The sequence below is a fragment of the Pan troglodytes genome, chromosome 17 (genome assembly GCF_028858775.2).
Source record: "Pan troglodytes isolate AG18354 chromosome 17, NHGRI_mPanTro3-v2.0_pri, whole genome shotgun sequence".
Lineage (NCBI taxonomy): Eukaryota > Metazoa > Chordata > Mammalia > Primates > Hominidae > Pan > Pan troglodytes.
Genome location: NC_072415.2, coordinates 77,472,134 through 78,048,849, shown reverse-complemented (window position 1 = coordinate 78,048,849; position 576,716 = coordinate 77,472,134). Strand labels below are relative to the sequence as shown.

Here is a 576,716-nt window from a genome sequence, read left to right as displayed (position 1 = left end):
TTTCTTAAACAGCATGATTTTTATAATCCAATTATGATTTTGCTTTAGGATTATAATTTGGGGACTAAAATGCATAAGATGTTGCCATAGCCAGAATCATAGAGAAGCAGGTGGGCTCTGTGAGTTATCAAAACTAGAATCCAAGCACTCAGGAAAATTACACAAGTATGAATAGAAATAGAGATAGCAATAGAAATATATACATGCATAGATATGTATATCAACATAGAGACAGATGTATACGTTCATGTGTGTAGTGCTTACCCTGTTTTCTTTAATAAAATTATGATGTTATAGTTTTATAATGTAAAGATTCTTGTTTCTGAAGAATTTCTTTGGGATATAGTAAAATTATGCAATCTGGACAGATATGACAAAGTTCAGGCAGATAGGCAAATTATTTTATACAATCTTAATTGTCTTCATGGCTAATCCATAATTACAAGCTCAAAAAATAAAATCTACATATGAGAAGGTCCTCAAATTCAGCCACCACACTTAAACACATTCTTCAATTAATTTTATGCTTTCTTTCCTGTTACAAAGGAGCTGAATCTCTCCTCTGTGGGATCCTAAACCTTCACATGATTCTGGTTTCCATCCTTTTTACCTTTTAGATACCCAGGCACCATACATTATGCTTCTTTTTTTTCTTGGATTTGGTGTTTTTCTTTTTGTTCCAAACATTTCTCACCAGAAATTTAATTTACTCATATTTCCGTCATATGGCTTCCATCACAGTGTTCACTTGCATGGATGCTACCCATAGCTACTACTTTCTCTTTCCACAGACAAAACACTCCTGAGTTTACCGTATGGATGGTTTCCTACCTTTTCCTACACTATGCATTCCTCAGGGCAAAATAAGAGTTCTGTCTCCTCTCACTCCACTGAAACTCTTATTCAAAGGTACCAATGACTCAGACTTGTAATCCCAGCATTATGGAAAACTGAGGCAGGAGGGTTACTTGAGCCCAGCAGTTCGAGACCAGCCTGGGCAACACAGTAAAACTCTATCTCTAATGGGAAAAAAAAGAAGATACCAACAAAATATATTACCACTACCTCCTATTTGGATTCTGACATCCACTCATCTAGTATTTATCCTATCCACCATTTTCTGTTGACTCTTCCTCCTATTTCCATTCATTTAATATCTGTGTGACTTGGAGTTCTGTTAGGGCCTAGGCAATTCTCTTTTCTGTCTTTATCAGGAAGAAAGATGGGCCAAGAAGAGTAACACCATGACCCCATTCAAAGCCCACTCCCAGCAGGAATGATCCCCTTCCTATTTGGCCCTTTTACTTTTATTTATTTTATTTTTGTTTGTTTATTTTTTAAGACAAGGTGTTGCCTGCAGCCAAGGCTGGAGTGCAAAGGCACAGTCAGAGCTTACTGCAGCCTTGATCAATCTCCTGGGCTCAGGTGATCCTCCCGCCTTGGCCTCCCAAAGTGCTGGGATTATAGGTGTGAGCTGTTTCTTCTGGCTCTACCTGGCTCTTGAATGACCTCTGGCTAATAAAAACACAGGTAGTATTACATAATTATTAATAAGTACTCCATGACAATATTGCCATTAGAATACTCAAAGATATCTTACTCACTACCAAATTCCTAGCTAATTTTTGTTTGCCTTATGAGAAAAAAAATTAAATTTTTATTCTTTACAAATATTATGTTTAAAAAGAGCTTTTTCTTTTACCTAAAATAAGCAACCACTAGTTGTATAGTTTATAGCATTCAATTATTTTTACCTCTCATTTATAAAAGTGTCTCAATTTTCAGAAAATATAGTGTATATACTCAGACAAACATTCTGAGTTAGACTTCCAGAGCCTTTTGTATTTATTCCCTGGGTAAGCAAATTTATAAAGAAGGAACAATTGATCTTTAAACTCTTCTTATTTTCATTCTCTCAGGACCATTATCTTCTCCAGTTCATGATCCATTGCCACTTTGCTCCTTTTAATGACTCCAAACACACTTTTCTCCTACTACTAAACAACGTACCTTTTCAGAAGATTTTCCCCTCATGGCCTAGAAGGTAATTGCTTTCTTAATCTCTGTCAAGCTCATGAAGATAAAATGTTACTGCTTGAATAATTCATCTACTTAATATTATTTACAATTTTAAAAAGTATTGCATAAAATATCTTTTTACCCAAAGGAAAGAATCCCTCACAGTAAAAATTGTAGTGCCTACACTGACAGCTTGGTTTTCAAGTTTGCAAAACAGGCACTTCAAACCTTATCTTCAGGTCTAGTTCATAAAATAGTAGCCCTTCATATATTTATCAGAAATTTTCTTTTTCATGTTTTGAAATGTTCCTTCTTCTACTTTTCATTGTTAAATTCCATCCTATTTCCTTGGGATTCCTCTACTGCATTTTTATTCTATTTGAAAGGTATGAATCCGTTTGTTTATTCTCTAGGCTGAAAATCTCATTCTCTTACCTTCACTACATTTGTTATATTTCCAATCCAATATTTACTTTTAATGCTTATTTTCAATACTTATTACCTATATTGGGATGCTATTTATTATCAAAACATGTTCCTCTGACTTCAGTGCACAAATTCACACCCTAAAATGTATTCAAATTGCACATTTTTACTGTAAGGAATCATAATCATAGGCTTGGATATGCACTTTAGTAATAAAAAGATGATATTGCATATAAGGAATTTAGCATGTTAAATTGCTGTTTACATATTGACTACTAATAAATGCATATCTCCAGTGCAGACCTCTTGCCTCAACTCAATATCCGTATATCCACCTGCCTATTAATTATCTCTTTAGATATTTAATTGGCACCTCAAACTTACCCTGTCCAAAGCAGTCTTTTCTCACATACTCTTTCTTGCTTCACACACATGGAATCCTCTGCCCACGGATTTCCCCCATCAGTAAACGAAAATTCCATTCTTACCATTGTTCAGGCCCAAAACATGCCCATCTCATCTAGCTCCTTACTTTTCTAGTTCTCTGACATCTCACAGTGTGCAAAATATCATGTCATTTTATCTTCAAAATATAGCCACATTCTATTTCTTACTACACCTTTTCCTATTGCTCCATGCAAATCAATGCCATCTCTTATCCAGATTATTTCATGGTTTCCTAATCTTGTATCTACTCTTACTAAATTTCCATCTCCTGTCAGACAGCAGTCTTTCCACAACACGCCTCTACTCCAAACTTGCCAATGACTTCTCTTAAAAATAGCTAACTTGAACAGGCACAGTGGCTCACGCCTGTAATCCCAGCACTTTGAGAGGCCAAGGCGGGCGGATCACGAGGTCAGGAGATCGAGACCATGCTGGTTAACACGGTGAAACCCCGTCTCTACTAAAAATACAAAAAATTACCTGGGCGTGGTGGCGGGCACCTGTAGTCCCAGCTACTCGGGAGGCTGAGGCAGGAGAATGGTGTGAACCTGGGAGGCAGAGGTTGCAGTGAGTGGAGATCACGCCACTGCACTCCAGCCTGGGCAACAGAGCGAGACTCCATCTCAAAAAAAAAAAAAAAAGAAAAGAAAAGAAAAAAAAAAACAAAAAAAGCCAGCTCTTAATGTCCTTGCCCATTAATTCTATAATCAGTGTCATTTGGGAGTCTTTTATCTATTAATTGATTTGTCTCCTTATATGTGGCATTTTCCTACATTTTTTAATCCTTGATAATTTTTAAAAACATTGACTTTTACTTTGTTGGGTGTTAGATTTTTTTTTCTTTTTCAATTCCTCTGATTAGTTGGGGCTTTGTTCTAGGATATGATTGATTATCTGAAAATAGTTTGATCATTTTGAGATGTGTTTTAGGCTTTGTTAAGTGGATTCAGTACAAGATTTTGTAGAGGGATAATTTTCCCAAAGGACTTCTCTTTTTCTCCTTGAAATACTTAGTTCCTTATGTTTGGGGTCTTTTTGCTCTGGTTTTATGTACACAAAATACTCTCAGCACCTTGTAAGCTTTTGAAGCTGTTTCCCAGTGGTTCTTTTCCTGGCCTTGGTCATTCCTGGCTCACATGCTTAAATACTCAGCCACAGACTCTGCAGGTGCCCTGGGCTCCTGTTACTTGAAGCTCTCAACTTTAGAGTTTTCTATACAGTGAGTTCCAGACTCTGGTCTCCCCGAACTGTGCTCTGTATCAACTTAGAAAGGTTCTGAGCTGGGTTTGTGTAAGTTACCCCATCTCCATGTCTTGAAAACTCTTTCTGGAAAGTACGGAGAGACAACTGGGGACTCACTTCATTTCGTGACTTTCTCCAAGAAATCGCTGAGCTGTGCTGCTTGTTGTCTAATCTCTAAATTGTTAGTATTTTTTTTTCCAGTTTCTAAAAATTGTTTAAGGCAGAGAGTAAGTCGGTTTCTTGTTAATTTATTTAGTTTGAAAGTGAAAGCCTAGAGATGCTTCTTGTGGGGCAAATGCTTTGCAAATTTTTTGTTTGTTTTTTTCCTGATAGATTTTATGTCCATAAATTCAGTGTATAAACAAGATGTTCTGAAATTTACCTTGCTGCCCAAAATCAATAATATTGTATAATTTTAGAACACTTTAGCATAACAAACTTTAGCTTTATTTTGCTTACTTCTATAAGGTCATATTTATATACACATACATGTATCAATATGCATATTATATCATATGTACATATAAAGTACATATACTTTTATATTTTACTATATAGATGTTTAATGAATATGTTTCTTTTCTGTATTAATATTTTATTTGCTAATTTATAATTTTTTCATATATAGAATTTTTCTTCTGTCCTTGTGGTTGCCTTTAGAGAAAGGGCCTGAACCGAATGGATTTGCGCTGTGACTCTTTGACTAGATATTGCACTGTCTACTCCTGTCATTCACTTTAATCTTTCACAGATGTTGCCGCTTCCTTGGTTCAAGCCAGATTTTATTGGGTCACATAGTTTAATTATGTGAAAAATACATTTAATGCCCACCACAAACTAATCACTGCAGAACATAACAACAGCAACACACACACAGGCACTCACACACAGAAAACTACAAAGTCTGAAAGGGAACTGATTACCTCTTGTCCTGAGACATTCTGGTAGTGGCCTAGTCAGGCTTGTTCTCTAAGGAAACATGGTTTAATACAATCTTCAAAATATAACATATGGCTTCAGCACTTTAGATTTTGCAGTTCCTTCTCATTTAATGGTAGGAGAGAAATAGCAAAAGAAATTTAACCTAATTTTTTTTTCTGCTCTTCTATGAAAGATATAGTTGCCTTTTAGTTGTTCATGTGGTGGAGGGATGAAGCGAAAATAGACTGAAACTCTTGCCATGTCAGTACTGAAGGCAAGAGAGGAATGATGTATTTTCCCCCTTTCTTTCATGATAGAGACCTTTATGTTTGTTTGTTTGCTTGTTTTATTATCCAAAGATAAAATGAATTGTTTAATCTGGGAGACAAATTCTATTTCATGTCTTTCACTTTTGGGGAGTCCTGTTTTCCTCCCCAAAATATTGTCTGTTAATTTAAAAAAACTTTATTTCTGCCTTTGTTTTATATAAACAAATGTTTTAGTTTCATTGTTATTATTTAAGAAAATATGTTAGGTTATCAAAATTATGTACTACATTCAACACAATTTTTCTTCTGAAAGTTTTTCATTTATCATTTGCTTTATCTATACATTTTCTTCTTTTACTTCTTTGCACTTTCGTTGTTCTTTGTTTTTCAATGATCACCTATAATTGAATGAGATGAATTATTTCTAAAATAGATATTTGCCAGTGATTTACCTGGGAAAGACCAAAACTCCCAAGCACGAGGGATTTCTTGTAACACATGGTTGTGTTTTGAGTTTCTTTAGCAGTCTCCATCAAGCCAGCTGAGATTGGCACTGTAGAACTGGACTGGAGGTGGTGTCATGCCTTCCAGTTCCAAGTGGCGATCTTTGTCATTCCTCATGCAGCCCAACTTATTTTGTTTTTCCTTGAAACCAATAGGGGCACAGGTTTGCTCCAGCTGGATACCTCAACACTCTCTTGGCTTTGTGGCAAACAAAACACTAGCATTTTCCACCATAAAACATTCTCTTACTAGAAATGAGTGTGTATTCTGTCCTTTGAGCTCTGCAGCCATAAATGTTACTTCCTTACATCCTCCCGTACAATTATTTTATCTTAGTTGTTTTTTGGTGGCTTCCTATTTTCTTTTATTCCATGTTCCTAGTAGCTATTTATTAGATTTTAAATGTGGTTAGAATGTGCACATTTTTTTCTATTAAAACTTTGCAGAGATTTAACAAAAAAAAGTAACCAATTTATTCATCTACGATTCTTCCTCACTATTTAAAAAAATAAAAACAAGTATTTTTCCTTTGTTTCATGTCCTGCTAACCATAAGGCTGCTCTCATTGGCCTTCCATAGTGGAGACATTGCTCCTTTCCCTCCAACCTGCAGAGTCAGGCACCAAAGGGATCTGCTGGCAATTCCTGCTCTCTTCAGAAGTCATAAAACCATATTTTCAAGGGTTAATTAACACCCATGTCATTCTTCATTGTCACTTCTCGTGACCTCTACAGGTTTCCAAACAGGCTTTCTCAAACTCTCAAGTAAAGAGCTCTGTTTAGTTCTTCTTCTCTTCTACAATATTGCACTGGAAACTAGAGAACTCAAAATAGACCTACTTATTGTCATCCATGGTCCTTCTTCATAGTATTTCATTGTCTGTCTTTCCTTTAAGCTTCATTAATTTAGAAGCACTTTTAGCCCCATTTGTAAATGAAATATGTGTATGTTTTGCCTTTGCACACTTTGGATTTTAACAACTCCCTATCTCTTATCTGGAAGTGCAACACCATCACCCCAAAACCAGCGACTTAAAACAAAACCAATTTTTGTTGTCTTTAGGTGAGGAGATGATTCTGCTGACCTGGGCCTGGCTTAGCTGATATCAAACTGGCTTTTCAAGCACCCACAGTCACGCTGACTGGCTGAGCTATCCAGGATGATCTTAGCTGGGAAGGCTCATCTCTGTTGCACAGCATCTCCTCTCCTCCAAAGGCTGGCTTGTGTTTATTCACGTAGCTCTTGGACAGGTTTCCAAGAGCGGGAGTGCGAGCATGTAAGGCCTCTTTAGTCTTGGACTTGGAACTAGCACAAAGCCGCTTTGCTTTCTTATGTTGCTCAAAGCAAGCTTAAGGCCATTCTAGATGAATAGATAGAAGAAATAGATTCTACCTCTTGACTGAGGGACATGCAAGGCAACAGTTGGAAAATACCAGGAAGAAAGAAAAATTATTATTTTATGATCTACTCAAAATTACTAATATTGAAGAATAAAATGGACTTTTCCCAGTAACATTTCTTTAAGTATTAAGCTTAATACATCTGAAATGGACAGCAAAATGTAATATTTATTATTTACAAAATACATAAATTAGTTCACTCTACACCAAGTGTTTTATTGAGTCTCTTATTATTATCTATTTTTTTCAATAAAACCCTAGATGGTAAATTTTGCCACCCCTACTTCATAATGCAAGAAACTAAAGCTTAGAGAACATAAATATTTTGTCCAAGTTCTCATAGCCGCTAAATGGGAGAATGCAGATTTAAATCTAGAGCTCTGTAGTGTTATACATGACATTTTGAATCTCTATACTGAATTGGCTCTTAAAGAACTCCTGACTTATCTATTTATAAGTTAAATGTGAATTTGAAGTTCTTGTATTAAATTTAAATTCTGTCACCATCTTTGAAAGTAGCATACTTCAATGAATACTCACAAGACAATTTTGTTGAAAGTATTAGACATAAAAGTACTCAACCACAGAGACACTTTTACTTTGAGATAGTTGACAACATTTGGTAGCACTTAGAATGTATTAAAAAGAAAAAAAATAATGATATAGTCTGTTTCAATAGGTCCTGATTCAGTGGATTTATTTTAGTTTACTAATGCAGCTCTTTCTCTAATAAATTCAGACACTTTTAGAGACAAGATGCAAAAAACGGTGATCAGCTCTGTGGTAGTTGGTTTAATGTGACAGGTTGCCTAGGCTATGGTGCCCAGTTGTTGGTGGAGCACCAGTATAGATGTTGCTGTGAAGCTGCTTCTGAGGAGTGTTTAATATTTAAATCAGCAGACTTTGATTGAGCTAAGCAGATTATCCTCCGTAATTTGGATGGGCCTTATCCATACAGCTGAAAGCCTTAACCCAGCAAAGACTGAGATTTCCTGAACAGAAGGAATTCTCAGGACTGAATCATAGAAACCCTGCTTGAAGTGCCAGCTTGCAACCCAAGATTGCATCTTATACTCTTACCTGAGTTTCCTGCCTACCAGGCTGTCCTACAGTGTTCAGACCTGCCAGCACCTACACTAGCATGAGCTTAAGTAGATTTAAAAAAAAAAATCTTTCTCTCTTTCTATCTCTCCACTTATGCATGCATAATGACGTTTCAGTCAATGAGGAACTGTGTGTATTGTAATACTCTATTTTTACTGTATCTTTTCTACATTATGATATGTTTAGATACATGAATACTTTAATACTCACCACTATATTTTCATTGCTTACAGTATTCAGTGCAGTAACATGCTGTACAGGTTTGTAAGCTAGGAGCAGTAGGCGAGACTACGTAGCAGAAGTGTGTAGTAGGATGTACTATCTAGTTTTGTGTACATACACTCTACGATTTTGAGACAACCACAAAATCACCTAATGATTCATTTCTCAGAAAGAGTTCCTGCTGTTAAGTGGCACATGACTGCGGATACATATGCACATAATTGTTTCTGTAGAGAAACATGACTAACACAGTAATACAATTTCATAAAGACACAGTGCAAAGTTTTGGATTAATAATTCTAATATATTAAAATATTTTCAAAATAAAAATGTCTCTGGCCATAATATTAGTTGTTTAAATGTTTGCATTGTTTTCTTTTTCTTCCATCTCTCCATCCCTTTATAGCTTATTTGTCCTTTTCACTTTATTTGTATCTTAGCTTCCTTGGTTATCGGTACCTCCACCGGAAGTGAACAGAATGTGCGACAGGAGTGGACAAATCCGTGTTCTTAAGGTTGTTACTAATAACACCTATTTTATGTGTAGAAATCCAGGATTCAGATTGAAAGACTGGTGAACTTAGAATTATTTCTGGTTCCCCTGTTTCCCCTCATTATTTCTGTGCTTTTTTCTGTCTACATGAGGTAAGGAGCTTCTTGCAGTTTAAAAATGACTTCTTATTTTCCTATCCTGGCTGTAGATCTATAATTAATCATAATATTTCATGAGTTTTTGAAGACTTGGGAGAACAGGAAGTTTGAATGGAGAAGGTACATATTCAATTACGAGGTGAAAAGCTAGCTTTTGTTCTTTATTTTTGTCCAAGCAGAAATAAACTGGTTAAGCAAAGACTTCTGGCATTCGTCTTCTAAAATGCTGTTCTTTGGGGGCAGAAATACGTATGTTATTGTTTAAAACACTTAGAGGAATAACAGACTTATGATAACTATTTAAGGGCTGAAGATTTAAGGCACCATTTCAGTAGGGGTTTGTCAGATCTGTCACCAAGACTTGACTTTTTCTTTCTCTTCCCTTTTAATAGAGCTAGTAAATCGAAACCTTTTGTAGGTCCATACCTTTTGCCATGTCTCCGATATTTCTTTTTTATATTGAACATGAAAGTAATGAATACAAAATTCTCTGTCCTTGAGGTTATTTAGAGTTGAACTTTTGACTTTTTCCCATCATGAATCTCTGAATCTTTTTAGACAAAAAAGGCTTCAGCCCTTGAAGCAATGAAGCCTCAGAAGTGAACCCCCCTCAGAAAATGGTGGCCCCTCAGCCCTCGGCTGCTGTCAGCTTCTTCAAGATCCCATATAATTATTCAGGGCCATTGACTCACCTTCTCCAAGTGCTGATGCTGGCTCTTCTCTCATATTTCTGATATGATATTTCTGATGAAGCCGCAAAGCTGAATGAGAGTTCACAGAATGTGGACACCTATCAGAGAGTTCCTTAGGAATCCAGCTTCCCTAATTATGTCAGCTCACTATAACTTACAGAGTACATTGCAATAAGGGGATATAGAATTGATATGTATTTCATATTTCTTCACATTGCTGGCTGAAACCAGCCATAAATGTCACATTATTTTTTAGGGGGCACTGCAATAAAATAAAAAATAATGATAAAACTTCTCACATATGCCATTTGTTCTTTGTTGCTAATACATTTTCTACTTAGTCATCATATGTCACCATCAATTACAAAATTACTGTTTAATGAATACAAGGACAGTTATGGCACACACTACTTATATATAAGCACTATTTGACCAGAAAAGTCATTTTATTGCTGGATATGCCAGTTGCTTATCAATCCTCAATGTCACTGAATATCAGTGTGTTTTTATGCTTATATCCTGTGTGTATATATATGATATAAACATAAAAATATATATTTATAAATTTAATTATATATAATTTATATTATATAATTATATATAATATATATGAATATTTATATATTATATGATAATACTTAATTTATATAGTTATGTACTATATAATAATATATATGATATAATATTACCTTCCAGTAAATTCCTAAAAATTGCTCCCAGATCTCTCAAGACTAATATGCTCTAAATGCAACTAATAATATCTAATGATATTTTCCCCAATCTCTTCATTTTTCTCGTTTTTCTTTTGTTTTTTCAAATAATGATACTCTGTCCTACTTATTAATCAAGACACTAACAGAAGAGTCAACATCAATTCCTCCATCTCCCTAAGTCCTTCTCCCTATTCAATATCTAATGATCATTTTATTGCATTGTTTAAATATTTGCACAATGTTTCCTTTTCTCCTTGTCTCCATCCATATGTAGCTTGTTTTTCTTTTTCACTTTATTTCTATCTTACCTTTCTTACTCACCAGTACTTCCACTGGAAGTGAACTGAATGTTTGATGAAACTGGACAAATCTATGTTCTTAAGATTGTTACTGATAACATATATGTGTGTATGTGTGTGTGTGTCTCCATATATATACCTATAAATGTGTATATATACAGATAAATGGTAATTGCAATAAAAATTTTATAAATACATATATTTAAGTATATCTTGTTGAATATTTTATATATATAAAATAAGTTATATATAATAAATATATGTATATAATACATAATATAAATACATACATATATAATATTCTACAAGATATACCTAAATCTGGAATATATCTCTCACATAATAAAGAATTATAGAGGTAGGAAGTTCATCGCTGGTGTGTAAGTGCCACAAAGTTGATAGGGACCCCATTTCTAATGCTTCCACTGAGCCCAACACTTTGATTCTTCTGGTCTAAGATGGTTGCTTAAACTCTTTGCACAGTTATTCCATCTAGCAAACATAATATGGTTTGGCTGTGTCTCACCCAAATCTCATCTTGAATTCCCACGTGTTGTGGGAGGGACCCGGTGGGAGGTAATTGAATCATGGGGCCAGATCTTTCCCGTGCTGTTCTGGTGATAGTGAGTAAGACTCACAAGATCTGACTGTTGTCATAAGAGGGAGTTTTTCCTGCCCAAGCTCTGTTTTTGCTTGCTGCCATCCATGTAAGACATATCTCACTCCTCCTTGCCTTCTACCATGATTGTGAGACTTCCCCAGCCACGTGGAACTGTAAGTCCAGTTAAACTTCTTTCGTTTGTAAATTGCCCAGTTTGGGGTATGTCTTTATCAGCAGTTTGGAAACAAACTTACACATAACATTAAGGTATTTGGGTCAAAGAAGAAACTTTCTCTACCTTAAAAGAGATTGAAATACTTGCAAATATATTCACAAAAATATTACAACTCACTGTCAGGAACTTAATCATGTAGATTGTATTAGTCTGTTCTCACACTGCTAATAAAGACATACCTGAGACTGAGTAACTTATAAAGAAAAGAGGTTTGATTGACTCACAGTTCTGCATGGCTTGGGAGGCCTCAGGAAAATTAAAATCAAGGTGGAAGAAGATGCAAACATGTCCTTCTTCACATAGTGGCAGGTAGGAGAAATGCAGAACAAAAGGAGAAAAGTCCCTTATAAAACCATCAGATCTTGTTAGAACTCACTCACTATCACGAGAACAACATGGAGGTAGCTGCCCCCATGATTCAATTATTTCCTACCAAGTCCCTCCCATGACACTTGGGGATTATGGGAACTACAATTCAAGATAAGATTTGGGTGCAGACATAGCCAAACCTCATCAGGATAAACCTAGTGCCATGGCATAATATCATCTCTTTCAGCTAGCTAGCAATTAGTTCAGTGTTAACGCTATCTTTTTAATAAAAGAAAAAAAAAAAGCAACAAATCTTCTCCACTAATCTTTTCAATGTTTTACCTTACTTTTTTAAAAAATAAATTAAACTAGCTTTCATAGCTTAAAAATATTTCCAAGATAAGGACTTTGTCTATCTTTCCAGTATCATTTTTTTTTGCCATGCATCTCTCTCTTTTTGTGACAGATATGGAGATCTTTGCAGATACTTTTCCCAATGCCAAAAATTATTCCACCCCCAACTTTTCTTTCAACAGAACATGCCCGAGTTTAAATCTATTTAAATGTAGAAATACAGATAAATGATAATTGCAATAAAAATTCATTTAAGTTGGCAGACGGAGGAAGGCAGGAAGGGTAGCTTAGCAAGAGTGATATTTAACATGTTTAACACTAACGGCAAAAGTGCCAGTCTTTGGGAGAGGAAGCACCAGTCAACCTCAACAGATACTGCCTGAAACAACCAGAATGTCATTTTATCACTGTGTGTACCAGGTGTTTATCAATCCTGAATATCAGTGTATGTTTATGTATACATCCTATCAGGAAGTCAAAGGCGTTACCTAAAATCCAAAAAGGAATTTTGTTCTGTTTGTTTTTAAAGTATTCTTTCATATGCTAAGTGATTATTTAGGGCAAATGATAAGAAAACTGAGGAATTAGTGTTTTGCATATTTAAAAAAAAGACTGAAACCCTGAAGGTGAAGTCTCAGTCTATTAGTAATATCAAATGTAAGCTTTGTGTTAACCAGAGCTTCATATTCTTTTAAGAGAAACAGAAACCAGCATATTTAAGTGAAGTTTTCTGGGTTTTAAAACAATCATTTTACAACAAAGAAAACAAGTGTATGGGCTGCTAGATTGCAAGCTAATTTGAGGAATCTTTTAAGAACTTTTTTAAAAAAAGAATATTTATCAAAAACCATGTAATTATAATCATTCTTGGCTTTCTGTTTTTAATATTACCTTGCATATCTTTAAAATTAAAATACTATTGCAATTATATTTGACATTATTCAAATCCTGTACAGCTATCTATGTATCTGTGGATCAATCTGCATATCTTTCCATTTATTGTTATGTCTTCTATCTGTATATTTTAGTTGATAAATGTCTGGTGTACTGTTCATCAAATGCGCATTTTGTGTCTGGATAGAGGAATGCTGAGTGACTTTTTAAAAACGTCTTCTGTTTGCTCTTTTATCTAGGGTACATAGTATTTTAAAATAAACATGGATCACATTAACTTAAACACCAATATCATTATTTGTTTTTAAAAAGTCAAATAAGAGTATGCTTTCCTTGAGAATTAGAATTGGTAATACATTTGCTCATGATGCCACATTTTACAAATCAGTTAGCTAGTTAAATCAGCAGACCCAAAAATGGTAATTAAAATTATTATAATAAGTTAGTTAAATTTAGTAAGTTTTTTTTTCAATATCATATTTTGGAACTGAATTTATTCCGTTCTGCTTTAGGAATGGTTATATTGAAGAGCTAGTAAATATGCTTTTGTTTCTAAAAACATGGATAAGGTGATGTGAATTATGGTTAGTTATGAAAGCAAACAATGGCTACAAACAACACAAACTATAACAGTGAAAATTATAAAATAAAAATGCTGGTAAAAAAATAGAATACATAATTTTGTGCAGCATGGAACTGACTCAGTAACAATGCTATGTTTGGAACTGACAAAAATCACTCAAAAAAATTACTGTTCCTAATATTCATTTACTTAGTTTCAAAATAGAGAAAGCACAGAACACAATATACAACTATGAGCAGTTATGGCATAAGGTTTTGTGACCTCTCAGGCAAAGCTTCACCCCACTTCAGGAGACCAGGTTGAGATGGGCATGTAACAATTAAATGTAGAAAAGCTACTACCTCCATTCCTCACCACATTTAGTATAGCACACAGGCCAAGTGCATCCCCTAGGTGCAGCTACAACTCATCTGGATGGATTTCACCATAAACACTCTGGATTACCAGAAATAATCTGCTCGGAACAGCAAAGCATTCAATTAATATTTCACGTTTATTGAAATCATTGTAGTTCAGGGGGAAAAAGTGCTGCAAGACATAAATCAGGGTTATATACCAAAGTTTCCCTGGCTTTGGGTTAAGAGACCATATATATTACAATTATTTGATAGCTAATCTTTTAGAAAAGACACATCCCTAGGAGACTGAAATGAAGAGCAGTAATTCCAGTAAGTAGTAACTGGCTCAGGACGGCCTGGGGATAGTGAGGCAGATATTCACCATGGTAGATGAAAACAGAATTCTTTTAGCAGTACAAGAGCAGGGGAGGTGGTCTCAGCCAGTAAGAAAAGGGAAAGGTGAACTGAAATCCTAGCCTAAACTATGGCACTAGTTGTACTATTCTCCAATGAAGAGCCTTAAAACCTTCATGCCCAGGTCCAGAGAAGCAAACCTTGTCTCCACACCAGGTTCTGGAGGCAAAGCACGTAGTATCAGAATGATTGTGATTTGAATTATCGCTGCCGCTATTTGTCAGCTGTGGGATCTTGTGAAAATTTAATAAATTATGTAAATCTAAATATCTGCAAAGGTAAAATGAGGATTCTGACTCCTTTCCAATAAGCTCCTGTGATTATTAAATGAGATATGTTTCATTCTTGTCAAGAATTGATGTAGGTGTTACATATTATTTTAAGGAAAATACTGTAATGCCACATCAATACAACATTGTGAATTTTGTATATATATAGATATATAAAATATATATATAACAAAATTATCATTAATTGAACTGTCAATGCTCCATATATAAAAAGTAATTTTATTATGTTGTGAAATAAATTAAATGGTGAGAAAATTACCAAAGCAATGGGTGATCATATGGTATTTTTAAAGTAATTTAATTTAACTCATGTTTCTTCTCTTTGCCTGACTCTTAACAAGTTTAAGCTGGAAATATGGTTCCTACATTTCTTAAAAATAAAATTATTTTTCAAATGGCATAGTAATTTCATCTGCTGTTATTTGTATATGTGCATTTCTATTACAGTTTATCTCAAGGGCACTTTGGAATGACATATTAGATTGTAATAGTGTATGTCAGTTTGTTTTATTTTATTTTATCTTGCTTTTAAAAAGCTTTTAACAACATAAGGTTGCTTCATGAAAAGTAAAGAGAAATGTTAATTTAAATCTAGTGGGTCTTTACAGGATATTAAGAAAGAAGAGTGTTTGGGGGCTTTTAAATTTGTATTTATTTATTTGTTGCTGTCATTATGATTGCATACAGAGAGATAGACTCTCTGCAGACACTTACTTCAATGTGAGAGGATGCTGAAACCCCTTGAATTAACACAATAATCATAATATGTCATATACTGGGCCTTTTCCATATTGACTATGATGTATTAAATAGGCTTACAAATTCAGTCTTTTCTTTTAGCCGAAATAGCGATTTTAAAACAAAATACCAGAAAGAGAATATTTAGAAATTCCATACTAATTTTTATATTAAAAATTACTTTGATTTATGTTAGTATCTTAATCTAAGATGGAAACACACAGCTGTTCACTGATTCTATTTCCAGTTCATAAATGCGTATTAATTGCCTGCCATATATCAGGCACTGTGCTAAATTCCTATAGATATTGGAGATTGCTGTGTAAATTCACTGTGAAATGTTATAAACCATGTTTTTTTACGGACTTTTCCATGGGGCATGTAGAACATGGGTGAATTTATTATTTATTTAGTGTGGCCTAGCTTCCTAGTACACCACTGAATGAACTGAAGGTTGAAGTTCCCTTCCAGCAAAATCTGAATTGCTCATTGGTTATTGATTTACATCTTTCAGACATAAGTGGGTAGTCCAGTCTCTTTGGTCTGTTAAACTACCTTCTAAATTCCTAAATGTGCAGTCACGCTCTTTTATTTGCATAAACAATCTGTTTCCCTCACCTCTTTCTCTCTTTTGTCTATACAGTCATTGTTAATTATTTCTCATTATCACCAGAATGTATGCATTTAATTACCTTGATCAAGAACCATCACTTTGTGTATTTCTGGCCACGCACTGCACCTTCACCTTATACACAAGCACGGGAGACAGATAGCTCTTCATTTTCTAAGGACTGTCTTGGCGAGGGGCTAAAACACACACACACACACACACACACACACAAGGGCAGATTGAACAAACAGAACAACACACATTATGTAACCAACTGTTATCCGAGTATGAAATAAAACAGTATAGAGTCATCCCTTTGTATCTGAGGGGGATTATTGTGTTAATTCAAGGGGTTTCAGCATCCTCTCACATTGAAGTAAGTGTCTGCAGAGAGTCCATTTCACTGTATGCAATAACCCCAAGAACCCCATAGATACTGATCCGCAGGTGCTCAAGTCCCTTACATAAAATGTGGTAATATTTATGTATAACTAACACACATCTCATATACTTTAAATCATCTATATAGTTCTTATAATACAAAATACAATCTAAATGCCATGTAAATAGTTGTTATACTCTAGTTTTTATTCATAAAATTTGTATTGTCGTATTGTTATTTCTTTTTCTTTTCTGAATATTTTCAATACATGGCTGGTTGAATTTGTGAGTGTAGGTGGTTAATAGAGTGAAACTGGCCTCTCCAAAGAAGCTACAGTCAGCCGGTGGACACATAATTCTAAATTATGTGTCTAAATTATGTGTCAAAACTTAAAGAGTGAACAGAATATTGAATCTGAAGGGAATACAACTTAAAGTTGGAGAAAGTTAATTCCAGCGGTATAAACTTTAGAAAAATTAGAGTTTAAAAATATAAAGTATACTAAAGGAGAGTAAATATGTTCTGACTTCCACACTATTTATTTGTTTGTTTATATCTGTCAAATACTTATAGAGGTTGTTGCCTTTTATATGTGGTCCCATAGAAATAGAAAGCAGAAGAAATGGTATTAAGGAGCATGGTTTTGCAATAGTCTGTTCTATGCATTATTAAGTTATAAGCTTATTTGGTGAAAGTTTATGACTTTCAGTCAACCTATCTGTCCCCAAATCAATAAAGCCTGTAAGGAATCATCTGGCTTCTCCAAGATACTTCCTAGCTTATGGAGAACCATCAGCTTAATCCTTGGGACCTGTCACTTCTCAAGAAATAGCATAGTACTTACCTAATGGATTTGACTCCTCTCTGGACAAACAGTAATTGTGCATCCTTAGGTTAATTCCTTAACTTTTCTGGACCTCCAATACTTGTCTATATAATTATACCATGATATACAATGAGGGTGATTATATATTCTCAATTCTTCAGAACATAGACAAGAAAGAAGAAATGTTTTAAAAGTTACATGTGAAGAGACAAAATAGATGACATAACTTTATTTCACGTAATGTTCCTTATACACTCCGATCCTTTTTAAAAGCCCATTTAATATACCTTACATGTGAATCCACTAAGCCTAGTATGTTGATTTCTACTTGATAATAAAGTAGAAGCAGCACATTTTAAGAGGGGCTCCTGGAGAGAGGAATGCTAAGAGCTGCACAAACTGACACTGACTAGCTGACAAGGAAGGGCAAGCCTGTCACATTGATTATTACATGCTAAGGTACATTCAGAAGAAACCTGTAACTAGAGTCTTGTGAGTCCTTTTAGTGTAAGGCCAACATTTTCCACATGAAGTCCCTACCACAGTGCTACAACAAACAACAAATGGCTCAAATGCTAAGTTAAGTTGATTTCTTTTTTTTTTTTTTGACAGAGACTCACTCTCTATTGTCCAGGCTGGAGTGCAGTGCCACGATCTCAGATCACTGAAACCTCTGCCTCCCAGGTTCAAGGGATTTTCCTGCCTCAGCCTCCCAAGTAGCTGGGATTTACAGGTGCCTGCCACCACGCCTGGCTAATTTTCATATTTTTAGTGGAGACGGGGTTTCACTATGTTGGCCAGGCTGGTCTTGAATGCCTGAGCTCAAGTGATCCTCCTGCCTGGGCCTCCCAAAGCGCTGGGATTACAGGTGTGAGCCACTGCACCCGTCCTAAGTTGATTTTTTAAATATAGTTTTTTATCAAAATTATTTACTTGTAGAGATTTTAGAAAAGCTTCTGTTAAAATAATAATTTTAAATCCTATTTTAAAAATATTATTTGTATTTCAGAAATAACACTTTAGAAATAGTTGGTATTTAGAAAATCAGCTTCCATAGAAAAGAATAGCTCCTCTGAAACTGACAAAGTAATTTACTGTGATGTCTTGGATACTGAAATATATGGCCTGCTTATACAGTCTGTGTTATGATGTATTATGAAAATATTAATCAAGTTGAGGGAAATATACATTAATTGAGAAAGATCTACTTGCTACTTAACTATATGCAGATTTTCTAAATCATTTTCTCTCTGACTAGTGCAGGTCATTTTCAGTTTCTAGAATCAAGTATATAAAATATTACTTAGCATAATCCTAGGCTTTTATTTCTTATTTTAAAAAATAAAAATAATAATATAAAGAGATTGATACGAGGAGTAAATGAGATGATTTATTTAAATCACTTAATATGTACTTTGTACATGCTTATTATCAAAATTGTTACATATATATTAACTATTATTACAAATCATCAGACAGAAAAGAGATTAACTTAATAGCTAGGAAAAGTGAGGATTTATGAGACTGACACTTGGAGTTAAGCCCTGAAGCAGCATAGAGAAATTCTGGAATCTGTTTAAACTTTCAAGATCAAAAAAAAAAATTTAATTGACTACAACTTGAAATTTCAATGTTAATGTACATGAGATTGATAATAGAGCCACTTTCCAAATTTCTTATAATAAAATTCTTATGCTTCCTGGAAAAAGAAAAAAGAAAAGTAGAGCATAACCTGGCTCTCAAATAAATTGAAACAAGTTCTTAAGGGTCTGGGGAAAAATATTAAAATGTCCTCCTTTAACTCATTTCCATCACTTCTGATTTGCAGAGAGAGGTGTGTAACTAATTGAGATGGCAAAGACTTTTATTTTAGATAGTTCTCATTTCCAGTTTCACTCAGTTGTGAAACTGGACAATTCTTTCTAACATCCGGGTCATCCTTTGTAAAATTAAGACAATAATACTGCCTCCCAGCCCTAGTGTACAGATTAAACAAGGAATCTAGAAAAATATCTGGTGCCACATGGGTGTTTCACACATATGTGCTGTCTCTCTCCAGGAAGCCCTAAACGTGATTTTATTTTATCAAATATGCTCTAGAGACTATGTGTTTTTTAAAAAAAATTCATATTGTTAAGTTCTAAAATGTGGAAATGAACTCAGGTATGTAATGATTGCCATTTTTAGTGTCTCTTTTAAGTGGCAAAAACACATTGTTTAAGTACAGATGTTTAGGCCAATGTCATCCCATCACTATTTAGTTGGCACAAATTATTCAATGTACGGGTGCACAGCTCCACATTGCCTTAGTTTCTTCAGAATTTGTTGTATAAGTGTTATGGAATCCGGATGTTTTTAATCATGTTATGCTATTTTATTCCCAGTTTTCAAAACAGTATCAGATCTCTTCATTATGAGGAAAACATAACCTTGTCATCCTGTTTCATTTTTCTATGTAAATAATTCAACATCCTTTAAATAGCACACGTTTCGTTTATCCGTAAGTTCAAAAATATTTGAAAATATTTTAAAGAAAATCGAAACATTAACTTGTACAATTTACATTAAAAACCAGAAATGTAGAAAAATATTTCTCCAAACATTCAAATTTTATTATGAATGTTGAGAATTGCCTAGTTAAATTGTAAGTAGAGAAAATTTCTGTAGCAAATTCAAATTGTGCTCTACAATTAGGGCCGACTATGAGTAAGATTCTTTCCATATAAAAGTAAATATACTTGGTTACAGTAGGTTCCATTCCTCTATTAGCCTAAATCTTTGTCTAAAACTCATTCATTTCTTTTTGAATTACTTAAAATAATAACGTTTGGCAGTAAATGCAATGGCTTGCTCGATTGAATTTTGTATCTGGCAGTAGATGTGTGAGTAGTCAATGCATAGAGAAAGACTGAATGCACTTCTACTATAAGAATTAAACACAGAAATCACTTAACCTTCCAAACTGATTTACTATAGATGATGCAAATCAATCAGTACACCCTGACATGGACCGTAAACATTTTATGTTAATGGCCACATTCTGGATTATTTTTATTGATTTGGGGACAGATAGGTTGACTGAAAGTCATAAACTTTCACCAAATAAGCTTATAACTTAATAATGCATAGAACAGACTATTGCAAAACCATGCTCCTTAATACCATTTCTTCTGCTTTCTATTTCTATGGGACCACATATAAAAGGCAACAACCTCTATAAGTATTTGACAGATATAAACAAACAAATAAATAGTGTGGAAGTCAGAACATATTTACTCTCCTTTAGTATACTTTATATTTTTAAACTCTAATTTTTCTAAAGTTTATACCGCTGGAATTAACTTTCTCCAGCTTTAAGTTGTATTCCCTTCAGATTCAATATTCTGTTCACTCTTTAAGTTTTGACTTTCATCTCCCTCATCCTGCAGAATGAGTCCTAAATCCTTGAGTTGCTAACTCTGTTGGACATTCTCAGCCCTTGAATTGCAGTACCACTCCTGGGTCAGAGCCCCTGTTAAAAAGAGCCCCATGTATCATAACTAAATACACATAAAATGCATGTTTTGAAGAACATAAAAATGCCTTTATCATTCAAAACCATCAAACTGAAAGAGAAAAAAATATAACCCTAAATAACTAGTCTCTTTACTAATATCTATTAGCCCTGTCTTCTCTAAACAAAATACAACTGCATCAGAATGCAGCAAAGGTTTATGTTTTATATTGTTGCCAACATCATAGACAGTCTGTACTATGTTTTGCAAAGGATTAGAGCAGTAGTAACATTTAGATGAGAAAGATTACAAATTATTTGACTTGCCAAATCCTTTCTGCATGAACCTCAAAATTTATTCCATATAAATTACTGTGTCTTCTGTTGCAGAGAAACTTTTATTTTTTCCTCATTTTCCAATTCATGGGTCTAGAGGTTCCCAAAATTTGATTTATATGTAAATATATATACATATTATATATATATATATATAATTTACAAATATTAGTTTAGAAATATTTAGTATGTTAAATAATTCATATTGTCTGTTATATTTATATATAAACATACATAATTAAATTGATATAGGTATTTAGATATTGCTTTTAGAGATAGCAAAAATCAAATTTTATATAATGGACTTGCAAGATGCCATGAAATAATTTGGTAATAGTTTCTTAATAACAAAAGTGTTTTTTTATATACCGTGCAATAAAATACTTGAATACAATATTTATGATTCATTTGTACATAAACGTATTTTCTTAAGAATTTAAGGGATTCAGAGCCAAGATGGCAAACTGGACCCCTCCAGGAAGAGCTTTTCCCACTAAGGGAGATCAGACCATCAAGTGGACCAGCCCACTTCAAACAGATCTTAGGAAAGAAGTCATTGGAAATAGACAGAGGGAGGAAACAGACCCTATGATGAACGGGGAGGAAGCTGGAATCCCTGCACGGGGTTGCTAAGCACCAGGATTTTTTCCTGGCCCTAAACAGCTCCTAGGAAAAGGGTGAGTGCAATAGGCATGGAGTGGCCAACTCTCACCACGGACCTCCAGTACCCTAGCTTCTGGAGACCCAGTGACCTCCACAGATATCTGAGCTGGCAGGGAAAACTGCCTGGAGTATTGGCAGAGACAGAACTCCAGCCTGCATGGACCCCGGAGTGTTTGGCATGGGAACAGCCGGAGAATGGCATGGGCACTCATCCCCAAGGTTTGCCACATTCCTCTAGGGAGCTCTAGCCATTTTGGGTTGCCAGACATGGACAGAACAGGGCAGTCTTGCCAGTGAGATGGGTCCAATCTGATTTGAGCAGCTCAAATCAGGATCCATTTGATTTTTACTATCTCAAATTTGTCTGCTGGCCTCTCCCAGGGTCCCTGCCTGGCCACACTCACTTGCAACACAGCCTCAGCTTGCCAGCAGCCAGTGCCATAGCTCCTCCACCAGTAGACAGTGCCGAACCATTGGAGCACATTTGCAGATGAGCTGTCACCAGGTGCACTTGCCACAGTCTTACCAGCTGGTGCACTCCACCACCAGCACACACCCGCCCACAGCCTCCCCTCACTAGCCCACTGGGGTGCTCAGGCATGCTGACTGCCTGATCTCCTACTCCCACCCTCCCAGCCCCCCACTTCCCTCCAGTGCGTGTGCACATGCAGACTTGCATGCACCCATGCATGCATGGGATCACAACCAACCTGCCAAGGAGCTTTGGCCAGCAGCCCATTGGAGTGTTATTGCCAGTAGACTGCAAAAACCTTAGCCCCTCTAGCGCAGCAGGTGTTTAATCTCAAGAGGCCAGAGAACAAAGCTGTGGGCCTTCTCCAAGGCTCTCAGAGTTTGAGCACACAGCCCAGGAGTGCTGAGCTGAAATATGGCCCCCTGAAAGCTTGCAGAAATGAAGCCACCAGACTAAACTCAACTTATTCTACAGTCAAACCCTCAAAGGCATTAAAGAATATAAAAGTAGAAGTAAAATTGATTGATTTCTGGAAACATAAAATGTCCTAAAAATAAACCAGGAATTTGTTGAAATTAAGAACAGATCAAAAATTAATTCCAAAATTTAATCAGTAATTAATTAATTTGAAGTATAAAACTTCAAAGACTAAAGGAACATCACCCCACACAGATGACAATGAACCAGCACAATAAATCTGGCAACTCCGAAAGCCAGAATGTTTTACCTCCAAATGACCACACTAGATGCCTAGCAATGGTTCTTAACCAGACTGAAATGACTAAAATGACAGACATTGAATTCAGAATCAGGATGGCAAGGAAGTTTATCAACATATAGAAGGTTGAAACCCAAACCAAAGAATACAATAAAACAGTCCAAGAACTGATAGTCAAGGTAGCCATTTTAAGAGAATCAAACTGAACTTTTGAAAGTAAAAAATTCACTACAAAAATTTCATCATGCATTTGGAAGCATTAATAATAGACTAGATCAAGCAGAAGAAGGAATCTCAGAATTTGATGACTGCTCCTTCGAATCAACAAAGGCAGGAAAAAATAAAGAATAAAGAAATAAACCAGAATTTCGAAAAATGAGCAAAACCTCCGAGAAACAAGAAATTGTGGAGAGACCAAACCTATGATGGAGAAGGAACAAGTAACATAGAAAACCTACTTGAGGATAAGGGCCTTGAAAATGTCCCCAATCTGATCAGAGAGATTGACATGCAAATTCAGGATATTCAGAGAACCCCTGAGATACTATATAAGACAGCCATTCCCAAGACACATAGTCATCAAATTATTCAAAGACAATGTGAAAGAAAAATTTCTAAAAGTTGGCTAGGAGGAAGAGAACATCATGTATAAAACAAACACCATCAGTCTAATAGCAGACCATTCAGCAGGAATGTTAAAAGTCAGAAGAGATTAGGGGCCTATATTCAGCATTCTTAAAGAAAATAAATTCCAACCAAGAAATGCGTATCTCATCAAACTAAGTTTCATAAGCAAAGAAGAAATAAAATTCTTTTCAGACAATCAAATACTAAGGTAATCTGTTACCACCAGACTTGCCCTACAAGAGATCCTTAAAGTGGTGCTAAACTAGAAATGAAAGACTGTTACTGGCCACCAGACAAACACACTTTAGTACGTAGCCCACCGACAGTATAAATCAACTATACAATCAAGTCTACATAACTACCAACTAATAACATGATGACAGGATCATATAGTCACATATCAATGTTAACCCTCACTTAAATGGACCAAATACCACACTTATAAGACAGAGTGGCAAGTTGGATAAAGAAGCAATACCCAACTGTATACTGGCTTCAAGAGACCCGTCTCACAATAAAGGCCATCCATAGACTTAAAGTAAGGGGGTGTAGAAAGACCTATCAGCAAACAGAAAACAAAATACAGAAGGGTTTGCTCTTCTTATTTCAGAAAAAAATATATACTTTAAAACAACAATGATCAAATATGACAAAGAAGGACATTACATGATAATAAAGGGTTCAATTCAACGAGAAGACTTAACTGTGCTAAATATATATGCACCCAACACTGGAGCACTCAGATTCATAAAGCAAGTTCTTAGGGACCTAAAAAGAGACTTAGATAAGCACACAGTAATAGTGGTAGACATTAACACACCACTGACAGTTTTAGACAGATTGTTGAGGCAGAAAACTAACAAAGACATACAAGATCTAAACTTGACACTTGATCAAATGGACCTAACAGACATCTACCCCACCCAAAACAACACAATATGCATTCTTCTCATCTGCTCATAACATATAATATATACTCTAAGACTGACCACACACTCAGCCATAAAGCAATTCTCAACCAATTCAAAAAAAAAAAAAAAAAAAAAACACCAACCACACTCTCAGGCTCAGGCCTTGGTTCAATAAAAACAGAAATCAACACCAAGAAGATCTTGTAAATCCATACAATTTCATGGAAATTAAACAACCTGCTCCTGAATGATTTTTGGTTGAAGAATGAAATTAAAGCAGAAATCAAGAAATTCTTTGAAACGAATGAAAACAAACATACAACATACAAGACTCTCTGGGATACAGCTAAGGCAGTGTTAAGAGGAAAGTTTATAGTGCTAAATGCCTACATGAAAAAGCTAGAAAGATCTCAAGTTAATAATCTAACATCAGACCTAGAGGGACTAGAAAAACAAGAGCAAGCCAATCCCAAATGTAGCCAGAGAAAATAAATAACCAAAAAGAGCTGAACTGAAAGATTTGAGACAGGAAAACCCATACAAAAGATCATCAAAACCAAAAGTTGTCTATTTTTTCAAAGAATAAATAAGATTGACAGACCATTAGCTAGATTAATAAAGATAAAAAGAGAGAAGATCCAAATAAACACTATCAGAAATGACAAAGGGTACATTACCACTGATTCCAAAGAAATACAAAACAACCCTCAGAGACAATTAGGAACACCTCTGCATACAAACTATAAGTCCTATGAAAAATTGATAAATTTCTGGAAACATACAACGTCCTAAGAATAAACCAGGAAGATGTTGAAATCAAGAACAGATAAACAATTATTTCCAAAATTTAATCAGTAATTGAAATCCCACTAACCAGAAAAAGCCCTGGGCCAGAAAAGTTCACAGCCTAATTCTACCAGACATACAAATAACAGCTGGTACCAGTTATTCCAAAAAGTTGAGAAGGAGCGACTCTTTTCTAACTCATTCTATGCAGGCAGCATCATTCTGATATGAGAACCTGGCAGACACAAGGAAAAAGAAAATTTCTAGTCAATATCTCTAATGAATATAGACACAAAAATCCTCAAAAAAAAATACCAGCAAAATAAATCCAGTAGCACATCAAAAGGCAAATCTACCACTATGAAGTAGGATTTATTCTTGGGATGCAACGCTGGTTCAACATATACAAATCAAAAAATGTGATTCATTATATAAACAGAACTAAAAACGAAAACCACATGATCATCTGAATTGATGGGGAAAAGTTTTCAATAAAATTAAACATCCTTTTTGGTTACAAATCTTCAACTAGGCATCAGAAGAATATTCCTCAAAATAATAAGACACACATTTGACAAACCCACAGCAAACATCATACTGAATGGGCAAAAGCTGGAAGCATTTCTCTGTGAGACCCAGAATAAAACAATGATGCCCATTCTTACCCTTCCTATTAACATATTACTGGAATCCCTAGCCTGAGCGATCAGGCAAGAGAAAGAAATAAAAGGCATCCAAGTAGGAAGAGAGAAAGTCAAACTATGTCTCATCAGATATGATATGGTTCTGTAGCTGGAAAACCTCATTATCTCCGCCAAAAGGCATGTAGAAGTGATAACTTCAGTAAAGTTTCAAGATACAAAATAAATAAATTCAGTAGTATTTTTAGACACCAATAATATCCAAGCTGAGACCCAGATCGAAAATTCAATTCCATTCACAATAGCAACAAAAAAAGAAAAAGATAATACCTAGGAACACAGCAAAGTAGAGAGGTGAAAGTTCTCTGCAATGGGAATTACACAACAATGTTCAAATAAACCAGAGATGATACAAATAAATGGAAAAAATGTCAATGTTCATGGATAGAAAGAATCAATATTGTTAAAATGTTAATACGGCCCAAAGCAATTTACAGATGCAATGCTATTCCTATCAAACTACCAACATCATTTTCACAGAATTAGAAATAAATATTCTAAGATTTATATGAAACCAAAAAAGGGTCTGAATACCCAAAGCAATCATAAGCAAAAAGCACAAAGCCAGAGGCATCACACTATAAAACTTCAAACCATACAAGGCTACAGTAACCAAAATAGCATGATACTGGTATAAAACAGACACAAAGACCAGAGGAACGGAACAGAGAATTCAGAAATAAAGCCACACACCTACAGTCATCTGATCTTTTACAAAGTTGACAATAACAAGCAAGTGGAAACGGATTCTCTATTCAATGAATGGTGCTGGGATAACTGACTAGCCGTATATTGAAAATTGAAACTAGACTCCTTCCTTTCACCATACACAGAAATCAAATCAAGATAGAATAAAGGCTTAAATCTAAGACCTAAAACTATAAAATCTCTACAAGAAAGCCTAGTACATACTACTGTGGACATAGGCTTTGGCAAAGATTTTATGATAAAGACTCCCAAAGCAACTGTGACAAAACCAAAAATAGACAAGTGGGACCTAATTAAACCAAAGAACTTCTGCACAGCCAGAGGAACTATCAACAGAGTAAACAGAAGACATGTAGAATGGGAGTAAAATTTGCAAACTTTGCATCCAACTAAGTTCTAATATGCAGAATTTATAAGGGGCTTAAACAAATCAACAAGCAAATTAAATAAATAAATAAATAAAACAACCCCATTCAAAAAATGGGCAAAGACATGAAGAGATACTTTTCAAAAGAAGACATACATGTGGCCATTAAACATATGAAAAAATGATCAACACCACTAATCATTGGATAAATGCAAATCAAAACCACAATGAGATACCATCCCACACCAGTCAGAATGTCTATTTTTAAAACGTCAGAAAATATCAGATGTCGGTGAGGTTTTGGAAAAAAGGGAATGCTTGTACATCGCTGGTGAGAATGGAAATTAGTTTAGCCACTGTGGAAAGCAGTTTGGAGATTTCTCAAAGAACTTAGAATTACCAGTTTATCCAGCAATCTGATTACTGGGCATATACCAAAAAGAATAGAAATCATTTTACCAAAGAGACACAGGCACTTGCATGTTCATTGCTCTGTTATTCACAATAGCAAAGACATGGAATCAACCTAGATGCCAATCATTGGAGGAATGGATAAAGAAAATATGGTACATATACATACACCGTGGAATACTACACAACTACGAAGAAGAATGACATCCTATCCTTTGAAGCAACATGGATGAAGCTGGAGACTACTATCCTAAGTGAATTAATGCAGGAACAGAAAACCAAATACCGCGTTTACTCACTCAGATGTGGGAGCTACACATTGAGTATACATGGACGCAAAGAGGAGAATAGACACTAGGGCCTACTTAAGGGCTGAGGTGAGGTTTGAAATACTACCTATTGGATACTGTGTCCACTGCCTAGATGACATAATAATTTTCACACCAAACCCCAGTGATATGTAATTTACCCATGTAACAAATCTGCACATATATCCCCAAACCTAAATTAAAGATTGAAAGAAAAAAGAAAAAAAAATTCATAGATAATCCTTTAGTGTTTAATAAATGTTTCTCCAAAATTGAAATTACCTACAAAACTGATACTGTTCATCACTCAAGAAACATTATTTCTTGATGTCTAATATATCTAATTCAATATCTAATATGGCATCACTCTCAACAGATTATGAACTATGTGAAAACCTTTATGACAACACTCTTACTGATTTTGTTAAAATTAAAGCAAGAAAATATTTTTTCATAGACACAGAATTCATGTACAATATATGACTAATTCTTACTTATGTAAGCCAGCACGTGAACAGAATTTTCAACATGTTCAATCATTATTAATTTCAGTCATTTTTGATCTTTTGCCAACTTCCAGTCATATCAAATGCATGCTTTTAGAGGTAATTGTGATTTTCTTCATTTCAAAAGTGTATTTGTCAGGTTATAAAGATAGCACATATTTTGGGTAATAGTTCACTAGCTTGCTTTATAATTCTTAATGCTCATACATATTGCCTGTGGCCTCTGCTTGTATTCGAGGCCTTTCACATATCAAGATTGTGTCTGTCATTTTGCTTGTCTTTATATTAGCATTCAACAATATTGACCATCTGTTTTTTAAATATTCTTTTTTGACCCTTGTTTAAACTACCCTCTCTGTGTTTCTGCCCCTTTATTTATCCGTCTTCTACATAAAACACATAATTTTCATAATAGTGGTGGCAATAATAACTATTATTATGGCTAAATTAAATATACTTTCATGCTCATTCCACTCTTTTGTTTTTCTTCTTTTTGCAAGTTTACCTCATCTTTTTCCATGCAGTCATTAAATATTGGAGTTTCTCATGACCTGGTCTTAAATGTATGTCCTTATTTCCCCTAAACAATATACTCATATTCACAGCCTTAGTTGCTATGTATGTATGTCAATGAATTCCAAATTTATATCTTCAGCATCAACCTCGTCACTGAACCCCAAGCTTACATATCAGAATATCAAATTAACACATCCAATTACATACTTTAAATGCATCTCCAAGCCTACACATACGTGAAATATTAGACTCATGATGTTTCTACATAATTATTCTTTATCCATTGTTCCACAGTTCTGAATGTAATCAGAATTGGTGTATGAAAGCCACACATTTAGCACTTATTCTTTATGTACATTCTTATTCCTTTCAATATCAAATGCATCTTCAGCAAATTGATTTTCCTCCTCAGTATCTCTGGAGAATTTCATCTTTCATTTCACTTAATTTCATCTTTTCTTTCACCCCAAAGTCAAGTGAACTGTATCTTCTTTACTATTTTTTTTTTTTACATTTTTTTAAATCTCTTTTTTCATGCAATAGCCAGAATGGAGCCTTCTGGGTACAAGTATCATAATGTCATTCTCTTTCTTTGAATTGTTCAATGGCTTTCCTCTACTCAGGGCAAAAATAAAAACTCACACAAAGCCTCCAAGAATCTGTAGCTGTTCTCCCTCTTTGCATAGAAAACATCTATTCTTCTTTAGATATCAAATATAACTTCCACAAGGCAGCGTCCTTCTACTTGCAAACCAGTTGTATTCCTCTGTTTTGTCCCAACTAGCACTCCACAGCTTTTGCTCATATCAACTATCACAGTTTTATTCACATATACATTTATATGTTTTCATATTTTATACATATAGCTATACAGAACAGTTTTTTACATAGTTTGCTATCTAAGATATTATGAGATTAATAACTAACTAACTTGTACACTAGCCATTTTCTTCTGTGAGTACCCAGGTATGAGGCAAAATAATTAAAAGAGATTTCCAATTAACTCAGTTCTATTTAGTCATCTAGAAACCAAGATTCAAACATTCTTTTTACTCTAGAATTCATTGTTTTGAAAAGCCAGTTTTATCAATGCACTGCTTTCCTGTGATTTTATAAGTAGGTTTTTCAGGTAAGCTTGCTGTTGCCAGCCCTCATTACATGCTGTGACATTGATTGAAGGAGGCACTTCAATGAAGATGTTGTGTCTAAAAATTAGACACTTCTCAGATCATATTCTCAGAGCACAGTTAGCATAGTACTGTCCAGTTGATGTACTTATCAACATCTTTGGTCTTTATCTTTTTGTTCATCTCCTTGAAAGCACAACAGAAGATGCATAAAATATGAGTAAATACATTCTTAGAGAAGTCAATGTTCACTTGTTTCCCATTATTTATTTCCTGTCCTCCGGGTTGTAAGCTCTATTGATCCATACTCGTAGCCAGCATCTTATCTCATAACCTTTAAGGCACCAAAAGTGGAGACACTCAAAATCCATATTGAATTTCAGTTCTTTCCGAAAGCTTTCCTAGAGAGAACAAAATAAAATAGTATGTCTGTCTCCAGGACTGATAATTTATTTCTAGCTTCAGTTCCTAGCTACTTTGTATTCTTAAGTCATTCAACAATTCTGTCCTCTAATTTATTTATGCCCAAAATATGAAACTAATATAAGTGATTCTTTTGGTATCTTTCATCTAAAGATATATTTTAAAAAATTTTTATTTATTTTTGTTATTATTACTGTAGAAATGGATTTTCGCCATGTTGTCCAGGCTAGTCTCAATTTCCTGAGCTCAAGTGATCTGCTCACCTCGGCCTCCCAAAATACTGGCAAAACAGGTGTGAGCCACTGTGCCTGGCCAGGTATATTTCATCGTTAAAATGTATAATTAGATACATGGTAAAAATCATTAAATTGATATTTTATTGTATACTCCAACAATACCATAAAATTCTTTAAAATTTCAATCTTAAATTATAATTTAAAATTTTAGTATAGATATTTATATGTATACATGTATGTATATATGTATATACGTATATACATATATTTATATATATGAATACTTTGATACAATCATAATACATGATTGCATTCATATATGCATACATATAAATATACTAAAATTTTAAATTAAATATGTTAAACTTCATTATTCCTATATTCCTCAAGTGTTAAAAGAAGAGATAATTGGATATTTTGGATAATTTTATCTGTAAATAATACTAATGACAAAAATCCTGCCTAATTTGTCATTTGTTTGAAATATTTAACTGTGACATAATTTATTACTTGGAATTAAACTTTACAAAATTATATTTTCTTAGCATAATTTAAAAATTAATTTAACTCATAATTAGATTTATATAATAAACTATGTGTTTGATTTTCCAGACAAAGCCAAGTTTTCAGTATCCAGCTAGTAAAATACGTTCAATAAAAACAACAAACAAACAAAAATCCCTACACACACATAGTAGTCAGTTATCCTGCTTGGTTTATAGCTTCAGGACAATGTTCTCTACTGCTGTGGTCCATATTGCGTATTTTTAATAAACTCAGAAATTAGAGTTAGTTCTCCCTTTCCTTAAAATAATCTGAAATTTTTCCCCAAGGAGAGACTGCAGACACTACAGTGTAGGCAAAGCTGACTATATAATTTGTTCAGCCCAGTGCAAAATTAAAACATGGGGGCCTGTGCTCAAAAAGCAATGAAAAAGGGCCCTTAAAGATTCTAAAAGGTATTTTTTGCTCCATTTTCTAGAAATTTTGTATTTATCATGGCATTTAAATAACATATGTGGTACTTAATGCCATTCACAGTAAAGAAAAAAAGTTAAATTTCAAATAATTAATATGAATTTACCATTCATCTTTATAATGAACAACAGTTTCAATTGCAAATGCAGCCTCATCAACATTGTACATTTTGTATTTGTAGATTTTACTTGCATATGTATTTTTGTTTTTGCCAAATAGTAAAAATAGTGCACAGAACTAACATAAGTAATTTGATTTGACTTAGTGTTTTTGATATATGCACATTCTATGCACACTCTCTACTTTTGGCTTACTGATGAGTAAGGTGGAGCTTAGAGGAAATGAATCTATGGATTTCTCTTTTTTCTTCTTCATCTATCTCATACTTTTCTTTGTAAGTGGTTGGCTAATACAGGAAGAAGGTAACCCAAGTAGAAAAGATACAATAGGCCTCATTGGTCATTCCTGTATTTTAGAATGGCATTGCCTTTTTTGTTGCATTTGGAGCTAGTTTTACTTAGGAGAGGAAGTGTAACCACACACACACACACACACACACACACACACACACACAGAGTTGTAGAGAACATGGCAGCAAGGAATGGCAGACACACAAAATGCTTGTATCTCTTCTGCTCATTCATATGTACCACTGCCCCATCAGGCTTCAGAGATACAATCATTGAGAATTTTAAAGTAGCAACAGCAGAGCATGGCACGCTGCTCAGGCTTATTCTGAGAGGGCATATGCTGTGCAACTGACCAGGTGGTCCGATCATGAAGTTTGCCCTGACTCTCAGAAAGCTAAATATTATTTCATAATTTTGCCTGTAAGGCCTAAGAAAAACAAGCCCTTACACTAAATACGAACAATAAATTATTTGCATGCAATTTGCCATTATTGGCTTTAATTTATTTATCCTTTAGCTCATTTATTCTCTTTTGCTCTTGAAATGTTCTTGATTATCTCTTCTGTAGATTTTGTGTTATCTGACATTTATCAAATTGTTAGCATTAAAGCTACAATAATAGGAAGTAAGCTGTGACTGTCACTTATTTACTAATAGAACAAATGTCAGGTTTTGTTTCTACAATAGAAGGTGCCAACAACAAGCCCTGTAATCAATTATGTGGGTATAAAGTGTATGTAGCCCTACTAAAATTCACCTTTTGATCATATCCAGGGGGCATATCACACAATATGAAAGTATATTTCTGCATTACTAATTGTAGTAATAAATTTTCTTTTTAAAATAAAAAGTATTAAAATAAAATTATGTAGGCAATCATAGTTTTAGATTGATATTTTATCTTTTTGATCAGACAGGCATATTTAAAAATAATTGGTAAATATTGTTTAGTGTTGAAATGCTCAGAGTCACATTCTACTATGCTCCAAAGAGTCTTTGATGTCAGATTAGGTAGTGTGGAATACTACATTACTTATTGCTATGCTGAATTCCTCCCCACCCCCAAACAAATTTATGTGTCGAAGACCTAACCCCCAATGTTATATAGTATTTGGAATTGAGGCTTTCAGGAGATAATTAGGTTTAGATGAGATCGTGAAGGTGGCAGTCCACATGATGAAATCAGTTTCCTTATATGAAGATATATCAAGAGAGCTTGATCTCTTTCTCTGTCATTTGAGGACATATACAAGGCAGAAGTAGTGCTGTCACCAGGAAACCACCTTTCTAGCAGCTGATATTGGACTTCCAGGCTTCAAAATGATGAGAAATACGGGTCTGTTGTTTAAGCCACCCAGTCTATGGTATTGAGTTGAAGCAGCCTGAGAAGAATAAGACACTTAAGCCAACATTCAGTCCATTCTTTTAGAACAGAGCCACTTCAGCACACTAAATAAATTCCTGACCACTTAAGTGCATTAATGTGTTCTTCCACTTGAATATCTGTAATTAAGTAGCAATAGACTTAGAAAAATGTGGTTTAAATTTACGATAAACTTTCACTTCTGTAGGATTCAGAAGAAAGTATCTGACTGCAGTATTCGCATGATGAAACTCACCATTGATCTTTTATAAGTGTATAAGGAAGACATGTTTACTAAAATGATAAAACAGAAATCATATTTAAAATTCAATGGTTCTCTGTCATATTCATGACTTTGTTTTAGTAATATAAATATAAAAATGACTCTCAATGAATAAAGTACTTTGAAAAACACTTTGAAACATAAGTAAAGAAAGTTCCTTCCTGTGATTCTTGTTTTTAAATGGCTTTTTCTGATAACAATAGGAATTTAACTTAGTAGACCAATGGCTGATATTGAACCAGAATAAATAAATCCCATAAAAACTTGAATTGGGTCTCTTCAAATGTAATTTAAGGCACTAGAAGAAAAGGAAAGAGAAATTTTGAGTTTATAAATTTTATTCTAAACCTAATAAAAATAACCAGAAGATTTTAATATTTTAATAAAATGGCTAGACCACACTACATTTGGGTATATGTGGCAAAAAAGCAATGTGATGAACTAAAAAGAATATGGGAAATATTACAATGAGAACCTAAATTCAACACACTATATAAGTGGAAAATAATGTAAGATCACATCAGATCTGTAAGGCTTTTATCATCAACTATAATATTAAAAGTATATATTCTATAACTAAATTATATAATTGATAGCCCAAACTCTCCATTAGCATGTACATTTAAAATAAAGTTGTGTTAACTCACAAAGCTTGGGGTTTATAAGAGGGCCTGGTTCACAGCTGGCACTTAAGTATTTAGTGAATGAATATAAAAACAGAAATTTATAAATAAAAATTGAGAAATCTGCTCCTATCATAAACCTTCTTTAATATACTTTCTCAGAATTAAAAGATCAAAAATATAATTACCTCTAATATTGAACATATAAATCATAACATTATCAGCATTATCTGAGTTTTAAAAATGAATACTATAGCTAAGCACATAATAAACATGAAAAATAATGAAGTAGTCAGTCATCATTGAGGAAGTCTAAACAATTACCTATTAATCTTATTAAGTAAATTATTATCATCAACTTTGCAAAAATCAGAAATGAATACACTTAAAATTGCTCTCTTCCTTTAAACTAAGAATGTTAATAAATCACCTTGGAATTCTAGACACTTATCCAAACAGCAAACAAGGTGATATTTAATTAATAATGACTTATACAGTTCCATGACTACACAGTACTTAGACATTGTGAAAATTTAAGTTCTAAATAAATAACTCTTTAAGGTCATAAAAATTCCTGCAATTATCTCTTCGATTTTTATTAATTATGTGAGAAATACACTATCTGCTTGCTTTAAGATATTTTATTGGGTATGCAGTCATTTATCATGTGACAAATGTTAGTCACCTTATGAGCCCATGAGGGGGTCATATAAGGTCAACATTTGACCTTTTATTATAATTTTGATCTTGATTCCAGTGTATTACACAAGCCTAATGAAGACATTTTATTGTTTTTTTCACTGCTTTTCGAGATGCATTGTGTAATGGTTAATTTTCTGTGTCAACTTGACTGGCCCATAAGATGCCTAGATATTTGGTTAAACATTATTTCTAGATAGGTCTGGGAGGGGGTTTCTGGGTGAGACTAACATTTAAATTGGTAGACAGAGGAAAGCAATTTGCCCTCCCTATGTGGGTGGGCCCATCTAATTCCTTGAAGGCCTGACTGGAATAAAAGGCTAATTAGAGAATTGTTTTCTCTTTGCCTGACGATCTCTGAGCTAGAACATTGGTCTTCTTCTGTCTTCAGACTCAGACTCAGACTGGAGCCCAACCCATTGACTTTCCTGGGCCCCAGGCCTTCAGACACAAACTTGAACTCTACCCTTTGTTCTCATGCCGCCTGCTTGTTGACTACAGATCTTGGGCTTCTCAACATTTATAATTACATGAGCCAATTTCTTATATTAAATCTGTTTATTTATATATGTATAAAGTAAGAGAGATACATATGGATATTGATATAGTATACATGAATATATATTTAATATATATTTTATACCAATATGCTTATGTATATATTTTGTGGTTATTGTTTTGTGACTATTTATTTCGGATGATGAATATATGGATGCACACATTTTTTTCCTGCATAATTTTAGGTATACTTAATTATTTAGTAGTTATTTCAAATAAGCAAATAATGAGGATTTGGTAGACAGCAGTTGAGTCTATGCTCTAAGGAAGCTTATTTGAAGGGAAAAGAGAAAGACTGTTGGAGGAATAGAAAACTATGCCATCGTTTTTAGTAATCATTATTTATGTGTGTATTTATTTTTGTGACAGAAGAAAATAGAACCATAAGCCAATGACGGAGCCAGGACATACTGAGCCCTGTGGAAACCATGTGGTTCCGGAGCGCTCACAGGTCCAGTGTGCAAGAGATGGTGGGAAGGGAGAAGGCTGAGTGGTTGCAGCCTGTGTGTCCATGTGAGCTTAGCATTTACACCACTGGTGAGGCTGTCACTGAAAGGTTGTTTTCATTTGTTTTGTTTTTAAAGAGGAAAGTAGGATAGGCTACATTAAATTTGAGATAAAAGAGTATGTCAGGTACGTGAAGGGCCAATTTAAAAAGAGCAAAACAAACCAGTTAGGAGGGAGGTCAGGGTGAAAAAGAATTGAATTAGTTGAAACAAAGTGGCAAAGATGGATTTGTGACACACTTTCGTAGTTAAAATTCTAAGGCTTGGTGCCCGAGTAGTGGTGAAGAGTGACAGATGTGTAGGACCAGCAATGCCATCCACATTTCTGCCTGGGAAATCAGGTTGAAGGCAAGATTCTGTCTCCTTGGTTTACTTATCTTTTAAGTCACTTGAAATTAATCTTTATTTCATATGTATGTGTGTGTTTGTGGGTGTGTATACACACACACACATATATTAATTTCACACACACATATATATAAAATAAAGATATATTTGTTATATTAAGAATGAATTATTTATCATGAAACTTTTCCCTAGGACATTATATATCAAGCATATGATCATTCATTCTCTGGAAATATTCATTATATACAAAAACATGCTTTTGTAATCACAGTCTGTCTTTAATGTATGCATTCACCACAGTAAAGGTAGATAAGCTGGCCAGAGTGGAATAACCACCATATCCACATTTGCCCTAGTCATTTGGTCTTTATGTCTAAAACATAATTATCAAACATTTTGTATGTCTCAATGTTTCTCGTTTTTCTAAGAATTTTATTAGCTTAGGCACTATTACATATTTATCTCCTAGAAAAGTCCCAAACAGACAATGAAATAGCAATGTTCCTGGACTTATTTTATTCTTCTTCACAGGGTGCATGTGTGTATGTGTGTATGTGTGTGTGTGTGTGTGTGTGTGTGTTGCGTGGGCATGCGCATGTGGTTGTGTATGTTTGGGAGGTCTCAGAGAAATCTTAAAAAGAATTCCCTTCATTCTTTTATTATTGATGCTTTTTCTTTAATGTAATAATACAATGAATTTGTATTAATTGACAATCATATATCTTATGTTGGAGTAGATGGCAGTGATACAATTGTGAAAAAGTTTGGTCTGGATTCTGGTCTCATATAACATACAAAATTATTGATGTTGCCAAAGAAATGTATGTACGAGAAATTTCTAGCACCAGCTTTAGGAACAGTTATTTTGTTAGGTATCACTAAAAAAGTATCACCTTGCTGGTTTAACAGCCAACAATTTATAAATATTTACCGAGTGTTCCTCTATCTCGTATATGATCTAACAAAGAAGTCTAAAGAAGTTTAGGTAAACTAAAATAATCATAAACAGATAATGTTTTTTCATTTTAGGTGTCAGCGATCATGCATTCTTGAATCTTACGCAATTTTATAAAACAGTCTTACTGAGTCTTAGAATGCAGCTGCTCTTGCAGATTAGCAGCTTCTGTGAAGTTAAACAGATTCTTATACTTGCTACATTATGTGGGATCGGTAGGAGAATTAAAGGAAATAACAAGAATTCTAAGATGTCCTTTGTTACTAATCATGAATGTGAAATCCATTATTAAATTAATGGTATGTATCTGTTGAGTGTTTCCCATGTCTTGATGATTGAAAGACTCAGGACACAATTAGTTTTGAATCCACTACTAGGATAATGCAGGCTTATTTTCTGTCTTCAGGAAACTGACAGTGTCTAAGCCTCCTGAGAAAGAATAAGGGAAGATTCCTGATTAGCAGGTGGCTTCTTAAACAGGTATCCTTAAAGTGGGAAGGGCCAAGAAGACAGTCAGGAAAGGCAGAAGGCTGAGCAGAATTTGCTTAGTAGCTTTGCAAGGAGAATCAAGAATGAATTTTAAAAATTCTTCAGATTTATAAGGAAATATATTGATTCTTATTTATTCATAAAGCTTAAAAATATAAACAACTGGATAAATTGAATTCTGATTTTTTTTTCTTTTTTTAAATGGAGTATCACTCTGTCAACCCAGGCTAGAGTGCGATGGCACGATCTTGGATCACTGCAACCTCCATCTCCTGTGTTCAAGTGATTCTCCTGCCTCAGCCTCCCAAGTAACTGGGATTACAGGCACACACCACCACACTCGGCTATTTTTTTTTTTTTTTGTATTTTTAGTAGAGACAGGGTTTCACCATGTTGGCCAGGCTGGTCTCGAACTCCTGACCTCAAGTAATCCACCTGCCTTGGCCTCCCGAATTGCTGGGATTACAGGCAAGAACCACCGCGCCTGGCCTGAAAATAGTAATTGAATAAAATTTAAGTCATGTCGGGATAACAGCTGCAGGAATTATTCACATATAAAATTTGAAGGGGTTAGTGGAAAACATGGCTATGTGGTATAAGGAAATAATATTACAAAAACACATACATAGTGATATAAAAACAAACACTATGAACTGTAAGAAAACATCTCTTTCTCTTTCTCCCCTCTTTCTTCCTCTCTGAATAAATTACTAAAGCCTGTTCCAAATTCACCGAGAACTATATGGAGACATTTATGTGCCCCCTTTTTTTTTTTTTTTGGAGAATAAGCCATGTGCTTTCACCGAGTCCCTAGATAACAAACCATCCCTTTCGCTGCAGGGGACAGTGAATGAGGACCAAGTCTTCAAGATGATTTGTCAAACCTGCAACACATACTACCTCAATTTGTAGAACAAAATCTTTTGCTAGCAGAAAAGCAGTAGAGGGAGCCAAGCAGGCCAGATTGAAGGAGTCCATGGAATTGAACTGCAGAGTTTTGTAGTTTCTAAATGTCACCGGGCACTTTTTAGTACCTAGTGTTTCAGAAGGGAAATTGAATTAAATAGTAGCATGCTGGAGGCCTCTGATCTGCTCACCATAAGCTGTGGTCCTTGAACTACTTTAATCAAAGCCTTTGGAAATATGTGAGGTGAGGTTAAATGCTCAAGACCCTTAGGGACACTGAAAATTTAACTTCTGTCATTTCGGAAGTTCTGCTAAGTTATTCTAATTTTATTCCAAGGTAGATCTGAAGGCAATGATATGAGGTCTCACGGGTGCTGGCTTTCTTTCTTGTGAGACTCAGATTCTGTTTCTTAAATATAAACTAATTTCTTTCTACTTAAAAAAATAGGAACAAAGTCCCTTTAGATCATACAAATCTGGGGTTCAACATTGGTTTCAAAAAGAGCTAGATGTTTAACTTTGCAATCTTAGTTAATTGGCAGAAATGAAATTTATTTTCCACAACTTTTATTCGACATTAAAACACCACCACCATCAGCAGCAGCAGCAGCAGCAGCATCGCTGTTATTCCATATCATAGTTCAGAGCATTTAAAGAGGTCAAAACATACAACTAGCCTGACACCAGAATAAGTTTTAATTTTAAACCTGAGTTCTACCATCTAAGGAGATTTTTTTTTCTTGCCTAGTCTTCTTTTCCTTTTGCTCCTTTAAAATATCAAGCAATTATTATTATTGTTGTTATTTATTTATTTATTTATTTATTTATTTGAGACGGAGTCTCCCTCTGTTGCCCAGGCTGGAGTGCAGTAGCGGGATCTCGGCTCACTGCAAGCTCCGCCTCCCGGGTTCACGCCATTCTCCTGCCTCAGCCTCCGGAGTAGCTGGTGCCCGCCACCACGCCCAGCTAGTTTTTTGTATTTTTAGTAGAGATGGGGTTTCACCGTGTTAGCCAGGATGGTCTCGATCTCCCGACCTCATGATCTGCCCGCCTTGGCCTCCCAAAGTGCTGGGATTACAGGCGTGAAAGCAATTATTTTGATTAGTGTTTGTATGATATAATTTCATCCTTTTCCTTTTTTTTTGAGACAGAGTCTCGCTGTGTCACCCAGGCTGGGTGGCAGTGGTGTAATCTTGGCCCTGTGCAAGCGCCACCTCCCGGGCTCAAGCGATTCTCCTTCCTCAGCCTCCCCAGTAGCTGGGATTACAGGTGCATGCCACCATACCCCTGCTGATTTTTGTATTTTTAGTAGAGACAGGGTTTCACCATGTCGGCCAAGCTGGTCTTGAACTCCTGACCTCAGGTGATCCACCCGCCTTGGCCTCCCAAAGTTCAGGGATTACAGGCGTGAACCACAATGCCCAGCCTGTCCTTTTACTTTTAATACATCGGTGTTTTTATGTAATACATTTTTGATTAGACAGCATGTATTTGAGTATTGTTTTCTATACAACTCAACGGACTTTCTTTTAATTGGGGTGCTTAGAACATTGACATGTTGGATAATTGATTTCATTTTTATTCTAGATTATCAAGAAATATGTATGTGTATACATCCTACTTACCTTCATGTTTACCATTCCAATTATCCTTATTTCTTCTATAGATTCAAATTTTCATCTGGCAGCACCTTACTTCTTCTAAAGATATTTCTCTAACATTTTATTTGGTGCTTAGTGCAGGTCTTATGGCAATGTCTTTTCTCAATACTTATTTGCTTAAAAAGTCTTATTTTACTTTAATTTTTTAAAGATATTTTCACTAGGTCTAGAAATCTGAGTTAACATTATTTGCTATTCCTTAGTATTTTGACAATCTTGCTCTATTAATTGGGTTTGCAATGATCTTGCTCTATTAATTGGGTAAGAAGCTACCTGTAAGTCTTATTTTGTTTCTCTGTGTATCACATATTTTTCTTTTCCTGACTGGCCTCTCCACATTCTCCTTGTCATTTACAACAATTTTCCTATGATGTTTCTAGGTTTTTCCTTTTCCTTTTGCATATGATGTTTCTAGGTTTTTCCTTTTCCTTTTGCATTCATTTTGAAGAATCCTCAGTCATTGTTGTTTGTTCAAATATACTTCTTCCCGCCTCTCCACATTCTCCTTGTCATTTACAACAATTTTCCTATGACGTTTCTAGGTTTTTCCTTTTCCTTTTGCATATGATGTTTCTGGGTTTTTCCTTTTCCTTTTGCATATGATGTTTCTGGGTTTTTCCTTTTCCTTTTGCATATGATGTTTCTAGGTTTTTCCTTTTCCTTTTGCATATGATGTTTCTAGGTTTTTCCTTTTCCTTTTGCATATGATGTTTCTGGGTTTTTCCTTTTCCTTTTGCATATGATGTTTCTAGGTTTTTCCTTTTCCTTTTGCATATGATGTTTCTGGGTTTTTCCTTTTCCTTTTGCATATGATGTTTCTGGGTTTTTCCTTTTCCTTTTGCATATGATGTTTCTAGGTTTTTCCTTTTCCTTTTGCATATGATGTTTCTGGGTTTTTCCTTTTGCTTTTGCATATGATGTTTCTAGGTTTTTCCTTTTCCTTTTGCATATGATGTTTCTGGGTTTTTCCTTTTCCTTTTGCATATGATGTTTCTAGGTTTTTCCTTTTCCTTTTGCATATGATGTTTCTAGGTTTTTCCTTTTCCTTTTGCATATGATGTTTCTGGGTTTTTCCTTTTCCTTTTGCATATGATGTTTCTAGGTTTTTCCTTTTCCTTTTGCATATGATGTTTCTGGGTTTTTCCTTTTCCTTTTGCATATGATGTTTCTGGGTTTTTCCTTTTCCTTTTGCATATGATGTTTCTGGGTTTTTCCTTTTCCTTTTGCATATGATGTTTCTGGGTTTTTCCTTTTCCTTTTGCATATGATGTTTCTGGGTTTTTCCTTTTCCTTTTGCATATGATGTTTCTGGGTTTTTCCTTTTCCTTTTGCATATGATGTTTCTGGGTTTTTCCTTTTCCTTTTGCATATGATGTTTCTGGGTTTTTCCTTTTCCTTTTGCATATGATGTTTCTAGGTTTTTCCTTTTCCTTTTGCATCATTTTGAAGAATCCTCAGTCATTGTTGTTTGTTCAAATATACTTCCTCCCTGTTGCTTATTTCTCCTCTTTTGGAGGAGACTCAAATGATACTTATACTTCTTTTGAAAGTCCTTACTTATTATGCACTGGATAATTTAAGATATTAATGGTTTTGTTTTAAAGTTTCTGTTTGATAAAATAGGAAGAGGTGAGTGAGGCAAAATTGAAGGGGGCAATAGAAAATCAGTAACGAAGAAAAGTGATATTTTAAGGCAATAGAAAAAATCACAATTAATTCAAAAATCCATAATGAACAAAATATTGACATTTTGTATAATGACAGTATGTGTCATGATTCTAATACCTGAATCATCTTTGAGTCTTATTTTGTTGAGTAATTTATCTTTTAGCAATGGGTTGTCCATTTTTCCATTATTCTTTAGAATTAAAATGAGACAATGTTTGGAAAAATAGTATAGACTGAGATAAATACTACCAATGCCAAAGAATAGCTACCCCTATTCTGTCAGGACAATAGTGTGATGTATTGATTGAGTCAATCAATCAATGTTTGAGCTTGGATTTGCCTGTATTACTGTTATCTTTACCCTTGGTGTCCACAGGTTTCAAGCTTCTCTGGCAACAGGCAGGCATTACCTTGTATTTACTGCGGGGCCTGCCTTGCTGGAGGCTTTTCCAGGGTTCTTACTCTCTCTTGACCTTTTAGATCCTGCATGACTGTCCATAGAGGAGGCCGCTCTCTATACTCTTGCCTCCTCCCCAAACAATAGACTGCTACTGCTGGATATTTGGTGTTAGTCTTGTGATGTGAATGTCTGGGTGTTTTTTTGTTTTGTTTTGTTTTGTTTTTCTCAGTTATCCTGGACCAGTCTTAATCTTGGGCAGGACCTGTGGACTTAGGTCTCTATGTCAGGAGCTTCTTAGTCCTCCTGTCACACACACTAAAACCCCACCCTTGGCCATAGCTCTGCCTTGTATGTGTGGCAGGTCATAGTTAAGATACTTCCCTACCTCTTCCGGTGACATTCACCTCTGCTTTTTATTGTGGTATATTATGACCAAAATGAGTTTTTGTTTTGTTTTGTTTTTTCCCACCCCCAAGGGAAAAAAAGGTTTGCTTCTACTGTGCCCTACTGTATCTTTGTTTGGCATGATATTGCCTGGGAATGTGATATCTTGCTTTTGTTTTTAATGAGGAAAGATCCTTAGGCATTTTGCTTTCTGTTGTAAAACCAAAGAAAATGACTAAGGTGAGTCTCCATCAATTTAGAGCTTTATTTTGCCAAGGCTGAGGACGTGCCTGAGTAAAAGGAACACAAAATCACAGAACCATCTGTGATCTATGCTTTTGACAGAGTTTAGGGATCTCAATATTTAAAGAGGAAAGAGCAGACAGTAGGGGAGAGGAAAGAAAAAAAGGGGAGGGTAGATAAAAGACGCAAGTGGGTGCATTGTTTTGAGGTTTTAATCATTGTTCACTGAATTCACATTTTACGTGTGAAAAGAGCATGTAGAGGGACAGTCAGCCATGCATTCCCTTCATGCTCAGTAAGTCTGCATCTTTACATAATATAAGATAAACGCAGAGGAAAGGAAGCAGTCAAATATGCATTGGTCTCAGGTGAGTGGAGAGACGATTTCTTGCTTGTCTTGTCCTGTACTTGTGAAGATAATCAATGTTTGATTGATGTCAGGGTGAAACTCAACAAAACTCTGTTTTAGGGTAAAGATCTTGGAGCCCACAAGGAATTTTCCTGTGAGCAAATGATAAAGGAGGCCCCCTGAAGAGGTATGTGGGCTGCTATATTTGCAGCTACCTATTTAGGAACAAAATGGGAGGCAGTGTTGCAGGATCCAGTTCCCAAGCTTACCTTTTCCCTTTGGCACAGTGAGTTTGAGGTCCCGAGATGCTATTTTCCTTTTACACTGTTCATTTTTGCTTTCCACGGAGTTGTCTGATGCTTCTCCCTGTCCCCCAGTAGCAATCAATTATCTCTGCACACCTCTACACCTAGTCGTCACCCTGGTCTTTTTTCTGCCTTAATCTTTCCCTTGAGCACCTAGTGGAGGCCAGTGGAAAAGAGCTTGCACTTCTGCCTAGGGCTCCCAGATATTTTAAACTGATACATCAGCCCATTTTGGACCATGAGAATTTAATAAAATTTTAGCTGATTTCTTCTTACCTGCCTCTGTGGTTGACCAGATCCTCCTGTATTCTGCCAAAGACAAGGTGGTTCATGCACCCTTCACCTCAGAGAGGCTCATCACAGCTCCGATGCAGACTCTGTGGTTGCCTCACAAGCTCAGTTATCTCCTGGGTTCAAGAGCCATTGTGATTTTCTACATTATCCAGCCAATTCTAAATTTTAGGATGAGAGAGACATTTTCTTGCAACTTTGAACGTTCTGAGCAGAATTAGAAGTCTTCAGTAAGATCGGATTTGAGTGAAAAGGTTTCACTTGGCTTGTCTACTTTTAATATAGGGTTTGCGCTATTAGGAGCAGGGGAATTCTTGCCCTACCTCACCAAACTGAGGAGTCCCCTGTGGCATTGTTTCCTTGTATTTCTCATGTCTGGGTACACATCCAACTTCCCTGTGTTGCATGTGGACGTGCCACTGACGTCCAACCAAAAGACCCTCTGTAAAGTTTGCATTCCTCACTCAAATATTTTTTCAGAATTTTTCACCTTCTTTTCCTATTTCCAAGAAGAATTGGAAAAGTACATAGGGACAAGTAAAATTCAGAAGCCATACAATGTTAGCTGCCTGCATCCCTACCATCTCCACTCCCCTGATTATTCCCTGATTTACATTCTTATGTGTCATGACAGAAATACTCTTTTATCAGGAAAATTTGTATTTATATAATTATTATTTCCATGTAGAAATTAAGTTTACCCTTATTAATATAGCTCCCTTCTCCCAAAAGTCTCCTCCCTCAGATTTATCTATTGTCCAACAGGGAAACAAAGGGAGCAATCCTATTGCTTTTTCCCAGGATATTGATCATGCCTGCTAACAAGATTCTTACTCAACGCTGCATTGCCTCATGCTTCTCTCCATTTTTCTCACCGTATATTTTATCTTCCACTTTTTTACTTCTGCAAAACCAGATTATCACTTCTACCTCCTCTTCTTCCTCCTATTCCTTGTTCTTCTTTTCCTTTCTCTTCTCCTCCCTCCTGCTCCTTCTCCCCCTCCCCCTTTTCCTCCCTCTCTTCCTCCTTCTCCTCCCTTTTCGTCTTCCTTCTCTTGCTCCTCCTCCCTCTCTTCCTCCTCTTTCTCCTCCTCCCCCTTTCTTTCTCTCTCTCTGAGAATCTTAGTAATCTTTTCTTTTTAAATGTTGTACTAGAAGCCACACTTTCATGGACTGACTTAATTTCAGATTGAAGGAAGAAATTGAAGAGATTGAATTAAAGGAATCTCAAATTGAAGGAAGTAAGTCTATGTATATATTCACGTGTATGTGTATTTCTTTCTAACATAATATGAATTTGGTGCAAGCAGTCAATAAAAAACTGAGTTTTACGATCTTCATCAACAATTATATATCCTTCCAAATGTATCCTACAATTTATTTTCTGATTGAGTGTGTAAAGATAAAAGAAACAAATAATTATTTTGCTTTCAGATGGCTCTACTCGTTTTCTCTTTTATTGCATCCACTTCTTATGTTTCCCTAGATAGGTCCTTTCTCAGAGCACTGGTTCTTCCCAACAATGCCAAGGATTCTGGATTTAGCAGTGATATCCCTGCATATGTAGAGATCATTAAGTTAGCCTTGGCTTAAACGGAGCAATATTGGGTTTAATTTTACCAGGAGAGTAAGTAAATCCTCAATTTCTGGTTCCCTTCAGACTTTCCTGACCCTCACAGTCAATAACCCCATTGTTACTGACTCTTACAAACTTAAAAGGGAAACATCTCTGGGCAATTAGCCTGTGATGCATTGCATCTGTTATTTCTCAGCTTTGCATTTGCCCTTTAAAGCCATCCTCACAATTATTTTTCCCAGATACTCTGCCAGCCAGCCTCCTGCTATATTCTGCAAATGCAAAGTGTAAGTAGGAGGTTGGGAGGGGGATTGAGATGAGATATTTTTTCTCTGCTTTTGCTGGCATGCCTGGTAATGGCTAGCAGTGGGTGTGGCAAAAGCAGCCAGCGTGGGCAGCCTCTGGGACGCTGCTCCACAGTTGGGTCCCCACCTCAGGGGGACTAAGTGGCACGATGATGGGAAGCTCTGAGTAACAGCAGATTTCCTCTTGCTCATTCGGTCCTAGGGTGACAGTGGCTTTCTGCAGTTGCTCAACTTTGTTTAACCTTCCTGTCCATCCACTTCTGTCTTCTCCAAACCTCATATCGATTTTTAACTACCTGTCAGAGTACTTTCCATTTTCCTGATTAGCTGCTGACTGACCTGCTCTTTCAGCCTCACACAACATGGTCTTGGCTCTTATTTGGGGAGGGCAGTCCTGTCAGGAGAACTCACTGAGCCTTAGAGGGTAAACAGCATGTGTGCTGACCATCAGCACATATTCCAAGCCCTTATAAGTGTCCAGGGTTAGAATCTCAATATGTCCACCTCAAATTTTTTTTGTCAGTATACACCTATGTCGTTTGAAACTGTTTTCAGAATACACCTGCCACACAGGTTGCTGAATTACAGTGTGAAATGTCACATTCTATTTAGATCCAAGTTTCCCACCTAGTAGAAAATTAATCTCCACTGCGACCATAGGTCTTTCTTAGAGAGATTCTTAATGAAGAGGACAAGATGCGCGTAATCTTCCTCCTCAAGGCCCTGATTGTGGGGAATTCAGCCTAAGGGGCTCCAAATCTGAGCTAGACTTCCGGCCCAACGTCTGCACTTCTATTTCATGAGGGCAGCCTGTTTCACTCATTTTCATTATTTTGCAAAATTATTTTGATAATAGAGGAATTTTCAGAGCCCCTCGAGTTTCGCTGGAATATAGAGGTTTCCTATTGAATTCCCTCATAAATTGCCCTATTCACAGCCACGTGCCCATTTTTGTTGAATTTTATAAACTGCATCCAATATCCATTTCATTGCCTCTCTAATGTTCACAAATACGCAAATATGTTTCCTTCTTGTTTTTAGTACATGATTAGAAGTGTGACCATTATGGAGGGATAATGTTCCACGTGATGGAAATACTCCTGTAATTGTTAGGCAGAGATACCAAGGAATAGACAAATGTAAGATAATTTGTAGCTCTGAATTGCAAAACTTTTCCTGTATATTTCCTTTCAGTCTCCTTAGCTATTGCACTCGCAGTATCCATAGTCCTATTTCACTACTGTGCTTTAACTATAATTTAAAATCCCAAAGAAATCCAATTTCACTGAAGAGAAAACTAAGGCATGAATAGCCTACAGAATTTGCTCAAGCTCAGTCATCTGGCACATTTTGACATTACAAATGGAACTGATGCCATGTTGTCTGACTCTAGAAATTACATACAAACAAGTTCAGTACACATGAGTGCACATTCTCCCCAAATGCCCCACTTTGAAAGCACCCATGACTCAATCCCTGCCACTAGAGAAAACTTTCAGCCTCCACCGTCTATCTTGAGTTCCAAACACGTGTATTCCATCCTGATGTCACTAGAAGTTACACTGGCTTGGCCTGTTTGGTTTGGTGGCTGGAAAGATATTTGGTCCCACAGCTATACTGTCCTGTACGTTCTGAATGTTCAGTCTTGTGTACAGCCCAGACCACTGAGACCCAGCTGCAGGGAGGAACCCAGGTTTCTTTGCCTTGGAGGAAGAATGTGCACACAAACTTGCTACTGTGACATCCACGCTGATTACCTACTGCGCAAAGTTGTCTAACACTAGGTGCTATGATGAGTGTAAATAGTGACTTTCAATAAAAACACCATTTTTCTGGCTCATCCCTGATATTTCTAAGCATGTGACATTGGCCCCATTTTTTTTTTTTTTTCCTTAAGCTCTGCATTGTCCTCCATAGCATAGGCGAACCTTCTGGTGTCCAGGGCCAAAGAGGCCACAAGACCCCACCTAGTGTCCATAAACTTCCAGGTCTAGCCTCACCACTGACAATACCACTTTGAGCAAACCCAAGTGGGCTCATCTTTCGGCACTTTTTCATTTGACTCATGCTACATTTATTTCAATTTGGCCTACCAATCATGTGGCTGATTCAGTTTCTTTTTATTCAAGCCACTTGTCTTACTGGTCAGCTCCGAGTGTTTTATAATAAACATTTTAAGCTCTTACATTCATACGCTCTTCTAAAATCTACAGAAAGCCTCTGAAGTGGACACCGTATTTCTCATGTTAAATATGTGGTATCTGAAGATCAGACAGCACTTGTAATTTTTCTGTCTTGAGCTGTTACATCACAGCGTTTGCATTTCTGAGGATATATGTGATGCTTGAATGGTAGAAGGATCCCATTTTATTTTAAAATTTCAAATGTTAAATGAAACAATGTTAAATATGAAGAAACACTTCTCACATAAAAACAAAACACAGGGAAATAGTTATTTTAGAAATCATAACCAGAAATATAATTTTAATTTTGAAAAATTAATACAGTTAATACTATATAGATGTATGCATATATGTATCTATATGCATGTATTTTTATATAGAGGGAAAGAAAAAAATTTTATTATTTTAAAATTGTACCTATTTTTAATTGATGATTGTAGTTTTTATCTAAATATCTTTATTTCATTTGTAATTTAAGATCTGAAATCTCTTCAAGTCCTTCTAAGCCAATTAATTTCCTCATCTATAAAATAACACAAAGGAAAGTATCTTTAGTTTCTGCTCTCTATCCACTACTATTACCCTCTCGAGGCCACCATCATTTTCACCTGAAAACTGCAGCCTCTTGCCACTTCTCCCTTCTTTTGCTCTTGCTACTCTCCAGATTACATTCTCAGGGATTTTTCTAAAACAAATATCATTCCATGGCTCAAAACCTTTCATTACCTATTTATTGCCTTTATAGAAAAGGCCAAACTCCTTTAGATGCCTGTCTGAGAAGGTGTGCTGTGACCTCACCCTTGGTGTCTCCAGCCTTACTGCTCTCTACTCGTCCTGCCCATTCTGAAGTTGTTTAATTCCCTGGAAACTTCCTAGTACGTCCCAACTGGGAGTTGTCAATCAATACATGCTACCTGGATGATGCATGAAAAATATTTTATTTGCCTCTACTCCTTAATTCTTTTACCCTTTCCCCTAACCATTTTTCCTCACAAAACTCACTCGTTTGATATTAGTTTCACATTTATTTACACCGAGGGGATTCTAATCTTATCCCCCCTAGTTTATCATTGTTTCTTGGTTATGTTCCTGCATCACATTCTGCACTGCTTAATCATATTTAACTCAGTTTTACAAAATGATGTATCATTTTCTTTCACAATAAACAACCCAGGGGCAGTCATCATTTCGACCTGCACTCTGGCTCTATTTATAGCATCTTACATGAATGATTACCATATATCACACAATAACCTAGTCAGTTAAACTATTGAGTGATTAATAGTGCATGAGTTTAGTAGGTCATGTACTGGAAGTGAAAAGCAGAGTATCTGGAACAGTGTAGATTACCCGGGAAATGGTTGCTATAATCATAACTATAATTATAGCTTAAATTTTACTTGATATATTTAATGCAGTTAAAAGCTTCATCCTTGAAATCTTAATACTCTTTATAATTTAGTCTTGCATTCAACAATATACCTGCAAATTCAGTTGTTTCATGTTCTTTCCCCCCTCAGGAGACATATATATCCTAAATTACTATTTTTGTTAAATTAAGTATCACTGAATTAGAAGGTCTGTTTCTATTTTACAGCACCCCTAGCTTGGCCACCCTTTTAGAAATGTAGCAATGACAGACCTGTCAGAGCAAATCACAGCACTAGTCCTTATATTAGCAGCACGAAGCTTCCATCACGTGCTCCCTGGCTGCAGGGTACTCACCGCTATGGGATGATACTGAGTGTGGCTGGGCCAGAGCGTGTTGTACGTTCTATTTGCGAAAGACAGAGGCAAACCATTTTCTTCATAATAACGACTGCTAACAATGTGCTGCAATGCATTCATTATTTTTTCAGCATGCATTTGTTGTTGCTCTTGTTGTTAAGATGAAAGATAAACTCCAATCAGAATAATTCAGTAATTTTTCTAACATGGCAATGTACATGAACACATGTGTATGTAAACATGCAGGCACAATAGAAAAGATACAGTCAAAATTATGTGCCTCAACACCAATGCAAAAAGTAAAAGAGAGAAATTAATCTTCATGTGTTAATTTAGAAAATTAGAAGTAATGTAAAATTTCACTGAGATTTATGAAAGATGAATTTGCCTACTTTGGATTTTTAGATTGACTGCAGTAGAAAGAAAAGTTTCACTCCATCTAGCTAGCTAAGCTTACCAATAACCAGAGAAAATATAAGAATCAGTAATAATGCAACACAAAGATTTATTAAGAATGTTGTATTTACAGTAATTATAATGTTCATATGGTATGATTCTGATATAAACCTCCAGTATTTCTTCACTAACAAACTGATGCATCTCTTAGGAAAACCTAAGTAAACTACATCTGCCAGATTTCATCTAGATTCTTCCTTCTGTCTTGCTAATTCTTCATCTGCCATAGTTTCTTTGACAATTATGTTTATAATACCCAATTTATTATATAGAGATAATATAGCTTGCTAGTGTAAGATACAAAGTATATAGTTTGTATAGAAATAGTATAACAAGTTAATGATCTCTGATGCTGAAGGCCCAATTCAAATCACAGCAACATCAGTACTTTCTGCTAATATTAAGAAATGATCTTGCCATGAAATGATATTTAATCTAATAGGATGATTGATGTAACCTGGCTCTGTGTTCCCACCCAAATCTCATCTCAAATTGTAATCCTCGTAATCCCTGAGTGTTGGGCGAGGGACCTGGTGAGAGGTGGTTGGATCATGGAGGTGGTTTTCCCCATGCTGTTCTTGTGATAGTGAGCGAGTTCTCACAAGATGTCACGGTTCTATAAGTGTTTGACGGTTCCTCCTTCACAGGCTCTCTCTCCTGCCAGCTTGTGAAGAGGTGCCTACTTCCCCTTCCATTACGATTGTAAGTTACCTGAGGCTTCCTCAGTCATGCGGAGCTGTAAGTCAGTTAAACCTCTTTTCTTTATAAATTACCCAGTTACTGGTAGTAGCTTTATAGCAGTGTGAAAACAGACTAATACAATGATTATTTAGGATATATTTTCTTTGGATGAAAACTAATTTCAGGCAAATTGCTTAAAGTTTCTGGGACTCAGATTTTTTCCTCTCTAGAACAGGATGGAATACATCAATATCTCATATGGTTGCTGTAAAGATTAAATAAGTGAATACATATAAAATATTTATAATAGTTCTCAGCACATTATAAATATTCATTAAAAGTTAGCACTTTTTAACATTTATTTCATTTTTACCTACTCCAAAATCTCTTGAGGTGTATTATTCCTGTCAGGTAGGTTCTGATATCTCTATTTTATGAATGAAAAACTAGACTAAGACAGGTTAGTATGATACCTTCATTTAGTGAAAAAAAAAGGAACAAAATAGAAATTATGCAGTGCAGCTCCAAGACTTTAACCCTAGGAATCATGTTTAATCTGTAACGTCTCTTTTTTTCCTTTTATGTGATTGTTCTGTGGTTCATACGATTGAGAGCTCTTCCTCTCGTCTTTTCATGTTCAAGTAAGAAAAATTATTTTTTTGAAAATTTGAAAATGAACATAAGAAGTAGCCTACTTTAGCCAACTTTGCTTTCTGTCTAACAAAAAGAGGTATCCTCTTTTTCACTAGAACAGTGAGATAAAGGAGATCAAATAAAATAAAATTTAGGTCCCGGGGGAAAATGGCATGGAGAGAGAAAGATGCTTAAGTGAAGTATTTGTACAGTCATTCAGAGACAAGAGGGTAATACATTAAAAAGTGGTAATGTAAAATGTGCAGGAGCAGGGAAAATTTCTACAATGTGCTCTGTGAATCATTTATTATATGCTAGACTATGTGTTTTTATGTAGAAAATTTAAAAATATTTATGAATCCCTAATGTATACCAGTTATTGCTCTTGACGTTGAGAAGAGAGGGGTGGACAAAATAAAAGAGGTCTATGTTTTTATCCAGTAGGTTAAATAAATAGATATATAAAGTGATTTCAGGCATGGAAATGTACTGTGAATACAACACAAGGTGGCAAACTGAGATTTGATGAATGAGAAATAATATGCTTGAAAATCTTAGGAAGATCATTACAGGCAGAGGAAAGAAAAAAGAAGTGATTGAGGGAGAAATAATTACAGTATGGCTGGGAATCAAGAAATAAGCAGAGAGATATACAAAGTAAGTGTCACAAGTGGTACAATATGAAATTAGAATTTTAGATAGGGACCAACTTACATATGGTCTTATAGATCAAATTAGAATGGGATTTTGTGGGCCAAAATAATTCTTAATTCAATAGATCTGTACAAAGGGCAAAGTACTCTGTGAAATTCTGAAGATACATGAATGAACAAAACACATGAATCTTATTTTCTTGGGTGGGTTGCAGATAGATAAAGTGTTTGACAACTACATAAAAGAAAAATCCTTGAAAACTGTCAAATAAAGAAGCAAATAATTCAATAATTCACTCAAGATCCTAGGAGAGAGTCTCACTTATTAAACAGTTATTTTGATTTTCATCAATTCTTTAGTTAAAACAACAGTTACCAAACTTATATTGTATGCCATGTACAAAAGCTTAATCATTTATGGAACTATGCAGATAAAATCAATAATAAATAATTTTCTAAGCAAAGTACTAAATAATATGGATACTAAGAAAATGACTCACTATACTCAAGTTGCTTAGAAACTACATTAGGTTGCAAATAACTTAGGTGATCTTGTTATATATGAGGAGAAAACAGAGCATTAAAATAATGTGTATAAAATATTAAAGTAAACTATTGCATGCCAAAATATAAAGCAAAATTTAATGCAGTATAAATGACCCATAAAGATTCATGCCTACATTAGGAAAATACAGGTGATTTCAAAGCCTAAAATCCTTGTCAGCCAATTTAAACTGAATTGACTTGAGATATTGCCACTGAGAGCACCTGGGGACCTGAGGTCATTAAAAGAGAGAGAGAGAGAGAGAGAGATTGCTGTAGCTTAAATAGAGCAATTGCATAATATATCAGACCAATTTTATTTAAATTAATTTTTGCTAGATTTATATATTCATTTACATTTATAGAATAATGAAAATAGAATTGAATTTTTTTCTCATTTCATGGGGACAGTGATTCGTTATCTTCTCTTTTCTGTTTAAACAGATTTATTGAACATAAACGTTATATGATGGCTTCGTGGAATTAGATATTATATGAGGATTTTTCCTGAGATATACATTAAGTTGACTGATTACCTCTGTCAGGAAAGAAAAAAATTCTAATGGCCATCACTGCCAACCAAAGACTCTAAAAATCTTTCTTTTTTGAGATCTATAATAAATATTTTGTGTCAATCAATCGTGTAGGAAACCCAGCTTTATTTCAGTGTGCCATATTAGGCATATATGTGGATTGGAGAAAAAGACTTATCTTTATTTTAAAATATAAGCATACTTCATCAGATATATTGGCTTTCTTTATATTTACACGAAATTGTATCACAATGACACCTTATCAAAACATGCCTCATGTTGATGGATTCAGAAAAGAAACATCATAGACTACATTAAGTTCTCTGAAACATAGCCATTAATGCATTAAAATTATTTGTTTGTTTTGAGTGGAATCTGACGGGGCTGATGCTGTGAAATCCAGTATGCAATCTGTGAACATGGGAGACCAGAGGGAGAAATGTCTCTGAAAATATAAATTCCCAAAAATCTGCAGAAATAATACGTGCTTTGGACATGTACAATGTATTGAATGGGAATTTGAGTCAAATGTGTTAAATTTCCAAATTAACTCTTGCTGGCACCTGAATCAAATATATAGGGATTACATACACAATCTTTTTAAAATTGAAAGTCCAATTAAAATACAAACTCCTTTGGCATGCTTTTCTTAGCCATCTGCAGAATTTTTGCTTCCTCAACTCTCCTATATAGCACTTAATATTTATTTCTACAGCAAATGTATATATTCTACTATATTATAATTGTTAATGTGTATTTTGTCTCTTTTATGTACTCTGAAGATGGCATCTAAACCAGACCTTCTTTCTATACGATAGGGACTGAATGTATTCATCTTTGTATTCCCAGAAGCTAACATAACATAATATATGGTATTGATATGTTATGATATATTATAACCTGCTAACAGTATTTGTTTACCATATCATAGATAATTGATAAAAGATGGATTGAATAACTAAATGGAACAGTGGTTGGATGAATGGATGGATACTATATTTTTTACTACTGTAGCTTTGATGCTTAAATTCTTATAATTGGAGTGAGAATGCCCACATTCACTGAAATAAGTTGAAAGGTAACTCCAAGAAAATAAAAACAGATTCATTTATCAAATAGCTCATTTCATTTATTTATTTGGCACAAAGACCATTGCAAAATGCAAGAAGGAGTATCAGTTACAGTGTAATTCTCAAAGTTAAAAAGAGTGTTTGCTCAGGAATTTTAAAAAGTGTCTCATATAAAATATTGCTAGATGTTTAATTATTAATTATATGAGCATTATCATATCATTATATGATTACCTTCTAAATTAGCTAAATTGAAAACCTCTGGAAAGTATTCGCCATTCGAGATACCATCAGGAACATTCATGATTTATTGGAGAAGGTCAAAATATCAACATTAACAGGAGTTTGGAAGAAGTGGGTGTGGTTTTCAGAGTACACAAAAAAGAAAGGAGAACATACCTATTAAGGATTATGATATAGTAGGGTTCCAACCCTCATGGATGACTTTGAGAAGTTCCCAAGTTTACTGGTGGAAGTAATCGAAGACGTGGAAATAGCAGGAGAACTAGAATTAAAAATCGTGCCTGAAAATTTGACTGAATTGCTGAGATCTTACGATAAAACAGAAACAGATGACTATTTGCTTTTACGGATACACAAAGAAAGTGGTTTCATGAGATGGAATCTGCTTCTGGTGAAGATGCTGCAAACACTGTTGAAATGATAACAGAGGATTTAGAATATTACAAAGCTTAGTTGATAAAGCAGTGACAGGGTTTGAGAGGATTAACTCCAATTTTGAAGGAAGTTCAGTTTGAAGGAAGTTTTGAAGGAAGTTCTGTGGGTAAAATGCTATATCTAACAGCATTGCATGCTGCAGAGAAATCCTCCATGAAAGGAAGAGACAACCAATGTAGCAAATTTCTCTGCTGTCTTATTTTAAGAAATTGCCAGTTACCCCAGACTTCAGCAACCACCATCCTGATCTGTCAGCAGCCATCAATCTTGAGGCAAGACCCTCCACCAGCCAGAAGATTACAACTTGCTGAGGCTATGATGATCGCAGGAATATTTAACAATACAATATTTGAAAATTAAGGTATGTGCATTGTTTCAAGACATATGTTATTGCACACTTAATAGACTAAAGTACAATGAAACATAGCTCATACAGTCACTGGGAAACCAAAAGTAAAACAAAAAACAAAAAACAAAAAAACCTCGTGTGATCTCTTCATCACAATATTTGCTATTGCGGTCTGAAACTGAACCTGCGATATCTCCAAGGTGTACCTTAATGTCAGTATATTATACATAAATTGCATTTTTCTACGTTTCTCTAGAGAATAGTAATTCTAGCTCTAGTATTTAGTTAACAAGTGCTTTGCCCTGTCAAGGGTGATTTAAATGTTTTATTTAAATAACATATCAAATCCATTTGATAAGTAGTAATATTACTACTGTCATAGTTTGATATTTTCAAGAAAATTTAATCAATTTCTCAAGGTTTATAAACTGGTAAACTACAGAGCAACAATTTGATTCTAGGTCTGATGTTCATTCAGCCAGGAAGCAGTTAAAATTTACCTGTTGCCAACAGAAAAACACAGCTAAGCAAAGGCTAGTGGTGGAGGCTTATTTGTTAAGAGTTGTTGGATTAAGTAAAACCCATCATCTGCTTTAGTCATTGCATTGGACATGCTCTTGAAATGTATTGTGAATAAATTTTATCTTACAGATTTTGGAAAATAGCATATATGTATATGTATGAATATTAAAAATTATTACATTTGCTAGAAAAAAAGTCTGGAAAACTTTGAAATGGTCAAATATTGACTAAGTGTACTATCAGTGGAATATTGGGCATTGTCTAGCAGACATCTGGCAGTTATCTGATTCTATAAGAATCTTTTATGGGCAGTTTTGCAAATCTACAGATAAAAGATCATTATTGAAAGACTGATGGTGATGTCAATTATTCCTTTACTTAGAAATGCAACTTGATATTGTGTGATAGCAATAAAATTAATTTCTGTTTTGTATAAAATATGATTCCAAACACTATGATTGGTTTGTGTCTGGAATTATGTCAAATTCAGCACTCCTGTTTATTTGGGTGTTTAAAGGTTCTGTTTTAGATCAGTTAAAACATTGTGCTTGCTCTTGCACTATTAATAAACAAAATGCAAATTTTCACATGATGTGTTCATTTTGTATTCATTTTAAAGTCATGACTTGGGCTCAAGTGATCCTCCTGCCTCAGCTTCCTGTGTAGCTGGGACCACAGACACACGCCACCACACCAGGCTAATTATTTATTTATTTATTTATTATTGTTATTTTGTAGAGACGAGGTCTCACTTTGTCACCTAGGCTAGTCTCAAACCCCTAGGTCCAAGTGATCTTCTCGTCTGGGCCTTCCAAGGTGTTGGGATTACAGGCATGAGCCCAAAGTATTTTTTAAATAGAATATACACTGTTACATGCTCTTCACAATTTTTTACAAGAGGTTGCTATAGTTTGCTATGTGTGTGAATATGCTCACATATTCAGATCGTGTATATGAACTAAATATAATCAATGCTCCACATCAGTTCTTGAGTCTGATATTTAAATGTCTGATCAGAGACCCTCCAAATAACGATGACCCGAGATTGCATCATTGCACTGCAAACTGGGCGACAGTATGAGACCCTCTCTCAAAAAATAAATAAAATGGACTTTGACTACGAAAAATAGCCATTTTCTTTTTTTTTCTGACTTCATATACACCATGGAATACTCTGCAGCCATAAAAAAGGATGAATTCATATCCTTTGCAGGGACATGGATGAAGCTGGAAACCATCATTCTCAGCAAACTATCGCAAGGATAAAAAATAGCCATTTCCACTCTTTTTGTATAAAATCTCTTCAGGGAATATTGAAATGTTATTTTTGTCAGGTACAAATAATCCAAGGCTTGAGCACTGCTGGAGAATATGTTATCCATTCAAAACTTAGCAGAACCTGCATGCATCACACGCACTGTCATCAGTATTTGAGATCTCGACTAGTGGTTTTTAATGGATGCTGTAACAGAAGATCTGTGAAGGAGATGGTGGTTTCCACCTGTGCCTGAAGTCAAAAACTGACAAAGGCTGTAGGTATTTAAACTCTCCCAATCATTTTGCATAAACATATTAATATTTTTGAGTAATAATAATTCTAAGCTGCAGGAAGCTATCATAGTATACTGTGATATGTAGAGAATACTAATCTTAAACCACTCTTTACCTTAGATTATTTTGGTTTTAGAATAATGTGAATATTTCCCTCCAAGTATTTTGTGTATTTTGACATTTATTAAAGGATAATATAAAATTATAAATTATGGTCTATACTGAGAAAAATGGAAAGTTGTTTCATTCTGCCTTGGAGGAGTTTTCGGTTCATCCTCTTCTTAAGAAACTATGTGTTGCCGTTACTAAATAAACACTCCATTCAAAAATGTTGTATTTCCTCAAAAAAGAAAATAAAGTCACGACTTCGCCCTCTCAAAAAAAATTCCCCTTTAACATGACTGATTTTTCTAATAATAGCCAGAGAGGTACTGTTTGGATTATCTTTTTTATGGAGATGCTGCCATGGCCATCCCCTACCTCATCATGACCAAAAACAACTAGACACTCTTGAACTTAAAATAATACTTTCTTGATCTTCCCACATCCAAGAGAGGTTTAGTTAGTTGTTCCACCTTGTTACCTTATACTTTTTCCTAGTATCTATCAATATCTATTATCACAGAGATTTCTCTGTTACTTTTTTCAGTCTTCTGTGAGATTGCCGGGATTATGCATCATTACCATTGAACCTCCAGCATATAGCACATATTCTAACACCAATCAATTAATAAGTGTTTACTAAACGGACACAGAAGATGCCACACAGATTCTACCTATGTTAAAAGGGTACCAGCTGCTAATTCATGAATGGAAGAGTTGAAACAGTCTCAGGTAATTGTAAACGTGGCACTTAAAGACCCATAGCAGAATGTAGCAATGTGATTTAGGAGATCTATGGAAATTTTTTTATTATATAAGTATTAGGCTATAATCACATAAATATGATCTATGCAGCAGGATATCTTTGCTAAAATAACTGTAAGGATAACAATCAACGTAATCTTTAGCAAACTTGTTTGTGGTTTCTGGATTTTTATTGCCGTTGTCCCCTTATACCAATATAGCTGACTTATGTTTGGTGGCATTCTTTCATTTAAAGAAATAGTATCATAGAAATATTTAGAATATGACTATAACCTGTAAAATTTAATCTGTATACATATGTGAATGCATTTTCACATCTATGTCGCTTATGACATTGTTCAAACTAATCTGTTTGTGTCCATTTTTTTCCATATGTAAGATACAGATAATCATAATTTTTTAAAAAGGCTCTTGGAGGATCAGTTAATTTGATTGATACATGGCAAACCTTCAATAAATGTTAAACACTATGATTATTCATATAAAGGAAATCTGTCATTGTAGATTATTTATGAGAAGGCTTAATCAAACAGACCATATTGGGATATAAAACTGTGGAAGTGGAAGGCTTGACTTTTAATTTGAGAGTTTAATTTTTTAAAATACAAAAATATCATGTGGTTGATTGACTTTCATTATGTACAATTAGTTAAGTAATATAAATATCTAGATTTGTTATAGAAATGTTTCCTAAGGCTCATTCCTCAATTACAGTCTGGCATGTATTTTAATACTGAATTAATCCTGAAAAATAAATACACATTTGAAATGATAGTTTTTGAATTCAAATTTTTGTATCAAAAATAAAGCATCCACTTGTGCATACTCTAAGAATTCTTGCCAGCAGGCATGTACAGATTCTTAGACACTTAATATGCAAAACTCATTCAGATCTGACAGGTAAATGTTGAATCGAAAATTAAAGATTCTGTTCTCTCTCTTTAGCAAACCATGGAGACATGGGGAAATTCATCATCGTCACAATCATTGAATATTTTTATATCTCAAACTGCAGTAATAATATATTCCCCAAATTCGTGTAATATTTTATGGCAATAATATTGCAATAAAAGTTTCCTGTTGCTATTTTTTACTCCCAGAATACTGGAAGTGTAATATGTTTGTCTGTAAGATTGCTGAAGTAATGAACAAATGTACTAAAACACACAAGGAAGATGTCACTAAATGCTACTTTTTGAAAAGTTTAATCTTCCATGAGACACTTGTTCTATTAAAAGAGTTCACTCAAGATAAGATAGCAGTTATTAAAAAGTGTTATACTCACCAAGGACACTTGTCCTCACCGACTCTACTTTCCTTTTTCTGATAATTAAACACTGTCTTGCAAACACTACATTCTCCGTTGCCTTTAAGCATGTAGGAGTAAATTTCATTTTCAAAACATTCTTGCCCCATCCATCTTCTTTTCTAAATGCCGTTTTGTCACTCTGATCTCCGTCATATTGAAAGCCTGGAAAGGCATCGTTTGCTCTAATGAAATCACTTGTGTGTTTTTCTACACCCGTGCAATACCTGTTAACCAATAATAAATAAATGGCCTGAAGGTTAAAACACAGTACCCTTATTTTTCTTGGTCATCTATTCATATGATTTCAAATATCTAAGGTACCAGGATGATTTTGATTTATATTTCTGGACTTGACCCTTTTCCGTCTCTATCGTCATGTGTTACACAGCCTTCTAGACATACTTGAGTAGAAATAAGACCAAAAGCTTTCCTTCCATTCCCATATATTTCTTTATTCTAATAAATTTTTCAAAGAATTTTAATAACTTCCCAATCTCAGAGTCTATGAATCATCTATCATTCTTCCCAGTCTTATGTTCACTATATAAAACCAAGTACTAAAATGTATTGTATTCTATCTCTAAACTCAATTGTTCTCCCATTTTACCACCCAACCCTTTATCTAAACACATAGAGTCATATAAACTGCCTTAAAATATAGCAATAATGTCTTTGTTTGGAAATATTAATCATAGCTATTTTTGTTTTACTCAGAAAATTTTATATTCCTTCCTCAAATTACTCCACTGGCTCCTTTTTGCCTCCCTAAATAAAACTCGCTTAGCAGATTCAGGAACAAGTAGCTTCAATTTGTGTTATATGCTTATTACCTATTGAATCATTTTATTCTATTCAGACTTGAGTATCTCATTCTTTTTTTTCCTCTCTCATGTTCCTCTTTTTTTTTTTAACTAAAGATACTGTTTTTAGGGTCTGCTATCTTCCAGGCACTGAGCTAAGAAGTAGGAATTAGAAATAAGCAAGCTATGGCTACCACTCATGAAATTTTATTTTCCTGGAAGGGATACAAATACAATACAAGAACAATTAAGGTCTGTCCAATGTGACAAGTGCACAAATAAAGATTTGTTCATAGTAGCACACTAAAGGCATGGGTAACTTGGTTGCAATGAAGGAAAGGTCATTGGAATAAAGATTCACTGCAGGAAAATCAGGCAAGGGCTCTCCTAGTATAAAAAGAACAATACGAAAAGAGAAGCAGAAAATAGACAAAGATATTTTAAGAACAATGATTATTTCAATAAGGCCCAAATCATATATCTAGGAAGAAAGATATATGAAACAAACTTTTAGAACAATGTTGCAAATGTTTATGAAATGAGTCAATATAGTGCAAACATAATGATGATTTTCTCCAATATGTGTATAGGCTATCAGTTTTTAATACATATTATAAGGTTATTCAGTATTAAGCTTATCTTTATATAAGCCAGCATTTACCTGTAGGTTTTTGTGTCCTCTTTATGATTGAAATGTTTTAAGGGTCAAATTTTTTATTTGTCTTGGATAAAGGGTCCAACAGTAGCTAAATTGGCTGCCTGGATTCCTAGGGGTTGGTCATAAAGGTTAGACATTTTATTGCTTTAAAAACAAGAGTCAAAGGCAAGGTAACTTCCTGTGTTTGTGTAGGTCCCTCCATGTAGCAGAGCATTCTATTATTCTTTCTTTTGACCAAGCTCACTAGTTCGTTCCTTTAAGTCTCAGATCATTGGTCATCTGAACATATTTATGAGGTTGTCTGAAATGCCAAGTATTCTTTCTCTGTGGCCTATTATGAAACTTTATATAATTGTATCATAGTTTTAACACAATAATATTAAAGCAACCTTTTAAAAATTTGTCTTCCTATTATTTTATAACATTCTTAGGGCATCATCTTATAAATAGTTTTTAGTGTCAGAGTTAAGTACAGGGTCTGGTTTACAAATGAGTCACTCTACTTGTAAACTTGTGCATTCCTCATATGCGATGTTTCTGTAGTCATGTATTGCATAAATAATGATAAACATCTGTAAAATATAGAAATGAAAATAAACAGTGTAAACAGCTACTGGAGACTTAAAAGAAGACAGACAGAGAGAGAGAGAGAGAGAGATGTTATTTGGGCTATTGCGATAGGCTGAGCACCCAGATATGCAGATTAGAGTGTCTCAGCAGAGTTTTTGTGCCTCACGTGTTTATAAGACGTAGTAAACATGCTACAAGATGGGTTGATTGAACAGCTGGATTGCTTTGCAAGCAGGGAGAGTCTCAGTCAATTATCTGAACAGAAAATGTTTTTCTCCACGCTTCACCAGCTTCAGGGGAATAAGCAGCTCTAATCTCAGTTAATTACTCATGAGACAAAGAATAGAGAGTTGTGGAGTCTGTATCTGGCCTTGTCAGCAGGTTCAGGCAAAAGGGGAAATGTATGAGGACTTGTCCTCAGTAAACAAGCGAGAGCACAGCAAGACTTATGGGAGGCATGAAGAAGAGTGGACAAGGAGCCTTTTCAAAGCCATATGGGGAAGAGCTGTAATTTACAATGAGCCATCTCCCAGCACAAAAGTGTGGGAAGATTTTGGGAAAAATAGATTGGTGGGTTTTATAACTTTTATTGTTCTCTGAAAGAACAGAACTCAGGTAAACTTCAGCATTGTCACAGCTTATAAATATTTGCAGTGAGATAGTTTCTGAGAGTTGTACATAATGTTGTTAATTATTTATTACTCTATCTTATTTTATTTTTTACAAAATTAATGAATTATTTAAATATATTAGCAATTTTTTTCCAAAACATTTTTTCATAGAAATTCCTTCTTTGGTCCTAATCTGTTGGGTTCCTTTGATTTCTTGCCTCAGCATGCTTTTAAATTATAGTAATATATCATTACTCCCAACAGAAGTGAGCTCATTTTTAGGGTTAGAAATGTGACTTTAAAATGTGCTAATATCATGAAAAATAGACTCGATGCTTTTGTTTAATTTCATTAGTAAGCAAGATTCTTTTCCTTGTTATACATCGCAATGAGGTTAACTGATCAGTTTAAAATGTCTTATAAAATAAATGACCATAAGTCTGATTTATAGAAGCAACACAGAAGCCATGTACTTTTAAACTGAAGGAAATAAATGGACTTGAATTTTGTGCTAGAATCAATGCTTCATGTAGTTTTTTAGATACGATTAAAATTAATGAAATATTTTATTGATATGTTCCCATCAGAATTTATAAGTATGCTATAATTTTACATAGTTTACTGTTCTTGAATCTATATTAAAATAAGAAAGATTCAGTGCTGTGATGCACGGTGCTATAATATTGATTGTTTATAGGCTTTTTTAACATTATATAACCCCAGGGATACCTGCTTCATTGGAATGTATGAATTTTCCCAACTGGGCCACAGGAATTAATATAAAACAATAGCAAATTTCTGCTAGAGATCCCTGTTCAACAAAGTATAACATTTTAAAATTAGGTTCAATTGTTACATAGAAGAAACTGTCATCTTTTTTTTTATAAAAAATTTGCAGAAACAAAATATATTGTAATCAATGCAGGATATTTTTATTTATTTGAGATACACACCTATTAAGGAAGAATGAATAAATATTTATCTAAAAGGTTGACATTTTATGGATAAAGCACTGTTCTCATTTAGATATCTTTTCAGCATCATTATAAACCAGCCATAGCACAAACTGATCTGTGCTAAAAAATCAATCAAAATTTTCTTCTCGCTGTAGAAATACAGTTAGGAAGTATGGCAAACAAAGCAAAAGATACGTTTTAGGCACTTTAGCCTGTCTAATTCAAAAACAGTCCTAGTGAAGAAGTAATAATTCTCATTTCTGTGATTGATGACAGGTTTTTAAAATTTACTGCACAGAATAAACAGTCAATAAACACAGCTTTTGAAAGTATAACCAGCTTTCTTCTCTTCCATAGTGCAGAATCTAAAGATTATTCACTAAAGTGTAGTTTGTAGATCTCCAAGAGAAATTTCAGAAAGATTACACTTCTATTACTATTTCCTGTATCGTGGTCTTTGTGAAACTCTTTTGTAAAATGATGAGTGATATTAATAATGGTGTAATTGTTTAACACTACATGCCTCCTGGCATGAGGATGAGGCAAGTAACTCTTTTGAAACACACTGTGAGCACTCTCTATAGTAGACACCCATTTTCTAGGAGAAAGACTATTCTGCAGTCTTATCCCACTTCCAGGGTATGGCATTTACCCAGTTTCACTCCCTCTAGGCTTTCCGTCTCACCTGAGATGGGAAGAACTTGTACTATGAAACACTTGTAAAAGTCAGCCCAAGTGCACAAAGCTATTAAACACTGAGTTTTACTCATAAGGTTATAGAATGCTTTCTCTTCTTCATGCATTACCACTACGTTAGCAGGGATCTGTAGCCATAAATTACAAGTGAAAGAGATACAAAACTCAGATTCTAATTAGGAAGGAGTTCTTAGGGAAGCTCAGCAACAATTAGGGAGATAAAAACAGTAGAGGAATTTGAAGCCTGTGGCACCTCAGCTATAGCAACTAGTAAATACAGCTCAGCTCCTAGACAGATGATCATAAAACCCCAAAGAAGGGGATTTTACTTCTGAATTACCGGATATGTTTTATCTAGATTTCAACAAAACATTACAAGACATGTTAAAAAGTTAGGAAAAACACTGTGAAGACACAAAGCAAACATCATCACCAGACTCAGGTATGACACAGATTTTGGAATGATTAAACAGGTAATTTAAAACTAAATAAAATAAAACAAAACAAAAAATTAAATAACAAAATAACTGATGAATAAAATAAAATGATCAGTATGCTAAGGTCTTTAACAGAAAAAAATATACAACATTTAAAAACAGATGGGTATGGTCAGTAGAGATATGCAAAGTCTAAGAATGAATCAAAATAAAATACTGGAAATAAAACACATTGTAATAGAAATGAAGAATGTCTTTGATAAGCTCACTGCCAGACTTGACACAGTGTAGAAAAGCATCAGTAAGCTTGCGTGGCAATGACGTCAGCACTTTTATTCACGAAAACCAAAGGTGCTTTCTATTTTATTCTGAGTTTCAAGTTTACTCTTATGCTTCCCATGTTACTAAAAGAGAGGATGGAGTTACCCTGTTGAAGCACAGCCTGTGATGCATCCATCTAAGCATGAATCTAGGCTCAACCCTGTACCGAACCCTAAGAGAATGGGACCTCATATCCCAGATGACATACAGACTTTTGATATTACAGCCTAATAATATGTACCTGAATCTCTTTGTGAAAAAATCCTTAAAGGTAACATTCAGAAAATTATAAAAGTTGTAACCATCTAAAGCATAAAATTAAAATTTAAATCACTGCTTATAAAGCAATATATCATAATGGGAAATGTGTTTCTGGACAATTTGGGTATAATTTCAGATTTCAAAAAAGCATAAAACTGGAGGTGAAAAAGTACACTGAATTTCTTCTATTAATATTAACAATTGTATCATAGGAATGCTAGGCATTTATTTTTATTTCTACCACTTAAACTTTGTTTTATCATTTTATTTTTTCTGAATTGGAAGTTTATAGCCTCTAGACAATAGAAATCATGTGCTTTAAAAAAAACTATTAATTTTCTCAAATGATAATCTCTCTCAGCCTTTATCCTACATATGCTAGCTCAACATAACTTTCAATAAAAGACAAAAAAGCATCTAAATGCATAAAACAACTTCAGCCGTGCACCTCAAAATATAAAAAATAAGTTTGGAAAGCTTAAGATAATCAAGAGATGGCATGACTTTGATATGAATAGAGACTAAGAAGACTGGAATACATGTTGAAAGCATAGAGAGGGGATGTGATCAAAGTCTTCATCAAAGTCTTTTTAAACTTGTCAGGGTATGAATTGCCTGAGTATTAATCAAATACTGTACAAAGCTGTAGTCTGGAACAAATGACAGATTCAGATTAAATGTCTGCAAAAATAATAACTTGGATCAGGGTCTTTATATCTCAGAGAGGCAATTTTTATCTAGCTAAAAATTAAATGCATTCTAACAAGTGTTTCTGAAGTAATAGGATGTGCAGCTTTTGAAAAGTGATCGATTGATGGAAATATTCAGAGTCTAGAGAATTGCAGATCTTAATATGAGCAGATTCTACCTATGTTTTGGCTTAAGAATATATCTGTATTCTATGGGAATTTAAATAAATTATCTTTAAAGAGAATTTTAGTAATAGAAACAAAAGAGTGTTTTCCAAAAAACAAACAGTAAAGGTGCTTCTCAAAATCAAACATTTTCTGCCTTCGTTATTATTTACAACACTGCTAATAAAACTTCTGGAGAATTAACCTGGAAGCAACATTAAATACAATTAGTACTTTTGCAAATTCAGATAACTGCAAATGTGTATATTACAAGACCTGTTGAAAGCTTATTCACTGCACCTTCAAGGGTAGCTCAGCCCTCACAGATAAAGGACGAAAGGCATGGGGGGTTCAGCACATTGCCCTGCTATTTGGCTACTCTTAGTACAATTGACTCAATCAAATAATTTTCACCCTTTCCTGTTTTCCTTCCTCTCTCAGTTCCAATAGACAATTGGAACTAGCCACCTGTGGTCAGGCTTTTGTGATACTATTCTGATATTAGACCCAATGCTAAACCATATTAGTCCTTTTTTACATTGCTATAAAGACAGTCCCAAACTGGGTAATTTATAAGGGAAAGAGATTGAATCAACTCACAGTTTCGCATGGCTGGGCACCTTCTTCACAAGGTGGCAAGAGAGAGGAGAGAGCAGAAGGAAGAAGTGCCAGACATTTACAAAACCCTCAGATCTCATGAAAACTCACTTGCTATCGTAAGAACAGCATGGGGGAAACCACCCCCATGATCCAATCACATCCCACCTGGTAGCTCCCTCAATACTTGGGTATTGCAATTGGAGAGCAGATTTGGGTGGGGACGCAAAGCTAAACCATGTTACATACCATAGCTTAAACTTAGTAATCTGACATATTGGAATGGGATCTTATTATCAGCCATTGCATAATGCTGACACTTTGCAAGCACATATATTTCACAATTAAGGCAGAAGTAATGTTGTTCAGAAGCTTGGAAACTGTTCATAGGAGACTGAAATAGTCCTATCACATTTTTAGGGAAAATCACATCTACTGTTATAAATAAATCAGGTGTAACTTGCTATAGGGAATGTACTGCTCACCCCCTCATATGTTTCACTTCTTCATTTTCCATTTCATTATACCCTAACTAGGCCTTTCTTCAGATGCCATGCACCCCTAGCCCTATTGTCTTCCCAACATATCATGGATAGTAGTATGGGGAAAATAAAGCAAACAAGACAACAGAAAACTCTTCTCTGACTACTGGACCTGTGTTCTTTATGACAGTTATGTGACGAATTGTGAATATGCCCAGAGGAACCAGAAGGAAGCTCTGTCCTCCCTAGTTATTTGCACATTCTTTCCATATTAAGGCTGGTCATTTTGTTGGAGCTTTATGTAAATTTTTTTGTAGTTGCTCCAGATCTCAAATGATTGCCTAGTTTGTTTCTCAGTTTCTCTTTCTAAAGCTACAGTCCAACATTACAGCTGCTGGGTAATTTTCTAAGTCTTTTTCACACAAACATAAATTTTCCTTTACAAAAATGAAGAAACTTTTTTAAATTGGTTTGACTTGTGACATGTATATTCGTATACACGTGTGTGTGTGTATATATGTGTATATACGTGTGTGTATATATATATACACACATGCGTATATATGTATTTATACACACACAGCTTTTTCAGTGTGTTTTTACTTTTCAGAATTCCAAAGCAATCATCATATATGTATGTGTTTCCAAAGCACACTTATCACCATGTATTACCATGGAAACGTCTTGTCTGATCACTGTCTGATCAGATTAATTTGTACAGCTCTTGTACAAGACTACTAACAAAAGAAATTTGACATTTTGTCTTTGTCTGTACATACTGCTCCCCTATCACATTCATTCCCTGTTAACCTACTTAGGATCATGGATATACCAGATTTAATAGTAGGAAAGATAAAATGGATAACACAGAATTGTCCAAGAAACTGAAATTTTTCACCTACAGATCACTTTCAGAATCATTTCCTTTTAAACAAACCATAACCCATTTAAGTTTCCACATGTAGTCTTAAAAACATTTTAAAAATTTCAAAATCTTATTTATCTTACATTTCCTAAGATAATTTTATTATTCCTACATTGATTATGACACAAGAGGAAACAAAAAAGATCTCGATTCAACTTCTATGTTGTCAAAGTCCCTTTTGTCTCTATGAGCCACATATAACAAATATCACACAACTTGTTCCCCACCTCTGTGCCAAAATCACAGGATAGGTTCTGTCATTATTTTCTTCTCAAAAGTTTGGCAGCTTTGCTCTTTTTCTCCAGCCCCATCTGTCTGTTTGCAGCTGCTCAGTTACTGTTGATTTACAGTTTTAGCTTTCAAAATCAATCATTAAAAGGTTTTTGTGGTTGCTAAATGAAAATTCCTGAAACCCCAAACTCTAATGCCCCATCTCTTTCCATCTACCCCAACCTCAGATGTTCACTCTCAGAATAATTTCAGATCAATATAACAGGGATCATTTTTAATATCAGAATTTTTAGAGTTCACTTATATATTAATCCATTTTTACAATATAAAAGTAAAATTATTTTGCCTGTATAGAAAATAAGAGTATATGTACACATTTACATTTCTTTTAAGAGTACTATGTCTTATAAATAGAAGGATGCAGATATTATTCATGAACTTAATTATGTGTCAGGTTATAAAGATGTTGTGACATATTAAGTCCATTGATTTCTAAATCATCCCAATCTCAAAACTTTATGGGCATATATATATATATATATATATATATACAATTTTTAAATTTATTATTCATGAGAAAACAGTTCCACTTGAAGTGGAAGTGAAGAAAACAATTTCAACTTAAAGTGATAAATAACCCAATGTCCCACTATTATAAATATTTGAAAAGAGAGGTTTAGAGAAAGAAACATAAATGTATATGCATATTACTGAATGTAATTACCTCTTAAATTCCAAATTCTCTTTAGCACCCAGGTATATATGAAAAAAGGTGGGGAACTTGTGAATTTAAATCCTAATTCACAATGAAAAGTGAGAGGCAACACACTACTCTGTATCCCTTAAAATGCATCTGGATAAAAATAATGACTGGAAGTGGCCGGGGGCGGTGGCTCACACCTGTAATCCCAGCACTTTGGGAGGCTGAGACGGGCAGAACACGAGGTCAGGAGATCGAGACCATCCTGGCTAACATGGTGAAACCCCGTCTCTACTAAAAATACAAAAATTAGCCGGGCGTGGTTGCGGGCGCCTGTAGTCCCAGCTACTCCGGAGGCTGAGGCAGGAGAATGGCGTGAACCTGGGAGGCGGAGCTTGCAGTGAGCCGAGATCGCACCACTGCACTCCAGCCTGGGCGACAGAGTGAGACTCTGCCTCAAAAAAAAAAATAAATAAATAATGATTGGAAGCTTATGAATACATATATGAGCAATGAATAGATCACTGCTTTGGAATTTTAAGTGGTTTATTTTTCGGTTGCTATTTTAACTGCAAATTCCAAATGGCTTGACATATAACACCAGAGGGAATCTGTTACATTAAGTGATTTAAGAACTCTACATTGAGGGAGTAGCTGTAATCGAAAGCAAAGGAAGAAATTAGCTCAAAGGAAAAATGTAACCAAAAAGCCAATAAGAATTATGACTATATGGGTCTACCAGAAACTCAGAGTAAGGAATCATTCTATGTCACCTGCCCACCGCACCTCCACAGGCTTCCATAGGTGCATTTCCTATGCCACTAACTCACACAATTGCTGTGAATTCCCAATTCTTGTGAAGACCTAATGTAGCTAAGGTGACTCAGGAAGACTCATGGCCACAGGATCCACTGGCATTAAAAGGCCTCCCTCAAAATCCACAAAGTTAGAAGCAACTGAAGTTGCACGCAGATAGACTCCCCAAATACAGTTCCTGTTATATATCAGCATACAGCAAGATGGATTTAGCAAGTTTTTGAGATTGGGATGATTTAGAAATCAATTGAATTAATATGTCAGGACAGAGGACAAGGACAGAGGATTCCTTGTAATCAAATGTATCTATAGTTAAACAATTTCCAAGATTTTCAGAATTAGTTGAACTGCTGAACTTGTTCATATTTATGAAATTTAGAATGATTGTTGTGAAATGGTTTTTCATCTAATTACAAGTGCTCTTGAAAATGAAAATCAGTTTTTATGAGTTCTGCAATACACTAGAATTATTAAGCTTTATTTCATTGCCAGTATGGTAAGGTAATTTTGATGCTACTCAGTAAAAATTCCACTCTATTATGCATTAAATTTGTAAAACTGGCTCAGTAAAAATTAAAATACAAAGTTTTTTTCAGTGTAAACATATCCATACACACACATGTAAATCTGAGTTCATCCAAGGATAATAGCATTTCAAACATTATTTGGTTGATGGCATTGAATATACTCAAGAACAGTGGGCCAATTTTTGTTATTTGTATTATGACATCTCAGGAGAGTTGCAACAAAGAACGTTGCTTTAATAGATATTTATATTAATATACAGCCAGTAGCCTTCTGCCAACTATATTTTGTCATTAGTTTTCTAATTACTTCATTTTTAAAAATTGTTTTCTCAGCCATTCTAAAATGCTAATCCTTCCTAAAGCTGCCAAATGTTGAAGGTCTTTTGTGTATTTCACAAATAAATCAGATTTAATATAATCAGTAAGCTAATGCAGGCAATGTCATCCCTGAAGACATAGTCAGTGATATTTTCAAGGTGGCAATAAAAGCTTTTTTAAATTTAGGAATTTAGGGTTCTTAATATTTTATTTGGAAAGAACAACTTGCTAAAAGTATGTTTAAAAGTAGAAAGAAAAAAAAAAGAAGAAGAAATCATTACAATTCAGTCTCAGAATGCATGCTCAGAATAATGCTCATAGGTATTTGAGGCTTTTCTGGATACCAAGGTTGTAAACTGTTCTTTTAAGGCTCATGATTACAAATAAGCAGTGACCATTCTTTTACATGTCAAAACGAATAGAGTGACAGTCCCACATCTGAGGCTTGTTACTTGTCTGGTAAACATTTTTTCAGCATGCAGGACCAAAGCCAGTTGTACTGGGCCAGCCCAGAGGAGTCGCTGGTGCTAGGTTAGATGCACAGGCCAGCTTGCCACTCAATTCCCATTCCAGCTGCAGAGGTCACTTTGCCAGAAGTCCTGCAACTCAGGCTGTCAGAAGGCGTTAAAGCAAATGTGTTTTCAACAATAAACATGGCATAAAATAAGACCCCGGAACAAAAGTTGAGAAAAGGAAAAAAAATTAATGTTGTTATCTGAAAACCTAATCATTTTACGGATAATAAAAATGGCAAAAATAACACATTTTTATCTCTAAGTGCTTGAGCAATACGTTAAGTATCCCAAAGTATTTTAGGATAGACATTTGGCTAAGTACTTGCCTGTTATCTTTCAGAAGAAATTAAATATGATTTTATTTGTTTCCCTAATTATACTGTTACAGTTTTTTTTTTTTAAACTGTTTTTAGTTTCTTAACTGTTAGTTTTTTCCCCAAAACTAACTTTACTGTTTTTTGGAGCCATCTATTTAATGGAAAATGCAAACCTATTGATGTAATCCAATGGAATAAGACAGATTACATGCCAGGAAATGGAAAGAATCATATTGTCTAGAAAGCGATTACTCCTGAAAATTTTTCACTTTTTGTTGGAAGATGGAAGAGTACTAGTCATTTGAAAGCAACTGATTTCTTTCCTGAATTCCAGTGTTGAAATAAGCATTCATCAATAATCAAATAAATATTCATTATCCGTATTGGTGACTCATTTGATATTTTCAGTGGTTTGTTTGCTTAAATATACAAATGTTGTATTGATTTTAATGTATCCTCAAAATATAAATGAGAAAAAAAATTGTATGTCACAAGGATTTGAGTTTTATAACAAATTTACTCAAAAGATTAATATTAGTGCAACTTCCTGTTCAAGGTTTAGAACTAAGAAGTGACTTTTTTAAATTACTAAATTCAGTCATGGTGGCTTACAAAGAAAATAAATTAGTCTGTACATTTTATTAAGTGGGAGTGGCTTGAATTAGATGATGATATCTGGAGAAAGAAACTAAAATTCTTAAGCATCCTGATTTCAAATAAAAGTACAGATAAAATCATCTTTTAGAGATATGTTGTCAAATTGAACTAATATAATGAATAACAAATTGTAAGAAAGACAATATGAGCAATAATTACACACAGAATTTTTCCCAATGTGGGAGTTAAATATGATTTTTTTTCTAGAAAATGAAAGCTATTATCTAAGCAGTTTTAAAATGTGGTTTATAAAAAGACATGGAATGTTAATTTTGATGGTAAATATCTTGAGGCATACAAGACATTTTGAAAGATCTTCAAAATTTTTAGATAAATCATGCAATAATTTAGTGAAGCAGTAAAGACAAGATCAAGAAATGCTCAGAAAAATACACTTTTTTAAAACTGTAAAAGAACATTTAAAATATAGATGCATTATAAGTTACATAGGTATGTGAGCATAAAGAGATATAACATTCAATATTTGAGTATATTCCATGTAAATAATTTGTACAATTATTCATCTCCATTTTGATAAAGATAGATTTCCAAATTATCATATTTTGCTCTATAATAGCATATTTTAAAAATAATTCATCATATGTAAATTTGATCAAAGGACACACTTGCAAATATTCTTATACAATGACCCTTGAACAACATGTGTTTGAACTGTGAGTGTTATAAAAGTCCCCTTTTTGGCCTGGCATTTTGGCTCTAATCCCAGCAATTGGGGAGGCTGAAGACGGTGTATCACCTGAGGTCAAGAGTTCGAGACCAGCCTGGCCGACAGGGTGAAACCCCATCTCTACTAAAAATACAAACAAATTAGCTGGGTGTAATGGCAGGCGCCTGTAATCCCAGCTACTCAGGATGCTGAGGCAGGAGAATCCCTTGAACCCAGGAGGTGGAGGTTGCCGTGAGCCAAGATCATGCCACTGCACTCCAGACTGGGTGACAAGAGGAAAACTACATCTGCAAAAAAAAAGTCCCCTTTCCTCCACAACCTTAGCAGCAGCATCTGTTATGTTTTGCATAACAGCCATTCTGACTGGCATGAGATTTTATCTCATTGTGGTTTTGATTTGCATTCCTCTAATAATTAATGATATGCATACAGAATGATGTAAAAATAAATGTTAGGAAGTAGTAATAAATAAAGATCCTATTGAGAAAATTATAATTTTCTTCCTTATTTATTAGATTTATTTAATGGAGAATTAATAATTAATTTTATTATTAATAATAAATAAATATTAATTAATTATTTTTAAATTTGTTTATTTATTTAGTGGATTATTGGGATTAGAAATAAATAAAGAAGAAAATTAAAATTTTCTCAGTAGGATCCTATTTATTACTAATCCCAATAATCTATTTTCTACCTCATTCTGTAAGCATAAAAACACATGGGTATATGCAGTCACTATACAAAAGGCAGCTAATGAACATTCATCTCTTGCATGTGGTTGGCAAGTTTTAAAATTCCTTAGTTGGTAGAAAAATGTTAAAGAGCATGTATCCTTGAAAGAGGTAATGCTATGGTAACATTATGCTGGCACAGATTTAACCCAGTTTAAAACATCCTTACTGTGAGTCACCAATAATTGCTTGAAATATAGCTGATGTCAGATTTTGAGGAATTAACTAAAGTAGAACATTTAAATACAAAGTATTAAACATAAATTAGTATGGATATTACTTATTTAGTCATTAATTCAACCAAGATTTATATAGGCTTCACTATGTGCCACACAGTGATGCAGGTGCGGGTGATACCACTGTGGAAAACAATAGTAGTCTAGATTTTCCTTTAAGGATTTTATTCCATTAGAGGAAGACAAAGAATATCTATAAAGTTATGTAAAAGAAATAAATATCTCCATAAACTACTTGATGCATTAAATAACATTTTACAGGCTTAACTATTTAAATATACATATATTTCACTTTATATATAATATATACATATATAGATACACACAGAGACACACACACACACACACACAGATAAATGACTCTAGATTGAAAAGTGCCCAATAGTAGTGAAAGCGGAAGAATTTGGAATCTAGGGGAAGTATAACTCAAGCAGAATCCCCCTGAGTGATAGACTTGCTTTGCAGAGGGAGAACCCATGAAGTCCCAGCACAATATGAAGATGCTCAGATCAACAGAGAAGCTACCTGCAGTGTGCAGCTAGAAAGGGGCATACATGCAACCATTTTTTTTTTCAGAGGCATGTTTTCAAAGCTTCAAGGCTGCATTGTGTTTTGTTGACTTTTATATGCACATGTCATGCAGAAAATCATCAGAGACTTATTTTACCTCACTTAGCGAAAGCATTTCTGATTATATTCAAGGCATATGTTTAGAAACTGTTTACGAGTTCAAATCCAATCTTTATTCTTGTATTCCTATCTATAATTCAATAGTGAAGAAAATATTAGTATGAAAGCCACAGTCTTTGAAATAATTGTTGTGTTTTTGATGACATCAATTATATCAATACTGTGAGAACATGGCCAGAGGAGAGATTTTTATTAGGTTTCCTATATAGATACTGTACTATAGAATTTACTAAGACTTCAAACATAGCTAGGCACTATGTTTCTCTGTTTCTCTGAAGAAGGTAAAATAAACAATGGTAACAACAAATCACAGCCAAGAAACAAACAAACAAACAAACAAAAAAAGCTGTCCATATTTTATTAGATGTTCATAAGACTAATTGCTAAGCTAACCTCCTCTGTAAGTAAGCTGAGTTCTACTTACACCAAGAACACAGTGAGATTCAGATATGACACTGATCTATTTCCTTTTTTTAAAATAGTATTGTTTAAAAAGTCCAAAGTATTCATAAGGAATCAGGAATTCACTAAAAGTGAATGGGATATGCTAGGTCAACAGGGGCCATTTATCATGCCTCCTTGGCCTATTAACTCTGTCTCCAATTGCTTTACTCCTACATCAGTTTCATGTAAAGCAATTTTTTATACTCTGAGAAAAGACTTTTTCCCCTAACTATTGTCATCCGTCATAGATGAAAACAGTGCATGGTATGTAGTAAATGCTGTTTAATACTGGAGCATAAAATGCTTTAAAAATATGTTTGAATGTAGTGATCATAACAATGATGGACTGTGTGAACTGAGCCAAATAAATGGCATGTCTCCATACACTGCTTGGCCAAGATGCATCATCTGTACTCTTCCTATTTATACTTCAGCTCTGGAGTTTTTCTACACAACCGAATCCAACTACCCAGTGTTAACTAGCAATGGGATTTTTGTGAAATGCCTACAAACTGAGTTATAGTAACTCTGACATATTACCCAACCATTAAAGGGCATTAGTAATTGTTGCTGAAAGACTAATGTCTCCTTAGGTTGTTGGAAGAAACAAACAAACAAAGAAAGTAAATGTCTTGTATTCTACTTCTGAAATTTGTATTTGTTCTCAATTGAGTAAATAGGTTTAAAATGCAAATAACAATAATAGTTCACCCTCTGATAGAGGTTATGTTTTCCAAAATATCTTACATTGATTTTTCATTTTATAATTTTAGTGTCTGTTGTGGTAACTTTTTTTGAAAACTAGTACTCTAATAATGTTTCAAACAGTTCAACTTATAATGAAAAATATTCTTTTTGATCAATTCCAAACTGTATTTTATTCTTAGAGAGCCAAACTTCTTATTGCTATTTAATATTGAGGACTCTTACTGTTTAATATCACTACTCATAATTGTCACAATAAAAATGCACATATACAATCATTGTTTTTGTAGTGAAGCTAGCTGAGGTTCAGGAAGTATGGATGACTTATCTAACATAACCAGACAAGTTGGGACAAGAACAGTCTGTGTCATATTTTTTATACATACTAACCAACCGAATAGATTATCTAAAAAATGTTTTCATGAAATCCAAATTAGCTATTTTGTTAACTTCATGAAAAGTGATGTGGGTATTGCCAGTCATGGTATTCACTAAAATTTTGTTATCATTTGGTTGGTTCAAAATTGCAGTTTTGCCATTGCTTTTAATGGCAAAAATACTTTTGTACCAACCTAATACAAAGAAATACTGGTGTCTAAATGGAAAGAATTATGTAGAGAGTGTTGTTGTAATAGACTAGGGAAGTAATTATTTCCCAATTAATAAAGAAAATTGTTATCAACACTTTGTAGGGAATGCCCTTTATTATCCTAGTGCATTTTACAGAAAAGGTCATATGTTTTCATTTTATAACATGACAGCTGCACATTTATCATCTGATTTCTTTTTGAAGTTTTAGCAAAATAAACTGGATAAGCAATCCTAACAACATGTAAAAGGCAATGCCATTACGTGATGCTAGACTAGCTTTCATTTGGTATTTAATTAACAAAGGAAAAGGCATGAATGAAAAATAAAACTGCTTCCATTAGCACAAATTAGATGATTATGATATATTTTAGTAGTTGGATATCCATTTCTGATAGAATCAAAAATTTCCAGGGTCAACCTATCAACCTGCATTAACGGGAAAGAATTTTAAAGGTGATCACAGCTCTTTTGGAAGAATACTCAATATGTTTGTAAGTAAAAGTTATGCTACATAAACCTGAATAGGTGATACAGAGAAAAAGAGAAGGAGTAAGAAAGAGATAGATTTATGTTAAGGAATGACTCACATGGAGGCTGGCTAGGGAAAAATCTGTAGAGAAGGTCACAGGCTGGAGACTCAGGGGAGAGTTGATGTTGCAGTCTTGCGTCCAAATTCCACAGCCCATGAGACTGAAAACTTAGAAGTTTTATGCTACATTCTGGACAATTTCTTCTTCTCTGGGGGTCCTCAGTATGTTTCCTCTGTAATTGATTGGATGAAGCCAGTCTATAGCATGGAAGGCAATCTTTACTCAAAGTCTACTCATACTATTGTTAATCACATCTTAAAAATATCTCCACAGCAAGATCTATACTGGGCCCCACAGACAGTGCATATGTAAAATTACACATAAGCTAGGAGGTAGAAGGTTCTGGCATTTCAGGAAAGGAGAACTAGCACGGCTCCCATGCAGCCCTGGCATATGGCTGGTTGTCATTTGTCAAGGATTCCATTTTTGAGAGCAACACCATGCCCTATGCAAACCCCACAAACCTAATCAGCTTCCCCTTTGTAAAAATATTAAAAATAATTCTCTAGCTTGTGTGGTGGTGGACATGGAGTGGAACAGAAAATGTAGGTTGCTCCCCAGTTGTCTCCAGGGTTTATTTACCCTCTCAGAGAGAATTCCCACCTCAGAAACATGTAAGGATGACATCGATTAAAAAAAAAAAAAAAGACACACACCTCCCCCCTTGTCATTAGAAGAAAGGCTAATATTTGTGTAAAAATATTGCTTGCATCTTCAGTCCAAAATCATTTTTTCTTAAAATCAGTCTTTCTTAGCATCTGTAAACTCATTAGAGGACAGATTCAAAGCTGTTTTTGCTTTCAACTAAGTCATCATAAGAAGCTGAGTATATAATTGTTTGGAAAAAAATAGTTTTATGAAAATATTACGATTGCATTGAGAGATTGAAAGATCAAACTAAAATATATGAGAAGATTCTAGGGTATCATTTTTAAAAGAGCCATTGTACAATATGGTGACTTTGGTATTCTTAATGTATTCAGATCTGTAGATTCGGGAGAATATTAGTTTGTAGAGATAGTACATACTATTAGTTTGTAGAGATAGTACATACTATTATATGTTTGTAGAATAGTTTGTAGACATAGTACATACTATTAGTGAGCTATCAGCATTATTTTAACAACTTAAAGGCTAGAGAAAATAAACATATCCTGAAATCTAGTATATAGTATGTATTACCTAAAAGATTAGTAGGAAGTGATTGTTAGATGATGATATTGCTGCTGGTAATAATGAAAACGTTCATTGATCAGTGATTTTACAAAACACTTTCACATAAAGCATGTTAACCTCACTACAACTGAACTCAACTGTTGTGATAAAATATTTGTCTTTTTACTCATTAAATAGACAAAATGCCATAATTAAAATAATCTATTTATCTTCTTATACACTTTTGGAAAATTTAATGTATGGTTTTAGCCAACATTTGCAGTCAATTTTAACTAATTTCTGATAGAATTTATAGACAATAACAGGATAGCAGTAGAATATATTGAGTCAGAAAACCAAACATTTGTCCCCAAATTTTAAAAATCAAGTAGAAAAAATGATTTAACTTTCTCCATATACAAATAGCACGTGAATGTTGTTGAGAGAAATACCTAACATTGGTATTTTTTACAGCCTACTGCATATTAGATAGAGAATGCACAGCATTAATGCCATAGACAAGAAAATTCAGTCAAAATGTTTTAGAACAAATTATTGAATATATGTGGCTATCTTTTTTTGCACCTTGAGGAACCCAACTTAGAAATCATCAAGAAATGGTTGTTTATGCCAATGGAAGTAGAGTATAAATCTTCTCTACACTGCAGAATGACTAAGATCTTGGGTTATTTAAAAATATTTCATAACTCACCATTAAAAGAGAATAGCCAAGTGATCATAGTCTCTCTTTAATGGAAAAAAAATATAGTGAACATATCTACTCTTTTAGATAATTAGCATAGCAGGGATCTAACATTTAACAAAGTAAGCAAACTTATATAAAAAATAAATTGATAAATACAAGATATTTAAATGAATGTTAATTAAATACATTAGAAGACACTGACCATAATCTGCAAACTGGGAATAAGAAATAAAAAAATGGCCAGAGCAACTTAAAGGGTTAGCAGGATGTACAGGAAGAAGAAGGTAGACTAGTTCAGAAGAACGACATTTTCTTGTCTGTAGTGGCAGTGTTTTGTATGAGTATTGAATGATTTGAGAAGAATTGAAAGTTTGAAATAAGACTAAACCTGCCTATTCTTTCAGGGAAAATGTATAATTGATCTTAAATTTATGTGAAGTAAAAGGTGTTTGCCATAGTATGAGTTCAACCATACAGCTGCTACTGCAATGTTATATACATATATACACACATAGATATACACACATATATATACATATATACATATGTACACATATATACATATATAATATATACACATATATACATATATACGTATATACACATATATACACATATATACATATATATAACATTGATATTCATATAATTTTCTTTTTGTATTGTTCACAGATCATACTTAAGTATAATATTTTTCCTTATGAATACAGCTAACCAGGGAGGCAAAATATCTCTGCAATGAGAATTACAAATCACTACTCAAAGAAATCAGAGAAGACTCAAACAAATGGATAAACATCCCATACTCATGGATAGGAAGACTAAATATCATTAAAATGGCCATACTGTCCAAAGAAATTTAAAGATTCAGTGCTATTTCTATCAAATTACTGATGACATTCTTCACAGAACTAGGAAAAACACCTATTTCACGATTCATATGAAACCAAAAAAAGAACCCAAATAGCCAAGGCAACCATAAAAAGTAAAAAGTAAAAAGCCAGAGGCATAAGGTTACCCAACTTCAAACTATACTACAGGGCTACAGTAACCAAAATAGCATAGTACTAGTACAAAAGCAGACACATAGAAAAATGGAACAGAATAAAAAGCCCAGAAATAAGGTGACACAACTGTGACCATTTCTGATCTCCCATAAAGAGACAAAAACAAAACAAAACAATGGAGAAAAGACTCCCTATTCAATAAATGATGTTGGGATAACTGGCTAGCCATATGCAGAAGATTGAAGCTGGACCCTTTCCTTACACCATATACAAAAATCAACTCAAGATAGATTAAAGACTTACCTAAAACCCAAAACCATAAAAACCCTGAAAGACAACTTAGGTAATACCATCGTGGACACAGAAATGGACAAAGATTTCAGGACAAAGACACCAACAGCAATCACAACAAAAGCAAAAATTGACAAGTGGGATCTACTTAAACTTATGAGCTTCTTCAGAGTAAAATAAAATATCGTCAGAGCTAACAGACAATCTATAGATTGGGAGAAAATATTTGCAAACTATGGATATGACAAAGGTCCAATATCCAGTATCTATAAGGAACTTAAACAAATTCATCAGAGAAAAATATACAACCCCGTTAAAAAGTGGGCAAAGGACATGAACAGATACTTTTTAAAGGAAGACATACATGTGATCAACAGGCATATGAAAAGAAGCTCAGTATCACTGATCATTAAAGAAGTGCAAATCAAAATCACAATGAGATATCATCTCACATATAAAAAAGTCAAAAAATAACAGATGCTGGCAAAGTTGCAGAGAAAAGGAACCGTTTATACCACTGTTGGAGGGAGTGTAAATTAATTAAACCATTTTGGAAGGCAGTGTGGCAATTCCTCAAAGAGCTAAAAGCAGAACTACCATTAGACCAAGTGATCTCATTACTGGGTATGTACCCAGAGGAATATAAATCATTCTATCATAAAGACACATGCATGAGAATGTCCATTGCATCACTATTCACAATAGCAAAGACATGAAATCAATCTAAACACTGATCAATGACAGATTGGATAAAGAAAATGTGGTAACTATACACCATGGAACACTATGCAGCCATTAAAAAGAACAAGATCGTATATTCTGTAGGAACATGGATAGAGCTGAAGGCTATTATTCTTAGCAAAATAATGTAGGAATAGAAAACCAAATACCACATGTTCTCATTTATAAGTGAGAGCTAAATGATGAGAACTTATGAACACACAAAAGAAAACAACAGACGCTGGGGTCTACTTGAGAGTGAAGGGTGAGAGGAGGGAGAGGACCAGAAAAGATTATTGGGTACTGGGCTTAATAGCTGGGTGATGAAATAATGCGTAAAACAAACCCCTGTGACATAAGAAGTTTACCTATGTAACAAAACTGCACTTGTACACCCAAACCTAAAATAGAAGTTTTTAAAAAATTAATAAATAAATAAAATTTACCAAAAAAGTAAAAATAAAAATAAAATATAATATTTTTACTATCTAGTCCTTATCCTTTTGGTAAGATACTTGAGTAAGACACCATAAAAGAATGCAGTTGGTAATATGATCTTGTAATCTCAGCTTTTTCTTTTTTTTTTTCTGTTAATATTTCAATGCTTGAGGGAATAATGCTCCTGAATTTTCTGGAAAGCTAATTTCCCATACATATTCAAAGTTAAACCACTACCACTGTCCTGCAGCCAATGATAGCCATGAGTCAACATGCAGTCAAACACATTTGAGTTTATTGACTTGTAGCAATGGAGCAATGTACTTCATGAGGAAATTTGGGATGTTTCAGTCAGAGCTTGTTAGAAAAAAAATCACACTGTAGGATTGGGTTCTGTCATAGGTGATCCTTGGGAAAATTCCAGGAGGAATTCTGAGCTGTCAGGAACTGAGGTTAATATTATGATTATTTTAAATTTTTTATCTCAATGGTGGGAGGACGAAAAAGTGGTTAAAGCTGTGATTTTGAAAAAAAAAACAAAACTTTTGCTTGTATTAGCAAAGCAATTAGCAAGGTTAGCCATTTTTGTCATTTAGAAGAATTGTTATTGTCTGTACCCAAACATGGCTCTGGAGTTCTTGTTGTTTTGGTCCATTGCAGTAGCCTTGTCTGATGCTGGTATTCTGTGCAATTGTTGATGTTCAACAGGCTAACACCAAGGGCTGGTGCTAAGTTCCAGGCTGGCTCCTTGGCTGAACAATCCTCTTGGCATATTCTCTGTTATGTTTTCGGCCATGAGCAGACAAAATTAGGCTGGAGAGCATGGTTTCATGATAAAAGTTTAAAGATTTTGCTGATTAGAAGATGGTTCAGGGAATGCTGCTTATAGTTACACAAAAGCGAGTCCTTCCTTTTTTTTTTCTTTGCCAAATGAGCTATTGAATAATCTGACCTGACGATGTTTGTCTAAGACCATTTAAGGTTTGAATAAATCACTAAATTCTAACATAGTGCTTACCAGAAATAAAATGGTTAAATGATGAAATAGATTCCAAAGTCAAGAGCTTAGATTATCGAGTTCATGCAATGAAAATATCCCAGATTCCAGCTTGGTCATTTTGAGAGCCAGCATTTATTTGTTTGTTTCTTCATTTGTTTGTGTTTTGTTCTTTAGCCTAATTAAGGGTTGTTCTACTTGACTTACAGAATTTATATACTTAAAGCTAGAAGTATTGTTATAGCTCAAATTCCCCTTTGGCTAACTAAGAGGAAACCAAAGCTCTTGTGACTGTTTAATATAACTCATCTGTTGGGCTTTGGGATAAGTTGTATTTACTTAATAAAGTAGTAACATAAAGGGGTACAGAATCTATTGAAAATGGAAGCATAACTTATCTGAACAAGAATAAGTCTTGTAACATGAGAAAAATGAAGGGAGGTAAATAGTTGCTGCAAAGCAAGCTGGAGTGTCAATAGAGCAACTGTTTATGGTAGCAAGGATAGCCTTAATACAGCTCTGAATTTTGATGGGCTAAATTTCCGTGGCTGTGTTTTAGTGACATCTGTCATTATTTTCCAGATTAATTTCTAGATTTGAGAAATTCCTAAGACTCATCAACTTGAATTTTTTTTTGATTGAATGGATGCCCAGTAATAAGAATAAAGTCATCTATTTATTTTTGCTTGGGATATGTAAATTTTGGTATCAATTTCTTGAAATTTTACTGTACCTAGTAAGGCCCTTTTCAACGATGTTCATTGAAATAGAGTTTCTCTCTAATATTATTTCCAGAAGTTCAATACCACAGGATCAATCTATATAGATATTTAAGAAATGTAACTTGAACCTGTTAGTGATATTGCGGTATTTAGCTCTTGAAGTATTTAGTCACACTAGTCCAAGTAACATAGAACCTAGGATTCAGGGAGTAAAATTTCCAAATTCATGGGGTATCTTCTTATCAACTTATAAGAAGATAATGGGTGAACCCCAAGTGGGATAGACCTTGATATTATCGAATGTGATAGTGCTTAGGCCAGGTAATTTAAGGTTGTCTGAAAGTTTTACTAAAGTTAGTTTTACTAACTTTATTAACTTTAATTTTGTACTGTTTGCAGATGATAAGGTTTGGAGACATTCCAACTATAGAATAATACTTCAGAGAGTTCTTGAAAAGTGAATCTTAAACTCACTGTTTAAATTTTGATCTCCTGACCTCGTGATCCGCCCGCCTCAGCCTCCCAAAGTGCTGGGATTACAGGCATGAGCCACCACGCCCGGCCAACCTAAAGTTAATTATTACTTTTTACTTTAAGTGAAAAACACATGGCCTTTTACTTAGACAGCAATGTCCTATCTTTCAAAGTGGACTGGATGCTGTAGAGAATAAAGAAGCTTCAAAGCCAGAACATGACTAAAACACTGATGCTCATAATCACAGGGGACTTCACCATTTGGGTACTAAAAACAAGATAGCTTTCTGCTGAAGCAAGTAAATCAACAAAGTTTTATTTATCCTACTACAAACATGAAGAATACTCCAATTAGATTCAGTGATTGTTATAGGCTGAATTGTGTCATCTCTCCCAAATTCATTGGCTGAAATCCTAACCTCCAATGTGAGTGTATTTGGAAATAGGGCCTTGAAAGAGGTAATTAAGGTTAAACGAGGTCCTAACTGCAATCTGACTGGTGTTCTTATAAGAAGAGGAAGTGACACAAGGGATGTGTGAGCACAGAGGAAAGGCCATGAATGACACAGTGAGGAGGTGGCCGTCTGCAAGCAGAAGAGAGAGGCCTCAGGTAAAACCAAACCTGCTGACGCCTTTATCTTGAATTTACAGTCTCCAGAACTGTGAGAAAAACAAAACAAAACAAAATAAAACAAAAAAAGCTGTGTTTTTCATGTGACCCAGTCTGTAGTATCTTTTCATGGCAGCCCCAGAAAAATAATACAGTAATTTATATGTTTAATTCCACAGAAGCCATCTCTCTGCATTCTTTGTAATAGAAGGATTACTGTTGATTTCCTTTCAATTATCAGTCTTTTTTTTTAATAATAGTAATGTTGTCATTTGTCCTTAAGCTCGTGAAGTTTAACATTTTATAATATGCACATTACTAGACTGCTACAATATAAATAAGTAGGTATCACACCCTGACACTAGCACAAGAAATACTTGTGTTAAAATATTGACTTCCTGGATTATCTACCTATTAGACACCTTTTTGAAGTGGAGAAAATATTGAATGCTAAATGTGCATAATCACCCAGAGAAATGATTAAATATACATTGTATTTTTGCTTTTGCTCCCCAAGAAGTACCTTAAAAATTGTTGAAGAAATCAATAGCCTGCAGCCTTCCCATAAATACAATCGCGCCGTTGCCTAATGACTCAGCATTTACTCTGGGCCAACTTTTCCAGACAGATCCTCAGGAAATTTAATAAGCATGCAGTCTAGCAGAGTAAGTACAATGAGAGTGCTTAGGAGAGGTTCAATTCACTGGAGGTGCATGATTATTATACAATAAATGTGCAGTCTGTGCACAACAAAGAAGAGGCTCTGGGCACAGTTCGCACTTTGCTCGATGTTCTGTAGCTGTTATAGTAGCAGGATATGTGCTCAAGTGAGAAAAGCATGGCAAGTGTATTTGTCACATACACAGGCTTGAATCCAAAATAGTTGAAGATAGATTTACAGCACATTTTCCAATTTTCTTAATAACTTTTTTCCTTCAAATTTTTTTAAAATTTTTTTAAATTTTATTTTATTATTATACTTTAAGTTTTAGGGTACATGTGCACAATGTGCAGGTTAGTTACATATGTATACATGTGCCATGCTGGTGTGCTGCACCCATTAACTCATCATTTAGCATTAGGTATATCTCCTAATGCTATCCCTCCCCCCTCCCCCCACCCCACAACAGTCCCCAGAGTGTGATGTTCCCCTTCCTGTGTCCATGTGTTCTCATTGTTCAATTCCCACCTATGAGTGAGAACATGCGGTGTTTGGTTTTTTGTCCTTGTGATAGTTTACTGAGAATGATGATTTCCAATTTCATCTGTGTCCCTACAAAGGACATGAACTCATCATTTCTTATGGCTGCATAGTATTCCATGGTGTTTATGTGCCACATTTTCTTAATCTAGTCTATCATTGTTGGACATTTGGGTTGGTTCCAAGTCTTTGCTATTGTGAATAGTGCCACAATAAACATACGTGTGCATGTGTCTTTATAGCAGCATGATTTATAGTCCTTTGGGTATATACCCAGTAATGGGATGGCTGGGTCAAATGGTATTTCTAGTTCTAGATCCCTGAGGAATCGCCACACTGACTTCCACAATGGTTGAACTAGTTTACAGTCCCACCAACAGTGTAAAAGTGTTCCTATTTCTCCACATCCTCTCCAGCACCTGTTGTTTTCTGACTTTTTAATGATTGCCATTCTAACTGGTGTGAGATGGTATCTCATTGTGGTTTTGATTTGCATTTCTCTGTTGGCCAGTGATGGTGAGCATTTCTTCATGTGTTTTTTGGCTGCATAAATGTCTTCTTTTGGGAAGCATCTGTTCATGTCCTTTGCCCACTTTTTGATGGGGTTGTTTGTTTTTTTCTTGTAAATTTGTTTGAGTTCTTTGTAGATTCTGGATATTAGCCCTTTGTCAGATGAGTAGGTTGCGAAAATTTTCTCCCATTTTGTAGGTTGCCTGTTCACTTTGATGGTACTTTCTTTTGCTGTGCAGAAGCTCTTTAGTTTAATTACATCCAATTTGTCAATTTTGGCTTTTGTTGCCATTGCTTTTGGTGTTTTAGACATGAAGTCCTTGCCCATGCCTATGTCCTGAATGGTAATGCCTAGGTTTTCTTCTAGGGTTTTTATGGTTTTAGGTCTAATGTTTAAGTCTTTAATCCATCTTGAATTAATTTTTATATAAGGTGTAAGGAAGGGATCCAGTTTCAGCTTTCTACATATGGCTAGCCAGTTTTCCCAGCACCATTTATTAAATAGGGAATCCTTTCTCCATTGCTTGTTTTTCTCAGGTTTGTCAAAGATCAGATAGTTGTAGATATGCGGCATTATTTCTCAGGGCTCTGTTCTATTCCATTGATCTATATCTCTGTTTTGGTACCAGTACCATGCTGTTTTGGTTACTGTAGCCTTGTAGTATAGTTTGAAGTCAGGTAGCGTGATGCCTCCAGCTTTGTTCTTTTGGCTTAGGATTGACTTGGTGATGCAGGCTCTTTTTTGGTCCCATGTGAACTTTAAAGTAGTTTTTTCCAATTCTGTGAATAAAGTCATTGGTAGCTTGATGGGGATGGCATTGAATCTATAAATTACCTTGGGCAGTATGGCCATTTTCACAATATTGATTCTTCCTACCCATGAGAATGGAATGTTCTTCCATTTGTTTGTATCCTCTTTTATTTCCTTGAGCAGTGGTTTGTAGTTCTCCTTGAAGAGGTCCTTCACGTCCCTTGTAAGTTGGATTCTCAGGTATTTTATTCTCTTTGAAGCAATTGTGAATGGGAGTTCACTCATGATTTGGCTCTCTGTTTGTCTGTTATTGGTGTATAAGAATGCTTGTGATTTTTGTACATTGATTTTGTATCCTGAGACTTTGCTGAAGTTGCTTATCAGCTTAAGGAGATTTTGGGCTGAGACAATGGGGTTTTCTAGATATACAATCATGTCATCTGCAAACAGGGACAATTTGACTTCCTCTTTTCCTAATTGAATACCCTTTATTTCCTTCTCCTGCCTAATTGCCCTGGCCAGAACTTTCAACACTATGTTGGATAGGAGTGGTGAGAGAGGGCATCCCTGTCTTGTGCCAGTTTTCAAAGGGAATGCTTCCATTAAAATAGTGTGTAGAGGGAAATTTATAGCACTAAATGCCCACAAGAGAAAGCAGGAAAGATCCAAAACTGACACCCTAACATCACAATTAAAAGAACTAGAAAAGCAAGAGCAAACACATTCAAAAGCTAGCAGAAGGCAAGAAATAACTAAAATCAGAGCAGAAATGAAGGAAACAGAGACACAAAAAACCCTTTTCCTTCACATTCTAATGATGTCATAAAAACAAAATGGTAAGAGCTCAGCACTCTGCACCAATATAACACACAAACACACACAGAAAAACACACATCTCTCTCTGTGTGGGTATTGTTATCTGCTAAAAGCATTCCCAGAAATTAAAGATATTTTCACCTTTAAAGAGACTGTGATTAGAAATATAAATTATATAGAAATAGTTTCAATTCACTGTAAAGGAAAACAATGAGAATGAAGAATGCCATACATGAATATAAACACACACAATCATGTTGTATGTAGCAAGCTGTTTTCCCATTTTTGCTATAAAAAGGAGCTGCTCAAGTACGGAGGTGCAAGGAAGATAATAGCATTCATTTCTATGGATTTTATACATAAAATATGGGAAATATAAGTACATAAGTTATGCATATTTGGGCAAAGCTGGGTAACCTAAGGGCAAAATGAGATGTCAGGAAGAACAGGGTGTAAAAAATGAATAGATTATTGCTTTCTAGAAATAATGATGCAATATGTAAAACCACTTCAGGAGAAAGCATTCATTTTGCAAATGTAACATTGATATAAATAGTGGGCACTTTAATTTTTAGACTTCAAAGGAATAAGATATCTTTAAATGAAGATCTGATTTACAAACTGTGAGAGGAACTACTGAAGAATTTTAAACATTATCATCATCTTCTAGTGCCTGAGAGAAAACAAGCAAATGAAAAAAAGAAATGGCCTACCTATAACAAGGCGCTAAAAGTCTCTAATGTGATTAAATTTAGTTACTGTTGCTTCTTGGAAAAAAGAAGTGTTTCTTTGTATTTATCTTAATCAACAAAAAAAGAACATCTGATGGCATATTTTTAATATTCTGCACTGAAAACAGATCCAAACCATTGCTTTACACATTTACATTACCCAGCCTTGCCAGCCTTTGAATTATACTGGTTCAACTTTACCATTGCTTGCTTGGGTATGATATGTTGAATCACAGAAGCATGTTCTCTTTTCCTCAATACAGTGTTTTAGTTCTTAGTAATTAACTGTCTGAATCAGGCAGAACTAATAGACCAAGTTATTGTTCATTGTCTTCTGCAGCCTTATTAATCTCTGCTCCTCAAATGTGACTCCAGTGCAGCTCTCTGGTTTGTTAGCCTTGATGATCTAGTTCCTGTGAAGGACAGTCCAAGTTAAATGTTCTCCAGGATGGGAGGAAAAACAAACCTTCTCTTGGCTTTCAAGAGCCTTGCCTATGCCAAATATAGGAGGCTAATGCCAAGGCCCTAAGATGTCAGCAGGGTGGCAAAGAACAGCTTCACAAAAATAGGATATTTTGCTGTGAAAATGTAGCTTAAGTATTCCTGTGGTAAATAATCATATGTTCTTCCCATGTTCCTGGCATATCACAGTAATATATGATTAGTTTGCATGAACAAAAGCTATGTAAGATTCACTGACGTTTTCACCGCAGAGAAAGATTCTTCTTTCTGACCATACACTGTGGCATTTACCGTTTTCTGCTCCTTAACTTGGATAGATATAAAGTGCTCAGTCATTTATTAAAAAAAAATTCTTGAAATTATCTCTGTCAAGTGGGTAACAACCTGGTGAAAAATAGAACCATATCTATAAATATTTATTATCAAGCTGATAAAGGTTATATAATAGCAAATATTAGGAGCGAATGTAGACACCAAGACAGGTGCAGAAAGCTCTTAAGTCCTTTTTGTGTGTCAGACTCTTCTGAGGTCATTGATTACAAGTAATACACTGTATAGGGAGGTTATGTTCTAGAAGCAGTCAGGGATAAGGAGAAGTGCATGCAGCTCTGCCTAGCCTTGTAGACTAAAAACTACAGAATCGGATAATACAATGCAGTAGTTCAAAAATATTTAATATAGCATTGGTGTCTTAATCTATAATATTGCTATAAAGGAATACCTAAGGCTGGGTATTTATAAGAAAAGAGGCTTATTTGGCTCACAGTTCTGCAGGACATACAACAAGCATGGCACTAACATCTCCATCTGGTAAGGGCCTCAGGATTCTTCCACTCACCGTGGAAGGCAAAGAGTAGCCAGTATGTGCAGAAATTACATGGTGAGAGAGGAAGCAAGAGAGGGCAGGGGTAGGGGCAGGGAGTGCCAGGCTCTTTTTAACAACTAGCTGTGGCAGGAAACAGTAGAATGAAAACTCACTCACCATCCCTGTCCAAGGAAGCTGTTCATGACAGATCCATTCCCATTACCCAAATACCTCCATTAGGCCCCACCTCAAACATTGGCGATTAAATTAAAGATAGGATGGGGACAGACTGGGCACGGTTGCGCACACCAGTAATCCCAGCACTTTGGGAGGCCGAAGTGGGCGAATCACATGAGGTCAGGAGTTCAAGACCAGCCTGGCCAACATGGTGAAACCCCCTCTACTGAAAATACAAAAACTTAGCCTGGCATGGTGGCTTGCACATGCCTGTAGTTCCAACTGCTTGGTTGGCTGAAGCAGGAGAATCGCTGGAACCCAGGAGGTGAAGGTTGCAGTCAGCTGAGATCACGCCACTGCACTCCAGCTTGGGAAACAGAGCGAGACTCCATCACAGAAACAAACAAACAAAACAAAAAGAAAGGATGGGGATAAATCAACCAACCATATCCAAACTATAGCAATTTATACTACGCTAGACTCCACCATTTTTCAATGTGGTATATCCTCTGAATTAGAAAAGGAGAAACTTTTGAGGCTTTTGCATTTATTACTTGCAGAGGGCAATGACAGCTCCTAGTTCATTGTTTCATTGCTAAATCTCTTTTTAAAGACTTTAATTTTGTTTAACAACTTATACTCCACCTTTGAGTCACACTCAGGATCTTGTTTTGTAGTCTCTTTATAAACACATCCTACCTTCTTCTCATGCCTGGATGCTACTTTCCTGGAAAACATAATATGGTAGAGTTCTTACAAAGAGTCTTGAAGATAATCTGGCTCATTCCCTTCATTTTCTAGGTGAATTATTTTATTCAATTTTTTTAATACACACTGAAATGAGATTTGAGAATACTCAGCAGACTTTCCTAATGAAGTATCTAAGTAAAATTGAATTAGAAAGTAACCACTTATATTTGACAAAGCATATTTACTTGAGTAGTAAACTTCATTGAAATTGAAAGAACTCTAATGCCATTTTAATTAAAATCATAAGCAAAATAAGGACACCAGTGATTACAAATAGAAACACATTTAATGATTAGAACTATTTAGAAAGAAAACAAAATTATTTTGAGAAGAGCAGACAAATTTATTTTGCTGGTGTAGTGTTTATATGCAGAGAGTAGTTGAGAACACAACTTTTTAAAAAAAGAAAACAATATTGATAAAATAACTCAGTGAGGCAAATAAATACAGAATAAATATGAAACCAATCAATTTTGTGAATAATGATGACAATGATAATTAGTATTCAATTCACAACAGAAAATACAATTTTACTTCAGACTGCAAGCTTATTCCACTCATGGTCTGCAGGCCACATGTGGCCCAAGCTGGCTTTGAATGCAGCCCAACACAAATAGGTAAACTTTCTTGAATGAGGTTTATTATTATTATTATTATTATTATTTAAGCTCATCAGCTATCCTTAGTGTTAGTGTATTTTATATGTGGCCCAAGATAACTATTCTTTCAATGTGGCTCAGGGAAGCCAAAACACTGGACACCCATGCTTTGTAGGAAAACTTGGATTCTTATCTCATACCACATGTAATTTACATTCCAGTGTATTAAAAATGTAATATAATTCTATACCATAAAATGACCAAATCTTAAGTGTAAATTTAAGAAACTAAAACTAAGAGATTGGTAAGACAACCTTAATAAGTTACGTTCACTTGTTTCGTATTACAAAAGTGACTATAAAAATATAAAACAAAACAAAGCCCAGCTGACTTTGGAGAAATTCTATGATGGTTAATATATTTAATAAAGAAGTCCAGAAAACATAAAAAAGTGTGAATAATAATTATAGAAATTTTCAAACTAACACCCAAATTACAATTAAACATGTTGAAAGTGATCTGTATTCACTGAATGCAAACAAAATGACCATAACTACCATTACTTTTTAGTCATCAGATTGACAAAAATAAGTGCAATTAAACCTGGCAGTGTTTTAGGAAAATTTTGATCATTCATTACTGGTGAAAAAGTGAAATGTTAGTTTTTATGGAGAACAATCTGTAAGTTATATTTATATTAAATATATGCATACCAGTTGATTTCATAATTTCACTTTTCACTATAAAATAAAAATGACAGTATATGAAAATATATAAAAATTAATGTTTGCTAATTTTTTGGCTGGAGCAAAATTGGAAATAAATTTAATTTCTATCAACTGAGGAGGGGGTAAGTAAATTATTATGTACTTACATTAAGCCACTTAAAAGTAATTTCATCTCCAAAGTTGTCTATAAAATGATTACTAGTAGGATCATATAGGCTGAGATCTTTATGAAAGAAGAAAGGGAGGAAAAAAGAAAAACGGAAATGATCATAATTAGAGAAGATGCCTTCTTTCCTTCTTACTGTCTTGATGTGTAATGCTACAGCAACAAACTTGGAAAATGTGGAAATGTCAAGAGAATGGGAAATATACCACACCACCTTGATATCATATCTCATACTTCAACACAACATGCTCCTATTTGGTTATTTCTAGCTAATATATTCCCTAATACTAATTACTAGATTAGACTTTTTTTTTTCATTTATATTCCTATTTGTGTTTCAGGTTGCCAATATGTTTTCCCATATTTCCCTCCAGTAATTTTGCAATAGCATTAAATTTTACATGATTTGTAAGTGAATTGAGATTTCTGCACTTCTATTGAAAAACGAATTTTCTTGAATCTTTTGTCATGTATAGAAATGAATCCGAAATTTCACTTTTTAGAAATTTCAATATTTATTAGCTAACGTAGGTGAAAAAAGTTTGAAGTTTTTTATTAACATTATTAAGTATAGTTTTATTTTTCCTGTCATACATTACCTTATTGTTGGGGCAGATTGTTCATAATTTTCAGGTTATTTTTAAGAACTTAGTAATAGAGGCTGGGCGTGGTAGCTCACGCCTATAATCCCAGCACTTTTGGAGGCCGAGGCGGTCGGATCACCTGAGGTCGGGAGTTCAAGACCAGCCTGACCAACATGAAGAAGCCCTGTCTCTAGTAAAAATACAAAATTAGTTGGGCGTGGTGGCACATGCCTGTAATCCCAGCTACTCAGGATGCTGAGGCAGGAGAATTGCTTGAACTCGAGAGGCAGAGGTCGCAGTGAGCTAAGATCTCGCCATTGCACTCCAGCCAGGGCAACAATAGCAAAACTCCATCTCAAAAAAAAAAACAAAAAAATAAAAAACAAAAAACACCTCAGTAATAGAAAGTGAAACTTTCAGTGTTAAATATGCTGCAGATATTAGTTTGGGGCAAAAGTAATTGCTGTTTTTCCAATAAAAGTAATGGCTAATATTTCTTCCAACAAAAATCTTTTGCTATTTAATTTAACTTATGAGTTTGGGGACATAATCTTTCAATTTATTACAGTGAAATTTCTAACCAGATGTTCGAAAGGAAAGAGGTAACACCTTACCTACATTTTCTGTAATTTAATTTTTGAATTATTTTTGTAAATTAACATTTTAAATTCTTTAACTTTTTGGAAAATATCAGTTTATTTTTTAATCCTTTGGTGAAAATTATATTTCCCAAAGATTCAGGGTATATAATTCCCACACCTATCCTACCTCTTTCCTCCTTTTCATGGCTGACTCTGTTTCTTTATGTGTTTTCTAACTGTACACAATGAGCTTCGAGTTTTCTGTAGTAGATATAGTTATTTCATTCAGTATATTTTGATAATGAAATCTCTGAAAGAGAAATATATTCACTTCTGCCAGAAATACAGATAAAATAATTTATGTTAATTTCAGTTTATGCTCATTGGATTTAATGTCTTAAAAATAAAATAAAATAAAACTTTGCTTGAGCCAATTTCCCCATATTTACATTCAGTGAACAAAAAAGCAGGATTTGTCCTAAGTAGAGTTTCCCATATTCACACATATCCATATATGTGTGAGTCTTTTTCTGAGCTCTATGCCAAAATACTGACCTATTTGTCTTTCCTTTCTTTGATATCACACTGTTGAAATTATTGCTGCTTTGCAATTAGTCTTGATGGAATAATTTTCTTAGCTAACATCATTTTCGATACCTTGCTTGTTTTTTACCCTATAAACTTTTAGATGCTCATTTTAAAGTCACCCTGGCAATTTCCAGAAAACAAAACAAAGTAAAACGAAAAACCTGCTCCAATGTCGGCTGTATTAGACTGACTCCTCTTAGTCAGTGCGGGCTGCTTTAACAAATTACCACACCCTGGCAGGCTTAAACAACAGAAATTTAATATTTCTCAAGGTTCTGGAGCTTACAAGTCCAAGTAAGGACTTTCGTCTGAATTACAGATCCTGCCTTGTAGTGGGATCTTTACATGGCGTCAAGAGGGCAAGAGAGGTCTCTGGATTGTCTTTTATAAGAGTAATAATCCCATTTGTGAGAGCCCTACCATGCTGGCTAAATAACTTCACAAGGTCCCCATCTTCTAGTTCCTAAAACTGAGGGTTAGGTTTTTTGTTTGTTTGTTTTGTTGTTGTTGTTTGTTTTGTTTTGTTTTGTTTTTTGAGACGGAGTCTCACTCTATCCCCAGGCTGGAGTGCTGTTAGCGATCTCGGCTCACTGCAAGCTCCGCCTCCCGGGTTCACGCCATTCTCCTGCCTCGGCCTCCCGAGTAGCTGGGACTGCAGGCGCCCACCACCACGCATGGCTAATTTTTTGTATTTTTGGTAGAGACGGGGTTTCACCGTGTTAGCCAGGATGGTCTCGATCTCCTGACCTCGTGATCCGCCCGCCTCGGCCTCCCAAAGTGCTGAGATTACAGGCGTGAGCCACCGCGCCAGGCCCAGGGTTAGGATTTTAACATATGCATTCTGGGGAGACACAACATTTAGTCTATAACAACTCTCTAGAACAATTCAGGGAATTGTACATCTATAATACTGAGTCCTTCATGACATGGGCACGGTATAGCTCATTTAAGTCTTTGTTTTTCACATTAACTACATGGTTTTTATAGTGAATATCACACATATTTTACTAACTTTAGTGTGTTGGTTAGATACTATTGCAAACATTATTTTTAAATTTTATTTTTATATTTTTGTGACTATAATAAAATACAGATTTTATACCAGTTTGCATTCAGTAAAATTTCTTTATTCATTTTATTATGGTTGTTAGATTCACCTGAAGTTTCCAGGTCTAAAATTAAGCCATCTGGGAATAAATATAGATTTATGACTTCCTTTCCAATTTATCTTTTTCTATGTTGTAATTTCCGGGATATATATAGTCAAAAAATAAATATAAAGTTATAAATAGATGAAATAGAAAACACATATAATAGAGTAAATAATACCACATTTGGCTCACTAAAAAATAAAATTAGAATTATTAAGGTTCTAACAAGGCTGTCAAAAACAAAAGTGGTAGAAATTATGACTATCGAAGATGAAAGTCTGGACATTAATACATACCCAACAGATATTCGAAAGACAATAAAAGGATAACATGTCAACTTTGGAATATAGGTATAATAATAAAGTTTATTCAAAGACACATATATGAAAAAGGAGGAATAGTAAACCTAAACACCTGATATCTATTAAATTATATAAATTAATAATCAATAACTTTCCTACAAAGCAACTCCCAGGACCATAAGAAAAGTTTCCTATAAAACATTTAAGAAAAATGTGAAAAGAATCTTAGTTTCTTCAAGATCATGAAAAATGGTTTTCCTACTTTTGAACTTTTCTACATTTTAATATAAAATCATATATCCAATTTATTAAAACATGCACAAGTAATACATACAATTTTGTCTATTAAAAATTAAAAACATATACAAGAATTATTCTTTAAAAAATAGACTAAACATTTAGATCACTGATTTTTTCCTTGTTTTTTAATATACATAAAAGAATTCCAAATTTATCTCGTGCATAGCCTTAGCTGCATCAAATAAGTTTTGATTATAACATCATCAATTTGTATAAAATATTTTCTAATTTCCACTTTGACTAAATTTTTGATCCATGCATATTTTAGAAGAGTATATGCATCTTCTAAATTGATGTACAGTAATTTTTTTCCAGTTATCTTTTAAAAATTATTTTAAAATAATTTTAAAATTATTCTAAAGCTTAAACTGTAATTTGAGAATGAAATGAAAATTATCACAATATTTGAAATGTGGGAAGATTTTATTTATGAAGTAGAATATGGTCAATTCTGATAAATATTCCAGATTCAGTTATAAATATGTAATCTAATGGATTCAGTTTTCCATACAGAGATAGATAGATAGAGTGAGGGTGAGAATGAGAGAGAGAGAGAGAGAACACACATGAGGATATGGATGCAGATGTGGTTTTAGAGGTAGATGTAAACACTCTTGTAAAGAAACTATCAAATTGTTTTCCAAAGTGGAAGCATGATTTTATATCACCACTAAAAATCTAATTAGAAATCTAATTTTGACACTTGCTTACTGGCTAATAGTTTTTAGCTCTTTTAAATTTAAGTTATTCTAATGAATATATAATGAACCCTCATTTTAGACTTAATATGCATTTCCCTAATAATGTTGAACTTTAGAAAATTGTCCTTTTAAAATACGTTCTCTTGTGGAGTGTCTGTTCAAATCTCTTGGCATATTTTTAGCTTTATCATCTTAAGTTTTAGTTTTGAGGGTTCTTCTACATCATAATTGTAAGCTCTTTATCAAGCAAACACAATTTGAATATTTTCTCCCAATATGTGTTAAATTTTATTTTATAAATGGTGTTGTCCAGGCTCAGTGGCTCATACCTGTAATCCAAACACGTTGAGAGGCCAAAGTGGAAAGGTCATTTGACCAGGAGTTTGAGACCAGCCTGGGCAACACAGGGAGACCCTGTCTCTACGAAAGAAAAAACAAAAAACAAACAAAAAAAAAAAAAAAAAGAAAAGAAAAAGCTGGGCCTAGTGGTACACACCTGTGGTCCCAGCTACCGGGGAAGCTGAGGCAAGAGGATCACTCCTCCCCATAGGTTGAGGGTACAGTGGGCTGTGATCACACCACTGCACTGCAGCCTGGGCAACAGAGTAAGACTCTGTCTCAAAAACATATAGATGGTGTGTTATAAGAGAACATTTAAATATCGATCAAGTATAATTTATCACTTCTTGTTTTCATTAGTGTATATATTTTGAAACTAAGAAATACTCATTTAAATATTGATCAAGTCTAATTTATCACATTTTTTCTTGTTTTCATTAGTGTAAATATTTTGAAACTAAGAAATATTAGTTACCAACAAATGGTGAGAATTTGTCTTTTCTTTTTTTCTCAAGGCTTTAGAATTTTAGATTATATGTTTAGGTTTATGATCCTTGTATAATGGTGTAATGTGTGTGTATGGGAAGTATTTATGGCTAATGTAAAATTACTTTTTTTATACAGATAAATAGTTGGTTTCCAGAATTCATTTGACTAATTTCTGTAGTTCTGAAAAACAGCTGATTCTGACAAATCTTCCAATGATCTCCTTGCTTTTATGGTGGAGAGAATTTTAGAAAATCATTATGCCACCATTTTTGCTGACATCACCCCTCTTTTTGAGATTTTAAGTCTATCCTATCGTACTTTGGCTTTCGTTCTTTCTTTTGGGAATTCAATTACTATTCTCATTTTTTAACAAGTAATGTGTGTCTATCAGTTCATCTAACATTTTATTTGGTTTTGCTTTTCAGCTGTTTTACAGTGTTATATATGATATGGTTGATTACAAAAATGGCCATAGATTCCTCCCATTCCTGTACACATACCACTTCTGAAGGCAATTTTATTTTCCTCCCCTTAAGAGGTGGAGTCTCTTCTCCACTCCTTATAACTGGGATATAACTTGTTTTGATCAACAGGACATTCACAAATATTACATAAGCAGAATCTTTCAAACTCTTCCAATTTGTAGCTTAATCGTTTGATTCTGAAGGCAATTTTATTTTCTCCTTCTCAAGAGGTGGAGTCTCTTCTCTACGCTTTAAGACTGGGCTTGACAGTATAACTTGTTTTGAGTTGTTTTGAGTGTTTTGAGGACATTTACAAACATGATGTTAGCAGAATTATTCAAATGCTTGCAATTTGGAGCTTAATTGTTTGATTCTCTTGAGAACCCTGTCATCATCTTCATGTTAAGATTGGCTTATTTGCTGGATGACGAGAGACACATGGCCAAGCAAATCCATTGTCCTATTTAGAAACCGCTAACTGTCAGATATGGTATTGAGGCCAACACAGATCTTACAGTACCAGCTCAGCTTGCCCAAAATAGCACCCAGTTGTCTCGTTGAATTATGAAAAATGGTAAATGCCTTTTTTATGCTGCTAAGTTTTGGGCTGGATTGATATGCAATTAAAATTAGAAGATCTATGAGGTTTTCCTCCTATTCATACTAACTGGAGTATCCTTAAATTGTGGATTGGTGTGTGGATTCATGAAGTTTTGAAAATTTGGGGCCGTTATCTTTTTTAAATTGCTTTTGCTGTCTTCTCTCTTCATGTTCTTTATTGTATCCCAATTAAAAGTATATCATAATTAAGACTGTCACACATGTCTTGTGTGTTCTTATATATTTTACTTTTTTTGGTGTGTGTTTGCTGTCTAAGCTAAAATTTGGGCATTTGTTATACATATGTCATCCTGCTTTATTAAGTCTGCGTTCTGTTATGCCCAGTATGGTATTACACACACATTTTAAGCTTTTAATTCTTGATATTTTATTTGTCTATCAGAGGATGTCTATATCATTCTTCTGTATCGATGGCATTTCTGTGGTAAATTTATTATCTTTATATTTTTGGCTGTATTTTACCCATTTCCTTTAACACATTAATTAGACTTATTTTAAAGCCATTTTCTACTAAATCTATTAGCTGGGCCATCTGTTCATTTGTTTTTCTGTATACTCTTTCCTCTCATTATTAATAAAATGTAATTCTTACATGACTAATAATATTTTGTTGTTTTCTGTGTGTTGGAGGCTAAGGAACACAAGATTATGTTTTCTCCAGAGTGAGCTGCTTCTTCAGCTGGAGGGTTGATAAGAAGCTGAATAACTCAATCATATCAAAGAAATAACTTAGTAAGGCCTGAGTTTGCGTTTTTGGAAGACCTTCTCTGTCTGGTTTGTTCTCAATCACAGGGTGTATCTTTCAAGGACTTTCCTTGGTAAGCATGGAGGGCATTTGTCTCTTTAGTCTTGAAGGATGGGGCAGATTCCCTTCATGCCTTCTGGAGTTTCAGTTCATTAGCATCCCGCCACATGAAGAGTCAAAGTAGACCAAGTATCTTGAAGGAAAGATTGGTCATGTGTTTAAGAACATCCAAATCTTCAATATTGTCACAGCAACCCTATTTGAACACCAAAATCGTTGCTGGCTTCTCTTATCCCCCAAAAGAAATCTGTGAATAATCAAGCTCAGATTCCCAACTTCTAGTAGCCCCCATACAAAATATATTTCCCCAAAGGAAAAATCAAGTTATGTTCTTTGTCAGTACATGCTATTTTTCTTGCATATCTTGCATATTCTCTTTTCAGAATCCATTCCATCAGTTGTGACTTTATATTTAGTACTGAAATACTTCATGATATTTCACTCTATTTTTCAAATGCGTTTGTCTTTGCGCAGCACTCTTCTGCATAATGTTAGCATTCAGAAAAGAACCTGTCAGGGAAACCATCCATGTCTTTGAGGCCCTTCAAGTTTCCCATATGTTACTGCAGCCCTCTGAACCTTCTAAAAGCTGTTTCTCCAAAGAGAAACACAGCATCACTCCGCTACGATGTCCAAGCATCCAGGGTTAGAAAATAAAAACAATTCTGGTGGTAGTTGTCTCACTCACTTCTAAATCATTGCTCTCACTCTGAAATTTCATCTTTTTCTAGTCTTAATGAGGAATAATTGACAGATAAAAATTGTATATGTTTAAGTTATACAACATGATAATTTTGACATATGTTTACATTTTGAAATGATTACCACAATCAAGCTAATTCATATAACTATTACCTCACATAGTTAACAATATTTTGTGGTGAGAATACTTTGGATCTACTCTCTTAGCAAATTTCAAATCTATAATATGACTTTATTAACCATAGTTACTATGCCATACATGAGATTCCCCCGTCTGATAATTGAAAGTTTATACCCTTTGATTGACATCTGGACATCTCCCTCACCCTCCAGCCCCTGGCAGCCATCATTCTACTCTCTGCTTCTGCGATTTCAACATTTTTAGATTCCAAATGTAAGTAAAATCATACAGTATTTGTCTTTTTGTGTCTGGCTTATTTCACTTAGCATAATGTCCTCCAGGTTCATCCAAGTTGTCACAGATGGCAAGATTTTCTTTTCTTTATGGATGAATAATATTCTATTATACGCGCCCATATTTTCTTTACCCATTCACGTGTAAATGGTAACTTAGGTTGTTTTATATCTTTACTATTGTGAATAATGCTGCAATAAACATGAGTGTGCAGATACATCTTTGAGATACTGACATTATTTTTTTTTTTAGATGTATACCCAGATGTGGGATTGCTGGATCATATGGTAGTTTTAAGCTTTCGGAAACCTCCATACTGTTTTCCATAATGGTTATTCCTATTTACATTGCCACCAACAGTGCAAAAGGGTTCCCTCTTCTCCATACCCTCCCCAACACGTGTTATCTCCTGCTTTTTAATACTAAAGATCCTAACAGGTCCAACGTGCTTTCTCATTGTGGTTTTAATTTTCATTTCCCTGATGCATAGTGATGTGGAGCATCTTTTCACGTAACTGTTGACCGTTGGTACATCACCTTTGGAAAAACGTCCATTCAGATTTTTTGCTCATTTTTAAATCATGTTTTTTATTTTGGTTTGGTTTATGCTACTGAATTGTATGAGTTCCTTATTTTGAATATTAATCCCTTATCAGATATATGGTTTGCAACATATTTTTAAAATTGTATCAGTTGTCATTTTGTCTTGCTGATTTGTGTTTGTTTTCTGACCAGAAACATTGTGCTTTGATATGGTCCCACTTGTTTATTTTTGCTTTTGTTTCACGTGCTATCGGTGTCATATCCAAATTGCCAAGATCAATGTCAAGGAGCTTTTCACCTATTTTCTCCTAGGAGTTTTATGGATTCAAGTCCTAAGTTTAAGTCTTTAATCCATATCGAGTTAATTTTTGTTTATGGTATAAGGAAAAGGTCCAATTTTATTCTCCTTCATATGGATATACAGTTTTCCCAACAACATTTATTAAATGGACTATACTTTTCTTATTGTGTATTCATGGCATCCCTATCTAAAAATGCTTGACCATATACCGATTAGTTTATTTCTGGGCTCTCTATCCTGTTCCATTGGACTATGAGTCTGTTCTTATTTGTGTACTATACTGTTTTGATTAGTATATGTTTGTAATGTAGTTTGAAGTCATGAAGTGTTATGTCCCCAACTTTGTTCTTTCTCAAAATTGCTTTGGTTATTCGGGGTCTTTTACAGTTTCATATGAAATTTTAAGATTTTTTTTCTATTTCTGTGAAAAATGCCATTAGAATTTTGAAAGATATTTCATTAATTCGGTTCTCACTCTGAAATTTTATTTCATGTGGCTCTTGTTGCTTCTACAAATTTGTATTTTAAATACCATGCTTTTGTACTTTACCTTTTTTCTATTTATTGTTAGTGAAACATTGTTCTATTTCAACTTACTGTATTGTCCTGAGACCATAATTTCATGAAGATTGTATTAGGAAATTTACTCTGAACACAACATAGAAAATAAAAGGATGGGAAAAAGAAGGTAGGGAGTCAGCCTGTAAAAACGTTTTTAATAACACGTAATTCAATTCACGTAATTCAATTCACCTTTTCAGGACCTAAAGAGTGGCAATGATAATGGAGTGAATTGGTGGTATCCCATGAGGTCAAACAACCCTTACAGAAATGAGTCCCTATTATGTACCAAACACAGATCTACACATATGAGATACAACAATGAATAAAACAAGCATAAGTCACATCCACAGGGAACTTAGGGAAAAACAGATAATAAATTAAATATACAATAAATAAGTAAATAATGTAGTTACAAAGAGAGGTGTGCTATGAAAATAAAAATAGAATAAAGTCAGAAGGTTAAAATTGCTAGACATGGATTGGTGGCTTGCAATGTCAAATAGAGTGGCAAAGTTAATACTTGATGTCATAAGGTAATACAGGATTTGATATAAGTGGAATTTATAATATTCTGTAATTGAATTGTTGAGTGTGGGAAATTCTAAGGTTGTTGTAAAGATATACTCACTTGTTATATATGGTTCTTTTATTTCATAAGGCAGCAAGTCATTAATTCTAATTTATCTGTAGATGATTCTGAATTTTGAACTTATACAATTATACATTCTGGAAAAATGATATTTTAATTACTTACTTTCTGGATCTTACATTATTTTCCTTATTTAACTAGCTAACACCTTTAAATTTTAACAGAAAGCAATGTTTTCTTATTCTTAATTTCTTAGGGGGAAAGTTTCATGAATGAACATGAGGTTTGTCTGCAGCTATTTTTTTTTACTACAGGCATTATCCGATGATGTAAGTTCCTGTCATTCATAGTTTGTTAAACATTTTTTGAATGCTTATATACTTGGACTTTATCAAATGCCATGGTAAAGCAATTGAAAGGATCATGTGGCTTTCTTTCAGTCTGACAGAATAATGAATAACTCTAATTTTCACAAGCTGACTTATATTACTGAAACAAGTTTGGTAGTGTTTTTTTCATGACTTTTGAAGATATGTTTATAGTAAATATTACCTTTCAATTTAACTTTTGAGTCATGTCTTTATATGTTTTGTTGTAAATGTTATTCTGGTCTCATAAAATAGTTGGACATTGTTTCTTCTTTTTAAAAAATATCTCAAAGAATTTTTAAGTTACATATTTTTTCTTTCAGCATTTGGAAAATTCATTTGTGAATTTTTTGAGTTTGAATTTTCACTGTAGGAAGATGATTACATTAGGATACAATTTATTTAAGAGATATCATAATTTTTGTCTTCTTGAGTCAAACTAGGGGTTGTATTTTTCAAGGAATTTTTCAACTTAATCAAATATTCCAAGTTATTAGTATTAACTTGTCTGATCATCTTATTTTAATCTTTATACTATCTCTAGAACTACTCCTAATGGCCATTTTTTCATCCTTGATGCTTATAATTTCTACCTTCTCTCCATGTACTTCTCAGTTTTATTATAGTTTTATTAGGTTTATTAATCTTGTGAAAGTACTACAATTTGGCTTTATTGATTCTCTATTGAATACTGCTTTCTATTTCAATAATATATGCATTGGATGAAACCAGGCTTTTTTTGCTCTCTTCTCAAGATGTTGTTTTGTTCATTTATTTCTAGCCTTTCTTCCCATCTGCCTTATGTATTTAAGTGTATTTCCTTCTTACCATGACTAAAACAGCATCCACACATTTTAATATGTTAGCAGGTACCACAACATGTGTACATTTGATTCGCTGACATTTATGGAGAATAACTTCATGCTCCTACGTCTGATTAGGTTTGGTGACTATTCTAACACATCTGAAAGACCTTCTATTCTGTATTCACTGCAACTAGCATTCCATATATGTCAATTTGGTCAATTTTTTGAATCATATTGTTTACATTTCCAGTCCCCATAATGATATTTTTGGCTGCTTCTATTAACGCATGAGATACATGTGTGCAATGTTTCAATAGCTATTAGGGTTTTCAGAATATCTCTTTTGTATTCTGTCAAATTTCACTTTAATATATTTAATTTTGTTCCACACATAAAATATACTTTTATTCTGGGCTGAATTCTTTGTGGGAGCTGTTCTATTTTTTGATTTACACATACTGTTAATGTGCAGTCCTTCAAGAATCCTAACTTTAATTCTGGCATATTTCACAGGTTTCTTCTTTAATGGGCTCTGAATTTCATCTTTTGTCATCACAGACCCAGGAGATTTGCAAGCACTCTACTCAGCCTTTTTAGCCTTCCTTGCACGGCTTTTGGGTAAACAAAATCCTTCCTTGGGAAAAGCAGCTTTTGAGTTTGCAGGCATATCTCTGCTCCTTCCTTTGTCTCTGGGTCATGACCTCTCATATCATCACCGCTTGCCTGGTTCAGTGTTGGTTCAAAATATTTTCTTATAATATTTGTTCAGCTTGCTCATTTTTTGTTTCTTTTCCAGCAGAAGAGTTAGTCTGAAATGACAATGTTATATTCTCATAAGTATAGTTCTGTCAGATTCTGATTTTAACATTGCTTCACAGATTGCAATGAGAAGTTATCTTTTCTGAGGTCTGTTAAATTAATTTCATGTTTTAAAAAACCCTATTTTTAAAAGTCCAGATTTTTCTCTGTATTATTTTAAGGTAATACTGGCATTTGCAATGTAAGAGTTTCTTCTAGGCATATTTTATTAAAATATTTAAACAGGGAAAACTAAAAATTTACTACATTGCAACAGTCTGCTTTAAATTTTTCTTTATCGTAAAGTCTAAGGGTTTCTGGAATCATTTCATAGCATCTGTGTAATAAAGACTCATTTTCTAGAGGCATTTAATCAACAAGAGTTGAGATCACTTTTTAAATGAGCTCTCCTCATCCTGACACATAGATTCGAAATACCTTATCTGAACATGATTTTCCAAGTTTATGCTTTTGATTACACCTGGGTAGAAACTGTGTTTCCTCCCTCTAATCTGTTGCCTCATATTCTTTTCAGCAACTGAAACAGCATATGTTAAGGCAATGAGGCATGGCCACCCTCTGGGCTTTCATATGCCAGAATAAAGAAAATGAATGTTAATGCCAAAAATAAAGAAGCATATTAAAATGAAGATGTTTTGGAATAGTATTTCCCTCTAATTTATGGTTTAAAGTTACCATTTTATGTGATTTAGAAAACTCAGACTGGAATAATGAATGTTATTTTCCGTGGATTTTTGCAAAAAAGAAAACATGACTGACTTCGTTAGAAGAATTTGCTTTGTTAAATGTATACATTCACTTACTCTACACATAATTTGAGTGCCAGCATGTGTTAGCATATCAGTGCTAGATATAGAAACAATTCAATATTTGGTTAATAATACTAGTGCACTTATTAAAATTTTAAATAATTTAACACTTTACCTATAATTACTTTTTAAAGTGTGTTAGTTGTTATTTGCATTACTAACCAAATATGGCTTGTCACATAAACATATGTTTTTAAGTTAAATGATTATTAGAATGCAGATTTCTAGAGGCAAACGTTTTGGAACAAATGTAATATAAGTAGGTACATAAATTAAAGGTGCTATGTGGTGCAGATTTCTAGAAGATGGATAATTTCTGTAGAGATTATACAATGATATAAATGAAGTATCCACAAAAGTAATTACTGAAGCTATAATTCATATGTTAGCCATAAAGGAATTGACACTTTTATTTGTCCCAGCTAGAAAAAAAATCACAAATATAAGTTAATTCACATTCATTGATTTGAGATGTAGAAAAAACAAGGAAAGCACAACAATTCTCAAAGAAAAATTTTGAGTATATATTAGAAACTTTTTAGAAACTTTGCTTGAAATAGTAATCAGCTTTGAAAAATGGCTATCAGTTTTTAACTTATAAAATCATATCATCTATACTCTTTCAGGAAAATTCCTGAAATTCCCTAGGCCTATGAAACAATCATCTATTTTCAATTAAGTACATCAGAATAGTGTGAGAATTTGAATTATACAGATGGACATTAGCCATATGGAGATGTAAAGACAGGATTTTTTTAATCCAATAAAATCCAAATATTGTACTTATTTGCATTGAGAAAGAGATAGGATAGAGACTATTATCCAGAACTGAAATGAATATATATAGGAGGTATATTTTCAAGCAGTGATCAAATACCAGGTTCCTAAGAAGCTTATTTAAAAATCTCTGCAGTTACTGTTTCAGAAATTGCTCTCAATGGACATATGCATTTGGATGTTAATTTTTAATGATGCTCATTCACCTGTCTATCTTTTTTTTTTTTTTTTTGAGACAGGGTCTCACTCTTTCACCGAGTTAGCAAGGATGGTCTTGATCTCCTGACCTCGTGATCTGCCCACCTCAGCCTCCCAAAGTCACCTTGCTCTGTTTATATACATTTTCTTCTTTGGTTTTAGTCTCCTTATATAAATATTCACATATGAAATTTTCTATTATTCATAAAATAATTTATTCACAGTATATAAAACCACATATTTAAATACTATAATTCAAATAAAATAACAATATGACTTTTTGTTACACAAATTACATGGAAGTAATTGACTTTTTTTTACAAGCCTCATAAATAGGTTGATTTATTTAAATGTGAAGTTTGCTTTATTGAAATTTTATTTGCAACATATCTTAATATAGTTAAAGTGAATGTATGCATATCATTCTATACATTAAAATGTTTATGGATTTTTCTACTTATAATTGAGTTTTGCATACATGAAACTGTGTTAATTCTTTTTTTAAGGGCCTGAGCAGTAGTAAGTATATATTTTCTTTGCTTTTGATTTTGAAATAATTTATTGTTGCCAACTGAAAATAACATGGACCCATTTTCTTATGATAAAGAAAATCTGTGTTACCAAAGCTTAGTGTTTCATGGTGAATTTTCCGATTTTCCTTATCCACTTAAAGCATCATTAGCACGTTTAATAAGATTGCATTCTATCTGCTTAGATAATTCATAAATCTGGCAGCAATTTGGAGGTTAATGCCTTTGTAATATACTTATAATAATTGACGTCAACTGTGGGTCATTAGTATGATTATTGTGCCACCAATGAATTGCACAGTTTATTTGGGTGACTAATTTGTGTTTAAGCTTAATAACAAATGTCGGTTTCAATTGCTGTTGTCCTTCTGTTTTTCTTCCCATGTAAGATTTCTTAAGAAAAAAAGACCATATAAAACAATGTTAGTCCAACCACTGAAACCAGTTCTAAAGGTATAAATTACTTTGCTGAATTTTAATTGTACAGCTTGTCATGATTTGGAGATTAAATAGGAAATGAATATATTGTTAGGTACTTTTATGTATAGAAATTATTTTCCCAATGTCTGTTACTGAGAATCTTTATATTATTAACTTTTATTAAAATTAACCATTATTTTAAAAGTTCGTATTCATCTTATATTTACACCTTAAAGGCCGAAGGGCTTCTATGGCTTCACAATCTGACACATCCGAGCTTTTCAGCCTCATCACACATACTTTCCTTCACACATGGTTTGCTCTGGGCATTCCAAGCCACTTTCAATTCTTTAAGCTTGCTCTGACTTTCATAACGCTGTCTTTGCTCGTGCTCAAATTTCCTTCCCAAATAGCTGAGAATCTCCCTTACCATCCATAAATTACTTTTTAAAGCTTACTTTTTCTTTGATCTCTTCCAGATCAAAAACAAGCCTTCCCCATCAATCTCCAGGAAAAATCATTGAAATTCCATTGTTCATAAATGTTTTGCAACCATACAGATAATATAACATATATTGCATTGCATTATATTCTTTTATTTTTGTTTTTCTAATCAGCACAAAGTCCCCGAAAAGAAGACAACATGCTATATGTAATAACATAATAAAAGTATAAAATGTATAATAAAGATAGAGAAAACATCTTAGCAATGTGTATGTTCACATCCACATATATAAGTGTATACCAGAGCCTATCAACATAGTACTTTCTCCATAATACTAAATTAAACATTCTCGGGAAGCCAGCAAAAGAATATTATTTCATTGCAATATTGTCTGTGGTAATATGGAGTCTTTATGTTCTGGACATTTGAAGTTGAGGACTGTTAATTTCCTCTATAAGTGATGGCAGGTTACGGCAGGGCGCGGTGGCTCACGCCTGCAATCCCAGCACTTTGGGAGGCCGAGGCGGGTGGATCACGAGGTCAGGAGATCGAGACCTTCCTGGTGAGCATGGTGAAACCTCATCTCTACTAAAAATACAAAAAAAATATTAGCCAGGCGTGGTGGCCGGCACCTGTAGTCCCAGCTACATGGGAGGCTGAGGCAGGAGAATTGCTTGAACCTGGGAGGCGGAGGTTGCAATGAGTCGAGATTGTGCCACCGCTCTCCAGCCTGGGTGACAGAGCGAGACTCCGTCTCAAGAAAAAAAAAAAAAAAAAAGAAAAAAAAAGATGGCAGGTTATTTTCACTTCCAGAAGTGTGGAAGAGAGCAATGAACATAGAGAAGAGTCTTGCTATTCATCATAGTGACTTGGTTGTACAGCAGAATAGATCTCTTAAACTTTATTCCTCCCATCTACCTGAAGTTTGTATTATTGAAAATGACTGACAGTAGATTTCAAGTGTTCCCAACGCAATAATATGATAAATATATGAGGTAATTCATGTGTTAATTAGTTCAATTTATGCATTTTACAATGTATAAACATTTCAAGATATCATATCCTATACAATAAAGGTATATGATTTTTGTCAATTAAAAATATTCGCTTTTAGGTATTTTCCTGTATATTTCTAAATAAACTATTTTCCTTATGCTTTATTTGGGGAATACATAAGAACTGCCCATTGAAATGAGGAGTAATGGAAACATTTTGCTCCATCTTAATTATATTTTTTATTTAGTCAAATATGTGTTTTTAATTTCACAGTAATGATTCTAATGTTTTCTTCTGGGAATGTTTAAAAACATGGAGATATACCTAATGCTAGATGACGAGTTAGTGGGTGCAGCACACCAGCATGGCACATGTATACATATGTAACTAACTTGCACATTGTGCACATGTACCCTAAAACTTAAAGTATAATTAAAAAAAAATAAAATAAAAATAAAAATTTAAAAAAAAAGAAAGAAAAGAACTTTCAAAAAAAACATGTCTCTAATTCTTCTTACATGTAAAAGTCTTGCAAATATTTTTAGATAACTATTCATGATCTCTAGTGTCTTTTTTCTCCAACCGAAATAGCCTCAGATTCTTCTCCTATTTTTCTTTCTTTTAATGCAAGCATTTTTCATCATTCCAAATCATGATCGTTGTACTCTGTACATGGTCTTGTGTCTCTAAGTACCCCTTAAAATGCACTTCTCTGAACAAACAAAAACAGAACACTTAAGCTGTAGTCTGAAGTGGAGTAGAACAAATTCTCTCCATTGACTACAACCTATCTATCCTCTACCCTCTGCTCCTCCACTGAAATTTTTCCTGTTAACATCATTAATGCCCTCATCTAATACAAAATCCAATGAATTCTCCATTGAAACGATAGTTATGCTCCCTCACTTTCCTGTGCCAATGATAGTTACTCACTCTTAAATTTTCTCTTCCTCATTTTTCATTTTCTGACACTGTCTTGATCTTCCTAGACCTGTAATTTCTTTGTGTTTTTCTTCATGAGATTCTGTTCCTTTTCTTGCTTTGTACATAATAATGTCCTTCAAAGTTAGAACCTACAGCCTTTTTGGTTATTTATCTACACACTCCCCTACATTATTTCACAAAGGAAATTTAACCCTGTCAATTCTAATTTATGATCCCAAATATATTTCTAGTCTGGCTCTTTGAATCCGTATTTTTAACCATTTATCAACTATCTCCTACTGATACTCATTCTTCAAACAACATAAAATAATGTATAATTTTCTCACTGAAGGATTGTCATTTATTCCAAAACAGAAAATGTGGGCAGGCTTGGAACAGGAAGAAGGAGTTTATGCTCTTTGAAGTCAGAATTGTAAAAGCAAAGAGAAGGAAGATTTTGGTTTTTCCACATACAACAGGTGAACAAATATGAATCATTTTACACATAACCTGACATAATAAATCAAGATTAGCTATGTGGTCTAGGAAATCTGAAACACTCAAGAAAGGGAAGATCTGTCAATGTTGGAGTCTCAGCCAATGGTGGGTGCATCGCCTCATCATATGAAGAAGGAGACACTGTCAACAATTTACCGGATACCTTCCTGTCCTGGATAGTTCTGCTTTGGGCATTTTACTTATAAACTTTTCACTTGAATATTCTTTTTCGTGTGATTTCATTTTTTAACATTTAAATTGCTAAAACATCTTGAAGTCATATTGGTTCCTAATGTATTTCCAAATGGTGGGTTAGTTGTAATATCATTTTTCAAAAATTTTGTCTTGAACCAATCATTAATGCCACCTTTATCTTGTATATATGTATGTGTTACCTACAGATATTTATTGTGTATATATGTATATATATTATGTATGTGTTACAAAGAAAGTGTTCTCACCTGCATATTGTTTAATTGCTCAAATTTCCATGTGATTAAGATTTACCATGGACCGGGCTCAGAGGCTCATGCCTGTAATCCCAGCACTTTGGGAGGCTGAGGCAGGAAGATTGCTTGAGCCCAGGAGTTTGAGACTAGCGTGAGCAACATAGAGAGATCATATCTCTACAAGAAAAGAAACAAAATTAGCTGGGCACAGTGGCACGTGCCTGTCATCCTAGATACTTGGGAGGCTGAGGTGAGAGGATAGCTTAAGCCAGGAAGGTTGAGGCTGGTGTGAGTCAATTTTGCACCCTGTGCCTGCCTCAAAATATATATATATATTATTTACACAGCTATCACCTTTTACCTAATAAAATGAGAGTTTTATTTAGTATGGATAAAGTGATTATGCTTTGCAATTTTAGAAGGCATTAGTACCTAGAAATCTGATCTGTATACCACAATGCTACAATTTTGACCTGCCCTTGCTTCTTCTACCCACAACTGTTGTTCTTGATAATCTATCTTCCTCTAGAAGAAAGAGTAATGGTTAAAACATGGGGTCCCAAAGTTATATTTCTCTTTAAAAAGAAATTGGATTTCCAGCACCTATAGCCTAATTTCAATCATCTCCCCTTATTTTTCTGTAGCAAACATCAGCGAAATAGGGCATACGATTCACAGTATCAGGGTGAGAGGAAACATTAAAATTTGGATGCAAACTAAACTAGAATTATTGATCAAATAAAAGGAAGTATTCATAAAACATTCTTATAATAGGAATAAGTTAGTATTTCATTTTTAAACTCTTGTGGAAGTCTAGCTAGTAATCCAGGACTATAAAAGCAGTCTTAGATTCTGGGCTATATCCCACATCCTGCTCACATCAGTACACTTGGAGCAGAATAGAGTACAGATATTAAGATTAATACATAGAGCACATGGTTAATAATAGAAGTGACAGTTTTTATTATGAATAGAAGATAGAAAAGAGAATAAAACTAATTAGAAATACAAAATTCTGATACAAGATCAATTGCATATTTGGATTTGTTTGCTTCCCCAAAGAATCCATTGAAATTAAAATAAAGTGATAAAAATTTTAAAGAATATATAAAGTCAAATCGGATGAGCTCAATATTTGTACCCGGTGCAAGTCCAAAAATCAATTTAGAGACTGAGGTGTGACACGTGTTCATCAAACATTTTCTTTTCTTGTTTTTCATTCAAAAGTTTGCAACAACAACAAAAATGTGTGAGGTTTGTTTATTTAGTCACTTTTAATTCATGTCGTTGTGCACATGACCATATATACTGTCAAGGAAAGGTCATTTTTTTAATCTTTCCTGCTAGTTGTGATTCAGTTAACAGTCCCACAGGATCGGAAGCTACTCTTGCAGAAAGCAGGGGCATTTGCAGGTTGCGACTCAGGACAGGACGTTAATCACAATTCAACGTTGCATTTCAATGTACTTTTAAAATTTTCTCCCTCAAGGCTATACATCTATGAGATTAAGAGAATAATGAGTAGCTCATTCTTTTTTCAACAGAAATATTAAATATCATTTTTACTGAAAATAAATTCTAGTAGACCCTGGTAATACATTTCATATCCTTCATTCTGTTTTCTAGTTTCAAAAGTAAAAGTATATCCTTGAGTATTTAAAGCCACAGTTGTGCTTGATATTAATGTATGATGGCCATTGTACTTTTATTTCCTCTTTGTATTATATTTTAAATAGTGAATTAGTTTTATAAGTCATAAAGTACTTGATAAGTATAATTACATACTAAACATTACTGTTTTTATGTATTGTCCTAACAGAATTATGTAGTATCTGGTCATATAACTTGTAATATTTTAGCATTAATATATTGTTTATTTTGTCTCAGGTTATAATTAGTTTATTAATAATTACTTTGACATTGGAAATTCATATATTTTTGTTACATATTTCATTTAATATTTTTACTCAAGTTCAAGATAGACATGCAAATGTGGAATAAAAAGAAATTAAAGAAGATCAAATAATCAAGTTGCTGTAATCTGGAGAAAAATCTATGAATTTGAATTCACTCTTTAATTATTTTTTCTACTTACTGAGTGAGCCACTTCTGAAAAGCAAATTCATCCCTCTCATATAGAAATCCATAAGAAAGTTTATGTTTATTTCATAGGCAAGCACACTTTAACAGAGAACAAATCAGAAAATTATCTAATAAGATAGTAAGAATATTTTTGAATTGGAGATAGTCAATAATTGTATTTTTCTGCCAAGACTATTTATCGATACAGTTATAAAATTATTTTCAGTATTTGAGAATGTAATTTTCAACTTTAGTTAAAAATGCTCTGCTCATCTGAAAAATTAGGTTCTATGAAAATAACGCTTTTCAATAGTATCATTTTATCATCATTTGGAGGAACATAATCCAGAGTTACACATGTGTTTTTCTCTGATCTATCTTTTCAGATCTTGAAGACGTTAGAATATATATATTCTGTCTAAGCATTTCTTGGCCAGTAATTAGACATTGACAGGTTCCATACTAGTAATGTAGGGAATAGGGCTGCTGCTTTTTGGGTTTCCTTGAGTATACTTTGTGCTGCACAAATATGGCAATGGATAGTAGATAATTTGTATGCAGACCTTTAGTGTCGATTAACCTGTGAATAAGGGAACAACAATCAAGGACAAAAATCAAAAGACTAATTCTCTATACATTTTGAGCTTTTGTAAAAAAGTAAGATTAGCTGAATATATCTGAAAAATTTCTAATCTCCTTTACAATTTTTTAAATTGTTTATCAAGGCTGTCTGGTAAAAATAATTCAGTTTCGGAATGTGGACATACTCAGGATACCAAGGTAAATACTTCCCAGGCATTCGTAAAAAAAAAAAAATCTTGTCACTTCGGGGGTACATGTGCAGGTTTGTTACACACGTATGTGCTTGTGTTGTGGAGTTTTGTTGTACAAATTATTTTTCCACCCAGGTCTTAAGCCTAATACCAATTAGTTATTTTTTTCCTGATCCTCTCTCTTTTACCTTCACCCTCTGATCGGCTCCTGTGTGTGTTGTGTTGCTCCCCTCTACATGTTCATGTGTTATCATTTAGCTCTCACTTATAAGTGAGAACATGTAGTATTTGTTTTACTTTTTCTGCACCACTTTGCTAGGGATACTGGCCACTGGCTCCATCCAAGTTCCTGCAAAGGACATGATTTGCTCTTTTTTAATGGCTGCATGGTGTTCCATAGTGTATAAGAACAACATTTTCTTTACTCTATCTATCATTGATGGGCATTTAGGTTAATTCTATGTCTTTGCTATTGTGAATAGTGCTGCAATAAACAGACACCTGTATATGTCTTTATTATAGAACAATGTATTCCTTTGGTTGTATACCCAGTAATGGGATTGCTGGGTCAAATGGTATTTCTGTTTCTAGGTCTTTGAGGAATCGCCACATTCTCTTCCACAATGGTTTAACTAATTTACATTCCCACCAAAGATGTGTAAGCATTTATTTTTCTCTGCAGCCTTACCAGTATCTGTTATTTCCTGACTTTTGAATAACAGTGATTCTGAGTGGTGTGTGATGGTATCTCACTGTGGTTTTCAGTTGCATTTCTTTAATAATCAGAAGATGTTGAGCTGTTTTTCATGAGTGTTGGCCATATCTATATCTTCTTTTGCAAATTGTATGTTCACGTCCTTTGCCCAATTTTAATGTGTTTATTTTTTTCTTGTAAATTTCTTTAAGTGCCTTGTAGGTGCTGGATATTAGACCTTTGTAGGAGGCATAGTTTGCAAAAAATTTTCTTCCATTCTGTGGGTTGTCTGTTCACTGTGTTGATAGTTTCTTTTTCTCTGCAGAAGCTCTTTAGTTTAATTAGATTCCGTATGTCAATTTTGGCTTTTGTTGCAATTGCTTTTGGTGTATTAGTCATGAAATCCTTGCCCATTCTTTTTATTGGCCTTAATAACAAAAATATTAATTGGGATATTTTCATTCTCATTTTACAATAAAGAATATTTTAAATGAGAGAAGTGAAGTAACTTACAAATTGTGACACAGGATTTTGTCAGTCAATCTGGTGCCATTTCTTTCTACTATGCTCTTGTATTGCTTCCCAAAGTAACCAGGTTCTCCTATTAAGAAACACTCAAACACAGGTACTCACACCAAGATGCACACCCACACAAATCTATTCTTATACAGTATAATCCCAGTTCCTGTTTTTCTACACATTGTTAGGTTTCTTCCCTGCTGTATAAACTTCTAATTTTATTTTATTTTATTTTATTTTATTTTTTATTATTATTATACTTTAAGTTTTAGGGTACATGTGCACAACGTGCAGGTTTGTTACATATGTATACATGTGCCATGTTGGTGCGCTGCACCAATGAACTCGTCATTTAGCATTAGGTCACTGGCCATCAGAGAAATGCAAATCAAAACCACAATGGGATACCATCTCACACCAGTTAGAATGGCGATCATTAAAAAGTCAGGAAACAACAGGTGCTGGAGAGGATATGGAGAAACAGGAACACTTTTACACTGTTGGTGGGACTGTAAACTAGTTCAACCATTGTGGAAGTCAGTGTGGTGATTCCTCAGGGATCTAGAACTAGAAATACCATTTGGCCCAGCCATCCCATTACTGGGTATATACCCAAAGGATTATAAATCATGCTGCTATAAAGACACATGCACACATATGTTTATTGTGGCACTATTCACAGTAGCAAAGACTTGGAACCAACCCAAATGTCCAACAATGATAGACTGGATTAAGAAAATGTGGCACATATACACCATGGAATACTATGAAGCCATAAAAAACGATGAGTTCATGTCCTTTGTAGGGACATGGGTGAAGCTGGAAACCATCATTCTTAGCAAACTATCGCAAGGACAAAAAACCAAACACCGCATATTCTCACTCATAGGTGGGAATTGAACAATGAGAACACATGGACACAGGAAGGGGAACATCACACACCGGGGACTGTTGTGCGGTGGGGGGAGGGGGGAGGGATAGCATTAGGAGATAAACTTCTAATTTTAGACATCACAGAGACGGATTTGAGACTGATTTCCTGTCTCCTCAGGTGTAGCACATGATTGAAGCCTTCTTCCTTGGCAATAATCATTGTCTCAACAATTGGCTTTCTGTGTGGCAAGCAGCAGGACCGAGACTGATCCTCTGGTGTTTCAGTAACATATTCTGTTTCACTGGTCTGTAAGTCTGTTTTTGTACCAGGACCATGCTATTGTGGGTACTGTAGCCTTATGGTATAGTTTGAAATCTGGTAATGTGATGCCCCTGGCTATGATTTTTACTTAGGATTGCTTTGGCTATTCTGGCTCCTCTTTGGTTCCATATAAATTTTAGAATTTTTTTTCTAAATCCATGAAAAATGCTGTTGATAGTTTGATAAGACTAGTGTTGAATCTGCTACCTTTTACCATGTACAAAAATTAACTCAATATGAATTAAATATTTAAATGTAAGATCTCAAGCTATAAAAATCACAGAAGAAAACAGACAGAGTACCATTCTGGACATGAACTTTTGCAAAGAATTCAAGACTAAACCCTCAAAAGAAATTGCATCAAAACCAAAAATTGATAAGTGGGACCTAATTAAACTAAAGAGCTTCTGCACAGCAAAAGAAGCAATCAACAGAGTAATCAGACAGCCTATAGAATGGGAGAAATTATTCACAAACTATACATCTAACAAAGGTCTAATTATCCAAAATCTCCAAGGAACTTAAACAGCTCAACAAGTAAAATAAATAGTATATTAAAAAGTGGACAAAGGACATGAACAGTTACTTCTCAAAAGAAGCTATATAAGTGGTTAACAAACATATGAAAATGCTCAACATAACACAATCATCAGAGAAATGCAAATCAAAATTACAGTGAGATATTATCTCACACGAATCAGAATGGCTTCACATCAAAGTCAAAAATAAAAAGTGCTGGCTAGGCCGCGGATAAAAAGGAGTGTTTACATAATGTTGGTGGAAATGTAAATTAGTTCAGCCACTGTGAAAAGCATTTAGAAAATTTCTCAAAGAACCAAAAGAGAGCTAACGTTTTACTCAGCGATCCCAATACTGGATATATACACAAAGGAAAATAAATTGTTCTACCAAAAAGACACATACATGTATTACGTATGTTCACTGCAGCACTACTCACAATAATAAAGAAATGAAATTAACCTTAGTGCCCATCAGTAGTAGATTGACTGAAAAAGAAATGAAATTAACCTTAGTGCCCATCAGTAGTAGATTGACTAAAGAAAATGTGGTGCATATTCACCATGGAATACAAGACAGTCATAAATATATATAGTTAACATATATATATATATATATATATATTCTTTGGAGAAACATGGCTGCAGCTGGAAGCCATCATCCCAAGCAAAGTAACAGAAAACCAAATACTGCATGTTCTCACTTATAACTGAGGGCTAAACACTGGGTACATGTGAATAAAAAGATGGAAACAGTAGACGCTGGTTACTACTAGAGGAGAGCAAGCGCTGATAAACTACCTACTGGGTACTATGCTCACTACCTGGGTGATGGGTTAATTTGTACTCCAAACCTCAGTATCACATGATATAAAAACTGTGCACACATACGCCCTGAATCTAAATAAAATTTGAATTTCTTAAAATGAGCCATGGTTGGTAATGATTGAATTGTAGTAAAAGCCACGAATCTTGGTTCCATCCACAGTTGAATTAAAGGCAGTTCTACTGTCTCTAGGAACCAATTATATATAGTAGGACTAGGTGCTAATACAAGTTGCATATTCTCTGAGTGCTGTTTCCTGCACCTCATATTTATTGCCTGAAAAGTAAGATGCTGAACATTAAGATTTCTACATGACTTTATACTCTAAAACATCTGATTTCCTTCTGATATCTTAATTTGAAAGAAAAAATTGTCATACATTTTTCATTTATTCCACTCACATTTACATTTCTGAATAAAGTTCTCATATAAATGTATAATAAAAAATAGTCATATTGGAAAAAAAGAATCTTTGAAAAAATTTAAATTTCCAAGCAAAGATCAAAACGTGTTTAAATTCCTGTGGTGTCACCCTTCATATCCCTTAAAAATATACTTTAATAATCAAGAAAAATGTATGCAAGACTGAAATACACAGTACAATGTATACTTAATTAAATGAGAACAAAACTCTCTAAAAATAGCAAAATGTCGAGTATTCGTATTCAGGGCACAGAGAAAGTGCAACTCAATCCTGCAGCACTGACTCCCCCACAGCATCTAAGAGGGTCCAGCTCACTAAGACTTTTCAGAGCTTCAAGATATGCTCATTGTAATTGAGATGCACTAGAAAACATTTTGTGTTATCCTTTAGGCCTAAAATATATCTGCCTCAGTATAGTATATCTATAATAGATGCTTTATGGTTCATTGTATACTTATTCACTCTACCTCACTAACCTTACAGCTATCCATACCTGGCATGCTGACAAGTATTTAATGTCTTAGTTAGAGTTCTGTTCAGACTAATATCTACATTGAATTTATATAAGCAAAATATTCTAAATATATGCTGCTTACATAACAGAAAAAAACTATACAAACTAACATTGCAAAGGTATTCAAAATAGTGCATATATATACATATATATGACATAGATACGTATATGTGTGTTTATTTATAAATACACATTTAAAGCCTTGAGAGTTCCTTAATAATAAGGGTATATATATTCATGTTTAAAACCCTGAAAGTTCTTTAATAATAAGGGTAGCCCGAAAGCTAGGAAGTTAAATTTAGCTCAGATTTATCATCTTGAATGATAATGGCATACTTATCTGAAGCTTTACTAAGCCTCCTGGATATTTAAGATGTGCTAGAGAATCTCTCAACAGTAGACCTTAATTCTCTCCCCCTGACTCTCCTACACAAAAACTGTTCTGAAGGAAGAATGTTGTTTTATTTTCTATTGCCAGCAGTGCTTACAGATACGAGAAGAGAAACCTCTCATCAAACTGCAACTGCGAGAGGAATTATTTTTCCAGGAGAGCATTTTCTGTTGTCTAACCATCCATTTTGCCCTTTACAACAATCGTTTAAAAACTTTGTACAGCCTTAGGAGTCTTTGGTCCTGGATAGGAAAGAAATATTTATTAATACATAGATGTGCGCTAGATGAAAGCTTAACGTCTTTAGCCTGAGTGCCTAAAAGAATTATGATACATCATTGATTTCCATATACATAACTAATTTTCAAAAACCGTTAGACATTTTTAAACTTGCACTGCAAAACATTAACTATAGTGTCATATTATGGTTTTTCTTTAAGTACTATTTACAGGATAGAATCTTGGCAATTTAAGAGCCTTTTCTTACTATCGCTATTCAATAACAATCCTCTTTAGTCTCATTTTGACACGAGACTGCTATTCATGGCCCTAGCTGTTTTCCTCCTCACTCCCATATTCTTACCTCCTCTGTGTTTTTACAATGGGAAACTATGCCATTATTACTATAAAACAAACAAAAAATGTTTGGAGATGTATGCTGCTATGAGACATCAATACAAAAACTCAAATGAGAAGATAAACATAATACAAGTTTGATAGAGTATAATTTTACATGTAATTTCATCCGTGTAGCCCTCAACTATACAGCACGTTACTATCAATGCAAGAGATTCATTTTTATTCTCTCCTAGTTAACCCCTTCCTGGAAATTCAAATACTATTTTGGTGTCCACCATTATGGAGTAGAATTGCTTGCTCCTGAACATAATATTAACAAAATAATAATGTATATTCTCATTTTTCCTGGCTTCTCTTGCTCAGTATTATCAGTGAAATTTATTCATGTTAATGCTATATCAGTAGTTCAGTGTTTTTTTTTTTAATTTTAGTGTAATATTCAATTATATCAGTAGGCCACAAAGTGTATCATTTTTTTTTCTTGGCTTTTTGTTTTGGCTATGACCTGCAATACTGTGCCAAGTGGACATGATGATTGCAATTATCATAGTTTTTCTGAACAAAGAAAACCACTCAGTATTTTCGCACTGATTATAATCTTACCTATATTTTAGACACTGCATTTCAGTTTAATGAAGTTCTCTTTTATTCCGTGTCAGTTGAAGAATTTTAGAATAAAACATTTTGAAATCATTAATTTCTTATTCTGCTTTTACTAAGATGATCTTTTTTTTCTATATCCTTTTCATTGCAAATTATCCTGATTGTCTCTGTTAAAAACATTACATGCTTAAAACAAATCATACTGGCCATGATACAACATCCATTTTGTATACACTGTATGTGATTGTTTTCCTTAGAATTTTTGGTTTGGAATTTATAGCAAAATAGACTTATGAGCATGTAGTTTTCGTTACTGTAATTTCCTTGGCAGGTTTTGTTATAAATATTATAATACCTCCCTTCTAAAATATGTGGGAACATCTGTCATTATCTTTTTTGGGGGAACTTTTAAGTTTGGAATTTTTTTTTCTTTAAAGGTATTAATATAAATGTAAAGGAATAATTTATCAGTGTTGATCTTATCTTGACACATAGCTCTTTAAAGAGAAGGAAAAATACTGTTAGATTTGTATTATATTTATGCTATTCATAATGAATATATTTTTATTTTCATTAGCTTTAGATCTTCTCTATTCAATTTATTTTCTGTTTGCTCCACTTATTCCTTTTTCTTTTATTTCTCATTCAAAATGTTTTATTAAGATTAACCGCATATTTTCATTGTTTTCTATTTCTGTGAAGATTGTCTTTGCTATTTTTATTGGAACTGCATTGAATCTGTAGATTGCTTTGGGTACTAGGAGCATTTTAACAATACTAATCATCCCAATCCAGGAGACTAAATTGGGAGGATTGCTTGTGTCAGGGTGGTAGAGGCTGCAGTGAGCCAAGATTGAGCCACTGCACTCCACCCTGGGCATCAGAGTGAGATCCTCTTGCAAACAAAAAAATAGTGTTAAACAGGAAAAAATTTTTTTAAGACAGATTGTAGAGCGCAGTGTCTATAATTACTAATAGTATACTGGAAATTTCTAACTTTCTAACACATTAATTTCAAATGTCCTGTCCACCAAAAAAAAGTATATGAGGTAATAGATAACTTGATTAATGTGATTTAATTATTCAACTTTGTATACATATATCATAACATCTACTTTTAACATACAAATATGTATAATTATAGCTTACAAGTTATAGTAAAATTAATATATATTTTGGATATTAACTTCTTGTCAGATATATAATTTGGCATTTTTTTCTTATTTCATAAGTTCTGCCTTCACCCCGGTAATTATTTTCTTTGCTGTGTAAATGCTTTTCAGTTTGATGTAATTTCATTTGTCTATTTTTGCTTCCATTGGGAAATTTTTGGGGTCAAATCCAAAATATTAGTCTCCAGGCCAATGTCATACAGTTTACTCCTATATATTCTTCTACTACTTTTGTAGTTTCAGATCTTTAATCCATTTTGACATGATTTTTGCATATATTGTGAGATAGAGCCCATTTTTCTTCTTCCACATGTGTATAAAAACCAATGGGTCAAAGAAAAGATCAAGATGAAAATCAAAAACTATCTTTGAAAAAACAACATGAAAACATAACATGCCAAATTTTGGATGCAGGAAAAGCAGTTCTAAGAGGAAAATTTACAAAAAAAAAAAAAAAAGTCTAAGTAAAGAAAACAAAAGTTTTAAATAAACAACCTAATGTTAGCCCTCAAGGAACTAATACAAAGTGCAATTAGCTGGGAGAAGGAAATAATAATGTTCAGAAAAGAAAAGAATGATATAGATACTAGAAAATCAGTAAATCAATGAAACTAGGAGTTATCTTTGTGAAAAACAAACCAAATTGATAAACCTTTAGCTAGACTAACAAGACAAAAAAAGAGAAGAGATAAATACAATCAGAAATGAAAAGAAGATATTTCAGCTGAAACCACAGAGCTACAAAGGATCATAAGAGATTGCAATGGACAATTATACACTAACAAATTAGATTACCTAAAATAAATGGATAAATTCCTAGACATACACAACCTAACAAGATTGAATCATGAAGAAATAAAAAACTGAATAAACCTATAACTAGCAAATAGATTGAATTGGTAATTTAAGATATTTCAAGGGATAAAAGCCCAGAACCAGATGACTTCACTGGTGAATACTTCCAAAAATTTTTAAAAGAATTAACGCCAATCCTTCACAAACTCTTTCAAAAAATTGAAGAGGAGGGAATATTTCCAAGCTCATTATACAAGTATAGCATTATCCAGATACTATAACCAGACAAGGCACTACAACCTTAATAAACACAGATGCAAAAATCCTCAACAGAAGGTCACTCACTATGACCAAGTGTGATTTATTCCTGGGATGCAAGGATAGTTCAGGATATGCAAATCAATAGCTGTGATGTAGCACATTAACACCATGTAGGGTAAAAATCATTAATCATCTCAACAGAAGCAGAAAATAATATTTGACAAAATTCGCATTTTTATGATAAAAACTTTCAAAAATTAGGCATAGAAAGAATGTACCTCAATATAATAAAAGCTACATATGACAAATCCACAGTTAATGGTGAAAAATTGAAAGCTGTTCCTCTGATATCAAGAACAAGAAAAGAAGGCCCATTCTTACCTCTTTTGTGCCACGTAGTACTAGATACCATTGCTAGAACAATTAGGCAGGAGAAAGATATAAAAGGCATTCAAATAGAAAAGGAAGTAGTGAAACTGTCATTTACTGACAAGGCAATATATATAGAATGCCATTAAAATGCCACCAATAAAACTGTTAGATCTAATAAACAAATAGTAAATTTGCAGGATACAAAATCTGCACACAAAAATTAGTAGCATTTGTATACACTAACAATGAACTGTCCAAAAATAAATGAAAAAAATTTCATTGAAAATGGCTACAAAGATACTTAGAAATAAGTAATATTACAAAGACCATAATAAAGACCTTAATTATATATATGATGTTTTAATTTAATTAATCATTATAATTCAGATCTTTAATCCATTTTGACATGATTTTTGTATATATTGTGAGATGGAATCCATTGTTCTTCTTCCACATGTGTATAAAAACCAATGGGTCAAAGAAAAAATCAGGATGAAAATCAAAAACTATCCTTAAAAGAACCAAAATGAAAACATAACATGCCAAATTTTGGATGCAGCAAAAGCAGTTCTGAGAAGGAAATTTACAACAAAAAAGTCTATGTAAATATATTAAATAAATATATTAAATATATAATCTATTATAGTCTAATATATAGTCTATTAAATATATAATCTTAAAAATTTAGTAGAAACATAGAATAAAATATTTGTTGTATAGTAAGTCTTGTATTACCATTATAATATCTCGACTTAAGTCTTAGGTAGAATGTTTGCATACATTTCACAGGTGACATTAAAACATATCAACTGTGACTGTAAAATTTGTTTTAAAACCAATCTTAAAAATATTTTTTCCATTTTAATCACCCCATGTCAAAATGTTTTTTATTTTGCATTTCCTAATTTTCCCTTGTTCTAATGTTCTAAACTCCCATCCTTTGATTTTTAATTTTTTAACCTAAATTAGAATAATGTAATTTGTCTTTAGCAAAACATCTATGCAAGATAATAGTAATAAATACTAATAAATTCCTTTGACATCTTGCTAAGATCTCCTGCACATAAATGGAGTGTCCTAAGCAGTTAACTGTAAGCAAGATTAATTTATACAAGAAACACCTATAAAATATTATCTAGAAGTTAACTAATCTACAATGTCAAATTTGCTATGCATGGTAATTAGCGCTATGAGAGAAATTCACATGCAGACGAACAAAGACTTATCAGGAGGATTAGTAGCTACTCTATAAATGTGTAATTGTGTCCTTTAACATATCTTTTAAATTATTATACAATTACTTTAACTTTAAAATGTGATTCAGAAGTCTGAATTTTTTTAATATCACAGTTATGTACTCAAATTGAAGCAAAATTCAGTTACTTTATTGAAAGTTAATAGACAATGATGAACTAAACACTTGCATTTTATGATCGCTGTGGTGTAAATGAAGCTTTACAAATATTTATCAGGCTTTGAGTTTAACAAGTAAAAATGTTTAAATTATTAAAAGAATAGTTGAAGGCTGTGGCACAGTCTTGAATCTTAAATTCTTTAAATATAGCATTACCATGACTAAAGATCTTCATAATTAATGAGACAAAAAAGAGACACTTTTATTTAACTAGAATTATCACTATTCATATCATTTTGAAATTATCCGTTATTTTATTATTAATTTACCGGAGCTCATTTTATACTATGGCTGATATATCCCTAAACACTTCAGCACACAAGCACATATTTTATTGCGTGGTTAGAGATGATAGATCTGATAGATGTAACCAATCAAATTATTGGAATGGTTTAGATTAAACCTTAAATGAATGATTCTGCGATTATACAAGTCTAGACATTTAGTAAGAAATTCTATACCATTATTTTTGGCATTATAAATAGTATTACTTAAAGGTGGGAAACTGGTTATTGTTAAAAATTTTAGACTCAGCAGAATAAACTTATTAATCATTGTTGATTGAACAGAATAAATCTATTGATCATTGTAGAGTACAATTATAGACATTTTAAAAAGGTAAAAGTGGTTTTGATCTTCTTAATATGGCAAAATGCTGTAAAATTTATGCAACATGATACAATTATGAAACAACGGTAAAGATGGATTAAATATTTCTGAAATAATATTTGAGATACGTACCACAAGTTTTAGGAAGATTCAGTAAAAAATGAATTGCAAAATACACTATACAGCCAGACGTTTATTTGGAAGTAATTAAACTGAGAAATAGTAACTAACTTATTCTTACTATCAAATAGGTTAAATATACAAAAAAGAAAACTTTAAAATATGACAATGAATGTGAAATAAAGAGTACTGCAAGGGAGCATCTAATATTATGTAGAAAGATTCATATTATTCATGATTCTACTGAGTCCTTTTGAAGGACAGACTCAGTATGAAAGATTCTCTTCCTAAGAAAGAAGTAAATAGAAAACTCTCCACAGTCCTGCAGTACAAACAGAATGCAGAGACAGCTGGGCGTTGTACAAAAAGAGTGCTTAGAGTCAGAAAGTGGCAGGATGCAGAAAACTAAAGAGAAGGAATTTCCTGATTTTCAGTGATAGGCAGCAAGCATTCATTTTAGAACGCTGGAAGAGTAATTGCTCTATTAAAAAGAAGTAAGAATATCCTGGGATGATGGCTAATTCAGCCTATTAGAAATAAAACAAGGTGGTAAAGCCTCCTCAAAATTTCACAAAGTATGGATAATAAGAGGGAAAGATAGATCCAGAATTAGGCAGACCAATGGTAAAATTCTTAATCGCAACTAACCAGAGCTTTTTTTCTTATTTATTTCTATAAAATAAGAATTGGGAATTATTGAAACACCATAGATTGCCAATAATGAAAAGTCACATATAAAATGATCTATTAATTGTATATTTTTTCATTTCATTTAATTTTATTTCAGGATAATATGATATATAAAATTATTTAAATGTGTGATCTTTGTTTAAATGTTATATCAATTTACTTATAAAATATTACTTTTCCTGAAATATAATGTATATATAATTAAAAATCTATTTTAAGTGTGCAATTTATTAAGTTTTGGCAAATATATGTGTGAGTCCATATATATATATATATATATATATATATATATATATATACACATGGATGTATATATATAGAGACAATACATTAAAATATAACAGGACATTCTCATCACTTTGAAAAGTTTCGTATGCCTATCTTTAGTTTTGTACTGCATCTCCTTCCCCATCCACAGCTGTGGGTAACTACTGATCTCATTTCTATCCCTCCAGCATTGGCTTTTCCAGAACTACATATAAGCAGTTCAAATAGTGTCCTCTTTTGTGCCTGGCTTGTTTATTCAGCATAGTGCTTTTGCAATTCATCCATGTTGTCGCATATATCAGTGACTCACTCAGTTTCACTGCTGGGAAATATTCTATCCTATGGAGATGCCATAGTTTGTTTATCCACGGATATAATAGACATCTGGACTCTTTCCGGTTTTAAGGAATGATGAATACAGATACTGGGAACATTTGCATATAAGTTTTGTGGGGACATATGCTGTCATTTCTCTTGGGTAAATACCTAGGGATACAATTACTGTGGTGTATGGCAAGTGAATTTTAAATTTGTAAAAACTGCAAAATATATTCCAACATAGCTGTACTACTTTGCATTCCCATAAGTAATCTATGTGCTATTCATTTGCTTCACATTCTTGTCCACACTTGGTATTGTCAGGCTTTTTTAATTTTGGCCATTCTGATGGGTATAGAGAGGTGTGGATTTTTCTTCCCTCTTCATAGTGACTCCTTGTTGTTCATCATTTCATGTGTTTATTTGCAACTTGTATATGTTCTTTGGAGAAGAATCTGTACAAATCAATTCAACTATTTCATTCATTTGTTTTCTTATTTTTAGGAATTATTTGTATTTCAAATACAAGCCTTTCATCACTTTTTTTTGCAAATATTTTCTGTCAGGCTGTGGTTTGCATTTATATTTTCTGAACAATGTCTTTCAGAGAGATTTTTCTTTACGTTTTAAATTTTGATAGAGTTTATTTAATTTGTAATTTTATCTTTACTTTTTCTAATTTAAAAATATCTGTCACAGTCAAGTCACAAATATTTGTGATCACATTTTGTTCTATAAGTTTTAAAGTTTTAACTTTATGATGAAATAATATGCAAAGGTAAATGTAGTGAATAGAGCACAAGCTCCAGGTCAGACTTTCTGCAATAAATTCCATTCTTGTGACACACACTGCCCTGCATTGTGGCACTAATTGCTGTGCTTTTCAAGCCTCAGTGGTCTCATTTATAAATTAGGGTTCATACTACCTAGAATTTAAAACATCGAATTACAGTCATGTTTATATAAGGTACAATAATGCTTTACCATGATGACTGAGTCATACCTTAGTACATTTTAAATAATGCCACCTGTTATTATTTTTTCATTATCAGTGATGTCCTTAATACTAAAAAATGTATTTAAAAAAAACTTTTTCCTTGACATGAAGGAAGAAAGTAAGACTTCATTCACCAAATATTTATAGTGTGTCCATCAACGCTATCACACCTACATATTTTTAAATTTTTAAAAATATTTTTAAGAATAATACAGCTTGTTTTACAATAATTGAGATAGAAAAATATTTTTCAAAAAGCTATATATAGTATGAATCACTTTTGAATATCTGATGTACTCAACTGATGGATCTATATGGCTATTCACGTGTAAGAAACACAGATGTTGAAGTCATGCATGTTTGTGTAAACCAAAAGTTAAAAACTTTAAGTATATAACACTAAAGAACACTTAATAGATATTAGGCACTTTTCTAAACACCTTGCAGGCCTATCTATTTAATCCTCACCACAATCTTTTGAGGGAGGTAGAAACTATTATTATTCACAGTTTGTTAAAGAGGCAATTAGTTCAAAAAGAGATTGTCTTAAGTGACCTAGGACCCAACTGGTTAGTGCAAAGCTAGTATGTGAACCCAAGGAGTGTAGCCTCAGAGCCCATGTAGATACCAGCTACACCATAACAACTCAACACACATGCCGTGAAGGGGCACAGGCCCTGAACGTATGCCCCCAAACCTGTTGAAATCGCTTTCTGGAAACTGGGACAAGAAGAGAGGCTGATTAAACACTTTCGAGGATCAGATAATCAGTGTTTTAAAAGGCAGATTTGGATTTCCTTTTGTGAGTCGAATCCATAAATACTCCAGTGGGATATGGTGCTACATGTGTCTATAATATAGTATATATTGTTTACCAATAAGTGCTGCATTTCCAAGACATGGTGGTCCCACTTTTCCGTTCCACTGACGTCAGGCATAGTGATGGATGCCACCTCTGAGCAGAAGTTTTAAAGATGGGTGGATGCTTTGCCATGTTTATTTTTATCCGTCCATCTAGTTACAGTTTGCTGTTTCAGGGTGGATTCTGGAGTAAATAAAACATGGGAGAATCACTGCAGCTAAGGTATGAAAAAAGACATGGTATATATAAGCTAGAAATTGAGTTCTGGTTTTCTAAGCCAGAGGTAATTTCTCATTTTTTTACCACAACAGAACCTAGCTATCCCTATTGATATACAGTGCCCACTTTAACATTGTTAGGTCAAACTAGAATTTAATTAATTAAATATGTATTATTAATATATCTGAATTATTTTCCTCTAAGGTAGCCCCAGGAGTGATGTGTGACTGTAGACTAAAATTGCATAGTTAGTATGGGATTTGGGGATTCTACAACTGTAGAAGATGAAGAGTTTTGGATATTCTCAGATTTCCCTGGATTTTGAGCTAAGTTTTCACAATCAGCTCAATTTATCATTGACCAAGAACTAGGCTATTACCACAGACTAGAAATGCTTCAAGGAACACCTCTGATTTTAATTATTTTTCCCAAATTAGAATTACATATGTTTGAAAGCTTCAATATTAACAGTCATTTGGTCTCAAAAACTATATAGATTTATAGATATACACATATGGACAAGATATTTATGAATTCTTGTTAATGTTGTTATGAGGAAGAGGCTTTATATTTATTATATTTCCTTGCTTTTTAACACATCAATAGAAATTTGGATACTTATGACAAAATAAGCAAAGAGCTCTATTAATGTATTTTTCTCAGGATAATAAAATCCATGAAAATCAGAAATAAAACTAATAATTAATCCTGTAAATATTTCCATCTGAGTTCTAACTCAGTAAACAGGTAAAGTGACATTAAACCCTGTGAAGATGCTAATGCAAAGTCAGGATCAATATGTGAAAACAAATAGAATTTGTGGCTATCATTACAAAGTTGAGGGTATTCTGAGTCATCTAATCTATACACATATCTCATCATCAGTGAGATTTAATAGGAAAAAAAATGAGGCCTCTTATTCTGTTCATAATCAAACGACTTCACAAATCAAAATTTTTGAAAAGTATAAGCTAGAAGGTTTCTCCTTGAGCATTGATATGTGTAATTTTTACTGTTTTTCTGATGCTGATTTGCAGAGAAAAAAAAAGTAGTAGCAGGCCCATCTAGGAACATGCCAATCTACAGTGGTATAAAACTAGCTACATGCAGCATAACCAGAGGGAGCATGTTCTCACTTTCTCTTGGCTAACTTTCCAAAGATAATTATCCAAGAAAGTGTAAGGAAAAGAGCTGGGGCACAAGCACTCTGACAAGTGCAGGTGACAGTAAACTATAATGCACAGTGTTAAAAAGAATTAATGCAGTAGAGGAACTGGTTGACACTCATGAATATTTCCTTACCTAGGATCCCAGACTTTAAAATAAATCATGCAAACCCTAAGAAATGTCAGTTTACTGTCCCAATAAACATCAAATGGAGACATAATTGCCATTCAAAAATATTAGACACACATATATCACAACTGTAAAATGATATCAAGACTTTTGTCTTCAATATATTTGGATAGTATTTAAATATCTAAATCGTATACCTAAGGGTTCTACATCAGTAACAGTGACTTTGAAAGCATTCATAAGAGGGAAATCATAAAGTAGTCAAATTTTGGAATGATGTAACATTTTTTAAAAGTCCTCATTTACAATTGGATTTTAAAATCATTTCATCTTAGTAACACAGACCTTATTGCACTGAGAACGTCACTTATTTCAACCTCTGGTCTTCTCTGCTTTCTGTTTGTTTGTTTTGTTGTTGTTGTTGTTTTGTTTGTCACTCTGTGCTGGTGCTGTCTCATTGTGGCCCATGCTGTCTGTGGGTCACCCCTTCCTGAACCAGCCACCCCATCCCAACACCTGGCCAAGGCTTTCAGGGTAGGTCTTTGAATTAACAATAATGGTCTCGCCTTCCCCTACTTTTTTCCTCTCATCAAGATGCATTGACTTACGTCCCCTTCCCTGATATCTCATTAGAAATTAATTCAGCAAACCAATCCTAGCTATTTGTGATCAAATATGTTAAAACATACTTATTCTCTCAAAGTTTTAACAGAAGGGCTTAGTGCATGAGACAAATGATTTGAATAATACACAACACTTAGAATTAAGGAATTTCTCAAATAACATAATATTGTTTTACTTCACTATGTTTGCAACAGGCTTGAGCTCTCTTGGGTGTTGCAATGTAGTTAGTACTACATCTGCAAGACCCCCAGCTGTAGCAACAACGAAGTCTCAGCTGAATTTAGGTCAGGAGCAGACAGGAAATAAAGCTGGTATAGAGTAGAATGAACCGAGGGAGAGGTAGGATCTTACTGGAATCCTGAAAAGGTGCTTGATTTAAACCGAATCTTTAATAAGTATACCAATAGGGCAAGTTACTGACAGATATTCTAAAGTGAACTATACTGAAAGCCCTCATAATTCCAAGAGATCTCGATAACAAGCAATTTGTAGATATAGAGATGTTTTCTTTGCTTAAGAGGTAAAATAGGACCTTATAAACAAGGTGGGAGAAAAGAAACATATTTTTGCCAGGTCACTAGGCCAAAAATACAGATTATCTTGGTTTATCTCTAGTGGCTAGTTAGCTATGCAGTTCCTTATTGTGCTAATGATTACTAAAAATTCAATTACTTATATGCTATCATTTCAAATAGAGACTCTTTTTGACTTTTTTCTTAAAGAAGCTAAAGAATGAAGGCCAAAATGCTTTGAATGATCTTTTGATAAAAATGGGAAATACATTATATTGCAATTTCAGATGCTTAAAAGCAATAATATTGATGTAAGAACAACTCTACCTTGTTAAAATCTGTTACATTTTGAAGGACTCATATAACTATTTATTTGTTATATTTAATTATAAAATGCAATTCTATTTGTTATATTATAGTTTGCAAGATGCATATGTGTATATATAAGAATGTATATATATATGTTAAATATGCTTATAAGTATGAAAGTTAAGCAGGATGAATATTATCTCCAATAGTAATAACTATTAACATGGATGAATTAATCTTTATAACAAAAATGGAAAATAGAAAAAGACTACAAATTTATTTTACTTCATTATCTCCCTCAGCTAAAATAGTATGTCTACATTAGCAAATTCTATCAACTCAACTCCCAAAACCTATCCTTAGCCTGCTTACGCCCTAATTGTACCATGACCACCTTAGTCCAAGCCCTAATTTTCTTCAGATGAACTAGAACAATAGCCTCCCAATGTTCTACCTGCTTTACTTTTACTTTTAAAATTCTATTGAGGTATATTTATGTTCAATACAAATGTATACATTTAATATAATAAAATATATTCTAAAGTGCAAAATTTTAATGTATAATTCAATGAGTTTTAGCAAATGTGTACCTCTATTATTTTATAATGTAATTCAAGGCCTAGACCCTTTCCATTCTTCTTGAAATTTCCTCATGTCCTTTTGTGTAATGCCTACATTATTTTGCACAGCATATTTGTAAAATTCATCTATGTTATTTATTAATAAGTAAATTATTTTTATTCTTCAGTAATGTTTCATTACAGAAATATATGAAAATCTGTTAGTATACTCTCGATGGCCATTTATGTAGTTTGTATGAACTGGCTTTGTGAGTGAAGGTGTTATAATATTACTTTTTGTTTTAATTTTTAATTATTATGGGTACATAATAGTTCACATCATGTTAATAAGGTATCCATCACTTTAAGTAGTTATCATTTCTTTGTGTTAAGAGCATTCCATTTCCAATCTTTTAGCTATTTAAAAATATACAATAAATTGTTGTTAGCTATTGTTACCCTACTGTGCTATCAAATACTAAATCTTCTTCCTTCTCTCTAACTGTAATTTTGTACCCATTTACCGTCTCTTCTTTATCCACACCCCCATGCAGGCTGCCCTTCTTTTGAGCCCCTGGTAACTGTCGTTCTACTCTCTATCTCAGAGTTCTTATATTTTTAGCTCCTGCATATGTGTAAGAATATGCAATATTTGTTTTCCCGTTCCTGGCTTATTTCATGTAACATAATATCCTCCAGTTCCATGTTGTTGCAAATGACAGGATTTCAATTTTTATGGCTGAATAATATTCCATGATGTATATGTAACACATTTTGTTTATCCACTCATCCACTGATGGACACTTAGATTGATTCCATATTACTGTGAATAGTGCTGTTCTGATTGGGCACTAAGCTCTTTAGGGCTGGTTTCTTCAGAAATATAACTTTTGGAATGAGAAGGACACATAGCAAATAACTGGGGTTTTTAATTTCAAAAACCTTAGTGGAAGGAATTTTATTTCATGACTCTAAATTGTGTTTTCTAACTGTAACAGAAATCCCAACTTTAATATACAAAAACCTGTGAATTTTATTTTCAACTGATAAGGACAAAGTCTACATCTATTCATTGCATATTCAAAGCTTATGAACTGCATTTTTGTTTCAAGATACACACACTTGCCTTTTGTAAGTCTGATACTAATAATCTTAATGTAAGGAAGTAGATATAAGAAAGTGTGTGTTCATTTTAGTTTAAATTAATGTATAGTTTGTTTACTGTTTTCCAATTCCTTTTTATCTACCTATATAGATTGCAGTACCAGTACATGAATTGTAAAAATCATTTTACTTTATTTTTATACTACAAACTTTTCATTTGAAATGTATTGCCCTGATGAATTTAATAGTTATATGCCAGCCGGTACTGTGTTTGTTTGAAAATGATTTCCAGTTTCTAATTCCCTGCTCAGCCAGGAGAAGCATCTAAAATGATGTTCTAAGCCTAAGTAGAAAGAACACTAGGTTTCCTTTTATGACTCATTCGAAAAAAATGTCCCTAGCACTCTCCATTTACACTAAAAATGTTTTCCACCTGGAGTTTTCAAGGAGACTCAGGTGGGTACTTCTCACCTGGCCTCCTCTAATTGGCATGTGGGGGCTGTGATTGATAGCTTAGAAACAGGGTGCACAAAAATGGCTTGGCTAAAGCTAATGCTTTTTCCTGTCTATGATATACAGTGAGGCCATTTTTGAAGTATGTTTTGGTATTCATTTATTAGTCTATTAGATTTCTTCTCTTTTTCCCCTTATTTATCACCCAAAAACCTTCTAAATCATATTCTGCTTTTGCATTGATTTTGCAAGTTAGAAACTGCAAAAATTCTCACTTCATGAATGCATCACAAAAATGTTTTATTCTGCATATGTCATTAAATCTCATTTAACAAGGTTTCCTGTAAAAGGTCAAGAATTAGCCTGGAATAATTAATTTTTAATCTTCATCACATAGTATGGCTCAGTCTTTACAGATTATTTTGATCAGAATGTCACACAATGTCGTATGGTTCTAGGGAAGCATGCTTGTAAGGGTACCAGTGACAAAATTAATCTCTCAGGCTACACACTCTGCTTTAAGAAAACTCTGTGTTATTTCAAAAGGTAGGGGAGTATTAGATTTCCATTTAAATCTAATGCAAGAACCAATTTTGAGAGTCCACAGCTCAATTTGAATCCCTTCCTAATTTCAGAATTATGTTGTAATTCACAGAGGAACTTATTGGGGGTCATTCCAAAATTTAGGATGGTAGTAGACTTAATTTATATTAAATGTGTTTCTGAAAACTGTGTAATGCATATTAAAGTTTGATCAAAGGATAGATACATAGATAATAGAGACAGATTATAGAAAGACAGGCAACTATAAGTATAGAGATAATATAGTTGTATTCCGTTTTCTATATTATCATATTTATAAGAAAACCTTCTATGTCTCCTGAGCAGTCAATGTTTTAGCAATATTTAACCTTATCAACACTGAATTAGTAGTTTTCTTATTCTTAAAATAAGTGGTGACATATTTATTGTTGTGCATAAATTAAGCTTGTTATAGCAAACACCTATTTTCATATTTTTACTTAATTAATTTATAAAATATACATCCAAAGAAAAGAGCTATTTTTAAAAGACATGAGGACATTAACTGTCTGCTCATATATTGTTTTCATTGAGGGAAATACAGAATCTAATATCATTATGTTTAAAATACCAATGTCTAAACTTGAATTTTGTTTCCACCCATTCTGAAATGAGTATACATATTCTTTCATTTATAAACATTAACATTTTGAAAATAGTAATACCTTTGCACACATGAAGAAAAATATAAATACATACTATAAATCAGTAATTTCTATAAAAATATAGAAAGTGTGTGGGTAACTTGCTCTGGTATCCAAATCTAGCAAATATAGAACCAAACATTTTAATTTATAATTTTTCACTCATTCCTAAAGACCAGCACAAATTTTAGCATGGTTAACTGAAGATGTAACATTCATTACATTCTTAATTATAAGAATCATGTTTTTTAAAATGAACTAGGATATATGCAAATCAGGATTTAACATAGTAATATCTTGCATTAACACTACCAAAAAACAAAAAAAAAAAGAGTTATCAATGACTGTTATGTAACGCAGACTCTTTGAAAAGTAAAGTATATCTTAATACCTGTAGTTCAACTATGTCGTTACAGGTGATAGCAAAGCTACATGAAGAATGGAAATTATTCCTTTTCATATGCAATCCAGTGATCTCTTATTTTTAGTAGACTAGCATAACTGCAACTAATTTTCTCTACTAATAGTTCAATTTAAGATAAACTGAAAATTTAAATCTATAGATCAAAGAAAGAGCCTAACTCATTCATTCCTAACTCATAAAGTAGACTATGCCAATGACTTTAATTTTAAAGACATCAGCAGTTTTGCTCTGAAACATGACATACAGTGTTATCAGTTGTAATCATTGATTCAAAGTGAGCTAGACTTGCAGGTAAGCTATTTTGTACTCATAAGGGACAATATGATTTAAATTCCATGCAAAGGGAAAGATAAATCTAAAACATTACTCCATAGCAAAATTAATTATTATTCCTTTGGGTGCTTACAATGCCCATATTTCCACATTATATTAATTTAGCTACCAATATAAATATTTCTAGCTGCTGAAAATTAGAATTAAAATGATGGAATATCTTAAGGCCAAACCATAAACCAAGAAAAAAAATAAGGTAGATAAATATGAGTCCTCTGAGTTTCTGCATACCGTCTGCCTCTCACTGCACACCTCCTCTGCTTCTGCCTCTCTCACCCTGCTCTTCCTCTCCTGCCTCATCTGCCCAAGCAACATTCTACAGTCACATGATCCTTTGGATTGTCAGTGCAAAACACAAGAGGTAGGCATATTTATTTGGCTAGCTTTATGTATTTATTTTTAATCTACAGACTAATTTTTTTAAAAGCCATAATAAACACTTGGATTCCAAATATAGTATTTTGTTGAATACTGCTCCAAATACATACTATACAAAGTAAAAATTTGAAAATATCTCTGAACCATAACAATAAACATAATAAAGTAATGATATAATATCTTAGAAGGTGTTAAGAACAAAGGAAGGAAACGAGACAATGTAAAGGCAATGGGAACCATGGGTGATTGTTGTTAATATTTTTAAAAGGAGCAATCAGTGTTGGCCTCAATAGGTGGGTTGTGATTAAACAAGGACTGGGGTCAGGTGAGTGAACAAACTATTTGTAAGTGTAGGGACAGATTTCTTCAGGCAGAAGCCTATCATGTCCATGGCTGTGAGGAAACAGCATGCCTGTTGTAGGCCAGGCAGAGGAGACTGGAATGGAGTAATCGGAGAGGAAATATTTGGAAAGTTCATTTAGCTTTTAGTATAGAAACAGAAGACCATCGAAGGGTTTGAGAAAAGTGCCATTAGCATCTGTCTTTCATTTTAATAAGATCATATTGGCGCTGGTTTAAGAAGACACTGTGAGCGACAAAAGGGGGAGCAGTGAAATCATTTGTAGGGGACATTTGCAACAGTCCATAGAAAGTATCTTCTAAGCTTGGATCTAATTATCCAGGGTTTCCAAAGTGATCAGATTCTAAATATTTTGAAAGTTGAGTCAACAGGATTTATGGATCAGATAGATTTGAATGTGAAAGAAAAAAGCTAAGAATGACGCTATTGTGTGTTCATTATGAGGAAAATGGAGTATAAAACTCTATCAGGTCACATTGAGGAAACCAGATATTTAGCCTTGGGTATGTTAAGATCAGCATGTTCAAAAGAGGAACTGTTGCAGATTTCACATAAGCAGCAGAATACAGACTCGAGTTAACAGGACTGGTCCATGCTGACATATCAACTTGAGATATATTTGAAGATATTTCTAGAGAAGATCAAGGGAATAAATGTGGATATAAAATGGGAAGAATTCAAAGACTAAGCCCTGGGAATCCCCACAGTTAGTGAATTAAGAGAAAGTAAGGGAAGCACCAAAGGAAAAATGGGAAGGGTAGTGGTGAAATAGGAGGAAAACCATGAAAGCATAGTCTAGGAAAAGTATTGTAAGGAAAAGGAAATAATCGGCACTGTTAAATAAGGCTGAGAAGTTATGGAAAGGTTACGCAAGAAGAATACTGAGAATTTACTCTACATTCAGTCGTTGTCAGTTATTAGGGGCTTTTTACAAGAACAGTTTTAATACAGAGATAGCAGGGAAAGACTGGAAAATCAAGAAAAAAAGATGGATCTGGTGTTAATGGGGAGGTCCAAGAAGTAACTTTTTATATGAGAGCAATATTCAAATGCAGATGAGGGTAATCCTGAGGATACCAGGGACAGAGGAAAATAGTTGTACTAATGCCCTGAAGAGGTCAAGATGGGACAAAGCCATGCACAAGTGACTCACAGGTTTCTTAAAGAGGAAGGTTCTGAAAAGATAAATGTGCTGAAAAGAACTGCTTAGCTGTTCAGGGAAACCAAGCCATGTGGACTTGGTAACACTTGTTTTTGTTTCTGCAGTATCTAAATTCTTTTACATGCAATAATACTGATAATTTGTTGTGTGTCATACTTTTATATGACTTTTCCCCATCTCAGGAATGTGCTGTCTCATAAAAAAAAACAAGAGGGAAGATGTGCTATATGGCACTAATGCCAGTAAGTGAGAAGTTGTGAGTTGGGGAGGTTTTGAAATTTATTTGGTGAGAACTGGAATTTTCTTACTGAATTAAGAAGCAAGGTCAGCCCCTGTATGTAAGAATGGTGAAGAGATGTGAGAAAACTGAGGAAAAAGGAGAATGACTAACATAGCCATTAAAAAGCATAGAAAAGCAAACTCAACAGGGAATTTTAACATCAATGACAGTTCAACAGGTGGGACCAACTTGCAATTTATGTTTCTCAATTTCATTTTTCTCTAGCCAAGTAAAGGTATAGGTGCAAAATAGGAACAGATTTGGGACATAACGAGGGTCTATTTCTTTTTCCCCCAAGAGAGTAGCCTCCCAACAATAATATCAATCTCAAATATATCATGATAGGATCCAGCTGTATTTTCTTTTTTTTTTTTTGAGACAGAGTCTCGCTCTTTCGCCCAGGCTGGAGTGCAGTGGTGCAATCTCAGCTCACTGCAAGCTCAGCCTCCCGGGTTCACGCCATTCTCCTGCCTCGGCCTCCCCAGTAGCTGGGACTACTGGCGCCCGCCACCATGCCCGGCTAATTTTTTTGTATTTTTAGTAGAGACGGGGTTTCACCGCGTTAGCCAGGATGGTCTCGATATCCTGACCTTGTGATCCGCCAGCCTCGGCCCTCCAAAGTGCTGGGATTACAGGCGTGAGCCACCGCTCCCGGCCTCCAGTTGTATTTTCTTGCACATATTAACTGATTACATACTTATATACAAACACACGTGCGCACACACACACACACACACACATTGTGTACACACTATTGATTCAAACATCTTTTTTGACTTTTATTTTAGATTCAGGGGTACATGTGTAGGTTCGTTACATGAATATATGGTGTGATGCTGATGTTTGAAGTATGATTGATCCCATCACCCAGATAGTGAGCATAGTACCCAATGGAGATTTTTAAAAATCTTGACCCCTCCCTCTTCCCAATAGTTTCCGGTGTGTATTGTTGTCATCTTTATGTCCACGAGTACTCAAAGTTCAGCTCCCACTTATAAGATATAACATGTGGCCTTTAGTTTTCCATTCCTTTATTAACTTGCTAAGGATTATGGCTCCATCTGCATCCATGTTGCTGCAAAGGATATGATTTCACTCTTTTTTATGAATGCATAGTATTCCATGATGTATATATAGCAGATTTTCTTTATCCAATCCACAGCTGATGGGCACCTAGGTTAACTCCATGACTTTTTTACTGTGAATAGCAGTGATGAACACACAAGTACATGTGTCTTTTTGGTAGAACAATGTGTTTTCTTTTGGGTATATACCCAGTAATGGGACTGCTGGGTGGAATGGTAGTTCTGTTTTAAGTTCTTTGAGAAATCTCCAAACTGCTTTCCACAGTGACTAAACTAGTTTACATTTCCACCAACCGTGTATAAGCATTTGCTTTTTGCCACAGCCTTGCCAGATTCTGTTGTTTTTATACTTTTTAATAAAAGCCATTCTGACTGGTATGAGATGATATTTCATTGTGGTTTTGGTTTACATTTATCCAATGAGTAGTGATGTGATTTAACTTGTAGAGGATCAAATATAGTGTGTGTGTTTGTGTATTTTTAAATACTACTATTATGCTACGGGCTTTATTCTCAAGTTGTTTGTTTGGTCGTTTATTTTTCCACCCAAGTTATAGATGGATGAACCAGTTGACTATTATTATGCAAATTAGCAAATGTCAGAGTTCATGATTCAAAATAAAAGAGTTCTTTCATTTTGAAAGTGTGTTTCTTATTTGTGGGCCCAATTTTAAAATAATATTAGCTACAGGTCTATCTGAAAACATTTTACTTTTATAATGCTTCACATAACATGGTAGAGGGAATTTTCTGAAATATATACATAAAATTTTAAAATAATGTGTTATTTAGGAAAAATATGTGGCCTTAATAAAGCTGGTGTTTTACTTTAACCAGGATGAGGTTATTTACATTGAATCATCAATATTTTGACAGTTTGTTATTTCCTACATGCAGATGCTAGTTTACCCAATATGGTGGTTTCCTTTAAAAAAAAAATTCTCAGCTGTAGAAAAAATACAATTTAAATAAGAGTATATCACTCCCTTATAATTATGCCAACATTACATGAAGCAGAATAAATGGAACATAATAAATTATTTCACATAGAAGGAGTATTCCTGGATGAAGATTCTGATAGAGGTATTTGAATTTAAAATCTAAGAGTATTTACTAAAAAACTAAGATTTTAGATAGATTACTAAGTAAAATTACTAAGATTTTAGTAAGATTACTAAGAAAGGAAGGTGATCGGGTCAAGGGAATGATAGCTATATCCATTTCTTAGAACTTTTTTATTAGGTTGGTGCAAAAGTAATTGCTGTTTGGCCATTACAATGGTTTGGCCATTACGTTTAATGGCCAAAACTGCGATTATGTTTGCAACAACCTAATAGTAAACTCAATCGAGTTTACTAAAATCAAATTTATTGGATTTGAATTGCAAAATGATAACAGTCTACATTCCAGTAGTATTAAAATTTACCTTGCATAATTCTTTACCATTCCTGTTTTTCTTTTGTATTTCTTTCAAATCTACCAGCTCACACAATTCCAATATCTTCTGGCATACAAAATCATATGTTGATACAAAAATAAAAGGATTTGAATATTTTCCTTATTGCCCTGCATTCATTCCATTTGTAGCAAGTATGGAATTTGAAGTTACTTTGCAAATAGTTCTGTAGTGAGCCTGATGTCTAACATTCCTTGAATTTTTTTAAAGTGTTATTTTTAGTATTAAGATAGAACAGAAGACTGAAACATGTTAAACAGAAGTTTTTAAGACCAAAATAAAGTGCCTCTGTCTACCACATTTCCATTATAAATATCCTAGTTCAGACTTATATCTTAGATAATGTTGATAATAATTAATGTTTGGCTATTACTTCAGGAAAAATTAACATATCAAGTTTCAGTAAAAGTTACCATAAGAAAACCTTTAGGAGAAAAATTTGTACTTACTATTAGTGAACCAGTGTCATAACGTTCCCACCTAATCATCAAATGGCGCTACTCAACATATCTCAACAGTAAGATCAATCTCAAATATATAATGATGGAATCAATTCACATTTATTTCCTTACACATATTTTACTGGTATATACATTGTGCACACACTTCTAATTCAAATGTGTTTCTTATTTCACTTACTTTTTATTTATATGGAGGACCAAAATAGTGCGTTTATGTGCGTGTGTGTGTGTGTATGTGTGTGTATTTTTCAGTGCCACAGCTGTGCTACGGGACTTTATTCTTAAATTTTTGTTTGGTTCTTTATTTTGTTCTTGTAAAGCATGTAAATATTAATCAATAACAATATATGTAAACTGTGCAGTGTAAACTTATCTTCATATTTCATAAACTTGGCACATTTTTATTACTCATTATTTTGTTTCGGTTTTCATGTTAATGTACGTCCATTTTAAAGTATAAAACTAATGTTTTTGTTCACAAAAAAATTAAATCACTTTTAATACTAATAGGTACAAATGTCTTTATTTTTCTTAAATTGAAATCTCTTACACACTTCCATCATAAAATTATTTTTGTGTCTCATATACCAGCATTCATTTGACAATTTGCAAATGAAATCAATATAAGGCAAATATTCTCTGTTTTGCCCATTTTTAAGACATTCTGGTTTGATATGTCATATTGATCAGTGAAAACAAGCTGAATGAAGATATGCTTTTCTTACAGAAATAGACACATTGACTATTACTGTTGTGGAGATGTTTTAACATGAACTCTTTCAGAAGTTGCCAAATTGATTGCAAGATGTAAGAAAATATTTTACAAGCATAGTGAAGTATGAGGTAAAGTGTATTATTTAATTGTCCCATATACTTCATGATTTAATAACTAATTATCAAAGTTCATATAAGCCATAGGCTAATTTCACCAGCAAAATGCAAAATCACTAATTGCAAAGTCAAATGTTCTTCCCTTTACCTCAGTAAAATATGTATAGGATGTGCTAGTTTTAAAAGTGAAGTTTTCGTTAAAAATACTGACACTCTCTTTGGATTTGCTTGTCAGATCTCATTTAAAATGGAAATATATTATTTAATATTATCTACTAAGAATCTTTAGTAACCCTCATCTAACACCACTGTAAAACTATTGTTTCTATGCTGTATATTTTAAAAAGTACACTTCAGAATATTTTGTTAATATAATTTAGAAGTCTTAATGCTGCAATAGCAAAGCTCTGAAATGTTAATACATATAGTTTCAACTAAATATCAATAGTAAAAACAAAATGTGTCATAGTCAGATATTAACAAGACTTTATATGTAAATATTGTATACATTACCTAATAAAATACTGCATGAATATGCTCTTGTCTGTTCATATTATTTGAAGAACAAAACCAACTTTATAACTTTTCAAAATTGTTTGTGACAATTTATGCCTACTTTTCTCATATAGATTGGTGAGTTCTTTTTCTTCACAGATACTGAACTTTCTGATAACCTCTTAGAGCTGTAGAAGCGAAGCCCAGGTAATTGCTATCAGACGAGAGGAGAACCTCTTGAAATTGTACAGCTCATGAATTTCTTCGAGTTGTCATCAACATAGGTAGAAGAGGTTATTAAACTTAGCACTGGCTGCTGGCCCCTGATTGATACCATGTGTCAGATTTTAAATTCTTTCCTATCCAGGCTTGTAATGTATGCATTTTCCAGTGACTGGCTTGTGGGGCTTTAGGTGAGTTATATTTCTCTAGCTTAATTTTATCAACTCTCAAAGGCTTTTTTCGCTGTTCTTTTAAAAATCTCACAAGTACAACTAAGCTTTTCCGCTTATTTTGAAATATTAATCACTATTGTTTCCAATAAAATCTTTACTAACAGTAATTTTCCAGCAAATTCATTTGAAAATATGTTAAGTAGTTCTAGATTTTGAAGCTGTTATATTTATTTTCCTTATAGAAATTAGCCTTATTATTTTCTCAAAAAAAGTCCTATTGATTTTTATAGGCATCAGAAAGACACACATTTTCAAGGTAGCCTCTAATATCAGAGCTATTTTGGTACATGTGTATCTATTCGAATATATATATATATATACACACACACATATATGGCATATATACACACACACACACACACACACGGCATATATATATATATATATATATAATCTGCCATTGCCCGAACCCTGTGGTGACACCTTTGTGGATGCCAAGGCACACAGGGATACACACACACACACACACACATATACACAATTTACATCCCACATTGTAGAAAAAATACGTCACACATTTTAGAAGAAATGAACAGGGGAATTTTGCAGAACATAGTCCAGAGAGATTTATTCTCAGTATTTTCACTCTTAAATGGGTTGGAATGTGTAGGGTGAATTCTACAGGAACATGTTCTAATTCAAAAAGCAAGTGCTTTCAAAATGGTAACAAAATTAAGTAAGTGTTAGGTGTTTCCTCCCTTATTCTCTATTCTCCCTCATATTAACGTATGTAAATTACCTCCAGACCTGGGTTTCCCATCCTCCCACATATACCTGAGAAAGAGATATGATTACATGCCCAGAAGCTTTGTAGGGAGCCAATGTTATGATTTTAGAAACATTTTGTGGTAAGGTGTAATTCACGGCTCACAATTCCACACTGTTATACCAAAGCAGTTTTCCTCATTTTCAAACATAACAGCAGTTTTAGTTTGAATGCTTTTGATAGAACACATCAGGTAAGAAGCAAGCCATAAAAGACCACAGATTACAGGGAATTTTAAAAAGGGGGTAAAACTTTCTAGAAAAGTTTTCAAAGTATCTTAACGCTTTGGAAATAACAGGAGTCATTTTGCAACTATGTCTATATATATATATACTGTGTGCAGAATATATTAGATATCCGTTTCAGAGTTCAATCCTTCCACATTACTCCTTCAGAAGGGTTTAAATTCCCCTTTCCCCCTTTTCTTTGCTAGGATCCCTCTGTGCCATTAGCTGTGTTTACTCTGCTCATTTCTTTCTGTTCTTTGTTACCTCTTCCTGTAACTAGAAATTCAGGCCACAAAGGACACACCGTGATTTCACAGGTCTAAGTCAAGTTAACCAAATTATTTAAAATACTGTAAATTTAATTCAAGAAGAGCTTCTTTTTAAAAGTTGAATATGCATTTATCGACTCTCTCTCTCTCCCTGAATGCATTTATATGAAAATATGTGAATGTATTTATACAAAAATATGTGGATTTCAAACAGTTTACCATAGACATCATGGACATTATAATTGATATATTAGCTTCCTAGGCCTACCATGACATAAATCAATAACTGAATAGCTTAAAACAACAGACATGTATTGTTTCATAGTACTGGGGGCATCCCAGATGTTAAAAATCAAAATGTTAGTAGGGCACTTCCCCTGAGGCTCTAGGAAAGAATCTTGTATTGCCCCTTGCAGTTCGTGGTGGTACCTGGCATACCTTGGCTTGTGGTAGCATCACTCCAATCTCTGTCTCTGTCTTCATATGAATTTCTCTCTGCATCTTTGTGTCCTCTCCTTTTCTAAGGTCACAAGGCATTAGATTTAGGACATACTTTATCCAGGATGACTTTTATCTAGAGACCTTTATCTACATTATATCAGCCCTGACCCTATTTCCTAATAATGTCTCATTCTGAATGTCCTGTGGATGTGACTATGGGAGGAACAAAGGGAAAATTTTCAATTCACTACAGATGGATTACCGCTGACTTTTATTTTCTTCTCTATGCAATAGGGTGTTTCTTCTATGTCTGTATGTTGTTTTTATGGTCAGAAATTGTAACACTTATAATTTGAAAAAATACCTAATCAGACATGGGTATTAGAGGGTATTAAATTCAAAGGTATTGAATACATGGATAATAAATACAAATATTCAGATGGACATTAAACTGGAAAGTCCTGTTATGATTGGATGGCACACAGGATGTTTAAGCCATCCTCTCAGTTTTCCTTTTCCAGGGCACTGCTTCTTGGGACACTGAGTCCAGCTTATTATTGATCATGAAGAGTTTCAATTTTTTCAACTGAATTGCTTCTAGAAATTTCCTAGATGGTAAAGCCTCTGAAGTGAGAGATATTTGACTTGTTCACTACTCTATTTGTACTAACAAAGACAATATCTAGTAGGTTCGCTTAATGAATATTTACTGAAGAGCTCAATGAATAAGTGCTTTTAAAAGGTCATGCTGCCTTAACTCCTCTAAAATTTTCTAATTCATTTTTGACAACTGCAAATGTTTATTCTTTGTGCAACTTTTAACTTCAGCTACTGCAGTTGCTAACCTGATTTCTGTTTGTCCTCTGTCATTTAGTATTTCTGATTTCTCCACTCAATTGACCACACTCTTTTTGAGAGTAATTAGCGTAGAATGGGTTTACCAGCCTGGTCGTTCAGCATATGTGCCTCCATTTAAATACTCTCCTTCCTTTTATTTTTAGTTTCACCATTTGATCATGTAGACTTTTTTGAAGTTTTATAATATTAATTTTAGATATTGTTATTACTTTGTAATCTTTATTTAGAAATATTTTACATGGTATTGTCAGTACTGTTTCTCGCATTTTAGCTCTATTAAGTTTCATTTCTGTTTTTTGAATAATATCTTGCCTTCTGTAGTTTATCATCAAATGTATATTGATCTTTATAGCATTCTATAAGATGGAAGGATCTCATTAAGAAGCCATCTCTGCAAATGTTTCTGTTGTCATAGATCTTCAAAATGTAGATATTATTAAGTTTTAAACATTGTATGTTAAAATATAAGTATTCCTCTAAAAATCAACTATAATACATGCGAGTTAGAGACATTATAACATCTCTCAATGTCAAAGAGATTAAAAAGTCGAAGGAAAATACTAATTAGGAAAAGGCAGTGATATAAAAACATTTTACATGAAGGCAGGTTTCAGTGATGGAGAATTTAAAATTTCAGATTCTGAAAACAGTTTAATTAGTATTTCATTGAGATAAATATTGTCAGTAAAGAGCATTTACTCATTTAACTTTTTTGTCACATAAATGTGAAAGCTAACTAGGAATTCAGGCCACATAATAATTGCTCATACGTTTTTCAAATAGAAAATTTTAAATATTTTTCCCTCAAAACATTAACCAAGCAATCTTCATATAATTTATTATGTTTATTTGGATCTTTAACTTTCTACATGCTTCTTGGTTTTCACAGATTGAAAGTTGTTGAAGCTCTTGAAAGTTAAATGTGAAAATTAACTGCTAGAATCATTTACTTGCAATAAGAAGTAGAAATGGAATTGAACCCAAATGAAATGTCAATTAAATATGCACATAATACAACAGTAAATTTAAAAACCTGCCATAACTTTGTCAACATTATTAAAAATTCAGTTTTTCATGTCTTAAACTTGATGTCAAAAAAAAAGTAAGCGGTAAAAACAAAATCGCCTAATGTATATAGGATGTACAACTTTTTTTTATTATTATACTTTAAGTTCTGGGATACATGTGCAGAACGTGCAGGTTTGTTACATAGGTATACACGTGCTATGGTGGTTTGTTGCACACATCAACCCACCATCTAATTTGGTATTTGTCCTAATGCTGTCCCTCCCCTAGTCCCCTACCCCTGACAGGCCCCAGTGTGTGATATTCCCCTCCCTGTGTCCATGTGTTCTCATTGTTCAACTCCCATTTATGAGTGAGAACATGAGGTGTTTAGTTTTCTGTTCTTGCGTTAGTTTGCTGAGAATGATGGTTTCCAGCTTCATCCATGTCCTTGCAAGGGGCATGAACTCATCCGTTTTTATGGATGCATAATATTCCATGATTGTGTATGTGCCATATTTTCTTTATCCAGTCTATCATTGATGGGCATTTGGGTTGGTTCCAAGCCTTCCCTATTGTGAATAGTGCTGCAATAAACATACCTGTGCATGTGTCTTTATAGTAGAATGATTTATAATCCTTTGGATATATACCCAGGAATGGATTGCTGGGTCAAAAGGTATTTCTGGTTCTAGATCCTTGAGGAATTGCCACACTGTGTTCCACAATGGTTGAACCCATTTATACTCCCACCAACAGTGAAAAAGCATTTCTGTTTCTCCACATCCTCTCCAGCATCTTTTGTTTCCAGATTTACAACATTGTTTACCTACATTACCTCCAAAATGTCATTCAACCTCTTCTTTATGCCTTCTGTCTTCTTTATTGTTTCCCAACCCAATAAAGCCCCTAATGTATGTGCATGTGTGTGTGTGTTCAAATACACAACAACTGATCCCAGAAATTTTATACATATATATATATATATATATATGTTTATTTATTTATTTATTTTTTACTTTGAAAATTTTCTCAGCTGGGCATGGTGCCTCATGCCTGTAATCCCAGCACTTTGGGAGGCCGAGGCAGGTGGATTGCCTGAGCTCAGGAGTTCGCAACCAGCCTGGGCACCACGGTGAAATCCCGTCTTTACTAAAATATAAAAAATTAGCCGGGCATGGCAGCGTGCACCTGGAGTCCCAGCTATTCAGGAGGCTAAGACAGGAGAATTGCTTGAACCCAGAAGGCAGAGTTGCAGTGAGCCGAGTTTGCGCCGCTATACTCCAGCCTAGGCAACAGAGCGAGACTCTGTCTCAAAAAAAAAAAAAAAAAAAAAAAAAAAAAAAATTGCCATCATGACCATGAAACTCAAAATTATTTAAAACAATCATGGAAATGCTGTGTTAACCCACATTTTATCTATAAATTATCTAAAACCCCTTTCATAATAAAAACTATCGGGCTGAGCGCAGTGGCTCACGCCTGTAATCCCAGCACTTTGGGAGGCCAAGGCGGGCAGATCACTTGAGGTCAGGAGTTGGAGACCAGTCTGGCCAACATGGTGAGACCCTGTCTCTACTAAAAATACAAAACATTAGTGGGGTGTGGTGGCACGCGTCTGTAATCCCAGCTATTCGGGAAGCTGAAGTGGGATAAATGCTTGAACCCAGTAGGCGGAGGTTGAAGTGAGCCAAGATAGCGCCATTGCACTCCAGTCTGGGTGACAGAGTGAGACTCCATCTAAAACAAACAAACAAAAAAGGAAACAAACAAAAAACAAACAATCAACAAACTAAGAATGCAGTAGAACCTTCTCAACATAATGAACAGCAGTTAATAGCATATGTTATGGTGAAAGATTAAAACCTTCCCTGTAAGATCAAAAACAAGGGAAGTATGCTTCCATTCTTCACTTTTGCTCAACATTCTAATAGAATTTCTAGCCAGAGTAGGCAAGAAAAACAAATAAATGGCCTCTAAACTTCTAAAGAATAAATGAAACTATTTCTCTTCACAGAGGAAATGATTTCATATATTAAAATATCTAAAAAGTCTGCCAAAAATCTTAAGACATGATAAGCAAATTCAGAAATGTTGCAGGTTGCACAATGTACACACATATAAACACAAAAGATGAATGGTATTTCTATAAGCCATCAATGAACTGTCTCAAAAAGAAATTAATTTATAAAGTATTGTTTAAAATTGCACCAACTATAAAAAGATACTTAGAAGTTAATGTAACAAAGCAGCAGTGAGACTTCTACATTGAGAACTATGAAATCATTGCTGAAAATGATAAATGACATAAAAGGAAAGTTATCCTGTGATGATGAATTGGAAGACTCAAATTGTTAAAATATCAATAGTATCTAAAGCAATATCCAGATTCAGTGTAATGTCTCCTTAAATCCCAAGAGATTTTTTTTTCTTTCTTTTTGCAGAAATGAAAAGGCTGGGCCTATGTTTTCTAGGAAATTACCAATGAACACGAATAGCAAAAATAACATTGTAAAGTAAGACCATAGCTACAGCATAAACAGGTGAAACGGAAAAATAATTAAGAGTGATATGTTTCGGCTGTGTCCTCACACAAACTCTCATCTTGAATTGTAATCCCCATGTGCAGGGGTAGGACCAGGTGGAGGTAATCAGATCATGGGATCAATTTCCCTCATGCTGTTCTTGTGATAGTGAGTGAGTCTCAAGAGCTCTGATGGTTTTACAAGTATCTGGCAATTTGCCTGCTTGCACTAACTCCACCCTGCAACCCTGCAAAGAAGGTGCTTGCTTCTCCTTTGCCTTCTGCCATGATTGTAAGTTTCCTGAGGCCTCCCCAGCAATGTAGAACTGTAATTTAATTAAACCTCTTTCCTTTATAAATTACCCAGTATCTGGTATTTCTTAAGAGCAGTGTGAGAATGGACTAATACAGTAAATTGGTACTGAGGTAGTGGGGCACTGCTATAAGGTTACCAGCAAATGTGGAAGCGACTTTGGAGCTGCATAACATGCAGAGGTTGAGACAGTTTGGAGGGCTCAGAAGAAGACAGGAAAATGTGGGAAAGTGTGGAACTTCCTAGAGATTTGGAGGGCTCAGAAGGCAGGAAGATGTAGGAAAGTTTGGAACTTCCTAGAGACTTACTGAATGGCTTTGACCAAAATGCTGATAGTGATATGGACAATAAAGTCCAGGTTGAAGTGGTCTCAGATGGAAATGAGGAATATATTGAGAACTGGAGCAAAGGTCACTTTTGCTATCCTTTAGCAAAGAGACTGTCGGCATTTTACCCTTGCCCTCAAGATCTGTGGAACTTTGTACCTGAGAGAGATAATCTGAAATTGGAACTTATGTTTAAAAGGGAAGCAGGGCATAAAAAGCTTGGAAAATTTGCAGACTGACAATGCGAAAGAAAAGAAAAACCCATTTTCTGGGGAGAAACTCAATTCTGCAGAAATTTGCATAAGTAACAAGGAGCCAACATGAATGCAGCTGGAGGCCAGTATCCTAAGTGAACTAATGCAGAAATGGAAAACCGAATATCACATATTCTTGCTTATAAGTGGGAACTAAACATTGAGTAAATTTGTACATAAAGTAGGGAAAAATAGACACAGGGGCCTATTTGAAGGTAGAGGGTAGAAGGAGAATGAGGATTGAAAAACTACCTATGGGGTACTATGCTTATTATGTGGGTGAGAGAATAATCTGTAAACCAAACCCCCATGACACACAATTTATCCATATAACAAACGTGCCCATATACCCCTGCATCTAAAATAAGAGTTAAAAAAGAGAATTGTCAACAATAAAGAGGGATATTTCATATTGATAAAAGTTTCAATATCCTAAGATGTAACAATCATATGTGTGTTTATACCTAAAAGCAGAGCTTCAAAAGACATGAAATAAATGGTGACATAACTTAAAGGAGATATAGATGAAAAATAGAATTATCAGTCTTAAACTGTCAGTAATTGATAGTATCAAGGTGTAGACAATTAGAAAAAAAATAGAATATTCAAGCAACCCATCAAACATTGACCTTAGATTTATATAACAATACCCTAAATATGCAGAATATATATTATTTTAAGTGTACATGGTGTACTCTGCAAGATATACTATAAACTGAGGTATAAAACAAATATCAATATATGTGAAAATACTGAAATTATACAGAGTATGTTTGTAGTTTTCAGGAACTTAAAAATAATTATCAAAAATGTTTTTTTAAAAAATCTTGTGTCAACAAGCACATGAAAGGATGCTTAATGTCATTACTCATTAGAGACATGAAATCAAATCCACTACATATCTACCAAGATACCTATAATTTCTTTAAAAAATTGAATATAATAAATGTTGGTGATGAAGTAGGGAAATCGTAACCCTTACATATTGGTGGGAATCCAAAAATGGTACTGTCTGAATGGAAAGCAGTCTAGCAGTACCTCAATAAATTAAATAAAAAATTATCACACAACCCAGTTACTCTACCAAAAGAATAGAACTCAGATGTTAAAATAAAAAGTTATACATGGTTGATCATAGAAGTGTTGTTAAAAATTGCCAAAATGTAGAAATAGCTTAAATGTTCATCAACTGTAAACAGAAAATCAAAATTAGGTATATTTATATAACAAAATATGATTTAGATATAAAAAGCATAAAATACTGATTATGCTAAAGTATGGATGAACATTGAAAATTATTATACTAAGTGAAAAAACAGACAAAAGTTCACATATTATGAATCTATTTGTATGAAATGTCCAGAATACGTAAATTCATAAAGACGGAAAGCAGATTAGTGTTTGCCAGGGGTGGGGGAAGGAGCAAATAGGGAGCGACTGCTTAATGGTTATGGGATTGCCTGTTTACTCTGTTGATAGTTTATATTACTGCGCAGAATCACTTTAGTTTAACGAGATCTCATTTATCTATTTATGTTTTGGTTTGCAATTGCTTAGAGTCTTTAACAGAAAATTTTTGCCTGGTCCTATGTGCAGAATGGTGTTTCCTAGGTTATCTTTCAGGGTTTTTATAATGTTAGGCTTTACATTTAAGTCTTGAATCTATCTCGAGTTTATTTTTTTATATGGCATAAGGAAGGAGGTCCAATTTCAATCTTATGTCTATGACCAGCCAGTTATCCTCGCACTTTTTATGACTAGAGAGTCCTCTTTCTATTGCTTGTTTTTGCCAACTTTGTCAAAGATCAGATGGTTGTAGGCGTGTGGCCTTATTTCTGGGGTCTCTTTTCTGTTCCATTGGTCTATGAGTTTGTTTTTGTATCAGTTCCATGACGTTTTGTTTACTATCGGCTTCTAGTAAAATTTGAAGGCAGGTAAAGTGATGCCTTAAGTTTTATTCTTTTTGCTTAGGATTGCCTTGGCTATTCACACTCTCGTTTAGTTTCATTTACATTGTAAGACAGTTTTATTCTCATTCTGTGAAGAATTAATTGATAGTTTGATAGCAATAACAATGAATCTATAAATTGCTTCAGGCAGTATGACCATTTTAACAATACTGAGTCTTCCTATCCGTGAGCATAGAATGGTTTTCTATTCGTTTGTGTCACCTCTGATTTCTTTGAGCAGTGTTTTGTAATTCTTGTTGTAGAGATATTTTACCAATCTGGTTAGATGCATTCCTAGGTATATATTTTCTTCTTTTTGTTGCTATTGTGAATGGGATTGAATTCTTGATTTCTCAGTTTGGATGTTGTTGGTATATAGAAATGCTACTAATTTTTGTACATTGATTTTGTATCCTGAAACTTTCCTGAAGCTGCTTATCATATCAAGGAGCTTTTGGGCAGAGACTATGGGTTTTTCTAGGTATGGAGTCACATTGTCTGCAAGGAGAGATACTTTGACATCTTCACTTCCTACTTGATTCCTGTTATTTCTATATCTTGCCTGATTGCTGTGGCCAGAACTTCCAGTACCCTGTAGAATAGAAGTGGTGATAGCAGGTACATTTGCCCTATTTTGGTTTTCAAGGGGTATGTGTCTAGCTTTTGCCCGTTCAGTATAATGTTGGCTGTGATTTTGTCATAGATGGCCCTTATTATTTTGAAGTATGTACCTTCAATGCTTTGTTGAGGGATTTTAACATGAAAAGATTTTGAATTTTATCAAAAGCCTTTTCTATATCTATTAACTTGATCATATGAATTTTGTTTTTTGTTCTTTTTACGTGATGAATCACATTTGTTGATTTCCATATGTTAAACTAACTTGCATGCCCAGGGATAAGATCTACTTGATCATGGTGGATTAGCTTTTTGCTGGGATGCTGAATTTGATTTCTTGGCATTTTGTTGGGGACTTTCGCATCTATGTTCATCAAGGTTATTGACCTGAAGACTTCCTTTTTTATTGTTGTATCTTTGCCAGTTTTTTGTGTCAGGATGATGCTGGACTCCGAAGGAGTTAAGGAAGAGTCCCCTCTTCTCGATTTTTTGGAATAGCTTCATAAGGAATGGTACCAGCTCTTCTTTTACATCTGACAGAATTTGACGTGAACCCGTCTGGTCCTGAAATTGTTTGGTTGGCAGGCTTTTTATTACTGATTCAATTTCAGAACTTATTATTGGTCTGTTCAGGAGTTCAATTTCTTTCTGGTTCAATCCCGAAAGGTTGTATGTGTCTAGGAATTTATCTATTTCCTCCAGATTTTCTAGCTTGTGTAAATAGAGGTATTCATACTAATCTCTGCAAAAACTGCATATTAGATTTGCATATCTATGGAGTCATGGTCTTGTACTCTGTCATTTCTGATTGTATTTATTTGGATCTTCTCTTTTTGTCTAGCTAGGAGTCTATCTTATTAATTTGTTCACAAAAGCAACTCCTGGATTCACTGATTCCAGGATTTTTTGTTTTGTATGATTTTTTCACTTCTCAATTTCGTTTAGTTCAGGTTCAATTTTGGTCATTTCTTGTCCTTCACTAGCTTTCAGGTTGGATTGCTCTTGTATCTCTAGTACTTCTAGTTGTGAAATTTGGTTGTTAATTTGAGATCTCTCTGACTTTTTGACATGGGCATGAAATTCCCTCTTAATATAGCCTTAACTGTGTCTTAGATATTCTGGTATGTTGTATCTTTGTTCTCGTTAGTTTGAAAAAATGTCTTGATTTCCAACTTATTCTCATTATTTTCCCAAAAGTCATTCAGAAACAGGTTGTTTAATTTCCATGTAATTATATGGCATTGGACAATTCTCTTTGCATTGGTTTTTATTTTTTTATTGCACTGTGGTCTGAGAGTGTGGTTGGTATGAATTTCCCTTTTTTGAACATGAGAATTGTTTTATGTCCAATTATGTGGTCTATTTTAGAATATGTGCCATGTGCAGATGAGAAAAATCTATATTCTGTTGTTCTTTGGTGGAGTTTTCTGTAGATATCTATTTGATCCATTTGATCAAGTGTCAAATTCAGGTCCTGAATATCACTGTTAGCTTTCTGCCTCGATGATCTGTCTAATATCGTCAGTGTGGTGTTGAAATCTTCCACTATTATTGTGTGGTTTACTTAGTCTTTTACTATGTCTCCAAAAACTTGATTTATCAATCTGGATGCTCCTTTGTTGGATGCATGTATGTTTAGAACAGTTAGGTCTTCTTATTGAATCGAGCCTTTATTGTTATGTAATGTCTTTCTTTGTATTTTGTAATCTTTGCAGGTTTACCGTCTATTTTGTCTGAAATTAGATTAGCAGTCCTTGCTTTTTTCTGTTTTCTGTTTGCTTGGTAAATTTTCCTCCACCCCTTTATTTTGAGCCTCTATGTGTCATTGTGTGTGAGATGTCTCTCCTGAAGATCACATACCATTGGGTCATTCATCTTCATCCAACTTGCCACTCTGTCATTTTCTTGGGGCATTTAGCCTATTTACATTCAAGGTTAGTATTGATATGTTTGAATTTTATCTGTCTTCATGTTGCTAGCTGGTTATTTTGCAGACTTCTTTGTGTATCTGCTTTGTATCCTCACTGGTCTATGTACTTAAGTGTGTGTTTGTATTGGTTGGTAACAGCCTTTCCTTTCTGTTTATTTAGCACTCCCTTCAAGACCTCTTATAAGGGAGGTCTGGTCGTAACAAAATGCCTTAGCATTTGCTTGTCTGGAAAGGATCTTATTTCCCCTTCTCTTATGAAGCTTAGTTTGACTGGAGATGAAATTCTTGGTTGGAAATTATTTTCTTTAATAATGCTGAATATAGGACCCTATTCTCTTCTGGCTTGTAAAGTTTCTACCGAAAGGTCCACTGTTAGCCTGATGTGTTTCTCTTTGTAGGTAACCTGCTCCTTCTCTCTAGCTGCCTTTAATATTTTTTCTTTCATTGTGACCTTGGAGGGTCTGATTATTATGTGTCTAGGGATGGTCTTCCTGTGGTCTAGGTTCTCCTGACCTCTAGACCTGTGGTCTAGGCCTTTCCTGAATTTGAATGTTGGCCTCCCTAGCGAGGTTGAGGAAATTTTCATGGACAATATCCTGAAATATGCTTTCCAAGTTGCTTGCTTTCTCTCAGGGATGCCAATGAGTTACATATAGGTCTCTTTATGTAATCCTATATTTCTCTGAGGTTTGGTTCATTCTTCTTTTTTTTTTTTATCTATTTATTTATTTATTTATTTTGTCTGTGTTATTTTGAAGAGCAGGTCTTCGAGTTCTGAGATTCTTTCTGCCACTTGGTCAATTGTGCTATCAATGCTTGTTATTCTGACATTTTTGTTTGTATTCTGACATTTTTGAAATGAACTTTTCATCTCTATGCACTCAGTTTGGTTCTTTCTTAAAATGAAAATGTCATCTTTCATCTCCTGTATTGTTTTCTTGTATTCCTCAGATTCCCTGGATTGCATTTCAACTTTCTCCTGAAGGTCAATTTTCTTTGTTCTTATCCATATTCAAATTATATTCATTTCACTTCAGCCATTTCAGCCTAGTTAAGAACTATTTGGGGGAACTAGTGAGATCGTCTGGCGATAAGAAGACACTCTGGCTTTTTGAGTTGCCAGAGTTCTTCAGCTTGTTCTTTCTCAGCTTTCCGGCTGATGTCTCTTTAGTCTTTGAAGTTGCTATCCTTTAGATGAATTTTCATGTTGTTGTTGTTTTTTTTTTCTTTTATCTTCTTTTATGTCCTTGGGTGTTTGATTGTTGTATAAGGTGGGTTTAGTTGACTGGCTTTGTTTTTGGTAGATTTTTGAGGTGGGCCAAGGCTCAGCTCAGCCATTCTGGGATGTGTGCTCAAACTCGGGGAAAGTGGTATTGAGCCCTCGGCTTTGTTCTCTGGCTCCTCAAAGTTTGAAACCTGCCACACTGAAGGAGCCCAGGTATTCTCAGACCCTAGCCATAACACTACAAAGGGTGGTGCCAGCCAAAGCACTTCACCAAGCAGTGGCAGCAGAATCTGTGCGCATTCCCACACGCCAGCAGAAGTGGGGATGTGAGAATTGGCAGTGCAAGGAGGTGCATGATTGTCAGCTGGGGAGGGGAGCTAGCTGGCTTAAGGCTGCCAGCCTCCATAGGGCCACTGGCAGCTGTGGTGATGGTGGCACAGGGAGTGGAAAAGGAGGAGTGGGGATGAAGGATGGGGCCACTAGCATCCCTGTGTGCCTTGGCATCCACAAAGGAGTCACCACAGGGGTGGGGCCCCGGCAGACACAGATCTGTCAATCCCCCTGCAAGTGATCACACCTGCAGCAGTGGCATTGCATGGGGCAGGGTCGCTGGTGTCTGTGCTCCTGTTCAGGCAGGCAACAGCAGCACAGAGGAGCGGCATCATGGGGATGGTCATTGTGCTCATGCTGGCAGCAATGACACGGTGGGCTGCATGTGCACCCACCTGCCAGTGGGGAAGGGGAAGGGGGGTTCACTTGTGCATACACGTACTAGCAAAATAATGGGGTGGGGTGGCCATGGGTTAATGGATGCTTGCAAAGTGGCATGGGGGAGGCTGCAGTGGGAAGAGGGCACGTATGGACTGGTATGTGGCAGAGGGGGCCTCTCTGCTGGAGCTTGCCTTTGGTCAGGTGTGGTCTGCCAGCACAGGGGCCATGATGTGGGCCCTGGGAGGCACAACAGTTGGGCTACTGAGGCTGCATTACAAGCAGTCATGGCCAGGCTGGAGTCCCCGGAGAGGCCACCAGACAGAAGTGTTCTCAGGTTGAACTGGCCCCATCTAACAAGCAACATCACCTTGCTCTGTTCAAGTCTGACAGTTCCCCTAGGGTGTCCCTGGCCATGCTCCACTGCAGAGGTTGCTGGACCAAAACCTCCGGGCTCCACATAGGCTGGAGTCCTGCCTCCTCCACCTCTCTAAGCAGCTCTTCTGGCCCAGCGCAAGTGTCCATGGGGGGTGTTGTGTCTACTGCTGCCAGGATTCCAGAGGCCCATGGACAGAGCAGGTTGCTACCTGTTCAACTCACACCTTTCCCAAGAGTCTTTGGTGGCCAGGAACAAGTCCTCGTGTGCTGTAATCCCATGCATGGTTCTCAACTTTCTCTCTGCTCAGCCCAGCATTTGTGCTTTCCCTCCATTTGCTCTAAATGCTCTCCTTCCAAGGATCTCTGCAGAATGCATTAGTCTTCTTGGTCTCCCACTCCCTCGGTGGCAGATGTTCCTCCTAGCTGGTCTAGTCGGCCATCTTGCCTCCATCTCTCCAGTTCCCTTTTTGGAAGTCAAATTTATTTGGTATAATATAGTCATTCCAGTCTTCCAGTACTTACTTTGCACGGTTTAATTTTCAATCATATGTACTTTTTTATTGTGTTGTTTTGGTTAAAGCATGTCTCTTGCAAACAGCATATAGTTGATATTGCTTTTTCATTCATTATGAAAATATTCTAATTAGAGTGTTTAATTTGATAAAATTTAAAGTAGCTAACAATGCAGTTAATTTAGTTCCACCATTTTATAATTGATTTCCTTTAGGCTTCTTGTTTTCTATTTCTCCTTCTGTGTTTTCTTTGAGAGTAACTGAATATTTAAAATTCGATTTAATTTATCTTTGGAATGTTTAGCTCTGTATCTTTGTATTATATCATGATGGTTACTCTACAGGTTAACATATATATCCATAAGTTTGTATAATCTACTTATAATTAATGTTGTGGTCCTTAATGGGAAATATCAAAATCTTTTAATCATATAGAGTTATCTACCTGGTCTTGTGTGTATGTGTGTGTGTGTTTGTATGTATAATTCTACATACTTACCATATTCACTACAACTTGTTGCTTTAAACAATTTTTTAAAACCTTGAATTTTATAAAATCTGGTAAAACCAAAAGGTCTCCTTGGTAGCACCAGACAACCTTAAGTGGGTGATTGACAAAATCCTTTATGGCATAACACATTCCACTAAGGACCAGTTGGTTGCACTATTGAGCAAAAATTGTGGAGAGACTTTTTTGAGACAGCAGTGGATATTACGGTCACATGCCTTCCTTTTAAGCACTGTATTTCTGGAAAGCATATAAAAGTAAGATACAGAGAACCTACAAACACCTCTAAATGGATTTTTAGTAATTGCTCCCCATATGGATTTTGATTATATCCTAGAAATAGTATGTATGTTTTTGCATGATTTGAAACATTCAGCAATCAGAATGCTACGAAAGTCAGAGAGTCTGAAAGCTATTGTTTTCATTTTCTCTACCTGGGGGATTCCAAATATCTATCTGGTGATTTTAAAGGGCAATTTATAATTGTTTAATAAAATATGCATGCACGAAGTTTTACTCTTTGCTCAAAAATTTTATTGTCCTTATTAACCTCTACAAAACTCTGATGTCAGCATGGTTGTATGTCTTTGTTGGCTGTTGTCAGCCATATTTAGCTGTACAAGTATGGATGTAATGCAAAACAGGCAAAGAGTTGGCTTTTTAATTACAGGATTTTTTATGACAAACATTACAATGGAAAAAAGTGGAACAGAATAATTGAACTTTTATCATTAAAATGGCTTTAATGACAGGCCATAAAAATAAGCTGCATCATGAAGAATGAGTACATAAAAATATTTATATTGAATGGCTTATTACTATAATTGTAAGATAAAAGGAAGTGAATCAGAAACAAAAGAGGTGATGATCAAAGAATGAGGGGAGGGAATTAGAATTAGAGCTTATGAAGTAATTCAGTTATTGATAATGACAAACCAGGTGTGACCAGGAAAATGAATAGATAGGCTGGTGGAAATGAAAATTGAAGGAGAGACTCAAGTAACTAAAGAACCACATAATTGGAATGATTATCTCTGTTGATAGGGAAATCACCAAAAAATATAACAGGAATAAAATATTTCAGCAAGAAAGTAATATTCAGAGAAAACTGCAGAAATAGCATATTTTGCTGTTAAATGGAAATTGTAGAAGCCACAGTGAATTTAAGGATTGGGAAGGAATGAGAAATTGGAACTAAATTGGTGGTGCAGTGCTGATGTGGACAGAGTGTGGTAGAAACAATTATAAACAATAGTAGAAAGTATAGAGTAATTTTGTTACCAACACAGGTGCTTGTGAAGCCTCCATGAGTGCTGGGGGAAGAGAAATGGTAGGGGTCAGCTGACGGAGGTGAGTGGGGTGCATGGAAGTTTTTCTTATCTAGGTTCTTAGAGCTCTCGCTATTGGATGATACTCCTGCCCACTCAGTTATCATGAGTCATTAATCTGGCTACCATTTCCTTCTATTAACCTCTTTATTACATCCCCCCTTCTACCATATTTATTTATGCTCTTCAAAACAGAGAAAGAATATTTTCGTTTGGTTTTTATTTAGTCTCTATACTATCACAGTATTTATCAACAAATTTCACACATCTGGTGACAAACAAATGCTGAATTAAATGTGTGATTTCTGGAATGGATTAACAACTTAATAAGTGAGAGAAGATGAATGAGACACTTTGTTTTAGTAAAGCAGCTATCAATAAAGGGGGGATCTACACAGGGTAGTAACCATTTGACTTTAAACCTCTATTATTAATTGCATTTTAATCACTTTCCATGAGTGATTATCTAAGGTGAAATCCATAATAACCTAAAAGTTTCACCATGACAATAATTATGACCAACATTTACATACAGTTTTTCATTCCACCACATTTGTCACTTATGTTGGCAAATGTCCTTTTCATTTGATCTTTGTTTTACATATGTATGTGTATGTATGTGTGCCTATGTGCATGTATATATGTATGTGTATGTATATATTCTATCCTGAATGCAATGGGGATGCTTCTAGACGTTTAAACAGGTTATCAGTTTTATCTTATCTGTGTTTTAGAAAGTTAATTTGGTAGCAGCGTAGCAAATTAATTGTTGGCCTGAGTTAGTGAGATGTGAGCATTTGTGATTGGTTTTTATTTAAATAGCAAAATTCTGTTTTGCGCTGCATAATGAAGTTTCAGTCAACTACAAAGCACATATACAAAGACAATCCTGTGAGATTATAATGTGATGAAAAATTCCTATCACCTAATGAATTTTAGCTATCATATAACGCTGTGGCACAATGCATGACTCATGTGTTTGTTGCGGTGCTGGTGTAAAGGAACCTACTGAGCCATCATTTGTATAAAAGTGTAGCACATACAATCACGGACCATACATAGTAATTGAAAATGATAATATACCACTATGTTACTTGTTTATGAATTTACTATACTATACTATTTGTCATTGTCTTAGAATATATTCCTTCTACTTATGTAATCTTCTACTTATATTAAAATAGTAAACTATAAAACAGCTTCAGGCAAGTTTTTCAGGAAGTATTCCAGAAGGCACAAGATGACAGCTTCATGTGTGTCATTACCCCTGAAGAACCTGCAGTGAGACAAGGTGTGAAAGTGGAAGACAGTGATATTGATGACCTTGACCCTGTGTGTAGGCCTACCTTTATGTGTGTGCCTATGTCTTAGTATTTAACAAAAAATTTAAGAAATACATAATTTAAAAAATCAAAATGCTTACAGAATAAGGACTCAAGGATAGAAAATATTTTTGTACAGCTGCAAAATGTGTTTGTGTTTAAGCTAAGAGTTATTACAAAAAAGTCTAAATGCTACATAATTAAAATGTATATAAAGTAAGAAAGTCACAATAAATTAAGGTTGATTTATTATCGAAGAAATACATTTTAATAATAAATTTAGTGTACTCTAAGTGTTAAATGTTTACAAAGTGATGTCCTAGGCCTTCACATTCACTCACCACTTACCCTCTCACTCACCCAGAGCAACTTCCAGTCCTGCAAGCTTCATTTGTGTTGTGTCCTATATTCCATCTTTTATCTTTTACACCATATTTTTACTGTACTTTTGCTGCAATTACCTACAGCATTCAGTAAAGTAACATGCTGTACAGCACATGGCCCAGGTACAGTAAGCTGCATCATCTAGGTCTGGGTAAGTACACTCTATGAGGCTCATACAACAAAATCTCCTAACAACCCATGTGTCAGAACGTATGTTCCTTATTAAGCAATGCATGGTAGAAGATTGATTTGTAAAACTCTTCCCAACCACTGGTTTTAGAGGAACAAAAATATGTATTTTTAAGAAAATATCCAAGCTATTCCTGCCAAAAGTTACTTAATTGATCGAGGAAAAGGATATACAAATCACTCGCCTTCCCATCTGCTGATAAATAGTGGTGAAAACCGATGTTGCTCTTCCATCTGCCCAGTGACATTTCTGCACACCTGTCACACGAAAAAAAACTCAAGTCACTTAGCTCAGACTCAGGAAGTTAGCAGTGGTGTGAGTCCAAAGATAGTATCCATTCCCAATAACACCAGGAAAATTATGTTATTTAAGAGGTAACATGTAAGTCAAGAATGTATCTTATAAGGAAAGAAATGCTAAATTACTTACAAAAGTTTTTTAAAATAGTAAATAACTAGGCTCAATAAAAGTACCAAGTATAGCCACTTACCCTAAAGAACATTTAATAAAATAGGAAAGAAAAACATGTACAAATGGCCAAATAACAATAGTTCAGAGATATAGTTCAACCTTGGGCGCTGTTTTGCATGCATAGGCCTGTTGTGATAAGGTGAAATTGGAAGCTGGAAGGCTGTATGGCAGAATATGTTTTCTGAAATACTTTTTTTCTCACTCTGACAGATGTTTCATATTTTAAGAATATGATTATTTTGTCATATTCTCTCCAATATAAGAAATAGATGTCTAGAGTAACATAGTTAAAATATGTAATGCTTGTGTCTAACACTATTTCTCTATGGCTTGGCAGTACAATCTTATATCCATGAAAGGAAATAGACTCTTCCTAATTCTACAGGATATTAAATGTATTAATCTGAACAATACAAATTGCATTACAGTTTATATCCTCACAAGAGACATTCTAACATATTTCCTAAAATTTTTATATTTATCATGCTTATTTTTTGTTTTCCTCTTCTTGCTCAGAGCAAGAAGAAAAATGAAAGGCTATTTTAATATCTAATTTTTAGAATGTATCTACCATGCAGTATTTTAATTTTTGCTATTATTATCCCTAGACATGGGCAAGTGAAATTAGGCTATTTTAAACTGCATATATTGAGGAAGACAAAGGAATCATTCCAAAAATTTAAAAAAAACATTGTTACTAGAATAAGAGTTCCACGAAGGCAAAGCAACAGATGTATACTAAACATATAACTTCAATTTTATGCAGATACAGCTTTCAAATATTACATAAAATGTTGCTCAAAAACAATTATGTGTGTCTACACATATTTGAAAGCAGGAAACAAATATGTTTACAACATACATTACTTTTGTTTTTTAGGCAAGATAAGATATTCTACCTTCAAAACCACCAGCACTGTTCGCAATAACTATACATACGAGGAATTCTGCAACAGTTGTTGAATGCAGTAGCAATTTTAACAACAGTGTTCCCTTTGGCATATTATAATGCATATTAGCTGCCATCTGTGCTTGATGAGACAGCTTGACCAGTGGTCACAGGCTGATCCCTGACCTCTGTCAGCAATTGTCTATGCATGGCTGCCTCTACATCAAAGGTCATGAGCAAAAGCCTTGGTGAACAGTCCACAGCCGTTATCGATAGATATAGATGACTACCAAAGTTAAATGAATATGACCTTTTAATATCATTCTCAAAAATCGTGTAGTAGAAAGGCATGGGTGTCAAATATATTAGAAATTCAAAGCCAGATTACAAAACTTACATGTATTGATAATAAGCTGTGTGCTAAAAACATTACATGTAATTCTGTATTGCCTTAGTCATTTTCACAAGAATATAGGCTTCTGTTTTGATAAGAAATACTAAGGAAGTTGAATTAAGGTTTATAATAAACACATATCTTTAAAATGCCTTTACTTGGGCACCTAATGCTTTATAATTATTTATTGTCAAACATAAAGAACATACAATGGAAGTTATTAATTGAAGTGGGGGTCAATGTAATTTGTTTTTTGTGAAACTTAAATAATATTAAATCAGTGATAAACTAAAGGTATAAATAATCATTTTGTTGTATTGTCAATAATACAGTAAAGTTTTGAATAAAGTAGACTTAGGCTGTGAAAATTTATCAAGATTATTTCCTTCATGAAAGTAAGTTTTATATGTATTAACATAGCAACTATGGAATACAAACAAAACAGAAAACTCTGCAATAAAATAAAACTTAAAAATACCTAGGAGGAGAGGTGGAGCAAGATGACAGATTAGAAGACTCTATGAATTGTTCCTCCTGCAAGGACACCAATTTAACCACTATCTACACACACATAAAAAAAAGCACCTTCATGAAAATAAAAAATCAGATGAGCACTCAGAGTATCTGGTTTTACCTTCATGTTGCTGAAAGAGGCACTGAAGAGATAGGGAAAACAGTCCTGAATCGCCAACACCATCCCTCTCCTATCCCCTGGCAGTGGCAGCATGGGACAGAGATCACTTCTATGCACCAGGGAGAGGGAGAGTGCAGCAATTATGAGTTGTTGAACTCAATGCTATGTTGTTATAGCAGAAAGTAAAACAAAACCAAACTCAGCTGATACAGAGGGAGCATTTAAACCAGCTGGGGTGGAGTTATGAATCCCAGCAGTTGGAACTTCAGTTCCTACAAGCTTCACCACTGTGAGATAAAATTCTCTGGGGCCCTAAATAAACTTGGAGGGTAGTCTAGGCCACAAAGATTGCAACTCCTAGGTGAGTCCTAGTGCTGAACTAAGCCCAGAGACAACGCACTGGAATGACAGGTGACCTACCGAGATACCAGTCTGAAAAGCTAAAAAGGAGTGCTGGCATCAACTCTTCCCTAACTCTGGGCTGCACAGCCCATGGCTCCAAAAGAGACCCGTTCCTTCTGCTTAAGGAGGAAAAAGAGAATAGTGGGGAGGACTTTGTCTTGTTTCTTGGATATTAGCCCAGCCACAGCAACACAGGGTAACTGTCAGAGTCATGAGGTCCCTTTTCCAAGCCCAGCTCCTAGACAACATGTCTAGACACACCCTGGATCAGAAGGGAAGCTGCTGCCTTGAAGTAAAGGACTCAGTCCTCACAGGATTCTCACCTGCTAACTAAAGAGCTCTAGGGCCCTGAATAACCAGCAGTGACAACCAGGCACGACGTTGAGGGCCTTTGGTGAAACTCTGAAACTTGCTGGATTCAGGTCAGACTCAGCACATTCCCAGTTGTTTCGACTGCAAGGTGAGATTCCTTCTACTTGAGAAAAGTGGAGAGCAGAATAAAGGGGGCTTTGTCTTGCACCTTAGGTACCAGCTCAACCACAGAGGGTTAGAGCAGTAAGCAGGCTCTTGAGGTTCCTGATTCCAGAATGTGGCTCTTGGACAGCATTTCTGGACTTGCCCTAGGGGAGCCCACTATCCTGATGGCTGAGTCCCAGGCCAGGTAGCATTCACCACAAGTTGACTGAAGAATCCCTGAGCCATAAGGTAGCATTGGCAGTCTGGTAGTCTGGCAGTACTCGCTGTGGGCCTGTGATGACAGTGACCATGAGGTGAGGGTCCCCTGCCATTCAAAAGGGAAGAAAAGGATAGAAAGGACTATGTATTGTGATTTTAGTGTCAGTTCAGCTGCAATAAAATACAATACCAGGTAGAATTCTAAGGTTTTTGACTGTGGATCCTGGATCCTAGACAGCACCTCTGGACCCACTTGTGGCCTGGGGAGCTTGATTCTCTGAAGGAAAGGACACAGGCCTGGCTGGATTTGCCACCTGCTGATTGGACCCAGGGCCTTCAGCAAACATAAGCAGTAGCCAGAGCATAGTTACAGCAGGCCTTGAGCAAGACCCAGTGCTGCTCTGATTGTGAAGTCAGTCTGGGTCTGACCCAGTGAAGTCCTAGTGGTGGTGGCCACTGGGGTGGTGGTGGCTGGCTTTAGAGAGAGAGAAAGGAGAGAGAAGAAAAGAAGGAAAGAAAGAAGGAAGGGAGAAAAGAAGGAAGGAAGGAAGGAAGCAAAGAAGGAAGGAAGGAAGGAAAGGGAGGGAAGGAGGGAGGGAGGGAAGGAAAGGAGATGCGATACATCATATCAACAGAATGGAGGACAGAAACCATATCATTTCAATTGATGCTATTAATAAAATTCAACATCTCTTCATAATAAAATCTCTCAAGAAACTGGGCATAGAAGGAACATACCTTAACATAAGAAAAGTCACCCATGACAAACCAACAGTTAATATTATATTAAAAGGGGAAAAACTGAAAGGTTTTTTTCTAAGATCCAGAACACAAATGACTAAAGATGCCTACTTTCACCACTGTTATTCAAAAATAATACGGAAGTCCTAGTTAAAGTAATCAGAAAAGAGAAAGGAATAAAATGCAGGCATATTGGAAAGGAAGAAGTCAAATTGTCCTTCTTAGCAGATTATATGATTTTATGTTTGGAAAAACCTTAAGACTCCACTAAAAAACTAGTAGAACTGAAAAAAAAAAATCAGTTAAGTATCAATATACAGAAATCAACCTACAAAAATCAGTAGAACTTCTATATCCAACAGTGAACAATCTGAAAAAGAAATCAAAAAGTAATCTCATTTATAATAACCACAAATAAAATTAAATACCTAGGAATTAACCAAAGAAGTGACAAATCTCTATAAAGCAAACTATAAAACACTGACAGAAGAAATTGAAGAGGACACCAAAAATTGGAAAATGTTTTATGTTTATGAATTGGAAGAATCATCATTGTTAAAATATCCATACTACCCAAAGCAATCTACAGGTTTAATGCATTCCCTTTCAAAGTACCAATGACATTTTTCACAGAAATAGACAAACAATCCTAACATTTATATGGAAACACAAAAACTCAGAATAGCCAAAATTATTCTAAGCAAAAGAAATAAAACTTTCAGAATCACATTATCTGACTTCAAATTATACTACAGAGTTATAGTAGACAAAATAGCATGGTACTGGCATAGAAATAGACACGTAGACTAATGGAACACAATAGAAATCCCAGAAACCAATCTACACATCTACAGTGAATTCATTTTTGACAAAAGTGCCAAGAACATACACTGGGGAAAAGACAGTGTCTTCAATAAATGGTGCTGGGAAAACTGGACATCCATATTCAGAAGAATAAAACTAGACCCCTATATCTCACTGTAAGTAAAAATAAAATAAAAATGCATTCAAGACTTAAATCTAAGACCTCAATCTATGAAACTACAACAAGTAAACCATCGTGAAAATATCCAGGACATTGGTCTGGGCAAAAATGTCTTGAGCGTTACCTCACCAGTACAGGCAACCGAAGCAAAAATGGATAAATGGGATCACATCACGTTAAAAAGCTTACAGACAGTGAAGGAAGCAATAACCAAAGTGAAAAGACAACCCACACAATGGGAGAAAATTTTTTAAACTACCCATCTAACAAGGGATTCATAACCAGAATATATAAGGAGCTCAAACAACTCTTTAGGAGTAAAACTAATAATCTGATTTTTTCAATAGGCAAAATACATGAGTAGACATTTCTCAAAAGAAGACATACCAATGGCAAACAGGCATATGAAAATGTGTTCAACGTCATTGATCAGAGAAGTGAAAATCAAAACTAAAATGAAATATCATCTCACTCCAGATAAAATGGTGTATATCCTAAATACAGGCAATAACAAATGCTGGCAAGGATGTGGAGAAAAGGGAATCCTTGTACACTGTTGATGGGGATGTAAACAGGTACAACCACTCTGGTGAACAGTTTGGAGTTTCCTCAAAAATACTAAATTAAAAAAAAATTACTATATGATCCAGCAATCCCACTGCTGGGTATATACCCAAAATAAAGGAAATCAATATATTGAAGGCTTAGCTGCACTCCCATGTTCATTGCAGCACCATTCACAATAACCAATTTGGAATCAACCTGTGTCTACCAGCAGCTGAAAGAATAAAAATAATTTGGTACGTACACACAATGAAATACTATTTAGCCATTAAAAAGAATGAGATCCAGTCAGTTGCAACAACATGAATAACTGGGGGTCATTACATTAAATGAAATATACCAGGCATAGAAAGAGAAACATTACGTGTTCTCACTTATTTGTGGGATCTAAAAATCTAAACGATTAAACTAACAGAGATAGAGAGTAGAAGCATGGTTACCAGAGGCCGGGAAGGGTCTTGGGGGTGGAAGAGAAGGCTGGGATGGTTAATGGGTACAAAGAAAATGAAAGAATGAATAAAATCTAGTATCTGATAGCACAATGGGGGGACTATAGCCAATAATAATTTAACTGTATATTTTAAACTAATGAATAGATTATAATTTTATTGTTTGCAACAAAAAGGATAAATGTTTGAGGGGATAGATACCCCATTTTTCATTATGTGGTTATTATGCATTGCATGCCTGTACCAAAACGTGTCATGTATCCCAGAAATATGGAATACTATTCAGCCATAGAAGTATAAAATCCTGCCATTTGTGGCACCATGAATGAACTGGGAGGACTTTATGTTAATTAAATAAGCCAAGCATAGAAAGACAAACAACACAGGATCTCACTCGCATGTGGAATCTAAAAAGAGTTTATCTCATAGAAGTATAAATTCGAATAACATTTTCCAGAGGTTTGGGAGAGGTATGGGGAGGAGAATATGGGGTGATATTGGTCAACTGGTTCCAAATTAAAGACTGATAGGAAGAAGAAGTTCTGGTGTTCTATTGCACAGTAGGGTGCTGATAGTTAAATATATTGTACTGTATATTTCAAAATAAGTGTAAGTAATAATTTTCAATGCTCTCATCACAGAAAAATAATGTTTGAGGTGATAAATAAGCTAACTACTGTGATTTGTTCACTACACAAGACATAATTGTGTCAAAACATAACGCTATATTCCATAAATAATCACAATTATTATGTGTCAATTAGAAACAAAACATACTTTTTAAAAAGTGAATAAGGAGTTAAACTTTCCCAGCTATGTGAAGAAGGTCCTTGAAAGTTGGGAGATAAATTGTATAATATTGTAATGGTTGTATAGTTTAATGATACAATATTAAAAATTACTACTTTAATTAATCAATTAATCAATTACTTTGTAAGGAGGAAGGAAAGCAATCTGAAAGTGGCAATGGAGACAAGAGATGTATGTACCATACCCTCAGTCAAATAGGATGAAGTTTTTCGTAGATACTCAACACTCAACACCAAACAACACCTTGAATGATATAGGTGAAGTCTATCATCATTAAAGAGCCAAGCTTCTCTTGGATCAGAAAGCAGAAGAGAACATCAGAGATAACTTTTAAAATACAGAGGATTTCTGAATTTCAAAGGATGTAGAGAAAGGATTTCAGAATTTGGAGACTGGTCAAAAAGATGTACAAAACCTTATGTGATTGGAGATTGAGACATGAAAACTGACCTTGGAAACAGAGCTCAGAGACCTTGTCTGATTTGTCCTGCTTGTCTCCAGGCAAAAGCAGCTGAGGAGGTGGCTGAACATATTGGCTGAACATTGGCGGAGAGGAGTGGCCAAGTTGGGACATCCCCAGGAGCATGCAGAAGAATGTGAGCAATCTTACCTGGAGCACCTGGTTCCCTGAGGTTGCTCCCAATTCTCAGAGCTCGAGGAGTTCCAAGGATTTCTCTTTGCGCTGCAATTAGGGAATGGAGGATATAGTTGGCATGACATTTTTGTCATCAACATAAGGAAATGCATGACTCTCTCTTTCCTCCTGCCAAATATCAGTGGTCTTATCTGGAGCCTGCAGAGCCTCCTGCTCCCTCTGGAATTCCAAAGCACTTGATTTCTGAGTTCTTCCTTACATTTGGGGCATGAGAGCTGGGGACACCTTTTAGTGAATGCTAGTGAAGACTCAAAATATCTATTTAATTTGGCTGCATCCAGGATTTTTTGCTTATAATTATAATATTTTTATGGTGCCTGTTTGTATGTCCAGTGTGGTCCCTTTATATCCACTTGATCTGAAACATGATGAGCTCTTAGAATGTGCTAGATGTAGATACTGAATATTCACTTTTATATATTTTATAAACTTTAAATATTTTTTAAACTTAAAAATGATTTATTTTTCACTTTTCCCTTCCAAAATATATTTGTTTCTTTGGGAACATAATGAATTTTCCTATTTCAGATGTATACTGTCTTCTCCATCTCCTTTCTGTGTACTGCTCTTTTCCTCGTACAAAACCAGAGAGGGCTTTCCAAGTGTGTCCTCTGCTCCACTGATTCTGTAATATTGATTCAGCATTCACTATTTCCAATACATATTTGATTTCATGAATGATTTTTTTGTTTATTCGAAACCATTTAAATCATTCCTCAACTTAGAGCTCGCTTTGCTATCTTTTCAGTTTACACTGTGTCCTTTTAACCCAAATTATTTGTTCCTCTGTGTTTCAGAGAAGCATATAGCATTTTATAGAAGCTTCCAAATGATTCACTGAATTTATGTGTGGATCCTGCCTTGGATAATTTTCAGACAATGTGCTGCCTTTGGATGTCATTCTCTTTGTCTTTACACAATGCTTTTTCCTTAAAGCCTATCATTTTCTCTAATGGAGCATCATCTATACAAAATTGTTATTTATATTTTCTGTGTACCTCATTTTCATCTCGTTGTAGGTGCCCCTACTAAGATATGCCCGGAGCAGATCGGTATACAGCTCCCACTTCCAATGGCTTCACTCATAGGAGAATTTCTCTCTGCACTGGTAGAATTGCTGTCTTTGAATTGATTTAACAAATTAATTACATAGTTGAACAGTTGAACATGTTGGAAGGATAAATGTGTAATAATTTCACTGTCATTGTAAATAACATCTGCTCATTCAGGGAACTGAGAGTTGAGGAAGAAAAAAATGCCTTCTCCTATTTCTCCTCCACCTTCAGAACCTCCTTCCTCTTTTTTCTAAAGCTCTGCTTCAAAAGAGATGTGATATCTAGAAAGACTACAAGTCAGGTGGAGTGTTTTCTTTTTCCATGTATCTGTCCTATTGTTGGGGAATGTGCTATAACGTATTGGTTAACAACATATGCTTTGGACTTCTATCACAGTTTTGGGTTTTTTCCCAGGTTTCACCGACTAGCTATAGACATTGATTATATAACCCAGTCTATCTAAGCCTCAGAGTTTAAATCTATAACACTAGAGGGTTTTTTCATCATATAGGTATATGAAAATCAAATGAGATAAATTATGAAAATATTCAGCCAAGAGCCTGGATTACAGTAAGTTCTTCATAATTTTTTCTTATAAATAAATTACATAATAATTATTTTATTGCTTTGAAAATCCTGGACTTGAATTTTGTCTCTCTCCTTTTTAACTCTTCTTATATTTTAATTTGTTATTATAGGTATTTGGCAGAAATAAACCAGTGCATAAATAATACTTTTTTAATTCAAATTATCACAAAGCCACAAAATGCTAAAATAAATTTTTGCAGAAATATGTGACATGGAAAAATTTTTCACTGTGTATTTTGCCTTCAAAGAATTAATATATCAAAACATACACTGCATAAAAAGGACTAGAAGTCAGTGCAATGTCTAAATATCTATTATGCTATTTCTACTCATACTAGTGAAATTATATGTAGTATATAAATTAAAATTACATGCCAATAGAAAGTATTCATTTACATATACAAATTTGTAGCATTTCTGTGACCAGATGAACAGAGTATTTTATAAATATCTCTTTTTCTCTTCATGTTCCAAGACTTACGACTAATCACTTTTACTCAAGTCAATGACCACCATCAGTCACCTGGTTTCTTCCTACGTCTCTGATTACTTCCTTTATCTCTTTTCATGATTCCCGTTCTCAGCATGCCAAATAAATGTGAACATTTACAAAGTTTGGCTTTGGTTCTCATTCTGTGTCTCTCCTGGGGCTACCATTTCATCCCATAGTTTAAATAACTATCTGCATGCTGAAGACTACTTGATTCCTAGCCAATGGCAATATTGCTCTGCTAAGTGTCAAATTTTCCCACCAATAACACAAACGGAATAATGACAATAATCTCATAATTGACAAGTTCTACTTTGAATTCTTCATCTCATCACTATGGAACTGAAGGTCTTGGATACATACCAATAGATCAAATGGACACTTTGAGAACACTGTGCAAATAAGCAAGTTGCAAAACCTCATCAAGTACAGCAAGATGGTCAGGTGTAGAGAACAGTTTGTCTGCCCAGTAATACTATTCAAGGGCCAGAAAATTTGGCAAGTCAGCCTCTGGCTGAATGGAGGCAGCTGCATGAATCCACTGGCTACAGCTGTATTTTTCAGAGGGTGCCTGTGCTGGCTGGACAGATGCAGGGGACTTCACAGAAGAGGAATATGCTCTCTGAAGTGTCCATACACATCTATTTCAGGAAGTTAGAGGCTGTGACATCAAGCTGCTTCAATACCTATCAGTCAAATACATCTCTGAACTGATGGTAGAGAATAAGAAAGTAAAGCTTGGCTTGAATGTGACCTCCTCTGAGAAGGTGGACAAAGCCCAGTGCTGTGCCACCTTCACTCTGCTCTGCATCCTGTGTTTGGATGGTGAATTTTGCAAGGAATATAAGGATTGAATTACATGGCTGAAAGGCAAATTTTTAACTGGAAGCAGGATTATGTCAAGGTCCCATTGAGCACACCTGACTCATAGACTCACTCTCTGAACATTAACTGTAGCCAGTATCAGTGGTGGGACTTGCTGCATCAAACACAAAACTACCCCAAACTGCTGATTTCCGTAGTTAACAGCAACTATGAGAGCAAACTGCTGGTATATCAGTCTGGGATCACATCCCTCTTTTCTACACCTTTCTTTGTGGGCTGATGGGCTCATCCACACATCCCTAAAGCCTGCTGAGATCCTTCACCTACCCACAGCCTGTTCCTAGTTCCTCTTTGGGCACTTGATGGTAGATTGGGTAAGCAAAGGATGGGAGATTTTTTCCGCTTCAGTTTTTGAAGCATATCATTTCCTAGGAGTTCTCTGCCCTGAAGACACACAGGTGAGAGTTTGTCAGGCTGGGATGCAGGCTTCACTGTGGAGGATATCTGTATGCTGAGGTGAAGGGATCCCAGTCTTGGCAGGGACTTTTCTCCCTGGTCATGGAGAGCCCTCAGTCATCATTGAGAGCTTCACCTATGAGGTTGTGGAGCTATTCCTAGAAGGATCACAGACTCAGGTAGCTCAGAGAAGAGTCACTTGTCCTCTCCACAAAGTATACTCTGGCATTGACTGCAGCCCTCGGAGCATGACCTGCCTTCTCAGCAGACACTGGCAAAAGCCAGCATTGTCAAGCTCCTCATTCTTGAGCCATTGCAACAACTTTTTCAGAATGGGTAGTGGCCCCCTGGAAGTCTCCAAACCCAGACTTGCAGCCCTGAATTATGGGGCAGCTCAGCTGCAAGAGTGCACTGAGCTTTATTGGCCACATAAAGCAGCAGAGCTCCCTGTCCCTCTGATGCCATTGGGACCTGCTGGAGCAGTTTTCCTGCAGTGTTGACTCCAGGGCACCACCAGCAACACCTGGTGAAGCAGCCAATCCAAGATAGTTTTCTGCTCCTTGTTCAAATAAGCCCTGAACTGACTGAAAGCCATCCCTAGCCAAGGGGTATTTCAAGGTCAGGAGAAATCGCTTCAATCCTCCTTCTCCATCATACATCTGGCAGCCCCCAAACTGATCAGGACCAAGGACAGGATTGCCCAACCCACAGCCTCCTACTGGTAATAGTGGTCCTCTTTTGTCACTGCCTCCCACCCACCCCAATCTTTGCCAGGATTCCCCAACTCTTCAAACTGTGTGAGGTTTCCCGTGGCCCTGTGGAGGGCATCACTTCACAAAAGATACTTTTCAGCACCAAGTGAAACAACCTATCAACCCAAGAAAAGACATGGCAGAATTTTGAGTGCATATTACTAACTGAAGTAAGCCTATATGAAAAGGCTATAGACTGTACAATTCCAACTACATGAGATTCTGAAAAGGGTAAAATTATTGAGACAGTAAAAAGATCAGTGGTTTCCAGAAGCTGAAGGGGGAAAGGCAAAGGGAGAATGAACAGGCCCAGCACAGAGGATTTTTAAGGCAGTGAAACTATTCAGTATGATACTATAATAGTGGATATTTGTTATTATACATTTGTCTAATGCCATGGCATTATAACACCCTAAGGTGACCTATGAACTTTGAGTCCTTTTGATGTGAACTAATGAACCCTAAGGTAAACTATGAACTTTGGGTCCTTTTTATGTGCTAATGTAGGTTCATCAATTATAACAAATGAATCATTCTAGTGAGAGGATGTTGATACTAGGAAAGGCTGATACCGTATATGGGGCAAGGAGTACATGGGAAATCTCTATAACCATTACCTCAATTTTTGGTGAACCTAAAATTACTTTAAAAGGAAAAGTCTATAAAAAATGCAATATATTTCCATCAATATGGAAAAGAAATGGACAATGTGTAACAAAAATGACAATAGTATTTACCATCCTTCCCAGCAATATCACCGCTCAGAATCAAAGAGATACTTCATCATCAAATGTATGAAGTAGATATGCACGATTTTATTTCTAATATGATATTAATTTCAATAGGAAAAAATATGGAAACAAGCTGAGTGCCTTATTATAAAGGACTGGCTGTATAAACTAGGGTACTAATACAGTTGAAGTATTATGGAGACATTAGAAAGAAATGAATGATGATCTCTATATATCAGTATTTAGAGATCTTCAGGATAAATTGCTAATGAGAAAAACAAGGTGCTGGATAGTGGAACTTGTTTGCTTTTTGTGTAAAAATGTGTGGAGAAAGTAAGCATCTCTTTGTACATCTGTATTTGCAGAAGTAAGCAAAGAATTAATAAAGATAATACCTATATGGTGTTGGGGAAAATGGAGTGAGGAAGGAGAAGACTTAAGAGGATACACCATGGCCAAAGTTTTTATAAAGACTGAAGTATATTTCTAAAAAACTGATTTAATGAAAAAAAATATAAAAGATGTAGGTATATTCTTTTGAGTTTACTTGACTGAAGACAGAAGCTTGTTTTGTTCATTAACATAAAGCCTATAAGTTTATACTGAGGTCGAAAAAGAGAAACTTAGAAGAGCCTTTGTTGCCATTTGAGGTGGCCATTAAAAAACTTCTAAATTGAGAATTAAAAGGAAAATTAAAGCTTTTACCTTGTCTTTTCAGAGAACTACATTTCAATATAACCAAATAGCTCTAGATGATGAGGAAAAGTTTTGTTTTGTAGAAGATGGCCAGTTAGTGAGTATTGAAAGAATGACAGAATTAGAGTGTAATCATTTCACAAATGCTAAAGAATTTATTTCCAACTAGTGTCAAAATACTTATGTGAATGATTGATGGAGGAATGGACATTTATAGTGTGAAAGCCATGACTATCGAATGGAGGACTCAGAATGTCATAATCTTGATTAAATGATCAACCTGAGCATTTCAGCTGGTGGGCCTATGATAATATGCATTTTCTATTGGTTTTATAAAATATTATCATCAGTCAAATCCAGATTCAGGTAGAATGCTTCAAGGAAATAGGAAATTATCTCTCCAATTTACACTTCATCTAATTAAAGTGATAATTGGCTAAATGAATTGTCATTATTAAGATGATACTTAATAGCACCACTCTCCCCAACAATTACCTATTATTTTACTAATATCACATATAATTATTATTATTCTGCAGCTTGTTCATATAATTTGTGTAAATCAAATTAAACACAGGTTATGGGGTGGTTGTGATCTCATTGAAACAAATATATTGACTCACTATAAAAGAAACCGCATATTCAATGACAAAAATTCACGAAAAGAAAGATCATAAAAAGCCAATGTAGAAGGGTAGTTTGTCTTCTTTTATGATTCGCTGAAAAGATGAAGTGCAAAATGTACTCTCTAAAGTTTATGTCATTACTTCTCTTTCTCTATCTACTCTCCTTTCTTTTGAAAGTCGACATGACATGTTCATATTTAGAAATCATCAACTTTGTGTTTGTAGAGTTCTCGCAAGGTGTAAAAAACTAAAAGTGCTCTCTATAACAGCAATGAGATGGAAAATCTGCTTAAATCAAGCCATTCTTACTTTTTTCTAAATTGACATATTAGTGACTTACTGTAACCCATCCTTGACTCTACACCAAAATACTTTTTACCTTTAAAGAGATAAACTTGTTATATAAACACACTGCTATTAATTCAAAAAGACAAATATAGAATAAACTTTTTTTTCTTTTTTCTTTTTTTGAGAGGAAGTCTCGCTCTGTCGCCCAGGATGGAGTGCAGTGGCATGATCTGGACTCACTGCAAGCTCCGCCTCCCAGGTTCACGCCATTCTCCTGCCTCAGCCTCTCGAGTAGCTGGGACTACAGGGGCCTGCCACCACGCCCGGCTAATTTTTTGTATTTTTAGCAGAGACGGGGTTTCACCGTGTTAGCCAGGATGGTCTCGATCTCCTAACCACGTGATCCGCCTGCCTTGGCCTCCCAAAGTGCTGGGATTACAGGCGTGAGCCACCGCGCCCAGCCCAGAATAAACTTTTAATAACATCATCAATTGTGTGTATTTGAGTTATTTTTACTAAAATACAATGTGAGACATAGTATTTGATTGTTCAAACCTAACTGCATAAAAGATGTAAGTATAGTCTTTTGATTTGTGCAACTCATATGATGGGCTTGCCTTATTCACACACATGAAACCTGTAAGATACAGAATTAATCCCTAAGGCATGTTAATGTGCTTCTTTGACAATTCTTATTAACTATTACAAGATATTTAAATTGCAGATACCCTGCTGAGTAAATATTCAAAATGCACTTGACAGCACTGCACCAGAATACCAGATGCTCCTTAATAGAACATTACTATGTTTTATTTCGTGACTTATAAAAGGTTGATTTTATTCCATAGTGCCCTGGCTTCAGAGAGAGAAAGGAGAGAGAAGAAAAGAAGGAAAGAAGGAAGGAAAGGAGAAAAAAGGAGGGAAGGAAGGAAAGAAGGAAGGAAGGAAGGAAGAGAGGAAGTTAGTTCTTACATTTCAAGGGCTAATCATATGTCAGACATATTTGCATTCTTCTTCTCACTAACTGTTATTTCAACAAAGATCATGATTTTTTATCTCATCTTTTTTCCTAGCCATGGCCTTAACATATCTATTCCTGTGGTCCACTCTGCTCTTCAATGTGGAAAGTTCTGGTTTTTCAGAATTTGCATTACACCATTAAAATTATTTTAAGTTGCTAGAAATTAAGTATTTTTGTTTTTATTTTAATTAGTTTTAATATTAATTCATGAGGATCTTTGCCTTCTGTATTAGTCCATTGAAGAAATGCCTGAGACCGGTAATTTATATGCTGCTATGCAGAAATACCCAAGACTGGTAATTTATAAAAGAAAGAGGTTGAATTGACTCACAGTTCTGCAAGGCTGAGGAAGTCTCAGGAAACTTACAATCATGGCAGAAGGGGAAGCAAATAGAACCTTCTTCATATGGCAGTAGCAAGGAGAAGCATCAGAGCAGAGTGAAGGGGGAAGCCCTTTCTAAAATCTTCAGATCTCATGAGAACTTACTCACTATCAGGAGAATAGCATGGGGGAAACTGCCCCCATGATTCAGTTGCCTCCCACGGGGTCCCTCCCACCACATGTGGGGATTATGGGAACTACAATTCAAGATGAGATTTGGGTGGGGACACAGCCAAATCATATCACCTTCAGTCTTTCAAAATAACTGGTACTTCTTTTTGTTTGGCCAAGATTGTTGAGTCCTTCTTCATTTGGAATGGGGACTCTACAGCTTTTCAACACAATGTACCTCTTTTGCTAATAACTAAATTTTGTGTTAAAATCTATATAATGTAAAATATTCCTCCGAACCATTATAAAATATATAATTCAGTGGCATTGGCCACACTCACAACGTTTATCCATGCATCTGTTGATGGACACTTGGGTTGTGTCCACCGATTGCCTGTTGTGAATAATGTGGCCATAAATTTTGGCATAAAAGTATCCAGTTTCTGTTTTCAATTATATAGGATATGTACCTAGGCATCGACTTTGCTGGATCACAGGATAATTCTATTTTTAGCTTTTTGAGGAATTATCAAACTGCTTGCACGATGGGTGCATCATGTCACATTTTCACTAGCAGTGTATGAAGGAACCAGTTTCTCCATGTCATCACTGTTTGCTATTTTCTGCCGTTTTTATTACAGCCATCCTAGTAGATGTGAAGTTGTATTGCACTGTGGTTATGATTCGCATTATCCTAATGTCGAGTATCCTTTCATGTGCTTCTTGACCATTTGTATATCTTCTTTGATAAATGTCAATTCAAATCTTTGTCTATTTTCATTTTTTGTCTGTTTTTGAATTTTAGCAATTATTATTATATGCTGGATATTAAACCACTATCAGATATATAATTTGCAAATATTTTCTCCTATTCCATAAGTTGTGGTTTTACATTCTTGATAATGTCCTTTTATATATAAATGTTTTAAATATTGGCTATTTATTTCTTTTTCTGTTTCTCATACTTTTGGTGTCACTTTTAAGAATCCATTACAAAATCCAGTTTCGTGAAGATAAAAGTCTACGTTATTTTCTAAGAGTTATAAGGATTTAGCACTTATATTTAGTATTGATCCATTTTGTGTTAATTTTTGTATATGATGTGTAACAGGGTTCCAACTTCATACTTTTGTTTATGAAAATCCAGTTGCCCCAGCACCATTTATTGAAGACATGTTTGCTTTCCTCATTGGAAGGACTTCTCACCCTTATCAAAAGTCAATTGGCCATAAACATACACGTTTGCTTCTTGACTTTCAATTCTACTCATTGGTTTATCTGTCTATCTTTATGCCAGTTCCACATTGTTTTAATTATTGTTACTTGGTAGTAAGTTTTGCAATTGGGAAGAATGAGTCATCTAAATCTGTTCATTTTCAGAATCGTTTTGACGATTGAGGCACCTTGAAAAGTCCATGCGAATGTGAACTCAATTTTTTCCAGTCCTACACAAAATAAAAATTATTGGGATTTTGGTGGAGATTGCATTGAACGTGCAAATCACTTCACTTTAGGTAGTATTGATATCTTAACAATGTTAAGTCTTCCTAAACATAAACTCAAGATGTCTCCTTTTTCAAGTCTTTTAAAAATTATTCTCAGCAATGTTTTGTAGTGTTTAGTATGCAAGCCTTCTATCTCCCTGGTTAAATGTATATATTGACATTTAATTCTTTAAGATGCTATTGTAAATGAAATTGCTTTCTTCATTTCTTGTTTTGATTATTTATTGCAAATGTATATAAATAAAACTGTTTTTCGCATGCTGCTCTTATACCCTGAAATTTTGCTTAAATCATTTATTATGACTAGTAACTACTTATAGAATTTTTAGGGTTCTATGTATAGAATCATGTCATCAATTAATACAATTTCACTTCTTCATTTTAAATTTAGATGCCTTTTCTTTTTCTTGTCTAAATACTGACTAGAAATTGCGGTTCAATGTTGAATAGCAATAGTAAAAGCAGACAACCTTCTGTGTTTGATCTTGAAAGAAAGCTTTCAGTCTTTCACCGTTCAATGTATAATGTTAGCTGTTTTTATAGATGTTTTTTATTATGCCGATTAATGTCTCTTATATTCTTAGTTTTCTGAGTGCTTTTACCATGAAATGACATTGGATTTTGTCAAATGACTTGTATGTGTCAATTCATATAAACATTTGGGTTTTCTTATTTGCTTTATTAATGTGGTACTAATTGATTTATTTTTATGTTTAACTACCCTTACATTTCTGAGATAAATCCCACTTATTATGGTCAATAATTCTACTATTATACTGTTGGATTCAGGTTAGTAGTATTTTTTTGAGGATTTTCACATCTATATTTGTGAGAGATGTTGGTCTGTAATTGTGTGTGTGTGTGTGTCTGTGTGTCTGTGTGATGTCTTCATCTGGTTTTAGTATCAAGACAATTTTGGCCTGATAGAATCAGTTTATAAGTGTTCCCTTCTCATACTTTTTGGAAGAGCTTGAAAAGGATTTGTGTATATTTTTCTTTAAATATTTAAATATTCTTTAAATATATGTGTTAAGTATTACTTACATATCAAAAATTAGCATTCACCAGTGTTTCTATCTGGTCCTGAACTTTTTTGTCGTTGGGAGGTTTTAGATTACTGATTTAATCTATTTACTTTGTTATAACTCTATTTAATCTTTCTATAGTTTCTTGTGTAAGTTGAGGACATTTTTGTGATTGGGAAATCTATCCATATTATGTAGGTTATATAATTTCTTAGAATAAAATCCCTTATAGTATGCTGTTATAATCATCTTTATTTTTGACAGGTCAGTGGTAATGTCATAATGCCTCCACTTTTATTTGTGGTTTTAGCTATTTGTATATTCTTTCTCTGCCAGTTTAGCTAACAGTTTGTCAAACTAGTTTTTCTCAAGAAATGGTCTTTGCAAATGAGTTATGAAACAAATAAAAGAATTGGGGGAACTTTAAATGCATACTGTTAATGAAAGAAGCCAATATTAAAAGGGTACACACTGTAGGATTCCAACTGTATAACATTCTGGAAGAAATAAAACTGTAGAGGCAACAAAAAGATCAGTGGCTAAAAAGTATTTGGTTGGGGGAGAGATGAATAAGTGCAGCACAGGATATTTGCAAGGCGTGAATTTTTTCCGTATAACACTGTAATGGTGGATACATGTCATACATCAGAACTCATAGAATAAATACAACGGGTGAGCCCTAATTGAAACTGTGGACTTTGCTTAATAACAATTTATCAGTATTGGCTCACCAATCCTAACATTTTTGACATACTAATGCAATACATTAATAATATGAGAAATTTGCCTGAGGAAAGGGTATATTTGGGAACACTCTATATTTCATGCTCAATTTTTCTGTAAGTCTAGACTGCTCTAAGAAATAGTCTATCTATTAAAAGAAAAAGGCACCATTTACTTTTAATCTCAAAATTAAAAAAAAGAAATAAGGCAGTTTAAGGACCTAAGAAAAATATTTATTAAATGCTTAATAAGTGGTATCTGATTAAAAATTTTGGCCTGGCTGCAAACACACCAACTTTCCAATGAGCTTTAGAACATAAGGTTTCCTCTTTTACATGCAAATCATTTTGGTAGTTAGTATTTAATCTGTGGTTTGACCGAGGGAATAATTTAAGTTTAGAGGATTAGCCACCCTTAATATTGCAATTGCTACCCCCACAGTAACCTCAGATACAAATAAAAATGACATTAAAAAAAGTTTAGGTATGTGTACTATTGACATTTTTGTCAATCCTTTGTATTTTGTGAATAATAATATAATAAAATCTTTAGATTTCACTTATTTAGTTAATTCATCCATAACACACAATCTAAGTAAACAACAACAACAAAAATCTGAATGTGTAGACCCTGCATCCATTTCTTCAGGCTCACACCTGAAGGGATCACATGTACTGAGCACAGTGGAGGGTGCTGGGTCCGGCTATGCTGGCGGGACACTGGGGACCCTGTTTCAGCACAACTGTAAACTCATGGTGACTCTCTAATGTTGGAATTAGACTTGCTGGATGTTCTGCACTAGCCATATCTTTCCCACCACATTGGCATCCACCCACAATCAGTCCAACCTAGGTGGTTCCGGAATTAATTCAGGAGCCTCTTTCAAGAAAACAAACAAACAAACAAACAAAAAACTGTACTTGTGGTCACTTTTACATGCCAATTCTTGTATAACCTATAGTTTTCTTCAACAACACTGATGCTAATGACAAAGAAGCTAGGATTTGTGAGGGCTTATGAAGAGACAATCATTATGTTAAACATTTTGCAGATGTCACCCTCTTTATCTTTACACTTTTACATGAAAAAGACACTATAGAATCAAGGTTTATTTTACTTATTTGGGGGTAGGAGAGTGGGGCAGACTCTACAGAGAGACTGAATAACCAGTCTAAGGGAAAATAGTAGGAAGATAATTTGAAACAAGATCTGTCTCACTTTAAAATGTGAACTCTATTTCATGCCATCCTAAGAAAAACAATCACTGCCTATAAAGAAGGTCTAACAGACTGACCTGAGAATAGCGATACTGGCTGCTCTGGGAATTTTCATTATTTCCTTATATGATACTAGCAATTGTGTAGAAAGCTGGACAAGAATAGTAGCACTAATTGAAGCCAAATTGAGCTGCAGACCTACGGATCAATACACAGTTTAAGTATTTAAAGGCAATTACTTAGAATAATGAATCTTCTTTAAAAATTGATTGAAAGCAGTTACACACACACGCACACACATTTACACAATTGATTACCAGCAAATGCCATCCAAAAATTATTGAAGAGATTAAAGAGAAGTCAAAGTTTCTATTTATGACAATTACAAATTTTATTACTCCCAAATAGAGAGTAAAAACCTGCAAAGAAAATACACTGGATTATGAAACTCAGTTCCTGACAGATAGAATGATGGATTCCTGAGGTTAGTCTTCCACAGGCTGAAATGAATGTGAAGACCTGCATGGTACTAATACCCTGCTTCCTGACTAGAAATGAGAGAAAGGTCGTTCTATATTTGACCTTCCTGTTTACAGAAAATTAGAGTCACAATGAATTAAACATTAGACTGTTTTGCATTTTTATCTCATGTTTATCTCATGTTTATAGCTATAGCATTCTCAATGTCAAATTATTTCGGTAGCTGCATTCAGTGTAGATTTTGTCTTTTGTTTATTCATTTCTAAATAGAGTGTATCACAGATATACACCCAAATTCCAATAGTCCAATTGTTTACAAATGTATTAAAAATAGCTCACTCTAGAATTATATACTATAATCCAGATAAGCCTCACAAGCATTATCCTCAATGAATGGACTCATAAGACTGTGAAACATAGATGTTGTTTTGAAAATGCATGGATTGAAAAAATTAATAAAACAGAGAAATTCCATCAAGGAAAAGCTTTGCGGTCACTGTGTGCAGTAAATAGGAATATAAAGAAAACATCTCTAGTTTATCCATCAAAGTATACCTCTTAAGCAAGTTTTAAATTGAATCGATCATGAACCAATAAATGACAATAATTATTTCCACTCCCATTCTTATGCCATGGTTGAAATGAGACACATTCCCTACCACTCAAAGTATCTTCTCTTTCCATATTTATTTAAAGACCACATATATTAATTAGAAATATAAATATGGGGTTAGAGGACTGTGTACAATCTCAATGAAACCTGAGATTTGTAGATGCTTCAAAAAATAACATTAGAAGTTGGTTAGATTGAGGAAAAGACCAAATGCATTCCTGCTGGATGCATGGTTCTTATGTTGCCAAAGGGCAGTTAGTGGCCCTGATAGCACTGATGTTGTATGAAGGAATATAGTGTGTGGATGTGAAAACTTGCAGTTTATCCTAGTATTTTCAGAGACTCAAGACGTCAGGAAAGGCAGAATTCCAGAAGAGCAACCCGAAGGAGCAGCAATTGGGTCTTAGAATTTGAATGGAGATTGTACTTATTCCCCCACTAGCTGATTTGAAAGGAAGGATATTGCAGCTCTCTTAAATGAAGCAACAATATGCCTCATTCCATGTGTTTTCTAAAGTTTTGATCTCAAGAGTTTTGTCATGTCATGAAATAATTATTAAATAGAACTGATGTTTTGGAAGAAACTGTCAAAATAGAGACTAATGTATGAAGAGACAAAATTTATGAGAAAAAAAAAGTATAATGGAAATGAAGAACCAGGTGAAGAGGTCAACTCTTTCAGTATTATGTAAGCCCTCAAAGTGAATACAGGAAAAAATAAATAAATAAAAGCATGTAAGACTAACTACCTGGCCATAAAGTAACTGTGATCTAGAGATCAAGCAACCTCGCCCAAGTTTTGAAAAATTAATTTAAAATTAAGTTTGAAAATAGTTACATACACAGATGAAAGCCCTGATAACATATGACATATTTGTAATTCCAAGAAATCCATACAACATTTAAGTATGAATTCAGATTGCTTTTAAAAAGTAGTAAAATTAGACGTGTCTCTGATTTTTTTCCTTTGTAATTCTGAACAGAGAGATAAGGGAACGTCGTCCTCAGATCCTTAGGAAGGTAGGCTGAGACCCAAGAATTCTACATCCAGCCAATTTGCTGCTTTTATGTAAATGTTACTGAACTGTATTCCATGTATGCATATACTCAGAAATTGTGCAATCATGGCTCTTATAAAATATTGGATATGCGCTCAGTTCAGAGAAGGATAGAAGTATTTCAGATCAGAATCTTAACATTTCTGTGGTTTCCTTCCAGATATTTTTTGTTCTTTCATTTAAAAAATATTAAATAATGCCCATAGTTCATTCACATTTTCTTCATTTTTACCTAATGGTTTTGTTTTTGCTTTTTGTTTTCTGATCCAGGATCCCATCCATGATACCGCATTACATTCAGTCATTTTTGTCTTCCTAGGTGCATGTCGACCATGATCTTTTCTAAGACTTTCCTTGTTTTTAATAATCTTGACAATTTTGAGCCAGTATATTGTAGGATGTGTCTGTATTGAAATTTGCCTGATGTTTTTCTCCTGATTAGACTGGGTGATAGATTTGGGGTTCCATCTGTTTTGAAATGCAATATTCCTATGTTTATTGATGTATTTCTTGAATAATATAATTTTGTTTCCCTTTAGCCCATTTATGATGAAAGAGACTGTTCAGTCAGGATACACCAGTAACAATGACAAATTGTAGTATGCTAAGACAACAACTATTCATTTTTAAACACACTATTTGTGTCTCACTGGTTGACTGGGGATTTTCTCCCACATAATATTTTGGGGACTAATCTATTCTGTTATCAGGCTAATGCAAGCGTATTTCTGGCATACAACACAGAGAAAAGAGAGGGCAGGGGAAATCATACCCCTTAAATCGCAGAGCCCAGTCTTACTGGAAGGGGTAGAATAGTATAATCATCACCAAGAAAGAAAAATGGGTATTGCTAAACAGTAATAAAATCTACCACATGGATGTTTTAATTATTTTCATCATTCATGTGTAAGAAAGATATGTAATGCCATAATAAAAGCAAATTAATGGAAAATTAGAAGAAAACAATTACCATAAAATCAGAATACTTTTCAAAACAGAAAAAATATAAATTAGAATACATCAAAGAGTTAGATTAAAAGAAAAATACTCAACAGATCTACAACAGATATATTTAAGCAAGAAAAAAATGCCAATATCTAAAAGAAGGAAGAAGAAAGCAGATGTATCAACAAACATGGAGAATGAAAGAGACAATGGCTTAAATTGTTCTAAAGAAGTAAATTAGAAAACCTCAGCAAAATTGCAGAGCAAGATTGACAAATTTGTGGTTGAAGAATTTAAAATGTGAAGAATTTAAAGTGTGAATTCAAAAACCATCGAAGAAATTGAAAAAAGTATCAAACAATAATTACATTCTCTATTTTAAATTTCTTGCGTAGATTGAGGCGAAAAACTTTCCAGAATAAAACAAATTTAACTTTCAATGATTTTTTTTTGCATAGAAAAATAAAGTTAACAAAACTCAGCTATAAAGAAGCTATTGTGTTCTTTATAATGAAATATTAATAGAAAACTACACATGACCTCAATGTTTATTACATAGCTGTATGCTAAGTAGGTACTTTTTCAAAGCAATCAAATAGCATAACCAATTTGTGCTGATATATCTTGATAAGAGATTCAGTGTTCTTAAAATAAAATGTCATACTTATTTAATGAAATCCACATAGTGGAGGGCACAAACAGAGATTATACTCCAGCCGGCTTGTTATCTGCCATTTTTCAAAGCGTTTTTTAAACCTGCTCTAATAAAAATGTGTACTACAAAGAACAAAGGAGGGAAATGTAAATTTCGTACGAGGTTACGATATACATTAAATAATAGCAAATGCAAGGCAATTCCAAGTGTATTTCCCTGTGTCTCTAACTTGAAACAAGGCTGACTGCTTTGTAGGAATGAATATAAAATGGATTTTTTTTCTTTTTCTCAATCTTACCCTCCTAAAAAAGTAATTTTGTGAATTAGTCATTGCAGGTTTTATACCACCCTTTCACCAGCATTACTTTGAATAATAAAGCAGATTTGGGGCAAACCTCTTCTGCATGAAGTCGTTAGTCCTCAATCCAAAACGGTTTGAAATGGCATGCAATTACTCAAAATATTAAACTTAGAATTTCTACATGATCCTCAGTAATTTCACTCAGGGGTATAACCCAAAAGAATTGAAAGTAGGGATTTAAACAGAAAATTGTATACCCATATTTATAGCAGTATTATTCACTATAGCCAAAAAGTGGAAGCAGCACCATTATCTATCAATAAATTAATGTATAAACAAAATGTAGTATATATATACATAAAACGGAACATTATTTAGCCTTAAAAAATTGTCAATTTTTTGTCAAAAAACCTGTCATAAGGTAAGCAGTGAAATAAGCCAGGCCTCTCCCCAACACACACAAAAATGTATAATTCCTTTTATAAGAGATTCCCAAAGTAGTCAAATTAGTAGAGACAGAAAGTAGAATTGTTGTTGCCAGGGACTGCATGGAGAGGAGAATGGGAATGATTGTTTAATGAGTATAGAGATTCAGTTAGGGAAGATGAAAAAATTTTGGAGATGGATGATGGTGATGATTTCACATCAGTATGAACGTACTTAATGCCACAGAAGTGTACACTTAAAAATGGATAAAATGGTACATTTTAAACTTAAACATACATGTCTATATATCTATATAGATACATAAAGATACCAACAGATATATATAGTGCCAAATGGCCATCACATATGGGTAAATGCTCATTAATAATCATTAGAGAAATGCAAATTCAAACCACAGTGAGATACCATCTCTCACCTGTCAGAATGTCTTCTAAAATGTTTACTATTATATTTTTATCTCATACTTCATTTCAAAACAGAACGTTTTATATCAAAAAAGATAAGTGTTGGCAAGGATATAGTGAAAAGGGAACACTTGTACACTATTGGTGGAAATAGTATACAAATGTTCACAAACAAATAAGTTTGTGCAGTCAGTATGGAAAAAACTATAGAGATTTCCCAACAAACTAAAAATAGAATTATCATATAATCCAGAAATTCCACTAATGAGTATTAATGCAAAAGACTTGAAGTGAGTTTGCTGAAAGGATAGCTGCACTCCTATGTTTATTGCAGCACTATTTACAATCGCCTCAACCTCAGTTGAATAGAACTATTTACAATATTTAATTTTTAATATTTACCCTATTTATAATAGTATCAATCTCAGTGCCCATTAACAGATGAATGGATAAAAAAAAATGTAGTGCATATACACAATGGAGTACTCTGCAGCCTTTAAAAAGAAGGAAATTTTGACATTTGTGACAACATAGATGGAATTGGAGACATTACGCTGTGACATAAGTCAGGCTCAGAAAGACAAAATACCGCATGTTCTCACTTATGTATGGAACATGAAACAATAACTTATACAAGCAGAGAGTAGAATGTTGGTGACAGAAGCTGGGGGATGGGAGAAATGGGGATGTGATGGTCAAAGGGTATAACATTTCAAACAGGAAGAATATGTTTTTTATTTTTATGAGTTCTATTGCACAGCATGTTGAATAGAGTTAATAGAGTATTGCACATTTCAAAATTGCTAAGTAAATTTCAAATGTTCTCACCACAAAAAAATGTTAAGTATTTCAGGTGATGGCTATGGTTAACTAGCTTGATTTAATTATTTCATATTGCATTCATAGATTATAATATCATTTTTTAATCCATAATTTTTTTTAGCCAGAGTACTCCTTCTTCACAGAACCCATAAATCTATACAATTACAAATTGTCCATTTACAATAAAAAATACAGATGACAAAAGAATAAAACAATGTTTGGTGTACTTATAGAAGCTACCTGGTAGAAAAGATAAACAAAGAGGAAAATATATTAAAGTTATTAAAGAGATTTGGATTTCAAATTATCCCCAGGTAATTGTTTCCCATTTGGCAAGTGTTACAGATCATTACACCAGTTTTTCTAGTTCATACCTGCACACACACAACAGTGCAGTAAATATCCCTGTTAAATATATCCTAAATATATTCCACAAGTTAAATTTAAATATAAATTGCCCTGATATCTTACGATTGAGTGCTGGAAGTTTGACAAAGTGTTTGGTGGCATATCACATACAGCTCTAAAAGTTCCAAAATTTAAACAAGTTAGACAGAAGGGTTGTTATTGAGCTCTGATAAACTAAGTTCGATGACATAAAAGGTGCCTCTGGCATTGACTGTTAGGTTAATTTTGAAGATACATGTGAAGGGCTTAAATACATATTTATAAAAATGCAAGAGAAGGAAGAAGCCATGTTTCTATATATACGCTATTTTAAAATGATATTATATTTAATTTAAATATTCAAATATTTTAAATAATTATATATGCTATTTAAAAATGTGTACATGAAGTAATTAAGCTGATATTTAATTTCAATATTTAAATACATTAAAATAATTTATATATGCTATTTTTAAAATATGTGCATGAAGTAATATAGGTAGATATTTGTTGAGTCATGTACATATCTCAAATTTATTATAATATAGGATGCTGAATGGCTTGTAAATCTCAAAGAAAAATGGGATATTGCATTTAATTTGGGGTTTGCCTTATATTAGAGCAAATACACATATATGTTTGTGTAGTAGGTTCATCATTATGCATATTGTCAAACATCTATGTTTTCTATATCTACATATTTGACAAGGCCTACGTTACATAATACCATTTTTATTTACTTACATTCTCCATGCTTCTGTTTCCTCATGTGGAAAAATTGAAGTAATAAGCATAAAAATATGAAGATTAGAGTGGTGGTTTCTCACTTGCGCCTGGTAAATGCATTATGCAAATGTTTGTTGCATTTTGTATTTTCCGTTCTAAACTATCTCTGAAAAAAGTCTCAATCTGGGGACTTAATATGCTAACTTCAATTACTCTTTTTTTTTTTGAGACAGAGTCTCGCACTGTTGCCCAGGCTGGAGTGCAGTGGCGTCATCTAGGCTCACTGCAAGCTCCGCCTCCCAGGTTCACGCTCCTGCCTCAGCCTCCCGAGTAGCTGGGACTACAGGCGCCCGCCACCACGCCCAGCTAATTTTTGTATTTTTAGTAGAGACAGGATTTCATTGTGTTAGCCAGGATGGTCTCGATCTCCTGACCTCGTGATCCACCCGCCTCGGCCTCCCAAAGTGCTGGGATTACAGGTGTGAGCCCCCACACCCCGCCACTTCAAATACTCTTTAACTTTACACTTAAGCAAAGAAATATTACATATTGCAGTCTGGAAAATATTATGATAAATCAAATAGACCCTATGATATATGATATATTAAATATTTAAGTTTTGGAAATGTCCTCTATATCCAAAATATTTCCATTGTTAACAAGTGCTTTTCAAAAAATATTTTTATTACACCTAAAAAGAGCCAGTTTAGGGTCTACACTATCTTTGTTCATCTCGTTTTCTTTTTTGCACATATTCCTTTACTAATGTAGATTAGCACTACAAGATAAAAAGTATCCAGCATCATAACATTGTAATTAATTCCCCCATATCAAATTATATGAAAAATCCCACCTCAGACACTCTGCCAAAGGGTATGGAACATTTAATCAAGATGAAGTGCTTCAATTGAAGCAGTATATGCTCACCTCTATCAGTAATTTTGTCTCACTTTATTTCAAAGTATTATCATTTTTCGTCCCAGGATTTTAGTAACACGTTGTGTTAAATTCTTGTCATATTTAAAATTAAACCCTCTTATTCATATTATATTTAAAAGCAAATTTTCATTGCTTCAATGAAATCGTTCAGTATACTCTGCAAAGTTTATAGTAAAGTTCTGAACAATAAATACATTCTGAAATGTCCTGTACTTTCAAAAGTACATATTAGAGCTGATGGCTTAAGCACCATTATTTAGTGGCATTTCTAATTATTACTTTCCTTTATGTGGTTTTTTTTTAAGAGGTACCAAAAGTTCCTTTTGTCACATGGCTCATGTTGCCTTCAGTAACAGCCACTTGAATTTGCCCTTAGTTGCAAACTCAGATCATGACACAAAATATACTCATAAAAGAACTTTATTCTGGTCATTCTTCCAGGTGGGAAAACTTCCTTGTTACAGGAATTACATATTTCCTTGGAATTATGACATGCTGCATATAACAAGAAAAGAAAAAAAGATATACACTGTCTTAAACAGAATAGAAATTTGTTTTTCTCTCACAGGCTGAGTATTATGAAATAGAGGCTTTCACAAGGCTTTCAATCTCAAGGTTATCTCATGTTCCAAACAGTTGCTGACACTCCAGATTGTAACTGTTTTGCAGGTAAGGTAAAAAAAGTAAAGTGAAAGCAGCAAAATACATCAAACTGCAGAGTTATCCTCTTTTAAATGTTTTCTTTGAAATCCCGCATAACATTTCCACTGACATTTTAATATCGACAGCTTAATCAGGTAGTCACATATAGTTGCAGAAAACTGGAATTATGGTGTTTTAGTTGGGATATTTTTTCCCCTGACCCTTGAGATAACCTTCATTTTCCAGAATGCTTTCTTTTTGACTTAAGGTAAAGTTCATAAAGAATAAAATTAAACTTTTAATAGTGTACAATTCAGTGGCATTTAGCACGTTCATAATGTTATACAATGCTTACTTCTATGTAATTCTAGAACATTTTCATCATCATACCTATTAAGAAGTTTCCTTCCATTCCTCCCTGTCCCCAGTCCCCGTAAACCCCTAATCTGCTTTTTGTCTCCATAGATTTACCTATCCTAAATATTTCATATAAATGGAATCATACAATGCATCATGTATTATTTATGTTATTTCTTTCACTTAGCATAATCCTTCAGAGGTTTTTCCATGTATCAGTAGTTCACTCCTGTTTCATGGGTGAATAATATTACATTGTATGGATACACAATATTTTGCTTATCCATTCATTTCTTGACAAATATTTGAGTTGTTTTCCCTTTTTGGCTACTGTGAATATATTGCTGCGATTAGCATTTATGTACAAGGACTTGTTTGAACATACACTTTCAGTTCTTTGAGGTATATGCCCAGGAATGGAATTGCTAGATGATATTGTAATTCCATGTTGTGCTGGTTCATTTTTCTCTGATAAAATTGAACTCCTATTATTATAAACGAAGAAAATAGCTGATATTGTGTGATCACCAGCAGTGTCGGCCACAGGAGATGGGCCCATTTTGTTCCTATAGGGGCACTTGCTGTGTGTCCTTATTTAATCTCCCTGTACAGATGGATGAAATCATATCCTTACATCCTTTACTTTTGCACTCAGAACTCTGCAGCATTTTGCCTTCTGGCCCAGTTATATATAACACACTAGTTTGGACCCCAGACAACCACAGTATTCCACAAAACTGCTGAAGCATGAGCCACCACATGGCTGTAACTGTTTAGCCACAAAAAACTTGGCAATGGCCAGACACAATCAGCCTAGGCTAAATGTTGAACTTTGGTTGATTCGTAAGCTAAATAGGTGACCTTTTGATGTAAGAGAAAAATCTTTAAAACTAGATGGGCTGTTAATTTTTTAAAGATTTAGTTCTCAAAAGTACAGTCTTGTTTATAGAGTTGTCTTAAGCTATTATACTTACATTCACGTATAAGAACAGGTCACATTATTGCTAATGGTTACAAGTATATACAAATAGGCAAGTATTTTTCTCATTTTCAAGATGGCCAGTGAGCAAATTCATTTTAATTAATTTAAAATGTGGTATCAAAAATAGCAATTACACATTATCAGAGAAAGCTACTTCTCAACTCTCTGTCATACGTTTTAAAAGTTTGCGCTTTGGAGTCAGCCTCCTTTGGACTCAATATTGGTTCTTTTGCATAAAATTTAAATTCCTCCTTATATTTTATAATTCCTTAATATTGATTTTTAAAGAGTTTCTGAATCCTCTGAAACCATAGGCAAAGTATGTGTTTATGAACATACGCATTTTTTCCACTGAGAAGATGAAAGAAGTGGTTATACACACCCTCCCTGCAAACCCTGTTCAAGCACTGGTTTGCAAATTGTGAGATATTACATAGTTTTTTTGCCTTGTTCAATTCTTGGAAATGGTGGTAAAATAAGAAAATCCCCAAGGTTCAGAAAAAAAAAAAAAGAAAGAAAGAAAAAACAGACTGGGCTGTTCTGAAACAACAGAACAGTATTATTGGCTAAAGATATAAGATAAATGTTACAGTCTTTTTTCCTTCCTTTCTCTCTTTAAATTTAGTTAATAATCTGCTGCAAAGTTTAAGATCAAGATAATTTCTCTTCAACTTGAAAGCTTTAACTATCATTCCAGTTACCACAGAGTATATTTCTATCGCTCCAGAAAACAAATGAACTTCTGAAGGACTAAAGTATGGCCAATGGGGAAGAAGACAATAAGAAAATCAATCTTAGTGCTTAATTTAATGTGTTGCTTAAAGGGAGCATTTCAGCATTCCCCGTGTTCAAGAAGCTATATATTCATCCTGACAAAAAAAATGTTTTTAAAAAGACAAAATTGATAAACCAAGAAAAACATAATTCTTTTTTCCGGGACTACTTTACCTATTTAAGAAGTTGAGTGAGGTAGAGTCTTCTCTCTCACACACACTTCATTGAAATAAAATCAGGTTTTAAGTACGTTTCCTTTATTCGTTAGCTATTTGATCTTTGACAAGCTATTGTATCTAGCAGCATGTCTATTATCTCTCACCCAACATGGAATTAAATCATCTTACTTTTATGATTGTTAGGAGGATGAGATATAGTATATTTGAGTAGTTTTACTATTCAGCTATTAAGCCTTTCAAGGCAAACTGTTTCAAACTGGTTCTTTGTTATTATTTGTTGCATATTCTCAATTAGTTACTGATTACTCTTAATATGAGTTACAATTTAAAGTATAAAATACAGATATATAGTGCATTTTTTAACTTAAAAAGAGGTAATAAAACTGACTCTCAGCTCATGTCTTTATGTGTCCAAAAAGGCAAGGTGAAAAAAGTGTCCATTATCATCATCTAGATGCTTGCCTCCATATTTTTTATACACTCACCAAAGGTTAAGCATGACTTAAAATGGTCCAAAAGATAAATCATAAAAGCCAATATTGTGCTTTTTAAAGTAATAAGTATATGGGAAAAAAATAGATGACCTTTCATATGAGACTTTATTTTGGCACAGGACATTAACAAACTTGGCCATGAACTTTTTAGCGGTCAGTCGGTAAAAGAAAAACTAACAATATTTGTTCACAGTGCCCATTAAAATAAATCTACAAAAGAAAATCACCTGGACAAATTCTTCAGTTCTCAGTCGTTTCTTATGTACACTCTCTTTTCTAGCTTAACCCACCAGTCATAGTAGAGGGGAGGATTATGTGGAATGGCTCCACATACAACAGTCCCAGATTAGAAGGTTATGGTCCACAGTTGAGAAAATGAAAAATAAGGAAGGATTAGGAGACAGGCTGGGAAGTTTGATGGAACAGAATAAGTGAGTCATTTTTGACCAGGACCAACATCTAGCATTTATCTGAAGGCTGAGTTTTGTTTTATTTCTTTAAATAAGAAAATTATTTTCCCTGATGTGGAGCATGAAAATTGAAAATGCTGTATTGGCGGTAAAGGAAGCAACATGAGTGATCTTAGCCAATTTGATGAATACCACTGTTTCAATTAAGGTTGAAATAAAGGTGATTATGTTTCTGAGTGTGTGAATGTTGAGTGCTTAAATTTAGTGTGGTCCTATGCTAGCTAGTGTGTTGAATGCAGTAATGAACAAAAAATAGAAAAAAATAAGAAAACAAATATGTTTATTTCTATATATATGAAAAAAAGGGAAGAAAATTTTGAGCAATTTCAGTAATTGGATCAGAAAAAATAAATACTGTCACTTAGCAGGCAAACATTAAGCAAAGACATGGAAGAAATGAGGGACATGATACACATTGGGATAAGATACCCCTGCTTACCCTGTGGATGGAGGAGTATAGGGGAAATGCAAAAAGCAAGGATAATTTTACAGAGGCTATCACAATAATCCTGATTGGAGAGGATGTAGCTTTAACTCAAGTAGTATTAGGTTGGCACAAATGTAATTGTGATTTTTGCGTTGTTGGCATTTGCTGTTTGATATTGGAATATATTCTTAAAGAAATGTGATTATGTTATACATCATTTTAATGGGCATTTCTCACTTTATGTTCATTTGGTAATGACTTATTACTTGCTGTTTATTTTATGTTTATTTTAGACTATGGAAATGATGTTAGACAAAAAGCAAACTTGAGCGATTTTCTTATTCGAGTTCAAAATGGGTCATAAAGCAGTGGAGACAATTCGCAATATGAACAACACATTTGGCCCAGGGACTGCTAATGAAGGTACAGTGCGGGGGCGGTTCGAGAAGTTTTGCAAAAGAGATAAGACCCTTGAAGACGAGGAGCATAGTGGTCGGTCATAGGAAGTTGACAACAACCAATTGAGAGCAATCATTGAAGCTGATCCTCTCACAACACCGCAAGAAGTTGCGGAACTCATTGTTGACCATTCCACAGTCATTCGGCCTTTGAAGCAAATTAGGAAGGTGAGAACGCGAGATAAGTGGGATGCCCCATGAGCTGAGCCAAAATAAAATAAAAAAGTCATTTTGAAGTGTCATCTTCTCTTATCCTATGCAACAACAATGAAACACTTTTCTATTGGATTGTGATGTGCGACGAAATGTAGATTTTATAGGACAATCATTGATGACCAGCTGAATAACTGGATCCAGAAGAAGCTCCAAAGCACTTCCCAAAGCCAAACCTGCACCAAATAAAAGGTCATCGTCATTGTTGGGTGCTCTGCTGCCAGCCTAATTTACTACAGCTTTCTGAATCCTAATGAAACTGTTACATCTGAGACGTATGCTCAGGAAATGGATGAGATGCCCTGAAAACTGCAATGCCTGCAGCCGACACTGGTCCACAGAAAAAGCCCAATTATTCCCCACAACTACACGTGACCGCATGTAGCACAACCAATGCGTCAAAAGTCGAACAAATTGGGTACAAATTTTTGCCTCGTCCACCTTATTCACCTGACCTCTCACCAACTGACCTCCCAACTCTCTGCCACTTCTTCAAGCATCTCGCCAACTTTTTGCAAGGAAAAAGCTTCCACAACTAGCAGGATGCAGAAAATGCTTTCCAAGAGTTCATCGAATCCTGAAGCACGTTTTTTTTTTTTTTTTTTTTTTTTTTTACGCCATGGGAATAAACAAACTTATTTTCTTTCTTTGGCAAAAATGTGTTGATTGTAATGGTTCCTATTTTGATTAACAAAGACGTATTTGTGCCTAGTTATAATGATTTAAAATTCACAGTTCAAAACTGCAATTATGTTTGCACCAACCAAATAAGGAGATTATGAGATGTTAACAAGTTACAAATATCTTTGTGAAAGTAGACCTTAAAGTGTTGACGGAAAGTTTGATTTAGGTGTAAAAAAAAAAAAAAAAAAAGCATAAAGAATGACTTCAAGGTTTTGCTATGAGAAAAATGGGAGAATAGATTTTTACTTTTTTTTCTTTCTTTTTTTTTTTGAGATGGAGTCTCACTCTGTCACCAAGGCTGAAGTGCAGTGGTCAGTGGTGTGATCTTGGCTCACTGCAACCTCCGCCTCCCCAATTCAAGAGATTCTCCTGCCTCAGCCTCCCAAGTAGCTGGGCTTAAAGGTGCACACCACCACACCTGGCTAATTTTTCTGTATTTTTAGTAGAGATGGGATTTTGCCATGTCGACCAGGCTGGTCTGGAACTCCTGACTTCAGGTGATCTGTCCACCTCAGCCTCCCAAAGTGCTGGGATTACAGGCATGAGACATGGAGCCTGACCTACATTTTTCAATTACTGGAATGGAAACCTCTGGGGAGTTGCATGTTTAGAGGAGAACATCAGGAACTCATTTTAGAATATTTAGTTTGACATGACAGTTATCCATCTCATTAGAAAAGTTGAACAGATAGGTAATACAAGAGATTAGAATCAGAGGAGAAGTCCTGGTTTAATATTTAGGTAGGGTACCATTGGAATAAAACAAGGATTTTAAGCTGGGAGGATAGATTAGAATAACAATGGAGTAAGTCTGGGTAACACAGAGAAGAGGCCCAAGGAAGGAGTCCTGGGGTATCCCCATGCTTAGAGGTAAATAATATAAAGATTTTGTAGCAAAAGAGCCTGAAGAAGAGCATCCCCTGGAGAAACAGCAGATGAGTGTGGTGTCCTGGAAACCAAGTGAAGGCAGCACTACTATTAAGGAAGTAACCGCCACTGGATTTATCAGCATGTTCTTGATAAGGACAGTTTCAGTGGAGTGGTTTGAGAAAGCATGTCCATTGGTACAACCACTTTGAAGAAGCATGTGGCACTGTCTACTCATACTAAACAAATGCAACACTTACGTCCAAGCAGTGCACTCCCATGTCAATACCTGGTCCAATTAGCTTGTTTAAATTATTACAAAGCCTCTCAAAATCTACACATTTGGTTATACATTGCTGTTTTTTTGTTGTTGTTGTTATTTTGTTTGTTTTTGAGATGGAGTGTCACTCTGTCACCCAGGCCGGAGTGCAGTGGCAAGATCTCAGCTCACTGTAACCTCTGCCTCCCGGGTTCAAGTGATTCTTGTGCTTCAGCCTCCCGAGTAGCTGGGACTACAGGGATGCACCACCACACCTGGCTAATTTTTTGTATTTTTTGTAAAGACGGGGTTTCACTGTGTTAGCTAGTATGATCTTGATCTCCTGACCTTGTGATCCGCCAGCCTCGGCCTCCCAAAGTGCTGGGATTACAGGCGTGAGTCACTGCGCCAGGCCACATTGCTGTTTTTAATAAAGACAGAGGATACAATACAATAGGATTTAGAAAACACATGCAAACATTAAGGAGATCCACAAAATCTAAGCAAAATCCTCTCATGTGTGATGGATTTCATCTTTTAAGTGTAAACCACTAAGATATGTGCAAAATGTGTCAATGTCTGTAAAGGCCCATGTCCTAGTCCATTATGTGCTGCTATAGTAAAATATTTGAGACTGGGTAATTTTAAAAGCACAGAAATTTATTTTCTCACAGTTATGGAGACTTGGAAGTCCAAGATCAAGGCACCAGCATTTGTTCTTGCGAGGGCCTTCTTGCTGTGTCCACACATAGGAGAAAATGGAAAGGCAAGTGAGAAAATGCTGGGTGAAGCTTCTTTGTTTTATTTTTTTATTTTACTTTAAGTTCTGGGATACCTATGGAGAACATGCAGGTTGGTTACATAGGTATATGTGTGCCATGGTGGTTTGCTCCACCTATTGACCCCTCTCTAAGTTCCCTCCCCTACCCCCCACCCCCTAACAGGCCCTGGTGTGTGTTGTTCCCCTCCAAGTGTCCATGTGTTCTCATTGTTCAGCCCCCACTTATGAGTGAGAACATGTGGTGTTTGGTTTTCTGTTCCTTTGATAGTTTGCTGAGACTTTAATCCCATTCAGAAGGGAGAATTCTTCACAGCCTAATCACCTCTTAAAGGACCCACCTCTAACACTATCACATTGAGAACACCTGAATTTCTGAGGGAACACATTCAAACCACAGCAACCCCATCTGGTCATGTAGCTAAAACCAGGCTATATGACCAGATTCAAAACCCAAGCCACAGCACTACAACAGAAGCCACCATTTCTCATTTTCTTGATATAGCATTCCTCCTAGGTTACAAATATGTGCCAACATGTCTTTTTCCACAGTATTTCTCTCCTCATTTTAGGAATATTTCACATGCCCAAGGACTTCTACACTTGTGCCAATTTCACCCAGAGTGCTTTTAAATCATTTGGTCCAGAGATGAGTTGTTAATTAAACATGTTGTGGCCATTGAGTATTTATTGCTTAGTTACAATTTAGATAGATATTTTGACCCAAAAATGTTAAGTACTCTGTCTCATTTCACTGTTTTAGGGGGTTTACTACAAACGTACTCAGCGTATATTATGTTTTTAACATTTTATTTGCCAGATTTTCTTCATAATTATTATAGGTTTCCATCCACAAAAAAAGGTCTATAAGCATTAGAATATATGTTCTTAAAACAAATCAGGCAAACAGAAAAAATTTTATATACATTTCTCAAGTTCTAACTGAGGTCCGAGGGGAGTCGGTGGGCAAGTGGCAGATAGCTGGAAAAATACTCGAGTAAACGTAGACAGTTTCAGCACGTCTTTACTCTCTCTCTAGGCACGAGCAAGCCATATGTACAGTGTTATCAGGGTAATTATTACCTTTTGCAGGAAATAGTGGCTCTGAGTCAAGCATGAGCTCACAAGGGTGATCACCTAATGCACCTCACGTTGCACAGTCACATAATGTGTGGGGTTGTACACCTGCACTCCAAACCTGCCGAGTCATGCTGCACCAGAATGCTGCCTGGGCTGACTCCTGACTAAAGCACAGCCATTTGCCTTACATCTTTGTACCTGGCACATCCCTCATCAAGCATCAAATTAATAGTTACACATTTGGTAGTGTTTGTGTAGTTGAATAAAGTGTTTTCTATTCATTCTAAAGGCAACACTTCTGCAAAGTGTTTCTCTGTGATAAATGTAACCTCTAACAAGAGAACCAATTGTGAAAGTGTATTCTAATTATTACTAGTTTCATCTACAGGATATCATTAGCATCAACAAAGTGCATGCCATAGTTAAACTCATACTGAACATGTCTTCACTTCACTGGAAGCTGCCCTGAGCCTTCTGTTTCTGATTCAAAAACTAGGAGATTTTCATAGGTAAACAGTTTCACCCTCTAGACATATGTGGTTATATCTCTTGACTTTTCAGAAGATACCAAAGTAATTTTTGTTTTTCCTTTTTGCATCAACTCTTTCTTGCCTCACCCCTTCCTTTCCACAAGTGCTTGTCATTTATTCCATTTATCACTGCATTTTACCCAAAGCCTGTAGTTCAGTCAAGGGGCCTAATTCATACAGCTGCTGTCAATGTGATTCTTTCCAATGCTTTACTCTTTCTCCCTTCCCAGTCATATGAAATAAATTTAGATCATCATAAGCTCATAGCATGAACTCCTCCACTGGGTGAGAAAAAAGCTGTGACTGTTTCTTCAACTTAGAGTTGAGAAGTAAAAACAACCACTCCAAAATTCTATTATAAATTTAGGCAGTTAGTTGTAAAGGTATTGCCATTGTGACATAGTATAAAGTCAACGCATTTTTGAAACTTGTAAATGTAGCCAGGTCCCAGGACTACTATGGGATCAGTCAGAGAAAACAGAAGTAGAGAAGAGGACTATGTAAGTTCCACCATAATCTCTATGCTCTCTTCCCTATGTTTCCCATGATATTGCAACAGTAGATACACAATGATACCCCTCTAATTCTATGCATATTAAGTTTCAACACATATTCATATAGTCATAGGTTACCCCCTTAGGCACCTATTATTTCTGAGTTGTTTAAGGAGGTGCCTTAGATACTCTTTCCAGTGTTGACACAATTCACAAGTTTGTGTATGGTAAGGTTCAATGATAAATCCATCATACATGATGCCTTTCAGCCCATTGTCTCCCTGCATCTCCAGTGAAAAGGGGTCCTTTTTCTTATATTACTTGAGCGAGGATTCCAAATTAAAATAACATTTTCTGTTTTAATCCTGTAGTTATTTAGAGACATTTGCTTTTGTTGCCGGGCATGCAAATCTAAACATAGAATGAATCTATATTCCAGTTAAGATCCATAGGTATCCACAGAGATCTGTGAATAACAGAAGTAATGCAGTCCATTTGCCCACTATGGACTGGTCCACATCTGCATATTATGGCTTATTATACCTTAGTTGCTGATGTATCTGTTGAGGAGGATGACAATTGTTAATCAATTTTCTTGCTTTTGAGAGACATAGTAGAAAATGACCTTTTTCTGTCCATGTACATTGCTTGAATATCATGAATCGTCATTTCGGGTACCCAGAATGCTAATATCAAAGGGCAGATGAGAACATTATTTGTTTCTGCTATACCCTTTCACATTCAGAAGGAGAGATTTTTGATGGGTATTAATATGGCTTCACTTAATTCTATCTCTTTCCATGTATATAACAGTTTGCATTCAATAGCATCCTCCATAAAAGTGCACTGTATTATTTAATCATTCAAGTCCTATTTTCTAGACTATATTTTCAGTCCAATAGCTACTACCTAATAATTGGTATAATGCAATACTATAGAAATATTGCTATGACTACCAATTTTATTATTATTTTCTCCTGATATTCCAAATAATGTCACTATTAATTCTGATCATTGAGGATATATATATAAAATATGTGTGTCTATATATAATATATATGTATATATCATTTTTCAGAATGTGACCATCATCTTGACATAATGCAACATCCTTCTAGATCAAATATTTCCCAGCAACCTGAAAACCACCACAAGTAAACTCTAACGCCTTTTATGCATCACCTAACAACGATTTACCAAAAGACAGTGCTCATTTAGCTGTGGGATTAGGTAGCTTCCCAGGAGCTTCTAAAGTATTGCCCAGAAGACTGACTACCACCTGCTCATTTATGTGATGGCTATCTATAATGGTTCCCCATCTAAATATACCACCTACATTTCATAAGGAAGCTTCTTTGTATATTTTCCTCCCTGTTAGAATGTTGCTTAGATATGTTACTTGTGTCACCATGAGCATTTTAAGAATCAAAATAGGATTATGCCTTTCAGTATTAAAGATAGTTTGAATGAGTCCCCGATCATAGGACAATTATTATTTCCAAAGTGTGTATATTTGTTAACAATTCCAGGTAACTTCCTAGTCCAAAATCTCGTGGCTATGGCAATGTAGTAGAAAGGACTTTTTCTACACATGTTGATTAACTCAGTGGGGGTTGCTAACGTTTCTAATAATACTGTCTGCACGATCTAACAGTGAAGACCCAGAGAGGTCAACTGAGCAATCGAATTGCAATATAATGTGTTGTTTAGAACCTCAATTAGTTTCCTAGGTGTGTGAAAGCAAAATAGCACAAACTGGATGGCTTAAAACCACATAAATTATTGTCTCAGTGATGGAGCATAGAGGCCTGAGGCAAAGGCTTCAGCAGGGCCATGCTCCCTCTGCAACCTCCTTTCATCCACCTAGAGTCCAATGGCTTGCTGGCAGTCACTGGTGTTCCCAACTTGCAGTTACCTAACTCCAGTCTCCACCCTTATTGGCACATGGTGTTCTCCCTCTGTCTCTTTCTGCACATGGCTATCTTCTTATAAGGACACTTGTCCTATTGGATTAGGGGCCCAGACTACCTCCATAAGACCTCATGTTAACTAATGGCATTTACAATGACTCTTTTTCCAAATCAAGTCACATTCAGAGGTATTGGTGATTAGTATATCAATACATTTTTTTAGGGGGAAACACAATTCAACCCACAACAGAGACCTTTTCAAGTTCAACTTTCTTTCATGTAACTTTGTGAATGAGGGTAGTAAAAACTCTAGTTCAGCTATCATTCTTCAAAAATAAAAGAACCAATTTAGTGTCTGTGCCTCTTTTACATACTTTGGTGCTAGAATAAATCATTTATTTTTGATTGTTTGAGAAATGGTTGGTAATTAGCTCATGTCCAAGCTATTCTTAAGACTTTTTCCCATCTGTGTCACACCTTGTATTGTACTATTGTTGAGCAGCCATCCCCAGAGGGTCATATGATTAATTCTCAGTTGAAATTCATTCTTAGCTTGACCTTCACATATGGATATCAACATTATATCATGAAAATTATCCTAATGCTTTTATTTAACCAATTTATAAGTATCTTTGTGGCAGCAGAGTAAAAATGTATTGTAAGCCACCACATGAATACAAATTTACTTTGACTTTCTTATGAAGTAGGAATCAAAAGACAGAATTAGCCAAATTGATCTCAACAGAATACTAATACACTTCAACTTGTGGCATAGCTTGACTTGTTAGCTCTACTTCTAGTAAAGCTGACACCTTTGGAGACATCACTTTGTTTACTCATCCAGTCTATAGATAACCTCCAAGATCTGACAGCTTTTCTTGCAGGTTATACTGGACTGACAAGTAATCTACCACATCTTGAGTAAGAGCAGAAAACCTTTGATACCTCTATCCACCTCAGCTAACTTGCATTGTTTTCAATTATCTAATTGAGTGGACATAGGTAATTCTAAAGGTTCCCTTCAAAAGTTTCCAATTGAAAGCACACAAAGAGCAGACATGCAAGATGATTTTCCCAGAGCCTTGTGTAAAGGAAGAGGCTCCCAATTCTATATCATGTATGCTTTCTATTGAAGAATTCAGGGAGAGGTATCACCACATCATCATCCTCAAAAATCATCACATCGCCGTTTAAATTTCTATCATGAGTTTAGGGTCTGTACACCGTGCTCTGGTTTTCAGTGATGCCAATAAGGGTTCCTTACACATGCATGCCATTTTTCCACATCCATGTTGATGGCTGTATGTTCACACCTAGGGGCTTTACCAGGAGACTTTGACCTCCTTTTCATTCAGAATTGTAGCCTTCTTTCACCCTGTACCAATTTCACTGGTTTTACCTGTGAGAATCCACATATTCAGTTTTCTTTTTCCTAGATTTGTTAAATTCATCAAGGTTGTGTTTATATGACAGATCAACTGAGGGTCTTGTAATGTCCAAGGAGTTGATAGAGGAGATTTACTTTGGAGGCACCTATTTTCTGATGGTGACTATCAACACCTCAGCAGCCACATCATTCATGTTCTCCTATTACATTCCATTTTTAGCAACCTTCTAACAGTTACCACTGGGTTTAATCTTGTTGATAGGTTTCCTAATTTTTAATTTGAAAGGTTTTTGTAACAACTTAGAAAGTGTTTAAATCACTTTTCAGACATTACTGTTTATCCTTTGAGGAGCAAAGTCAGCCCCAATTGAGAATCCCTGACATAACCAATCCAAAGTAGGCTATACTTGTGTATCAGAATATTTACAGCCTCAGTGGGGCTATTACAATTTCTATTCAGCAAGACCAAAGCAGTTGTCCTTCTCCCAATACTTTGATCTAACTCCTCCTTTAATATAGATTAGTAAATTAGGGATAGGATAAAGCGTATCATCTCTCACACACACACTGGTGAATGTAGTTGCCTACCGAGAATCTTGTGTTAACTTAAACACCTCTCTTCTTTCAGTCATGAGCAGATGAAATTTACCCTTGTTAATAAAATGTAAAATTATTTGCAATAAAAGTACTCTGGGAACTGTCTGTATCTGTCCACAATACGAGTCAATTCCTTGACAAAATAACCTGTAATCTCAAGAGTTACCTGTTCAGAATCCATATCTTTAGAATGCTTTGAGTAATGAGAAGTGGAATCAGTTGTGATACTTTTACAATATTTCATCAGGACAACATTTTAATTCCTAACTTGGTTCATAATTAACTTCAAGTAGACAGATTCTAGAGTTTTGAACATGTTTGGTTATATTTTGACTTTGAGTAATACAGTTTTTTTCTTCTTTGCTTTTTTTTTTTTTCAGCCAAGGAACCAAATTGTTTGTGATTTTCCCTTCACTTGGATCTTGTTCTTTCCCAATTTTGCTATCTCCCCTGCTACTGGATTTATTATCTCTACATCCAATTTTCCTTAATTGATCATAGTGCTTGGGCAACCTCAAATTAGGGCGGCTCAAGAGGCAACTTGGCATTAGAGAGAATTCATTCTCCCTGTTCTTCTCTTTACTTCTGCCAAACAAAGGATTAGTCATATTCAAATTAAATCGGGAGTTGTTGCAAAAGTTCTACCACTTTCACTGCAACAATTATTTCTGTATATTCACATACACTCTAATGAAAGTGAAAGATACAAATATAACAGAAAAAAAGAAAGCACAGAGCAGTTGGAGAAATCCAAACAAAGTTCCCAGTAATCTCTCATACTTACAAAGAATGGGCTTCATCTTTGTTTGTGAGCCGGCAATATGTGCATGAAATATATCAGTCCTAGAGAAACTGCCCTCTTATCTGAGAAATGGTCTTTTATACCCCTATGAGATCAAATATTTACATTTGAGGTTACTATGTTTTATAATTTACCACTTATGACCATATGTTTTTTAAATTGTAGTTCCTGAAAGACTAGATAGTGTCTATGAAAACACACAGAAATACTAGTGACACATGCATCTAAGCATGAGATATAAGACAAATTCTCCTAACAACTAACAATGAAATTGCAATGAGCTTAATTCTGTTGCTTGTATTCTGGAAGCATGGAACTTAATGGGCATAGTCTGTCAACTAAATTTTCCTTAGTAACTATTATGGCCTGGATATTGTGCTGGACACCATACTGTCTCTTGTCCAGCAATACAATATATTCTTTCTCTCTAGATATGTGTGTAGATTAATAAACAAATTGTATGGAATATGCTAAAAAGTAGTATAGAAACACCAAGAAGGCAATATTGACTTCTATCAGGAAAAAGGAGAAAAGGCTGCTTAAAGATGAGAACCTCAAACACTAATTATGAAAAGTTACTATATCTATCATATTACAAATCACTGCATTGCAAGTGTCATTTTTCCATTTGCATTCATAGGATATACTAGCATAAATTTAATTTCTGTGGGACTTAAGAAATCTGATTATCTTAACATAATTAGAAGATTAGTCAGTTTCAGCAGGTTTCAAGTTTTAGTGAAGTTTGGGAAAGTTTAGTACCAAATTTTGAAATTTGTTTTTATTTTTCAAAATATTTTTCAAATTTCATGGTACATATATTCTTCAAATGCTGAGTACAGTTTATTTCCAGTTAACTAAATATGTGTATACTACCTGTTGAAGTGTTAAAGTCATAAGGAACTTTTGTCCTAGAAGTTGCATATTAAATATTGAATATTGGGAATATATTTGATATAGATACATAGTTTTCAGTCAATATGTTACACAATAATATTTTCTTCAAAATTGAGACGCATAATTGAGGCTCCCAAGAGACTTCCACCATGCTTAATCAACTTACATTTTTTGCACAACTTAAATACTTATAATACGTATAAATTATTTAGGTCTTTTAGTTTTCATAATTATGCATTCATTTAAGTACAGCAAATAAAACATCTTTACATATGTTTTGGAAGCCAAGAGGCAGTTGGACACAAAGACATTTTATCTTTAGCACTTTAAAGTATCCAGCTAATTTATCAAATGAAGTATATTTTCGTGTGTTGGAGGCAGGGTAGAATAAAGCCAGCTTTAAATGTAAAGTCAAAAATAATTTATTCTCATGTGGCTTTTTCATCCTGATATAAGAGGATGTTCTTATTAAAATGATTGTTATCTAATAAAAAGAAATACTTAGGACTCAGGACTAGGACTCAGCACAGAAGCTATACCACTTGTGATGAGTATCCCTAGGTTTACAGCAAAAGGAATTTCTAGGAAGACAATGGCGCAAAAAGCACTTTGTGAAACATGAGGAAAAAGTGATTACTTTTAACAGAAGGTGATTTGTTCAAACATATTAAATAGATTCCTATAACTTTGTTAGATGTTTTGGAGGTTGTAATATTGAAAGGAACACAGGAAATAAAAAGAAAGATGATACAGTCATTAACTCTGGAAAACACAAAAGTATTCCAAAATGGTAGATGCAAACACAGGATGGTAGATGCAGAAGCTACATAGCTCAGTGTCATCCATATGTACCTAATATACTCATATAAACACTAAAATAGAGTGACAAGTTATGATTACCTAGGAAACTGAAATATAGCAATTGTAGTCATGAGGTAATTATATGGCTACATACAAGGGATATGCGGTAAAGAATGTAAATGCACAATGCCTGCCACTTATTGCTTGCTGGTGAAATCACCTTGATATGATGCAATCCAAATTTTAAAGATATTTTGTACTCATAAAGAATATTTGATGTCCAGCATTTAAAATTCTATGTGGCCAAGAAATATAAAACAATGAAAAAATGATTATTTTATACACAAGTAGGCACCCATGTCCATATCAGGACAAATGGAAACAGTTTAAAATTAATTATAAAATATGAGATGTTTTAATTTAAGTGTCTTCTTGTTCCTTTTACTCCCCCACTGCAAAAAAAAAAAAAAAAAAAAAAACTCTCACCCTCCAAGCTTCAGTGATTGTTTCCTAATGCCCTCCTCTTTCAAAAAGATTTCAAATTTTGTGAATTACATGGTACATTTCCCTTCTATTTCAACATTTATTAATTTTTATAAAAATTGCATATTATAAATTTTATATCTGAGTAGGGAATTACTTGGTCTATCATTTGACATATAATACCCGCACAATTAGTGCAGATAGATTTGAAAAGATATTCTGTATTTATTATGTTCCTTAGGATAGGCCTGAGAACGATAACTGAATTTGAACTGTTAGAACTTAGAGTCAAAGGAGGGGTGAAATGTAAAAGCAGGAAGTGAGAACTGACCTCCTCACAATGTATTGCCTCTTTCTAAATGTGCATCGTTGCTTTACCATAACTTCACTCTTGGCCCTTATAAAAGGGCAGGGCAATGTCATAATACCTTAGAGATATGATATGTAGAGGAGACAGTCACTAATAGAAAATGAACATAGAGAATCTCAGAGTAAAGTGTTAAATACAACTGCCCCAGAAGATGGTAACGTCAGGTAATGGTGTTTGTTCACTTTGCCTCACAAGGATGCACAGGAGAATTAAACACTCCTAGTGAAAACGTCTATTAGAAACCTCAGAGAATTAAATACGTGATTTGGTGTTCCACTTAAGTGACTATAGTTAGTATTATTTGGAAATGGCATTTCATTTATATCTACATAATTAGCATGTAGCAAAAAGACAATTATGCATGTCATTAGAGATATATCCTACTAAATTTGCCATGAGTTTTATTTTATTGCAGCAATAAACTCAATCTGTATGTTTAGCATACACATTTTATTGGCCCATGTAGCAAGTTGACTGTCCAAGACAAGGCACTTTAAGAGAAATATTGTGCACAATATATGGCATAATGTGTAAACTTCAGGAAAAGTTTATATGTGTGCATATTTACAAACGCTGGCAATCATCATTCTCTTCAGGCATAAATGTTTTCAAGCAAGCTTCTTTACGTCTTAGTGCTCTCATGCTTGCCCTTTCTTCTCCCTGGAGCACTTTCGATGGTTTCGCACCAGCATCAGTTCTCTCTGCTTTCATGATGAAAATCGCCAAGCCTTAGCTGGGCCCTTTGTGCAATGGATGACCTTGTTTGGGACAGCAGCATGTGAGAAGTGACAGGTGCCCCTTTCACAACAAGCTCTTCAAAGCAGCGTGCGTGTTTTTCTCATTTATTTTGCCTAGGTTAAAGACTGTTGGCAGGATCTCTGGATGCAGAGGAGGAGATTTATGTTTAGAGGAACAGAGGAAACTTACCCATGCTGAACTATCCACCTTTGGAGACTTACACAGGAGAGAAACATTTCTGTCTTGTTGTTGCCAATGTATATTCAGGCATCTGTGTTATGGCAGGAAGACTGGAAACACAAAAAATGTCATGGTCCTGGAAATTCTCCTTGTCCCTTCATCTCACCTGTCTTCGCTTTGCTTCATCTCCTGGGCTGCTGGCTATTATGAAAACAAAAGGATGTTTGCCCCGTCTTTAGTTTGGGTTCAACCAATGAGCAATACAAGCTGGAGGTTGTGGGGGAAAGGAGAATGAGAATGGTGTCTTTGTTCCATTGACCTCTTGCTTCCTGGACTCAGGGATGTCAGTGGTTCCACTTCTTTCTTGAGGATGAAAGTTCCTATCAGGTGGCTCTCCCATTGCTGGAGCCACAGCTCTCCCTTGCAATAGTGGTAAAGGTAACTCTTCCCTCTTCTTGCTTCTGGGCTGGTTGTGGGGTGTTTCTCCTCTCCTTGTTGATTTCATTTGTAATTCATCCTTTTACTTTTCTCATTACTCTGTTGTGTATTTAATTACTTTTCTTGTAGACACCTGAATCGATACAACTATTGGACAGGCTAATTGTGACTTTGTATTCAAATCTTAAATTACATGTTAGGTTAAGTCAAATTTTAAAACTCAAGCCATTTCTTAGAAAGCACCATTTATCTTAAGTAATTCTCTGGATGTTGAGAGATACATATAAAAGCAGAAAACATAGTGCATCAACCACAGAGTACTCATAGTTTTGGCAAAAACAACCCTGGGAAATATTACATGAATGATTATTTAATTGTACAGCATGCGCTTCACGCTCCATAGAAATTGGTATAAAAATTTTTATTTGAAATAGTATTCGACATGATGAAGCATCTAAGCTTGGTTTGCATTTAAAGAATAGAATATAAAATGGGTAAATGGGGAAGAGAGCATGTCTGTCAAAGGGATTTATATAATCAAACTTGGAGAAATATGAATACGCATGTGGTAGGCATGAAGAGCCCATAAACTATGCCTTCCTTAAGTCTTTTCTTCTATTATTCAGTATTTAGGTTGTGCTGGATACTGGAGAGCAGTGGTGCAATCTAGGCTCACTGCAACCTCCGCCTCCCAGGTTCAAGCAATTCTCTGCCTCAGCCTCTCGAGTAGCCGGGATTACAGGTGCCCCCCACCACGCCCAGCTAATTTTTGTATTTTTAGTAGAGATGGGGTTTCACCATCCTGGCCAGGGTGGTCTTGAACTCCTGACCTCGTGATCCACATGGACATTAAATACATAAACATGCAAATAAATGGATAATTTAAAATGACAATGATTGCTGTGAAAGAAATATAAGGTATCATATGGGAACATAATTTAGTTTGGGCAGAATGAAGAAAAACATCTCAAGGATATATAAACTGAAACCTGAAGAATGGATATACCTTTACTAAGAAAAGAAGGAGGGAAAGTTGTAAACTTCTACAGTACTAAAAACTTGGGTCAGTTTCTGGGGAATGAGATTAAGTTTGGTATACATTCTTTAGTGAAAAATATCAATGTAATTGCAGCCTCATGACCAAAGGAAAAATAAATCCCTAAGGTCGTGAAGGTACAGTTCATGTAGCATCAGTTGGTTAAGAACACTGAAAGAAAATGTATATTCTACTCCTAAAATAATAGGAATCTGCCATAGCTTCTGCAAGTCAAATCATGTCAAATTGTGTGTTTAGGGATATGGAAATGGCAGATGAGGAGAAATTAAAATTAAGACAAGAGTGAGTTGGCTGTGGCAGTGAAGTTATTTATACATAACATGAGACCCAAGGTGAGAATTTTAACAATAGGAACATATGTGGGGGAAAAAATCATCTCAAGAAAGAATTATTGTTGCCTGATTTCACAACACAAAAATCATATTCTCTTTTGGTGTTCTGTGAAAGACATCAGTATCTGTGAAATTAATTGTTCGAGGAAAATACCAGGGAGTTACTCTTCAAATCTCTTTCCACCTTTTCCAGCTAAACACACACACACACACACACACACACACACTCTTCATCAAATTTGTAGGCATCACTCTGGTCTCAGTTTACATATTACTGTCTTAAGATGGTGTGTATGGTGCCTCCTTTTTGTAAACCCTCTTATTATTCCTTATTGCCTGATTTTCATTTTAAATTCATCCCTTATTGTGCTATTAAATAGAAATGTAGAATGTTAACTCATACCAATTATCACAAGTTTTTAATTATGCAGTGGTTTGTATATTTAAATGTCTAAGATAGATTTCTCTGATTATAGTGTATTACGCTCCATGCAAGCAGGAATTTTGCCTGGCATGTATGATGAGTCTAATCATGGCAAGAGTTGAACAATGAACCCAGTATTAATTCTTCATATTGCTTTCCATCTTAAACAATTTTGAAATCATGCAGAAATTCTTGAAACTGTGTGACTTTACTAAACATAAAAAAGCAATGGCTAGAGAAAAAAACAATATTACAGATGGAAAAATAGATTTGACCTGAATTGTGTTTACTTTGAGTCAACGGCAGGTTATTCAAGTGATGATACCATTTGGACACAGGGGTCTAAGGTCAGACCTAGGAATGAGAGATCTGGACTGGAATTGAAGATAAGGCTGTCAAAAGGCTGAGGGTGAAATATGAAGATAATGGTATGAATAGACCCTTTTAAGAATGACAATAGAAAGAGAAGGACAAAGAGATAAATGCCTAATTGTGGGATTTGAGATTTAATGAGATTAGACAGGTGACGTGAAGCAATATTTCAGTTCCTAGAGTTTAGATTTGGAATTTAGTTTGAGTTTGCACGGCACCAATTGACAGCTGTGTACCTTGATACATGTTACAATAGTCTAATCAATTTTTAAGTGGTGGGCAAAAATGTCTACCTAATGTGTTGAACTGTGGACTAAATGTTAGTACATAATTAGCACTTTAATGTCCACCATTATTATTAGATGATAGGAGACTTCGACACTGCAAAGTCAACAACAAAATCAAAAACTAACCCTTTTCTCTCACTAAAATAATTGTCCTTAATACTTGCTCTAAAATAAGTGGTGGGTTATAGATCACAAGATTATATTACCAAAATAACTCACATGGAAAAGCACACAAAGATTGTAAAATAAAATTGGCTGAACATTAGACAAAGTCTAATTTGATAAACTATGACAGTTTATCAAATTAGACTTTATTTTGGAATTAGATTTTATTTTGCCCTGCCTTATCTAGGTCATGTTCTATTTTTCTCTAGGTTCTAAAGAACTAGTTAACATGAACTCAGTTAAAATTCTTAGCACATGGCACCTCTCACCATTATCCTGTTACCTCTACAAAAAGACCCTGTGGCAGACTCAATATTGATCCAAAGGACCCTTCTAGAGGAAGTCATTTATATTTATACATTTGAGAACAAATCAGTATTCAGTTAGGATAACATTTTAGCTCTTAAGTTAATAAAGTGACCCTATTAAAAATGATCAGCTTTTTCCATGCATATTGATTTCAGAGACTAATGCAAGGAAGACATAGCAAAGTAGCACCATTTCACACAGCAGAAAAATGGGAAATTGCTTGCTACTCTTTTATGATTCCAAGATCCATTTAAGTCTCACTGTTTTCAGTTACACAGATGTCATTAATGCACATGGAGCATTATCAGTGCCTTCCAGACACAACGAGTCTAGTCGCTGTCATTAGTCTGGCTCTCTTCTGATTTTGGCAGTCTTACAGATTGGAGGGAAGAAATGTTTTCAAATACAAGGAGCCATGACTGTTTAGGTTGGAATGATAAATGCAGAAAAATAATATTGTTGTACTTTCAGTTATTTAGGTACAAATGATCTGTAAAGATATGTACAATATTTAATTAAATTGAAATGTAATACCATTTATTTTGATTAAATTGTTGATATCATATTTCTAATATGTGGAAATGATTAAAATAAAAGAAAATGTACAGTATATTTAAAAGCAGACAAAATTAAAATAAGATATATTTAAAATTAACCTTGTATTTTAAAAGTGAAGTTATACATGTTAAAGAATATTTTATTATAAACATCTATAACTATTATGAATATTCTATATCATATTGAGAATTTTTGAAACTACATAAAAGCAGATAAAGTAAACTAAAATTATATCCTCATAACCCAGAATGTATGAAGGTTGACATTTTGTCATATTTACTTTGCCTACTTTTTAAATAAAAGCAATATGCATTAAGATGAGATTGAATAACATTTTGTCCCTGTCTGTTCTGATCCCAAAACTCCTCTGAAAGCAATCATGTATCCAAATTAAACATAAATCATCTATGTCTTTGCAATATTTATGTCATTATTTTATAGTAAAACTAATTATCTGTATTATGTTGCCTGTTATATTTATTTACCTATCTGTGTGGTTAAAATTTTGCAAAGGGATAGAAATATATGATAGTAGCCCAAGCCACCAACCATGTTGGTGGGAAAATCACAACCATGTTAAAAGTGAACTAATTATGGTAGCAGTCAATATATACACCAAAGCAGAATATCAATGTTCTCCAGGCCTACCAAGGTACAGATACAATTTTAAAGAAAAAACACTTATTAGTATTTTTCTGTCAATTAAAAAAAAAGCTGGTAATGGGTTTAATCATCATAATACTATTAAAATATACCAATAGAACTTAATATGGTAGACCATTCTTCCAAAGATATTTACAGAAATGTCTTGAAGACTATTGAAGAATAGGGTCTATGTTTTCTCTTCTTGAATGTTGATGTACTTTTTCCACCAATGAAGTAAGAAAGAAATCATTCTATATGACGTCTGAGGCAAGGTCAACTATGTCCAGACAGCTTCTGTCTGGATTATACATTTGCTCAGGTCAAAGCAGCCAACATGAAAGCAATTTGACTACCCTCAAACTGCCATGTTGGAAAGCGGAGGTGATCTGGTCAGCAACACCATGGCTCTTACTGCAGCCAGCCAGCCTCAAATGCCAGGATTGAATGGGCGATCTTGAACATTCAGCCAAGTTGAAACTTCAGTGAACTGCTGCCCAAGGCAACAACTGATTACAGCTATATGAGATATTCTTTCTAAGCAGAACTCCCCTGCCAAGCACATTTCAAATTCCTGGAACACAACACCATGAGGAAAATAAAATGGTTGTTTTAAGGTGCTAATCTGGGGGGAAATTTGACATTTTGTAATTTGTAGCAAATACATTGTATATATTTTATTAATGCATTGCAATAAATTATATACTTTTAAAACAAATAATTTGAAATATAATTTTAATTAATATTAATGAGCGATAAAGGTATCCATTACTATCTGAATTTTCATGAACTTAATATTTCTTATTATGACAATTCCAGTTTTACTTAAAGTTCACCATCAAAATAGAAAACCTGCTGTCATGTATTTTCATCTCTGTGCCAACACGCATGTTTTAATGTGTGATTTCAAGCGAGAAAATGTGGAGTCTGCTTCAGTCACAATTTAAACTCTGAACTGGATTACATCGATTAAAAATGCTATGTATTATCATCATTGTTTTCTCTTATATTGCAATGACAATATCATCTTTGAACAAGATAAACCTTGTTAAGAAAATAAATGAACCTTACAGTCCTATGAAAGTGTTTATATTCAAAACATTTGGAACAAACAGTAGTAAATTGAAATACATAAAGGCGCAACTGAATTAAGCATACAAAACGTTATTAATTTTTTATGCATGAGAAAGTTTAGAAGATAAAACAATAAGTTACTATTCCTCAGACATTCAAAGATTAGCTAGCAATGCTCTCTGATGGAAATTGTGAAGTTGGGATTGTACTAAAACTTGTGTGTGTGTGTGTGTGTGTGTGTGAATCACTCTGAAAATAAAATATATATATATATATATATGTATATAAGGAAATATTAAGCATGCCTGTAATACGGCTTTCAAATCATAAAGCCTCTGTGAGGAAAAAGTCGTTACAGGAAAATTTAAAGGTCTATCTAGCATCAACTATTGAGAGAGAATAAAACACACATCTCTTTTGATATCAGTTGTTGTACTGGATGGTATTCTAGTGTCGGTCTGTTATGGAGGTAATTATGAGTAGTAATTTCCTCTCCCAATACCCTATTATTATTACTATTTTGGGCCAAGATCTTGACCCAACTTTTAGGGAATGTAGTGGGGTGTTTATGCAGATGGCATTATTGTGATGAATGTTTAATGGAAAATTTTGGTTCACTAATTGATTGATAAAGCTTGAAAATGCTGCAGTAAACAATAAAAGGCTTAGAAAGGAAAGGATTCCTAAAATGTTTGCTGATTTCCCAGGTTTAAAGGCAATAGTTGTACAATAAAAAATATCCTAAAGTGAAAAAGATGATAAATACATTAAATAATACTCAGCGTCACTTAATAAAAAAACTTACCCCCTAACTTTCCATTCAGTTCAATGTTTATCATTTAGAAAAATGAAGACTAGGAACCATAAGTACACTAAACCAAATATTTTAAAGAATCTTCAAATCATACCAAAAAAGTTATCGTAATTGAACATAAACAATATGAGCAGAAGTGTCACATTCAATCAGTTACTTGGAAAAATCAGTCTGGTAAACAAGGAAGATCTTCATCCTGGATTCAAACAGACCTGATTTCAATAATTGGCTCTGCTCTGTGTTATTGATAGAGAACAATTAAATCAACCATAATCTCTACCTACAGTGTAACAGTAAAAATTATGAACTCCAAGTGATCTGCAGGTAAAAACATTTGTCCCCCAGTCACATAGGTGCTATATCCCGTGCCAGTGTAGAGAAACTGGCAGGATTTTGCAAAAGCAAAGGCACGTGAAAGGGCACAGGCAGTGTTAGAGCCCAGACGATGTTAACAAGAGTATCACCTGAGAAGAGAAGAGCTTACCCTGAGTGTAAACTGACATAGTACATCTGACACATGACAGAGCGCAACACTGGCCACAGGGAGTCAGAGGGAAGGAACTTGAGAAGTTCATGAGGTCAATGGTTGCGATCTTGGAAAGATGTTGCTTTTGAAGGAGAGAGAACAAAGTAGGTGGTGAAGGTAACTATTGACCTTGAAGGTGGCAGTGGGTAGAGAAAAGAAGAGAGGGTGATGATAAGAAGCTTGTGCAGTGGCTCACGCCTGTAATCCCAGCACTTTGGGAGGCCAAGGCAGGTGAATCTCGAGGTCAAGAGATCGAGACCATCCTGGCCAATATGGTGAAACTAAAAATACAACTAGAGTGAGACTCTGTCTTAAAAAAAAAAAAAAATCAGATATCAAGAAAGAATCAGGACCAGCCTACAGGTTGGCTGCTGGCCACCCCCTCACAGCCTACACAGTGCTCCTTGGAGGGACCATGTGAGCTGGAAGATAAGGCCATAAGTTGTCAGTAGATGTCAAACCCTTTGTTCCCAGATTAGCTGGGCCCAAGGTGGCATGGTCAGAGTCCTCAGAAGCATATGTTTTCCTTAGCTGTGCAGCCACACACTGTCTATTTGTTCCAGAGCCAGGAGTGACAGAGCAGAAAATATATTCTGAAGATATAGCCTCAGGAGCTTCAACTTTCCCACCTCAGAATTTATCTTCTGAGATAACTCTTCATCCGTACACCTATTCTCCTTTTACCCTTGATTCTACACAAAATGCTTGCTCAGCACCTGATCCCAGTATGATTATAACCAACTCAGTTGTTACCAAGGTTTTCAAACAGCGAGGCTCCAAAAGGATTCCATGTGCCATTTTCCACAAGAAACAAAACTCTGTTTAAGAAACAAACGATGATGAGGAAAAAAATAATGTGTAATGAGCAAAAGTTTGACAGTAAAAGGGCTGATGGAACCATATCATCTGAGACAAGATCAGCTAAACATTCACATCATTAGTCCATTCATACTGAGGACAGTTTGAAATCAAATGGTTAATATTATAAACAAATAGACAGGAGTCAGGTGTGGTGGCTCATACCTATAATAGCAGCATTTTGAGAGGCTGAGGGGGTAAGATCATCTCAGTCCAGGAGTTAGAGACCACCTGGGCCATATAGTGAGACTCCATCTCTACAAAAAATGAAAATATTAGCTGGGCGTGGTGGTGCAGGCCTGTAGTCTTAGCTACTCAGGAGGCTGAGGTGGCAGGATCCCTCGAGCCTGGGAAGTTGAGGCTGCAGTGAGATATGATCCAACCACTGCCCTACAGCCTAGGCAACAAAAAACAAACAGGAAACACAGAACCACTGCAAAAAGTAGGTCTTCCATCAAACCTGAATTTGAATTTATCAGGTTGGATTTTCCTCAACTACAAGGTCCAGAGAACAAAAGCAACAACGATACAAAAGCAACCCAAGTGGGGATCGGGCTACTCCACGTGGACCAACGTTTGTCTTCTAAGAGAAGTGGTGAATTCAGCTGACATGTTCTCAGAGGGTGAAAGAGTGGTGAAAAACAATTATCCAAGTGAATCTGTAACTTCTGATGCTGCTACCAACTCCCCTTCCTGTACAAGAGTTATCCTGGACACCAGTGGTGATGCTGTTTGGCAGACATTACGTATAGCACTGTCTCCAACCCCTAAAAACGGTGCTTCCATGCTAAACCTGGGAACCTATGAAGACAAGTGCTTCATCAGCAGATCCTAAAGTTGTTAGTGTATAATTTTTTGAAGTTTTATCTTCAGATCCTTCCCATAACAAAGGAAAACACGTTATTCATCGTGTGAAAATGTCTGAAGCATCACATGCTGGCAACCTTGAACAAAATGAAGCCTCAAGGAAAAAAAAAAGAAAAAGAAAAAGAAAGAAAAGAAAGGCAAGTTTAAATCGAAATACGAAAATCTAAATCGCATTACGAATCCTGATAGCTCAAGAGTCACCAATAATTGAAGATGTCAAGGAGTTTCCCAACCTGACTGCTGCATCTGAAAGAAGAGAGAGTCGAGTCACCAAATTGCAATCTAAACAGCAGCCATGGAATAATTTTTTAAACGGTTTAAAGAAGAGCCAGATTCCAGTACGGCTGGGTTTTGGGAAAATGCTGACAGCACTGAAAAAGCAGCAGCACTCGCAGTGTGCAGACCAGTGGTGTTCTCAGCCGGAGCCCTATGAGCCCTTTCCAGAGAAGCCGCGTGGGTCAGGTGAGGAGGCACCCCACACAAGCCCTTCCACTGCAGCATCCCCTTGAAGAAGAAGGGGAAAAAGAGAAAGGTTCCCAAGGCCATGAAGTCAACCTCACTGAAGATTATGTCGCAAGAATGGCGAGAGAAAGCAGCAGCATCTCCAAGAAAATGCCAGGAGCCCAGCTTTTGCCAGTGACAATGCACAAAGCCCAGGAGGTGGACCCCTCAGATCCAGGGGGATGGACTTCTCTGTCCCCTGCATTCCTGTGGCCCAGGGCAGGACAGAAGAGCCGCGGGACACAGGACTCCAGAGGGACGCTGCAGCTTCCTTGCTCCCAACCACTCTGCCTTTGCCAAGATTCACAGCCGCAGGTTCGGGATCCCTGCAGCCAGAGGTTCAGTGAGGAAATGGAAGCCTGTGTAACTGTGCCTGCTTCAATAACTGGTCCCTTTCCAAGACCGTATGTGCCAGAAAGATCCAGCCAAAACCAAGACCAAAGGCTGACTTGTGTAAGGACTGAGTGACGTTTTCAAATGTCTGGAGCTGAAAAAGTTGAAATACATCGTTTATCCCAGTTGTGGGAAGGTGCACAGGAAAGGTGGTTTAGGGGACAGTGTGCACATCACCATTGATGAGACCTATGAGCAGAGCACTATTTTTTTATTTGCTCTCAACCACAGAGCTCTGCGAGGAGTTTGAACAAAGCAGATCCTGTCAGTGTGGTGGAGAAACTTCAGCTAACAAGGGGCCCTGGACTAGTTTCACAAGAGCTGAGGATGGATCCTGGCAGGTGTGGAAGGCCAGGCTGGAGAATGTGCAAGGGCACCTCAACCTCTCCAGCCCATTGCACAGGGCTCCAGCTGCTCTGCAGAAGACAGAAAAAACAACCACACTGCGTGGAAATCTGGAAAAATCATCTGGAAGTCAGCAACCAATCTGTCCTAAAGCTACAAGAATCATTGAAGGCTTCAACCTCCCAGATGATGAACTTGAATTTTTAAAAAGAGAGTTATGTGTCTGTGTATTTGGCATAAAGATAAGAAGGCTTGAAACAGCTTTAGCGCTTTTTCTTCTTTTCGGTTCTTCATCGGCCTGATGTATTTGGTATGACTGTTGAATTTGGAAATTAGCCTAAAAGGGCAAGTGAAGCAGCATCTGTAGTCCTTCCATGCTGCGAGCCCATCCAATGGGCACTCAGATACTTTGGGGGAAATCTCTCAAGGGCTGGTGATGCAGCTTTGGCTTTATGACCACACTGTGGACCTTCAAAACCCTGGAAAATATGGTAGTTAGAATACCCTGGCTGCTAAGGAGACTTACACTCCGAAGCGGAATAGCTGAACCAAGTGAGTGAGTTTGCAGAAATCAGGTGCTGAGCTCCTGCCTGCCAGGGTGGTCATGGGAATGCCCTCCCCTCCCAGATAAGAGCATAGTCCTGCAGGGAGCCACACAGCAGAGGCTGCAGGGATGCCGATGACAGAGCAAAAGGGCTTTGGGGAAAGGCCTTTCTCAGGGGACACAGGTTTTCAAAGTAAAGATGTGGGGATAGTTGGAGGATTTTTTGTTGTTGTTGTTAATTATACTTTAAGTTCCGGGATACATGTGCAGAGCACACAGGTTTGTTACATAGGTATACACGTGCCATGGTGGTTTGCTGCACCCATCAACCCATCATCTACATTAGGTATTTCTCCTTATGCTATCCCTCCCCTAGCCCCACACCCCCTGACAGGCCCCCATGTGTGATGTTCCCCTCCTTGTGTCCATGTGTTCTCATTGTTCAACTCTCACTTATGAGTGAGAACATGCAGTGCTTGGTTTTCTGTTCCTGTGTTAGTTTGCAGAGAATGATCGTTTCCAACTTCATCCATGTCCCTGAAAAGAACATGAACGCATCCTTTTTTATGGCTACATAGTATTCCACGGTGCCACATTTTCTTAATCCAGTCTATCATTGATGGGCATTTGGGTTGGTTCCAAGTCTTTACTATTGTGAACAGTGCTGCAGTAAACATACGTGTGCATATGTCTTTATAGTAGCATGATTTATAAAACTTTGGGCATATACCCAGTAATGGGATTCCTGGATCAAATGGTATTTCTAGTTCTAGATCCTTGAGGAATCACCACACTGTCTTCCACAATGGTTGAACTAATTTACACTCCCACCAACTGTGTAAAAGCATTCCTATTTCTCCACATCCTCTCCAGCATCTGTGGTTTCCTGACTTTTCAATGATCGCCATTCTAATTGGTATGAGATGCTATCTCATTAAGACCTACACCCATAAAAACTCTAGAAGAAAACCTAGGCAACACCATTCAGGACATAGGCATGGGCAAAGACTTCATGACTAAAACACCAAAAGCAATGGCAACAAAAGCCACAATTGATAAATGGGATCTAATTAAACTAAAGAGCTTCTGCACAGCAAAAGAAACTACCATCAGAGTGAAGAGGCACCCGACAGAATTTTGCCTGTTTCTTTTCATTATGTATTCATTTTGTATGCATAGATATTTTTTCTGAAAGGACATGTAAAAACAGAAGAATAGCAATGAATAGTGTGTCCATTTTATGACATCCTATGATTTGCCAAAGCAGCAGTTGTTTATTCTCTGTGCAGGTACAGACAATACACTAAATAATTAACGGAAACCATTTTTATTTTGCCTAATTCACATTTTTATCTAGAAAATACAAATTAAGATGGAAATGTTTTTAAAGTCTAACATATCAAAATTAAACCACACCATGTGACTCTAACTCCTGTTTATCACTAAAAACATAAAAAACCTTCATGCCAAAATTTAGTGACAAGTGAAATCAAAGAAAAACACATTTTATGTGTACCTATTAAAAACAATATGCACTAATAAAATCTTAGATTAGAATAAAATAGGTATAAGAGGCCAGGCATGGTGGTGCATGCCAGTAATCCCAGGGCTTCGGGAAGTTGAGGTTGGAGGAATTCTTGTGCGCAGGAATTCAAGACCAGCCTGGACAATATAGCAAGACTCAGTTTCTACAAAAAAATGATAATAATAATAATAACAGCTGGATGTTCTGGTGCATGCCTGTAGTCTCAGCTACTTGGGAGTCTGGGGTGGGAGGACCGCTTGAGCCCAGGAGGATGAGGCTGCAGTGAGTGATGGTCACAGCATAAATAAAGCAAAGGCAAAGCAAAAAAAAGCAGGGGTTGCAGTCCTGGTCTCTGACAAAGCAGACTTTAAACCTCCAAAGATCAAAAAAGACAACGAAGGGCATTACTTAAGGGTAAAGGGATCAATGCAACAAGAAGAGCTAACTATCCTAAATATATATAAGCACCCAATACAGGAGCACCCAGATTAATAAAGCAAGTTTTAGAGACCTACAGAGAGACTTAGGCACCCACATAATAATAGTAGGAGACTTTAACACCCCACTGTCAATATTAGACAGATCAGTCAGAAAATTAATATAATCAGAGAAGTCACAATATTGACTTAGAGAAAAAGAAAGATGTTACCCTTATGTATTTATTTATATTTTTCACTCAGAGAAGTAAGTTTAACACAAATCTAAGTTGAGATTTTACTTTTTTTTCGAATTTAATTTTATTAAATATATTTATTTAAGAGGAGAAAGAAACCACTAAGCTGAAATTAACTGATTTTCCCATCCTGGTATGAAGTCAGACACAAAATCTTCACTAGGTGTTATGAAGGCAAAATAGTTCCAATAATATCATCATTTTAATTGTGCAACATCAAACATTGATTTGAGATTGCAGTTGATTTTCCTTCTTCCAAAAATGTTCAACTATCATCATCAAATGTTACAGTATAGTTGATTTTCAATATGATCAATAATATATAACATTCCTGAGAGTGCACTATGTATGAGATTATATTCTAAGCACCTTTTATATATTAATGTAATATGCACAATGATCTATGAGGAAAATAATATTAAAATCCATATTTTATAGATTTAAAAGCAATGTCTAAAAGTTATAAATGGTAAGGGAGCTGAGATTTAAACTTTATCAGATGTTTCACTTCTTCTTTATGTGTTTTACCATTAACCATATGGATTCTCTATTACGATTATTGTTATTTTTGGCCAAAAGCAAAATAAATAAATGCGCCTTTTTTTAAAGTTCCAATTCTCCTTAAGGTCTAGATAGTAAATTTTTTTTCCACTTGACTTTTAGAAACAGCTTATTATTAGTCATTTTATCTTAACGAAATTTTATTCAGATGGTTCTCATTTTCTGTTAAAGAATAGAAAGCAAGATAAAAAGTGGTTCAGATATTAATTGCACACTTAAAAATTACCAAACTGCAGATGTAGAGGAAAGAATTGTCAAAAACAGATGGCAGGATAAATTGAGCCCACAGGCTCGGTTTGCCAATCTCTGAGTTAAACTAATGAATCATGGGTGGGTGATAAATGCAGGTAATTTATTTCCGTATTCGTTAATAACGTGTTTACACAAAGTTAAAGAAAAGTATGAAGAGTTAATCTGAAGAATCTTACTATGAATTTTGCTCTGTCTACTGATTGTCATGTAGATGTGCTTTATTTATTCATTAAGTCACCCACCTGGGCATTTATTATTGTGCCTACTGAGTTTCATACATGTTTTTACTTTGGTATACTGTAAAATCAGCCACCATCATATGTGTTTTAAATTTGTACTTAGATTACTGAAATAACTGAACAGCATTTGGTTATAAACATAATACCTTTATATCTTTGAATGTTCATTGGAGGAAGAGGTGGGGAGAGGCATAACATCGTTGTAATTAGAATTACTAGATGCCTAGATTAAAAATTGACAAGACAAAATAAATAATAAATTGACCCTGCAGGAGAATTCATTTCATAGTCAAGGGAAATACATTTAATAATAGATCCTTATGAATAGCTTATAGCCCACAGATGATTTACTTTGTTTTTAGCCATTTTTGTAATTTACCAGGATTTCCTACTTTATGCCCTCCATCTTGTGTGTTTTTTTCTCCTTCCCATTTCTTTGCTCTCTCACAACATCCAACCATCATTTTTTTCTCTCATCCCTGCTGTTAACTAAGTTTCTATCCTCCACTCCTTCATGCAAGTAAAATCCTCTTGCATCTTCTCTCTCCTTTTAACTTTAAAACGTAGACATTGTAATACTTACAGGTAGAGCTTAGTCTTTTGTAGAATGCAAACTGGAAATTACAAAAATATTGTTCAGTTCAATTGCTAACATATATCAATTATTACATAATGGGTTCATCTTGGATTCAGAAATTTATTATAAAATGGCATAATTTCTTTTCCTGAGACCTAAATCCTTTTTATGTCTTTCAACAATTAATCACATTAAATTTATGAAGGAAATATAATATGCCATGTATATACACATTTATCAGTGCTTAGTGTGGTTACATTTTCTAACATCCTTTGAATGTCTCACTGTGACTAATTCTTACATCAGAATCTAATATGGGCAGTGACTCATGGAGACAATAGGAGAGGAGTCAAGGGACTGATTTTGATCAGTTGGTGGTTCAAAGCCCTAAGATGGTATTTGTATATTTCATCACTGCCACCTACCAACACCAAGGGAAAGGGGATTGCCATTATAACCCTCTTTGACATAAAATTTTCATGGATCTCTTTATCCTATTCAATTAAACAGTCTGTTGATAATAAGATAAGGTTTGGAAGAGATGGAAAAAGAAGCTTCTCATATTCAAATCTTTCCAGCTAAAAGTCTCAAAATGTTGGAAGACTGGAAGTGACCTTAGCGACATCATCCTTTCTGCTTCTTTTGCCAATGAGAAACTAAAATATGCAGGCTAACTCTTTTGTTCACAGCCATACTGTTCTTTGATGAGAGAACTGAGTCTTGGACCTAGTCTTCCAAATCCTTATACAAAATAGAGCAGGGAGGAGCTCTGAAAGTGCTTTGTGTATATTGGGGCAGTCTATTTTCTGCAGTAAACATACTAAAGGAAGGCATTCATTGGATAGTGTTAAAAATACCAGCCCCACTCTTTAAGAGACTATTGTGGAAACATAAGGAAGGACTGCCCACACATGGTAAATCAGTCTCCTTTCTGAATACTAACACAAGTGATCTGAAAACAGTGTGGATGTCACTCTTGGTATTCAGCCTCCTTTAGAAAATGTAAACCTTGAAAGAGCAAGGAAAGGCATTGCCATAGCAATTTTAAGATTTTACCTGCTGGTTTCCTGCCATATTCTTTAAAAAATGAGCTCAGAGCTAATCAGAGTAGTCCTCAGGGGCATGTAGGAATAAAATCTGTGCCTAAATGAAAATCTAGGAATACATAATGAAGAATCATATTCCCAAGATACTCCCATTGTAGAAAACTGCTGTGGAAACCTAGCTATATAATACTGGAAAACAAAAATGTAATGAATTTTGTGTAGATCAGAAAGTAACAAAACATGAACACTACATCTTGTAGATTTCTTGTTTGAAATAAAATTTCCATTCATTTCTTACCAAGCATTACTACTTCAGTTTCAATGTTCTTGCTTCTCCCTTTGTAAATTATATTTAAATCAGTGAAATTAATTTAAATACACAACAGCTTCTTTGTAAACAGCTAAGTTGAATTATTTTTTCAGTAAAAAAAAGAAGTAACTAATTTTAATCATAAAATAGTTGTGTTAGGAGTAAAAAGGCTTATTGGAATAAAGAAAAATAAAATAAAGTGAAATGATTGTGTTGTTTTTAAGAGTTTATTTTGCAACAGTTGCTTACATCAAAGTATTTTAAAAATAAAAAAAAATCATTAAAATAAAAACTGGCCCATTCATATGGAGAGGAAATTCTCCAAGCAGTATTAATTCTATAGCCCAAATTCACAAAATATTCTCCATCTTTCCCTAAAAATGGTATTAAAATGCTTTCTACATTTAACAGTGTTTGTTAACATGCTTGTTTTATTTCAGAATGGTATATGAATGGTTCATTTATTTATATTTTTATAAACTCAGAGAGACATTTTGGTGTGAAAGGTAGATCCTAGAGAAGTAAAAATGTCTAATTCTCTTATTACCCACCATGATCCTGGAGCTAGAAGAGTGTAATTTTATTCTTCCCTTCAATTACTTCTCACACTTGCTTGTTATGGCTTCCAGGCTCTGCCAGCACACTTGGAATTACTGACTATAACAAAGATGATAGTCATATTTGTTGGGTAAACAATAAAAAAACAAACAAACAAACAATAATACCAGTTGAAGAAGGGGACATATTTGAAAATACCTTATGTGACAATTAAAATTAACCATAATCAATTTTGCATGAAACCTTTGTGACTCCAAAGACTGTCTTGTTTTGTTTTGTTTTCTTATCTCATGTGGATTTAGAAAGAGAAAATAAGCAAACCTATTACTCTCAGAGGGTACAGTGAGTTGTAATAGGGAGCAGGTGACAGTTCTGATTAGGCTGGCAAACATTTCCTGACCTGAGCAGGTCTTTAACCTTTCTGCTTCTTTAGGACAATAGGTGAAATGGATCAGAAAGTAAAATGTTTACTTAAATATCTATAATGTATTCAAATTTTTAGGCAGAGTCTCCACAGATATGCATATATAGTCAGTAACTCTTATCTGAATATTATGATTATATCCAAGTAATAATCTTCATAAGATATCTAGAATGTTTCCTTTCTTTCATATTTTAAGAACCCTTGTGGCTTTTCCTTTTTAACACTTAAAAGATTTTTTACCATGTAACAGTTCATCACTAAATTTCATGAAACCAAACTTCTTAATAGATACATTGAGGGAGAAAGTCTTTATTTCTCCACTAAGTTCAATAGATTTTCTACTACAATATAAAAAGTTGCTAATATATTTATGCACTTAAGATATTTTGTGTTTAAAGTTAATGTTAGAAGTTGACTTCAACTTGTCATTGTCTTAGCATATGTGAAGCAGAATTGGGAACACGGAAAATTCCATTATAAAAAAAGCTCTTGATTAATACACATAAAGTCATAAAAATGCATCATGATTCTTATTATCCATGGAAAGTATGCTTTCTGGGAAACAAATCAGTTCGTAATATCTTTCAAAAATTATGAAGTGTGCTCAGAGACATATTAAAAAATCTGACAGTAAAATGAAATATATTTAATGAGGCATATCATGGATGTTAAACTGAAAGCCATACCAGCTTTATTGTTGTTGGAGGCAATAGCTGCCTGATGTTTGGATATTAATTCCCAGTAAAGCTGGCATTCTGAAGTAAAGAAGAATGTTAAAGAATCTTAGACGCATCTCTCATGATATGCTTATTAGTCCACTTACTCTATTTGAGATAGATTGATTATACTTTCCCTTTGGAATCTATTTAGTTTATGTATTTGATTGCTAGAAGTTGATTTTTGCATACCTGCCACACAAATTCTTAGATAGGCTGGTGGAAAAAAATCATCAGAAATGTTGCATCAGATTAATTTCTGTTGAGCATTTCCTCCTTCTTACTGTATAGGCTATATAGTCAGTCTAGTGACAATTGTTTGGTCTGCAAACACAGACATTTAACAGCTGTTCAGTGTAAGAAAATGTTCAAGCTTAAACTTGATCATGAAAACAAAGAAACGTAAATTTGAAAAAAAAAAAGCAAAGGGGTCATTGTGAAATTAAAACACAAGTGAAGACTGGATGCATTCAGTGATAGCCATTTATTTTAGTGGAAATATTTACTTTAATGTACAGTTTTTGATTATCATTTTTTCCTAAATGGAATTTGATTTTTACTTTACATAGAAGAAAAAAAAATCAGAGGATGAGTTAAAATGTCAGTTGTATATTCTGAGTGCAGTTAGTTTACAGTTAAAGAAGGAAGGAGGGAGAAAAGGAAGGAAAGAGACATCTGGAATTCAGGTTTTTGCAAACCATCACCTTGCAGTCCTCTGTCTCAATCTTTCGGTTACGGGTTATTGTGTTTGTGATGATTATGTGGAGAGATGGAGTGGGCTCAACATGAGTTCCATCTTTTACTACTTCGTGATCTTTTCAGGTTGGCTCATCTTTCTCTGTCTCATTTACCAGCAATCCAAAGTGAGACAATAATAGTACATGTCCTATGTGGATGATGTGAAAATTAAATGAAAAAATACAAGTGAAATGATCACCATAGAGCTTTGCATCTATTGTTAAATGCTCATGAGCTTTTGTAGTGGAAAATAGGCAATTAATTAAGAAAGTGATATAAAATAGTAATATTAAATGAGTCATATATGTTAGAAGCATTTTGAAAAGAGAATATTAATAAAAGTTCACATTCTTTCCATTGACAAAAATAAGTTGTTACAGTTTTTTAAAACAACCATTTAAGTTTAAGAAACTATACTTGATTCCTTTTCCTTTGTTTTTCATTTTTTCTTTATTTGTTTATCCCTCTGAGTATTTGATGAGCTGTATAAATATAGATGATTTCAATAGAAAACTACAGGTTTGTACTTTATGGATCAAAAGAGGATATGCCAGTATCACGTTCAACACTGATTTAACCTGATCTAATAAAGAATTTTAAAAAGAATTAAATTTGAATATATAAGTAAAATTTTGCATTTGGCCCTCTTGCCTTATTCATACACACTAAATCTTTGTAATTGAAGATCTTACTTTAATTATTTGTAGCTAACTGAAAAAAGAGGTTAACATAATCTACAGAAGGTCAGGGAATCAAAAGAAAACTGACAATTTAGTGAGCTCCAGCCTAAGTAAAAACAAACAGAATCCAAACGCTTTCAATAACATACACCAGTGTGTAGAAGTTCATCAATTTGGGCTTTGTAATTTCATGCTTTTAGTCATGTTCATATCCTGCTTCTTCAATTATTTTTATTAATTACATCAAAATAAACAAACAAATGAGATCTACGAAATTGAAAGAGAGGGAGAACATGGAGGAATTCTTTCTTGTTGTATTTTCAGTTGTGACATTCTGGAGAAGAAGAATACTCTGTGTTAGAATGCAATGTAGTGATATTAAAAAAGAGAAAAAAAATGAAGCACTTATGGCCTCCTGGGCATATTCTTAAAAGACAAAGTAGAACAACAGGAGCCAGGACATTTTGGTCTGAGAAACTGCCTTGAAAATTAATGTTAAAAAGGCATATGCAGATTCCAGACATCAGCCACCAGTGATTTTCTTCACTTCTAGACAGTTAACAGAGAGGACAGGTCTTCGCCCTGAGAGCTGGGGCTACAGGTGAACTACAAAGATTAGAATGGCTTGAAATTCAATTCAAAATCTGTGCACATAAATTCATATGTGCATTATCCTGGAGACAAGCTCACAGCTTAGAATAGAAACTCAAATGGAATTAAAACGTACACATGCACGCGCGCGCACACACACACACAAACACACACACACACACAGCCATCTAAAGTCTTTAATGCCTATAAGCTTTTGTTTACAAGTAATGGAATATGCATGAAATCGTTGACTATCACAACTAGGTAGAATATTAAAGGTCAACTAATTATTCCTCTTTCTGACTTTAGAGGGAGGAATATTGGAAATCTAAGATGCTAAATGACTCGCCCATGACAAAAATAAGCAAACCTGTAAATGGCAGGTTCAGATATAGGAGCCGTGTTTCTCTCTCAGCATTTGGTTATATTTACAATATATAGTTACATCAGTTAATCAAAGTAATTACTATCACCTTACCATTAAGCATGCACCTAAAATATATCAGGCACCAATCTACATAATTAAATGTATTACATTGTTTAATTCTCCAGTGCCAATTGGCAAGTCTGACTTTATTAATTGGGGAGTTTGGGTAACCAGTGTGTTAGAGGCAGATCAAAAATTCTAAAATTCTCTGACTGTAAAACGCCAATCACATTATACTCTATTAATCTTTGCTATGTTGATAACTCTCCTACCAATAATATAAAACCATTTTGTATTCTCTTTTGTGCTTTTGTTTTTCAATGCAAGTTTCACAGTGCTAAGCATGAAGCAGGCTCTCAGGAGATTCCTGTTGGTTGAGTGATGATGGAGATTGTGGTTTTGGTGATATTCGTGATTTGGTAGCTACCCAGACTCCTAAGTGAAGGAAGTAAAAGAAAATGTACTTTGGAAGTATTGATCTCTCATTAAATATTGAATCTGTGTAAAGACAGCCAACAAGATGCTGAAAAAGTACATGGAATACCCATCAATTTATCACCCAGAAAATTAGATTTAGAAAAGAAACTCATTGACTTCTGAAAGCAATAAACCTTGGAAAAGTCACATTAACCCTCAGTCTTATTAACACTTTGAAATACACAGACAAACTCAAACTGCAAAAGAGACTATTTTCTGAATTTTTGCTATTAGTCTCACTATTTTACAGGCTCATTCATTGATTTTTTTCAAAAATCATAGATGTTTACTTTCATATCTGATGAAACATATATATCATGTATGTTTACAAACATATACATTTACTTTCTTAATTACATGTAAAGAAATAATTTAAAATAAAATGTAACCATAGAAGTTGAGCAAACATCCCTATTAATAAACACAGGATACGATTATGAATTGACAAAATGGAAACCATTTGCACACTGGTACGTAGGCAAATCTTCCTCAGTTATCATCACCACTACTGAAATAAAAGGTATTCTTTGACTTAAAACATTTTAATTTTCAAGAAATATTTAACTTCTTTAGCTGAAGTCTTTATAAAATATTCTTTACCATCAAGTGGCTTGAAGAAAAGGACAGAATAATCACATGGGCAAAGAATAGTAGGTAAAAGAAACAACAGATGAAAAAGAGGTATATTGAAAAGGAGACTTGCAGACTAATGTTTGAGTAGACTAACACAAGGAATAAACCCAAAATATTTCATGGGGCTAAACAATCATGAAAGACCCTATTTCAATAAAGTGCTTCTAGTTAACTGCCTCTGACAGAGACTTGAATTGTAATATTTAGACTTAGTCCTTTACCTTTGCAATTCACTTCATATTAGGCCAAACACTTGAACTCAAACAAGGCATTAATTGTTAAAATATCTTGTTTCATATGCTCCTGGTTTAGAGCTTCCTTGTCTATATGTGTCTCCTCGAATCAACTTGGCTGGCTGCCAATTTCATTTTGAGAAATATTTTTGACTTTAACTCATGCAAGAAATTGTATCCAACTTTGCTCTTAAGTCATAATTATACCAGCATTTCATTTTATGACCTCAAAAAAGTATAATAATTGATAAAATCAGTCAGGATACTTAAGGAGCTATCCTTCAATTTTCAATATATTACAGACCCTTCATTACGATGAATATCTAGGATCTTCAGGCATGAAGCATGCAACTGGAGATGTTTTGGAGATTGGGTTAAGATTCTCAGATTCCTCTGGAACGCTTGCTGCTCTATACTTTAATACCTAATATGCAGAATACTACATTTTGCTAATCAGCACACTGCATTTAAGATGCAATTTAGCTTCTGTAATTGAGCAGGATACATAATTATCTTATCCAACACTTTTTCCAGTCATCTGAATACAGGAAGAATGGGCTTCCTCTAGCAAAGTTATCTACTTACTGTGTGTTTCCTACACATGTTCAAGGGCACTAACTGGGACTAGAACTCTGCTCCCTCATAGTACCAGTTGAAGGCAATGTGAAATGGCTAACCCATTTCACACTCCTCCAACTTGTTCTTAGATCTCCAAGGAGCCAAAGTAGTAAGCATATAGTATGAATGCTTGGAGACAGGGAGCAAAAATTTAATCCTTTGTTCACATGTATATTGAGGTCAGGAAATCCTTACTCTGTGCACCTCACCTTACTCACCTTACAGAGTGTCATGGTAAATGTTTAGCAAGTGGTCTTTAAAATATAGATATAGATATAGATATAGATATAGATAGATGTGTGTGTGTGTGTGTGTGTGTGTGTACTATTTTATAGCATGGTCCATTTCCATGGTATGAATACATACACAGGGCTCATTTCAAAATATTGACATGAAGGAGATTTGGAAAAGGCTGTGCATAATCAGTGGCATACCACTTCCCTTAAACCATTGCTAGGTATAAATATGATGCTGTTTGAGAATAGCAACATTACCACTCAAAGGCTTACTTATATTCCTATAAGAAATTGTTTGGCTAATGTTACCATATCCTTATTCTATATTTTACTGTATCTTTGGGCCATGGAGTTAAAGGTATCGTATTCCCACAAGAGTTCTCTTTACTTGTTCAATTTCTATCAGCTTTATAACACAACATAGAACCATAATAGAAAATATATTTTATAAAAATTCTTAGATGATTAGTGTTTTCCATGACGGTATCAAAGGCTCAGATCCATGCAATCAATTATCTTTATGCTATTAGTCATGTCCTTCTCCTTTGAAATGATTGCCTGCCACCTGTTATTTCATTAAGTATTGAATCTTTGTTGCTAAGCAGCAAGCCAATTTGCTTTAGTGACTTTACCAAAAAAGCATTTTAAATGTCTTTATGAGAGCTGTAATTGCTTAAATTCCATGTTATTTTACATTCCAGATAAAAAGTGAATATATGCATGAGAAATACATGGCAATAAAGATAATGAAGTCATTGGTTGTGCGGTCATACAACCCCTTAAAAGTTTATTCACAGCCTCAACCCTACATTATCACAGCGAGCATCTGTTGCAAACTTAGCCCATTAAAACTGAGGATGTGTATATGGTAACCAAGCAAGAGCAGCTTTATTAATAATTTCATGAGGGAATAAGTTGTTGACATTTACACCTGTTACTGAACTGACTTGAATTATATTTTTCTGTCTTTATATGTGAGATTGGTTTATAGCTGATCCCTCTATATTACCATTAATCTGATCACTCAATTTGCATTCCCTAAGGGATCTCATAATCTAGATTAAGAACTACTTAATTTAGAGCTCTTAGAAACATGTTCTTCATAAGGCTATGCAATGTGCAAGACAAGTAATATATATTGCATTCAAGTTTTCTTAATATATTCACAGTTGTCAATAAAAACCATCATAGTTGTTGTTGTTGTTGTGTGTGTGTATGTGTGTTTTGAGATGGATTTTTGCTCTTGTTGCCCAGGGTGGAATGCAATGGCATGATCTCAGCTCACTGCTACCTCCACCTTCTAGGTTCAAGCAATTCTCCTGCCTCAGCCTCCCCAGTAGTTGGGATTACAGGCATGCACCACCACGCCTGGCTAATTAGCATCAGAGTTTACCTCCAGAAAAAGATAGTAAATATCACTAACATCATCTTCTGGTCAAAGACAGTATTTGCTGGCCAGAGCAGACTCACAGCAGAGGTTATTTTAAGTAGGCAAGGTAGAATGCCACAGAGTTTACCTAAACTAATGGCAGTTTAGACAGTGTTTATTGTGAAGGTCCAATACAAGACGTTTGTTTCAAAACACTTTCTAAGCCCAGGCAGACAGAACATTTGTAGACAAAAACACAACAACTGGTTGCAGAGGCAGGTTATTATTAGAAATAAAGATTGAGGATGGAAATTGCACAAGGAACTAAAAGTTTCTAACTTTGAAGTAGTATTAAAGACTTATGTATATATTAGACTAGAAACAGATTGTGGATCAAAGTTGAAACAGAAATTCTCCACCTGGAACACATGCTTTTTAAATAAGGCTGCAACTAAAAGTGAGGCCACCATTACTAGAGTGTAGGTTTTTAGGAGAATGAACTAAAAATTGTGAAACCAACACAAAATCTCAATGTCAGCACTAGAATACTGAATCTAGCAGCAATTCAACAGAGAGGATGACTCGGTGTCTGAGGAGCCCTACAAGTGAAGGGCAAGAGTTAGCTGCAGAAATTCCCAGAGATATTTAGATATTGCCTGTGTCAAACCTAGATAGATCTCACTTAGGGAGAGAGCTGAATGTGGAGGGATGTCAATTTTGTGTGTAGCAGTAGTTGCAAAATCCAAGGCTAGGGAAATGAGAAAAGGCATTGTTGTAAATATAATAGTTTTTGCTTGTATTTATTGTCAAATTTTGTATCTTGTATACTATTTGTCTGTTTCAATACTTCAAATTGATAATGTATAGGAAACCAACTATCTTCTCTAGCTTTAATTTATAGATCCAAGCTCCTAGGACTGTGACAGATTCTCATTTGATGTCACTGGCCAAGGTTTCTAAAGATACAGATTGCTGGGTCTCAATACAATCCTAAAGTATTGTCCAGGAATCTATCTATCTATCTATCTATCTATCTATCTATCTATCTATCTATCTATCATCTATCTATCCATCTATCAGTTTATCTCCAGGAATCTATCTATCATCTATCTATCTATCTATCTATCTATCTATCTATCTATCTATCTATCTCCAGGAATCTATCTATCTATCTATCTATCTATCTATCTATCTATCTATCCATCCATCCATCTATCACTTTATCTCCAGGAATCTATCTATCTATCTATCTATCTATCTATCTATCTATCTATCATCTATCTATCATCTATCTATCATCTATCTATCTATCATCTATCTATCTATCTATCTATCTATCTATCATCTATCTATCTATCTATCTATCAGTTTATCTCCAGGAATCTATCTATCTATCTATCTATCTATCTATCTATCTATCTATCATCTATCTATCTATCTATCTATCTATCTAATCTATCTATCTATCTGTTTATCTCCAGGAATCTATCTATCTATCTATCTATCTATCTATCTATCTATCTATCTATGTATCTATCTATCCATCTATCAGTTTATCTCCAGGAATCTATCTATCTATCTATCTATCTATCTATCTATCTATATCTTAAAGATTTCTGGGTGATTGTGGTATATATTCAGGTATGAAAGCTACTGTAAAAAATGACAATGTTATTTAGAAAAATACTTGATATTAAAGAATTTAGACTTAAAGGCTAACAAGGTGAAAGTGAGTCAGTATTTGAGTAATAGGGAACATATTTCTGGAAAATGAAACATCTGATTGCAGAAGGTGACCTGTAACAAGAGAGAGACAAGGCAAGCAGTTTAAAAGGGAGAGAGAGAAAAAAAAAGCCAAGAGAGCTTTAAAACCAGAGCACCACTTGATTTGTATTCACCCAAGGAGACGGAAAATGATTTCACTTTCTCAAGTAAGAGTAATCAGCTTTCTGGAACCCTGGTGCTGGGGGATTTTAAGCCATGTAATTACAAAACCAAGAATGAAAAATCACTGCAACATAAAAAAAGGTAAAAGTGACAGCTATTACCTAGGGTATATGCTACAAGATATCTAATTGTAATCAGACTTAAAAACAAAATTTAAAAACAAAAGCCAAAAAAAAGAACTATTTTATATGTAGGCATCATTCCATAGGTTCTGATATGTGAGGAAAAACTCTTTAATGATAGTGAAGTCAAATGCCTGTTGTAATGGAAAGTCTTCATTCAGTAACATAAATGGTTAGGTAACAACAGGAGATATTCATGGAAACGTGTGAATGATTTAGAAGGGTTATACTATTAGAAACATGGATCATATCCTGAAGGTATACAGAAAACTTATATTTTTAGAGAAAAAGATAAAGTATGATGGAATAGTCTCATGTTTAATTCTGTTCACAATAGAGAAATAGAACTTTTAGCAAGTGGTGTTTAAATGCAGCTAATGGAAGTCACTACAGGAACCCTTAAATCCTTTCTGTTCTTCTAATAAAGCCATTTGTACTTCTTTTAAGTATTTGAGAAAACCTGAGGTGAGAAGTTCATGATGAATCTCAAAAAAGTGCCTACAACTCAGTTTTCTAGATTTCAAATTTGATTTGAAAAGTTCCACAGGTGAGTGTAACATCTTTTTTCTACCACATTTCCTCCCTAAGTCACTAACAAAGTTAAAAAAACAAACAAACAAACAAAAAATAAATAAATAAAGACACTTCTGAGACACAGCTAAAAATCATAACAGAAGTAAGCATTAGAGAAGCATTTTGGATATTCATTCAAAAGGAACTGAAAAAATTGAAATCATAGTTTGTATATTCTTTGGGAGAGTGAATAATGAATTGAGAAATATATATATATATAGCTAAGTACCAATCTTTAAAGTAGTTTTATTATTACGAATTGGCAAGAGGAAATTAACCCAACGAAAGAATCTTGGAAGGGTCTATTAAGAAGGAATCTCAACTAAAGCATTGTGGAAGAGACCAGCAGGAGAAAGCCAGAGTTTCAAGCAAGTGTGGGTACATTGTTGTCAATTGCTCCTGCAACAAGAAAACAAACAAACAAACAAAACCAGAAAATTCAGGAAAAACCTTTAGTGTCTTGATAATCAGAAGTGTCCACAAGGTGAGAGAGATGAGTGAAACAGAATTAGGGGATGAGTGGAGAAGGAAGTCAATGATTAAAGAATGTATCGATAGTTAATATAACAGAAGTTGAGGAATGAAAGAAAGGGTAAGGATATGAAGAAATGTTACGGTTGTGTAACATGGAGAAAACACTTTTTTCAAATCATTACCTATGCCTGTTTTTCAGATGCCATTCAATGACTATGATAAATGTATTTCTAGCCCTTATAAGAGAGTGCTGAATCATCATTAGCTGTAGACTGAGTTTATATTCATTTCTTTCATCTCTTAGTATATAGTCATACCATGCATATTAATATCTCCCTGCCTGCTTCCTGTAGAGTTTGTTGTTAAGGATAAAGGAACGTTGTAAGCTATTTTACAAAGAGCCCATTATGATTAATATTTGCAGAGAAGTTCTGTAGGGCCTTTGGGCAAGGTGATGGGCACCTAGGACCATGAGGGCATTGGGGAGCTCACGCCTGAGCTAGCCAGTTTTGTGTGGGGACGTATCCAGTCGCTCTGTTGCCCAGGCTGGATTGCAGTGGTGTGATCTCAGCTCCCTGCAACCTCCACCTCCCGGGTTCAAGCAATTCTCCTTCCTCAGCCTTCCGAGTAGCTGAGAATACAGGCACATGCCCCAACGTCCAGCTAATTTTGTGTGTGTGTGTATTTCAGTAAGGACGGGGTTTCACCATGTTGGCCAAGCTGGTCTTGAACTCCTGAGCTCAGGCAATCTGCTTGCCCCAGCCTCCCAAAGTGCTAGGATTACAGGTATAAGCCACCGTGCCAGGCCAGTTTTTTTGTTTGTTTGTTTGTTTGTTTTTAACATTCCTTGCAGTACTTCAAAGTGTATCTTCCTGAAGGACAAAAGAACATCTTTTTTTTCTTTGTTTTAATAAGTTGCTCCTTTGCCACAAATGCTGTCCCTGTGTCCCCAAGGTTCAGCCCACAGTTTCCGCAGCTCTGATTTCAAGGGGAAGCAAAGATGATATGACAGGAAATAAACCACACTTAAGTAATATAATAACGAGACTCTTGCTCTAAGCCACAAAATTGGGGCAAATGACCTGCTTAAAAGGGAGATTGTTGTCATGCAGTACTCAGCACAAAGGACAAAGCTGCTCATGAAGAGGATACAGAAATATGCAGACATCTTTTTCATCGTTTTCAAGAAAGTGACATAACTTCCAATGTGAAAACAGTTATATAAATCCAAATGTGACGTTAATGAAAAGTTATATTTTGGCATTTTCTGAAGGGATATGATCTGAATCCACAGCTATCATAATTTCTAAACACTTTTTGGTTTAATTAATTATGTTACTTTATGTAAGTAATACAAATGTATAATATGATCATTACACTTAAAATTTTGCTTTGTCTATTACTAATATTTTCACTGGAAATAAATACATAATTTCTTCAACTTCAAAAGAATTGGGGATAAATGATAGTGACACTTTTATTTGATGAAATGCCTGTTCTAAGTAAACAGAGAGTACTGAGCTATTCTTTTCCTTTAGAGATATGACATTACAGTTTTTAAGAAAACTAAATAATTGCAGACCTTATAACCTTCCAAGATCTCTATCTTCTATCTCTGTATCTACTATCTCCTTTCGTTAAATAAACTATCTCCTTTGGTGCATTAAAAATGTTAACAAATTAAAATTGTACTTAAAATTAGTGATAAAATGACTATTTTTTGTGTTTTAGTTATATTAAAATAATTTGAACCTTATTTTAAAGGTCAACTTTAGATTTGTATCTTTTTTCAGCTCAAATGTGGTGTTTATATTCCAGCCACGGCTTATAATTATTTTTCTGGAAGCAATGTTTATTTCCATTACTTCTGTAGAGTGGATTTTTCTGTTAGGCAGAGAGATGTCAAAATAAGAGAAAAGTACTTGCAATAAATAACTTCATTCAGAGACAAAATACCTTAGGTCAATTTAGATTTTATACAGCCATGCTCAATAAGAAAAAAAAATACTATCAAATCTGAAACACCAAATTCCATGAAATTTTATGGGTACTCTGATAAATTGACCTTTTAAAACATGAAAAAATAGCCTGGAGAAAATAACAGATATTATTAACTATATTTTTAAGAAAGCTTACTGTACTGTGTTTTCTTCAAGGTTACTTTTTTTAATATTCTTAAATGTGTTTAGAATGTTCATAATTTGACTGTGTTATGAAGCATGCACTTTGCATAATACATTTACAACACTATATTCTCTAATAATAATATACATTATTTTATTTAGATTGATACATATTTATACTTTGTAAAATCATTTTTTGTCTTATCTAAATGTTAATGTGGTTTTATTTATTAAAGTTATAATCTCCTGCTAATTACACTTAAGAGGTTTAAATACAATTAGTATTAAAAGAAGATTGAACTAGATTATGTATACTCTGTTGTTTGTTTTTTTGTTTGTTTGTTTGTTTGTTTGTTTGTTTGAGACTGAGTCTTGCTCTATCGCCCAGGCTGGAGTGCAGTGGCGCTATCTCGGCTCTCTGCAAGCTCCGCCTCCTGGGTTCATGCCATTCTCCTGCCTCAGCCTCCCGAGCAGCTGGGACTACAGGTGCCCACCACCACGCCGGTTAATTTCTTTTTGTATTTTTAGTAGAAACTGGGTTTCACGGTGTTAGCCAGGAAGGTCTCAATCTCCTCACCTCGTGATCCGCCCGCCTCGGCCTCCCAGTGTAGATTATGTATACTCTTTAAAAATAAAATAGAAAATATATTTTTAAATTCAGAATGTTTAACAAGAATTTATTTGGAAGGTAAAATGAATCAACATTTTACATGATAAACAAAATCTACATATAGATAATTTTCTATGTTTTGTGAACCATTGATATTGACCATGCATTTCTTACACATAGTTATTAGAATAAATTGTTATTGGTACTCAAAGTTGCATAAATTGGTGGTGGTCTCTCCTTTCTCATTAAAGAAACATTATATGGATAGTCCTATCAACTGTATTAATAATCCGCAAATGTAATCAATCTCAATTTCTATTTCCCAATCCCATGACATTTCACTGTCATTTTCTGCTCTTAGATAGGCAATAAATACAAAAAAACCACAAACACATACACATGCTCTAAATTCATCTGCAGTTTTAAATGTGTGTGTATGGACATATATAAATAAAATTACACTTGACTCTTAAAGTTGAGAGAAAACTAGTTTAGTTATTCCTGATAAATCTTTTTAAAAAGTCAGTAAAAAGCATTTGTTAAATGTATTATTCAAGATAAATATAAAAAAAATCACAATTCCCCAAAAATTGAAAAAATACAAAAATTTTAAAAAGCATACTACTAAAAACTTTTATAAAATGATAATATGTACAACAAATGTGGATGAAGACTATTTCCTTATTAAAAATAAATAGTATAAAATTTAGATTAAATAACAATAACACAGAAGCAGTTATAAGCTAAAACTGGGAGGCCAACACGAACTATAACTAGACATAAAGATGAAAAATAAGCAGGGGACAAAGAGGTACTAAACAATTTCTGTGATAGGTTAAGTTGGCCTGAAAATATTATCCAGAATTTAATCCAAAATGTTAAACATATAAAAGAGGAATTTTGTTGAAAACGGTGGTTTCCAAGAATATATAAGGCCATCATCTTATATGTACTTAAAACCAGGATCAAAATATATACACCAAAAAACATTAGATATACAGGCAAAGGTAATGAGCTATAATAACATTTGAAAACTTCTATATAACTTTCAAATACCAACCGATTAAGTAGAGAAATAGACAATTGAAGAAATACATTATTTTAAGAACATAGTTAATAGGTTACTATATTTGTATATTATTCATATTATTTGTATCTTATAAATATAAGAAAGAACATGTAATAGGTTTGTTTATTTGTTTGTTTGTTTTTTGAGAGGCTGGAATGCAATGACCCTGTACATAGCTCACGGCCACCTTGAACTCCTGCATACAAGCAATGCTCTTGTCTTGGACTCACAAAGTGCTGAGATTAGAACATGGAGTTTTGTGGTTTTTTAAAAAACTTTTAAGTTCAAGGGTACAAGTTTATTACATAGGTATATTGTGTCTTGGGAGTTTGTTGTACAGATTATGTTGTCACTCAGGTATTAAGCCTAGTACTCATTAGTTATTTTTCGTGATCCTGTCCCTCCTCTCATCCCCTACCCTCCAAAAGGCCCCGGTGTGTGTTGTTCCCCTCTATGTCCAAGAACATGGAGTTTTTAAGAGTTCATTTATTAATTGAGCATTTATTTGTCATCAACTAAAATTTCAATAAATTCCAAATAGAAGAAAACATATAGTTGACATTGTACTTTTTACCATCTAATAATACTGCAAATAGTAAAAATTTTTACCACTTCCCCACTAAAAGAAAGAATTTCTTCACTCTGATATTTTCACTTGGACCACAGAGGACTAAGAACAGAAATTAGAAGCTGAATGAAAAAGAATACCAGTGAGAATAAGATACAGTCATTCAATACCTCAGAAGGACATGTTGGTCAACAGCAGACTGCCTAGTTGACAGTGGTCTCATGGGATTATAACAAAGTTGGAAATTCCCATAGCTGAGTGACCTCATAGCCATTGTGACATTGTAGTGCAGTGCATTACTCATGTGTTTGTAGTGATGCTGGTGTAAAGAAACCTGAGCTGCCTGTTGTATAAGAGGATAGCACACACCATTATGAACAGTGAGTAATACTTGACAATAATAAGTAACTCTTACTGGTTTATGTATTTATTGTACTATGCTTTTATTATTATATTAGCATATACTTCAAATATGCTAATATAATAATATGAAGTATATGCTAAAAATGATCTAAATGCTAATATATATTTCCTTTTACACCCAGATAACTACAAACACATAAGTAATGCATTGCAATACAATGTTACAATGGCTATGAGTTCACAGTTATAGGAATTTTTCAACTCCATTATAATCTCATGGGACCACTGCCATATAGATAAAATAAATTATATACACATATAAGTATACATATATGTATAAAGTTAACCGTAAATCAGTCTCAGGCAGGTCCTTCAGAAGGTATTTCAGAAGGCATTGTTAGCATAGGAGACAATGAATGTTATTGTCCCTGAAGACCTTCCACTGGGACAAGATGTGGAGGTGGAAGGCAGAGAAATTGATGATTCTGATACTGTGTAGGTCTAGGATAATGTATGTGTTTGTTTTTAACAGAAAACGTTTAAAAGGAAAAAAATTAATAGAAAAAATCTTATATAATAAAAATGTAAATAAAGTATTTTTTCACAACTAAACAATATGCTTGTGTTTTAAGCTAAGCATTATTAAAAAAAAGAGAAAGTTAAAAATTAAAAGTTGGCCAGGCGCGGTGGCTCACGCTTGTAATCCCAGCACTTTGGGAGGCCGAGGCAGGCGGATAACGAGGTCAGGAGATCGAGACCATCCTGGCTAACACGGTGAAACCCCGTCTCTACTAAAACAATACAAAAAATTAGCCAGGCGTGGTGGCGGGCGCCTGTAGTCCCAGCTACTCGGGAGGCTGAGGCAGGAGAATGGCATGAACCCTGGAGGCGGAGCTTGCAGTGAGCTGAGATCGCGCCACTGCACTCCAGCTTGGGCGACAGAGTGAGACTCCATCTCAAAAAAAAAAAAAAAAAAAATTATAAGGTAAAAACACTACAGTAAACTAAGGTTAACTTATAATTGAAGAAAGATAAATATGTTTTTTTGATTGAGTGTAGCCTAAATATAGACTAGTTGTTATAAATTCTATGGTAGTGCAAGCTAGCACCTAGGCCTTCACATGCCCTCACTACCCACTCCCTGACTCACCTAGAACAACTTCCAGTCCTGGAAAACCTATTCAAGGTAAATGCCCTACACATATGTGCCATTTTTTATCTTTTATACCCTGTTTTTACTGTACCTTTTCTAGGTTTAGACATGTTTAGATTCACAAATACTATTATTTGCAATTGCCTGCAGTATTCAGTACAGTCACATGCTGTATACCTGGTTTGTAGCCAAGGAGCAATAAACTAAACCCTATAGTCAGGTGTGTATTAGGCTATGCCATCAAGGTTTGTGTAAGTACACTCAATGATGTTCATGAAAGGGCAAAATTGCCAAACGACACATTTCTCAGGACTGACCCCCATCACCAAGTGATGCATGACTGTATATATTGTTAAAGTGAATGAAATATGGCCTGAGAAGGACTCTGTACTTCCATATTTGAGTCTTTGTGGATGAACTGCAACCTAACCTAATAGGTAGACAAGACTGAAAACCTAACTTAAGAGCATGTGCCTGTAACAATAGATGAGTCTTGGCCAATCTCAGCAGCCGTACTTCAACCACTCATACACTGCCGACTGTTCAAACTGTGTTCAGGTAAGGCAAACGCCGAGCTATACCCAATACAGTTGTTTCTGTACCTCACTTTCCATTTCTGTACATCACTTCCCTTTCCTTTGTCTATAAATCTTCTTCCACCACGTGACTGTGGTGGAGTGTCTGAATCTTCTGTGATTCTGGGGGCTGCCCTATTTGTAAATCTTTCATTGCTCAATTAAAATCCTTTAAATTTAATTCAGCTGAAGTTTTTCTTTTAACTATATATTTATATATTAAATATAGGATGCAAGTAAAACTGTCTTACAAGAAAATGCATAGACCTGAAATCGTTACAAATCAAGCAATATTAATAATCACTTTTTTAAAAATACAAAACTTTTTGTACAATTTTTTCCGACAAGACTATTAGAATGACTTTCATCAAATGCTTCACTACTGTAAATGTATTTTACCATATTTCCAGCTTCCATGGTGCTGGACAGCCAGCCATGAAGTCAAGGACATACATTTTTTCTCAAAAGTACCACACCTACAGACCCCATATTAAATATTAGGCAGTTTTTACTAAGGCATTCCGCTTAACAACCTAAAGTCTTTAATGGATCTGATGGTCAATTTTATATGTCAGCTTGGCTGGGACCCACATTAAACATTAAACATGGGTGACTACACACTATTTCTGGGTGTGTCTGTGAGGGTATTTGCTGATGAGATTACCATTTGAATCTATGGAATTCACAAAATTGATTGTCCTCCCCAATCTGAGTGGGCATCCTTCAATCCACTGCAAGCCTAAATAGAACAAAAGAGCAAAAGATGAAAGAATTTGCTCTCCCTACTTGGCTGCTTAAACCAGAATATCAGTCTTCCCTGTCCTTGACTGTGACTTGCATTATATGCCCTTCACTTATTAGAACTAAACCATCAGCATTCCTTGGTCTCCAGCTTTCAGGTAGCTGATTGTGAGACTTCTCAGTTTCCCTGACTACAAGATGCGTGAGCTAATTCCTTACAATAAATAACATACACACACACACACAATTGGTTTTGTTTCTCTGGAGAACCCTAATACAATGGCTTTTATACCATGTTATTTGTGGCTGTAATATGTTGACAACTGTGAGTTGGCCTCTGTCAATTGTTTTAAATCGTCCTTAGGACAGAACCGTGGAGCTTTTGGGCTATGCTGAAAAGCAGCTCCTATCTGAGATGCTCCCTCACAGCAGAAGGCAGAGGAGCAAAGCGTTTTATTCGGACTTAGTTCTGTAAGAAAGGGGAAGTGATGGTCAAGTTACACTTCCAAATGGAAAATTTTAAAAAATGTATCCCTATTTTAAGACATGCATAAACATCAATTATAGGTGCATTTTAAGATGATTTAAGAGTGTAAGGTATCATTATAAAACTGAAAGGTAAAATAGTACAATATCTTCATGAACCTAGAGCACAGAAATAATTCAAAAATAGGGCCTGAAATAGTTCAGCAATAATAAAAAGAATAATAAATTGGACTATTTTGATATTAATAAAATTCATTCATCAAAAAAGTGATATTAACAAATGAAAAAAGAAAATTATATACCTGATACTGGGCTTATATCCATAAAATATGAAGAACTTCTATAAATCAGTTACAAATGGTATAATTTACTTTAAAAATTATCGAGGAAATATAGCACTTCAAACTAGAACAAAATCAGAAAAATATATGAATGTATGCTCAACTTTGTATGTCTTCAACGAAGTGCAAATTCAACCACAAGGAAATATTACTACAAGCATACCTTGGAGATATTGAGGGTTCAGTTCAAGACCACCACAATAAAGAAAATATCACAATAAAGCAGGTCACACAACTTTTTTGATTTCCCAGTACATATAAAATTATGTTTACACTGTACTCTAGAGTCTATTAAGTATGCCATAGCATTATGTCTAAAAAAAGTGCATGCCTTAACTTAAAAATAATTTATTGCTAATAAGTGCTAATGATCATCTGAACCTCCATGAAGTATTAATATAGTTTGCTACTGGAAGGTCTTTCCTGGATGCTGATGGCTGCTGATTTTTCAGGGTGATATTTGCTATAGGTTGAGGTTGCTGTGGCAATTTATTAGAATTAACAATAATTTTATAAAATTGACAACAATGAATTTTGCTACCTCAATTCACTCTTCCTTTCATGAATGATTTCTTGGTAGCATATGGTATTGTTGGAGAGCATTTTACCCATAGTAGAATTTCATTCAAAATTTGGGTCAATCTTTTCAAACTCTGACACTGTTTTATCAACTAAGTTTATGTGACATTCTAAATCTTTTGTTGTCATCTCAACAATGTTCACAGCATCTTCACCAAGAGTAGGTTTCATCTCAAAGAAGCACTTTATTTGCTTATCCATAAAAGCAACTCCTCATCTGTTAAAATGTTATAGTGAAGTTGCAGCAATTCAGTCATATCTTCAGGTTTGACTTCTAATACTAATTCTCTTGCTATTTCTACCACATCTGCAGCTACTTTCTCCACTGAAGTCTTGAAGAAACTCAAACTCAACTGTAGGGGTTGGAATCAACTTTTTCGAAACTCCTGTTAATGTCAATATTTTGACATCCTCCCATGAATCACAAATCTTCCTAATGGCATGTAGAATGGTGAATTTCTTCCAGAAGGGCTTCAAGTTACTTTGGCCAGATCCACCAAACTAATCACTACCTATTGTGTTATCACCTTACAAAATGTGTTTCTTAAAATATTAAGACTTGAGAGTCGAAATGACTCCTTGATCCACAGTCTGCAGAATTCATGTTGTGTTAGCAGGGATGAAAACAGCATTAATCTCATTACACATCTCTATCAGAGCTCTTGGGTGGCCAGATGCATTGTCAATAAGCAGTAATATTTTGAGAGGAATCTTTTTTTTTTTTTTCTGGGCAGTAGAGCTCATCAGTGGTCTTAAAATATTCAGTAAATCATTTCATAATCAGATGTGCTTTCATCAAGGCTCTGTTATTCCATTTATAGGATAGAGGCAGAGTAGATTTGACATAATTCTTAAAGATCCTAGGATTTTATCCATGGCAAATGAGCATTGGCTTCAAGTAAAAGTCACCAGCTGCTTCAATCCCTAACAAGTCAGTAGGCCTGTCTTCAAAGCTTTGAAGACAAGAATTGACTTTTTCCCTCAGCTATGAAAGTCCTAGACAGCAGCTTTTTCAAATATAAGGCTGTTTCCTCTACATTGAAAATCTGTTGTTTAGTGCAGCCACCTTCAACGTTGATCTTAGCTTGATCTTCTGGATGACTTGCTGCAGTTTCTCCATCAGCACTTGCTGCTTTACCTTGAACTTTTATGTTATAGAGATGGCTTCTGTATTTAAACCTCATTAACCAACCTGCAATTGCTTCAAACTTTTCTTCTGCAGCCTTCTCACCTCTCTTACCCTTGATAGAATTGAAGAGAGCTAGGGCCTTGCACTGAATTAGACTTTGGTTTAAGGGAATGCTGTTGCTGGTTTCATCTGTTATCCAGACTGCTCAAACTTGCTCCATATCAGCAATAAGGCTCTTTCACTTTCTTTTCATTCATGCTTTCACTGGAGTAGCATTTTGATTTCCTTCAATAACTTTACTTTTGCATTCACATCTTAGCTAACTGTTTGGCACAAGAGGCCCAGCTTTCAGCCTACCGTGGCTTTTGACCTGCCTTCCTCACTAAGCTTCATCATTTCTAAATTTGATTTAAAGTGAGAGACATGTGATTCTCCTTTTCACTCGAATACTTGGTGGTCACAGTGTGGTTATGAACGGGCCTAATTGCAATATTGTTGTGTCTGAGGGAAAAGAGAGGTTTTAGGAAAGGAAGAGAGATGGGAGGAATGACCGATGAATGAAGCAGTCGGAACACACACATTTGTCAATTAAAAGTTTGCCATCTTATTTGGAAGTGGTTCATAGTGCCCCCAAACAGTTACAATAGTAACATCAAAGATCACTGATTACAGATCACCAGAACAGATATACTAATAATTTAAAAATTTGAAATATTGAGAACGTTACCAAAATGGGACGTACAGGAACAGAGGGAGCACACGTTTTTGGGAAAATGGTGCTGATAGACTTGCTCAATGCAGCGTTGCCACAAACCTCCAATGTGTAAAATGTGCTGTATCTGGGAGGCACAATCATGTGAAGAACAATAAAGCAAGGGATGCCTATACACACCACAGTGAATCGCTAAATTTAAAGACTAACAAGAGCAAACATATCTCATCATTTGGCCCTGCAAAGACACTGCTCTTGCATATGGTAATTGGCACAAATAGTTTGAAAAATTTTTACCAGTGTCTATCAAAGTTGAATATAAACACAATTTAAGACCAAGAGATTCCTTTTCTTGTTATGTGCCCCAAAATGTATGCACTCTAAAATACTTAATTTCATGTTATGACGGCAACATTACCCTTAATTGCTGAAAATTGGTATCCATAAAATTTCCATCAACAATTAAAGAAAAAAATGAATTTGTGATATAGAATAAAATAATATTCAGCATTACAAATTATGAACTACTGCCCGGTTCTATAACACTGATCTCACAAATATTTCTTTTGATTTACATACACACACACACACATACATATAAATTTTAAATATATTTAGAGACAAAGTCTTGCTCTAATGCCCAGGCTGGAGGGCAGTGGCGTGATCTCTGCTCACTGCAACCTCCACCTCCTGGGTTCAAGTGATTCTCCCGCCTCAGCCTCCCAAGTAGCTGAGATTACAAGCATGTGCTTCCACACCCGGTTAATTTTTGTATTTTTTTTTTAGTAGAGATGGGGTTTTCCCATGTTGACCAGGCTGGTCTCAAACTTCTGATCTCAGGTAATCCACCGGTCTCGGCCTCCCAAAGTGCTCTGATTACAGGTGTGAGCCACCGCGCCCAGCCAGATTTTGTTTATATTAAAAGAATAATGCTTTACCTCTCAATATGTCTATTTGGAAAGCATACAAATTTAATGAATTTTGAGACAAGTCAGAATATTGGTTATTTGGGGGGTGGAGTGAAGTGATCATGCTTAGGGTCTGGTAATGTTGAATTTCAATACTTGTTTGGTTGTTTACATAGATATGTTCCTTTTGTTATATTTTACCAAACTACAAGATTTAGGTGTTTTTTCTATCAATGTTACCCTTCACTAGAAGTTTATGTTTTAAAATATATATTTTTAAACTCCCAATTAAAATACAAAAATATATTAAGTACAGTGAAGGAGAGGAATTAATCTGACAGATTAGAAAGAGTGGAGGAGAGAATGAGTGTTGGGTATTGACTCTGATGAACTTGATGGTAACTTGAGAAACCCTAACTGAGAGAGAAGCCTCTGTTTAGGTTTTATTTTGTACAATATTTTTACTTGGTTATTCTTTATGTCTCTTCTATTTCTTTGTTGAGCTTTGGTATTTTTTAACTGACTTCAAGTTTTTTTTTTTTAATTACTCACTGAAAGATTTTCATGACAGCTGCTTTGAAATCTTCCAGATAATCCTAACATCTCTGTTCCCTCCGAGTTGGTTTGCAACAGTTGTCCATTTTCATTTAAATTGTGGTTTTCTGGTTCCTGCTGTGATAAGTGATTTGAGATTGAAATCTGAACATTTTGAGATGGGTTTGGTGGGCTGCCACTTTGCTCCTGCCAAGTAAATGGAGAAGCCCAGGTTCCCCACTTTGCCTCTTTGACACTGAGGGAAAGGAATACCTGTCACTGCTGGGTTGGAGCAGGGAAGGGGGTTATAGCTTCCTTCTAGATCTTCACACATACCTGAGCGGCAGGAGGAGGCATGTCTACCTACTCCTCCTGATGTGGCCTCTTCTGACACCACAGTGGGGATGTCTTGATGCTGGGGTTGGTGAAAGTTTCAAACATCCATTCTGTCTCCTCTGACACCACCCAGGCAGGATGGGTAAGGGAAGCCTCGTTACTCTCAGTACTGCCTGATGGAGGTGAAAGTCCTGGATCCTCACACGCTCTGTGACACTGCAGGGAATGGGGAGGATGATGGTGAATGTCTGGGCTCCCTATTTGGCCTTTTCTGAAGACCACCCAGGCATGGGTTTTTCTTGCAACTTGTTACAGTCTGGCAAGAGGTAAAATCATGGGCCTCTTGGCCCTTGCTTAAGCGAGGAGGAATGGGGCCACAATTTTGTCTTTGGAGGATTGATTAACCATGGTGGTTTATTTTCTAGAAGTGTGCTGTCTTGCTAAGTCACCTCTAATCACATTTCAATTGTGATTTTCTGGTTTCTGTTGTGATAAGTGATTTGAGATTGAAATCTGAACATTTTGAGATGGGTTTGGTGGGCTGCCACCTTGATCCTGCCAAGTAAAGGGAAAAGCCCAGGTTCCCCACTTTGCCTCTTTGATGCTGAGGGGAAGGAATACTTGTTACTGCTATGTTGGAGCAGAGAAGGGGTTATTTGGCTACAAGGAGTAGGCCTTTGGGGACTTTTTGAGTCTGAACCTTCTGATATTTCAAAGTTACCAAGTTCTTCAGCTTCAAATTCAGAATATATGAAATTAAAAGAAAATTTGGGAACTCATCTCACTGTCATTCCTGGAGTCCCAAGGTCTCTACCCAGGTAGCCTTCTCTCTACCCATCAGAATTCTATGTTTGTTTTCTACATAATGTCTAGGAACTTTCATTGTACTTAGTTGGAGAAAAAGGGAAAAATATATCTGTTCCATCTTTTCAAAACCAGAAGTTCTGATATACTAATATACTTGTAAACCAAAAGGGCCACCAACATGGAACAAAAGGGAGCAAGATACATGAAATCTCAAAGAGGCCTTTATACCCCCTCATTTGTAGAGACCTAAAGCAAGCTAAAAAAAGCCACTCAACTCCAAATAGATGTCTGCATATTTTCTGTATTGAAATTCTTCTGTATTTAACTGACTTTTGTTCTTATCTTCACTCTTATGTTGGGTTTCTACTTCCAAACTCAGTAGCAGGAAATAATCAAGGAAAATTTTTCTCCTCAGAAGTAGGGGACTAGTCATTTTTTAACACATGGAATTTCAGCACTCCTTTGGAACTAGTGATGGCCACCTGCTTTCTATTCTTCCCATTTTTGAATAAAAATCTATTGAAGGCATCTTTATGCTTCTTTGCACTGCCAGTTGAGTATGACTGGAGAAAACAACTTATTGTATAGTTCAGATTTTTTTTAAAGAAATAGATGTCATATCTGGGAATCCATTAGTCAAACCTAAGACAGATTGTAAAGGTAAGTTTATTCTTCATTATTCAAATATATGTAACATGAAGTTTAACAAAATTTAATCTGTTCCTCGTTTTCTTATTGATAGAAAGTTTGTTTTATTCTCAAAAATGACTTCTGATATCATGTATATTTGTTACGTTTTAACTCCGTTTATTCGTTGAATCACTTTAAACTTATTTTTATATTGATGCATTAATTCCTTGGGAATTTAATTTTTCTGCTTGTGGTTTCTTTCTGTTTTTTTGAGATGGAGTCTTGCTCTGTCTGTCACCCAGGCTGGAGTGCAGTGGCACGATCTTGCCTCACTGCAACCTCCGCCTCCCAGCTTCACGCCATTCTCCTGCCTCAGCCTCCTGAGTAGCTGGGACTACAGGCACCCGCCACCACGCCCAGCTAATTTTTTGTATTTTTAGTAGAGACAGGGTTTCAACATGTTAGCCAGAATGGTCTCGATCTCCTGACCTCGTGATCTGCATGCCTTGGCCTCCCAAAGTGCTGGGATTACAGGCGTGAGCCACCGCGCCTGGCCCTGCTTGTGGTTTCTTTTGCTCATGTCTTTTGCTCATGAAGGATTGTTCCTACTAGGGTTTGCGTTTTTCGATTGTGAGTTCATAGCTGTTAGGACTTCATCTGTGGAATGCTATAAACTACAGTGAGACTGTTGTAAGATCCTATCTCATTCAAGAAGCATCAAAATACTGTATTTGTATCTTATTCTAATATTTTACATAATAGATTTCAAGATCACAAGGGCAGTGTACACTTAAATGTCAAATTTGCACATGGTGCAGGCCCATGATTAAAAATCCTCAAAGGATGAGTGTTTTCCTCTTGGAGGGTGTATAATTTTGTTAGGACTGCCATAACAAAGTACCACAAGCTGAGTGGTTTAAATGAGAAAAAAGTATTTTCTCACAAGCCTAAGGGCTAAAAGTTGAAATCAAGGTATTGGCAGGATTGGTTTCTTTTAAGAGTTTAAGGGGAAGATTTATTCCAGGTCTCTCTCTTGGCTTATAAATGGCTGTCTTCATGTTCCCATAGCATTTTCCCCATATATACAAGTGTCCAAATGTTACAGGAAAAGGGTCCTGATCCAGACCCCAAGAAAGAGTTCTTGGATTTTGCACAGGAAATAATTCAGGGCGAGTCTACAATGCAAACCAAAAGCAGGTTTATTAAGAAAGTAATGTGGTGAAAGTATAGCTACTTCAGAGACAGAGTAGGGCGTTCCCGAAAGTAAGAGGAGGAACGCGTCCACCCTAGGTACAAAGCTTGCTTATATATAGGATAAAAAAAAGATCATAGGGAAATGTGTTCTGCTGCAGTGGTTTGTAATAAAGGATTAATTTTCTTAATTACTATATTTTGCAAGAATCAATATTATTCTCTTTAAAACAAAATTAGGAATGCTTCTGTTCTCAAGATATCAGGATACCTGGACACTCCCAAGTCTGGGTCTATTGAGAAAACATTATCAATCTGTTCCCTTAACTGTAAATATGCAAAAGCAAGGAATAACCTAGCTTTCTGGGAATGCAGCCCAGCAAGACCCAGCCTCATTTTCCTAGCCCTCACTCAAGATGGAGTCTCTCTGGTTCTAATGCCTCTGACACAAATTTCTTCTTCTTAGAAGACACTAGTCATATTAGATTGGGATCCACACTATCAATCTAATTTTAACTTTATTAACTGTAAAAATCTTGTCTTTAATTAAGGTTACTTTCTGAGATACTATCTATTAGGGCTTCAACATACGAGATTTTGGGGACACAGTTTAACTCATAACAGAGAACAAGACAAAATAGTAAGTCTTCTTTGCTTTCCCCTTTTGACAGTCGGAAATTTTTATTTCACTTTTTTTAGTTTGCCGTTTTACTAATGATAGAGCTTTTCGAGTGTCTGACTTTTGTGCATGGGTCTCACCTCCAAAACAGCCCTGCGCTGCCCTGAACCCTCATATTCTGTCTCTATATGTGCATTAAACTCACAGCTTCTGCATAACCAACGTTATAAATCACATCCATCCATGACAGAACTTATGCCTTAGGTTTAGTGTTCCCTTTATTTTTGGCTCAGTGGAATTTCCCTTATTTATATGAGCTCACTCATGAGTACATTTGTTATATTGAAACTTGCTTTTTTTTCCGATTGTAGTTTTTTTAATTTTAATTTTTATTTTTTGTTACATAGTAGATGTATATGTTTATGGGGTACATGAGATGTTTTGATACAGATATGTAATGTGAAATAAGCACAACATGAAGAATGGGGTATCCACCCCCCCAAGCATTTATTCATTGAATTGCAAACAATCCAATTACACTCTTTATGTGAAAATGTAGAGTTATTATTGCCTATAGTCACCCTGTTTAGCTATGATGTAGGAGGTATTTTTCCATTCTTCTATTTTCTTACATTTTAATAAATGGGGAGGGGGGAGAGAGTTCCAGTAAAGTTTTTAAGTGTCTTATCTGTTATATTCTCACAACCAAAACATTCAGAGATTTGAGATACCATTTACCATATATAAAGGAAGGACCACGTTTTTAGAGGATAAAATTAACAATCTTTCAAGGAGTTTTGATTATTTTTATGCCCAATAAAAATTAAATGGAAAAAAATGATTGAAATTCTTTCTCCATCCTAAGTTTTGGTAGGCTGGGTAACTCTGACTGAGGTAATAAAAGTTGCCCTTTTCTGTTTGAAGATTATGCTAGCTATAACTCTAATATGGAGAATATAATTATTTAATAAAATATACAGTAAATCGACCAGACATCAATGCAGCATTTTAAAAGTCAGAGCAAATAAAATTGTATGTTGTGTTTTTTAAAAATTTCCTATAACTCTTGTTGTCTTTATTTTTTCATGGAATGCATTGCTAGCTAAAAATATGCATCTGGGAAGGGTAGCAGGGAGGTGGAGATAAAAAGAGATTGGTGGATGAGTACCAAAATACAGTGAGATCAATGGATTAATATCCAGTAGTCAGTAGCATGATAGGGCAGCTACAGTTAATAATTTATTGTACATCTTAAAATAACTAGAAGAGTAGAGTTGGAGTGTTCCCAACACAAACAATAAATGTTTGAGGTGATGGACATCCCATTTACTCAGATTTGATCATTACACATTGGAAGCCTACATCAAAATATCACATGTACTCCATAAATATGTACAACTATTACATATGCATAACAAATTAACAATGTGAAAATTTAAAAAATATTTGTAAACCAAACAAAAAATAGGCAACCACCACTCATATCCTCATGGAACAAATTATGTCCTGCCAAGTGCTTCTTTTGATATTTACCAAGCCACTCAGCTTTCCCAGGGGGTCTTCTCACATTTCCCCTGTCTAGAGGAGCTGTGTTCATTCACCTTAACATTATTCTCCCTGCTCTGAACCCAGGAATCTCTTCTTACTCTAAATTCTTAGCTTTTAATTACATTTTCCAGTTGTTTCTCTGTATTAATTTATCTCCAGAATTAGATCATAATGCATATGAATTATGACCTATTTATTTACTCGGGACATATATTTCTTATTAGGTATCAGATAATCAGTGTTTTCCACTGAATTGGATTATCCGGAATTCTGCATGTGCTTCGGAACTAACAGTACCACTATATAGCTTGATTACATTCTAGGCAAAGACGATGTTTGGAGATTAAGCCTGAAATATCTGAAATATCATTTTAAACATTTACCTGGAATATTGTATTCGCTGAGTCATACTGTTTTAATATACACGATATTTTTAATCTCCACAACTGAAATCAAAGGTTCCCTAGAGAGTTTATTTTGTATAGAGTTACATGTGCAATTTTTTGCACATAATTGATGCTTAATAATGCTATCGAATTTATGGATGTAAACAGTTCTTATATTTATACATAAGTAAACAACCCCTTATTATGGGGTATTACATGGGTTACCATACCCTTTTTTGTATCAAAGCATTTCGAGTAACAATTTGTATTATGTGTTAATATGGGTAGACTCCTAAAAGAGTGCCTGTTTTATAGTGTATGTTCTGTAACTGTTTGCTATTATCGTTTACATCCTATTTTTGAAAAACCCATCTATATCTATCCCAATGTCTCATGTTATTTAGATTAAGGATACATACAGTCAGCTTACTATTTGAAAATTTACTGGAACCACAACTAAATTCTGGATAAATTACACATTGGATCAAAGCTGCCATGTAAATTATTTTATTTTATTTTATTATTTTATTTTTGTTTTTTTTTTTTTGGAGACAGTCTCATTCTATTGCCCAGGCTGGAGTGCAGTGGTGCCGTCTTGGCTCACTGCAACCTCTGTCTCCCGGGTTCAAACGATTCTTTTGCCTCAGCCTGCCAATTAGCTGGGATTACAGGCACATGCCACCATGCCCTGCTGATTTTTCTATTTTTAGTAGAGATGGGTTTCGCCATGTTGGCTAGGCTGGTCTCAAACTCCTGACCTCAGGTGATCCACCCGTCTCAGCCTCCCAAAGTGCTAGGATTACAGGCGTGAGCCACCACGCCCAGCCGCCATGTAAATTTTTGAGTCAAATCTTTGATTGAGGCCTAAGACCAGAGGAAAGAAAAATAACAGAAGTTATTTATTATTGGATGTATCTGTTGGCATCGGTGTCTTTCCAACTTGCTGCTTTTCTGAAGAAAAATGATCAGTAATATGCCAACTATTTTCCCATACTCCCAAATAATATTGATGTGCAATGTTTCTGGACATTCATTATAAGCTTCACCGAAGACATAGATAATGAATAAGGTGATTAGCACTGTTAGTTGTGTAATTTATACAATTATGGTTATTGAAAACAAATTATTTTTCATATGCAACTTTTCTGATTCTATGATTTCTAGAACTTTGAATATATTATTGTACCCTTATATTTACAAGGCACAAGATATCACTAGATTCCTAAATAAAATTTCTAGTTTTAAAATACATACAGTTAATATTAAACTATGAATTATTTTTTAAACTTACAAAACTGAATCTATTTAAGTGTATCTGAAATGCACATGTTCTAATCTTCTTCTTTGAACAAATTTCCATTTGCTAACAAATAATTTAGATAATGTATTTAGAATTTATAAGGTTAATGACCTTGACCTGTCTAGATTTCAAATGTCTACAAGAAGGGTTGTGAAAATATTATCTTATATTTGCTGTGGTTAGGTTAATTCCTTCTCAGCAGTTTTCCAAATTATCATTAACTTCTTTCATTTTCTTTCACAAATTGCAGATTGTGATGCAATTATGTTTAAATTTGAGATTGCATATTAATTTGGCATATAAATTCTATTTAAAATGGCTCAAATAGTCCGGGCACGGTAGCTCACGCCTGTAATCCCAGCACTTTGGGAGGCTGAGGTGGGCAGATCATCTGAGATCAGGAGATCGAGACCAGCCTGGCCAACATGGTGAAACCCTGTCTCTACTAAAAATAGAAAAACTAGCCAGGCATGGCACCAGGCACCTGTAATCCCAGCTACTCAGGAGGCTGAGGCAGGAGAATTCATTGAACTGGGGAGGCGGAGGTTGCAGTGAGCTGAGATCATGCTACTGCACTCCAGCCTGGGTGACAAGAGCAAAACTCTGTCTCAAAAATAAATAAATAAATAAATAAATAAATAAATAAAATGGCTCAAATAAAGAAGATAAGATTTGTGTGATTGTATTTAATCTACTATCATTTCAATAATAACTGGAAAAATCTATTCCAAGTGGCACAATTAGAATTAAAGCAACTTATTATGACTTACAAGCAGTTGTATCTTAAGAAATTAATAAAACTCATTGAATTGAATAATGAATTCAAATTTAAGATATGGAAATATTTTAATATTCACTTTTTAAATATAGGTTTCATCCTACATAACTTCTCTTACTATATTCAATTGTGTCAACTAATATTAAGAAATGCAAAGCAAATGAGACTCAAGTATGTTATATTCTTATTAGGTCATTTAATTTAATAATCTTGGCAACATTGAAAATAATTTGGTCCTGTTGATATCTAAATATGTAATGGACATATTTCCAAAAAACTGATGTTCTAATACACGTTTTGACATTACTTTTGCTTCTGAATAAATTCTGAATTAAATATTATTATAGTCACCTTAAAATTTAATATTTTAGATACATTCAAATATATATTTTTATAAATCCTTTTGGCTTTATAGATATAGTCCACAAAATCCCAGGGCCTTTCTATGGTTCAAGGAAAGAGAAGTGGGTGATAAGATACAGTTCAGATGGGCATGTGGGAATGAAGAATAGAGCAGAGGATGTTTCAAGTCCCTATAAGGCTGGATAGTGAAAGAATCCCTTTCTAAGAATAGGTGAAAGAGACAGGTGTCCAAACTAATGTTTTCACACACACCCACACCCCCGCCACACACACACACTGATATTCAACTATATAACATAAATATATTATAGTTTCAGAAATACAGTTATGAAAGTTAGTTGAAAGCAGATATAAAAAGAAACACTGCTTTATCCACCTTTTTTTCTCTTAATTTTTATACACTTGTTGCACTATCAGAGCCTCCCCACTCAAATAGTCCCATAGTGATAGAAGTATACTTACAATCATAACATCTATCTTTATACATGACAACAAAATAATGAGAAATATAAATAGTAACATAGTCCATATTTACATGCCTTAAATGTTGAATAATTAAACTCACATATTTGTTTGCATACATAATTTGAATATATAGAAGATGGCTCTAGATTTTTTTGGGAATTGAGATTTACAAAATTTTGAGAATTCTCTTTGAGAAAAAAATATACAAATTTTATGAAGGTCCTCAACAGCAGCTTGGACAACTGAAGGACCCTGAATAATAAGTTAATGACAATTAAAGCAACTCTATGTTCTACCTATATCTAACAGTCTAATCTACGTTATGCCTAAATACTACATTGTATGAAAAACAAAAAAGCCCCACAGGCAATGTTAAGTTAGATAATCCATCGTGTACTGCTAATTAGATATTTCTATAATATAAAAATATTTATGTTTATATTGACAATCATTAATATTTTAACATATTTTAACATAATTAATATCTTTTTGACTGTTGTATTTTTAATATATGTTTTATAGTTGGATCTTATAATTGTGATCAAAATACCAATGTCTCAGGATTCAGATTTCAAAATTAATCTACTGGGATTGCTTCTAGAAATATAGCCTAAAAATAGAGTTAGAAAAAAAGCATGTAAAGTAAGAAAACATTTCACTTTTAGTAATCATGGTCTCTCAAACAATCTTACTACTGAATAAAATAAAAATGTCTTTTAGAACTAACAAGAAGGTGAGACAACAATTACCACAGCAAAATCTGAGAGAAGGCAAGAATTCAAAACTGTAAACACAGAACTCAAGAACACTTTTGCCCAGAGCAAATTTACTGATTAGAAAAACAACTGTGAACCCTGCTAAGGTTTAGGCAGCTTCCTGGGGAAAAAGGAATGAAAATGCTTATCAAGGTCCACACACAATTTAAGTTGCCATTATAATTATCCCATATCTACTGCAATCAACCAAATTTCAGCACAGAAATGAAGTTTAAAATTTTGGTTGGAAGATATAAAAGTTGGCATCAGTAGATTTGGAAATAATTGAAATTTTCTAACAACAATAAATAAAATAACTAAAATTAAGAATTCAATTAATAGCTTTACAGTAACTAACACAGATAAAGAGTGAATTAGTTAATTGGAAAATAAGTGGAAGAAATTTTCTGGAATATCTAAGAGACAGCCTAAAAAATAGAAAACATCAAAATGAGTGTAAGACCCAAAAGTGATTCAGTAAATACCTAATCAGTACTATGGAACAAGTGAAGGGACAGAGGGAATATTTGAGGTGATAATGGCTGAAAATTTGCCAGTAATAATTAAAGTTATGGATCCATAGATTCAAAAGTACCAGTGAACCCCAAAGAAGATAAATATAAAGAAATCTAACCTGCAGAGTCAAACTGTGAAATTAAGGAATATTTGCAAATTTTTTTTAAAAAGCAAAAATTAAAAATGAAAAAGAATGATTGAATCTATGTCAGTATAGTAATTGTAGTTGAAAATATATCTTGGGGTTTTCTGTAGTGTTGAGTATGTATTATTTCTTGATTTGAGTAATTATGCTATGAATGTTTTCATCATCATAATTAACTACTATGTAAATGTATCTTATATCTAATTATATGCATGAGTTATATTATACAGTCACACAACTTGACTTTGCTGTTTTGTTCTTTTGCTTCTTAAACTAAAATGGCAGATTCAGAAAACATGGCAGTATGGTAGAGTTTTGTTCTCAATTTTCACTTCTGATGTGCATGTTTCTCTTGCTTTTATCTCAGACAAATATCAGCTGGAATATTTGGGGTAGTTCAGTGAAAATTTGGATTGAGGATCTCTTGAGATTCTCTGCAGAAAGCCAGAATGTATCTCATTCCCCCAAATTCCATAAGAGGAAAACTAACCTTGAAGTCCTTTTCATAAAGACTTAAAAAAAAATAAAGTGATATGTCTTGGAAATGATGTAACCCAAAGAGATCTTTGGAGTCCTCTGAAGTAGATCATGCTTGTGCGTGTGTATACACACTTCCAATATAGACCTGTGCTCCAATAAAAGATAGGAAATGAAATACATTTAAAGGGGTCAGCATTCAGATAAATAGTTGATTATTTAAAATAAAGAAACACAAAGGAAACCTATGGGTAAACATTTAATAAGACCAATTAAGGAGATTCAAGAGCAGCACAAAATTATTTTTTGAACCTACATGAAACATGATCACTAAAATAAATAATTTAGTAAATAAATGAAGCATAAGTCCAATGAAAAGAAGTGAATCAGTGTCTTGGAAGAAAACACAGAAGAAATATGTCAGAAGAATGTCATCAGGGAAAAGACAAGCGATTCAAAAGATATATCCAGAAGGCTTAACATTCAAATAGCAGAAATTCCCTCAAAAGAGAATAGATGGATGACAGTAAATAATTAAATAAATCATGGAACACTATTTCCTTTAGCTGAAGAAATATCTGAGTCTACAGATTCGTATTCAGAGAAAGATTAATGAGAAATTTCATACTCCTAGGTGTATTTTTTTTTAATTTCTGATATCTAAAAACAAATAGGAAATACATAAAACACAAAATTTTAAAAATTTTAAAAAGGAAAATATTCTCTCTAGTGTTGTGTACAGCCTTTGGATATCAAAAACAGATCATTAACTTCAGTTGTTGTCCACTAGGAGTGAAGAACTAAAATCACAGGACACTACATACAGACGAAGTATCATGCTTTTGTCAAGGAGAAGGAAAATGCAGTCCTGGTAAAAATGTATCTTGTTTATTAGATTGAAGGAATATAAGTAGATTATCTTGAAATGAATAATAAAGTACAAATTGTAGATTCTTAAAGCCAAAAGGCTATATGTTGCTTGTATTGGGATACTAATTCATTTGAACTAAATTACCTACTGAAAACAACTCTTTATTATTATTCTTATTTTACTTTTTTAAGTTCCAGGGTACCTGTGCAGGTTTGTTACACAGGTAAAGATATGCCACTGTGGTTTGCTGCACCTATCAATCCAACACCTAGATATTAAGCCTGGCATGCATTCATTCCTTTTTCTAATGGTCTTCCCCGATAGGACCCAGTCTGTGATGTTCCCCTCCCTGTGTCCATGTGTTCTCATCATTCAGCTCCCAAATATAAATGAGAAAATGCAGTGTTTGGTTTTCTGTTTTTGTGTCAGTTGGCTGAGGAGGATAATGGCTTCCAGCTCCATCCACATCTCTGAAGAGGACGTGATCATCTTCCTTTTATATGGCTGCATATTATTCCATGGTGTATATGTACCATATTTTCTTTATCCAGTCTATCATTGATGGGCATCTGGTTTGATTCCACATCTTTGCTATTGTGAGTAGTGCTGCAATGAACAGACACATGCATGTATCTTTATAATAGAATGATTTATATTCTTTTGGGTATACACCCAGTAATGGAATTCCTGGGTCAAATGGTATTTCCGGTCCTAAATCTTTGAGATATTGCCACACTGTCTTCCACAATGGTTGAACTAATTCACATTCCCACCAACAGTGTAAAAGCGTTCCTATTCCTCCACAACCTCATCAGCAGCTATTGTTTCTTGACTTTTTAATAATCACCATTTTGAATGGTGTGAGATGGTATCTCATTGTGGCTTTGATTTCGATTTCTATAATAATCAGTGATGTTGAGCTTTTTTTCATATGTTAGTTGGCCTCATGTATGTCTTCTTTTGAAAATTGTCTGTTTATATCGTTTGCTCACTTTTTAGTGGGCTTGTTTTTGTTTTGTTTGTTTTTGTAAATTTGCTTAGGTTCTTTTAGATTTTAGATATTAGACCTTTGTCAGATGGATAGATTGCAAAAACTTTCTCCCATTCTGTAGGTTGTCTGTTCTCTCTGATGATAGTTTATTTTGCTGTGCACAAGATGTTTAGTTTAATTAGATCCCATTTGTCAATTTTTGCTTTTATTGCAATTGCTTTTGGCAGTTTCCTCATAAACTCTTTGCCCATGCCTATGTCCTGAATGACATTGCCTAGATTTTCTTCTAGGGTTTTTATAGTTTTGAGTTTTACACTTAAGTCTTTAATCCATCTTGAGCTAATTTTTGTATAATGTGTAAGAAAGGGGTCCAGTTTAAATCTTCTGCATATGGCTAGCCAGTTGTCCCAACATCATGTGTTAAACAGGGAATCATTTCCCAATTGCTTGTTTTTGTCAGGCTTTCAAAGATCAGATGCTTGTAGATGCGTGGTTTTATCTCTGAGTTCTCTATTCTGTTACAATGGTCTACGCACTCGTTTTTGTATCAGTACCATGCTGTTTTGGTTACCGTAACCTTATATTGTAATTTGAAGTTGGGTACTGAGATGCCTCCAGCTTTGTTCTTTTTGCATAGGATTGTCTTGGCTATATGAACTCTTTCTTGGTTCCATATAAATTTTAAAATAGTTTTTTTTCTAATTCTGTGAAGAATGGCAATGGTAGTTTAATGGGAATAGCATTGAATCTATTAATTGCTCTATTTTTTTGCAGTATGGCCATTTTTACGACATTGATTCTTCCTATCCATGATGATGGAATGTTTTTCCATCTGGTGGTGTCCTTTCTGATTTCCTTGAGCAGTGGTTTGTAGTTCTCCTTGAAGAGTTCCTTTACCTCCCTTATTAACTGTATTCCTAGGTATTTTATTCTCTTTGTGGCATTTGTGAATTGGAGTTCATTCATAATTTGGCTCTCTGCTTGTCTGTCGTTGGCGTATAGGAAAGCATGTAATTTCTGCACATTGATTTTGTATCCTGAGACTTTGCTGAAGTTGCTTATCAGCTTAAGAAGCTTTTGGGCTGGGTTTTTTGGAGTTTTCCAGATATAGGATCATGTCATCTGCAAACAAAAATAATTTGACTTCCTCTCTTCCTATTTGAATACTCTTTATTCCTTTCTGTTGCCTGATTGCCCTGGCCAGAACTTCCAATACTATGTTGAATAAGAGTGGTGACAGAAGGCATCCTTGTCTTGTGCCAGTTTTCGAGGGGAATGCTTCCAGGTTTTGCCCATTCAGTATGGTATCGGTTGTGGGTTTGTCATAAATGGCTCTTATTATTTTGATGTATGTTCCTTCAAAACCTAGTTTATTGAGAGTTTTTTTTTATACTTGAAGTTCTAGGGTACATGAGCACAACGTGCATGTTTGTTACATATGTATACATGTGTCATGTTGGTGTGCTGCACCCATTAATTCGTCATTTACATTAGGTATATCTCCTAATGCTATCCCTCCCCCCTCCCCCCACTCCACAACAGGCCCCAGTGTGTAATGTTCCCCTTCTTGTGTCCAAGTGTTCTCATTGTTCAATTCCCACCTATGAGTGAGAACATGCGGTGTTTGGTTTTTTGTCCTTGCGATAGTTTGCTGAGAATGATGGTTTCCAGCTTCATCCATGTCCCTACAAAGGACATGAACTCATCCTTTTTTATGGCTGCATAGTGAGAGTTTTTAACTTGAAAAGATGTTTGTCTTTTCTGCGTCTATTGGGATAATCATGTGGTTTTGGTCTTTAGTTATGTTTATGTGATGAATTATGTCTATTGATTTGCATATGTTGAACCAGCCTTGAATCCTGGGATAAAGTTGACTTGATCATGGTGGATGAGCTTTTTGACGTGTTGCTGGATTCAGTGTGCCAGTATTTTATTGGGGATTTTTGCATTGATGTTGATCAAGGATATTGGCCTGAAGTTTACTTTTTTTGTGTATCTCTGCCAAGTTTTGGTATCAGAATGATGCTGGCCTCATAAAATGAGTTAGGGAAGAGTCCCTCTTTTTCAATTGTTTAGAATAATTTCAGAAGAAATGGTACCAGCTCCTCTTTGTACTTCTGGTAGAATTCAGCTATAAATCCATCTGGTCCTGGAATTTTTTTGGTTGGTATGCTATTTATTACTGCCTTAATTTCAGAACTTGTTATTGGTCTATTCAGGTTTACAACTTCTTCCTGTTTCATTCTTGGAAGGAGGTATGTGTCCAGGAATTTATCCATTTCTTATAGGTTTTTCAGTTTATTTGCATAGAAGTGTTTATAGTATTCTCTGATACTTGTTTGTATTTCTGTGGGGTCAGTGGTGGTATCCCCTTATCATTTCTGATTGTGTTTATTTGAATCTTCTCTCTTTTCTTCCTTATTAGTCTAGCTAGCATTCTATCTATTTTATTGATTTTTTTTAAACCTGCTCCTGGATTCACTGATTTTTTTTGAAGGGTTGTTTTGTGTGTGTGTCTCTCTATCTCCTTCAGTTCTGCTCTGGGCTTGGTTATTTCTTGTCTTCTGCCAGCTCTGGGATTTATTTGCTCTTGGTTCTCTAGTTCTTTCAGTTGTGATGTAAGGGTGTGCACATTTGAGATCTTTCTAGATTTTTGATGTGAGCATTTAGTGCTATAAATTTCCCTCTTAACACTGCTTTAGCTGCATCCTGGAGATTCTGGTACATTGTCTCTTTATTCTCATTAGTTTCAAAGAACTTCTTGATTTCTGCCTTAATTTCATTATTTACCCCAAAGTCATTCAGGAGCAAGTTGTTAAATTTCCATGTTATTTCATGGTTTTGAGTGGGTTTCTAAATCTTGATTTAGAAAATCTAATTTGATTGCACTGTGGCCTGAGAGACAGTTATGATTTCAGTTTTTTGCATTTGCTGAGGAGTGTACATTCAATGATGTGGTCAATTTCAGAGTAAGTGCCATGTAGCACTGAGAATAATGTATATTCTGTTGTTTCAGGGTGGAGAGTTCTGTAGATATCTATCAGGTCCACTTGGTCCAGAGCTGAGTTCAAGTCTTGAATAGCTTTGTTAATTTTCTGTCTTGATGATCTGTCTAATACTGACAGCAGGTATTAAAATCTCCCACTATTATTGTTAGAGGGTCTAAGTCTCTTCATAGGTCTCTAAGAACTTCTTTTATGAATCTGGGTGCTCCTGCATTGGGTGCATATGTATTTAAGACAGTTCGCTCTTCTTGTTGAATCAAAACCTTTACCATTATACAATACCCTTCTTTATCTTTTTTGACCTTTGTTGGTTTAAAGTCTATTTTGTCAGAAACTAGGATTGCAACTCCTGCTTTTTTCTGCTTTCCATTTGCTTGGTAATTTTCCTCCATTCCTTTACTTTGAGCCTGTGGGTGTCTTCGCCCGTGAGATGTATATTTTGAATACAGCACACTGATGGGTCTTGCATTTTTATCTAGTTTGCCATTCTGTGTCTTTTAATTGGGGCATTTAGCCCATTTACATTTAAGGTTCATATTGTTATGTGTGAATTTGATACTCTCATCATGATGCTGATTGGTAAATTTTGCAGACTTGTTAACACAGGTGTTACACAGTGTCATTGGTCTGTGTACTTCAGTGTATTTTTGTACTGGCTGATAATGGTTTTTCCTTTCCATGTTTAGTGCTTCTTTCAGGAGCTCTTGAAAGGCAGGCATGATGGTAATAAAATACCTCATCATTTGCTTTTCTGAAAAGGATTTTCTGTCTCCTTTGCTTATGAAGCTTAGTTTGGCTGGATATAAAATTCTGGTTTGAAAATTATTTTCTTTAAATGTTTAATACTGCCCCAATCTCTTCTGGCTTGTAGAGTTTCTGGTGAGAGGTCTGCTGTTAGTCTGATGGGCTTCCCTTTGTAGGTGACCTGGCCTTTCTCTCTGGCTGCCCTTAACATTTTTTCCTTCATTTTGACCTTGGAGAAGCTGATGATTATGTGTCTTAGGGTTGATCTTCTCGTGGAGTATCTTATTGGGATTCTCTGGATTTCCTGAATTTGAATGTTGGCTTGTCCTGTTAGGTTGGAGAAGTTCTCCTGGATGATATCCTGAAGTGTGTTTTCCAACTTGGTTCCCTTCTCCACGTCTCTTTCAGGTACTCCAATCAGTTATATGTTCGGCCTTTTTATATAGTCCCATAGTTTTCTGAGGTTTTGTTCATTTTTTTCATTCTTCTTTCTCTAATCTTGTCTGCCTGCCTTATTTCAGCAAGATAGTCTTCAAGCTCTGATATTCTTCCACTTGATTGATTCAGCTACTGATGTTTGTGTTTCTGTCATGAAGACCTTGTGCTGTGTTTTTCAGCTCCATCAAGTCATTTCATTCTTCTAGTTAACAGCGCCTGTAACCTTTTAGCATGGTTCCTAGCTTCTTTGCATTGGGTTAGGACATAATACTTTAGCTCAGTGAACTTTGTTGTTATCCACTTTCTGAAGCTTACTTCTGTTAGTTCATCCATCTCAGCTTCAGCCTGGTTTTGTGCCCTTGCTGGGAAGGTGTTGCAATCATTTGGAGGAGAATAGGCATTCTGGCTTTTGGAATTTTCAGCATGTTTGCACCGGTTTTTCCTCATCTTCAGGGATTTATCTACCTTTCCTCTTGGAGGCTGCTGACCTTTGGACGGGGTTTTTGTGGGACCTTTTTTGTTGATATTGTTGCTTTCTGTTTTTTTTTTCTTTTTCTTTTTCTTTTTCAGGCTCCTCTTCTGCATGTCTGCTACAGTTTGCTGGGGGTCCACTCCAGACCCCGTTTGCCTGGGTATCATCAGTGGAGGCTGGCAAGCAGTAAAGGTTGCTGCCTGCTACTTCCTCTTGAAGCTTCCTCCCAGAGGGGCAACCACCTGATGCCAGCTGGAGCTGTCCTGTGTGAGGTGTCTGCTGACCCCTGTTGGGAGGTCTCATTTAGATAGAAGGCATGGTGTCAGGGGGAAGCAGTCTGGCTGCCCCTTAGTGGAACTGATGCGCTGTGCTGGGGGAATCCCCATCGTCCAGCTCAGCTGGACTCTTCAGAGCCAACAGGTAGAAAATATTAAGTCCACTGAACCTGAGACAGCGGCCGCCCATCCCCACAGGTGCTCTGTCCCAGGGAGATGAGAGTTATGTCTGTAAACCCCCGGCTAGAGCTGCTGGAATTCCTTCAGGGAGGCTGTGCCCATTGAGGAGGGATGGATCCAGGTCCCACATAAAGAAGCAGTCTGGCCATGATCTGCCACAGCTACTGTGTTGTGCTGTGGGTAACACCACCCAGTCTAAACTGCTCAGCCTCCCTAGCACTGGCTGGGGAACACTGCTGAAGACAGCCGCAGTAATAGCAGTCACCTCTCCCACCCGGAAATCAGTTGTCTTAGGCAGACTCTAGGCTATTGTGCTGGCTTGCAGGGATTCTAAGCCAGTGAGTCTTAACTTGCAGAGTTCCATGGGAGTGGGACCTGCTGAGTGAGGTTGCTTGGGTCCCTAGCTTCAGCCCCCTTTCCACAGGAGTGGACGGCTTTCCTGACACTCTGGAGTTCCGTGAGCCGCAGGAGTATGTTAAAACTCCTGCAGCTCAGTGCCTGCCCTAGCAGCTGCCAACCTGTGCAGCTGCCGTGAATCTGTCCACTTTTGTGCTTGGGACCCAAGTCTCTGGTGGTGTAAGCACACAAGGGAATCTTCTGATCCGCAGATTGCAAAAAAACCATGGGAAAAGTGTAGAACCCCAGGTGGATAGCACAGTCCCTTACTGCCTGTCTTGGCTGGGGGAGGGAGGCCCCTTTGCCCTGTGTAGCTCCCAGGTGAAGCATCACCTCACCCTGCTTTTTCTTGCACTTCATGGTTCATGCCAACTGCTTAGTTAGTTCCCAATTAGAAAATCTGGGTATCTCAGTTGGAAACGCAGAAATCACTTGCCTTTTGCGTTCATCTCGTTGGGAGCTGCAGACCAGAGCTGTTTCTACTCAGCCATCTTGGCCCTTCCCCCAGAGAACAAGTCTTAATAAAACATTTTAAAAATTAGTATGGCAATATTAAAAGGATAAGTGATCTGACAAAGAAGCAAACTGAGGAAGAACTCAGCTTTTGAATCAACTTTTCAAATAAAGGAAAATAAAGCAGAGAATGTAAGAAATTATGAAGCCATTTTATGCCCCAGGGTTATGAGGAAGAAAACTGGATATCAGGGACCAAGAAGGCCACAATAAATTCTCTCCAACAACCCAGTGGTTAAGCCCTAGAGTTAAGAGAGTACTTTAAATAGATCAGCAAGGATGGAAGCAAGTCAGTGTAACATCTGAAGAACAAATGGTTGATAATTTTCCAAGAGTGATGAACAATATTAAGGCAGAGATTTAAAGCAAAATCTACAAAGAGGAAGACGAATTCAAAGAAAACCTCAATTGGGCATATCTCAGTCAAACTGCAAAAAAAAAAAAAAAAAAAAAAAAAAGCAAAAAGTAACAAAAAGAAAATCATAAGTGCAGACAGAGGATAGAGATTAACTTTAGCAGAACAACAATATCTTTGAGCACGTATCTCAAGAGAAACAGTGGGTATCAAGAAATAATGGAATGATATCTTTAAAGTAGAACAGAAAATGACTGCTAGCTCAGAATTCTATAACTAAGAAAATCTTCTTTAACAATGAAAGTGAATATCATGAAGATAAGGGCAGCTACCTAAGTAGCACATCACTACATGCATAAAAGTAGCTAGAGATGCTTATCAGAAAATACTGCAGAGAAGGAATCAATGGCATGGTCGTGGTCCTCATTTTCCTAGCACACTGAGAGGGAATATGCAGCATCTAATGGAGCAGATGTAAGAGTCTAGGAGTATTGTCCCAATTTTGGATTGGGGGCTTTGCATTGCATGATTAGGAAAGTATTGATCCTTCCTGTCCAGGGTTCAACAAGAACATGATAGGACAGAACTTACAATAGTGGCTCTATTGTCATAGCTCAATTTTCACATGTCGGGCTAAACACAGTCCCTGCCTGCCTATCCACAGAGGCTTGGATGTTTAAGTCATGTGGTTGCAACTCTGTTACATAAAATCATCGACATTCATGGTTCATAATGCACCCTGGTTAGATAGAGAGGTTTGAGTCTAAGCCTGAGTTTGACCCAAATTGGTGCCTTCACACTGGACCTTTAACAGTTTCTATGCAGCTTTACAGACATTAACACCTTTGCTGGTAGCCCATTCTACATAGTGTCAGAATTGGACAAATCAACACTTACCTCTCAGTGAAATGAATATATTTGTAGACAGAAATTACTTGTGAGAATATGCCAGCAAAACTGCAATAAAGGTGAGAATACATAGAGGGGAACAACACATGTCAGGGCCTATTGGAGGGTGGAAGGTGGGAGGAGGGATAGGATCAAGAAAAATAACTAATGGATACTAGGCTTAATACCTGAGTGATGAAATAATCTGTATAACAAACCCCCATGACACATATTTACCTATGTTACAAAGATGCACATCCTGCACATGTATCCCTGAATTTAAAATAAAAATTTTAAACACTTCAATAGAGGAAAAATGAAAGGGTATTATCAGAAAATAAGGGAAATTTTCCTAGATAGAAGTGGAGAGATACAGAAAGAAATAAACAAAAATTGTCACAGTAAAAACTTGTGTTACTACAATTAATACTAAAGTACAAAAAAAATCTTGTGGTGTTATAAATAAACATAAAATTAAAATATTCAAACACAATTTCAAGTAAATCAGAGGTGGGATGCATTTGTAATAAAAAATTTCCTTAGAAGCATAGATCTATAAATTAACCAGGAAGTGATAAATATCATAATTTAAAGAGTTTGTAATTAATCATTGACGCATGTTGTAATCTATAGCTTTATGACCAAAGGAAATAATGAGATATGACTAGCAAAGAATTAGATGTATATAATAGATAAATAAAATAATTGATGCAAAAGATGACATGAAAGGTGAGAAAAGAAATATTAAAAAGTGAGGATAAATAGACAATAGACAATGAGCAAATAAGCATTGACCTTATTGTTTCTAAAATACGAAATTTACCAGACTATCTCAATAAATAAAACTCAGCTGTACACTTATTATAAAAGACTCATATAAAAAAGTGGGTGAGGAAGATTAAAAATATTGAAAGTAAAATGATAGAAAACATTCATAAAAAGAAAACTGACATACCTTTATAAATATCAACAACATTAGATTATAAGGTAAAAGGCATTATAAGAGATAAAGAGAAATATTTTAATGACAACACATTCAATGTGCCAGGAGGAAATAGCAACTTTTAATGTGTCTATACATAATGATATGACCCAAAATGTTATAAAGTAAGAATAAGAGACCTAAAAATACAAATAGAATACTCTCAATTATAATGGAAGATTTTTGACATCCTCTCTCTCATTGATGGATAAAAGAAAAACAATGATAAGCAGTAAATTTGTAAAAAATTTGTAAAACATAATTAACAATATGAATGGATGGGTCTTTGGAGCATTGAACCCAACAACTGAGGAACACACAGTTTTCTTTTCCAAGTTCAGATGGAATGTTTATAAAAATTGATCCTGTGTTAGACCCCAAAGGAAGTCAATGCATTTCCCAGTACTGCAATTATACACAGTAATATATCTTCCTGACGTGAAATTAAGCCAGAAATCAATTTAAAACAAAACAAAAGATTAAAATATATCTTTGGAAATTAAGCAACCCATGCATGAAGAAGAAAATGCATTGGAAATGAAAAGTACATTGAAATCAATTTACAATGAAAATACAGTATGCGAAAATGTGTGAGAAGCAGCTGTATCTGTGCTTAGAGGAATACACACACACACACACACACACACACACACACAATTAAAAAGGATAGTCTGAAAATCAGTGACCTAAAATTCTCTTTCTAGAGACTAGATATAGAATGGCAAAAATTAGTAGAGATAATGGAAGAATGAAATAACAGTAGAAATTATTCATATAAAACATACAGTGAAGAGAATCAATGAAACCTAAATTTATTACTTTAAATAGACCAATATAACTGATAAAACCATGGGAACATTATTTGAGAAGAATAGTAAAAAGGAAAAGAGGGAGGAGAGCAAACATCAGGAAAAAAAATTAGAATAACAACATACAGTCTACAAATACAGATAGCTTGAAAAGTAAATTTTAAAAAATAATTTATGGAATAAATGAATTAAATCTTCCATATAAAACAATGAAAAGAGACATTTTGCAGATTGTTACATGATGCCAGCATAAATCTAACACCAAAATTTGACATGATTGTCAGTAGAATGAAAATTCCCAGATCAATGTCATCATGAACATAGATAAGATCTTCATGAAATATTAGCAATTGGAGCTTTCTGTGACTTTACATAACCACAAAGGTGAGTATATTACAGAAATGCATGGTTGTTCAATATTTAGGAAGCATTTAATGCATATCATTATATCAACAAAATAAATCAAAGTCTAATGATATTTTCAGGTGAAAATTAATAAAATTGAAGTCTTTTTATAATAATAAAAAAACTATCAGCAGAGTGGGACTAGAAAAAAGTCTTAATCTACTAAATGATATCCACAGAAAACCTAGAGAAATATCTTAATTGACCACAAAATATTTAAAGGACAAGGATATGATATTGTTACATCTGGATGGCAATGTGCTGGTGGCCCAAGAAGTTTCGCTGAGTGAGAAAAAAGTTTTAAGGATTGGAGATAAAAAAGCAAATTTCTCATTGAAAGAAAACATGATAGTACATTTAAAATATCCAGCAAACTCTAAATGAACTATTCAAATTACCACAGAGAAATTGATTGTATTACTATACACTAACCAGAAAGTGTTAGAAAATAGAATCTTCAAAAATTCAAAATTTACAAGAACATCAAAACAGGCAGACCAATATTTGGGAATAATTTTATTAAAAGATCTGCAAGAATTCTGCACAGAAAAATATAAACTATTAAAATAATTTAGGAGATAAATGTATGTATGGAATATTCAATATTATGAAAAGTATATTTTTATAAATAAATCTATAGATTCAACACAATCAATTAAGATCCCAGAATTTTCTGCCATAATTTTGAACTAAGTTTGCCTTACTCTTTTCAACAAGTGTTCAGTGGAATTTTTCTTTTACAAAGTTCAAATGCAGAGAAGTGAAGATTTGGTGCAAATGAAATCTAGCTATATGTTATTTGAAAAATCATAAATGAATGGAAAATACTTTAAGAAAAAGAAAGTGAAAAAATTCCATATGCTATTTAAAGGAAGCACAAAGCAATGTAATAGAGTGTTTTGTTTTAAGTCAGCCATGGACACAGCATACAACTGCAAACAGAGAGAGTAAAAGAGGGTGGGGTGAGGGTCATTGAGAGAGAGACAGAAAGAGAGAAATATAATTAGAATATGTAGGGTTATAATTAAAATATATGTTTAATAATAAAACCTTACCTGGAAAATTATAAAACACTATCGAAGGCGATGAAACAAGATCTGAACTAAAGGACGTGTACGCCATGTTCTAAGATGAGCTGAATTGATATAACAAAATTCCAGCTTCCTAAAATCAATATATGCCAGAGCATATTAGGATGTGATCTTACCTGAGTTATTTTGACTCAGGTACCAGTTTGAAACATAGCAGATAAATGCCTGAGTACAAAACAAAACTATTATACCCATAATACCCATAATATACAGATTTTACAAAAGGAAAGGAAAACTACTCGTATGTGATTACTGAAACCCTCAGATAGATAAAAATGGCAAAAATGGTCAGATCTTGGAGTTTGGTAGGGAGATTTCTTTGGGGAGAGCTGAGGCAGTGGCCTATGGGGTCCCCTCTTATCCTCCCTATTGAAAAGACCTATACCAATATTCTAAAACTTGGAAAGTTTTGACACACTCTTCCTGCAGATGAGAGGTACAGATCATTAAAACACCTAAGAAAGAATCAAGAAGGGTTGTTCCAAGCAAAGGGGTTGTGTGAAAGCACCAAGCAAAGAAAGAGAATGGAGAGATCAGCGGCTGCAAGAATTTGGATAGTTTGAGGTACAGAGGGCAAGGCAAGAGTGAGGAGAACGGATATTAGAAAGAGATTCTGGACTTGGATCAAAAATCCAGGAGAATCACAGAACGTGTGTGAGTGTCCTCTGAATCTTCCAAGTTTTATTTTTATATGGTATATAACTGCATACATATTTTATGATCTGAATGACTTTTAAAATTATTTTAGTATAAAGGTAATTAGCACTTTTTCAGAGCAAGGTACTTCACTCTGTATGATATATCATAACCCTTTGCAGACGACAGATTGAAAAAATGGGTCTATGTGTTTTTTGTTTTGTTTTGTTTTTCCTTTTGTTTTTTGTTTTGTTTTGTTTGTGTTTTTCCCAGCAAAATGTTTCAAAACAGTTCACCAACAGGTTGTCTACTTGAAAGAGAAGTGTGCTAAGTAAGTATGATTTTAGGTGTTTGCCAAAAGAGAGGGACAGGAGAGATGCGATAGAAGAAAGAGACAAGTAAGAGTTAATACCTGCAGGACTTCCTCCCAGCAGCTGTTGGGGAGGGCTAGTGATGTGCAGCAGCAAAGCAGCTGTTACAAGGAGAGACAGGAAATACAGCAGGGACGATCCTCTCCCCCAGGGCAAACCTCTGCAATGATAGGGTTTCCTCTGAGAAGAGAAATATCCCCTTTCATACTGGAGAGTTAATCAATGAGTTAGAAATGGCCGGCCGGGCGCGGTGGCTCACACCTGTAATCCCAGGACTTTGGGAGGCCAAGGCGGGCAGATTGCTTTAGGTGAGGAGTTCGAGACCAGCCTGGCCAATATGGTGAAACCCCATCTCTACAAAAAATACAAAAAAAAAAAAAAATTAGCCAGGCATGGTGGCGTACGCCTTAGTCCCAGCTACTTGGGAGGCTGAAGCAGGAGAATCACTGGAACCCGGGAATCAGAGGTTGCAGTGAGGCGAGATCACTCCATTGCACTCCAGCCTGGGCGACAGCACAAGACTGCGTCTCAAAAAATAAATTAAAAACAAACAAACAAACAAACAAAATGGCTATAGTACATCTGAATTACAGACAGCACCTTTTACTGCAAATGACAGCAGCACAAGGCAGTGAACTAAGAGCTAAAGAATATGTATATAATGGGGATGGGAAAAGGTCACAGAGAAAGAGAGAGAGAGAGACAGAGACAGTAAGGGAGAGAGGGAGAGGGAAAAGAGAGAGAGGAAATAAAGAGAAAGATCAAGACTTCTTTTTGCTGCATTAAAAGTGTAGAAAACAGCAAATGAGAGGACAACTCACTTTTACATAGTGTAATTAAACTGTAATGAAAATAACATTAATATCCAAGAAAATAATGTGTTTGAGAATGTAAAGGTATCAAAGGGTGTGTTTGACTCAAAAAGTATGTATAAAAGGAAACATAGCTAAAAGCTAATTTTGAATGTCTATAGATTTGGGGATAATAAAAATCTAAAAATCAATATAAACTTTAAGAAACTTATACAAGAATGTTCACGGCTTCATTATTTGAAATAGCCAAAAAGTGGGAAAAACTTATGACTGGATTAAAAACAGGATAAACCCGTACGATGGACTATTACTCAGCAATAATACATAATGAAGTATTGACACATACTACAACATGGATGAACCTTGAAATCATTTTGCTACATTAAAAAAACAGATTAAAAGACCACATTTTTTACAACTCTGTTTATGTAAAATTTCCAGAATAGGCAAATCTGTAGAGACAGCAAGTAAATTAGTAGTTGCCAGGGTTTAGGGCCAGAGGGAAATGAGGAGTGACTATGAATGGGCACAGGGTATTTGGAAGGAGGTGATGAAAATACTCTTGAGTAAATAATGGTGATGATCGCACAATACTATGAATACGCCTAAAACCATTGAATTATACACTTTAAATGGGTGAATTTTATGATGTTTGAATTAATCCCAATTAAGGTGTTATAAAAAGTAATGTAAGAAAAATTTAAAAGACACTTGCTATACATGCTAAATAGAAGATTCAAGAAAAATGCACAAGCTACATGACTTGACAGTCATACCACTTCCAATAATGAGAAAACACTGGCCATGAAAACTGAAGGCCTGTACTTCTATTTCTAGCAATGGCAGTGGGGGTACTTTGGATGAACCTGTAAATAAGAAAAATGTTTTGAATTGATAGGGATGTTTTGAAGAATCAAGTTCTTAATGTCATTAAAGAATTGACAAAATACTAAGAACTATTAAGCTAAGGAAGAAAACAAAAATATAATGGAGAATTAGAGTCAAGATTTTGATGTGAGGCACTAGGATGCTGAAACTACTTTTCCTCTAGAGGAACAGCAGATCCCAACAAACTTGGGTTTAGTATTTAGTTTTTCTATAGAAAGAATGGTAAATAGGATAAAAGGAAAAAGTCTGATAATGTCAAGTGTTAGGAGATAGAGCAACAAGAACATGTCTGGTGAAAGTGAAAATCAGTAAAGTCATTTTGCAAAACAATTGTTGAGTAAGTAAAGACTTACAGCTATACATAACAACACAGATGAATCACTAATTAGTGCAATTTTGGGTAAAAGAAACAAACACAGAGAAATGGGTACATCTATAGTTTAAATTTTCAAAAGACTACAATATTATTTAGTGTTATATACATATTTGTGAAGCAATTTTAAAAAGAGTGATCAAGCAAAAAAATGCATTTAAACAATTTAGGATAGGGTTACATCTGTAATAGAAGAATTTAGCCACATTCAAATTGATTTACATGGCGAATCATTGATACTTGCTATTTAATAATTAGCAATATATATAACCTAAGGCACACATTACTTTTATTAATGCATGTCTAGCTATATATAGTAATTTACATTATAAATGAATAAATAAATAAGTAAAATGATGACACTGACTGTCTGAAGTACCTGCCAAGTTTCTTGAGTCTTGCAACAACTTTGCCTCCACCCTGCATGTGCACTAGAACAGTTGACTCAGCTCTGGGTTTTTGTCTCATGCTGAGCCACATGAGGCTGGGAGTTAGGAGTCATGTTAACACCAGATACCCATCGAATAGGGAAGTTTATTAACTCTGATCAATAAAATGAGAAGTATCACCTTGTAGTACACCTTTGCGTTTTTCTGGTGTTTTAAGCTCTTACTTGGATTCTGTGGACTGTCTTAGCACCCCCATATTTATTTTTCAAAACATTTATTTTTCAAAATATGAAAAATAAATATCATATATGTGTATACACAAGAAACAAAGATGTAAAAGCAATTCGTATATTTGTATACACAAGAAAAAAAATGTAAAAGCAATTTGTATACACAAGAGACAAAAATGTAAAAGCAAATGTAAAATAATTGCTTTTACATTTTTGTCTCTTGTGTATACAAATTTATAAAATTTCAGCCCCCTAAAAATCTTAAAGAATCTGTATGCAGTTGATTGTTTAGATTTAGATAAATTCCCTTACTGATTTACATGTCCAACTATAGTATATGATTGTATTACCTTAACTATTTCTCCTTTAGTATAACACCCACTTAAACAATGCCAATTATTTATTGACATGAAAAATATCCAAATATAATTTAGGCACTATTTACCACCTAAACCTTCTTTGGTCAAGAAAGGGTGGGCTATTTGTTTTGGCAAAATTACCCTAAATGTCAATAAAATTTTGATAGTAAAACCTAACAGGTACATATGTGTTAAACCCAAATGTACTAGGTTTCTGACTTTTATGTGCATGACACCCATCTTATAGGGACATTTAACATGTTGGTTATATCACTCTAGAATATTTGGATTTGATATTCATGTTTAAATAAATCATCAGTAAATTTACCTAGCATGATTTGAGAACGTGTTCAAATCAAACTTTATTAACTATCTTTATTCCAAATATCAATGATTGAATTGATAACATAGAAGTCGTTGTGAGAACATGCTCAGTTGTACAGAAATAGAGCCTCATGGTCACTAACCTGAACAAAAACTTTCAAGGGTAAATAAAATGTTGAAATGCAGTATTTAGCTGAATTATAAAGTTTAGCTTTCAAAGCATTGCATTATTCAAGAAGAGAATAGATTATGTTACAGAAAATTGTAGGTGACATTTTAGATTAAGTTGTAATTACATAAATATTCCATCATGGTCAATAAAAGGTAATGTTCAATGCTCATCCGCAAAATATTTTTTACAAAAACAATCTGATTAGTCAGAACTGATGACCTAATGAGTTGGAGCTCTGAGCAATTATCGTCCTGTTCTTGATGGATGTCCTAATGATCCAAGGTCATGCTAAAATTACATTGTAAGAAAACACAACGGGAAATTCCACTGTGCTTTCATTATATTAAAATGACAGGCAAAATTGCTTTATTTGTAGATATTTGCCTTGTAATATAAGGCTCTATCCTTAATGTATTTGTACAATATAATAATGTATATAAAATGTAAGGCTACTTACTAGAATTAGAGATAAATAGACTACTAATTGGTAATATGGTCATAAATAATACTTTGTTATTTTATCTGAAAATTTAGTTACCAAATTCAAATCTTGCCTCTCTTCCCACAAGTTAACAGTTAACAAGTGCTTGCCCAACATGTATTAATACACAGCAAGGAAATTTTAAGGTATTTATTTTAATTGTTAGACAATTCACCCTTAGAAGATTATTCTTTATGTTTAGTTAAAATATACTCACAATTTTAAATTTATAGATTTTGTTCTATTCTATTTGACAACATGAGCATAACCCATTTTTCATGCACATGAGTTCCCTGTTGCCTTTTGAAATTATTTTCTCACATGTGGTACAACTCCAATTAATTTGTTAGTTATTTTTTCTTACCTTTAAATTATTTTTATCCCCATTATTAATCATTGAATGAACTTCAATTTACTAATATTGAGTTTAATATTTTTGTTATTCCTACATTTATTTTTTTCCCATCTTTCTGTGTTATAAGAAAATGCAGAGACCTTGACGCTTCATGTAACCTATCCGGAGGGAAAGTTCGCTTTTGATTCCAAAGTTGAAGAAATCCTATCAAAACTTAATTCCTCCCTTGAAATTTCACTTCTCTCAAACCCTCTTGACAGAATTACTCATTATTTCAAGCATGACACTCATAAAAGACAGGAGATGAATAACATTCTGTTGATTCAGAACTCCCGATTCCACAGCACCCTCCTGATCTTATGACTCAAGTCAGCAAACTAAATCACTTCATTCCTTGTATTGTTAATATCACACTCACTCCAAAATTGTTTGCTCACAATTTTAATGCCTGGCTTTCAACAGTCATTCTCTATCCTAGGTTTGTTGATGTTTAGAAGGTACAATTGTCTAGGCACACCATTCATTCTCTACTTAACTCTACAAATACCTGGAACTTCCTTTTTTTTTTTTTTAGATGGAGTCTCGCTCTTGTCGCCCAGGCTGGAGTGCAGTGGCACAATCTCGGCTCACTGCAACCTCCGCCTCCCGGGTTCAAGCGATTCTCCTGCTTCAACCTCCCGAGTAGCTGAGATTACAGGCGCCCACCACTACTTTGGCTAATTTTTTGTATTTTCAGTAGACATGGAGTTTTACCGGGTTAGCCACAATGGTTTCAATCTCCTGACCTCGTAATCCGCCTGCCTCAGCCTCCCAAAGTGCTGGGATTACAGGCGTGAGCCACTGCGCCCGGCCAAATACCTAGAACTTCTTAATCCCAAAGATGTTACCCTGTACTCAACTTTAGCTAACCATCATTTATACCCAAAACAGTACTCAAGATCATAAAAATCAAACACATCTGTGAGTAAGATCCTCAACTTACACGCCTTTTACCCATCCCAACAATTTCTGTCCATTGGGTTTTCTTACATTGTGTTTTCTCCATATATACATCTGCCTTTTAACCTTGACTTTTGCGTAATCTTTTGATATTTCTGTTTATTTTGTAATCTCTAGGCAACTTCTTTCTTCTTTTACTTGTTTTTCTAGACTACCATTAGTCAAACATAATTTTCTCCCACCACAATTTTCTTCTCTTTTGTACTATTATTTCAAAATATCAACCAAGCAAAACAATAGCTTTGATTACAACACTAAGGAGTGCTATCATATAATATTTTTATACTATAAAAAGTATGTATGGTATAGTTTTTCATATAAAGTGTTATATGTAAGGTTTACATATGGTATATAAAGTTTCATACATAGTTTTAACTATATATATTATAGATTTTATACTCAAAAAACTAAAAAATGCTACAGAATAGTATACATCATGTCTAGTAATGGCAAAACAGTTTCAAGGACTTCATATTCAGCTAGATAATCTACACTGCTGAACATCCTTTAATTTTTATTTTGTCCATGTACCCAGAGAGCTGAGATATCAGGGCAGCCACCCACCCTGATATTAAAGATATGTACCTCTAGGGAGAGATGGGGACATCAATACTGATTCACATGGGGACAAACATGAGAGGAAGAGAGGCTGTCATATGAGCAACTAGAAATAATTCAGTAAATTTGTATTTATTTATTTATTTTTACCAAATTACCAGAAGCTAAATATAAGCAACAATGAGAGTACAGAACCCCAGGGAGTTGCAGGCAAAAGTGAAGTTGGCATCCAGTCATGTACTCTTCTCTATGGATCGTCACATGGTAGAGTCAGCCCTCTGTACTTGCCAATGCAGAACCTGTGGATACAGCTGGCCAACTTTTCAATCATGGTTGAATCTGCAGATGCAGGAACCTGCTGATACTGAGGGCTTACTAGGAGACTTGGACATCCATAGATTTTGTCATCTGTGGGGGTCCTGGAGCCAACTTTCCATGGCTGAGAATCCAAGAGATGACTGTACTTACAGCAAAAGATTAGAGAAAGCTACTCTCTATAATAAAAGTTTGAAGGAAAGAGTGGATACCATAATGAGAAAAATAAGATATCTTACATATATTCTTCTACTAGTAGAATACAGATCAAAAATTTTAGTTTTGATGGGGAAGGAAAGAAAACTTTACCACCTCCAGGAATGAAAAAGAGAACAGGGAAGAAAAATATCTACCCCTGGGTAAGAAAAAGTATATCATATTGAGTAGATACCATTAGAAATACCCTGCCACTGGGCGCAGCTCAAGATTACTGAAAAAGTACCTCCTCCAAGATTTAGGACCTTCCTAAACCTGAGGCTGAACTATGACAACAGATAGTTTTGTCTTACCCTACCATACTAGCAAGCACTGAGAAACAAGCAAAACATTTTACCGCTGAAAAGGGGACAAGAGCATAAAGAAAGACCCTCTCTTAGCTATAGGTTTAAAGGGATAGCTACAAGCTAAAGGTGAAGGTGACAATAAGAAAAATTATATGATAAACAGATACCACTCTAGGAACAATATAATGCTAGAAGAATTTGAAGATACTAGTTTATTGGAGGAAACCATCATAATAACATAACTAACATATAGCTCAACTCATAATTGAACTCAAATATGTACCCCACACCTTTTAAAGACATAGCAGAAAAAAAGACATGTCCATTTTCAAGCACAAATACACACGATATCTAACCATCAACAAAAATTTTCAGAGAGATACAAAATTAAGGAGGAAAATAGACAGGAAAATCTACTATCGATAGACAAAACAATCAATAGGACCTGACTCAGACATGACTCAGATGCTGGAACAATCAGCCAGGAAATTTAAAATAATGATGATTAATATGTTAAAGGTAGTAGTAGAAAATGTGGAAAAATGTGTATAACATGTGAGGAATTTCACCAGAGGTGAAAATAAGTAAATGGAAATACTTGATTAAAAAAATGTAAATAAAATTAGGGAATATTTTTGACAGGCTCATCAGTAATCTTCTATTGTACTGAAAACTTTTAAGTCAATAACCACTTTTATAGTTATGTAAGACTAAAACTATTAGCACAGGGTTTGGCATGAACTATGCACTCAATAAATGCCTTTAATGAATAGATTTATTATTTTTTAAATATTAATTGCAAGGTTTCAAATAATCTTTTAAAAACAGATGTATTGAGGAATAATTTGCATGCCATAAAAGTTAGCCATTTTAAGTATAAACATTAATTATTTTTAGTAAATTTACAGTGATGTGCAAATATCACTTTAATTTTGGAATATTTCAGTCATTCCACAAAGATTTTTCTAATCCATTTGCATTCATCCCCTGTCATCTGTGTATCTATCCATCCATCTATCTATCTCTGCTTTTACAAAGCATTTATGTATTCATTTTTCTTTATTTTTTGTGCACATGTGATATAAAACGTATTCATTATCTCACTTTTGACTTATTGCCCTTTAATATTAAACAATTTCCTTGTTGCTGTGTGTGTTTGTGTCTGTGTGTACTTTCTTTTCTTTTCTTTTCTTTTCTTTTTTTTTTTTTTTTTTTGAGACAGAGTCTCGCTCTGTCACCCAGGCTGGAGTGCAGTGGTGTGATCTCGGCTCACTGCAAGCTCCGCCTCCCGGGTTCACGCCATTCTCCTGCCTCAGCCGCCCAAGTAGCTGGAACCACAGAAGCCCGCCACCACGCCCGGCTAATTTTTTGTATTTTTAGTAGAGACAGTGTTTCACCGTGTTAGCCAGGATGGTCTCGAACTCCTGACCTCGTGATCCGCCTGCCTCGGCCTCCCAAAGTGCTGGGGTTACAGGCATGAGCCACCGCGCTCGGCTGTGTGTGTGTATTTTCTGAATACATTATAGATGGCATAGGATTGAAAGCGTTAAGTCAAGAAACAAAGTGTGTATACCTAAGTGTGCTGTGGAAGAAAGTAAAGAGATTCATGCAGAATAACTCTAAGGACTGCTATTTGAGAAACAAGAGGTAGAGGAAAAGGTGAATCAAGGAAATAAAAGCTGAGTCTATGTTTAGACTGTTATATTTAGATCAGAAACTTTCACAGTACACCGTGTCAAGTATGACAAACTAAGCATAAGCATAACAAGTATTAAACCAATGAAGAGTAGAGCTCAGCACCTAACTAATGTAGTCATGTCACTTGGATTATTCCAGTCAAGGACACCACTTTCCTGAAAAGATGGGCATCTTCACTTATTTTTAGGTGTGACAGATGGAGACAAGGGAAGGATAAACAAAGCACATTTGTGGTCATGTTGACTCTGTAAACCAGTGACAGACGTGCTCTGCTGGGGTGTACAGCTCCACCAAAAGAAAACTTGTAGGCAGGGAAACTCTCATCTATAGTTTCTGATTGCTGTCACACATTTATCCTAGTATACAAGTGCTTTGGTTTCCAGAGGATAAAATATCAATACATCTACTAATTTTCCTGAGTACACAATTTTAAAAAGCCAAAATTGGATTACATCTCAGCCTATACCTTGAATAGAGAGAAAAAAAGAAAGAAAGAAAGAATATATGCAAAATTTGCCTCTGCTACAGCAATTTCACTGTATAGTAAATGACTTTCTCAGAATACCCCATAAACCCAGGTTAGTTCTCTTCTCACTACTAATTGCCTAAATTGGCAATAAAAATCCACATAATGCAGTCCTCAAATCTCATCTCTGAGAAATACGGTTCTTATATCATCTGATAAATAGTGAATGGTTGTTAGAGCTGTAATGATGAAGGGTAAAATAAAATGGAATCTAAATAAAAGCCATCCAAAATACGCATTAAAAACTACAGGCTAAAATGTACTTACAGCAGTACAAAATAAACCAAAGAAAACATGAAGTCTTAAAACTTTCGCAAAACACGGTGGCTGGCAAGATGACCGAATGGGAATAGCTCTGGTCTGCAGCTCCCAGCAAGATCAATGCAGAAGGCAGGTGATTTCTGCATTTCCAACTGAGGTACCCAGTTCATCTCCGTGGGTTTGGTTAGACAGTGGGTACAGCCCACCGAGAGCAAATAGAAGCAGGGCGGGGTATCACCTCACGCGGGAAGTACAAGGGGTCGGGGAACTCCTTCCCCTAGCCAAGGGAAGCCATGAGGGATTGCCATGAAGAACAGTGCACTCCAGCCCAGATACTACGCTTCTCCCATGGTCTTCACAACTCGCAGACCAGGAGATTCCCTTAGGTGCCTATGCCACCGGGGCCCTGGGTGTCAAGCACAAAACAGGGCACCCATTTGGGTAGACTCCGAACTAGCTGTAGGAGTTTTTTTTCATACTCCAGTGGTGCCTGCAGCAAGACAGAACCATTCACTCCCCTGGAAAGGGGGCTGAAGCCAAGGAGCCAAGTGGTCTAACTCAGCAGATCCCACCCCCACGGAGCCCAGCAAACTAAGATCCACTGGCTTGAAATTCTCACTGCCATCACAGCAGTCTGAAGTCGACCTGGGATGCTGGAGCTTGGTGGGGGGAGGTGCGTCTGCCGTTACTGAGTATTGAGTAGGTGGTTCTCCCCTCACAGTGTAAACAAAGACACAGAGAAGTTCGAACTGGGGGGAGCACACAGCAGCTACACAAAGCCACCGTAGCCAGACTGCCTCTCTAGATACCTCCTCTCTGGGCAGGGCGTCCCTGAAAGAAAGGCAGCATTCCCAGTCAGGGGGCTTATAGATAAAACTCCCATCTCCCTGGGACAGAACACCTGGGGAAAGGGGCGGCTGTGGGCACAGCTTCAGCAGACTTAAACGTTCCTGCCTGCTGGTTCTGAAGACAGCAGCAGATCTCCCAGCACAGCACTTGAGCTCTGCTAAGGGACAGACTGCCTCCTCAAGTGGGTCCCAGACACCTGTGCCTCCTGACTGGTAGACATCTCCCAGCAGGGCTGTATTTGATTCTTCTCTCTTTTCTTCTTTATTAGTCTAGCTAGTGGTCTATTTTGTTGATCCTTTCAAAAAACCAGCTCCTGGATTCATGGATTTTATGAAGGGTTTTTTTGTGTCTCTATCTCCTCAGTTCTGCTCTGCTCTTAATTATTTCTTGTCTTCTGCTAGCTTTTGAATTTGTTTGCTCTTATTTCTCTAGTTCTTTTAATTGTGATGTTAGGGCGTTGAGTTTAGATTTTTCCTGCTTTCTCTTGTGGGCATTTAGTGCTATAAATTTCCCTGGCATCTGGCAGGTGCCCCTCTGGGACAAGGGATGTGAAAGATCTCTTCAAGAAGAACTACAAACCATTGTTCAAGGAAATAAAAGAGGACACAAAAAATGGAAGAACATTCCATGCTCATGGATAGGAAGAATCAGTATCGTGAAAACAGCCATACTGCCCAAAGTAATTTATAGATTCAATGCTATCCCCATCAAGCTACCATTGACTTTCTTCACAGATTTAGAAAAAACGACTTTAAATTTCATATGGAACCAAAAAACAGCCCGTATAGCCAAGACAATCCTAGCAAAAACAACAAAGATGGAGGCATCATGCTACCTGACTTCAAACTATACTAAAGTATAATTTGAATTTCATCTCTGAGTTGAGAAAAGGAATGGATCAAACTATACTACAGTAACCAAAACAGCATGATACTGGTACCAAAACAGATATATCGACCAATGGAACATAACAGAGGCCTCAGAAATAATGCCACAAATATACAACCATCTGATTTTTGACAAACCTTACAAAAACAAGCAATGGGGAAAGGATTCCCTGTTTAATAAATGGTGTTGGGAAAACTGGCTAGCCATATGCAGAAAATTGAAACTGGACCCTTTCCTTACAACTTATACAAAAGTTAACTCAAGATGAATTAAAGACTTAAATGTAAGACCTAAAACCATAAAAACCCTAGAAGAAAACCTAGGCAATACCATTCAGGACATAGGCATCAGCAAAGACTTCATGACTAAAACACCAAAAGCAATGGCAAAAAAGCCAAAATTGACAAACGGGATCGAATTAAACTAAAGAGCTCTGCACAGCAAAATAAACTATCATCAGAGTGAAAAGGCAACCTACACAATGGGAGAAAATATTTGCAGTCGATCCATCTGACAAAGGGCTAACAAGGAACTTAAACAAATTTACAAGAAAAAAAACAAACGACCCCATCAGAAAGTGAACGAAGGATATGAATAGATATTCTCAAAATAAGACATTTATCTGGCCAACAAACATTATTTAAAAAGCTCATCATCACTGTTCTTTAGAGAAATGCAAATCAAAACCACAATGAGATACCATCTCATGACAGTTAGAATAGTGATCATCAAAAAGTCAGGAAACAACAGATGCTGGAGAGAATGTGGAGAAATAGGAACACTTTTACGCTGTTGGTGGGAGTTTAAACTAGTTTAACCATTGTAGAAGACAGTGTGACGATTCCTCAAGGATCTAGAACCAGAAATAACATTTGACCCAGCAATCACATTACTGGGTATATATCCAAAGGATTATAAGACATTCTACAATAAAGACATGCACATGTATGTTTATTGCAGCACTGTTCACAATAGCAAAGGCTTGGAACCAACCCAAATGCCCATCAATGATAGACTGGATAAAGAAAATGTGACACATATATACCATGGAATACTATGCAGCCATAAAAAAGGATGAATCCATGTCCTTTGCAGGTACATGGATGAAGCTGGAAACCATCATTCTCAGCAAACTAACATAGGAACAGAAAACCAAACACCACATGTTCTCACTCATAAGTGGGAATTGAACAATGAGAACACATGAATACAGGAAGGGGAACGTCACACATTGGGGCCTGTCAGGGACTGGGGGGCTAGGGGAGAGATAGCATTTGGGGAAATACCTAATGTAGATGACGGGTTGATGGGTATAGCAAACCACCATAGCATGTGTATACCTGTGTAACAAACATGCATGTTCTGCACATGTATCCCAGAACTTAAAGTAAAACTTTTTTTAAAATGTTTTTTTTTTTTGCAAAACATAGAAGGGATTAAAAGTAGCATTAAAGATAAAGAAGTACATCTTCTTTAAAAAAATGAATAAATTGTGTACAGTACTTATAAGAGCATTAAAGAAAATGAAAAGTATTTTTATATTATATTTGCTTCAATATTGAGAATAAAAGAAAACATTTGAAAGTAAAATAAAGCTATCTATTAAGAAATAATGTAGAAAAAATTAAAATCTATGTCCAAATAAACATTTTTAGTAGTAGAACAGATGTCTAATATGAAATAATCCAATTATCTCACCTAGTAGAATATCACTTCTCTCCCCTACAATCACCAGGGCAAGTATAAAACAAATAGAAGCAATATCCACACAGAGATAAATGAAAAGATGAGCAAACAATCAAAATCCATCTAATAGTTGGGAGGAAACACATGCCATAAAATGAGGTGCAAATATCAACAAATGAGAAAACCAACATCTAAGGAGAAAGAGACACTGTAGCACACAGATCATTCTTTAGTACTTTGCAACACGCCTCACGAGAACTGTGAAATACTCATAGAAATTAAATATAAAGTGTCATTGAAAAGCATGAGATGTACATTGGGGAAAGGGCTGTTTCTTCAATAAATGCTAATTGGAATATTGGATATTCATATGCAGAAGAATGAAACTAGGACCTATATCTCACCATACACAAAAATCAAATCAAAATGAATTAGAGGCTTAAATGTTAAGACCTGAAACTATGAAATTAGTATAAGAAAACATTGGAAAAATCCTTCAGAGAATTGGTCTGGGCAAAGATTTTTTTCAGTGAGACTTTAAAAGCACAGGCAACAACAGCAAAAATTGACAAATGGGATAATATTAAGCTAAAAAGCTGTGCTGCAAAGGAAACTATCAAGAAAGTGAAGAAAATATTTGCAAACTACCTTACAAGAAATTAATAACCAGCATATATAAGGAGCTTGAACAACTCAATAGCAAAACAAATCCCACCAATAATCCAATTTAAAAATGACCTAACTAGATATTTCTCAAAAGAATACATACAAATAGACAATAGATACATGAAAAAATGTTCAACATCACTAATAATCAGGGAAATGCAAATCAAAACCACAATGAGATATTATGTTCTACTGGTGAAAATGGCTACTACCTAAAAGTAAAATGATAAATGTTTGCAAAGACATGGGGAAAAAGGAACCCATATACACTGTTAATGGGAATGTAAATTACTACACCCATTATAGAAAAGAAAATGGAGGTTCCTCAATAAACTAAAAATAAAACTACCATATGATCCAGCAATCCCACTACTGGGTATACATATTAAAAAGAAGGGAAATCGGAATATTGAAGAGATATCTGCACTTCCATGTTTATTGCAGCACTATGCACAATAGCCAAGATTTGAAATCAGCCTAAATGTCCATCAATAAATGAATGGATAAAGTAAACATGAATATGAAGAAACACACAATGGAATATTATTCAGCCATAAATAAAGAATGAAATTCTGTCATTTGTGGTAACATGGATGAGCCTGGAGGATGTTATGTGAAGTGAAATAAGCCAAGCACAGAAAGACAAATGTATATTCACACTTATAAATGGGAGTTTGAAAAAAAGATCTCATAGAGGTAGTGAGTAGAAAGGTGGGTACCAGAGGTTGGGAAGGGTAGTGGGGAGAAAAAGAAAAAGAGAGGTGAAATAATGGGTAGAAAAATACAGTTAGATAAGAGGAATAAGGTCGAGTGTTGGGTAACACAGGTGACTAGAGTTAATAATTTATATGTTTCAAAATATTGGGTTGCTGCAAAAGTAATTGTGGGTTTTGCTTACTTTCTTATATATATATATATATTTTTTATTATACTTTAAGTTCTAGGGTACATGTGCACAACGTGCAGTTTTGTTACATATGTATACATGTGCCTAGTTGGTGTGCTGCACCCATTAACTGGTCATTTACATTAGGTATATCTCCTAATGCCATCCCTCCCCCCTGCTCCTACCCCACAACAGGCCCCAGTGTGTGATGTTCCCCTTCCTTCGTCCAAGTGTTCTCATTGTTCAATTCCCACCTATGAGTGAGAACATGCGGTGTTTGTTTTTTTGTCCTTGCAATAGTTTGCTGAGAATGATGGTTTCCAGCTTCATCCATGTCCCTACAGATGACATGAACTCATCACTTTTTATGGCTGCATAGTATTCCATGGTGTATATGTGCCACATTTTCTTAATCCAGTCCATCATTGTTGGACATTTGGGTTGGTTCCAAGTCTTTGCTACTGTGAGTAGTGATTTTGCTATTACTTTCAATGGCAAAACCTGCAAATACTTTTGCACACCTAACTGCAAGAGAGAATTCCAAATCTTTTGAACACACACAAAAAATGATGAGGTCAATTCTTTCCAAACAAATTAAATAAATCAAAAATAATTTACCACTAATTCAGTAAGTTTATACTAAAATTCACTAGGAATATATAATGAGCACTAACAACTATGAAAACTTGGAAAGCAGAAATTAACTAGAGTAGTTACCTATGAAATAACCACAAATCTATACGAATTAAGACTTTTATTCATAAATGCCTAAAGAGATGTAGCACAATGTATAATCCATGGGAATTAGTATGTGATAAAAGTGTCCTTTATTTTATTGGTGAAAGATGAACTATTTGATCATCAAATCTGGCACAGTTGACTAATAATATGCTATCTTCGGCAACCAGAAGTATAATTTTAGATGAATTTAATTAAACATCTAAACATAAAAGCTTTAAATGGATGAAAATAAAAATCACAAAATAATTGTTGACTTGCAAAGAAAAATATTTTCCTAATATATGTAACTACATAGAAAGGTATTAAATATCAAGAAAAGAACAAAAAAGGAAAATAAAATATAGGATAGGATTGTAACAGTATTTATGAAAGATTAAATAAAATAATCAACAAGTATGAACAAAAGCTTAACACCACTGATAATTACAAAAGCACAAATTAAGCATCTATTAAAATCATTTTCTGTTTATTGGATTGCAATTATTAAAGTAATATTTTTGTTAGTGAAATGAGCACTGATATGCTTTTGTGGGACTGTGAACTGCTAATAACTCTTGAACGGAATATGGTTGTATCTGTCAAAATTAAAACATAATTACCTTTGAAATCAGCATTTCTGCTTCTGAAAGTCTATCCTACAGAAATGTTTGCATGTGAATTCAGAGATGTATTTTTAAAGATAATAATTGGTAGCAACCAAAAAAGTGGGAGCAGACTTAGTGTCCTTCTCTATGGGAGTGCTTTAAAAAACTATGTTACACAATACTGTACATAAATATGCAGAGATACAACATATTAAAAACAAATGTTGTGTTGACATGAATGCTTCCCAAAACATATGTTTAAGAGTAAAAAGTCGTACATATGCAGACAGCATCAGAGATGGAAAGAATCTCCTAAATGACTGAGATGGAAAGTCCATTGTTGAACAAACCCTCAACATTTGCTACTGGCCATAGGAGATGGAGCTAGGATACAGATGTATCTCTGTGAAGAGGCATACTTTGCATAATTTAATTTTGTAAATTAAATTAAAAGTGACATATTAAGTACAGCCTTCTAAGAAAGTCTTTTTTTCTAGATTATGGAGAGTTCAGCAAGGTACTTAAGAAACATAATCCCAAATCGTAACTAACCTGCACATTGTGCACATGTACCCTAAAACTTAAAGTGTAATAATAATAAAATAAAAAATAAATAAATAAAAAAAGAAACATAATCCCAAATCTTAGTCTAAGTATTTATCTGTTTTACCTTTCTTCCCCAAGAAAATGTATGTTTCCCTTATTATTAAGGTCAGTGGAGTTTTTGTGTTCCACGAAGAATGTTGAGGACATTGCTAAATAATGAATGAATGGATGAATGAATATCTTTAACTTGCAGTATTTACCTTCTTTTCAGACATTTTTGTCTCACTTACAGCCATTCCTTACACCTTTGCTGCTTATAAACTTCACTTTCTACCCAGTTAACCAGGAGCAATTTTGCAATGCTGTACATAGACAAACCTAACATTTCACACTCTAACAATAAAAATATTTAGATTCACAATTTATCTCTCAATCCTGCTTGGTCATCAGCTACCTAACATAAATCCTTACCCGGTTAATTAACTAGTTCCTTACCAATCATTCTGAAAATGCATACTCCAATTTAATAAATATTAATGATTCAATGAGTTTAATAGATACCATAAAAATTAAGAAAATAAACAATTAACATAGATTACCTGCCTACTATCTGCTTTAATTCTCACAACATAATAAATAGCCTTAGTTGTTTTATTGACAAGGAAACTGAAGTCCACATATGTTAATAAATGTGAAAGTGGTGTGTGGTAAAACATATGCAACACATTATCTAATGATTTGGATGTAATTTGTTAGCATAAAAATTCAGGTGTGGTGACCAGGGAATAATATGTTTTAGGTTAAGCAAAATTTACTCTTGTCCTATATTTTATTTCTCACAGGAAGCAAAGAGATTCAGGGAGGAAGGAAAAAAAGTGTTAAAGAATCCAAGAAAAGTAAAATCATTACTACTTCCATAATCTAAAGAATAATGCTATGCTTAATTTTCACTTGCCTCTTGCTTCTTCATGTGAACTTACCCCCTTGAACAGTTATGTGTTAATTATAAAATTTAAAACTTTCGGGCAATATATTCTACAAATGCTTGACAACAATTAAAGTTTTATTGCATCGAGTTCATTAAGCAAATCCTATCAGACTGTGGGTTTATTGTCAATTTTAACTTGTTCAAGTGTTTCAATTACAATTCCATTTTGAACTGTAATAAGGTGGCTAATAAATGACAATGGTTAACAACTGCTATTAAAACTACCCAGGGCAGAACTCCGTAAATGTAGAACAATTAGAGTAATAAATGATAGTAGCAGTATGCTATTATCTTTACATTATTCAATTGACTTAGTACAGCATTTTAATAGTTCTACCAAAAAAAAATGCTCCCCTTGTTTTCACTGGTTTTGGCCACTTTTTTGAACCAAGTTTTCTTCTTTTTTGATTCAGTGGGTACACGGGCAGAGTTGTTACGTTTATTCCTTTTTTTGTTTGTTTTTTGTTTTTGTTTTTTTTTTGGAGACAGAGTCTCACTCTGTTGCCCAGGATGGAGTGCGGTGGTACAATCTCCACTCACAGCAACCTGTGCCTCCCAGTTTCAAGCGATCCTCTTGCTTTAGCCTCACGAGTACTTGTGATTACAGGTGCACACAACCACGCTCAGATAATTTTTTTACTTTTTGTTGAGATGGGGTTTCACCATATTGGCCAGGCTGGTCTCGAATGCCTGACCTCAAATGATCCGCCCACCTCGGCCTCCTAAAGTGCTGGGATTACAGGCATAAGTCACCGTACCCAGCAATTACATTTATTTCCAAAGAAGAATATTCAGAGTTAAGATTTTGAGGAGTGAATATCAAGTAATGTGAAGTGACTTTGCTAAGTGTACCAGGAAATGGAGGTTAAGACTCAAGGTAAACAATTTTGTTTAGGTAATTTTTAAACACCACAACGAACAATGATTTTGATTTTTTTCTTCCAACTTCCAAACCTGTGAATTAGAAAAAAACAAAATCATTTAAGTGCTTAATTACTTTTTTCTCTTTCTTGAAAAATTATTTTAATATGCCCTTCACACTTAGTGGAAAATACAGATATCACAGAGGAGACTCTGTCTCCAAAAAAAAATAAAATAAAATAAGGAATAAATGTAACAACGCTAGCCATGTACCCACTGAATCAAAAAACAAGAAAAATTGGTTCACAGAAGTGGCCTAAGCCAGTGAAAACAGTGTTTTCAAAATCTCAAACTGCAATTTGTCATGTTTCCTTAGCCAAGGAATCAGGCTAAACATTAAGGAAACTATAGTACCCTGAATATTTATATTATACTTAATAAAGAAAATTGCACTTAGCCAATAGCAATGCATTCATTTTTTTCATAAAGCTCTCATCAATGATTTACTTAGAAATATGTATAATAGGTTTAAAAACAATTTGATCTCCTCCATCCAGCTGTAGTCTCTAAGCATCAATCCAGATGGATCACTGAAATGGTTTCGTTGAGTCCAGGGCTTTCTTCAGAGAAACTGCCCACACTTTAATAAATGTCTGCTCTGCTGAAGTATGACTTAAAATGTAGCCACCTTTAGAGAGTCTCATTTTTGAAAAAGTAATAAAAATTTGAGAAAGGGGTTTCAAGAAAGCATTCTTGAAACAAGACAGAACACTGGGTATTAATAAAAACTATTTAACGGAGAAAAGCACCTACCTCTCTTCTGCTGAGACAATTCTTCCGTGGTCCTTCAATTTTAAGTTAAAAGTTTTAAAGTTTTTAAAAACATATTGGGTTTGTAATTAGTTTCCTTTAAAAAGTGCATATATATTGAAGTATATTTTGTCACAAAAAGTAAGACAGTAATACTCAATTATTTTATACAAAAATATCTTCTCAGAATAACGGAAGCAAATCTAAAATAAATTTTAAAAACCTTAGCAAAATTCTCCAATACCTTTTAATAGCATGGAGAATCTTCTGCTGGTTGCTGAAGGTTGAATAATGCTTAAAATTACTCAAAACCTAATAGTTATTTTGTGGGATGAGGTTATAAACCTTTATTTACTTTAAATCACATTGTGGCTTTTAATGTTTTAAATAACTCCCAAGCTCAGTGATTTTGTACCTCAACACAAAAACCTTCTGAGAAGACCAAAAGCTTTATCGACTTAGATTGTTCAGAGATTTATCATCATGAGTTAAAATCCAAATAGGTTTGGCGTAAGTTGTATACAAATTTTTTCTCATATGTGTATTTTCTTTGGTTAGTTTTCTGTACATGCACATCCATGTAATTTCTAAACTTTCCATGTAACTACATTATCTGTTTATATGAATATTAAAGTAACATTTATGTCACAATATACAAAAAAACAAGTTAATTAAAAATGGATAGCATCAGAATATAGAAAAAATAATGGAAACTTATGAAGACTATTGGTCAAAATTTTCAAAAGTCAGCATACTAAATGATAACTTGTCAGTTCTATTTTCATTAAAGTCAGAAATAAAACTATCAGTAGACATTTTCAATATGGTCTTGGAGAGGTCTAACACAATAAATTTAAAAAACTAAATGTTCAGCAAAATATGTTTAGCTTCATTTTATGTTTACATATTTTGAAAAGATTTTGCTATAAACATGTTATGATGAACTCCATATTTTTAATATGGCTGAATACTACATGCATATATATAAATCAATATTTTTGATAAATTAGAACAAATTTAAATTTCAAATAAAAATGCATTCTAACGAAAATGGAAAAATACATGTGAAATAGCATTAAATAAATTAAATAGAACAAATACAGGACCTATATGTAGACAAAGATAGCTATCAACACTTATGCAATGAGTATAGAACAAAAGAAGTTCTGAATAGAAAAGTCATGATTTTAATTATTTCAATGTGCTTATAAATTTGTTAAAATTCTAGTCAGAATCCGCTGACACATCAATTTCTTAAAATGGGATATGTGTATTTTTTTAAGATATCAAAATATAAGTGCCTTATTTAAATCAGATGATATTTTTAATAGTAATGCATGGATTATTTGAAAAGGACAGAAAGTCTGGAAAATGATCCAAATATAATATGGAGATATTATGTAGGATAAGTTGCATTTCACTTCAGTGATGAAAAAAGTTATTAAATAAAAGATGTGGTTAAAAGTAGCTGCTAAAAAATAAGCAAGAGAAACAATAGCCCTGAACAGTAAATAATATTTTTTAAAAAATAAGTTTTCTGTGGATTATTAAGTATAAAAACTATAACAAAAATCAAAAATTGTTTAAGAGAACATTTGTATAACACTGTGGGACTGGGGATCCCAAACAAGTGAGAGAATAATCATAGGGAGGAAAAATCCCAAAATTATGATAAACACAAATTATACTATAGTATATTTGCATAAAAATATATCATAAACAATGTAAGAGGGAAAAAATGCATTAAACTAGCAAATCTTATACTTGCCTCTTTACATAAAGTTTGTATAAATGTTACCAAAAAAAGAATAATATTTTTTAAAATAAGCTGTTGACTATGTAAATCTCCTAAGAGTTGATCAAAATAAATAATACATACACAAAATGTTCCTAGCTTCCTTACATAAAATGGATACTTCAAAATAAAATAAAAATGAGATTACGTTTTTATCGACCAGCTTGCCATAATTTTTCAAAGACTGATAACTATACTTGATTAGAATCTGGAGCAGTAAATTCTATTTGGAGAAGCTTATGGAAAGAAAGAAAAGTGCTAGAATATAAAAATACAAAAAAAAGTAAAATATTTTTCAATAAAGGAATGGACTGAATGCAATCTATACAATGACATGTCATGCCGTGCTTCCAAAAGTTAATGACATCTGTACTTTTTAACTCAGGGGAACAGGCAGGCTGTATTTTCATGTACAAAATATGTAAATAGAATAATCTTATTTAATTTATACAAGTTTATTTACAGGGATGATATTTATCCTTTCAAATCTCTATTTATCCCTTTATGCCTGGTATAATCAAATAAAGACATATATAAATATGTTCCTTTTTATTCTCAATATAAACTAAAATATATGTTACCAAATCGCTTCCCAAATGTTAGGCATACATTTTTGTGCAAATAAGTCATAATCCATTCTAATATTTTTGTATAATTTACCTAACTGGAAGAATTACTGATACGCTTTTCCTTTGATGTGACTGCCAGTAACTTAATGACACCTCTTCCTGAGCTTTGATTTGCCATAGAGATCTGCACCAAGTCTTTCAATAGCTTCCTCCTTGTTGACCAACATAAGGTTCAAGGCAGGAGAAGAACTGGGACTGGTGTCCATCCGTCTCACCAATAGACCACTGCATATACCGAAAATCTACTGCTTTCACATGTTCAGGTCCTGGAGAGCCTGAGCTGGAGCCCCCAGGGGCTCATGCATCTAATCTGGTGTCAGTGCCAGCCCGTAACCTGCCTTTAGGTCAACTGCATGACACCATTAGCTAAAGTGACTTATATTTTCAGTAAGGAGATTTGTTTTATCATTAACAATACTGTTTATTATCTGAACTTATCTCTTAATTTCTAAGACAACAATTACATTTTTTAAAATCTTCCTAAACTTGATCATTATGCCTGCAACCTTTTTTTAGAAAAGTAGGCTTTATTTTTCACAGCAGTTTTAGGTTCACAGCAAAATTGAGCTGAAGATACAAAGATTTTCAAAATACTCCCTGCCCTCACACATGCATAACCTCCCCAACTATCAATATTCTCTACTAGAGCTGTACATTTGTTACTATCAATGAACTACATTGACACATCATCATCACTCAAAGTCCACAGTTTACATTAGAGTTCATTTTTGGTTTTGTACATTCTAGAATCTGGACAAATGTACAATGATATGTATCCACCACTACAGTATCATACAGAGTAGAGGATTTTTAGGATGGTGAAACTATGCCTGGGACTTTTTTATCAAATAATTCATGCAAAAGCATAACCATAATTTATTAATAGTTATCAAATTATCCTATGACAACTCACTTAAAATAAGTTTAGGTTTTATTTTATTCTATTATTAAATTTTATGGCTAACTATATAAAAATAGAGTTGAATTTGTTTCTCCATTATTATCTCTCACTCAGCAAGCCAAGACAATATATGTCAGTGTATGTTTTCCTTTTTTTAAATTATGAAATAGCATCCAAGCATCTTTGTGGTGATATCTATACAGCATCACAATAGAAAGCAATTTGGAACTCTTCTCTAGACCACAGGTTTCCATCTACATTACTAAAATGTTGACTATGCAAACCTCAGGGCATCTTGGCAAGACTTGGGATGGACATAAAGAGCTTTACCATTTACACCAGAATCCCATGAAAATATTATCATCTCTGTGTGCCAAGATGAGACATGTCCAAGTATCTCTGCCCTGAACTTCACAGTATCCATTATAAAGCTTCAAAATAAATTGTTCAGCTTAACAGCATAGTCAACTTTTAATGATGCAGTTATTTGATTCTTTTAATGACTGAATTGGTTCTGCTGCATTGTGATTTATTCCTTCAGTAGCAATATTTCCATTAAAGGTAATGTTTTAATGACTCAAACTGTTCTGTGATAATCATTGAGTTAACTTCTAATTTCACTAGAAGCATCTTAAGTTCATAACCATATCAAGGGATTATAAATAGTCTCAAATCACTAATATCATCTTGTTTTCAAAAGCCACTTAATTATATTAAGAAGAAAAGACATATGCTAAAGAAACATCATTACAGTTCTTTCCTCTGAATAACATAAACAAAAAATGTAGATGTTAGAAATGAAATCTACATTTATTCAGTAAATTTCTAAAGAGATTCATGTCAAAAGAATATAGTGAAGATGAAATGTATTAATTGTAGATTGGCATTTTTTATATTCTTTAAACAGGTTTATTATTTCAGTTAGGTAAGAAAATGATTAAACAGGCTAACAAGAACTTCTCAGAAATATCTTTGGAGATTGCTCTCCACCAAAGAAATTTCTCTTTCTTCTTGAATGCTTTCTCCTTGAGCTAGACTACATTATTCAGATTTCCCTACAATTAGACACCCATATGGCTATATATTCCGTGATAGAAATATTGCTGTTTCTAGACATGCTTGTAGAGTTTTTCCAGCATCCTCTACCCGGCACTTTTCCTGCTTAGTGCAGGATGGAAATGTAATGACTCTAGAAAATTTAGAAATGAGCTTTTTTTTTTGTTTCATAATTATTTTAAAAATTATTTTATTGTTTAATTTTTTTTAAGTTCTGGGGTACATGTGCAGGATGTGCAGGTCTGTTACATAAGTAAATGTTTGCCATGGTGGTTTGCTGCACCGAACAACTCATCATCTACGTATTAAGCCCAGCATGCATGAGCTCTTTTCCTTAATGCTGGTGTCCATGTGTTCTCATTGTCCAGCTCCCACTTGTAAGAGAGAACACGCGGTGTTTGGTTTTCTATTTCTGAGTTAGTTTGCTGAGGATAATGGCTTCCAGCTTCATCTATGTCCCTGCAAAGGACATGATCTCATTCCTTTTTATGGCTGCATAGTATTTGATGGTGTATATGTGCCACATTTTCTTTATTCAGTCTATCATTGATGGGCATTTGGGTTGGTTCCATGTCTTTACTATTGTGAACAGTGCTGCAATGAATATATACATCATGTATATTTATAATAGAATGATTTATATTCCTTTGGGTGTATACCCAGTTATCATATTGCTGGATCAAATGGCATTTCTGGTTCTAAATCTTTGAGGAATTGCCACACTGTCTTCCACAATGGTTGAACTAATTTACATTCCCACCAACAGTGTAAAAGCACTTGTATTTCTCCGCAACCTCACCAGCATCTGTTGCTTCTTGACTTTTTAATTAATAATTGCCATTCTGACTGGTGAGATGGTATCTCATTGTGGTTTTGATTTGTGTTTCTCTAATGATCAGTGATGTTGAGCCTTTTCTTATATGTTTGTTGGCCATATGTATGTCTTTTTTTGAGAAGTGTCTGTTCATATCTTTTGCCCACTTTTTAATGGGTTTTTTTTCTTGCAAATTTGCTTAAGTTCCTTGTAGATTCTGGATATTAGACCTTTGTCAGATGGATAGATTGCAAGAAATTTCTCCCATTCTGTAGGTTGTCTGTTCGCTCTGACAGTAGTTTCTTTTGCTGAGCAGAAGCTCTTTAGTTTAATTAGATACCATTTTCCCGATTTTGCTTTTGTTGCAATTGCTTTTGGCAATTTCATAGTAAAATCTTTGCCCATGCCTATGTCCTAAATGGTATTGCCTGGATTTTCTTCTAGGGTTTTTACAGTTTTGGGTTTCACATTTAAGTCTTTAATCCATCTTGAGTTAATTTTTGTATAAGGTGTAAGAAAGGGATCCAATTTCAATTTTCTGCATATTGCTAGCCAGTTCTCTCAGCACCGTTTATTAAATAGGGAGTCCTTTCCCCACTGCTTGTTTTTGTCAGGTTTGTCAATGATCACATGATTGTAGATGTGTGGTTTTAAGAAATAACCTCTTAAAGATGTCAGGAAACACCATGGACCTGGGTACCTGAAACCGGTGGTGGAAACAGCCTCCCTCAACCAGCAATCCTGGTATATGAGCGAGAAATAGCTTTCTATTTTTTGTGAACTTTCTGATTTTGAGGTCTATTTATTATAGCTGTTTAGATGACCCTAAATAATATAGACATGTTTACAAACACCAGATAATTTAATTCAACTTAATTAAATTATTAAAGTCAGTTAAATGAGTGCTAGGCTGTGCAGAGAAAACAAGCTGCCATGCAGTTCATCACCAGAAAGGGCAGTGTTGAGCTTGGAATAGAAGGAGTCACAGTAGGACACCACGCAGCAGGGATCGATAAGGCACTTGGAGTAATGCTGCCCTTCTGCAAGACTCTATCAGCAGGAGTCCAGGGGGACCCCCAAGATATCTGCTTCTGGCAGTCCTTTCTCATCTACACAATCATAGCCTCTCCAATTCTGTCTTCTTTAAGGATATCAGGATATATTTAATTATGCTCCTTTGTCCATGCTCCTTTCAAGCACCAAAGAAAGCTTTGGCATTCCAATCTCCCTGGGACTCTGTACATCACGTTTTCTCCGGAAACCATTAGCATCATGTCCATCCTGACCACCTTTTCCTGTGTCCTCTAATGTAGTAGATGCTCCTGCTGGCCCTGCCAAGACCCTTTCTGTGATATTCCTGTGGCCTCCAAGGTGTGGGTATCGGCGACGTGAAGGGAAAGATGAGGCACTGTGGTAGTTAGTGAGGTGGAGAGGCTGGAGGGTGGACTTCAGTGCCATCAGCTGGCAACTTCAATAAGAATATTCAAAAGGATCATTGATACGCATGGTATTTGCCTTGAAACAAAAAGCATTTAAGACCTGTAAAGGAATTACTTACATGTATCCAGGGAAATCAAATATTAAAGATCCAGAAGGATGTCAAAAGGCTTGTTCAGGGGATTTAAAACATAAGGGAACTTTTTGTGAGTGGAGATTTTTAGCTTTCAGACTTAATGACATAAAATAGGAATAATTAAAGAAGGGCTGGTTTCCTCAGCAACCCTCATTGTCTCTCTTTGATGCAGTGGACTGTCACATTCCCAGGAGGCTTCTCATCTGTCTTTGATGATTTTAGCTCTGATTCTTTGTGATTCTCTTCAATATGACCCTTTTCATAATTTTTTGTGATTTTAATATCCATGTTGAGGATCTCCTAGTATCCTGCACTATGAATTATTCAACTCCTTCTTCTCCAATAATGGGGTCTCCCAATATACAGCGGCCCTTCCCTGCCAGGGCCATTCTCATGGATTTTACGGCCAAGGTAACCTGCCATGATCCCAGTACTCCCAATTTTCTCTTCTGTTTCTAATAGCTCAGGCACTCTGGTTCTCTGGCTGCAACAATCTTTCAGTGCCAACAGGATGTAAATCTTTTTATCCTACGTAATTCTTACAATCTCTCATCTCCCCACCCTCACCTGCATATACTCTTAACATCTTAAATTTTTACAATCATTCTTACTACTTTCCTGCATAAACTCTCAAATTTTTGCCCTCTTTTTTCTTGTTACCCTTATTTTGTTCTAATGAAACCTTTATTAACTTGAAATTTCCACTTGTTCCATATCTGCATCACGAAACTGAATCTGGCTAGAGAAACAAAATAATACAAAACCAAAATTAACCACATAAAAATGTTCTGACTGCAAAGGGTCCCTAATACTGCTTGGGAAGAATAGTACATGTAACCAGTCTATTATTTCTCCTCTCTCCCAGATGATTATATTTGTTTTCTTGCTTCTTCTCAAATTATCTATACTCCACTCCTCACCCCTTTATCACTGCCTTCTGGTAAACTTGATTTCTACTTCACTGAGGAAAGCAAAGCAATTGTTATAATTTCATGCTATGTGTGGTATCATAAGTGTTCCATTATAGTATTACTTATTTATATACCATTAATTAATATTTAAATGTATGACCTTTTCCACAGTTTCAATCTTTTAAAATAATGTGGATTTAGATGTTTATCAAAAAGCTCAAGAATCAACAAAATGTTGCATCTGGTTTTTATTAAAGTTAACCTATTTCTTGTAAGTAAACCAGTTAAAATACAGTTCACCAAATTTCCTCTCAAATAAATGATGATTCAAATGCTAGGTATAAAATAGATTCTCAGTAAATATTAAAGAAAATTCGGTGTTTTTCAAAATGTATCAGTACAATATTCTAGGACTTCGTGTAATTATGTGGACTTACACGTAAAATTACATTTCATGCAAAATGCTTATGTGTGTTATTGTTTGCTTTGTAATATTTTAAATAGCTGCTATTATGAAAGTCATTTCAAAAATTAAGGAATCATTTTTAACTATTAATGTTCAAACTAAATAAAGCTTTGAAAAATATAACTGCTTTTTAGTATCATTTATTTTTTCAAGATCACATTCTCATTTGTTTACAGAATACTGATTTTTTTTTCCATGCAGTTTGAAACTCTCTCATTTTACTGGATTCTATTATTGGTTCTAAGAACAATTTTCAGTTGATTTCCTTGAGTTTTTCAGTTAGACGATCATATATTTGCACACAGTTTATCTTTTCTTCCAATAATTGTTATTTTTCCCCTTGCTTCCTTACTGTGAATAGAACTTCTCGTGCTAACAAGCATATATTCTTGCTTTGATACAATTTTTCTGAAAATGCTGTAATAACTTCAGTGTAATTCTTTGCTTCCTGTTCACATAAAGGGAACTGCTTTATGCATTTGGCCATATTATTATATTTGTATTTGCACAGATTAATGAATAAATCCTGAATTTCATCAAATCCATTTCCAATGTTGACACTTATTTGCAATCTACATGCCGAACTGCAGGAAGTTCCAGGGTAGCCCACAAGCAGATCCAAAGGTATCCCTGAAACTGAAAGACATTGCAGAGCTCACTGTGACCAAACAGAAGAGAAAAGAAGGACAAAGATGTGGTAAAACTATCTGAGATGGTGGGAATGAGCAAAAACAACAGGGAGGAAAAGCGGTGCAGCCTAGACAAGTGTACCCTGACCCAGGAGGCCTAGGAGAAAATGCAGGAGAAGCAGCAAATGGAAAGGTTCCAGGAGGAAGCATCCACCATGCACCAGCAGAGTGTGGAGGACTTCAACACACAGCTGGATACACTCAGGGAGCGTATCCAAGTCATTTGAACCAAGTCCCTCCTCACCCTGGGTGTGGAGAGGCATTTACCTACCAGGAGCAGAAGGCCATATCCAGGTTATGCTTCCTCCCTTCTTATTTTCTGCAAACATTGTTTTTTTACAGGCCTTTATATCTTCTGCTGCAACAGTGTTTTTTGAAGCTGTGTCCCATCATTCTAGAGCTTGATTAAATTAAGACTGTCCTTTTGCTCAGTTTAGAGTTCTTGGTAACTCATAGAAAATACACCATTTAGTTTAGATGAAAAGCTTTCAAAGTTTATATAGAGGTAAAGGCCGTTGTCATGTAAAAATGTCTTTAACTCCATTCCCATCTAACCGTCTGAGGCCAGCCAGCTATCTTTGCCTGAATGAGAGGGGCTCCTGAGAATAAGGAGCTAATGCCATCCTGGCCTATAATGTGCAGACCCCGTTGGGACCCCATGTGAGTACCCTTCCACTCTCCCTCCAGCTTGGGGTTTATGCTGTTTCTTGCAGGTCCTGGGAAGCCACCTGCGGCTCTGTGGCCCTCAGACTACCTCCTCGGCCACCTGGCCAGTGGACAACTCAGCCTGGGTGGCAAAACAATCACTAAAAGTGAGGATGGAACATTCACCTTACTCCTTTCTGAGTCTGTTACATGGAAATCCTCCTTCCAGACACTTCTAATGGGTATTGCCATGAAAGACAGAGCTAATTGGTCGCACCTTTCTTTCTAATGGAGCCCAGACACAGCTTGTCTCAGCCCTCAGTTTGGGGCTCCAAGCAGCCTTTCATGTTTACACTGAGTTGCCACATCACATGGGATTGCCATGCCATCACATGGCAATCCTGCCCTAAGGACACCTGAGGGGTGACAGGACCAGACCCCAGCCTCAGCACTAACAGACCTGGCTGCAGTCAAATGGGAGTGCCCAAGTGTTCGGGGGCCTGAATCTCTAAGGGCTCACAAGTTCCCCCCAATGAGGATCAAACTATATATGCTATTGGGAGAAATTTGCTCTGTTGATGAATATTTAAAGAATAACAAGGTCAGAAGAGAAAAAGCAAGTGTTGAGTGTGGGGCTATTTTATTTAAACTACAGAATAAAGACCAGTTATTATATTTTATTTTTTTAAAAAAGTAAAAAAAAAAACAAAAACCTTTTGATAATGTAAGAGGAAGAATTTCAGTCATTCATTTTCTAATATTTTACCAAATTCTTCATTCTGAAATAAAAACTACTTAGCTAAGATGCAAGATTATACCTCCAGGGTAAATTTGCTAACACTTCATTACATTGCTTTAATCTGCATCCAGTTAGTTGGTTATTTTCTAAAACTACTCTATCATCTTCACATTTATTTTCAAGGTTATACTCTTCATAAAATGAACTATGAAGTATCACTTTCTCCGCATCTTCAAATAGGATCTGTTGCATGGAGGTGATTAATTTCTTGAAAATTGGAGATATATATATATATACTTTAAAATCTGACAAAGTGACTTTCAGAGATTAAAAAAAAAGTAATAATGATCTGCCTATTCTCCCCCCAACATTTCATGTGTAAGAAACCCTACAGGCCTTACAGGATGTATTAATCCAGCAGCCGCCACTGCTCACCACTTCCCTGGTCTGACCACCATCCTCTTGCTTGCTTTCCTGTAGCAGGCTTTTGAGTAAGTCTCCCTGTTTCCATTCTTGCTTCTCTCATTTCATTTGATTTTTCCCGGAATAGAACAATCTGTCCTCTTAAACCAGCCAGATCATGTCACTCCCCTGCTCAAATCTGCAAAGTCTACGCATTTCACTGAAAGTAATGCAAAGCCCTTTCCACGGCTGAGCAGACCTTACATGGTCTGGCTTTCTGTTACCTCTACACCCCATGTCCTCCTTCTTACTAACTCTGCTTCTACCATACTGGCCTCCTTGGTCTACCTGGAACATGTCGGGCAAGCTCCCAAGGCAGCCTCTTCACTGTAGCTGCTCTTCCTACATAGAATGTTATCCCTCATCGGACCCCTAGCTAACTCTTCCACTTACTACAAGTGTGTGCACAAATCTCATCTCCTCTGTAAGTCCTAATTTGACTACACTTAATACTGAAAACTCATGCCCATTTCTTCTCATTGTACCCTCTAAGACTTTTTTACATTTTGTTTTTAAAATCCACATCACTTAAAACCTTCTGCTTTTATAAAGTCTGTCAGGATGTCTATTCACTCTTGTGAATAGACATTCACAAGACATTGATTTCCTGTCAATGAGATGTAAGATCCATGGCATACTCTTTGTTTATTTAATGATGTGTCCTGTGCACGTGGAAGCATGACAAAGACATAATAGGTACTTGATAAATAATTATTGAATAAATGAAAAGTCCTTGGTCCCCCTTTTGTGCTTAAGATCATTATAATAGTTAATCTAGAAAATCAATTAATAATCCTTCAGATTTTCAAATTTATTAGCAAAATGCTTATTATATTTAATGATTTAATTGTATAAATGATGTAAATGAGATATATAGCATATGATATATTATGCAATATGACATATATGAGTATATGATTAATTAATCAAAATAATTAAATTATTTTACTTTATATTTAATTTCACCTGCCATATGTATAAAAACAAAGAGAGACTGAGATGAAAACTTTTGACATGATGACATGATTGCTTCTTTCTTCATTCCGCTATGTATTTCTAACAATGGTTTCTCTAAATTTTCAGGTTATTTTACTCTCTAGAAGAAATTTCAGGCAGATTGTATGTAATGCATAATTACTAAACACTTGCATATTTGAAAATACATTTGCTACCTGCACACATAAATAAAAATGTGAATAACTATAGAATTCAGGAATCACAAGCTATTATTTTTCTCAATATTTTGTAGAAATCAACTCATTGCTTTTGATATGGTGAAGTGTGGTACCATCCAGCCACTTCTTCCTTTACAGTTCAACCAATTTGTTCCAGATGGTGGTGGTGGCATCTATGACATTCAATAATTTTATGAATTATGAAGATAGATTAGAATTACTCAGAACAGTGAAGATTTGCAAACATTTTTCTTCTCTGAATATACAATTGTATACCCATAACCTATGTATATTTAAGTAGACAACCTTTTATAATTTGGACACCATTTTCAGATTTTTAAGATCTGGTCTAGGAGTTGATCATTTACAAAAATAATAATAATTTGCTTTGCTATATGTTAGGTCTTTAGATCTGCTGTTAAAGGTTCTTTTTTCAGACTAACATGGTTTTTATCAGTTACATCTCTTATTATAATTCCGGTCTTCCATTCAGGAGCATCAGTCAATCTACAATCTGCAATGTCTCTGTTCATATTTAAGTTACATTTCCTTTTTCATTGCTTTTCTAGTTGTGCTGTTTCATTCTTTGATTTTGCATGCTGCGAGAGAATCTGAACTTTGGTGTCACAGCTGTGCTGGAGGGGTTATTCTTCACATTGTATTCTTACTTACATGGTCTCCATGCTACGTATAGATTGCTGAAGTGCCCAGCCTTCCTCCTCTGCAAATCATAGTGTTGGGGTGATTGTTTCATAAGTCTAGGATTTCTCAGAGCATCTTCTAGAACATATACAGTGTGTAATACAGTTCCAATATGAAATCATTTGCTTATTTTCTACAATTGTACACTGTTTTCTCTTAGATACTTAGTAGACTCTGGATCAGTTCCTTCAACCCTCTTACATCTGCACACTAGCATATATTTCTTAAGGTTTTGGTGGGCCAACCATCCTTCCAAGATTTGCAGAACTTTTGCTATTTTTAAATCTTTTGGATTAAACCAACAGGGCTCAGGAAGACTAGCATTAGTTTTACTTGCCACATAATTGTGAGGTATGTTGCCAAAATACTATGGATGTAATTCATTCTGTCAAATGCATATTTTTCCAAGGGTTGATACATAAGGTGCTTGATTTGGTGCCATGTAAACCCTAAATGGTTTTTATTTTTATTTATGTTTTTTTTTGAGGAATTCATCATCCTAAGCAAATTACTGTGGGAACAGAAAACCAAATACTGCATATTCTCACTTACAAATGGGTGCTTAATGATGACTACATGCGGACACAAAGATGGGAACAATAGACACTGGGGACTACAAGGGTGGTGACAGAGGGAGTGGGGCAAGGGCTGAATAACTACTTATTGAGTACTATGCTCACTAGCTGGGTGACTGGATCATTTGTGCACCAAACTTCAGTGATACACACTTTCCTCATGTAACGCACCTGCACATCTTCCCCCTGAAGCTACAATAGAAGTTGAAAAAAGAAAATAAAATTTGAAAAAATAACAAACCAGGATGTTCTTATTTCTTGGTGGATGAATAAATATGAGGTTGGGGTAATTTTAAAACAATTCAGTACATTTTCAGAACTTGATTTGTCATTTTATTTAGATCTAGACCTTAAAGTTAGCTGGAAGCCACTATATATGGTTGACTGAATACATTCATAGAACAGAAATAGTCTATGAAACTCTACTCTAGAAGTCTTAATAGATATATGGAATAGAATATATTCTATTATACCAGCACTGTTCCACTGTCCAGCAAAACTTTTGTTTTAAAATGTTTTCTAGGCAGTTCCACCTGGAAGGCAGTGTAGTTTGCAATACTTCTGTTGCCTTCACCACTATCTTACACTTCTCTCTCTATATAGTAACTTCTTGTCATTAATCAGTCACTTCAAATGTGGAGTCTCATGATAAATATGTCTAACAATAACGGTGAATCTTGGCATTTGTTATATTTCTCTTGTTTCAAAAATTCTATTTGTATGTTTCCCTCTGTGAACTAATAGAAAGAAGTAAAATATTCCTAGATAACTTAATAAGAAATGCACACAAATGGAAATATAAAATTATCTACTGCAAAAATTTTCTATACTAATAATTTTATTCATATTATTACTTCTTACTGACTTTTAGAACTGAGATTATATAAAAGAATATTATTTTATTCACTGCATTTTGTCTTGATGACTCTATGGACCAGATTTTTAAGAATCTGAAAATGGTGTCCAAATTAAGAAAGGATATCTACTTAGATACAGATAGGCTATGGGTAAAAAATTATATATTCAGAGAAGAAAAATATCTGCAAATATCACTCTTCTGAGCAATTCTAATCTATCTTAATTTCAACCAGAATCATAAAAATATGCAATCACTGAGAAAGTCCGGAATGAATCCAAGTACACTTACATTTTACTGAAGAAAAATTAGTACAGTAAAATGCTATGCCTAGCCAAAAACAAATGTGTAGTCCATTCATGTAACCTTGATTTTATATATATTATAGTTCAAATAGCTGCACATAAAAACATGACAGAAATTTGGAACATCATCCTCAAAGCTTACTGAGAAAAGTTTAGTAAGTCTGTTTGGAAAGATGATTAATAATAAATATAAAACACCATCTTACCTAAATCTGCACTGGCATTACAGCTCTCAATCAAATACATATTATGAGTTACAGTTTTCCAGCTTTCAAGCAGTAGAAGATGAAAACAAAAGTTATGTTCCGTGCCACAGAAAACAATGGAACATATGTGGCATATCTACAACAATACGTTATAAATAAATATATCAGTTTTTATAACTGATATATTTATTGCCAATAGCAACCCTACCCTCCACAAGAAGACAAGATACAAACTCATGACAAAGTGTCTAAGATTAATTTGTTTATACCAAGTCACTTATATGGCAAGAGAGCACTCAACATGCAAGCATCTTCAAATCTTTCATTGGTTTTATTAATCAAGGTAACAGATGAAGAAAACACACTCACACCTGGTAAGAATCCTCTGTCGATGTCAAATGTTTCTGATTTGGTAGACTGATGCAAATAATTAAAATGTGCATATCAACATTGACTTAGATAGCTATCTTCTCAATAAACAAAGAACATGTGAGTTTATAAATAGTTCAACATCAATCACTATCTTCTACTTAATTAAAGTATGACTTTCAAAGGAAAAAAATATGAGTTAAATATTCCTCAACTTCTATATTAGGACACACAGTGTAATTGGCTAGCATCATATGCTGCTTGGGTCTCTTAAAGTTGACTCTACTCATTGGATGCTGAAAATAATTTGATTCTCCTCTTTTGCCTTACCAGTATTTTTTTTACTCATCAATGACATTTAAAGTTAATAAGATATGAAATATGACTAGAGGTATACAAATTTTACTTTAAAATGTAAGAAACCAATACTGAATATATAGATTGGTCCTTGAAAAAATTGGAAACTCCAAACAATTATGGTAATTCAACAAATTTTTTTAGTCATGTATTTAGTCATTATTTAGTCATGTAACCAATTCTCTTAAATGTTCTCGGGATGCAAAATACACAATAACTTTTACTCCTGTGAAGCTTATATTAGAGTTGGTGAGGTTACGCTGGAAAATAACAGTAAACTTATAATAAATATTATAATAAATTATAATATGTAAGTAAATATGCTATATTTGAAGCAATTAATTCTATGGAAGATTGAGTAGAATAAGGGTGATTGGGTGTGTGCCATGTTAAAGTGGAATGAAATCTTGATATTAAATATGATGTTGAGGGTAGGACTCATTGAGGTGACATTTGAGAATATACTTTAAATAATTGAGGCAGTTAGGCAATGGAGAGTTCCAGGAGCTAACCACTGGGAAAAAAATGCTCTGTGTTTCCAACCTGGAATACATCAGGAACTCCAAGTTGACCAAAGTAGCTGAGACAGTGGGAGAAAAGAGATAACAATAGGATATAAGGATAAAAGTTAAAGGTGTGGGGTTCCACATTAGGCTTTCAAGGACGATGCAAGAAATTTGCTTTTTAATCTGAGTTAAAGTAGAAGCTGTACAGATTGGACAAAAGGAGTGGCTTGGTCTGACTTATGTTTCTAAAGGACCCCTTCCTTTGTGGGGGGTATAGACTGTGGGGTGAAATTTTAAAACTCAAAAACCATTTTTAGGAGAAGATTGCAATAATTCATTTAACAGATGATGGCGAGTCAAACAAGAGAGTTAAGAATTTGTATGGGGCAAGTATCTACATTCTGAATGTCTTTTAAATGTAGACTCAACAGGATATCTTGATGTTGTATAACATGAGAAAGATCGGAAGATGTGTTAGTCCATTTTGTATGGCTTTACAGGAATACCTGAGGCTGGGTAATTTTTAAGTAAAAGAGGTTTATTTGGCTCACAGTTCTTCAGGCTGATCTGCATAGCGTCAGCATCTGCTCACATTCTGATGAGGCTTCAGGAAGCTTTTAGTCATGATGGAAGAGTAGAGGTGCCAGCGTGTCACATGGCAAGAGAGGGAGCAAGAGAGAGATACCAGGCTCTTTTAAACAATCAACTGTCAGGTGAACTCAGAGACCAAGAACTCATTCATTACGATAGGGAGGGCACGAAGCCATTCATGATGGATCCCCTTGACCCAAACATTTCCCACCAGACCCCACCTCCATCATTAGGGATCACATTTCAATATAAGCTTTGGAGATGATAAACATCAAAACCATATCAGAAGGTATGTTTAAGAAACTGAAATGATGGAAATCCATTCAAATAAGATGACAAAGGCAGTGAAGAGAATAAGATTGTGAAAGAAAGATTAAAAATCCAGTTTTGTTCTTTTGAGTGTAATATGTCTCCTGGAAATCCAAATGGAAATGTGTAGCAGGTAACTGCACATTAATATTATTAAAAGCTAGGATGTTATTACATGCAATCACCAAAAGTTAAGGAAGCTGAGATATGGAGCTCTCTAAAATTAAGAACGTGGGAATAAAAGAAGGAAAGAAAGTAAAGCATGATGCAGGAGGGGAGACAACACCATGTAATGTCCAGGACAAGAAGTGAATCAAAAACAGAGAAAGAGAAAATCTGTCAAATATTGTTGATAGGTCATGTAAGATGAGAACTGAACATTGCCATTAGATTTAATGGCATGTAGGTGATAGGTGACATTTATGAGAGTATCTTCTCTGGAATTGTGGAGACAAAAAAAGTGATAGAAATGGGATTGAGATAATGGGAAGAAAGCAATTGGAGACATTGTTGACATATTTATAAGAAGTTTTGTAGCAAAGAAATAGGCATTACCTGGCCAAAAAAAAAAAAAAAACGGTAGGGGGGAAGCAGACAGTCAATAATGGGTGATATTATGCAGGAAGAAACGACAATTAATAGGAATGTTGCATTACAGAGCAAAACATACACACATACACACACACAGTTGTACGAGGAAAGAAAAGCATTTGGAGCAACGTCATTGATTTGGTGAAAAACATGGCTGTGTACTACACAATTAGGGCCATGTAGATTACACAAGAACATAAACGTTCATCACCAAAGTCATAGGAAGGGAGGCAGGGATGTAGGCATAAATGTTATTAGGTGGGTGGATAAGGCTGTGAGAATTTGGGAATCATTTCTACCAATAACTTCAATTTTCTTCAATATAGAAAATAAAGGCATCCACTGATACTGAAGAGCTGGGTTTCGAGGAGAAAGAAGTTGGAAAATGGCTATCGATTACACAGAGTAAAAGCCTAGGGAAGTAGGGTATAATTGCCTGGCATCATACTGGAAATCCTGGCATTCCAGGTCAGAATTGAAAGAAAGATGAATGATGCTGATTTTCTGTTTTCTAGTCAAGTTCAGCTAAATGGGTAGATGAGGAAATAGCAGAGTTTTGATGTAACTTAGGAAACATTTTTCCGTTGAATATAGCAAAACAAGGAATGAGCAAATGAGTCAAGGACATACGAAAAATGATAATTTAAAAGATTTACTATGGCATTTAAGCTGGTTAAAGATGAATAAAGAAATGAAACAGGTACAGGAAAGTGAAAAGGTGGTGATTGTTAAAGAAATGAGTGATGCCAAAAGATTGTTACTCAGAATAATCAAGAAACTCAAGAGATAGTGGATGAATGTGTGATGCATTAAATTAGAATTTTGGAGAGGTGACCTCACGGTGCACCTGAATCAGAAGTAGGTGGAGAATATAGGAGAAATAGTGTTTGAAATGTTAACTATTTTGTAGAATATTCTGCCATTCAACAGACATGTAAAATGTTATGTAGAGTATTTGGTCCTTATAGACACCTAGGCAAAACAGAAATCCTCTCCTGTTAGGAATGTACACAGTGATACAGCATCTCTGTTTAAAAACACACTATGCATTTGTTTCATTTTTTAGTGGAACCAAACAAAATAGAACTTATCAGAGTTCTCACATTTCCAGGAAACAAACATTTAGTATTCCTACAAACATCAAGTACTTTTGGGTTTACAGTTTCATGTTTTAAGAATTTCAGTTAACAATAATAAATAGCACACTTAATTTATAATGCCTAAAGTAATGGATTTTTAAAACTTTCTTTACAATAAATTGTATTTTACTTATTTATTTTTTTCTTTATTTTTCTTGAGACAGGGTGTCACTTTGTCACCCAGCCTGGAGTGCAGTGGCGAGATCATAGCTTACTATAACCTCAACATCCCGGGCTCAAAAGATCCTCCTCTCTCAGCCTCTCAAGTAGCTGGGACTTCAGGCTCATGCCACCTTGCCAAGCTATTTTATTTTATTGTATTTTTTGTAATGACAGGGTCTTGAACTCTTGGCCTCAAGGAATCTTCCTGCCTCAGCCCCCCAAAGTGCTGAGATTACAGGTGTGAGCCACCATTCCTGGCCTTTTATTTAAAAAAAAAATTTATAAAATGAGATAATCAAAGTATAGGTAGTAAAAGATAAAAGAAAAAATGTTTTATAGAGCTATATGTAATTATATACATGTACATTCTAATTTTCTAATGTTTGTGTTGTCTTTCTTTTAAACATATATTCCCTTTTGAATATAATTTTATCTCCATATGTTATTTTGTTTTTCTTAAAGAGAGCCTCTGATATGTATGAGCTCCAAGTTCCATGAAAGTTGGATCGGCCTCTGGGTATATACATTTGTTTAGTGCTGTTAAAATTCAAATATATTAACGTTTTGGCTCTTTTTTCTCATATCCAAATATAAATATTACTTTACATCCATGTTAAAGGAGATGGAAAACCCTAGGGAAAGACAAATAACTTGAAATTGCCATTTGAAACACAAATCTTTTTAGTTTTCATTTCTTGAGTTTCGAAAGTGATAAGAGAAATGTCTGCATTCAACAATTGGCTAAATTGAGGTACACAGATATTTTTAGGTAAAGGGCATTTTGCTTCTCTTTAGGTAAAAGAACGTGGCCCCACATAAATTGTGTTTTCTTCATATTACATGCAATATTTTATGGACCCTGAAATAATTTCCATAATAAGCAAGTCATGATATTTTTACATCTTTTTTCCTCTTATTCCTTTATTTGCAAGATCTTGCGAATTCACCTTGTACATTTGCTCTCAGTATATGGGCCTGTAAATATAAAGTCGTGTAGTTATAAAGTCGTGTAATCTGGATGGTGTTTTACTCTTCTCTGAAGAAAAAAAAGCTCCTTTTGCAGGGTCTTCAAATCACCGTGCCTATTGTTTTTAAAAAACAGATAGTGTTAATTAATCAATATTTAGAACATAGAATGAGATCATGTGAAACGAATGAATGTGGAAAAAAATAACATGCTCAATGATCTGTATGAAACAGCATGGAGCTGTGATGCTCCACTAAAGTGCAAGAGAGATGAGGACAATGTCACCTGCGGCAATCAAGTTGTAAGATAAAAGAGAAAAATAGCTGTTTGTCTCATTAACACTTTGTTCTTCACAAAAAATAGAATATGATAAGATTTTCTTTGCACTTATTTTTCCTAAAATATTATATTTGTATGATTTTTTAAAAAAAAGAGCACAAGAAAAAGAAGAAAAGAAACACAGAGCAAGAAGGGAATGAAAGTATGCCCTCCAGTGCTACCTGGGTTTTATAATCTTAATAAGTATACTTCCATTGAATTACAGAGAAGAAAATGTTAATAGCAGAGTAATAACACATCTACCACAAGTTAAATTCTTTCCATCAGTCATAGAAGTCATCAGGTCTTTCAGGCCCCAAATAGAAGAGATTTTAACTCAGCCTGAAAGTAAAGCTGGCTATTCTAGCAATAGCAGGTAAAAGGGGGAGAGAATTTCACCATGCAATTTGCTGGGAGAATAAAGAAAGTCTTTGAAGGTTTGAAAGATACGGATGCAATCTGAGCCCTATGAATTTTGCATACTCTGAAATCAAACCCTCTTCTAAGGCAAAACCTGAAATGAAAAAACAAAGAAAGAAAACAAAATAATATATACAAAGAGTAGAAACTAAATTGAAAAAGACAGAAGCATTAGGGGCAAAGAGAAGTGAATGCCCATATAAAAGGTAAAGAAGAAACATGGGAGGCAAACCCCAGAAAGTACAAGTTCATTTTAGCACTTGATTGCTTTTGTTTAGTTCCACATTTCAGCATAGCATTCTAGTGTGTTTAAGTTAACAAGATGGGAGACTCTTTTCTTCTTGAGCAAGTTTTGCCTGGATATCCTGCAATGAAAAAGGGTTGATAGCCTTGATTTTTTTAATTAAGCTTTATATGTTGAGAACATTATAAGTTCACATGCAACTGTACGAAAGAATACAGAGAGAGCCCTTGAAGACTTTCCAGTTTTTCCCAATGTGACATCAGACAAAACTACTATAGTATAATATTACAACCAGGGGGGCCGGGCACTGTGGCTCATGCCTGTATTCCCAGCAAAGTGGGAGGCCAAGGTAAAAGAAACATTCAAGGCCAAGAGTTTGAAACAAGGGCAACATAGCCGAGACCCCATCTATACAAAGTAATTTTTTAAAAATAAATTTGCTAGGCATGGTGGCGAATGCCTATAGTCCCAACTCCTCAGGAGATGGAGGTGGGAGGATTGCTTGATCCCACAAGTTCAAGATTACAGGCCGGGTGCAGTGGCTCACACCTGTAATCCCAGCACTTTGGGAAGCTGAGACAGGTGGATTGCTTGTGGTCATGAGTTCGAGACCGGCCTTCCCTACAATGCGAAAGTCCATCTCTACTAAAATACAAAATTTAGCCAGGCATGGTGGCGGGTGCCTGTAATCCCAGCTACTCGGGAGGCTAAGGCAGGAGAATTGTTTGAACCCAGGAGGCGGAGGTTGCAGTGAGCCGGGATCACACCACTACACTACAGCCTGGGCAACAGAGCAAGACTCCATATCAAAAAAAAAAAAAAAAAAAAAAGATTACAGCAAGCTGTTATTGTGCCAATGCACTCCAGCCTGGACATCAGACTGAGACACTGTCTCAAAAAAGAAAAAAGAGTAAAATACACATTATAATCAGGATATAGACAACAGTTCCATCACTGTATGAGTCTGTTCTTATGCTGCTAATAAAGACATACCCAAGACTGAGTAATTTATAAAGGAAAGAGGTTTAATGGACTCAAGAGGACCCACAGATGCTCAGACTGTTCCTACAGGACCGGGGAGACACTCAGAATACTGTGAGTGCCCCAACTGCAGAAGTGGGAAAGGGAGAGCCTCCTCTCCTGAACACACACCCCCACTGGAGAAACTCAAGGTCTATTTGTGGAAAAAGTTTCCAGCCTGACCTGGAGCTGAGTCAATTTAGAGGGTCGAGTGGAATACAGGGGCAGAGGAAGCAGCAGAAAGGCCCTGGGAGCTAGCTGAGTCCCCAAGAGGCCATTTCTCCCTGGCACAACAGGGATCCATCAGGAGGGTAGACAGAGGAATTGGGGGAAAAGACGACAGACAGAAGGAAATCTCCAGCTGAACTTGGTAACAATTTCAACAGGGTGAGAAGCCTCCTGGCCAGAACTCGGGGGAGGGCGTCAATCCAGTGCGCATACTCCAGGCAGGGGAAGAACCAAGCCCTTTTCTTTCACAGCTGGGATGCAGGTAGTGTGGAGCAAGTTCTCAAGCTCCAGCTCACCCACCACCTGGAAACAGACTTAGAGTTGTTGGGGGTGGGGGGGCACGGTGGGAGTGAGACCGGCCCTTCGGTTTGCGTGGGAGCTGGGTGAGGCCTGTGACTGCTGGCTTTCCCTGACTTCCCTGACAACCTGCATACAAAAAAGATAGCCAGAATCTACAAGGAATTCAAAGGAATCAGCAAGACAAAAGCAAATAATCCCATCAAAAAGTGGGCTTGTATTCATGAAAGATATCGGCCTTTAGTATTATTTTTTGTACTGTCTTTGTCTGGTTTTTAATGTAAGGTAATACCAACTTCATAAAGGAAACTGGGAAAGATCTTTTCCTTTTCTTTTTCTGGAATAGAATGTGTAAGATTGGTGTTCAATCAATTTAGTAAACAATCAAAAAAAGGACACCAAATTACTGTAGCTAGAGAATGTTTTCTGGCCCACTCTCCTCTCCTTATAATACAGAAAACTTAATTAATTTAAATTAGAACAAGAGAAAAAAGACTGTAGTTAAATCTTATACAAAATTTTATATTAAAAATAAACAGATTAACGTTTCTACTAGAATGACATGCCAAAAAACAGACAAAATTTTTACATTAATATCTAAAATTAAGTAAAAAATGAACAAAATGAAAGAAAAAGCATAGAATGGAAGTAGAACAATTCATAAGATGTTTACATTAAAATATTTGAATAGAAAACAGAAAATATGTAGACAGAATTTTAAATAACATGCTTATTTCAAAAATAAAAATAAGTGAATGTAACTCATTGAAAACATTTCTGTTTATAGAAAACTTTCTCAAGTTGAGAGAGTTCCTTCCTATTCCTATGTTTCCTGAGCATTTTTTAAAATTATAAATAGTGGTTAAACTTTGCCAAATCATTTTTATGTATCAATTATAATGTAAATAAAATTGAAAAGAAAATTGGTCAAAAAAGCAAAGCTTATCCACCATGATAAAGTGGGCTTCATCCCTGGAATGCAAGGCTGGTTCAACATATGCAAATCAATAAATGTAATCCAGCATATAAACAGAACCAACGACAAAAACCACATGATTATCTCAATAGATGCAGAAAAGGCCTTTGACAATATTCAACAATGCTTCATGCTAAAAACGCTCAATAAATATTGATGGGATGTATCTCAAAATAATAAGAGCTATCTATGACAAACCCACAGCCAATATCATACTGAATGGGCAAAAACTGGAAGCATTCCCTTTGAAAACTGGCACAAGACAGGGATGCCCTCTCTCACCACTCCTATTCAACATAGTATTGGAAGCTCTGGCCAGGGCAATCAGTCAGGAGAAGGAAATAAAGGGTATTCAATTAGGAAAAGAGGAAGTCAAATTGACCCTGTTTGCAGATGACATGACTGTATATCTAGAAAACCCCATCGTTTCTGCCCAAAATTTCCTTAAGCTGATAGGTAACTTCAGCAAAGTCTCAGGATACAAAATCAATGTGCAAAAATCACAAGCATTCTTATACACCAATAACAGACAGAGAGCCAAATCATGAGTGAACTCCCATTCACAATTGCTTCAAAGAGAATAAAATACATAGCAATCCAACTTAAAGGGATGTGAAGGACCTCTTCAAGGAGAACTACAAACCACTGCTCAAGGAAATAAAAGAGGATACAAACAAATGGAAGAACATTCCATGTGCATGAGTAGGAAGAATCAATATTGTGAAAATGGCTATACTGCCCACGGTAATTTATCGATTCAATGCCATCCCCATCAAGCTACCAATGACTTTCTTCACAGAATTGGAAAAAACTACTTTAAAGTTCATATGGAACCAAAAGAGAGCCTGCATTGCCACGTCAATCCTAAGCCAAAAGAACAAAGCTGGAGGCATCACACTACCTGACTTCAAACTATACTACAAGGCTACAGTAACCAAAACAGCATAGTACTGGTACCAAAACAGAGATATAGACCAATGGAACAGAACAGAGCCCTCAGAAATAATGCCGCATATCTACAACTATCTGATCTTTGACAAACCTGACAAAAACAAGCAATGGGGAAAGGATTCCCTATTTAATAAATGGTGCTGGGAAAACTGGCTAGCCATACGTAGAAAGCTGAAACTGGATCCCTTCCTTACACCTTATACAAATATTAATTCAAGATGGATTAAAGACTTAAATGTTAGACCTAGAATCATAAAAACCCTAGAAGAAAACCTAGGCAATACCATTCAGGACATAGGCATGAACAAGGACTTCATGTCTAAAACACCAAAAGCAATGGCAACAAAAGCCAAAATTGACAAATGAGATCTAATTAAACTAAAGAGCTTCCGCACAGCAAAAGAAACTACCATCAGGGTGAACAGGCAACCTACAGAATGGGAGAAAAATTTTGCAATCTACTCATCTGACAAAGTACTAATATCCAGAATCTACAATGAACTCAAACAAATTTACAAGAAAAAAACAAACAATCCCATCCAAAAGTGGTCAGAGGATATGAACAGACACTTCTCAAAAGAAGACATTTATGCAGCCAAAAGACACATGAAAAAATGCTCATCATCACTGGCCATCAGAGAAATGCAAATCAAAACCACAGTGAGATACCATCTTACACCAGTTAGAATAGTGATCATTAAAAAGTCAGGAAACAACAGGTACTGGAGAGGATGTGGAGAAATAGGAACACTTTTACACTGTTGGTGGGACTGTAAACTAGTTCAACCATTGTGGAAGTCAGTGTGGCAATTCCTCAGGGATCTAGAACTAGAAATACCATTTGACCCAGCCACCCCATTACTGGGTATATACCCAAAGGATTATAAATCATGCTGCTATAAAGACACATGCACATGTATGTTTATTGTGGCACTATTCACAATAGCAAAGACTTGGAACCAACCCAAATGTCCACCAATGATAGACTGGATTAAGAAAATGTAGCACATATACACCATGGAATACTATGCAGCCCTAAAAATGGATGAGTTCGTGTCCTTTGTAGGGACATGGATGAAGCTGGAAACCATCTTTCTCAGCAAACTATCGCAAGGACAAAAAACCAAACACTGCACATTCTCACTCATAGGTGGGAATTGAACAACGAGAACACATGGACACAGGATGGGGATCGTCACACACAGGGGCCTGTTGTGGGGTGGGGGAAGGGGGGAGGGATAGCATTAGGAGATACACCTAATGTTAAATGACGAGTTAATGGGTGCAGCACACCAACATGGCACACGTATACATATGTAACAAACCTGCACGTTGTGCACATGTACCCTAAAACTTAAAGTATAATTTTAAAAAAAGCAAAGAAAAAAATATATGAACTCAGATATATTTATAGGTATAAAAGATAGGAAATAGATCTCCCTGGAAAGATGGTGCACAGCAACATTTACAAATAATTATTTAAAAAATATTTGGAATCAATGAAGACTTGTACCTAGGGATTGAAAGGCCATACCACATCACTGAAAATTTAGTCAAATATAGCCAACACTATGACATAGTCAAGTGAAACTATTTAATGTTAAAGGGGCTTGGGAAATCTTTAAACATCAAAGCAAAATGTACAATTCACTCATGAAGGGAAGAAAATCATATTGTCATTAATGTTCAACAGCAATGATTTACACCAGAAAATAGCAAAGACACATATTTAACACATTTAAGGAAAAAAGAGTAAGCCAACGATTACATATCCTGACAAACTTACTTTTAATTGTAAAGGCTAGACGACAAGTATTATAAATATTCAAGAGCATGGAAAATAAGATTCTTCTCAGTTTCTTCGGTATTATAGCTGAAAGTGAGTTCCAGACATTCAAAATAGCTAGAGAGACCTATAATGGATATGATGATCGCTGAATATATATTTACCTGTAAAATTAAGGGACAATTACATCTATGAAGAAGAGTAGAGTGTGTAAAAGTCATGTTTTGATATTGTAGATGCAGTAGAACTATCAAAATAATGGAAAGAGATGAAGTAGAATATGTAAAATTAAATAGTGCTTAATGATATAAGTGGCATTAGCTAGGGAAAAGAGGCAATTACTTTAAATTAGAATCTGGGTAATGGAAAGGGGAATGTATGCAAAATTTATTATTAGATAAGTTCAATGTTGTTTGTAGAAGGTAGAACTGATAGATTACCTGCCCACCACCCCAAATAAAATAGGATAAAGGAAAATATGTAATGGTATATTGACCTTAAGTGAAAAAATAGTAATTTTTTTAAAAACAGAAAAGGAAAATATAGACATGGGAAACCGTTACACAATTGAAAATTCATGTAACTGGAGCCTCACAAGGGAAGGAAAGAGAGAATGAGACACAGTCAATATTTGACCTGACAATAGCTGAGATTCTTCCAAAATTTATGGGGTGCTAGAAACTGCCTTTATATTGCTGTAAATTGGTATAACGTGTGAAAGTATGCCTAAGGTCAGCGCTCCTTTAGAATTTTTGCTACACAGATTTTATTCCCTGATTGAAAAATACAAATTTACAAATATAGATAAAAAGAGCTCTGAAAATCAACTGTCTTAGTTGGATTTCCCCAAAAGCACATTCTGATATTAGGATTCTAGTGCAGGTGGTTTATTTGGGAGGTAAAGCTAGAAAAACTTAGAGGTGAGATAAAAAGGAGAGAAAGTTAATAATGTGGTTTTAAAACTCTTTGTTACGTTGTAAGAATGGAGATAAATTTCACTGGGAAACTCTTAAGAGTCAGATAAAAAAGTGTCTCAGAGATAATCTACTAAATTTCCAAACAATTCTTGGAAGGGCTCTAATTTCCTGGAATATTGGTCTGGCCAAATGGGCAGCGTAAAGGACCACAGTGACAAGAGAAAGTCCCCTAAGACTAAGGGGAAGGGATTTAGACATTTTGGGTACCCTCTGAAGAAGCTGTGGGTGATCTGGGGGGGTCAATAGCAATTTGATAAATCAACCAATTGGAATGTCTAATTTACATCCTAATTCAATCAAAGAAATTTCAGCATTTACTGGATGTTGTCATTAAGGAATTAATGTTAGTTTTATGTGATATATATGGTTAGGTAATATAAAAACAAGTTTATTTATTTGATTGAAAGAGGGTCTCACTCTGTTGCCCAGGCTAGAGTGCAGTGGCCTGATCATTGCTCACTGCAGCCTCAAGCTTCTAGACTCAAGCAATCCTCCTGCCTCAGCCTCCCAAGTAGTTGGGACTACAGGTGCAAGATCTCACTATGCTTCCCAGGCTGGTCTCACACTCCTGGACTCAAGAGATGCTCCTGCCCTATCCTCCCAAAAACCTAGAATTACAGGTGTGAGCCACTCTGCCTGACAAAATAAGTATATTTTAAAATATACATCGTGAATTACTTGAGAATAAAATATTACATGTGTGGTTTTACCTCAAAATATATCAAAAAGATGGGAGAAGCTTTTGGCAGAAGAATTGATGAACTAAATTGTCAAGAGTTGATAATTACTTAAGATGGTTTTGGGTACATAAGGCTTTATGATAAAATTAGCTTTAATTTTGCATACATTTGAAATTTTCCATAATAAAATTTATTATTTTTAATAAGAAAAAAGTAAAGAGGTATATGTGGCTCACACAAACCCAATAATTTAGGGCAGTAAAGTATATCTAGTTAGAATTTTGAAAACTCCATAGCCCCTTAACTGTTAGTGTCTAAATTTAATTAATTCCCATACAAAAATCACTTAAACTAGGGCAGTAACTTTGAAGAAAATTAAGTTTTGAATATGAATATTAATCAATACTAATTGAAATTACAATGGAAGTTAGTCACTTCACAGTGTTTTTACTTTGAAGTTATATGAGATAATATTCATCATGATGCAAATAAATCATATGCAGGAATTATACAAATTTCTACAGACATGAATTTCTCCTCAAAACTCTGATATTTACTAGACAAACTGCAATTGAGCAGTTGTCTTCTTAGAGATTCTTTTTTCTAAGAAGATTGCTCTTAAGTTGTTTATCTATGAGCCATGCAATGTTACAAAAAACTAGATCCTAACATAGAATAGAGTAATATAGTAATTTAACTGTGAAACAGTGAGAAAATTTCAGTTCTCAACTGTCTAATAATTTCACAGAGTACAATTTAGTCATTTAGAAAATTTCCCAAAGTATTTTTTATATTTTTTTTCCAAAAAAAAGTGCAGTTAGACTGAATCGTCTATTAGTTCTAGCTAATTTATAAAGGAAAATGGAGACCTCTGGCTTGAGAATGATTCTAAAATCAGTGTGCAAATCAAAACCAATATAAGATTAAATAAGAATTATCTGTGAAACTCTATTAAATCCCAATATCTTAAAAATCATCTGTCTTATATTCAGGATTTTTGCTAAATGAGTAGATTATGGCTGATCTTGACAATGGTTTGGGAAAATGGTTAACTATGTGGGATCATGGGCATGTTAACTTGTTTCACTACAGTAACCATTTTACTATTTTTATGAATCTTATAAATAATGCTTTATGCCTTAAATATATATAATAAAGTTCATTTTTTAAAATGGAATATCCTGGTCGGGCGCGGTGGCTTAAGCCTGTAATCCTAGCACTCTGGGAGGCCCAGGTGGGTGGATCACCTGACGTTGGGAGTTCGAGACCAGCCTGACCAACATGGAGAAACCCCATCTCTACTAAAAATACAAAAAAATTAGCCGGGCGTGGTGGCATGTGCCTGTAGTCCCAGCTACTCAGGAGGCTGAGGTAGGAGAATCGCTTGAACCCAGGAGGAGGAGGTTGCCGTGAGCCGAGATGGCGCCACTGCACTCCAGCTTGGGCAACAAGAGCGAAACTCCGTCTCAAAAAAAAAAAAAGGAATATCCCTTAGTACTCTCAGCAAAATCAAATTTTCTTTTATCAATTTATACATGTTTACATTTCTTCAATCTTCATAGGTTATAAATTTTTCAAAATTACAATTTGGAGCAAAGGGTTGTTGGAGACAATGAATACAGACAAACTTTCTATTTTTATTGCTGTATTTTCTGATAAAACATGCAGACTTCATAACATTAGTACTTTTAAAAAAAATTTTTACAAATTGAAGGAGATACAAGTACATGTTTCTAACATGAATATACTGTGTAGTGCTGAAGTCTGAGCTTTTAGTAGAACCATCACCCGAATAGTATACATCATATTCATTGGGTAATTTCTCATCCCTCACCCTCCTTCCCCCCACTCACTTTTCTGAGATTCCAATGTCTATTATTTCACGGTCTATGTCCATATCTACAAATTATTTAACTCCCACTTATAAGTGAGACTATGTGGTATATGACATTCGGTTTCTGAATTAATTTACTTAATATAATGTCCTCCACTTCTACCCATATTGCTGCAAAATACATGATTTCATTCTTTTCTAATGGCTAAGAAGTGTGTGTGTGTGTATATATATATATCATATACATATATATGTATATATGTGTATATGTGTGTATATATATATCATATACACATATATGTATATATGTGTGTATATATATATCATATACACATATATGTATATATGTGTGTATATATATATCATATACACATATATGTATATATGTGTATATGTGTATATGTGTGTATATATATTATATACACATATATACGTATATGTGTATATATATTATATATACACATATATGTATATATGTGTATATATGTGTATGTGTATATATGTATATACACACATATGGACACACACACACAGAGACACACACCCCACATTTTCTGTATTCAGTCATGATGAACACTTGGGTTGATTCCATATCTCTGCTATTGCAAACAATACTGCAATAAACATATGAGTGCACTATATATCTATAAAATACATATAATATATATAAAATATATAATATATATAATATATAATAATATATATTTATATATAAAATATATATAATATATATAATATATAATAATATATATTTATATATAAAAATAGATATAGATGTAGATAATGCTTTCTTTTCCTTTGGATGGATACCCACTAGTGGAATTACTGGTTTGAATGATAGTTCTATTCTCAATTATTTGAGAAATCTCCATACTGCTTTCCATAGAGATTGTAGTAATGTACATTTCCACCAACAGTATAAGCATTCTTTTTTTGTCTTTTTGTATTCTCAACATGTGTTGTTTTTGACTTTTCCATTCTGAGTGTTGTAAGACTGTATCTCATTGTGGTTTTAATTTGCATTTCTCTATGATTAGTGATGTTTAGCAATTTTTTTATGTTTGTTGGCTGCTTGTATGTCTCCTTTTGAAAAGCGTTCATGTCCTTTGCCCACTTTTTAATAGGGTTATTTTTTTCTCTCATTGAGTTAAGTTCCTTGAAGATTCTATTAGTCCTTTGCCAAATGCATAGTTTGCAATGTAGATTGTCTGTTTACTCTGTTGGTTATTTCTTTTGCTGTGCAGAAGTTTCTAATTTAACAAAGTCTGATTTGCCTATTTTTTTTTATTGCTGTTGCATTTGCTTTTGTATTCTTAATTATAAATTCTTTGCTAAGGCCAATGTACAGAAGAGTTTTTCTTAGTTTTTTTTTTCTATGAGTTTGTATAGTTTTAGGACTTACATTTAAGACTTTAATCTATCTTGCGTAAATTTTGGTATATGGTGAGAGATATGGGTCCAATTTTATTCTTCTGAATATAGCCATCCAATTTTCCCAGCACTATTTATTCAATAGAGTGTCCTTTCCTTATGTTGTTGTTTTTTTTTTTTTTTTTGGTCAACTTTTTTGGAGATCAGTTGGTTGTAGGTGTGTGACTTTATTTCTGGATTATCTGTTGATATCCATTGATATATATGTCTATTTTTATACCATTACCATGCAGTTTTGGTTACTATCACCTTGTAGCATAATTTGAAGTTTGGTAATGTGATGTTTCCAGCTTTGTTCTCTTTGCTTAGAATTGCTTTGGCTATTTGTGCTTTTTCTGTTTTTGTTCCATGTGTATTTTAGGATTGTTTTTCTAGTTATGTAAAAAAATATGACATTTGTATTTTCATAGAAACTGAATTGAATCTTTAGATTGCTTTGGGCAGTATGGTATTGTAATGATGCTAATTCTTCCAATCTATGAGTATGGGGGTTATAGCATTCCTTGCAGAGATCTCTCAACTCCTTGGTTAAATGTATTCCTAGGGTTTTTTATTGTTTTGTTTTGGTAGCTATTGTAAATGGGATTCAGTTCTTGATCTGATTCTCATCTTGATCATTATTGATCAAATGCTACCGATTTTTGTACATTGATTTTTGTATGCCAAAATTTTACTAAATTCACTTATCAAATATAGGAGACTTCTGAGGAATCTTTAGGGTTTTCTAGGTATAAGAGCATATAAGGAAACAACAATAATTTGACTTCCTCTCTCCCAATTTGGATGGCTTTTATTTCTTTCTCTTGCTAGATTGTTCTGGAGAGGACTTCCAGTACTACATTGAATAGGAGTGTTGAAAGTGGGAATCATTGTCTTGTTCCAGTTCTCAGGGGTAATACTTTCAACTATTCCCTATTTAGTGTGATGTTGGCTGTGAGTTTGTCAGATATGACTTTTATGACCTTAGGATATGTTTCTCTTATGTCTAATTTGTTGAGAATTTTTATCATAAAGAGTTGTTAAATTTTGTCAAATGCTTTTTCTGCATCTATTGAGAGGATCATAACGTTTTCATTTTTAATTGTGTTTCTGTGGTAAATCACATTTATTGATTTGTGTATGTTAAGCAATCCTTGAATCCCTGAAATAAAACCTGCTTAATCATGGCACATTATCTTTTGATGTGCCATTATTGGGTTTGGTTTGTTAGTATTTTGTTGAGAATATTTGTTTCCTTTTTTTGTTATGTCTTTGCCTGGCTTTGGTATGAGATTGATGCTGACTTCACAGGATGAGTTAGGAAGATTTATTTCTCCTCAACTTTTTGGATTAGTTTCAGTAGAATTGGTACCAATTTGTCTTTATACAGCTGGTAGAATTTGACTCTGAATCCTGCATGTTCTGGGTTGCTTTTTGGAGGGATTTTTTTTCATTATTATTACTGATTAAATCTGACTACTTGTTATTAGTCTGTTAAGAATTTCTATTTCCTCCCGATTAAATCTTGGGAGGTTGTATGGCTCCAGAAATTTATACACTTCCTCTAGGTTTTCTAGTTTGTGAGTATAGAGATTCATAGAAGTCTCTGCTAATCTTTCATATTTCTGTCGTGTCAATTGTAATGTTTGCTTTTAATTTCTGGGCTTATTTGAATCTTTTCTTGGTTAATCTAGCTAGTGGTCTATCAATTTTGTTGATCTTTTCAAATAATCAACTTTTCATTTCATTGGTTCTTTGTATCATTTTCTTAGTCACAAATGTATTTAGTTTTGCTCTGATCTTTGTTATTTCTTTTCTTCTGCTAGCTTTGTGTTTGGTTTGTTCTTATTTTTCAAGTTCATTGGGATGTGACATTAGGTTGTCAATTTTACATCTATCTTTTTGACATAGGCATTTAATGCTATTAACTTCCCTCTCAGCACTGCTTTTACTATATCTCAGAGGACTGGTGCTGTGTCTCTATTTTTATTCATTTCAAAAATGAATAAAATTATAAAAAAACATAAAATTACATTAAAATATAAAATTATAAAATATAATTTTTTTAGTTTCCATTTTAATTTTGCCATTAACCCAAGGATCATTCAGGAGTAGATTATATCATTTCCATAAATTTTTATAGTTTCTTACTTCATCTTGGAATTTATTTTTATTTTTATCCTACTGTGGTCCTAGAAGATACTTTATATGATTTGATTTTTTTTTTTTAATTTATTGAGACTTGGCCAGGCGCGGTGGCTCACACCTGTAATCCCAACACTTTGGGAGGCAGAGGCGGGTGCAACATGACGTCAGGAGTTCGAGACCATCCTGGCAAACATGGTGAAATACCATCTCTACTAAAAATACAGAAATTAGCTGGGCATGATGGTGGGTGCCTATAACCCCAGCTACTCGGGAGGCTGAGGCAGGAGAATCGCTTGAACCCAGGAAGTGGAGGTTGCAGTGAGCGGAGATTGAGCCACTGCAGCCACTGCACTCCAGCCTGGCAACAGAGTGAGACTCCATCAAAAAAAAAAAAATTATTGAGACTTATTTTGTGGCCTAAAATATTGTCTATCTTAGAAAATGCTTCATTCACTGATGAGACAAATGCATATTCTGTGGTAGTTGGGTAGAATGTTCTGTCAATGTCTGTTAAGTCCATTTGCTCTAGAGTTCAACTTAAGTATAGTGTTTCTATGTTCACTTTCTGTCTCAATGATCTGTCTAGTGCTGTGAGTGGGATGTTGAAGTCCCCTACTATTATTGTTTTGCTGTTTATCTCTTTTTCTTAATTCTAGCAGTATTTATTTTATGAATCTAGGTGCTTTCGTGTTGAGTGAATATATATTGAGGGCTGTTATATTTTCTTTTTGAATTTATCTGTTTATCTTTATATAATGAACTTATCTTTTTTTACTATCATTATTTCAAAGCCGTTTTTTTTTCTGATAGAAGTATAGCTACTCCTGTTCACTGTCTGTTTCTGTTTAAGTGGAATATCTTTTACACCACTTAGCCTTTAGTCTATAAGTGTCTGACCAGTTAGATAAATTTTTAAAAAACGAACAAAGACTTTGAGGATTATAGGAATATTTAAAACATACAAACCTGCAAGTTGTGTGTATTCCTAAGGGAGAAAAATGAGTAAAAAGTTAGAAAAAATCTATTTGAGGAGATAATTGAGGAAAACTTTCCTAGGCTTTCTAGAGATTTAGACTTAAAGAAACAAGAGGGTCAGAGAACTCAAGGAAGATACCTTGCAAGAAGAATCATCACCAAGATTCTTGTCATTAGACTAATTAAGTCACCCTCAAGGAAAAAATTCCAAAATCAGCCAAAATGTCTAATCATCTATAAAGAAAATCACATTAAACTAACAGAGGACTACTAAGCAGTATCCTTACCAGCCAGAAGTGATGGTGGTCCTATTTTCAGAACTCTTAAAGAAAAACTCTCAATGCAGAATTTTGTATACAGTTTAACTAAGCATCATAAATGAAGGAGAAATAAAGTATTTTCTAGATAAGCAAACACTAAAGGAATTCATCATCATGAGACCTGAACTAGAAGAAATGCTCAAGGGAACTCTAAATATGAAAATAAAAGGTCAGTACTAATCATCATATAAACACAAAAAAGTATGAAATTCACAGGACTCATTAAACAATTACACAATTGAAACTACAAAGCAACTAGGTAACAACATTATGACAAGAAAAGAACCTCACAAATCAATATTAACTTTGAATGTAAATGGCTTAAATGCTCTGGTTAAAGAGGTAGATTGGTGGAATGGATAACAATCAGAATCTAAACATATGCTGTTTTCAAGAAACACTGGCAACTTACAAAAGTAAAAAAAAAAAAATTCTGTACAGGAATAAAATAAATTTAAGAAAGAAAAATATTTTATCTAAGTATACACACACACACACATATATATGTATATGTATATATGTATTGTTTTCTTCTTCCAGAATAGTTCGCTGCCTGACAATAGTTTAGTGGGTGGCATTTTATAAAAGTAAGTAAGGCTTATTTAAATGTGTTGAAATGAAATCAATACTCCTTGTTTCTAATTTCACAATAGTAAAACCAGATGTCTTGGGATTTTTATTCCACTAACTAAACAGCAAGTACATTTTCAATCAAGGCTTACTCTAATGACATTAGCATATGCATACATACTCTGAATAACAAACGTAAAAGATTTTGTTAAAATATATTGAATCTGTAAATATTTTAAATATTTTGTGGGCCAGTCTATATGATTCTTAGAATTAATATGCAAAAGCTGGACAATGTATGTATAAGCTACACATGTACAAGATAATGTATGTATTTTAAAAAACCCAAACTGTATGCATACACTATTAATGAAAATATTGAAAGAATTTTGAGGTAAAACACATAGAGAAGAAGATTAATTATGTTTTCAAAATGGTAAAATGTATTTAAAGAAGAAACCTTTAATAATTTCTTTGTTTTCAGTATGATGCAGAAGATATTTGACTGCCTTTTTTCTGATATGATTAAAATAAATACATGTTTCCATTTCCAGAATCACCTAGATATTGTCAAAATACTGAATGCTTCAAAATAATGTAAATTTTATGCAACTATTAAAATGCTGATTTACGTATCAGCATAAAACACAAAACAGTTATCTGGAGTTGTGACTATCAACTGCCACTGAGAAAATATTCAACACCGATGAGAAATTCTAAATAGGGCACATGTTGACTCCCTTGACATCTTACTGTATGATTTAGATCAGCAGCAATCAGGGAAAGATGTTTGGGATGGCAGGTGATTTGTAGGATCTGAAGTAATTTGGACAGTTCTTGAGGCAGCAAGCATTAACCATCAATACAACTAATCAAATAATGTAGTATTTTTGTAGTAGTGGTATTGTATGTCATATGTGGTAGTATTGTATCACAATAAAAGTAGTTCTTGTACAAGTTAGTGACTTTAAGTCCTAGAGTTGAGGTCATGGACTCACATTACATGTTGTTTATATTCAAATAATTCTGCGTGATTGATCATGCTTTTATTTATGTTCAGAATAAAACACTTACAGGACATTTAGTTGCAGACTACAGAAGAGGTGGTCCTAAGTTAGTGGTTTCCAAAACTGACTATCCAACTTTGAGTCTTCTCAGCAGTTTTTATAGATATTTATTTCCCAGCTCCTTCTTAAGCTCACTGACTCAAAATATCTGAAAGAGGGCTCTGGAGCCAATATTAAAATATGTAACAAAGAAAACTTCCCTACAAGATTTGCACTCATAGCCAAATTTTAGAAACATTAAGCTAGAATGGACTTCCTTGCACAGTATGTGTTTTCTGTCTTCATTGCATGCAGGCTTCTGTGTATGATGCATACAAACATGAGGGAGGGGACATATTAGATTTAAAATTATTTTCAAATGCTTACTGGGAAATAATGATGATGATTAACATTGTTATCATCACCATCTTTATTTCATATTTTTATTTTGTTCCTTTTAGCTTAAACATCTGATTTGTGGAAATATCCTAAAGTATTTCCCAGCAGCATTGCCCAGCTAAAATGGAATTGTGTATAACTGTCAAATGGGCTACAAAAACTATTCTCCGATGTTTCATGTTTTATTCATTATTTTACCATATCACTGTATTTATAATCCCATTCATAGTGCTAAACTGAAGAAAAAAAGTAATAGCTGGAAAATCATTATTTTTTAAAAAAATAGTGCAAGGGTTAGGGAAGGGTCAAAATCATTTAAGATTTTAGATATTAAAAACAATTACTCCTATATGAAAAAGTATGGATATTGTTGTAGATTTGCTTCTGCCATTCTAAGTTTATAATTCATTCATTTTGTTCTGATTATAATATTGATTAAAGTTATTTAATTATTAATAGTTACTTTTGTACCTAAAACGTTACACTGTTAAATGGTAAAATTTGCCTTTTTAAGACAAGTATGTTAAATTATCTGACCAAAAAAAAATCCTGTATTATTAAAAATGAGGCTAATACCAGAATTCTAACTATAACAGAAAATGCTCATAAATGAGCATGGGTAAGTGCTCTGAATTGTATGTTAAGTTTGTACCCACACTCTTGCCCTTGAACCAGTTTGTAATTAATCACATTCATCTGGCATGAATTCACAAGCTGCTCACCTCTTCAGAAGGTGGTACGTTAGCTTGTACAATCAGGCCAAATCAAAAGTGATATAAGAATCATCCAAATTCTGATATTTCAGAGGAGATACTAGGAATCATGTATCTATATTCAAAGTTCTATATTCAAAGTTGATGCTGCCAGAAAATCTACTGAGTCCTCCTCTCCACATTTTTTTAGACTTAATCTGGTTCATACATCTCCTCACTCTACAGTCAGATTGCCCTCTCACCCTCAGCAGGACCCCACATCCCACATTATTGGGAAAGTGAAGAGGATTCAAGGTACTTTCTTCCCACTGAATAAGTGGTTCTCTCCTCTTAGTTTTTTAGGAGTGTGCTTATGTGCCTGTTATTCATTAAATAGCCTATGGTAGAAGTTGTGTTATCTACAAGTTTGTAACCACGCATTTTTTTACTTTATTAAATTTCAAATTTTTGAAACTCTAGCATAATTCCATTAAGATAAGTATGATCTGGTATTAATAGAAAACAGTGTAAAATTTTTGGCTACTGAACTTTTTTGAGGTAATACTTTGATTTTTTTTTCTAATTTACTGAAAAATTATTTATCTACTCTGATCACCTATTTGCATTCATTTTGGACACATAGGAGATTCTGCAATCACAAAATCACTGCCTTCACATAGCTTATATTCTTGTGGGAGTAAGCAGACAATGACAAACAAATTGGAAGAGTAAGGGAAAAGTGTTAATTTTAAATAGGATCGTCAAAGAAAGCCTCACCCCAAAGGTACCATTTAAATGAAGATCCTGTGGCAGGCAGCTCCTTGGTTACCTGCTCTCTGTACTCATTTTCCCCTCATTTCTGCACACACGGTTGTCCAACTATAGGCTACCTTTTCTAACTACCCTGGTAACACTATGCAACTGTTTGCAATGAAATATACGTAGAAGCAATCTGTGAAAATTTAACTCTAATTTATTTTAAAGGAAATACCTTTGACCTAGACTTTTCTTTTTATTCATATCCATTCATGCAGATGGCAACAGTGCTCAAAGGGAAGGAAGATAATTAAAATGGAAGACAGAGCCATCAAAAACCATGTGGAGCAACGTCACTACATGAGCCTAGACTGAAAGAATGTACGCAGGCAGATATAAATGCCTATTTCATTTAATGTATTTTACTTAGGATCTCCTTGTTATAAAACCTTGGCTTTTGGTCAAATAATACAGACCAGTACGAAATGAGGTTGGAAGATGGGAATATTTAGGAGCAGTAGGAATGGTAAGTTCACATTCCCTGAGGGAGCAACATTCCTGACACAACTGAGGAATAACGAAGAAGAATCACAAGAGAGAATAAGAGTGAGAGTTGCAGGAGATGCGGTCAGAAAAGAAACAGGGTCCAGTTCATTTTTCTTTTTTTGAGACAGAGTTTTGCTTTTGTTGCCCAGGCTGGAGTGCAAAGGTACAGTCTCTGCTCACTGCAACTTCTGCCTCTTGGGTTCAAGTGATTCTCCTGCCTCAGCCTCCTGAGTAGCTGGGATTACAGGTGCTGGCCACCACAACAGGCTAATTTTTGTATTTTTAGTAGAGACGGGGTTTCACCATGTTGGCCAGGCTGGTCTCGAACTCCCAACCTCAGATGATCTGCCAGCCTCGGCCTCCCAAAGTGCTGGGATTACAGGCATGAGCCACCGTGCCCAGCCCAGTTCATTTTTCTAATTTTAATATTACTCTATATTAGATTTTAGAATATCTGCAATATTTGTTGGTTACCTTAAGGGATTTCACTTCAAATATTTGGAGATATCATTAAAAGGACTAGAACAGAGGAACATAAGTCAACTTATATTGTAAAAGGGTTGCTTTGGCCACTCTGCTGAAACTAGACTATAGGAAGGTAAGGCAGATGCAAGGAGGTCAATCAGGACAAATTACAATATAGTAAAATTGTGTGTTACTTGAATCGGGGTGCTAGCTATGACTATGGTCATAGTGGAAAAGTTGTTGGAAAGGTTTGAAATTTAAATATATTTCAAAGCAGAGTCAATAAGGCATTCTAATAGTTTGGATTTAGACTGTGACAAAAAGAAATAACTCAAAGATTACCCCAAGTATTTTGGCTTGAGTTCCTGGAAGAATTAAGTTCATATTATGGGCAAAATGGGGGAAAATCTGGGGCAGGATAAGATGTTTAGTATACTCAGTTTGGGACATGTTAAGTTTTATGCGTTAGACTTCCAAGTTACTGGGATGTCTGTTGCATAGCAACTTGTGTAAATAAATGCGGAGTACAGAGGAGGTTCAGGCTGGAGACATAAGTTCATATGTTTATGTTTTATGGTATTTTTAACATTTATACTAGATGAGGCCACAATGAATTTATGAAGACTGAAGAGTGAAGCAATCTAGGGGTTAAGTGTTTGATACACCACTATTTAGATATTGAGAGATTAGAAGGTACTAGAAGAAAGACTAAGACAATAGATATTTTAAAAATATGTGAACAGTCATTTTTAACAGTTAAAAAGTAACATTTTTCTTTTTATACCTTGAACTTGTATTTTCTTTCTATGTTTGCTACTGCATCATATCTCTCTATAAAAATAAAACATAGCACTTGAATTGCATTTTATTTATCTCCTGTGACCATAAAGTTCTAACTTTCTAATCTTCTAATAAGAAGGGAAATATTTTTCTAGTCTTTTCTGGACTTACTATTATTATTATAGAATTGAAAAAGTAAACACAAAGTATTTTATACTTAAAAAATAATCATTAAGCAAAAGAAAATTTTTACTGAAACTGCATCCCAATTAGATGTTTATGCTTTTCAATTAGTTCATTTACATTGTGAATAAAGATTGCTTACTGCTAGAATTAGAAAGACTTCATTGAAAATTAAAAGCGTGAGGAAAAAAATATGTTGAGCATCTAATAAATGAAGCTTACAAAAGATAAACATACAAATGCTTTATTTAGAATGCAGGCCACAATATTGCACTTATTATGGTAATTAAATAACCAGGAGAGAAGTAACTAATGAGAGAGAGTGAGCAGAAGGCTTAGATCCAACTAAATCAATGGGTAAGATTTTCCACTATACAATATATTTTTTGTAAATGTTAATGGGAATTTTCCTTCTAACATTTGAATAACTGTTCTAGAAACTATGAAATAATTACTTCCAACTGGCTCATATACCTTATTTTTCAAAATTGCAACATTAACTTATTGGAAGTTTCACCTCCTTTTAAATCATGAAAAATACGCAGTTGCAACACAGACTTAATCATGGGTTGAACGAATATATTCTCCAAGCTTTTTCTCATTACTGAGCTGCAGAGAGGAAAACTTCTTGGCAGACTGATACTTCTCAACATAGTTTTTACAATTCCTGAATGCCCTAATTCTGAGGTAGAACGTGAATTGGATGCCTGGCTGTGAGTTTATATGAACGCCAGCACGGCTGACTGCAGGGTTTCTCTGCATGTCTCCTTTGCTTGTTCTCTCAGGACTTGTCTTCCAGTAACTATGTCAATAGAAGAGGCAATTTCACTAAATAAAATATTATCACTCATTTCACCCAGTTCTAGAATCAGAGTAAACTTGGAACATTATTTAAATGGACTAAAATGTTCATTGTCTGATGCTGTGAGTTGCTTTTAACAGGAATGTTTATAAGACAGTTTTTATTAATGCCATTTCTTTATTCAATAAGGCTCTCCTGACACCAGTTCTTGAACTATAAATTTGTTTGGATTCCCAGAGGTTTTTACACTCTACTAACATTTATGATTTGTGAGCGGTAAGCCTTTCTTTTGTAAGTTGGAAAAAACGACTGTTTGTGAAGGGGAGAGGAGAATGGCCATAACTGCAATCATCTCTCTAGCAGATTAGTTTCAGGAACTAGTACATGTTGAAGTAGAGGATTTAAAGACTATCCATGATTAAATGTCTCTTTGCAAGATACTCGTTCCCTGAGGGGCATGCATCATGCACAGGAAAACCACAGGATCTGCGAAATGCAAGATGACCCAACTTCCAACAGTGTTAATCAATGGAGTAGTCATGAATTACTATGTACTCAATTAAACTTTGTTGCAAAAATCATGATCTTTAAAGCCTTTTTCCATTCTGTCTGTATATTCTGTCTTTTAATGTAACACTTTATGTTTTATCCATATAATTTTCCCTTCATCAGAGATATACTTCCCTTGCTATCTTGACTTGAATGCTCATTTCATTCATTGCTAGTTTCAATGACATGGGAAAATGCTAAATGTAAGTATCATTGGATATACACAAACACACACACACACACACACTTTGATCATTGGTATGTTTTGGCTTGCTTTATTTCTTGCTGTGTTCTGGATAATCCAAGGGATCCTCTCTTAGGTAGCCTAGCAACAATCTGACTTAGCAGAAAGGGATGCAAAGTCTTTGATGTGATAACTACCTCGGAAAGTGGTGATCAGCAACAGGATAAATGTGTCCAGGCACACAAGAATCTAGAGCACGGTCCCCAACGCCTGGGCCACAGACCAGTAATGATCCATGATCTGTTAGAAACCTGGCCACACAACAAGACGTTAGCAGCAGGCAAGCAAGCAAAGCTTTATCGGTATTTACGCCACTCTGCATCGCCTGCATTACCACCTGAGCTCTGCCTCCTGTCAGATCAGTGGTGGCATTAGATTCTCTCAGGAGCACGAACCCTATAGTGAACTGCACATGCAAGGGATCTCAGTTGCACACTCCCTATGACAGTCTAATGCCTGATGATCTGTCACTGTCTCCCATCACTCCCAGATGGGACCATCTAGTTGCAGAAAAACAAGCTCATGGCTCCCACTGATACTACATTATGGGGAGTTATGTAATTATTTTATTATATATTGCAATGTAATAATAATAGAAATAAAGTGCACAATAAATGGAATGCTCTCAAGTCATTCCGAAACCATCTCTGCTCCTATTGGCGGAAAAACTGTCTTCCACGAAACCGGTTCCTGGTGCCAAAAAGATTGGGGATTGCTGATCTAGAAGATGGCTATGATAATGAAGGCGACTGGTTTTTTCAACTGTCCTTCTGAGAAGAGGCACCCAACCAGCCACAAGGATTGTTAAGAACAAGAAATAAAGACATTATACTTTGGGTGGATTTGCTACCATCACTTTTCTTATCATAAGCAAAACAAGAAGTATTCCTTTGCTTCTGCATCTGCATCAATATTCTTCTGTTTTGTGTGTAAGCACAATTAAAAGCAGTATGCACTCTCTATATAAAATATTCTCATAATATTTTACAGTATTTTTTTATTGTGATCCTTCTCATACCAATAAAACTGAAAAATAATGGAGTAAACATTCAGTTCAACCTCTAAGGGGTGGTGAAGGAGAAAATTGTGCTACAGAATATTGGATGTTAACAATATAGAAGAATAGGAGATTGATGAAATAAATTAGAATATAAAGGTAGAATTGATCAATAAATTTTAGATTATTATCTTTGAAAAGAAAATTGAACACACTCAAACTCATAGCCCCTTACCTCAGTTTCATCCCTAAGGCTGCCCAATTCAATCATGTGGTTTGAGATGCAGCAGGCATACCTGCTAGGGTGAAGAATTCTTTCCAACTAGTATCTGAGCGCAAGTAGTCTTAAGATCTCGTATTTCTATACATGACACTATTTCCCAAAATTATCCTCCAAAGTACAGTCTTGCCATAGGAAAGCCTGAAATAATGGTTTGCATCAGAAATCTCCAGAAAGCCTGAAATAATGGTTTTCATCAGAAGAAATCTCCAGAGACCTCTCCATACAGTGCCCACAGAAGAGGAGATAGCTGTTTCCAGTTTGAGGTTATTATAAATAAAGCTGCTATGAATATTTATGTTAAATTTTGTGGGAACATGTGGTTTCACTTTTCAGGGATAGATGTCATAAGAGTGCAATTGTTGCATTGTATGAAAAGCACTTGTTTGTTTGGATTTTTTAAGAAAAATCATATGATTTTCCAGAGTGGCTGAATTGTTTTTCATCCCTACCACCAATGTATGCGCAATCCAGTTGCTCTGCGTCATTACCAATATTTGGTTTTATCACTAGTTCTTATGTAACCATTCTGATAGGTATGTTGTTTTAGAGAAGAAATCATCACTTAAGAATGATTTTGTGAAAGAAGGATCTGAATCATGTAAGCTTCAGAGATCTGTGTATTAACTACAGCTGGGCTTGGTATGCTGTATCAGCTTGCTTCCTTTATCAAGCCTTATGATGCTATTTAATTTCCAAAGTTCCTTTTGAGCAGGCTTGCCTATGTCTTTTCCTTGTTATCCTGAGATACCAGGGAGGACTGTGTGTGTGTGTGTGTGTGTGTACACATGCATATGTGCACATGCACACACATACATGTGTGCACTTGTGTGGGCCATAGATTATGCACTCCTGATAGTACAAGAATGGTGATGTTATGGATACATTCTGGCTTAAAGTACAAAATCACCTTTATTTATTTTTCTCACTTTTTAAAAATTTTTTGCCAAGTCTTATGTATCTAATTTTCTTGATGTCTATTAACATGTTTCTTCCCTTGCGTCTTCAGTCACTGACATAAGTTAGATTTTTATTTTTCTTACTGCACTATTGCTTCTTATTCTTCCTGTTTTTTTCAATGTTTTGATCAATTCATGAATGCCTACTGTACCTTGAATCATATCACATACACATCTATAAGCTTCCAATAATATTTGTTTTCTGCATAGTTAAGTAAAAGTAATTTCCCTTTGGAATATTCTTTAATGTCACTGTTTTGTCTTAAAATCCTCATACTGACTTTTCTCTCCACATTGTGCTCTCAGCTTGGATTACTTACTTCTACGGAAGCATTCCACTGCTTTCCTATCTGAATGCTTTCACTTACCTGTTCCTTTCTGAATGATTTTACTCTATATCTTCCTATGAAATCCTGCCAGTTCTCAAAGTCCTTTGCTAATGCCAATTTTATTTATAAATTCCAGTAACATCTTATCTATATATTTATAAACCCTATACTATTATGTTTTTCACTTATCTTACAGCTCCAATGAGCTCCTTGAGAACAGAGGTAGATTACACCCCATGTTGTGTCCCACCTGTATTATTCTGCTCAGGCTGCCACAACAAAAACCACAGACTTGGGGCCTTACACAACAGAAATTTGTTTCTCACAGTTCTGGAATCTGGGAAGTCCGAGACCAAGGTGCTGGCCAATTAGGTACCTTGTACAGCCTCTTTTCCTGGCCTGTGGACAGCAGCCTTCTTGCTGTGTCCTCATACGGTGGGGACAGAGCAAACAACCCTCCTGCTGTGTCTTCTTGTAAGGGCACTACAGTCCCATCATGATGGGCCCATCCATCCTCATGACCTAATCTAAACCTAATTACCTCCCAAAGGCCTGAACCCCAGTTATTATCACACTGAGGATTAGGCTTCCACATATGAATTCAGGATTGGGGAACACAATTCAGTTCATACCACAATGTGTTATTGAACACAGTGCTTTGAACTGTGCTTTGAACACAGAAACTACATAATAATTTCTCAATAAATACTTGTCAAACTGACTTGTAATAGAAACCCTTTCAAAAGACAAATGAGAGATAATGGTGGTAATAAAAATCATCTTGATTTCCAGTTCCCTTCTATAGCAGCTACACACACACACACACACACACAGAGAGAGAGAGAGAGAGAGCAAGAGAGCTAAAGATATAAAAGAAACTGAGCAAACAATTCTCACATCAAGGATTCTCGAGTAGAAATCAGCCCAGCATTACACTAAACAGGTAAAGGGAGGATACTGACATAACAATTTTTTAAAATCACATTTGAATTCACAATATTGTGTGGATTCACTTAATGATTTCTTTAGAAAGATTAACTACTTGGAAAGATTACTATAATAAAAATATGCTTATAAGTGAAAAGCAGGAGAAGTTAACTATTTTGAAAAACAATTGTTATTGAATCTATGTAGATAAGCTCAACTTTATCTACTCTGGCAAAATGCAGTGCTGACTTAAGTGACTGTAAGTATATCAATGTTTAGACTATTTAGTATCCAAAAGCTTTTTCTGAATTTTATAGACTATTATTCTGCCTTTATCATGTTCACAGATCTATGCAATAAAAGAACTCATAATTTTGTAGTAAAATTTTAAATGTATAAAATTATAATATTGTATGATAGTCTTTAAAAAGAAAAACATGACTCTCCCAGGGGAAGCAAAAGAGGTTATTATATACATTGTCCTTATGACAGCCAGAGAGCTATCATCTTTCCTTAAAGCACAGGGATAAAGTTTAATAGTGAAACGCTGAGAAACTTCAATAGCTTGAACACCTTACTCAACACTTTGCAAAGGATCCTGTGCTTTTTACGATTATAGGCAGGAAAAGCTACCTAGTCCCAACTATATTGAAATGGTGCGGCCAGGAGAAACGAGGGCATAGACACAGATTAAATGAGATTGCATAAGTATGAATTGTACTGTGTTTAAACTGCAAGCTATATTGAAATGATGTTCAGTGTCTGCTCTGCCCAAAAGATAAAACAAAGTAAGGATTGCTGCATCTGTGGCAAGATGTAGCTGAAGAAAATGATTACAGTTAAGAAGGTAGGACTATTTGAATGAAAAACATCTTATTGGGTTTATTCAGTCCTGGCCCCAAGGGATGGCTCCTGCTGTCAAATCAGAGTTGAATTGCTGGATGCTAATAGCTGTAATCTAGGATTCTGAAATTATTCTACAAAGTTAGCTTTGGTTTCTGCCTTTCAGTGAAGTCTCTGGATTCCCAGAAGAGGGTAAATTAGTATAATATCTCAGAAACTTAATGGTTATTCCATATTGATATGCTCTGACTTAAAGATGGTTCACATTCCAGACTTATGAAGCACCAATATATAAACCGGCATGGCAACTCGTTCATGACCTTGTAGCATAAATTCGGCAGTGTGGTATGACAGTTAAAAACGTGTACTCTAGGCTGGGCGCGGTGGCTCACGCTTGTAATCCCAGCACTTTGGGAGGCCGAGGTGGGCGGATCACGAGGTCAGGAGATCGAGACCACGGTGAAACCCTGTCTCTACTAAAAATACAAAAATTTAGCCGGGAGTGGTGGTGGGCGCCTGTAGTCCCAGCTACTCGGAGAGGCTGAGGCAGGAGAATGGCGTGAACCCGGGAGGCGGAGCTTGCAGTGAGCCAACATCGCGCCACTGCACTCCAGCCTGGGCGACAGAGACTCTGTCTCAAAAAAAAAAAAAAAAAAAAAAAAAAAATGTACTCTAGAGCCAGACTGCCTGGGTTCAAACTTTAGCTCAACAACTTACTAGCAGGTTACTTAAGGACTCTCTGTCTAAATTTGCAAGTTTGTAAACAGTGCAAATAATAGCACCTACCTCATGCATTGTGTTAGGGAGCCAACATTTATTGCCTATATTTTTCAAACTCCCTGTTGATTTTAATGTTTCAAACCAGCTCCTTTTTGAGACAGAGCTTCAGATTACCAGGAGATATGGCCTTTCATACTTACAGGCTGCTGATTAGAGAAAAGACTTTCTTCCTGATCCTCTATTAGGTAAAGTAATAGAGGAGAAGGCACTGTGAAATGAAAAACAGAAAAGATGAATTCGGATCGCTAATTTTGGAGGTTGGGATTTTACAAAATTGAGTGTTTTCACTTTTAATGACTGTTTTCTTTTTGAAGTTAAATCCCAATCACCTACTGAGAGTGAGGTGATTTAGGAGACATGAGTGAATAGTACTAGCATAAATTAAGAATAGCTGCTCGGGGGAAAGAATAGAGATGTGACTAAGGTCATAGAACACATTTTCAATTCCACTGAGCACTGAGCTAGATCAGAGGCAGTTACTTATAGCCAGACCCATTTTTACTGTAATGTGAATATTTGCCAGTATGTTCACAAATTGTTCAACAAAATAATAATTTCTAAAGTGAGATTTGCTTTATCTCCTCCATTCCAAAGTGCTCTCCACTATGAAAGGCACCATCATTTTAACAACTGCTTTTCATTCATTCATCCAATACATGTTTACTAACTGCTGTACATATAGCAGAGAACAAAACAAATCTCTGACCTCATGGAGCTTATACTCTGTTGAAGTCAGCAGGTTGCCAATGAAGTAAGTAAGTGATTATGATATATTTCAGGTGATGATAATTTCAGTTGACAACTATAAAGCAGGAAGAACTATAGAAAGTGTAGACGTTTTGTTTTTCCATTGTAAAGTGGTGGGTAAATGAAGTTTTATTGAAATGGTAACTTGAGCGGAAAGACCTGAAGAAAATGAGGGAGCAGATGGCATGCAATTTATCTGGGGAAAAAAAAAATCTATGCATTGGAGAGAAAAAAAGTGTGTGAGCATGGTGGCTCACGCCTGTAATCCCAGAACTTTGGGAGGCCGAAGCGGGTGGATCACAAGGCCAGGAGTCCAAGACCAGCCTGGCCGAGATGGTGAAACCCTGTCTCTAGTAAAAATACAAAAATTAGACAGATGTAGTGGTGTACACCTGTAATCCCAGCTACTCAGGAGGCTGAGGTAGGAGAATTGCTTGAACCCAGGAGAAAGAGGTTGCAGTGAGCCAAGATCCCACCACTGTACTCCAGCCTGGGTGACAGAGCAAGACTCCATCTCAAAAAACAACAACAACAACAACGAAAAAAAAAGAGAGAGAGAGAGAGGAACGTCTCATGTAGCTCGAATGCAGTGAGCAAGGGGATGAATAGTAGGAAATGACTCAGGAATTTATGAAGGTTCAGGAATGCTGGGCTTTATGAGCCATCCCAGAGAGTTCACTTTTACTTTTAATGAGATGAACAACCGTGGGAGGATTGTGGGCAGAGGAGTGACAGGGTCTGGTATGTTTTAAAAAAGATCACTCTAGCTTAAGTATTGAGAATGGACAGTAGGAAAGTAAAAAGGAGACAGGGATAGTAGCTATTAAAATAAACAAGGGGTCATTCTAGCTTAGCACAGAACGGTGGCAGTGGAGGAAGAGAAAAGTTGCAAGATTGTTCTTTTGATAATAAAGACAAGAGAATGAAAATACCTTTGGCTTTAGACTAAGCATCTGGTCTTAAAGAGGAGACAGAGGATTGGGAGATTAATTCAATTAAAAAAAAATTGGCATGCCACTTATAACATCCAAGTAGGGATGTTGAGAATATTTGAGCTTGGAGTTCAAGAGAGAGGGCTCAGCCACGAAAAATTTAGCAGTCGTTGGCATATACATTAAAGCCATGAGATTGGATGAAATAATATACAGAGAAAGTGTATATGGGAAATAAGGTACGCTTGGGAAATTCCGATGTTTAGTGAACATAGCTAAGAGAGGAAAAAGCAAAGAAGACTCAGATAAATGTATATATAGGAAAAAAAACAACTAAACTATGGTATTTGAAAATGCAGATTAAGAAATAATGTCTTACAGGAGAGAGTTTCATGGTTTTAAATGCTACTTACAAGTCAAATAAGATAAGGACTGGGAACAAATCATTTGACTTAGCAAGGGGGAAGTCATTGTGGGTCTTGTCAAGATGAGTTTTAATGAAATGGTAGGGGCAAAAACTTATTAAAGCAATCATTTTCTCTTTAGTGATCTAATAATCTAAAGAGAAAGTGATAGAGAAATTGGAAACAGTGAGTCTAATCCACTTGTATTTTTTTTCTAATTGACAGGTAAAATCGTACCTATTTATCTTGTACAAAGTAATGTTTTCAAGTAAATATATCTTATGGAAAGATTAAGTCCAGCTAATAAATGCATTACCTCACAGAGTTATGAGTTTTCAGACTCCATCTCTCACTGTATACAAAAATCAATTCAAAATGAATTTAAAACTTCAATTTACATCTCACAACCATGAAACTACTAGATTTTTCAAAAAGGGAAAAGCTTCACGACATTGGTCTGTGCAATAATTTTTTATATGACCTCAAAAGCACTGGCAACAAAAGCAAAAATAGACAAATGGGATTAAATCAAACTAAAAAGCTTCTGCACATCAAAGGAAGCAATAAACAAAGTGAAGAGAGAGCATACAGAAAGGGAGGAAATATTTTAAAACTATAACCCAAGGAAGTTCTGCAATGAATGGTAGCGGAGAAGCAAAGGAGTTTCTGAAAGGAGATGAGGGACCGAGAGAGTTATTATTATTTTTTTTTTTGAGACAGAGTCTTGTGCTGTTGCCCAGGCTGGAGTGCACTGGCATGATCATAGTTCACTGCAACAGTTAACAGTGGCAACTTTGCAGAACATACACATCACCTATAACAAGAATTGCCTGTACATATAAACATACACACATACATTGAATAAATAATCTGTGCTTCTTTTTTTTATAAAACTAAATAATGATCGTCATTTCTAGACTATTAGCATACTGATGCGCATGCATTTGCATGCCCCAAATGTCTTTTTTCTTTTCTTTTTATACCTACCTTTGAGCTAAATGAGTGTTTTAGATATATTATCTTTAAAAACAAAGCAGTTGATTTGAATTGGATGATGGGTTAAGAGGTACAAAATACATAATTCCAATCATAGTTCATGGTTTCAAAGGCAAATGTAATTAGTGGAATTAATTTTGGGTTCTAATCATTATGCAAGTGGCCCACATGTAGATTTTTTAGAATGTTGTAAAACACAGGCCAGGCACAGTGGCTCACACCTGTCATCCCAGCAGTTTGAGAGGCCAAGGTGAGAGGAGTGCTTGAGGTCAGGAGTTCAAGACCAGCCTGGGTAACATGGCAAGACCCTGTTTCTACCAAAAATTAAACAATTAGCCAGGCATGGTGGCATGCACCTGTGGTCCCAGCTACTTGGGAGACTGAGGTGGGAGGATGGCTTGAGCCCAGGAGGTTGAGGGTTCAGTGAGCTGTGATTGTACCACTGACATCCAGATAAAAGAAAGGGAAAGAGAGGGGAGGGGAGGAAAAAGGAGGGAAGGGAAGGGGGAGGAGAAAGAAAGAGGAAGGAAGGAAGGAAGGAAGGAAGGAAGGAAGGAAGGAAGGAGGAAGGAAGGAAGGAGGAAAGAAAAGAAAGACAACACTGTGTGTCACATATTGGCAATGATATCCGGTTGACAATTAATATATAGAAAACATCTGTGTATCACAAAATTTTTCCTCTGAAATAGATTCTGTTAATTGAAAGTAGATGCTATTCCTATGAAACATAATTAGTAACAGGAATTAATACATTTTGTAAAAGCTTATATGCAATGTAATGTCCACCAACTAAATTATAATGTTCCCTTTTTATGTTCGTGTTTTTTTAATAAAACAAGATAAATATTGAATAATTTGCCAATAGTAAATGCCTTCAATTAAATTAGTAAACACTATCATACAACTTATCCAAAAAAATTAGAAGACTCATTCGCTCCATCATCTTTCTAACACATTTTCCATGGAAACAATATTCATCAGCATTTGATACTGTATGTTTACATTTTAATTATCATTTAGCTAAAGACTTTGAAATTACTTCTTTTATATTTTTAGAGAGTTTGCAATATAATTTTCCTTTGGGAGATCAGACTCATGCTGATATTGGAGTAAAGGTTCTGGCTTTCTGTTTAGTGGACTGTTACCTTTCTCTCGACTTCAGCTATTTGCTGCTTTCTCACTAGAGCAGTATTTTCCCTCTTCAGAGGGACTCTGTCTGTCAAACCTAAGCTTTTTAAAAAGTTCACAAATTGATATAGTCCAGAGAAGTAACACTTCTTTTCTCAGCAAGGGAATTTTCTAGGTAACTCAAAGGTGTCCATTTGGTGTCCACTTTACGAATTTTTTTCACAGTAAATAAGCATTAGTGAAGTTAATACTTTTAAATGGCACCATGGATTAATATATAATAAATCTCCAAAAGCATGGTATACTTCTAATAAGATTTCTTATCTGTTTATGTGGATACTTGGCAGCACAAAATGAAAAAAAAAAGAAATTACTGAGGATAAATTTTGCTAACTATTAGCGTATTCTGGAAGATATAGTTTTTAATGCTTTTAAGTTGATACATCCATTGATATAGCCTAAAATATACAGCCATGTTTAGATAATATGATCAAGTTTATAGAACAGTGCATGCTTTTGATCCAGGCAGAATTTGTAACTAGCTTCCAATATGATTTTTAAAAATTATCCTCAGCTTCCTGGTTGTTTTCTATTAACTACAGACAAGTCTAAATTCCTTAGCATGACCTACAAGGTTCTTCCTGATAGTGACTCCAATATGCCTTAGCCTTCCTTCCAGGAATCCTTCATAAACCAGCCACACACTCACATTAATCACCGGGATGGTCAAGTGATTTACACCAAAGCAGGAACACTTTTGAAAGCAAGGCAAATACAAACAAAGTTGAAATAACAGGCATGGATTTGAACTGTCTGAGAAAACTGTGACATTTGCTCACCTTAATCATACATGACTAGTCTGCTTTTCTGTGGCCGTAGGCACACTTCTTGGTGCTAGCATACATGAACGGACATGCAGAGTCAGTACCCTTAATAAAGAGACTGACATGTCAATCAACATTTAGAAACTAGATTAAAAAGTGCTAGAATTTGCAAAATCTAGAAGGTAGAGAAGAACACCAGTATGTCCAACTGGGTAATAAACAACATAAAGCCCTCAATACAGGACCTGACTCATATGAAATATCCGATAGGTATTGAAATTTATTGGTAACAGGACTTGTGTCTTCTAGTCCTGACTCTGCCTCATATTAGCTGGATGACCTTCACTAAGTCATTAAAACGTTTTAAAGATACAAGTAACTTGATTGTTAAAAGTGTGGATAATATAAAGTGGTCTTTCTATGTTGATGCAAAAGAAAGCAGGAGCTTACTTATACAAGAACATTGTATATTTTACATGTTAGTTATAAAATTCTATGTGTATATCCATAGCTATCTATCTATAGCTACATAACATTTCCAGGTATTTTAATTATTGATAAAAATTGTATATTTCTGAGGATAGTAAATGCAAAGCCTGTTTTTTTTTTCTAGAGTATTTTTTGTTCATTTAAAATAAATGTCAGATGAACTTAGAATGCCAAGTGTAATTATGGGTCAATATTTCATTTCTTTGACTTAGTTTTCCTCTAGCTTTTCTATTTGTTTTATCCATGCTATGGATATGTTATGGCATTAAAGATGAGATATTTATAGTAAGGAATGTTTCCCTTCCTCTCTTGATATTTCTTCCTCTAGGAGAGTTGTTTACTAAGCCTGTCTAAACTCAGCCTGTATCGTGTCTCAGCCTTTAATCCTCCCATTGATGTGACACTTGTTACCTGGTTAGTTAATCAAAGTCCTCCTTCGTGAGTGGGTGGAGTTAATTTCTCTATAGTATTGAACATCCCAGGAGGATTAATTTGTTTTTTTCAGCTAGTTTTACAAAGATCAAGACATAATTCAGTGAGACGTAACTGCTTTGTAACCTTTTCTTTAAGTGGTTTGTCTTAACGTGACTTCTTTTGTGGGTAAGAGAGACCAAGGTCATTCTGTCCAACCCACTCAGGGCTGATATTATGCTCATATGGCCTTACAATTGTTATGCTTGGATGCTACCATTTTGAATGCTCTAAGACTTTGCCACAGGATTGTTAAATATTTTGAATATCTACTCTGCCTCAAGTAACATTTTCTATCTTAGTCATTACAAGTTATGAGTTATAATTTTCATTTTCTATCTTTTGACGATTTTTGTTATTATTGTTGTTGTTGTCATTCCTTATTTAATAATGAGTTCATTACTCAGGCAGGGAAATGAAGAACTCTTTATTGACTCCATTGAAAACCCCAGGGCTGTCATGTCACACTAATCCAGAGATTACCACTATACCATCTTTTATGATAAATGTACTCCCTGGAGCACAAGTATGCAAAATCCCAACAAATATGTCAAATGAAAAATTACCTGTCTTTTAGTACAAATGAGCATATTGAATTGCTCTTTAGAGATTTAAAAATGATTTTATAAATCCATAATTAATTCTGAACACTTATGTCAATTCCTTTTGTCCATGTTTTTATCTTCGGAGAAATTAAGTTAAACAGAAATAAGCAACTGGAATTGCTAAAGCATGCACACACATTATCTCTTCAAACTACAATTATTCACTTCAAGGCAGCAGGTATTAAAGACGCTGGAATATGATAAATCAGTCCTATTGTTCTACTCCCTGAGTATTGCAGGATCTTGAGTTGCTGGCATTTATGAAATGAAAGGGAACAGTTGTATCTGAATCTTAGCTTGAATTTGCTCTATACCGCAAACACCATCCTCCCTGACAAAAAGCAAGTGAACTTCACGAATGGCCTTGTCTTAATCCCTCTCCTCCTAGTTGTTTTTAACTGGCTTTATTTGTCTTCAAACATGTCTTTGACACCGGTTTTAGTTCAGTATAATCTTTCCAAAAATATCAGGAATAGTGAAGACAAGAAAGCATACAGTCTGAATTTTTCCCAGGTTCTACACACTGCAGAGAGTACTCTTAATATAGAGAGTATGCACACATACACACACATACACACACACACACACACACACAAAAGGACAGTGAACACAGTCTCCATCCTCAAGAAATCCATTGTCTACTTGTGTATTAGTCCATTTTCACACTGCTGATAAAGACATACATGAGACTGGATAATTTATCAAGAAAAAGAGGTTTAACGGAACACAGTTCCATGTGGCTGGGGAAGTCTCACAATCACTATGGAAGGCAAAAGTCATGTCTTACATGGCAGCAGGCAAGAGAGAATGAGAGCCAAGTGAAAGGGTAAACCCTATATAAAACCATCAGACCTCATGAGACTTATCCACCACCAAGAGAACTGTATGGGGGAAACTTCCTCCATGATTCCATTATCTTCCACCAGGTCCCTCCCACAACACATGGGAATTATGGGAGCTACAATTCAAGATAAGATTTGGGTGGGGACACAGCCAAACCATGTCAACTTGGATGCCTGACAAGCACATCAAAGTTAGCAAAGAAAGAATTGAGAATCAGCTCACTCTAAGGGAATATCATCTACTTCTGCTTTGCTAATTGTGTATGTCAACTTTCTAGAACCATATGACCAGAGTAAGATAGCAGGTCTGTACACCTAAATGAAGGTTTAAAAAGTAATTGATAAATAAAATGATTTAATTACCTATGTGTGAAATTTAGGAATACATCTATGTACATGTTTATTTGAGTATGCATTCATTTCTCTGTGCCCAATCAGCCAAGTAATTCTTACCAGACTATTTCTCACATTCCTATTTCATTGATACCAATTAATTAATTAATTTCAAAAGGAAAATAAAACAAAATCAACAAATAAGAAGCCTCAAAGATTCCATAGAGAAAAAATAGGGCAACCTCCATAATCCCTTTCGTTCATTATAGAAAGGATTACAGTTATACTCCAGCAAAGAAGCTATAAAACAATACTGATCACTACCTCGCATTATGAGGTAAATAATAACTGTTCTTACGTTTAGTGAAACCCCTCATCTTTCTGTGGTTCACGGTACAGGGTTTCACACTGAGGACCTGGGCATGAAATTACTGTCAGGACTCAAACTTTGGTTCACCCTCCCATTCTGAACCTAAAAGAACCTGAGGAATAAGGAGATACCTTCCATGTTCCAGGGTTGAACAAAGATTTTTCCCCGGGTACTGCCTGGTCTTCCCTGAGCATTACTTCTCCAACTTAAATAAGAATCAACTGAGGACCTCTTTAGAATGCAAATTATAATACACCTTTGTCTGAGGAAAGGACTGAGATAACTTCATTCCAGAAAACTCCCAGGCAATACCAGTATATTAAATTGCTCCTTAAGGATTTAGGAATAATTTTATAAATCCATAATTAATTCCTAACATTTATGTTAACTCTTTTGTCCATGTTTTTATCTTAAGAGAAATTAATTTAAATGGAAATGAGCAACTGAAAGTGCTAAAACACAAACCCACGTAGCCAATGTCAGCTGTATATAGGAAAGCTGGAGCAGTAAGTCTTGGTAGGAGGGGCGGGTTTGTTATAAACAAATTGGCTCAATGTTTCTACAGCCAGAGCCTTTGCAGGAGGATCATTGACAGGTTTACTATCTCTATGAGTGTGTCTAAGTCAAGATAAAAATCTTTACTGAAGTGGCAACCAAGGCCCAAAAGTGAAGTATAGTTTAAAAGAAAAAGAGTTAATTTTGTTTTTTAGTTTTCCAGTTCGAGGCAAAAGACCAATTTCACACTTCTAGATATGTCTCTCATGAATGATCTTTCTTTCGATTCTTTCTCCCCCGACCCCACTTCTTTCTTTTCCTACATTTTCTTACTATGGGCCACCTACTTTGTCTACTTTTCTTCTTATTTTTTTCTTGGTTTACTTACTCTGGGCCATAAAAATTACAAGTTCTTAGACTATTCCTATTTTGCAAATTTTCTATAACTTTGAAATTATTTCCAGACAAAAAGTTTTAAAAAATTCATGCAAAAAGATCTAAAACAACAAATTTATATAAATCACATACAGCCATGTTTGGTGCCTCAAATTATTCATCACCCTGATTTGCATTTCTTTTACATATAAATGCATCTATGAATATATATATATATTCATTTTATATGTGTGTATGTGTATGTATATATATTCTGTTTATATTTATTTTTTGGGAGTTAAAACAATTTTATATCTCAAACTGATTGTTCTTTTTACTCGGCAATATTTCTTGCAGAGGTCAATTGCTTCAGTTAAGATTTTAATCAGTACTGCTCTCATAGAAATATTTTTGCTCTAAATTTCCTTCTTGCCTGGAAGATGACAGCTTTCAATGCTGATGTTTTTGGAAGTAGGTTAATTTCTGAAAGTTCTGCTTTACTCACGTTTACAGAATACAGTTTTTATAAAATAGTATTATTTTGTATATCTTTGGTCTCTCTCAGGCTTAGTACTTTAATAATTTATGCTGTCAATAATATATTTTTTATTTTATTATTTATTTCACTTTCAATGTAAAGTTAAGCCAACTAAACTTTTTGAGATGTAAAATCAGCCATTCATAGTAATTTCAACTTAAATGCCTTCTTAAATTCAATCATATACTTTTTGGTTTACAACTAGAAATAGATTCTGGTCTAATAATCCATTTTCTTTCTGAAATTCTTTATTTTAAGAACATGTAATCTCAGTTGTAACTATTATAAAAGCCTAAGCTAGTATCGATGCTTTGTTGGCAATAACATTAATTGTAAAAATGTCTTTTTTTGCAAGGATGTATAAAAGTGAACCACTTTATGGGGAGAAATTTTAAAAGATTAATAGCTTTATAAATACCTCCAACATGTTAGAACTACTGTGAGGAGTATTTTGTTTTGTTTTTAACAGTTTTGTTGGCAAATTAAAAAACAGAAGGGATGTTACAATGCAAAAGGGAATTGTCAAATATGTTTCCACTGAGAGTCAATAAAAGTACTTCTTAAAAATAGGCAAATTAATCCATATCTATGAGCCCTGGGCTGTGCTACAAAAATGAACATAGATTAGAAAGTGCAATCAGTTGTATAGGAAAGAAGCTCACAATTTTATTCATTTATATTGGATTTTTTAAAAATAAGCACTTAAAAATTTCAGATTGGCTGTATTTCATTTAGTTCCAGTAGCAATTGCATATTTGTGTGTTTGCTTAAATGGAATTAATTGGTGGTTCAATCATCCTTTTTTATATAAATGAAAATTATAATGCCATTTGTTCTAAGAAGTTCATAAAAACTATTTATTTTATTCACATATTAGTAAAATGAGTCATTAGAATTCCTCAGTTTTATATTCATTCATCCTTTTTAGTTTGTAGGAAGCTGATTCCAAGTGGGAAATGAGTTTAAATGGTTATTTTAGTTAATTATAGATGAAGAATATTAAGCAAATTTATGTTGGTTTGTAGTCACAAGACCAAATTAAAGTGAGTTTAAGTGCTCATTATTTATATAGATTTTCTAAAATTATATAAGAAATTCTAGCTTAAACTCTGATTTTGTGGCAATAGATTATATAATGACTATATTAATTATATATCAGTTCTTATTATATGGTTAATATTTTTATATATTATATCCAATCCTGCCAAGAACTATAAAAGGAAGCCATGTTTTTCATCCCATATGTTCCCATCATTCTCTGAATTCTATGCACCAACTAACTTAAAGATGTTTATTCCTTCTTAAACCTCTAAACCCTTGCACTTGTATTCCTTCAGAGTCTCAAACTCCCACTCCTGATTATCTTTATTCATGCTTTGAAGTCTCAGCCTTAATATATTTTTGGGGATAGAAACACTCCTTTTTCTCAATAAACTAAATCATTTTCCCACTTATTATTTATCTGATTCTTCTTTTAATGCTAATTCTATGTACATAGAGGCTTTAACTAATGAACCTCAGAGTTTAGTATGGTGTCTGATATATAATCATGGGTTAATAAGAATTTTTTGTGTTAATGATGGAATTACAATTTACACTGGAAAAAAAAAACTAGATTTCAGGGAAAAACAAACAAACAAACAAAAACTAGGCATGAGAAGTCCTACAGCCAGTAAGCATCAGAACTAGAATTCTAAGCAAGGTTGCTTTCACTCTGAGGTCCTTGTTACCTTCAACAACACTGGACCCCTTGACATGGGTGTATGATTAGTTTATGAGCATAGAGGCATTCCCTGGTCTAATTTCTGAAAATGGGTAATTCAAAAGAATTGGATGCATCCAAATTCTAATATCCAGGGCTAGAAACATGTTGTTTATTGGTAATAATGGAAAAGACTATAGGTTACAAGAGTTAATTTGATACTGGAATAGATCCAAACCACTTAACAAACATTTGGAATTTTTGAAATATATATTATGGTTTTCATCTAACTAAATTTCAATAATAATCAATATGGAATAAAGAATAAATTATATAAAAAGTGTTAAACATATTAAAATACTCTTGCTTATATTAAAAATATGCTACTGGCCTTATACCTTCTAAGTACTATGCTAACTAGATTATTGAGATTCCAAAGTGATTTCTACATTTTACATTTAGAAAAAGATACCAGGAAAATCTCAGATTCTTACATTATGCAATGGTAATTTCCTGACCAGATCACAGTAATAAAATATACATGAAAATATTTTTAAGTCTTATGTAACTTCTCTGTTTTCCTCTTTTTTTTTTTTAGCAGATTTCAACCAATTACAATATAAAGTCTGCATTTACAGTCTTAAAATGGGCTGAAAAGTGTTGGTTGAAAGAAAACTTCATAATCTTCCTCCATATATAAATAGATTTTAACAGATTGATGGCATTTTTGACTGATAAACTGTGTTTTTTCACATGAAAATATAATACAGTAATAAAATCAAACAGTTTTTGAGCTTTTTGGACTCTCTTTTCTTGGAAACTAGTGGACACCAGACTTTCAAGTGTTCTGTGCTTTGTTGTACATTAAAGCTCCAAATCTCAATGCCTATGAGTTCTGCAGCCTCCAGGAGCTTGTTTTCAATTACCATTTTATATTATTCTTATTATGTTCAAGGTGAATTAAGCAAATGCATCCACAAGTGACTGCATAAAAATCATAAATATTGCAAACTTCCTTGACTCTTTGGCTCTGCGGGTATCTCGTTAAATTTAGAGTGGAAGGAATCTTGATGTTATATCATTGAAACAGGGTGCACTTGCCCAGGGCTGCCTTGTTTTATTGGGCTATTCCATACAATCTCTTCTTATAGGGACACGAAAGAAACTTCTTTGTCACTTGTCACTTGACAGTTCACCAGAAATGCACTATTCAAAAACTTATTGCCAAAGTAGAATTTAACATTGCTCTCAAATCCCAGAACCCTGAGGAAGACTCTCGCAGAAATTGTCATACTCAGCATTTTCTGCCCTATCTATTCACGTGTATACACCTACCATCCAAAGCATCTCTCATAATACAATGACTTTTAAGAGAATAGAAAGAGCAAAGGAATGCAGATATTTGAAGTAAGAAGGGCAATAGTCTGGAAAATCTTTCCAAAGTTAACTTCTAATTCATTTGGGGGTGGCATGGTGGGGGATGAGGTAGAATTGGCCAGCCTTAGCCAATCATCTAATAAGAATCTTCGATATTTGTGTTAATACGATAGTCTAATAATGGCTGGACTATGCCTACAATCTCAATAGCTTCCAGTTTTTCTTGTCTCCAGGAAATTTTACAGATTTTGTAATGATTAGCTATTCTTGAGCGAAAAAAAAATTGATAAACTATTTTTGAAAGAAAATAGCAAAATATTGAAATCTTCTTTTATCTCTTTTTTGTACCTGAGTTCAAATTATAAAGTATAGTGGGTCAAAAGTGAAAAAAAGAGTTCTGAACTCATTAGAGATTTATACCATTTACTGTTTCTGGGAAAAAATTTAGGACAGGGTATACTATAAGGTCTATATTCTTATAGCCTGGAAGAACATATCTAGTAGTAGTGGAACTGAATTCCCAGGAAAAAATACCTTTATTTTCTAGATGGCAGCCTTTTAGGCAATTAAGATGCTTAATTGAGAGTTTTTTTAATGTTTCTGTTCTTTAGTTTTCTCAATAATTCAATTTTGTAATAGTAATATAGATATTTTTGGTTTGCCATCTTCTTTCTTCTGCCTCTTGGTATAGGCATATGTATATACACACACACACACACACACACATATAGGTATATACAAAGACACACTTTTTCTATATGTATACATACACATATATACATATATACACATACACAAAGATATACATATTTTTCTAAATATCACTAATTTATTTTTATTTTATAAATTGAGTCTTCAAGTCACACACTTATTCATATACTCTTATGTTTCAGAAATTCAATTACAAAGGTATAAATATCCTGCTCTATAATATTTAAGATTTTTCTAGATAAACTAAATGGTACATATCACAATTAATGTAAAAGATGAGTCAGTCACTAATAAAAAATACTATTTTGAGGTAGAAATAATTATACAGTCAAAATCACAATCTTTTTGTGAGAAATTGTTGTCAAACAGAAAAGGTTACTGTGTTTGTCCTTTGTAGACCTGGAGCTATAGTCCAGTCTGCTTGTCTCCAAATACAATCTCTCCAGCATTAATTTAGACAAAACAATTAATTAAACTTTTGCTGAAATCATTTTTCCTTCTCACCAGTTAGATAATTATGGGTTTGTTTATCTTTCCATATAAAAACGGTGTGATGGAAGGTTGATTATTAATAGTTTGATGTAATTATTTCACAATGTATACACATATCCAAACATTACATTATCTACTGTAATTAAATACAATCTTATTAGTCAATTATGTCTTAATAAAGCTGAGGAAAACTATGTTCTTCCTGTTATTTATGAGAACAATCTAATCCGAGCCACTCTGCTGCATCCTGAAAAATGTTCTAATACATTATCACTCATCCAGCAGATGATACTGAGTAAAATAACATATAAAATTCTCTAGTCTTTCCCACAAAAACACTTCAAACAGCAATTACTTCTGATCTTAAATATTCTGATCTTTGTTCATTTACCAGTGTCTGTCTCCTAAGCATCTTGGTTTGTGAGATGAATGCAAATTGCAGTAGGGCACACAATCACTCTCTATTCTCCTTTGCAGTCTGGAGATGATCTGATATACACTGCTATTAGGCTATCTCTTGAACAGCAGGTCTGAATGATGTGAGCTGTCAATCTTTCCAGCAAAGCTGGCTGGAGGGTATGACGTGCTGATCTCAAAGGAGCAAAAGACTTTGTTTTGATCACTGAAAGCAGGAGATCTGCAACTACCTTTATTTTAATCTTACCCCTGCACCTGCCAAATCCTGATATTAAACAGAATTATTGTTCAGCACAACAGAGTAAGAAAACGTGATTTTGTCTCTTCATATGTCTCCTCAGAGACCCGGTAAAGTTGAAGGCTGTGATTCAGAAGAATTTGTTAACTTGCCAAATGTAATTCTAAAGCAATACTATTTTATTTCAGCACTTTAAAGTTTGTTGAATATCGAAGACCCCCTTTATTTTCAACAATTGTGCTTCTTGATGGCACCATATTAGTGAAATCAGGAGTTGGTTTCACAGCTCTTATTATTTTACCACATGGCAGTAAAAGCTGTGTCTTGGCAATAGCACTAGAATGAGCATCTGGAGAATTGGATTTCTGTAGTGACCCTGTCATTACAGAGTTAACTGCTAAGTGACCTTGCTCAAGTCATTTCTCCTCTCTAGGCCTCCCTTTTCTCATTTATGAATGTTAATGGACAGGGAAACCAGTTTTGCATAAGTGGTTTTTAACTATAGCTGAGTAGAATTACTCAAGGATCTTGTTAACTGTACAGGTTCCAAAGCAAACCCATGGGGACGCTGATTCAGTAACTCTGAAGTGAGGTAAGAAAATGAATGTTCTGAATGTGCTTCCAAAGTGATTGTGACACAGTGAGACTAAAGACAGGCATTTCAGAAACACTAAGGCGATAGTCCTTGTGATCCCTTTAAGTTCTAACATGAAATGCTTTCCTAAGATAGCTCTTGGCTGGACATTATCCTAGCATGCTTTTGAATGGTTGCTGATGTTCAGGAACCATTCCTAGCCAGGATGTTGTAACAGAGGGGGAGCCTGAGCAGTGGTGCACGAGCACACCCCCACAGGTCACTCTCACACAGGCAAAGACAGAGCCCACTGCTTCAATAGGCTTTCTTGGATTTAGCTCCAATCTCTTGAAAACCTATGACACTCCCTGAGTCTGCCACACATTGGACACACTTTGTAGCCAAGTGGCATGACCTTAAGTTCACACAGAGGAAATTCAGATTTACGAAGTTCAAATAACTGGCCAAAGATTAAACAGTTAATGTGAGGAAGAAGATTTGTAGCTCTCCGACTCTTGTGTGACACAACTTTTCACTGATTTATTGGATGGCTATAATGCACTGACATCAGAATTGGGCAAACTGATCAAATGTGGCTAGATTCCCAGTTTCACTAATTCCTAGAATGATCAAAAGAGTTTCCTTATGAGAACTAAATCTATGATACTCCATCAGGGGATTCAATATCATAAACTGTTTTGGGTCAAATCCAACCGATGTAATTATGGAAATAAATCTTAGCACATTAATTTAGAGTTCCCTTCCCATCACCCGTAGTAAAATTTAGTACTAGTAAAACATCATCAGGTTGGAATCAATTTTTTTAGTCCCAAAGCAATTAAGAAATTGCCAGAATTTTTTGGAATAAATCATGCTGATTCTGTTTTAGGAAACACCCTAGTCAGACATTTTAATTAACTCCAACTGTAGGTCAATAAGGCACTTGTAGGAAAGCCAACAATTAGGTTCTGAAAAACGCTGATTTTCTTTTTCTGGGATAAACATTTCAAGTCCAAAGAGTTAAAATATGACTATGTGGAAGGGTTATGATGCCTCTGAACTATTTCTTTGGTTTGTTCAATTTTCTGATCAGTGTTACATACTAGGTTTTGAACATTGTTCCTCTAAAATACAGAGGAGAAACGTTACTGATGATGGCATTATAGGTCCCCAATGAAGTGTACATGTCACGAAGATATTATTCATAAATTTTTGACTGAATTTAAGGATACGCTTGTTACTGTAGGGTGTGTGTGTGTGTGTGTTTTACTTGTTAGAATTTGTAAATATTTGCTTCAATCTTTATTTCCTGGCTCCCTACTCACATTTGGTTTGTTACAGTTTCCTAAATCCCTAATCTCAAACTATTATTGGATCTTCCTCCACCCAGGCTCTGTTAACACAAGAGTTTTTCAGTTTCTGATCTCAGCCTGCTTTCAGATATTCTAATTCTATATAGGTGCTAAAAGAACTAACAAACTCTCTATTCAACAATATTTATAAGAACTATGAAGATAGCATATGTCTGAGCGACCCAGAGCAGATGGATTATAACTTTAATGAACTATCTCCCATCAATGATTCTCACAAAAGGTAGCCCCACCCCGACCCTCACCCAAGCCATCATCAGAGAAGCTTGCACAAGCCTTGGCAGTCATAAATTGTCTATGTCCATATTGATTCTACTTACGATATTCTGTTTATATTTTACCAAAATTTGTATCCTTATTTGAGTGTGTTTTCATCAGCCATAGCCCCACTTTCTCTATTGAGTTCTGACTGACTGCCCCATTGCTTCATAGATGTAATTTGCTGAGAAAATTAATGCATATTGCTGTCACCCCAGTGTGCATCTTAAATGGTACTCAAGGAATTTGAGTTTTATTTGCAGCAACAGTTCTGCAAAATGATCTTGTTTATTGACTGGACAGAGTATAAATAGAGTAAAATAAACAGGGTTATTACTATTTTCATCTGTCAAAGTACATTATCCTTTAAAACACAGATAATGTTGTTTATCAGTGTCTTTAAGGCTAATTAACATTTTTTGTTTGTTTTGCTAACCAACTGGGACATAGAAAAGAAAAAGTTCTATTAAGAATGCATTTTTATTCAGAGTAGCTGCATCCTACAGATAAGTGTTTTTAAATGTTTATTCTGAATCTTAAAGAAAAAACAAAAGTGATTAATAGGGTATTTTGCTTGATTATAAGTAACCTACACATTATACTATATAGACTATTAAAGGCCCAGTAAGACCTAGCTCTAGTTAATTAGTTTTGGGAATATATGATTTAGCCATGAAAACTACGTCATCAACAGAATGACACTCATTCTGAATGAAAAACAAAACACATAATTGGTTTCACTTTTGTGAATGTGATTAGAGGCCCATTGATCTAGTTGATACTTTCGATTCAACAGTTCAATGTATTAAAACAGTCATTCTTTGGGCTCCTATAACAATACAGCAAACCTAGTAAATTATAAAATTAAGCAAAAAAAAAAAAAAGTGATGTTTAGTGATCTTCCTACTCTAGTAATGAAAATCTTAGCAATCATTTTCAGTTGGTACTCACTCTGTTCACTTTAGCATATCTGAAAGAGTCTTTAACTTGGGAATTTAAAAAATACAAAGAATAATTGAAAATATTTGGAATCACACTGTGCATTAATAAATATAACTTTATATAAACTATATATTTTATCAGTCAATTTTGCTTATAAAATTATATATTAGGTAAAAAATGGGGAAGTGTTTCTAATATAGACCAGATATAAAACCATAGCATAGAACATTTTATTTTCTAAATATGTTGTAAGGAAGTGTTGCATTCCTAGAAGAGAGGAGCTGAGAAACTTGCTGGTCTTTAAAGGTGCAGTCTGGACTCACTTCCACTTTGCTCATGTATGCTGGTAAATTTTGTGAGTCAAGGGGATCAATGACATTTAGAAGAATCTGATTCTTTACAAATACTCAAAGTTTATTCTTTTAAGAAAGTACATATCAGGTATTATTAAATTCTAATATCCCTAGTTTTCATTAATAGTGAAGTAGTAGTTATATACAGGTATAGTGACCCTTATTTGAAATGCTTGAAACTAGAAGCATTTTGGATTTTGGATTTTTGTGTGTGCATATTTTGAATATTTGCATATACATAATGAGATATCTTGAGGACAGAACCAACATCTAAACACTAAGATTAGTATGTTTCTTATGCTGCTTATACATACATTGCCCGAGAGTAATTTTATACAATATTTTAAACTATTTTTTGTGTGATACAAAGTTTTGACTGCCCTTTGGCTGACACCCATCACATGAAGCCAGGTGTTGAATTTTGCATCTGTGGCATCATCTAAGGGCTCAAAAAGTTTCAGATTTTGGAGCATTCCAGATTTTGGATTTTCAGATTAGGGATGCTCAATGTGTATCATATTTACCCCTTATGATCTCTTCTTTATCATGTTGAGTTCCTCTAACTTCACAACAGGAAGAAATAATGCATTTTTTTTCATTTGTAAACAGGAAGACCAGACAGTTTATGCAAGAATATGGCAATTAAAATAATTGTCAGTATTAATGTAAAATACTATAATGTAGTAAATGGTACAATTACATGTTTTGTAATGCAAATGGCATATGGAAAAAATATCTATTGAGACATACACTTAGATTTTCATTCCAAATATGCTATATTTGACAATATATAGTAAATTTACACTTTATATTAGTCTGAATCATGATTGATAAATCCATAAATATTAATTAAAATTAATTTTTGTAGAACTAAGATTAATTTTATGCTTGGTTTTTAATAGCATTTCCTAATATGTACTGTATAATGTAGATTTATGTATCTTTAGTCTTTTTAAAATAACATTGTGGAGGGGGGAGGGATAGCATTAGGAGATATACCTAATGTAAATGACGAGTTAATGGGTGCAGCACACCAACATGGCACATGTATACATATGTAACAAACCTGCACGTTGTGTACATGTACCCTAGAACTTAAAGTATAATAAAAATATATATTTAAAAAATAAAATAAAATAACATTGTGGTAGGTAGAGAAAAACACTGTTCTATGTGATATGTGTTGTTAATGTGATTTATTTCAGCTTTAGAAAATGTGTGTGTGTGTGTGTCTGTGTCTGTGTGTGTGTGTGTCATGAAGCAGCATAGCCTATTGAGAGAGAATCCAAAACTGAAAGTCAGTAGCCTTGGTTTATTATCCCAGCTCTGCCCCTAACTGGCTGCTTTATCTTGGCCAGATCAATCACATTTGAACATTTTGGGGTTTTTTTGTCAATTAAACCATCTCTAATATTATAGTTGCCTGTGGAGTCACTGTATTGTCTAAATGAATCTGTAGTATCTAAGGTCAAGAGTATTACTGGGAATGTTTAAACATTTGCTTTTCAAGGCATAAATGTGTTGCAACTTTTTCTATAAAATAAACTCTATCTGAAATAATATAAAGGTTGTTTTATTGTTCTCTTTATTCTTCTTTCAATGTCTGTCCACAAGAGCAGTTGGAGTACATTTCAAATTTGGTCAATTCAGTCCAGTGGTTTCAAGGTTCACCAAAATATTGACTCAAACAAAACATCTGCAAAGGTGTAGGGTTGAGCAATGAATCTAAGAATGGAACTTTGAAATATCAAAAAAAAAAAAATTCACCCATTAAAAACACAGCGACAGTAGCACCTCACCACGCAGTCAGCAAACACTGAGGTAGGGCAGGGAATGAAAAGTCTAAGAGATCTGTGTGCAGGACATCAGAAACCAAAATGGAGAGGGTGTTTTGGATTCAAGAAGGCTGAGAATGAGTACAAATGTGTTCTCAACTTATGAACAATTAGGCAAAAGTAAAATGCAGAGAAACTATAGACATTATCCAGGAACAAAGAGCTGGGTACTGGTTTAGATCCGAGAGAAGATTCTGTCTTACGTCAGGCCACTTATAATCCAAGCCTGGCTTCAGTAAAATGCTTTTTGCTTCCATTGTTGCAGAAGTTTGTCTGACACAATATTTCCATTTTCAAATTTCAAGGACCATCAGTCACAATTGTTGTTTTTAAAAAATAATTTCTACTTTTATTTTAGATTCAGGCAGCACATTTATAGATTTGTTATGTGGGTTTATTTAATGACACTGAGGTTCAGGGTATGAATGATCCTGTCACCCAGGTACTGAGCATGGTATCCAGTAGGTAATTTTTCAATCCTTTCCCCTCCTTCTCTCTCACATCTAGTAGTGCCCAGTGGCTCTTATTGTCATCTTTATGACCATGTGTACCCAATATTTAACTCACACTTACAAGTGAAAACGTGGTATTTGGATCCCTGTTTCTGCATTAATTTGATAAGAATAACAGTCTCCAGTTGTATCCATGTTGCTGCAAATAACATGATTTCGTTGTTTTTATGGCTGCATAGTATTTCAAGGTGTATATGCACTACATTTTCTTTATCCAATACACTGTTGATGAGAACCAAGCTAGGTTGATTTCATGTCTTTGCCATTATGGAATAATGCTACAATGAACATACAAGTGCATGTGTCTTTACTGCAGAACAACTTATTTTCCTTTGGGTATAAACTCAGTCATGGGATTGCTGAGTCCAGTGGTAGTTCTCTTTAAAGTTCTTTGAGAAATCTTCAACTGCTTTCCACAGGGGCTGAATTAGTTTACATTCCCATAAACAGTGGATGCGTATTCTTTTTGCTTCACATCCTTGAAGCATCTGTTATTTTTTTACTTTTTAATAATGGCCATTCTGACTGATGTGAGATGGTATCTCATTGTGGTTTCGTTTTGCATTTCTCTGATGATTAGTGATGATGAGCATTTTTGCATATGTTTGTTGGACACTTGTACGTCTTCTTTTGAGAAGTGTCTGTTCATGTATTTTGCCCACTTTTTAATGGGGTCATTTTTTTGCTTGTTGAGTTGCTTAAGTTTCTCATAGATTCTGGATATTAGACCTTTGTCAGTTTCATAATTTGCAAATATCTTCTCCCATTCTATAGGTTGTCTCTTTACTCTGTTGAATTTCTTTTGCTCTGCAGAACCTCTTTAGTTTAATTAGGTCCCACTTGTTAATTTTATTTGTTTAGTTGCAATTCCTTGTTTTTTTTTTTTTTTTTTCAGAGACAGAGTCTTGCTCTGTTGCCCAGCCCAGGCTGGAGTGCAATGGCATGATCTCAGCTCACCACAACCTCCACCTCCTGGGTTCAAACAATTCTTGTGCCTCAGACTCCCAAGTAGCTGGGAGTACAGGCCCATGTGCCACCACGCCTGGCTAATTTTTTTGTATTTTTAGTAGAGATGGGGTTTCACCATGTTGGTCAGGCTGGTCTCAAACTCCTGGCCTCAAGTGATCTGCCCACCTCAAACTCCCAAATTGCTGGGATTACAGGTGTGAGCCACCGTACACCAACTGCAATTGCTTTTGAGAACTTAGCCCTAAATTCTTTGCCAAGACCAATGTCGAGACGGGTATTTCCTGGGTTTTCATTATCCTTGTATTAAATGAACAGTGTCACAAGGTTTAAATAACCTAAAGTCAACAGAAGTGTAATGATATTACTTCTATCTTTCTCAACAATAAAATAAGATCTCATAGGTTCTTGGAAACTGTGACTTTAAGCAAAATGATGTATAATGAAACCAATTTTACCATAGGCTAATTGATATAAACAAGAGCTAAGTCCCTATGGCATATTTCTGGTCACAAAAAAATCACCAAACTTCTAAACAAAGACGCAAACACTTTCAATATTAAATATTGGCATTGAAATAAATGTGAGCTATATATACATTTAAGAAACATTCATACAAACAAGTAAGATAACTATTTGCCCAATTTTTGGTGAATCAGTGAGTGAAGCCAGTCATAATGGTGGTGGGTTAAATCGAGGAATTAACATGTACAATGCAAGGATTGTCAGGAACACCTCAGGCCACCAGACAGTTCAAACACAAACAGAACAAATAGGGTAGATTCACTGAGAATTTTCCCTAATGCATGGTTTATTGTCATGTGTATGTACAATGACTGTATGTTAACAGTTCTTTTTTTAATTTTACAGTAATTTGTATTCTTTTTTTTCTTTTCTTTTTTTAGACAGGGTCTTGCTCTGTCACTCAAGCTGGAGTGCAACAGCACAATCTTAGCTCACTGCAGCCTCAACCGCAGGGCTCAAGTACTCCTCCCACTTCAGCCTCCTGAGCAGCTTGGACTACAGGCATGCACCACCACACCTGGCTAATTTTTTTTTGAGATAGGGTCTTGCTATGTTGCCCAGTTTGGTCTTGAATTCCTGGCCTCAAGTGATCCTCCTGTCTCAGCCTCTCAAACTGCTGGAATTACAGGCCCACGCTGCCACACACAGCCCATTAATCTATTTCCTAACCGTCTTATTCCAGTTCAGATTCACAGGTGTGGGAGTCTCTCCCAGCAGCTCAGGGTGACAGGCAGGAACCTGCCCTGGACAGGTTGCAATTGCTTGCAGGGCCGCCCCACAAACACCCTCATGGCTCACTCAGACTGGGACCATGCAAATACACTAAAGACCCTAACGGCATGTCTTTGGGATATGGGAAGAAGCAGAGTATCTGCAGAAAACCCAGGCTGACCTGGAGAGAACATGCAAACTCCACACAGACAGTGACCCCCAGACAAGAGTCAATTTTTTTCATCAAAAAGATATTGAATAATAATAATTTAAAAACGTTATTTGAGGACCTGCTGTACAGGCATGACAAAAAAATAAACAAAAGTACAAAATATAATAACCATAGTAACATAAATTGAGTGCTTATACAATAAAATGCCAAAAGTAACAATAGCAATAATAGTGACGACCCTCTATTGAGTGCTTTACCCATTATCAGGCAATGCGTTAAGGGCTGGCTATGCAAACAATGCACCTGCCATATTATCTGAACATATGTTCGTCTCCAGAAAATCATGGAGCCCAGACCAGGCACGAAGGCTCACACCTGTAAACCCAGCACTTGGGGAGGCCGAGGGGACCTAGACCCCCTTGAGATCAGGAGTTTGAGACCAGCCTGGCCAACATGGTGAAACCCCATCTCTACTAAAAATACAAAAATTAGCCAGGCATGGTGGTGGGTGCCTGTAATCCCAGCTACTCAGGAGGCTGAGGCAGGAGAATGGCTTGAACCCAGGAGTTGGAGGCTGCAGTGAGCCAAGATCACGTACTCCAGCCTGGACAACAGAGTGAGACTGGGAAGGAAGGAGGGAAGGAAGGGAGGGAGAGAGAGAGAGAGAAAGGAGAGGAGAGGGGAGGGGAGGAGAGGGGAGGAGAGGAGAGGGAAGAGGAAGGGAGGGGAGGGGAGGGGATGAAAAATTATGGAGCCCAAATCATGCAGTAGAGACTAGGATGCCTGAAGCACTGGATGGGAGCTGCTTTCTGGAGATATATACGCAGGAGGTCAGCTTGTGTTCTGAGCAGCCAAGCTGCAGGGGTTCAACCTCAATCAAGCTCACCCTTACCTTTCAGTGTTTAAAATGCATTTTCTCATTAAATCTCAAAATCCTAACGAGATAGGTGCTATTATCATACTTAATTTCACATATGCAGAAGCAGATGCTTACAGCATTGAAATACCTTTGTAATGTATTACAGATGCTCAAATACAAATTTGAATCTGGAATCCAGTTGTCTTACACCATAGTTTATGTTTTCATCTTCTTAGATTAATCGCAATTTTGTTAGAGACTATATTTCTCTCTTGACAAATACTCAGGAAACAAAAAAGTATGAAACATTTATAGTTGGTTTCATTTGCTAGAGATTTTGTTTTCATAAATTTCACCCAACTTTATTCTCTCCTACCCCTTCCATTATAATATAGCTAGATAATATTAGTTACAACTACAAATATACAAATATGTAGGTACAGCTTCTATATACCTACAGCATATAAAATACATTTGTCTCTGGAAGAAATGCATAAACATTAATTTTGTGATTATTATTCTATCTTTTCTTACTCTAGAAAATAATCTTTTCTAGAGTAAGAAGAGTTCCAGGCATAAGAGATTACAAAAGGATTTTCTGCTAGTTTCTTATTTATATTTTTTAGCTACATAGTAGTATAATACATATATTTATGAAGTACATGAGATATTTGGATACAGGCATACAATGTGTAAAAATCCTGTCAGGGTAAATGGGGTATCCATAACCTAAAGCATTTATCCTTTCATTGTATTACACACAATCAGATTATGCTGTTTTATTATTTTAAAATGTACAATAAATTATAGTTGACTATAGTCATCTATTGAGCTATCAAATACTAGATCTTATTTATTCTTTCTAACAATATTTTCGTACCCATTAACCATCCTCACTCCTCTTAGCTCTCCACTATACTTCCCAGCCTCTGATAACCATCATTGTACTCTCCATCTCCATGAGTTTTCATTTCAATTGTTTTCATTTTTTTGGCTCCCAGAAATAAGTGTTCTTACTACCTCTATTGGCTTGGCATTCTCTGAGATTTTTAATATTACTCTTGAGACATTTCTTCTCAATGCTTACTAACCATGCCATTATTTGTAAGACAAACATTTTCTCTCAGGTGAGTTTCTCATCACAGATATTCATTCTCTCTCTCTGTCTCTGTCTCTCTCTCTCTCTCTCTCTCTCTCTCTCATATCCTTTGATAAAATTGTGAAGGATGTTAATGGTAGTATGAGAAGGGTCAAAATGTATTAGAAAGAAACACCTACTTTCTACCTAAAATGTCTTCAGGAAGAAAACCTCTCCTGGCTGAGACCTAAAGATTGTTCCATATGAAAAATTCCTTCTGTTGATTAACTCACCATTTTTGCTGCCTTCTTATTGCTGCATGCACCGATTGCTGGAGCCGTGGTTATTAAATACCCAGAGTAAATATTTTAATCTTATTCAGTTAGGTTTGCATTGTTTTCTCATGGTTTCAGAAAGGGATTTTTTCACCAACTCCAGGCTGTAGTTTCCATAAATGTCATCTTAATTGACATCGAAAGAAAATTGACAGGTTGATGCGTGCAGCAAACCACAAAGGCCCGTGTATACCTATGTAACAAAATTGCACTTTGTGCACATGTACCCCAGAACTTAAAGTATAATTAAAGAAAAGAAAAAAAGTCTCAATATTTTACTTTTTAAAAAAAAAAAAAAAGATGGTACTGTTAAATCAAAAGGCCATGCCAGGTCTGCTGCCATGACAAGAATAGGCAGAGAGTGTCTTAAGGATTTTCCTTCTGCCTTTTTGGATTTTACTGACACTCTTTTTCAGCAACAGAGTTAGCAAAGATTATTTTAACCATCCAAGGAAAAATAGTGGATAGTTCTAGTTCTTCCAGTTCCTCAGCTTATGAGATAGAGAAACACAGCTGGCTACCTCTACCCATTTACATTATGTTTCTGATACGAGGGCACTTACAGACTATCCCCAACACCCAGCCTCTCCTGAGAGAAAAGAGCTACTTCCCATGTTCTTCTCTCACACTGCCTTAAGTTTCTGGGACTGTTGACAAATCATTGTGAGCTCATTTTGTTACAAACACCCTACCTTTCCTCAATGTAACCATTCCAGAGCACACCCATCTCCTAGTCTGAGAACACATCTGCTCCACTAGCCTAGCTCACTTATCCCATAGTCATAGAGAATATATGTCATCGGAGTCAGAAGTTCTTCCACTTTTGAGGTGGAGAAACTGCATGAGCACTATCCAGAGAAATCTGAGCCAGGTGACCTATCAAATGATAGTGCTATAGGACCAGAACTGAGTTTCTTTGCACATTTGATATACCACAATAAATCTTAACCTATTTCCTTGGAGTTGATTTCTTGGGAACGTGTATTTTAAACTCAAAAGTATTCACTGTCACTAGGAGATAGTCAATTATACAGACATGTTTTGCTCCATGTGTTTAGATTTATTTTAAATGACTTGCATTCTCTTTTCACAGAGATACCATTCCCTTATAAAGTGACTCCAAATATTGCATTTGTTCCTATTAATGCTAAATCTCTGGAAAATACATCATCATTCTGCTGAAATCAGATTTCTGACAATGTCTTTCCCATTTTGCCTGTCACTATGAGTTAGCTGGGTAATTCCAAATTATTCCCTATCTATTGGTTCAGATTTTCCTTTCTTCTTATCAGTCTTGTCAGAGAAACAAGATTCTTTTGCATACATTTATTTTCTGTTTTACCTGATTGCAACTTATACTCCATCTCTGAATCCTGTCGGTTTTCAATGTGTCCTTTTCTGTCAACAGTGGGCTTATATATCACCCAGAACAATAATTTTACATTTCTTCAAGTTTTTCTATTTTGTTCAATAAGATTACCCAATGTTTCCCACTGAAAAGGCACTTTACAGGCATAGCACTATTTATCATGTAAAATGTTTGATAGTACAATGCTGTTGATGTTTTCAATTGTTGTAACTTGTGATTATACAATCTACATTTCACTACTTCAATATTTCAAATTTACAGACTTCTTTCCTAAATATTTTATGTTTATATGCTGGTTGCATTTCTCAGAAAACATTCACATGCATTATTTTATTTGTTCATCACAATACCCAGTGAGTTAGGCAGACAGAGCAGATGGTGTGGGAATCACTCTTTATAGATGTGGAAGCTCTGACTCATGGAGGTTATGAGTGACAAAGTCACTCAGTTAGCAAACAAAAACACAAAAGTAAATTATATTATTTTTTAATATAGTAGTAAAATGATTTTGTTAATTATCATGCTCCCTACATATCAAGTCTACTGACGGCAAAAGAATGTGTCTTTAGAGTTATGAGGAAGGGACGTATTACTGATGGATGAGGGTTTTGGAAATAAAATAGAATTACTAGCTATAAGTAAACATGACAGAAGATTTACAATTTCGATAGTAAATAAACAATAGCATGCCTTGAATTTCATTTTTTAGAATCAACTATTATCATTCTATCTATATTCATGCATTTTTCAACAGTTTTTCATCGCCTACCATTTGCCCAGATTCTGATGATATATGGGTGAGCAACACCAAGACTGAAGACGCAAGACCTTATGTTCTAGAAGACAGATCACAAAAATAAAGTATACAATATTTTAGCAAATGCAAAGTGAAAAAAGAGGAGAAAAAAAGCAGAGGAAAAAAAATGAAGACAGAGGTGGTGCTTAGGAAGATAAGGCAAGGTCCTTCTGAAAGGTGGTATGGGAAATAATTTAAACAAGGAAAAAGCAAGCCATATGATAGTCTGAGGAATAAGCTTTCAAGGCATACTTCTTTAACTTGAATACATCCTACCTGCTTGGAACGCTGCCATAGTGTTACCCTTTCCTAAATCTGTTAGAATAGCATAAGAAGAAGTAGAGATTACAATTTTGGGAAAAGATGATCAGAGCTGGAGTTTGTTAACTAAATGTATATTTTTTGCGTTGTCCCATTTACATTAAGTGAGCATTTTGTATATAAAAATTGAGTAATATTACCACTGTTAATTCCTTGATTTGCGCTAGGTGGAAGACATGTGCTCCCCTTAATCCTCAGCAACCCACTTGAAGGTATCACTTTATAGATGATATAAATATGGCTCAGAGAAGTTAGGTGACTTGCTCTTGATAACTCACTGGGATACCAGACTTCCATGATTATTGGACAGTTGTCTGGAGTTTTAAATGCTGATACTTGCACTTAGTTCAAAAACTCTTTGTTACGGGGTAGATTCGGAAACTAAGCACTTCTAGTGTAGAGGTCTAAAGATATTGTTTTATTGGAGAGTGACTTACACATTTGTAAATATCCATAATGCATGTGATAATTGTATTTTTTACAGTAATAATTCATGACCTTTGGAAAAATGCTAACATGTAAGAAAGAAATGTATAATTACTAAAAATTATGTCATCAGCTAAAAATAACTTTTATAAGAAACTAATGAAGTAACCTATATTTCCTCCAAGGCTTTTTTGTACAAATATATACATATAAAGTAAATACATTTTTATAAAAATGAGTTCTTTTATATACTCCATATTACTTTTATTGAGGCTGTGTCTTTAATAGAGCTTTTATTTTTATGTTTATTATACTGTATTAATCTTGTGGTATTTAAATAACCAATTTCCTATTTCTAGACATCTAACTTGTCTCCAACTTTTGTTTTATAATGAATATTGCTGTCTTTCCATATACAATATTCTTCACTTATCAAATTATTTACTTCTATTATATTTTTCCTGATATTTCATTGTGATCCATTCTTTTCTTCTGGCTGTTTTCCATAACATAAGAAACTTCCTCTCATCCCAATCGTAGCAATGCTGAAAAGTTACATACTTTACCTAGGTGACGGACACATGTTTTATTATGAATTATTATTAGTAGTGGTAGTAGTAGTCGTCGTCATCGTCGTCATTGTCTTTCTTCTGTAAAGATACATTGGTTTGGTTGGGTGCAGTGGTTCACACCTATAATCCCAGCACTTTGGGAAGCCGAGGCGGGCAGATCATGAGGTCAGGAGTTCGAGACCATCCTGGCTAACAAGGTGAAACCCTATCTCTACTAAAAATACAAAAAATTAGCCAGGCATGGTGGCAAGCGCCTGTAGTCCCAGCTACTCAGAGGCTGAGGCAGGAGAATCGATTGAACCCGGGAGGTGGAGGTTGCAACAAGCCGAGATCGCACCACTGCGCTCCAGCCTGGGCGACAGAGCAAGACTCCGTCTCAAAAAAAATGAAAAAAGATACATTGACTTGTATGATATATTTCTGAATAATTTTTAAAGTCAAACTAACTTCAAATTTCTAGCAAATATAATTGGCAGGTAAATGGGGATTATGTTCTTAAAACACAGCAAATATGCAGTTCTATTTCTTTCATCTCTCTCTTTCTCTATAGTGCCTTTCTTCATTTACTCTAAATTTTCTCCCAAATCCTACTTGCATTGATATTGACTTTACTTCCACATCACCTTCCACATCTATTCATTCATCACCTCAGTAGGTCTCTGCCTCTTCAAAAGTGATTCAATCCAAAGTTCCCGGATATGTCTCATTTCTCTCCATATACAGCCAAGCCCCCGGTAATGAGATGACAAAGACAAGATTCCTCTCAATGGCTAAGGAGTTAAATGGCTAAGAAATTCATATGTTAAGATGTTTAATTCTCTTCCAAATAACATCTAAAATATCTTCATAATGATAGCATACCATAGAATCGATACGGGAGAGGGGCAGGGAAGAGCTGGGTAGAGAACTGCAGAGTCCCTGGTGAGGGCTCCACCCTCGAGCCTGTGCCCACGGACCTAAGTGAGGACAGGCACTTCTATTTTCACGGCCACATGTTGCATTTTCCAAGACCACTCTCGCTCGCCACGCCCCCCATCTTGTGCGCATATAAACCCGAGAGACGCTAGCGGGCACAGACACACAAGCGGCTGGACGTCGACGGCGGCAGAGGAGCAGAAGAGCACCCCGGCAGAGGCTGGCTGACCATCGACAGCAGGATGATATAGATGACGTGGAATTTCGCGGGGACGGTCAGAGGACAGGCCTGCAGCTGGGGGGCCCAACTCCAGAGGAAGACCACCTTCCCACTCCATTCCTCTTTGGGCTCCCCAACCACCTGGCTGAGAGCAACTTCTATCACTCAATCAAACCTTGCACCCGTCCTCCAAGCCCACGTGTGATCCGATGTTTCCGGTACACTAGGGCAAGAACCTGGGATACAGAAAGCCCACTGTCCTTGCAACAGGGCAGAGGGTCTAATTGAGCTGATTAACACAAGACGCCTGCGGATGGCCAAGCTGAAGAGTACACTGTAATACACGCCCATCAGGGCTTCAGGAGCTGTAAACACTCAACCCTCGACGCTCCATGGCGTAGGAGCCCACGCTTTCCACCACCTGCCCATCTGCCAGCTCCCTCTAAATGTTTGAGCAGTGTGGCTCCAAAGAAGGGAGCACGACCTGTAAGGAGAATAAGGGAAATCCTCCCATTTCAGAGATGAAAAATGTGAGAGGATTTCTGGAAACAGGAATCTGATATAGAGGTTTGAGGTGAATAGCTAGTGGTTGTGAAATTGTATACAAATCATAGCCCGATTTGACTGCACTGAAGTCAAACCTGACAACTAACTAGGGTAAATTTGTAGTTGGAGAAATACCTCTCTTAAATACAGAATTGGAAAGTATTGGAGATCTGAAAGCATGTGCTTTGTAAACATTTTTACTCCAAAAAAAAAAAAAAGCCGGAAAGCAATACAAAAGTAAACACGAAGAACAGCACTAAAAACTGTTCATACTTCCACTATATTTCTTTCTCCCTTTAAATGAATCTAAGAAATATTTTTCCCATGCAATCTATTTGAAAAAATCAATGATTAAGCAGGTAAGGATCTTCATGCAAGTGATAGGATTCTTGAATTAAAGACCTATTTGAGTTTCTCTTAAAAGTATAACACATTGTACTAATTTTTTCAGAGTTAAAAACTATAGGAATGTACACTTATGATAAAGTCAGAAAGGTAAAACGTAAGTGAAAACAGGGTACAAATATTAATACAAACCTATTTGAAATTTGGCTGTAAGTATCTATAGAAATCTTTCAAGGGAGGCAAGTCATATGCCCCAAATGTGAAGATCTAAATCTGAAGAACTTTGTACCTCATTTGTAATTCTGAACTTACTTACACATATGTTACGCACATATGTGTAAGTATGTATAATAACTATGGTTATCTGATTATCATAGAAAACTAGTGGTAGTAAGAGAGATTGCTATACAAAAGCTAACTACAAATAAATATCTATAATGGAAGCAACACATAAAATTACAAATCAGACAAATATTTTTCAGTGAGCACTGTAGTTTTAGGTAACCTATTAACAAAAATCTAACACTATTAGAGCCACCCTGTAATTTAACAGTAGAAAAACTTCTATCAGTAGTGATTATACTAAGCAACCAAGAGAACTATTAAGTTATCATTTGTTTATTTCAAAAGTAGCAGAAATATACTATCTATTTTGGTAATATATCTGTTCGCAATGGATAAAATAAGAAAAAGTTTAATACTAAAAAAAAGTAAATCTTCAGTTAGCTAGAAAGCTTAGCTTACAGAATTATTTCCTAAAGGTTTTGAGAAGCAAAGATTTCATTTAATGGAAAATAATTTGAATAACAATAAAATAATATGCCACAAGGAAAAACATGATTAAGTCCTTGAATGAAATATATAGGCAATTACTCTAGGTGCTCAGAAAAACATCAGTGTGATGAGAGGTTGACACTTATGATAGTTTTCAACTAGGTATTGAAGGATAGAGAAGATTTGGATAGGCAAATAAAAACAAGAAAATTTGATGGGAGGTTGGAATTGCAGATGCCTTATGCAGAATTTTAATAACTGCATTGCATATTTGAGAGGCAGAGAATAAAAAGCAGTAGCTGACACTTAAGAGTGTTCATATGTAGGAATGGTGAAATGTACGAACACGTGGGAAGAGTCTTTGAAATGTAAGATTGATGTCCTTTGTATTTCAACACTCAGGAAATAAGTTATTAAATGCTTTTCTTTATAGAGAAATGATGCAATAAAAACAGTACTAGAAGAATTGAAGGTGGCACTATTTAGGATGGGGAGAAATTCAATTGGTATAAAATGTACAGGGAAAATAATTTTGCAAGGAACAAGACTATCAAGAAAGATATTAATAGTAAGCTAGACATGAAATTGACAGTTTCCATGGGAATAGAAGGCAGGGAACGCTTCTCAGCCCCCGGAGTGTTCAGACGCGGCCCCACTTGTTTTGCAAATTAGGAATCTCAGAGAGGAGAGGCCAGTAACTTGCCCAAGGTCGCATCCCTAATCAATGCTGAGACCAGAGTAGCGTCCCAGTTCTCAGCCCAAAGATATTTTCTGTTTTGATACCTTTTCAAATTAGATTTAATTTTTTTCTAGAAAGCATTACCCTTGAGAAACCTGGCCAGAAGCCAAGAAATTGAGATTTCATTTCCTGAAATACCCAGAATTGTTTTCTTATTGCCACTTAACCTGACTGTGCCTTTTCCTACGCCTCTTAAAGTACTAAGAACGTTTCTGCTAGATAATGTTTGTTGAGGAGAAATGCCATTTTTCTAAGAATGAGGCAGTATAAATGTGACTTGCAAATGTAGCCTGTTGTGAAATACACAGAAATTGGACAATTTTCTTCATGTTGTCATGGATTTTTTCATGATTATAAAAGGAGATGTACATTATTCACAAAAATATGTTTTTCATAGTATATCAATTTAATCTCTAAGGAAACTTAGGTTTCCAGTAAGCCAGCAATAAATTTGTACTAACAAAATTAGAAGATGAATGCATATAATTACAAAGAACAAAAGGGATGTTATACAGACCATTTCCAACCTTTTATTGTCCAGTAACACGTACCTTCCCTTTTCTTCTTTTGCTGTGCTCCTCCGTTCATTTACTTTAGTGCTGCATCAGCAAAGGTCTTTTCATGAAAGCTGAACTAAGTCTGTTTTCTTCCCTGAGTTAAGATATCTTTAACCTGCTTTTTGCCAACACCAACACATTTTACCCTTTTTAGCGATTTGTTCTGTTTTCTATTTTGATCAGATTTTATTTGTGACAACGTAACCCGTTCTTCTGGAGGCATTATGTTTTGTTTCCCTCGGGCTTAGCTTCAATTATTTCTAAGATTCTTTCTTGGGGTTCCCTGTTGGATTATATCTCATTTTATGTTTATGCTTTCATTTGTTAATACCATTTGGTTTTATGACTGATTTTGCACCCCTAAATTCCCAGAGTCCCTCATGCAAAGTGAATGTTTCCTTTGTATCCTCAAGACAGTCCTCAAATAAAGTGCAACACTGATAATCTAAAAGGGGTCAGCAAGACGGACTTCAATGGCCTTTTCTCTGTTCTTTTAAAGCCATGTTTTTCCCCCAGGTGCTGTGTTTCTCTAATAGAGTTTTCAATTTACTTTATGCTGTTGTCTTTTTGTGATCTAGAAAGAGGGAGTATGAAATAAACCAAAACAGAGATTCCTATTAGAGCAGTACTTCGAGACACTGTTGTTATTATTGAACCCTGCTACGGGTTTATATTCTAACCTCTATTATTGCAGGCACATTTGTGGTTTGGTGCTTAATTATCTTGAAGAGTTCAATACAAGGAAAGGATCAACTTGACAGGTAGACAGGTCAAAGCAATGGAGAACCTCAGAGAAAGCAGAATTAGAGAGACAAGCCAGCTAGCTAATGCCTGTGACTAGGTAGTCTGTCAGCAGATAACAGGGCCCTGGGCACCCATCTAATAGATTGAAGATAGAAAGAAAGACAAGATCCACATTAACACAGAATAGGCTACTAATACACATATGTAGGGACATAGACACAATAATTAACTGAAGACAAAAACAAAACTAGGCAATAGCCCAGTTATTAAAACTAGAATATACATTAGAAAGGGTCTTGAGAATATGAGAGTCTCCCAGGTGTGGAATTTGGGTCACAATCATTTGAACGGTTATTAGTCATGGAAACCTGACCATGATGTCCCCGTAATAAGCTGTTCATTATTTCCTATTTTTCTAAGGTCAGGATTGGCCTAGAGTCTCGTGTGAGTCTAAATCTTCAGATGTGTTGAAATGTCCTAAATGCAGTCAGAAAAGGATGGAGAACTGACTACCTGGACATATCATGAGAAAGCATTCAATTTAAATACAAAGTTCAAGACAAAATGCAGAGGGAAAAACTACAAAACTAACTTGAAGAATAAATAAGTACTGGTAATCAAATGAAAACATGGAAAACATTAAATATGAGAGAATTATTCTAGAGTTCCCCTGATGAAAAATCACAACCATTTTCAATTAGTCTCTATACCACGAAAGACTACCGTTTGTTGGGTATAACATATTATTCCTGGCAATCTGACAGTACTTCATGTATAGAGTAGTATATCGGGGTAAGCAAATGCAGCCATCTGTGCATGAGTCTCTTCCCACTATTTCAAACAAACAGAACTGGAACAAGCTTCGCCCAAGTAGGCCTTTTGGTTGTCCTGAGTCCATGTCCAATGTGTATGGCCCTCTGGCCTTAACAGATTACCTCACGAGAGCTGTGAGGATGCCGGTAAACTGTTTCAGGATGTGGGTATTAAATCCCACAGTGTGGGTTTCACATCAAGATACTCCTCTTACTAGCCACACGACCTTAACTTGGAGCCTCAAATTCCTAATCAATAAACTGAAAAGTACATAATCTGCCTTATGAGGATTATAAAAGAGGACATAAGAAAAGTGCATGGGGCATATTAGTTGCAAAATAAAGTGTAGTTTTTCTTACCTTATGTAAGTATGAAATATATTGAAGGATTAAATATCTGTTCCTCCCTCTAAATGACAAAGGTGACTGCTTATGAAATAGTAGAACTCGCCAAAAAAATCCCAGACAAAAATACTATCCAGCTTAACACTAAAAGATCCTCCCACTAAAAATCAACAGCCCTGTTTTTTGCTACCTCTTACTGCTAACAGGCCTTCCCTATTGTTCTCTCAATACCCATGGCTCCCAATGGTAACCACAGCTGACCTTGGCAATGGATCCAGTGATTTGCAGAACTGTGCCCCTTCTCTGTCAGTGGTTGTTTTTAGTGACCACAATATTGGTGGAACTGGGTTCTTTTCGTGACAATGTCTATTCAAACTCATTTATGCATTGAAATGCTCAAAATATTTTTGAGCAATTACTATCGTTCTGGTAGAGTTTCAGATTCATAAGCTGCAATAGTAATAAAAGCAAGCAGAGTTCTAACTCTCCACAGTCAGATGAGGGACCCAACATTATCTGCCTATAAAGTAATAACTAAATTGGAAGTTACTTAATTTTTACATAACAGGTAGTCAAAAACAAAAGCAGCAGAGGCCTTTATAACACCTCTATCCTATCATTAATCTCCCAGGTCACCCTGTTCTCCATCGATGTCATTGTTATGGTATGGTTTTTATCCTCATTTTCTTTATTTTTATTTTTAATTATAAATTGACAAATTATAGTTGTATATACTTATGGGGTACAAAGTGATGTTATAGTTTATAACACAATGTGCAATAATTAAGTAAAGCTAATTATCATACTCATTACTTCAAATAGTTATTGTCAGGCCTCTGAGCCCAAGCTAAGCCATCATATCCGCTGTGACCTGCATGTATACGTCCAGATGGCCTGAAGTAACTGAAGAATCGCAAAAGAAGTGAAATTTAAATGGCCTGTTCCTGCCTTAACTGATGACATTCTACCACAAAAGAAGTGAAAATGGCCGGTCCTTGCCTTAACTGATGACATTACCTTGTGAAATTCCTTTTCCTGGCTCATGCTGGCTCAAAAAGCTCCCCCACTGAGCACCTTGTGACCCCCACTCCTGCCCACCAGAGAACGACCCCCCTTTGACTGTAATTTTCCTTTACCTACCCAAATCTTATAAAACGGCCCCGCCCCTACCTCCCTTCACTGACTCTCCTTTCAGACCCAGCCCACCTGCACCCAGGGGAAATAAATAGCCTTGCTGCTCACACAAAGCCTGTTTGGTGTTCTATTCACATGGACGCAAGTGAAAGTTATCATTTCCGTGGGGAGAACATTTGAAACTTAGTGATTTAGAAATGTACAATTCATTATTATTTACTATATTTGTCATGCTGTGCAATGTATCTCAAATAAAAAATACCTTAGTCCTTCTGTCTAACTGAGGCTTTGTACCTTTTGACAATCATCTCCCCAATTTCCCTACTCACTCAGACTCTGATAACCATCATTCTGCTTCTTTGAGTTTGATTGTTTTAGATTCCATATATATAAGTGAAAACATGCAGTATTTGCTTGGCTTATTTCATTTAGAATAATGTTCTCCAATACCAAACATGTTGCAATTTATACATTTTTTCTTTAAGTCTGACTACTATTTCATTGTGTGTATATATACCACATTTTCTCCATTCATCTGTTCTCAAACAACCCGCTAAAAAGAAAATAAATAATTTGACTAAAAAATGAGCAAGAAACCTGAATAGACATTTCCCCAAAGAAGACATACAAATTACCAACAGATACATGAAAAAACACTGTTCAACATCCCTAGTCAGTAGGAAAATGCAAATTAAAAGCACAATGAAATACCACCTCACACCTATAAGAGTGGCTATTATCAAAAAGAAAAAAGATAATAGTGAAAATATGGAGCGAAGGGGGCCCTTGTATTGAATGTAAATCAGTACAGCCATTATGGAAAACTGTGAAGGTTTCTCAAAAACTAAAAATAGAACTACCATATGATCCAGCAATCCCGTTTCTGGCTATTTACCCAAAGACTTGAAGTCTGTGTCCAGGAGATGTCTGCCCTCCTATCTTCATTGTAGTGCTATTCAAGACAGCCAAGTTGAAGTATTCTCATTTTCTTAAAATAGCTTTTCCAACTACCATTTTACTTCTCTATTTCAGGTAGGAGAAAAAGAATAACAAGAAAAGGAAGCTACGTGAGGAAAGCAAAACTTTCTGAAAAAGACCCAGCATATAGATTTAATTCTCATTGGTCAAAGTGTGTCGCCAGGCTACTGTTCTGCAAAGGATGCTGGGAATGCAGTGTTTCAGATGAGCACAGTGCTACTCCAAAGAAAACTAGATTTATTTTAATAAGACAGAGAGAGTTGGTAGTGAGTAGACAACTAGCGGTTTCTGTCACATCACGCATCACCACTGTGGAGATAAGAACCTAGTAAAAACAAAGTAGTTCCACGAGCTGGTCTAACCTAATTAAATAATTCTCCATATCAACTAAGTCTTATTCAAGAATGGTTAGAAGTGCAGATTCAGGAATCTGACTTACGAGTTACCCTAGCTTTGCCATTTCTTAGCGCTGTGATTTTGGACAAGGTATTTAACCCGACTTTCTCATTTTTAAAAATAATAATAGACCCTGGCTCATGGTGTTGTTATGAGGATTGATTGGATGTATACAAGTTGGGCATTAAAACACTGACTGGAACTAATAAGCATTTACAGTATTCACTGTATTTCATATTAATCAAGTAGCCTATATTTGTATTACTCTGGTTTCCCACATATATTTCTCTACTGGACAAAAAAATGCATGGACCATTGATGGGATTAATTCGTTTTGACCTTGTTATGTCTTCATTGTACTTTAATCCATTTACTTCTCTAGCGTTTCTGTTTTCTGTGAATTTAATAACAGTGCATTTGAGGAAACCAAATCAATCTGTCCAACATAAAATTTCTGAACCTGTAGAGCTGAGAAACGAGGTTCTCAGTGGAGTAAAAGCAATCTGCAAGGCTTGGACGCTTAAATTGTAGTAATAATAACCAGCATATTGCTTGTCTCTTTTTCAACTATGGGAACCTTATATTCCTTTTATTATCTTCTTCTTATAAATACTTATGAGGTCTTAATTAACTCTCTCTTTAAAAGGCTTTAAAATATTCAGCCCAAAGACCCACAATAAGCCAGAGGGTGATGGGAGGGGTGTTGTCAGTTCTGCAATTCTGAATCTGGTTCTGCCACTGAAGCTCTGGTGGGAAATCTACAATCTACTCTCAGTCGTTACGTTTCCGGACAGCTGCAGAATACCCAATATGAGCCCTTAGCTACCAGACACTTTGCCCTTTTCAAGCCCATGGCTATCTCTTTATTGCATTACAGCTGCACAACTCTAAACCAATGAGTTTTCTTGAGCTTGAATTACTACTAGCTAGTGAGGTAAAAACTGGGGAGAACAGAGAAGCATGTTTATTTTTTTTTTCCTCTTTAGAGATTGGCCTGACAGTCCGGGTGCAGTGTCTCATGTCTGTAATCCCAACACTTTGGGAGTTGAGGCGGGTGGATCACTTGAGGTCAGGGCCTCAAGACCAGCCTGGCCACCATGGTGAAACCCCATCTCTACTAAAAATACAAAAATTAGGCCGGGCGCGGTGGCGCACGTCTGTAATCTCAGCGCTTTGGGAGGCCGAGGCGGGCGGATCACGAGGTCAGGAGATCGAGACCATCCTGGTTAACACGGTGAAACCCGTCTCTACTAAAAAATATACAAAAAAATTAGCCGGACGCGGTGGCGGGCGCCTGTAGTCCCAGCTGCTCCTGAGGCTGAGGCAGGAGAATGGCATGAACCCGGGAGGCGAAGCTTGTAGTGAGCCGAGATTGCGCCACTGCATTCCAGCCTGGGTGACAGAGCGATACTCCACCTCCAAAAAAACAAACAAAAAAAATTAGCTGGGTGTGGTGGCACATGCCTGTAATCCCAGCTACTTAGGAGGCTGAGGCAGGAGAATTACTTGAACTCTGGCGTTGAAAGTTGCAGTGAGCCAAGATCGCATCACTGCACTATAGCCTGGGTGACAGAGCAAGACTCCATTTCAAAAAAAAAAAAAAGAGAGAGAGAGAGAGAGAGATTGGCCTGGGCTTTGGAATAAGAGTTACTTAATTGCCCTTTGGTTTGAAAAATCTCAGTTGCCAATTCCTAAGTAAAGATCACCATGTGCTAACTGCAAATTACGTATCTTGAATTCTAGAATTCAAGTGTGAACCATTAGCCATCAGGGACACTTTCTTTCTTACCACTTCGTCATAGGTAGGAGTCATTCAGTATTTTTCAATAAATATTATAGGCACATGGATGGGACAATTCTCCATTGTTTAGAATTCCTGGCCTCCAATCACTAAGTGCAATTGTTCTGTATCAGGTAGCTATTGCTGCATAATTAACCACTACCAAATACAGTGGGGTAAAATAATAAATATTTCTCAGGCTTTGAAGGTTATTTCTGCTAACTCTGCTGATCCCAGATGGGCTTGCTCATGTTAATTAGTTGTCTCTGCAAACAGGAAAGACCATGAGATACACATACACATACACATACACATACATATGTACATATATAAATATACGTATGCTTTATATACTTCTATGTATTTAACAAAACAGCATAACTGTATGTGTTTTTCCACAACTTGTGATTTTTACCTGGTATTTTAAAAAAAATTTTAATTTATAACTTTCTGTGGTTTAACTATCTGGGTTCAACCGAGTTTTCTCATCTAGTTTTGTGATTTGGCCTAATTATTTAATTTTTATAAGCTTCAATATTCCCATTAATGAAAGAGTACAATAGCTACTACCACAGGATAAAATAAAATCCTCTATATGAACCCTGCATACAGTCTGACACATAATAAAGTTTGTTTTGTTTTGTTTTTTGAGACTGAGTCTCAGTATTTTCTCTCAGGCTGGAGTGCAGTGATGCAATCTCAGCTCACTGCAACCTCCACCTCCCAGTTCAAGTGATTCTCTGCCTCAGCCTCCCAAGTAGCTGGGATTACAGGTACCCGCCACCATGCCCAGCTAATTTTTGTATTTTTAGTAGAGACGGGTTTCACCATGTTGGCCAGGCTGGTCTTGAACTCCTGACCTCAGGTGATCCACAAGCCTCGGCCTCCCAAAATGTTGGGATTACAGGCGTGAGCCACTGCGCCGGGCCATAAAGTTTTAATAAGTGTTATTAATAACCACTGAGGCTGATAGGCTTGTCTAGGATATTCAGCAATAAAAGAAATGCAACCAGTTTCAACATTTGGCACATAATGAAGTTTCAAAAGTGTTATTGATAACCACGGAGACTGATGGACTTGTCTAAGATATTTATCATTAAAAGAATTGCAACTATCTTCAATATTTCAATAGTAGGCTAGTTTCTGCTTAGTTCTCTTTAAAAAACATTATTAAGTTTATAACTTCACACTTACAGAGAAGTTGCTAGAGCGTTTAGGTTTCTTTTAGATTTCTTTTATCACTGATTATCAAATCAGGGACTTCCTCCCCTAGATTAATAATAGCTGTGGCCTATTTCTTAAAGTCTGAAAAAGGTTCAGTATTTAGGAAGCTTTTGTTTCTTGGCATTTTTTTCTTTCTTAGAATAACTCTGCTTTGTCAATAATACCATTTTTACAATGAAAGATTTGATTTTTTTATTATTTGGAGGAGTTACATTGGAATTAGTAACTAAAGTTTTTGTCACTTTCCCTCTCAATCAAAAACTCTCATTTAAACAGTTTTCTTTTTGTATTCATCACACTTTCTTTTACCACATAGTTTTCTGTATTTTTAAACGTTATTGTTGACCCAAGGCAAGGAAAATATAAAAAATACTTTTTAAGAAAATAAATATTATACATTTGGGGGTTAACCTTTCTACTTTGTCAATAATTCATTAATGATCAATGTTTAAGCAACAAAAAAACCTTTCACTTCATTTTAATAATATTCAGCTTTTGATTTGAAATAACTCTATCTTAAATTTTTTATTATTTTATTTTGTTCTAGAAAATGATGTTGCATTTTAAAAGTCTGATCCCAGTCTAATTTGCTTCCCTTAGCTAATCATTTTTGTTTGCCTTTATTTTTACTTTTATGCTTTCAGAAAAAAATGAGAACTTTTTTTATTTTCTTGATTTTTGTCCAAAATGTGCTTTGTTTGTTTTGTTTTGATCCTTCTCTTATCCATGTTTAGCATTCTGTTAATATTTTCAACCTGAAAACTTTTTTTCAGCTTAGCAATTTCTTCTTTAAATATTTGATCATAAACTATTAGTAATTATGGAACTACTAACTTTAAACTTCTTGACTCTTAATTTTATATACATACACTTTTTCTCATTTATTTATTTGTCTTATATCTTTCCTGAAATCATCCTTCTGTGCTATCTTCAGAATCTCTGATTGCCTTGAATTTTCAACTATTATTCAGCCCAGATATATTTTACATATTTGAATGCTATATTCTGATTTGCAAAAAAATCCACTTGTTTCTCTTTTATAATAATTTTATGCTTGAGATTTATGCTCTTTTATAATAATTTTCCATATTCTCTATATGATCTGTGAGGTTAGCTGTTGTTACTTATTTTGTTTTGTCATTATTGTTGAATTTAGAGCATTGTTGGATTTCTAAAAGGCCGGGCTTTCTGTTTACATTTATGATTGGGCATCCCAATTGATCAACTATCAATATGATCAGTATTGATAGACAGACTCTCCTGCCTTAGTAAAGGTAAAAATCTCTTTATCCTGGCAGTGAATTGATATTTTTCCAGGAAAGGGAGAGTGAAACAAGGGATTGGAAACATTAGGCTCAGTAGGATTTTCTTTAGGATATGCAGATAACTTGTCTTCCAGCTGCCAGTATCATGGCCCATGGCAAGAGTGAGGATAGGAGGAAACTGCTTCAAGGACTGACCTGGGAATTTCCTGGGAATAAACTCTACTTTAGATAGTTGTACTTATAGTGCTTTAACCTAGAATTAAAAATGCAGTGTCATTTTTTTCTGCAAAGAGGTATACAGAGATTCTCTTAGCCCTTTAATGGTGTAGCTAAGCACCTGACTCCATTCACGGGATGAGTCCCAAGATTTTCTAGGAAAACTTCCTGTTTTCAAAATTTCTCTCTTATACTCAGTGAGTATCAGAAAATCCATAGTTCTTAGAGTTTTGCCAGCAGTCTGATCCCACTAGATATATATTTTACAGGGCACCTTACTCTTCCTTTTTAATTAATAGCACAATTCCCAGATTTCCAGTGTTGTGATGGATTTATTTTATTTCATTTCAATGGCATTTGGCAATATAGAAAAGGTAAATACATTTTCCACAAATGTGTTTATACTTATTCATTAAGGTTATTTTATATTATTTGAACATGTATAGTTTATTAAAAGTCAAAAAACATGACAAGTATAAATATCCTTTTATCAGAGTTTTAATCTAATACTACCAGATACTCAGAAATTTAAACATCGAATCTATGTCCTTTTCATTTGAAATTGGTTAGTTCAAACAAGATGGCTTAGTCTGAAATGAGCTTTTTTTCCAAAAGTTGACATAAGTAGAACCTCTGAAATTTATGTTTCCTATGTACATGTGTGTTAGCGAGTTACAAAGGAATTCCCTATGACCTCATAATAAAATTATTTAAATCTGTTACTTAAAAATGTATTTTATTGTGACATTGAGTTTTAGGTAAAGTCGTTTTTAAATAATCACAGTGCAATAATAACAAAGTAGTTATTAGAGATCTTCATATTAATTCTCCTGATTTGCAGATGAAGAAACTCAAAACCCTCAAGGTTGAAGAAATGATGTTAGTCACTGGTAGAGTACCTGTATTAAGCTAAGCTACTACTCTATAAATTCTACCCAAAAATAAAATTTCTGGGGCAACTTAGGGGATTAATACAAAGGTCTACTTTTTCTTAATCCAATCCAACGTAAACTTAAAATCAAATTAATCTAGTTACAATTATATTTTCAAAAGTGTGATTATATTTATATATTTATTTGTTCATTTATTTATTTTTGTGTATAGAGACTACTATTCTCTAAAGTTTTATTCTGGGAAGATTGAGTTCAAGAAATTTGAGTACTAAAGTCTTTCGGTTTATTTAGCTCATGCTATGGATTGAATTGTGCCTCCCCCCCAAATTCATATGTTGAAACACTAAAACCCACTACCTCAGAATGTCACTGTATTTGGAGATAGGGCTTTTACAGAGGTAAATAACTTAAAATGAGGCTGTAAGGATATACTCTCATCCAATCAGATTGCCATCCTTATAAGAAGAAGATACTAGAACACATTGAGAGATAGCGGGTGTGAACATGCACAGAAAAACCGTGTGAGAACACCAAGAGGGCAGCGTCTTCAGGCTAAGCAGAGGCATCCAAGGAAACCAGCCCAGCTGGTGCCTTTATCTCCAACTGCCAGCCTCCAGAATGGTGAGAAAATAAATTTCTGTTGTTTAGAACACTGCACCCAGTCGGGCTGTGGCAGCCCTAACAAACTAATACACCTGGGGACATCAACTGATATAATTATAGCAAGAACCTGTTAAATTTTAATTTGGCAAATATTGTATATAGAATATTTAAAAATTAATTAATTAAAGTTTCTCAGTGAAGCAACAGGTGAATAGGTTCTGTAGAATTGTGGTTAGCTTAAATTTTAACATTTTTTCTTGCTGATTCTTTAAAGATACTGCAATCTCACTTCACCTATTTAAAAATAAACTATACAGCAACTCACCCTACTGCATCACTATCATTAAACAGAACATTTAAGAAAAAAAAAGTAGAGCAAGATACCTCTCAGCACTCACACTATATGTCACAAAATATGTACACAGTTTAAATATTCTACCCATGAAGAGTCTCACAGAGACACTATTATTGACTCTTACATTAAACACAATCTAGACATGGTTAAATGGTTTCTGAATTGACAGCACTGCATAACATCAAATTAAAAGTAGGGAGCTGGACAAATACAGAATGGCATGCTAACGGTTATCCAGTGCAATTTGCATCATTACATTAATTTTAAAAAGCAGAAATTGTAAAAATCAGGTTTCATTTTTATCAGCCACTATATTTAAAATTTTACTCATTAGTACCCTTAAAACTTGGTGCATGATTTCATTTCAGTGGAAACTTATGATTTATAATATTGTATATTTACTGTTTTTATTTTTTAAAATATATGTTGAATTACATATAAGATGTAACCTTCAGTAAACAATAAATTTTCAAATATTAATCATTCTGAAGAGCCAAAGGTGTATTTCTACATGGTTAAGAGTTTAAGAAAAAATTACCTATGCTAATTTTGAAAGACTTTATTCTAAAAATCTATTATTTTTTTGGTATCATAAACAGTGTACAAAATATAATTATATGTCTTCTTATCGATCTCAGATTATCATCATGGACATCAATTATTAAACCATATATGCAGTGATTTATTATAGAGCTATCATAATGTGCACCTCCATATTACCCCTCTCCCCCTTCCTCTTTTCTCTATATCATCTATCTCACAGAACTCATTTAATATATTTAGATTCAATTACACACACACACACACACACACACGCACTCATGCACACACACATATATACCTGCTTTCTCATTCACCCACATTTCATTTCTGATTTCAGATTCTGGGGTTCTCATAGATAGAATAAGGACAGCCAACATCCATAACCCTAAAATGTTTAATAATAAGTCAGAAAGACAAAACAATAAATGTGGCAGAAGGTTTTCATTAGCTTTGATAAAAACATGGATAACTATTTAGTTCTAAACTGAGTTGCTCTGAACTCTTTAAATGACAAAAGTAGAAGAAATTGAAAAACCTTGAGCATCAATTTAGACTCACAAATACATTGCAGCACTATATATAAATATTAAATATACTGTTTATGCTCACAGATTCATTGCAACACTAAACAGACTTATAAAATAATTTTTCAGCACAGAAAAATAAGTAGTTATGGAAATAATGTGGAAATCTTCACAAGGAGTCTAAGCCTGCTTAGATAATGGACGCACTCCAGCCCATCCACCAGACTGAAGGCTTTCTTTTGCCATCCAACAGTTTAGGAATTTTTTTATATACATAACAAAAAGATAGAACTGCAAATGACCAAGGAAAGCTTTAAGTAAATGTTTTAATGCAATTTTGGCAAAGCATGCCTACATGGGGGGAAATGCAGCTGGATATTTTTCTTTCATCTTTAATTTTAGGCCAGTTTTATTAGAGAAAAGAAAGTTCTTGGCAAGCCTGGAAGTCTTTTCTTAACCCAATTCTGTTAAACACTTTTCATGTTGACTTAATGCTGGAAAAATTTTGATAGAACAGACGTGGGAGAGAAAGATAAAGAAAGATCTATTTTCAATGAAGGATCTGCAAACTGTACCAATGAAGAGATTTTTTTAAAAAGGGAGGTGGTGTCTGTAGTCTGTGTGCATGTGCAACATACAAATCTAATCTTTTCCCTCCCATGCTACAATTCATTTACTGGCTTCCACTGTTCTTACAATTGCTTTTTCTTTGCCCCCTTAACTATGGCCACAAAGCTCAACATGACGTGACACATGACATTTTCATCAGCTTTCTGAGCACAAGTCACAATAGATTTTTTTTTTGATTACTCAAAATCACCCTGCACCTAATGGCCTTAGGGCCACTGCCTGGAATTTATTTTGCTGGAATCCTTTTTCTCCCACCCACACCTAGGTAATGCGTAACCATCCTTCATGACATATTCAAGCATCACTTCTGAAACTTTAAGAACTTCCTGAACTTCCCCTGTCAGAGGTCCTCACAACCATTCTGCATTCCTTTATGTCAGTAGAATTTGAATTAAATTTGGATTGAATAATGCACTATGTTAAATGATACCACTGTTAAATTCCATACTCACCCTACACAGGAATGTATTTCTACAAGAGCAAGAACTGTGTTTTTCTTGATCACCACTGTGGTGCTGGCTTATATTTTACTGATACAGTGAGGACAATCAATAAATGCATGTTAATGAATAAGAGAATGGTACAAAGGGCAGGAAGCAACAAAATTATAGGTGAGAAGAGTACATGTAATGGAAAAATCAGCTGTCCTAACACAAGATAGGAAAAGTTATTTTCATAGTAATAATCCTTAAACTTACCTAGGGTTTAAGAAAACTAGAATTCATTGTATGTCCAGAGAAGTGCTGTATTAGTCAGGGATCTCTAGAGGGACAAAACTAATAGGATAGATGTATGTATCAAGAGGAGTTTCTTAAGGAGTCTTGAGTCACAAGATGAGGTCCCACAACAGGCCAACTACAAGCTGAGGAGCAAGGAAGCCAGTCTGAGTGCCAAAACCTCAAAAGTAGGGAAGCTGACCCTGCAGCGTTCAGTCCGTGGTTGAAGGTCCAAGAGTCCCAAAGCTGAAGAACTTGGAATCCGATGTTTGAGGGCAGGAAGCTTTCAGAACAGGAGAAAGGTGGAGGCCAGAAGACTAAGCCAGTCTAGTCTTTCCACGTTCTTCTGCCTTCTTCTATTCTGGCCACACTGGCAGCTGATTAGATGGTGCCCACCCAGATTGGGAGTGGGTCTGCCTTTCCCAGTCCACTGACTCAAATGATAATCTCCTTTGGCAACACGCTTACAGACACACCCAGAGACAATAATTTGCATCCTTCAATCCAATCAAGTTGACACTCAATGTTAACCATCACAAGTACCAAAAACAATCTTATTTGAACTATATTATGAATAGATTTTACCATACCTGCAACAGCATGAATCTTTAATTCTAAATCCCAGAATTAAAGAAAACATTAAAATACTAAAGAAAGGCAGAGGGTGATGCTATATGTCATAGAGTAATAGCAAGAGAATTTGGTAGATACAAAAGCATTTCCAAATATCTGAAGAGCTACTATGAGAAAGGGGTTTAGACTTATTCTTTATAGCTACAGAAAACAAATGGAATAAACGTGTGGTTCAAAAAAAGAAAAAATATTAAAAATGTAAAACCAGTCAAAATTAGCTAGTACCTTCTGGGATATTGAGCTCCTCCCACATAAATCCCTGCAGCACTGGTTACATGACCAAGCATGCATCTAGGATCTAGACTAGGAGGATCCGGGAGGAGATAAGTTCTGAAGTTGTTATTTTGACAGTCACATTTGACATGAAAAAATGTTGGTAATTCTTACAATTTCAAAGATTCTCATAAAAAACTTAACAGCAGGCTATAAATCTTTGCCCATGTAAATTATATATACAAACCTCCACCCCTGTCTTACCATGAGCTATTAGGAAGAAAGCAAATTTATGTTTTAAATGAACATCAGTATTAAAATTAGGTTACAGAGATAAGGTATTTGAGTAACGTCCCACGGTTTGTACTATATTTGAATTAATGTCATTTGAAAGTTGTCGTTTAAAAAATAAAAAAGATGTCTGTACCAGTTCTTCTGGAAATTTTACTATTGTAGGAACACGATTATGAACTGAGCCAACTGATTCCATATGCTCCTGGAGAACTGCCCATTAGCATATGTCAATGTCTAGAAATTTTTGTTGGGGTATCTACATTTCTTGAAAAGATTTTCAAGGCCAGGTGCAGTCGCTCATGCCTGTAAGTCTAGCACTTTGGGAGGCAGAAACAGGAGGATTGCTTGAGCACAGAAGTTCACGACCAGTCTGACAACATAATGAAACCCCATCCATATGAAAAATAATACTGATACAAAGAAAGAAAATATTTCCAACATGTTTCTAGAATGACCTCAAATTTATTCTGATTGGCTGATTTATTAACCTCTCAATTAAATATTAATAGACATATCAGTGAAATTTAACTTCTGTCAAGTCAAATTAATTTATAAGTGTGCACGTTTCTGTAAATGTTTGCATGTATATAATTTAACATATCAAGGTGTAGGATGGAAAGAATTATTCAATTTTAAAGGACCACTGATCATAGCATGCCATCTTTATTCTCCCATATATACAACTCCCCTGAGATGTCTGTTTGTAATTATCAAAAAAGTGGGCTGTTCTGACTGAAAGGACCATGAGCAAGAGTTCTTGCTGTAGTTTATTATGAATGTAATTTCCATCGGTTTTTTGGTTTTGTTTTCTGATTGCTATGAGGCTTGTAAAGAACTTCCCAATGTGAGACATCACATATTAATTGACGGACCCATTATCAAATCTGTTGGTGTGTTTTAAATATAAGGTTGTAAATTATGGTCTCTTCATCCTCAAGAGTCTGTATAAACCATTTATAGTTAAATCTATGTGCCAAATTATTCTCTCCAAAACTAAGCATGGCTCAATTAAAAATTCATATGGATTATTTTCACATGTTGCAATAATTGTTTCTCATGTTGACATTTTTTAAGAATCTCTTCCTATATATTTATTTGTCAGCATACTGTTATGAGGGAAAATAAAATTATCATTAGCCACAGACTACTATCATCATTTTCTAATTACCTCACATTTTCATTTGGAAGGTTTATGATTGTGTGTATGACTTTCCACATCCTTTTTATTTTCTCAGTCCTATGCCAAGGTCTAGGAATGGTTTGATCAAGACAAAGCCCTATGGGTCTTTTTCTAGGAAATTTGACAGCTGTATACTTTCTCCCAGGGGATGTTTCACCCATATGCTATTTTCTGCCCATGGTAATAGAGTTAGCTTGTTGGAGTGCCTGGTTTTTCCTGGCATATCTAGCTTCAGGTCACTAATAAACATTTTGACTTAAAATGGCTGAATTTTAAGGGAACAGAAGCAATGGGGGGGAAAAAAAGGGAAAAAAGACCAAAAATAAGAACAAAGTTCAAAAGTACAATTTACAAAATATATGCAAAAGGATCAGGCATGCATCAGATTAGTTACTTTGGAATTTGTGCAAAAAACTGATCCCTCTTAGTTGATACCTGACATCTGAGAAGGCCTGCTGGTAGCAGGTATATGACTCACCATACTCAAAGCTAAGACCAAAACGCTATAGACTTTGTACAACTCCCTGCCCACATATTCCTAAAGACCATTTTACATTCTTTCAGTCTTATGGTTACTTTAAGAGAAAATTGTTTCTTTTATCAAGTAAGAAAGAAAGAATGAATGACGTTAAACCACTGGTTTTTAAACGTTGTTCTATCAAGCCATAGAATTTCAGGTTTTCATATCAATGTTTCAGATGAGTATGTGTTTACTGGAAGAAACACTTGTCTTAGAAGAGTTCTGCCTTCGTATTATTCTTTATACTAGTACTTAATATAGGATTTAATTAGAGGAGGCATCTAGCTTTTACACAATTGAAGACTACTGCTTTAGAATCAACTATTCTAAAGATTTCTTAAAAATTTGATCTGGCTTTGATCTAACATTTTGATGCACTTAAGTGGAGGAATTTTTTTTCATTTTATTTCACTCTTGTGCAAATGTTTTATTTAGTTCACATTGTTGTAAAACTAAATTAATTGAGCTGTAACTTCACAGTAAAATTCACTCATAATACTTGAAAACTATTTTTGTTAGAGTCATGTAGAATCTTATATTTTGAAATTAAAAATTCCAAGAGGCTGCATTAATTTTGTTTGCCTCGGTTATAAGGAGGCAGTTGGTCATTCCTGATTTCAAAGTTTTCTATATTAATATTGTTAAGAAGAAGAAAGTTAAGAATTTGAGTTTTCTTTTTTCATATGTTTTTTCAGTTTATTTTTATATGAGTATATCAACTTCCCCTTCTATTGACCTCCTTCATCTTGCCTTGATCAACAACTTAGCATTCCTATACCTGTCTCATGATAGACAATGAAATCTCCACTTCCATTACACATCTTCTATAAAAATACTGGTTTACTTGAAAAAAATTAAATAGGAGCAGTGCTGGCGAAAAACGAGTTTCTATCCTGGGTCAGACTGTGCAAATGTGATCAGAAAAAGGGATATGGGAGAAAAGTAGACAAGAGTTGAAATATAGTAAATGAGTAGAGAATTATTACTCCACTATCTGTACTACTGTCCGCACTAGAATAATTCAAAAATGGAGCAGAGTTGAAGACAGCAGGAGAAGCCATCAGAGGATGAAGGCCTGAATGTACCATGGGACAAGAAAAAGGGATGTCTCTTGAGCAATTGAAACCTGCTTCTGCAATACTGGCTTTAGTTAGCTTGAATAGGTGTTATATCTACTGGTTTCCTGCTGGTAAGGATGTCTAACAATGGTGGACATATTCACCTAACTACACTAAGTATTGTATTATGCATATTAAATATTTCATTTTGCTGTGTTCCTCTTGCTTCAAGTCATCACGGTACTCCAAAGCTCCATTATCTATGAGTATGTTGATGAATTTGCCATCACTTTGATATAGAAGGATTTGGGGAAATTTAATAAGACATGGAGATAGATAGGCTGCAGTGTCTGACATTAACAGTCTCTTAGTAAAAGACAATTAGAGCAGTATGAGAAGTGTCAGGCAATGGGTATAACAATGTTAGTGAAAGGTTAGTCAAGTTGGTAAGGCATGTTTCTCAAGACATTCAATGATTTTATGTTAGTATCCAGATTAATCACCTTTCAAGTTAAACTAGTAAGTTATCCCAACTGATGTTGTAGCAAAAAAAATAAAACATCCACATTGGGCAAAGTTCACAAGCCCTGAATGTTTGGTTTTTGAGAGAGTCATTCATAAGCATAGCCTCAAGTCCTTGAAGGATGCATTCCTTTATCAAATATTTCATGAAAACCTATAATTATAAGCCGTTGTTTCAAATGTCATGAATACCAGAGAACAAAATTGATAAAAAATTATTTCAATTGGGAATTTAATTCAAGTGGGAAGAAGCAGACAAATTAACAAAATGAATACATAAAATATATTGTATGTTAGACGGTGATTATGTGATAGAAAAATAAAGTCAGCAAAAGGGGACAGAAAGTTTAGGAGTATGTTATACATTTTATACAAAGGGGTCCAAAAAGTTATTTCTAATAAGCAACCTCTTATTCGGGACATTCATGAACGATGGAAGTGAGCACGTGGGTATCTGGGTAAAATCATGCCAGTCTGGGAATAACAAATGCAGACATACTGAGGTGAAAGCAAATCAGAATTATTTGTATTGAAGCAAGTTCACTGGAGTAGAACACAGTGAGTAAGGAACAGATGGGAGGCAAGGATGCCAGAGAAAGGAAAGGATGCACGAAAGGTGCGACCTTGCAGATGATTGTAATCACTTTGGCTTTTCTCTATACAAGATGAGAAATGTAGAAATTATGAAGCAAAGAAATAAGAGCTTTACTCTTTTCTAAGCAGATTATGTAGATTATTTATTAAGACTGGAGTAAAGGGACAGGGAAAAAGGCTCAAGTGATACTCCTACATCAGCCTCCCAAAGTGCTGGGATTATAGGCATGAGCCATTGCACCTGGCCAATAGACAGAATAATAGAAGAAAAGGTATACAAATTTATTCACATGCATATGAACACAGGAATCTTGAAAATATGAGACTTAAAGCAGGGCGAGATGGTTGAACTTTAAATATTTACACTTTTTTCACAGGGTGGGAGGTAAATAAGGGGAAGTAGGTAATTTTAGGAGTCACAAATGATTTTCAGGGGACATGAATGAGACCAAAGAACAATGGCCTGCATAATCCTAAGTGAACTAATGAAGGAACAGAAAATCAAATACCACATGTTATCACTTACAAGTGGGAGCTAGACATTAAGCACCCATGGACATAAACATGGGAATAAAAGATACTGCAGACTATTGGAGGGATGAGGGATGTGGACATGGGTTAAAAAACTACCTATATTTTGGGTACTATGCTCACTACCTGTGTACAATATACCTATGTAACAAACCGGCACATGTACCTCCTGTATATAAAATTGTATATAAAAATTGAAATTTAAAAAAAAGGAATAGTGGCCTGGGACAGAGTTGCTCTGATCTCTAGGGGAGGTGGCAGCAAAGTGAGAGGCAGAACTTCACCACGAACAAAGGTCGTCTTACTATGCAGATAGTCTCCCAGGTAATCTCTCAGACCTGCCCTCAGAAGAACAAGTGAAATATCTTTCTGGTTCTTTAGTTTCTTCTTTTTTCTAGTGGTTAATCTTTATTTGTCAAGACTCCTAGCAAGACTCTTAAGATAATTGCATTTCTTTTGGAAAGATTTTTTAGCAGATAAGGAGATTGCAGATACAGTCCCTCCCTTCTGCTAGGGGGAAGGGAGAGAAGCAAAAGATGGGTAGAATGTTTTTGGTTCTGAAGCAGCTTCTATGACATTCTGATTTCTTTTAATTCAAAGTACTCTGCATGCTAAAGCACCACATTTTGGGGTAGGACAGCCTGCACCCTGACGGTGGTCATAAATCAGTGAGTACCACGTGAACTACATCTGATGCATAGAATTTGGAAAATCTACTGACAACTGACCAAGCCTGCATTAATATTTTCTTCAGCTTGACTGAATTTTAGGCAGGTTTCTTCCTGACTCTAGGACCTGACCCCTCTTTTCTTACAGCATTTACTGTACAAAGATTATAAATTCTTTCTTTGTTCTTTTGAAATACAAATCTTTTCAAAAGCCTCTTGCTAGTTTTACAGTGTAGAAGCGTCTTCCTCAAAGACCTGGGAATTATCTCTTTGAAATGTAAACAATAAGAAAAATAGCACTCATCTCTCCCAGTCTCTGTGAGAAAGTAGGAGCCTGACTTCAGTAAGCACCAATTAGCAAAAACAGGCGGCCTAATCACAGAGAAAAACATTTGCAAACTCAAAAATAATCAATGTGCTTGACATACTCATTGATCAACCTCTCTTCTTCTTACACTGCAGTCTCTCTGATTTACATTTTTGCCCCTTCTTTCACTTTAAGGACTCCTGATTAGATTAGGCCTTTCCTAATAATCCAGGAAAATTTCCACATGCCAATTAGCAAACTTAATTCCACCTACAACCTTAATTCACCTTTGCCATGTAACATTATATATTCATAAATTATGGGAATTGGAATGTTGATGACAAAAGAAAAAGATCAAGCTTTTAAAGAATTAAAGTTAGTTTTATCCGGAAGTCTTACTGAGGACTATAGACTGAGGCCTGTGCCCCTGGAGCAGCCCCCGAAAGAGGTTCTAGCAGACTGCTGCAGCACGGTCTTTCAGCCCACGGCTTACATACAGGAGGTGGATGTTTAGTGTTGGCAAAATTACATCAAAGTTTGGGTGCGAGAGTACATCTGATTATAGATTACAGAAGCATAATTGCTAAGTCTGTTAGACTTTAACTTATGCATAGGAAAAGAAAGAAAAGTACTAGGGTCATTTATCCTTTAGGTGTGGAGTGACTCACTGTCACAAGAACAGCATGGGGAAAACTGCCTCCCTAATCCAATCACCTCCCACCAGGCCCCTCCCCTGACACATGGGGATTATAATTCAAGATGAGATTTGGGTGAGGACATACACCCAAACCATACCACATGGCTTTTTATATTGGTTACTTTGGCTCACAATGTGAACATCATGAAGGCACCATTCTTCTGCCTACCACACACATCATATGGAGGTTTTGCTTTTGTTGTTGTTTTCCTGCACTTTGAATAATTCTAGATCACTAAGAAATCAAAGTTTACTGGCATACATTTTCTTAGAAGTTTAACAATTCTCTTAGTGACTTTTGGGCTACAAAGAGAAAATGCATTGTCCCAGAGTGTGGAAATTTATAAATTTGTGAGTGTTTAGAATTCTATGTATGTACTATACAGTTCAATAAATCTATTGGTCACATAGTATGTGCAAATCACAGTACTTGTGTCTGTAAATAAAGCAAAGTCTGTTCATGAAAATTATAATCCAGTGAAAATTATCCAAAATGAAAAAGGATATTAAAAATGTACACAAATACATTAAAATATCTGAAATGTTTGAATATATTAAAAGAAAATGTATTCAAAATCTATAATGAATGTTTTACTTTACACTGGAGCAAAATATGATATTTAACTTTTCTATCTTTTCTCTTTTTACTACAAGGCCATGCTGAATATGAGTTTTATTCAGCACACTAAAGGAAAATAATATTAAGAGACTTGTATTGAAAACCAATTTGGACAATATATATATTTTATATTCAGGGAGTACACTTATAGATTTATTAATGTGATGCTGTGGTTTGGGCTTCTACTGAATCAGTCATCCAAATGGTGAACATAGTACCCAACAGATAATTTTTCAACTCTTCCTCCTCTATCTCTCCCTTTTTAGATTCTCCAGTGTGTATTGTTTCCATCTTTATATCTGAGTGTAGACAATGTTTAGCTTCCACTTAAAAGTTAGAAATAGAAAGCATTTGATTTTCTGTTTCTGTCCTAAGTGAATAGGCCATTCACTTAGGAAAATCGCCTCCGGCTGCATCCAAGTTATTTCAAAGAACTCGATTTTGTTTATTATTATGGCTGCATAGTATTCCATGGAGTAGACATGCCACATTTCTTTAATGCAATCCATTGTTGATAGACACCTAGGTTGATTCCATGTCTTTGCTATTGTGAACAGTGCTGCATAAAATTTCCTCTGGGTATATGCCCAGTAATGGGATTGCTGGGTCAAATGGTAGTTCTATTTTTAGTTCTTTGAGAAATTTGCAAACTACTTTCCATAGTGGCTGAACTAATTTACATTCCCACTAACAGTGTATAATCACTCACTCCCTTTGCTCCTCGGCCTCACCAGCATCTTCTGGTTTTTTTATTTTTGTGTAATAGCCACTCTGCCATGTGAGATGGTATCACATTCTGGTTTTGTTCTGCATTTTTCTGATGATTAGCAATGTTGGGCATTTTTTTGTATATTTGTTGGCTGCTCATATGTCTTTTCTTGAGAAGTGTCTGTTCAGGTCCTTTGCCCATTTTTTAACAGGGTTATTTGTTTTTTAAGTTCCTGATAATTCTGGATATTAGTTCTTTGTTGGATGCATAGCTTGCAAAGATTTTCTCCCTTCTATATCTTGTTGTTTACCCTGTTGATAGTTTCTTTTGCTGTGTGGAAGCTCTTTGATTAAGTCTCAATTGTCCATTTTTGTTTTTGTTGCATTTGCTTTTGAATTCTTAGTCATAAATTACTTGCCTAGGCCAATGTCCAGAAGAGTATTTCCTAAGGTTTTTTTCTAAGTTTTTTTATAGTTTGAAGTTTTTTATTTAAGATTTTAATCCATCTTGAGTTAATTTTTTTATATGTGAGAGGTAAAGTCCAGTTTCATTATACTGCATATGGTAATTCAATTGTCCCAGCACCATTTATTGAATAGGGTATAAGATATGGGGTTTTAACATTGTTTGTTATATTTAATGAAATACAAGAAATGGATGTGAGTATATGAAATTTAAATATTTTTGTATGTATATATACCATAATAAATATATATAACATATATGACACACTGAATATAAATCTCTCTATATAACATAAAGACATATATATTCATAAATATATACACATATATATAAACCCAAAGAAGTATTTGAGTTAGACAGACTTTCTAAGACTAGAAAATGCTGATAATTCTTGCTTAGAAATTTTATAATTATTCAAGAACGAGTAAAGGCAGAACTATGCAACACCTCATATGACAAAATAGAAAAGGCCTCTTTGCCTCATTATAGTTTCATCGTCACATAGTCTTGACCATATACCATCTGGGCTTCTTTTGTCCTAGATATTTCTAATGTTTTCTATACATTAGAGTCACATAATTTTACAGCAACAGAAGATTCTTAGAATTACACAATAACTTCGCTTCTATTTCTTTTTTCAAATGAAGAGAGTTTTTAAGACTTATGGGGTCAAGTACATCTCCAGGTAGAGAAAATGATCTGCCTTTCAGTAAGTCAACAGTGGACATTGTTTTCTAGTCAGCATTCATGAACACTGCTCTAAACACCAATAATAATATGTTGACTGTTACTTACTTTATATAACGTTCCCAATTTCACTTAGCTCTTACCAATTAAGAATTTTAAAAAATATAATAAGCAGCTATTGATATATAATATTTTTCTTGTTAAGATTATGTGGATTTTCATGTTAAAATTTATTAACAACTATTATAATTTTTCCATAATTGGGGTACCTATTGTTCAAAGTTTGATGCATAGTCTTCGAGAGTTTTTTTTGCAGATACTAAAAAGGAAAAGTATATAAAATAATATTTAAACACATAACTCTCTGAATTTGTGTGAGTTTTCTTCTGGCCTACCAAGTCTTCCTTTCCAGCACTTCATTCTAAAAATGAGTTCCAGTATTCATCCTTCGTTAATACCCACTTGTCACGAGCTTCCTTACATTTCTATGTGTTATTGAAGACTCTTTCTCAGGAATATATTTTACCTTAGAATTTCTACATAATGCTTATTTCAATAGTGAAGCTCTATTTATTGGCATTTCTGAATCTATCTGAGGTCAATGGGGGAAATATTTAATAACGCATAAAGCTGTTGATCCCTTCAGTTTCCCAATACCAAAACAACAAGCTTAGTAAGGCAGAGCCTAGATGAGACCTCTAATTCTATGATGTTCAGAGGTATTCAAGCCCTGCTTCACTCTACTTTTGGCACAAGTGGGCAAGTATACTCTCACCTACTATAAGAAAAATGAAATCCAAAACAAACAATAGAATGAAAAGTTTCTAGAAAAATTTAGTTCCATTCTCCAGAAAGATGGCATTCCCAATTTAGTTTAGTCTGTGTCACTCATGTTCATTAAGTTAAATTTAATTGACTTTAATTGACCTGAGTACCCATAATTCTGGGAGGAAGACCGGGTGACCTACAATTCAGAGGACTATCTGTGCTTTTTTGAGCTGTTTGTTATTAGTGAGAACCTGGAAGGGAAGCATCTTCAGGGTGTGATTATCTGTGTGTTTTCTTGCCTCATTTCTCCCCTAGGTGTGTAAGCTTGTGGAAGGTAGGAATTGTATGGTTTTCATCTTTAAGTTTCCTTGCGTTTAGCAAAGACTCTGGTACATAGAAGCTCAATAAATTGTTGAATTAAATTTAATGGGAAGCAAAACCACAATGTGTTTTGATTGGGTCCCAGATCAAATAAATCTAAGTCTAGAATTGCTGCTATTGGGAAGGTTGAGAAATTTCTTATTTAATCCAATTTCTAAACATCATTCTAAAACATTTAATGCTCTTTAACTTGCCCCTAACCTAGAAAAGTCAACCAATAATACAAATTTAAATACAAAAGCTTGGAATTTTTGTTTAAAACTGCTTGGCTCTAGCACATCACCAGAACAATGGGAGAATAAAGAAATGAATACTCAATTGATATCCCTGGAATTCTTGAGACTCCAAAGTAAATTTCACCAGAAATAGAATGGTCTGTGAATGAAGATATTTTGTAACCACGGTTCTAATTGGCATTTTGTTACTGTTATGAGAAACAAGTCTTGGATTTTATGCAGTGTTTTTTTTTTGTTTTGTTTTGTTTTGTTTTTAATAAAGATTTGCTGTAGCTGAATTCAGTATATTCAGTTTGGCAGCTGGTAAATCTAGGCCTGTAGTGGTCATAATAAGTGATATGATGGCAATGAAATGTAATGGAAACAGCAGATCAATCAAAGAAAGAGCTGGGTTGTCTGGAAACAACGAATAAAAATTTAAATAAAAGTAATATTGTATCAAAACTCATTTGAGTTTTAACAGCTGTTTTAAGCATTATGCAAAAATATTCTAGTAAGCCTATATATACATGATTGAAGGATTATTTCCAAAAGTGACAGAAACCCAGTAAGAAATTTAACTCTTCATTTAAACTATCTGACAAAAAGGCTTAAAGGATAAAAATAATAATCTTGGCAGTATAACTCTTCCTTGTTGATTATTCTCTCATATTGATGCCTTCAAATTCTTGTCTCATGCCTCTTTGGTCTGCGCATTTATTCAGACATCGTGAGGTATTTTGGGTATATATAAATTATGAGTATGGAAAAAACAGGAAAGAAGAAACAGAAAAAGAAAGATGGAGAGATAATAATAGAATGAGAGGAATAAAGACAAGGAGAGAGAGAAATATTTTGTGTTTTAGCAGTCCACATATGAGTCATCTGGATTGCGTGCAATTGGCTACATCCAACAAAAGCAAAGATTGTGTAGCTTGGAGATATTTTCCAATCTTCTTTTTGTCTGGAATTCTTAAAAAGCAAGGTTATGCATCTATCCAAAATATTTGCATTGGGATATAAATATATTAAAGTGAAGACGAGGTAAGATAATATGATTAAAAGCTAAAAATAAAATTATATGTGAAATTCTTGGTGCCACCACATTTTGAGCTCTGCAATGATTTTCCAAGAAGTGAGGAAAAAATAACAAAATTATCTCATTTTGCCTTGCTTTTAAATTTGCTGCCAAAGTCTATGAAATATTCATTTCTGACTTTTACTTACTACTCTTCCAAGTTTCTAGTGATAGTTAACAGCTAGACATGTAGACTCTCTGTTTTTTACTAGAAAGATAAAAAGTAAGGCATTCAAAGATTGTAGACAGAGTTTTCAAAGATTCCAGGTAGAGTTTTCTCTTCAATAAATCAATAGGACATGTGCCCCCTCAAGTAAAGACAAACATTGCTTCAGAATGGCATACAATAATAATGAAAGAGAATCTATATTTTGATCCTTATATTAATTAGAATGGGTGGTAAAATATAATAATGGTATAAATTATAGATCTTTTTCTTTGTTTATTTTATAAAAGACTTACCACAATAAGGTAAAAAACATTCTATTTCAACTTCTCCTGGGGATTCAAACACTGACACAGAGAAAGGGCAGCTGTCCCAAGCACTAAATGAATAATGCAGTTAGCTACAAGTCAATGCATCATAATGTCCCTATGGAGAAAAAGATTTCTGTGAATGATCTCTGAGTAAGAAACTATACAGTGCATCAATATGTATTTTTCATTCATCATATCTCTGAGTGTCTCTTCTGGGGTTGCTCCTTCGGCAGTGTATTATTATATTCCACCTAGACCCCAGCCACTGATTTATCTATATGTCTTTTTACTGTCAGCTCTAAACATTGTACAGATACACACATATACATGCACACAAAGTAGTGAAGATACATACCCACACCCAAAGCTGGCCTATAATTTTACTGGTTAATACAATAAGTAGGAATGACCAAAGACACTGGGCAAAGTGAGCTGCCAAATTAATAGACATTCAGGCCACTCTTTTTGTGATGTGTCCTCTGTCTTCCTACCTAGTCTCTCTAGTTCTGGTAAATGTCTCTCTCACAAACATAAACACAAAAATATATGTTTGTCATACTTGTAATATGTTGTAAATATTTATAATTTTATGAGATTATATTACCACAATGATGCTAATCTGTAGCAGAATTTTAATTAATGTTATTTAGCTGAATGGTTTTGAATACAAAAGGATGTTGCAGTCCAGTGCAATGTGAAATGCAGGACAGAAGAAGAGTATTATTACTTTTTGAATATCAACTATATTCTAGATACTGTATTAGTGATTACATATCTTTCCTTTGACCCTCAACATAATATTGCAGGGTTTGTATTTATGTTACCATTTGACAGGTAAAGACATGGGCTCAAAATGAAATATTAAACAACTCAATCAAGGTCAACTTTAATGCTAATTGGTTGAGTCAGAATTTTAATTCATAATACTTTGACACACAAACTGTTTTATATCTATTAATTGGAGGATAAGAATCACCAATATTCAATTTTTACAGAATAGCTTTATTCAATCTGAAGAGTAACATATATTATGAGATGATGCTTTGAAAACAATTTTTATAGATTTTTTTCCAGATAATGAATTTCAGGGTAAATGGGTGGAACTTACATATTTACTTCTACCACTCAGGTAAAATTCTCCCTCTCTTCCCCTCTCTCCACTCCCAGTCTATTATTTACCTACTTCTGTTGTATTCATATCTATAGTTTGTCCTTTAACTAATGGCAATGTGCATAGATAAGCTACTAAAAGTCAGGAGCAACATCAGGTAAGTTGTCAGAATATTAGAATACATATATTGATATTGTTTGGCTCTGTGTCCCCACCCAAATCTCATCTCAAATTGTAATCCCCATGTGTTGAGGGAGGGAGGTGAGTGGATCATGGGGGCAGTTTTCCCATGCTGTTCTCATGATGCTGAGTGGGTTCTCATGAGAACTGATGGTTTTATGTTTGACAGTTCTTCCTTCGCATGCTTTCTCTAGCCCGCCACCGTGTAAGATATGCCTGCTTCCCCTTCTGCCATGATTGTAAGTTTCCTGAGGCCTCCCCAGTAATGCAGAACTGTGAGTCAATTGAGCCTCTTTTCTTTATAAATTACTCAGTCTCAGGCAGTTCTTACAGCAGTGTGAGAATGGACTCATACATATGTATATATCTGGCATTTAGTCTCTTGCATGAATGACATCAATAATAGGACCTACAACGTGGTTCTGTGAACTTGTAAGAGGCAAGGTAAGATTTGGCCATGTGACATAGAATACAAAGGTCCTCTTGGTAAAAACTTTGAATCATCGACTACTTAGAACATTGAGGTTAAATCAGATATTGAAGGCTCTAAGAACAGGACCACTGAAAAATTTTAAAACATAAGCCCATTCTAGATGCTTCAATCCCTTCTTCTTGGCCTTTTTGCATGAGATGGTAGGCCATTGATAGTGCTCTGAATGCAGGCTACTGGGAGAGGAATAGTTTGTTTTGATTCATTGTGCTTTCATTCTATGATCTGTCAGGGCTTTGAAGATCACTACTGATGTATCTGCGTATAGATATGTATTAGAGTTCTCTTAGAAGGACAGAACTAATAGGATATATATATATATATATGATGTCATAGATATATATCTATAACTGACATTTACTCTCTTGTATGAATGACATCAATGATAGGACCTACAACATGGTTCTGTGAATGGTTAGAGACAAGGTGAGATTTGAACATGTGACATAAAATACAAAGGTTAAATTGTGTGTGTGTGTGTGTGTGTGTACATATATATATATATATAGAGAGAGAGAGGAGTTTATTAAGTATTAGCTTACATGATCACAAGGTCCCACAATAGGCTGTCTGTAAGCTGAGGACCAAGGAGATCCAGGCTGAGTACAAAACTGAAAAATTTGGAGTCCAATGTTCAAGGGCAGGAAGCATCCAACACAGGAGAAAGCTGTAGCCTGGGATGCTAGGCCTGTCTCTCCTTTTCACGTTTTTCTGCCTGCTTTATATTCACTGGAAGCTGATTAGATTGTGCCTACCAGATTAAGGGTGAATCTGCCTTCCCCAGCCCACTGACTCAAATGTTAACCTCTTTTGGCAACACCCACACAGATACATCCAGGATTAATACTGTGCATCCCTCAATCCAATCAAGTTGACACTTAGTATTTTTTTATTATTATTATGTTTTAAGTTTTAGGGTACATGTGCACAATGTGCAGGTTAGTTACATATGTATACATGTGCCATGTTGGTGTGCTGCACCCATTAACTCGTCATTATGATATTAGCTAGTTATTTTGCTCATTAGTTGATGCAGTTTCTTCCTAGCCTCTATGGTCTTTACAATTTGGCATGTTTTTGCAGTAGCTGGTACTGCTTGTTCCTTTCCATGTTTAGTGCTTCCTTCAGGAGCTCTTTTAGGGCAGGCCTGGTGGTGACAAAATCTCTCAGCATTTGCTTGTCTGTAAAGTATTTTATTTCTCCTTCACTTATGAAGCTTAGTTTGGCTGGATATGAAATTCTGGGTTGAAAATTCTTTTCTTTAAGAATGTTGCATATTGGCGCCCACTCTCTTCTGGCTTGTAGAGTTTCTGCCGAGAGATCTGCTGTTAGTCTGATGGGCTTCCCTTTGAGGGTAACCCGACCTTTCTCTCTGGCTGCCCTTAACATTTTTTCCTTCATTTCAACTTTGGTGAATCTGACAATTATGTGTCTTGGTGTTGCTCTTCTCGAGGAGTATCTTTGTGGTGTTCTCTGTATTTCCTGAATCTGAACGTTGGCCTGCCTTGCTAGATTGGGGAAGTTCTCCTGTATGATATCCTGCAGAGTGTTTTCCAACTTGGTTCCATTCTCCCCGTCACTTTCAGGTACACCAATCAGACGTAGATTTGGTCTTTTCACATAGTCCCATATTTCTTGGAGGCTTTGTTTGTTTCTTTTTATTCTTTTTTCTCTAAACTTCCCTTCTCACTTCATTTCATTCATTTCATCTTCCATTGCTGATACCCTTTCTTCCAGTTGATCGCATCGGCTCCTGAGGCTTCTGCATTCTTCACGTAGTTCTCGAGCCTTGGTTTTCAGCTCCATCAGCTCCTTTAAGCACTTCTCTGTATTAGTTATTCTAGTTATACATTCTTCTAAATTTTTTTCAAAGTTTTCAACTTCTTTGCCTTTGGTTTGAATGTCCTCCCGTAGCTCGGAGTGATTTGATCGTCTGAAGCCTTCTTCTCTCAGCTGGTCAAAGTCATTCTCCGTCCAGCTTTGTTCCATTGCTGGTGAGGAACTGCGTTCCTTTGGAGGAGGAGAAGCACTCTGCTTTTTAGAGTTTCCAGTTTTTCTGCCGTTTTTTCCCCATCTTTGTGGTTTATCTACTTTTGGTCTTTGATGATGGTGATGTACAGATGGGTTTTTGGTGTGGATGTCCTTTCTGTTTGTTAGTTTTCCTTCTAACAGACAGGACCCTCAGCTGCAGGTCTGTTGGAGTACCCGGCCCTGTGAGGTGTCAGTGTGCCCCTGCTGGGGGGTGCCTCCCAGTTAGGCTGCTCGGGGGTCAGGGGTCAGGGACCCACTTGAGGAGGCAGTCTGCCCGTTCTCAGATCTCCAGCTGCGTGCTGGGAGAACCACTGCTCTCTTCAAAGCTGTCAGACAGGGACATTTAAGTCTGCAGAGGTTACTGCTGTCTTTTTGTTTGCCTGTGCCCTGCCCCCAGAGGTGGAGCATACAGAGGCAGGCAGGCCTCCTTGAGCGGTGGTGGGCTCCACCCAGTTCGAGCTTCCCGGCTGCTTTGTTTACCTAAGCAAGCCTGGGCAATGGCGGGCGCCCCTCCCCCAGCCTCGCTGCCGCCTTGCAGTTTGATCTCAGACTGCTGTGCTAGCAATCAGCGAGACTCCGTGGGCGTAGGACCCTCTGAGCCAGGTGCAGGATATAATCTCGTGGTGCGCTGTTTTTTAAGCCCGTCGGAAAAGCACAGTATTCGGGTGGGAGTGACCTGATTTTCCAGGTGCCGTCTGTCACCCCTTTCTTTGACTAGGAAAGGGAACTGCCTGACCCCTTGCGCTTCCCGAGTGAGGCAATGCCTCGCCCTTCTTCGGCTGGTGCATGGTGCACGCACCCACTGACCTGCGCCCACTGTCTGGCACTCCCTAGTGAGGTGAACCCGGTACCTCAGATGGAAATGCAGAAATCACCCTTCTTCTGCATCGCTCACGCTGGGAGCTGTAGACCGGAGCTGTTCCTATTCGGCCATCTTGGCTCCTCCCCCCGACACTTAGTATTAACCATCACAAGATAATATTTCATTTGCTATTGATATCACTTAGACCATTACACCTTGGATGATGAGGAGGCTATGTAAGTCTTAGAAATTAATGAGATAAAGGTCACATCTAACCATCCAGAACTCTGCAACAGTATGTTACAACCCAGATAAGTACCAGGAATGCTTTTTCTTTTTCTTTTTCTTTTTTCTTTTTTTTTTGTTTGTTTGTTTTTCTGAGTTACAATAACAGAAATGTATTCCCTCAAAGTTCTGGAGGCTAGAAATCCCAAATCACGGTGGGGGTAGGGCCAGCTTCCACTGAAGCTCTAGTAGCCCCAGACATTCCTTACTATGTGGCAGCATAACTCTAATCTCTCAATCTTCACATGCCCATCCTTCTTTTGTGTCTGTTTCCTCTTGTTTTTCTTCTTATAAGGTCACCATCTTAATCTGATTACATCTACAAAGACCCTATTTCCAAAGAAACTCATATTCACAGGTACTGGTGGCTGGGACTTCAACATACCTTTTGGGGAAACACAATTCAATCCATAACAGATGTCAATCAAGTGAGGGAGAGAGAGCTGAATCATCTGAGATTTCCAGAAAGAAAGATAAGATGCCAAGTCCTATTGTAGCAGAAGGTTCTGCTATTAAAAAAAAAAACAAAAAAAAAAAACCTGGCTTCTGCTGAAATAGAGCCTCCACCAATAGAAAAAACTCCCAGCTGAAATACATGCTCCATTAGCCGAAGAGGCCACTGATTAAGCAGAGCTCAAACCTGCTGGGGAGACCCATGCCGAAGTTCAGGCGCCAACTGAACAGACTCCTGCTGCTGAGGCAGCCACTACAATTGCAGAGGCCTCTGTTAAAGTTCAGCCTCCACCAGCTGAAGAGGCTTCATTAGCAAAGTTTCCTGCTGAAATTCAGCCTCCAGCTGACCAGGAGAGAGGCAGTGAAGACATATGATGGTACAAATCCTCTCAGGCTGAGTCCTGAAACGTCTCACCAAGAGACCAGAAGTACCCAATCTCATTATATCAAATGTTGGGGTACACTTGCTGTGAAACTTACAGCTCTTGCTGGAATAAATGAAGAATCCATTTCTTATACCACACATAAAAGAGAGGTCAGTTTCCCTTTGCTTCACACACACACACACACACACACACACACAATCTCTCTTCCACACTTCACCTACCTCCAAAGCACTAAAAGCACTTCCAAAATGAATGATAGGGCATACCCATCGCAATAAAGTAAATATTGCAATAAGGTAAGCCAGACAACTTTTTTTGGTTTTCCAGCACTTATACAAGTTATCTTTACACTATTCAGTGGTATATTAAGTGTGCAATAGCATTATATATAAAAATACAAACCCCTTAATTTAAAAATATTTTATTGCCAAAAAATGCTAGTAATCATCTGAGTCTTCAGATGTAGATTTAGCATCATTCTTAAGGGCCCTAGGATCTCCAGAGTAGTCAATGAGATGAGCATTGGCTTTAACTTAAAAATCACCAACTGCATTATCTCCTGACAAAAGAGTCATCCTGTCCATTGAAACTGTCAAGTCAAGCTTTGACTTCTCCTCTCTAGCTATGAAAGTCCTAAATGGCATCATTTTCCAATAAAAAGCTGATTTGTCTATATTGCAAGTCTGTTGTCCAGTGTAGCTACTTTCATCACTATCTTAGCTAGATGTTCTGGAAAACTTGCTGCAGCTTCTACATCATCACTTGCTGCTTCACTTTGTACTTTTATGTTATAGAGAAAACTTCTTCCCTAAAATCTCATGAACCAACCTCTTCTGGGTTCCAACTTTTCTTCTGCAGCTTCCTCACCTTTTTCAGCCTTCATAAAATTGAAGAAAGTTAGGGTTATTCTCTTGATTAGTATTTGACTTAAGAGAATTTTTTGGCTCAATGGATCTTCAAACCAGACGACTAAAATTCTCTCTATCAGCAATAAGCCTGTTTTGCTTTCTTATCATTTGTGCGATCACTGGAGTAGCACTTTTAATTTCCTTTAAGAATGTCTCCTTCACATTTTCAACTTGCCTACCTGTTTCATACAAGAGGCCCACCTCTTGGCCTATCTCCACTTTTGACATGACTTTTGCAGTAAGTTTCATCATTTCTAGTTTTAAAGTCAAAGACATGTAACTCCTCCTGTCACTTGAATACCTACAGGCTATTGTAGGGTTATTAGTCTGCCTAATTTTAATATTGCTGTACCTTAGGCAACAGGGAGGCCTGAGGAGAGGAAGATGAGGAAACAGCTGGTTGATGAAGCAATCAGAACTCACACACATTTATCAAGTTCCCTGTCTTATATAGGTAGGGTTCATGGTGCTCTCAAAATAATTGCAATAGTAACATCAAAGATCACTATTCACAGATCACCATAACAGATACAGTATTAATGAAACAGTTTGGAATATCACACAAATCAGTAAAATGTGACACAGAGACACCAAGCGAGCACATGCTGCTGAAAAAAATGGCACCAATATACTTGCTCAAAGCAGGGTTGCCACAGACCTTCAATTTGTAAAGAATACAATATCTGAGAAGCACAGTAAAATGAGGTATGCCTGTATTTAGGGTAAGAAATTACTGAAAAAAAAAGGGCTCATTTTTCTTGGAAATTATTACTCATCAAAAATTGCTTGGAGGAGAACATTAAAGGTTATGTGAGCACTGGATTTCTTTTAAACCTCAGAGATACATGGCTTAGCTACTGTTATAAAAACATTTAGGGAAGTAAAAGGATAATTTTCCAATTCATCAAGAATAAAAAGGCTTTTTGTCACTGACTACTTTTGAAAATTTTGGCTACCCTTCTTTTTTTTACTGGAGGAATAAAAACAAGGAAAAATGATGTTTATGGCTTTTCCAGAATTTTAGAGTAGTTTCTTCCACAGCTGAGATCATTCTCTAATGGTATTTCCATTCAGAAAAACCCACAAACATTTTGTCTGTCTCTTTCTCCCTATGAATTTTAATGGAAAACAGTGTCAAAATAAAAAGAAGCTCATACGTAAGCTGTTTTGAGATTGCCATGAGTTAAATTTCAGTAAGCCTTCGCAACTGCTCTTTGAATTTGCCCTAAAGGACACTAAAGTTTCATTAATTATTAATGACTTTTAGGGAGAGGAGTGTAAAAATAAATCTCTTTTCCACTAAGTACATTACAACTGACATACCGCACACAGCCACACATGCCTGACTAATACCCACATCTGGCTTCTGAATCAAGAGATAGGACTCTGTGTGGAATGCTGCAGGGCGAGTGAAAGGGTCGTCTGTGCTCCTGTCACACTATATGTCCTCCTCTTTCAAGGGTTTCTATTACACCCTAATGCTGTCATTGAAATAAAAATAACTTCAATACTTGTTTATGTCACAACTGCACTACTCAGTTCTAAGGCTTTTCAGATCCCAAACTACTGCAATCAACTTTCCCATATTTATCACCATAGAACTGGTTGATTTAGTGGCAAAGACATCAATATTTTTACCCTAATTGTGTAAAATCCCATAATCAAAACTATTTACATATGATATGCTTACTATTGATTTGTACACATTTTTATGCCTTTTACTAAATAACATAATTCATTTGGAAATGAAAAATAAAACATGTTGTGCACATACTCAGCAAGTACACCCAAAGCACAGCAGTTAATACTATGGTCAGATAGAATCAAGACTGTCATGGGAGCTGGTTAACACACTTCCCACAGATTGTTGCAATGAAAACGAGGATCCCAAATCATATTCATTTTCCTGAAAATTTGTGGTTCTAATGGTGCCATGTAATTCTAAATATTACTTCATTACATTATTTACTTTCTATTATAAATACGAAATTAAATTTATTATCCTTTATAAATGCTACACATTCTGGCACATTTTAGAATTCAAGGATTTCTTTCATTTCAAGGTATTCAGAAAGTGACACCCACTCACGTCATACCAAAATGTAATGGGGACATTTCCAGGTGCCAAGCCGGACAGCTGAGAACATTTGCACTGTGCTTCCAGCTGAAGGTGTTTAAGTGAAGCTCCTTATCAGTTGGAAAAGATTTGTGCCAGTGGTTAGATCTGGGAGCTCTGGAGACCAGATGTGGTTTTGTAGTCCACATTGAACTTGAGCTAAATATAGGCGATAAATATAAGTCAAGCACAGATTCCAATACAGATTTACAAATTAGAAGCCATGAGGGAACCAACAGCTACGGAAGATGACTCATCTGTTGGAATTTAACTTTCACTAAATACTCAGAATAAAATGAGGTGAATTCAGGAAGGAAATCTATGAGGCAAATAGACGAAGAATTTGCTTATTGCTAAATTTGTACTATAGGGGAAGTGAAAATGTGTTTTACAGATTTTTTTGTGCAAAGATTTTCAATAGCAAAGCAATGTATTATAAGATAGTCTAGTTTCTAATTATTAAATATTAAGGTGTTTCTTTCAATAAAAGAAGCTTGTTTTTGTCAGAACATTTTGGTGTTTTAGAGCTAGAAGGAAGTCATAAGCTCCTGCGACCCAGCTCCATTATTCTACCTATTAAAAAGCTGGGGGTGGCCGGGCGCGGTGGCTCATGCCTGTAATCCCAGCACTTTGGGAGGCCGAGGCAGGTGGATCATGAGGTCAGGAGATCGAGACCATCCTGGCTAACACGGTGAAACTCCGTCTCTACTAAAAATACAAAAAAATTAGCTGGGCGCGGTGGCAGGCACCTGTAGTCCCAGCTACTAGGGAGGCTGAGGCAGGAGAATGGCGTGAACCCGGGAGGCGGAGCTTGCAGTGAACCGAGATCGTGCCACTGCAGTCTGGCCTGGGCGAAAGAGCGAGACTCCATCTCAAAAAGTAAAATAAAATTAAATTAAATTAAAATTAAAAAATAAAAAAAATTAAAAGCTGGGGGCAAGAAGTTAAGAGACTTGCTTACACAGCAGAGAGCAAGTGCTAGAACCGAAATTAGATATTTAATTTTATGCTGATTCAATCTATCTCTGTGGTCACTGGTAGCCCTAATCTACTACATAAACCTTTCACTCAATGTATTATGGATTCTGGAGTAAGTTTGCCTTAAAGAAGCAATAACAATTATAGACTGGAAGTATATAAGTCCCAAAATGTAACTTAATGCCCTAACTCTTAGTGTGATAGTACTGGGAGACGGGGCCTTTGGGCGGTAATTGGGTTTAGATGAGGTCATTGGGTAGAGCTCACATGATGGGATTAGTGGCCTTATAAGAAGAGGAAGAGATGCCAGACCTTCCTCTCTCCACCATGTGAGAATACAGTGGGAAGACGGCCTTCTGAAAGCCAGAAAAGGAGCCCTCACTGAGAACCCAGCAATGCTGTCAAGCAGATCATGGGCTTCTAGTCTCCAGAACTGTGAGAAATAAATGTCTGTTTAAAGACACTTACTATATGGTATTTTGTTACAACTGCTCAAGAAGACTAAAACAGGCAGTATTGCCAGAAAGGCAATACTGTGGTTGCCTAAAAGCAGCATGAGGAAGTCTCCTGCAAGTATCTACTAAGGAGCACTCGCTTGCCTCCTTTCCTTCATCTCCCAGGAGTCACAAATTTGATTGGCACTGTCACTCTGGGGCTGTGCACTGTATCTGCTGACACTGACTGATTGCATGCCCTAAAGCATTTGTTCCTGGCATAACCCAGTTCTCTGACAAATATTGCACAATTGTTGAACACCAATAAAATTCTGTCATGAGAGGTAAATTAAATCTCATCTATTTTGAGCTACATTCAACAAGAAAAATATCTTCAAAAGAATTCTCTTGACTCGAGTACCTAAATATTTTTTTAAACAAGTCAAGGTCTTTTTTATGTCACTTGAATTTGAAAATACAGTATTTTTAGATTGTTTATGGGAAATAACTTTTCCTGACATATAAAGGTAAGACTATTCTAGTTTATGTACTATAATCTACAGTTAAGTGCCTTAGGGATTTGAAAAAAAGTTTTGAATATATATTTTCAAAATCTTAGTGATAGCATAGAGATAAGTCATTTTATAGAAAAAAACTTACCAGCGGAGTGAATGTAAATAGAAATGAGAAGTGTTTCAAGAACTGAGCCCTGGTATATTCCAAGGCTAAGGTGGTCGGAGAGAAGAAGAGACCAGCAAGTGAGATTGAGAAATAATGACTAATGAATGAAGAGGAAAACCACGTCCATGTGATGTCCTGAAAGCTAAGTAAGCAAAGGAAAAAAAGAGTTTCTAGGAGGAATGAGTGATACAATGGACAAATGGTGCTGATAGGTCAAGTAGGATGGGGCCCAAGAATTAATCATCATATTTAGCACTGCAGAGGTGTATATTTAATTATAAAAGGGCAGTTTGGGGGAGTAATAGGGATATGGGGATAAGGCCTCACTGAATTGGGTTAATAAGATTCAGTAGTACTGGGAGTCCTAGTGAAACCACTTTTCCAAAAATTATGACAGTGAAAGAGATCTGACCTAACAAATCCTCATCTTGCCTTTAACCTCCAAACTGCCGTTAGTCATTCCTGGGCTTGGGCCAAGAAAACTTTGGGAGAAATTTAGTTTATAGTTTAAATGATAATAGCCCTTTCCCAAAACTAAATCGCCTTTGTAAAACTAATGAAAGAGACCACCAGATTAGGAGAATGAGAGGAGCTATTTTGCTAAGAGGTGTCATAAGTGATTACCAGCTATTATTCCAGCTGTCACAAGATTTGCAACTTCCCCAGTTACTCCTGTAGATATCACTACCGTAGAACCTAAGATTGGCCTTTTGAGATGTCTTTTCAGGCTTTTGCATTTCTGACAACCGGATTAGCCACCAACTGGTCCTGTGGCCCCCCACTCAGAAGTGGACTCAGCGCACAAGGACCATTTTCACACCCCTATGTTTACAGTGCATTCCTGGGCAACCCCTGGCCACTGCCAAACTATCTTTGAAAAACCCTCCACATTGTGGGGGAGCCTGCTTTGAATAATAATAAAACCCCAGTCTCCCTTTTAACCAGCTCTACACATGTAAAGCTCTCTTTCTATTGCAAGCCCCCGTTTTGATAAATTGGCTCTATGTCAGCAACAGACAAGATGAACCCATTGGGTGATTATACTAGTTAGAGCAAGTAGACAAGAGAAAGAAATTAAAGACTTCCTAACTGAAAAAAAAGTCCAATTGTAATTGTTTGCATACCAGATGATCTTATATTTAGAAAAATCTAAAGACGCCACCAAAAACAAATAGAACTCATAAACAAATTCAATAAAGTTTCAGGATACAATATCAGGATACAAAAATTAGCAGCATTTCTATATGCCAACAGTGAACAACTGGAAAAAGAAACCAAGAAAGTAATTCCATTTACAGTAGCTACAAATAAAATAAAATGACTCAGCATAAACTTAACCAAAGAAATGAAAGATCTCTGCAATTAAAAACTAAAAAATACTGATGAAATTAAAGAGGACACAAAGAACTTGAAAGATATCCCATGATCATGGATTATAAGAATCAATATGGCTAAAATATCCATACTATCCAAAGCAATTTACAGATTCAATTCAATTAATATCAAAATACCAATATTCTTCACACAAATAAAAAATAATAATTCTAAAATGTATATGAAATCACCAAAGACTCAAAATAGCCAAAGTAATCCTGAGCAAAAAGAACAAAGCTGGAGGGATCACATTACCTGACTTCAAATTATACTACAAAGCTATAGTAACCTAAACAGCATGGTACTGGCATAAAAACAGACATATAGACCAAGGGAGCAAAATAGAGAACCCAGAAATGAATCCACACATTAACAGTCTATACATTTTTTGCAAGGCTACAGGAGCATGAAATGGGGAAAGGACAGTCTCTCCAGTAAATTGTGCTGGGAAAACTGGATCTCTGTAAGCAGAAAAATAAAACTAGACCTCATCTCTCGCCAAACAAAAATCGAATCAAAATGGATTAAATACTTATATCTAAGACCTGAAACTATGACACTACTAGAAAAAAAAAACATTCGGGAAACTCTTCAGGACATTAGTCCAGGCAAAGATTTCTTTAGTAATTCCCTACAAGCACAGGTAACCAAAGCAAAATTGCACAAATGGGATCACAACTAGCTAAAAACCTTCTGCACAGCAAAAGAAATAGTCAAGAAAGGGAAGAGACAACCTGCAGAATGGGAGAAAGTATTTGCAAACTACTCATCTGACAAAGGATTAATCATAAAAATTTACAAATAGCTCAAACAACTCAATAAAAAAAGACAAATAATCTGACTTAAAAAATGGACAAAAGTCTGAACAGACATTTCTCAAAAGAACATGTACAAATGGCCAGCAGGTGTATGAAAAAAATGTGCATCAGACAAATGTGAATTAAAACTACAATGAGGTATCATCTCACCCCAATTAAAATGTATTTTATCAAAAAGACAGGCAATAACAAATGTTGTGAGGAAGTAGAGAAAGAGGAATCCTCGTACACTGTTGGTGGGGATGTAAATTAGTACAGCTAGTATGGAGAATAATATGAAGGGTCCTCAAAATACTACAAATAGAACTATCATTTGATCTAGCAATTCCACTGCTGGGGATATATCTCCAGAGGAAATCAGTATATTGGACACATATTTGCACTTCTATTTTCAATGCAGCAGTGTTCACAATGGCCAAAATATGGAATCAACCTAAGTGTCAATCAGCGGATGAATTGGTAAAGAAAATGTATATAGACACAATGGAATACTACTCAGCCATAAAAAAGAATGAAATCCTGTCATTTGCAATAACATGGATGGAACTGAAGGACATTATGTTACGTGAAATAAGTCAGGTACAGAAAGACAAATATCACATGTTCTCACTCATACGTGGTAGCTATAAACAAAATCAGTCATTGAAATAGTAGAATGATGGTTACTAGAGTCTGGGACTGGAAGTAGAGAGAGGGGATAGAGATGTGATGGTATAGGTATAAAAGTACAGTTAGATATAAAGAATAAGATCTAGTTTTCAGTAGCATAATAGGGCAACTATAGTTAATAATTTAATTTATTGTATATTTCAAAATAAATAGAAGGGTGGAATTGGAATGTTCCTAATACAAAGAAATGGTAAGTACTTGAAGTGCTGGATATCCCAATTGCCCTGATTTAATCATTACACATTGTATGCTTCTATCAAAATATCACCTGTACCCCATAAATATTTACAACTAATATCCACCCATAATATTTATTTTTTTCTAGCAAAGTAAAATGAAATGATGTTAAAAGAGTATGTAGTGTATCTGGTTTCCATAAGACAGTCTAGATTTGCACTTAACTTCAATCATTATCAATAGCATTTCCTTTTATTCTCAATAATATCCTGATTACCCAATGAGTTAAGTCAGCACTTAGTTATTAAATAAAGACCAGGAGAAAATAAATTGGAGATAGCAAATATAGAAGACTTTCTGAAGAAGCTTTCTTGAAAAACAGAGTAGGAAAATAGCTAGAGATGACTTGGATCAAGAGAGAGTCTTTTTGTTTATCTTTTAGGGATGAAAACTTTACTGAAGTATTTTATATTGATGGATATGTTCACGGAGAGAAGGAAAATTTGATACTGCAGCATAGATAAGTAAGTTTCTGAAGCACCGTATTTTGGTAGAGAGGAAAAGATCTGATGCTCAAATGGAGGAAGGGGCTCATAGAGGAGCGCTATTGATTTAAGCAACTGTGTAGAGGGCAGAGCACATTTATTAGCTGAAACAAGAAATGCACTGTAGAGCTAAACATGAGAGATAAATATTCTGTAGATAGAAGACAGGAAAAGGAGATGTCCAGGAGCTGGTAAAAATGAATGAGATCGGGGAAATAGAGGAGCATTGCTGGGTAGCACTATAGGCCACTTTGGTCCAGATCATAAATTACTTGAAGGATTAACCAAGCCTCTCAGGTAAAACAACAAAGAATGGAACAAAAGAGGTAAAGAGGTGGAAATGAATTTAAGTGCCTTTACAAAGAAAATTTTGAGGGCAATGAAAGAGAAAAATCAAAGATCCCTCCAAGGTTCTTTGTGTTATGAGAACAGTAGACCCTGTATCTTAAATTTATGAAAGAGAGATCTTATATTAGGTGATAAATTTGGTTTAAAAAACATTTACTTTGCACTACCCTTCATACTTGTAGAAAGTTGTGTTAATAGTTGCAAATGTAAATATACAAATTTGGTAGAGATTAAGATAAAGAACATAGGCTTGACTGGCTCATAAAAATGATTTCTGAAAGCTCAAAAGTAAATATTATTTGAAAAGGAAGAAGTTACACATCAGTTATAGAATAGAATGCTGAAGAATTTGTATAATTTAGTTGTATCCAACATGTAGCATAAACTCTGGCAAACAATAGATATCCAATAAATGTTGACTGAATAAAAAAATGGATATATCCAACTGTACAGATAATAAGAACATAGCAGGAGAAAGTGGGTTGTAAAGCCTTGCATTTCAAGAGGATTTATGGCCAAATGACATAAAGGAAAAAGGAAATATTGTAAGTATAATAGAATAAAAATGTTTTCATTAGTGCGTTTTTAGAAAAAAAGTAGTAGTATTTTAAAATGGCTGACTGTTCTTGATTTCCTTCACTCTTGTCTCTTCAGAGACTTTTGGTAGATACATTATAAGCACAGATTTATGAATAAAATTAAATATCTGATATGCAGAAGAAGAATATAGAAGGTTATTTTAAACAAATGTACCACTGAATGTGATCTTAAAATACTTCCTGCAGAAGGGGAACATCACACACAGGGGCATGTTGTGGGGTGGGGGGAGGGGGGAGGGATAGCATTAGGAGATATACCTAATGTAAATGAGGAGTTAATGGGTGCAGCACACCAACATGGCACATGTATACATATGTAACAAACCTGCACGTTGTGTACATGTACCCTAGAACTTACAGTATAATAAAAATATAAATAAATAAATAAAACTCTTAAATGTTAAAAAAAAATACTTCCTGCAATACAGAGATCATGCTGTCAACCTTGTAAATTGAATACTAAACATTGTTATAATTAAACTTATACATGCATCCACAAAAAAACTAAAGTTGCAAAGGGATATTATAACATCCGTAATTTTAAATAATGAATTGACATAATTTATAATTATATTCAAAATATATGTGTCTGCTTTCTAAAAAACCTAAGCTGATGGTTATATCAGCAGAGACCAACTATGATTTCTCATTTGGGTAACTTCTAACAACTGTTTAAAATAGGTTTAACACTTCACAATTTTAGCCAGTTATTATTCTCTCTCCATACAGAATTCATTTTCACGTTCCACAAGGAGCCTGGCTCTGACTGGCACAAATGATTGAATAAGCTTTAATTATACCCCTCTAAGCCTGAGTGGTTCTATAACTACAACTTAACAAGAGTATATTCTTTCATCCCACAAAGACTTGCTTAAGACTTCACAGAGGCCAATGAGGCTTTTGTGTAAGGACTTGCAACAGGCAAATTTTATTTTATTTTTAAGCAAAATATTCCTTAGTTCACTACATCTCGCTTTTCCCCACTGTGTTATTCTCTTGTTAATAAACAACTAAAATTTCATCACCGCAACTTTTTCCTTAAACTACATAAGAACATTAAGGTTCTCCAGAGAAAGACATGGCCTCAAAACCTCCATAAAGTCATTTTTGGCTCTGGGGGATGAGCATTAAGAATTCCCAGGAGAAATGGGAAGACAATGTCACTCTCCTCTCCCAGCTCCCTTGAGAATCTAAACCTCATCACTGAAATCGCTTGAGGACCTATCTGGCCAACTGAAGTATCTGTTACTTCTTTTGAACTGTGTTCAATATGTTGAGAAGTGTATTTGTTTTCAACACTTTTTTTTTTCTTCACTTTTCCTGTATATTATGTGATTATTTTTTATCTTACTAGTACGACCAAGTGAAATGCACTTTAATATTAGTCTTTGACTAGGAAGGATCAAAAGGCAAAACAGTGACAAAAAAATCCTTCTTTGATGTATTATTTATGTTTCTGAAGGGAAAAAAAAATAGTGAGCCTGAAATAGATTACTTAGTCTCCAGTCCTAATCTCTGACAGGCTGCCTTTTTCAATAAAACTCAAATATGGAGTTAGAACAAAGATGGCGTACAGAAGACACTGAAATGGTTTTCAGGATCTCAATCTTCCCGGCGGATGTCCACACACCTTACTCCTATCAGGTTCTGGTTAGCAGTGTTTGTTAACAGGCTTTAAAACAATAATTTTAAAAAAATTTGCAATGTAAATTGATTTTTAAGCAAATATTTTTCGTTAATTTCAGCAATTGCAAAATGTTATAGTTAAAATACAGATTGAATCCAGCCTGATAAAGTCAATCTATGCATTCCTATGGCTTCTCAACCAGGAAGCAGAACTGTGACATAGTTGAAAAACAGCTCTTTATTTGTTCCATTGGGCCCATTTTTAAAAAACCTCATCAAATAAGCATATTTATTCAAACTTTGGTGCCTGGTCCACTTTAGAGACAATCTATGCAATTCTTAAAGCACGTGGTTTCAGAAATAAACTGCATTTCAACTGATCTTGACTCTAAAGAAATAGCTCCCTCTATGCCCCAAAATTTACTTATCTGTGAGTCAGAGCTACTAGACTAGTCAGGAGCTATCAGGGCAGAAAGTCAGACAACGTATCAAGAGACAAAAGACTCAACCATCCCCCTTCCTAAGCATCTCTTCATTTCAGTGCTTTGAAAGTAATTCTGGCAACCCGGAGTTTTAGATTTTATCTCTTTCCCTTTCCTCAATCTCCTTTGGAGAGGTGTTGGCAAGCTAGCAATGGTAGTCTAAACAGAAGAAGTGCTAATTGTCAGTGAAGGAGCTTTGTGTGGGCAAAGTCTAACATACAAGGTGAAAAGATTAATTCACAAGATAGTTAAATGTCTCTAAATAGGAATTTTCTTAATTGCATAATGAATCTCAGATGTTTGCATTACAATGAAAGGAGAGAAATTTGTAATGATAGCATCATTACAGTAGAACATAGGGCCATTTCAAGATAGAGAAAAAAATGTTCATTTATTGTCTTCTCTTATAATTATATTGCAACAATAATAGTAATTATTAGTAATAATAGGGCTTAATTATAATTATACTCACTTTATTATTCAGTACTATTACTATTATTGCTAGTACTTACTCTGAGCCATGCTAAAGTCATTTTATGTATTATCCCACTTTATTGTCAGAATAATTCTGAAATTAAGTACTATTATAGTCATTCAATTTATAGACCTAATTTTATAGAGCTATAAGAATTTCAAGTTAAGTAGCAGAATCAAGCTTGAAATTTGCACTAGACAAAGTTAAAGAGGTAAGGAAGACTTTATTTAAGGCTCTTGCAGTAGGGGAGGCCAAAACTAAGTCAAACTGAATTCCTCTAAAACAAAGGGCAGGAGAGTTTTTAAGAATTGGGGTGAGAAAGGTATCTTAGGCCACTGTGCTTTCTAATTGGCTCTACTCAAAGGAAAAGTAAATTTTCTCATAACTTCATGACAATAGGTAGTTTTACAACTTAGAGCAAGGAGACCTCTGAAGTTAGGCTTCTACCTTGTCACAAATACTGGGAGATAGGGGCTCTATCTTCTTGGATAATTATCCAATAATTATTATAATTATAATTATAGTCATACCTCACTTAATGATGGGGATACATTCTGAGAAGTGCATTATTAGGTGATTTTGTCTCTGTGCAAACATCATAGAGTGTACTCACACAAACACTGATGGTATAGCCTACTACACACCTAAGCTATATGGTGTAGCCTATTGCTCCCGTGCTGCAAACATATACACCATGTTACTGCAGTGAATACTGCAGGCAATTATAACACAATGGCAAGTATTTGTATATTTGAATATGTCTAAACATAGAAAATGTACAGTAAAAATATGGTATAAAGGATAAAAAATGGTACACAGGTATTGGATACTTCTTATGAACGGAGCTTGCAGGACCGGAAGTTGCTCAGGGTGAGTCAGTGAGTGAGTGGTGAGTGAATGTGAAGGCCCAGGACATTATACTATTGTAGACTTTCATAAACACTATACACTTAGGCTATACTAAATTTATAAAGAAATAAATTGTGCTATGACATGATGACAAGTACAATGTCACCAGGTGATAGAAATTTTTCATGTCCCTTAGAATCTTAGAGGACCACTGTCATAAATGTGATCTGTCATTAACCAAAGTGGCATTATGTGGTACATGACTTTATTTCAAAAGGATGACCCCCAGGTTCTTGACCAGTCCTGGATTGCAAAACTGGCAAGAAGCTTTTAAAAAACAGGAAGAGAAAGGATTTACAATTACATGTTTTCTAAAGTAAATTATCAGTCAAGAAGAAGGCTGTCTCAAGTTTAGTCTAGGTGAGAGGATAAGGCCTTCTTGGTCATTAACAGAGTCAGAGCTCATCTTTACCCCCATGTATGAGAATCCATAGCAATGGAAAAAGAAACTAGCAATGAAAAAATATTTTTAAACTTTCTATTCATTTCTTTGCTTCATTGAGTTTCCCTTCTCCCATTCTTAAAATGAGATTTCTCTAGATCTGTAGATTACAAATCACACCTCTGAAGCCCCAGGTATTTAAGGAGCTAGGAGATGCCAAAGATTGGTGGGAAAGTTTGACGATGGGTAAGAAATTCTATGGACTATCATTTTGCTTTAAGGAGGACAAATTTATAATGTTTTCAACATGGACTTCTGCTTAAAGCTTTGTTAGAAAAATAAAAACACAGAGGGGAGTTTTCTTGGCAAGACCAAGTGTGATAAGCACTAGTAATTTCTTTAGAGGAACTGCCATGTATGGCTGCATGGCTACTGATATCACAAACAGCTCATGAAGACATGATCCACTTCCAATCATATATGTAACATGAAGGCACGAACGTCATAAACCTATCCTATGCCCCAGCCCTGCACACATACATGCACGTGCTCTTTTACACCAGGGCGTACCAACCATTAATCTAAGAATAAGGCACAGATCCATAGACAATCCCATCTGCCTACATGGTATTTAAAATGTATTTTTTCAATAAATTCAATGCATCATAATATTCTGCAGCACAGAAGAAGACCATAAGGGACACAGAAACATTTTTGCCAGATTGTGGTAGAATAAAATTCTAATTTATACAATATAAAAAAGGGTGGTGAAATTCATAAAGTCTTCAAATTACAATCACCTATATTCCGAAGTTATATACATTGTGGCTTCTTTGCAATATAAAATACTCTTTATAATAATTAATTTAACTCAGTATCTCCACTTCCTTTTAATATTTCTCAAAATTAATATTCTGTGGAATATATACTATCATCATTGCACTAGATATTTTTCATAGGATGCTGGAAATTCTTAATCATTTAATCTTTTAATTGTCATATTGTATTAGTAGAGAAAGTAAGGTTTAGCTGGTTAGTGCTCTGTAAAGACACCAATGTTCACGTTTGAGCTTGTTGTGTTCAGAAAACATCTCATAAAGCAGCAAAAATAAAAAAATAAAGTCATAATTATTGACTTTCATGATTTCAAGAAAGCATGTCAGCATGTGGGAAATGAGAAAGATTAAGTTATAAAAGAAAAGACCAATTTAAGGTGAGGAGACAGTTGAATGCCAGGAGTCTGCAAAAATGGAGTTTTCTTGGAATGAGATCTTAGCCTTGGCCACATTCATGCTCACTGTCTTCATTCTCCATCACTGCCTGTGGAAATGCTTGCAGGCTGTACTTTTTCTGGCTACAGCTATTGCTTTTAAACATATATTTTCTCCCCACTACCCTATCGTGGAAGAGAACAATTGCATGTCATTTACCTTACTTGTGGCTAGTAGCAACGAGAAATATCTGTAAAAAGGAATATTTTTAAAAACAGGCTATGTTTATAGTACTCTGCAGTGCATAGACTATTTTTATGCAGCCAATTCCCTCCCCACAAAAAGGGAGTACTTTTCAGCAAAGGAAATTTTATATGTAGAGTTTTATAAATTAATTGTGTGCTGTTAATCTCACTTTCAAGAATAAAAAATAAAACAACTCCAGTTTATAGCATTTGACAATTTCCATCCTGTAAATAGTCTCATTTTCGATGATTTTATCAAGGTAATGTCACTGGAGACAGAGTTGGAAAGGAACATACTGCATCCTGCAGTGGCACACCACCAGAATTATTGGCATGTACAAGATGGAAGGCTCAATATATTCATCCTTCACTGAACGATTCAGCACCATGTTGCTTTAAGCAAAAGAAGTTAGTACATAGGAATTTAGTCTTTGGACTTAATCACTCCCTTAGAATTTGATAACAGAGGGAATTATGTTTAAATATGGGATATGGGGCATTTTAATGTTGTTGTTGTTGTTTTGAGATGGGTCTTGCTCTTTTGCTCAGGGTGAAGTGCAGTAATAATCATGCCTCACTGCAGCCTCAATTCTCAGGCCCAAGGAATCCTCCTGCCTCAGCCTCCCAAGTAACTGGGACTACAAGCATGTGACACCACAATGAGCTATTTTTAAATCTTTATTTTTGTAGAGACAGAGTCCCACTAGGTTGCTCAGGCTGGTCTGCAGCTCCTGGACTCAAGTGATCCTCCACCTTGACCTCCCGAAGTACTGGGATTACAGGCACTAGCCACTGCACTCGGCCCAATGTTGTTGGCTTTCTATTAAAGGAATGCATTTGATGCTTTGATATTAGCATTATGGCTAAATATGACTTGGAAATAGAACAGTGAGTAAAATTTCAGGCTCATAATAGAGTAGCCTAGGAGTTAATGTGCATTGTATGCACTCAAACTACTCTCCTGACCCATTTCAGAGCCTTCTCTGAGCAAAATCTAATTATCCACCCATTATCTGAGAAAGATTGCTTGTGATGGATCTAACCAATGAAAGATAAAAGCAAGACTGTTTTGACCCAGAACCAATTTTCTCCCATGAGGAACAAAGTCATCTTCTGAATGACTTTCGTTTAGATCAATAGCCAAACTCATTTGTTAAAGGCTGAAACATTTTGCTGTGGAATGTGTTTTTTCAGCAGACCACTTACCCCTGGTTTTAGGTCTTCAGGTTGGCTTATTGCCATTAGTGTATTAACACTCTTCATTCAAGTTACAACAGCCTTCTTAGAGATAACCTCACACTTCTCCTCAGAATAGGATGTGACTTATCTGGTGAGAATGGCTGGCTCAGCCTTCACTCCCTGACTACAGAGATGTTGAACTCTTGTCTGCTCCCTTGGTGACTTGTTAAATGTAGTGGAGCTAGGTCTGCCCTGCACCCTGGAAGGCAGCAATCTGGGTGCTAAGCACAATGCAAAGCAAAGTTAGCAAGCTCATGTATTTGCACTACCAAAACCTCTCCTCCAATGTGTCTTTTCCTGTTAGGAACCTAATCCCTATCCTGCCACTCTCCCTCAATTGTTCTAAACTCCAGTTAGGAAGAGATATAATTGATATTTCAAAACCCAGTCACCTTTTTTCATTTTCCTTCTCTGAAGTATTTTTATAACACCAATTCTGGCGCCAAGAGTATGGAGTTTTTTTCTTCACACCAATCAATTCTCTGACACCAACTGGGTGTCCTACAATTTAATTAAATTCTGACTAACTACCCAGAGTGAGCACTGGGCTCCACGTGATTAAAATCTCAGACCACAGACTTCCCTGACTTCAGAGTCCAGTTGCAAGTGGTGGATGCCCAGGTTACCCACATTTCTGCCCCACTTGGCTACAAGGTCAGAGGTTCCCATGACTTCTTGCTCAGTTTTGATAATTTGCTAGAATGGCTCAAGAACTCAAGAAAACACTATTTACTATCACAGATTTATTATAAAGAATACAAATGAACAGCCAGACAAAGAGGTAAATACAGTGAGGTCCAGAAGGGTCCCAAGTATAGGAGCACCTAGTCTGTCCCCATGAATTGCAGTGCACCACCAGAGTCTGAACATATGAATGTGTTCACCAACCTTGAGGCTTTCCGAACCCCATTGTTTAGGGGTTTTTAATGGAGGCTTCATTAAGTAGGCACGATTGATTAAATCATTGGTCATTTGTGATTAACTCAATCTCCAACCCCTCTGCCCCCAGAGAGGTTAGGAGAGGGGAAAGAGGGAAATAGGGCTGAAAATTCCAAACTTCTAATCTCATAATTTGTTCCTCTGTCTACCAGCCTGTACCTTGAAGCTGTCTAAAGGGCCCACCAAGAGTCACCTCATTAGCATAAATAGGGATGAAAAAATGTGGCTTATTAGGAATACTAAAATACCTTCCTCACACCCCTATCAGTCAGAAAACTTCAAGGTTGTTAGGAGCTCTGTGCTAGGAACCAGGATGAAGACCAAATATATATTGCCGATTATGTCACAAAATCACACTTTGTTTTAGGGAAGTACATCTCTGTTATCCACTTATTTTCATGTAAGTGAAGTTTTGGAAGGAAGTAAAGATAGTAGTTTATGTTCAATCTTCAGTTTAACCTGTCAATTTTGTCCCCGAGAATTGAAATACTTATGGAGCAAGCACATTAAGAAAAACTAGAGTTTGATTAAGCATTGATGAATTACACCTACTTAAGTTTTACCTGTATCTATACTTTTTGAAACATTACACTAATAGCTGCATGTATGAGTCCTTTCTTATACTGCTATGAAGAAATACCTGAGACTGGGTAATTTATAAAGAAAAGAGGTTTAATTGACTCACAGTTCCACATGGCTGGAGAGGCCTCAGGAAACTTACAATCATGGCAGAAGGCACCTCTTCACAAGGCAGCAGGAGAGAGAATGAGTGCCAGCAAGGGAAATGCCAGATGCTTATAGAACCATCAGATCTCATGAGAACTCACTCACTATCAGGAGAAGAGCATGGTGGAAACCACGCCCATGATTCAATTACTTCCCACTGGGTCCCTCTCACTACACGTGGGGATTATGGGATTACAATTCAAGATGAGATTCGGGTGGGAACACAAAGCCAAACCATATCACTGCACAACTCAAATTGTGGTCTAGAAACGGCTTCATTTTCATTTGTTTGGGTGTTTCTGTTAAAGATTCCATACCAATTAATAATCCTAGGCAGGAGCTGGTAATAATGATTTTCACTCAAGCACTCCAGGTGTTTCTTATGTAACACCTATTTCTATACAGGGGCCGGGGGAAGAGAGAGAGAAAGATCATTAAATTACACAGTAAGAAAAAAACATAGAAGAAAAAAGATGTGGCCTAGAAATTAATGATAAAATGGTAAAGCAAAAGGTGATTTTATGATAATTCTACCAACAAAATAAAAGTTCTGGTTCTGGAGAAATCGCTTGGCAGACTGATCTTCCGCTCTTCCGTTCCTTTCATTTGATCTAGTGGCTCTCAACACTAGCAGGCTTCCAAATCACCTGGAGGGCTTGTTAAAATGCACATTTGTTGGCCCAAGCCCCAGAGTTTATTGGATGTTGTCTGAAAATTTGCATTTCTAACAAGATCCAGGTGATACTTATGTGCTGGTTAGGGAATCTCACTTGAAAATCACTGCTCTGGTACTGCCACCCAAACACTAGCTTTCAATGGTACAAAGACATTAGGAAAATTGGGAATACATGGATTTGGAGCGGGGAGTAATAATTGAGATGAGGAGAAAAATGTTTTCATTAGCAACAACTGGGTCATCTAACTGGAATGCATTTCTTCCACTCATATACTCATCAAAAACATTCCAAAGATTATGCTATAAAAATAGCAACAAACACGGCTTCAATGTCATTTTTTATATGCATTAAATATGATTCTACTTTTTCAGAGTGTTTTCACAGGCATTAACTCATTGTATTCTCACAAGGATACTTTGAGGCTAACAAACACGTTACATTGTACTTATTTCCATTTTCCAAATAAAAGCTAAAGATAAATGAGTCTGGTTTTCCAAGTTCACATCACTAAGAACCTCCAGAGATAGAACTATTACCCAAGTTTTGTCACTTCTAATTAAATGTTCTTTCTACTGCCTCACTCTGGCTTTTAAATAAGACAAACATCAGAAATCTGCAGCTACTCATAGGTATAATTAAGTGAGTGCCCATATATAAATCAATGATCCCTCATGGCAGGGCTAAGATTAAAGTAAGGCAAGTGAGGTACTCACCTTGGTCACAAAATTTCAGGAGGTGACAGAAACAGAATCATCAAGAAAGCAATAATTAAATGCAATATTTTAGAAAGTTAAAATTAATGTAAAAATCAATGATGAATAAAATAGAAAAAATTTTGAATAAGTGCAGGTTATTGGTTTTACAGTAGTCATTATGGTGCAGTGCAGTCTTTTGACCTTGTTTTATGCAATAGGACCATTTTTAATCAGCCCTTGGTTCCTGGATCCACATGACTGTTGTGTTCCCAGCTGGGCAGGGTTATGAGTGTTGACAATGGTGTGTGAACAGATTGAGCGACACGGGGCTTTATATATAGTCATGTCTTTTGATCATAGAGCTTATGTTATCATTTCTACTGGGTTTAAAATATTTTAGGATATTCTGGTAAATGTATATCGGGCACACATTTTCCCTTTTGCTTCCTGCAAGGCAGTGTCTCATGGCTCAATTCTTGATAGGTTGAGGACTTCTGGAGTTTCTACCAAGATCGGAACAAGGAGAAGGGAAAAAGTAATTTACCTCTAATGTGAAAGGAAGACTTCAGTTACATATCCACTTCAATAGTATCAGTCTCAAAGTGGCCTAATAGCTTTGAAACCTCATTTGCCTTCTCAGCAATGGCAATTGGCAATTCAGGTTTACAATTCCAGAAGCTCAAAGAAAAGGAGTGGCTAAGGTAGGAAGTTTTAGGCGGCGGGGATCTGAGACATCAAAAATATGTTAAATATGTTAATTTGGCTTCTGTAATTAACAACAGACATGGCATGGTCTGTTGACTCAGATCTTTGTTGCTGTCAGTGGCTTCTTTGACTATCCCTTATGAAGTTCATTGGTAAACATGTTTCTATGTTAGCATAAATGATTTTGACACAAAAGCCTGCATAAGGTTTTTTAATTCTCTGAACATCTTCCCCCAGTACTTCAACTATTCAATTTTGTGAATAATCACGGTAATTACTACTGTCATTGCTAGTGTCACTTTAATGAGAAAAATAATTTTCTGGGGTGCTTTTTAATAATGCAGATTTCCAACCTCCATTTCTAGATATTCTAAATCAATAGTCCTGGAATAAAGACAAGTCATTTGCATTTTTAACAAGCAATCCAGTGATTTTGATATAGGTGGTGGCCCACAGGTCAAGATCTCTGGGAACCAGACTCTAGATTAAAGATTTGCTTATAAAGAATTTATTGGGAAATGCAGTCCAGATCAATTCCTGTGGCGAAGTGGTGAGTGAGCAGAGAGAGAGGATACATAACAGCCTCTGCCATCCTGTGAAGAGCTCTGGAGCTATAAGGGCTCTTCAGAAATGTTGACATTAAATTAAGAGGCTGGAATCTTTTACCCTCCCTCCCATCAAGCTGTCCCAAGTCATTGTATACAGGCTGCCCAGGGATGGAGGTTTGTCCTTGGGAAAAGTGGCTCTTTTCCTGAGAAGGGAAAAAGAGACTTCCACATCTAGTCTGTGGGATTACATCTCCCAGGCAAGATTCAGCTGAGGCCATGTGATGAGCACTGGCCAAAGAACTGCAGTTAGAAGGGATGCCTTCACTTCACTTCTAAGCTAGATAGTATAAGAAAAGGCTTATCTCTTCTGATCCACAAACAAAAGAGGTCACATATTCCAGATAGTACTGCTACAATATTGTGGAAGTCTCCATGATCCTGAGTTCCCGAGTGCTAGTGCAGAATGAGGCCCTTAAGCCAATGTCAATGACAAATGAAGCATGAACTAGAAAAACAAACAAACAAACAAATTGTTTTTAATCTACTAGAACTCTAGCATTAATTTTATAATGCAGCGTTATCTCAACCATCCTTACTAAAATAATGGCCACATTTCTGTTATAAACTGCATAGGACCAGTCTTGTCTAGCAATATCTATGATTAGACTGAATTACATCTTAAGAATTTTACCAAGCTTGGCATTGGTAAAAATAGTATCTTTGAAAAGCAGATAACAATCTGCAGATGGCAAAGGAGAGGTGATCTCTGACTGGCTACCACTTTGGTATGTGCCTTCCCTTGCCATCTGCTATAAAAAAAAAGATGAAGCATTCCCCTATATATATTTAAGATGATAAAAGGAAACCATATCATTGTGTTCCCTTGAATAAGGATAACTACATATATATAATCATTTATATATAATTTATATGTATTATTTATATATACATTATTTGTATATCAAAAAATATATAAATATATATTTTATATATATTTTTTTAAAATGCATTTTCCCTGGTGTCAAATGAGGAGACTCACCATCTTTCTCTTTACTTAATTTCCTTTTGAAAATTAGTAATTGTAAATTCTTTCTCTCTCCTGTAGAGATGTGTATAAACATTTTAAAAAAGCAAAATAAGCCTCTGGCGGTCTTATAACCCAGTAATATTTTTTCTTGAAGACCTTGGAGCCATCTCTTTGAAATGGAAACATCAAGGAAAACAGCATCCCAATCTGTCTGTCTCTGAGGGAGTTTAACCTAGGCACCTGGCTCCACATTGTAACAACCTGCTTTCTAGAGAGATGTGAGAAATTTTGTTTCTCCTTCAGATAAATGCAATTAACACACACAGGTGGCCATTCCGATTACTACCTGAATTGGGAATAAATTACCTATATCAATAGTGCTGCCAATTCCTCCTACTTGATACTGTATTTTACCTTGAGAACCTGTATGAAATGAATTGTATCAGCCTGGCTAGTTAAAAATTGCAATTTATTTCTGTCTTCCTAACCTCTGAGTGGATTTCCTGTTATGTACATCACAGTCTGGTTAATGGTAACTTGATTTTTTAAAAACCCTGTTTGATTCTTTTATTCATTTGTTTACAAGATTCACTGGCTTAACAGTAGATTCTACATGTGTTTATTTATTTTTCCCAATACCTGCAATATAAGAAGAAAAATGGCTCCCGATCAATTATTTTAAAATAAATTTATCACTGTTTTTTACATCATCCAAAATTTGACTGACATCGTGTCTTAGTCCATTTTCTGTTGCTTGTAACAGAATACTTAAAACTGGATAATTTGTAAAGAAAACAAATTTATTTTTTACAATTAGGGAGGCTGAAAAACCCAAGATTCAGGGCCTGCATCAGGTAAGAACCTTCCTGCTGGCGGGGATTCTGCAAAGGCCCAAGGCAGCACAGGTCATTACACAGTGAGGGGGCTGAGCTTGCCAGCTCTGGCCTCTCTTACTTTTCTTATAAAGACACCAGTCCTACTCCTATGATAATCCATTAATCCATTAACCCATTAGTCTGTTAATCCATGAATGGATTAGTCCATTCATGAGGGCAGAGTCCTCATGACCCAATCACCTCTTACGGGCCCCACCTCTCAATACTGCCATACTGGAGATTAAGGTTTAACTTGAGTTTCAGATAGGACAAACATTCAAACCACAGCAGCAAGCAACCCCGTAAATCAAGTGATCACATACAATCATACGGGACTTAATGGTTCACCCAAATTGCCTCATAGAATTCCTCATTGTGTTTGTTGGGCTAAAATTTAAATTTAAAATAGTAAATGAGTACTTCAATGAGATGATTTTTATGGTTGTGATAGATAATTAGTATCAACCTATGTTAAATTTTTCCAGATTAAAAAACAATCATTTTCATTTGGTCATGTTTTAGAGTATAGGAATTTAGAACTTTGACCACCAATTTCACATGTCACTCCCATAATAGAAACAGAAGGGAAAACAAAAATTAGAATTACCTGTAAACATTTGCTTTGCTGACTTCCTTGCGAAGATAAAGTGGCCTTCTATTCAGGCCTACATTTTCAAAAATATCTAGGGACCCAACTATCAGCCTGTTCTGATCACCTTCTATTCACCCTACTGGGGAAGGAGGAATCCCACATTGGTAAATATCATAAGATGACAAAACAGGACACCAACAGTGGTCAGAGGGGACTGGTGATGTCTTATTAATGACATATACTAACAGGCTATGGGAGACGGATGCTATATACCATGCAGAGCCACAAAGTTCATTCAGATGCAGAATGAATCATCAGGGCTATGGGAGGCAGGCTTTGTAGTAACAAGAGGGTGAAATGACCCTTGATTCTCTTAGAAGAATGAAATTTGTTTATTTAAATAATTTTATATGGTGGCAAGGAAGTGAAACCCATTTTGTTGAGGACCAGGTGAGATACAGTTGATTGAGCTGGGTAGAGAGTCTGTCTTGTTGTGTAAGGACATGTCTCACGAGAGCAGGAAAACTCATGGCAAGGCCTCTGGGGCCTAGTGGGGCTTAAAGATGTCAAAGAAGCACTTAAAATTTACTTCTTACAATACAAAGTTCTAAATTAATACAAATTGTGCTGTTTGAACATCTGGTATATCACAAAAAATGTAATTAAAATCATGGTTACTGATGTATGTAAAATTACGGTTACAAATATTGTTAATGAGGATATTTTTAAAATTCTTCCTGCTCATTTTATCTTGTAATTAGTTAAGATAGTAAAATAAGTAGATGCACATACTTACACGTAAATGTGTACATATATACTTGCAAATATTAATACATTTTTTAACACTCCATAAAGGAGAGTAATCTGCCGTTGGTGCCATTTAATTCTATTTAGGGATCAAAACAAATTGTATAGTACCTGATTATTGGTCAAAGGCTTTTGAAAAGTTAGCGGGGTCAATCAAATTTTGACTGTTTCTGAGTATTTTCAAAATGTCAGTACTGTTGCAACATGACCAAAGTGAAAGTATATTGAAGGAGCTAATCTGCATAAGTGAAGCATGTTTCAAATTTAACTGGCTTTAAAGCCACCTCCATATTCATTATTATATATAAAAAGCAGATTATGTTTCAAGAATCACTGTTTCTGTTTCCATGGCATTTTTAAAGGTAATAATTACTAAAAAATAATTATAAGACCAAGAAAAACTTTTTTCAATATAAAATTTATTGTAAAATGTATATAATTTTTTAAAATATACTGTAGTAATTCAACTTTTATGGGTAATTTAGGCTTCATACAAATATGATTAGTTTTTTGCATTCAAAATTTTTAGGAACTATTTAAAGTGATGAGTGAGTAAATATATTGGGTTTCATGAAACAAAATTTTATTAGATCTATTTTTGTTCTCCAATAATCTTTTTTCAGTATATAAAATTACTGTGGTTTGTGATTTGCGCAGCCTGATAAACACTTATTATCCAACAACCACTGTGTTGTGAGAACTTTGTAAGACTAGATCTATGAGATCTCACTGAAAAGTATATAAAAAAAATTTTACCTTCTCAATTTTGTTTTCCTTTTAGATACAGGGTCTCCCTGTGTGGCCAAGGGTGGTCTTGAACTCCTGGGTTCAGGGGATCCTCCCACCTTAGCCTCCTGAGCAGGTGGGACTACAGAAGAGGTTCATGGGACTGTACCATCTTAATAATTTACTTTTTTGAAGGTGATAATCTTCTTTGTACCAGTAATCACAAGAACACCTGTCCTATAATACACAGACTATAATTGAGTTAACCAAGCAAACTCCTACTTAGAAAGTAATATGTCAAATTTATAGCACAATCTTAAGCTTGATGAAATGAAGAATTATATCACTTTTTCTTAACAATTAAAAAAAGACTGCTTGGATGATTTAAGAAAAAAAGAGTGAATATAAAACCATAAAAGGAAATTATGTTATAAAAAGGGAGTACAAATCTTGGCCATAGCAGCTAAATTCCAGCAAGATGATGTATTCCTTTTGGCAAATCATAGCATGATTTGGTTACATATGTTAGGTTTGGGGTCCCTTATGTTTTCAAGAACTAGAAAAGGATTTGGAATTGAAACACATTTAATTGGAAAATCCAGGGTAACTGGTACTTTAAAAGAGTAACAAAAAAGCCCAAAAAATAAAAAAAAAAAAAAGACAGGAATATAAATAACATGATAAAATCTTAGCCCATTGTAGAAGACCATCAATTTATGAATTAAATACAAATGAGAATAAAGTGAAACAAAATCAAATTCAAGATGGATCATGCAGTGAGATAGGGTTGCTCAAATAATAGACCTCCTATAATTGAGAAAGCTATTTTAATTCACAGATATTTCAACTTGTGAGGGAGGCTGGGGATAATGAAGGAAGAAAGATCAACTGAAGTGGTCGCAACAAAGCTAATAACCAGTGGGCAACAAATGGTCCCACATCCCTCTGATGTTACATGTGGATTCTGGGAGAATTTCACAGTAAGAACCAAAAAGACAAAACTTTTGAATTACAATAGGAAGAGGAAAATGTGTTTAATTTTGAACAGAAAAGCCAGCTTCACAGTTATCACATATGTAATCAATCTTCTTTAAAAAATTCATTGAAACTAGCAAAGAAGCAGAAACTGTTCAGAAGTCGTAATCATTATAGCACAAAATTTCCTCTAATTCAATACCAATGTCAGCACCTGATCATTTTTGAAAACCAAAATACAGTATTTTAACATGCTTTTTTTTTTTTTTTTTTTTTTTTAAGACAGAGTCTCACTGTGTCACACAGGCTGGAGTGCAATGGTGCAATCATAGCTCACTGCAGCCTCAAACCCTTGGGCTCAAGTGTACTTCTTGCCTCAGCCTCTCAATAGCTGGTACTATGCCTTGTCCTTCCTTCCTTCCTTCCTTCCTTCCTTCCTTCCTTCCTTCCTTCCTTCTCTCTTTCTTTCTCTCTCTCTCTTTCTCTTTTTCTCTCTCTCTTTCTTTCTTTCTTGACCAGTTAACATTGTAAATGTGTAATATAAACTTCTTTCTCTTCCTTCCTTCCTTCCTTCCTTCCTTCCTTCCTTCCTTCCTTCTTTCTTTCATCTCACTACATTGCCCAGGCTGGTTTGCCTGGTCTTGAACTCCTGGCCTCAAGCAATCCTCCTACCTTGGCCTCCCAAAGTGTTCAGATTACAGGCATGAGCTACCAAGTCTGGCCTCTAACATTCATATTAATATCACAATTCCACAGAGGTCCTCTGTGTTATTGAAAGAGAGTAAAGAAATTACTACTATCAACGACAACTCACCTGTTTCAACGAGAAAACACTTATCACCACAGCTGACTTTTCATAGTAATATGCTGTGCAAAAGCATGACATTTGAAAATACAGTTGATCAGGAAAGTATCAACTGCAAATCTAGCTCTTCTTTGATGGTATGCTTCAGCCAGATCTACTTAGTTTGTGTATATAGCGTGCATATAGCTTGTACACACACAAACAAACATATACATAATTAAAACGACATGTACATATAGAATTATGTGACTTCATATATATATACACACACACATACATTACATGCATATACATGCTGAATATATAACTATATATCCATATCTATATCCCAAATGATCTTAATGTAACCTCAGCTGGAAATAAATTGTGGGCTCTTACCTTTTCCCATTGTTCACATTCGGTAAATAAGTTCAAGCCCCTAGGGAATGTTTCTTAGACAACGCCTTCACTTGGGAAGTCAACAACTTAACTATAACTTATTTTTACCAAGTAATTGCCTGGTAACATTTTTTCCTTCCAGGCTGTTCTTTTTTAAGATCAAAGACAGTCTCTTTCATTTTATAATATGTTCCACATGAATAGCAAAGGACTAAGTACGTATGATGGAAACACACATTTTAATTGAGAGAAAGAAGGAAATGAGAGAGGCAGAAAACAAGAAATGGAAGCAGGTTACAGAGCTTCAGGTCATCTGTCTCTAGTCAAGGCCCATCAGACATAAATCCCTACTAGGCCCTAGACTAGGATAAACCTAAACCTTGAGGAAAAGCAATCAAACAATGCCATATTACGTCCCCAGTAATCCCAGACTTTTGTTCAGACTTTTGTCCCAGACTCTTGTGACACAGTTGAGGAGCGAGAAAATATAACATCGGGATCAATAATTTTCCACATTGATTATAAAAAAGAAATTATTTAAGGGGAAAAAGAATGTCTTCTCTGTAAGAATACATTCCTAACCCTATAGTCAACATCTTTCACTTCCACACACCATACTTCCAAATCCCCATTTGTCTTTATTTATATTTCTCTCCTCACTGTGACTTGAGATTTGACCAATTAACATTGTAAATGTGTAATATAAACTCCAAAACAGCCTTACCAAGTTTTCTATTAAAACCACAATTACTTTTGCACCAACCTAATAGTTCCATAAAAGGTACAATGTCCTCTATGAGTGTCTCACAAATAATCATTGCCTTCCTATTAAAAACAAGAACTAGAAAATAGATCTGCAAGTACCAAACCTAGGCAGCACTGTGAGTCAGAGCATGCACGTAAGAGGCAAATTTGATGAAGCGGGAGTGAAACAGTGATCAGAATCAGGAGCATCAGACTTCACAACATCAGAGTCATGGCCTGGGCTGCAGCTCTCTTGAGAGGGATTTCAGTCAACCTGGGAATGTGGTCTTGTACTTCATGCAAGCAGCCACACTAGGAAAGGACTGAGGTAAAAAACTCATAGGTTCTTGTTTGATGTGATTACTCTTCCAGGGCTGATGCATAAGGGTTGAAAGCCTAATAGAGTACAGAACAGTGAACTTTTGTTTCTTGCCTATTATATATAGGCTGATGCAAATTGGTCTTCTTTGCATTTAATTAAACTATTTGATCTATAGCAACCAGTGTCGTTATGAGGAAGTGTGTTCACCTGCTTGATTCATTCAATTACTCAGCAAATATTTACTGATTATATGTGCAAGAAATTTTGCTGCTGATTCTAAGGGATATGTAAATAAAGCAGATATATAAATTGTTTTGTATTCAAACTCTCAGAAGGTAATATATAAACATAAAAATTATACTGTATTTTTTAACAATACATGCAGGAATATATACTAATTATAATACTAACTAGATCTATGTAATATAATGAGTACAGATTAAAACACACAGGAATTTAAAAGAGGATTCTATAGTTTTCAGTTTAGAAATATAAATTAGGATTTATGTTTCACGTGGAATTTGAGTTAAGGAGAAGTGTTTGCGTAACAGTTTTGTTTTTTAAAAAGATATTTCACACATAGAGAACATTGGATCAAAACTCACACAGAAAAATTTCACCTTTGAGCTGCAATAATTTACAGTTGAGTATGACCAGTGTCTGTTCCATATAATAGCAAATAATGAGAAAAAAATTAAATAGGTTGTTGATTCCAGAGCATGGAAGTATGACTGACATATTTGAGCATCATTCTATAGGCAATGGGTAGTCATTAAATATTTTTGGCTCTTCTCAAATAGAGAAGTGATATAATAAGTACTGGTCTCCAGGAAATTGATCTGGCAGTCAATTGGTCTGGTAGCTCCAGAAGTACACTCAGAGTGTACTCAAGGCACGGAAAGATGAGAGCTAAGGAAAATTATGGGGAGGCTACTGTAGCTTCCCAGAGTTCTTGACAGTTGAATTAGGATAGTGGCAGAAGGGAGGATGAGTAGTTAGTAGATGAGTAACAGACACTGTGAATGTAGAACAAATAATATCTCACCAGTGAACAGAGATGGGACTAAAATAAAATTTTGAAAGATGATAACTAACAGATGACAAACCTGCACTCCAAGAGGCATTTGTAGAAGCAACAGATTCAGTCAAAAGAAGTGTAATATTCCTGGAAGATAAATGAGATCCATTATGTCACTGAGAAACTTGATATAAGGATTATACTACATTTTCCAAAAATTTATTGTTGCTTTTAAACAAGGAAATAAGATCCCTATTTGAAATGTTTCTGATCTTTGGTTTTCTGACATTAGAAAATAGACATAATTGTGCATACATTTTTAAATATGAAATGGAGTGGGTATGGAAAAGGGAAGTTTGATTTCCCTTCTACATAGAAATTTGAATCCTCAAAATATTATCAAAATGACTCTTGGACAAAGATACTATCCAGTTTTGTTGTTTCATTGGTTTTCATGTTTGAGTCTGTTAATTCAGTGGCTTAATAGTAGGTTAAACTTCAGTCTGTATGAAAGTGAGGGTTACTTTTGGGAAGCATCCAGAATTACCATGCTCTTTTTTCTGCAATTTCTTTACTTCCAGATATTGATGTCCAACTGCCAACCAACACTGTGGGCTCTCATGCCGTCCTTTGGTGACTCAGCCCTCTTCTCTCCGGGGTTCTTTTTGTCCTGTATTCCCCTTGAAGACTTAATGGTCTGGACTTTTACTAAGTACAGGTCTCCATCAACATGTGTCTAGTGCTCTTCCAGACTTCCAGGGCCTGGCTTCCTGTGCAATGACAGCTAATTACAAGGAAAGCCCATCAAGTTTAACCACTCATTGACTGTTTAAAAAAAGACTAAAAGAATATATCTCAAAATGTTAAGACTGGTTATTGCTGGGGTAGTGAGGAATAGAACCTATGTGTGTGTGTTTGTGCATGCCTGTGCATACACACAAGTGTATGCCATGGGAGCTATCGGGAAATTCAAAAGCACAAACTTAAAAATCAAGTAAGTTAGTTTAAGAAAATACTAGCGCAGCTTTGAAAACATACGAAGGGAATGCAGGCAGTATCGCTGTGTCATGGCTATGGCATAGGGACTAAATTCACCAGCTTTAGAGTCAACAGCCTGGGAATCCTGTTCTACCCTTTATTGACTGTAATGTAAGGCAAATTGCTTATATTGAATATTTATAATATAGGTAACAGTATCAATTCAAACTTTTCTTTGGGAAAAGGATCAAGTAATAGATATTTCGCTCTTAAAGACACTTGCTATCATACCAAGAACTCACTGATAATTGCCTCTTACTGTTATCACAGTGGATTGCTTTTATTTTATTTTCCTTCCTCTCTTCCCTCCTTGTCTTTCTTGCCTTCTTCATCTTGTAGTAAAGGATTGGTTTTGTATCTTATGCCCTCATGAATTCTCCTTCATGCCTAGATCATATGGTTGTGAATTCTTACAGATACTATTCATATATCCTGAATTTCTATTTCTATGAGAAGCATTAGTCTGACAAGGAATCTGGATAAAATGATATGTTTTATGTAAATACATATTTCTGGCTTGCTTCCCTCCCCTCCAAAACAAGTTAAAATAATTCACATTTCTACCTTATATCAATGCCATGCACCCCAAATTTGAAAGAGCAAGGAATATTACTCTATTTGATCTTGTCCATCTAACTATGGAGAAATTGTGTTTTATTCTTACTTGCATTTGCATTTCACAAGGTACATGGAAGGTTGAGCATAATTTTCTTTTTTTAATTTCCTCTTTGGACTTGCATGTGTGAAAGTTAAGTAAGCATATCTTTTACTCACTTTGCTATTTGATAAATGTTCTTTTATGTGATAATAGTCCTCTGTATTTTAATGACATTAATACTTTATCTTAAATTGATTTACAAATATTCCAATCTTCCATTTGTTTTTTGAGTTTGTGTTATATTTTTACGTTCATTGATTTATTCATGTATTTATTCCTTTATTCAATCATTTTGAGCAGTCAAAAGTATCTATAGATTCCTTTATAGCTTGAGTCTTACTGACTTACTTAAAAGGGCCTTGACACCTAACAAGAATGTTCTAACAGTGAAGGGGAGGCCAGAGCTCCTGGGAAGGAACTGACCAAGGGCAGATTAGCAGATGAGAGTATTTCCACAATTATTAATTTTTGCATTTCTCGTCTGTAAATTACCTCATGAATTTAGGACATATTTCAGTAGAAAGTGTGTCTCTATCTTCTTGATTTATTCTTGATTTGTATTAAGTTTGCCTCCTTTCTTCCTTCCTTCCTCCCTCCCTCCTTTCTTCTTTTTTTCTTTCATCTTTCACTCTTCAGTGCATTTTGATGAATAGAAGTTCTTAAATGCAATCAAATTTGACTACTTTTCTTACAACCTGGCTTTTAATACTTTCATTCCATGTGATCCTAAAATTTTCTATATCTTAACCCAAAGTTTTTATAGTTTTTTCTTTCCTGTGTAAATCTGAAATCTACTTGAAATACGATTTGAGCATAATATATAAGGCACAGGAACATGTTCATGATTTTTCTTCTTTGTGGATAAATAATTGTCAGCTGTCACTTACTGAAAAATATTTAATTTCATCTAACTTATTGTTTTCACATAGGTATGTTTCTTGGCTTTCTGTAATCTAAATTGGCTCTGGCCTTGTCTTCTCGCTACTGAAATTTACAAAGCCATAAAAGTTCAAGTTCATGTTTTTTAGTTCAGCAAATGTCTTCAATGCAAAACCAGCTTTGATGTCTGGGGTTTCAGCTTTTATCTTATTTTTAGCTGCTTATTTTTCATATTTTTAAAATAATGTTTAATTTTATTTATTTTTTTAATTGACAGATAAAATTGTATATATTTATCGGGTACAACAGGATTTTTTGAAGTGTGGAATAGTTAAATCTATGTAATTACTTCACATAGTTATCATTTTGTGGAAAGAACATTTAACATCCACTCTCAGCAGTTTTGAAGCCTTATTCCACTTCTTCTAATGCACTTACGAAGACATTTTATATATTTTCATATATTTTATCCAGCACTATTGTCCATAGCGAGGCCAATGCTGATACCTGGTACTTGCACCCATGGAAACAAATGCTATTTTATTTCACATGTATAAAGAATTAATGAGAATAGAATTTACTCTTCTGGAAGAAGACAAATAGAAATTCATATTTATTTTCTTTAAGATGGTTTTGCAGTTTCATAAAATAAAACATTGTGTTAGCTATATAATGAAATGCCTCCCCTCTCTCTCTCCTACACACTACACACACACACAAACACGCAAACACCCACCTAAACATATGGCATCTATTTCTTCTCTTACTAGCTAATTCATTGTCTGTTCTTGGCATGTTAGACCATATTGTTTATTTTTTAATGTCAAGTAAGACAAATCCAACCTCATTAATCTTCTTCATAATTTTCTGAGTATTTTTGGATATATCTTCTTTCATATTTACTGTAAACTAATGTCCAATTGCCAAAACAACAAAAATAAGAACAAATGCAATGAGAACAAAACCTTTAGGATACTTCTTCTAAGTGTACTAAATTAATACATTCATTTTGTAACAGTTGACATTTTTATATTATGACATCACAATCAATAATGTAATATTTCTGAAGATCATATTTTATATGTTCCAATGAGATACTATATTATTCAATTAGACTTTATTTACTTTTATGTTAAATCTATTCTTAAATATTTTATTGTCTTTCTTTTGTTTTGAACTAGCTATTTCCAGCTAGCTAACACTAGTACAACTCTTTAATACCACTACAGCTAATGAATTTGGGGATATTATGCCCTGTCACTTTATCACAATTACTTATTAATTCTGTTAATCTTTGCTAGAGTCTTCTGGCTTTTCTAGGTACTCATTAATACAATTTATCCTTAGAGTATTTGTCTTTTTTTAATATTTACTGAAACCGTCATTTTTGATCTCAATTTATTTTGCATACCTCATACAACAATGGTGTATGAAATTACTTTGAAAATGGTGATGGTGTTACTTTCTTAATTATCATTTCCCAGTTTTGAAAGATGCTTGCCATTGTTTTTTGTTAAATGATTTTCACCATACTCAAAAAGTATCTTTATATTTACAGCACACTTGAGATTTAGTAAATAATTACCGGCATACATTGTTATAAATATGTGGTTTATATATTTTAATTTATTTGATACAGTTAAATATGTAATATATTTTATGATATCGAAGCACACTAATCAACCAAAATTACAATATTGTATTCTGTTATTTTCCTGCTTGAACTGAGTTTTCTTATATTTGATTTGGACTTTGAGATATACATACTTCCTTAAGTGGAAGATTGGACTATATCTTTCCTTTTTTTTTTTTATTCTTTACAGGCTTTCCTATTAAAACTATACTTCTAAAAATAAATTAGGGAGCTTTTTGTCTTTTCCCAGTATCTAGAATTTTTAAATTATCATTTAGTTCTCGTTAAGGGTAGATATAGCTCTACAGTAAACTCGTGTTAAATGCTAGGCCTTTAATCAATTTTTCAATTATTTCTATAATTTTCTATTCAATACTTCTTCATGGATTCCTTATAATAATTTATAGCCTTCCAGTTAACAGTTTTCTAATTAATTTTCCTTGAGGAATATCTAACATTTTTGTATTATTCTATATATTCTGTATCTACGGTTTTGCTTCGTTTTTCATTTCAAATGTTGCATATACTTTTCTATATATGTATACATATTGTTATTAGTAATCTACTATATTTAAATAGTTTCATTTCATTTTTTTCTTTCCTAGACTGTTTAATGTTACCAGACATTCTAGTAAATTTTGGCTCAATTTCTTATGAAAATTCAAACTGATAATTCTGGAAGTTTAGCACATATAAACAAATACTGAGTTTGATGTTTTAAAAAATGCATTTATTTTATTTGCTTTTACAACCATTTTAACTGCTTATATTGAGAAAAAATAAAGAAATATTGGTATTTCTTCTTACAAATGGATGATGTAGAAATAGTTCAAATAGGGACTTACAAAACTGAGGTATGATCTACTCAGTTAGAAAGCAAAAACAAATGTCTGTTTATTACATAGGAAAACAAACTACTAATAAGATTGTTCAATCAAATAGCAGGTGAAAATCTGTACTTTTGGCCTCAATATTTGCATTTCTGCTTTGGCTAAATCGTTGCTTCTGTAATTTCTGGCAATATATTCTTTCTTATAGACTTTTATCTTGTGCTTGGAAATTGAGCAAACATTGACATATCTTATTTACCAGAGATTATAAACATATGTTGTGGGGTGAATTGTGTCCCCTCAAAAGATATGCTCAAGTCCTAAACCCCAGGATCTGTGAACCTTATTTAGAAATAAGGTCTTTGCAGATGGAATCAAGTTAAGATGAGGTCATGCTGAGTTAGGATGAGCCCTAACCAGTTTGACTGGTGTCCTTAGAAGAAGAGTAAAGCACTACCTGAATACAGAGACACACAGGCAGAGTCAGTGAGATGACAGAGGCAGAGACTGAAGTGGTACAGGTGTAAGCCAAGAACCACCAAGTGTTGCCAGCAGCCACAGAAGCCAGGAGAACGGCAGGGAAGAGACACTCCCTCAGAGCTCTCCGAAGAAACCGAGATCACTGATGCCTGTATTTTGATCCTCTAGCATCCTGAGCTGTGAAGAGAATAAATTTCTGTTGTTTTAAGCCATCTAGTTTGTGGTAATTTATGAAGGCAGTCCTGGGAAGCAAATTTACCACTATATAAATTCTAAAGTTATAGAACCAAAGAAAAGCATATACTTCAAATTTCATGAGGAGGAGAATGGTATCTGTCTTGCTTATTGCACATTGTTAGCACTTTTCACGCAATACGTGATTAATAAATATATTTAGGAAAGTGAATATGAATATAGAGTGTTGCTGCATGGTACTTTTATGGAAAAACAGCTGAGTTGTAGAGAAAAGAAAAACTTCAAACAGTTGAATATAGATAAATAAAGATTAAATAATAAAATATAAATAATAATGTTAATAATGATTTTATAAAATAATATATTGGGTCAGAGGAAACATCTTGGAAGAAATTAATCTTGAACTTTTATTAAAAACATTTCATTTACTTATTTTTTAACAAATTATTTATTATTTCTCCCCTGAATGTAACATAATGATGAATATGGCTAAAGAGGAGATACAGTGAAGTCAGCAGGGAGCAAACAATAAAAGGGAAACAAATAGCGCAGATAATGGGAGCAATACAAAGCCCATCACGGCTACAACAGAAGGACTCAGAGGGAAATCTTTGTGAAACAAGTTAATATTGGCCTTGAATACCATATAAGAATAAAAAGACAGTCATTTGTGTTCTCACTTCTCATATTTTAGAGTAGAGAATATGAAGTGAACAATTTTTTTTTTTTAAAAAGGAAGGGTCTCAAGACTTTTTGCTGGAAATATAAATGAAACAGAAAGCATAAACACAACTGAGAGAGTTAGTGTCATTGATGATACCAAGGATATTGAGAAGATTAGCAATTTGCAGTGGTGATGGATAGGAAGGGGTGGGTGCTAAATTTAGTGTTACATGTCCACATGCAAGTACTAACAAGTTAGAAATCTGGTAGAACCTACACTGATTTTTTTAATTGTTGCTGCAAATACTCATTGCAAACTTAGAAGCTTAAAATAACAAAAATGCGGCCGGGCGCGGTGGCTCACGCCTGTAATCCCAGCACTTTGGGAGGCCGAGGCGGGCGGAACACGAGGTCAGGAGATCGAGACCGTTCTGGCTAACACAGTGAAACTCCCGTCTCTACTAAAAATACAAACAATTAGCCGGGCGTGGTGGCGGGCGCCTGTAGTCCCAGCTACTCTGGAGGCTGAGGCAGGAGAATGGCGTGAACCCGGGAGGTGGAGCTTGCAGTGAGCCGAGATTGCGCCACTGCACTCCAGCCTGGGCTGCAGAGCAAGACTCCATCTCTAAATAAATAAATAACAAAAATGTCTTAGCCTATAGGTCTGGAGATCAGAAAGCTTAAATGAGTCTTACAGGACTAAAATCAAGAAAACAGCATGGCTGGTTCCTTCTGGAGGCTCTAGGGAAGGAATCTGTTCCAAGTCTCTTACAGCCTCTAGAGGCTGCCTGCCTGCCTTGGTTCATATCCCCTTCCTTGTCTCACTTCAAACTTCTGCTTCTTTTTTATGTCACATCACCTACTATTGACTTTGCTACTATCTTATAAGAAAAATTGTAATTACATCAGACAAATCTGATGAGCTGGGTTGATCTCATGACTGCATGATTCCCAGCTTAATCACATTTCTAAAGTCCTTTTGACAGTGTACGGTATCATTCATGAGTCCTGGACATATTTGTTGGTCCCTTATTCAGCACACCAGTGAGCCCAACAGACAGTTTCCTAACTAAAGCTATTTGTTGGTACAGATTTCTAAGAAGCATGTAGCTCCACAAAGAGCTACAAAATGTTTCCAGCCTATAGAAGAAAATACAGAAAATGGCTACATCCTGTCTGCCAATAAGATTAAATATATATTATATTTAAATCCTACTTAGAGTTCTTACTAGTTGTGTTACTTTTAGAAAGTCACTAATATACATAGATTCCAAGGCCGAAATTGTTAACTCTTACTTCCAACAGCCTCTCTGATTTTATAGGTAAGTATTTCTTGAGCTGACAAACTGTAAGATAATCATGCAGCACATGGCTATATGGCTCTAATCTGAATATACACAGTGGTACAAGCTTAAGAAAATTAGGTGGAAAGAAACCTAAAAAGGATGCAGACTCATTTTCTGAAGCAGCACAAAGGGAGAACTGCTGTCATGCTACTCTGGCCCTCTTCCTTGCCATGCCCTATTATATTGAATGACATTCATCAAGCTGGGACCTGGCAGGCACTGTTTGACAGCTCCATCTTAGTGTCCTCTGATATCTACTCAAAAACCTAGTCCTGTAAAATGCACTTCCGGATTATTCTTAGACTTCATCTGCATGCATCCATGTAAACTGCCACTATTCTGGTTTTGAAGGCCATTATTTCCTACCTAGGCTATGGGAAGCACTCTCACATCAATTCTGGCTTAGGCAGGCTGAGCTTTTGAAAATTTTGAATGTCTTCAAAGTTTTGAAAGTCTTACCAAATGCCTGCCTCCATAGCCACTTGCATTACTCTTTAGTGTAAACGCCAAAATATTGGATATCTCCTAAAGGATCTGATTCCAGATTGTATTATGGGCATCATCATATACAACATTGCCTTCATTCCCCCTGCTCCAAAACACAGGGCATTTCAGGTCCTTGGCCTTCTGGATTCCACGTTCTCTTCCTGGATTGACCTTCCTTCCTCTTTCTCTGGTTAATTCCTCTTCTTTTCTTATAACTTAACTCAATGATTACTCCTCGGGAATCTGGTCCTTGACCTTCCCAAAGTAGGCGATATATCCTCAAAGTTTCATGAATGTCTCACTTGTAGCATTACTGATGGTTCAATAATCTATTGTGTAATTAATGGTTTCATGAATTACAAATATTAGGCTGAAACTTCCCTGACTGTAGAAACTATCAATATTTTATCTCAGAATTTTGTTTCCAGTGTCTTAGACATATTCAAGAAGTGAATTTTTTTGAAAGACTAAATAGCTCAAATAATAAGTAAAACACTTCTAAGTGGAGTGAGATAAGTAAGACATTTCTAGTCAGATTAACAACTGTCATTTCAAGCTAGTGCAAGGGTCAAACAAATCTAATTAAAATAATGAAAGGAGAAATCTTGTTCATAGACACATACCACAGAATGGGGAAGTGAATCTGAAGCATATGGCAGAGGAATAAAGGTCAGCGAGTATAGATTTTATCCATGTTTGTCAGTGTATGAATTTCAGCATCCCAGCTTGGAAAATCACCTCAACAGTTTCTGTTCTGGAGATTTATCTATTTAGCTAATAATTTTTTTTTTTTTTTTTTTTTTGAGACGGAGTCTCGCTCTGTCGCCCAGGCTGGAGTACAGTGGCGCGATCTCGGCTCACTGCAAGCTCCGCCTCCCGGGTTCACGCCATTCTCCTGCCTCAGCCTCCCAAGTAGCTGGGACTACAGGCACCCACCACCACGCCCGGCTAATTTTTTTGTATTTTTAGTAGAGACGGGGTTTCACCATGTTAGCCAGGATGGTCTCGATCTCCTGACCTTGTGTTCTGCCCGCCTCGGCCTCCCAAAGTGCTGGGATTATAGGTGTGAGCCACCGCGCCCGGAGTAGCTAATAATTTTTTTCACAGTATCCTGGAATCCTAAGAGCTCAAACTGGAAAAAATATGAAAGTCTTTGCACAATCTTTCATTTAAGATAAGGGAATTGAGAACCAAAACATGACATATTTGATGAAGGAAAGTGGCCACGTAGTGACAAGGGTAGACATACCTTAAGCGCAATGTTAACACCTCTTTAAAGTCTTTGAGCATCTTTAAGACTCGAATGAATTACAAAATCAATGGTTTATAACCTATTATTCAGATAAATGAAGAGTCTACTAGCACATTTAAAGCAGTTATTACCTGATATCTGCTGAGCTTATTCACCAAAGGAACAGTTGAATGCATTTCCAATCAACTAAAAATTCAAATGCTAAATGATCATTTGGTCCATTAAAAAAAAAGTAGCAGGCTTTCCAAATGTACCAATATTGGTAAACTTAGAATCCAGCCAGGAAAATATTAGGAAGACTTGCTGCTAAGTTTCCTTTGCTTATATTTTTAATAGTTATATTTAAATGTATAAAATCAAATATATTTAAATGTTTTAAAGAGTTCTTTTTAAAAATAGCAGTTTATCTAAATCTTAGCAGGGTGGATTGATGAAAAACTTAGAGACATACTATTTTTCATTATCATTTTTTGCTAAATATATTTTCAGAGGCATAATTTGGAGGTAGTATTAATTAGTAAATCAACTGTCAATGTCAAAGAAATAAATACAGAAAGAGAGAGAGAGAAATCTACCAATATTTTAAGTTTTAATTGGCAAAAATTGTGAAGTATTAAAAGTATCAAAATGTAAAATAAAACATAACGATGCTTCTTGTATTAAAATATATAGCCCTAGGACAAAATTTTAATTTTACAATTTGAACTTTATTCCCAATTGTTAGTCTGTGATTTATGGTAATAATTATAACAATCATTATCCCCTTTAAAATTATTTACTCAAAAAGCCTAGTGTTATAGTGAACAAATTATAGTATTTTTACTTTTATTCTTCTAAGATAATGAAGGTAGAAATGAAGTGTAAAAAAACTGAAATAATTTACAAAGGCATAAATATGTTAAATTAGTAAAAGTGAAGAAAATCATTTTATATACTTTATATTTGTAATAAAGAACCAAAGGTTAGTTAGCTAGCTTTCAAAGTTTGTATTTTTTATAAACTTAAATATATAATTCATATTATAAATAAAATATACAAAGATAGTTGCAACATAAGTTTTAAAACCAGTATATTTTGACATGAAAAATGTATATATCAAAGTTAATAACATGTACTCCTTATCAAGTCAAAAAAATTTCTGTTAAACTGAAAAGTTTCATTCCTAGATAAAGAAGCTGCAATTCAATAGTGATTAAAAAGAATAAATAATTTCCATGATAGATGGGAATTGAACAATGAGAACACATGGACACAGGAAGGGGAACATCACACACCAGGACCTGTTGTGGGGTGGGGGGAGTGGGGAGGGATAGCATTAGGAGATATACCTTATGTAAATGATGAGTTAATGGGTGCAGCACACCAACGTGGCACATGTATACACATGTAACAAACCTGCACGTTGTGCACATGTACCCTAAAACTTAAAGTATAATTTAAAAAAATTATTTCCATGATATATTCATTCAATATAATGTTCACTTTCAAAAAACATGGATACTCTAGTAAAACTGCCAAATGAAGCAGGCCTGGGAAGGTTGAGGTCTTCAGCTGTATAAGTTTTATGTGATCATAATTACTTAATAGATTGATGTGGGATATAATGAATGTAGGTGCTAAACATGGCCATGCTTTTAGGATTTTAGAATCATAAATTTGGTTTCTTTATTTGGCAGGTATTTTTCCCTGGTTTTCATGTCTTTATTGAAATAATTTAGGACAAAAACAGAAATCTTGCTCAACCAGATTTTTTTCTTCTTAACTACACAGGAAACATTAGTTGGATTTTAAAAAAACAAAATAATAAATTTTTCTGAGCAAATTGTTGCAGAGGAAAACCTTATTACTCTGCATCTCTCTGCTTATGACTTCAAATACCAGGTGTGTAATAAACTTGAAGGTCAGTTCCGAAAAAATATTTGCAAATATGGTTTAGATGTTACTTTTCCTACTTCATATTTGCATAATAAAAAAGAGTTTTGAAGATTGAAAAGCTTTTTATTCATTCACCACATTAAATCTCCATTGCCTGATAACTTTTTTATAAAATACAATTCTGATTTCTCCCTCATTCGAAGGGTTGCCTTTTTCAAAAGGGTGAATGGCAAGCTCCTTATGGTTACATGCAAGAGCTTTCACTGTTCGTTCTCATCCACATGATATGCCTGTAGCCTCTTGCTAACATTTGCTCATGATAATCTTTCAGTTCCCTAAATTGCTATTCTTGGATTCAACTCTTAGTTGAATCTGTACCCTCTGCTAGAAGTTTTTTGACTCTCAATTTTGATTTTCATGTGCCAAGTTAAATTAAACTGTAAAATATAACTCAAATTTCTAGAGAGCCTTCCCTGAATCATTGCCCCATCAATGCTCCAGTCTGGCTTCTGTGTCCCTGATCAGTGTTCCCATCATATTCTGGGGGTGTCTCCTACAGTTAGATACAGTTTCATGGTCACCCCAGTGCCTAGTACAATTTCAAAAACATTATGTTCTCAATAAACCTTTGAAATAAAGTAAGTAAATAGGTAATGCATACTACTTTATGCAAACCATACCAGTAGCTATAAAACTATAAGTCAAATAATTTCACATAGACAAATAATTTCACATATGTATATGTATGTGTCTAGATATATGTATGTGATATTTCAATCAAGTGCTTATTAAATAACTGAAAGAAATGTTACTAACAATTAACACAGAGTAGACAATCATAGATAGCATAAGAAACTAAAATGGAATGAGTATTCCCAGATTCACTCAATACACACAAAAATGAATCTTTAGTAAAGAGATTTAGACATCCTCACAAACTAGTGGAGGAAACAGTTATTATGGTTGGGACCTTAACATACTGCCTCAGTGCACTGAATTCATTTTCAATTAAATGTGGGTGCCCTTGGCCTCTCTCCATAGATAGACAAGCACATTCTGAGGTTTAATTGCAAATACATGTATAATATATATATGCAATTGCATATACGTGTGTGTGTATAGGCTTGAAACACATTAGATATCAATTTTCAACCTAACTGTAAAATCCTTGAAGACCAATGTGTACAAGTGTTGTGGGGTTTGAAATGTCACCCAACTCTAGACTGGAAGATAAAAATCCATATTGGTCATGACTGTTAAGAGATAAGTAGCTATGTCAAAAAGTCCTATAGTGTAAGATCATGTATTTATGGCTGCCATAGTATTTATTTATGATATTTTTGTAAGTTTTGCTTCATTTACCTCCTCCATTACTTTGTTGCCCATTATGAGCAGAAATTGTCCACCTCCCCGAGCTAAGCAGAAAGTTTGGCGTATATTAAATGCCTTAAAATGTGTATTAAGTTAAACTAAATTAAATGAATTTGAATTGAATTAGAAGTACTGGCAACTTCAAGGTGCTGCCCTAACAGGCAAACTTCATGAAACTCCAGGTCTAGAGCAGACATGAATTTAAAGAGTAGCTGGTCATCAGAACTGGCATACAGGATAGAATAGTATGGGGGAGATGTTCTTTTAGTTGGGGGGAAGACACGTATCAGAAACACGAAAGAAAGAACATGAAGTTGAAATTAAACTAGGACTTGAAAAGAGATGAGTTTTCTTTATCTTAAAGTAGAGTTCATTGAATCCCTAAACAATGGATGGAATTTACACCAGATTCTGAAGGTTTGATTGAGACTGAGATAAAATTTGTATGGCCCCATCCTGAGAAAGAGATACGAAGTAGGATAAGAAATCAGAGAAGACATATGAGGAAACTTGTCTTTCTAGCTTTATCCCCTAGTTTTACTACTGGTACATGGCAGCATAATTAGGATATAAACAAGAAAAGATAACTACTCTACATTTTCAAGAAGTGTTTCAATACAGGGGATTAATTACATAAGTGATTAAAAAGTTAAAAGTGCCAACTGGGACAAGGAGATCACCTGGAAATTAACAAAGAAGCTGCTGCCATCCCGGAACTAAAAAGCAAAGGTATTACTGGAACTTAGAGAGTGTTGTCCAATGTCATAAGAACCAGGCAGAAGTTGACATGAAGACACCTCTGTCCATCAAGGCCTAGAACAGCAAGAAGATAGAACTGCTTCCGGAGATGCTGCCCACGACAGAGAGGAGCTAGTTCCTTTCTCCCATTTTAGGGTTTGATGTTGTTGCCTTTTACCATATTTAGCAATGGGAGTCTGGGAAACACACATGTTAAGATTTAGCACTGCTACCATACAGGAGAAAAGACTAGATCTGAGAACAAAAAAGCCAAGATTGAAGACAGTCCAACATACTTTTAATGGCAAAAACCACAATTACATTAGCACCAATCTAATATTTGCTACTTAGATTCCATATTCTTTACCTTATAGATAAATTCTTATATAAAAGCCTTATGCATCTGTCTATCATGAGACAATTGTCAATTCAATAATCATCTCTTAACAGTGGTGCTGAGGCAACTGGATATTCATATGCAAAAAAATAAAGTTGGATCCATACGTTATACTACACATAAAAAACTAATTTAAAATGATTATTAACCTGAAATTATACAATTTGTAGAAGAAAATAGAGGAGTAAGTCTTTGTGCCCTTGGGTTAGGGGATTTATTTTAGATATAACACTGAAGGACACAAGCAACAAAAGAAAATAAGTAGATACTTTGCTTCTGTTAAGATGAAAAACTGCTTGCTGCAAAGAATATCATCAAGAAAGTGAAAAGAAAACACCCAGAATAAAAGAAAATACTTGTAATCATAAGGGGAATTATATCCAGAATATAGAAAGACCTCTTAAAACCTAGCAATGGAAAGACAAATAACCCAATTAAAAAATGGGTAGACCTTGGGTTTCCAGTCCAGCACGTAAGGAGCTTAGAAGTCACCACTGCATTCCAACAATTAAAGAAGTGGAACAAACTGAAAAATTAACAACTCTTCTTAGGTAGGGCAGGAAAGCGAGGTCACAGTGCAAAACCACTGCTATAAAATTTAGAGACACAGGCAGGTGAAAACAAAGAATCACAACTTTACAGAGCAGAAATGTAAGAGTAGCAACCTCCTTGGGAACTGGTGCTGGGGTAGGTGAACCTCAATTTTAATTGATGATTTGCTGGAGGCTTAGTGTGAACAAGTTTCAGAATTAAAAACTCTTGTAGGAAGTCTACACTTTTATGAGTTTTACTTCCCAGAACATGACCTGGTTTTTGTAGTGAATATTGGAGAAAAATCCTCTCATGCTTCTGGCAGGAGTAAGAAAAAAGAAACCATTTTTGAAATTTGCCAAAACACTGTTCTTCTTAATAATGCCTGCCCTCAGGAGAAAGTATTTCAAAAGAACCTAATTAGCTGGGGTTTTTATTAAAGCCTAACTGGCCTGGGGGAAGGAATATACCCAAATCCAGCCCTCTCTAGCCTTTATGTGGGAGAAGGGAAATAAAACACTCCTGCCCCGTCTAGCCATCCTATCTCTCCAAAAGGGGAAAAAACTGAGAGGCATTGGTGAAGGTCTCAGTCCAAGAGCACAAGCTCACCAAAAGACTAGATCCTAACATAAGACTACAGAATACTTCCCCTTCCCCCACACATTGCTACTGCATTATGAAGGTCTATTTGCAACAATTCCTTTTACGTTATGTCTGCCTTTCAACAAAAATTAAAAGGCATACTAAAATGAAAAAAGAAAGTTTTTTGAAAAAAACTGAACAAGCATCAGAATCAGAATTAGGTATGGCAGAAATGTTTGAATTATTAGACCAGTATTTTTTTAAAAAAGAATTATGATTACTGTGCTAAGGACTTTAATGAAAAAAGTAGACAACATGCAAGTACATAAATAATTTAAGAAGAGATATGAAAATTCACAGTACTAGAGATCAGAGACACTGTTACAGAAATAAAGAATGCTTTAATGGGCTTATTGGTAGACTGGATATGGCTGAGGAAAGAATCTCTGGTCTTGAGGATATGACAAAAACTTTCAAAACTGAAAAGCAAAGAGAAAAATAAATTAAAAAACCAAAAACAGAATATCCAAGAATGGAACAACAACAGAATATATAATGTATGCATAATGAGAATACCTAAAGGAGAAGAAAAAAAGAAAGAAGCAATATTTGAAGCAATAATGACTCAGATTTTCCCAAAATTAATATCAGGCACCAAACCACAGATCCAGAAAACTCACAGAACACTAACAAAAATACATGCCAAAAAACTATACTTTGGCATATTACATTCAAGTTTCAGAAAATCAAAGATGAAATTAAAAATCTTAAAAAGAAGTGAGAAGTTACCTATAGAAACAAAGAATTATATCTGACTTCTCAGAAAACATGTAAGCAAGAAGAGAGTAAAATATTCAAAGTGTTGAGAGAAAACCCACCAACCTAGAATTTTGTACCCTGTGGCATAATCCTTCAAAATTGAAGGAGAAATAAGGACTTCCTCAAACAAACAAGCAGACAAAAAAATGAGCTTATTACCAGTAGAACTGCCTTGCAAGAAATGTGAACAGAAATTCTTTAGAGAGAAGAAAAATGATACAGGTCAGAAAGTGAGAGCTACATAAAGAAAGAAAGAACATCATAGAATGAATAAGTGAAGAAGAGAGAATCAAAGGGAATACTTCCTAACTCAACCTATGATGTCAGCATTACTTTACTGTCAAAAACAGACAAAGACATTAAAAGAAATATTCTCTCATAAACATGGATGCAAAAATTTTCAGTGAAATATCAGCAAATTATATCTAACAATGTATAAAAAGAATTATACATCACAACCAAGTACAATTAACTAATGCAACCTATCACATCAACAGGTTAAAGATAATAAATCACACGATCATATCAATAGATGCAGAAAAAACATTTCATAAAATTCAACACCTATTCATGATAAAACTCTCAGCACACTAGAAACAGATAAAACTTTTCCACTCTGACATAAAACAATTATGAAATACCTGCAAATAACAACATACCTAATGACAAAAAACTAGAGACTTTCCAGCTAACATCAAGAATAAGGCAAGAATATCCTTTTACCATACTTTCAGGCATTCTAGAAGTCCTAGTTAATGCAATAAGACATGAAAAGGAATTTAAAATTATACAAATAAGGAAGAAAGAAAATCATTTTTGCTCACAAATGACATAATCATCTATGTGGAAAATCTGAAAGAATGAACAAAAAAACTTCCAGGAACTAATAGGTGATTAAAATAAGGTTACAAGATATGTGGTTAATATACAAAAGTCAATCGTTTTTGTATATACCAGGAATGAACAAGTGTAATTTGAAGTTAAGAACACTTTACCATTTCCAACAGCACCTGGAAAATAAAATATTTAGATACCAATCTAATAAAATAAAGACCATCTGAGGAGAACTACAAAACTCTGATGAAAATATTTTTTAAAAAACTAATAGAGACATAGTCTGTATTGATGGGTAAGAAGATCTAATGCTGTCAAAATATCAGTTCTTCTCATCTTGTATAGATTTGATGCCATCCTAATTAAAATTCCCGCAAGTTATTTTTGTGAATATCAGTAAACTGATTCTAATATTTATATGAAGGAGGAAAAGACCCAGAAAAACCAATTGAAGAAGAACAAAGTTGGAGGATTGACGCTACTTCACTTTAGGACTTACTGTAATTCTACAGTAAACAAGACAATGTGACATTGGCAAAAAAAATAGACAAACAGATCAATAGAACAAAATAGAGAGCCCATAAATAGATCCACATAAATATGGCCAACTGATATTTGACAAAGGAGCAAAGGTAACACAATTGAACAAAAATATTCTTTTCAACAAATGGTGCTGAAACACCTAGATGTGCTACGCACATGAATAAAGAAGTGAATCTATACGCAGACATTCAACCCTTCATCAAAATTAATTCAAAACTGTGTTAAATGCAAAACTATACAACTTCTAAAAGATTACATAGAAGAAAAGATCCCCATAGATCTTTTCTATGGGGATGACTTCTTAGAGCGACAAGGGCAGATCAACAAAAGAAATAATTGATAAGCTGGACTTCATTAAAATTAAAATCTTCTTGTCTGCAAAAGATAATGTCAAGACAATGAGAAGACAAGCCACAGACTGGGAGAAAGTATGTGCAAAAGATAAATTTGATAAAGGACCATTATCCAAAATATACAAAGATATTTTGTATCTAAGTGGATACAACAATGAGAACTCAACAACGAGAAAATGAACAAGCACATTTTAAAATGGGCAAAACACCTGAAGAGACACCTCACCAAAGATATACAGATGGCAAGTAAGCATATGAACAGATGTTCAATATCATATGTCATTAGGGAACTGCAAATTGAAACCACAAGGAGATACCTCTGCACATCTATTAGAATGACCAAAATTCAAAACACTGACAACACCAAATGCTATTGAGGATGTAGAGAAACAAGAATTCTCAGTCATCGCTGGTGGGAATGAAAAGTGTATAAAACTGTGAAAGACAGTTTGGCAATTTCTTACAAAACTAAACATACTTTTACCCTAAGATGCAGCAATTGTGCTCTTTGGTACTTACCTAAATGAAGCAAAAACCTACTTCCACACAAAAATCTGCACCTGGATGTTTATAACAGCTACATTTATAATTGCCAAAACTTGGAAGCAACCAAGATGCCCTACAGTTGGTGAGTGGATAAACTATGGTACATACAAACAACAGAATACTATTCAGTGCTGAGAATAATTGAGCTATCAAGCTATGAAAAGACATGGATGAAATGTAAATGCATAACACTAAAAGAAAGAAGCAGTGGCCAGGTGCGGTGGCTCACACCTGTAATCCCAGCACTTTGGGAGGCCTAGGCAGATGGATCACTTGATCCAGGAATTTAAGACCAGCCTGGCCAATGTGGTGAAACTTTATCTCTACTAAATATACAAAAATTAGCTGGGCATGGTGGTACACAACTGTAATCCCAGCTACTCAGGAGGCTGAGGCAGGAGAATTGCTAGAACCTGGGAGACGAAGGTTGCAGCCAGCCGAGATCACACCATTGCACTCCAGCCTGGGGACAGAGTGAGACTCCATCTCAAAAAAATAAAAGAAAGAAACAAATCTGAAAAGTTTACATACTGAATGATCCCAACTATATGACATTCTGGAAATTGCAAACTGTGTAGACATTATAAATATAAGTGGCTGCAAGTGACTGGGGTGAGGGAGGAATGAATAACTAGAACAGAGAGGATTTTCTGGCCAGTTAAACTATTATGTAGTTAGTATACACTGCTATGGTGAACACATGTCATTATACATGTGTCAATAATTATAGGATGTGAAACACCAAGCATGAACTCTAAAGTAACCTATGGATTTAGATGATGATGTGTCAATATAGGTTCACTGATTGTGAAAAATGTCACAAATATACCACTCTGATGTGGGATGTTGGGGAGATTATGGGAAGTATGGGAACTCTCTGTACTTACAGTACAATTTTGCTATAAATCTGAAACTGCTCTAAAAAATAAAGTTTATTGATTTTTTAAAATGGGAAAATTATTTGAAGGCTGTTGTCCAAGTTATACACATAAGCACAATATACTATAAAGAATGTATAGCATGATATACAATAAGCATATAGACACATGCTCAATATCATTAGTCATTAGGGAAATGAAAATTAGAACCACAATGAAGTATCACCTCACATGCACTCAGATGGATAAAATCAAAAGGTTGTCAATAACAAGGACATGAAGAACTTAGAACCCTCGTACCTTGTTGGGAGAATATAAAATGATGTCATGACTTTGGAAAAAAAATTCAGCGTTTCCTCAAATTTTAAACATAGTGTTACCATGTGACCGAGAAATTCTATTCATTGCTATGTACACAAGAGAATTGAAAACAAAGTCCACATTTATAAAGATGTGTACACTAATGTTTACAGCAGTGCTATTTATAATAGCAAAAAGTTCTTTTAACTGAGGAACAGGTAACTGAAATTTTGTATATTCATATAATGGAGTAGTATTTGGCCATAAAAATAAATGAAGCATTGATACATGCTAGAGCATGAATCAACCTTGAAAATATTATGCTAAGTGAAAGAAACTAGGTAAAAATGAGCATATATTGTAGGATTCTATTTATATGTAGTGTCAAGAAAAGGCAAATCTACAAAGATTGAAAGAATATGATTGTTGAAAACTGAAGGGAGGAATTGAATTGGAGTGGGGTCATGAGAAGTAACTAAAAATGGGCATAGTGCTTCTTTTTGGGAAGTTGCAAATGAGAGTAAGGATGATTGTACAACACTGTGAATATAAAACCACTTGGTATGAAACCACTAAGAGCACTGAATTATATACTATAAATGTTGACTTTTATAATGTATGCATTATATTTCAATAAAGCTACTTAAAAAGAGGGCGTTTGGTTTTTCCAGATGAACAAAAGAAAGCTCTTTTGAATCTCCTCCATCAATAAGTTAGTGTTCATGCTTCAGTAACCTAAAAGAGGTAAGATCGTATTTTGAAAACCATGGCAAAAGCAGATTAAAACAAAATATTTCATTTTCACAAGTACACATAGCCTGTGAGGATGGACACAGTCAGGATAGGATTGTTTACATCCTCACCTATGAGATTTCCATGAAAATCAGCCAAATTAATGATGGGAAAATGAATGTTTGTGTCTGACTCAACATATTGCTGTGTATTAAGTCACTTATCAGGTGTCTATCTCTATTTATTTTTATAAGCCCTCTCCATTTCCTTCATGGTTAAATTGCATGATATGTGTCGTTCTGCTTCAGGAAAACCATCTGTTGTGTAATTATCACCAGGGACTAACCATTATCTGAAGGTGCAGAAATTCAGCATTATCAGTAATATGAATGCATAATTTATCATGCTTATGTACAAAATTGAAAATCCAAATATATCCATTTAGAACTCCAGTTAATCAAGAATGCTGTATTTTAAGAAATGGCATTTTTCTTCAACTTGTGAACAAAATAACTTTAAACCTCAAAATGTACTGAGAAAAAAAAATTTAATGGAAAATGTCTTTTCTTTAAGAGAACTGTATTTGACTCAAGAAAAATTAAAGGCATAAAATTAAATTTTATGAAAAAACTAAATATTGTTTTAATTGGCATATGGTCATGTGTGACTTTGAAGATGTATTACTATTTGGGAACATAGAAAAGGCAATTATAGCAATATGTGACAATGTTAATTAGAATATAGGGCAGTGAGCCTCACCATAATGTTGTTTTTTTCTGAACAATTGCAAAAACTAGAGAGAAGAATATGAATCAAAAAATAAAAAAGATAACAACGACTGAGGATAGCTTAGGTTATATCATAGCCTCATTTTAATCCCTAGACACAGGTTTCTGTATCTACGAGGTAAATTGTGTGTCAATAGAAATGTTTCATTTTCATTAGAGAATCTCACCTAGATATATGAAATATTATTTGCAAAAAATAAAAATAGGGTATATTCATCTTGATCTATACAGTGTCTTTGTAAATATTATTCCTGTCACCATAAATTAGTTTCCAAAAATTATAAAATTTGTAAAATTAATACTTGTATGCAGGCTCCAATTTCTTCTCTTAGGAATTACTGAAGCCTGCACTAAATAATAAAATCATCTTAAAGTTTTAGTTACTGTGACATGTAATACACCCAATAGGAACATTCCTGGTCTGTTCTTGCTCTGTTTCTGAATTCTGAGAGTGACTGTGAGATTGGACAAATCTGGTTCGTATACATAACTTTAGAATTCCTTGAAGGAATTCTGTAACCCAAGAATTCATATAAATAATAAAATATTTAATTGAAAAGTAATACACAGGTATATTTATTAAAAAAAAATACAGAATTACTTATCCTGTACTTTTTCAACTGACTTTTAATCCAACATCAAGACTGAATTTGTGAGAACTTTAACCAGCAGTTACTCAAGGAAATGCTTATCGTGTAGTAGTCCAGGGGTTCTCAGGGTGTGGTCCTGGAACTATCATTATCAAGGTTACCTGAGACTTTGTTAGAACTGTGGAATCTCCTGCCCGACCCCAGGCCTTCTGAATGGAAACTTACGGGCCTGTGCCAAGCAATCTGTGCTTTAACAAGCCCTCCAAATGAGTTCATCATGCAATCCAGTTTGAAGACCACTAGTCTAGTTTATGATGACTACGCTGATCTTTCAATTCTAGGTTGTCTTCTGGTCCACTTTTTCGTGTCTCTTTATGGATAAACTTTCCAGGAATGGTCATTTTCTTATGTCAGTAATTAGGTGACCTTCTGTTATTCTTACTGGCTGGCATCTTTTGCACATCTCCTAAATATTTTGATATGCACATCCCATCCTTCTGAAATAGATTTCCAAATACTAAATTTCTCCCACTTCCTAGTTGCTGGTAAGTGGGTGCTTGGCCTAGGTTATACCAATTAGATGCACTCAAATGAAAACTAGATGTGGAAGGGGCAGCATAAAATCATAGCCACCAACATGTGGACTGATCTTTGGATGAGCACAGTGGTGGGGCTGTCTAGTTCTTTGGGGCTGTGGCAGAACTTCCGATGTTCAATCAATATCCTTGTCAACGTCCAGCAGTGAGCTATGGCAGTTGTGGTGTTTTCAGCAGAACATCCTCCCTATGTGTTTGGGTGCAGCTCCTGGCTCCATTGTTTCCAACTGAATAGCACCAAGCCTGGTTCTTTGTCCCTCCTGAAAATTCTGTGAACTCCCTCATTTCCTTTAATAAAAACTTGCATTTCAATCTTGCTAAAGTAGATTTTGTTGTTTCCAACTGAGAATGCTGAATGAACAGATTATTTGGAAAAGAATATTTATGATTAATTATTGGAAATTCTCCATGTCTTCAGCTGTATCGGGCAAATGGGTTTTTTAGTTGGCATCAGCTGCACTTTTAAGCTCTAAGTGCTTCCCTCCTTAAAAACACAAGCGGAATGCCCACACTTCAGTGACCACTGACAGTTACTCATTACCAAGGAAGAGCTTCTTTGTGCTTGCAGTATGGTTCACATTTCTGCTCTGCATCTTCTTCAGCAGTCTGTCATCTTCCTAAATACCTCTCTGTTTTGTTGCATTGTTTACTGTCTTTGGTTCGGTTCCTTCAGTATTGTCCTTGAGTGGTACTTTGTTGGTGGGCTGATTTTATGGTTCTTGGCTTTTGGTCAGGCACAGTTTCCAAAATGAGCCTGACCTTGATACTGCACTGAGCAGAAATCCATGTACTCTTGATTACTTCCTGCATATGCAAATTGCTCATTGCCCCTCCACCCTTGCCTGCAGCTACTAGGATTTCATAGTTTAATCATCTTATATCTACTTTGTTGTAGTGTGCAATTCCAGGATTGAAATGTTTTTATTGAAAAATTGGAATGAAATGGCATTTAGTATGATGTATTATTAAATGAATTTTTAAAATGTTAATTTTCATGTTAGAAAACAATTGGTGAGTTGCCTCTCATTTTGAGAACATGAGAAGAAAATAAACCAGTATCAACAAATGAAAAAGCAATAAGAGGATAAATAGAATAAAATCAGGGAGAGTTAGCCTCATAACTTACCCAAAAAACACAATAATTTAAATGGCTGACTTTAACAAACAGAGCTATTTTACTAAAGTGTTGGAAGATAAATCTATATTTCAAAGTGTTAATGCATGCATGGGAAAAACAGAGGCAGGGGATATAGAACACTAATTTGATAAACTTTTTCATGAACCAATAAATAGAAATATAATGTGAGTCTAAAAAATAATTTAAGATGACCTGCAAATCCAAATAGACATCTGATATTGAAACAGCCATTAATTTTATACAAGATGTAGAGATGTCTCTTCAAAATAAATTAAAATTATTCTTTATAACAACTATTAATAATATCAGAATTTATCTATTCATAAATCTTTCTCTGGTTAATGCTATTTTTTTTCAGCACTTTTACGCTGTGGCTGAAGAGTCACAAAATGTGTTCAGAGGGTTCTATTGTATAGATTATTTTGTTTCCAAACCCATGGTCTGTTTATTAAATAAATAAACATCACAGGATGAGGGAACATCAAAATAAAATAAGCTTTCCTGTAGTTCCAAGGGCAAATTGCATTAAAAGTTTGGAAAGGCTGTGTCCTTCTAGTAAGCAGCTCTATCAGACCATCCAGGCTTGCCTTCTGGCTCAATAAATAAACAATTAACATGGAATGCTTCCCAGTATTTGAATTTGTCATCACGTTTCTTCTTTTAAAATTTCCTAGTCAAAGAACGTAATTAAACCTTGTAATTTATTTTAAAATATTGACATAGCAAGTGTGTATTGCCATATCTTCGTTTTGTTAAGACTTTTCTTTTTTACTAAATTATATATTTATTTAGAATAAAGTCATTCTTCTGTTTCAAAGTAGGCATAAGGCTTTTGGCACAGAACAGGTGAGAGATAATAAAAGTATGAGTTAGGGCAGTGACCTAGAGAGGAGAGGATTTGTTTTAGAAATAGGTGGCAAAATTAGTAGAATTTTGTGATAGATAGGGTGAAACTAATGCAGGTAAACTATTAATACACTCAGATGAGAGTAAAAGAAAAAAATAAGGTAGTAGTTGAATAAAAAAGAGCAAAAGAGAATTTTTACAGAGGGAGAGGCTCTATACTTACATGTTCAGGATAAGTAGCTGGTAGAGAGAGAGGTCAAAGATAAAATAAGAGCCAATATTTATTAAGGTCTCCTTCTAAATACTTTATAAGTATTTCATTTAATGCTCATCAAATGCCTTACCAGGGAGGTTATATTATTATCCTGTTTTACAGCTGAGGAAACACAGACACAGCTTTTTTTTTTTTTTTTGAGATGGAATTTTGCTCTTGTTGCCCAGGCTGTAGTGCAATGGCACAATCTCGGCTCACCGCAACCTCTGCCTCCCGGGACAGACACAGACTTCTAAATAATATGCCCAAGTGCACATAGCTAGCAGTGGCGGAGGTAGACTGAATTCAGTTTCTTAACAAACTCACTGGAATTTCTTACTAGAGAGAGAGGAGGAAATTGATGAAGTCCCAGAGGAAATGTGATTGAGCAAGATTGTAGATAAAGGTGTATACTAAAGGGAAGATTCTCTGGGACAATAAGAGATGGCATAAAGATAGGGACAGATGCAGATCATGTTTTAAAAGAAGTTAGACAGGAAGTTAAAATACTTTGTGTCTGCCAGCTGCAATTTACCTGAAGAAAGCAAGGCTGTCCCCCAACTCTAAAGCAGACTGTCAGTGGTTTACACTGATAATACTTGCAGAAGGAATAGCTACTTGAATGTGTGAGCAATGACCAGCCAATTTCATTCTATTTCTAATTATTTCACCGCACTAGAAAACCGAAAAGATCATTACAAAATGACCCTATGATGATATTGCTGTATATAAAAAGTAAGAAAAATGAAGATGCTTTAACTTGAAATTCAGGCTAAGTCACAGTAATACAGAATAGATAGTTACCTACTTCTCAGCTACATAATGTAAACTTAATTTTTACAATCTCAAATAACAAAAATTAGGTTTTAAAGATTATAAAACAAATATAAGAATTAAATTACACCTTTGTATGTTGAAAAGTAAATCCAAATAACTATGGATAAATATATATATAATTAATTAATATAATTCCATAAATCAGAAAGGGATTTTGAGATCATACGGCCGAAATGCTTCACTTCTCAGAAGGGGAAGCTAATCAAGGGCATGTGTAGCACATGACTTGGCAAAAATGATGCAGTTCTTTGATAGGAAAGCCAGGACTTATTGTACTGTAGTCTTTTTTGTCTTTCATTTGGTCAGAAGAAATGTCATATCTCATGTTCTTTCATATCTCATGTTAATCTCATGATTATCATGTAAGACACTGTACATATTTAATGTCTGCAACTTGACAAGTTAGGGGATAAGCACATATATACACCCATGAAAGTATTGCTACCATGAAATTCACAGACAGTTCCGTCACCTCCAAAAATTTCCTCCTATCCTTATTATTATTAGTTTGTGATAAGAATATTTAACATAAAATCTACCGTCTTAAAAGTAATTGAGGTTTTTGATATTACTTTCAATGGTAAAGTCACAATTACTTTTGCACCAACCTAATAGTATTATTAGCTATAAGTACTATGCTATTAATATATACTGTATATGTATATTAATATATACCCAAACGTCATTTTCCTACATAACTGAAACTTTGTACCCTTTGACCATCATTTCTTCATTCTTGCCCCCATGCCCATATATCCTGGTAACCACCATTGTACTCTCTGCTTCTACGAGTTTGACTATTTTAGATTTTACATGTAAGCAAGATGATCTGCTATTTGATTTTCTGTGTCTGATTTATTTCACCTAGCATAATGTCCTCCCTGCCCATCTGTGTTGTCTCAAATGAGAGGATTGCCATTTTTATTTTGGAATAATATTCCACTTTATATTTACGTGAATACACACACATATTTTCTTTGCCCATTCATTTACTGATGGATATTTAGGTTGTTTCTAGATCTTTGCTATTGCAGATAATGCCACAAAGAACATGGGAGTGCCGGTATCTTTTCAAGATTCTGATATCAATTTCTTCCTTTTGTTGTGTTATTATTTATGTACATTGATATCTTCCATAATTGACATATAAACTATTAATTGATTCTGAGGGGTTAGATAAGGGAACTAACATTTGGAGAATGCTCACTCATTGCCAAGAATATTGCTGAGCACCTCTCTTATACTTTACCATATGTAATTACCCTACGTATTAATTGATGACTCCCTCTATTTTCACAGGAGAGAAAATTGTGTCTGAGGGAGGTTAAACATCTCACAGGAGGTCATTTATAATCATTTGCTTCCACTGCAATGTGATATAGCATGATGCCTGCACCTTTTAAATATCTCAGTTTTATTTTTTCCCTGTGCAATTCTTGAAATTTTGTACTTTTAAATAATATCAGCATGGTCCTGGAAAGCTCAATCTTTTATTTAGATAGTATAGATTATACAGAGTAGTTACAAGTTAACTGATAATAAGAAATAAAGTTTAGCAGCTGTCACCCTTGAGCACATCCAAGGGAAGGGACAGTAACAGCAGAATCTGGGAGTGAAGTACATGATGGAACATAATTGTTCATTTGACCTTATGTAAGAAAAAAATAATAAAACTTCCAGAAATGTATGTGTCTATGCTTAGCTTGGCACTAACTACCCCAATAGCTTTTAGGCCCTTATCTACAAATGTACGTAAAGCAGAAAACTGCTTTAGCCATCTATCTTCCTAAATTAATTTTCCTCTAATTCTGTCCAAGTTTTTAACTTTTGTGTTCTATATCTGTACATGGTTTAACATAATTTGGATGTGAAAGATGAAAATGCATCATTAAGTTTGGTCTTAGGTAAGTAATGATAACCAAGTAATGGAGACTTTGAGGGACGATGGTGAGCCGTGTGAATTCTGAATCATACAACATCACCAATGCACAGAAGTACATCGAGAGAATTCCACACACATCTGCTGAAAACACAAGATTCCAACCTACGTATCATCTTATCTGATGATGGAACTGGAATTCAGAGACACCAAAAATATTGCCTCCAAGTTCAGTAACTAATAAGAACTATTGAGGGTGCATCCTTGTAGACTAAGCTAGTGTATGCAAGAAGGAATCTATAAACAGATTTCAGAAAGTTCACTGGATTAAGCCAGGCGCGGTGGCTCACCCCTGTAATCCCAGCACTTTTGGAGGCCGAGGCGGGCGGATCACCTGAGGTCAGGAGTTCGAGACCAACCTGACCAACATGGAGAAACCCTGTCTCTACTAAAAATACAAAATAAGCCGGGTGTGGTGGCACATGCCTGTAATTCCAGCTACTCGGGAGGCCGAAACAGGAGAATCGCTTGAACCTGGGAGGTGGAGGTTGCAGTGAACTGAGATCGGGCCATTGCACTCCAGCCTAGGTAACAACAGTGAAACTCCATCTCAAAAAAAAAGAAGAAAAAGGAAAGAAAGGAAGGAAGGAAGGAAGGAAGAAAGGAAGGAAGGAGGGAAGGAAGGAAGGAAGGAAGGAAGGAGGGAAGGGAAAGTTAGTTTACTGGATTGTTAAAGGACTGAAGGAATAGATTTTCACCTGAAGTTTTAAGAGACAAAAAAAAAAAAAAAAAAAAAAACCACAACAAAAAACGACAACAACAAAAAAACACACTCTACTTAACCCTCCGGGGAAAAGACTGTGGCTGTCACTCACCTTGGAACTCTGCTGCCTCTGCCTCTCTGGAGGATCTGTGGCTACCATCATCACCTCAGGAGCTTGCTACCTTTGATAACCTTCTTCATACGAGAAGAAGGATGCCTCATGTCCTATTTCCTCATAAACTTGCTAGCAAATCTGAGTTTTTTAAGGGAACATTGGTTTAGCATAATCAAAGTCACATGTGTAAATTCTGGTGACAAAGCAAACTGAGAAATGCAGTTTATTAGATTCTCTGCAGGATATATATGGAAATTTCTCAATACAAAAAAGGATTGGAACATATTTTAAGCATTCCAGCCTTTATAATCCAGTCATAAATTTCTCAATATGAACAAGCAGCCCTTTTCCATACTTGAACTTTCTAACAATGAAAATAACAGGCTCCACCCTCCCATCTCAGGAAAATACAATTTTACCTATAAATGTGAAAACAAGTTCACATTCTTGCCAAAACAAAATGTCCTCAAAATCATCAGCTTCTATCTCTAATGATATTTCTTCCTCATCTAGTTCAGTTATATAAGCATTTTGATATTCTGTAACATGAATGTAATTTGAAATTTTATTTTACCTGCCAGAGTCCCCATATTTTATACTTTTAAATAATAATGGCATGGTTGATATTATTTGAAAGTACAAAATATTCCAGTCTCAGGCAAAATAAACTTCACAAATACCATATATAAAATAATTCGGGTAAGAAAGTGAGGTGGATGTTTATTAATGTACATAGGTAGATACATGATATGGCAAAGCAATTAGAAGATATAAATAGTAACCACCATTCTGATTTCTCCAATGGCTCAGGAAATCACGCTTGTGATTTGTAATTTAACTCTTCCACCAATCATTCCATATTTCCACTTTCTGGATTCATTACCCCTAATATATTTTAGTGCATGATTGTCCAGCCTTTATAAGGTTATTGTAGTTTTACATTAACTGTTAGCATTGAACATGGCAAAACTGAGAAGCACCCTTAAAATTCCCTGATTTGATGGCATACTCTTTCCTATCCCAACTGCATAGCAGCGACCCTATTGCTTTGCTTCAGGTTCCATACAGCATTTCTGAGCAACTACAGATACACCAAGCAACACTGGGGCCACCAGTGTAAGTGGCCCAAGTGTCTATGCTACTTACATTGCAGCTTGGACCAGCTGAAGAGCCTTCTCTTTCTCTCAGCCTTTCTGATAGATAGGCTTACAAATTTGGCAACAAATGGGTTGGAGTAGTACAATCAAATGCTGATACAATGTTTCTCCAAGATTTAGTGTGATATAATTTGGATGTTTGTCCCCTCCAAATTTCTTGTTGAAATGTGATTCCCCAGTTTCAGAGGTGGGGTCAGGTGTTTGTGTCATGGGGGTAGATCCCTCCTGAATAGCTTTGTGCCCTCCCCATCCATGGTAATGAGTGAGTTCTCACTCTGTTAGTTCATTCAAGATCTGGTTGATGAAAGAGTATGGGACCTCCCCCGTTTCCCTCTCTTTCTCCCTCTCTCATATGCTGGTTCCCCTTGGGCTTCTGCCATGATTGCAATCTTTCTGAGGCCCTCACCAGAAGCAGATGCTGTCAGTATGGTTCATGTACAGCCTGCAGAACTGTAAACCAAATATATTTCTTTATACGTTACTCAGTCTCAGGTGTTCCTTTATAGTAACTCAAATGGACAAACACAGTGTGACCTGCCAGTCTTCATGCATCATTATAAGTGGTGAGAATCATAAGGACTTGCACTTTGTCATTAACTTTGGAGGGCAGATCCTGAATAGGTTTCTGAAATTTCATGTTTCATGCACTCCAGATCAAGATGATATAGTGTAGTGGGTACATATAAGATTCTGTAGGATGCTGAGAAAACCAAGTCCCTGCATACTCAATAATGGCATGACCAGTGAGTCACAGCCATTTTCTACAGGAGTAAAATTGCTACCAAATTGACATAAGAAACATTTTATCTTTTTAGTCAAGATGTCAGTGTTATCAACAAGCAAGTTGATTGTAATAATGTTTTACCTATATGGTTTTTGCATTTCAAAACTGATTTTTTTTTCTAAATAAGTAGATATGTAAGATTAATATATTGCAATCTCTATCTTCTATTCAAGTTCTATCAAGAATATATCTTGTTTAAGTAGTACATTAATTTTAAAATTAATATTTATAATCATGGTTGTAAAATAAATGTCCTGTCACAGTGAATTGAATAAATAATTTCTGTATACATTATGAATATGTATTTTAAATACAAAACTGACTATTCTGATTTTCAAAGATAGTTTTCAAATTAAATTTGTCTTGTAACTCAAAATTGGCCTATATATTTTTATTCAATTCATTTAAATCTTATTTTAAAAAGTGTTAAACCAATAAAAAGTTAGTCATTGGACATAACTTGTCTCTGGTGTTTCTGAAACATCAGAAAACAATCAATAATGCAGTAGTCAGATTGAGTAGTAGTTATAATTGAAAATTTAATAAAATATGCTATATATATAAAATCTAATTTATGTCACTTGTCATGCATGATTGAATGGTTAGAATTACTTAATCCAAAATCTTTTCCATTCAACAATGAAAACAATTCAGACAGATTAGTAGTTTAAATTAATGAATCAATTTAGTCAAAGTAAGTGAAGCCCATCTAGAATAAAGTTGGAGTATCCAGCTTCCATGAAACTTTCTGGATGTTTTTATCAAGTGATTTAACACTTGTTCAGTATCTTCTAACATGGGTAATTTTATACATCAACCCAACACTAAAAACACCTAGTAGATGCTTAATAGATATTGATGGAAATGAAGACTAATACATGTACCTCTTACCTTTGGCATCCTAAATAGAAAAAAAAATTCACAGAGCATCTATAGCTTTTGTCTGTATCTTATGGGCATACAAATAAATGTTTTACAAACTGTTATAAAATTTTTTAAAGCTATAAAATGATTCTGTAGGAATGTATGAAGTGAAGATATGTCTAATCTTCTAATCAAAGTCCTATATATTTCTACAACATAACTATTCTTTTTTGGAGATTGGGTTTTATTTTTATTATTCTCAGTTAATTACTCCCTATCAAATGCAATCTTGTTTTTAAAAAATACTAGTGTTTAGATCAGCAGATATTAAATTTTTAGCACCAGAATCACTTCACACACATGATTATCCAACCATGGATAAATTCCAGTTTTGACATTGCTAGTGGTGTACTTCAGGTCCTTGCCAACTTCCATAGCCGCAATATTATCTCTTTCTCACAATTACTGCTTGGTCAAAAACCACTCAACCTAGATATCTACAAATACTGAATAAGAGATAGTATTCTTTGGGAAAAAATAAAAATAATAATTAGGATAAAATCAATAATTCTAATTAAATAGCAATTCTCTCTCTCACTCCGTCTTTGTCTATCAAGAGAAAGCTACTATTTCTCTGTAACTTTCAAGATACACGAATGGCCAAGAAACCTATGAAAAAATGTTCAACATCACTAATTACCAGGGAAGTGCAAATCAAAACCACAATGTGATACCACTTTACTCACGAAAGAATGGCCATAATCAAAAAATTAAAAAATAATAGATGTTGGCGAGGATGCAGTGAAAAGGGAACACTTTCACACTGCGAGTAGGAATGTAAACTAGTACAACCCCTATGGAAAACAGTGTGGAGATTCCTTAAATAACTAAAAGTAGAACTGTCATTTGATCCAGCAATCCCACTACTGGGTGTCTACCCAGAGGAAAAGAAATCATTATACAAAAGAGATACTTGCACACACATGTTTATAGCAGCACAATTTGCAATTGCAAAAAAAATAAGGAGCCAGCTCAAATGTCCATCAATCAGTGAGTGGATGAAGAAATTATGATGTGTGTGTGTGTATATATATATATATATATACTATTCAGCCATAAAAAGGAACAAAATAACTGCATCTGCAGCAACCGGGATGGAATTGTAAACCATTATTCTAAGTGAAGCAACACAAGAATGGAAAACCAAATATTGTATCTTCCCACTGACAAATGGGAGCTCAGTTGTGAGGACACAAAGGCATAAGAATAATACGACAGACTTTGGGGACTTGGGGAAAAGGGTGGGACGGGGATGAGAGATAAAAGAATACAAATTGGGTATGGTGTACACTGCTCGGGTGATGGGTGCACCAAAATCTCACAAATCACCACTAAAGAACTTATTCATGTAACCAAACACGACCTGTTTCCCAAAAACCTATGGAAATTTTAAAAAATTTTAAAAAAGATGCTAAGCTGCTCTTAGATCCTGCTCTCTCTGCGTATCTCTATTGTGGAGCATCGCTGCTTTGGTATCACCTCTTTTTTCCTGTTTTCTCCCTTGGCGACTTCCTCTCTCTCTCATCTGATAATTCAAACTGATTCTCTTCCTGTTCTTAATTTTTTGATATCTAGGTTTGTTACCTCCTTAATCCCTAGTGTCTCTCAGAGTCAGCTCTGAGAGATTCAAAAAAACAAGCTTCTTTTATATAAGCATTGTAATTTACTCTTAGACCTCAATAATTCAATGAATCTCAAAGATCTATGTGTAAACAAAAACAATTATGACTCATTTTGAAGATAAAATTTAAGAATAAACATTAAACATTTTTATTTCTATTCTGCTTTAACATTCTGTGGAAATCACATCAAGAAAAAATACTCTGCTAGAAAAATTAAATTATGTAAACTGTGTTAGAGACAAGATAGAAATTTTATCTAAGGAGAGCAGCTGGCTTCACCATGGTCCCGAGTCTTATTCTCAGTTTTGCGGATCCAGCGAACGAATGTACCAGAAGACAGAATTCAGGAAAACTGAATCACACTCTTTCAGGAATCCTTTTGGTCACACACACACACACACACACACACACACACACAGGCACATGATGTTTGGAGTTACTCCACCCTAGCAATCTACTCAGCACTGATATGCATGTTAAATTTGTTAAAGACTATATGTTTAAGGACTGATTTATTAGCATTTTGATAAACAATGACAGTAAGTATATATTTTTAAATCTTTCAGAATCTATGATCTCATATTTCCTTATCACAATATAGGCAGAGAGGAAAGAGAGAGAGAGAGAGATTACTGTTCATTTCTTTCTGACAATGTCCACAGGGGACTGATACCCTTAATGTTTCCACAGCCTTGATACATTTTGTACGAAACAAGTAAAATAGGAGTGGTCCAATAACAGAGTAAACCAAAACCAAAGTAGCTTTCAGCAATATCTACCTCCCCGCTTTATCACACCCATTAGACCTACTTTTGAGGAATTGTCGGGAAGTTATCATTTATGTACATAAAAACACACACCAATAGTATTAAATCTGCCTCTTAACCTATGCTTTTTTTCTCCCAGACTTCGACATCAGAGTTTAACAAGGTTATTGGGCTCAATGATGTGCTATTTTTCCTCAATAATATATTTTACCTGATTTAATTATCTGATACACACAAACACACCCAAAATGCTCACTGATTTTTTTCCAAAATAAATAAATAAATAGGCAGTATGTATTATTCCTTTCCCCTAAATATAAGCACCCAATCTAGATAATTTATACACTTTTTGAAATTGAAAAAGTATATTAATTTACATGTTTTCATCTATATAATCAACCTTTTCATATACTATCACCAAATTAAATTTTTATTTTTCCTCAGAAATCAGCTCTTCCTCTAAAATTACTTTCTTCACTGAATATTCATGACCTGTTGCTTTGTTATCTTTGTCAGAATTCTAGAATTTTGACTTGCACCATTTTTCTCCCTGGGAAGAAATCACCTTTCTTAAATTTTTCTTGAATATATGCCCTCACTGTACTACGGATGGCTCTTTACCACACAAATGACCTTACCACTAAGGACTCTAGAATTCTAGGACTCCATAAGTGTCTTGGGCCTCTTAAAAGTCTCTATCCAGGAAAATCTTTTTCTCTTCAACATTAATCTCCATCTTAAAGGCAGAAAAAGAATTTCTAGAACACTGATAGTGAAAACAATTTAACTTATGCAAAATACCATACCTTTGTTTCACTACAGGTCTGTTTCTGGGTTGATTTGTTTTATTTTTTCAACACATATTTAATCTGAGTCTTAAGCCTAAGTCTTCATAACATCATCCTATAAAGAGGCAAGTGAAAGGCTCAGTCCAAACATAGGAAGAGGATGAGCAAAGGTAAGCTCTCAGGTAAATCACCGGTATAGTTCGAAGCCTGGTGCCTGTGGGTAGATGTGGATAGAGACTGGAGGGCATTGGTAATCCACTCTCGTAAATTCCTTCCCGTGAAGAAACAATTATCCTTCCTCAGTGTTCCTGAAGTATGTGTGCACATCCAAAATAGATGTTTCCCCCACATATTGTATTAGTTATTGTTAGCATCTGACTTCCTAGTTAGGCTAAGAGCAATTTGAAAAGCTGGCCCACATTTACATAGTTCATTATCTCCCCAAATCACCCAATCCCTAGTATATTTACAGTAAACATTTATTGAATGGATGTGTGAAGAAATGTGCTTTCAAATTTCCATAAACAAAAAAATCATTATTATGTATTTCTACCATTGTGAATACCTGCAAAATAATTTCATCCATAATCCAATTATTAATATATGTGAAATCATTGCCACCATACCAAATTTTAACATAAATGATAGAAACTTACAATACTTTTAGAAAGCTGGTTGACAGGGACATATTAATTGTTTTGTGTTCAATGAAGCCAAGAAGCATTTGACTCACTGCAGAAGTGAATTAAACTGGGTGGGTATTTGTCGTTGTTCTATTCCATAGATGTCTTTTTTCAAAACGCCATTTCCCATTTGCTAAGGCAATTTGCCGAACACAAGGTTTCAACTAACATTTCTTAAACACCTAATCAACATCCTAAATAATTCATCCTCCTCATGTTGAAACCTTCATTTCCATTCCCTCATGAATCTGGTGGCTCAAATTCCTTGGTATTTTCAGGACACTGCACTGTAATCCTATGTTTTCAGTTTTTCCAGTGACAAATACTTGACAGCTTTCTCAGGTATGGTAAGTCACCTATTTTCTATAGTTCAAATTTCGTTTTTTTTCTTATATTTTCTTTAGTTCTTCTGCTGTTGTGGTTTTAAAACTCCCAGTTCTAAACTCCAATAAAATATCAGGTGGGAGCAAATAAGACATTTGTATTTAATCTGATACTTTACTTGGTATTCCCTGTGATAGTCTTTCAACACACAATCTAACATTATTATAAACATTCCTGTGGAAACTAGACTTCAACTTTTCCTAAAACACATTGAACTAGTCAATACCACTGTCTCCTCTTTCTTTATTGCCATTGATAAAGCTAAGTGGAATCTTTGCATATGGTGGTGTGTCAGAGTTTATTTTAAAACATTTATAATATTCTCTTGGCACTTAGAACATTTACTTATCTGGCCCCTGGAAGTGAAGTCTCTAAAGAGGTTTTTCAAGAATGAAAAAATGAATTAGTGAATAAATCATGCTTAGTCAACTGCTTTCTGTCCCAAAATAATAATTTTTGATCATTTTCTTCCTTTTATCGATACATTACTTTGGCTAACTCACATTCTGTCCTTAAGAATGTGTTACTTAAATTTCTCTAGCAGCAATTATAGATGTTATCTGTTCATATCTTGTAAATGAAGAAAAGTTACTACTAATTTCAGTGTTTGCATTTACTATCTTTGTATCCTTACTCATGCACAATAATACCTATATTCAGTCCCTAAACACAATGATTAACTCAACACTTCATGTCCTAGCTTTCTAACATAACACCATTGCCACATATTGTAATTATTTCTCTTTCCTCAATAGATTGTGACTTTTTCAAGGACAGTAACCTTTCAAGGACTTACTCATTTTGCAAAATCTTGCCTCTAAATCTATTAATAACAAATTTACAATGCTGTTTAGAGCATCTTAGGCCTGTAATAAGTATTCGTTAAATCAACTCAGTCAACTGCCCTTGTGCCACCCTAACAGACATTTGCAGACTGTAGTTTTGTTTTAACTGATCTGACTAGAATACACAGTTATATAGATAGTTTCTCTAGAATACAAAAACATTTGGTCAATATGGTGAGAAAAAACAAAGTTGCCATTGTGGATGCAAAATTGCCAGTGTCTTCTTCCTTTTTGTCTCTTTTCAAAATGTAGTTCTGGTATTATAAAAATAAAAATAAACACTGCTGGGTCAATCAGATGACAATTTCTTCTTTAACCTCACACAGCAAATTGATTTGCCTTGTTCAGAATTGGATCTGCTATTTAAAAAAATCACCAGCTTCACAATGATTCTGGAATTTCATATATAGTAATAATTAGCATAACCTAACTTTATAATTCAATTCGCTATAAAGGAACAATTTTCCATAATAGATTTGCCTTTATTTTCCCTAATAACATTAACCATGAAAGATGTCATGATAAGTGAGTTCATGGCTTTTTCCAACAGCATGCTTGCTTTGACTTAAGGAGAGATGAGATATGAGAGGGTCTGGTATAAGATTCCTTCCAAGAGTCCTTTTCTCCTTTTCTGCTCCTCTCACCCCAGTGATCTGTGATGTGCTATTTACATGATATATGTATTGATTCTCTCTAATCCCTAATAGTTGCTTAGCTAAAAGTTTACTGTTGCTATTATTCCTCAAGTTTTCTATTTTGCACAGTGTTTTTTATCCTTTATATTTTAAGGGCAGCCCTTGGAATAATATAGTTTAGAATTTTTGAATTCGATGAAAAGATTAAAATCAGTAAGTGAAACAATGATCTTTTCTTCAGGACAAAATGAGGAGTTAGCTTACATTACCCACTAAGGTCCTTTCCTCTTCTAAATTTGAGGATCAAGAATCAGCAAGAGTGCTAGGGCTTCTACATAACCCAAGTCCTGCAAGGGACTCACACATACAGGCCTGTCTTAAGAGGGGTCTTCAAACAAATTATAGCGCTTTGACCAATTAGAACCTTGCCCAATTGGCTACAGCTGACTGGCCAGCAGAATTAAAGTAAGACTTTCATTACAGCGGTGGCTATAAGACCTCCCATACAGAATGATTCAATTAAATCCGGTGCTTGGGGGGTTTCCTATGAGCCATTACAGAAGGACTAAGTGAGTTGCTAACATTAAGAGTAACCAGTAAGTGGAGGTGAGAATTGTCCAAATATCTAATATCTAAGTACCAGATCTTCAGAGTATCTTGAACATAATTTCAGTTTTCTATGGAACTGATAAAATACTTTCTGAACTTCTGGATTTTTATATATATACTATAACTAAGGTCATAGCAATTGAGGTAATTTGAATATGTCATTTTTTAATGAAGTAAAGATTCAAATAGATATATAAAACTACTGATTTTTAAAATATCCTTATATTATGTAAATTACATAACAATACATAGAATATAAAATATTTATGGATGTTTAATTTTTATTTTTGATTAGGTAAAATATAACATTTGGATGACTCATATTTACTAAATTTAACTTTAGATGGCTTTCCTTTTGATTTCATTACCCATACCCTTTTGAAAGAAATAGCGATAGAATCCCAACCAAATAGCAGAATTACACAAAAGCACTTTTAAAAAATCAAATCTATTAATACAAAGAATCTATATAGTTGCAGAATACACAGATATCTTAGAAATAATGAGGTTTGCTTAATTTTTAAAAAAAATATGTATGGGTATAATTTTCTTCAAGGGTTTCTGAATATTTTTTTAAATTTGTTTTAAACTCACCTAACTTTCAAATCTATTTTAATCCCACTGAAATCCAAAACTCCTGATCTCACAAGAGCAAGTGATATAATTAAATCAACAATATAACCATATCAAGGTTATTTAAGTCAGTTACATTACAGATTAGCAAGCCTTTTATATAGGAAAAAAAAGAAAATATGTATAGAAAATGGGCAAATTATTTTCCCCGTTTGCTGTTGTTTTGGTAATTTTATCATACTAAATGTTTTAAATTTTAAATAGCAATTAAATAAGCCAGAATAAAATATTTGAAGCTATGAACTATACTGAGTTTGATGCTTTAAAAATAATATGTACTTAGGAAGGAAAACCAAGTCCAAATTAAAAGCACATTGAATAATACTATTCATAGAAGTATGAAATGCAAAGATAAAGGTATCTGGAGTGAATAATGGAAATTAAGTTCATTAGATGAATGTAAAAGAAATGATTATTTCGATCTGTTTTTAAATTCCCCTAAGCATTTTTAAGTTATATATTTGAGACATTTTTAATTCACAATTTTAAATTACTTTCTAACACAGAAAGGACAGTTGAAAGGAAGAAGGATGAGAATAACAAATTTTACCTTCATTTTAAGAAGTGCTTTTTTTTTTTTTTTGGTCATGAGGCACAGGAAGTCTGTAATTAATAGCATAATTCACAAGAAATGGTCCCCTGCTACTGTAAAGTTCTTGCCATGGTTAAGTGTTCTTTACTTTTCCACAAAAAATAAGAGAGGTTTTGTAAGTTGCCAAAAAGAGAACTATAAAAAGAGATACACAAAAAATAATTTCAAAATGTAGAATTCACATGCGACCTTTTGTTTCCTCTTGTGGACCTCATGATCCAGAGGCTCTCACCAGCAAGCACTGGAAGCTACCATCAGCATTGCCCAGGCATAATGTGAAACCTTAAGTTCTGGCAATGGCATTAATGATAATTCACTGCAGGGAAAGGCGACTTCCTTTTCACAAGTAAACTTTGGTGGTCTTTGTATCTTTTTGGTTAAAACTGATATTTATATCCCTTTTGATGGTATATACAAAATCTTTAAATGACATTAAGAATAGTATTAAAAATTGATTTTAAGGGAACAATAAAAGCTAATCTACATGAGGTTGAGATCCATTTTTTAAAAGTAACTTTTTTTACTAAAGAAAAGCAGTTATTAAACCAATGTATCTTTTTAAAAAAAAAAGAGTTGAATTAAATTTTTGATGTTTCAAGTCTAATGTTTAATGTGTGCCACACTTATTATCAAAGATTCCTTTTAAAATTAATACATAATATTTTATACATTTATAGGGTACATGTATTTATTACATGTATAAAAATTTAATGATTAAATCAGGGTATTTGGAGTATCCATCACCTGGAGTACATGTCACTTCTGTGAACTGAGAACATTTCAAGTCCTCTCTTCCAGTCACTTTGAAATATATAATACATCATTGCTAACTATAGTCACTGTACTCTGCTATGAACATTAGAACTTATATCTTCTATCTAATATATTTTTGTACGAATTAACCAACCTTTCTTCATGCCTGCTTCCCAACCACACACCCTCTGGTATCTATCATTCTATACCACACCACTATGAGATCAATTTTTTTAGCTCCCACGTAAATGAGAACATGTGATATTTGTCTTTCTGTGCCTGGCTTATTTCAGCTAACTCAATGACCTCCAATTCCATCTGCACTGCTGCAGATGACAGGATTTCATTCTTTTTTACAGCTGAATACTATTCCATTGTGTATGTACATGTTTTCTTTATTCACTTGTCCAATGATAAACACTTAGCTTGATTGTGAATCGTGCTGCAATAAACATGTCAATGAAGGTATGCCTTTGATATATTAATTTCTTTTCCTTTGTATAAATACTCAGTAGTGGGATTGCTAAATCATGTGGCAGTTCTAATTTAAGTTTTTTGAGAAGTCTCCATACTGTTTTCCATAGTGTTTGTACTAATTTACATCCATACCAATAGTGTATAAGAGTTTTCTTTACATCCTCACTAACATCTGTTATTTATTGTCTTATTGATAATAGTCATTCTAACTAGGGTAAGACAATATCTCATTGTCATTTGGTTTTCATTTCCTTGATGATTAGCAATGTGGAGCATTTTTCATATACCTGTTGTACATTTTTATGTCTTTTTAAGTACGTGTCTTTCCATGTCTTTTTTAATGGAGTAATTTGATTTTTTACTGTTGAGTTGTTTGAGTTTCTTGTACATTCTAGATATTAGTCCCTTGTCAGATGAATAATTGGCAAATATTTTCTCTCATTCAACAGGTTTTTTTCTCATTCTGTTGCTTGTTTCCTTTGCTGTGCAGAAGCTTCTTAGTTTAATATAGTCCCATTTGTCTATTTTTGTTTTTGAGCTCTTGGGGTATTACCTATTCAACTCTATCACATTCTGTCCCTCATGGTTTTCATTAAGTACCTCACCATGATTCCTCCTCACAGGTGAAATACTCCCATCCAATTCCTGCACACTTCTGTGTGGGTGAACCTTTCACAGCCTCTAAGCTCCTTGAACACCACATTCCAATGAATTTATCCTCTACTCCATCTCTGGTCATGCTCTGGACCTTTACATCATGCAAAATTACTAATTTCTACATCCTGCTTGGGTTTTCCTGATGCTGCTCTTTTCATAGCTTATTCTTCACACAGTTGTCAGAGAACTTTTTTTGAAATAGTTCATATCTTACTGATCCCCTGCTCAAAGCACTCTAGTAACTTCCTAACACACCGAGGACACAATTTAGTATCCTTACCAAGGGACGCAGGCCATGCATTATCTGCTCCTTAGTTATTTCTCCAAAACCTCAACCCCACATCCTCCAAATGCTTTCCAGGTGCACTGGCTTCCTTGCTTTTCCTCAGTCTCACTAGGCACTTCTGTCTCCAGGCCTGTGTCTCAGCTGATGTATCGACTGAAATTCTCTTGCCTTATTCTGTCACTTCTTTTGGTCCCGGCTCAAATATCACCCAGAAGAAGGATCTCTAAATTAGCATTTCAGTGTTTCTTTTGCTTCTTAATCTGCTTTATTACCTTCCTGTTATTTGTTGCTATAAAACCTTATATTTTTGTATATGTAGGTATTGTATGTTAGCTTTGCATGAAGGTAAGCCTCCCAGGCATCAAGGGATTTAGTTCTCTGGTTCACTGGCCTATTTTTAGCACTGAGTCTGACTAGAAATTTAAAAATGTGAATGCAAGAAAAATAAGAAACAGAAAGAATCGTGATGTGATTAGGCTTTGAGTCCCCACTCAAATCTCATATTGAATTTAACCCCCATAATCTCCTCTCCATGTGTCAAGGGAGAGACCAGGTGGAGGTATATGAATCATGGTGTGGTTTCTCCCATGCTGTTCTCCTGATAGGTGAGTTCTTATCAGATCTGAAGAAGATGCCTTGTTTCCTCTTTGCCTTCTGCCATGACTGTAAGTTTCCTGAGGCCTCCCCAGCCATGCCGAACTGTGTGAGTCAATTATCCAGTCTCGGGCAGTTCTTCATAGCAGTATAAAAATGGACTAATACACTTGTTTTCTCAAAACACCTCCTCTTTCTGCAGCTTACTTGTACAGCTCTTTCTCTAGGATCATTTGCAGCCGCATCAGAAATTCATTACAGAAGCTTGCCATATTCATAGTTCCTTCTGTATACAGATAGATTCATGGAACATCATTTCAGTAGCACTGCTGCAAATACCACAGTCTCCTTGTACTGTGTCCAAGGTGAAACCTAATCTTGGATTGACTTTATAATCTGCTTTCTCCATGACTGTACCCACACAATTCATTGCTACTGCAGAAAATCAGAGAGTACAGCAAATACCACTCTTTTAAATATTTAGAGAATAGAGCTAGCAGAACTTTGTGAAAGATAAGTTATGAGATAATGGAAGCATAAAAGATTCTGGCATTCTGGCTTATGTGACTGGATGTATGTGACACTTCCCAAAATACAAGGGAATGGAAATGGATCAGGTTTAGAGTAGGAGGAATTTGCAAATTTGAGTTTGGCCATTTGAGTTTTTGGGTTGATTTTTGAGACATTCCATTGGTACTACTAAAAAGGCACTTGATTACCCAGATTTCGACATATAAATATAGAAAATTAATCTATGGATGGCTGTTAAAGACGTGGTCATATATAAGATTGTATAGTGAGAGGACAGAGTGAGAAGGGAAGACAGTCCAGGAGCCTTAAGGCTCTTTGAGGGTCCAATAGGTAAGGACTGCAAAGGAGGTAGAGGTGAAAATTAGGAAAGTTACTGTTCAGAGGCCAATGTAAATGACAGTTTCAAAGACGTACAGTGAACAACAATATCATATGCTGATGAGAGGTCAAGTAAGATGAGAATTGGAATAGTCCTATTGAATTCAATGACATAGATGTCATTGATGTCCTCAGCAGAAGCCCTTTCAGGAAACGGTGAGGGGAGACACCAGAATGCTTTGGGTTTAAAAGATAGTGAGAAGGGATAAAATCTGGAGATTGAGTGCGGTGCAGAGATGAGAAGATAATTTCTAGGATCCAAATCAGAGGTGGATTTATTGACTTTAGGTAAAAAGAGAGATACCTCCCATATTGTAATCCGAGAAGAAAAGAAGCTTTGTGCAGATGTAGGTAGACTTGCAGGTTTGATAGCTGGACAATGAGGGAATTCCTGTCTATTGATTTTAGTTTTCAAGGAAAAAGAACAATTTCTCCTCTAGAGATTAAGTAGAAACATGTCTGAATGTGCTAGTGGGGTCCTGGTTTTTAAGAGAATGTAAAGGGCATTTACTAGTCACGGGGAGTGTAACATCAGTTTAGGAGAGGTTCATGGAAGGACTACAGTGCAGAGTTGACAGCCCATTTCTCCAACTAGGTCCCATCCATCCATCTTCACTGCCATCAATCTGATTCAAGCAGATTGTAGTTCTTGCCAGAACTACAGCAATAGACTAGTCTCTTTGGAAGTGCCTTGGTAATTTATTCTACTTAGTATAGACAGGGAGATATGTGCAAAACACAAATCTGATATTCATGTTAATTTATATTTAAAATCCTTAACAGCTTCTTACTGTTAAGACAAAGACCAAAATCTTTAACATATATAACATGATTATAAAATGTATCATCCAAACCAAGAGACGTTTGAGACTGGCAGGAAGCACTACCAATACTTAAGATGGGAAAGCTATTGTAACCCCATACTACCCTGGGCAAAATGAGATTGATTATAAACCTATGTATTAGATCTTACTCGGTTAAATATCTTAAGTCTTCCATCATGTCACATTATCCTAAGCTGCTTCCATCCAGATACAATGGGAAAGCTAATACAACCCCATACTATATAAACCTATGTATTAGCTCTTACATGGTTGAACATCTTTAGTCTTCCATCACATCACATTATCCTAACCTTCCTTCTATCTAGATAACCAATTATTTTTGTTTTCCTTCTGAGCCTGCCTCCCTCCCACTACAGGCATTTGCCCTTCCTATTCCATCCACATGAACTTATACTTCTCCCCACCCCTTGCTGGGAAAACACACCATGGGTTTGATTTTTAAAAACCAAAAGTGTCTCCAGTATAATAGTTGCACTGTAGGAACCATTGGTGGTCAAGGCCTGGACTACCACACTAGGTATCCCAACCCATAGAAAGAGAAATTTCCATCAACATGTAAGTATAACCAAGGCTCTCTCCCATATTTTCCTTTTGTCCAGTAGGGAAGATGGCACCCCATGACTCTCAGGAAGCAATAGTGTCTTTCCACAAACTCACTGACAGTGGGAGAAATGGACCTTGTGATTATAAGCTAGTAAATATCAAAATAATTATTTTATAGAATTTCTGATAACATATATTGAAAGAGGCCACGATATTTGTCCAGCAAAATATTCACATTTATAAAAAAGGCTATTAATGAGACAGGGGATTAAAATATTTAAGATGTTTAAAAGGATAACATTATTTGCCTGAGGTAGCAAAACATTGAGAATCTCTTTGTAAGTTGAAATTGCTTAACTTTTAGAAAATATGATATAAAGTTCAATGGATTATGGAAGGTCTGAGTTTTTTCAACCCCTTCCCACAGTTTAGCTCAAGGACCAATTGCCACTTTCTCCAACAAGCCTTCTCTATTCCTCCACGTTTCCTGTCTACCATAAAGTAGTATAATTTTTTTTCACTTTAACACAGCTTTTATTTATATATATATATTAGTGTCAATATGTCAATGGAACTTTTTCCTGCACTACACCATGAACTCAATGAGAGCTGCAACCCTGTTCTTCTTTTTACTATTGTATACCCATTGCTAACCACTGAGATTGGCACATACTAGGAACTGTAATAAAATCTGCTGAATAAATGAATGAATAAACATAAAAATATGTTTAACTACATATTCTTCCATAATGTTTTATTACATGGATGATTTTTAATTTATTTATTTTCAGACAGAATCTCGCTCCGTCGCCCAGGCTGGAGTGCAGTGGCATGATCTCAGCTCACTGCAACCTCCACTTCCCAGGTTCAAGTGATTCTCCTTCCTCAACCTCCCAAGTAGCTGAGATTACAGGCACACGCCACCACACCCAGATAGTTTTTGTATTTTTAATAGAGACAACGTTTCACCACATTGCTCAGGTGGGCCTCAAATGCCTTACCTCGTATGATCTGCCCTCCTTGGCCTCCTAAAATGTGATTACAGGTGTGAGCCACTACACCCAGCCTGGTTTTATATAGTGATAATCGATTATGTTATTCTAGAATTTACCTAATGATCACATAGGAAATTAATGAAAAGAAATGACCTTTGTTTTCTTCAACCATGACTTTTTAATATCAAAAAATAATGAAACCGTAACGACCAAAATAAATAAAAAATAAACTGAACATTTTTTCTTCTCTCCAATCAGCACTACCTGAACCCTAATCTGGAAGAAAATATCCTTGCCAACTCTTTTTTGAGAGAATAGTGCCCATCATGCTGCGGTGGCTTAACATATGTGTGCTGGACTGAATGTCTTGCTTCTGAGGAACAGAGTAATATGGAAGTAAAAGGTTGTGACTTCTGAGACAAGGCCAGCGAAGGAATGTAGCTTCCTCCTCGCTCTCTCTCACGAAAGGCTAATTCTGGAGAACTTCAGGGGTCATACCGTGAGGACAGTCAAGCCGCCTTAGGGAGTGGTCCATGTGAAGAAGAACAGAGGCTTCATGCCAGCAGCCACTGGTTGAACCCTATAGAAAGCAGTTGCTTCAACCCCACTCAAGACCTAAGAAAACTGTAGGCCTGGCAAGCTGTGATATAGTTTTTAAAATGCTATCTGAACCATTTTGAGACCCTAGCTAGTGTCCAGTCAGTTGTTCTTGAGAGAGTAAGTCCAAATCCCAAACAATTCCCTTCTTGGGCTCTCACGATCTGTGCCACTATACCTCAACCCTAATCACTCAGGGCCAAGTACCAGGAAACCACTATACCCCAACCCTAATCACTCAGGGCCAAGTACCAGGAAATCAGGAACAGTCCCTCTGACCAGAGCCCATTGAACATACTTAAGCCGGCTGATCACAAGCCTGCTTACCCTGCCTGGCCTGCTCCTTCCTCCAGAAAGAACAATAAGGACTTCTGCCCACCAATCCCCTTTCTCCCTCTGCCTCATGACCAATGCCCAGTGCTTTCTGTGAACAGCACTGCATGGCCTGCTATTTCTCCCCAGTGAGCTGTGAGTATAGCAGAACTGTAGGACTCCCTCCAGTTTCTCCCTCTGTCTTTCCAAATTATTATTATTATTTAGAGATTGTCTCACTCTGTTGCCCAGGCTGGAGTACAGTGGCCTGATCATAGCTAACAGTAGCCTCTAACTTTTGGGCTCAAGGGATCTCCCCACCTCAGCTTCCTCAGCAGCTGGGGCTACAGGTGCACACTACCATGACCAGATAATGTTTTAAAAATATTTCTTATGGATGAGGTTTCATGATGTTGCACAGGCTGGTCTTGAACTCCTGGGCTCATGCAATCCTCCCACCTCAGCCTCCCAAAGTGTTCACACCTGATCCATCATGCTCAGCTGTTTCTCTTTTTCGATCTACATCTGGCCTCTTCATATCCCACTCAAGGTAATATGGTTAAAATACAGACATCTTGGCTATGACCCTCTGAGCGACCCAGACCAGAACCATTCAGTTAATTAAGCTGCTTTGATTGATAATGATTAGAAATTGTGTGAAAAAATAAACTTCTGTTTCTTTTCGGCTAGCAAGTTTGGTGACAATTTGTTATGCAGCAATAGATGACTAATATCCAAAATAACATTCTTCAAAATTGGCCTGAAAGCTAATTTTCTCCTCTCTCTATCCCTCTTTGTCTCTTATATATAATACATATGTGAAGTATGTATCAAATTTCACAAGTATCATATATACATATATTTGCTAGGCAGACAAGTATATCTGGCAGGATAATTATGCCTGTAATTCACAGTAAATTGTAAAAATTATATCTTTGAAAATGATTCCTCTATACATGTGCTTCATAGATTTTTATATAATTAAAACATTTGACCTTAATTTGATTCCACCACTATTCAATTCAGTGAGTTAACTGAGTGGAAAGTATGTGCCTAAAATTCTGGCTGGAACTGATGGGAAGACAAAAGTAGGACAGTGCCCAATTTCTGTCTCCAAGGACAGAATGGTTTAATTAGCTCATTCTTAATATTGTATTGGTAAACCTGATAAAAATGCAAATTTTTATGCCCCGATCAAAACTCTATTTCAGAAAGGATCTGTAATGGATATATAGATATTCGGCTTTTAAAAATGCTCCCAGAAAAATTTTGGGTCCTAGAAAGTTCTTTGAAAAACTGCTCTAATATAAGCTGCATATAGAATTGTTACTTTATGAGGTGTTTTTTTTTTTTTTTTTTTTTTTTTGAGACAGAGTCTTGCTCAGTCGCCCAGGCTGGAGTGCAGTGGCGCGATCTCGGCTCACTGCAACCTCTGCCTCCCAGGTTCACGCAATTCTCCTGCCTCAGCCTCCTGAGTAGCTGGGACTACAGGCGCCCGCCACTACGCCCGGCTAATTTTTTTGTATTTTTAGTAGAGACGGGGTTTCACTGTGTTAGCCAGAATGGTCTCAATCTCCTGACCTCGTGATCCACCCATCTCGGCCTCCCAAAGTGCTGGGATTACAGGTGTGAGCCACCGTGCCCGGCCACTTTATGAGTTGTTTTTTTTTTTTTTTTTTTTTTTTTTAAGATCTAAAGAAGCAACTTAATATATCACTGAATATGCTTAAAAACAAATAGCATCATCTACAATGTAGCGGCACGGCTGCAGATAGGTAGTAAAGAAACCCGTGTTCTGGTCCAGCAGGCCTTCTTTCTCTCTCACACATCGAGCTCAGATTCTTCACCAGTACAATGAAGGAACTGCACTGCATGTTTCCTTCAAATATTCTCAGTCTTTAAAATTAGACAAGTTCAGAAAGCAAGTTGGTAGACACTGGAATACTATTTTTGTCACACTATCTTAAGTTATGATATTTTCGATTCCAAATTCCTCTTTCTCAGTTCTATGGTACACAAAATTGAGTTAATCACGTGTCATTCACATGATTGTTAAAAAGACTAAATGAAATAAAGTATGTAAAATTGCTTTTAAAGTGCAACAACCCTTAAAGCTCTGTAATGAGAAACGTACCTGCCTCTTCTCATTTAAGCTTCTCAACTACTCTATACAGTTAGTTATATTGTAAATCCATTTTACAGAGGAGGACACCTATATTCAGAAAAGGTAAATAACTGGCCCAATACCTCCCAGAAACTTACAATATAATCTCAAAGCTTGGATTCAAACTCAGGATCATCTCACCCCAAAATCCAGCATGTAACCATAAACCTATGAGAATTGACCAGAAGTAAGCCCAGGACAACACACAGTAGGTAACTCAGAGTAAAGCCATTACAGTGAGGGAACCATCCTTTATCCTTCGACTTCAGTATTTCCTTAGCTTCTCTGCTGATACTAACCACTTGATGTACCTGCCAAGAACATCAAATTCTGGACTTGATCCCAGGCCAAGCAGTCCGCATTTCCAGCTCAGGAACTATTAAGATTTTGTGATTTTTAGCATCAGGACTTTGGAAAACATGGTTCTGTTCACTTCTTTTCTATGTATTATTTTTAAAACGGTTACCAAAGAGGATGACTTTCATCTTGCATTTTGAGTTTGACTGAATCCTATGACAAAAAGCTCTGGCCCACAGTGACGCATATACCAACAGTATGCCTTGTTCTTTCATACTGATCTTTTTCAGTGGCCTGCTTTGCAGCCAGCTGCAGGAAAATGGCTCAGTCTCATCCCCAAGGGCTCCTGGAGAAATAGCCAAACTACTACATTCTTTGTTTTTGAATTTCCTCATTGTCTATAGGAAGTCTCTGGCTAGCTGTGCTGGAAACTCTGGAAGCAGGTCAGCAAGAGAGATTCCAGCATTCCTTTCTGCAGTAGTCAGCCAGCTTGCTTTGTGCCTGGCTGGACTCCAGGTATTAGAACAGAAGGAGTGAACCTCTGAAAAAATGCAAACATCCTAGGGATTTCTTACAACATTTGAGTTTCTACCTATTTTCCCAGCTTCTGAGTCATTAACAATCTTCCATCCTCATCAAATTAGATGTACTCTTGAAAATAATGGAATCAGTATATAGATGAACCTTCAAAGCCATTTAAATATGATGAAGTAATGATTAAAATACAGAAAAAATGAAGTAATAATTCATGCCTTTTGTGCCTTTTCTATCCACAGATTATAAGCTCCATTTGGTGAAGAATATTTTTTCCCCTTGGGGTTTTTCAGCGTCTTCCACAGTGCGTTATTGAGCACTCAGTGAATATTTATTGAATTAAGGAAATAAAACTTAATACACAACTGCAGGAATAAATAAGATTGCTTGAATACATGACCAGTCCTTGACTGTTCCAGACTGAGAGGAGTTATAGTAGTAGATAACTTAAAAGAAAGGATAGTACTTTTTTTTCCCAGCATTAAAATGGAAAGTTGAATTCCTGGGGTGCTGAACTAGCATATGCAAAATCAGGAAATTTATTTTCATGCATCCAGCTCACAATCAGAAGTCAAAACCTTGCCATTTATGATTTGAATCCATTTTATTTGGCATTCACATAGTTTTCAAAACAAGTTAAGCCATTAGAAAAATCAGATAATTTCCCATACGAGTTCAGATTTCTGGCTTTCTTTGCAAAATCAGATTATCTCGTGACATGGGTCCTTACGTTCCACATGACAACAAGCACCTGGCTGGCTTCACCCACATAAATTACCTACCTCCCATCTCTATCAAACTTTACTTCTTTGAATCTGAAACAAAATTATGTTCTATTTTAAGTAGCTAGCCAATTATTATTATTATTATTTTCATTATTATTATTATTTTAATTGACAGGTAAGGCCAGGCACAGTGGTTCACGAGTGTACCAGTGATTCTGAGTATCAGTGTATCAGTGATTCTGAGTGTAATCTCAGAACTTTGGGAGGCTGAGGCAGGCAGATTACCTGAGGTCAGGAGTTTGAGACCAGCCTGGCCAACATGGCAAAACCCTGTCTCTATTAAAAATACAAAAATTAGCCAAGTGTGGTGGCACATACCTATAGTCCCAGCTACTGGGGAGGCTGAGGCAGAGAATCACTTGAACCTGGGAGGCAGAGGTTGCAGTGAGCTGAGATCGTGTCATTGCTCTCCAGCCTGGGCAACAGTGTGAGACTTTGTCTCAAAAAAAAAAAAAATTAGAAAAATAAAATAAAATAAATTGACAGGTGAAATTGTAAGTATTTATCATGTAAAATATCATGTTTTGAAGTATATGTAGATTACGGTTTGACTAAATCTAATTAACCTATGCATCACTTATAGTTATTATTTTTGTGATGATATCAGTATGTCAAAGAGACACTGATATATATCTCTGCACTGCTATGTTAATTACAGCTCTATTCACAATAGCCAAGCTATGGAATCAACCTAAGTGTCCATCAATAGATGAGTGGATAAAGAAAATGTGGTACATATACACACTGGAATATTATTTAGCCATTTGCAACAATATCTATGAACTTGGAGGACATTATGTTAAGTGAAATAAGCCAGGCACAGAAAGACAACTACTGCATGAACTCACTCACATGTGGATTTTTTACAAATTGATCTCATAAAACTAGAGTGTGGTGGTTATCAGGGGCTCAGTTATTGGTGGGGGCAGCAGGTTTAGGGTGATGTTGGTAGCTGGCAATATTTTAAAAGGTTATCTAATGGTGATTTGTTAATTTTGCAGGATCATAATGGAATTTAAAAACACAGGCTTCTTATATTTCCTTCCTCACTCTACCTTCAAGTAGGGTTTTGGATCTCATATCTCGTACTTTTAACAAGTAATTCTAGGTGATTCTTCTAATTAGGTAAATTTAATACATTCTACAAAAGGAATAATTTTCAGGGGATAAGAAAGAGGAGTCAGCCTGTTCACATAAAGCGTGGGCATTTTTGAACCTTTCCTCCCCCCCAATCTTTCACTATCCCACCATACCTCAACCTCCAACACCTCAACTACTCACCACCAAATACACTGCTTTTATGTGCTTCCCTGGGGGTGCATGGCTCTCTGGTTTGTGTCATTTTATAATAGATACTTTTAAGGTATAAGCCAGCTCTCTCTTCCTGAGATGATTGATATCCCAAACCCACGAATGTCAGCCCCTGTAGCAATATTTGAACTATATGACCCTGAACTGCTTTCCATTGCTGCTGGAGTCATGATGAAACTCTGACTCTGCTAGGAAATCATCTTTTCCGAGAATTTGGATTTGAGGTTCAAAAAGGACAATTGATTTCTGCCCGATGGTAGAGTCAAAGCGATATAAACTTGTGCTGAAGGATAGCCATGTTGAGTTGTATCACCATGAAGGAGAAGGTGAAATTGATTCTCAGAAAAAGAGAAGGAAGTAAATGCTCAGGAGCAGAGGGAGAAGTCTCCCTGCCTCACATGGATGGAAAAAGGAAACTTTTAGTGGCTTTCCAGCAAGGAAGCCTACTGAGGAAATATGATACTGGCTAGATCTGAGTAAGATACAGGTGCTGATGGCGGGTTAGTGGCCAACACTCTACAGAGGAACCTGTCACTTCTGCTCTACAGCTAAACTCTCACTGTTTTCTGGGCAACAAACTCCTCTGCTAACTGCCATTTAATCAACTTGCCCCCAAAAATACAACTTTCATTGTTTCTAGGTTGTATTCATTTTTTTCTCTTTTCTGTTTTATAAATCTTATTTGCCTTTATTGCTTGACTCTAATATCTCACTTCCTCACATGTGAATAAATAATTTAAAGGCAAGACTATTAAACTATCTGCAAAATAGCTACATACATGTTTCTGAGTTATTCTGCAACACCAGTTCCTAACCCTAATCAGTCCTTATGCTTCTGCCAGCCTGAGAATGTTTCTGTTATGTAGCCAAACAAACCCTCAGGCACAGGTGTGTGTGGCAAGGAGAAAAGAATGAGAACTATGTTCGAACAGTGACTCTCAAAATTTGTTAGGCACTTGAACATTTTAAGGTACAGAATACCAGGTTACACACTGAGATTCTTAATCCATAAGGCTGAAACAGATTTGATAATTGACATTTTTAATAGCACCATGAACTTTCTGATACTGGTAGTCTAAGAACTGTAATTTGAAAAACACTGTTCCAGTGGAAATAAATCTGATAGTAAGGGTAATTGGGGTGTATGATATGTACGGGGGTTGTGGGTAAAATGACATTCTCTTATTAACATCAGAAGGGCATTTCTGATAACCCAAAAAAAAACATCATTCCAAATATTATTTGGTAGTAATTAGTTTACTGCCAATTATGCCTGCAGGCATAGCTCAAGTTTTTATAAGAGTTGAGACAGCTAGGTTTAGAAGTATTTTAGGTCAAATGAAGAAAAATGGAGCCAGTACCTGGTAAACAACAAAAAGTCATCTGTGAATAAATTAGAGAAAGCTAGTGTCTTAGTCTGTCCTTGCTGCTATAATGAAATACCACAGATAAAGTAATTTATACATAGCAGAAATTTATTTCTCAGAGTTCTCAAGGCAGGAAATTCCAGGATCAAGGTGCCAGCAGATTCTGCATCTGGGGAGGGCTTACTCTCTGCTTCCAAGATGATATCTCTTGCTGAATCCTCACATAATGGAAGAGGCAATAAAGAAATGAACACTGTGTCCTCATGTGGAGAAAGAGATGGAAGGTGCTATGGTCTCAACGTGTTCCCCCAAATCCAAGTGTTGGAAACGTAATCCCCAATGCAACAGTGTTAGGAGGTGTGGCCAAATGAGAAACTTGTTTAGTTCATGAAGAATGGATTAATGCTCTATAAAAAGGGCTGGTGGGAGTGGATTCTCTCTTTCTCCGCCTTTTCTGCCATGTGAAGATATAATGTCCTTCATCTCTGGAGGCTGCAGCTTTCAGGTGCCATCTTTGCAGCAGAGAAACTGGGCCCTAATCTGCCAGCACCTTGACCTTGGACTTCCTAGCCTCCAAAACTGTGAGGAAATAAATTTCCATTCATTATAAATTACCCAGGGTCAGGTATTCTGTTATATAAGCACAACATGGACTGAGACCAAAAGGCCAAAAGGAGACGAGGGCACCTTTTTTATAAGGCACCTCTTTTATAAGGCACTAATGTCATTCATGAGAAGAGGACTTCCCAAACGGCTCCACCTCTTAATACTACCAATTTGGTTCCAACATGTAAATTTTGGAGGGACACATACATTTTAGCCATAACGGCTGGCTCTAGAACAAACCGCAAATAGGTAATTGGCAAGTCAGGGGGACAATTTAGGAATTGATTTGAACTACCAACAATTTGCACATAATCAATTTTTAGAGTCAGTGGGATGGGTCAGAGTTTCTCATTCTCAGCACTACTGACTTTCTGGCCTGCATAATTCTTTGACTTGTGAGGCAGGAGGAGAGGAGAAGTTGTCCTGTTCATTGCAGGATATTTAGTAGCATCCTGACCTCTATTCACTAGATTCCAGCAGTCCCTCCCACTAACCGAGACCAACATTGAAATTTCTCCAGACATTGCCAAATGTCCTGTTGAGAAACACTGGTGTAAGGATACCAGGCCAGGGGAAAGGGAGGGTGGAAGAGCCCTGGAGAAACCATCTTATGATCCCTTTGCAAGTTTTACTTTGTTTAAATTTTTCTTTCATATCAAAAGGTAAACTGTATGTAAGCAAATATGGTAGCAATAAAGCTTCTCATTTATGAATTCAAGGCTTTAGTAGACTTATGGGGAAACTTTTTCCCCCAGAATTTGGCTTTGGTATTTTTAAGTTTTAATAAATCTAGTTACTGTCATACTGACTCTTGTGCAGCTGGATAAACAAACTCAAGAAACACTCTCAGCCACATCTTCATTAGCAACTCTGCAGGCAAAATCCCTGTCATTTTGAGATGTTTTGTATTCAAAGCAATTGCGGAAAAAAAAAAAGTATTTCCAGACTCTACTGCCTGCTTTAAATTTGTGGTTTTGTCTTTATTATTGGTGTGGCCTATTACTGCTGGCCAACTGGGCAATAAAATTTGCAGCTTAAGTTTGGTGTCTGTTTCTAAACAGTTACAGATGCTATATCCCTAACCTCTGGGGCAGACACTAGTTCTAATACTGCTAGTGGATCAATATAATATACATCTGGCCCTGGTAAGTGGTTCGAGAAATCTGCATCTGAGCTTTCACGGCCAAAGCTGTAGCAAAGATGGGTTATGCTATGAGAAGAATAACAAAGCCGTCTCCATATTCAAATGGCTATGCTGCGTGAAAGCCCAGGTATTGGAGACCTGTGCATAGGAGTTGCTGAATGCACAGCAACTAGTTCTTGAATGTCTTGGCCCCATTTATTTAAAAACCACCAGAATAACAGATCATGGACAAATGTGATTTTAGATCAGGGACTTTATGTAGTGTCTAGGCTTGTTTTATGGCTTGTACTTTATCGTTCTCAGGCTCAGAGCTTGAATTTGCCTATCTTAACATATACAATTAATGCAGAAATCCTCTTGAAAATGTTGTATGACTTTCCAGTCTCATGTTTCACTTGAATTAAGTCACCTCAAGGCATAGCTCCAATTATGGGTTGTGTGGTAAGAGGCTTCTCAGCACAGTCAGGAGAAAGAGTGTGTGACTCTGCTTAGAATGTCGTAACCCACTTTAGACCTTTATGACTTTTTCTCTTCTGTCATAAAATGGGGGCGATAATTCATGTTAAACATTCACCAAACATTTTTCAAAAAGTGCCAAGCCCTGGGATAGATGTTGAGAAATAAAATTTTAAAAGAAAAATAAAAGAGAGAGAGAGGAAGGAAGAAAGGAAGGAAAGGAGCGCGAGAAAGGCTTCTGTTCTGGAGAATCTGTTCTAGAAAGCATTGCTTCTGTTGTAAGATAGGTGGTTGTGGGTAGGTTGAAAGATAGGCAAATAAAGAAAACAGATTTTCATAAGTACTTTGAAATCATGGAGTAAAATCTCATGTAGATTTAAGATCCTTTTATATAGAGAGAAATCCCCAGAGCAATAGACTGCACCGTTCTTCACTTACATTAAAATAAGATACTGCTCCAGGATTCTGAATTTAGCAGCTGTTGGTACATGTGTCTCTTGCCACACTCATAAAGGTTTTTAATGTACAATAACATAGCATATAGCTCATCCCTTCTATGGTCGGATGCATTATTTATAATTAACTAACTTTGTACCATCTTCATGTGTGGAAGGAGCAATAATTGGAGCTATCCATTTTTAGTTCACAGGAAACAAGACTCTCTTCATTTTTAATAGTGCCATTTACCTACCACCCTTTCTGCCAATGATTTGAATTGTTCAGTTGTGGCTCTTGTTTTATTTTAATGCATTCACATTTTACCACTATGAAAAGATGTCTGTTCAAAATGAATTAGTCTGAAAGCCCATCTGAGAATGCTGGGAGGCTAGCTGCATCCCCACTGCTTCAGCACAGATGCATGGGGCAGAGCTGAAAGGCCACAATGTCGGTACCTGAATTCATTCTTCTCTAAAGTGAAAATGATCATATTGATATTTCAAAATCTGAAAACAACATTGGAAGAATATTTGCCTGGCAGATGTTCGCGCATTAATTCTCTCTGACTCACCTTGCCCTCGCATCATAAGACACTTTGAATCCATAGAAATAACCCTGCCCACACACTTTGTTCTGAGAAATGTTCTGTACATCTAGTAGCTGTGTTTACTAACCCTAAATTCTAGGCTCCCCTCTGCAAACAGATAGGAATCTCTGGAGTCAGCTCCCCGTTTCCCCCAACTCTACTCTCTCATAAATGAGGTTGGAGGCCATGGGTCCTCTTCCTCTCTCAGGGGCCATGTAGAGGCACAATCCAGATTTTACAGGAAGTTGTGTCAGAAGAGGATCCTTGTTTGGGAATAAACCTCAGTGGAGGAGAGGAGGCTCTGTATCAGCCCAATTGTTCGAGGTTCAACTCATTTCAAAAGCAGATATAGTACTTACAAAGGGGACTTGAGTGCTACTCATGACTTGAAGGAGTTTTGAATAGGGTACAGGAGTCAACCAGTTGAAATAGAAAACAGAAAATAAACAACCTAAACGGCCGAATATAGGTACAAATGATGTAGTTCTGGAGTAATACATTCTGGCTAGGGAAACTTAGGAGTTATTTACAGAAGAATGTAAGCATCTGAGTTGAGACCAGGATGATCAGATAATTTCAACAGTCAGAAGAATTTTAACTAGTAAGTGGGGTGGTTGGGTAAAGGACACTGTGAGGGAAAGAATGGAATAAGCATAGTTACTGAAGCACCCAAGCAAAAGCAAGTGTGGCTATTTGGACTGGGCGAGGGTTACTACGGGGCCAAAACAGAAGAGTGATGAGGAGTTAGAGGCCACATTTCACCTCAAAGTTAAATGATTTGAAATTTATTCTGCTAGCAGTCGTCTACTGTTTGATTTTCAGCAGTAAATGATCTAAGCAAGACATTTATTTTTAAAATGTTAAAATATATCTTATTAAATATTACCAAAATAGTATGGGAAATGAAGAGACTGAATGTGTTACTAATCCCCAACTGAGAATGGAATTGTTCATTTGTGAAGCTTGATATTTCCCTGTATTTTTATTACTAATAAGCTATTTTTTTTACATTTGAGGTCAGAGCTTGGGTTGGCTTATGCCAAAGTGTCATCTCAGCTATCTGTGAGAAACTCCATATGTGGAGTGCAACAGGAGTCCCAGCCTGCTCTAGGATTTCCACGCCCTGGCACTGCACTCACATGTCGTAGTAGCCGGGGCACACTGCCTTCTCCTGTCTGCATGTAGGTCTTTACCGAACACCAGGTCCCATTTTTAAATAAGAGGCTCCTTCTACTTGTTTGTCCCATGCTTCCCCTATTTATACTGCCTGAGAAATTGTTTTCCATCAGTAAAGCTGATTAATCTTTTCTGTTTTCCCTTGATCTTTGTTAGCATCTGGGCTACAGAAGTTGTCCTCCTATATTAATCTGGGTATTTCGGTTTTGCTTTTCCAAAGGACAGCAAGCTCAGCCAGGCTGCCTCTCAGTTCCAAGGGAGTGCTCATTCCCTCCTTCCCCAGCCCTTGCTCTTTCCGAAAGGATGATTTCTGTCGTCCCAGGGCTTATCCCCTCCCACTCCAGCTCCTCCCATCATTTGAGTCAATCCCACAGCCCCCACTATGGCTCTATTATATAGTTGTCGTCCTCCCATAACCAAAAGGTTTTAACGCCAGCCTGGCAGCGTCTTTAGACTCTCGCACTCCCAAACTGTCCCCTCCTCCAGCTCGACTCCTCCGGGAGCGCGCGGCCACCGCTGCAAGCCCAGAACACAAACGCCCAGAGCTTCTCCGCTTAGAAACCCGGGGCGCTTGGCCCCGCCTCACCTGCTTTCGGCCCCGCCCCACCTGCTTTCGGCCCCGCCCCGCCCGCCGCCGGCCTGCTCACGGCTCCTCCCGTCCTCCCCGAAGCCCCGCCTCTGACCCCGCCCTGTCCTGTCTCCGTCCCGCCCCACGCCCGCCAGCCAGCGTCGCTGTCTCTCGCCTTCCCTGAGGCCCCGCCTTCAGCCCCTCCTTCAACCCCGCCCCGTCCTGCCTCCGCCCCGCCCCCGCTTGCCGGCCCGCGTCGCCGTCTCTCACCCTCCCCGGGCTGCGCGGCCGGAGCTGGCACAGAGGATCCTCGGTCGCGGCGACATCACCGCCTGGGGACGCGGGCGCTGCTCTGGATACGGCGCCACCGAGAGAACCCGCCGCCCGCGGGTCTCTGTCCTGCGGTCCGTGGTTGCCCCCACAAGCGTCCGGCGTTTCCTGAGGGCGGGCGTGTCCGGGCCGTGCGGGTCGCGGGGACCGAGCGCGACTGAGGAGACCGAGCTGGGGCAGCGCCTGCCGTAGCGCGGGAGACGACGCGGGGGTCTTGCGGAGCCCCGCGGGAGCCTGGCCCGCCGTGCAGAGCAGTTTTCTGGAACTCTCCACCTCCGTCTCCCTTGGGGCCCAGTGCGGCGCCGAGCCCCCGTCGGGATCTGCCTGAGGTAAGCGGACTTGGTGGCTCAGGGGTCTCTCGCCATCCTGCCTCACTCAGCCCCAGAGCGGGGAGCGGAGAATGGGGGCGGCAGGGTCGGAGGACGCCAGTGAAAAAATGCAACAGGCGGGGCGGATCAGGAAACTCCTAGCCTGAATGTTTCCTACAGAGGGGAGACTTGTCCAAGACTGAAACTTGCTTAGGTTCTTCCAGCCGCGGACGGGCACGGAGAGGCGTCTTTCGACACCGGGGTCCGAGCTCCCTCTGGCGGCTCCACCTGAGGACAGGGACTCGGCCACAGGTGAGCGCCGAGCGCGGAGCTACCGCCCCTCGGCTTGGCGCCTGGTCACGATTCGCGGTTACCCCGCCGAGAAAAGTGACTGGTCCGAGTAGTTCTCATTAGGAAGATACCTTCTGATCCCATGAACTCTAAACCTTCCCCCGGAATTTAAAAAAAAAAAAAAAAAAAAAAAGATCTTTTCAACTTTTAGTTTTTTGTCCCTCGGTCCTTGGGAACAAGAAATAACAAGGATAGCAGGACTCATCTTTGTGTAAACTGCATTTGAATACAAACATTTTTTAAGTGACTGAAGCCACGTTAGTGGCGTTAAACTATAGATATTGTCGGGAGAGTTCTATCTTGTATATTTTGTATTATTAGTTGCTTGTCTTCTGCTGACGGTCACTGGTTTCCAAATAAGTGCGTGTAAATGGATAAGAAAAAAATCACTTGCCCTAGCTTAGGTTGCAGATAATATGAGATTTTACTGTGATTCTAAAATTTCTATTAAGTGATTGCAGAATGTTTAAGTCATCAGTTTATATTCATTCTCAGCATACCTGAAGCCTCAGAGAATTTTTATTTTGTCCCCCATCCCCAGAAAAGTGTCATGAAAAAAGAGCAGAAGAGAGACCTCACTGTTGCTGAAAGGGGAATTTTCTTTCCCCGTTGGCGGTTACTTCATGATCGGACGAGAAGTATCTAGGTGACTGAAGATATTCCATTTTTATGTTTATACACATGAAGCTGATAAAAGAAGATGTGAACATGATTTCTGTTTGTCATAATAGGCTGATGAGTAAATAAGCCTGAAAAATATTTGAAATGAAGGCAAGAATTTTGAATTTTTAAAAACCAACTAAGACTTTGATCACTTGTTGAGGATGTTTCTCTCTCATAAATGAAAGAAAAACGTATTCACAAGACAAGAAGTATAAAAAGTTGAGAGGAATGACAACTGAGTCCACTCACTCGAAGAATGTCAGTACTTCATCATCTTCTTTGGGCAAACATACACAAATGCATCATACATGTGTGGTGAGCTTATCACCAGTGATGGTTTTCTGTGCTAGAAATGACTCTTAATTTGAATTTTGGAGTGCTTTTTCTCTTTTTTTACAATGTGTGTTCCAACTCTTTGTGTTAAATAGATTTAAGTAAAGGAGGTAAATGCTAAATTCATAGTGTTTTTTACCTGTATCACTTTCCTGTGTATTATGGAAAAATTAGAGATTTTAACGTTATTCAAAGTTTTACTGGAAGCAAAACTGTGCCAGGGACAGAGATATACAATTTAAGTTTTCTCTTTTTGGCAACTGCACTTGCTTAAAATGTACTGAATGTCAGCTGGATTTCACAGCATATCAGATTTACAGTCTTTGTCTTATCAAGGCCTTTACTGTATGTTTTATACTAACCAGATGGGAAACACATTGAGCATCATATCTGACATGTATGCCTAAGGGAGGAGCTCCCCCATGGATCATGGCGTTAATGTTTACAGGACATTTACTATTCTTAGCATTATTGATGTTTGCTTTCTCTACTTTTGAGGAATCTGTGAGCAATTATTCCGAATGGGCAGTTTTCACAGATGATATAGATCAGTTTAAAACACAGAAAGTGCAAGATTTCAGACCCAACCAAAAGCTGAAGAAAAGTATGCTTCATCCAAGTTTATATTTTGATGCTGGAGAAATCCAAGCAATGAGACAAAAGTCTCGCACAAGCCATTTGCATCTTTTTAGAGCTATCAGAAGTGCAGTGACAGTTATGCTGTCCAACCCAACATACTACCTACCTCCACCAAAGCATGCTGATTTTGCTGCCAAGTGGAATGAAATTTATGGTAACAATCTGCCTCCTTTAGCATTGTACTGTTTGTTATGCCCAGAAGACAAAGTTGCCTTTGAATTTGTCTTGGAATATATGGACAGGATGGTTGGCTACAAAGACTGGCTAGTAGAGAATGCACCAGGAGATGAGGTTCCAATTGGCCATTCCTTAACAGGTTTTGCCACTGCCTTTGACTTTTTATATAACTTATTAGATAATCATCGAAGACAAAAATACCTGGAAAAAATATGGGTTATTACTGAGGAAATGTACGAGTATTCCAAGGTCCGCTCATGGGGCAAACAGCTTCTCCATAACCACCAAGCCACTAATATGATAGCATTACTCACAGGGGCCTTGGTGACTGGAGTAGATAAAGGATCTAAAGCAAATATATGGAAACAAGCTGTAGTGGATGTCATGGAAAAGACAATGTTTCTATTGAATCATATTGTTGATGGTTCTTTGGATGAAGGTGTGGCCTATGGAAGCTACACAGCTAAATCCGTCACACAGTATGTTTTTCTGGCCCAGCGCCATTTTAATATCAACAACTTGGATAATAACTGGTTAAAGATGCACTTTTGGTTCTATTATGCCACCCTTTTACCTGGCTTCCAAAGAACTGTGGGTATAGCAGATTCCAATTATAATTGGTTTTATGGTCCAGAAAGCCAGCTAGTTTTCTTGGATAAGTTCATCTTAAAGAATGGAGCTGGAAATTGGTTAGCTCAGCAAATTAGAAAGCACCGACCTAAAGATGGACCGATGGTTCCTTCAACTGCCCAAAGGTGGAGTACTCTTCACACTGAATACATCTGGTATGATCCCCAGCTCACACCACAGCCACCTGCTGATTATGGTACTGCAAAAATACACACATTCCCTAACTGGGGTGTGGTTACTTATGGGGCTGGGTTGCCAAACACACAGACCAACACCTTTGTGTCTTTTAAATCTGGGAAGCTGGGGGGACGAGCTGTGTATGACATAGTTCATTTTCAGCCATATTCCTGGATTGATGGGTGGAGAAGTTTTAACCCAGGACATGAGCATCCAGATCAGAACTCATTTACTTTTGCCCCCAATGGACAAGTATTTGTTTCTGAAGCTCTCTATGGACCCAAGTTGAGCCACCTTAACAATGTATTGGTGTTTGCTCCATCACCCTCAAGCCAGTGTAATAAGCCCTGGGAAGGTCAACTGGGAGAATGTGCGCAGTGGCTTAAGTGGACTGGCGAGGAGGTTGGTGATGCAGCTGGGGAAATAATCACTGCCTCTCAACATGGGGAAATGGTATTTGTGAGTGGGGAAGCCGTGTCTGCTTATTCTTCAGCAATGAGACTGAAAAGTGTATATCGTGCTTTGCTTCTCTTAAATTCCCAAACTCTGCTAGTTGTTGATCATATTGAGAGGCAAGAAGATTCCCCAATAAATTCTGTCAGTGCCTTCTTTCATAATTTGGATATTGATTTTAAATATATCCCATATAAGTTTATGAATAGGTATAATGGTGCCATGATGGATGTGTGGGATGCACATTACAAAATGTTTTGGTTTGATCATCATGGCAATAGTCCCATGGCCAGTATACAGGAAGCAGAGCAAGCTGCTGAATTTAAAAAACGATGGACTCAATTTGTTAATGTTACTTTTCAGATGGAATCCACAATCACAAGAATTGCATATGTCTTTTATGGGCCATATATCAATGTCTCCAGCTGCAGATTTATTGATAGTTCCAATCCTGGACTTCAGATTTCTCTCAATGTCAATAATACTGAACATGTTGTTTCTATTGTAACTGATTACCATAACCTGAAGACAAGATTCAATTATCTGGGATTCGGTGGCTTTGCCAGTGTGGCTGATCAAGGCCAAATAACCCGATTTGGTTTGGGCACTCAAGCAATAGTAAAGCCTGTAAGACATGATAGGATTATTTTCCCCTTTGGATTTAAATTTAATATAGCAGTTGGATTAATTTTGTGCATTAGCTTGGTGATTTTAACTTTCCAATGGCGTTTTTACCTTTCTTTTAGAAAACTAATGCGATGGATATTAATACTTGTTATTGCCTTGTGGTTTATTGAGCTTTTGGATGTGTGGAGCACTTGTAGTCAGCCCATTTGTGCAAAATGGACAAGGACAGAGGCTGAGGGAAGCAAGAAGTCTTTGTCTTCTGAAGGGCACCACATGGATCTTCCTGATGTTGTCATTACCTCACTTCCTGGTTCAGGAGCTGAAATTCTCAAACAACTTTTTTTCAACAGTAGTGATTTTCTCTACATCAGGGTTCCTACAGCCTACATTGATATTCCTGAAACTGAGTTGGAAATCGACTCATTTGTAGATGCTTGTGAATGGAAGGTGTCAGATATCCGCAGTGGGCATTTTCGTTTACTCCGAGGCTGGTTGCAGTCTTTAGTCCAGGACACAAAATTACATTTGCAAAACATCCATCTGCATGAACCCAATAGGGGTAAACTGGCCCAATATTTTGCAATGAATAAGGACAAAAAAAGAAAATTTAAAAGGAGAGAGTCTTTGCCAGAACAAAGAAGTCAAATGAAAGGCGCCTTTGATAGAGATGCTGAATATATTAGGGCTTTGAGGAGACACCTGGTTTACTACCCAAGTGCACGTCCTGTGCTCAGTTTAAGCAGTGGAAGCTGGACGTTAAAGCTTCATTTTTTTCAGGAAGTTTTAGGAGCTTCGATGAGGGCATTGTACATAGTAAGAGACCCTCGGGCATGGATTTATTCAATGTTGTACAATAGTAAACCAAGTCTTTATTCTTTGAAGAATGTACCAGAGCATTTAGCAAAATTGTTTAAAATAGAGGGAGGTAAAGGCAAATGTAACTTAAATTCGGGTTATGCTTTCGAGTATGAACCATTGAGGAAAGAATTATCAAAATCCAAATCAAATGCAGTGTCCCTCTTGTCTCACTTGTGGCTAGCAAATACAGCAGCAGCCTTGAGAATAAATACAGATTTGCTGCCTACTAGCTACCAGCTGGTCAAGTTTGAAGATATTGTGCATTTTCCTCAGAAAACTACTGAAAGGATTTTTGCCTTTCTTGGAATTCCTTTGTCTCCTGCTAGTTTAAACCAAATATTGTTTGCCACCTCTACAAACCTTTTTTACCTTCCCTATGAAGGGGAAATATCACCAACTAATACTAATGTTTGGAAACAGAACTTGCCTAGAGATGAAATTAAACTAATTGAAAACATCTGCTGGACTCTGATGGATCGCCTAGGATATCCAAAGTTTATGGACTAAATGCTGCAGGTCAGCAGAAATTTGCACTAATAATACTTACCAACCCACTTTGTGGATATGAATCAGAAGAGTTTGTTTATTCTTTAGTGTGTGTGTGCGTGCACGCGTGTATGTGTGTTCAGTGTTATTTGCACAGAGAGATTGTTTTAAAAAATGGCACCATATTTGGCCTAGCAGGATTTATTTTTATGTCATCACCTCCCTTGCCTTTGTTTCTGAAAATTTTGTCTGCTAAAAAGTTTCTGCTACAGAGTGGTAGATGAAGTTATATCATGGGGTCAGGGGAGATGGGAAAATTTTAAAAGTTTTTGTCTAACTCCCCTTCATCTGTAACTGTGCTAATCTATCTAGAGACCTCAAACACTGCTAAAGGCCTTGCAATTGCTGCTTTACCCACGCATCTCTTGCTTTCAAGATGGACTACAAAAGTTCCTTATCCTTTTGAAAAGGTCTTCTGACACACTTATCTTGCACAAAGAAAAAGAAAATTTCTTTTACTGTGTTTAATGTTCAGTGATATCACTGAGGAAATGGTGAAAGCTCCTATCAGAACTATAGGATTTCTTCTGGGAAATACAGATGGAAATACAGAATGAATATGTTTTTTTGAGGTCAGAAACTGACTTTAAAAGCCTCCTTGAAGTTTTTTACTTAGAAATATAAGGAATAAGTCTTTGAACAATCTGGGTGGCAAGGGCTGGTAGATTATTTTAGACATGATTGTCTGTTTAAAACTCTCCTTTCACTTTTTATCCTCCCTGAAGCTACAGCTGTTCGCCATCACATCACTCCCATCCTATCCTTTCTGTCACTGTCAAGCAAAACAATCAGTAGTTACTAATTGCTGAACTCTCAATATTGTGGGGCATTTTCCCCCCAGTTGATTAATTTTGCATTAAAGACTGACACAGACTTAGAATCAAATTTATTTTTCTGGAATTAACACTCTGTGACTCAAAGTAGTGCCACTGCAGTGTCTTTTTAAACTGGAAACAGAATTGGAAAACTGCCTGACTTATCTTGCATCCCTTTGAATGAGTTTACAGACTGCCAGTGTCTGCAAAAGTTGAAAGCAAATGGGAGATGATGTCAGAGGCATCTGTTTCCTTTACCATCTGCATCTTATTATAAATGTAGTCGTCATAAAGTGTGGTTTATTTTATTTTGGTAGGCTCTGAAATCAAAATGCTATGCCATTATAAGCCAGTGGAGTAATTACAATGTATTGGATGAAAACATAAGGCAGTGTGGAGACTTGATGAAAATCTCTGTACAGATTGCAGTCTTCTTCCTGATGTTTCAAACTGTGGTTCCCCCAAGCTCTCTAACACTTGGGAGTCTGTCATTCTGACCTAGATAAAAGTGGTTCTTTCTCAGTAGTTGTTATTATGTCAAGATGTGCCTCCAGAGTGATAAAGCTGTGGATATGTTACATTCCAGCTAAACCTAACTTGGCTGTCATTTTTCTTCCACTATAGTGTGAGTGGAGACTGCCCCCACTCCCCAACATATTCCTTCTCATATCTCTCATGATTGTCCCTCTGTAATTTCAAAATGAATGAAATTCATGTGAATGTAGGTTGAGAGGGCACTGAAGACCTGAATCTACACTAGTAATCTCAAGAAAGATTATTCATTCTATCTCAGAGTTACCGGCAAGCATATAAAATGCTACTTGGATGATATCTACATGAATATTGCATGCTACATGGGTGATAACACTATTTCCATTATTGGGCAGAATCTCAGTGTTTACTTTCAATTCCTAGGATATGTGATCGTGAATCAGATCACATATAAAAAGTCTGGATTGTCAGTAGTATTAGATCTGATCAAGGTAGGAATTACAATTGCATGCAGGTAGCAAGCAAGAAAGCAGAAACTACTGTTCCCTTTATTTTAACATTGTACAGACAATACAGAAATGTACCTGTTGGCGGCCGGGTGCAGTGGCTCACGCCTGTAATCCCAGCACTTCGGGAGGCTGAGGTGGGTGGATCACGAGGTCAGGAGATCAAGACCATCCTGGCTAACACGGTGAAACCCCGTCTCTACTAAAAAAAGTACAAAAAATTAGCCGGGCGTGGTGGCGGGCACCTGTAGCCCCAGCTACGCGGGAGGCTGAGGCAGGAGAATGGCATGAACCTGGGAGGCAGAGCTTGCAGTGAGTGGAGATGCGCCACTGCACTCCAGCCTGGGCGACAGAGCGAGACTCCGCCTCAAAAAAAAAAAAAAAAAGAAAAGAAAAAGAAAAAGAAATGTACCTGTTGGCAGGAGAAGGCCAGATGGAGTATGTGGAGTAATAGGGAAAGAAGAGTTACAGAAAATGAAAAAGAAAATGAGTTACATTGAGAATGAATATGGGAACATGTCATTGATAGCAAAAGAAAGGTACAGGCTTACGAAAATGATCTTTACAATGTATCCCAGCTTTCACCCCCACATGGCAATGCAGAGTTGTATTTACTTGTTTCTGTACTCACCTACTCCCACCCCAAGGGAAAATTTTAGACATGAACCCTACTGTTTAGTTATTCTAAAATAGAAAGTTTGCTGGAGAAAGCGTCTACTCACAGATTGTTCTGTAAGGAATGTTATGTATGGGTGAGCGGGTGACACATCCATTGGATATGTATGCATGTGATGGTGCCTGAGACCCCTGCCTTAGAAACTGAATTCCTAAGGGGATTGACTCTCCCAGCACATTCCCAGGTCCTGCACCCTTAGGGTGATCTAGGAAAATTTTAAATAGCTTCTACTCTTATTTTTGTTCTTTGAAATAATTAAAAGAGGGATTATCACTATCTGATACTTCTGAAAGAAACACTTACAAAATTTCTTATCTGTAACATCCGTCTTTTTGTACATTAACTTCCCCAAACATAGGCCTAATTGAGATAATTGCTTTTATTACAATAATAGGATTGAAATTTTAAAATTTTGAAAGGACTTATTAATTTTGCTGACAAAAGTGAAGTAACAAATATAATGATAATTGGCTTTTTAAATTTTCAAACAACATAGATTTACTCAAGATGAAATAAAAAGGCCATATTCAGAGTTTAATTTAATGAAAACTCAGAGGAAATAGGAAAATCTGCTCAGGAGAAAGAAGCTAAATCTGCATAGATTTAGTTTGTAGAATTTAATTTAAAATTTAAATTTTAACAAAGTGATGACACAACAATATGTACGTTTAGGTGTGGACACCAAAATATTAGACATTTGATTGTCCTTTTACGTAGAGAATAACTAATAAAGCCTGACAAGAATGGGACAATCCTTCCTTGTATCAAAATTCCCAGGTCTTGCTACATTGCCCTCTGCAAATGTATTCAAAGAAGAACCTCCTCCACCACTTACTTTTGGTTGGCATATTTGTTCAGCAACGATTTCTGTACATCACCAAGTATCTTTGGCATTCTTGGTATACAAAGTATATCACAATTTTAAGTGAGTAAATATTAATGATAATTTTTGAATTGCTTTGTTTGGCTTGATTAACTTTGATCAGAAATAGAAACGTTTTCATTTGTTGATTTAGGAAAAAGCATAAATAGAATGCAGTATAACACCACTTCCAAAGGTAAGGATACCTAACATTCTTTTTTTTTTGAGATGGAGTCTCACTCTGTCGCCCAGGCTGGAGTGCAGTGGTCTCATCTCGGCTCACTGCAACCTCCGCCTCCCGGGCTCAAGCGATTCTCCTACGTCAGCCTCCTGAATAGCTGGGATTACAGGTGCACGCCACCATGCTTGGCTCATTTTTGTATTTTTAGTAGTGACAGCGTTTCACCACATTGGTCAGGCTGGTCTCGATCTCTTGACCTCGTGATCTGCCCACCTGGGCCTCCCAAAATGCCTTGATTACAGGCATGAGCCACCACACCTGGCAAGGGTACCTGACATTCTAAGATATCAAGACACTTAATATGTGGGCTATTAGCTGCTTATTTAAATGTTGATCAAATTGTCTGATATATCTGATTAATCATGATTTCACTTCATTTGGGAAGAAAAATTATCCATATCATTTTTAAAGACGCAAATGACTTTGGATTTTTGCATAGAGTACAATAGACACTTCAAACAATAGATTCTAACATTCTCTGAAACACTTGAGATGTTCGAGCTACCATTTACATGGGTTATTTATATTTAGTCTAAGTAACACATACATGTTTAATTGATTCTGTTTTCATGGATAGATTCAACTAAGTCTTCCAAGCAATTGGTTTTTTGTTCGTCGTCGTTTTTCCTTCATACATTATCTAGTTATGCAGCACTGGAAACAGATTGAAGATCATAAACCAGTTTTATCAGACCTATATGTAATAAGACTCCTGTTAATACAAAAATAAAAAGCTAAAAGCAACTTGTCTATGATTGGGATAATTTTATCATACCCCTTTTCCCTAGGTCTTTGAGTAATGCTATTAAGATTTTGTATGGAGCTGAGGAACCAGCAGTTGGAAAATGCAGGACAAGTTGAATACCGATACCCAAACCCAGAATTTTAGCAACTGAACTTGGTCCTTCTCCACCTCCCCCAACCCCTGACTCTCGAGTCTCTGTTCCCCTAACTTAATTCCAGGTCCTGACTGCAACTTTCTAAATGGCAAGGATGTACCTGTATCAAGAATCTGTATTCTACATCTGCCCCTCCTGCTACTGGTAAGATCTTCATTCAGGCATGATATCACTAAAAGAAGAAACTTCTTGCAAGTTATTTGAGGTATACATCACTAAAGTGATGTACAAGGTTAGCACATTGAAGATGCTTTTTTTTTTTTTAATAGAAGGGATTTAACACTACTTCCAGAGGTAAGGTTCCCTAAGATATCAAGACAGTTAATATGTGGGCTGTTTACTGCCTGTTTAAATGTTGACTGAATTGTCAATAATTGGTTTACTTTGGATAAGGATCTGTCATGAATTAATCACTTAATATGTGCTGCACATTGAATCATAAGGTTTTTGTGTATCATTACAATCCTCACAACAACTCTCTCAAGTAGTTATTTTACATATATGTTTGAAACTCAAGTGATTTGTCCAAAGCAAATCAGCTGATAAGTGGTTTGACCAAGATTTAGGCACATGTTTTTTCAGTTCTAAAGTTTTTTGAAGGAATTTTGAATGGATTTATAATTCATTATTTATTTGCCTATTCACCACACTTTTGTTACTTTTGAATCAACGGGTACTTTTGAATAAAAGGAACAATCAGTGTATCTACTGTCAAGGTACTGATTAGCATAAAGGAAGAACATAAAAATCATTTGACTATGAATATGCTCAGTGAGGAATTGGCAATCTCTCTAGAGACTTTGAAACTCTTAGGAATTCATCAGGAAGAGAAAGAGTGAGAGGAGGGGCATGCAAGGTAGTGATTACCACCCAAGGAAAAGCCCCAAGAAGTGGTAGCTGTTCTATAGTAGACATGGCTTATTTATTTCTGAAACAGCATGGTTATGAGGAAAAAGAAGAAACTTCTTGCAAGTTACTTGAGGTATACATCACTAAAGTGATGCACAAGGTTAGCACATTGAAGATGCTTTTTTTTTTTTTCTTTTAATAGAAGGGAATATAACACTACTTCCAGAGGTAAGGTTCCCTAACATTCTAACATATCAATTAACTAGGGGGAATTATGATAGGTAAATTTGAGTAGCGATCACCACTAGGTTTTGAGTATATACTTCTCACAGCACATCCCATCAATCTTCTAAGAGAGATTCTGGGTTATCCATAAGTGCAAATAGAATAAAACCACTGAAACTCACTCTTGCCATTCCCATTCACTCAACTACCCCAAGTTTGGTTTGTATTTGAATATCAAGGAATGCCCTGGAGAGAGAGAGAAAAAAAAAGGCCTGAGTGTGGTCTGACTGGCCTGTGTGTAGACCATTGCTAGTAATGGCAGTAAGATGGACAACTCAGTGTATTTGATTCAGGCTCCGTCAGGCTTTTCTTTTCCTTCTCTCCCCCTCCCTGAGAACCTCCAGATCTAAAGTTCCAGGCACAGCTCTCAATCCTGGGAATGCAATGGTGAACAAAGTATACATGGGCTCTACCTCCATGAAGCTGACAGTTTAGAGGGAACTAAAAAGAAACATTCTTTTTCCACTTTTCACAAATTTCCCAGCATAAAGGAGGCTATACCAAGTAGAAGCGAATGCTGTGAATTCTGTGACTAACAGTTGATCAAATACATTCAAATAGAGTTTGTTTTAGGGGAAAAACAACAATCTGTTGTTCTTTTCCCTGTCTTCTAAATAATGACAGAAGAAAGGAAACAAAGGAGGGAGGAAAGGAGTGAAATGAGAAGAAAGGAGAAACCCTAAATCTGAACACAGCAAATAAAGTACTGAAGGAAAATCATTCCAATAACAATGGTGTGTTAATTATTGTATCAACTTTTTAAAAGACTGAAATATTAGGCAAGATGATACTTGGTAGAACAGAAAGATAAATTATAATCTAAGCCGATACTGTTTCACAGTACATGGCAATTGTTCTTTCTATTTTATACTATTTCTTTAAACGATTTCTGTATTGCTGACTCTTGAATGTAATTTTTCTTTCAACTGTATTAACACTGATGTTGAATTTCACCTAATGTCTCAGGTTTTCAAATGTCCTAGATAAGCCAGTGTCCTCTCATATATTGTGTTTTGCTCTGTTTCTGACCTCGGGATACATAGATTATTCTTTATGGTTTAAAGAGGGAAATATTCATGGTCATGCAACATCTTTAATGCTCCTTGTTTCTCTTTTTGGAAGTCAATTTGGCTCCTATTACTGGCACTTTTCTCATTTGCTAAATGAGAAACATAAACTTTTCAATCCTTGCATTAAAATCTGACACCCCTTGATGAACAATAAGTTTATTTTTACTTTGTTCATTGCACGATGCAAATAATGCTCCAAACCCTTGTACTATACTGAAAAATTAATGCCAAGTTTTATTGATTTTTGTTTTTTTTTGTTTTAATGATGTGTTCATTCCTTCACTCTGTTCCAAAAGATTACTTTTTCTCTAGATTTGTTTACATTGCTTGCAACTTTAAAATATGGTTATTTTAACTTTATGGACCATTTTAATTTGATGCTTTAATGCAATATTTCACTTAACATTGAAGGGAGATTTATACGTATAAAAACACAGTACAACCAAGAAATGATGAAATTGCTTTGAGGGGATACACATTAAAATATAAGTTCATACAAAGGATATAGCTACTACAAGTTAACCCCACATAAACAAAACAGAAGGTCTTTACTGTTATTTTTAAACATTAATCTGGGCACCCTGGCTAGTTCAGTGCTAACTGGAGCACAACATGCTTACAGTTGGCTTATGTACACCAACTAACTTCTGATTATCTCTCTAGATTTACCGAAGTAAACTGAAATGTACACATATCCAGTTGTTATTTTGACTGTTTCCTAACAGTAATTATAAAACTATCTAAAATATCCTATTGTTGAACACATGAATAAAAAGATACATGCTTGTATACACACACACAAACTTAAAATTTCATTACCTTAAGAGGCATAAGGTTTTCTCTGTACAAGCAGCAGGTTGTACTGGTGGGTTTTTCACAAGCTTTGTTTTTACCTTTCCCCCATTTTCATCCTTAATTTGAAGGGGGACATTACCGTTGAAAATGTAATAGACACAACAAGTTTATATTTAATAATGATCTTTGGAATTAGAAATAAGTACAAATCCCCTAGTCGGTATCTACTAGTTCTGAGGTCTTATGCAAGTTTCTTAATTTTAAATCTTCATTTTTCTATCAGTAAACTCCCTCAAAGTTGGCGCAAGGATTTTCAAAAAGTATGTAAATTAATTATAGTAATTATTTCCTCTTTGTGACCATCTCCAATATTCTTGTCTTAATTATGAGAGAGAGAGGCAGCAGAGGTATATTTACTTTTATTCTCTTACAGTATATGCCCAAAGAGAAAAACCAATATAAAATGTGATGCATCTGTTTTTAAGTGAGAAAATATTAAAAATAATTTCAAATAATTTGGACATATATAGTTAAGATATGTAGATATCTATACTAATCAGCCACCTATTTTAGTACTTACCGTATTGAGTTGCACAAACTTGTAAAATAAAAATTACACAATATTATTTAGAAATGATTAATATGATTTAGAAATACTGCTTTTTTAAGCTTCATATTTCAGTAAACAAATTTGATTCAGCCTTTCACTTCACCTTCAATATCTTCATTTCCAGAGCCATATTTTGTCTTTTTCCAAAGTATACTTATTTCTGAGATTTATTGAGATACAAACATTTCTGAATTCAAGTTTGATGCTGTCATTCAGTTTTATTCCATGTCACAAGAGCTTTTTTTTTTTTTTTTCTTTTCTTCTTGGAGACAGAGTCCTGTCACCCAGGCTGGAGTGCCGTGGCACAATATTGGCTCACTGCAACCTCCGCCTCCCGGGTTCAAGCGATTCTTGTGCCTCAGCCTCTGGAGTAGCTGAGATTATAGGCACCCACCACCACATCAAGCTGATTTTTTTGTATTTTTAGTAGAGACAGGGTTTTGCCATATTGGCCAGACTGGTCTTGAACTCCTGATCTCAGGTAATCTGCCCCGTCATCTTCCTAAAGTGCTAGGATTATAGTCATGAGCCACCCTGCCCGGCCACAGGTGCCATTTGCATAACATTAAGCATAACTGCATTCGTACCTTCATTTGATAGGCATATATTTGTGATTGTCTACATTATTGTATTTTTTCCATTTCAATTTTTTCTAGTTAAGTATACATAAACTCAGCTTGTTTTAGAAATTACATTTACTCCACTGACTATGATAGAATAAATGGAAACCAGTTGGAGGAAGTGTATTCAAATTACATATAAATGTATATGTATATATTACCTTAACACCATACATAACAGGATTATATCAATATAAAACTATTAAGTACCTAGAATGAACTTTTCTGTTAATTCACAGGCTATTCACACATATTTTTTGGGTAGCAGTAAAATTCTACAGTATCTCATCTTTTGGTTGGTGCTTTGTAGGTTTGGATGCTTTCTTTTTCATGGCTTATATGTTGGGACCAAGGAGCAAATTCCAGAGGCTCCAGTCAGAAACTCCACCTTTCAGTGAGGAGAGTGGGAGAGTGTGCACCTCTGAAGTAGGACTGAGTGTCATAGTACTATGCTAGAGGGGCACATACCCTCAATAGCGAGTCAGCCCTTGTGTGTGATTGTTTATTATTGGATATTGTTGCCACATCCTTGCATTAGTTGTCTCTAGGCAGTTATATACCACTATTGTGTTGATTCTTTTATATACGAGCTTTATTGCCCCTCTCTGTTGAACTGTAGGTATTTGGATATGCAAAATAGATTGCACTAATATGTTGACAATGAAAAAATGCATTGACCCTAGCTGGGAATTTGGAAGCCCTCCCCTATGGTATTGATACGTTGTTGTGGCCACAACTGGGATTTAGGTTTAGAATTCATATACTGACACATTCTACAAAATGTTATGAAACATATGTAATATGAAAGATAGTAATAAAATGGACATGAGTGTACACACCAACCACTGTAAGAAATATGCAGTTAATATTAGTAGTTAAGCCCTCCATCTGACCTTCCATTTTCACATTGTCTGCTCCCATCAACCATCCCAGAGGTAACTTCTGTCCTGGATTTTGTGTTTATCATTTCCTTGTTCTTCTTTATAGCTCCACCATATATAGCTCTATCTTCATCAACATACTGTATGATTTTGCATGTTTGTAAATTGTATTTTAATACTAACTGTATTAGTCAGGGTTCTCCAGAGGCACAAAACCAATAAGATAAGGTTGTTAGGGAGAATTGGTTTATAGGATTACAAGGGGAAGTTCCAGAGTAGGTCGTCTGCCAGCTGGGGAAAGAGAAGCTGGTAGCACTGCTCAGTCCAATTCCAAAAGCCTCAAAACCAGGGAAGCCAACAGTGCAGCATTCAGTCTGAGACTGAAGGCCCGAGACCCCCTGACATGCTGCTGGTTCAAGTCCAAATGCTAAAGAACCTGGAGTCTGATGTCTGAGGTCAGGAGGAGAGGAAGCCAAGTATGTGGCACAGCAGGAAAAGAAAGAGAGCAAGCCAACTCAGCCAGCAACCTGTCTATCCCAGTTCTGCTGCCTGCTTTGTTCTAGCCTTGCTGGCAGCCTATTAGATGGTGTTCACCCCCACATTGAAGGTGGGTTTTCCTCTCCCAGTCCACTGCCTCAAATGCCAGTCTCCTCTGCCAATACCCTCACAGACACACCCAGGAACAATGCTTCATCAGCCATCTAGGAATCCCTCAGTCTAGTCAGGTTGACACCTAATACTAACTGTCACAGTAACACATTGTACCATTAGTATCCAACTTGCTTTTATTTTTTTGCTCAAAATTTTGTCTAATGTGATGTTTGTAGGTGGAGATCACATATTTTCACCATGGTAGTGATTCATTATATGAATATGCCATTGTAGGAACATGCCATACCTTATCTTTTAGCTGCTTGATAGATTTTAGGGATATTTCTAGTTTTTGCAAATTCAAGTAATTTTTAGTTAAAATTCTTAAGTATGTTCCATAAAGTACATGTGAGGAATTTAGTTTTTTTGTTGGTTTGTTTGTACTAAGAACCTTCCCTCCCACACCCACTTAATCTTCCTTTTTAGCATATATATCTAGAGCTGAAAGGTTCTGGATTAATATGATCTGTACATCCTCAACTATTATAGACAATGCCAAATTGTTTTTCAGATTGTCTGTATAAATTAACACCAATATAGAAGAGTTTCTGTGCTAGATTTTCTTCTGCACTTGACATTTACAGAATTTTTAATATTTCCGTGTCTGGTGGGATAAAAGAATGTCACCTTATGGTTTTCATTTACATTTCTCTGACTACTAATGACTTAGAACTTATAAACACAAGTGTGTGTGCACATGTACACATATACCCACCCACCCATCCAAACCCACACACCCACCCAAACTCACACATATAGCCTTTATTTTTGCCATGTGTGTTTCTTTTCTGGAATGAAATTGGGGTCATTTCTTTTATCCCTTTTTCTATTCAGTTATTTTTTATTGACTCACTAAAGTTTACTATATATTATGAATACTAATCCTATTTTGTTTATGTGTATTGTGAATAACTTTTTGGCTTATGTTTTCTTGATTTTTGTATAATGACCATTGTGATAGCTTTAGATATACAGGTGTTCTTAATTTGAAAGTAATCATGCATGTCAGTGTTTTCTTTTATTATGTGTACTGTTTTTGCATCTTACTAAAATTTTTTCCCCAAGATGTTGGCCCTAAAAATGTTCTCCTATATTTTCTCCTAAGCATTTTTAAAAATTATTTATTGCTGCCTAACAATATTACCAGAAACCTAGTGGCTTGAAACAACATGCATTGATTATCCCACAGTTTCTGTAGGTCAGGAGTCAACTATGACTTAGTTGGGTACTCTGCTTTAGGGTGTTTCACAAAGCTGCAATTAAGTTTCTGGCTAGGGCTGCAATCTCATCTGAGACTCAACTGGGGAAGCATGTGCTTCCAAGCTCACATGATTGTTGGCAGGATTCAGTACCTTATAGATTGTTGGACCTAAAGCTTCAGTACTTTTCTGGTTGTTACCTGGGGTCCGCCTTTAGTAGCTTCCATGTGGACCTCTCCGTATAGCAGCTTGCTTCATTAAAGCCAGGAAGACAGTCAATAGAGAAACTCTGCCAACAATGTAGCATAAATTATGAAAGTGACACCCATCATAGTTGCTGCATTCTAATGGTTGAAAGCACGTCAGAGGTCCCATCCATACTCAGAAGGAAGGGGCTACACAAAGGCATAAGTACCAGGAGATGGGGATAATTTGGGGGTCATATTACAGTCCATCTGCCACAGATTTTGTCTTTCATATATAAGTATTTAATCTACTTTATATTAATTGTTGTCTCTATTCTGACTTTTATTTGGTATGAATAACCTATTGTCCTAAACTAAAAAGATTGAATAATCATGTTTTTTTGTTTGTTTTTTTTCTCCACTAACCTTCAATGCCATCTCTACCAAATATCAAGTCTCTGTATTTTGTAGGAGGCTACTTTGGGCTTTCTCTTCTATTCCACTGGCAAATTTGATTACATCAATGACAATACCACACTGTCTTTATTACTACAGTCTTATTGTTAGCCTTGAAATCTGGCAAGATGAGTCTTTATTTTCTTTCTCATTGTTGTCTTGGATTTTCTTAAGACTTTGTTCTTACATATGCATTTTAGAATTAGTTTGCACATTTACTCAAAACAAACAAAGAACAATGCATTTTAATTTTAAATGCATTGTATCAGTTTTGGGAGAGTTGACATCTTTACATTAATTAGTCCCTATTCATGGGCATGGTATGCGTCTCCTTTTATTTAATACTTGGTAGTCCTTTGGTAGATTTAAGTCAGAGCACTTTATATATTGTTATTACTGTGGATTATATTTATTGTTAATTATATGTTCTAACTCTTCCTAGTATACAGAAAATACAGTTTATTTTTGTGTATTTATATTGTTTCAGGGACCTTATTAAATCTTCTTCCTAATTCAACAATTTGCCTGTAAACTCTTTGGAGATATTTATGTATATGGTTTGGTAACATGTAATTACTAAGAATTATATTTTCTTTCTAATTTTATAACTTTTTAATATTCTTACTGCATTTGTTAGGACCCCCTGTGAAATACTGAATAGATATGGTAATACCTGTAATGGGTATTGTGCTATTTATAATGTTAATGGAGTGCTTCTAACATTTCACTACTTTCCAAAATGGACATTGTATGTATTTCATAGGTTCACCTTATCAGGACGTGATATTACCTTCTATTCTTAGTTCAATAAGTGACATCTTATCATGAATGCATGATGAAATTTATTGAATGTTTTTCCTCCATCTTATGAATATTCTCATGTGTTTCTTGCCTCTATCTGTTAATGTAATGCATTTTGTGAAAGTCTTTTCTTATTTGAGATTGAATTCAACTTGGTTTGCTATGATAAAATGAGCCTGGGAATGATTCATTATGTTTGTATAGTTTGCTGAATTTTCTTTGTTAATAATTAGTTTAAGATGTTTACATCAACAATTGTAATTGTGATTTGCCTGTAATCATCTTTTCTCATATTGTACTTGCCTAATTTTGAAGTCGACATTATACTTGTCACATAAAATAAGTTGGAAGTCTTTCATTTTTATGTTCTTTAGAAGAGTTTCCATAAGATCGAAATGATTTAATGCTAGAATGTTCGTTAGAACCTATCTGTAAAGCCGTCTGACCATTGTATTTTCTTTGTGGGGAGCTTTTTAACAATGCGTAAAATTGTATTTTGTGCTTATAGACTTATTCTATTTAGCTCATATAGTTATTTTGTAAGTCTGTTTTGGCAAGTTGTGGTTTTAAGAATTTGTCTTTTTGGTCTCATTCTGTTACATAGGCTGCATTGCGTGGCGTGACCTTGACCGCCTGGGCACAAGCAATCTCCCACCTCACCCTCCCAAATAACTGGAACTACTGCTGCACACCACCGCACCTGGCTAGTTTTTTTTTTTTTTTTTTTTTTTAATTATTTTTGTAGAGATGGAGTCTTACTCTATTGCCCAGTCTGTGTCCTTTTCTTTTTCACATTTATTGACCCAAGTTTACTCAAAATGCATATTCTGTTGCCTCTCTATTCACCCCCTACATATTTTTTCTATCCTTAATATTGAGCATGTGTGCTTTATTTCCTTTTATTACTTAATTGGAGTTTCCCTTTTATAATATGTCTTTTTGAAGATTAATTTTTAGTTTTACTTTGTTTCTAACTTCTATTTTATGTACATTTGCTGTTGCATTAACTTTGGCTTCTGATTTTACCTATTTCCTTCATTCTATTTTATTTTTCTCTAATTTGCATTCGATGGTGTGTTTTGTATCTTCTTTAATGAGATATATGATCCATTTTTTTTTTGTCAGATTCCTGCCAAAACCCACCAGGAGTAAGCTGGATTTATTGCTTCTTTTAGTGAGAGAGATTTAAGAAGTGTGGCTTTTCTCTGGATTAGCTGCTCTTAGGAAGTGGTAGTAGTTCTATGATTGGGTATCTGAATAAATCTTATCTAGAAGGAGACATGAATACAGAGAGGCTAAAGCTGTAATTGATGAAAAAGTAGCCATTGCTTATATTAACCGGGAGACAGGAATGTGCACTATTTTGTGGTTTAGAAAATGTTTATACTTTTTCTGTATTCAAACATGATTATGGAGTAGTGTCGTTTTTGTCTTGATCACTGAGGTGACAGAGTGGCTTTGTTCTGTGAAATGTTCATGTTCAACAAGAGGATATTGGGCCTGGCTGATGGTGACAGGCCAGCTCCTCAATGTCAGGAGGTAATTTTTTTTCATTCTCATTTTTAAATTATTATTATTTTTTACTATACTAATTTAAGGCTATTAATTTATTTTTTAAACCCTATTGCTTATATTCCACACATTTTGATATGTAGTTTATTCATTAACCCTTCTAAATGTTTTCTGACTTCCAGTGAAACTCATGGTTGAGTTATTCTTAAATTTATACAGCACTATTTATCTCTTGTTATTACTTTTTATCTTCAGTATGTTGGAACTTTGTTTAGTATTAGTTTGAGATGTAATTTTTCATTTTGATATTACCAAACATTTTGTGGCCTGATGTTTTTAATATACATACTGTAAATAGAAGATAGCTGGATTTTACTGATATTCTAACAATCACTGTCTTTTATCTGGAGTGTTTATATCCATGTGATTATTAATATGCATGGATTTATTTATAATTAGCATGTACTTTCTGTCTATATCTCTTTTAACTATTAATATATTCCTTTTCAACTTACTTCTGTTTTGAATTATTTTGAGATGATTAATGCCTCCCTTCCTTTTACTAGAAGCAATGCATCCTATTTCTATTATTTCAGGGCTTATTAGAGAAAAATGAAAAGTGATTATTACTCTTTTATACAACCACTATTTGTATATTTATTCATATGTTTATGTTTTTCTTTCTGTACCATCATACTGCTCAAGCCTTTATTCTGTGCTCATTTTTTTCTGCCTTAGGTGCATCTTTAATATTTTCTCAATTTTTGTTTGCCTAAAATGTCTTTTTATGACATTCATTCTTGCATCGTAAGTTGGCTGTACATACAGTCCTAGGTTTACAGCATTTTGAATATATTATTCTACTTACCTCTTTTTACTACTTCTGTTTTCTCAATGAAATAGAAAGCAGACTCAACAGATGAGAAAAAAGATGGGGAAAGAAGTCTTGGAGGCTGGATAAGAGAAAAGGAGGTATAAAAATAGTCATCTAGAAGAGTGAAAGAGTAAAGGGTATGGAGAGGGGAAATTTTGTACCATTGCTAGACAGCTCTAATGGCCTTCTTGAAAGTAATGGCTGTTCACGTTCTGTAAGAAACCTGCTTTACCCCAGCTCTGTTCAGCTGCACACATGCAAGTGTAGAAAAAAATGGAAAGCTAGATTAGCCAGATTGTGTTTTCCCCAGGAGTGAGTGAGATGACAGAAGAAAAAAAAAATAAGAGATAAGGTTGCATGCAAGGGACTGATTATAGAGGGTAAAGTGGCTATGAGAATATGAGGCTTAGGAAGCACTGTAAAAGGGATTTTAAATCGTGGCATCCAAGATTGTTGGAATTGAGGTACTAGCTGGTAAGATAAACTAAATAAACTAGTTTTTGTCATTTTCAAAATTGCCTCATGAGCAAAGGCTAGTGGAGCTGAAATCATCATTGCTGCGTTCCAGGAAGCTGGAAGGAAGGAGAGAAGAGCAACATCCCAGATGATGTTCTCTTCGAAAAGAGCTTGTTATTCAACAACTTCCACTTTCTTGAGGTATAATTTTGTAGAAAAGAAGAATTTCTGGAATTACTTGAGATTTTAAAAACATCAAAGCAGAGACCTCCACAGATTCAGATTTCCATGGCCTGGGGGGAGGGTAAAATGGGTAACCAGCATCTGCATTTTTAAAGTGCTCATCCTCCAGGGGATTCCACTGTGTAGTGGAGGGAAATCCACTGCATTAGGCAGATATTAGTACAATCGGTCACCGTTGTTTCTTGTTTTCTGCAGTAATTATGTCATTAACATTGTTGCAAACACTTAATTAGTGAACAATACCCTATTGCTCCTGGGGAAATACAGGGTTAGGGTCCTGGAAGCCTTTGGTCACTAAATTTTTATCAGTCAATAACCTTGGTTCATGAGTGTTTCTGTTTAAAGACACCTTATATAATAAATATTGTTGATTGGTTTTTGACATTGAACTCACAGCCAACAGCACTGTAACTCATACCTGAATGAAGCTTATCTAACACTTGTATTTTCTTTGTAAGGCATATCATAGCCTTCTTTAGTCTAGGAACACTATTAGCCCTGCAACACTACACTTTGGGGCCAATTTAAACAGCAAACTCACCAACAAAAATCACACAAAAAAGTGTGAAAAACGTGGCATTAAATAAGCCCTTAAGAATGCACTTGTTTATAGCATGAAAGTGGAAACAAACAGGCAAAGCACTACCTTGTTCAACCTCAGTTGGGAATGTGCTCTCTCTCCAGGTAACTTAAATTTTTTGCCACTCTGCATATATCTGCAAATGACCATTGACAGTGATTATTGATTTTTGAGGGAACATACCTTTTAGCAAGAAGTCAAACTTACAAATGCAAATCTGCACATAATGAGGATCAACTGTTTCTGAAGTTCTTTCCTTTCCATACGTGGCTCTGGTTTTTTCAGAGATCTCTGCTTGAACAACAGCTCCCGCAACAGCTCCCACAGGTCCATTTCTGTGCACTTGTGCTCTCTCTGTCCCACTTTAACAAGAATTGTTCTTTTTCAACCGTTTGCAAAAAGTTTTGTTTTAATCTTACCCTTTCGCTCATTTTCAGCACTTTTTAAAGTGATATTCTTTGCTCTCATTATAGTACAGTATTGTGGAAGGAGAAAAATTAGAAAAGTCCTTTTTTTGTATTAAAAAATAGGTATGTTTTGAAGAATGTCTTTAAAAATACAGAGAAATATGAGGGGCACCACAAAAGCCCTCTCTGAGAAATATCTACTAGCATTTTTCTTAATGTTCTTTCACTTTTAGGTTTAGAAAGGTACATTAATAGATAAAGTGATCTGAATTGAGATTAAAAGTATAATTTACTTTTCAATAATAAGGTAAATGTAGATCCAATAATATTCTCACACAACTGTTGACCTAATTGCTAATTTATTTGGATATATTTCAAGTTTATTCTTAACAATAGCTTTCTAAAGTACCTTATAGTATCTCCAATTCAATAATTAATGGGTGAAACATACACATTAAGAGCTAATCTTATTTTTCTCACATACCCTAAAATATATTTCAGTGGATTTATGCCATAAATGTAATCACAGACATTTCAGATTACTATGAGGAAATAATTGCTTGTATAATATTGAGGGTAAAAGAGGTAGGACTAACTAATCATTAGACCAAAGCCAGGAACCGCATAAGAAAATATTGAAATGTTTACGTACATATTTTTATATCTTCTCTGTATCCAAAAAACAAAAACAATAATAGTAACGGCATTAAAAAAGAGCACCAAATTAGAAAACACAATTGTACCATAAACTGGTAAAGATTTAATATTTCTAATATAGAAAAGGGTTTATAAGGCCAGGCACGGTGGCCCATGGCTGTGATCCCAGCACTTTGGGAGGCCAGGCGGGTGGATCACCTGAGGTCAGGGGTTCGAGACCAGCCTGGCCAACATGGTGAAACCGTCTCTACTAAAAATATAAAAAATTATCTGGGCGTGGTGGCGGACGCCTGTAATGCCAGCTACTCAGGAGGCTGAGGCAAGAGAATCGCTTGAACCCGGGAGGTGGAGGTTGCTGTGAGCCGAGATTGTGCAACTGCACTCCAGCCTGGGCAACAAGAGTGAAACTCCATCTCAAACAAACAAACAGACAAACAAAAAGAAAAGGGTTTATAAATCTTTAAGTAAAAAAATTTTCAACCTAAAAAGAGAGAAATCAAAGTGATAAAATATGTTTAAAACAATCTGTTTTACCAGTTCAGGTATGCGTGCTGTTACTTATCTTCCATTTTATGATTATTTCTACTTAAGGTCTTCCTCATGCTACTAAATAAATGGGGGAGAAAGACATACAGGAAAAAAAAAGTCTAAAATTTCTTGGAATTTAATCAAAAGTTTTCAGGACTAATTCCAAACACAAAATGAAAAACAACCTAAAATCCCATGTGGCCAAAACTTTCACTGCTTCTCACTGGTATAAAGTATCACTATAGAGGACTGGTTCTGCTTACCTAAACAAATGACAATTGTGTGCGAGGGCCAAAATTGCATGCTTATACCATTTTGTGCAGTTGACATTGGTGGCTCATGCCAAAAGGCCAGTTCATTTTAGTTCATCTTTTTGCTTAGTTTGTTGTTTTTTTAAAAGGACAACCTAGTGGATCACTGTTACTAGATCTAGAAGAGCTGCCTACATTAGGTATATATTACACGGAAATCAGACATCATCCCATACCCCTAACCCCTTAAAAACCATTAGGAACTTCTATTGAACTTAAATTACCAGCCTAAAATTTCCTTTCAAGATAATTTTATTTCGGTGTTTTCTTGTTCTTTCCTACACACTGAATTGCTTTGGCATCATGCTTTCCAACTTTCAAGGCCTCTCTACATTCAACTTTCGAAAAAAAAAGGTCGGGGGGATTGGTTAAAAGTCACTTCAGTTTCAAAAATGTCCTGGTCTCCTTCAGTGATCAGTGGTCATCACAGTGATCAGCTTGGCATCTCAAGCCATAGGTGAAGGATTCATTTTTCTCAACCCTCAAAACATTTCTTGTCTCAAACCAAGAGGCACCAACTTATGTTAAAACTAAGGTTACAGTAAAGCTGTGTTTCTTTTGTTTGTTTATTGCTTTAGACAGTAGGGGAGAAGTAACATGGCCAGAGAATAGCTAGACCTAGCCCCTGGCCAAACTAAAAGTCAAAAATAAGCACTTAACACCAAACTTAGAAAAAGCACTGTCGTTTGTTTCTATGTTTGTTTTTAAGGTTTTATGAATGAAAAAGTGTAGTATATCAAAATGTAGGTTATCAGCTATTGTCATTCTTGATTTCATATTCTATGTTTTGGATAGAATTATTCTACTATCCTAGCTTTCCATTTAGGATGATGGCAATGACCATGAAAATGATGGGAGTGAATACTCTTCAAGTACATCCTGTTTACTTCTGAGTGTTCTGTTTCAGATGCTTTTAAGAAGGGCACACTGTGACAGACCTACACATGGCTAGCGCTGACTGCTCTTAGCCTCTTACATTCTCTGTTTTCTTCAGGAGCTAAAGCAGGCCCACATGTCTAGTTCCTTGAATAGTTCACCAGAAGAGGGACATTCTTTCTCATTGTGATATTTACTTTAAATCTGGCTCAGTAGAAGTGATGATGTTTAGGATTTGGATTTCAAAACCCTAAGATAGTTTCCTTAACTTTCCAATAGATTTGCCTGAGGTCTTATAGTGAGGAACCAAGAAAAACTCCAAAGGTAGTTATTTCACAAGGCACTCATTGTTTTCTTCATTTTACACTTCCATTTACCTCTTAAATTAAAGAAAGGTAAAAGAGAGGAAGAATAAAATGGATGCATTCTCAGTCAGCTTCTGGGTTGTTAGTAAATCGGCCTCATTAGAAAATCCAAGCGCTTTACAGCCAGAAATAGAAATAGTATTAGGAAATCATTGGTATGTAGCTGATGGGTTAAACCAGTACTGGAATGCTATCACTCAATTATAGGTAGCATGGAACAAATTATAAATAAGGTATAAATTCTGGGAATACTAATATTTAAGGGGAAGTCAGAAGTTTAAAAAGGTGACTGAGGAGAAGCAATGCTTTAACTGCATCCTGTAAGTTTTGATGTATGATATTTTCACTGTTCAGATTATTTTCTTTTATTATTATTTTTATGCATGCTTTAAATTTATCACTCTTAATTTCCAAATACATAGGGATTAGTAGTTATGTTTATTTGCTAGCACTGTTATAAAATATTGTGTGTTATTTTAATACTTGGAGATTTTTTGAAACTCACTTTATGGTTCTGCATATGGTCAATAATTGGAAATGATTTATGTGTCCTTGAAAACAAAGTGCATTCTGAAATGTTCGGGCATAGTGTTTTCTATATGTCCATTAATAAGTCACATTGTTTAAATTGTGTAAGTCATCAACAATACGTGTGGGTGTACACACACAACGCTTTAACTCTGAGAGATGCTTTAAAATCTACTAAGATGGCTTTGTTTCTTAGTTTTATCAATTTTTGTTCTATGTATATTTCTGCTATTAAATTTACTTCTCTCATTCATATAGGCTAAATACCTATGAGTAGAATGTCAGGGTTGTGTGTTATGTGTGTGTTGGATTTTTAACATTCATTTTTATTAATTTTAACCTAAAAGCGCACATGACGGTGGTGTTAATTCGAGGTAGATCATATCGTATATGTCACTGTAAGTAATAAGTGTGCTCCTCCCTTTGCCTTTGTCCTTACCCTTCAAACAATGTAAAAAGAAGTAGGCCAATTGTCCTATACAAGTAGCTGGACAGCTCAATAGCTAGGAATAAAGAAAAATAATAATTTTTCTCTGCTTATAAAGGGGGAGGAGGCAGCTGTATCCCACCACTCCTGAAAGGGACTCCTTACTCCAGCCTTTCAGCATGAATATATATGAAATCTCTCTCACAGCCAGCTAGCCCTTTGTGACCCAGTTTTTATGGAGATGTGTCCAAGTTCCTGGAGCTGATTTGCCTTTGATATGTAAATACCTAGGAAAGTAGCTGCTATTATATTTTCTTGTACCTTGGAGTCTTAACCCGGAACCTAATACAACTGTAACCATTTTACATAGAAGTTTGAATATCTCATTGGTCAGAACAATTAAGAAGACAAATGGCTACAGATCTAATTGAGATCTCTAATGGTTTGTGAAAATATTTCTAGGAGGCAAGGGCTTTTCACAGAAACAGTGAAAAATCTAGGCAAGTTTTATTTCCATCTATGTATGTTTAACTTCTTAAGAAACTGAAAAGCAGTTTTCAAAAGTTTTTATACCATTTTACATTTCAACCAGCAGAGTATGAGAGTTCTAGTTTCTCCAAATCCTTCCTGGTAATTGATGGCAATCATACCTTGCGAATACAGGAATTTTCACATTAAATTTTTTTTTAAGTACTGACTTGGCTTTACCTCACAAATTTTTATGTATCTCATTTTTATTTCATTCAATTGAATATATATTTGTATCTACCTTATGATATATTATTCAACCACAGGATATGTACAACTGCATGTTGTTTTAGAACATTTAGAGTTTTCTCTTCTATCCTTTTATTAATTTTTTAGTTTATCATGGTTAAGAAGATGCTTTCTGTGATTTCAATTACTGAGCATTCTTTGATGCCCAGAATATGGTCTATAAATGTACCATACCATGATAAATGTACACAAGCACTTAGAATGAATATACTGATATTTTTATGTGTAGCACTTTATAATTTTCATTTAGGCCAAGCCAGGTGACAATGTGTATGTCATTTTTAATTTTCCTTCAACTGGGAGATTTTCTTTAAAATTTCTGTAGTACAGGTCTGCCGACAAAACATTTTTTCCCTCTCACACAAATAGATGCACTCTCTAGGAAGCATTTAGAATGCATATACTGATATTTTTATGTGTCGCACTTTATAATTTTCGATTAGGTCAAGCTAGCTGACAATGTGTGTATCATTATTAATTTTCCTTCAACTAGAGGATTTTCTTTAAAATTTCTGTAGTACAGATCTCCTGACAAGACATTATTTCCCTCTCACACTAATAGACACACTCTCTCATTGGAAAATATATTCATTTTGCTTTAAATTTCTGAAAGATATTTTCACTGGTAATGGAAATCTTAGGTTGAAAATATTCTAAACTTTTGAAATATTACACTGTCTTCTGGTTTTTATTGTTTTTGATGAAAGTCAGCAGACATTAATATTATTGCTCCCATGTACATAAAGTGTTCTTTTTCTATTTCTACTTTGAAGACTTTCTCTTAAGGTTTGAATCGATGGTTTGATTATGATGTGTCTAGGTGTGATTTTCTTTGTATTTATTCTGCTGTTGTTAGAACCCCCAAATTTGGGTTTGAATATCCAGTGCGGAGTAAGCCAAACAATAATACATCAGTGGATAAGAGAAGAGGAAGGTTTATTTGATTTGGCCAAAGTGTGAAAGTGGGAGAGGCAAACTCTGAAGTCCGACCTGCTTTTGAACATAACTGGGTGATTTTATGAATAAGGAAGGTGTGTGTGAGGTGAGAACCTTCCGTGATCAAAGCTGTTTGCCTCCCTCCTCAGATAGAACTTCTAGATGCCATTAAAAAGCTCTGTATGACCTAAGGATTATTGTTCTTTAAAAGAAAAACAAGTTTATTAACCTTTCAGGCAACCCCCAGGTGGTTAGAATATGAAGTTAATCAATTATTTGTGACTACTGTCTACTGAAATAACTACGGGCAAGCAATCATGCATGGAGGAAGAAAAGGACAAAGAGAAGTTAACCACCTTATGATTTTTATAATATAGGATCAGTTACACTAAGATTGATGATCTTCTTAAATTTGTAAACTTTATGCCTTTCATCAACTTGGGAAAATTTTTGTCCATTAATTCTTCAAATATATTTCTGCTCCATATTTTCCCTCCCTTTCTTCTAGAATGGTATTTATATGATGTTTAACCTTTGTTTTAGAAGGTTAACATGGCTAAACACAAACTGCAAACTGAGTCCCCTACTGTTGACAGCAATTGAGATATGTTTTCAGATCTTTTAGTTTTATAAGTAGTGCTTGGAATCTGTTGCATGCACGTGTAATTCCTGGATGTGCCAGAGATTGACTTAGAGTTTATGTGCAGAATTTGGTTTTCTTTTTTCTATGCTTTCCCCCCTTTTTAAATTTTGTAACTTCAGTGGTAGTCCTGACATCTGTCTTCTCATTCTTTAAAAGAGTAAGATTCCAGGTTTCTAACTATTTTAGCTGCTCCATGTTAAGCCAACTTGCTGAGAAGCCCACAAAAGTTTTCAAAGATAAAATATTTCTTAAGTCGGATGATGAGGAAACACTCTCTGTGTGATTTTCCATTTTTTTGTGTGTATGTATTTATTAATGTGTATATCTTTATACAAAGGAATTTTCAATTTATTAGACAATAGTAGATAACAGACAATCTACAAGAAGAAAGAACTTTTGTCATCAACTAGTCTGGGTATGCAGAAAATTATACCTAGATAACATAAGTGACCTTTCTTACTGGCACATTGTTAATGACAAAATTAGTATGGGAAAACCTCCTGAAAGTTACTCCAAAGCCTACTATTGAACAAAAAGACATGAATATCTTAAATGATCTTGGATTTATTTTATATTACATTATTTTATTTTAGACAATAATTTTGTGTTTAAAGTTTAGATATTTCTTGAACATAAGAGCTTAGTACTACAAAATGATAGGCATTCATTATGAATTGGAATATTGGAAATCTACAATTTATAGTCAGACGTAGAAAAACAAGTTGACTATTCTGTCAAAATTTATTCTCACTAGTAACAAACTCAAAAAAAATGTTTCTTTATCATTATTTCTCAAGTTTCTTGAAACGACAGGGTTGTCTTACTAGCAGTGCCCCCTGGATATTATTCATCAGTTTTTCATTTGACTGCACTCCTGTGATACTTCAATAACCTTGAAATAAAACTCAGATCCCAAGATACACTTCTTACCAACCTCTTCCAAACAGAGAAAACCTGCAGATAAAAGAAAATAAAAACTCCCAAAGACACTTTGGAAGGTTTTTGTTATGCTAATGTACCTATTCACAGCTTTTAGAGACCATTCAGCATAGAGACTCATACCCATTCAAACAGACTCCAGTTAAACAAGCATCCTTGAAATTACTGTCACTATCAGTAAAGAACTGGGACACTTAATGTAAAAGAGGAGGATGGATCCCAGTTCTCATCATTAATTTTGCCCTTGTTTTCTAGTTATTTTTTATCTTTCATAGAAATATAAAAGTAATCCTCAAACTGAATAACAGGGGCTTCATGATGTGTGCATTTGTTCCTCAGCGCAGGTCATTATTGATCAAATTATATTTTGTTTGAATTGTCCATATAGATAAAGCTTGGTTACTTGATATTGGTGATTTTGATATTCCTTATGGTCATTGAAACAATCACTTTTATAAGGCGTGGTAGTTATGCAGTTTACTTTTCAGATAGCGATACAAGAGACAATTAAAACCAGATTGACCTTTTGCAACAAGTGGCAAAAATATTCGTTTTTTCTTAATGAAATAAATTGATTTTACACTAAAAGTTAAGAATTTTTGGAAAAATGAATATTTGAGAAAGCATTAGGGTAAACCTTTTCTAGTTAGAATTGTCTAATTACTTTGGAAACTTGTCCTTGACATGAGTATAGGATAAGGCTTTCTAATTTTGACAAAATTTACATGCTTGGGTTTCACTCCTGGTAAGGGACAAGTTAGCTTCCATTAGATCAACTTCCCACAGATAGTAGCTATAAACTCTAGAGAAAATACAAAAATGAACAACTACCGGAAGTCACTGGGGAATGATCAAAAGTTAGCAGAAACTGGCAAGTAAACCACCAGTGGTAAAAGGGAAAGGCGGGAGTGATTTTCTCATTTTCATCGCTTCTAGCCTGAGGCCAGCCCTTGTCTGCACCACACATGGAAGCAAAAATAATACATAAGAATTAAAAAAAAATAAATCTTCACTGGGAAGTGAAAGAGGAAACAGGAAGAGGAGAGTACCAGGGATTAGAGGCACAAATTATCTGCATTTACTCTGCCTGTCAGGCTGACCACAAATGCTGAAGACACAATCTTAGTAGGCAACATAAGAATAGAATAACTGAACTAAGATTTGGCCTGCTACTTAAGACCATAATTGCAATTTGAGAAAAACCCAATAAAAGAAAATCTGGACACATTTGACTGCATAAAACTTTAAGAAGAGAGTAATTGAATAGGGAAAAAACACCAAAACAAAGTCAAGAGACAAATGGAAAATAGAAGAATATATACCACTGTATAACTGATAAAGGACTGATACCTTAATAATAGGAAACTCATGAGAGAAAAAGTCACATAAGGCTCATGACAATGATTGAAAACACAAAGACAATCTACCAAAAACATATGTAAAACCTCTTTGAGCATATGGAAAGATGTTTAGCCTCTCTGATAATCAAAAGATGCACATAAAAACCATCATATTATCAGAATAGCAAAAATTAAGATGCATAATAATACACTCTGCTAACAAGAGTATTAATATACTCTGCTTGTAAGAGTATGTCGAAACAATAACTTTCTTACATATTTAGTAGGAATGCAAACTGGTAAAATCCTTAATGAGGGAATTTGGAAATATCTCAAAAACAAACAAAAAAAAATCACACAAAAAACTAGATATATGTTAACCTTTTCATCTACAGTCCAAATTCTAGGAATTTACTCTGAAGATCCAACTCATTCAGTACAACAGTATATATGTATATTTTATAAATATTTCATACATTGATGTTTTATTTAATATCAGATATTTCATAAATATTTCATTTTCTATATTATTTAAAAATAAAATCGAACAAATACCTATGCACAAATTTGAGGACAGACTTAAGTGAAGGACAATAGCCCTCAAAAATAAGCTTCTAGTTGTGATTCTGTCTTCTCTTTATAACATGACTAGCATTTATTTTTTTCAGCAGAATAATCACACTATGAATTATTTCCTATTGAAAAATCTCCTTTTCCTAAAACTTCATTTGAACACCATTGTTTCTACATACTTCTCTTTGTTTTCATGCAACTCTTCTTTAGAGGCGATGTGGACTTTAGATCTCTGGGAAAGGGCATACCGGAGGATTTTACTGGCCTTTGTGACAGATAAGTGTTGTCAGAATATTTGGTGGCTGTGTGTCAGGGGCTTGGGCCTCTCTGTTATGCAATTGTGTCACTCTGAGGCTCTCTACTTGAGGGAATGTTTGTTTCCATTTTTAATCAACCTGGGACAAGGCGAATCCTGCCTCTCAAAGGGTTGTAGAAAATACTTCCTTGGTCTGTTGGGCCATGGAGTGCCTCTGAAGATGTCTGCACATTCCTTAAGCAGCTGGCTCTGAGGAAGGTCTCAGCTTTAAGACACTGAGGCTGGTTTCCCTTTCTTTTCCCACAAACCTTCAGTATAATCTTGTTAAAGTTCTGTCCAGGGTACTGTTGTGCTTTGAGGAACGAAGGGGGACCTGCCCGTGTTCCAAAGGTGGAGTAGTCGTGTGCTCTGCCTGAAGATGAAGCAGGGGCGTCTCAGTGGTCAGCATGCGACAGACAGGGTCCCTAGCACAGCGGCAATCCCTAAAGTGGTCAGCAGCGGATGCAGCACTGAGGCAGTCAGGTGAAGATGCAGGCTAGGAAGGGGGTGAGGGATGAGTAAGGAGAACACATGAAACCATTGTCAGGAATTTGAGGAATTTACTGGGAGTAATTTAGGGCACTTTGGCCACCATATCCAAATACAGCCAATAATATGGATATTAAAATGGAGTGCAATATTACTGTCATTTTCATTTTAGAAATGTGGAAATGGAGGCATCAGGCACATTACTTGGAGTTGCCTACTACATACTCCAAATTTCTTTAAAACCTCATTGTAAGACGAAGTAAATGTCATACACTATTCCATAATATAGACAGCTGCATTTTAATAGTAAGCTATTATGATTAATATGAACATGGTCATGAAACAATTTCTCCTCAAACATTTTTAGTTAAACTTGAGAAGCTGAAAAATGAAGGCTGCTTCTTGTGTGGCTTTCTATGCTGCCTGCTTCCCTTTCAAACATAGATTCAAACTGCTGCCTACCTACTTGGAAAGTGTTTAGAGTAGTTTTTTTTTTGTTGTTGTTGTTTCTTCAAAGAAAAGGGAAGGCAAAAGGAAAAGAGAAAAGGGAAAGAAATCCAGAGAAAAGAATGGGGGGAACTTAGATTCTCAGGGGTAAAGACAGACAGACTTCAATCCCAACATCAGGGAGAGTAGGGGAAACCAACTTGGCCCAGAGCTGTCACTCTCGCTCTCCTCTTGCTTGAACAGCTGCCAATACCCAGAGTCAGCCTGTCCTGTTGCCCACTGAGCTTCAGGCTTGCAGAGAAATACTCACATCTGTGCCAAAAACCTTTTGCCCAGCTCTGACACTTCCGCTTTGAATCCCATGGCTCTTCTTGATTGTACCACTGAAGGTCCAGGACACAAAAAGCCCTCAGGTCATTTGATTTAGGATTTGAACAATGGAGAGATGATCATGATCAGAAGAAAAATTCTTTATACTTCACAAAGGCAGAAATAAAAATCCAGTTTGCAATTGACTTTTGAGCCTGGAGAATAATGGGAAACTTCACCCATGTTAACTTGTCTTTTGCAAACAAAGTGTCTTTCTGTGTTAGAATTTTCAAGAGCCTAATTCTGCTAATCATAATGTATTTGCACATGCAATTAAAATTTCCAAATTTTTCTTTTTTAAGGAACTACTCCAAAAAGCTTTCCTTTTCTTTGAGAGTACACCACTGAGTTTTGTAAAGTACCAGACTTTTGCTTGAGTTCCATAAAATGTTGTCTGAGCTTCTACACAGCATGACAGATGATCAAAACCACTTTTTCCCTGGATTTTGTGTCTATTCAGTTAGTTATCAATCCTAGCTTACTGCCGTCTACAAATCTTAAAAACATGCCCTTTATCTCTCTTCCTCCTGGTTATTAATTCAAATTTTAACAAGACAGGGCTAAGAGCCAACCCACTATAGGGCTTTATTAAAGACTACTGTACTTTGCAGTTTGATGTTTATTAACATTCTTTGGGCACCTAGCTACAATATAACTCAATTTTCTGTGAAAAACTATTAATCATCCTATTTTTTCCTTGTCTTTAATATGAGATAAATTTTATACCACTGTTTCTCAAACCATCTGTTGTGAGGGACAGTTTTGCTTTTTAATTTCCAATTGTCAGAGACCTATGCCTTTGTAAAATATAATTAAAAACAAACATAAAAATAAAATTATTAGAAAAATGAAATAAAAGAGAAATGAAATAAGAATAATTTTATTATTAGATTTAACAGATCAAATATTATTTCAATACTCAGATCAAATGTGCAATAAGACAGGGTTGCAAAAAATGCACACTTTTTTATTAAAATCATTTATATAAGTAATTTATATAAAAATAATATTACAGTTGCAACTTTCTGTTGTTTCTCAACTATGACCAAACAGAGGTTACAAGTGAAGTAGCAATCCCAATACTAAACTGCTATATGTGCATTTTGAATCAATCATGTGTATGTCAATGAAGTTTTTAATGTGACAGATTTGCATTTTCGTTGTTAATTTATATAATCTAGGTTGGATAAATGACAATGCCAATCATAGGAGATAATGTTGATCCTAAATGTTAGTGTGTTGATTTCATAACACTCAATGGAGAAGCCAGTCTCAGAGAGGCATGGTGCTAGACTGGAAGAAAAGAATTTGAAATAATTACAGTAAGCTGATGGAATTCACTTTTATCTATTTTTATAAAGCAAGTGATTTTGTATTTTTAAAATTTATCTTCAATTCTTCATCAATAGCTACTTTTAATCATTAACCTTATAAATTTAATTATATTTCAATTATATTTTAATAGAAAGAATGGATTTCATGTTTTTTCTGGTGTGGATCTTTGATAAGAATATAAAATTCAAAATATTCTGTTAAATTTGGAGGTGTCTGGTGATAATTTTTCACAGATGTATAATATCAAGATCCCATTGAAGTGTGTGTGTGTGTGTGTGTGTGTGTGTGTGTCTGTGTGTCTGTGTGTCTGTCTGTCTTCCAGGCATGAAAGTATTAAAATAATTTACTAAAGACATTAGACTTGCTGTTTATTTTATGTATTTTTAAGTTAGGATCAAATCAGTTTCTTATATTACAGAAATTTCTTGCAGAATGGTTCATTCAGTAATTCAAACATTGTCAAAAAATCTTATCTTAAAACTAGAATATATACTGCATTTCAGCATGCCATAAGAGTTGTTTATGATGAACTTGCATATTAAAACATAATGAGAATAATATAGGAAGAATAGTACATATTAGTTTTTATGTAGTATCAAAGTTTTACAATGTCACCAAATAAACTGTTTAGTTCAACTGATTTTATTTTTTCATTCATAGTAAGTGTTTCTGATGAGTGAAGCAGTCTGGTGATTAACAATCTGATATGATACAAACTTCTTTATCTGTGTAACATTTCCAGAATGTTTTCTTTCATTAAAATCATGCCATCAGAACATAGTCCTAAAAAATTGAAAATTCAAAACACAAATACAGACTTCGTGATGAAAACACAAGCTTTCATAGTTTTATACAATTTAGAGCTAGTTGAGTTTTTGACAATAACGAAGCTGTAGCCACAAATTATTTCTTTATAACACCATCATTTTCATATAACAATATATAAGCAAATACTGGCATTATTAGCAATAACTAATAACTAATACCTAAGACAAAAACTATGCATTTGTGAAGTTCCAAGAAAAAATACTTAGCTAAATTTATGTGTTCTATGAGCTGGTCTTTAGTATTATCTTCATTTCCTGAGTAGAGTGAGCTCTGATGTCTTTTACAGCTCACTAATATTCCATGGTATGGAAGAACCACATTTTACTGGTTGTAGGACATTTGGATTGTTTTTGGGTTTAGTGATTGTGAATAGAAAAGCTATCAACCTTCATCCACAGAACTTTCTGTGAATAAGAAAGTTCATTTTTCTTGTATAAATACCTGAGACTGAGATTTCTTGATCATATGATAAATATATGTTTAATAATTGTGAAAATATTTTTCAAAGGAAATGTGCAGTTTTGTTTTCTCGCTACCAATGTATGAGCATCTCAGTTGCTCTGTATCCTTGTCAACACTTAGTATTGCCAGTTTTATTTTTAATTTTAGTATTGCCATTCTAATACCTGTATAATGGAATCTTATTGAGGATTGTATTTACATTTCTCTAATAACTAATGATCGAGCATAGATTCATGTGTGATTTGCTGTTTATGTATCTTCTTTGGCAGATATTGTTTGAAATATTTTGTTGTTGTTTAGTTGATTTCTTACAGTTTTGATAGTTCTTTAAGTATTCTGGTTATAATTCTGTGTTCAAATGTGCGTTTTGAAAATATTGTGTTCCAAGCTATGGCTTTACTTTCTATTCTCTTATGTCTTTAAAAGAGTAGAGGTTCTTAGTTTAGATAATATATAATTTTTCTATTTTTTTTTCTTTTTAAGGTTTTACATTTAGGTGTATGTTCTATTTTGTGTTAAGTTTTGTACAGGATATGAGGTTTGGATTGAGGTACATGTGTATATGTATATATATGTTATGTATATGTGTATATGTATATATATGTTATATATATGTGTGTGTGTGTGTGTGTATGTGTGTGTGTGAGTGTCTCATATTCCAATACTGTGTGTTAGGGATTATTTTTTCTCCATTGAATTAACTTTGCACTTTGTCAAAAATGATTCACCATAACCATATGGGCTTATTTCTGCACTCTGTATTCTGTTATATTGATTTACATTTCTGCTTTCATTGATGCAACACTGTCTTGATTATTGTAGCTTTAGAGTTAGTATTAAAATTATATCGTTTTAATCCTTCAAATTTTTACTTTTTTGAAATTTTTTTAGTTTCTTTGCCTTTCCAAATGAATTTTAAATTTCATGTGAATTTCTCCAAAAAAGTCCTGTTGTGATTTAGTTAAAATTGCATCATATTTTCAGATCAATTTGGGGAGAAATGACATAATAACATTCCATTATAAATGGAAATAACTCCATTTACTTAGGTGTTCTCTGATATCTTTCATCAGTGTTTTATAATTTTTAGCATTCTGACCCTGTACATATTTTTAGATTTATACTTAATAACTTAATGAGTTTTGATATTGTAAATGGTACTTTTAATACAAATTTTTAATTGGCTTTGCTGTTATGTAAAAATGGAGTTGAATATTTGTAGTAGCTTTGTATCATGTGATTTTGCTATACTCAATTATTAGTTATAACACCTTTTTGTGGATTTTGTGGAAATTTCTACATAACTAATTATATCATCTGTGAATAGTGAAATGTGCTTCTTTCCTTCCAAACATCATAAATTTTATTTCCTCCATTATCATGTCCATACTGTAGATAGGTTTGAAATGAGTTTTCTTAAGGTGTATTTTTCTCATAAAGTCTTTATTTCTCCTTTGTTCTTGAGATTTTTTCTGGGCATACTATTTTCAAGACACGATGAGGTGCATTGAATAAAGAAAGGTGAATGTTCTATGGTTCTCGTTGAAATATTTCAATGAGGATAATTCAAGAAATGAAATTATATGCTTGATAATACAGTATAACATAATATAGTATCTTATAAAGGCAATGTGAACAAAAGCTATGGGACCACAATGGAGAGATGGATTTAAGTGGATAATCTGAGATTTCTTAAAAGAAAAATCATTTATTTGGAACTAGATCAAAAAAATGAATAAGTTATTTTCTAGTAGAAAAAGTGAGGAATAGCCTTTAGTACTCAGAAAGCTATGTTACAGAAAAAAAGACAAAGGAAAAAATCTTATTCTTTTGAGGAAAAGCACTGAGCAATATAGCTTGAGTGTAGGGTACATGTGCGGGGTGATGGGAGATTAGGACCAAATTGCTGTACTTCTGCCAAATTGTGGAGTTTGGTTTTTAGTCTACATAAAAGGCAAATGATTTAAGGTTTCTAATAAGGGAAAAGACATAGTCAAATATGAACCAAATGAATAAGTACAGCAGCAGCATGTATAAAAACAAGGCACGTGCAATGATTAATTTTATGTATCTACTTGACTGGGTGCCCAGATATTTGGTCAAACATTATTACAGATTTGTCTGTGAAGTGTTTTGGGGTAAGATTAATATTTGAATTGGTAGATGGAATAACACAGATTGTCCTCCATAATATGAATGGCCCTCATCCAATCAGTTGCAGGCCTGAATAGAACAAAAAATCTGAGTAAGCTGGAACTGCCCCTGCCTGACTGCTTTGAGCTGGGACTTTGATCTTTTCCTGCTTTGGGACATGAACTAAAACATCGGCTCTTGGGTTTTTACCCTGCCAGCTTTCGGACTCGAATGTTCACCATTGACTTCCCTGGTTCTCAGGACTTTGGACTTAGGCTGGAACTGCATCATCATCAGCTCTGATGGGTCTCCAGCATGCTGAATGCAGATATTGGGACTTCGCAGCCTCCATAATCATGTGAGCAAATTTTGTATACACACATACTGTTGATTCTGTTTCTCTGAAAATTCCTGACTAGTACAGAGATTTTGGATTAATAGATCACTTAGGTATCCACTGAAATATTACTAGCAGGAAATAGTGCTGATCTGAATGAGAGTGATAGCATATACATATGTCATTTTCTTGTTTGCCCCTCTTCCCTAGTAGCAAAAACTACCCTAAGGAAAGAAGGTGTTTTTTTTGACAATTAAAAAAATAAACTTCAGCATCATTGAAACATTAGAAAATATGTCTGCACAAATGAATAACTTAAAAATATATTATTACTGAAATGGAGATAAACATTGTAACATCTTGGCCTGTGTACTTCTAGAATTTTATCTGTGAGTAATTACCCATACCTCCCCACAAAAGACTATGCATTAGGTCATATAAAATATTTTTGGTAATCTATTTATTTCACATAACAATGTATAATGAACATCTTCTGACACTAAAATATCTATGTCAGCACTTAAATATGCAGAAGTATTTTTTATTCTTCAAGTCCTTGGTACTAAATAACTACTACTCACTCAGTTTCCCCTTCATAGCTTACCGAGAAAGGATTGTAGCAAATCATAGCTTTCAGTAGGTACAGAACATAGAGAAACATTTTTTAATTGCATAATTATACTAAGATAGAAGTTACAAATCTTGGACATTGATAGACATTTACTCATATTAACTTGGCCTGTGTACTTATATAAGCAAAACAAGATAATACCTATCAACACATTTCAGGCAAATTTCTACTTTATCGATAAATCCAAAATGTGATCACCATTAGTACCACCACTTCAAACCATGTAAAGGGATGATTGCAAACTTATGATATTTAGATACTACTTTAGCCAAAGATATTATATTTGGTTTTATATGTTGAATAGTGGTCTGTTGTATCACATGCTGATCTGTCACCAGTCCATAGAAAACCTTTGTGAAATCTAGGAAAAGATGTCCTTTCTGGATGGATAAAGTCCTGCAAAGTGCCTGACTTGACAAGGTGACACTCCTCCCTCCATATGGGGCAGGTATATCCCCATGCCAGCCCCAGTTTAGTAAGTGGACCTCAGGCTGAATTTCTGCTCCTATTCTCCTGTCAAAACTGTATGTGGTGCCCTGAAAGTTGGAAATACTAATGAAAGATTCAAAATAAAATTAGTATTCCCTACTATATTGTCTTAACAAATTAAAAAATATGACTCTGCTAAGAAACATTATTTCAGTATTTCATATGCAGACCTTTAAGTTGATTCTCAAACAAACATATCATTAATTTTTTTCAGTCTGTCTCTGCACTTTGAAGAGACAATCTCCAGGGTACAAGCTGTCACAGGGCTGAGTCACTAATGTATTTTGACTTTACGCTAGGAGAAACCACTTCACATCTGGTATTAAAGAGTGTTCGTTTCTTGCTTCTTGTGACAGTTCTTGGCAAAGTTTGTTAAATCATAATGTTTATTTAAACATGTTTTAAAAGATGTGCCCAAATTGCTTTTATGTCCTTGTAGTTTAATCATAACATTATGTGCCACTGAAGACCAGAAGATACATGATTTACACAAATTATCCAATATAAATGGTTGGATGCGATGGTTCACACCTGTAATCCCAGCACTTTGTGGGGCCAAGACAGGAGGATTAATTGAGGCCAGGAGTTTGAGACCAGCCTGGGCAAGATAGCAAGACCCTATCTCTACAAAAAAAAAGAAAGAAAGAAAGAAAGAAACTGAGCCAAATGCGGTGCTGCATGCCTGTGGTCCCAAATACTCAGGAGGTTGAGGTGGGAAGATTGTTTGATCCCAGGAGGTCAAGGCTGCAGTGAGCTGTGATCCTGTCACTGCATTCCAACCTGGGTAACATAGTGAGACACTGTTTCCAAAATACATAAATATATACAGACATTATTGCCACTTGAATCTAAATCCTTCAATATATAATGTACAATGAGGCTTATATTTGTGGAACTCTCAATAAAATCATACCTAAAAATGATAGGAAGTTTCTACTCATGAATAACTTTAATTCAGGCCAATGTTCACCTGCATGAAAGCAGAGCTCTCCCTTCTATGCTTTTGTAAAAATTGTGATCATCCATGTATGTATAAGGTTATCAAGTTACCATAAAATTAGTAGCTTATAACAACAGAAATTTATTATTTTACATTTATGGAAATCAAAAGTCTGAATGGGTATCATTAGGCTAAAATAAAGGTGTTGTTAGGTCTGTGTTTCTTTCTGCATTCTTTTGCTAAGTCCTCACATTGATTGCCCCATCTCTGTGGGAGAGTTTAGATTGTGTCACAGTTTTGAGGAGGGCAGGATTGCACTTCTCCTTCCCTGCTTACATTATGATCCTGTCGAGGGAACAAAGGATCAGAGAGATTGAAATGTAAGCTCTATTAGTGAGAAAGCCCAGTTTGGAAGAATGTGACAAAGATGAACTCCCTAATACTTAAGAGTAGATTTTGGCAAAGTTTCCCACCCAGCCCCAAGTGGTGCTGGAAACCGCACATGGAAATCTGTCCTTACAGTACTCTAAACCTGGAGTCATGGATTAGAACACTTAATCTTACTCTCAGGTCAGGCTGATTCCCAAGAAACATCAGGACTGGAGTCTAGACTATTTGGCAGTTCCCCTCTACATTTATCAGCAGGTAACTTTGCCCCCGTGGAAAGAGGTAAGAGGAGAGCAAGTAAAAAACCCTCCTCATGGAAACCACAGCAGTGAGTTAGAAACATTCCTCTCTCTGCTGTCCAACAGACTAGTCATTTTAATAAACATCTAAGAAATTTATTAAAGTCACTTATAAGACCTGGTAATATTATATAGTAGTTTAGCTGTCTCAAAATAAAAATCCCTCCTCATGGAAACCATAGCATTGAGTTGGAAACATTTCTAAATATGTTAGGAAATAGATGGAGCATATGCCATTAAATTGAATTGTAGGAAGTAATTATCCAAATAATCTGACCCACCATTTCTCCAAATTTAAATTTCAAACTATTTATTTTGATACAAGCTGCCTTACATATTTTGGAATAAATAAAATCTTGTTTTAAATTATGCAAAATGCTTAAGGGAAGAGTAAAAATAATTATCTGAATATTTATAAATGTGTTAATAACATCATTTTTCTTTATACTAAGATCTATAAATTGCTAAGTATGTTTCCAAAGAAACATGTTATCTATGTTTAAGGTGAGTTTAGAAAGCCTTTTTACTTTAGAATTTACTTTAGAATTATGTGCTCTTCGAGATCAGGGATGGAACTGGGCTAACCATTGTAAAATATATCACCATGCATTCCTTGGGAGCTCTGCAAAAGTTTGCTGAGGTAAAGAAAGACAAGCAGGAAATTATTTCCAGTTGGTTGGAGCCAAACTTCCTAAGTTCAAATCCTGCCACTACAATGTACTAACATTGCATGACTTCTGGCCAGTTACTTAATATTTCTGTGCCTCATTCCCTTCAAGACGTAAAAGGATTATAATAACAGAACCTTCCATAGGGTTGTTGTAAAAGTTAAGTTTAATATGTAAAGCCCATAGAATAGCAGCTGGCAGATTGTAAGCTAGTATAGTAAGTATTCATAGTAAAATAAATGGAGACCCAGAGACTTGTCCCATGTCACAGGATTAGAAAAATCCAGGGCTCCAGCCCAGTATTCTGATTAATTCTGGCTCTGTATTTAATATGCTAAAATTATCTTCACAATATATTATCATGGGATTTAAACATTCCAACTTTAGAGCTAGATGTTCGGGCATGCATGAAGATGTTCCTATATTGAAATTCTTATGATATCCAGCATTTTGGGGTTATTCATTTTTAAAATACAAACACATAATTTGACTTCTGACGCCCTATAACACCTGAGATCTCAGAATTTCTTTTGATTTTCTAGGATTCTCACAGGATTCCACTGGGATTCTTATGTTTTTCAGGTTGCAATGTGGCCTCTCTCCTGCCTTCACTTTATCGCTCTTGCTAATTTTTCTTGTACACTGCATCCTGATATTTTCCCTCTGCATGATTTGTTTCAAACTTGGACAAAATCTTCTCTCAATTCTCCAATGAACCATTAATAAAAGATCGTGATGGGATATAATCTTTTCCTAAGTCTCTGAGTGTACTTTGAGAGAATTTTAGAATGGTACAGGTAATAATTTAAAATTGAATATAGGAGTCTTTCGTTGGCCCCAGCCTGCTGTCTTTCTCTCCCTGATGTGCCAGGAAGCTCAACATTCTGGTTTCTTTTGCTTGCCAAACAGGGAGCAAAATTAGGTAACCTCAGAACTACCACTTTTCACCATATATCAGTAAAGAAGATAATTATTAATGTCATAAATTCAATTTGCTATTGAAACCATAAGCATAATCATGATAGACAGACTCTTCCCTCTCGAAAATTAATTTTAAAATTTATATTTTTATTGTATATGGATTTTTGTTGTTATTGACCATTTATCTATATAGTTACAGAATAATATGAAGCAATTTTAATATGAGCTAGCCAAACCATGATAGCGTAGTATGACAAATAGCTTGAAGAAAACTAAGATTTATCAAATGGTGTTTTACAAGGGTGAATTTTTTTTAATCTGAAAGAAATGTTTATGTACAGCAAAGACTATGTAGAGATGAGAGTTAAACTACCATTGTTTTTTGACACATCATAAAAATGCCTCAATTTATGTTTAAATTCAACTAAAAATATCATTAGTCTATTTATTTTACTTATAACTTAGTAATTATATCCCCTCATATGTTTTAAATTGTACTTTCAAATATAATCAATTTTATTTTTAAATAGTTTAAATTAAAAAAATTAAGTATAGTAAGTCTTATTAGTTCATTTAAACATTCCAACAATCATTAAAACATTGTCAAGTTGCTGTGATGCCACATTGCTGCCACAACTTAAGGTCATTTACTTAATTAGACATTTTAAAATTGAAATCTTAAGTCCAATCTTTCAAAATCTCTATAATGATAACGTTTATTAAGCATTGTTGGCCTTTCAATGCCAAATAGATGCAGATTGTTCTAGTGATTAAAACCATATCCCTTACTTTATCATCAAATAATTAAATCAGTGAGTTTATTTGCTTTTATTATCTTTTTACTTAATTACAAATCTTTCCAGGGTTGAAAGACAAATTCAGGAAATAATTTTTGTCATCTCTAGCAAGTTGAAGACGGTTATATGTCTTCTCACAGAAAACTTATTCCCATCTTTTCTCTCCCTGATGTGCCAGGAAGCTCAACCTGAGAACAGTTTATATTCAGGGTGATTTGACTTGCATTATAGATAAACTGTGCTACCTAATAAGTCAGTGTGAATATGAAACTGTAAGTTAAAACTATACTTACAAAATATATAAAGTACACTATGGTGTACATATGTATTATCTACCATAAACTTACAGGTTCAAGTTGTACTTTTATTCAATTATTTTCTCTCCATGGGTTGGAGAATTTCCACACCTTTCCTGTCCCCAGCGTGTGCACACACACACACGCACACACACCACAAACATACACACTGCGGCTAACCTGCTTCTATAATCTCCTTATTATAATTGAATTGTATATTAAGAGAATATTATTTGGATCTAGCCAGACAAAAATTCACATAGACATTTTTATGCAATCTGAATGGTTCTGCCTATTTCAGGTCTTTTGCTGGCTGTGCAGGTCTCATGGCACTAAAGTCATGTTCATGGAACATTTATGTGCATAACGTCTTGCTTACATTAAATGATTTAAACTTCCTAAATTCGGCAAGGCATTCTGTTTTCAAAAATTAGGAGAGTGCATCAAAAATCTAAATAACTTATACTAAGTCATAAAGCTGGTGAGTGGCAGGCTCAATCAAGCTGATCTCATACCACAGTCAAGTTTCCATTCACTACAATATGAGGCTTTATTTTTTTAAATAACCATCATTACAATATTTATTGAAACTCTGTATACCAGGAATAGATTTCAGGGAAGACTTAAGGGATTCACAGTCTGGTGGGAAGTCTTGTGGGTAAACTGGGAGTTATTATACTACAGTATCTATGAGAGCAGAAAGACCGTGGTTAACATGGAAGAGCTGTGCATTTCATGTTACTGTAGGTAATTTTAGAGAACTGTGTAGAGGAAATACACGGTATTAAAATTTAGGAATGTCTGACTCCTAAGGCCCACAGTTGGGCCTATTTGTAGTGTGACTTGGGACAAGTCACTTAACCATTCTGAGCCATAGTTTCCTCATCTGTAAAATGGCAATACTAATATCTACCTTGCATTTTTATTCTAAATATGGCTGATACAAAGAACACATTAAATAGTGCTTTTCCATGTGTTGGAAAAATTATTTACAATTTATTTCAATGAAGTTCACTAATAAATTATTTCTTTTTCAATATATATATTCACTTTTATATATAGTTTAATAAGGCAATAGCTATTAATATACACATTAAAATAATTTCGCCAATACTAGTTTTTTTTACAATGACAGGTTTTCTTACAATGACAGATTTTCTTAAAATGACAAGATTCCTATACATATATTTGGAGAAATTATTGAGCAAGGCCAATCTAAATTACTTAGAAAGTTAAAAAATAAAATATGTAAATTAAGCTTAATAATATTACTCTCAAATACAGAATACTTAAAACTTTGAAAAATTTAGTGTTTATTGAAAAATTTAGTGTTTATTCTATGACCAAGTCACTTTCTCACACCCAATGAACCTATTCTCTCTCTCTCTTCCATAAAAATTTCTCTGGTACTTTCATTAGTCCTTTCCTTTTCTGAACTTTTAAAACTTTAGTGTAGCTAGTATTCTAGTTCTCAATCAAATGCATGTTACACATCAAGCTACCATAATGTACTGGTTTTTTTTTTTTAATGTGTTTTGTTTATCTAAGGCAGGTCTTCAAAAGCATGATAATTTTCATCAAGGATAATTATGATCCTAAATGAAAACCTCGTGGTTTTCTTGGGTCCTCCAAAACGCCCTTTATCAATAGCAGGGCGGTTTTGACGGAAACACAGAAAATAGCTTCTCTCAGGCCAATTGTCTTTATGCAAATGTGCTTTAGAGGAATCTACAGTTCAATTTTTCCAGCTTAATCTACTCGGTAGTTGTGCATGTCCTCCAAAAGTTTCTTTTATCAATAGAGCAGCACCATGAGGTACCACACAACAGTGAAATTGAAGTACATAGAGCACATGCAAGGATGCACGCCCCTCATCCCCACATATTCACACCTGCTTTCCTCTGATGTCTGAAGTAATATTGTAAAGGGAAAAGTGATAATCATAGCAGTAATTTGAACTAGGTTAAGCAATTTTGATGTTTGATGAAGAAATCTGTAATGAGGATTTTACATCACCAGTATAATCAGTATTTGCTTATGTTAAAATTGTATGTCCTAAATGTTGAATTTATATAGTTCTTAAAAATTCTTAACTTAGTATGTTTTATTAGCTCAGTAAGTACCTCTCATTTATTGGTGGCAGTAAGTTAAATTTTGGCTCATTAGGGATTGTATTGTATCACATTCTGAAGAAGCTAAGTCTCAGCTAATGGAATGTTTTAGTATAATTAAAATGCTGTTTGGCACAGTCACATACATAATTATCCAGTATGTAACTATATTTTAGTGTGATAGTCTTTGTAACAATGAAATAAATATATTTCAATTCTCTTTATTTAACTTATATCAAGTAACCCCCAAAATAGTTATATTTCTCTTGAACTTTTAACTATCATTTGTCCAGGTTAATTCTTAATTCTTGCACATTTTTGGTTGAGCAACTGAGATAAAATCAAATGTATTAGTAACTATTCATTAATTTTAATTTTTTTTTTCTTTGATACGGAGTCCCACTCTGTCGCCCAGGCTGGAGTGCAATGGTGCGATCTCAGCTCACTGCAACTTCCGCCTCCCAGGTTCAAGCGATTCTCCTGCCTCAGCCTCTTGAGTAGCTGGGATTACAGGTGCGTGCCACCACGCCCGGCTAATTTTTGTATTTTTAGTGGAGATGGGGTTTCACCTTGTTGGTCAGGCTGGTCTCGAATTCCTGACCTCGTGATCCGCCCGCCTCAGCCTCCTAAAGTGCTGGGATTGCAGGCGTGAGCCACTATGCCTGGCCATAACAATTTATTATGAATGAAAGATTAGACTTTAGTTAAAGTATATTCTTGAGACTCTAAAGCAATGGAATTCCTCAAGTTGAAGAGATGCATATCTGTGCATCTGCATATGTTCTAGAGATGTTGAGTTCTTATTGGTAATAGCTTAGTGCCAGTTTATTTATATGGAGAGGGAACCATAGAAAGAGAGAGAATAAGACTGTGAAGCAAGGATTCTAGCCAGAAGGCTAGGCATGGCACTTGCTATTAGTGTAGTTATGTGATATCGGTCTAGCCACCTAACTTTCATGAATCTCATTTCATTATCCTAAAATGGAAATAACAATTATATTTACCTTTGAAATTATAAAAAGATAAATATGTAAAATGGTTCTAAATACTGGGTCAGATCTAATAACTGGATGTACTTGTAGGCAGAGGTTAGTGATATTTCTCTAATATTTAACCAAAATGAGGAATGGACTCCCAGTAGGTCATGAAATACAGGTTTAACACTCTTCACAACTAGGACAGCAACATGCCAGGCATGTTTGAACACCTGAGCATGGGGTGGGGTTAGTGGAGAGACAAAGTTGCTGATGGAAGCTACATTGCAAGAAGACAATGGGACCCCAGAAGAAGAATCATCATGGTTATCATGTGTCTGATACAGCAAGAAGGAAGAAACGGTGGTTATGAGAATAATTTAGCCTATAATAAAACTTACTTTTTCCAAGTTGTCTGTGGTTACCTTCCCAGTTTTGAGATTAAAAAGGGCTATTAACAACTATTAACAACTGCATCTTTAAGGCCCAACATTCCTAGTCTGGGTTTTTCTCCATAGAATAGTTGAGTATGAGAAAGGAAAAATGTTTCCTATTAACTTGAAAAGGAATTAAATACCTGAAATATGCAGGCTGGGAGGTTTGAGCAAAACATCAATGACAATTAGAGACAATAGCGGTAAAACAAGCACATTCACCAATGGGCTTTGTAAATTAAAGATGGACAAAATAACAGCATGTTGGACCTCAGCAGAGGGTTTTTGGCCTATGGGGTCTATGGAGTAATAAACCGATGAGGAGAATGGCAATGGAGAATTGCCAAGGGAAACAAGGAGAGCAGCTCTTGAGTTCAGAAAACGGTGGAGGTGGAGGTTTAGGATGCATTGGAAAGCATCTCTCTGTAAATCCCCCGTTTGAGACTCCCAGTGACACCTCAGAATGGAACAATAGCAGAGGCCCTCACAGTTGTTATAGGCAATCATCAATAAAAACAAATTTAAGGTAAACTCTCAATTAGTTTGCTTAGGATCGAAGCTGATGGGCACTTAGGAGTTTCTGTTTTCATGTTTCTAACATTTTAAGGTTTCAGCATTAAATAGAACTTGCGAAATATTTGCTATGTTTTAGAAATATCTTCATCATGAATGAATTAAATTTTAATAATTTCACTTATTGTGACCTAAATGTTCAATGCTCCAGAATTTAGATGATTCTGATATTTAAAATCACCATTATTACACCCATGCATAGGCAAATCAAAAGGACATTTCTCTTCATTTTATGTAAAATGTTTCTTCTAACTTCGTACCAATTCTTTCATAAATTTCCTTAGCCCATGCCAATTCTTCTTCCCATAACCAATGGCAGAACCAAAGGAATAACTTGGAATGTTTCAGCTTTGCTTTCTCAGTGAGGAATAAACTTTCTAGCAGCCAGAAATACTTCTAGCCTCAGGTAATAGAAATCTCAAGCAATGGCTTTAACAAATACGACTTTTTTTTCCCCCCTGAGACCATAAAAAGCCTTGAGGAAGGAAGTTGCTAGTATTGGTTCAGTGGTTTGGTGATGTCAGAGGTGGATGCTCTGACATTCTCATGCTAACAAAATAACTGCCAGTATTAACACATTACACCTCAGTCAAGATTGAAGGAAGAGGTGATGGCAACAGATGCTTAAATCTCTTTACCAGGAAGAGAATCTTCCCCAGATAATTCTAGTAGAGCAATCATTATGTATCATTAGGTGAAACTGTAATACGTGACCACCTTTAGCTTTGAGAGTGTACATAAATATGCAAATTTAACATTTCTATTTCTTCAGGGAGGTAGGCAAGGGGAAAAGGATTAGGAAAAGATATTTGATTAGCAAGCCAAAGATGTTTGCCCTAGTACCCACCCCTTCTTCAAGACACACTAAAATTGTTTTAAAAGTATGTTTGTTGAATAAACACAGTGTGAACGTGAAACTTTTGGCATCTCTTTTGATTTATCTTGCATATTTTAAGCCCTTCCATATGAATTATTGAACCATAAATGTTCCTATTCCATTTCCTTCGCTGTCAAAATCACTCTATTGCTGTGTGTGAGAGGGAGAGAGATAGAAATAGGGAGACAGAGAGAGACAGAAAGAGAGAGAAGTTGATTGACTTTAGACTGTAGCCAAAGTTAAAAATGTAGTCATATTTCTAATGTCCTAATTTACTTCAATTTATCCCATTCTACCTTTAAGTTGTACCAGGTATTTCCAGGTTGCTTGCTTGCTTGCTTTTTCTTCTTGATTTTTTTTTTTTTTTTTTTTTAAGGATGCCTGAGTGCTCTTTCTCCTCTTTTACCACCTGGAGATTTCCTAATTATCCCCAGAGTCACAGAGTAACTGCAGTCTTCTACATGAAGCATTTCTGATTCCTGATTTTCTGTTGGCAGTGCTGTCTGCCCTCTCCATTGTGCTGTGAAAACAAATTGCACATGCCTTCTCAGCATGCGATAATTACTTACGTAACTTATGCCTGCCTTTCAGCCGAAGGTGTCTCCGTGTGTCCCTGAGAATATGGAAATAAGTGAATTTATTGGTTCAACATGTATAAAATGAATATAATACACAGTTTTAAATGTGAAATAGTGAATACAAGTATTTGCTGCCCAGAATAAGGAATAGAATGGAGCAATGCAGCATGCTAGAAGCCCCATTACACCACTACTCCTCTGCACTCTCATGCCAGCCATGAAGATGGAACCCTTATCTTGACTTGTGTTAAACTTTCCTTCTATTTTTTATTTTTATTTTTATTTTTTTGAGACAGGGTCTCTCTCTGTCACCCAGACTTGAGTGCAGTGGTGTGATCATGGCTCACTGCAGCCTTAACCTTCCAGGCTCAAGCGATCCTCCCACCTCAGCCCCCTGAGTAGCTGTGGCTACAGGTATGAGCCACGATGGCCGGATAATTTTTTTAATTTATCTCCCTAAGGGACCCAGGCTGATCTCAAACTCCTAGCCTCAAGCTATCCTCCTGCCTTAGTCCCCCAAAATGTTGGGATTTCAGGTGTGAGCCACTGTGCCCAGCCCAAATTTTACTTTATTTTATTTTTGCATTTTTTCAGCTATGCATGTGTCCTTATTAATAATGGTAAATATATCATTTCCTATTTCATAAGATTATTTTGAAGACTAATTGAATTTTATGATACACTTAAAATTAACTTCTACGTGGAGAAGCACAAGTGTTATTTATGGTTTTGTTGGTATTGATGCTTTATTACTGTTATTTAACATGTCTCCCAGTATACTTGATAGAGTTTCTCTAGGACATATACATAGGTGTGTAATAGGTTGGACTTTAGAATATGCAAACATGTTGAACAGTACCAACTAATACCAAACTGTTTTCCCAAATTGCGTGCTGCAATTTATAGTCTCACAAGGAATACATGAGAAAATGCCATGTTCCATTTCTTTATAATGTTTGCTATTATCAGATATTTTATTAAACTGGTATTAGAAAGGGTTTAAAAGGCATTTCATTGTGTACTTAATTTTGTTTCTCTAGATGGTGATGTTTAAGTGTCTTTTCACATATTTGGGTTGTTTGGGTTTACAATTTTGTCAAAAGCTCCTTTTAAGACTTTGGCCAATTCTTACATTCCCTTGTTTGTCTGATTATTATTGATGTATGAATGTTCTTCATATATTTTATATATGAATCTTTTGTCAGTTTAAGGATTGAAAATAACAGTAGTTAGTCTTTTCATACTTTTTATGCTAACATTTTGTAAATATTAAATTCCTAATTTCAGTTCAGCAGAATTTCTCATTCTTTGTTGTACCTTTTGGGTTTTGTGTAAAAAGTTGTTCAGTAAACTATTCTCCTGTATAGTTTTTCAAAAGTTTTCGAGTTTTGCCTTTAGATGTGGGCCTTTACAACGATTGACTTTTGTGTGTGGCATAAGATGAGAATTCAGTTTCATACTCTCCACTTCACGGGATAGTTCTGAGGATTAAACAAGTTAATATATCAGTATTCTTAGAGGAATTCTTAGCTTAATGTAAGTACTCAATATTTGTTAACTCTTATTATTATTTATTTCTATCTTGCTTTTCTGGGCCTTTTTGTTTTCCAAATTGGTAGAATATTAGACTTTTACCTCCTTTTCCACTTCATCCTATTTTATACCAGCTTTTTAAGGCTGTCTACCATATTCATGTAACTTGTAGCAGACAAAGTCTCCTCTGCACTTGGATCCATGAAACACAACATAAAATTTAAATTAGAGGGTTTTTGTTTGGTTGTTTTTGTTGTTGTTTCTTTCCCCCTGCCCCCAAAGATGGTGGTTTAGAGGCTTTCAGTGTACCTCAGCCACTTGGAAATAGCAAGGTAGTACATAAAGATTAACTCTGTGAGCTTTAATTCCAGAAGGAAAACAAGAACCCACCTAAATTATGAAGGACACCCCAGATCCCCAAGAGGAGATTGCAGGCAAACAGCCCTTATGATGGTATTTGGCTGACAAAAGTGAGTGAAGCCCCAGCGTGGGAGAGACACACAGCCTCCCTCTGTGACTCACTTTTTCACTGGGGATCTGAGCAGCCTAGGCCAGGAGAGAACCCTTTGTTTCTCCCAAACTCTGGAGCTAATTTGGGGAGAGGATTGGAGGCACCCAGAAGGAAAGACATCAGGAAAAGCTGCAGGCATTTTCCCAGACCCATGAGCAAGTAGGATGCTGTTTTTGATAAGCGTGCATACAAAGTCATTCTTTGGTGATCTTGCAGCATGATTCCTCAGACATTTAGTCTCAGGTTGAAGATTGGAATGCCTTCTCTGAAGCAGGATAGAGGCTTCCACAGCAAAAATTATGGACAACGCCCCAGCAGAATTGTGCTCTCCCCATCACAAGCCTGGAGTGGGAGGGGAGCTGCAACAGCTGTGGTTTCTCCTGGTTGAAGAGACTTGCAGCCAGGGCCAATGTGGCTATGTGGAACCAGCATGTATATGTCTTTGCTGGGTGGTCCAGACTGCTCCCCTGAGATTGTGGTGCAGTGGAGTCCTCTCTGCTGAGTCTCCAGTCAGAACTCTAGGCATTCAGAGTGCCTGCTTGCCTGGCCCAGCAGCCCGAGCTGTCCCACCCTTCCTATGCAGAAACTGTGGTGCAGGAGGCCCTCTCCACTTCCCACCTAAGCAGGTCTTCAGCCATGTGGAGCACCCACTTGCCTGGATGAGCAGCCTGAGCTGCTCTACCATTCTTGTGGAGAGATCTGGGTTCAGGGGGCCCTCTTTGCTTCACATCCAGGCAGATTTCAGGCACCTGGAGCACCTGCTTGCCTGGTTCAGTAGCCTCAGTTACCCAGCCTTCCTGTGCAGGAGGCTCTATCTTCTTCATGCCCAGGCTGCCTCCCCCTCCCCATGCAGAGAACTTGGCGCCAAGGAGGTTTCTAACTCCAGAACTATGTACACCTCTGGGCACTTGGTGGCTTCCCACTGGATTCTCCCTTGGCAGTAGTGTTTGTGCCTGCCATCACAGGACCTGTAGGTAGGCCTACCCAGTCCAGCCCTGTCCATCTTTCCACCACACCCCCAGGACTGAGCAGGGAGCTCAGACCACTGTGCACCTCAAAGATAAGTCCATTGCATGAGGCAACAGAGAACTCTCTCCAGTAAGCAAGGATAAAGCATATATCCGCTCACATTGGCTACAACCACCTTTTACTCATAAGCACCATCTACTGGCTCGTAGGTCAAACCGCACAGCCTAATAAAAACTCACCAAAAGAAGTGCATAGGACTACAGAGAAGCAAAGCCAAAAGACCCTACCCAATATTCTCTTCAGTCACACCCCCTAAGAAAGGAAAAAAAAATGCAAAAGAAAAGAAAAACTATATATAATATTACATGGGAAGAAAGAAAAACAAAAGTTCTACCTACAAAAAAATAATTACAAAAATTAGAAGTTCCAGTGTCTCCAGATGAGAAGGAACCAGTGCATGAAATCTGGCACCATAAAAAATCTGAATGTAGTGACACCACCAAAGGATTGCACTAGCTCTCCAACAAAGGTCCTTAACCAAATGGAAACTCAAAAATGACAGATAAAGAATTCAAAGAATAGATAGCCAGGAAGTTCACTGAAAGCCAAGACAAGGTTGAAAATCATTACATAGAAATTTCTTAATCAGTCCAGGAAATGAAGGAAAATATAAACATGTTAAAAAGAAATCAATCAGAGCTTCTGAAGTTGAAAAACTCAAAGATTTTCAAAATACAAGTGAAACCTTTATCAACGGACTTCACTAAGCAGAAGAAAGAAATTTAGAGGCCAGTCATGGTGACTCCTGCCTGTAATTCCAGCACTTTCAGAGGCCGAGGTGAGTGGATCACTTGAGTTGAGGAGTTCAAGACCAGCCTGGTCAACATGGTGAAACCTTATCTCTACTAAAAATATAAAAATTAGCTTGGCATGGTGGTAGGCACCTGTAGCCCCAGCTACTCAAGAGGCTGAGGCAGGAGAATCACTTGAGCCTGGGAGGCAGAGGTTGCAGTGAGCTGACATCATGCCACTGTACTTTAGCCTTGGTGACAGAGTGAGACCCTGTCAAAAAAAAAAAAAAAAGAAGAAGAAAAAGAAATTTAGAGTTTGAATACTGATTTTTTTTTTTTTTTGAGACGGAGTCTCGCTCTGTTGCCCAGGCTGGAGTGCAGTGGCACGATCTCGGCTCACTGCAAGCTCTGCCTCCTGGGTTCACGCTATTCTCCTGCCTCGGCCTCCCAAGTAGCTGGGACTACAGGTGCCCACCACGACACCTGGCTAATTTTTTGTATTTTCAGTAGAGACAGGGTTTCACTGTGTTAGCCAGGATGGTCTCGATCTCCTGACCTCATGATCCGCCTGCCCGGCCTCCCACAGTGCTGGGATTACAGGCATGAGCCACTGCACCTGGCCTGAAGACTGATTTTTCAAACTAACTCGGACAAAAATAATTTTAAAAGGGATTTTAAAAAATGAACAGTCTTCAAGAAATATGAGACTATGTAAAGCAACCAAAGTGATAAATTATTGGCATTCCTGAGAGAAAAGGAGAAAAGGTAAACGACCTGGAAAACATATTTGATGGAATAATTCAAGAAAGTTTTTCTAATCTTGCTAGAGAGGTAGACATCCAGATACAAGAAAACCAGAGAACACCTGCAACATAATATACAAAATGAATATCCCCAAGGCATATAGTCACCAGACTGCCCAAAGTCAATGCTAAAGAAAAAATCTTAAAGTCACCTAGAGAAAAATGTCAAATCATGTACAAAAGGAACCCCATCAGGCTAACGGCAGATTTCTCAGCAGAAACCTTACCAGCCAGGGAAGATTGGGGACATACTTCCAGCATTCTCAAAGACAAGAAATTCCAACCAACCAAGAATTTCATGTCCCACCAAATTAAGCTTCATAAACTAAGGAAAAATAAAGTATTTTTCAGACAAGCAACTGCTAAGGGAACTTGTTACCACTAGATTAGCATTACAAGAGATTGTTAAGGGAATTCTAAATATGTAAACAAAAGAACAATACCAGCTACCACAAAAACACATTTAAGTACAGAACCCACAGATCCTATAAAGCAACAATAACATAGAAACTTCAAAGCAACCATTAACAGCTCCAAGATTGGATCAAAACCTCACGTATCAATATTAACTTTGCATGTAAACAGTCTAAACATCCAATTTAAAGGGCACAAAGCTGCAAGCTGGATTAAAAAAGAAAAAGATTCATCCATCTGCTGTCTTCAAGAGACCCATCTCACATGTAATGATACCCATAGGTTCAAAGTATAGGGTTGGAGAAAGATCCATCATGTAAATAGAAAACAAAAAAAGAGCAGGGGTCACTATTCTTGCAACAGATAAAATAGACTTTAAACCAATAACAGTAAAAAAGGTCAAAGAAAGGCATTACAGAATGATAAAGGGTTCTATTCAACAAGAAGACTTAACTATCCTAAATATATATACACCCAACATTGGAGCACTCAACCTCATAAAACAACTGCTTCTAGACCTAGGAGAAGACTTAAAGAGCCACATACTAATAGTGGGGTCTTCAACAGCTCACTGACAGCATTAGACAGATTATTGAGACAGAAAACTAACAAAGAAATTCTGGACTTAAATTCAATGCTTGACTAAGTAGACCTACTGGACATCTACAGAACACTCCACCCATCAACCACAAAATATACATTATTTTCATCTGCACACAGAACATACTTCAAGATCAGTCACATGCTTGAACATAAAGTCACATGCTGAGCCATTCATAATGTTGAATAATCAAATAAATCAAAATCTTACCAACCATACTCAGACCATAGTGGAACAAAAATAGAAGTCAATACTAAGAAGATCTCCCAAAACCACACAATACATAGAAATGAAACAACTTGTTCCTGAATGACTTTTGTTTAAAAAATAAAATTGATAAAGAAAACAAAAAATAAATTCTTGGAAATAAATGAAAACAGAGACACAACATACCAAAATCTCTGGGATGCAGAAAAAAGCAGTGTTAAGAGGAAAATTTATAGTGCTAAATGCCCACCTCAAAAATTAGAAAGATCGCAGGTTAACAATGTAACATCACAGCTAGAGGAACTAGAAAAATCAAAATATACCAGCCCCAAAGTTAGCAGAAGAAAATAAATTACTAAAATCCGAGCAGAACTGAACAAAATTGAGACTCAAAAATTTACACAAAGAATTGATAAAACCAAAAGTTGGTTATTTGAAAGGATAAAGAAGATTGATAGACCACTAGCTAGATTAACAAAGAAAAAATGAGAACATCCTTTTAACCATAATCAGAAACAAAGGTGACATTACAATTGATCTAACAGAAATACAAAAAATCTTGAGACTATTATGAACACCTCTATGCACACAAACTAGAAAGTCTAGAGGAAATGGATAAATTCCTGGAGACATACAACCTCCCAAGATTGAATCAGGAACAAATTTAAAATGTGACCAGGCCAATATTGAGTTCTGCAATTGAATCAGCAATTTTAAAAAACCCTACCAACCAAAAAAAAAAAAAAAAAAAAAAAGCCCTGGACCAGATGGAGTCATAGCTGACTTCTACCAGATGTACAAAGAAAACTTCATACCAGTTCAACTATTACAAAAAATCAAGGAAGAGGATCTTCTCCCTAACTCATTCTATGAAGCCTGCATCACCCTGATATCAAAACCTGGCAAAGACACAAAGAAGCAAAACAAAAACAAAAGCAAAAATAAAAATAGGTCAGTATCCCTGATGAACATAAACACAAATATCCTTAACAAGATACTACCAAGCTGATTTTAGCAGCACATCAAAATGAATTCATTATGATCTAGTAGGCTTCATTCCTGGCATGCAAGTTAGATTCAACATATGCAAATTAATGTATATGATTCACCACATAAACAGAATTAAAAACCAAAACCATATGGTCATCTCAATAGACATGGAAGAAGCGTGCAATATAATCTAACATCCCTTCATAATGATAACCCTAAAAAAATTAGACATAAAAAGAACATACCTCAATAAGAGCAATCTATGATAATCCTACAGCCAACATCATATTGAAGAGGCAAAAAATGGAAGCATTCCCCTTAAGAACTGGAACAAGACAAAGATGCCCACTCTCACTACTACTGTTCAATGTAGTACTAGAAGTCCTAGCCAGAGGAATCAGGCAGGAGAAACAAAGAAAAGGGATCCACATAGAAAAAAAAAAAAGAGTCAAACTATCTCTTTTTTTTTGCTGATTCTACACCTAGAAAACCCTAAAGACTCCACCAAAAGGCTACTGGTACTGATAAATGTCTTCAGTAATTCTTCAGGATACAAAAATATTGTACACAAATCAACAGCATTTATATACAACAATAACATTCAAGCTGAGAGCCAAATCAAAAATGTAATCCCACATAAAAATAAAATACCTAGAACTACATCAAGCAAGGAGATGAAAGACTTCTGTGAGGAGAACTACAAAACACTGATGAAAGAAATTGTAGATGACATGAACAAATGAAAAAAAATTCCACGCTCATGTATTGGAAGAATCAGTGTCATTCAAATGACCATACTTCCCAAGGCTATCTACAGTTTCAAAGTATTTCTATCAAACTACCAACTTTATTTTTCACAGAATTAGGAAAAGCAATTCTGAAACTAGTATGGAATCAAAAAAGAGTCCGAACAGCAAAAGCAATCTGAAGCAAGAAGAACAAAGTCAGAGAAATTACATTACTGACTTCCAACTGTACTATAAACAAACCACAGTATAACCAAAACAGCATTGTACTGGCATAAAAACAGACACATATACCAGTGGAACAGGACAGAGAATAGAGAACCCAGAAATATAGCTTCACACCCACAGCCATCTGACCTTCACAAAGTTGACAACAATAAGCAATTGGGAAATGACTCACTATTCAATAAATGGTGCTGGTACAGCTGGCTAGCCATATGCAGGACCCTTACCTTTCACCACATACAAAAATTAACTCAAGATGGATTAAAGATTTAAATGTCGGTCTTCAAATTATAAGAATCCTAAAAGATAATCTAGGAAACACCGTTCTAGACTCAGCCTTGGTAAAGAATTTATGATTAAGTCCTCAAAAACAATTGCAACATAAACAAAAATTGACAAGTGAGACCTAATTAAGCTAAAGAGCTTCTGCACAGCTAAAAAAGCTAACGACAGAGTAAATAGACAACTTACAGAATAGGAGAAAATATTTGCAAACTATGAACTGACAAAGGTCCATTATCCATACTCTATAAAGAATTTAAACAATTCAACAAGCAAAAACAATCTCATTCAAAGTGAGCAAAAGATATGAACAGATACTTCTCAAAAGAAGTCCTACTCACAGCCAACAAACATGAAAAAATGCTCATCATTGGTAACCATCAGAGAAATGCAAATCTAAACCAAATGAGATACCATCTCACACCAGTCAGAACGGCTATAATTAAAAAGTCAAAAAATAACAGATGCTGGCAAGGCTCTGTTATAAAAGGGGAATGCTTATTTACTGTTAGTGGAAATGTAAATCAATTGAGCCACTGTGAAAAGCAGTTTGGAGACTTCTCAAAGAACTTAGAGCTACCATTCGACCCAGCAATCTCAATCTCAATACTGTTTGTGTGTGTGTGTATGTACATATATATAGAGAGAGAGAGAGGAGAGAGAGAGAGAGAGAGAGATGCATTTGTATGTTCATTGCAGCACTATTCACAATAGAAAAGACATGGAGTGTCCATCAACTTGTGCCCATCAACAGGGGATTGGATAGAGAAATGTGATACATATACACCATGAAATACTATGAAGCCATAGTAAAGAATGAAATCATGTCCTTTGCAGCAACATGGATGCAGCTGGAGGCCATTATCCTAAGCAAATTAATGCAGGAACAGACAACCAAATGCTACATGTTCTCACTTATAAGCAGGAGCTAAACATTGAGCACTCATAAACATAATAGATAACTGCAGACTACTAGAGAGGGGAGAGAGGTAGTGGGGCATGGATTGAAATGCTAGCTATTAGCTATTGAGTACTATACTCACTGCTTGGGGGATGCGGTCATTTGTATCCCAAACTTCAGCATCACACAATGTAACAAACCTGCACACATACCCCTGAATCTAAACAGGTCAAACTATTTTTTAGAAAGAAAGTAAAGCAAACTAGAGGCTTTCCTAAGGAACTGGAGAGTGAATGCACTTTAAGCCTTGACATCATGAGATGTATCAGATAACATAGTGGATCCTTAATATTTTAACTAAATTTTCTTTCTTATTCTTTACATTTGCATATTTCTGTCTAGGATAGTAAAAATTTATCCTTATAAATTACATTACATTTTTATCCCAGCCACAACCTTAAGTTTGCATTCCCATTTATGCTGATTAAAAACAAAACCAAACACTATTCAAGTTCTCATTCTGGGCCGTGGGTACTTGTATTCACTATTTTACACTTAAAAATATATTATATGTATTTATTATAAATGTTAACTATATAGAAGTTATCTTTTAGAAATAGATTCAATTTAACTCAATATGTATACATTATGATGTAATTTGGTAAACTCAAAATATATTTTTCAGTATCTTAGATGCAGAAGGTAAAATTCAGAGGAAAAGATTAATGATATGATGCAATATGTAATATATTCTAAATGGCCATAATTACATATTATTTAACTCCTTAAATGGTTATTTTTTTTCTCATAGGAGAGTACACTATTCCAATAGATCACAGTAATCACCATTCTCAGATACATTACTCTATTATTTCCATCCTAATATGACAAAGCTAAGAAATAGGAAATTCTGCCCAGGAAATGGTTGTGAGAGGAGTGTTGCAGATAACGAAAATGTACATTTTACAAAGCAATTTTATTAAAATTTTTAATAGTTTTTCTGTCTCTTATTTAATGGACAGTTCAGTTTAAGAAAATGTGGTTGGTTAATTAAAAATTAAGTTCAGATATACAAACATATTTTGTCAACAACCTGTGTATAAAGACATAACAGTTGTGTCTGCTGTCAGTGAGTGCTTTAGGAATTAACTTTTACTTGGGGTTTTATAAATTCCTCAATGTTAAGAGATTTGACCTTTTTCTCATCTTCTCTTTGGGTTTTGAGCCAAAGCTAGACGCCTAAAATGACAAAATACTACAAGGAAAATGTCTTGTAATTTTCTGGCAGTTGCCCAGAATATAACATTGAAAGTAACTCTCAAAAGTGTTTTCTATGAAGAGCCACTGAAGCGATAATTTTTTAGATGTTACCCTAGTGGCCTGAAAGACATGGTGCAAGTTCAAAAAAAGGAAAGAGAAAAATACGCTTGTGCATCCAGGGAGTAACTTACTAACTGATGCATCAATTTTGAAATTCAGCAGAAAAATAAAAAAATTGATTCAATCTTTATCTCTAAGGGAACTAGAGGTCATTTAGTATAAGTATGTCCTTTTAGTCTCATGATATAAAAGTTTGAAAATGCTTTTTATCAACACACATGTTTTCTTATATATTATGGGCATAATCCATATAATATAAAATTGATATTCAAATTTCTATGCTTTTTTACATGTTAGCATACATGAAAAATTTAGTTCCTATGACTTTAGAATTTATGTCAATATTTCCTTTTATTTTAACTGTTTGGGATTTATAATTTCTTTCAGTTTCACTTATCACAAAGAGTTTCAGAATAAATTTGATTATATTATGACATTTCTTACTGTTAGAGGCGTTTGAACCAGAGCAACTCCATTTTGAATAGGAGCTGGATAAAATGAGGCTGAAACTTACTTGGCTGTATTCCCAGAAGGTTAGGCAGTCTGTCTCAGAATGAGACAGGAGGTCAGCACAAGATACAGGTCATTAAGGCCTTGGCAATAAAACAGTTTGCTGATAAAAAAGAAGCCAGCTAAAACCCACCAATACCAAGATGGCAACGAGAGTGATCTCTCATCGTCCTCACTGCTACACTCCTACCAGGACCGTGACAGTTTACAGATGCCATGGCAATGTTAGGAAGTTACCCTGTGTAGTCTAAAAGGGGGAGGCATGAATAATCCACCCCTGTTTATCATATCATCAAGAAATAACCATAAAAATGGGCAACCAGCAGCCCTCGGGGCTGCTCTTTCTATGGAGTAGCCATTCTTTATTTCTTTACTGTCAGGCCTCTGAGCCCAGGCTAAGCCATCATATCCCGAGTGAATTGCACGCATACATCCAGATGGCCTGAAGCAACTGAAGATCCACAAAAGAAGTGAAAATAGCCTTAACTGATGACATTCCACCATTGTGATTTGTTTCTGGCCCACCCTAACTGATCAATGTACTTTGTAATATCCCCCACACTTAAGAAGGTTCTTTATAATCTCCCCCACCCTTAAGAAGGTTCTTTGTAATTCTCCCCACCCTTGAGAATGTACTTTCTGAGATCCACCCCCTGCCCCCAAAACACTGCTCCTAACTCTACTGCCCATCGCAAAACCTGTAAGAACTAATGTTGATCCCACCACCTTTTGATGACTCTTTTCAGACTCAGCCCGCCTGCACACAGGTGAAATAAACAGCCTTGTTGCTCACACAAAGCCTGTTTGGTGGTCTCTTCACGTGGAGACACATGAGACATTTACTTTCTCAATAAACTTGCTTTCACTTTACTCTGTGTACTTGCCTCAATTTTTTTCTTGCCCAATATCCAAGAACCCTCTTTTGGTGTCCGGATCGGAACCCCTTTCTGATTACATTACTACTTATGTAGCATGATTAATATTGTACCACTTAATGATTTTTGCCTTGAATTGTATTTACATTGCCTGTAATGTTACCTATATTATCTGTAGTAAGTTTGTATAGGGCTTGACTGTTAGAGGTTACATGATTGCCTGACCCCATCAGTCAAGAGTCTCTGGTTTCTTGTTTGTTGTTTGATTAGGAGTTTTAAAATTTTATTTGCAATTGTTGTTATAACCTCAACATTTGTCTCTGTTTTGTCCCCTATGATTTGTTCATGTTTCCTTTGCTTTTGTCCTTTGATGTGAATACTTTGTTTCCTGCCTCTCCCCTTCCCTGACAAAACCCCGGTAGTGTTTTGGAGAATATTTTGTTTAAATTCTGCTCATGGTTATGTTTTACTTTTTTCAGAATTATTCTTTTAAATTGTTTATTAATGATTAGGTTCAAGAATGAAATTTTAAGTCCTTGCAATTTGGAATAAGAAGCGTAGCAAATACTTCCCTTGTGAAACGTTCTTCAAAAGTGATCTTTCTCTTATTTCTCCATCTTACTATAATTTCTGATGTAAAATCCTGATTATTGTTTTGAAACATTTGAACGTTAGTATTATTTTTCAGAATACTTTTGACATTTCACTCAGTTTAGGAATTATATTTTCAAAAAGTTATTTTTAATTACATCTATTTGAACTAATTTCAAAGCAACTATACCTGAATTTGATAAGATTATGCAAAATATTTTTTAAAGGTATAAACACAATGATGATACATTTTTGTATGCCCTCTATATCTAAATCCTTAAAATCATAAGACATTTCATGCACCTTCACATAGAAACAGTTTATTGGCTCTATACAATGTTTCTTAGGTCATATTTTCATCTAAATTTGAGAATTTGTTTCATTTTTATATTAACCAAGAGGATTTTTATTTGTTAACTTCCTATACAACATCTCTTCATTTATTTTACCCCAGTTTTATTCAGAGGCAGTTTTTAATCAAAATTATTTAACTTTTTCACATATTCATCTAGTTTAGCAGGAAACTAGTAGCACACATAAAAGGGGTAATTGAAGAAATGAGGGACTGTTCCCAAAAGTGTTGGCTGGGTTAAGAAAAACCAAAAAGGGAAGCCAAAAGGGGCAAGAAGGGAGAATGGTTACCATTTATCCCTGTGAGAGCTGAAACTGTAGGAGAGGGTCCATCTGACAGAAATTTTCTACCTTTGCAAGCAGTTGTCACTTCCAGACTGTGGCCAAACTGGGAGAGTCAGAGAAATAATAAGCATTCTGATATCTCAGTCTCCTGATGGTACTCACTGGCCCCACCCAACAGGCCTGCCAGGAGAAGGGGGAGCATGCTGATACCTCCCACTGTGATCTGCAATCAGTGGCCCGGGGAAGTAGTTATAATGATAAGACAAAAGGGAAAGTTTAAAACAATTTAGTGTAATTATTTTCCTTTCTTGATAAATGGGACCAATGCTGCTTGTTCTAACTCTTTCCCCTTTCCCCCATTCCTGTCTGGAAAGCAGATTGAACCCAAGTCCCTGAGAGTAACTTTAAGCAACTGCATCAGCTCTGGGTTGCCTAGATTTGAATTTATATTCATATGAGCAAAAGCAAACCTGAATGTTTTGTTTACTATTCCTTGCTATTGTCATCTCTATTGTATAGTAATTGTCTTGATCCTGTATTTTCAATGTTTGAATATAGCTCTTCTCATTTCCATTGTCTGCTCCCTCTATGACATTTTATCTTAATCCCAGATAATGATAACAGGTTATTAACTGACCTTTTACTTTATAATCTACACACTCTAAACTATCCTGGTATAGATTAAATTAATCTTTCCAAAACACCACTTCCACTATAGTGCCCCCCTGACAAAATCCCAGTAATTACTTTTATCCTATAGAATTAATTATAGTGTACTCCATAGACAGATGCTATTTGGCTCTGATCTACCTGTTGGATCTTATCTCTTAACACTTCCTATGGGTAGATGCTGTTGTGACACAACCATTTTAATGCCAGGCACATTTTGACAGTTCACTTTGATGTTGCTATTATAAGGAGGAGCAAATTTGGTTTTGCCAGAAAACAAACTGCTCTATGTACATTCCTTTCTTTCTTTTTAGGTTACCACTTCAATGAGTAAAAGAGGCATTGTAACCCTATCCTAAGCCCGTTGTCAAGCCATCTCCAAGCTTTATAGCCTTCTCTCCTGTATGGAAATAATTTATGAACAGAGTTAGTACCCACTGACATGGTGTTTTCGACTGTTAAAATGCCAAAATAAATCCATGCCTATGCTTAAATATGATAGTATTAACCTATAGTAAACAAAAATAAATGACAACCTAAGTTCTCATATGAACACTTTAGTTTAATGTAACAGATGTAGGATGTCACGGTAAGCATGATAAAGGTTCTTCTGCCACACCCACACCACAGGAATGTTTGTCTGTATCATTTTGGGCAGTGTTGCTTTCGTTCTCATTCTGTAGAAAAACTGTGCTTAAGGAAATTCCTCAGGGTTTGCTATTCACAAAAGAGGTCATTGCTGCCACTTTTAAATTATTGGAATTTTACATTTTTTCTCTCTTTCTTTTTTTTTGAGACAGGGTCTAGCTCTATTGCTCAGGCTGGAGTGCAGTGGAGTGATCGGAGCTCACTTCAGTCCTCAACTTCTGGGGGTCAAGTGATCTTCCCGCCTCAGCCTCCTGAGTAGCTGGTACTATAGGTATGCTCCACCACACCACTAATTTTTAAAATATTTTGTAGAGACAAGGTCTCACTGTGTTGTTCAGTCTGGTCTCAAACTCTTGGCCTCAAGCCTGCCAAAGCACTGGAATATAGGAATGAGCCACTATACTCAGCCAGAACATTTTATTCTGATAAACTGTTGTAATTTTTATAATACTCATAAATTCAACAATTCTAGTAGAATATCAAAAACTAAAATGAAGAACAAACAAGACAACAAAGTTTGGATAATATTATTAACATTTCTTTAATGTGTCATAGAAATAAATCTTTTGAATTTATAAAAGGACAGAAATTGTGCACATTTTTATTAACTTTTGTGATCAAAATAGAAAATTACCAAAATAAGATGAAACTCTATTGTTGGTGCTTGAAGGAAATGTTGCAATAGGAAATATTCCTATGAAAACCATATTAGATTTTGTATGGATGGTGCTGATATCATGACAAAAGCTAATTTTTAAATTATTTATTTATTTATTTTTAGAGACAAGGTCTCACTCTATCTCTGAAAACAAAACAAAACAAAACACTCTGCGGAGTGCAGTGGCCTTCACAGCTCCTGGGCCCAAATGATCCTCTCATTGTAGTTGACTGGCACAACAGGCACAAACCACCGTACCCAGTTAATTTTTCTTATTTTAGAGAAGTAGTCGGGGGTGTCTCCCCAGGCTGGTCTCAAATTCCTGGCCTCAAGCAATCCTCCTGGCTCAGCCCCTCAAGTAGCTGGGATTGCAGGCACGAGCCACTTTGCCCAGCTAAAAGCAAGTTTTTGGTTTTAGCCAACATTAAAAAATTTTGTTTTTTTAACAGAGCACTACTTTCCATGATGTTCTCAATTAACTATAGATCATTCAATAAAAGAAGCAAATCAAGTAAATTACATACATGCCTGTCGTGATAAATTATGTATTTTTCTAAAATACATCAAGTAATACAAGAGAGGATTAAATAATAAATCCGAAGAGTTAAGAACTGAAATAGAAAGTTAAAAATTATAACTCAAAGGGAATTATGTAATGAAGAGATAGAAAACAGTTTGAAAACACATTTTGACCTTGTATTTCATTAGAAAATGTGAAATCAGAATGATAAACTTTGGGGAAAAACACACACACACGTGTGTGTATGTATTATACATATATAATACATATACAAATACCTATATAATTACATATATACATATGTAAATATATGTGTTTTTAAAATATATATGTAATATATATGGGTATATATACATACATAAATGTATATATTAGAAATTAAGTTTTAACAACTTTCATTCTAAAACAGTCAAGTATCTATTTTACTTTACAAAAACGTAATGTTTCAATCATTCAAAATAAATTTGACCTAATAAGTGATTGACTATGTGTACAACTACTTACAGAAAACCAGAAAGAAAAGTGGAAGATATGAAAATGGAGAAACATGTTTTACTTGAAAAATAGCAAAAGAAAAATTCTGAAGTAAAAAGCTTTTAGATTGTCTATTAAGTAAAAATGGGCAGAGCGCGGTGGCTCATGCCTGTAATTCCAGCACTTTGGGAGGCTGAGGCCAGTGGATTACCTGAGGTCGGGCGTTGGAGACCAGACATAGTAAAACCCCGTCTCTACGAAAAATACAAAAATTAGCTGGGGCATGATGGTGCAAATCTGTAATCCCAGCTACTCGGGAGGCTGAGGCGACAATTCGTTGAACCTGGGAGGCGGAGGTTGCAGTGAGTGGAGTTGTGCCACTGCACTCCAGCCTGGGCGACAGAGCGAGACTCTTTCTTAAAAAAATTATTAGAAGAAGAAATAAATAAAAATAATATTATATAAAAATGCCTTTACTGCCTGATGACAAACATGTAAATCATAATAAATGATTAGGATCTTTCATTTTATTTTAATATGCATTTAGTCCTAAAAATAACAAAATAATGTCTGTGAAATTCTGTGGATAAATATAAACAGAAAACGTTGAAATTAAAGCAACTAATTAAAAATGATACTCCCAAATGTGACTTTTTTGACTTGATAAATAAAATATATCAAGTACTTGTAAATATGTTTACACACATTATACACACTATTTTGAATTTTATTTGCTGGTATTTTTGAAGAATATGAGAGAGTTTAGCATAATAAAAATATATTTTTTCATAGATCATAAGAGAATTATTCTCCAAATTGAAATTTTGTTTTCTAATCATTATTAATGTAATGGCAAAGTCTTTAGAAAATGTTAATGAGTTTATGTATATCATCTCCTACCTGAGAAAGGATAATCTTTCACTTGTGACAGTCATGCCATACAAAAGATTACGTGAACAATTTAAAAAAAAATCAATGATTCAGAAGTTAATGATAGATAATTTATGTTATAATTTATTGCTTGGTAAGAGGTTTAAAAATAGGTGTAATATCTTTATTTTTATACTATATATATATACATATATACTAATTTATAAACCTATTCCAATTGCACGTTGACCATTACTCCTGGGTATGAGCTACTAAAGGATCAGGTATGTGTTGGGAAGCCCGGGGTAACATGTTACGGGAGTCGGCAACATCCGTTAGGTAAACCATGTGCAATCATAACCTATCTGCTTATTTAAAAATAAAAGCCCTTTACTCTGCTCATTCCTGGAGAATATGAATATGCAAATTATTTTGAATACTCTGAATTTTGAATATTCTCTAATTTGTGGGTTTGTGTTGTGATTCATTATGCAAAGGCTTTATTAACTAATAAAACATTTGGTTCACTAGTAATAAAATTTAAGGGAAAGAGGAATGATAAACTTGGTAACTGGGTGTTTGGTAATTACAAACATAGCAACTTCTTAAAAGAAAAAAGATCAAAATGAATTTTGTGAGAAGCAAAAATTGGCTGCAATGTGGTAAGTTAGTATGAAATAAAGATGTCTTTCTTACACATTATTGTACCAAAAAAATACAAAGGTAATTTTATTTTGTCAGGATTTTTTTTTTTTTTTTTTGGACATAGCTATGTCCAAGTAGTAGCGTACATATACCTGGAATGAAATGTCCTGGTTCTTCCTCTGTGTAACACCTTGACTCAGCCAAATGGTCCCTTTGTCTTGGTCTTAACACCTCCCCATTTATTTCCCAAATATCCAGTTCGATTTATACATTTTCCTTATTGTTCTATGGTAATCACTCCTATCAACCTCTGTGAAAAAAGTACTATTTACATTTTTTCCAGTTATTTCCATAATATCTTGTTACATTTAAACTGATCTGTATGTATACATCGAGTCTCCCCAAATAGTTTCTAAGATTCTTGTGAGTCTTTAACTTTTTCATAACTCTATATAGTTCAATTCATTCCAAATTTTAATGTGGAATTCTGTCTTCAATTAGTTGAATAAACTTTGAGGAACCATTTAATTATAATCCATGTTTTTATAAAACAATATACACCCATAGAGATAAAAAGAAACCATTTATAATATTTGTTATGTAACAGAAGTTTAATTAAGCCTGTACTTTTAATTAGCATATGCACAATACACTTATTTGTACTTACGATATATTGTAGACTATTGACCCCACTGAAAAGAGTCATCACACGAATTTTGTTGCAGGTATATTAAGGTGCTTGATTACAGGGGACTACCTGAGACTTCACTGGGTTGTTCCAAAACTTGCAGTATATGCACTGGATTAATTTCTTAATGTGTGAAATATTTCCACTTTTGAAATACATCTGGACCCAAGGGTTTTGACAAGGGTTGTGAACATGTATCCATTTTTCACTTTAAAATTAGTAATGCTAATGTCATTTATATGACTCTGTTACTCTAAAATATGTCCCCCTGCCTTTTCTCTCTCTTCTTCATTCTCCCCTCTCTTTCCTCATCAACTCTCCCATCTATCTCTCTCTAAGAATTTCATCATGCACAGTAGGAAGCAATTATTTTTCAAATATTTCATTACAGAGCAAATTCATTTATAAAAATTTGACATGCAAGCATAGATTGTAAGACAAATGAAATAGCATATGGAATGTAATAGGCAAAAAAGCTTAAATTTATAAATAATTAGATAAAATAGGTACTTTTATATTTAATTACGTGTTGCCACCAGATACATTAATTGTACAGATATTAAGAAATCTGAATTGAATAAATTTAAGAAAATGTTTCTTTTTGGTGAGGAAGTACTTATACAGTCATTTATTGTTGGCTGTGTAAGACATTCTATGTATACTTTTAATATACATAAAATATATTCAATATTTATATATAATATATAATTATTATATATTATATATTATATATAATAATTATATATAATATAAAATATATTATATATAAAATATATATTATATAAAATATGTAATATATATTATATATAATATATTAAAAGTATACATAGAAACTATTTGTATAAATATATATTTAAATATATATTTATAATAAATATATATTTAAATATATATTTATTATAAATATATTATATATTTAAAATATATTAAGTATATATTTTTTAAATTTTATAAAATTTATATACAATTTATATATTTACATATAAATATTTTTATATATTTACATATAAATATTTTTATATATTTACATATAAATATTTTTATATATTTACATATAAATATTTTTATATATTTACATATAAATATTTTTATATATTTACATATAAATATTTTTATATATTTACATATAAATATTTTTATATATTTACATATAAATATTTTTATATATTTACATATAAATATTTTTATATATTTACATATAAATATTTTTATATATTTACATATAAATATTTTTATATATTTATATATGTATATATAAGTATATATAAATATTTTTACATATTTATATATGTATATATAAATATTTTTGCATATGTATATATGTATATAAATATTTTTACGTATGTATATATGTATATATAAATATTTTTACATATGTATATATATAAATATTTTTACATGTGTATATATGTATATATAAATATTTTTACATGTGTATATATGTATATATAAATATTTTTATATATGTATATATGTATACATAAATATTTTCATATATTATATATGTATATATGTATATATAAATATTTTCATATATTATATATGTATATATAAATATTTTCATATGTATATATAAATATTTTCATATATTATATATGTATATATAAATATTTTCATATATTATATAAATATTTTTACATATTTTTATATGTATATATGTATATATAAATATTTTTACATATTTATATGTATATATAAATATTTTTACATATTTATATGTATATATAAATATTTTTACATATTTATATATGTATATATAAATATTTTACATGTTTATATATGTATATATAAATATTTTTACATGTTTATATATGTATATATAAATATTTTTACATGTTTATATATGTATATATAAATATTTTTACATGTTTATATATGTATATATAAATATTTTTACATGTTTATATATGTATATATAAATATTTTTACATGTTTATATATGTATATATAAATATTTTTACATGTTTATATATGTATATATAAATATTTTTACATGTTTATATGTATATATAAATATTTTTATGTTTATATATGTATATATAAGTACATATAAATATTTTTATATATTTATATATGTGTATATAACTATTTTTATATATTTATATATGTGTATATACATATTTTTATATATTTATGTATGTGTATATACATATTTTTATATATTTATGTGTATATACATATTTTTATATATTTATGTATGTGTATATACATATGTTTATATATTTATGTATGTGTATATACATATTTTTATATATTTATATGTGTATATACATATTTATATATATTGATATGTGTGTATATACATATTTTTATATATTTATATATGTGTATATACATATTTTTATATATTTATATATGTGTATGTAAATATTTTTATATATTTATATATGTGTATGTAAATATTTTTATATATTTATATATGTGTATGTAAATATTTTTATATATTTATATATGTGTATGTAAATATTTTTATATATTTATATATGTGTATGTAAATATTTTTATATATTTATATATGTGTATGTAAATATTTTTGTATATCTATATAATTAATGTATATATAAATATAATATTAAATATTATATAATATAATTATAAATATAATATAAATACAATATATAATAAATAGAAATATTTATATATTTATATATAATTAATAATATATGTATTTATATAATTAAATTTTATAAAATTAATGTATAATAATAAATTATATATTAATATAAAATATATGTAATATATAATATATATATGTCTTTTGTTTGTTCCTTCACTAAAACTAAAAAGAACACTATGATGAATTTATCTGGTTAAGCCTTTCAGTGTTAAGACAAGAAGATCTATTTAATGACTCTTCTAAGTTGAGTATTATGTTGCCACATAAGTTTTATATGTAATTGTTTTCTGAGTGATAGGTAATACATGATTGTAAAAATTTACTATTTAAAGCAAAGTTGAGAACAATGTTTCTTTCCTGAAGGAGTGTAAGGAAATTATTTTATTACAATATTAGATTTTGTTAAAGTGGAAATATATGTGATAGCTCAATGCAATTCATTCACTCATTTTACAAATATGTGGGCAGCACCTGATATGGGTGACACAAAATGAAAAGTGTTTGGGGTATATTAGCAATCAGATAAGAATTTCTGTCTTAATTTTAGGGGAGGGAAATACTCAATGGACCAAATAAGTACGTTCCTTTGTTTATTACGAGACTAAGAGCAAGCCAAGAGTGTTCTAAAATAAGAGTATAACATTTGCCCCAAGCTTAAGTAAAGAATGCCAATCAACTGCATGACAGCACCAAGGAATAGATTTTCAACATGCATTATTAATTGTCGATAAGGAATAATTGAGGAAAAGAGGCATACTTTTCTCTCCATTCAATATTGATGAATACAGATAAATTTATTTTACGTTTAAATTATCTCTCACCCTAGCTGAGAACTATAAAATGTTACTTCATGAGTAAATTTTGTCCCAAAGAAAGTTCAAGTTAAGAATTCCCTTAAAAGACATCATCAGTTTCTGTTAAACCTAGTAAATATCAAACTGGCCTTCAGGGAAAGTTTGCTTTAAACTCTTCTCTTTCATTAATTATTTTCACATTAGCTAATCGCACAGTCAAAATAATCCCTCCCATGAGGTCTGAAAATTTGGAAGTGATAAGAGCAGTACTTTTTCAGCTGGAAGAGATCTTACAAATGACCAATCCACAGGCCCAGAGGGATGAGTGGCTTGGCAGATATCATCCTTCTTAGCTTCATTCTAATAAATTATTGCTGCTAGAGAAATATGAATATGAAGAAGCACTTCTTTATCATCTGCCTTCTTATATTTCCCTGCCATCCCTTTCTATCTGTTTTGATTCTATCTCATTTCTTCTCTTCATCTACCCCATCTTGCTCTCATTTTTCACCTCCTAAATGTACTCTTCTGATATTATTTTTTCAAATTTAGTGTTTTATATTTACCTCTCTTCTCTTTGCTCTTCAAAAGTTGAAGGTGTAAGGAGAATGGGAAAAGGGAAGATATGAAGAGATAAGCTTATGTTAATATGCTAGTGCTGGATGAGGTCGTGGGCTACAGATGTTCATCACATTAATTTTAAAAAAGAAAGAAGGAACAAAAGAAAGAAAGAGAAAAGGAGAGAATGAGACAGAGAGAGAGGGAAGAAGGAAGAAAGGAAAGGAGATCGTGTATAGATTTGTAATGACAGTGTATCACAGAATAAGGATTTTCATTAGTCTTATTATGTACATCTAGGGATACTTTAGAAGAAAGAGAAGAAGGTTGAAGAAGAGAAGGAGGAAGAAGGCACTAGTAGTCTGCTAAAATACAATAGTACTTTCATTTGAAGAAAAAAGGCAAAGGCAAGGTCCAGTGGCTCACACCTGTTATCCCAAAACTTTGGGAGACCAGGATGGGAAGATAGCTTGAGCCCAGGAGCCTGAGACCAGCCTGGACCAAATGGCGAGACCCCCATCCCTGCACATATTTTTTTTTTTTTTTTTTTGAGACAAGAGTCTCGCTCTGTCGCCCAGGCTGGAGTGCAGGGGCGCAATCTTGGCTCACTGCAAGCTTCGCCTCCAGGGCTTACGCCATTCTCCTGCCTCGGCCTCCTGAGTAGCTGGGACTTCAGGTCCGCGCAACCACACCTGGCTAATTTTTTGTATTTTTAGTAGAGACGGGGTTTCACCGTGTTAGCCAGGATGGTCTTGATCTGCTGACCTCGAGATCCACCCGCCTTGGCCTCCCAAAGTGCTGGAATTACAGGCGTGAGCCACCGTACCCGGCCTACAAAATTTTTTTGTTTTGTTTTGTTTTGTTTTGTTTTAATTAGCTGGGCATGGTATCACTCCCAGCTACTTGGGATGCTAAGATGGGAGAATCGCTTGAGGCTCAGGAAGTCAAGGCTGCAGTGATCCATGTTCATGCCACTGCACTCCAGCCCCGGCAAGAGTGAGACCTGTCTTAAAAAAAAAAAAGAAAAGAAAATGAAAAAAAGCAGTAAAGACGTTGTAACTGATTCTGAGTGAACAATAAAAATTTTGAAGTTCAATAGGAAATTTAGCAGAATTAGAACTAAGAAAGCTTGGATTATTTAACTTGAAAGTTATTACTGTTTTCTCGCGTTGGTATGCAAATACAGTGGACAATTACAGGAAGTAGCTATGGGACTTCAGGAAGCAGTTGAATAAATTTGAAAACCTTTCAAAATCTCTTTGTCAAATGAATTAAATGGCTTTTATCATTTTCGTTAACTGCAATATAGAACAAATTATTCTGTCACATGAAATTATTCTCATATCTTTCCCAGTGTTAGATAACAACTCTGATTTCAGAATTCCATTTCTGCTTAGTTGTGGCATAAACTCAGTAGACTGGACTTGCAAACGTCTTGACTCTATTCTTTTTCTTTTTTTTTTACTAGAAATTTTAGTATTTACATTCACCACCAATACATTTCACACATGATTATATTTATACCAGATTATCTAAATATTTCATCTTGTTCATCAATCAAGTTCATTTTAAGCAATCAAGTTTTATCTTAATCCCTAGAAGATACAATTTGAAACAGTATTTCCAACTTTATTTTCCACCATTTATCATCAGCAATGTAATGCAGCCTCTTGTTGATTGCAGATTATATTTCTCATTGTTTAATTTCAAAATGCAAATATTTAATATCCCTCAAAGCTGATCAACTTCAAAGTTCTCTTTGCTTTCCTGTTATCATGTCAATGAGAAGAACCAATACACATTATTAGTTATACACTGAGTTTAAGAAACTGAAAGTGGTTATGGTTACTCAAGAATTTGACTAAAGGTAGAAATGTGTACTTATAATTTTATAAAGAAACTCCTATAGGTTAGTTTAACTTTATATATTTTTGTTTAAATACATATTTACTATTTTACTATGTTAATTTCAGAAGGCAATTAGTCAAGAAGTCCATAAAAGGATTAAGAATCCAAGATATCTCTTAATAACATGAATACGTGGTGAAACATAGATAATCTGACTGTTTTGACCAAGGAGAGTGAAGGATAAATTATTGCATCTTCAACTTCCCACAATGAAAGATGAAAGCACACTGCTTGATAGACTTCTTTGAGTTTTGGAGTAAGCATGTTTCACCTTTAAGAGTGTCCCAACCTGTACACTAGGTGACATTAAAAGCTTTTGGCTTTCAGTGGAGCCCAGACCCAGATGTACTCTGTGGCAGGTCTGGACAGCTGCTGGGGCTGTATAGATGACTCTACGCTATTAAAACTACCAGTGATGAGAAGAGATAACATATGTAGTTTATAGAAAAATCTAATAGAATAATCACAGTATCAACCAGGAGGGTTTTTTGACCTAGAACATATCTGCAGTCAAAAATTACACACCTTTTGCAAAATAGTTCCTGGCATGCTATTGAACCCTGGGAAAGACAGAGATATATGACTACAGGACATCAAGTGACCATATAATCAGAGCTGCCAATCATAAACTGGATTTTCTCAGACCCACTCAGTCATACAGTTGCAGGGCCTTGCAACAATTCTTTTTAAGATGAAAATGGGCATAAGCAGGACTTGCAAGCATAAACAACATTCAAAACCAGGTAGCCCAGACCCTGTATCATCTACTACTGAGGAACTAGTGCCCCTCCCTGGGTTCAAACCTATAATTGCAATGGGGGTCCCTTATGGCAGCAGCCAAAGGAGGGAAACATGGAGCTTTGTTCACAGATGGATCATCATAGAATGCAGGTGCAGTTTAGAAATGGATGACAGGTGCACCCCAGTCCGCCTCAGGGGTGACCTTGAAAGACAGTGATTAGAAAAAAGTCCCGCCTGTGGGCAGAGCTTCAAGTAGTATTCCACTTGGCATACAATGAAAAATGGCCTGAGGGTAGAATGTATATCAAATCGCCACCTGCTAAAAGCCTGGCCAGCTGATTAGAAGCCTGGAGGGCTAAGGAGGTCTAGAGTAGAGCCATATTAGCTTAGAAGGTCTAGAGTAGAGGCACATGTTTAGACATACGAGAGTAAGCACAAAGCATAAGGATATTAATATTTCATGGTAACCACCAAAAAACAGTTGGCACGGAGGAGTCATAACACAACCACATAGACCAAAATGACTCAGCCAGAACATGTCAGCCAGCCTCTGTTATTGGCCATTCCATTGCTTTCTCAATGAGCACAGGAATGAACTAGCACATATGGGGTCTAATATGGTTTGGCTGTGACCCCACCCAAATCTCATCTTGAATTCCCACATGTTGTGGGAGGGACCCAATGGGAGGTGATTGAATTATGGGGGCAGGCATTGACGTCACTATTCTTGTGATAGTGAATAAGTCTCATGAGATCTGATGGATTTATAAGGTGGAATTTCCCTGCATGAGCTTTGTTTGTTTGTTTGTTTTTGCCTGCCACCATCCACATAAGATGTGACTTATTCCTCCTTGCCTTCTGCCATGATTGTGAGGCCTCTCCAGCCATGTGGAACTGTAAATCCAATTAAGCCTCTTTCTTTTGTAAATTGCCCAGTCTCAGGTATGTCTTTATCAGCAGCATTAAAATGGACTAATACAGGGTCCTAGGTGGAGGTTATGCATAGGCCCGACAGCATGGGCTCTCACTTCTCTAGGTGGGTCCAGCTGGTGTTGCTACCAAATGTCAAGCCTGCCAGCAACAAAGAGCAGCTTTGCACTTCCAGTATGGCATACTATGTTAAGGAAAGTAACATCACATGTTAAAGAAAGATGGCAGATTAGTCTCACTGGACCCCTCCTCCCCAGGCCTCTGGTGGTTCATGCTGATAGAATGGGTACATGTTCTGGGAAGAGGCTTGACTTACCTTCCTGCAGGGTCTGAGTCTGTCTCACTCTCTGAGGGCCTACAGTGTAACTGATTCACATGCATGATATTCTACATCATACCACACAGACCAACAGGTGTCACATGGCAAAGGAAGGGCACAGTGGGCCCATGGCTAAGGAATCCACTGGTCATAGTGCACCCTGCATTAATCAGAAGTGCACTGGAACAGCCTTGTAAAGTGACAGCTGAAGTGTCAGCTCAGAGGCAATACCTCATAAGAATGCCACAGCATCTTCACACATAGAAACGTTAAATTCAAATTAAAATTGTTTTAGTGTGTGCTTCTGAAAAGAAGAATACATAGGTCCAAGACCAAAGTGTGGAGGCAAAAATGGCTCTGCTTCTCCTTACCCTTAATGAACCAATTCAGGAATTTACGTATCAAATCTGGACTCTGTATATTTCAAAGTTCTGGTTCGTGAAAGGCAAATAGTTCATGCAGAGCATACCCCCTTTTTTAATCTCCCCAAATAGTCTGAAAAGATTTGTTATAGGATCATCTCCCCTAATTAACTGCAGGTTCATAAATGCAAACTCAATAGCTCATTTATAATTATATAATTCTGTATGTATATATATATGTGTGTGTGTGTGTATACATATAAAATGTCTTATGCATGCTTGAATGAATGATTATGAATAGCTACCATTTATTGGGCACTTATGTGCTAAGTATTTTCTATATAATTCTTTAATACACCCAGAAGCTCTATACATCATTATCTCCATTTTACATATATCGAGGTGCATGAAGCCACTGACTAAAAACACATTGTTAATAAATAGCAGAGCCAAGATTAAAACCCATTTGTCTGCTTCCAAATATTTTGCAGTATTTATTTGTATAGTATCTAAATGAATGCATATGGATGCAAAGAAATAACAGATCACCTAAACTATGACCACAGGAACATGAAAGATACCAAGAAGTTTGGGGTAAGTGTATAGATTAGGAGAAGTGAGTGGCTAATAACCAGGACTGTGGGATTGATTGCTTATTACATTCTTTCTTTCATATCTCCCCAACCAGTAGCTCTCCAACTTCATTTCTATAAATAGATAGTAGGTGTATTAGTCCATGATCATGCTGCTAATAAAGACATACCCAAGACTGTGTGATTTATAAAGGAAAGAGGTTTCATTGACTCACAGTTCCACATGACTGGGGAGGCCTCATAATCATGACAGAAGGCAAAGGAGGAGCAAAGTCACATCTCACATGGCAGCAGGCAAGAGAGCATGTGCGGGGAAACTCCTCTTTATAAAACCATCAGGTCTTGTAAGATTTATTCACTATCATAAGAACAGCACAGAAAAAATTCACCCCCATGATTCAATTACCTCCTACCCATTCCCTCCCATGTCATGTGGGGATTATTACAATTCAAGGTGAGATTTGGGTGGGGACACAGAGCCAAACCATATAAATTGGTTAAATAAATCCACACAGTAAAGATAAAAGAGAGATGGCAGGAGCAAGGGAGAAGAGAGAGGGAAGAAGAAGAAAGTAATTGCTGGGGGTTGACTCGGGTTGTAGTTTACACATGGGGGTGCTGCAATATCTCTCATCTTATATGCTTCTTAGGAACTGGTTACATCATGTCTTGGTGCTGTAAGCCTAGGTGGCCTTTTGTAATTTCCTTGATGTATGGAGTATGCTAGAATTGATGTTCTGTGACTTCTGAAGCTAGATCATACACTCCCATGCACTTCTGCTTTGCTTTCTTGTGAGGCTTGCTTTTGGAACCCACCCACCACGCTCCTGCTCTGAGGATGCCCAGTCAGCCATGGGTGCCAATCCCACTAGCACAGCTGAAGTCCCACATACTCTTCAGTCATGTGAGTGAACTATTTTGAAAGTGGGTCTTCTAGCCCCTGTTAGGGCAGCCTTTGATAATGCTATGAGGAGCAGGGAAGAATCATTGCAACAAAGCTCTACTCAAATTGCAGATTTATGAGTAAAATAAATGGCTGTTGTTTTAAGCCATTATGATTTGTGGTAATATGTTATGCAGCAATAATTAACCAAAACAAGAATCTTCAGAAAAATCACCAAATTGATTCAATTCAATTCATTCAGTTTCAGGAGAATCCAATTTTCAAAATGTCAGACAATTTTATCATGCATACATATCTTTGAAAACAGTTTAAAATATATAATAATTTATTTAGAATAAGATGTAATACTAGAATTGTAATGCTTAAGCAAGAGGCAAACCAGAAGAAATTTTTTGTAAAGAATCCATGACATAAATAGATTAATCAAAATTGTTTCAACCTCTTGGCTGTTGTTTAATGAACATTTTTTATTATCTATTCTTATATGCTATACTCCAAACATATCTGGTTATGAGGAAATATCTCACTTAATATTCTGGGGTGTGTTTTACTATTTCTAAGTTATGTGATAAAATTGTTTGTTTTATTGTAGTTCTTCAGCTTTGATGACAATCCTCAAAATAACAAACTCTTTTCTTGATGAGTAATTGCTATTAATAATTTTCTAACTCACTATGTCAATATAATTACAATTATTTTTAAATCTTAGCTATTCTATAAATATCATTAATATTGTAATATATCACTCATACTCTGGTGTCTTGTTAAAATTATATATCTCTTAAACTCAGTTTTAAATAATCTTTTGTGAGAAGAAAACTCAGAATCTAAAATGTTTTCACTTTTCATAACAATGATACCTATTTTTGGTAGGTTTTTGTTTGACTTCTGTTAAGGAAGCTGATCAGAAACTGACTTCATTACTAGTTCCAAGGATGAGGCATCATTGATCCAGAGTTAATTCCACCACTTTGATCACTTTGATACAAAGATTGATTCACAGGTTGGCTTATGACTCTATTCACACACATATGACTCAAGGGGAGTTTTGCTGGAAGCTTCTGGGAAGAAATATCTTAGTGTATGAGCCACAGAAAAAGAAACTCTGCTCATCTCTGGGAAACTTAGTGTACGGAAAGCCTGAAATTGCTGTATGCATTTTACTGCTGTGAAAGAGGCTAACTTCTGGATGAAGCTAGCACACAGAAGAGGGGCCAGATGACAAAGTCAGAGAACAATGAAACTGGATTAGGCCTGAAGCAAAGCCTTCCCTGTCTGACATGGACTTCCAGCCATGTGAGCCAATTAATATATGGGGTACAGGAGATTGAATTGTGAATCCTATTACTTGCTCCTCAAAGACAGGATATAATTCAATAATAAATCCACATTTTATAGTGGAATTGTTCTCGGACCAAACCAAGGGTCAGGCTGCATATTTTTGTGGCCCAATAACGAGATGCAGATGAACTGGGAAAGAAGAGAGTTTATTTCTGTAACGAGGTACAGGAAGAAGGCTGGGGAAATATCACCAGATCAACTCAAAATTACAAAGTTTTGCAGAGCTTATATAACTTCTAAGCTATATGTCTACATGTAAGTGTGCATCATCTAAAGACATAAGTGATTAACTTCTAATCTATAACTAAGATCTGAGTCTTGAAGACCTTCCTCTGGAGCCTCAGTAAATTTACTTAATCTAAATGGGTCCAGGTACCACAGAGATTACCCTTATCTTGTCTCCTACTAAATCATGGAGGTTTGGGGAGTTCCTTTAGTCCCCAGTAAAGCTTGCTTGTGGCAGTCTGGAGAGGTCCTTCAGGCCCCCAATAAAACATATTTAATTGTAAAGGGGTCCTGTTAAGAATTCCTTCTTTATCTTGTTATGCTCCAAGGCCCAAGAAAGGACTAGGCAAAACTATTGGTGGGATTTTGTTGCATTCCAGCCTACGTATGAGGACACTGGCTCTATTAAACTTAACTACTCAGTGCTGAAACAGTTGTCATGGAGGCCTGCCTGTTCAGCTGTTAGTGAGACCTGGCCTGCCACAGGATCACCTAAAGTAAGAAGAAAAAAGGGGACCTGATACATTTATAGTATCATGGAGGAAAGGACTTATGAACGAGTATCAATTTTTTTGTTTGTTTTTTTGAGATGGAGTCTTGCTCTGTTGCCCAGGCTGGAGTGCCGTGGCACAATCTCGGCTCGCTGCAACCTCTGCTTTCCAGGTGCAAGCGATTCTCCTGCCTCAGCCTCCTAGGTAGCTAGGATTACAGGCATGCACCACCACACCCAGCTAATTTTTGCTTTTTTTTCAGTAGAGATGGGGTTTCACCATGTTGGCCAGGCTGGTCTCAAACTCCTGACCTCAGGTGATAGACCGGCCTTGGCCTCCCAAAGTGCTGGGGTTACAGGAGTGAGCCACCATGCCCGGCCTGATTTTTAAAATACGTAATTATCTTTAAAATAAGTGACTGATCATTCCACATTAATAACCTACCATGTGTCCCAGGCCTTAGTCACCTATACCCCTATCTCAAGCATTGAAAAAGAAAAACCAAGATCTTTCTTTATTGCCTAGAACAATGTTAGAGACTAAGAGGCAGAAATTTGTTTTTCTAAAAATTGTTAGTATATTAGAGCTCACAGCAAGAGAGCTCCATGGTTCTGATCTGATTCTGAGGGATTAGGCTGTGGAAACTCGGTATCACATATCAGAGGTTGTATTTACAGTAGGTACAGGCCTGCTTAGCCTTCAGAGCAAATGGCTGTGTACTGTAGCCTGTTTGATTGACACAGATTCTTCATAGAAGCCAATTATTTTCCTAAAATGGATTTTTGTTAAATAATATTATCCATGTGGGTTTCTTACTTACCGCATAAAATCTTGCCTGTGGCCTTGCACGATAGACTTTTAAAGATTGGTTTTGTAAAAAAAAATAATAAATGAAGTAGGTCACAAGTAAGAGTCTACCAGTGTTACTTTTATGTAGAGTCAAAATGTCAGTGGACAAAGAAAATGGTTTCATTACTTTCTGTTAAATTGGCTAGTTTAAATACTTAAATAGTAGATGCTCTTTAAAAGCATGTTAAAGTTTTCTCCTGGCATATGGTTTGCTGATCATTATTTTATGTATAGAAAAGGGAATTATAATGAAAGAAAATTTAGTTATCCTTGTGGAAGAATTTCACAGGTGCTAGTTTAATGTGAAATTTTTTCTAGGCAGTGTTAAATTTTTAAAGTGGAAAATGATTGCTAATAAACTATGATAATTTCCTTTTATATATTTTATTATAAGAAAGAGCTTTGGGGGAACACAGTGGTCACCATTTCAATGTTATCAATTACGCTTTTATGGCCATCAATGAATGTTAAAAGTTGAATTGTGACATCGACTATAGGGCTTCATGGATATAAGAGCAGCTTAGATACAGGGGCTTAGAAACCATTATCTCCATTGTGATTACCTATCAATTAGAGGTTAAAGAAATGTTACAGAAATTGTGTCTCTTTTTATTCTATGGAAAATACCTTTAAATATGTTTGCTATAGTTTGCAAATTATTTTGTCCTTTACTAAAACTCAGTAATAAAAATTTGGAGAATATCTTTTATATTATAATGAGACTCAGCTGATCTGCAATCTTATTTTGATCAGTCCCTTGATAAAGGTGCACTTGGCCTCAACAATCCTAGAGTTTATAAAGTCAAAAATAGTTTAATAAATTTACTAAAGTATAAACTAATATTTTGATGTAAATAATTGGTTTTTCTATTTATACTTTTGTTAAATTAGAATTTCAAATGGCTTAAATGGAAAGAGAAATATGTTACTTCCTCCTTTGTTTAAGTATTTTGCTTGGATACAGACTCCAGGATAGTTTATGCCACATGTGGTGGTTTTAAAGTCATAGGACAGTTTTCTTGGTAGTGTGACTATCACCACTAGCTGTTAGAGTGAAGGACCTCTTTTGGTTTAGAATGGTTTCTGCTATTGGGAATTGGAGAGTTACTCTTAACCAGAGGTGCCCATCAAATTATCAAAATCATCATTTAAAGATCTTTTCTTAAAATACTCAATGTCTTACCTGCCACCTATGGGTATTGATATCTTCTATATTACATGAAGACAGGTAGAATATAGAAGTCAGTAGAGTAGAGGATGGAAAATTCAAATATACATTTCAGATATTTACAATATTCTGATACTTTGTTTCTTCAATTGCTAACCACCGACCTAGATTTTAAAAATTCATGCCTGGTGCCTGTGACATAGCCTGGAAAGAAGAGACAAAAATGCTTGTTCTTGGAATAGCTAATGCATATAAAATAAGTCAGGCATATTTTTTATCCATCTGTCTATCCCAACTATAGTATATTAATCCAAACCTAAACAAATTTGGTCCATTCAATATAAAATTACTTGTCGATCAAAATTTGCTAGAACTTGTTAAAAAAGCAATGGTATTGATAGTTTTAAATGTTCTTGTATTATTGTGCTTGTTGCAATTTAATATATTTTTACCAATATTGGCTTACAATTTTGAACAGCAGAGTGATAGGATTTTGTTTTCCTAAATTTAGATTCTTGCAAATAGCTTTCCTGAAATCCAGACATAAATTGGCTGTAATTGATTTTCTTAAAGTGGCAGAAGCTTTGGCAGCTCAACAAAAGTAAACAGAAACGTATTAATCTAATTCTCACTCAAAAAAATATTCTACACTCATTAGAATTTTCAGTGGTGGGACTTAAAAACACAAATATATGTGAGATACCAGAATCTATATTCAAATATCATCATATATCAAATATGTCACAGTATCTGAACACAATGCTTTAAACTTATAAAACTTCCATTCAGTCATTTAATTACTTTTTTTTAATCACATGAGAACTTCAAATTTCTTGATATCTATTTTTCTTATAGTCTAAAACTTCAACTACTCTCTTGGAAGAACTTTCATTTCCTTTTCTATCACTACTGCACATTCATGAAAGTAATTTCACTCATAGATCGATATAAAGTTTTCCTTTTCTTTGTGTTGGTATAAAAATAATTATGTAACCAGGTGGTTTGGTAGCATTATAAATTCCAGGGTTGCAACTTCAATTGGGCCCTCAAATGCCTTTTTAAAAAACATCATTTTCTAGCATTTATAGTGAGCTTTCTCACGCTTTGTAACAGCAGCCAAGTATTATATTTGTTCTCACAAAAGTGCTGGGCAGTAAATGCTCTTTTATCTCACTTTTTAAAAGTTTTAATTGACAAATAAAAATTGTATATATTTATCATGTTTATCATAATGTTTTGAAATACCCCATGGAATAGCTAAATCGAGCTAATTAACATATACAATGCCTCAAAGATATCTTTGCTTATTACCACAAATAAATCATGAGTAAAGAATTAATTTCTCCTCAACAAATCTACAAAAGTAACTACAACTGTACACATCTGATTTTGCTACTACCCTAGTCTCCATGTGAAGTACTTCCCAAGGGTCAATCTTGTGACCTGTTTTATATTTCCACCAACCAATTACCCAATTTACATGAATAGACATGCTTAGCTACATACTTCTCTCTATCTCTCTTATTATTATTTTCTAGTGAGCCAGTTTTCCCATAGAAAACCTTCATTTAGATTTCTGTGCTTAACCTTTATAAGAACAGAGTTCTAGGGGGTGTTCAGAGTTGAGGGTAAATTTTAGCATGCAATGTAAGCAAGCCCGTTTGACTACAGCCCTAAGCCATCTCTTCCAATGTACCTTTCTTCCAGGTAAAATGGACATTTAAATCTCTATTCTCTTATGCCACCATCTGTGTGTGTCTTTCAGTTGCTTCAGAGCTTGGACAAAGAAAAGAGACTTTTTACTGACATTCATAATATCCAAGAACCTCCTTGCTGACTGTCATTATAGTATAATGGAAATCTTATGGTTCCACTGATCTAAGGCTAATACTCCACTGTGGTCAGCATGCCATCTCTACTGCCCTAAAAATTCATTCAATTGATTTATCTCAGCACATTTTTTTATCAAATTCTATTTCTCCCAGACTCTTTCTATCAATATTTAAATATGACTAACCTCACTTTTTTTAAGGTTTTTAAATTTAGGTTTTCATTGACAGATAAAAATTGTATATATTTACTGTGTACAACATGTTTTTGAAATATGTATACATTGTGTAATGACTAAATTGAGCTAAATAACATGTGCATTATTACCTCACATAGTTATTATTTTGATGAGAACACTTAAAATAGTATAACTACTATTTTAGCAATTTTCGAGAATACATTGTTATTAACTATAGTGACCATATTGTACAATAGACTTCTTGAGCTTATTCCTCCTATCTAGCAGAAATCTTGTATCCTTTGAGGGATATCTCCTCAACTCCCCCTTCTTTCAGCCCCTAGTAGCCACCACTCTATTCTCTACTTCTGTGAGTTCAGCGTTGTTAGATTCCACATCTAAGTGAGATCACGCAGTATTTGTCTTTCTGTGCCTGACTTATTTCACTGAACATAATGTCCTCCCAGCTCATTCATCCATATTTTCAAGTGGAAAATAAAACAAAGCCCATTTCTTCAACTAGTGTCTAATCTCTTCCCTATCTTTTCAAAGCCACTCTTTTGAAAAGCACTATTTATATTCATGATGTCTATTTTTTCATAGTTCTTTTGACACATCACTGCACAATAATTTGAGTTGTTTCTTCATTAATTACTCCACTGAAATTATTCTTCCTAAAATCATCCGTGTAGATATTCTGAGAACTTTACCTGTTAGGTCTGCAATACGCACCAAATGCTGAACATGCATCGACCCTTAAATGACTCTCTTCCTATGACTTTGATGACATTGTTTTCTTCTGATTTTTCCGTTACACTTCTGGGTGCTCTTCTTGAGTTATTTTTCCTTCAATGATAATAATTCCTACTCTTCATCTTAGTTCTTCTCTCATCTTTCAGTCTCTTCTTTTTATATGATCCCCATTACTCCAGAGATTTCAGTTACTCACCATATAATTGTGATGATAAGCCATCTTACTGAAAATTTTTACTTGGCTGTTTCACAAAGACTTTCAATACAAAATGTCCAAAAAAGAATGTTGTCATTTTATTATCTCTGTGGATGCTACCATATTCGAATGAATGCATAACTTATTATCCATAATGTAAGACTTTTGAAGTTAATGGAGGGGTTAACTGCGTGTGATGCCCACATGTAAGTCAGGACTCTTTTAAGAAAACTGGAAAAACATGTCACACTAACTATTTGTTCATGGGCTTGCCGAAACCAGAAACCTAGGATTCATACTGGTACCAAAGGGTAATAAGATTGTCACTGAATATCTGAAATGAGGAAACAGAAGGCACAATTTCTGCTTGCTCTAGAAATGAGAAACTATGCTGATCAGGTACAGTCTCTCTTAATAGAAGGGACTGATGACCTTATATGGGTTTAGAGGAAGTATGGGGGTGAAGACTGGTGTATCTTCAACTGGGTAGAAGCATTATTACTCATGTGAGACTATTTAATGTTTGGTATTCTGAAATATGTTTCTTGGAGTGAATCCCTTCTCGCCTGGGTGGCTTTCAGAAGGAAAGGACTATTGCTTACTGGTTAACTTGCAATAGAGATCATGTTTACTAAGGAGAGATTTTGTTTGTTTTAGTTTGGTTTCAACTGATAGATCAGTTTAATACCAGTTCTGCTGGCTTTGGAACAATATCAGCCTTTCCTAGAATGTGTGAAATTTCAAAAACTATTGAACTCTCCTTTCCATTCTCACTCAGCTGATGGTACAGGAAACCCATCAAGACTCGTTCAGATCTTCATGTTGTGATTCTTATTGAAAATGTGAGTCTGTCTGCAGAAATAATTATTTTCAGCTTAAGCATTAATCAGCAGCATTTTATGCTCTTTGTTTTTTCTATTTGAAAGATTTGTTGAATCATCTTCTGGTAAAGTTTAGAGACAGGACATTTTATCTTAGGATAACAGACATTGAATAACTGTGAGACAAGTAAGTACAACTAAGAATATTATAAGAAGGGGCACAATTGAGGTGGGAGGTTCCAAGATGGCCGAATAGGAACAGCTCCAGTCTACAGCTCCCAGCATGAGCGACGTAGAAGACGGGTAATTTCTGCATTTCCAACTGAGCAAAGAGCACACCAGGAGATTATATTCCACGTCTGGCTCGGAGGGTCCCACGCCCATGGAGCTTTGCTCACTGCTAGCTCAGCAGTCTGAGACCGAACTGCAAGGTGGCAGCGAGGCTGGGGGAGGGGCGCCCGCCCTTGCTGAGGCTTGAGTAGGTAAACAAGGCAGCCAGGAAGCTCTAACTGGGTGGAGCCCACCGCAGCTCAAGGAGGCCTGCCTGCCTCTGCAGACTTCACCTCTGGGGGCAGGGCATAGCTGAACAAAAGGCAGCAGAAACTTCTGCAGACTTAAACGTCCCTGTCTGACAGCTTTGAAGAGAGTAGTGGATCTCCCATAATGGAGTTTGAGATCTGAGAACGGAAAGACTGCCTCTTCAAGTCGGTCCCTGACCCCCAAGTAGCCTAACTGGGAGGCACCTCCCAGTAGGGGCTGACTGACACCTCACACGGCCGAGTGCCCCTCTGAGATGAAGCTTCCAGAGGAACGATCAGGCAGCAACATTTACTGTTCTGCAATATTTACAGTTCTGCAGCCTCCGCTGGTGATACCCAGGCAAACAGGGTCTGAAGCAGACCTCCAGCAAACTCCAACAGACCTGCAGCTGAGGGTCCTGATTGTTAGAAGGAAAATTAACAAACAGAAAGGGTATCCACACCAAAACCCCATCTGTACATCAACATTATCAAAGACCAAAGGTAGATAAACCACAAAAAGGGGGAGAAACCAGGGCAGAAAAGCTGAAAATTCTAAAAATCAGAGAGCCTCTTCTCCAAAGGAACACAGCTCCTTACCAGCAGTGGAACAAAGCTGGACAGAGAATGACTTTGATGATTTGAGAGAAGAAGGCTTTAGAAGATTGGTAATAAGAAACTTCTCCGAGCTAAAGGAGGGTGTTTGAACCCATCGCAAAGAAGCTAAAAGCCTTGAAAAAAGATTAGACAAATGTCTGACTAGAATAACCAGCGTAGAGAAGACCTTAAATGACCTGATGGAGCTGAAAGCCATGGCATGAGAACTACGTGACACATGCACAAGCTTCAGTAGCCGATTTGATCAACTGGAAGAAAGGGTATCAGTGATGGAAGATCAAATAAATGAAATGAAGCGAGAAGAGAAGTTTAGAGAAAAAAGAGTAAAAAGAAATGAACAAAGCCTCCAAGAAATATGGGACTATGTGAAAAGACCAAATCTACATCTGATTGGTGTACCTGAAAGTGATGGGGAGAATTGAGCCAAGTTGGAAAACACTCTTCAGGATATTATCCAGGAGAACTTCCCCAACCTAGCAAGGCAGGCCAACATTCAAATTCAGGAAATACAGAGAACACCACAAAGATACTCCCTGAGAATAGCAACTCCAAGACACATAATTGTCATATTCACCAAAGTTGAAATGAAGGAAAAAATGTTAAGGGCAGCCAGAGAGAAAGGTTGGGTTACCCACAAAGGAAAGACAATCAGACTAACAGCAGATCTCTTGGCAGAAACTCTACAAGCCAGAAGACAGTGGGGGCCAATATTCAACGTTCTTAAAGAAAAGAATTTTTAACTCAGAATTTCATACCCAGCCAAACTAAGCTTCATAAGTGAAGGAGAAATAAAATCCTTTACAGACAAGAAAATGCTGAGAGATTTTGTCACCACCAGGCCTGCCCTAAAAGAGCTCCTGAAGGAAGCACTAAACATGGAAAGGAACAAGCAGTACCAGCCACTGCAAAAACATGCCAAATTGTAGACCATCGAGGCTAGGAAGAAACTGCATCAACTAATGAGCAAAATAACTAGCTAATATCATAATGACAGGATCAAATTCACACATAACAATATTAACCTTAAATGTAAATGGGCTAAATGCTCCAATTAAAAGACACAGACTGGCAAATTGGATAAAGAGTCAAGACCCATCGGTGTGCTATATTCAGGAGACCCATCTCATGTGCAGAGACACACATAGGCTCAAAATAAAGGGATGGAGGAAGATCTACCAAGCAAATGGAAAACAAAAAAAAAGCAGGGGTTGCAATCCTAGTCTCTGATGAAACAGACTTTAAACCCACAAAGATCAGAAGAGACAAAGAAGGCCATTACATAATGGTAAAGGGATCAATTCAACAAGAGGTAACTATCCTAAATATATATGCACCTAATACAGGAGCACCCAGATTCATAAAGCAAGTCCTTAGAGACCTACAAAGAGACTTAGACTCCCACACAATAATAATGGGAGACTTTAACACCCCACTGTAACATTAGACAGATCCACGAGGCAGAAAGTTAACAAGCATATCCAGGAATTGAACTCAGCTCTGAACCAAGCAGACCTAATACACATCTAAAGAACTCTCCACCCCAAATCAACAGAATATACATTTTTCTCAGCACCACATCACACACTTATTCCAAAATTGACCACATAGTTGGAAGTAAAGCACTCCTCAGCAAACATAAAAGAACAGAAATTATAACAAACTGTCTCTCAGACCACAGTGCAATCAAACTAGAACTCAGGATTAAGAAACTCACTCAAGGCCGGGCGCGGTGGCTCACGCCTGTAATCCCAGCACTTTGGGAGGCCGAGGCGGGCGGATCACGAGGTCAGGATATCGAGACCATCCTGGCTAACACGGTGAAACCCCGTCTCTACTAAAAATACAAAAAATTAGCCAGGCGTGGTAGCGGGCGCCTGTAGTCCCAGCTACTCAGGAGGCTGAGGCAGGAGAATGGCGTGAACCCGGGAGGCGGAGCTTGCAGTGAGCCGAGATCACGCCACTGCACTCCAGCCTGGGCGACAGAGCGAGACTCCGTCTCAAAAAAAAAAAAAAAAAAAAAAAAAAGAAACTCACTCAAAACCGCTCAACTACATGGAAACTGAACAACCTGCTCCTGAATGACTACTGGGTACATAACGAAATGAAGGCAGAAATAAAGATGTTCCTTGAAACCAGTGAGAACAAAGACACAACATACCAGAATCTCTGGGACACATTTAAGGCAGTGTGTAGAGGGAAATTTGTAGCACTAAATGCCCACAAAAGAAAGCAGGAGAGATCTAAAATTGACACCTTAATATCACAATTAAAATAACTAGAGAAGCAAGAGCAAACACATTCAAAAGCTAGCAGAAGGCAAGAAATAACTAAGATCAGAGCAGAACTGAAAGAGATAGAGACACAAAAAACCCTTCAAAAAATCAGTGAATCTAGGAGCTGATTTTTTTGAAAAGATCAACAAAATTGATAGATCTCTAGCAAGACTAATAAAGAAGAAAAGAGAAGAATCAAATAGACACAATAAAAAATGATAAAGGGGATATCACCATTGATCCCTAAGAGATACAAACTACCATCAGAGAATACTATAAAACACCTCTACACAAATAAACTAGAAAATCTAGAAGAAATGGATAAATTCCTGGACACATACACCCTCCCAAGACTAAACCAGGAAGAAGTTGAATCCCTGAATAGACTAATAACAGGCTCTGAAATTGAGGCAATAATTAAGAGCCTATCAACCAAAACATGTCCAGGACCAGACGGATTCACAGCCGAATTCTACCAGAGGTACAAAGAGGAGCTGGTACTATTCCTTCTGAAAATATTCCAACGAATAGGAAAAGAGGTAATCCTCCCTAATTCATTTTATGAGACCAGCATCATCTTGAAACCAAAGCCTGGCAGAGACATAACAAAAAAAGAGAATTTTAGACCAATATCCCTGATGAACATCGATGCAAAAATCCTCAATAAAATACTGGCAAACCGAATTCAGCAGCACATCAAAAAGCTTATCCACCATGATCAAGTGGGCTTCATCCCTGGGATGCAAGGCTGGTTCAACATATGCAAATCAATAAATGTAATCCATCATATAAACATAAACAAAGACAAAAACCACATGATTATCTCAATAGATGCAGAAAAGGTCTTCGACAAAATTCAACAGCCTTTCATGCTAAAAACTCTCAATAAATTAGGTATTGACGGGATGTATCTCAAAATAATAAGAGCTATTTATGACAAACCCACAGCCAATATCATACTGAATGGGCAAAAACTGGAAGCATTCCCTTTGATAACTGGCACAAGACAGGGATGCCCTCTCTCACAACTCCTATTCAACGTAGTGTTGGAAGTTCTGGCCAGGTCAATCAGGCAGGAGAAAGAAATAAAGGGTATTCAATTAGGAAAAGAGGAAATCAAATTGTCCCTGTTTGCAGATGACATGATTGTATATTTAGAAAACCCCATCGTCTCAGCCCAAAATCTCCTTAAGCTGATAAGCAACTTCAGCAAATTCTCAGGATACAAAATCAATGTGCAAAAATCACAAGCATTCCTATACACCAATAACAGACAAACAGAGAGCTAAATCATGAGTGAACTCCCATTCACAATTGCTTCAAAGAGAATAAAATACCTAGGAATCCAACTTACAAGAGATGTGAAGGACCTCTTCAAGGAGAATTACAAACCACTGCTTAACAAAATAAAACAGGACACAAACAAATGGAAGAACTTTCCATGCTCATGGCTAGGAAGAATCAATATTGTGAAAATGGCCATACAGCCCAACGTAATTTATAGATTCAATACCATCCCCATCAAGCTACCAATGACTTTATTCACAGAATTGGAAAAAACTACTTTAAAGTTCATATGCAACCCAAAAAGAGCCCGCATTGTCAAGACAATCCTAAGCCAAAAGAACAAAGCTGGAGGCATCACGCTACCTGACTTCAAACTATACTACAAGGCTGCAGTAACCAAAACAGCATGGTACTGGTACCAAAACAGAGATATAGACAAATGGAACAGAACAGAGCCCTCAGAAGAAGTACCACACATCTACAACCATCTGATCTTTGACGAAGTTGACAAAAACAAGAAATGGGGAAAGGATTCCCTATTTAATAAATGGTGCTGGGAAAACTGGCTAGCCATATGTAGAAAGCTGAAACAATCCCTTCCTTACACCTTATACAAAAATTAATTCAAGATGGATTAAAGACTTAAATATCAGACCTAAAACCATAAAAACCCTAGAAGAAAACCTAGGCAATACCATTCAAGACATAGGCATGGGCAAGGACTTCATGTCTAAAACACCAAAAGCAATGGCAACAAAAGCCAAAATTGACAAATGGGATCTAATTAAACTAAAGAGCTTCTGCACTGCAAAAGAAACTACTGTCAGAGTGAACAGGCAACCGGCAGAATGGGAGAAAATTTTTGCAATCTACCCATCTCGCAAAGGGCTAATATCCAGAATCTACAAAGAACTTCAACAAATTTCCAAGAAAAAATCAACCCCATTAAAAGTGGGCAAAGGATATGAACAGACACTTCTCAAAAGAAGACATTTATGCAGCCAACAGACACATGAAAAAATGTTCATCATCACTGGCCATCAGAGAAACGCAAATCAAAACCACAATGAGATACCATCTCACACCAGTTAGAATGGCAAACATAAAAAAGTCAGGAAACAGGTGCTGGAGAAGATATGGAGAAATAGCAACAGTTTTACACTGTTGGTGGGAGTGTAAACTAGTTCAACCATTGTGGAAGACAGTGTGGTGATTCCTCAAGGATCTAGAACTAGAAATACCATTTGACCCAGCCACCCCATTACTGGGTATATACCCAAAGGATTATAAATAATGCTGCTGTAAAGACACATGCACACGTATGTTTATTGCAGCACTATTCACGATAGCAACGACTTGGAACCAACCCAAATGTCCATCAATGACAGACTGGATTAAGAAAAAGCGTCAAATATACACCATAGAATACTATGCAGCCCTAAAAAAGGATAAGTTCTTGTCCTTTGTAGGGACATGGTTGAAGCTGGAAACCATCATTCTGAGCAAACTGTCGCAAGGATAGAAAACCAAACACCGCATGTTCTCACTCATAGGTGGGAATTGAACAATGAGAACACTTGGACACAGGATGGGGAACATCACACACCGGGGCCTGTTGTGGGGTCGGGGTAGTGGGGAGGGATAGCATTAGGAGATATACCTAATGTAAATGATGAGTTAATGGGTGCAGCGCACCAACATAGCACATGTATACATATGAAACAAACCTGCACATTGTGCACATGTACCCTAGAACTTAAAGTATAATAATAATAAAAAAAATTTTTGTAAAGAATATTATAAGAAGGAAGAACTGAAGCCCATGATTCAAGATTTCCCACATCTGACCAAGAAAAGAAGTGACTTCAAAGTGAAGCCGAAGTGACTTCCTGGATCTATCGTGGGAAGCCAGGTTGCCTCTTCTTTTAGACAAAAATTGTTTTACCTCACCTGAATTAACATTATATTGCATGTTATGTGTTACATAGAGTATCATTAATGGTGAAGGCTACTGTTAGTTAGTCAAAATGAAATTAAAGACTATGTTATTATTCATTACTACTTGGCTTTAGGAAATTTAATGTTTGTTATTTAGAAGTCTATTATTTATTATTTCAATCACAGTAAGAAATACACTTTGGAAAGCACTTAAAATTCCACAGTTACTGAGCTGGGCGTGGTGGCTCACACTTGTAATCCCAGCACTTTGGGAGGCCTAGTTGGGTGGATCACCTGAAGTCAGGAGTTTGAGACCAGCCTGGCCAGCATGGTGAAACCCCATCTCTACTAAAAATACCACCCCCAAATTAGCCGGGCATGGTGGCAGGCTCCTGTAATCCCAGCTACTCGGGAGGCTGAGGCAGGAGAATGGCTTGAACCCAGGAGGCAGAGGTTGCAGTGAGCCGAGATTGCACCACTGTACTCCAGCCTGGGTGACAAAGAGAGACTCCATCTCAAAAAAAAAAAAAAAAAAGAAAAGAAAAAAAACAAAATGGGCACTGAAGAGCCACCTAATCTCCCATAGAGGTAATCCAGAAGCTGCAAGAGATACAGTTAACTTTATTGGAGTCATCATGACAAAAAATAATTGCTGATTCCAAGAAGCAGTGCATTCCCCTTATGTAGAGCAAGGATATTTTTATTTATGTTTGTATTAACTCAAAAAAATGTTGTCTGGTTTGAATGTTTGTGTCCCTTCAAAATTCAGATTGAAACTGAATCCCGAATGCATTAGAATCAAGAGAAGGGGCCTTTCAGAGGTAATTAGGTTATAAGAGCTTCACCTTCAGAGATAAGAGTTCCCTTAGTAAAAGGGCTTGAGTGAGTCTATTTGACTCTTTATCCCCATCTAGATGTGAGGACACAGTAAGAAGGACACTTGGGAAGCAGAGAGCAAGACGTTACCAGACACAAAATCTGCTGAAGCCTTAATTTTGGACTTCTCAGACTCCAGAATTATAAAGCAAATTAATTTCTGTTGTTTATAAATTATCCATTTGAATTTTATTAAAATAACATGGACAGATTAAGACAAGCACCATTATTAGTAAGGATAGTAAAAAGTAACTCTATCTTGTTTTTCATACTGGCTGCCTAGCAATGGCTTAGGAAAGTTGAATTCGAAGAGTGATCCTCTATATTAAACCTTAAACCTAAGTTATTACTATTAATAATGTGAAAAAGGGCAAAGTCAGAAGCATATAAAAGAAGACAATCTGTATTCTTACAGATTTTGCTCCAATTATTCAATCTATTCTCCATTAGTCTTTTCCCGATAAGGATTCTGGAACTCTGGGTAATTCTTTGTTAATTTAATATTTCATATATAACTTAAGTATTCTAATTTCTAGATCAGCTATAATCTGATTATGTGTAGATAAATGAGATTTTAATACATTTAATATGGCAGTTCTATTTGCAGAGTAGATTATACGTATTAAAATTTTACAGATTGTATCACAAAGATGGAAGGAATGATCTTTTGATAATAGTTCCTGAATGGAGCGTCTGTCTTAGAAGTTGAAAAGTGTTTAGGATTACTAGAAATGTTCCATTACTTGAGTGGTTCCAGTAAACTAGAGAAAATAAAGTAAGTGCCATTCAAGCTTTCTACAACTAACCATGCATAAAAGTTTGTCTTACGATTTCTTATATTTTCTGTTACAACAAAATGGTTTACTTTAAAACAAAATTGCTCTCCTTTTCCCTTTATTCTTATTATAATTTACCTACATTCTTAGTTATTTCAAACAATCTTAACATTTTCTCTTAAGAATACACTGTTTTATGATGTGGAATTAATTGTAGATAGAGTGACTCTGTTTATAAGACTATGTTGTCACCTATGTCAATTTGTAGGCAATGCTGCTTTGGGAGTTAAGAAAAATAACAGGGAGTTTTTGTAGTACTATTTTTTTAAGGTGACATAATTGAATAGTTTTGATAGTTACTATTGTTTCCTATCAATATGGTAAACTGGAGCTTCCACATGTGTTTGCTTGCAGTAAGTTTACATATGCCCTCCTCTGTCAGTTCTTAAATATTAGACAACAGAGGAAATTCAGTTTTACATTTCTTTTGGAGGCTGGTTCTTTTCTCCAGAGTCAAAAGTCATTTTACTTCTTTAGAAGGATCTCTAAAATTTGATTATAAAAGTATAGATTTTATATTTCAACTTATACTTTTGACTAAAATCTTATCTTACAACACGTGAAGCCATTTATGAAAAGAAAGTACATAATACACCTCTAGTCAAGTTGTTGAGTCTGCCTAAAATTTGAACCTACCTAAATTATGCTTCTCATCTTAGTTTAGTTTACATTTTTTAATCTTTGGCTGGCCTTTCCTTTTAAAAAAGTCTCTAAAATTGCATTATGTATTAACATTTTTTGTCCATTTAAAGCAAAAGATAATTTTAAACAATTAGATTATTTAATCTTCCTATCCTAGGATGCTGCTTTTTAACAATTTTTTTCAAAGGGTCTCATTAACTAGATGAGTTGCTACATATTTGTAGTCCAGAACAATAAATATCTAATAAAATAATTCTGCAGCACATTTGTATATTTCTTCTTGTGGTTTAGAAAAATCTGTAACTACAGTCCTCAATTTGACCTGATGCCCTGAGTTCGAACAGCCATCTTACATCATGGAGTAACCCTGGGCAAGTAAGCTAAATGCTAAAGGCATTCAGAGAAGAAAAATAGAAAATTCCTTGTAGATTCTGGATATTAGACCTTTGTCAGACAGATAGATTGCAAAAATTTTCTTCCACTCTGTAGTTTGCCTGTTCGCTCTGATGATAGTTTCTTTTCCTGTACAGTTTGTTTAATTAGATCTCATTTGTCAATCTTTGCTTTTGTTGCAATTGCTTTTGGTGATTTCATAATGAAATCTTTGCCCATGCTTATGTCCTTAATGGTATTGCCTAGATATTCTTCTAGAGTTTCTACAGTTTTGTGTTTACATTTGTCTTGAATACATCTTGAGTTACTTTTTGTAGAAGGTGTAAGGAAGGGATCCAGTTTCAATTTTCTGCATATGGCTAGCCAGTTCTCCCAGCACCATTTATTAAATAGGGAATCCATTCCCCATTGCTTGTTTTTGTCAGGTTTGTGACAGATCAGATGGTTGTAGATGTGCGGTCTTATTTCTGAGTTCTCTGTTCTATTCCATTGGAAATTTACAAGGAAAAAAAACACAACCCCATTAAAAAGTGGGCAAAGGACATGAATAGACACTTCTCAAAAGAAGACATTCATGTGGCCAACAAACATACGAAAAATGGTCAACATCACCGATCATTAGGGAAATGCAAATCAAAACCAAAATGAGATACCACCTCACACCAGTCAGAATGGCAATTATTAAAAAGTCAAGAAACAACAGATGCTGGTGAGGCTGTGGAGAAATAGGAAGAGGAACACTTTTTTTTTTTTATTTGTTTGAGATGGACTTTACTCTATCGCACAGGCTGGAGTGCAGGGGCGCGATCTCGGCTCATTGCAACCTCTGCCTCCTGGAGTCAAGTGATTCTCCTGCCTCAGCCTACCGAGTAGCTGGGATTACAGGCGCCCGCCACCATGCCCAGCTTATTTTTGTATTTTTAGTAGAGATGGGGTTTCACCATGTT

At 35.2% G+C, this 576,716-nt stretch overlaps 1 protein-coding gene, 2 long non-coding RNA genes and 1 pseudogene across 3 annotated transcripts; 3 read left to right on the top strand and 1 right to left on the bottom strand.

Moving 5' to 3' along the window:
- Nucleotides 1–101,178: 101,178 nt before the first annotated feature.
- On the bottom strand, nucleotides 101,179–481,520 carry LOC134808625 (uncharacterized). The gene is made up of 5 exons (XR_010151985.1): nucleotides 481,317–481,520; nucleotides 166,348–166,419; nucleotides 164,588–164,692; nucleotides 126,678–126,847; nucleotides 101,179–103,613 (listed from the first exon to the last, which is right to left on the bottom strand). It is a non-coding gene; the product is annotated as an uncharacterized LOC134808625 (long non-coding RNA).
- Nucleotides 169,239–170,306, top strand: LOC129137860 (myotubularin-related protein 14-like; annotated as a pseudogene).
- Nucleotides 235,700–323,352, top strand: LOC107969521 (uncharacterized). Its single transcript, XR_001711404.3, has 3 exons — nucleotides 235,700–235,768; nucleotides 254,016–254,096; nucleotides 323,211–323,352. It is a non-coding gene; the product is annotated as an uncharacterized LOC107969521 (long non-coding RNA).
- DSEL (dermatan sulfate epimerase like) lies at nucleotides 481,035–491,474 on the top strand. Its single transcript, XM_523962.8, has 2 exons — nucleotides 481,035–481,705; nucleotides 482,577–491,474. The coding sequence occupies exon 2, from the start codon at nucleotides 483,431–483,433 to the stop codon at nucleotides 487,097–487,099; it is 3,669 nt and encodes a 1,222-aa protein (XP_523962.1). The 5' UTR covers nucleotides 481,035–481,705; nucleotides 482,577–483,430; the 3' UTR covers nucleotides 487,100–491,474.
- Nucleotides 491,475–576,716: the final 85,242 nt, after the last annotated feature.

Excerpts from the sequence above, each read along its gene's own strand:
- DSEL (XM_523962.8), top strand. The coding sequence starts at position 483,431 with ATGCCTAAGGGAGGAGCTCCCCCATGGATCATGGCGTTAATGTTTACA.